Raw genomic sequence first — 513,815 nt, forward strand, 5'->3', positions numbered from 1 at the left:
CTACTTTTTGTGACGACGGCTTTTATGATGACCAATTTAAATTATAAATAAATTTATTACGATTAAAAAAATGTTTCATGATTTCCCGTCGAAAATAATAAAAAAAAATATATTTTTACATTTTAAGACATAAGGTGGACTTGAAAGTTTAATAGTGTACAATGTGGACAGTTTAGTTAGATGTCGTTTTTAATGCCTTATATTATGTAACATTACCAAAAACCCTGGTGCCTTATACGTGCCTGAGAGGAGGGCGCTCGTTGCGATATTGGAGTATTACGATAAGATTTCTTATAATTATTATGTTTAGTGAAATGTTACATAAATAGCTTAGTTGGAATTTTGTGGTAGCCAATAAAATTATCAAATTTACTATTTGTTTCTCTTTAACTGTATCCTAATCTTGTATATAGCTTTTAAAACTTGGGTTTCGCCCAAACTAAGCGTTGAAAGGTTTTAACTCTTGATGATAAAATGTTAAAAAAAAATTTACTCCTAGGAGGTCTGATATAACGACTTTTGAAACGTTAAATCTGTCTGTTTGTAGTAACTATACAATCATCTTTATTATCTTGTAGAATACTGATAGCCAGGCGATCTTGTAATGGTGTTCAATATTTTGAAATTTTTCGTGAATTTCGATCCGCAGTATCCAAAGCATCACGCTGGTACCTACTTCGCCAGAGCCGCCCCGCTCAATAAATGCTCCTCCATCCCGATATGTTACGTTCACAACACGTACATTGTTTGGAGATGATCAAAGTGTGAGTGGCGAGCGCAAGCGGCCCTTCCACACACTAGTGTCGTAATTTTTTGTTTAACAAGAAGACTACTATTAATTAATACTTGGTAGTTGTCTACATCTACCTTTATACTATTATTTATTTTTTATTAATAGATAACTAGAAGGATACGAGAACATTGACATTTATTTCTATGTTATATTCAGAAATTTTTAATGAATTATGTAACGCAGGCAATTATTAAGTATAGAATAACACATCTGCTGTGAAGATATACGTGTTTATTTAAGTTGCGCTACCTTCCTTTTAGCGCGTAGTAGTGTTAGAAGCTGTAACGGCGCGCGTGCAAACTTAGAGCCTTAATCTAAGTTTTTTTGCTACCTAGATTTCAATTACATTTGAGTTAAAATAAATGTACCAGCTTCCTTCTCACAAAGGCACGACATACACACAGCTGCCGCTGCATACTTCCTCACTGTGCGATTTTCGCAGCTAAATGATAAAAAATATAAGTGGACTGGACTTCGTGTGTATAAATGAGAAATATGTTTCGACCATCGCACATATGTGTGTGTGTGTGCCAATGTGAATAATTAAACTGCCACTGTATTGAATTGTATCCACTTCACCCCGAATGGGATGAATAGCTGATGTCTCTATCGGCTAACAGTATAGACACAGCACACTCCACTGTATTTTATTGTTGCAAGGGATCTATCTTTCGCAGCACTGAAGTATGGAAAAGCGCGGCTATCGAACCAAGATAAACTATTGCAATAAGGTACTGCCTCGTAGAAAGTCGTGGAACAAGTGCACTTGAGTTGGCCACACAGCTTTATGCAGTCATTTAATTTTCGCACTACCCACCAATTTATAAGCAAATATCGAACACTCACCATCGCCTAAATCGATTGCTAATGAATGAATCTACCTTCAGTTGGAACCTCAATTACATAAATATAAGTAAGAATATACACAGCCACAACAGCATTTTTGAATATATCTAGCTACCTAATTCCTACCTCCTTCATAGTCACAAACCATATTATCTATCCTACAAGGTCAAGTGCTGTAGTGGGAAAGTGACAGATGCGAGTGGCACTAACGTCAAAGCGATATCGGCGTTGTGGGAACAATTGATATGCATCGGACGTATGTTCTTCCCGAGGGCATTCCACAGTAATAGCTTGAACAGCTAAGAAATGCTTGTAAAACTTCGTATTTAATGCCCACAGAAAATCGTTATTTACTCTACCGGTCCATACCTTGACACAAAGGACAATATGTGTGTCCATCTCTTTCTTTATACGCTTATAAATAAAAAAATAGGTTTTGCTTAAATTTTATTAAATATTACAAAGGCACTGTAACATCGGAACCGGCTTATAATACTGCTACCATACATAAGATCGTGTGAATTGTGTCCAATTATGTCGAAGAGCGAGACAATAACAGTCTGTTTCATCAAGTCAGGCACAGCCTGGCTAAAGGATATTTTATAGAGAAAAAGATGTGGAAATGTGGCATGTTCTATCGCTTTTTGATTTGGGATACTATAAATATTGTAATAACAAAATATTGTTTATTTAAATATGACTTAAAACCTTTGATGAATGCGGTTTCGTTCGAGTATATGGATTAGGGAAATCCAACCGCTCTTTACCCGGTCTCTTGCTTGAATGAGAACTTAAAATTTAGAAAAAAAGCACGCGAGATCGAGATCGAAAACCAAGAGGTCAATCAACCCAGTTAACTTCAGTGTTAACCAAGGAAACGACTCTTAGTGTATTTTGTGCTTTGAAAGAGTACATAGAAGCATAAAACAGCGTATACAATTTGGCAGCACTGTCGCTGATACTGCTCTCCAATATTAACCAATTTAAACGAACTTTTCCACTAACGAAACCGCTATTATTACTTAAGGAACTATACCTCAATTTAAACGATCAGTATTAAAATATTTTATGTAAAAAAAATAACAAATTATTAGTGATAAACATTTTTAAATGTAATATTGCTAAGGTAAGGAAAATTATATTTATATATATTTTAAATCTCGCTCTTCCATTAAATAACCAAGCCATATAATTGTGATGTGTTTAATGCTTAAAATAATAACAATGTATATGCTAAAATAAAACAAATAAAACTGCCGTTTCAAAACCTTTTTTTTCACTAAAACAAAATTGAGATTTTTAATTTTGCATTCTTTTTCGAAAGGCAGTGATATCCCAATTAAAATAAAGTAATAAATAAAATGACTAACCTAAAAAACAGTGATGTAACAAACATAAGGCCAGGCATATCGTTTTTGATTTTATTACTGAACTTAATTTTTTTTATGGAATTAGGCCACACTATAGAATAGGGCCTGCCAATATGTTGTTACGTCACTGCATAAACGTGCTTTAACACTTGCAATTAACAATAAAATAAGCAGTTTCAATATTATATTTAAAAAAACAATAAAACTAATTGGCAAATCTTATGCATATTATATATTGATATAACAATTTCTGCATTGATATGAAATATAAAAGAAGAGCTTTTATCATTAATAACTTCAAAATTTCTTGTAAGATATAAGAATTTTTTGAGTGTTTTTATATGAAGCAGGAAAGTAAAATTTTACAGTCAAGTTTTTTTAAAGTTCCGTAACTGAAGGGTGCTAACGAGACCCTATTACTAAGGCTGTACCGTTCGTATGTACGTCCGTCTGTCAGACAGCGGATTGCCACGTTGCCTCAAGGGTAACTATAGTTCTTCTTTCATATTATTAATCAATTATAAATTGCATTAAATAGAAAACAACGGAATGTTTATCAAACGAAATTACATGTGCCCCAATAAAATGCTTATTATGCTTATATATAGGTTTTTTAGTGTTTATTTTTGTAAAAACTGTTTCTCTAGAAAAATATACATAATATAAAAAATATGGTATTACACCATAAACATTTTCATAAATCTAGATTTTTATCTATTTACAATACCTCTTAAACACACTGCGACCTGTTTCGGCAGTGTAACCAGGTACAAAAATGTAAAAATCACCATTTAGCTTCAAGAATGTCTAAAAATCACTTTTTTTAATAATAATAATTATTATTAAAAAAAGTGATAAGAATTTTGCTTTAAAATAACTTATTATTTCGTTTTGTATTTAAAAAAAATTAAGGTACTAAAATTAAGTAGCCAATTATAAAAATAGATATTTATTATTTTGTCTAAAACTCGTAAACAAAGTTTGGTAAAAGATTAAATTTGTTAAAATATATTTTTGATTAAAAAAAATTCTTGGAATGAACCATCAAATGCTTTAATATTTTAGTTTGGTCCGTTAAAAATACATCTATTCTATTCTAAAACAATAATGTAGAATAAAATAAAGTGTAATAAAATAATATAAATTAGGCGTTATAAAGATTATTTATAAAAAAAAACCTTTATTAGACAAGTTAATAAGTGGCATATTTTTAAATTATTTATCTTTTTATGTAGCATATTGATACTGATTTATATTGGTTACGATAACTATAGCGTATTTTTTTAGGTACTATTATTATTTAGGTATTTTTATCGTTCTTCGGCACCATAATTTCGGCTACCGTACTTTGACATCGTTTTATTAGGTTTCGTATTTAGACAACGTATTTTTGAGGTCTCAAACTTTGTCACCGTAATTTTTTGTCATTTTTTTATGTCTATTTTAGTTGATTTCTTTCTAGCTTTGTGTGGCAATGTCTTAATATATTTTTTCAGAGAATGTGGCTATGCACTGACCCGACATTCATCCGTTTCGATTGACGTCACGTTAGATATAATGTTGTCCAGTATTTAGACTTACATCGTTGTATAATGGAAGCTGTACTGTTTGGGTGGATAATTAACTTGTTGGACGGATAGAAGTTTTACAATAGCGTCACATGTGTTTTAAGTGTGTCTTCAACGAATATACTTTTCGAATATGTAGTTTTTTTTTTAAAGTTGAGTATCTAGGTTAGAGGGTTTTAAGTATAGTTTTTATACAGTATGTAGCATACTGATATATAAATAACTGTATTTCGACAGTGTAACTTTTTAGGTATTATACTTTGCGGAATTTTTGAGGTCTCTAATTGTGTCACTGTTGTTTTTAGATTCATTCTTTGACATTATATATTTCCGATTCTGCGTAACGTTTGTTAAGTTTAATTTGCGTGTTTAATTATTATTGTCTACAATCGTGTGTCAGTTATATTTATCTTCGTTCGCGGGTGGCGGTCGGCGTCAGTGCGAAGGACGCGTGTCGGGCGCGAGCTCCACATAGTTGGCGGGTAGCATGCCGGTGCGGCCAGTGCGCAACACCTGTCCCGTCATCCAGCCCTCGTCGATCGACGTCACGTTCGATATGTAGTCGCCTTCGCGGAACGACACCTGCAAGTGAAGTTGAAGTAGTCAAAAAATACGCGAGGCTAGTAGGGGCTAACTACTGAGCCTAACGGTATTATTGGATTATTATAATAAGGTGAATTTTGAAGAAAGAACTGTGCATTTGTACAAAATACGCAGTGACAACCAAAACATTGGACAAATGAAGTCGCAGGTTAATATGGCAAAAGCAAAGATTTTATGTACGTAAGTAATATGAACAAAATTATTCTAATACACGTATGAACGTGCGGCTGATTAGCGCAGTTTGCAGCGACCCTGTATCCTGAGTGCAAGGCAGTGGGTTCGATTCCATCTACGGAAATACTGGGTGTTTATCTGTTTATTCTAAGTATTTATGTATGATGAATATTTTTATGAATTATACTCATCATCAGTCATCTTAGTACCTATAGACTAGAAGGCAATGTGTGTATTGTCATAGTTCATTTATTTATAGCCACATACATACGTTAGGGTTGTACTTTTTTTTTTAATTTGGAATTTACGTAATTATAAAACATATTAAGACGATCCAGAGGACGGTTGAACGTGCTCTTCGGGGTGACTTTGAGCTGGTACGCAGATTTTAAACAGGAAAACCCAATAGGTATTGACCCGAGAATAGAAGCTCAAAAATGACCTCGCGGTCCCTAGTTGAATATACTAGAGTACTGTGCCAGTACAATCTGTACTTATAATAACATATTGATACATTATTGTTTTTTCAACTCACCTCGTCACTATCGTTTGCTTCGTAGTCGTACATGGCGATGTAAACTCTCTGGAAAGGAGAAAATATATGTTTAAAATTTAAAATAAGAAAATAAAGTGTGCGCGGTGCCTTAAGCGTAGGGATGCAGGAAGTTCTAGAAAATCGTATGCGATATATATAAGAAAAAAGAACAACCTACACTGGTCCAATACAGGTCACTTTTGGGCATATTGGTTATTTTTTTTTTGCTGATGTAATTCTAAGGTAAATTAAGTTTTCTCTTTTGTCACATATTAATTTTATTAAAAACTGAATAAAAAATTACAATTTAACACAAATGAGTGACAATAATGATCGCTTAATGTAGCGAGGTTTGCTCTGAGTATCTCTTCGTGGTCAAATCAGAAATGAGGAGATCTGTAGAAGAACCCGAGTTAGTTCGAATCCTAGCACGCACCTCAAACTTTTCTAAGTTATGTGTGTTTCAAACAATTAAAATATCACTTGCACACATTATCAACGGTGAAGGAAAACATCGCGAGGAAACCTGCATGCCTGAGAGTTCTCCATAATGTTCTCAAAGGTGTGTGGAGTCCACCAATACGCACTGGGCCAGCGTGGTGGAATACAGCCTTAACCCCTTCAAATTGTGGGAGGACACCCGTGGCCTGTAGTGGGATGGTAATGGGTTGATATGATGATGAGCCCACCTGCTTGACCTGGGACTGGTGATTCTGATGGATGTGGGGCATGGCCGGCTCGTTGGCGAGCGGGTCGAGGTCGGTCACGCGCCCGATATGCCGGCTGCTTTGCTGTTGCTGGGTGTGATGTGCACCTATAATCAGTCGTTAAATCAGTCATCATCGAATTTTTTCTAGTGGCTTCGGTCGTGGCTAGTTACCACGGTACCAACAAAAGACGTTTTTTTTTTATTCCTCTGGAAGCCCTTGTTGCCTTGTTAGCCCTTGACTTATTACAAGGTTGCTTGGAAGCGCCCGGCTCCGCTTTCATCTCTCACAAGATAGAAAAATGAATGTTAAAATTTAAAATGTAAATTGTTGATGTTGGAAAAGAGCAACTGCTGAGTTTCTTGCCGGCTTCTTCTCGGTAGAATCTGCCTTCCGAACCGGTGGTAGAGTCACTACAAACAGACAGACTTGACGTTTCAAAAGTGCTTATATTAGGCCTACTTGAAATTAATGAATTTTAAATTTTGAATTTTTAAGTGATGATGCAGTCTGAGATGGTAGCGGGTTAACCAGTTAGGGAGTATGGTAGTCATACCCCAAATCGGTTTATACGCGATATCGCGCCGGTACACTATATCGCTTAGCGGCACGTATGTATCGGTAAGGCGGTGACTAGCCACGGCCAAAGCCACCCACAAGACTAGACCAGACAAAATTAAGAAATTATTAATTCCCAAATTTTTGCTGCCGGGAACCGAACCCGGGATGTTAGTTAGCATCTTCACTAACCAAACAGGTGAGATTGCGGTCAAGGGCTAAATTGAAGTGGAACATGAAATAAAAAAAAAGTTCACAGTATTGTAATTTAAAACATATTTGTCAAGTAGGTAATAGTAACACTACATTTGTAACGTCAAATATGTAGTTTGTAGTGAATCTACCACCGGTCCGGAAGAAAGATTCTACCGAGAACAAGCCGATAAGAGACTCAACAGTTGCTCTTTTAAAATTTTTAACTTTTTACAGCTTATTCTATATTAATATTGTATTGGAATTCATTAAATTATTAATTCAGTTTTATTATACTGATATCACCAACCGTATGAATCATCAATTTGCAATCAAATACTTTTTTTATGCATTCAAAAACCATAGACACATTAGACTAAGAAAAACCATAGACTAAGAATGATTTTTTTATTTCAGTGTAACTTCATGTTTGTTTAATTCGGAAGAATTTACCCTCATCTGTATTTTATAATTCGGAATAACTTCAAAAAACAAAGAGATTTAAAGTCATATTTGGTTACCTTCCCAACACCTTCCCATAGATTTCGCAGTTTGAATAATGATAGCGATGATAACTCCAACACCACATAGACAAAATTTCTAGCAAATCGAAAGCAATAAACGAAGCAAAACCTAAACAGTTAAAGGGTTTTGAATATTTTGATTTATTTAATAAGTCCGCCATTTTGTATTTCAAAATAGTGTAGAAAGGCACTTACTGCATCCGTCTTCCCCTATACCTTTAATATGGGTTCCTCCAAACAAAAAAAAAGTTATATTTGTTGTGTTTTAATTTTTTTGAGATTATTTTTCTTCAAACTAGTAAGCTGTAATTATGTAGCAGGCTGAGGTAACTGTGGTTGTCGTTTAAGATCTTTAATTCTCAAAAGAATTACAAAAAATTAGCTTAGTTGAGAAAGCATTAAACTTAAAAATAAAACATTTTGTGAGCGTACACTATAGAAGGAACATATAAATCTATAAAGCATAACTTAATGCAGCTAAAAGAAAATGTTCCACAATCGGGTAGTTTCACAAATATTACCGAGCAAAAACATACGACTTAAACAAAGATCATCGTTTACTGGAAACGACTTATACTGACATATTATTTATCAAGAAGATTTTTTTTTTTTTTAAATAAACGTAGATTTAGCTTCTTTTATATCAGATGGCAGTTTATAAACTGCTACGTGGATTTACATAAAAATGATTTGGTCTGATATAATATTTATTTGTATAGATGCCAGCTTTTGATAAATACATATTCTATGCGGGACCGTTATTTCAGAATAAAATAAAAATGGCGTACAGTCGTGAAGCCACTTTCCGTACTAAAATATTCAAAACTCTTTAATAAACTTATGTCTCTAAACCTTTACCATTCAAGCACTTACTTTACTAATATTAAATTTGCATAAATAAAAGTCACTTACTTTTACGTATATAAATAAAGGTTATAATAATGCAAACAAAACTTTTCCATACTTTCAGTGTGAAAAAGTAATTTTTTTTTGTTTCTTTTTCCACTTATTTCTCTCGACTTTTAAAACACTGTAAATTAATGAAAAGACTGTTTACATTATAAGACAGGTTAGAAGAAATACTTACATGTGATCTCGGTTACTACGAACATGCTTCAGTATCAAGTTTACATAGTTAAGTTGATCATCCCCTCCATTTCTAAGTAATTCAACCTACCTCATTTATCATTGAACAGCGTGGCAGGATTAGTAAGTTTTGGAGAATATGTAAACATAATCCATAATCACCATAGACGGGTTGGTCTATGGTGATTATGGAAACCCTACAGTTCGTAGAGGCCTTTAGTCCAGCTGTGGGTTTTTACAGACTATTGATGATGTTGTCAGTATTTATAAAAATTGTATTGTGTGATTGAGTAACAAACTGGATGTTTGATGTTTCACTGTCACTTTCTTTTTTTTATAATATTATATATAAGTAGGATTAGTAGGATAGTAGGATAATGCACACTTGGTGGCCAAGTAATTTGTAGCAAATTACCTTTTCAACTTTAGTGACGAGTACTGTAGCGTGTACATTAAGTATAGTAGTTACCTACCTTGCTCTATGGGGCATGCTCTAGGAATGCTCTAATATTTACATGCAAGTAGGGTGGTGCGATGTACTCATGCAGTTTTAGTTCTATGGAGTTAAGTCGTCCTAAGATTCCTGACCTACCTCGTTTCCCATCGCTGGAGCTATTGTAGATGAGCGTGGCGGACGCCCTCTGCGTGTTGGGCGGGGCCCTGGGCCCGTCGCTCAGGGGGTCGTAGTCGTGGATCTTACCGATCTTCTGGTTCCCGAAATTCTGGGGAATTTGCGGGGTGCTTTGATAGTTTGCGTTCTGCGGGTAGTCCTCGTATTTCGGATAGGCGTAGTAGTCATCCTGACGGTACTCTTGGGTGTATTGCCGGTGCGTCTGCGGCACCGGGGTTTGGTAGTGGTTCTTGGGCGGTAGGTTCGGCGGTGGTACCGGTGCGAGCATCTCGGTCGCGTACGTCTCGATTTGCTGATGGTAGTTATCGTTGGTAGCTACATCTAGCGTGTAAAAGAGATTTATGGATTGATGACGGTGTTACGTACATTATGTGCAATGTATGGACCGAGAAGGATTGTCATATATTTAATAAGATTTGGGGATAGTAATAAAGCTAGTTTTTTGTTTTTTTGTTTAAACGCGTTGCTTTCTGGAACTACTAGCCGGATTTGAAAAGTTTTTTTTTTGGATAATTAGAACCATCGTTAAAACCAAGTACAAACAGTACCTATCGATTCCGATCGATCTTAACCGAATTCAATCTGCTTTCTGAAGAAACAGTCAGCAACTATTAAATACTTTGAATGCTTAACAATTTACAATGTCAAATAAATGCGTTCTCACTCTATTTTTATTTCAATTTATAAGTGGCAACCAAAATTTAAGATAATCTTATAACAGCTACTAGGATTTTTAACGTTATTTACAATTTAGTTTCGGTGATGTTCAAGTTTCGTAATTATATCATCATTTCAGTGCTGATATAATCATACATAAGTACTGAAATGTCTCGAAAATTCAAGTTATAATTGGTGTTTATATATCAAATAATTTTAAACTATTATGCCATCCATATTAAAACAATTATCAAAAAAATAATTGAAAAAAATTCAAACCGCAGCTCATACGATAACTTTGAATACATCTTCACTTCAAAGTACTAAATCCGTATAATCACATTTTCTATGTCAGACCGAAGTGGGTAAGTATTAGTGCAATAAATAGGTAATATTATGGTGTAATCTTTCTTGGTCATACATCGATGATCAAAACAAACTCATGACTCAGGAGCACACAATAAATAATTAGTCATGGTTTTCGAAATGGCGGTGAACCCACGACCAACACAGAGATGTTGTGCACAATGAATGACATTTTGGTGATACACATACACACACACACACACATAACTTAAAACTAAGTTTTATAAATAAGTGGCTCATTTTGTTTCAGTGAATTGTCATACTAGTCGTAATCGTGTACGGAAACCATATCGAAACACCGTAATGTCCACATTAACACGTTAAAGTCACAAATTCTTTTCTACCGATTTAGAGTTAACAAAAATTTCGCCAATACGCTTGTTGTGAAATAAAAGTAGAATTTGGGCTTTAACATAAGAGGAACAAGTTTCGTTATACTGTAGTTAGTGTCTCGATATTCGAAAACAACTTTGACAGCGAGGTTAAATAGATTAAAGTGTGTGTTTTTTCCTAAATATATATGAAAGTATATATACCTACTAAAGTTATAAAAAAAAAAAATTAAAATTTTCGTCTGTCTGTTTGTTCTGGCAAACTTGAAAAGGGCGGTAGAGGATTTCGCAGGAAGTTATACAACGTGTAAATGAAAGCCGAGATATTACTGAGCTGGCGTTAGATGTACATTATTTACCGTCTCTGTGACTTAGCTGCGGAACAGAAACGCTAATAGTTTTTTAGTAAACCACTGTCATAGTTTTTACTTAAAGAAATCAGATGTAGCTTCTAAAATCAAGTGACTCCTGTCACTTCATTAGGTACGCGTCGCGTAGTATAGGTACTATGCACGTGTTGGTCTTTTATCTTCAAAAGGATTCTCATAAGTAACCACTTAGAAGGTTTTGAATAAGTTTGTACAGAAAAATAAATATGCTTCTTTTGATTTAATATTTTTACAGGGTGAAAGTCCCTTATGAAATGTACTTATGCACCCACCAGCAGTACTTCGAAATTCCGTTATACGTTGTATAGACTACTTTATCTTTCGTAAGTCTACCTTCAATGGCTTGACATGTATGTTTGAAGAAAGTTTTAAATAAAGAATTTAACTATGCTTCTCATTTTAAGTTTTCCATAGCCACCGGAATCAGTTATGCAATTTGAGTTGTCTTGCTGGAATACGGTAAGATTGGCAGGTGATGTGCCTATAATTCATATAGTAACACGTGTTTCAAACTTATATACTCGTAAGTTTTTTATAGAGAGAATATGCTAGTGATTAAGTTCTTTCTGCATGTGTTTAGAATGTATGCATAAGCTTAAGTGTGTGCTAGACATAGTTTGCATGTCATATTTTTGCTTGTGTTTAACATGTGCATGTATACATAAGTTCTGCATATGTTTCAGGAATCCGCATGTATTTGGGAAAGCTCACCAACAATTTCTCCGTTCTCGTTTATTTGCCTCTGTTTCTCCATTTGCGCCTTCTTCTCGAGATCGCCGTGGTACGCCACGTTGCTTATAATTTTTGTGTTCGCCTTGATTCTTAATGTTTCGGGGTCGTCTGCCACCTGTAACATTTAAACCAAAACCCATCATATTTTGACAAATGTGCATCAATGTCTTCTGCTGGTCGCATAAAGGAGTCTAAACACCAAAGCCTCTACCGTGCCGAAATAAGCCGGCGGCGCGCGGCTGTTTTGTCGGCGACAGGAAATCGACAATTTCCGAAAAAACTGAGTAACTTTTAACAAAGCGTTTTGGGTCACCGCCATACTCATTTCTGCTGCCAGGTATTATTGCCGTAATACGGTCTGAAGGTGTTGTTACATTGTGTTATATGAATGCCACATGAAATGTCACTTTTACTGTCAGGTCCATCAATTATTACCATACGAAAAAAAACAACAGTTTATTCCTGGTCTATAAATGTGACATGTTAGAAGAGGTAGCCAGCGCGGCGGTGTTAGCTACAGCTCTACTACTACTATATAATATATAATAAAAAAATAAATATAATACGGAAATACACACATTGGCATCTAGCTCCAAAGTGAGCGTATGGGTACTGAGATAAATATTTTTTATCAAAAATAAACAAATATTTATATTATACAGATAAATACTCAGATACCGGAGAACAAACATTTTGTAATTTTCCAATAAAAGAATCGAACCCACCTGCTTAGTACTCGGAAAGCAGGATCGCTGATCGCAATCGGCCGTCGTACAAAAAATGCCACACGTTCCATGAGTATTACGATTGAGTAGTTACTGAAATGAATGGTGTACCTGTGTAAATTTCCCCTTGCTCTTCTCGAAGTCTGCGTGGTAATTGACGTTGCTCTGCAGTTTCGTGTTCTCCGCTATCCGCTTCAGCTCCGGCGTCTCCGCCATGGTGGTGTGCTTCGCTTTAGGTACGTGTCTGAAAGAGTTTTATTTGTTTTTATCAATAGCCATACAGTAATACAGTCCACTGCTGGACTGGCCTCCCTCAACGGGAGGGTGTGCCCATTATCATGGCTGGGTTTTGGATAGAAGCAGGCGTTACTTTGCGGAAATCCATGATATACCATATGAATAAAATTAGTCTAAATCTCCTGAGGATGCTGCGGTTTCTGAGCGAAACGTGCTAAGTGGGGTACATTGCCGAAGATTTGTTTGGTGTGGAGTTTAAGAATTAAATCTATCTATATTTATAAAAGAGAAAGTGTGTGGGTATGTTCCGTATAGGCTCCGAAACGGCTGGACCGATTTCAATGAAACTTTCAGGGAATCTCCGGATTGCCCTGGCAAGTAATCCTGTAAAGTTTGGTGACGATCGGAGCACTCCTATTTTTGAACTGTCAAATACAGCTTCAATGTACTATGATGATATTCTATAGTTGGGTGTACACGGGTGTAGATAATGATCTTTACCCGCAAGAGAATGAATACGAAGAGAGAATTATTGAATATATTATGAGACTTAAATTAAAAATTTAATGATGTAAGTTTATTGTTTAAATAAAATAAAGCAAAATCTAGCCCGGCGAAGCGGGCTGGGTGCGCTAGTAAATTATAAATTACACCATACAGATTCTAAGCTTAATTTTCATAAAACATCACGCTGGGCATACGAGTTGGTGATCGCAGTAAATGCTATTTAGTAGCACAGAGGACGCTGTTGTGAGGACGTTGTTATTCCGTTAGTCGCCTCGTACGACACTCGCGGGAAGAGTAGTGGTGGTGACACATGTATTCTAATCTTTTTAAATAGTATTAATTGGTGGACCAAGCAGATGCACAGTAGGAAACTATATCGCCCATAAATAAAACAGCACTTTGGTCCAACAAAGTGTCGCTCTGTGACGATCAACCTTGGGTTAGGTGTAAGTGTTAAACCTCACATGGGAAATCTTGTGGAGTATCGTAAATACAATTAAATACGTAATTAGAGAAAATGGAACTCAAATTTAAATAGAGCAATTAAACTATATTCTTTGTTGAAATTGTTTCTGCAAAGTTATTTGCCTTTTAATTTGATTGCGTTTTTCTGTAAAAGTTAGCCAGATTTTGGGACATTCAAAATTCATTTCTATCGAAACGTGTGATTTTTTGATATGAATAATTAACTACATAATTACATATTTCCACTGTCGAAAGATGTAAAAAAAAAATACCCGGATAAGTTTGTTTTGTGCTTTTTCTTTAGACTAGGGCGCGGTTGAAACCCATCGTAGCTTTAGTGTTAGTTTCACGAATGTAGTTATCATCATCAAAATTGCCTTTGCCGGGTATCGAATTTAGTACCTTCTACCATAAGACCACAGCGTTCACCGCTACGCCCGCGCCAGGCAGGTCGACTAATCACGCACGCAATACACGTTTTTATATTGAACATTAAAATGTGCCCATTGTGAATGAAAGTTTAGATTATTCACACTTTTACTTGCGTTTATGTGCGTATCTCTTTAAATTTATTGTTATCAGATTTTTGTATTCATTTGTATATTATATTGTTATTTAAGTTTTGTATCCTTTCATCAATAATTAAACTGTAGTCTCATTTTAAAGTCAAAATATCTTTATTCAAGTAGGTGGCATTTTTGATGCGTACATAAGAATTACACGGTAGTGAGATGATGGCGATAACCACATTCGTAAACTTAAAACTAAAGCTACGAGGGTTCCAAAACGCGTCCTGGTCTAAGAAGAAGCCCACAACAAACTTAGCCGGGTGTTTTTTTTTTGTTATCACCATCTCACAATGTCATTTAAAATTATTAGAAGAGCAACCGGGTTAGAGCAATAATTCACACCGAAGCTTTTTTATCGATTACGAAGTCCTTTATACTATAATAGGATTTTTCTATAAGGCAAGCATCGCCTTGTCGCATCGTTGGTCGCGTTTTAGTTTGCATCGTTTTGAATTCGAATCCGGACCTTAAGTTAGGACACAGAGTTTGCCCACACCTTATAAATCAATCCAAATCAATAACCACTCCACTTTATATTATGAAAATGAAACTTAATTTGCGAAAAGCAGTAGAATCTGTATGGTGTAATTTATAATTTCTTCAATCCTTCAGCGTTAAGAATTAATTCTTAACAATTATTGATTGTAAAGTCAACATCTCCTGAGGATGCTCCGTTTTCGGAGCGAAATGTGCGTAGAGTATCGGGTTGTTCTATCAAAAGCAATCTGCTGAGTTCTTGCCGGCTCTTTTCGGTGGAATCTGCCATCCGAACCGGTGGCAGCGTCACTACAAACCGACGTTTCAAAAGTGCTTTTAAACTGAAATGAATTTTTTTAAAGAAATTTTTAGTACCAGCCCGGAGTTTGGAAAATGGCGCTGATTCACCTCCGTGCCTCGTAAAGCACGATAAGTTGTCGGTCTTGCGACTGATCTCTTTTCGGTCGTGTCGAATCTGCCGTCCCATCAACGGATGGAGATGGACACGACAGAATCACATATTGTGTTTGCGCACAATTTTTTATATAACACTATATTATTATATTATAATTTAAGAAAAGAAAAATTTACAGTGTACTAGTAATATAATATATCCTGCGTAGTTGGATATACAAAGAGTTGTTGACAGCTGATTGCTGATTCATGTCATAAATTGTTGAACGCACCCACCGTTCATTCTTACTAGTACGGTCGGCAACCTTATCTCCTCATTTCTGATCGGGATCAGAGAGCGAAACGTTTAATGTCCTCATAGCAAAACGGCTATCTATGGAAAGTTGATATTTTACTTTGTGACCTGACAAATAAACGGTTATTAATTTATTATTTATTTATTTACTGAAAAATATAAATTTTTAAATAAACATAATAATACTACTTCTATTACGGCGTATCGGGTTTATCAGTACACCGGTATTCATCGTTCATCGCTCGGAATTAAGAGTAGGTCAGTATTTTTAAAGCTACATACAAAATATGATGGGTGAGTGAGGGTAGCTCTAAAAAATAATTAATGTGTTGCGATGAATAAAAATAAATAAATAAAATCATTTTATTACATAATTGAGAGATTAACATAAAATAAATATAAAAAACAATAATTAATTAAAATTAGAATAACTAAATCTTCAATATAATAAAGCTGCAGTGGTTTTTTTAACTTGTACGAATAGATTATTTTAAATACAATATTTAAAAAAATAATTCTGGATGAGATGATGTCGAGTTCATAACGAAAAAGCTTTTTATCTCGTTTTTTATTATATAAAACAGCGTCTGCTCTTGTTCTAAACTGCCAGGAATTTCTTGCAGTTAATAAAAATAGGTTTTTTGCCGACTGTACTTACTGACGATAATTGTAGTGATCTATAGTGACTGAGCTGACTTAAGTATGATGTATATTAACATTATTTATATCAAAATAACATTACATCAATAAAGTATGTTAGTTGCCCACCTTCTTCGTCAGTTGTTTGTTTGTCCTTACTTTACGCCTTAACTAAGCAAACAATCGACTTGAGCTGTAGCAAAGAGTTAGCTGAAAGGACGGATGGTGACATAGGCTACTTTTTATTCCAGGTAAACCAACGGTTCCCACGGTATTTGTAAAAAACTGAACGCAGACAAAGAACGCTGGCATAAGCTAGTAACATTTAAATGTGTTGCATACTCACGATTCGCAGTAAGGCCGCTTGCCGTAGCCCTTGTATGTGCGCATGTTGAGCGTCATCCCGCACTCTTGACATTTGAAGCAGCCTTTGTGCCATGTCTGCGAACAAAAAGAAACAATTAGGATTTTCTTACGTCATCAGCGTCTCTCAGCTGGGTAAAAGCATCTTTCATGCAGTTTTAGAGTATAGATAAACTAAACCGCTCCCAGTGGCGTGCACTTCATAGATGCACAAATGCACTGCCTACCTGCATAGTATACGCTTTTATAATATGATTCCTAAGGCGATTTTGGACCTACCAATGCATACATTTAAAGAATATGTTAAAACACATTTATTACAGAGTGGTTATATTATACAATTGATGAATTCCTTAATGACAAGGTTGCTTGGAAGCATCCGGCTCCGCCTTCCTCTCTCACAAGATAGAAAAATGAATGTTAAATTGTTGATGTTGGAAAAGAGCAACTGTTGAGTTTCTTGCCGGCTCCTTTTTGGTACAATCTGCCTTCCGAATCGGTGGTAGAGTCACTACAAAAAGACAGACTTGACGTTTCAAAGTGCTTATATTAGGCCTAATTGAAATAAATGAATTTTGAATTTTTTGAATTTTACCCTTAAAGTTTCATACAAGGTGTATACGAGAATAATTTTTCAATTTTATGCGATTTTTCTGCTTTATGCTTGCCCTGATTAAATCTCCTATGCACGCCACTGACCGCTCCAAGCTGGGTTAACGCTTTTACCTTAGGATATTTTAAACTTTAATATTGATGTATTTATAGACGTATTGTATTCGTAACATTGTTTTTGTTTAACCTCCGACGTAAAAACGAAGGGGTTTTATAAGTTTAACTATTTCGTCTGTGTGTTTGTTTGTGTCTGTCTGTGGCATCGTATATCCCGAACTAATGAACCTATTTTGATTTAGTTTTTTTTATGTTTGGAATGTGAATTAGACGGGCGTGTTCAAAGCTATATTTTATAAAAATCGGTTCAAGTTGGCCGCCGCCACTAATATGCCGATTATATATTTCACAAATCGCTCAATATGGGTATCAAATAAGGGACTTGAAGTACTACACTTGGAATAGTGCGAAAATGTACACAATATTGAATGTCGGGGTTTTTTTTTAATTAATATATTATTAACTAGCTGTCCCGGCGAACTTCGTGCCGCGGATCTTTTTTTTTTTGATGAGTGTTATATTTTAATACTTATTGTCCTATTCCGGACTAAGCGAAATCCAAAAAATAAAATATCATAAAAGTTGGTCCAGCCGTTTCTGAATTATAAATGGTGTAACTAACACAACTTTCTTTTATATATATAGATGACAATAAATTATAATATGCGTTAGCGAACAGACTTAGTTCTGCAGCATACGCGGTAAAAAAGATTCGTCATATGACAAACATAGAAACTGCTAGGCTTGTTTATTTTAGTTATTTTCACAGCATTATGTCCTATGGCATTTTATTATGGGGTAATGCTGCTGATATAGATTCTATTTTCGTCCTGCAGAAAAGGGCTGTTCGTGCGATATATAAAATGGGCCCAAGAGAGTCATTAAGGGATAAATTTAAAGAAGTTAAAATAATGACGGTGCATAGTCAGTACATATATGAAAATTTAATTTATGTCCATAAAAATATATCAAAATTTAAAAAGAAAATGCACTGTAACAATATAAATATTAGAAGCAAAAATAAACTCGCTGTGCAGTTTACTAGGCTACACAAAATTGCAAATTCATTCAAGGGCAATTGTATATTATTTTATAACAAATTACCAAATGAAATCTTTGAGTTGTCTCTCAATAAGTTCAAAGTTTATATAAAACGTAAGCTTACAGAAAAATCCTATTATAACATTAAGGATTATTTAAACGATAAAAAAGCTTGGGTGTGAATTGCTCTAGCTTCATAGCTTAATTTAAATTTACTGGAAGATGGTGATAACAAAAAAATAAATTTACCCGGCTAAGTTTGTTGTGGGCTCTTCTTAGACCAGGGCGCGTTTGGAACCCTCGTAGCTTTAGATTTAAGTTGGCGAACGAAGTTATCACCATCCCGTTACAATTATGTAAACAATTATGTATGAACGCTTCATAAGTGCCTGTGATAGGCCTACATGAATAAAGAAATTTTGAATTTGAATTTGAATTTGAATTTAAATTTAATATGAGGATTTAGACACTCGGTACTTGCAGAGAAGTGTCATGTACCTCATTCTTATCATATAATTATACATATCACATCCCATTATAAAAGAATCTCATGTTGCAGACAAGTGTCCAAACTTTGTGAGAAAAAAACCTGTGTGAAAGCAAACTTCTGTAACAATACAATAACCTTAGCAAGAAATTTGCTAGCTCGCAAAAGTTTGTCGTTTTCGAGTGTAGAATCAAGTGAAACATTATCAAGTCAACAATCAGACTTCAATGACCTCTGAGTCCCAGAAACCCGAATAATTAATAGATTTACAAAATTACTTTAAAAATGGCATCATATTAATTTTCATACGCTCGGTGTCTATTAGGTTTTCATTTAATAGACTGTTTAACACAATACGAGTGGGCCCATAAAGATGTGACCAATCTTTATATGTATAGGTACTAATAAAAGAAGCAAGAGTTGTTATTCTTTTGTTAAAATTCTTTTACCATGCGAACCATTTGAAAGATGTTTCTTGCATTTGATAGTCCACATCTCGGTTGTTCAACTTCCGGGCATAGACAATAAAGTAACAGCGCAGACGGGCTATGTTAGACGGTGGTTTGGGTGTATTGTTTTGATAAAACAAATGAAAAATAAATTCAAATGTAAGCTATTACTTATTGCAATTTATATTTATTTTGTTTTGCCGTTCCATTATGTCGCGAGAAGTGGAAGATGTTAAAGGAGGCCTAAACCAATGTGGTCGAAAGGCACCAATGTGGAAGAAGAAGAACCAGAAGTTGTAATATATCAATACAACCTTACACATTAGCACTAAAAAAGTACAAAGTTTGTGACTAAAATAACATTAGGTCCGCATTTCGTTTCGATAGTCGAAAATGTAGTAACGTTTCCGAGCATACAAATGTCATTCTAGTGGTAAAGAGATACAATAGATCGCCATAATAAAGTGTTTGGGTAAATAGCCCAGTGAACCAGTTCGCAGACTAACAATAGCACCATCAGACGATGCTAAGTAGGGACGATGCAAAGTGCTAAATGAATTTATTTTCTAGAATAAACCGACGGTAAAAGCACTGAAAGGTTTGTTTTTTTTCTTTATTGCACAGCTAAAAAACAACGACTTAAAACAGACTTGCTTCTAAAGCATTTTCTACCATCCACCTTCGGACGTGCGAATAAAACGAGTGTTGATATGGCAAAAAGAAAAATTTATGATAGTAAAAAGTAATATTACATTATATGTTTATAGCTATTGATACATAATATAAAGTAGTAAAATAGGTACCTTAGAAGGAAACTTATAATTGTTATTTATTTCATTGAGAGCTGATTTTTAAAACGCCATATATAATCGTTAACTATGACTTCACTTCACATGTGTGTTCGACGGTTTGTGTGTGTTTATTTTAATACATGTATAAATTGTATTCTTAAGATGAGTTTTTGGACAAATTGGCCCTAAAATAAATTTAAGATCGCAAAAACATAAACAACGAACTTTTTTCTTTAATTTTTTTTAGCTTTTTGCCACATTTTATGATTCTAGGTCAACTGGAAGTGCCTTGAGTACTGATTCCCTAACGTATGCCGAAATATGCTGAATAAAAGGTCGTATATTAACATTGCGAAGTCTCTGGCTATGACCACAATTGGTTTTTGCAGATAATTCAACATTTTCATTGTATGTTTTCTTTGGTAGTACATATTGCACTATTTTCCCTATGCCGGGCGGTAAACACCCAAATGAGTCAGTATTCACAAATAGATCGGAACGGGCCGGTTTCCTTCAGCTCACGATCGCTTTACGCAATACCTTGCCGTAAGTCACTAGCACTGGCGTGATCGGAGCCATGATATAAGTATCAATGGGATCTGCATTATTACTGATATAGAATTCCTTTATCAGAAGTAGATATATATATATATATATATATATATATATATTTATACCCATTTATATTATATATACCCAATGATTCACTAAAGATCTTATCAACAGATAGAAGTGGTATAAAAGGCCTAGTTTAACTCAGGCCATTTTAATTCTCTGTTTTATGCAAACATATGCCGCAGAAACTATGTTGTCGGATTAAATGGACCCGAGGCATTAAATTGATGTAGGTTTATTAATACCTAATAATGTACACATATTAGGTACCCTAAAATCACAAATAATGTAATAATTAAAAATCTGACGTTTATTGGAAACTTTTATATAATTAAGACTTCTTGGTTCGATTTCGATCTAACTAGGTTAAGAGATTCGCCTTTCCCGTTGAAAGTGCTACTCCAGCCATCCCAACTCACTCAAGAAACCCAACAAACCGCCCAGGTTGCAGATACTGTCACTAGTACCCATGGTGGTGAATCTGGAGTAAACAGGGTTTAATTTACCCGCTACAGCTTATGAATTGGCACCGCGTTAAAACAAAGTCTGAAATTACAACTGTGAACCATAATGAGAGCTGTTAATTCAAGTGATCATTTACCTATTCTGCGGTTAAGCAATTTAGACCATGTTTACTTCTTGCTTTTAACCCTCAACGCATAAAATGGGGCGTTATTGGTTTTAGTTGTGAACCTATCTAACTATCTGTCATGTGTCTGTTTGTGCCATCGTAGATCCCAAAGGAATGAATTGTTTTTTTTTTCAAATAGATGATGCTTAGCTATAATTTATGAACATGTGTTCCTGCGCTTGAAGATAATCAGCTCGTTTCCTACTTGACTTAAAATAGCTTTCACAGGTCTCACTGATTTGCCAATGTTGCTTGCGACAGCGATCCGTTGGCAATTCACTTAAAACGCGGTGAGTTGCGTTGGGTTTTAGTGGGTATTCCAGCCGCCTCTCGGCTGGTGAGTCCTACCATACATAGCTTATTTCCGGAAGGGATGCGTAAACGCGTTTCCCAGTGGGGAAAAAAAAGGTCTCACTTATTTGGAATGTACAAACTGTTACTCCATCGATATTTCCATCAGATAGTCTGTGGGATCCCCAACCCCCAGTTGCTTAAATTTGTGCCTAATTTGGAAAAATGCAGACCTCCGACCTTAAACCTACATACGAAATATCAGAACGCATAGAGCTTAATTGAATTATCAATCAATAGCGACATCGCGGCCTGATACGCATCCGTCCAAATCTAGGTCTCAAATGCTCAATAACTTCGCAGTTAGTTCACTATAATCCGGTCGCTTAAAGAATGCTGACGCCTCGGTTTTATCCTACTGAACGGATTTGACTCTTTGGAATGGAGATAGATTAACTCTCCACACACCTTTGAGAACATTATAGAGAACTCGCATGCAGGTTTCCTCACGATGTTTTCCTTCACAGTTGAAGCAAGTGATATTTTAATTGTAAAAAAACGCATATAACTTAGAAAAGTTGAGGTGCGTGCTGGGATTCGAACTCGACCACCTAAGTCGAAGTTCTCACTGGGCTATCATCGCTAAAGTCAAAGTCAAATATTTCTGTATTCAGATAGGCACATAGATGGCACTTTTGAGGCGTTGATTATAAACAAAATGTGTACATAGCAGTGAGTAGTGATGGCGATAACTACATTCGCTACGAGGGTTCCAAACGCACCCTAAGAAGAAGCCCACAACAAACTTAGCCTGTTATTTTTGTCATCCCCATCTCCCATTGTCATTTGAAAATATTTAAGAAGCAACCTTGTTAGAGCAATTGTTCACACCCAAGCTTTTTTATCATTTACGTTAACCTTTATACTATACTAAGACTTTTCTATGTATGCTTCTTTCTATAAGCTTTCGCTTTTTATGAATAATATACATAAATACTCATAGTTACAGATAAACACCCAGACACTGAAAAACATTCATGTTCATCACACAAACATTCAAGAGTTGTGGGAATCGAACCCACAACCTTTGGCTCAGAAAGCAGCGTCGCTGCCACTGCGCCAATCGGCCGTCACTCACGTCATAAGGATTTCGGGCGTAACAAGACACTGATAGATTCTATATAGTAGATCAAAACAAAGCATTCAAGATCTCTGACCTAAAACCCAGATACAAATATCCGCACGTGGGTTGGTCCGGCGGCTTAATTGAATTATCAATCAATAGCGACGTCGCGGTTTGCGCATCCGTCCGAATCTAGGTCTCAAATATAAAGACTTATGTTAGAGTAATATTAAATTTTCCAGATATTTTATCAAATGGATAAGGATTTTTACAAAACGCAAGTAATCAATTTTATTAATAAATATCTATTAAAAAAAAATTAAAATTATACTTGATTAATAACCAATGTTCGTGACATTGAGTTGGTGGGTATTTTGATATAAATAGGACTGCATTAATAAATGTATGGACTCGAACGATGCAAAGATACCTCCCGGTGTCGTAGTCGTTACCACTTAACTTCGCAGTTTTTTTTATTCCACTACAAGTTAGCCCTTGACTGCAATCCCACCTGAGGCAAGTGATGCAGTCAAAGATGGTAACGGGCTAACTTGTCGAGTACATGGCAGTTGTATTAAAGCCATTCTCCTAATCGGTTTTCACGCGACATCTTACAGTAACGCTAAATCGCTTAGAGGCACGTCGTTGGCATTACAGTGGTAAATAGCCACCGCCGAAGCCTCTAAAAAGACCAGACCAGAGCAAAATTTAGAAAATTTTTATTCCCAAATTGCCCCATCTGGGAATCGAACCCGCGACGACCAGCTAAAGCCACAGCGCTCACCGCCGAGCCAATCAGTTCTTCCAGCCTCTTTATTAATAAACGCGGCGCAACGATAGAGTAGTTATTCAGTGTTTGGTCACACTTCAATTGCCATCACGTCAAAATGAGAATATGAAGAGCACTACGCAGCTATTCCGATGTTATGCCACGTTTATTAATAAGGCCGTAGACGTTAACCCGTGTGTTACGTGATAGATTAATTATTTATGTCAATGTCACTATCATTACTATCCATCCATGCTAATATAATAAACTAATGTTGCCCGCGACTTCGTCCGCATACAAATTGTTGGTAAAACTTAAGATAAGAACGTAGCTCCTGAGAGTTTTTTTAAAAAGAACGCTTTTAGGGATGTTTTATTTAAAACTCTGTCTCTCTGACTCTCATACAGTCTTCATCCTCCATTTCACCACTTTAGGGTAGATTTCCGAAACGTGAAGTAGACTATGTTAGGTACACCCTCTTAATGAAAATCCTTTCAAAAAAATTTCAGCCAGACTTGATAGAATAAATAAATCTGCGGGGAAAATATGCAACAAGTAAACAAGTAATGGGACGTCAGCAGTACTGGCTTAGAAACGCCTGCGCGCGAGTTTCCGGTGAAACAAATTTGAAAAAAAATATTTTACTTTTAGGTAGAAACCTCAGTTTTTTTTTATAAATATACGTCTAGATTAAAAGAGCGTATTTTTGTTTTAAGGATAGTAATTAAAATGTTTTTTAGGTATATGGGCGCAGACGACTTGCCGCCAAGTGATTTAGCGTTCCGGAACGTTCCCGCGTAGAAACCGATTAGGGGCATGGGTTTAATGTAACTGCCACACCCCTAACTATTTAATCCGCACCCATCTTTGACTGCATCATCACATATCAGTATTTGGTGTCAAGGTCGTACTTGTAGTGGAATTAGATTAATATAATAATTTAAAAAGTAGAAACTTAATTAAAGATCGCAGGTGTACTTTAAAGCGGCGATAGGCCAGTGGGTAGGACTGCGACTTCACTTTCGGGGAGCCGAGTTCGAATCCCAGCACGCACTCCGCGTTTCAAGAAATTAAAATATCACTAGCTTCAACGATGAAGGACAACATCTTGATGAAACCTGTATGCCTAAGAGTTCTCTATAACATTCTCAAAAGGTGTGTGGAGTCCACCAATCCGCCCTTGGCCAGGGTGGTAGACTTATCCCCTTCTCATTGTGGGAGGAGATCCGTGCCCTTTAGTGGTCCGGTTATGGGTTGACCGTTGATATGATGAAATATACTTAGCAAATATTATAAATGCGAGAGTGTGTTTGCTTGTCCTTCCTGCAAGCCCTAACAAAGCAACCAATAGAATTGATTTTAGACATAGGGTTGGTTGAATGGAGAGTAACATAGGCTTTTTTTTTTGTCCGGGTGGAAAAGCTTTATGGCTTACCTCTGTCCTTTTGGGCAGGTCAGAGTTTATGTGGGACTCGTTTACCCGAACTAAAAACCACCACGGCATGTCCCTCTCGTTGGCTTTATTGGACGTCCGGGGAACCCGTTCTATACTTCCCACGGAGTAACATAGGCTACTTTTTATCCTAGGAAAACGAACGGTTCCTTAGGGATATGTAAATAGACTGCAATAAACGCGATCAACATATATTTATAATTCATTTGTATTATTTATATTTTATTTATACAACGTTTATCCGAATATAGAAACACTGCTGAAGGTTAAATAAGTATCGACTTTGCCTGAAATAAAGATATTATTATATTATAAGTATATTTCATAAGGAACCTTATTCAAATATTAAATCAAAAGATGCATTTTTTTTCTCTCAATAAAAACTAATTCAAAACATTTTAAGTGTTTACTTATGACAACCCTATTGAAGATAAAAGACCGACACACGCATAGAACCTACGCTACGCGACACGTATTTAATTATGGGACAGGAGTCACTTGATGTTCATTTTGCATGTGGTGTTAGGGCTGTATCTGATTCAATTTAGTAAAAACTATGGCAATGATTTACTCAAAAACTATTAGCGTTTCGGTTTCACAGCTATAAGTCTCAGAGACAGTAAATAATGAATAGCCTGTAAAGTAATATTTCGGTTTTCTTTTAACCGTTGCATGTTGTTTGTAATTTTTACTTTATTGTTTACTTTTAAGGAAACATTCACATTTTTAGTAGTATCAATGTCTAAAGCGATGATAGACTAGGATATGTAGTGTAATTAAAAATATATAATAATAAATTAAAATATTAGAAACTTAGTTAAAGGTCGTAAGTATAAGTTATATGTTGCTAAAGTTAACAGTTGCGTAACGCTTTATCCGGCGCGCAGTGTAGAGTTCAGGTAATTAGCTGTGAAAGTGGTTAATTGACCGGCGGCGCTTGATTGATCTGTCGACTTAACGGGCTGTTTCACTCGTGATTAACTACTGAGTAACCGATAGTAATGCGTGTTGTGATTATTATAATCTTTACATAGTATTAAAGAAATTCGCACTGGTTGTAGGTACGCTTGGATCTTTTAAACTTAGCAACGGGTTTTAATGCAGTTTTCAGTAATAGATAGAGTGAGTAAGAGAAAGGTTTATATGCTTATGCTTAATAAATGAAAAACCAAGAAGTTCTAAAATTTTTCATGTGACATCGTAACAAATATATTTTAGGCTAACCTAATGGTTAGTATGGTTAGCGTTAACACTAAACTTAACAAGATATAATACCGCGCCTACCCGGGGCGGCTCTAAATCATTATGTTATCTAGACTTATTATCATGTTACGGGTCTACTCGCACAATGAGAAGAGTTTAGGCCGTAGTGTATGAAGCTGGCAAAGTACGGGTTGCTTCACACACATTTGAAAGCGTTTGGCGGTGATTGATCCCCCTCGCCGAGGAGATGCGCTTGCGCACGTTAAGCTGTCGGTTCTGCGCTTGATATCTTTCCGGTAGTGTCGGAGGTGCCGTCCCATCGGACTATGAGAGTGAGGGAATACGGAGTGCACCTGTGTTTGCGTACACACAAGTACACTATTACATCTCCCACGTAGTTAAAAAATCGTTTTGGACACTTCAGACTTTACAGAGAACATTATGGAGAACTCTTAGGCATGCCGGTTTCCTCACATTTTCGAATCCTAATACGCCACCTCTCTTTTCAAAATTTTATGTATGTTTAAAGCAATTTAAATTGCTTCAAAGGTGAAGGAAAACATCGTGAGGAAACCTGCATGCCTGAGAATTCTCCATAATGTTCCCAAAGGTGTGTGAAGTCCAACAATCCGCACAGGGCCAGCGTGGTGGACTAAGGCTTTAACCTCTTCTCCGTTAGCTGAAGTGGGTCGGTAATGGGTTGACATGATGAAAAGATTTTTTATTTGTTTATAGTGCAGTGTCATTGATCGACCACCGAGACCATTGCAATGCAGACTTGAGGCCTGATTGGTATAGCTCTAATAGAAGTATAACTTTATTATTAGTAAGGATAAATAAATAAATATAAATATACGACAATACACACATCGCCCCAAAGTAAGCGTAGCTTGGGTTATGGGTACTAAGATAGCTGTTGAAAATTTTTATTAATATAATACACATAAATACTTATATAATACAGATAAACACCCAGACACTGAAAAACAATCATGTTCATTACACAAACATTTTCCAGTTGAACCCACGGCCTAGGACTCAGAAAGCAGGATCGCTACCCACCGCGCCAGTCGGCCTGGATATTTGACAAAGTAACGTTGTTTTCCTTTACCGTTAAAGCAATAGTTAAAACTCCTATAACTTCGAAAGTTTGGAGGTGCGTACCGGAACTCTGTCCCCCCGAAAGTGAAGCTGAAAGCCTAACCACTAGGCTATCGTCCCTTATCTGCCGTCGGTAAAAGGTATTATCTTCATAACCCCAACCTACATTAACCATGGTGGTGGTAAGTAGGTATAAATAATTTAATGGTAATCACTTTCATTGTTTAACAACAAGGTTGAGAGTACTCAGGAATTTTTAATTACTTGCATCGATTAGCCATTTGTTAGGACCGTTAATACGAAAGCAATTAAAAAGACACCCGCTCGCGTTAGGTTTTTTGACGGTTGACGGCGACCAAATTAAAACTGAGCTAAACAATAGATAATCCACACTAATCTTATAAATGCAAAAGTGTCCTTCTGTCTATTTGTTTTTTTATCATACAACATGTAAATGATGAAATAATACTTCATATGCTTTAGAGGTACATTATTTACTGTCTGAGAAATATCTGTGAAACCGAAACGTTGATAGTTTTTGAGTAAACTGCCATAGTTTTTACTAAAAGAAATCAATGACAGCCTCTGACAACACATGGAAAATTGTAATCTCGTGATTCCTTTCACTATATTAGGTACGCGTCGCGTTGCGTAGGTACTATGCGCGTATCAGTTTGGGTTGTTGGTAGACATCTGGGAAGTATACAACGGGTTCCCCGGACGTCCAACAAAGCCAACGAGAGGGACATGCCGTGGTGGTTTTTAGTTCGGGTAAACGAGTCCCACATAACCTCTGTCCTGCCCAAAAGGACAGAGGTAGCCATAAAGCTTTTCCACCACGACATAAAAAAAAGGTACTATGCGACGGGCCGGTCTTTTATCTTCAATAGGGTTCTCATGAGTAAACAATTAGAATATTTTGAATTTCGTAAGGGAGAATAAATATCTTTCTTTTGATTTAATTTCTGTAACACGTTGTTTATATATGGCTCAGCTACTGCACCAATCTTTATCTATATAATGTATAGCTACAGAATTAATAACATACAGAATTCAGCCACCATTCATCCATTATTGCATGAAGTGTATTTTGTCGAAAAACAAGGAAAACAACCCGCGCACGTCTCACTTCACACCCGCGGAATATTGCTAGCTCACAAACTTTTGCGATTTTCCCCCTTTTGTGGTAAACGTGAACGTAAGAGTTTATATAATTACTGTCAACTGCTAAATGGAATTTAGTGCTAAATTTTTAAAATAAAACCGAACAAAAGAAGAAGAGAAGTCTCGGGCAACAGCTAGTGACTTAAAATTAATGTTTTATAAATAACACTTTATCCTGTTTAACATCTGTAAGCACAACTTTTGTTTTATTTGGAAGAATTCAGTGTCATCTGTGAAAAACGTTCATTTAGGTATACGTATTATAAAATATGATACTACAAATAAAACTCAAATTCCGTGAGGATTTTGAGTCTTATTTAGTTCGCTTGTCACTACCTCTTCTTCTTTCAACTAGTAGATTCCTTTAGTCGACTAGAGGGAATATTATGGTAAAGGGCACCAGAGATTATGGGCAATCCCTCCCACTGGAAGAGACCTCCAGTCCAGCCGTCGACTGTTACCGACTGTTACTGTGAGGGCCGAGTTCGAATCCCAGAACCACCTCTTACTTTTCTAAGTTATGTGTGTTAATAGCAATTTAAATATCACTAGCCTCAACGGTGAAGGAAAACATCTGGAGTAAAACCTGCATGCCTGCGAGTTCTGCATAATGTTTCCAAAGGTGTGTGAAGTCCACCAATCCGCACAAGGCCAGCGTGGTGGACTAAGGCCTTAACCTATTCTCATTGTGGAAGGAGACCCGTGCGCTGTAGTGGGCCGGTAATGGGTTGACATAATGAAAAGATTTTTATATATAGTACAGTGTCATTGATCGACCACCGAGACAATTGCAATGCAGACTTGGTACCCTGATTGGTATAGCTCTAAAAGAAGTATAACTTGATTATTAGTAAGGATATTTGTCAAAGTAACGGGGCCGTGGAACTATCAGCTTTGCGTCGGTGTCGAACCGCCAACCGGCGAAGCGGAAAGAAGATATTGAAATTTCCCGTTACCTAGTTTTGTTTACGTAGCTATTAAATCTAGGTACTAACTGTGCCCCGCTGTTTCACCCGTGTTTAATTTAAAACAAAAAAAAGAACATAGTCCCAGCTTCCTCCTTGAACGGGCTAGCAACACCGAAAAATATTTTGCAAATCAGATTTAAACTTAACTAATTAAGTTTATAATATACTAGTTGATACAAAAGTTCGTTCGCCTACAACTTCTGATGTGATGATATAAACTTATATCTCGACCTATTGAATCGCGTTGCCCGCCCGCGATTTACTGTTTTGCCATAATTTCTTCAATCTTTATACTCCACACCAAACAGATCTCCGGCAATGTACTCTCTATGCACGCTTCGCTCCGACACCTCAGGAGTTGTTGACTTTGAGAATTGTTGATTGTTGAGTGGTTTAAACAATTACTAACATAATATATATCATAAAATTCCGCAAGGTAACGCCAGCTTCTAAACAATAAATACAGCACGTTTACACTATAAAATGACATATTTTCCCATACTTTATAATTACCATTCCGTATTATAGACATTAAAGCGTTGCATTAAAAAAACGCTTGTTTTTTTAAACAACTTTAAACAACTAATCAATCACAGTTTTTTTTTGACTAACTTTACTTAGAACTTCTCCAATCTACCAATACCGAAATGGGGCAAAATTGTTCATTCCCTATTCACTCTCATCCGTCTAAGAAACAAAAGTTTGAATGGACTACGTGAAGAAAGTAATTTATGGAACAATTAGAGGCAATAGACATTCCATTATTGTAGCATCATACCCTCGCATGCTTGCTGCGAGTAGCCTTGCGTGACAGAACGTCGTGAGTAAATACGTTTTTTTGCCCTTTGTTCAGTTGCGAGGAAAATTTTATTATTATTGGCAAAAAAAACTTTGTCTCACCGCCACACTATGGTCTTATTCCAACTTATTGGCAGGAACATCCATATCCCGAGTCACGTCGAAATCTGTTAAGCAATTTCATACATTTACCGGAACCAACTGGCAGACTCCAAGAATTCGTAATCAATAGTCGAAGACGCCCGCGTTATTATAGATGAATGCGTAGTTTCTTACATTTAGAATTAAGATACGTATTTTCGTAACTTTCACCAACTGGTTCCGTGGTGTAGTGGTTATCACATCTGCTTTACACGCAGAAGGCCGCCAGTTCGATCCTGGCCGGAATCATAATTTTTTACGTTTTTTTGTTTTACTTTTTTTTAAGTTGCACTTAAAAAAAAGTCAACTCAATTTAAATTTTTTCATCTAACTCAATTTTTTCATAAAAATTGATATTAATAGAAAAAAACTTAAATTATTTATATTAAATCTATGACGAATATTTTATAAATCGAATTCTAAAAACGTCTAAACTATATGTCGACGCACTGTTAGAAGAAAAAAATGCTTCCTTCATTTTAACACTTTCATTCTTTGCTAGCAGTTCCCTACGACTTTGTTCGCGTAAAACTTCAGTTAAGTATTTTTTCCCCTATATAAACTTCCCGCGTCACATTTGCCGCAATATTATCATCGCATCGTTGTTCTGCTCGGGTATCATCGGGAGGATTGTAGCATGATGTAAGATAGACTATAGCCTTCCTCACTAATAAGGTTACGGGACTTGTAGTTCCAGAGAGTTGCCCATTCAAACAAAAATTCAAGTCTCGTGCTTGATTCTTAGTATAAATAACTATAGAGAAAAACTTACATTAAATTTGTAATTATGAAAGTAACCTAAGTTATTCGTACTCTTTATAAAATCAAAATATCTGCCAGAGAAAGTCCCTTCGAAGGTATTCAGTTGAGATTAACTATAAAGAATTGAGACAGACAAAAATTTTGAAAATTATTTTATTGTTATACTGTCATATTATTATATCATTTAATAAAATTAAAAAACGTTTGAAACATTACAAACAGACACTGCAGTTTTATTCAAATTTATGTATAGATAGATAATTATCAATAACGTATCGCATAACCATTGTCGTATAAATAATTTTAACGCTTGGTTAAATGTCCATTTACCGTGTAAAATAATATAATTAATAATTACTTAATTCCTTTTTTTTTTCATTTCCTGCAGGGCTAGCATCAGCCGGAGAGAATTATCTCCCCGGGGAAAGGATAAAATCCCACAGTCTTCAACACTCAGAGAAATGGCGCACAAAAAATATCCAAATAATATATGTGCAATTATAATAAACTTGGCTTAACTTCTCCTATTCCATGTTCCCGTGCTTTAACAGGTGGACACGCTAATTATATCCACTGACAGGGAAACCCCTGGAAATAATCGGGGGATATAATTTTTATCTCCTCTCTGTGCTAGCCCTGCTGGTGAGCACACTACCATGCCCATGCCCACATACATAGACTAAGTATTCTTATATTGTAGTGCGGTGATACTTTTCGTATTTTAATGCTTAAAACTAAAGCTACAACTTCAATCCGCGCCCTGGAGAGGCGCACAACAAACTAAGTGTGCGTTATTATTTCTTAATTTCATTCAAATGGGTATTTGAACCTTGGATGAATTGGTTGCATGACGACAATACACCGCTGCGTCAGAGAGGTCATCAACTTTTTATTTCTACAAGACTGCCCAAAAAAGTGTTATACTTTCGGTGTTCAAGTATGTATGTGAGTTTCTTTGTGCCACCGTAACTTCTTAATCCCCAAACAAATTTGGATGTTATAGGGTTTCGTTAGAATCTTTTACATAATCCCAAGTGATCCTGGCTATTAATTAATACGAAAAATTCAAAACAGTGGCCGTATGGCCATTTTGGAATTTCCGTGCTGGGATCGGCAAAGGATTTTTGGTTTTTTTAATTACTTGCAAATTAGTCTGTCAAGTTTTAGGACTTATTATTAAATCCAAGAGGAAAGCACGGTGAATACGCTAGTGCATCCCTTATTCTTGCCCATAAGTCTATCGATAATGTTATGTAGGTGCAAGTCCCACATGAGCAGTGATAGCCGCTTTCGGTGAGTCTCAGTTCTATCGTGGTGACGGAGTCAATTATTCTACTACTCCGGTCAACTATTCCGGTCAAGCACGCAACTTTTTAGAGTTGTGTGCGTTTTTAATTTAAGGATTTTAATATATCATTTGCTTTAAAGGAGAAGGGAAACGCCGTGAGGAACCCTGCACGCCTGCATGTTCTCCATACCGTTCTCATAAGCGCAAAGGCGTGTGCGCCTGTAATACTGAGGAGTACTACTAAGATCCATATCTCTCTCTCATGAGAGTCCTGTCCAGTCCTAACCCAACAGAGGGAATCGGACTGATATTTTCAGAGTTTAGCGCGTTCTAACATACATTTCATTGTCAATTATTTATATTGATGTTATATGAAGAATGACGAAATTCCATACAAACTTTCATCGCCTTTTTAACCCCCCTTAAAAATGTAACAGTCTGGAGCATTTCTCAAGAATCGGTCTAAAAAATACAAAGAATTTTAAAATCAAACTGGTACCCATAGATTCGCTCCTACAAACAAACAAACAGTTTTATTAAGAGTGAAAACAAAGAGTTTAACTAATAGCGGAAGAAAGTTTATATGGGAAACTTAAGTCGTAGACGGAAGAAATTGCGGGGGACCGCTAGTGTTGAATTATGATGAAACGTTAAAAGTGATGTTAAAATATGGTATACGTAATGCATGTATATTGTTAGAACGTGATCAATCAACCGATTAGCAACACTTTTTACTGTGTGACGATATTTAAGCACTTACGTATTGTGCTATTGCAACGTTACAAAATCTACTCCAACTAACGGTCCGTTAGGTAGGTACCCAATTCATTTATGTAGCAAACTGCAGGTATTATGTAAGTTTTAAAGGAATAGGCAAACAGGATACTGGCACACAGTGTGGTTATCGAAAGGAATAAATTTTAGATTTTTTTTGATTTCACTCTGAAAAATATAGGTAATCATCATGATCACATCAACCCATTAACCACCACAGGGCACGGGTCTCCTCCCACAATGAGAAGGGGTTAAGGCCGTAGTCCACCACGCTGGTCCAGTGAGGATTGGTGAATTCCACATACATTTGAACACTATGAAGATATCTGAGGCATGCAGATTACCTAGCGATGTTTTCCTTCACCGTTGAAGCAAGTGATATTTTAATTACTTAAAACGCACATAACTTAGAAAAGTAAGAGGTGCGTGCTGGGGTTCGAACTCGGCCCCCCGAAAGTGAAGTCGAGCTCCAACCCTATCACCGCGTTACTGAAAATTATGGGTGAATTTGCGAAAATTCGAAGTGTCCCTTTTCCAAGTCGGTCGAAATCGTGCCTTGGTCGCGTGCTCAGCATCTCAGAGCCATATGTTACGCTCGCAAACGAGTTTCATATTACACAATCCACTTGCATAACCTTGGGTTGACATATAGTAATATGAATTCACGTTCAGCAAAATCAAATTTTCCGAATGTATGTCGCGTGAGTCATATATGGAGTATGTTTGCAGTATGTTTGCAGTTTCGTCTTAATAACATTTAGATTCTTCAAACTTAATCTTCTACAACCAAAAACAGATTAACTTGGCGGATATGGTTAGGAGAGCCAAACCCAATTGATATGGGATAAGGCTAGGTAAAAATGGATCATAGTATCAACTGAATTATAAAAAAAAAATCTCAGTTGTCCAGCTCCTTTGCAGTTTTTATTGCAGAATAAATTTTTCTAACTATTCTGCTGCATATATAACGTTTCGAGGCATATAGAAAGGATCACAAGGTCCTGTGTTTGATTCCAGGGTCAAAATAGTTCTGCCAAGAAATTTCACTTCACAACACAAAAGGCTAAAGTGCCACCAGAACCTGATCAACAACAAAAAGGGGTTTCTATTTATCAGAGCCACTCTAATAAGCCCAAATTAAATCTGTATTAGGGGAAGTGGGTACAATTATTTTCCACATACTCTAAAATTGCCACAATTCTAATAAATTTAAATTAACGTCATAATAAATTATACAAGATATGGTGACAATGATGCTCATAATATTTAATTTATCTCTTAAAACCTTTCCATATCCTACCTAAAATCTAGGAACAACACATGAGAATATAATAAGTAAATAATATTTCTTATCACTGATTAGATATCTGTTATCAAAAAACCAACATGTGCACTTTGCTTGCCCTATCATTTTATCACATGGCAATATTTCTTAGCATATTTGACATTCCTTAGAATCTCAATGCTGATGTGAAATTCTATCAAAAACTTGATTAAGATCTTCAACTTTTCTTTTCGAACTTCTAAATTAAAAAACTTTGTTATTTTGTCATCATCACCATCACCAAAGCTCTGATGCCTTGGGGGGGGCCTTGGCTTGGTCAAACAAACTTTTTACATCAGAGGTGGTCAGAAGCAGCTCTGTTCAAATTCCAAACTCCCAAAACCTGTCCTCCTGTACTTCATCACTCTTTGGTTAACCAACCTGTCTATATGCCCCTCCAATTTGCAACAAAAACCGTACAAAAGTATTTTTTTTAAACATTTTTGGAAATTATTTGATTTAACCACACGCAAAACACCTCTGGTGGATTTAGTCTACTGATGTAATGTTTTTAGAGGTATTTTCAACCACTTTTTTCTTATAATTACAGATTTTTTACTCATACATATTCATATTTCATACTCAACCACATCATATAATGTCTGCTGGACAAAAAGCCTCCAATCCCATGAGTGACTTAGCAAGTTATCAGGCTTCACGGATTATTACTACATGTTATTGATGATAATTTAATGCATTTCAATGCAGTATCTCTAGACGAAAAATCAAAACAACTGAAACTTTAAAGGTCAATTTGTGAATCAAACCTGGGACCTGTGATCTTTACGTGCTCACCGCAAGACTTTCAGTGAGAGCCACTCTTTTTTTTTTGTTTCATCAGTCACTGAAACGAAATCATACATCCAAACAATCGATTCGATCGATGGTCACAAGGTCACCAAATCGCCTAATAAAGGGCGTGCGGGAATACGCACACAAATATGGTATTATTGCGCTTACAATGATATCAGCACTAATTTTTATAATTTACATGACTCACTCATTTCGTCTCGCTGTTTTAAATTGGTACAAAGTATAAACTGTACCGGTCGATTAAAATGAACAGTAAAAAATTAGCTTTTAGTTATTACACACATCTAAACAGGAAAAAAAACAAAAATAAAAGTTTCAGATTGTAACCATGAAGTATGTGGGTGTTCTAAAGAGTACTACATTTCAGAAGAATGTTAAGAGAAAATTACCTTGTCTAAACATTTTAATTCCTCAGTAGGATAAACTGTTTTTTCACACCTTGCGCAAGTTTTATTCATCGTGACTTTGTCAAACACACAATCACTATAAAATTATGTACACTCAAGTTTCACTAAACAACACAGTTTCACGTTACACAAACAAAGTTTGAAATTCACTTTGTTTCAGGAAAAACACTCACGAGCACGATTTCTGTAGCATCTCCGAACGCGCATGCCAAAAGTATGACAAATGGCGGCGGATAATGTTGCCAGCATCACAGTTAGCAACTACCAATTTTATATTTCTACCATTTCTACAAATTATTATTATTACAGGATGTATTGCAATGAAATAAAAAGATAGACAGATATCCTCTGAATCAGTTATAATGTTTTAATCTACCTAAGAAGAAAGGAAGGAATCAGTTAAAAAGGGAGGTCAGTCTAAGTATACGTCAAAACAAAATGAAAAAGATAATTTCATTTAATAAAATAACATCAGACAATAATCAGCAATTACTACAAACATTGGCATTTATCACGCTTTAAAACGGTCAATGCATCATTAAAAAGTTGTTTCGAAGTTTGTATCATTTCTGTTAAGTTGTTATAGTCTTCTTGTTTTTCTTCTTCAATCATTTTTAATTTGTCTTCCATTATTTTAAGTTTCTCTTCTGCTAGTTCTAGTTTGAATCTCAGATCTTCTTTCTCTAGGGTTTCGTACCCTTCACCAGTGGGAGCTTCCGAGGATATCGTGCTGGGTTTATCAAGTGCAGGTATTGAAGAGAGTTTTCTTAAAACTGTACTTTCTGCTACTGGGTCATATAATGTTGTCTCTTTGTTTAACAGAGTTCTTGACGCTTTTGATCCCCTCTTGGAACTTTCTTTTAATACTTTTATTTCCTCTTCTAGTGATGCTAAACGTCTCTCTTGGCGCTTCTTCCTTTCTCTGAGTTTTCGGTGATCTGAATCCAAATCTATCCACTTTCGGCGTTCAGTATTTAATCTTTCATTCAGCGTTGCTACTAATTCTGATAATGTTTTTATTTCATTATCAGTTGCCGTCTTCATTGGTGTAAAAAACACACTTTGTAACGAACATTCTTCGTATCTCAAAAGTTGTGCTCTCAATTCGTCTATTTTTGTCGCCTTTTCCGAAGCTTGCTGCCTTAAAGCGTCAATTTTGGCGTCTGTATTTTTTAAAAGTTTTTTATATTCACCAACTTCACTGTTCATTTTATTCATTTTGCATGTATTTTCTCTAAGGATTTCCTGATAATATATTTCCAAGTTTTTTATTTGATTCTGAAAAAAACAGATTGTTTACTTAAGGTTAAAGAATCATAAGAACTTAGTTTATATTGTGACTCAGAAATGAGCATAATTTTACTTGTCTCAAACTAACCCGCTGTTCATTTACCAGGAGATCGTCATGATTACTCTTCTCGACAAATGTTTGCATTTTCTGCCTGATTAGTGTTGCATCACATTCTAGATTTCTTATCCTACAACGAGCTCCTTCTAATTTTTTTCTTAGATCCTGATTTTCTTCTCTGAGCGACTCTGACTCTTTTATGGCTTGATCTGCTTCTTTTTTTCGTTTCAGTTCTAAGTCACGTATAAACTGAAATTATTCATTGCAAAGTATGAAAAAAATTATGTTAGTAGGTAGTCACATCAGAAATTTAAAAAAAAATCTTCAAAAGCTTACTTGATTTTGATCCTTCCACTTCATTTGAACAGAGTCTTTTTGCTTCCCATTAAGTTTTCCTTCAAGCTCGGTGATTTTTGCTTGTAACAGGAAAATTTGTTGTGCTCTCCCTTTCCAACCCGCTATATCGTTTTGTAAATCTCTGATGCTCGTGAATTTGTCACCCAGCTCCTGTTGCAATATTTTTGTTGCTAATAAGATGTCATTTTTCAATTCAAGATTTCTATTTTTACTCTCGTATAACTTTTTATTGACAGCAGAAAGTTTACTGTTCAACTCCTTCAGTTCGTCTGAATTGGCATCAATAGGTTCTTCTTTGCAAAGGCAGGCTTCAAATTTTTTGTTTTCTTTACTTACAATATCCAATTGCATTATTTTTCTCTCAAGAGAAGCATTTTTAGTCTTATAACTTTCTATTTCAGCAATCAGATGTCGGTTTTGTTTGCACAATCTTGCTATTTTGGCACTGATAACACCTGCTGATTTTGACGATATCACCGGTCCTGATCCAGAAATTATATCACGAATTCGTTGGTTAAGATCAGTTATGGTTTTATTCAGTTGCTTAATAATTTCATCTTTTGTAAACACACATTTCCGCAGTTCATTGTTTTCACTTGTCATTATCTAAATAAACCGAAAAGAAATTTTATTAAAATAATGTTGCCTGCGTTAATCAAACGCGTTTATTACGGCTCTTACAAATCGCGTGGGATATTTTTATTTTCCTGAAATAAAATGCCTAAGTTACTCTTCGTCCTTTTAACTAAGTCTGTGCCAAATATCGAGTTGATTAGATGCTTAGCTAGGACGAAAAGTAAGGACAAACAAACAAACACCCTTTCGCATTTATGTTATTATTGATTATACTTATTTTAATACTTATATAACTTCTTATTGAAATACACCAGAAATGTTCAACTGTTTGACTCTTTAAGCCGTTTATAGATATTGAAGCTTGGTATAAAAGGTGCGTATTAAAATGTACGGCGCAGGCAGGGTTCGGAACCGGTTTCAATTTACTAAAAGAAATTTTGTTTATTTAAATATGTTCCTAAATTAACCGAATCATTTCAATCGATTGAATTTAATTAAATAAGACCCGGTTTTCCAGTTTAACCGGTTAAAAAAACAAAACCAAAACCTTATACAAAATGATTCCAATATCATGGTTAATCACCGAGACCGGTTTGAAATTATTTCCGGTTTCCGAACCCTGACCGCAGGTCACTTATAGATAATTGCCAGACTGACAGAATCAATTTAAACGGGTTTCCAGTTCTAATTGAATATTTAAAATACAAGTAATACCTTAAGCTGTTCAATTAGATGGGCATTTAGTTCTGCTGGATAAATAGCGTCATCCGGATCTGGTTTATCCAACCCAGCTAACATTTTCAATTTCATTTCGTCTGTTTCCTCTATTTTTCCCGCCAACTCCATTACCTTCTCCTCTTTTAAATTGGCTTTAGATTTAAACTTCATGTTAGAACCCTTTTGTTTCGTATCCATCATTTATAAACATAATTTATTATAATGGAAAGCTTAGCAAAAACTAGTTGATGACAATCATCATACTGTAATATTGTATGACAATAAAAAATAAATGTTTATTCTTCATACTAACATTGTAATCATGAAGGTTATATATTGAAAATCTGTAGCCCGCCCACCTCATTAACCTTTTTACTAACACGTTGGCTATAGGTACTTAACTATATCAGTAATACCATCGCTTTAATATGTTACTATAGTAAAACCAACAAATAGGTTAAAACAAAAGTAGCTTCTTTTAAATTGGACATTTATTTTGTCCATTCTTAATTAAAATAAATTAAACTTATTTTTATTTAATTATTTACATTTCATAATGATTTATGTTTTGATTAGAGAACATACCCTTTATTTAATTTTTATATAGGCTGTGTGGGCATGTGTTGGCGCACGAAGAAAAAAACGTCGCGCCACCATGCCATTTTCCGTAGTTAATATTTTGTTAATCTATAGTTTCAAAATTTCCTGAGAACAGATTTGAAACTTTAGCGTGTTTTTACCTCGCAAGTGTGAATAAAGTCGTAACGCGAATGCATTGATTGTGTAACTACAAATTCCTTATTAAATTATTTATTAAAATAATTGATTAAGGTTTTAAAACAGCAGGAGAATATGTATGGTGTAATTTATAATTTCTTCAATCCGTATACTCCACACCAAACAGATCCTTGGCAATGTACCCACTACGCACGTTTCGCTCCAAAACCGGAGCATCCTCAGGAGATGTTGACTTTACAATGAATAATACGGAAGGACACTTGCCGCTAACCACCGAAGGGGTTGCTACGGCGTCACCGGGGGAGTGGGGCGAGCGCGAAAGATCGCCATGAGAAGAGCCCAAGGGCTCGACGATATAGGGGGGAGAGTGGGAGAAGTCGACCTGAGGGTGCCTCCTGCGCGGGCTCGGACCTCGGCTTGGTTCGACGTTAATTTGACTGTTATGTGAAAAATTCGCCAAATTTTAATAATGTTCGCCTTTTATACCTTTCTGACCTCTTGGCATCTTCCAATCCATGATATAGAACAGGTAGTTTCGACAGTACAACTAGAATCTAGAATTCTAGATGTCATAGCGGAACTAAAGCGGTTTCGCTCCTGATATAAGGTTTCAAAGCGCTAGGGTGCTATTGTCCAAATGATTTTTGCAAATGCGCGGCCAAAATTGAGGTTTCAATCACCAATATATATAGCTGTAATCTGAAGAATAAAAATGCCAAATCGATAGTTTTTGTAAAGAAAATAATTGCTATTGAAGTTATACTTCTTTGGCGGCGTTAGGAAAAAATCATGTGCGTGCGATGTAACGAAATCCGTGCGCACATGGTTAGGTACACAATTTAAGCAGGATGAAGGTAGTTGCGAAATCAAGTGAGAGGGGAATACATCGTCCGCCAGCTCACTTTGTACGATGCGCGCTCAACCCTGAAGTAAGCTATAAGGTTTGTCAGTGTACACTTGTCATAGTCTCCGGGCTCATTCCGGTTATTTAATTGATTCAATTGGACAAAAATCTCAAATTTTAATGTTCAGTGAAACTTGGTGGTCAGTCAAAACTTCCAATGTATTAAATACTTTATTTTTAATTTCTATTGTTAGTGGCGTTTTCTCTACATACGTAGAATAAAATAAATAAACGTAAGATACAATTTTTGAAAACAATAAAATTAAACATTTTTTAAAAGTTTATTAATTTAGTTTATTTTCACGGCACTTCACACATGAATCATAATAGTCAGCTGTACTCTGTAGTCTGTAGTTCACCACTTACTAGACATTCGCACACTCTGTGTACCTATAGAAGAAAAAAAATAGTCAGCTGTCAAGCTGTCATCTTTTCATTGATTATTTTTGTGGTATTGCGCGAAAATAATAATTAAAATACATAAACTTCTTTCCATATCACCATAGCAAAACCCCGTGTATGGGTTGTCCATAACCACCAGCTTAGTGCAGTGTCCCCGTGTGCGATTTCATTGCGGCCCAGGTTAGTTTTAAATTAATATATCCTTGCATACATTTACGCTCATTTCTTATCGTTTTGTTCTTCAAACAAATAGTTTTCACGGTGAATTACGTTATTGTATCCCATTAATCAACTTCTAGTTCTTGTACATTCTATATATGTACTTTAAGCTATTTTCAAAAGATTCCTTTTAGAATAGCCTTAACTTTTTATCTGTTTATAACAGCTCATATAACATGATTAAACGAGTTGCAAAGTTTAGTTCTTGTAGGATATAGCATAGTTTTTAGACTGTCTTACATAAGTCTGCCATTCATTCATATAGATGTCAACTGCTGGAAATTCCATACACTACAGACTTTCGAGTTTTAACGTTATGTTACTTCCTGCGACTAACTTGATGATATCTGTCAACTTAAGGGATAGTCTACAAATTCTTATTTTCCTGTATTGTTCAAGCACCTAGAGACCCTCAAAATCTGTAGTACGTAAGTGCTTTGCCAATTGCCACTTCAGCACACAATTTGATAAGCTTACAATAGCAATTATTAGGTTCAATTTAATTTTTTTATTAAGGCTCTATACTCTATTTTTACAGACTTGCCTTATTATATAATAAATCTTTCCATTATTTTAATAAGTGTAAATAATTCAAAAATTTAAAAAAAAAACTCAATTAATTCAGTTAATTATATCTATAATAACTCAAATCTTGTTAACCCAATGAAAAATGACAAAATGCATGATGAATGACATTGCAGGATCAGATGGAATGAAACATACTTTACAAAGTGATGTATATAATCTTTACATTATTAAATAATTAAAAAAATTCACTATTGAAATTAGATAATTTCATAAATGTTACATCATAACTAACTACTATAAGACTAGTGCATATTATAAGTACTTACATACTGACAAATTTTGCTTGCATGTCATAAATTAAAGATCAGCATAATTTTTTTCAGTAATCATGCCGGGCACAAATCTCATTGTACCGGTTGTGCTATGGGGCAAGCATGCACCTACACACTGCATCTCCTCAGTGTACCTATCCAGAGACCAGAAGACACTGGTGACCGGTTGCTATGACGGTCAGATATGTATCTGGCAAGTGGAGCCTGAGACATTGAAGATGACGCCGAGATGCCTTCTTGTAGGCCACACAGCTCCTGTCACTTGTCTATCCAGAGCTTCTATTATACAGGTAGATAAATTTTATTTTATGACTGTACATTTTAGGGTTACTCCAAATCATTTACAAGTTTAGTAGTAGTAGAGCTTTTTGTGACAGAGCTCCTCCGGTGAAGTAAGCATTGTTGCAATGCTGTGTTCTGGTCTGAATAGTGGATGTCCGTGAAATTATCAAGTCAGTGCGTTTGTAATGACTCTACCACTGCACTGTGTGGAGATCATAATTTGATAATGCCAACTATCTTCTTTTTCTTATTAACAGGTTATGTTTGGTCAGAATATTGTAAAGGCATAACCCCATATCATAAGAGATGTTCATTACCAATCACCCTTTAAAGAAAGGTCGAGGTCTTTCCTGACGGAAAGTATAATGTTTTTTTATGATAAAAAGTATTTTTTTTCAGGATAACAACTTCATAGTGAGCTCTTCTGAGGCAGGTGAGATGTGTACCTGGGACTTAGTTGATGGCAAATGCAGGGAAAGTGTGAAGCTCACACAAGTCCATACCAATATACAGGTAAATAGGGTAGCTTATAAGAACAAATTAAACATATTTTAGCCTATCCGGTAATTAGCATTATAAAGGAGGTGTTTATCAAGGTAGCTTCCTTTCACCCTTATTATTCGGGACATATAATAAACAAAAGATAGCAACGAAATGGTTTTTCTCAAAACACAGCAGATTAAATCGATCTCTTACGTGTACAATTTTTACTTTCAGGCATACCACATGTGCAATAGTGATGATCTACGCCTCTTCTGCAATGGCTACTATGCTGAAATATTGATCATGGACCCTTTTTCATTGGAAATACTATTCAGTTTGAGTTCCAAGATGAATCCGGATTGGATATCTGCTTTGCATGTTAGTTTTGACTCTTATATTGTAATGATAAATATTTTACGTCTAATTATGACGACTGCTAACCATATTTATAATTTAAATTATTTTTTATGCCCTAAATTGAGGCTTATAAGTGATAAGTACATGTATCCAGCGAGAATACATATACTTATCACTTTAGAAATACGAAGTTGTACAAAAATTAGACAGCGCACGCGGATAAAACAAATCGCGCCAGTGTTTTCTTTTATCTTTTTTCTTTTGCTATTATCTCATTAGAACTCAAATTAAATGAAGCCGAAGCCTAAGCCTCAAATTTAAATGCTACTTCTGGAATTAATAGGTTTCTAAATTTGGTTTAGAAGTTTTAAAGTTTATCGATTACAAAAAGTGAAAGCTTTCCTCTTTATAATACTAGTGTAGGTATATGTTACTGTTTCTTCTGTAATATGTTTATTGGATAATGTAACAACACACATGCAATACTGTTTACACACACATGTAGATTTCATACTGTTACTTATATCACTGGGAACCATTTTTATGCAAAATTGTTACCACCATTTTGCATCTTCAATAATTGATTTGGATTCATTTTTAATTACTTAGTTTTAAGATAACTAATTAAGTGTAAAAATTATTATTTCAGGTGTTACGCCCATCTTCAAGAAAGGACGATGTCGTACTCGCGATTTCAATTACTGGTACTGTGAAGGTAAGCTTATTACTTCTGCCTCTTTTTATCACAATTTCTTTTCTGCTTTTTTTTTTCTTGCCACTTGTTTCTCCCTTTTCTTATTCATTGTTCGCATGGAAAGATGGTCCTTTCATCTCATTAATCATAGTCAAAACTTTCTTCTCTTTCGCTTTCTCAGCATAGGTATTAAATTAGATGAACACTGTGACTGTGACATATTAACGACATTTGTAATAAAATTAACAAATTTGTATACCCACTTCGACGATTAAGACAGATCGTCTCTGTAGAAGCGGCGTTTGCTGCATACCATGGTTATGTCAAACTTACGCTACGGTATAGTTATATGGGGCTCATCCATTCATTTAAATAAACTTTTTATAGTACAGAAAAAATGTATCAGAAGCATTCTCCTAATGAATCCTACTGAATCATGCAGATCTGTATTTAAAAAACATAAAATACTAACTTTACCTTCCTTATACATATATGAGGTATGTGTATTCGTACATAGAAATATTGAGTATTTTGAAAAGAAGACTGATTTAAACCCAAAAAGTATCATGCGATATCCAAATAAATTAGTAATACCAAAATACCGACTTGCACTGACTTTAAAATCGCCTTATGCAATGAGCTGCCAAATATATAATAAAATTGAAATAAATGTAAAAAAACTACCCTTGAAAACCTTTAAAAGGAAACTGTTTCTTTGGTTGTGTGACAAATCATTTTATACCATCGCAGAATAACGTAACTGCTATGGTTATCATGAAATATCTGTGGTCCCTGCTTAATTTTGCATGTGTGCGTGACCTCAATTTTCTGACATGTTATTTAATTTAATTTAATTTTAATTGAATTTATTTGACATTCAAACTTAGAATTGTGATTAAATAACTAATACAATGATTTAATATGACACTATAACCATCAGAACATTATTTTATATAATTGAAAACAAATAAGATTAATATTAAGATGACTTAATGTCTAAACCAAATCTTAAGGTCTAAATTTTGCATGTTAATGTATTAACAGAATATGTTGGAACTTTATATCCTAAACACCAATAATTAACCCATATTTAGCAAAACAAATATTTCATTTCATTTCATTTCATTTCATTTCATTTCATATTAATTACACTTTGATTAGTGGTAGATAGAGCTTTCTGTAACGGAACTCGTCCAAGGAAGTACTAGCGCCATGCTTATTTCTGCTGCTAAGCAGCATTGCTGTGTTCCGGTCTGCAGGGCGCGGTTGCCGGTGTAATTGCTTTTTGTTTTAATTGGCACATGAGGCTTAACACCCACGCCTGAGGTTGACGGACACGGTGCGGCACGTTGCAGGACGTGTTCCTAGTTTTTAGACGATGGTTTTCCACTTACCATCAGGTGGGCCATCAGTTTGATCCGATAACTATTCCTATAAAAAAAAGAAAAATTAATGAAAAGGCATGCAAAAATTTAAAAATATTTTCGTTCATTTAACCAGGTCTGGTCCCTTCTTGGTCACGAAAACAAGCAATCCGAACCGATTTACGAGAACGAATCAAAACAGATAAGATGTCTAAACGCACTGTCGCTCAACTGTTGCGCTTACAACCAACGCACAGTTCTGATCGTGTGCGCTAAGTACTGTCAGATATATGACGCAGGTGAGCAATATTATATTTAATTCTAATTCATCTTAAACACTCCATCACAGTCCAATACTAGACTTAACTCTCCCGATTGGAGGGTTTGCCCATAATCACCATGCTGGCCAAGTGCAATCTGCAGTTTGCACCGGTACTTTTCCCGGTAGACTTTACACTCCTTTGAGAAAATTGTGGAAAAATTCTCATGCATGTAGGTTTCCTCACGATGTTTTCCTTCACCGGTTAAAGCAGATATTATTTTAATAAAATGAAAAGTAAGACGTGCGTGCCGGAACGGGACGACGTTGATGGACGAACGTGTAAACATCAATTCGTGTTCCATGGCATATATAGTATTTTTCAGAAACATATCGTCACTTAAACTCATTTTGTCAAACACACTAATGACATTTCAAAATCAATGACGAACAACGAGCAAATATAATTTTTTCCATTAACAGCTTTCTATTCGCAAGCCACTTTGAAATTTAAATAAAACCCTTGATAAGTTACCTCCTTGGTGGCGATGTTTTGGAGTAAAAGACTGTTCCATTGTTAAATTAAATTGCACGACATAATACGAGTTTACTATGTCATTTATTTGGCCGCTAAACCACAACAGATCTGATGTTAAGCCAGTACAGTACACTCGATTTAGCTCGAAGAAATGTAAAAAAAATGCTCAAATTTCCAAGAATGTTTGAGAAAATAGTTTTTATTAAAAATAAACTTATTTCAGGGGATTTTTCCGTCCTCTGCTCAATCCAGGCGCCATCCGGCGAGCGATGGATGACAGGTGACTTCCTCGCACCGGACAAAATCCTTGTATGGTCCACAGAAGGAAAGGGGTACCTTTATAAACTACCCGCAAAGTAAGTCACTGTTCATACATGCTCCTGACTACTAACAGTTTGTTATATTTATATAATTAATATGTAGTAAATAAATGTGCTAATGAAATCGATTTGTTGAAGTTAAGAGTTTTATGAAAATTTTGATGTTGCGGGATTCAGTAGGTTTAAAGGGTGTCGAATTGGGATTGGAGTACATACTTTATATATTATCTTTGCAAAATTAATAACTTTTGGGCGCATATTTGTTCGCGTTAATTTAGATTTGGTTAATCAGTTTGCGATGTCTCTAAAAGTGTTGTTTTTACCCCTCGGAAGCAATTCTATTTCTGGATGAAAGATGCTCTGTTTCTTGTACCCCGGACAACGTACGTAAAAAATTTAACAATGTTCGGTTGAGTAATTATGACGTTATGGAGTACATACTTTATATATTATCTTTACTAAATTAAAAGCTTTTGAGCGCCCATTTGTTCGCGTACTTCCACCCCGTATTGGAATATTCTCCACCGTGGTGATCATAAAACCAGCTGTCGTTCCACAGATTAGCCCGTATAAAAAGAAAGACATTAAGATTTAAAATCTGTTTAGATCACGCACTTTTTGGGAATGGATAGCTAAAAGTTATTTCGAATAAAAACAGTATGGCAATAATTGTAATCCATATACAATTCTTCCGAATCCCGCAACATCGATATTTATAAAAAAAGTTTCAAGTCATAAATTACACAGTCAAACGCTATTGCTAGGGCCAAAAATTATTTCAGAACGTAACACAGTATCATTAATATTTTTTTTAACATCAGACTATCATCAAAGCACTAAATGCCTAAGTTTAGTTGATTTTTGGTCACTTATAAAAAATAGAATGTATATGTGGTATAGCCGAAGTGTTAAACCAAAATTTTTATCGGACATCTAGCTAAAGTATTTAACTCTGAAGAATTTTTTGTTAATTTCTTAACTACTACAGAGTGCCAATTGTGAGAATCGATAGCTACGCTTACTTATTCGAGCGGGTGGAAGTTAACTACGATTTGTATGGTATCGATAGAGCACCATCTAATGACAGTACGGTTTCCCAGTAATGTCACTAGATGGCACTTCTTCGATACCATATAAATTGTAATTAACTTCACGTGGTTGAATAAGTAAGCGTAGCTATCGAATCTCACACTTGTTAACGTAGCGTAGCGACGTCTCACACTGGCACTCTGATCTCATTGAGGGATAACAAAAATATTATCAATATCGGTTGAAATTTGAAATAAAAACGCCTGAAATCATTCCATTTTATTGTTTGGAATCGATTTATAAGAATCCGATTTTCTTATCATAGTGCATTTTTGCGTCGAAAAAATGTGTGAATGATTATATAAAAGTGTGATAGAAAAATCTGAATGTTAACGGTTTTTTTAGATAGGTTGTAAAATAAAAAAATATCATAAGAGTAGGATAAACTGCTAGATCAAGGAGTAGCTGTGTTTCTAGAAAATTCTACGGCTAAAGCGAAGGCCAAGCTTAGGCGTATAAATTCAGTTCTGATGCAAATTATTTTGTCTCGCGTGCGACCAATAATAATATATCAAATTAATTATAGACACATATATTTTCAAAAATCGAACATAAATTTAAGTTATCAATTATGTGATTGGTAGACTGTCTTCCAATCATAATAAGCGCAGGTTTATGCGAGAGTCCTGATTGGTCGCACGCAGCATATAAACTACCTATAGGTCTAACTTACCACGAGATAATTATCGTAAGAAAATAATAGTTAAACCAGAGTCTTCAGAAGGCAAATTGAATTTAGTAGTGCTGTCCTTTCCCTACAATTTACTGTTAATAAGGATAGCAATACTGTAAATTTTTCCAACTTAGGTTTTGGATAAGATTAATTATTAATTTGAGGCGAGAAAATGGTGGACCATTTTCTCGTCCTGTTTCTTTGAGATAAGACGAGGTTTTACTGCACGGCTAAAATAGGCAGAAGACAAATGTATCATTAGATTATATCTATTGACAAGGGTCACAATTTATTGGTCCATCTTCCAAAGCACGGCAACAGGGAATCGTAAAAGTTCAGCGCCGTTTGACGTTCGGGTATATTACCACCTGTGCGCCCATGTTCGGAACGTGGTTAAAACTGTTGGACAAGATAAACATTTTCTCCTTTAACCGTGTAGAAAATGACTTCTGCCCATGGTAGCCTTGCCGTACGCAAGTCAGACGCCTAAGTTGGACCTTCGCTTATGTGAAACGTTTCTTTTATAGCAAACTACGTGGACGAGCTATAAGTAGGTCAGCACCGATTCCTCTTTATTTCACATAATGTTATTACGTTTGTAGCTTCATTTTAGTGCGTATGTTCGATTTATGTTCGCTCGTACAAAATGGCGTCACTTTGTGAACCACCTCATTATAGTTTACATTTATTTTTTGAACCGAGTCGTGTCCTGATTGGCTGGTTGTTTGCGTTGGTTGCAGTGTGTCTTTATGCTAAAGGCAAGTTTATAGTTATTCATTATTATCATATCATATTACCCCATTACTGGCCCACTACAGAGCACGAGTCTCCTCCCACAATGAAAAGGTGTTAAGGCCGTAATCTACCATGCTAGCCCAGTGCGGATTGGTGTACCAAATAAAAAACAAATATCAAAAAACGTCACGACGCCTGGCAGATCGAATCGAGAGAAACATCGAAATTGTTTTCTGTAAGTTATTGCAGATATTGCATAATGCAAAGATAAAGCATTACAGATTTGTTTCACAAATAAAAAAAAATACAACCAAATGGATAACCACTCCTTTTTGTAAGGCGGTTAATAACGACTGTTTTATTACAAAATTAATATTCATTTTTATTGTTACATACGAAATACAAAAATTCATTCATACAGCGTGGCGATGCGTCGCCACGGCCTGTGTCGCCACGGCAAAAATCAAGTGTAAACTCCGCCAATAGATGTTTCACATCAGTAATGATTATGATATATTTCGTTGAAGATTATAGCGCGATGTTAAATAGCCTAAAACTATCCTAAAGCCTTGAGCTGTCAAATGGACAAAAGAAATGTTTGAATCCAACTAGTAGTTTTGAGTAGCGCGTTCAAACAAACAAAAAAATAAACATTTCAGCTTTGTTAGAACTACACATATATGTTTATTGATAAACTTGCTTCTGGCATCTCAGCATTATTGCCGGGTAAACAATTGACTTACATGATCTGCAGTATATTCTGTAAACAAATAACTGAGTGTAAGGATAGCCATATAGCGATCCGATGGAGCTGTCTAGACACAGCTATCGTGCTGTAAGAAAATAAACCTTACGAGCCTCAGGAGTAAGCTGCATTTACTCTCGCGCCGCTTTCTAGACCATGTCGGCATTTATCAAGACATCAAAGGCATCGAATTGCTGTATCTCTATAAACTGTGATATTATGAATTTTATCTCAACTGTCAACCGAGATTACGTCGAAGACACTGAATCATCAGTTGGTACTATTTGTAAACTTTTCATAGAATATGCCTGCAGATCTGAAATTGAGTAATACTACTAAGTTATCTGGACACGTCTTTGCGGATACTGGGGATCATTATGTTGTACAGAAATCATAAACTAAACTGGATCGATAGTACCATACCCATTGAAACAAACACACAGACCATACGGCCGATCTTACACCATCACGATATTTTAATTAACAAAAGGCAGTTTAGTTTTTTTCAACACAGACGATTGAGAAGACTACAACCTATTCGTTTAGTTTCGGACTTGAAATGTACAACAGAATGAGAACCATTGTATATATATATATATGTGTTATTTTCGTTGATGTGTTATTGGAGTATTATTTTTTGTGATTGGAAATTCATTGCAATATATAAAATAGGCTGAGAGTTCTCCATACTGTTCCCAAAGGTGTGTGGAGTCCACCAATCCGCGCTGGGCCAGCGGCCTTAACCCCTCCTCAATGTGGGAGGAGACCAGTGCCCTTTAGTGGGCCGGTAATGGGTTGATATGATGACGATGAACCAATCTCTGATAATTTTTATAAAATTGATAATTCCTCCAAGTGTAGGTAAAAACACTAATAATAAATATAAAAATTATAAAAAAAAGCAATGTGTCATCTCTTATTTCAAACGTGTCCCCTTGTAATATGGAACTTTGAAAAAGTAGATCGAAACTGCAACGTTTCCTACTAGATGACGCTACAGTCACTAAAAGACTGATGTGAAAGGCATATACTAATTTCGGCATCGACGGTAGGAGAGCCGTAGCTGAATTGGATAAAGCGCTCAGGCCAGATTGCCAGAGAATCGCAGGTTCAAATCCTGTCGGTTCCGAAAATTTTTATATGCATTTTAAATTTATAAAACAATCTCTGATAAGTCTTAAAGTCCCGAATATTCATTACATTTAGAAGCATGAAACTAAAATTAGAAATATTATAACAAAGCCTATTTTATATATACGCTAATCTAGATTGTGTTGTATAGTTTCGTTGCGTAATAGCACTCCATAATCAAAACCCCATTATTTTTTTTTTGTTTGATAAACAAATCACACTTCAAACACATTTCTTATGGCAGTGAAGACTCCGACCGACTTTAAAACCCTTTTCACTAGTATACAAATGTTTCCTATACAACAATGCTCCATTTAGATGATTTATGGAACAGACTAGCTAAATCCGGTCATGCTATGCTCAAAATAAAAAGTACATAACAAAAGTGTAAAGTACTTTTCCAAGTATAAAAACACTCCTATTATAATTTTATAATTATTATAGTTCAATTTCATACTGTACTGTAAGTGCACCGGTAGGAAAATTTGGCATTTAACTTTTTTGTAAATTTGGCTTTTTATGTGAGTACTTGTTTGATGAATAATTTGTTTTTCTATTTTATTCTTACGCTATTATAATATGTACGAATATAAATAATAAGGACAAATTAAAGAAACATTTAAAGAACAGTGTCATCTTTTGGATGCGACGACGAAAACAAAAGAAATATTTTACTAATTACATATTTCTATTTCAATATTGGCTGTAATACGCTGTACTAAATACTTAATGAAAATGGAATCGCTATCATTTGAACTTACTAAGTAAGCCACAGCAAAGCGTGGCTGGCTTCAGCTATAATTTGTTAAAATCATATCTTTTTGACATATTTTTGTATCGGAAACTGTATATACCACCCTCCTTACTAATAAATATTGTATAATGGTTGCACCGTCCTTTATAATTACCACTCGACTGGCTGTCCTGATACAAATGACAGATATTTAATCTGTCATTTGTTTGTGTTACCCATTCGTAGCGCCACATTGGTCATACGGTTTACTATGGAACTAATATTACAATGTTTTATTAATTCGAATTTTAGTTCCTTGAACACTAGTATTACAGCTTCACAACTTACAGCGCCAAAATGGTTCAAATCAGTTGAAGACAAAAATAAACTGACTGAGCCTGTAAGTGGTAAGAATAGTGGTCAGTGAACGGTTGTATAGTTACACATTGTTTACATATGGGGTGAGTTTCTGAGACTGGCGTTGAACGGTAGCTACAAATTGCATGGGAAAAAAACAAACAAGGGGTTCTTAACATTGTACCGACTTTGGATTTTTTTTTTAAATCCTTAATTGTCATTTTAATACAGTTAATAAGAGTTGAAAGTGAATTTTTCAAATTAATCTCATAAAGAATTTTTTTTCACTAGTTAACTCACAAATTGTATATTTATAAACATAAGGACTTTCAAATAAAAGTGAATAACGTCGGAATTTAGTTTTTTGTCACGCTCTGATATTTGAAAGTTGCTGTCAGTTGAAGTGTGACAAAACATTTCTTAACTAATAAATAACGTTTATTTACAAGACCCGACGTCGTAAGTCTTTATTGACCCAGTGAACCTCGTTTCACCTAAATAACGCCATCTAGTGATAAAGTCTTTACTGGTAATTCCCATACAAAAATTACAATTTAGATTTTTCAATTGTTCTTTTTCTTAAGTGTAAATAGAAAGTGTAAGTGTGCAAAAAAAAACAAAAAAGTATTAAAATCAGTCTTGCCATTTTCGCGTTTTTAAACACACATAGTAATTAATTTTTATGTATAACATAGACTAGCGGATAATCGCAACTTTGTCTGCCTTTAACTACTAATAAAAGTATCTCAAAAAGCTAATGAAAGAATAACAATTTTCGTGTTAAATCTTGAAAATAAAGACTTTCCAATACACTTTCTTTCTCTATTTCAGCCTAGTTGTAGTATTTTCAAAAACTGAACAACTAGTGTTTCTTATTATTTTTATAAAAATCCCAAATACCAATATATTATGAAAATTAAGCTTAATTTGCTATACTCCGCGAAAAGCTGGAGAATCTGTATGGTGTAATTTATAATTTCTTCCATCCTCTTTCATAATATATCTTGGATTTCCGCAAAGTAACGCCTGCTTCTATCCAATATCCCAAATACCAAGTTTGAAACATGAAAAATTACATACTGCCATACAAACTACCTGCCCCTGTTTAACCCCCTTAGGGAAGAATTTCAAAAAAATCCTGTCTTCTCATACCCTTAAACAATATTATTACGAAAATTTTCTATATTAGGTTAGGGTTGTCTGTCAGTCCGTCAGGGTAATGCTTTTTATAGTTATCGATTTGAAATTGAACACACTGTATGTTAGAGTCATATTAGTTAGTGTAGCTGTCAAAGGATCTATGTCTCAAGAACTCACACCGTAAGTATATGTATGTTTATCGAACTTCAGGTTGTTAGGGGTGTCAGTGTTACATTAAAAGTTTTTATTACAGTTCTGTACCAGATCACAAGGGTTTCCACGGTCCTTCCGTGGAGCACGACAGCCCTACGCTGTTCAGTATATTAGCCCATCCGGATAACAAGGTAATTCTGTAACTATACGCAGGAAGTACCAAATACCAAGTATCGCTATTGCGAAATATCGACAGAAAAAAGAACGATGGAATTCTCTCCGATATATTTGTACTTTATGAAATCCTAGTGCGTTTGGTTTTTATGCTAGCATTTTAAGTCCGCCGTTTGAGTCTGTGGAAATATATCGATATAAAGTATCCATAGTGTATAGAACTGTTTGTTGAAAAATTCAATATACACATATTGTGTATAACTGAGCATTGGCTCACTGGAGCACAAATAGCAGTTAACATCGATAACTTCAAAATGTCAAGTGTGTTCTTTAGAAAGACTGCTATTCATGGTAGATCCTTAATTTTTGTACGCAATAATATAACTTGTAAGGAGCGAAAAGATATAGTTAGTCTTTCTGTGGAGCGCATAATTGAACTGTCTTGTGTGGAGCTGGAGCGTTTTATAATAGTGTGTGTGTACCATCCCCCCTCAGGTGATTTCAACCAATTCGAGAATGTAATGGAAGATGTCCTTAAGCGATTGTGTATGTCTACTAAAAACGTAATAGTATGCGGGGATTTCAATGTTGATATCTTATTACATAATACTACTACGACTAGGTTGTTAAACTTATTTAAATGCTTTAATTTGAATAATGCTTTCGATGAACCTACTAGAATCACAGCAACTTCAGCATCTTGTTTAGATAATATTTTTTTTAACCGTGATATCTTAGGTAAATCGATACTAAAAAATTTAAGGTCAGATCATTGTGGCCAACAAATTACTGTTGTTGGTACTAATAGAAATAAACATATTGTTAAGTACAGGCCGATAACTCAGAGTAAACTAACGCGATTTAAAGGTGAAATATCAGCCAAAATTCCTGCTCTCTTTTTTGAAAACTGTCATCCCGACAATCTTTATCGCACGCTTTTCAATGAAATAGAAAGTGCATTTAATAAAGTATTTAATATTAAATACATAGATTTTAATAAAAAAATGAGGTTTAGTGATTGGGCGACTATAGGCATTTACAAAAGCAGAGATAAGTTGTATGAGCTATATGATGAAAAACAATACAATCAGACTCCAACTTTCCTTGAATATGTAAAAAGTTACTCCAAAACATTTAAAAATGTTTGTAGACAAGCTAAGTCGCTATACATTAAAGATCGGATAGTAAAATCTGAAAACAAAATACAAACAACCTGGAAAATTGTTAATAATGAATCTGGGAAAACTAAATCTCGAGACGGAAATTTTGAATTAATTATTAATAATAATATGGTAACTACTGATGCAGAAGTTGCAAGTACTTTTGAAAACTTTTTTCAGAATGTTCCTATTTTGTTAACAGATTCACTAAATTCCTCACCTACTGCAGCTCAGAATTCATTAAGAGGCAACATTAATGAGTGCAAAGTTTTATTTCATTTCAAACATATAGATGCATCGGATATCATTAAAAACTTCAAGTTGTTAAAATTAAAGAAAACAGGTGATATATGGGGAATGTTGGTAAAGGTAATATCTCATATTATTGACGTCATTGCTCCTCTTTTAGCCATAATTTTCAATGAATGTGTTGATTTAGGTACTTTCCCGAACCTAATGAAACATAGTAAACTCATTCCTCTATTTAAATCTGGTAATAAAAACGATATAAACAATTACAGACTATCTCAATCTTACCAGCTCTTAGTAAGATATTTGAAAAAATTATATTAAATCAACTTTTATATCATTTTAATGTAAATAACTTACTACACCCTGAGCAGTATGGCTTTACTAAAGGTCGTAGCACAACGGACGCAGGCGCTAAACTTATAAAACATGTTTATGATGCCTGGGAATGTTTACAGAACGCCATGGGTGTTTTTTGTGATCTATCTAAAGCTTTCGATTGTGTTGATCATAAAACCTTGCTTCTTAAGCTAAGCCACTATGGTATCCAAAACGTTGCACTAAATTTGGTTGCCTCTTATCTCAGCAATAGAACCCAAAGAGTTTGCATAAATGATGCAAAGTCTCAGGGTTCAAATACCTCAATGGGTGTCCCACAAGGCTCGATTTTGGGTCCTTTTCTATTTTTAGTGTATATAAATGATCTACCGTACCATGTCAGTGGAACATGCGACATTGTATTGTTTGCAGATGATACATCTCTAATTTTTAAGACTGATAGGAGTAGAGATAACTCTGACGAAGTAAACCGTGTTATGTCGCATGTGTCGCACTGGTTTACAGTTAACAACTCACTTTTAAATGCAAAAAAAACAAAGTGTGTCGAATTTATCTTACCAAATGTAAAGAAAATTGATAAAAATATAATGATAAATGGTGAATCACTAAGAATAGAGACTTCCACAGTTTTTCTGGGCGTGACCTTGGATAATAAGCTACAGTGGGGTGCCCATATAGATTCACTAGCGGGTAAACTAAGCTCGGCTGCCTACGCAGTCAGAAAAATTAGACAGATTACTGACGTTGAAATAGCTAGGCTAGTTTATTTTGCGTACTTTCATAGTGTTATGTCCTATGGAATCTTGAAGGTATTAGGAATACAATAGGGTAAAGCAGCTGATATCGAAACTATATTTATATTGAAGAAAAGAGCTGTACGGTCAATATATAAACTTAAATCACGCGAATCCCTCCGTGAGAAGTTTAAAGAAATAGGCATACTTACTGTAGCTTCACAATATATTTATAACAATATAGTATTTGTAAGACTACATATTAGTATTTATAAACAAAAAGTGGACATAAACAGTCGACTTACAAGAAATGGTCATAAATTAGTGTCATCTGCATATCGTCTGCGTAAGGTACAGGGATAATTTGTGGGATTGAGTATACGCTTTTATAATATGATTCCTAAGGTGATTTTGGACCTGCCAATGCACAAGTTTAAAGAATTTGTTAAAACACACTTATTACAGCGAGGTTACTATACAATTGATGAATTTTTTAATGACAAGGTTGCTTGGAAGCTTCCGGCTCCGCTTTCAGCTCTCACAAGATAGAAAAATGAATGTTAAAATGCAAAATGTAAATTGTTGATGTTGGAAAAGAGCAACTGCTGAGTTTCTTGCCGGCTTCTTCTCGGTAGAATCTGCCTTCCGGACCGGTGGTAGAATCACTACAAACAGACAGACTTGACGTTTCAAAAGTGCTTATATTAGGCCTACTTGAAATAAATGAATTTTGAATTTTGAATTTTGTATTGTTACGTATATACACGTTGTAAATAAAATGATAAATAACGTCCAAAATTATCGATATATCCATACATCGATACCTTAGCATAGATTCATGTACTTATTACGTACCCATTCTTAACACTATACTGTCCAAGGTGAAAAGAACCTAATGTACGTTGTTATAAAATTCTAAATTCTGTACTACCGATTTCTTAAAACCTTTTTTTCAGTTGCTGTCATGCCCACCGGCAATGCGGTTTATATTAACCTCAGTGGGCGGTAAACAGAGGAGGTTGCTGTTAAGGGGGGACTCACACGGGGTGGTATCACTCTGGAACGTGGACGACGCAGTAGCGGCACCGCAACCCGGCGAGACCACTTGTAAGTCCATCCATCATGTCAACCAATGGACGTCCACTACTGAAAATAGGTTCGGCGGCTTTCAGGCTCGTTTGATGTCTGATGCTTACCTTGTTGGGGTCTAGCAAAGCTGCGATTCCCGGTGCGAGGTAGCCATTCCAGCATCTTGGGACGGCCATCGGCTCTCATGTGTGCTCTGCACGTTGGCACTTCAGCTTCGCAACTCGTTAAGCTATATTGGTAGCTATGCTTAACAGGATTAATATGAAATAATTGAGCGTATAACATAAAAAACAAAAAAAAAAATGGCATGAATGAACTTCGTTAAATTGGAAAAGCCATCTCTTGACTCGCACGGAGGAGGCATAACGCTTTTTTATAACGTGACGATTTTTTTAGCTCTTTTATTCGTGTTAACAAACTTCGTTCCACAAGATATTTACGTTATTATTTCTTGATAGCTCACGCGCCGATCGTGCTAACTAGTCTGGAGATGGCATGGGCGGAAATGAATCCAAGTCCCGTGGGTATTCTGGACCAGTTCAGCCACCCTGAAGAACCAGGTAAGTTCTAGTTCCTCGTGCTAGAAATAACGTATTGAAAGCCTATTTATGTCGCTATTCTAGCGTTTCTAGCTCATACCGGCAAGATTGAATGTGCTTCCGTCTTTATATTCCTAATACCTTCAAATTAAGAGAAAACCGAAACTCTTCTAGGCAAACACGACCGGCAAGGTTATTACGTATCTAACGAAACGACAGTCACGACGACGACTACACATACACAAACATATTAATAAGGTTAATCTATCCACATTCCAAATTTAAATCGAATTGGTTTAGTAGTTTTTGCGTGAAAGAGTAACAAACATCTATCCATCCTTACAAACTTTCGCATTTATAATATTAGTAGGATTTAATATTTTATATAGATACTCTACTTGATACTACTCTGTAATGTAACATCGGCAATAGCGCGCGAACCACGACTCTATCATGCGGTTACTTACCCGACTACGCGACGTTTTCGAATCACATGTATTTGGTTGCACAGTGTAATGTCACTTTATAGAAATAACATGATTAACATAACATTTGCTATATTCTGTGTAATTTATAAGTTTCGCTCCGAAACAGGAGAATCCTCAGGAGATGTTGACTTTACAGTGAATAATTGTTAACAGAAACAGCAATTATTGCGTGCGTAGTATAAAGATTGAAGAAATTATAAATTACACCATACAGATTCTCCTGCTTTTAGCGGAGTATAGCAAATTAAGCTTAATTTTCATAATATATTATAGAATTCCGCAAAGTATTCAAAAATATGCTTCTATTCAAAAATTTAATACTGATTTTTGTCGGAGAGCTAAAGTTGTATATATTATATATTTAACCCTGTACATTTCATTGTTACAGAAATGAAACTTACCGCATCGATTTACCTCTTGGCGGCAAACCGTCTAGTGGTGGGTCGCGAGGACGGATCTATTGTAATCGTGAACGCAACTCACACTGTCCAATTGCAATTGCTACACGGAAATCACCAACAGTTGGATGGTATGTAATGTTATATATTTTAATGAGTAAAAAAGTATCAGTGAAAAAATAGAATTTCTGTATTTCTGTCTAGGATTTCAAAAAACCTGCTGGAAAATTCCCGGAGGATAATAAGTACATTTTGCACACAGCCATAAAAAAATCAAGAACGAAATTGGCCAAATAAATACTGTAGGCATGTCATAATGGCTTTATTTTTTGCTAGTTATCTCTTAAACACCAAAACGCATTTTTGTTTATCTGTAGATTTTACCGGGACGAGAAGATTGTATAAAACCAATGAATAGATTGATAAGTTCTATGTTTTTGAAGTGTTATAAAAGTAGACAATGTTACAATAATAAAGCGTAGACTAGTTTGAGGTAATTGGAAGTTGCTTTACTTATCAGTACAGACTGACTAAGTGAAAACCGGCATGCCTGGAGTCTCAACGGTGTGTGAAGTCTCTATAACGTTCTCAAAGGTGTGTGAAGTCAACCAATTCGCACTTGACTAGTGTGGTGGCCCGATAATGGGTTGATAATGATGTTTATAACGAGACATACTATTTTTATTATGTGTTACATTATCGTGCAACTTTTGTTTCAAACGGAAAAAATCACACTCATCTGATATGGAGTATAACTTTAATAAACTTTAAACTTTTCTGCTATAGTTGGGTTTTTGTTTCAGATTTGCCATTACATCAACTTCTACTCGGTCACAACGGCAGAGTCAACTGTCTTTTATATCCGCACCATGTCCATCATAGGTATGGGCACCGACTTAAAATTGAACGTGCGTTCGTGCGTGCGTGCGTGCGTGCGTGCGTGCGTGCGTGCGTGCGTGTGTGTTTGTGTGCGTTTGTGCGCGTGTGTGGTATCGTAGCGCCCGAACGAAACAACCGATTTTGACTTTGTTTTTTCTGTTAATTTTTATTTATCAAGTCTACATAGATGACGTATCTTCTTTATGTTTCGAACGGTATACTTGCCATTGTCATGAGGTCATGATCTATTGGTTGACTGCCTCGAAGAAATACTCGGCAAGGTTGTTAAAAATTGTAGAAAAAATTAATTTCTTTCTCTTTTGTTAGTATTTCATTCATTATCGAAGTCGGTATTTGTTTTATAAATATTTCATAAATATTTCTTAAATTTTTTCTTTTTGTTTCCAGATACGATAAAGCACACCTGGTTTCCGGTGGCATAGATTTCGCGGTTTGTCTGTGGGACCTATTCAGTGGAGCCCTTTTGCACCGCTTTTGTGTGCACGCGGGGGAAATAACACAGCTCATCGTACCGCCACTCAATTGTAGTGTAAGTATTTATTTGTTTACATACCAACAGAGACCCATACAACGTGTTACCGAATTGCGAAATACTCTTGAAGGGTGCATAGCATTTCATACGGAATCACTCTGTAAAAATATTAAGTCAAAAGAATCATATTTATTTTTCCATACAAACTAATTCACAACATTTTTTAAAGGTTTACCAATGCATCCCTATTGATGATAAAAGACCGACACGCACTTAGTACCTACGTTACGCGACGCGTACCATTATAATAGATTAGTGCTGTGTTTGATATAGGTACTAAAAACCATAAATGGTGCGTTGTAAGTGGATAGTCTGTGAGAAGTTGGGTTTTAGAAGATTAAAAACTACTTGATGGATAGTACTGAATTTTATATTATCCAAGACATTATTATTATTTTATTAGCAAGGTAGGTAATACGTTTGCCACCTAGCATTAGCAAACTGTGAACGAGAATGAATAAGATGGCGCTGGTACATCACTTTTATAAAATGTAACATTCAAAGTATCTTTTCAAATATAATTATGAATGAAGCTTAGTTTTTGGATTTATTTGTAACTTAGTCTGTGGCTACCATTCTGGACTAGGTTAAACCTGCGGATGGAAGTGTGTTTTGGTACCTTGGACTGACGAGCTGATTAAAGTCTAGTAGAGTCATTAGATGTTCTTATTTTATAATAATAGGGAATGCCCTATCTCTAGCTCGTAGGCACTTTAGATGCGTGTACCCATATTTGTTCATTAAACTGTTTATGTATTGTTACGATTACTACATACACGTAATACTAAGAAGGCTTAGATCTAAAAATAAGCCCACAAAAGATTTATTTTGCTATTACCGTCTAACAGTCTGATCTAGGTCTAGGTAACAACTTTTATGTCTTTTAATGAATGTTTATTTTGATTTTTGCAGCCTCGAATACAAAAATGCATATGCTCCGTTGCCTCCGATCACAGTGTCACATTATTGAGTAAGAAACATTTAAATCTTATCACCATTTTAAGCCTCATCTTTAGATCCGGTTTTAAATCAACTGATATTTATTTATTAAGGTGTATGTATATTGAACCGCTCTTTAACCGGTTTTCACGGGTTGTGTCATATGTGCTAGAAACCGGTTAAAAATCAAATAATTTTGGAAAGAACGCACGCTATGTGCCCTGCCGTGCTCGTCGCACAGTTATGTCGAATACTAGCGGTCATCCCCAGCAACGTTCACCAAATGAAACCGCTCACTTACCGCATCTTTCCGTAATCAGATTTTACCCGTTAAAGGGATCTTTTGTACAAACGTAGCTGTTATTATTAATGTTGTTCACAAAAATAACCCTGGATGGAGAGATGATTTATAAGAGGTATTTGAATTGAATTTGAACATGTTCGTTTTATATGTATGATTTAATTAACAGGTCTCACGGAGAGGAAATGCGTCACCCTCGCTTCCCGCCACTTATTCCCAGTGGTGACCATTAAATGGCGGCCATTAGACGACTTTATGGTGGTGGGGTGCAGCGATGGCACTGTTTACGTGTGGCAGATGGAGACTGGCCACCTGGATAGAGTTTTGCACGGTAAGTTCTGCATTCTTAGCCTCCGATCAGTAACTTCTATCTAGCGCTCATCTTATCAGAAATGAGGAGATCCAAAGAAGAATTAGGGTTACCGACATATTATGAAAATTAAGTTTAATTTGCTATACTCCGCGAAAAGCAGGAGAATCTGTATGGTGTAATTTTTTCAATCCTTATATGGTGTGGAGCACCAAACAGATCTTCGGCAGTGTACCCTCTATGCACGTTTCACTCCGAAACCGGATCATCCTCAGGAGATGTTGACTTTACAATTAATATAATAATCCATGGAGGCCCTGCTTTTGGATTTTGGAACTCCCTACAAAAGACCCATCATCCAGCAGTGGACGTCAACCGGTTGTGGTGATGAATTTGACTTATCTTCTCCACATCCGCAATGTGGTGAATTCGCTATGTTATTCCCCGACTACTGTACTACCACTAGTAGGTCTAGGTCAGTGAATCACAAAAATAAACATATCTCACATGAAACGTACTATTTTTATATTACACATAGATATTTCGCGATGTAAATGTACCTACCTAATAACTATAACCTATAAATATTATACATCTAAACAACTAGTGAACTTATAATTTTACAAATTTGTATTTTGTAGTTGCTATGTAATTAATTAAATAACAGAAATAAAATAAAATTATTTTCCAGGATAAAAAGTTGGATACAAAGTATGTGCGATTCCAAAATTTTATCTAGATCCGTTCAGCCACTATAGCCGTTATTAGCCGTTCTGGAGTGATTGAGAAAGAAACATCCATCCAATTAAGCTTTCACATTTATAATATTACTATATATTATTTTATATGTGAACAGGAATGATAGCGGAAGAAGTCCTCGCGGCCTGCGATGAGACGCTGGACAACGAACTCGGTGGTGCCATTACTTCTGGCACTGACCTGCAGGGGCTGGCCAATCCCGCTTTGCATTTCTTCAGGTTGGTTCTAAATTTTATGTCATGTTTACCTAGGCATACGTTTACCTTTCACCAATCGATTTTCACTAGGCAATTTATATAACCTGATTTGTCTATGGTTCTTGCCACAAGTGGTTTTTTTGGTGTTTGTATTATCATATTTTTAATTTTTCGTTTCGATTTGAGGTTATTTAAAAACAGAATTTATATTTTTTTCATCTGACAAGTGTCAGTTTACGAGTCTCCTAAAATTTACGATCGTTATCGTAAATTTAGACGGTGCCTAATTTCTTTAGACTTTACATAAGAGTTCGTAAAACGAACGATTTCTCTAGGAATCACCTAAATCACTGGGCATCCGAGGCGATTCCTAGGTTCAGTAAAAACTAGCATAAGTGACTTAGCAATTGTTTGTTAGCATCGATTTGATGAAATCCAAATATGCATCCTTATATCCATAATAATCAGTCGTCACCAGGTAGAGTTTATTTAAAAACCGATTTCGAAAGTCTGTAGTTATTTGTTATGCGTATGATACGCACTTAGTGGGCGCTTCCCATAAATAAACGTACGTTACGTACATGAGCTGACAATGTTATCACCCTAAATTAGACAAACAATAGTTTATGAAAGTACCTCATGTTCGAAGAACAATTTCAGAAATCGGAGACTTCCTTATGACTATGTACTTACTTACGGAGATGTCCCGGAAATAACGTACCTACCTAATCAACTCGTAACAACGTGCATGAATTTATTCGTTCCCATTCATATGATACACAACACGTTTGATGTCTTTTACCCTTCGGTATAGAGGCCTTCGTCACCGGAATTTGAACGCGATGCGTGCGGCCACACAACGCGGTTTAGCAGCGTTGCAAGCGACAGATAGGAGCGGCAACGCCGGGCCTCTGGCCGAACCGGCTCGCGCGCGCAGGGCTCCGCTGACCATCCAGGGCTTCCGCTCCAACCCCGCTGGTGAGTTCCTTGCATCATGAGCCTTATTAACCCCCGATGCCAAAACGATCAGGTGTTATAAGTTTGATGTGTCTGTGTGTCTGGCTTTAGCATCGTATTTAACGAACGGATTAACTGATTTTGTTTTTTTTTTATGTTTTGTTTGAAAGCTGAATTAGCCGGGAGTTTTCTTAGCTATGTTTGATGAACTCTGTCCAATATGGCCGCCACCATAAAATGGCGGATAACATATTTTTTCCCTATTTCCCGTGAAAACCGTTTGTCTGAAAAACCCAGTATTTGTGAAAACCCGTCATAAACGCAAACGAAGTACGTGGGTGCTGAAAAATAGAGTGATGGCCAGGTATTAACTTCAAGACTAGCTATGTTCAGGATGGTTAAATACCTACTTTCTTAGCAGTAAATACTTATTCTCATGAATGTTATTCTTTTGACATACTGTTAAAGTATTAATTTTATAAATTATATCCTTGAAGCCCACCAATCTGCATTATAGTAGAGCTGTGGGTCTGTACTCTAAAACCCTGTCTCACCAAGGAGTAAAATAAAACAACTGGTCGCTGCCGAAAACTAGTATATGCCTTTCACATCAGTCTTATAGCGACCGTAGCGTCATCTAGTAGGAAACATTGCAGTTTTGATCTGCTTTTTCAAAGGTCCATATTGCAATGAGACACGTTTGAAACAAGAGATGACACATTGCTTTTTTAATTTTTATAATTTTTTATTAGCTTTTTTATATTTCTATTATTTTTATATGCATTTTTAATTTATAAAATTATTAATTCCTCCAAGTGTAGGTAAAAACACTAATAAAAAATTATAAAAACGTTGTATAATGTCGATTGTGTTTTCCCGAGACAGATCCCGAGAGCCATATCCTGTTCTTCGATATCGAAGGCCTGATCGTGGAACTCCTCAGCGAGGAGTATTCCGCCATGAGCCCAGCTAGTCTTGAGGTGGGTATTGAGCGTTTTGTTACAAGATTGTTCGTAGTCGTGCACTATTGACAGAGTAGTCGTGGCTGCCGAGATGAACAGGAGCTATTCGATTTGGTCAAACTATCTCCTTTCTACCATCGAACTGCGAGGCACCGAAAGAATCTGCACCGTTACGTGGTTGAAATACCAACAACACGTACGAAGCGTTTCGCTTCTTCCTTTCTGATCCGCACCGCAAAGACCTGGAATGCCCTCCCATCTTCCGTCTTCCCTGATACCAATAATCTGGGTACCTTCAAATCAAGAGTGAATAGGCATCTTCTAGGCAAGCGCGCTTCATCTTAGGCTGCATCATCATTTACCATCAGGTGTGATTGCTGTCAAGCACTTGTCTATATATTAAAAAAAAAAAAAGAACTACGTGGAGTTAAGCGTTATTGGATCGCACTTCACTTAAATTTTGGCGGCTGGTTGAGTGGCTTTGGCGGCAGTCTGGGTCAACGATTTCACCGTGTCTGTCCATCGAGTAGGTGACCGTCCTCTTGTCCTTTTCCTTCGACCTGTCCTTGCCCATCCAATCGTTCAATCAACCTGTCATTTCTTGTGGTGTGGCCAAAACCTACGTTATTCGTAACTGCACCGTCGAAATACTTGAACATCGATGTGAAATGGATCTTATTACCATTAAATTTTGTATACGATTCTTCAGCCGGGCTTTTACAGGCGTTTTGTAAAACAAAAATTGAAAGCACAGGATTTGCGACTCTAAAAAGAGGCAGATTAGGTCCATTTTTTGTTGACGATACAAAGTTTGATCGATTTTCGTGAAGTTGTAGCAACTTTAGAAAAATATTAATCCTTCAATACTTATGTTATAAATCTTACCTGTGTTCGACTCAACAAACTCAACAATTTAATATAATAATTTATGTTTTAATAGGCCGCCGGTCTCATAACCAGCGAGTATATGAAGGTGGCAGCACTGACACAGTCTGCAAGCCCAGATGCCGCCAAAAGGATATCCGGTAAGACTTTTTTGACCCCTGACGCAAAGACGAAAGAGGTGCTAGCTTTGTTTGATTAAAATCGGTCCAGGATAGGGTATCAAATGAAAGGGCTTGACTAGTAGAATAATGTACACTAAATAGAAACTCTGGGGTTTTCTTTCGTACATATTTGAAGTTCACTTAGTTAATTTGTGATAATTGGAATGATCGTAAATAATTTCTGAAATCGTAAATTTTCGCGCACGCTTTCTCGGATAGACTTCTTTGGACGCGTGAAGGACAAAGCTGGTGATATGGAAAGGCTTTTAAAGGAAAAGGACAAACACGGTAAGTACTTTAAGTTTTTACAGCGCACCCGGTCTAATAAGGAATTCATTTATGCCATCTACATGTGTTTAGAAAGTAAGACTTAGGTAGTATCATAGTTTATACATTTTGACGACCTCCCTGTCGCGGTTTTGAGCGAATAGAGAATAAATAATTTCTGCATTTCTCTAGTCTGGTTTGATGAGATTCCGGCGAAGGTTAGTGAAGATTTCAACTGTCTAACTATCATGAGGTACAGCCTGGGGACAAATGGACAGACGGATGGACGGACAGCAAAGTCTTAGTAATAGGGCGTTGTCATTATTATATCGTGGATATATATTTGGGATAAAATTTTGTGATTTTTCGATTTTTCAATCCCTGGGTACGTAGGTACTATTTTTGGACGATAGATTCCTTTTCTTGTAACCTTGACAACTTGTTAGTCAAAATTTCATGATTATCGCTTCAGGAACTTGGACGTGAAAGTATATACTCTATCATTAACACAATATAACTAATATTGTGTTTATAATAGAGTTAGTTAGGAATAAAGATCTTTTGTCTTTTAAAAATTTTGACTATATCAAATGTTTAATTTCTTAAGGTATTCTGGCCAAGATGAAGGAAGGTGCTGAAACGATGCAGACAAAGTTGCAGGCGAAAGCTGAGCAGATTAAGGCGCACTTAGAACCTAAAGGTAAGTGTAGTTATGAATAAATGAATACACTTTATTTATTGTACAACACATAAACATATAGAAAAATTGAAAAAATAGAAAGTATACAATTTGGCGGCCTTATTGCTACTCGTATATAGCGATCTCTTCCAGCCAACCAAAGTCGTAACATATATACGTATATACCAGTAGAGTTATAAATTTTATTACACTACTTTTATACATGATGCATTAAATTATAGATGCGTTATATCAGCGATATTAAAGTGAGGCAATTGCCTAAAATTCGCTTATTCATATATAAGTCCTCCTGGTGTTTATTTAAGAGTCGCCTTTTGGTATTCTACTTCTGTCTTCTGTTTTTCTATGCTTCTTTTATTACCTTAATTTGTAGTGGTGCGAGATAATAAATATGAAGATTTGATATTAGTTGGTAGTATAAATTAAATGTGAAGATTTATAAGTAAAGATCTTATATACGGATCTTAGATGCGTTATATCGGAGAGCTATATACCAAAACAATATAAATATTCAAGAGGGCTTATATAAATATATTGAAACAAAATAACATAAGGAAGTTTTGTATTTTAGGTGCGTAGTTTCGGTGACATAAAACAGGGTAATTGTCAAAACAAAAATCCTCATTTTTGCTGCTTCAATGCATGCATCGGTTGTGTTAGATTTCTGATTCTCAAAGGCGTTCAGATGTTTTGATTATTATCAAAAGCGATCTATACAAGTGAAATTAATAAGAGATCTTGAAATTTGCCGGGGGCAAAAGTTTTGTTCACCTTATCTAAGATATATCGTAAGTGTAGATGCGTTATATCTACGGTATAAAAATATGGTAATTGCCTGATTTTTTTTAAGGATATAAGTTTTAAGTGAATGTCTATGCTGTTTATTTGTATCAATGCTTAATATTTGCGATATATAAGAACATCTAACGGTCCCTCGCGACTTCGTAGGCGTATAAGTTACTCCTTAAAAGATAGGCTGTCGCTTACTTTTGTTTAGAACTTGGTGTAGTGGGCGTGGGTGTAGTGGGGGTGGGTGACAAATACTTGAAAATGCCAATGAAGATAACCTCCCTAGCGCAGTGGTAAGCGCTGTGGTCTTATATGTAGAGGTCCCGAGCTCGATTCCGGGAGGGGGTTATATGGTATTTATAATTTCAATATTTTTTCTGATAATTTCCAGTACCTTCTTACGGTGCTGTAAAGCGATAAAGCGTTCCGGTGCAGTGCTAGAGTTACTAGACACAAACAGTTGTAAGGTTGTAAATGTACTTTTATTAAGGCTTACTTGAACTAAATGAATTTAGTTTTTTTTTAAATTTTAGTACAGTGTCGCTTAAAAAGCGATTGAAGTGCCATGACCCTAACAAGATAGCCTTCTACCATTTTAGACTGCCTCTTACTACTATAGCGGTTTAGCGTTCCGATACGTGTCGCGCAGAAACCGCTTAGGATCATGGGTTTAAAATATATGCCATGCCACGTAACAGGTTAGCCAATTACCATCTTAGACTGCATCATCACTTATCACCCACCAGGTGAGATTGCAGTCAGGTTGTTGGGGAAAAAAATACTCGTACATGTTGTAGTACAATTAATGTCACAGCCTACAAGTGAACCAGCGAGCCAGCGCAGTGACAGCTTAATTACCCGAGCGGGGGTTTTGTTGTCGTATATTTAGACCCCAAGGTGATCTACATTCATAAATAATTTGTTCAATTGATATCTGTGTACACACGGGCGGGGGAAACGTCAAGCGGTCACTATTCTTTAGTGTATGATAAACGACTAAGTCACCGGGAGGTATCTTTGCATAGTTCAAGTCCATCTAGGACTGCGGTGATATATCACCATCGATACGGTATACACATCGATAATGCAGTCGTATTTATATCAAAATACCTACCAACTAAATGTCATGAACAGAATTATCTGGCAAATATGAATTTATAGTTATCAAAAGTTTAATTATTTACCCACTTTATAAATTTAATGTAACATTCAACCATCCTGACAAAACTTTGCGACCCCGCAAACGTACCGTTGCCTAAAATGGAAAATCTAAAGCTGTGAATCTACCACCGATTCGGAATGCTCATTGTATTGAAAAGAACCGGCAAGAAACTCAATACTTGCTCTTTTTACATATTACAAACAGACATATTTTAGCAGTTGAGTGGCATGGCAAATATGATGCAGCTAATATGACACGGCTCGCAATTACGCGGTCACACAGACGTTATCGTAGATGGTCACATAGACTTTCTCGTAAATAGCTCACACAGACACATTGCTGACACCGTATGGTTAATAGAACAATCACCACTTTTGCCAAAAGCTTAGTAGACAATCGTTAAAGATGGCCACAGTCTGAAAAACAATATTCACTAAGAATTAACATAAATATCTGGCAAATATGAATTTATTGTTATCAAAAGTTTAATTATTGACATATCGGGGGCTATCACTCGTTTGAATTCGGACCTGAACTTAATTAGTTCATGGAGTAAATCGAGTTTAGTGATATAGGCCGCCTTTTGCATATAATTTATGATAAAGTTAGTGTTCTTGTGTGTGTTTCCTTTATTATGCAATAAAGTTGTTTAAATAAATAAATAAATGATAATGTAATGTTTTAATATAATCGTAATTGCTAAAAACGCAGGTAACTCCAAAAAGTAAGAGGTGCGCCAATGATTAAGTCAAGTTAGCAAGGTTCCGAGTATTTTTTTTTAATTGAATATTTGTTTTGCTCTATTCAAGGTTGGTTCAAACAAACAAACACACTTTAGCATTCGTAATATCAGTATGGATCGAATAACCACGCTTCCACAATTATCCACCCGTATTTTACACCAAAAGCCTACGCCCTCCCCAAGGCAAGGCAGTCCAGATTCAAGTGAACAAGTTTACTATCTACACGTAAGGCAAAACGACACTTATCACACAGTCATAACGACGAAATTCTTTTGATGCAAACTTGTGGATAACTTTCGACATTTCTATAATAATGATTTCTTTGTCTTTCAGTGAGTAGGGAAATAGTTGTATTAAGTTTTTTTTCATTGCCAAGTAAGAACTCTTTATATAAGACTGACCTTAGCGCAGTGCTTCGGGCTTATAACTGGAAGGTCCCGGGGTTGATCCCGGAAACGGTTAAATTGGAAATTCATAAGTTCTCCGGCCCTTCATTTATTTCTTATTGACCGAAAAAGACGTGCCGCCATACCATTGGTCGTTCCGGTACGATGCCGTGTATATCAGCTTATACCTACATAGTACACGGGTTAGTGAGTGGGGGGAAGATGGAATAAATGGGAACACAAAAAGGTATCAATAAAGTCTAAGTTAATATGTACAGCTCTACAAGATGTCAAACACAACACTGCTCATCTCATCAAAAAACCGTTCTATCTTCCCCCACTCACCCTAAATATTACTGCCATATAATAATATGACGTATTTTTTTTTAAAGCGTGTACGGCAGATAAGCTGAGCGTCTAACTTCATTCGTAGTATAAATAGATTTCGATGTTTCTCATTTTAAAATAAGAAAAAAATTAATATTTAAAAATTACATAATTATTATTTGAAAAACCACTGTGCAGTACAATAGAGTGAAAATGTTTACATGCTTTTATGTAGATAAAAATTAAAAAAAAACCCCCGACACAAATTCCTTATTCTCATTCTCTTTCAAGAAGCTACACTATTTTACTAGTCAATCCCTTTCATTTGATACCCAAATAATTGTGGTGGCGGCCATCTTTGACCGATTTTAATCAAGCATAACTAAGAACACTTCCGACTTATTCACCTTTCTAACAGAAGAAACAAAATAAAAATCGGTTCATCCGTTCGGGAGCTACGATGCCATAGACACACATCCACACTCACACACACCTCTGGATTTTTAAATTACAATAAACATAATATGTTTCTATAAGGACAGACAATATTAACGCTTCTGAATGAAGCTCGATTTCGACTATATCTACAATGTAATATCGGCGTAAATTCGAATTTATGTGCTTTGTTTCAAAGCTCGTATTTATCCAGGCAAAATAAATAAACAAGATTACAAATTTGCGACGCTAAGAATAGCTATTTTAGGTGCATTTTGCTTTAAACTTACAGTGCTTCGTTACTCGCAACGGACTTGACGATTGCGAGCATACAAATTATACTAAACGTACTAGTATTATTGAAAGTTGCTTATATTACTTATCATTATTTCTAAGGTGCTGTGTCTCATACGTTAGATATTGTAAACGGTTCTAGTAATCCACATATATCTCGATTGGTACAGCAGGATGATAAGGACGTTGAGAAGGTGGACGAGGCCTTTTTAATGGTTGCTTCCTATCTAATCTCTCTTTAATTGCAGATAGAAGTTCCAAATCTCCATATGAGGCCAGATTTTTCAAAGTCTCTTTATTCTCGCCCTTATCGTATGGAACCAGTTTCAATTTCGTGTCGGGCGAAAGCCTCAATCGTGGGAATTTAAACCTTCTTGCAATTAGATTTGTGTTCTCTTTCGCATCAATGTTCGCGCCATCTCTTGCCACTGCATGATACTCTAGTTCATGATCACCCGCTACCTCGTCTCCATTATCACCTCTTCTTCGAAGACCACTGTAGGGAATCTCTTGAGGATGGTATGCTTTTGTAGTTTCAGAATTTGAATTGTTTATCCATAAGATACTTAAAACTGAAACAATAAATATACAACGTGTAAATGAAAACCGAAATGTTGCGTCACAGGTTTTTATTCACTGTCTCTGAAACTTATGCATAACAAATTACCAGATGAAATCCTTGAGATTACTCTCAATAAGTTCAAAGTTTATATAAAACGTAAGCTTATAGAAAATTCCAATTATAATATTAAGGATTACATGTATAATATGAGCTTGGGTATGAATTGCACCTACTTCATAGCTCAACATTGAACTAGACTGTGAGATGGTGCTAACAAAAAAAAAAGTTTGTTGTGGGCTCTTCTTAGACCAGGGCGCGTTTGGAACCTTCCTAGCTTTAGTTTTAAGTTAGAGAATGCAGTTATCACCATCTTAGTGTAAAATGTATGAATGTATGAACGCTTCATAAGTTCCTGTAATAAGGTCTACATGAATAAAACCTTTTTGAATTTGAATTTATGCGTGAAACCGTTTTTTACTGAAAGAAATCAGATGCAGTTCTAACATCACTTTATTAGGTACGCGTCGCGTAGCGTAGGTACTATGCGCGTGTCGGTTTTTATCTTCAAAAATAGTATTGTCATAAGTAAACTAATAGAATGTTTTGAATTAGTTGTGTGAGTGTAGAAAAATAAATATGTAAAAATATTGAATTTTCAATTCAATATTTTTACAGAAAGAATAGAAAATATTGAATTGATTGAAAAATTCAATATTTTTATCGCCCCCGAAACCACCTGTATACTAAATTTCATGAAAATCTTTGGAGCCGATTCTGAGATTACAATTATATATAAAGATATAAAATAATAAAAAGAACCACTTACCAACAATAATATTAATTCTTAGAAGAATCATCATCACAGTTTGTGGTAATCACAAGTGCATTTAGGGTTAAATTTGATACCTTGCGATTTATAGTTTTTTTTTTTTTTTTCAATTAACATCCTGCTTGTCCGATTTGTGAAGTGTGTAAATTTAAATTTCCTTTCGTAATCGCCGAAACATTAATTTCATTGCTCATGTCAAAGAATAATTGAAAACTTCTTTTACATATTACACTGAGTATGGCACATTCGTACCTACAGCACTTTATAATAATCAAAATATTTGAGTAATCAAAAATCGGCCTTGATACTAAATTGATTACCAAATAAAAAGTAAATCTATTTGAAAATTGAAAATTAAGAAGAACTTATCTAGGCTTATTAAGATACTAACAGTGCCCTGCGGCTTCGTCCGCGTTAATTACAGGACGCAGCGTACTTCTACATAGTTTACACCTCAATAAATCATATGTAGATACCAAACGTAAAGTTATTTCAAACATACGTGAAGTGCTAAATATAAAACCGCAGGGCACATCTAGTTATTTACTTCTATACTAATATTATAAATATAGCGAGAGAGGTCTATAGTGACACTATGTTCTCTTAGAAATAATTCTTAAATATAACTTGTTTTTTTTAAGGAAAATATCCTAGTACCACAGAATTAAGAACAAACTGAAACCCTGTACACAACTAATATCGAAGTAACAAAAACCACTCCACTTTAGTAGTGTTTCACGATCGCGGTTAGTCACTTCATTATATTTAGCGATTGACGGTAATTATTTTACTTGTACTGTTTGTGAGCTAGCATCATTCCGAAAGTGTGCAGAGCGGAGCGTTTTCACTGTTGGACCAGTGGCATGCATAGAGAGTATGCACATGGTACGCAGATGATATAAAATAGAGTAAATCTCCAGAAATAGTTATAAAAAACTTAAGGATAGGCATTGTAAGAGTTATAGAAAGCCTTAAGTATTTATAACTCGTAATGGGGATTTTCTTCATTTTATATCATCTGCATACCCTATGCATACCCTCTATGCACGCCACTGTCTATGAGTAAGGTATGCGGGTGGATGCGTTAATCGGTGTGTTACCTTCTTCTAGTTCCCTTAGTCACCTCGTACGACAACCGCGGAAGGAGGAGGATCGGTGTAAACTATTATTCTGATCTGCCGGCACCATACTGCAGAGAAGATAAACGTTTGCCGTTCACCCGCGAATAAAAAGTCTCGTGCCCAACCTAGCCGTGCTTGTGCTATTCCAGGATGAATAGTATCCGTTAGGTTTTAAAGACCTCCTTGAGTCAACTGTGAACGCTGTGAACTTAAGTAGCAGGACCCGGGTTTGATTTCCGGCAGGGACAATTTGGTGGCTTGTAACCACCCTACCGACAAGGACGTGCCGCTAAGCGATTTAGTGTTCCAGTGCGATGTCGCGTAGACACCGATTAGGGGTATGACAACCATGCTCCCTAACAGGTTAGCCCGCTACCATCTTGGACTGCATTATTACTTACAGCCAGTATTGGATAGAAGCAGGCGTTACTTTGCGGAATTCCATGATATATTATGATAAAAAAGCTTAACTTGCTATACTCCGCGAAAAGCAGGAGAATCTGTATGGCGTAATTTATTACTTCTTCAATTTTTTTTATTGCTTTGTTGCTTTCGCGGAGTATAGCAAATAAAGCTTAATTTTCATAAATTGTAGTGGAATAAAAATAAAGAAAAGTATCCTACGCCCGTCTCCAGGATAGAAGATTTACATGTGCCTTGTTTTATCAAGATCGGTGCTGTGATAGAGTCGAACATAGTAACAAAGGATTAAACTGACACACTCGCTTTTATGATATTGGTATTGATTATTTGCTTCGGGCAGGGGATGTATAATATCGCGGATGTCGTAAGAGGCTAAGGGAATGAAGTAGGGAACGGGCAGCAGCGTCCTCTGTGCTACTACTACCCTTTACTGCGATCTCCAACCCGTCTGTCCTGTGCGATGTTTATGGGCAAACACTCCCTCCGTGGGAGAGGTCTTTTACCAGCACTGGACTTTTATAGGCTATTGATATATTCAACTTACTAGCGGACCCCCGCGACTTCGTCCACGTATGAGGCAATCGAGAAGCTATAATATATCTTTATAATAATCATCGTGGCTTCGTGTACCTACTATTATTTTGCGTGGTATATTGAGTTAGTAGGTTGTCATTATTTCAGTTGATACATACATACATCCTCACAAACTTTCGCGTTTATAATATTACGAGGTTGGTACGCATGCATTCGATCGTTATCCCATATGCCTTGCGACTTACATTTATTTGTGAAGAGTTATGTTCTTTATCTCCTAAAATATTTCTCAGTTCCTTATTAAAATAAGACCATACATGCTTGATATAATACACTTTTAAATAAAAAAATAATTATTAAAATCGGTTCAACTTTAACGGAGCTATAAAGTAAAATTGATAAAAATTTTCATCCCATTTCCCGGAGGAAACTTTTTGTTTATCGGGATAAAAATATCTTATATGTTCACGTGATGCCCGGACAGACAGACAGACAAAAATTAAATAAAAATCTGTTTTGGACTCAGTAGCATCCCCCGGTCAAAATTATCAAAATATTTTAAATGTAAAGAAATTTTCTAGTTACAATTTTATTATAAGTAAAGATTAGCTAAACATAATAATTATTTACTAAGCTTCTGCCCGCGACTTCGTCTGCGTGAACTTCATAATTGTTTGTAAAGCTTCGGAAATAGCTTATCCAACCACGGAACGCACTATTTTAGATATCGGTACAGAAAGTACATGTCCTTTTCCATAGCATAAGTGATGTGCATACCAAATTTCAAAGCTGTCTGCCCGCCTCGTACACAATTTTCAATTTTCCCTCGGAAACTTCTTAAGGTATCGAGATAAAAGGTAGCCTATGTTCTTTCCATGTTAAAGGCTACATGCATGTCAAATCATAGCCACTTTTGCGTAATTGAGTAACAAACATCCACACTTTCACATTTATGATATAAGTAGGAAGTAGGATAGTAGGATTAAAAAAACCATAGCCTAACAATTCATCAAACTTTGTTTAACGGCTTCCCAGGTTATGTTTCCAGTGTCTACCTACTATAACTTGCTTAATGATGTGCCCATACTAAGTTCATATCTCATGGACTTATATGCCTCGTTGATATAGTGGTTAGTATATTTGACTGCAGATCAGGGAGTCCTAGATTTTATCCCTGGGTCTAAGTAGTATCTCTATCACGAAATTCTAAGCACCAGCCCTGAGTTTGGAAATTGGTGATTTATTTCAGTGCCCCGGAGAGCACGTTAAGCTGTCGGTCCAGCGCCTGACGTTTTTCCGGTAGTGTCAGAATTGCTTTTCCATTGGACTATGAGGGTGAACGAATAGAGAGTCATCTGTGTTTGCGCACCCACTTGTTCACGATACCATCTCCCGCGGTTTCACAAACCAGTAGGGCTATAACATACTTGGCACGAGATATTTATCTCTACCCGTTACTCGTTTTTCTTTTATAGACCTAGACGAGACATTGGGTAGACATAATTTTCTCGTTGTGCTAGCCTTAGAGGAAGCAAAGCTCTGCATACATGTCAACAGGATATCAACCACGAAGTAGTTCAGTGGTCTTACTACCATTGCTTAGCGCAGTATCAATTTAGATTGCTGTTTTGTTTCGTATTCATGAGTACATTTGGTTCTTGGTTGAAATATAGCACCGGTTTTAAGTGAACAATTGGTGCTTCCCGTAAAACAATGCGCAAGTAACTATAAAAAAAATCTCCAAATGCTTTGTAATAAATTTAAATTTAAAGAGAAGAAAAGAAATCTTTTTCAAACGTTGTACTTTTAAGGTGGTCCCATTTGCATTAGATAGTCACCTAATGTCAATGGGACCACCTTGAAGAGTTTTTGACCACCCGTTTGAAACAAAATGTATATATTTTATAAATCGTTTATATAGACGATTGGAAAGCGGTGAAAGCTCAGTGGGTACGACTTCGGTTTCCCTTTCGTGAAGAGTAGTTCGAATCCCTGGACGCACCTCTAACTTTTCTTAATTATTAGCGTTTTAATAAATTAGGATATCGCTTGCTTGAAGGAAAACATCGTAAGGAAACCAGCATGCCTGAGAGTTCTGTATAACGTTCTCAAAGGTGTGTAGAGTCCACCAATCCGCCAGCGTGGTGGACTCTACACGCCTTAAGCCGTTCTCATTGTGGGAGGAGACCCGTGCTATGTAGTGGGCCCGTAATGGGTGATATGATGATGACGAAATAGACGGAGGAGTTCTGAAGTTTGCAAAAATAAGAAAAAAAAACAACCAGATTGAGAAGTCGTTTTAAATAATACTACTTCTACGCAGATCTTTACAATGGTTCGGAAAAGTTAAAAGTAAAACACTCCAGATATACATTTCAGATATCCTCGTTAATATAGCAAATTTTTCTGCGATCTAAGCAGACACTTAACATCCCCGACTGATTTCATTAGAAAAGATGTGGCCTTTGCCTTACCCTTTTTGTTGGCTCCCTCAAAGCTAATCTCTCTTCAATTGCAGCGAGTAGTGCATTATTTCCGTATGCGTTGAGTCGATTTTGTGATCTTTGAATGTGGTTATGAGTCATCTTTAAAGGTTCCACGTCGTCATAATCGACATGGCCGTGAATATGTATAGTAAATTCATTTTTGATTTCTCCTACGTTGGATTCCTCCCGTCCTTTCATCTTTGTCGTTTGACGTGTTGGTCTCGTTGGTCTTGGTGGCCTTGGCGGTTTTCTTTTCAATTGTTGCATCTTTTCTAATCTCTGTTTAATTGCAGATAACAGCTCTGAGTTCTTATAGGAGGCCAGCTGTTTCAGAGCATTTTTATTTGTACCGTCTTCATATTCACGGAACTTTGGCCATAGTTCCCTTCTTCCTTCCAGAGGAAAATTGAACCGTATGGCCTCCTGCCTTCTACTCGCAGTTCGATTCATTATCACTATTGTATGATTATTCTCTTGCCCGATGCTGTTGCCATCTCCTGTCTCTACATGATCCGCTAGTTGCACATTTTTGACTAACTCTTGTCCATTATCACTTCCTTTTGTAACACCACTGTTGGGATTTCTTAGTTGTTGACGATCCGCTTCAACCGGCTCTGAGTTGGAATTGTTTAACCGTAAGATGATTATTGCTGCAACAATATATTATTTTATATTTGTATTTATTATTTTATATATTATTTATTACATATATGCAATCACGCTCTACGCTACTTCACTTTGCAAAGTAGTTCTATGTAGTTTTGAAATATAATAAATTCTGTTTTGTCGACCTCCCCGGCACAGAGCTAGAATTGTGGTCCTATAAGTGAGAGATCTCAGAATCAATCTCAGCGGCAGCTTGGATATGCGCATGCTCATTACGCGCGCTAACAATACATACGGTGAGCGTACGACCGCCTTTTTGGTTCCGCGATTCATGAACGAACTACCTTCAACGTTGATCCAAAATGTAAATATTAAAAACATTAAGCGTAAACTCAAAGAATACTTTTTAGCGAAGTTAGTTGGCTGACTCTTTTGTATCTCGTATAGTTTATATTATTTTGGTACTTACTACTATTAGAAATTAAAATTGACAGTCTTACTTGGTTCCTATCGTTCTACAATGTAGCAGTAAGTTTTTCCCACAGCTGGTTTTATTCTTTTAATTAACACCCTAGGTAATCGTTGCAGATAGGCACCGAGGACAAACCTCTGCGGTTTTTTCGGTGTTTTTATACTAACCATTTTATTGTAATTGCTGTATTTGATAAATAAATTAAAAAAAAAAAAAAAAAAAAATGTACGATGTCTAAATTTTCTCTGGTCTGGTCTGGTCTGGTCTAGTCTGGTGGGAAGCTCGTTACCACCCTACCGACAAAGACGTGCCTCCAAGCGATTTAGCGTTCCGGTACGATGCTGCGTAGGAACCAAGTAGGGGGATGGATTTAATATTACTGATTAATATCAGTTTACCTGTTTGCCCGCTATCATCTTAGTTCCATCTAAGATTGCAGGCAAGGGCTAACTTGTGGAAATTAAAAAAAACAACATGTTTATTGCTAGCTTACCAATTATAATAGTCACTCGTAGGTTACTCATACCTAGTTGTGAGTGCGCATTATAAGTTCAAGTCTCAAACTTGACGATTTTATAATACTTTATCAATTAACCTAACGTGGAAATGTGTAATTTTTTGATTTTTTCTTATCACCAATGTATCAAATTAATTGGAATTTCTTAGAGGAAATTAAAACAAAATATCATTCGTAATAAATTTTCTTGAATAAATCTAAAAATTGATATGCTTCAAGGAAAAAAAAAACTTACTTCACTAATTTCTTAACTTTTTTTTTCTTGTTCTTTGTACTAAAAATGCAATTGGCTCGACTCTGGAGTTGAACCTAGGAACCTCGCGATCGGAACAAGACCTACAAATTCAAAAATTCAAATTCAAATTCATTTATTTCAAGTAGGCCTACTTTATAAGCACTTTTGAAACGTCAAGTATGCATGTTGGTGTGACTCTACCACCGGTTCGGAAAGCAGATTCTACCGAGAAGAGCCGGCAAGAAACTCAGTAGTTGCTCTTTTCCAACATCAACATTTACAATCATTTTGCTATCTTGCGGGAGATGAGAGCGAGGCTGGCTGCTTCCATTCTACCTTGTCATTGAGGAATTCATCAAATGTATAGTAACCTCGCTGTACTAGATGCGTTTTTACACATTTTTTAAATGTATGCATTGGTAGGTCAAGAATTCCTTAGGAATCATGTTGTAAAAGCGTATACTCAACCCCACCAAGGAGTTCTGCACCTTTCGCAGACGATATGCAGATATCACTAATTTATGACCGTTTCTGGTAAGTCGATTGTTAATTTCAGCTTTTGATTTATAAAGAGTAATATTTTGCCTCACAAAGACTATATTATTATTAATGTATTGCTACTGTAAGAATACCTACTTGTTTAAATTTTTCACGAAGCGATTCGCGTGATCCAAGTTTATATATTGATCGTACGGCTCTTTTCTGTAGTATAAATATACTTTCAATATCTGCAGCTTTTCCCCACAGCAAGATTCCATAGGACATAATACTGTGAACGTATGCGAAATAAACAAGCCTAGCTGTTTCAACATCGGTAAGCTGTCTTATTTTCCTGATTGCATATGCAGCTGAGCTGAGTTTACTCGCTAGGCTTTCTATATGGGTACCCCACTGTAGCTTACAATCTAAGGTCACTCCTAGAAAAACAGTGGAGTTTTCTATTTTAAGTGTTTCTCCATTTATTATGATGTTTTTATCAATTTTTTTTACGTTAGGCAAAACAAATTCCAAACACTTGGTTTTTTTTTGCATTTAAAAGTAAGTTATTAACAGTAAACCAGTCTGACACATGTGACAAAGCACGGTTTACGTCGTAAAAATTATCTTTGTTTCTATCAGTCTTAAAAATGAGAGATGTATCATCTGCGAACAGTACAATCTCACAAGTGCCCCTGACATAGTGTAGCCAATCATTTATATACACCAGAAATAATAAGGGACCCAAAATTGAGCCTTGTGGGACACCCATTAAGGCAGATGATCCCTTAGACTTTGTCTTTTACGCATACCCTTTGAACTCTATCACTTAGATAAGAGGCAATTAAATTGAGTGCAACGTTTTTGATGCCATAGTGGCTTAGTTTTAATAACAACGTTTTGTGTTCAACGCAATCGAATGCTTTGGACCAATGGCATTCTGCGAACGTTCCCAGGCATCGTAAATATGCTTTATGAGTCTTGCGCCTGCATCCGTTGTACAGTAAGTTTTTTACATTAAAATGATTTAAAAGTTGATAAAGTATAGTTTTTTAAAAGACCTTACTAAGAGTTGGCAAGATTGAAATAGGCCTGTAATTGTTAAGGTCAATTTATGTCCGGATTTAAAAAGGGGTATTAATTTACTACATTTCATTAGGTTCGGAAAAATACCCATATCAACACATTCATTAAAAATTACGGGTAGATAAGGGGCAATAACGTCAATAATGTTAGAAATCACCATCACCGACATACCCCACAGATCACCGGTTTTTTTCAACTTTAATAACCTGAAATTCTTTACAATATCTATTGCAGATATATGTTTAAAATTAAATAAAACATTGCACTCTTTAACATTATCTCTCAATATACGCTGAGCTGCTATTGGTGAAGAGCTTAGAGAATCTGTTAACAAAATGGGAACATTCTGAAAGAAGTTTTAGAAAGTATTAGCAACCTCCCTGTCAGACGTCACTTTATTCTTATCAACAATAAGTTCAAAATCCACATCACGAGATTTAGTTTTTCCTGACTCGTAATTAACTATTTTCCAGGTTGTTTGTATTTTGTTATCAGATTTCATTATACTATATTTAATGTGTAGCGATTTCGCATTATTGCAAACATTCTTAAATATTTTAGAGTATTTTTTTACGTGTTCTACGAAAGTTGGAGTATGATTAAATTGTTTTTCATCATACAGCTCATACAACTTCTCCCTACTTTTATATATACCTACAGTAGCCCAGTCACTAAATTTTAATTTATTACTGACATTGATGTGCTTAAAGTTGAATACTCTATTAAATTCGTTGTTTATAGTATTTAATAGTGCACTATAAAGACTGTCCGGATGAAAATGTTCGCACGCAATACCAGGGATTTTCGCAGAAATTTCACGTTTGAATCGCAATTATTTAGTCTTAGTTATTGGCCTACACTTTATAATTTGTCTGCTTTTATTTATAGTATTTAAAACAGTAATAAGTTGACCACAATGATCTGACCTTTAATTATTAATTGTTCTTTTATCTAAAATCTCACAATTGAAAAAAATATTATCTAAGCAGGATGCTGAAGTTGCAGTTACTCTAGTAGGTTCACTAAAAGTGTGACACAAATTAAAACATTTAAATAAGTTAAGCAATCTAGCAGTTGTTGCATTTTCTAGTAAAATGTCGACATTGAAATCGCCACATACAATTACTTTTTTAGTAGAAAGACACAAACGCTTTAGTACATCCTCCATGACATTCTCGAAATCGCTAAAATCACCTGAAGGGGGTCGGTATACACTCACTATTATAAATCGCTCCAGCTCCACACAAGACAGTTCTGCAATGCGTTCAACAGAAAGACCAACTATGTATTTTCGTTCTTTACAAATTATATTATTACATACAAAAATTAAAGATCCACCGTGAATTGCAGGAAGGAGGAACTACGAGGAAGTTTCTAGCATTACATATTAACTTCTTACAGTTCCTATTCTTTTTTTCTGCTTAGTTTATTTATGTTCTGTGATGGATCCACACACCTTTTAGAACTCTTAGGCATGCAGGTTTCCTCACGATGTTTTCCTGCACCGTTGAAGCAAGTAATATTTTAATAACTTAAAACTCACATTACTCATGGGGTAAAATAACTACCTTAATTATTTAATTCGGGAATTATGTAAGGGAAAAAGTAAAACAATGGACTATGTTTTAAATGCAGATTTTATTGTTGTTCACGTACTCGTATAAGTCGCGTAACGAAAAATGAGCTCTGCCGTCTACTTTTAGTAATTTGTATTACCATTAGGCAATTCTTGAGGCTTTGCTTACTCGTTATACTTATCGCATGTTTATCTGGCTATATAATGGCACCATTACATATATTTATTACATACACACCAATATAATTAGTGAGGCACGCATTTGTTTGTATAAATATTATAATAACTACTTTACATTTTAAAAACTGTATGTACCTACATTCTTGTGAATAAATTATTATAAATTATTATATCTAAATTTTTTCCCTCATGTTATAAAATTGTTAGTGGCTGCTATAAGACAAAAGAACGAAGTTCCTGATTGAAATAGTTTAATTTTCAAAATATAAAATTATCCTATGAATTATTCCAAGACCTACATCAGAATCCTAACTGGAATTTTAGCGCGAGGAAATATAAATCGTACTTATTATTACAAATACTAAAAGTAATAAAGTGTATTTTGTCTAATTACATGCTGCAAAAGAGCAATAGATTGACGTGTTTTTTCCGTAAAGATAGTTATGGACCGAAAAGTAGCGTAGCGTATTGAACCTGTAAAATTCAATTTCTACTATTACCTCTTCATTTTAAAGTAGATAAACGCATTTTCATGTTTGATGATTAAGTTGCTGAACGAATTTAATAAAATTACAGGCTAGACGCACGTTTGCAAGTTATTGTATAAATAAAAAAAAAAAACTAAGCTAAATAAAGTAAATCATAACTAATTAAATATTAATTGTAATTACGAGTACGATATAGCTATAATGAAATTAATTGTAATTAATCAAATTCTGAATGTTATTAATTATGTTTAAGTAAGATTTGCATGCCTTTAAATGGGCCAAACATTGTTCTGTATAACATTTTTAACATCTATAATTTGACATATTTTTTGCAAATAAATGCAATAAATACTGTTATAGCATCAGCGCTCTTTTTACGTGAATCAACTTATAAGGGTACTTAACCCATGCTACCGGTCTAGTTAACAGTGATCAACCCAACGCCATGAGGCTCTTCTTACCACCCATGCGTTTCCCTCTGAATTTCTGTTTTATGAAACTCTGAAACTTCATTGTCATTTCGTTTATATGATCCTCTATTTGTTTGTATGGAAAATCGGTTGTCTGGCTCCATTCATGTGGCGTTTGCTTCATTATCTTGTACGGTATTATTTCAATTGGTGCATAACTCTTGTATGGTGATATGTCGTAACTATCATGCTCAGCGGAGGCGTATTGAGTGTGTAAAATAGTTATTGCTGAAAATTAAGGGTTTCCTGAGCTGGTGTGCGCTGTTGTTTTATAAGTCGGAGGTCTCGGGTTATATCCTCGGTGGGGGGCATTTGACAATTCAATATAGTTTTTGAAGTTACTTCTTTTGGCGCGTTAGGGAAAAATGATAAGAGTAAATTTTTACGATCACACCGTCACAAAAAACTGACACCGTGAAGTTTGTGTGCACTTTCAATTGTCTAAGTTTGCGGGCTCATTCCGGTGATTTAATTTATTCAATTGTATACAAATCTCAAATTTTAATGTTGAGTGAAGCTTGGTTGTCCGATAATGAGTCTATTAGTATCCCAAGTTTAATTATGTCCATTTCTTTAATTATGCAGATTTTTTTGTGATATTTAAATAAACTTTATTTAACTAGATGATAATGCGATAAAATAAAATTTTAAATGTATTAAATACCTATTGTTAGTGTTGTTTTATCTACAAACGTAGAATAAGGCGAAAGATACAATTTTTCAAAAGATTATTATCTTGTTACGCCAAAGAAGCATAACTTCTAACGCGTGTACATAAGTACACACACGTTTTTCTTACTATAGTTATAATTGATCGTATAAGCTGATGGCCCGTCTGATGAAAACCACCGCCTATAAAACAGAGCAACGCTTCGCAGGGAATGCAACGGACATGGCAATCAAAGTGCCGCTTTGCGTCCATCCACCTAAGCATAGGTGTCAAAACTATAATTACACTGACAACTACAATCGGAACACAGAAATGCTGTTTGGCGGCAGAAATAAGCCTGGCAGCAGTGCTTCCCCGGACACACTGTAACACAGAGCTTTGTGTGACAGGTGCTACTAAAATCTTTACTAGTTCTAAATCTGAGGGAGAATAAATCATAGAAATAATTACCTAAAACAAAAAGCAACTGACTTAAACGCATGTTAACATTCACCAAATAGTAAGTGCGTTCGAAAACAAACAACTTTAATATGCGATTGAAGTAAAACGCGATTGCGATGGATGTAAATATTTATCGCATAACTCTTATATTTTATCGCGAGACTTACCCATTTTTCATTGTTGATAATTTAATTATGCACTTAATCTAAATTAAGTTGTGATTAGCGATGTCCGCAACTTTGCTTACGAAGTTTAATTTTTAATAAAACTTGAAATGTCTTACAAATTTTAAACCCCTATGTTGCCTCTTTAGGGGATGAAATTTGTTTAAAATACATTATTCTATGCCTTACAGTGACGATTAAAAATCAAAATGTTATTGTGGCTCATTGAAGAGATTGTATATGGATCCGCGGACTACTTTTAGATCTACTGGTAGAGTCACTACAAACAGACATACTTCACGTTTATAAAGTAGGCCTACTTGAAATAAATGAATTTTGAACTTTGAATTTTTTGAATTTTACTGAAGACTATATTTTTGTTAAAAGTTTATATGTATGACAAACCATTTAGTTAGCGCACGCCGATAACTCGACTTGTAGCGCCTTTTCTTCTTGCACCTAAAGTATTTAATATATCACACGGTGAAAGAAAAAATCGTGAGGAAACCCCAGAAAAGCCTCAGAGTTTTGCATAATGTTCTCAAAGGTGTCCACCAATCCGCACTAGGCCAGCGCGGTGGAAGACGGCCCTGACCCTATTAAATCACCGGAATGGGCCCGTAGACTTTGAAAATTGAAAGTGTACACTGTCAAAACCTTATAGCTAACTTCAGGGTGTCGCTTTTTTATGACTGTGTGCGCGCGCATCGTAAAAATTTAATCTCATCATTTTTCCCTAACGCGCCAAAAGAATTTTACACACACTATCTATATTCATAAAATCAGGCAAATTAACAGTGAAGCGTTGCGGAATCTGTGATTAAAGAAGTCTTTGACAGTAGAATCTTAATAATTTTAATCAATAATTACCCATCTGTGTGCGACCACTAGTAAGTAACAGAAGGTTTCGCTTTTCATCCCTAGCAGGGTTAATTTCTGGTCCTATTAAAGTGGTCTAGTGGGAGCATTCGGCCGTGGCTAGTTACATGTTAGTTACAAGCGATTAAGGTTTGCGTATCCTATACTGCTAAGTGGTATATGTTACCAGTGGCGTTCATAGAGCGTATGCACAAGCAGATGATGTAAAATGAAGAAAATCTCCGAGTTATAAATACTTAAGGATAAGCTTTCTATAACTCTTACAATGCCTATCCTTAAGTTTTTTATAACTTGTACTGGATGGATGGATTTTTTTCATTTTATATCATCTGCATACCCTGTGCATACCCTCTATGCACGCCACTGTATGTTACAGGGGTATAGTATAGGTGATGGGCAATACCTGCCATACCCTTGACAGGTTAGCCCGCTAAAATCTTAGACAGCATCATGAGTGAGTACCAGATAAGATTGCAGTCAAGGATTAATGTGTAGTGGATTAAAAGAAAAACAAATGTACCGGAAAACTTTTTTCGACCGGTCACAAATAAAGCTTTTTTCCAGTTTGGCACTTAGACTTAAATCTTTGAATTTAAAGATTTAATTCCCATAGTAGCTGACATGAGTTTGTTGCTATCAAAAATTGGAAGTGTGTACTTACCTCACTAATATCTGGGAATATTTGGCGAGCTGTTCGAATCGAAGTGAAATGAAACAATATTTTTGATTTAAATGCTTTATTAGTATATATATACTTTTTTAAGGCAAAAAAGGGCGTAGCAATAAGTTCCCGGGTGAAGTATCTGGTCCAAATTTTTGATAAAAACACCCAATTCAGCACTTCGTTATAAAATATATATATTATATATTAATAACACAGAGTTGAGAACATACAGAAACCGAGTACACGACTATTATTCAAGAATCAATAACCACTCCCCTTTAGATCTGTTACTTACCATTAAGCAGTTGACAGTAATTATTTTACCACTTATGTTCTAAGCATTCACCATAAAATGAGAAAATAAGAAAGAAATTGTAATCTAGCAACATTCCGCGGGTGTAAAGTGACACGTGCGCGGGACGTTTATGGGCACAATGCACAATAATGGCTGAAAGAGGATTCTGAATGTTCTTAATTCAATGACTAATAATTATATTGATTGTAAAGGAAGCCCACCCAAACACCCTGTATCGACTTATGGAGTAGATTCTTTTTAACATTCGGCAATTCTTTGACAAGTTCCTTGTATATGTTCAAAGGTAATGTTATAAGTATTGCATCGGTTAAATCTATGTCATCGTTTGGCTCAGTGGGTATGTTTTCCATTGATTTAATTGGTCTTGGTTTTTTATTATCATTATTATCATTAAAATAACTATTGTTATCATCAACGGATTCATTGTGGTCAACGTTACTTTCGTAAGACAATCTGTACCGTGCGAATGTGCGCTGAAGTGTAACTGTTATCAAAACTGAAAAAAAAAATATATCTTAAATCTTATACTAATATGTAAAGCTGAAGTTTGTTTGTTTGTTTACTTGTATGCGTTAATCGCAGGAATTACTGGTCGGATTTGAAAAATTCCGGCAGTATTGGATGGCCCATTTATCGCGCAAGGCTATAGGCGTATATCACCACACTAAGACTAATAGGAGCATAGCATCAATGAAGAATGTTTCAAAATCGTGGGTTTTCTTCCATTTGAGAGCTCCCGCTGCGTAAATTAGAGAGACCGCTTAAGACTTTTTAACAAAAAAAAAATCAAACACATGAAGCGGTGATAGCCAAGTGGTGAGGACTTCAACTTCACTATCCCAGCCCGCACCTCTTACTTTTCTAAGTTATAATAAATAATAAACCTTGTTTATTATACCTTGATTATGTTTATTTTTATTATCTATATGTTCATATATGTGTATGATTGAGTATATATTAGTTTATTATTTTATATTTATTTATTATATTTTTCTTATTTGTGCAATTTTGTTTATGTATTTGTATTTAGCTATTTGAATGTACGTTTATAATAATTTTACACCACCTGTCCGCTCTCTCTCATCTTGTCCTAATCCAAAGGTTGCCTGGCAGAGATCGCTACTTAGCGATAAGGCCGCCTTTTGTATTCTACTTCTGTCTTTGTATTTCTTTTGTTTTTTTTTATTTTCCTAACTTCATTGTGGTGTACAAATAAAGAGTTAAATAATAATAATAAATATACTACGGCTTTACACACATCGCCATCTAGCCCCAAAGTAAGCGTAGCTTGTGTTATGGGTACTAAGATAGCTGATGAATATTCTTATTTATTTATTTATTTATTTGGGTTCACAAACAACAACACAGTATAACATTACACAATGGTTTACATAGTACAAAAAACTCACTGCAGCGTCATCTGCGTAAACCACATATGACAAGAAATATTTGTTAATGGGGCTTATTCAAAACCTAATAAAACATTATTGTTGCAACAATTTCTACAAAAATACAAACGAAAATAAAATGTAAGAAGGAAATCTATAATTTTATTTATCAACATATTGTGATCGGAACACTAGTATAAAATTTTATTTTAAGACTAATTAAAACGATCTATGACCAACTTCTTAAAGGCGCCTATTCGCGTAGAAAAATGTCTATATTATAAGAGTTCTCGTTATATGATTGTGTCATTCTAAATAATGGAGAACGATTGCCTGCATTGGTGCGACATATAGTAGTAGCATGATTATAATACACAGAAATACTTATAATATACAGATAACTAGACACCCAGACACTGAAAAACATTCATGTTCATCACACAAACATTTTCCAGTTGTGGGAATCGAACCCACGGCCACGACTGAGAAAGCAGGGTGGCTGCCCACTGCGCCAGGGCCCGTCAAGTTATGTGTGTGTGTGTGTTTAGCAATCAAACTATCATTTGTTTCAACGGTCATGAGGAAACCTGCATGCCTGAGAGTTCTACATAATGTATTCAGAGGTGTTGGAGTCTACCAATCCGCACTGGACCAGTGCAGCGTGGTGGACTACGGCCTTAACCCCTTCTTTGTGGAAGGAGACCCGTGACCTGTAGTAGGCCAGTAATGGTTTGATATGGTTGTGATGATTGAAAACATATCTTACTATATTTCAGCAGCAAATTCATTGCTATACTCAGTCGAATTCTCCGCCCAACTTTTGAGAACTGTAAATTCCAAATAACTGTGTGACTGTGAAGTTACGTTAACTCAATTGGTCATGCGTAATGTTTTATGAGAATTGATTAAATTAAACATGCAATTAAACCGTTCCGATAGTTGCCTCCTTTTTCTAGTGGTTAGCTGCTTTAACTAAAGAACATGAGGTCTTGGGTTATATTTCAAGGTCGGGTCGAATTCCTATTGAGTTTTCAAATAAAAGGTAATTCCATGTTATACAATAAACATTTAGTTGCTTAATTTGTTTTACTCCGCGAAAAGTAGGAGAATCTGTAACGTGCGATATATGATACTTTAAAAAAAACATTTTTGTGCCTTTTGGAGTAGATACTTTGGGACCGTGGGGTCCGGAGGCACGAGCTCTTTTTATAGAATTATCGAAAAGGGTTATCGAGTCTACCGGTGATCCTAGAGCGGGCGGTTACCTTGGCCAACGAATTCGTTTGGCCATCCAAAGGGGCAATGCTGCCAGCATCTTAGGAACTGCCTCGCTGCGGTGGTTTCGAAGACGTTTAAGACTTTATTTAGGTTATATTTATAAAACAAATGTGAGAATAATAAATAAATCATACTTTTTATACTTATAGTTATATTTAGAAGTGGTAAATATAAAATTTATATTTACAGCGATCGGGACCTTCCAACATTAGAGAACATATTGTTTGAATATTGAATTTTAAAAATTGCACTTTACAAAATGTGCAATTCCTGCTACAAAAATTAGTTATCACCCAATAGTTGGTGAAACGCTTTTTACACGCTTTTTCGGTACAAATTAGTTTGGTTTATAATACCAAGCGTGTTTTTTTTTTTAACTATTAATTAGGCGATTCGATTTAAACGATGCCTGGGTTCAGTAAAAACAGGCATTAGTAATGGATGGATATTAGGTTGATAGGACTTGCTGTTTCAATGTTTGCGGTAAGCTAACTGTTTCAGAATCTCTCCGAGGTGTCATATTATGGGAGTACATAAAGTCTTGTATGTAACTGTTATAATTTGGTATTAAAACACTCATGAGTGTTAATAGTTATATGTTCAACTGTTGTATAATAAGAGGTAATAAAATACGAGTGTGGGTTTATCTTTATAGTAGGGATAATAGTAAATAAAAAAAGTGCTTATAAAGTAGGCCTACTTGAAATAAATGAATTTGAATTTGAAAAAAAATAATATTGTCACACACTATTATCCTCACTGTACAGATAAACTTGCACTTGCGTTTTAATACCCCTTATTATACATCAGTTGCATAAATAACTATTAAGAACACCAACATGTATTGGTGTGGCACCAAGCCACACCAATACAATATCTATGCTCTAAAACCATATCTCCTCCACCTTTTTAAAATCGGTAAAATAATTACCACTTCTCAATCGGTTGTTTTAATCATCTTCCGTCATCGTTATCTTATTAACGTAACATGGCTGGCCACTAGAGAATATTGAGCTTAAATTGACCACGCTGATCTCTTGCGGGTTGGCAATTTATTAAGGCTTATTATGACACATGGAGTGCCCGCGGCATTGGCAGCGGTTATATCGGTTTTAGAAAAGGGTAAGTAATACCGCTATGCTTATTTCTGCCGCCAAGTAGTATTGCTGTTTTCCGCTCTGAGAGACGTGGTTGCCTAAATCTTGCATCATACATATACAAATACTATGTATTCGGTGGCGTGCCTTGGGTGCCTTACCAGGGTATGCATATTGCAGGAAAATTGAATATAACGGCTAAAATTCTCCTATACGGGTAATATATCAATTTTAGGGTATGCATTGCTTTTGTGCATGTATGAAGTGCACGCCACTGTATGTATTTTCTACAAAAATATCGAAGAATTTTTAAAATTTATTCGCTAATATATATTTTTAAGTTTTGCCAATGCTTTACAACATAAAAACAAATCAAATAGTTCTTCTTTATAATATTTGTATCAGAAATCGTCTTGCGTCACAGTGTTTAACCGACTTACAAAATGGAGAGGTTATCAATTCGGTTATATATTTTTTATATTTTTTTATGATTTTTACCTGAGAAATCTTAGAATTCATTTCTTGCTTGTTAGTTCTATGATAAAGTCGGTTTTTTTTCTATACTTTTTTTATTTATAAGTTATGGTAGATATATAGATAGGTAGGTATATATATGAGGCAGTAATTTTGAAATTAGAGATACTTTCAATTTTATTTACATTTAGGTATAGACAGAGGGACAAAAGTATAGCTGAACTATTTTTAATTATAGTTTCCAATTAATTCGACTTCATCAACATATTTCCTAAACAGAGGCCAACGAAAACGATAATCAATGTATACAAACTTTTGCATTATTTGTACAAGAGAAAGAATATCTATGTCCTTATCTCTAGCACGCGAATAACATCAGAGTTCGTCTCCAATAATTATACCTTTTTGGTGATCTTTGTTTACAGTAAAATGCGTAAATATCTCTTTATGATCAATGGCTTGACATTTGAAGTTCAACGCCCGATTTCGCCGCTTCCCTCAGCACATACTTTACTACACTCTTTACTACTGTTTTGTATACATCCTTAATATTACGTCCTTCCATATCATCTTTGTCCCGACTAAATCGTACCAGCGAGCTATCTTTTTTATTTTCCATTGTTGTTCTGTGATCCACATCTTCTGAATCACCAGAACGTGATATTCTTTTCTGTCTTAATTTTCTGGGTTTAGGTCTGTTTGAAATACCGAATCCAGTATGCCATTTCCACTTTAAAGCTTCCCTCAGATTCTTCTCTACACCAGCATATAATATTTTGTATTCATTCATACTAATCCTACCCACCATTAACTCTTTGCCTTGACCAAATTGTCTGCTTATTTCTTCATTGATATCTGAACTTGAGCGTCTATTTTTGGTTTCTTTTTCTTCCAATGATGGACCATTCATATTATTAAACTGTTCCAAATCATCTGTACGCAAAATATTATTAGGAGTAACATATATCGTTCCCTCAATAATTCCCAGGATTATCACTCTTAATATTAGCGAGTTTATAGACATTTTAAAATATGTCACCACAGGTATTATTTGCGCTACTAACTTCGAGGCTTATAAAACACGGTTTTCTACAAACAATGCTTTAACTCGATCAATTGCTTTCGTTTCAAATAATTTAAAATAACACTGTGTATTGATTAGGGAAATTGAAATTGGTTTTCAATTAAATTTTCTTTCCCTGAACATGTTTTTGTTACTTTTAATTACATTGTTTTATTTTAATTACTATCTCTTATTGAAGTTTTCGGCCACTGCTTGCCAGAGGACAGGAGATGGACATTACAATGCGAAAATATTTAATTGAGCAGGCGATGTAACTATATTTAAATTTAAAAAAAATACAAATTTTTCACTATATTATCACGTTAAAATCTGTCTACCGCAGCGGTGGTAGAGTCACTTCAAACGTATAGACTCGAGGTTCCTAAAGTGCTTATAGAGTAGGCCTGAAATAAATTAATTTTTTTTTTTTACTTGAGAGATACGGGGTCTGCCAAGCTGTGGAGCGTTAATAGGTAGGCTACGATGATTATATTTTACAACGATCAGAGCTGGTATCGGCAGAAATTTTACAGGCGATGGTTTTCCACTTACTATCAGGTAGGAGTATTACCAGGTGAAGCGGTGATAGCGGAATGGTAAGGAGCTTGACTTCACTCTCGGGGGGCCGAGTTCGGATCTCAGCACGCACCTCTAACTTTAGGAAGTTATGTGCGTTTTAAGTAATTACAATATCACTTGCTTCAACGGTGAAGGAAAACATCGTGAGGAAACCTGCATGCCTGAGAGTTCTACATAATGTTCTCAAAGGTGTGTGGAGTCCACCGATCCGTACTGGGTAAGCGTGGTGGACTACGGCCTTAACCCCTTCTCATTGTGGGAGAAAACCCGGCCTATGCAGTGTGCCGGTAATGGGTTGATATTATGATGATGATGACGAAATATTTTTTTTATAGTGTTCGGTAATAGACCATCTGCTTGGTGCATTCCGAACACTATAAAAAAAAAATAGTTCTTTTTTTAAAGCTGGTTGAAATGTAATTAGAATTACAATCAACTTTTTCATGTTCGCAATTAACTAAGATTAAATATCTACTTCCGCGAATTGTATTATATTTTCTTATTCGTTAACCCTTTGTTCTTAAGACTCGTAGTCATCTACGAGTTTTTTTTTTTAAATTTAGTATCAAAACTTCAAAATCTACGTTATTATTTGCATAAGTTCCAAAGGGCAAAGACTGTTAATATTTTATGTATATGCAAGATCAAATACATTTCTATGAATTTCATCATGAATATAATAACAACTGGTAACGTATATATTTACTTGTTCATTTTTAATAGGTGTATAGTTTTCTACAACAGAGTTCGGGGAAGTGCTACCGCCAGGTTCAGCTCGGGACGTTTCAGGAAGTGTTCCTTTTTTTTTTTTTTTTTTTTAAACGAGGAGGAAAAAATCCCTTCGGACTTCTGCCTTATGGCAGGGCATGTCCGACTTGCACGGACTAAAACAACCCTCTGCACGGAACCGCTGGGCATTACTTCATGCCGACCTTCTTTAAGTGTTTTCTCTCTTTTCCTTCTCATCTCTTTCTCGTTCCTCTCTCCTCACCATAATGCTTCTTAGCATTTGTGCATATTTTTGCCATTCCTCTTCACTGGAGAGCATGCGCGCTATCAGACTCTGGGAGTCTACATTACTGCTCGCTCCCTGTGCTACGGATCTCAAGTCTGTGCAAGCAGGACATTCAAAAATAGCATGTCTTGGGGTGTTTCCTCTCCACAAAAGTGGCATTCCTCTCTTGGAGCTCTCCCAATTGCGAAAAGGTAGGTGTTGAACACCCCGTGGCCACTGAGCGCCTGAGTAATCCATCGGTCCACCTCTCCGTGCTTCCTGTTATGCCTCAGGAAGTGTTCCTTGCATGTCCTGCGAAGTACTGCTTTGTTTATCACCATCATCACCATGAACCCATTACCGGCCCACTAAAGGGCACGGGTCTTGTCTCCGAATGCGAAGGGTTTAGGCCTTAGTCTACCACGCTAGCCCAGTGCGGATTGGTAGACTTCTCACGCCATTAAGAACGTTATGGAGAACTCAGGCATCCAGGTTTCCTCAGCGTGTTTTCCTTCGCCGTTTAAAGCAAGTGATATTTATAGTGCCTTAATTAAAAACGCACGTAACTCCGAAATGTTGCTGGTGCGTGTCCGGGGTTCAAACTCGGTCTCCACGAAAGGACAGAAGCCTTACCGACTATATAGGCGATGGTTATTTTAATTAACATTTTGTGGGCCATTTGCTTTGTACATCAATTATTACAAAAAAAAAAGCGTGAATAGAATAGAGTTTTATTGCTAACTGTTTACACATAGAAAAGCAGTTAACAGGCTAGAAAAATATTCAAAACAGTATACCCACAGCCGGGCGTACAATTATATTATTAAATAAGTATGACACAATGTAAAATCAATGTCGAAATATATATTAGTATTAGATTATTAATAATTAAACAAAAGTGAAACAAAATGAAAGTTTTTGAGGATGTATTAATGTTCGTTTCTTATTCACGCAAAAACTTCTAAACGGATTTGATTTTACTTTCGAATGGAGATAGATTAACACATGGTCTGCTTTTCGGGAAACTATGGTCCCCGCGCGATTTGTGAAAAACTGAAATTTAGTTTTCCATAGCAAACTCCCTCGAAATTTTACATACTAGCAGCGTACCGCCGTTTTCCCCGAAATTAACAAGTCCGCGGGTACCAAACGAATTTGATCCCGGGAAAACGAACGGTATTTTTAAATAAATGAAACAAGCGCGGTCGAAGTTGCTAACAGTAAAAATTAAAATAAATAACAGTTATTGTAAGCTTAATTTAATTATAAATTAAAATTCAAAAATTTTATTCATGTCGGCCTATCACAGGCACTTATGAAACGTTCATACATATATGTTTACATAATTGTAAGGGGATGGTGATAACTTCGTTCCCCAACTTAAACCTACAGCTAAAACCAAACGCGCACTGGTCTTAGCCGGGTAATTTTTTTGTTATCACCAACTCACAGAAAATTAATATTAAACTATTAGAATGGACTTTCAACATGGACGATATTAAAAAAATACAGTAATTATTTGTATACTTTATTGACAAACAATAATTCCGCAGATTACAACACACTATCCAAAGCGAATACGTGGTTTGTATTCGTCCGGTGACATGCGAGTTAGAACAAGTAAATTCTTATTTTCTTTACGCCCTCCAACCTTCACAGGGCCATTGTGAGGAAAACCGTCGCTTTCCATAACGAATCCATAGGGCATGGGTCGTAGTTCATCGTAATATTGCATCGTGTCTACCATGTAGGGGTCGGTTGGGTACGAGTCCATATCAAATGTATTGATAGAGCTTCCAACTTCATCTGGACAATGCCTATGTCTGGAATTCGATAGTCCTTGCAAACTTTCATGCGCCAAGCCCAATATCATCGCTGTAAATAAAAAAGAGTGCTTAAGACCGTGCACGGCAGAAGTGAAAATTGTTTTCTCATTCTTGTAACTGTAACTAACTAACTGCATTGGCGTGCACTTCATGCAATCACAAAAGCACTGCCTACCCTAATTATTTTATATTTATTTATTTATACACTTTATTTGCACACCTAAACTAAAAAAGTAGGATATTTAACTCGTATTGGAAGGGAATTTGTCCATGCCATGGTCGAGAACCCTGTACACGCCACTGCATAACTGTGGTTTATTTTTTAATTCTTTATTGTTTATTATGTGTTTTCAATGCATAAAATTAGCACGATAAACACACACTTTCCTCACAATGTAAAGCAAATGATTGTTAAAGTAATTATTATTACGTATCAGTAAAAACTGTGTAGTATCAAATTATTTTTTTTTAAGAAATTAAAAATATGACTTCGATGATGTAGGAAAACATCGTGAGGAAACCTGCATGCCTGAGAGTTATAAATAATATATATAATATCGTATAAATATTCGTACATAAATATATGTTTCCTAAATGATACTGCATTTGACTCCTATGCTGTATACGCTGGAATGCTACTTATCGTCATGGTAGTAGTACTTCTCGGGAAGAGCTCTATCACAAAAAGGTCTACTACTACTTATGCGAAATCTAAAATGAAAGCTGACTTCAAGTGAAATTAAGGCAAGAAGGAACGAATAGTTGGAAAATCAAAAGTGCACGCCTAATAATCTCATTCATTACAATAAAATTGAGATTATTTGTAAATAATAATTAAACTACATCTAATTATACCGTGAAAAGTAATAGGCGTCTATTCCTCAAAATACTGAAGCCTAAAAAAAAAACAACTCGATAAGTGAAGTTTTTCGCTATCGTGACCACAAGATACGGGATCCGTACATACAGACACACGGACGTCCAAGACAGAAATTGTTAAACAATTTTTTAATTAGTTTAAATAATAAAGAGAGATTTAAAAATATTATGAGTGTTAAAACTAGTGTTTTTACTCAACATTTGTCTATTTTTATTCACTTATAGAAGCAATAAAGAATTGGAGAATCACTGGGTGTGCGTAAGCGTAAACTGACAGTAATACCCACCTCAACGCTTCGCTTATGAGACATGCAATAATGTTGGGTGATAGCTTACCAGTAATCAATAGATTCATGATGTGAAAGAAATTTCAGATTTTGCAGCACAAATAGGAAACCACGGTCTATGAAGTACAGCCTATATATTATGCAAACATGTGATTTTACCTTAATTATATATCACGAGGGTGGTAATAGAAATGGTTATTTATAAATTGCTTACATGAAAATATTAAGCGATTAATTTATATTATGTGTAAATATACTTACTAATCATGAAATTTTACGCTTCCGAGCTCATACGAGCTCGGAAGTTTACATTGAGCAATTTATTGACTGTAATTATGACGTTTAATTGGCGTGCGAGTTAACCTCAGTTTAGTTCAAAATAATAATTTTATAAACCAAAAATATAAATCTTATCTAGGTTGATAAGATGTCGCTAGGTCGATGTCGCTTATTATCTTGCATCCGATGTTTACCAGTTATTTTTAGAGTGCCATGACAAAACATAAACCGAAATGTATTAACACCCCACACTACAGCTTCCAATGTTCCTTAATTATTTAATAACTAGTTTTTAAACCGATTTTAAGAACTCTTAACAAACAAACAGATTAATTCTGGTATTTTTCAAGCCATTTCCCGGTTTTTATAAGAGCTTGACATATATTGTTTATACGATTCCAGTTTGAGATTTTCTACTAACGTTTACTTGATCGATCGCGTGAAAGTTGACTACGATTAGTATGGAATCGTTAGAGCACCATCTGTCTCAAAATACTACATGGTCGCACTTTTCCATTGGAATCTAAGATACCTAAATAAGATAGAGATGATTAGACATAACCAATATAATGTATCTACTAGTATCTTTTAATCTATCCCAAAATTCTAATAAAGTACTAAGGTAACCCTACAAAAAATTTGCGTTGAAGGAAATTTGGAAACTTTTCTTTTTCGAGAAAATTTTACTGGAACGTGTTCAGCGGAAGCTCGTTTAGTCAGAAATTTGGTCTAGAATAAAGCTGTTGCTTGTTGTTGTTGTTGTTGCTGTTGTTCTTGGAACGTAATTTTTTAATAATCAGTATCTTAACTAGTGAAGGTTCCAAGAATATTATATTAATCTATTTATTGTATACTTTACAGTTGTTATATTTGATTTGGTTCAACACACCTTGCAAGCATCATTGACTAAGAAATATTGTCTTGAAGGCATTAATGAGCATGCAAATTGTGAAGACACTATGAATCTACCCCATTCTGAAGATACAATGAGACTATTCGAAGAACCGAGAACATTGTCTAATGACCTCGTCAATGAACACATCGGTTTTCCTCAAGATATAGCAAAAAGCACCAGACGTAATGAAAATAAAAAAGTTTTAATTCTTATGTCTCCAAATGTATTCAAAAAAATGATTAACAGAGAGGTGCTCAAATTGAAAAGACAGAATAAATTATTTCTACCTCTTGGTTTTATAGCGAGTGCTGCAGTGAGAATAATCGTACCGAAATTGATTAAATGGATTTTTTCGTAAAATTCGTCTTCAATAAGTACCTACTCCCTAATAATGATTAATCAGGAAAACATGATCATAAAGGAAAATTCTGCAAATGAATGTAAATTAACTGTATATTTACTTTCATTTCGTTCTATTCGAACGATAATTTTACTTGACACCGAATTATAAATGTTGGACAACATATTTATTTCCTGCTTTTTAGTTCGTATGACACTTACAACCAAAATCATATGGTTGAGTGTTTAAAAATATTGAACACACGGATATATTAATATATATCTACTAATCCTCACAAATATTATGAATGCGAAATTGTGTTTGTTTGTTTGTTAGTCCTTCCTTCATCCTTCAAGCCCTTACCAATCCACTTAAAGTTGAAAGGACGGAGAGTAACATGGGCTACTTTTTGTCCCAGGCAAAAGTATATGTTGCTATTTTATAAATTCTAATAGTACTTGCAAATAATAATTGAATTCTGTTAAGTTAATTGGATAGAGATTTATTTAAAAAAAAAACGTGATACTCGTGCTATAATTGGCGACAACCGGATAAATCTGTGTATAGTGCAATATATCAATAACTTTCCCATTTTCAATTATTTATTTATACTCTTTATTTGCACACAAAAAAACAGAAGAAGAATAAAAAAAACACAGACAGCAGCAGTATACAAAAGGCAGCCTTATCGCTTAGTAGCGATCTCTGCCAGGCAACGGCAACGTTAGGATAAGGAAAACAAGAGTTAATTGTCGAAAAAAACAAAACATACATTTCTATATTCTGACAGGCCGATAAGGACCGGTCGTCATACTGCGTACTCGAAGTGGAACCCTTATTTTGTGATTAGTTTTTTAAACACCGCTTTTTTGTTATAGGTAAGTGAACAACAGATACATAAACCTGCTTCATGGAATTCAAGTAAGACTAGCTGACCCGGTAAGTCTTTGCACGTACTATAAGTATAACTAGGGTATCGACTGGAATCCGAATGGAAGTAAACCGATGCTTATGTCGATTCCCAAACGAAATTGTCGCTTATTAAGATTGTTAAGATTTTTATTTGACAAAATGCATTAAAATAAACTAAATTAAATAATATCTACAACCTCAAATTAAATAATTAATAGGCAGAATAGATACTGAGATTGTGTGATTATTCAGTAGATCAGTAAGGCGGTGAGAAGACTTCTAAAATGCGGAGGTTCTCAATTCGTCGGAATCTTTTTTTTTAAATGTATATTCCTCGGTTACTCCAACACGCCTGAACTGATTTGAAAAATTCTTTCTTAGTTTTAAAGGGCATACTTTCATTCATTTTCATTTTATCGAAATCGGTGGAGCGTGTGACAAAAATTAGGAATATTATTTGATTTATAGATTAAATAACAAAAAATCAACAATAAATTAACCCAAAGTACCAAATTTCTGCCCATAAAGTTCATTATTTGGCGTGCGCTGAGAAAAGTATCGATGATACATAAAAAAATATGTACTACATGATTACATGAGGGAATATATCTAAATATCATGTTTAGGTCACAAGTTAGTAGCGTTTGTGTTCTAAAATTTAATTAGATCGCCGGTAGAAACAAGTATTTTTTTTTGCAGTTTAGTTCCTGGGCGTATGTTGAAGTCGGTTTTTTTTTAATTTATTGAAACCACATTATTATTCATGTATAGATTGTAAAAAAAAGTTTAGTGGTTATATAGATTGGAATAAAAAAAAAGCTTTAACTTGTAAGAAAAAGCTATAGCATCCGAAGCTATTTACTTTAAAACGCTCCTGTAACTCATCACGATGCCAGGTAGAACCAATGTGTACCGAAGAACAATAAATGTTTGCTTAGTTCTCAATTTCACTTTATCTACACTCTCACTCCTTTTTTGTATCCGTCGATAGACTGAAGTATACTTTTGTATTTTCTTTTCGTCTTCAGTCTATTTAGGGTCTATATCTATCTATCTACTTATAAAGTCCGTCTTCCTTTTTTATACCTTGAGGCACTTCTCTAAGATCATTATAATTATTCGTTGTGTCTATAAAAATTTATTCATTTGTGTCTGTCTACATTCATCGTAATGTCGCAAATTGGTATACCAGTTTTGTATTTGATATAATGACTGGAATTAATTATTTCTGTACTGTGTTACGTTTTAAAGGATATATCAGTACTGTAGTGCGAGTTAGCAGGTCTTTCGTCATTATATTTAGCACCTGCAATCATTATGTATCCCTAAAAGTCTGGATTCCTCTTCGAACAAGTCATAAGAGACATCTACATCTCATCGGAGATATAAACTCTACATCTCATGGAAGAGGTCACTATCCTGCAGCAAATCATTCATTAAGGCTGATGAGGATTATGATGATCTGATGATCAATGCTTTACCTGTTATTGGTATTATTAAATAAAAAAAAGGCAATAGTTTAATGAATTACTTTGAAACTTCTCTTCAACGCTTTGTCAACTAGATTAAAAAAAGGAGAATCAATTAAATTTTGGATTATGATGACGGCCGGTCATAATGCAGTTAAAACTTCACCTCATCTTTCCGGTGTGTGTGATGAAAATGAATGTTTTTCTGTTCCTGGGTGTTTATCTGTATTTTCTAAGTATTTATGTATATTATTCATAAACATATTCATCAATCATCTTAGTACCCATAACACAAGCTACGCTTACTTTGGGGCTAGATGACGATGTGTTATCGTAGAACAATGTCGAACGTATGTCGTATATCGTAGTATAGTATAACAGAGAACACTACCCATTAATTGCGATCACTAATCCGTGTTATTGCTTTAATTATTTTGTTATTTTGAGAATGCACAGAGCATCTTTATACTTAGCAAAATATGCGTGTCAGCTGACGTTGCTGCTTATCATGTCTTTAATAACAGATCTGAATAATAAAAGTTCAGGTAGTTCGAACTATAAATAAGGGATAATATAAAAACAATAAATTTTCGTTACTCCAAACATTTTATTTACAAAACGGGTGATGGTAGTTGATTTGCGTTGATATTAAGAAAATAATATTTAAAAACGTATAAAATTACAACCGAAATTTGTAAAAAAAATGTATTGCGTTGTTTATTTACAGCACTTTGGCAGTGGTGGCATGAGATTCGCTTATATACAAAGAGAGTTACTGTATGAGACCTTTGTATTCATGTCCGTTGAGCAAATTCGGTTAACCGTTTGATATACTGACGTGGCTATTACTTTTACTGACAAAGGGTTATACTTTGTCAGTAATAGTTGGTACGGAAGCGGTCTCACCAAATAACTAAAGTAGTTTGTTGAGGCTGCTTTCGTATTTACCTAAATTAACATCACCAAATAAACTGCTAAAAAGCTGGGTTGTATTTAATCATGTTAATTTTTAGTATCACTAAAATAGATCGAGGGCTTAGTGACGTTGGTTTTGAGTATCACTAAATATATCGACTAGTTAGTGGGTCGGTAATCGGTTTACCAAGCGCGGACTCCGTAGGGGTAGGCACCGTAGGCGGCGAGGGGAGCGCCGGCGTAGGCGAGGGGAGCACCGGCGTAGGCGAGGGGAGCGCCGGCGTAAGCGAGGGGAGCGGCGGCGTAAGCAGCGCGGGCTCCGGCAAGAGCTCCGTCAACAGCGGCGACCTGGGATTGCGCAGCGGCGACAAGGTTCTGGGAAGCGGCTACGTTGCCCCAGTAAGCGTTCTCGTGGATGTTACGGTTGGACTCAGCGACCTGGACGATGGAAAAATATCGTTAGAGCTTTATAAAGCAATCGTAGAATATTAGAGAAGACAATTGAAACAAGAATTATTCAGTTTGCAGACATGGAGAAGTTCTATTGTCTAGTCGGCCTGACATTTAGGTATTCCATTGACCTGATTTAAGTAGTTACTAGACCGTTACTTTTAATAAAGTCCAAAGGGAAGTGGACAAATGCGGTGATAGCTTGTCAGATGCGATAGTCGCGTTAGGGTTGCAACAGTCGCGTTGACTAATATGTTTATTTAATTACCTGACGGACTGCCTCAGTGTTGTATTGGATGGCGGCTTCGTTAGCGCGGGCCTGGCCTTCTCCTAGGGCGCGGACGGTGTCTTGCGCCGCGACAGTCGCGTCGATGGCGGCTGCCTGCACGTCTCCGGCGTTGTGGCCGTAGACGAGGGGGGAGAGGATGGCGCTAGCCGAAGCATAGCCGAGGATGGCAACGAAAGCGATCTGTTGAGGAAAAAGAAATATTGTTAAGTTATAACATGACAAATGCATTGATATTAGTTAAAAATGATCGATCACAGGTTGATTACTCACTAGATTCAATAAAATATTAATTGGATATGATCTAAAAAATCTTAATGGTTGATTGGTGATTAATTTCAAAGATTATTATTATTGAAACATTTCCGGAGGACTTGGAATCGTCCTCAGAAACTTTATTCAGCTATGAACACATTTGCATAGATGAACTTAATAAAAAATTTAAATTTGAATGTAAACAGTTATGAATTTAATAAGAGTAGATAATCTATGATTAAAACTTTTAATTTCGGTTCGGACTTAATTAATGTTTACGCCTATCGGATGCTGCCACCGGTTCGGAAATTATATAAATACCATTAAACATTATACTCTCTAAATAAACACATATTCTGTAACAACTTGATAATAATATATGCTTGTTATTTGCTGGGATATGATCAATTGAATTTTAACCATCTTGGTACTTTAATCCATTGTTAAACCTTTAATGAATCAATTATCGAAACTATGCATCGTTATTGTTGATCGATAAAAATAATGGGTGGATGTGTTTATGTAAATTATTTGTGGTTTACGAAGTACGAACTCATCAACGGGCTAGTTTTTCTGCAATCTGCAACTGCAATTGTATAGCCATTAAGATGTCAAAAAACGGAACTCGTTACTTCGCTGTGTCAAGTTAAACAACTGTAACAGCTATTGACTGTAATTAATTATACAGTCTCTCTTTTAGCAATGATTTTCTATATTATATGCACTCATCGTGCTACTTTGTATGGACTCTGGGAGATAATCATAAAATTTAAATGTGACTAAGCAGATGATTCTTTTAAATTAATAAAAACATGTATTGAAATCAGTTTAGACATCAAGAAGTAAAAGTACAAGAGTATAATCTAAATAAACATTGTTTGCAATGATCAATAAGCATTTGAAGGAACCTTGAGGTTGCTACGTGTATGATATGATTTTCATAAATGTTCGTCTATAATCATTAATATTAGCGCCAATGTTTATAGCCCGTCTACGATGCCTTCCGTTTTCATTGGCAATGTAATTGCTTCCATATAGAGCCAGGATACATGACGAGTTTTTATTTTGATATATTTAATTTAATTGATACGATTTAGTTTATTATGAAAGTCATACCTCATTAAGGTTTACAAAATGCGTATATTTCCTTTAAATAGTTCCCTAACTTACAATATCATTTTATGGTTTTTTTTTTCTTAAAATGCTTTTGATATTATAAACAAAAGCTTACTTTGCTAACATGACCACAGATAAAAGAAAAAGAGGAAAGCTATGGTGGTGGTGAGACAAGACTATAATCCTCTCTCTCATGAGAAAGAGCGATTAATTATTGTAGACATGGTGAATAACGCGAAGAACAAGTTACCCCTTAGAACCCGTAATTAAATAGCCACTTCTTTATTTGTAACAACCCTCAGTTTAGTACTTCTATGACCTTCCACATATTGTATAGAACCATATTCGGTCACAACCTTATGAAATAGTCCGCATTTGGTGTTCGCATATCCATTTCGAACGCGCGATGGATTCTGCATACATATAAGTTTCATTACTTAACTGCCCCGTTGGATTGGGGGTTAGCATATTCGACTACAAATCACGAGGCCCTTGGCTCGATTCCCATTGGTAATAATCTACGCGAGTCTGATTTGTTTAGAAGATTATTTTGGCTAATCTCGTTTTTGGTATACGTTTTTAGGCCAGTCAATTTTCCAAAGAAATGGCATTATAGTTTCAAGTGTGTATGTGCTATGCATTGAGTTCAAATAGTAATTTAACCTAAGAAATACATACATACTTTCGATTGTTAATATCTTACTACAATATTCAAGCCAAAGAGGCAATTTAAATAAATTTAATTAGGTGCATTCCTCCAAATTTTGATAATAGGTAATTATGTTTAATTTACGCGTCTACGTTCAAAAGTTTATTCTTTGACGGCGCCCTTGACCACCACCGGCGAGTATGCAAAGCGCGTAAGTGACCGTAAAACGAACCAATTCGATAAGATCTCCTGAGATATCTCCGTCATGACCTTATATACTTTATTTCACTCTTGTTAAAGACGATTTTTGGATAACACGTTACAAGTTAGTAATGATGGTTGATATAGATTACGTATGATTTTGGTTGTATTACGAAACGAAGGCACTTTATCGTTTATTTACCGTAATTAGAGTAAAATGGTTATATCTTTACCGTAAATAAGATTTCCTTTATGTTAGTTTGGGAATATTTTGCGTTGTTGTAACATAATTTATATAGTTAGTTACATACATTGATATTGTTTCAGACCAAATTTTTGAAAAAATATAACATTATATTTTAAATAGTGTCATGCGGATCAGCAGATCTTAAAGTTTGAATAATCATTAATTAACGTCATAATCAAGTCTATCTACTTTTGACAGTGAAAATGGTGATTGGACTTAACTTAAATAGCAATATCAAAACAAATACGAGCGAGACAAACTTATTGACTTTGGTGTATCAAGGAAAAAGAGATGGCAATAAAGAAGATGGGCATTGACTACAAAAAAAGATAGAGAAATGTCACTTCGAGTTAATAATAAGAACAAATAGCATAGAAAATCGTAAATGTCTAATATGGATATTTAATAGCCCTTTAAATAAAATACAATATTAACCAAAAAAAAACAAAAAAATCCTGTATGATGTATGTTCCTTTGCCTTGATGTCGATGTACGAATAGGTTTTTTATGAAGCACAGGTCCTTACACCACTAAATTACAACATGAGAAACGCTATCAATTGACACTTTTATCATGAATTCCATTGAACTTGTTAAGTTACAATAATGATTAAATCGTTGAAGAAAATATGTTTTTATGCAATTTTTTCTTTAATTTGGTAACACGGTTCATGTCAAAGAACAATGATAAAAATAGGGTGTTTCTTGGTCACAAAACGATAAGATTCGTTTTTCTGTCAAGATGAAAGTTTCCCGCGATCGAAAAATTGGCTTCTTTTTATGTCACGATTGCGTTTCCCTTGTTATAAATATTTTTTTTAATTGTTATATAGAACTGATAAGATTAATATCTTACCAGGAATCTCATCGTGAACTTCTTTGTCAGACTACTCGAGAGCTACTGAATGTTCTGTTGGTGGTGCTTGGGTCTTTTATACGTGTCTTGTGTACGTTGAAAGTGCCCGTAATCATTGCTACGATAAAGTACCTACTTACCTGTTTTGTTTGTGGCATTTAAAAATATAGAGGCGCCCTGTTTTTGTACTGGAATATTTTTTTCAAGTTCTTCAAGTGACAGATGATATGGTCACGGCTTTTTTTTTTTTAATTGGCTCGTGAAAGGTTGTCTCGGTTTGAAGACTGGCTTTCAGTGTAAGTTTATGTCGAGTATTAATTTAAGTCTGATATATTACATTTTAGTTCCGTACGAGTACGTACGTACATTAATAATTATTTATTAATGATCATCCTAAATTCATGAATCCTCTTAGATTCTAGACTACCATAGTTGCACTAATTACATTTTTTTTTTTGTTGCAGTATAAGCAAGCAAATTAGTAAACGAGGTCTGTACAATAACATTGGCACACATAAAAAAAAGGATGTTGTTTTTTTTTAAATGCGTAAAATAATTAGTTAGAACAACTATGGTAGTTAGTCCCTAGGTTTTGCTTCTTAGAAGAGAGTTTTACTTCTTAGATTTGATTTCAGAACGTAGCCAACTAAAATGCTACCTAAAACGCTATGTGTCGGGTCTGACGCAATCATTGATCGACGGAATTTACGCAAAAAACATTATTTCGTAAATCTATGCTGATGGAGATGAAATAACAAAATATTACTTTTATACAACCTTTCAACCTCCACGTTGAAAGCAATTATTTTAAAGTTAGACTTAAATTGTGAAGCGGCGATAGCGCATGGGGTAAAAGCTCGACTTCACTTTCAGGGGGCCGAGTTCGAATCCCAGCGCCTCAAGTTATGTGCGTTTTAAGTGATTAAAATATCATTTGCTTAAACGGTGAATTGTGTTCGTGTTCATTACTCTGGTATAGGTTACCGCGGAAAAATTTCTTAATCTCACGATTCATCAGAAATTCTACACAGATGAAGTTGCGGTTATCCGATACAAAAGTCGAATTGCCTATAGATATAATTTGGAGAATTAAATATTCTTCTAAAAAGTTTTATCCCAAATTTCTTCCCATTTCGATAACGATGTGTCGTGTATCTAATTTTTTAGTCGAAAGCCCAAATACCCAGTAGTATGGATTTAACTTGAACACTTTCAGACTTTCAAACTAAGTTTCTGTTAAACACTCTTAGGGAGAGTGTGTTGCTCTAAGAATATTATCCCAAGTTTCCAAATTACTACGTTCAGCCAGTTGGGACTGTTATTTTCTCTTAGCCTAAAGTTTGCTTTAGATTTTCCTAACTAAATAGTTTTAAGTTTTGATTTCTTGGATAGCAACTATTGAAAGCGTGCTATAAACAAATATGATACTTGTTGTTTTTAACCGCCGACACAAAAACAACGGGGTGTTATAAATTTGACGCGTGTGTCTGTCTGTCTATGGCATCGTAGCTTTTGAAGAACAAAACAAATTTAGATTTCGTTTTTTTTTTTTGTAAAGGTGTATTCGTCGGGAGTATTCCTAGCTATGTTTAATAATAATTATCAGTCCTAGACGCCCGTTGCCACAAAATGGCGCATAACATTTTTTTTTTCAAGGGCAATTACTTGACTAGCTGAATAATGTACACTAATTGAAAGAGAATGAGGAATATTTGCGCGGGGTTTTTTTTTATTTTTTATTTAATATTTAATTATGTTACTATGAAAATTCCACTTCTAATCATTCTCAAGTCTATGTTATCCGATGATAATGTAGCAGAGATCAGCTAGGCGGAGCAGGAAGCTTGGGGTGCCAAATGAAAAAACAATGTGTCTCGCATACCACCTGACATTTAAGGTACCCGCCGACGGCCGCCTGTCACACCGATGCGAACTATGCGCGCTCGTCTAACTAGGAACTCCCTCGTTGTGAGGAAAATGCTTATCCCATCAATCCCAAAACATGAATATTAAAATTGGAGCTACGACTTTGCTGACTACGCTGACAACAGAAGTAAGAACTTGGCATGGTTGAATTCGATTTCAGAACATCGCAAACTCAAACGCGACTTTTTTTGCTACGTGGCCTGCATGTTTTGGAAGTAAAATTAAACGTTACCAAAGTAATCAGAAATCTATCCTGTCTTTATTATTTTTAATCCCCTTCGAAAAATTACGGGGTGTAAGCGTGTCGTATCTGTGTGTGTATGTGCATTTGTGTTGGATTTTGTGTGTGTTTTTTTCCATGGCCAATTTTGGTATCAAATGTAAGGGCTTGACTAGTACAATAATGTACACGATATAGAAAGTCGTGGGTTTCTTTATTTTTAAATTTATATCCCAAAATTGACATAAATAATTAAGAAAACATCATAGGACATTTCCCATTTCTAGGAGACGTTAATAGGCTTATTATGATAGATATATATATATCATTATTATCATCATTATCATAATAAGCATCATTTATCATTATTATCATAATAATAATATATATATCTATAATATATATATATATATATATATATATATATATATATATATATTATATATATATATATATATATATATATATATATATATATATATATATATATATATATATATATATATATAAGGAAATCCGAAGGTAGCAAGTGCACAAAACAAAAGACCTTTTGCGCTACAACATTCAAGCCTTAATAATTCATAGAAAAACATATAAAACCTCTAAAACATATATGATCATAACTCATAGCATGTAACCTAATAACATAAATGAACTATGAACATATTAATCGCTATCCCTACTTCCATACCAAGAAAGTTAGTCCGTTTGTTTGCTTGTTTATAAAATTCTTTAGTAACGGTTTGTTGGTTTGTCTGTCAGGCGCTTTTCCGGAACTTAATAGGATTTATTTTTGAAGTTTAATTTCTAGAGACGCGACTAGGGAGTAACTCAGACTTTTTTCTGACGGAAGTAACGCTTACGTGAGACGTCTGTGTAGTTTCCGCTATTCAAAAATAATAATTTGGATTGGTCGTAAGTATATGTCATATATTGCACGCTTCTTGACTTATACGCCATAATCAATTAGGATTATATATTTACAATATTTTAAAACGGATCAATTGTGAATAGCAAAGTGAATAAAAATTCAACCGGTTAATAAAATATATTTCAAATTTCAGTCGAATTCTAATTCCAATATCAGCCGTTAGGTAATTTTTTAGAAGAATACTTCTCGAATACTTCTCGACTCGACAATCAACAACGCGTTTCGGTACAACGATAGATGCTGTATTTTCAAGAAAAGTAGCAAATTTAGAGAGTAAAATTTATTATCGCATTATAGTTAGTTACCACAAACCTTTAATTTCATACATACAAAATTATGATGACATTCAAGTACCTATTTCGAATGAATAATATTAATATAACATTTGAATAATCTTTGTAAAGCACATGAATAATAAATATATTTAAAATATAATATGATATTTATTATTTTAGCTAAAATTTCATCATTTCAGTGATATATGCCGTGAACGCCAGAGAAGTTTTACTTCAATTGCGCGTAAAGGTTACACGCACACATTTTTTTTTTACTTCGCTACAAGATGGCCCTTGGTTTCAATTTCATCTGGTCTGGTAGCGGGCTAATGGTTAAGGCAGTTTCATTAAACCCATTATATACACCTAATCTGTTTCTATGCGGTATCGTAGCGAAACACTTAATCGCTTGTTTGCACTCTTTTTTGTCGATGTGGTTGTAACTAGACTATTTCAAATCAAATTCAGAAATTATAAATTCCCAAATTGCCCCTGTCGAGGATCGAACCCGCAACCTCCCTATGACTAAAACAACAGCACTCGCACCTGCGCCAAGGAGGCAGGAGGACATCAAAGTCTGTAAAACTATCTATGTGCTACATTTTTTTAAAAACTAGCGGCCCCTTGCGACTCCGTCCGCGTATGAGTCAAACTTAAAAAATAGACATATGCTGTCGGGGACTTTTTTTAGAACATTGTGGTACATGATTTTATCGAAACTTTAACCGTTTACGCAGCGCACGTAACGGAAGCTCTCAAAAAGAAAATAAAACCCGATTTTGAAACATTCTTAATTAATACTAGGCGCCTTTTGGTCTTTGCGTGATAATATATAGCCTATAGCCTTCATCGATAATATGGCTATCCAGCACTGAGATAATTTTTCAAATTAGACCAGTGGTGCCTGAGATCATCGCGTTCAAGTAAACAAACAAACATACTCTCCAGATTGATATAATGGTATCAGATAGGTGGTGCAGTGCTTTAAATAGGCAATCAATAACAAACAAACAGACAAACTATCGCATTTATCAGAAAGTTGCTAAAAATTATTTTTAAATCAAAGCTAAGTTAAGCTTATTTTTACTAACCAAACATTTGCATTTGTTTAACTGGAAACAGCCAGCCAATTACGAAACAACAAACAAAACAAGCGGACATTTTTGCATTTAAAATCATCGTTATCAGCCCATTATCGGCCCTCGGGTCGGCCTCTCAGAAGGGGGAGGGTCCACCACACTGGACAAGTGCAGATTGGTAGACGTCACACGCCTTTGAGAACGTTATGGGGAACTCTCAGGTTTGCAGGTTTCCTCACGATGTTTTCCTCCACCGCTTAAAACCGCACATAAGTCCGAAAAATTAGAGTTGTGTGCCCGGAATCGAATTTGAACTCCCGAGTGAGTCCTAACCACTAGACTATACCCGCTAAATATTTATCATTTATCGTTTATAGTTGGTACTAAGTCACACGGGCGAAGTCACGAGCACAATAAGTGTTAAATACATGACTATTACTCGTATGTTTATTGAATAAACGAGAGAACATATAAGGTTCATAGCGAGCATAGAATAAATTCATTAATCAGTTTAGATTAAGTTTTTACAAGTCTTTGTGGACTGATTGCAATCCATCTTATATATATATTTCTTGTGTGCGTGTGTATGTCACTGAACTCCTCCTAAACGGCTGGACCGATTTGAATGATTTTTTTGGTAGTCGTTTGGGTGGCACCCTGGATGGTTTAGATTCATAAATCAGCCCGACAGATGGCGCTGGGGTCTGCTAGTTTTGCTATAATATGCGACAAGCGGATAATTTTGCTGCTGCACCGTGCTGCCGTGTTTTTTGAACAAGCTTTACGCACAGAGACGTCAAACTTCTAACACCCCGTCGTTTTTGTGTCGGGGTTTAAAAAATAACTATAAAATTCATTATAATATGTTTTAAAAAAGGTTTTTAACGAACAAAAAACCCGAGTTTCATAATAAGTGCGCCAACTTAAGAGCAAGATTATTTACGACACGAATACGTGAAATGTCTCCGTATTATTGTATTATCCCGGTTTCCATCAAACAGGCGAAAATAAGGCCAAAATTAGTTTGAAACATGATTTTTCAATAAATTCTTTAGTAATAAGCCTTAAAATAGGAAATACAACCGAATTTAGAAGGTGCTCCGTATATTAAAGACTAAAATCACTTTTAGTTTGTTAAATCATAGTAAAAAGCATAAAATCATTTTCAGCCTGAGCATACTAACGTTAACATTATTATTAACAAGAATTTTCAACTTTTTTATTTTTGTCTGCTATAAAAGCGCGTTGAGTTCTTCAGTGAGAAAATAACACGAGGTATTTTTGGATCCGTCTACATTAATCTTGTGATATTTTTCCCTTCCGTGAAACTTGGTGAGGTTTTGGACTAGAGAAACGCTAATTTTTATTTGTAAGAATATTCTTTTATCAAAAATTACAATTTTCTGCATTCAATCGTTTCGGCTGTAGATTACCTGTCTATCTGTCTCTTTTTATTCTCAGCTCAGAACTCTGTTATTTATAATAAAATAAATAATAAATAAATAAATATACTACGACACATCATCACACATCGCCATCTAGTCCCAAAGTTAGCGTAGCTTGTGTTATGGGTACTACGATAACTGATGAATATTTTTTATAAATAATAATCATAAATACTTATAATATATATATAAACACCCAGACACTAAAAAACATTCATGTTCTTCACACAAACATTGTCCAGTTGTGGGAATCGAACCCACGGCCTTGGACTCAAAAAGCAGGGTCGCTGCCCACTGCGCCAATTGGCCGTCTAAAGAAACATTATTTTTTTGTTTGAGACTACATAATTCCCATTTTCATCAGCTCGAGATCTGTTGAAGGATACCTGAAGATATTGAGCGAACTCCTCAAATATTATAGGGACACCTTTAGCGATTTAAATATTTTTTTAAGTAGCTTGAACATTTGTTATCGAAAAGCACTATTTGGTCGTGTGAAACTGATGTGGAAGACCACAGATGGCCACCGGGATTACACAATAATAAGTATTAAACTGGTTGCATTTCGATTATTGTATATCATAGGTAAACAATTTATGCTTGTCACAATAAAAGAGCTGATGGTGAAGTGCCGGGAGAACACACTTACGTACCTACTACGTTTTACTTGGCACAGACTTAAAAAATTATTTATTTTTTATTTATTTTTATTTGGGAACTATGACCCAAAATTCAAAATTAAAAATTCATTTATTTCAAGTTGGCTTAATATAAGCACTTTTGAAACGTCACGTCTGTCTGTTTGTAGTGACTCTACCACCGGTTCGGAAGGCAGATTCTACCGAGAAGAAGCCGGCATGAAACTCAGCAGTTGCTCTTTTCCAACATCAACAATTTACATTTTAACATTCATTTTTCTATCTTGTGAGAGATAAAAGCGGAGTCGGATGCTTCCAAGCAACCTTGTCATTACCATCTACACAATCTACACAATTAAATAACAGAATAATTAAAAACTGAACTAAAACAAAAGAACTTACATGAAACATTAATATGCAATATACAAAAAGTTACAAATTTGAATTTCTGAGCCCAGGCAGCCCTACGTGGAGTTTAATATACATCTTGTAAATCGGAGAGTCGTATTGATTTATTAATACAATGTGTGTAGAAAATATTTATTTCTTGATTTATAGTTGTATAACAAGTTCGGTTCTTTTTGTCAAAAATTGTTTTTATATCTACAGCAAATCACGCCTATTCTTCATTGTATACCACGGACATCATCAATGGCTACGCTTAATTATATCCAATAATTACTTCATAAAAAAAATTGTAATTACAATCGGATGTGATCGTAATTTGTAGCTATTCAATACATAACACATAGGGATAAAGTCTACAGCCTTCGACGAGAGGCCAACGCAGTTGCGTAACAGCGGTTGGTACGGGTCCATTTATGAAATCCTAGTATTTAGTTTGGTCTGTAGGTATCCGGTTTTATATATTAATGCTATATCCTCATCATTACATTTAACATTCGACGGCCTATGGGTGCAGTCGGCAGCTATCCTGCTTTCTCTAGACAAGGCCGTGAGTTCGATTCCCACAACAACTGGAAAATGTTTGTGTGATGGACATTAATGTTATTCAGTGTCTGGGCGTTTATCTGAATTTTATAAGTATTTATGTAAATTATTCATAAAAAATATTCATCACTCATCCAAGCACCCATAACACAAGCTACTCTTACTTTGGGACTAGATGGCGGTGTGTGTACTGTCGTAGTATATTTATTTATTTAATTAATGTTTTTTCTACTTACCTTCGGGTGGGTCATCTATTTGGGATTGTTATTAAAATAAACGCGTGTGTACTTGGGTGTACACTCGTTTGAAGTTATGCTTCTTTGGCGTAACTGGATAAAAATCTTTGCTAAAATTGTATCTTTCGCCTTATTCTACATTTGTAAAAAAAACTACACTAACAATACAAACACGGTATTTAAAACATAGAAAGTTTTATTATAACGTATTATCTAGTTAAATAAAGTTTATTTAAATATACACAAAATATTTCTACATAATTAATGAAATGGACATAATAAACATAATTAAATTTGGAATACTAATAGACTCATTATCAGACAACCAAGTTTCACTCAACATTAAAATTTGAGATTTTTGTACAATTGAATCAATTAAATCACCGGCATGAGCTCGCAGACTTGGTATGGACTTGGATAATTGAAAGTGTACACTGTCAAACCTCTTAGCTAACTTCAGGGTGTCAGTTTTTTGTGACGGTGTGCGCGCGCATCGAAGAAATTTACTCTCATCATTATTCCCTAACCCGCCAAAAGGAAGTATAACGGTGGTATTTAAAAACTCCGAAATCGCCTGCAATGTATGTAAATGGACATACATGTGCATTCATGTAAGAGATTGCTTTTAACTTGTGGGTTAAAGGGAAAAAATGCCATAAAAGCCATCGTATTTTCGTCATAGTTGAATGATATTAAGAAAAACAAAGCTATCCATCTAATATTCGCTGCAAAGGTACGCCCTTAAAACTAGCTCCAATTTAGTTCAACATCGCCTTGTCAAGTGTACCATGTCAGACGATCTAGTATTAGGTTTCCTGTGAAATTGGAGCACGGTCGGTTTGGCACACGGATCTCATAATACGGTATTACATGATTTGAGCTTTATATTGTAAAGTGAAGGACGATATGAGTTGAGTGTAAAGGATCCATATTTTTGGGAAAATACAAATTAAAAAAAATAACAAAAAGAAAAGCCGATCGGAGAAAATTGTTATACCAACTAAGAAGTAAATAATCTTTTATATATATAAATCTCTTGTCACGATGTTTGTCCGCGATGGACTCCTAAACTACTTAACCGATTTTAAATTATATTGGCACACCGTGAGCAGTCTGTTCCAACTTAAGAGATAGGATAGTTTAGATTTTTAATTATAGTCGCAATTTTATTTTATTGCAAATTATTTTTCTATAATTAATTGACAGTCACATGTTATATATATATAATACTACTATACTAATTTAAGGCTTAGCGATACTGAATGCTTTAAAAACAAAATCAAACGCAGACGAAGTCGCGGGCAACAGCTAGTCTTTTATATAAATTAAGCTTTAATACTGTGTTCTATATAGCGGTGATAGCCTAGTGGTTAGGATTTCGGCTTTACTTTTGGAGGGCCGAGTTCGAATCTCGTGATTAAAGTAAAATAAAATCAGTAATTAAAATATAACTTGCTTCGACGGTGGAGGCATAAATCGTGAGGAAACCAGCAAGTCTTAGCATTTCCTTTGCATTTCTTCATAATGTTCTCAAACGCGTCTGAAGTCCCCCAATCTGCATTGGACAAGCGTGGTGGCCTAAAGCCTAACCCCTTCGAATTGTGGGAGGAGAGCCTCGCCCTGTATTGGGCCGGTAATGGGTTGATATGATGATGATGAGGTTGACTATGTACTATGTTCTATGTACAAGTACTTAGTCACCATTCGCGAAAAACTTTGCAACTACTACTAACAATGATAGAAACTTTGGGTGGAACTTCTTCACAGATTTGTACTAATATTGCGAGTTGGAAAACCAAAAACACGACTGCTGAATACTGTGAGAATTTTCACATTGGAAAATTGTGCCGTACAGCGGCCATATTGAATCAAAAAAGTAATAGACTCTACATGATATTGTTAGGTTTTTAACAATACTTAATACAAACAAACATACATACATGAAATCAAAAACAAAGTCAAAGTAGTATATACTCCTTTTGTATTGTGTCCTTTAGCGATAAGATAAAACTGTACCATCTTAAGAGACTCTTTTACTATTACAACGCAATAAAATCGGGTAGATCCGTTGCTGCGTGAAATATAGGCTAGCCAACCAGCGAGGAATTTCTATTGTGTGTAAAAACGCGATGCATTAGAGCTTTAACGAGATAATTTTTTTAGGCTGTCGATGCTTTTTATTAAAATTAATTCCTGTCGAGTTAATAGTACGAGCAACCTCTTAACGGTTTCCACGTACCGGAACGCTAAATCGCCTGGCATGTATTTGTCACCAGTCCAGACTTAAGGAAATTCAGAAATTACAAGTTTCAAAATTACTCTCGAAATCGCTAACCCGACTTAAAATCACCGTCAAAGCTCGTCAAAGTTGTGTAACAGGTCGTCAAATAAATAAAATAGTACGTTATAATGTTAAATAATAGCAACGGTGTGACGGTCGTCCAAACGAACAAAAGCGCGCTAAATCCATCATACACTGGATACTTGCACTGAATGCTTTAATTACTTACTCGCTCGTTACCAGTTTTCGAGCGAACACTCGTCGGTATGAGGAAGGACGACGGAGAGTGTCCCGCGAACGGCAAGGATGCTAGGAAATGTGCTGTATGTGCGCAGGTGCTATAAATAAGTCAACATGCTTCACCTTATGTCTAGGTCTTGATTTACAATGAACAAAACTATTTAGCTAATATTAATACATGAGATTTGTTTTAAGTTTTGTAAGAAATAAGCTGCACGGGTCACTAAACGGATCTTGAATTATTATTCTCGGAGTTCAAGATGCTAATGCCTATTAAAATGCTTCAAATTTGTTACACCCTGTCTGATCCATTAACCCGAGGCGTAGATTTTAGGCCTCATGTGTCTGTAATCACACAGACGCCCTTCAGACCGCAAAACAGCATTGCAGCAATGCTGCTTAGCGAAAGAAATTTGCCCTACTACTACTACTGTAATATAGGTCAATATGTAGCTTTCACGTTCGCCTGAGATCCGATTGCAAAACCAATACTGATACGTCTATAAATAGTACATAATAAACTATTTCATGCACAATGAAGCGTTAAATTCGATTATTTGTTATATAGACCTTTGTTCGGAGTACGTGATAGCTGGTATTCGAGCGTGGTGTGGGTGGTATCTCATAACGAATTTCGTTCAGCATACCTTTGACATTATTCGCTTTGTCACTAGGTCGCTTAGGCGCCGTCAGTCTTTAGTTAAAGAGGATATTTTAATTCCTATTAGTTGTTGCATGCGATTTAGTATACGTGTTTTTTTTATGTTTACTTATGTTATTCTCTGGTCCCTGAATTACGCCGTGCAAAAAGACACTTACGACCTGTATACGAGTCGTGCTAAACTTGCATGAAATATAGTTGCGACCTGTTTACGAGACGTACTATACACGCATAAACCGCACTTGCTTTCTGTACCCATACGATACATACTAAACCTGCATAAAATACACTTTCATCCTGTATACGAAACGTACGAAACCTTCATAAAAGACACTTGCGACCTGTATACGAAACGTACTAAACCGGCATAAAAGACACTTTCATCCTGTATACGAAACATACTTAACCTGCATATAAGACACTTTCATCCTGTATACGAAACGTACGAAACCTTCATAAAAGACACTTGCGACCTGTATACGAAACGTACTAAACCGGCATAAAAGACACTTTCATCCTGTATACGAAACATACTTAACCTGCATATAAGACACTTTCATCCTGTATACGAAACGTACGAAACCTTCATAAAAGACACTTGCGACCTGTATACGAAACGTACTAAACCGGCATAAAAGACACTTTCATCCTGTATACGAAACATACTTAACCTGCATATAAGACACTTTCATCCTGTATACGAAACGTACGAAACCTTCATAAAAGACACTTTCATCCTGTATACGAAACGTACGAAACCTTCATAAAAGACACTTGCGACCTGTATACGAAACGTACTAAACCGGCATAAAAGACACTTTCATCCTGTATACGAAACATACTTAACCTGCATATAAGACACTTTCATCCTGTATACGAAACGTACGAAACCTTCATAAAAGACACTTGCGACCTGTATACGAAACGTACTAAACCGGCATAAAAGACACTTTCATCCTGTATACGAAACATACTTAACCTGCATAAAAGACACTTTCATCCTGTATACGAAACGTACTAAACCTGCATAAAAGATACTTTCTTCCTGTATACGAAACGTACTAAACCTGCATAAAATACGCTTTCTTCCTATATACGAGACGTGATAAACTTGCATAAAAGATACTTGCGACCTGTATAGGAGACGTACTAAATTTGCATAAAAGACACTTGCAATCAAAATGCGACTTTATTCAAGGGTGAAGGAAAACAGCGAGAGGAAATGCCTGAGAGTCCTCCATAATTTCCCCAAAGGCGTAAGGAGTCCACTTTTCAGCCTAGTGGTTACGACTTAAACCTTACGCCGTGCTTTTCGAGGAGACCGAGAACCCCGGCTCGTACTCGTATGACACATCATAGACTTTAAATTTTAATACTTAAAAATTAAATTTTAAGTTACTCCGTATGTCTACTATTTAAACCTTCTCGTTCTAGGAGACCCGTTCCGTGTAGTAGGCCGGTAATTGCACTATAAAGAAATATGTAGGACTGGCAGAATGTTTATTTCATTCGTCACACAACCTGTAATAGAAATGAAAATATTTAATTCAATGTTGTAAGCCTATATCTTCCTTTAAGCACAAAGAAAGTAAGAAAGATTCAGCTAAGCTTGCTCGGTTTCTCAGACATTGGTTACGTAATTAAACAAGCAACTACGCTTTAGTGTTAAACTGATAACAGTGTAGAAGGACCGCGCCTACCACCCTCGCAACGTATTCTCAGTATTTCATCAGCAATTTTCGACGACCTTTATTACGCCCGGTGCGTTGCGCGTTTATCTCCGTTGTTTTATTACGACTTTACTGACGGCTCATACACTTTCTTGCAGAAAATGTGTCTAGTGTTTTGTTTCAGAATTTTGAAGTGAAACATCGCTTAGTGATGTTTCACTTCAAAATTCCTTGAGCACTTTTTGTGTTAACAAAACTCATGAAACTGGCGTCATCGTCCCCGCACGCTTGTACGTGGATTTGGTTTTCACTTCTATGGGTTGTCCCCAAAGACTGGCCCACTTTTTTTTTTCTGAGCTTAGCATCGACAGATGTCATGACATTGAAACGCACAATTGCAAAGTGACAAAAGTGACAAGTACACAAAACAAACGGTTCTAGAGGGATTTATAAAAATAACCGTAATAAACGCCGACAAAAAGTGGGCAACAGTTGGTTAGATGGTTTTAATATTTTTGACAAGTTTGCATTAGCATTTCGTAATTTTTTTGCTAGCAACTAGTAAAACCTAGTTTAAAAAAAACGTGTGTGTACTTATGTACACGCGTTATAAGTTATACTCCTTTCATTTGTAAAAAGATAAAAATCTTTCAAAAATGTATTCTTTCGCCTTATTCTACGTTTGTAGAGAAAACGACAATAATAATAGAAAAAAGTATTTAATACATTGAAAGTTTTATTATAACGCATTATTTAGTTATCTCATTATCAGACAACAAAGTTTCACTCGACATAAAAATTTGAGATTTTTGTACAATTGAATCAATTAAATCACCGGAATAAGCCCGAGGACTTGGACAATTGATAGTGTACACTGTCAAACCTTATAGCTAACTTCAGGGTGTCGTTTTTATGTGGCGGTGTGCGCGCGCATCGTTATAATAAACTCTCATCATTTTTCCCTAACGCGCCAAAAGAAGTATAACTTCAAAAACTTTGCTAGTTTTATTAATATGCAATGGAAACAATGCAGTACATTCCGTACCTGATCGCAATTAATATATTTACTATCATGAAACACGATGCCCTCGTATGTACAATAAAGCAGATTGACTTGATATTTTGAAAATTACAACACTTGAAATAAAAGTTGTTTTGTCCATTAACCCACCCTACCGGATTTATAGTGACAAATAACAGCTTTTTACCGATATGAATGATATATAAATTTACAAAAAAGTATAAACCCCTTGGGGGTGTTCAGTGGCGTGCACTGGGTATCTTACCAGGGTATGCATACAGCAGGAAAATTGCATAAAACGGCAAAAATCCTCCTTTTATACGAGTTATTTATCAATTTTAGGGTATGCAGTGCTTTTGTGCATCTATGAAGGGCACGCCACTGGGGGTGTTACAATGGGGGTTGGAACTGTTTGAAAGTCTAATGTTTTAGTATTAAGGGATACGTAAATCTGCATAGTTTGAAATGATATACCTTGAAAAGAGTTGTTTTTAAAAAAAAACCCCAAAGGAGGAAACAACGTGTAAATGAAAACCGAAATGTTACTTCACAGGCTTTAGAGGTACATTATGTACTATCGCAGAGAAAACGAAACGCTAATAGTTTTTGAGTAAACCAATGCCATAGTTTTTTACTGAAAGAGATGATCTGATCTCTTTTGTTTGTTTGTCCTTCCTTTACGCCCCAACTTAGTTGTCAATCAACTTGATTCTTGGCATAGAGTTATTTTTTTTGTTTATTCCACTACAAGCCCTTGAGTGCCATCTCACCTGGTGGTAATTGATGCTGCAGTCTAAGATGGCAGAGGGTTTAGCTGTTAGGGAGCCTGGTAGTCTCCCTATGCGACTAGTTGAAAGTTGGGAGTAAGAAACTGGTTCCCTCGGGATTTGTAAAAACTCGTACTAAACCCGGACGAAGAACGGGGGCAACAGCTAGTTATGAATAAATGCATACAATATATACATTGACGGATTCTTAGCATGCCCCATTACATAACCATATGCCCCAGTCACCCGGTTTTGCGCGGCACGTGATAAGAAGCTCTAATTACGTGCCTGATTCACAGACAAGACAGCGAGAGTTTATTGTTTGGCAAATGTCCTAGTAGAGCGATGTGACTTGAAATTTACTAACATTCAGAAGCCTTAAGACAATTTAAATTTATTTTGTATACTCAGCCTTTTTTGACGACCTACCTGGCTTAGCAGACAACGCTGTGGTTTTAAGTGGACGGTCCCGGATTCAATCCCAAGCACGGGTTTTTTGGGAATTCATAATTTCTTAATTTTCTCTGGTCTGGTCCGGTGGGAGGCTTAAGCCGTGGTTAGTTACCACCCTACCAACCAAGGCGTTCCGCTAAACGATTTAGCGCTCCGGTACGTAGTTGTGTAGAAACCGATTAAGGGTATAGGTTTTAATATTACTTAACCCCTAAGAGGTTAGCCCGTTACCATCTTAGACTGAATCATTTCGTACCATCAGTTGAGATTGCAATCAAGGGTTTGCTTGTAGTGTAAATGAAAACCGAAATAATACCGCACAGGCAATAATAATAATAACGTTTAATTCAGATAAAAATCCATAGCTACAAAAATTACAATTATCTTATTTACTATATTATAAATTAAATTTGGCGAAACCTAAAAATAATAAATAATTAGGAATCTCCTAAGGTAAGTACACACTCTTGAGCACTTGGTGTGTGAGTTTATTATGTACTGTCTCCAAGACTTATCTGTGAAACCGAAAACAAAATAGTTTTTGAGTAAACCACTGCCATAGGTTTTACTGAAAGAAATCAGATGTCATTACATGCAAAGTTATAATCATATGACTCCTGGCAATTTATTGGGTACGCGTCGTGTAGCGTAGATACTATGCGCGTGTCGTTCTTTTATCTTCAATAGGATTGTCATAAGTAAGAACTAAGTATGTTTTGAATTTATTTGTATGGAAAAATAAATATGCTTCTTTTGATTTAATATCTTTATGTTATCTGTGATTACTTATGAAATATACTTATACGTCCTTCAATATTATTTTGTAAATCAGTTGCACTTTTGGAAAGTCAAGTACGTCTGTTTATACCGAGAAAAAGGCCGCAAGAAACTGAGCAGTTGCTGTTTCCCAACGTTATATTAAAATTTAGAATCATCTATCTAAAGAGAGACTAGCAACCCGTTCCGGCTTCGCACGGGTACATATAAATCTGATAATAAACATTTTTTTGATATAAAAAACTACTTTGGGACTTAAACATAAAACTTAGACATACAAGTTACTTATTGACTCTTTGCAGGCATTATCAAGCTCTACCATTTTTCTCTAGAACTTAAACATAAATGTCATTGTTAACGCAGCAATGGATTTCGCTCGCCCGTTCTTCGCGTGCCTTTGCTTGCAAATCCGAATAAAAAGTTTTTCCATTTTTCGTTTTCATACATAAACTTTCATTCGTTCAAATTCAGTTTTCTATTGGTAAAAGATGTTTTTATAATAGTTAAGTTAAGCTAAGATCCAGAGACTACCCCCTACAGCCTTAAAACTTTACTTATTTGTAACATCAGTATAGATGGAAGCCGAACAGCCGGCAAGCAATCTTATCATCAAGAAATTCATCATTTGTATAATAATTGCAGAGATCTTCCCGAACCGGTGAGTAGAGACACTACAAATAGTCATACTTGGCGTTACAATATATAGAGTAGGCCTTCTTGAAATAAATGAATTTCAAATTGCATCAATTATCCCAGAAAAAAATATTCAAATATCAGATTTGTCAGCTTTTTCATTTCGTTTTTTTAATAGTTTTTTTTTGTAAGGACGGCCTTAAGCTATCAATTAAACTAAAATTGTTTATTGCTTATGCATTCCGCAGCACTAATTGCATACTAGTGAACAAATTGAAATTGTAATAGGCCTAATTACCTAGAACTCACTTCATTTCAATAAAATTGTAGAGGTCACTTATTCATACCTGCTAGCCCTAATAGCTATAATAACTTTGCGAATGCCATGTTTCCTGACGCCTTGTTGGCAGGAGATCCGGGGTTCGAATGCCTGAGAAAATTTCGCGGTTAAGAAGAAGAAGAAACACTTAATTGCACGTAAACACACAGGAAAAGAAACATTAAGGAGTATACAGTAAACAATGTAGACATGGAAAGGCGGCCTTATCGCAGCAAGCAATCTCTGACAAAGCAACCTTTGTAGAAAATACTTTCAGCAAGAGAACGGTATAGTGCCAATAGTGTTTTAATATGTACATAAATACCAAAAATGTGTATTGTATACAAATACATAGATAATTTAAATAAATAAACGTAATATATAAATATAAAATATATATAATACATATAAATATATAACATACATAATATATAAAAGTAGAGTTTAATACATAATTTACAAATTATAGTGTAAGTTAGTGGGAGAATCACTTTTTTCCTTCTTAAGTTATTAATGTGAAAGTATTTGCCTCTACAAATCCACTTATCCGTACTGGAACCCTTGTAAACCTTTCTCACTGTGGGAGAAGACCCGTGCTCTGAAGTGGGCCGGCACTGGGTTGATAAGATGATAATTTGCATGAAAAGAGAAACAGTGATAAATTAATAACAATTTTGCATAATTCAATCTGCCTTTCACCTAATCGCGTTTAATCCTAAAACTTATTTTGTAGGAACTGTGTAATTTATTGAAATAAAATATGTATAGAGTTTATGGAGTAGAGTGGCATGGGAGTTGCTGCGTGAAATTAGTGTTCTACCATGAAATGCACTTGGATAATATGTGTATATACTGGTCTTTTTTGGGGGTTCGGTTGCGGCTACTTATATCCTATCGGCAAAGACGTAAGTGTTTTGCTGTAACTTAATGATATTTTTCACGATTTATATAGCTTTTTTTTTTTGATCGAAATGGGTTTATGCTAAACCAATTTCATATCGAACTGATGAATTACACACACACACACAGTATACAAGCTGGAATTATAAATATAAAAACGTGTGTGTATGTATACACGTTAGAAGTTATACTTCTTTGGCGTAACAAGATAAATTTTATCTTGCGCCTTATTCTACGTTTGTAGAAAAACGACACTAACAATACAAAAAAGGTATTTAATACATTCAAAGTTTAGGAGAGGAACATGCGACAACCAAGTTTCACTCATTATAATCTGAGATTTTGTACAATTGAATCAATTAAATCACCGAAATGAGCCCGCCGACTTGACAATTGAAAGTTTACACTGTCAAACCTTATAGCTAACTTCAGGGTGTCAGTTTTAAGTAAAAATTTACTCTCATTATTTTTCACTAACGCGCCAATAACTTCAAAAATTATTTACTTTATAGTTGAATTCGGCTCCTTTTTCTTTTGTTAAAAAAATACTGTCTTGTTTGTTGCTTAAAAATACCATTGGTTTTAATCATTACATAAGAATGCGTAATTACAAATAGCTATTGCACGTGGCAGTTAGCCTCCTTTGTCATCCACGCCTGCATACCAAAAATAACTTTAGATAGTAAATAACTGTGATAGTGGCTCTGAAGCAAGCAAATTGTAGGACTTTAAATATAATAACATCATCATTATATTAACGCATTACCGGCCCAATACAGGTGCAAGGGTCTCCTCCTACAATGACGAGGGATTAAGGCCGTGATCCTCCACACTAGCCCAGTGCGGATTGGTGGACTCCACACACCTTTGAGAATAGTATGGAGAACTCTCAGGCATGCACGTTGAAGCAAGTGATATTTTAATTGCTTAAAACGCACATAACTAAAAGTTAGAGGTTTAAATATAATATGTGAAATATAATATGTGAAATAAAAATTAAAAACCCCCGAGTTCCAATAAAGTGTACATAACTCTATTTGTCATGCCCTTTTATTTATTGAAAGATTTGTAAGAATATGTTATTCATCAGAAGGCGGCGTTGGCGGCCATCTTGCACCGATTTACTTTAAATATTGCAAAGAACATTTGCAACGAGTTCATCTAACAAACAAAAAAACAGCACGCATGCTAGCACACCCAACGCACACACCCATACACGACGGACGATTGGCGCAGTGGGCAGCGACCCTGCTTTCTGAGTCCAAGGCCGTGGGTTCGATTACCACAACTGTAAAATGTTTGTGTGATGAACATGAATGTTTTTCAGTGGCTGGGTATTGATATGTAAATTATAAGTATTTATGTATATTATTCATAAAAATAGTATATTATTTATTTATTATTTATACACCTAAATATTGAAACAATTTATAATTTAACATTATTTTATTAGACATCTGTTTGTCTTTATTTACCAAACGTTCTTAACAACTAAGGTCGGTCGGTAAGGAGATGCAGGAATGTATTGAAGGGGTAAAGAGTTATAGCCTTGATAGGGTAAGGATGCAATGTAAGGCTGGAAGTTAAAGCCTGGAGCAACTGCTGTAGGTAGTGGGAAAGCTGATTTGGAAGATTTCAAGAAGTCTTCGGATTTAGCACTGGTTCTGGTGATAGGTGATAAAGCTGTTACGTAAGCTTCTAGGGCATCTTCTGGTTTAGCACCTGCGATAATTTCTAAAGCCGATTTATAAGCTTGTAAGGCGTCTTCTAGTTTTGGAACGGCTATAGGCACTGCTGCAAATCCTTTTGCGGTGCCTTCTGGGTTTAGTAAGGTGATAGGTGCTAGAGCGGATTTAAAAGCTGCTAAGACCTCTTCTGGTTTAGGGACAGCGATAGCGGATTTGGTAGCTGCTGCAGAGTTAAACTGTTCAGAGTTAAGCTGTTGAGGCGCTTCCGCTTTAGCTTCATTTAAATTATCCATCTTAGCCTCACCAAAAATTTCAGCTGCGGCTGGCTTTTCGACTTCAGCGGTTTTAACTTCATATTTTTCAGCACTGTTAACTTCAATCGTATCACTGTTGATTTCAGCCTTTTCTTCTGTAGTTTCCGCTTTAATATAAACATCATTAGCAATGGAACTAGCAAGTCTGGCCTTAGCTATTTGAGCTTCGTTGAGAGCTTGCCATTTCTTTTCTTCAGCTGCCCAGTACGCTTCCTCAGATTTCTCTTTAGCCCAGTCATTAGCATTCACTACTCTCTGATTCTGGTCTTCGATCGTCTTTTCGGCTGCGTCTTTAGCTTGATCGCTGAGAAAACGGGCCTGATCGGCGACTTTAACCTGTGCAAATAATACTTTTTTTTATTGTTGTTGCTCTATTTGAAAGAATAGTAAGGTATTCCATCTAGGTAGTTCTACCTAACTAATACAACATAATTTACTTTTCCATCCAAGATATAGGTGATCCTAGGCGACGGAGTTTGACTCTTACTGGGCCAACTTCTTGATAGGAAACTAGACTAAACCCGCGACTATGGCCTTGGGTTTTTCAAAAATCGCGTGGATACTTTATTAATCTTATGCAATAGCGGAAGACTGAATAGAGGTTACAAATAAACACTCACTTATCTATTCTAAAATGACTCGGAAACCTTTGTCCCCATCAGCTTATACTTATTTTATTTTTTTAATTCTACTACACGTTAGCTTTTGACTGCAATTTCAACTGTTGTTTTGTGATGATAAAGGATGGTATCGGGCTAACCTATTAGGCGTATGGCATACATATAAAATCCTAAATCTTGGCAAGCCTCCCAATAGGCAAAACTACATACGAGTATATGGGAGCATGGAATATTTACCTGAGCATCTATAACAGCAGCTTGGATGTCTCCAAGTGAACTCGAAGGTGCTACCAATAAAGGTGCAACGCCCCAAGGGCCAGCTGATAGCGCTGCATAGGGAGACGGAGACAGGACAGATGGCGCTGCAGAAACGCAGGCTATAAGGGCTGATAATATCTGAAAATAAAACAACACGATTCATCATCATTTCCAAAACATTACCGAACCACTACTGGGCTCTGGTCTCCTATCAGAATTATCAGGGTTTAGACTGTAGTCAAGTGCTGGCCAAGTGCGAAGAACTAGTAGTATGCGAGAACTCTCCGGCATAAAATTTTCTTCACAATGTTTTCCTGCACTGTTGAAGAAAGCTATATTTTAAATTCCTTAAAATAAAAACCAACTTAGCTCTGAAAAGTTAAAGGTCGGGGATCAAACTCTCAAAAAAACTACAAAACTCGGGGAAAAATTCCGAAAAGGATGAATAAAACAGGAATGTCTAATAATTTCAGTAGCAGTAGAGATTTTTATTATGGAGCTCATCCGGGGTTGCCATGCTTTTTATTGCCATTGCCGTTGTTCTGGTCTGAAGGGCGTGGTTGCCGGTGTAATTACAGGCACAGGAGGTTGTGTTGATCTTGTTTATGGTTGATGGTTTTTCACTTACCATTAGAGTAGATTAGAACTTACCATTAGCTAGATTCAAAGCTGGGGAACATATTTATTTGTAATTTATAATTGAACTATAAACAAACTTGTAAGAGGGTGAAATTAGCTTATTAGAAAAGTCTTGAAGAAAGGTTTCCGGTTAACACACAAATATCTTGAAATACGATTTCGGATTTTTTTTTAACTTTTCACATATAACTTGAAATACGGTTTTTATACATATGACTACATAGGTCAGTAAAGTTGAAATTCTCCCTTTTTTCGAATACAAATGGAAACATGGTTTATTCCTCTTGATGTTTACTTCTAATTTAGAAAACATGATTTGGCTTGGTTTAGGCCGGGCGATAGGAAATGCCGGTTTTAAGCATATAAGTCAAAAAATAAATTGTTTTGATTACGTAAGATTTAAAGGCGTTAAAATACTAGAGATTTTACTAACCATTACTCTCATCTTGGCTTAATCGATGTCAACTGATCTCTGACTGTACTATCACAAATCATACCGTTTTTATATTCTGTGGTAAATAAAACATGCTGATAACTGGTGAATCGTTTGCTTGAATGCAAAAAAAAAAAATTAAAACCGTCAACAGCCTGAGGGCTGGATGGGGGCAGGAAGCGCGCGGTTTTTTACGTCATCTTCTGGGAACGTGCGTCACAGATAATACCAATACGGTGTTACCGTTTTGAGCAAAAAGTTTGTATACTTTCTACTGATGGATTGTTATCTTTTTTTACTTTCTTATACCATAGAAACGACTTAGAACATAGGACTTAGATTTGTGCGGTCAACTAATAAAGGTTTATTGTAGGTATTTAACACCAGGGTTAAATTGAAATCTTCGGGCTGTAGTTTAGTACACCCGTTCTTTAAAACAATAATAAGGCTATGGCATCCAACTTCCAAGGTCCATTACTAAAAATCCCTATCCCTACTTCCCTACTAATATTATAATTGTCAATGTAAGTTTCTTTGTTACGCTTTCACGCAAAAACTACTTAACCGAGCCTCATGAAACTTTGTACACATATTCTTGTAAGTGTTAGAAGTAGTATAGGATACTTTTTATCCCGGCATTAAGCTCGGTTCCTTTGGAAGAGGGGATGAAAGTGTTTGACGATTTTACATCATAACTCCGACAAATTATAACCGATTTAAATACATAATTATTTTTGTATATAGAGATTATAATATGTGTTTAATTTTGCCCAAACTTTGTGTAGATCTGATGAATGTGGTTAGAGATAAAGGACAGAACTCCTCAGCGGACAGCAGCATACCCCTTATTTAAGGCTTAGCGATACTGAATACTTAAATTTTTTGTAGATCTACAACTAAATTGAATGCCACATCAAAAAACAAAATCAAACGCAGACGAAGTCGCGGGCAACAGCTAGTATTAATATTAATTATAATTACCCTGGGGGTATACGATTAATGTAAATTTGTTTATAATTGATTTAAATATAGCAGAAATACTGCGATCATAAATATGCCACATATCTTGCCCATATTAGGATTTCTGAAAGAGATCAATTCTTTGCGATAATGTCGTCACTTGAATCTTTTTTTTTTTTTAATATTTTTGCAATTAAATATGTATATAAATTTACATGTTGGTGGTTCACCATAAAAGTATATTTATTACATTAAAAACTAGCCGTTCTCCGCGACATCGTCCGTGGACAACATCTGATTAGTAAAGTTGTCCAATACAAACTTACATTCTGCTACTCACCTCGTCGTTTCGACACCTGACTCCTGAGCTGAGCCTGAAATTCCTCATGCCTAGAGGTGTGGGGTGTGGGCTCGGCAGCTCAGAATATTTATACCAATAAAAAATTTAAGAGATCGACATTTTGTATTCCCCTGTTTTCCATCCAAAACTGAGCCAATTCAACTATTTTTCGGTCGTTTTAAGCCCGCTTGCGCCAATAGCTGGGTAAAAATTTCTTAACACCAATAAATTAACTACGAGTTGAATGATTAAATTTTAATTCTATATAGTACTAGCGTACCCAGCCCGCTTCGCCAGGCTAGATTTTGCTTTATTTTATTTAAACAATAAACTACAACTAAAAACTACATCATTAAATTTTTAATTTTAAGTCTCATAATATATTAAATCATTTATATCTCTCCGTATTCATTCTCTTCTATTCTCTTCTCGAGCGGGTGAAGATCATTATCTAAACCCATGTACACCCAACAATAGAATATCATCATAGTAAATAAAAGCTGTATTTGACAGTTTGACAGTTCAAAAATAGGAGTGCTCCGATCGTCACCAAACTTTACAGCATTACTTGCCAGGTCAATCCGGAGATTCCCTGAAAATTTCATTGATATCGGTCTAGCCGTTTCGGAGCCTATACGGAACATACCCACACACTTTCTCTTATATATATATATATAGATTGCGTCAATCAAAAGAGATAGTTCAACATCATCATATCGAACGTATTAACGACCCACTGGGTACAGGGCCGTAGTCCACCACGCTAGCCCAGTGCGGATTGGTGGACTCGACACACCTTTGAGAACTCTATGGAGAACTCGCAGGTAGGTTTCCTCACGATGTTTTCCCTCACCGTTGAAGCAAGTGATATTATAATTGCTTAAAACGCACATAACTTAGAAAATTTAGAGGTGCGTGCTGGGTTCCAAAGCGGGCACCTGAAAGTAAAATCGAAGTCATACCCATGGGGTTATCACCGCTTTTTTAATCTTTCAAGAGATAGATAACCCAGGTTTTTTTACGCGGGCGATATCCCGTCTCGTTATATGATTCAATCAAATATGAACACTGTATCTGTAACTGTCTCATGTATTCTGTGTTTTGAACACTTTTGAAAGCAAAAATGTTCAAAAAGTGTTTCATTTGGATTGGTTGATTATTTAAACTATACTTTAATGTGCTGTCATTGCATTGTTAACTTGTTACATTAGCTCCTAAAGCTGTCTCATAATAATAAATGTTGCATTACGAATCCTCAGATAGTAATTTAACCTTCCAATATTGGTGAGTTAAACATTTTAAAAAATATCCAGAGAGGAAATAGGGCCAATACATTTGTATGTTAAATCCGTCGGCTTGTTGTTACAAACATACAAAACAACAATCTCATCAGTTTATTATTAGTATAGATTGTTTTATAATATACTAGCTGTTGCCCGCGACTTCGTCTGCGTTTGATTTTGTTTTTAAAGTATTCAGTATCGCTAAGCCTTAAATGAGCATAGTTGTATATATATATATATATATATATATATATATAACATGTGACTGTCAATTAATTATAGACAAATAATTTGCAATAAAATAAAATTGTGACTTTACTTAAAGATCTAAGCTATCCTATCTCTTAAGTTGGATGAGACTGCTCACGGTTTGCCAATTTAATTTAAAATCGGTTCAGTAGTTTAGGAGTCCATCGCGGACAAACATCGTGACAGGAGATTTATATATATTAAGACTAGCTGTTGCCCGCGACTTCGTCTGCGTTTGATTTTGTTTTTAAAGTATTCAGTATCGCTAAGCCTTAAATGAGCATAGTTTTATATGTGACTGTCAATTAACTGTCAATTAATTATAGACAAATAATTTGCAATAAAACAAAATTGTGACTTTACTTAAAGATCTAAGCTATCCTATCTCTTAAGTTGGACCAGACTGCTCACGGTGTGCCAATTTAATTTAAAATCGGTTCAGTAGTTTAGGCGTCCATCGCGGACAAACATCGTGACAGGAGATTTATATATATTAAGATGTAGGAATGCGTCAAAATAAACTAGCGAAGTTTTTTAATTATGTACCTATTTATCCAACATTCACGGCACTGCTATATCTCCTTCGTGCTATTTTTAACATATCATATAACTATCGGTATTTTTAAAACGATTGTACTTTTACATTTTATAAATTCTTAACCAGACAGGTACATGCGAACATTCGTTAAAAATAACTTTGTACTGGCTTATTATGAAAGATTTTATTTAGTTTCACTTAAATCCCGTAATAGTTAAATGAGACCTACTTTCCGAAGATGGTTGCGCTATTGGTTATTTAATATTGTATAAATCTATAGTTATGATAAAACTGTAACTGGAAGATTTCCGCACATTTAATATATTTTGAAAATTTTGATCGGGGGATGCTTTATAATCGATACTGACAGATTTTTATTTCGGATTTAAATAAAATTTGGTATAGTGATAGCTGGTATTCTGGTTTAACATATAGGATACTTTTTATCCCGATAAACAATAAGTTTTCCCCGGGAAACGGTGTATGGAAGTAATACGTATAAATAATAAGGTAAACTTCTCCTTTTCCCTATTTTCGTGCTTTGGCAGTTAGACAAGTAAATTTTATGTAAAAAAAATTTTTTTTTCTCCTTCTGCTGTTTCAATAGCCTTGCTGATTTTAAGGGATGATGCGTTCAAGATAGTATTGGTCTAACCGTGGCATGTAACCCGTCTTGCTACCCTATAGTTCCGTCTCCAACGGCCTCTTTTAATCGTGGCCCTTACGCTCATGGGGCAATCTAAGTCAGGATTTTTTCCCGTCTGGCCACTTTATTGTTACGTTACCGATTATATTTGTTTGATTAGTAACAGCCACAACTATGTCTGTCTGGTATGCGGGCTCGGAATTGAACGAAGGCAGCACGCGACTGGCACGTGCTTATACTACATTCTGATTAACTACAGTTAATACCAGTGGTCGCCCGCGATTCCGTCCGCATACTATTTGTGTGATGAACAAGAATGTTTTTCAGTGTCTGGGTGTTTATTCATCTAAATATTATAAGTATTATGTTTTTATTCATAATAAAATTATTTATCAGTCTTCTTAGTAACCACAACACAAGCTACGTCTACATTGACGTAGTATATTTATTTATTAAAAACGTGTGTGTACTAATGTACACGCGTTAGAAGTTATACTTCTTTGGCGTAACAATATAAAAATCTTTTTAAATCACCGGAATGAGCCCACAGACTTTGACAGTTGAAAGTGTACACTATTAAACCTTATAGCTGACTTCAGGGTGTCGGTTTTTTGTGACGGTGTGAGACTTAATTTCTACATCATTTTTCCCTAACGCGCCGAAAGAAGTATAACTTTAAAACATACCTCTTTTGTGTTCCATTTATTTTGAGTGTGTTACAGGAGAGAATACTGACCCGGGCACCGCTAGAGAGTTAAAGTCATTTACCTATTTCAAATTCACAAACAGGCACTTAAAGTAGATTTATTAGTTGATTTAACTCTTAGATATATATTGTTTACAAGTTCTTTTGATGTTGCTATGCGTGACTTAAACGACCTTAGTGTAAAGTTTAAACTGTAGCTTTGTCTTTGATCTAGCAGAAATTCTGTTTACGTTACGTGCTGTGTACTTCCATGGCATCAATTAACAAAATAAAATTTTTGATTGAAGCGTTAATAGCTTAGTGGTTAAGATTTCGGCTTTAGTTTCGCAGGGATCGGGTTCTAACAACGCACGCACCTCTTGCTTTTGCTTTAACCATAAAGGAAATGAATTTGCGGAAACCTGCACGCCTGGAGTTCTTCATAAAGGCGTGTGCAGTACATAATCCACACTTGGCCAGCGTGGTGGATTACGGCCAGTGGCCTGCATAGAGGGTATGCCCAGGGTATGCAGATGATAAAAAATGGAGAAAATCTACAGTAGTCAAAAAAAACTTAAGGATAGGCATTGTATGAGTTATAAAAAGCCTACCCTTAAGTATTTATAACTCGTACTGGAGATTTTCTTCATTTTGTATCATCTACATGCCCTGTGCATACCCTCTATGCACGCCTTACGGCTGACTGATTACGGCCTTAACCCTTCTCATTCCGAGAGGAGACCCGTGCCCGGTTTTGGGACGGTAATGGGTTGACGACGAAGATGTGACGGAACGTGTTTAGAGTCGAAGAAGTCGGTTGTATTTCATTTATTTTGAAGTTTGTTTCCAATAAATTTCCACTAAAAAGTATTGAATAGTCTGTTTATTACATAACTAGCTTCTGCCCACGATTCTTCTGCGTGGACTTGAGAGTCCTACATGAGAGCTTTAGAATTGGGTCTACAGCTTCGCTCGTTAACAGTTTTTAACCCTACCACGGAAACTATTTTTGAGAGATCGGTATAGAAAGTACATGTACTCTTCCATAGCATAGGTGACATGCATACCAAATTTCAAAGCAGTCTGCCCGCGGCTTAGTTTGTACAAAAAAAAAATCTCGGGAACTACTTAAGGAATAAAGGGTAGCCTATGTTTCTTTCCATGTCAAAGACTACATGCCGTTTAGCTGCTTTTGCGTGATTGAGTCATAAACATCCACACTTTCACATTATAATATTATTAGCAGGAAGTAGGATAGTGGTGGGATGAGGCAAGTTATAAAAAATTGTGTTTAAGTAGTTTAGTTTCATTATTAAACACACGAATCCTTATCAATAAAATATCGAAAATAGACGTTGAAAAAACGAATGGGTTCTAATGTGTATTTATATCATAGCGTAAAATGGTTGAACTGAATTCGGTAATAATTTCGATATTGATTGCTTTTTGATTGGAAGCAATTTTACGGATGTTTGATTATTTAATAAACGTTGTTAGCACATTGTATTTGGATTGTGTTCATTTACTAGTAAATTGTTGAACAATTATTTTATTAGGTACCTACCTAGTGGTCGAAAATCCACTGTAATTGATTAGTTTTTTAAACTTAAACTGTACACATTATTTGACGTCAATTTGAATGTAATTGAATACTTTTTTTTGCGCGTTATAAAAATCTGATTTGAACAAATTTTTCCGAATGAAACAAATGTTACGCGAGCAGACACAGACGTAGATGTTAACACAGTACGCTTCTTATAAATAATATTTCCAATAAGAGATTAACTGATATCTATCTAATAAGAAATATTTGTATGATTTTAAAGTATTATGAAAATTAAGCTTAATTTTCTATGTTCCGCGAATAGTAGGAGAATCTGTATAGTGTAATTTATAATTTCTTCAATCCGTATACTCCACACCAAACAGATCTGAGGCAATGTTGAAAATTAGCCAAAAAAATTTTTTACTATTAAAAGTCAACATCTCCTGAGGATGCTCCGGTTTCGGAGCGAAACGTGCGTAGAGGGTACATTGCCGAGGATCTGTTTGGTGTGGAGTATACGGATTGAACAAATTATAAATTACACCATGCAGATTCTCCTGCTGTTCGCGGAGTATAGCAAATTAAGCTTAATTTTCATAATATATTATGGATCTATCCAAAATTTTAAAGTATTTTATTTTAAGTTTTTGTATCGTGGTATCTGTTATAGTCTGTTGTTTAACTTAATTCAGATTTATTTTAATCCGGTAAAAACATTTATAATTAGTGCTGTAGTTGGAGTTTGTTACGTGCCTAGGTACTTAAATGCTAACATAAAATAATTCTCCGAAAACTAATATTCCAAACCAACCAATCCGCATTGGAGCAGCGTGGGTGGTCTATACTCTAAAACCATGTCTAAAATAGGAGAAGGAACCTTTGCTCAGATGTGGACCGTTATTAGGCTTCGGATGATGATGATGATGACGATAATATCGTTCCCAAAGGTTAATAAGTTATCGTCCAACATCCAGTGCTCAAAGCCCTTACGGTGGTCGGCGCCCCTCTAAGGATAGGCTTTAATAGTTAAGATTAAAAGAACACAAATAACTTTAATTACTATTTATTAGTCTTTTTACGGTCTCATGTTATTACCAAGCGTGCTTAACTGCTATAGCGGGCTGGTAGATGGAATAAGGGAACGCTGGGTGGTTAGGTTGGACGGCAGCGATTGGGTACGAAGATCTATAAGCGGCTTGGTAGGAGATCGGGGCAACGTATGGCTGGAAGTTGAATCCAGGAGCGATAGCAATAGGGGATAATACTGGAGATTTGTAAGCTGCGAAAGGATCTTCGGGTTTAGATGCTTCAGGAGCCGCTTTAACTTCAACAGTGTCGTCCTTCTTCTCGGCTTCTTTCATTTCAGCTCCTTTCATTTCAGGTTCGGCGGGCTTTTCGATTTCGGTGGCTTTCATTTCCATTTTATCCTCGCTCTTCACTTCAGCGGCTTCACTTTTGATTTCCGATTTCTCCTCGGCTTCGGGTGCGGTTTCGACAGCGGCTGCGCTTGCAAGTCTTGCTTCGGCGATTTGCGCCTCATTGAGAGCTTGCCATTTCTTCTCCTCAGATGCCCAGAAGGCTTCCTCGGATCTCGCTTTGGCTAGGTCGTTGGATTCATCAACTCCTTCGTCTTTGTTTTCGGCGGCTTGCTCTGCTAGTTCTCTGGCTTGATCGGCCAGGGAACGGGCCTGGTCGGCGATTTTAACCTGTAAAATAAAATACCATCGGTTAATGCGTTTACATTTTTAGTGACGGCATTAACAATAACATAATAGAACTTTGGAAATATCTACTTTATTAGTACTAATGTAATCTATTCTTTAAGTACAAATTCAGTTACGTGAATGACAACTTTCATATAATCTTATTTGAAAACTATAATATTTAACAGAATGTGATAAATTTTCTATTGGACAAACCCAAAAATCCTTGGAAGTCATTTTTTTATATGAGTATATCGCGACGCAACTTTAGCGACGCTGCTTGAAAAAACGCGTCTTAAACGTAAACACAGCTGATGCTATGGTTGTCACTGCGTATTTTTTATGATAACTTTGACCAGTTATTTCTTTGAAAGTAGGTACCTACCTATCAGTTTAAGGAAAAACTGTAGAACGGAAATGTTTCATTGCTATGAATACTGCAATACCTACCCTGTAATAGCCCTGTGTACATTATAAGAAAAACGACATTATACAAATCCGGGGATTGTTAGTTACCTGAGCATCTATAGCAGCGGCCTGGATGTCACCGGCTGGTACTTCCGGCGCTACCAACACAGGTGCGACTGAGAGCGCTGCGTAAGGTGACACGGGTGCGAACGGGAAAGCTGCGTAAGGTGATGCAGGTGCGATCGGGAAAGCTCCATAAGGGAAGAGACCCGAAGGCGCCGCAGCGACGCAGGCGAGAATGGCGGAAAGGATCTAAAAAGAAAGAAAGGACAAAATAGTAGATTTTTGAACATGTTGGAAATGCAACGTTATATATATGGGCGCCGGGATAAATCCCAAGTGAGAGATTGACAGTGTCGCATCTAAAATCCTGAGTGTTGCAATGAATGTGTTGCAGTAAAGAAACATTACCCCTGCTTTGAATACGATTTAATTAATAGAATGGTTTGAAGACTAACCTCGCTGTTCATTACAATAACACCTCAATATATTATTTCAGCAATAAGTAATTAAAATCTTTGATAATCTTTACTCTACGGTTCGCGCTTCATGAATTCTGTCGAATAGAACCGCTTTAATCAAAGCGAGACAGCAATATAAGAATGATCAGATTTTTCTTCGAATTAGGGGTTAAATCAAATGAGAATAAGAAATCAAACGAGAAAAAGATTTCAGCATAATATTTTAAAGATAACGACTCACTTCTTTACCTTTAGATAACATGTCTTGTAATAAGGCATTCAAGCGAGTTGTGTAAAAAAGGTATTTTTTTTTTGGTCTAATAGACATTTACCTTGATTCATTATTGCATTATTGCTGTCCAAACAAAGGTCACCGATTGCAGCAAATTACTACAAAGCTGCAGCGCCGGTTTTATATACTAGCCTAGGCAATGGTGTGCACAGTTGTCGGCCAGGGTGTATAAAGTAGCTATATAGTATAAAATAGAAAAATTCCCCTCCAATACGAGCTATATAAAACAATTTGGGTAAGCAGTGCATGTATGAAATGCACGCCACTGAGCGTCTGGGGATGGAGAAAAAAATTGGTTGTCTGTAAAGTCGGCTTACTGACGATAGTTGAACGTGACAACGTCGTAAGAAAATACTGATGGAATGGTTGCATTTTTCAAAAGAAAATTTTTATTTTACTTGTTAGATAGATATTATCGTTGCTATAAACAATTGACACCTCATTCACTTTTCACTGCACTTCATTCTTGCCGAAAACATGTAAATGAATTATTGTATAGAAGCTGTCCACGCGGACGCATCGCTCACTCAAGTAGGAGAGAGACAGATGTCGAACGCGGAGGCCGACTGTGCCTCTTTGTCGCTCGTTCCGCACTTCAAGCCTTGAATTGAACGCCTCAGAGCGAGGTAACGCCGCATACGTCATGTTTTTTCGTGCGTGCAACCGGCTCCATCGAATTAGAAGAGGTTGTCACGTCAAAAACTTAGAATTGTAACGAGTAATAACTCGACCTAGACAGATGGTATCTAGTGGTGGAGACAAGTAGACAAGAACAAATTTAGGAATTTTAAACTAAAATTTCCAAATTTGGTTCGGTTCCAAATTGCCTCTATGCCGGGGATCGATCCTAAGTCGTTCCAACTATTAAACCGCAGTGCTTACACTTGCGCCAGGGAGAGGTAGATCGTTTATCATTGAAAGTATCATTAGGGACGGAAACCCACTGCACTGTATTAAAATTGCTAATCTAATTAATACAAGTTGGAAGGTCTTTACTATGTTGGGTGCCCACATCATCATAATCATATTGCATATAATAATGTTACAATGTTACAAATATATTCTATTCTACTCTAGATAACGCATACCTTTTTATTAAGTCTGCAACTGGTTTTAATGTCAAGTACTTGCACTTAAGGCCCATGCATAATCGGCAGGGCGTTATTTTTTACGCTTTCGCAAACTTTAGAAAAGAAGACTAAAGTAGTTTAAGTAGTGTAGTATAGAGTATAATAAATAAATAAATATACTACGACAATACACACATCGCCATCTAGCCCCAAAGTAAGCGTAGCTTGTGTTATGGGTACTGAGATAGCTGATGAAATTTTTTTTATGAATATAATACACATCAATACTTATAATATAACAGATTAATACCCAGACACTGAAAAACATTTTCATCACACAAATATTTTCCAGTTTTGGGAATCGTACCCACGACCTTGGACTCAGAAAGCAGGGTCGCTGCCCACTGCGCCACTCGGCCGTCGAATAATACAGGCTACTTCGTCCAGGCGAAGAGAGTTAACTTTTTGAAGTTATACTTCTTTTGGCGCAATGATGATTTGGAGAAATGATGAGAGTGAATTTTTACGATGCGTGCGCACACCGACACCTGAATTCTACATCGTAAAGTTAGTTCTAGGTGGCATTGAAATCGATAACTATGTTCAAGTTGTATATTCTAGTTTTAACTAGCTATTGCTCACGACTTCGTACGAGTTTGTTTTGTGTTTTTAAATCCTATCCTACGGTGATTTACATCAACTATAGAAAACTTTTCAAAATGTTTCTCTGTTCGGAGTAGCTGGGCGCAGCTAGGGACCTCTGTGGCATCGAATCGAAGTTTGCGCATATAGTTTGTGGTCCGGTACCAGCCACTCCGGTTTCCAGGCTACAATAGCGCCCAACGTGGGGTCACTGTAGCCTGAAAACCTTGTTGGCTCTCCAGGACACAGGTTATCTCTATCTCAAAATTTAAAAAGGTTGTTTGAGCTTGATTTATGTAAACAAAAACTGTTTTGCATAGACAATATAAATACCTATTGCATGATTGGATACCTGACAAGAGAATAGAATACAGAGGCGAAGCCGCGGGCAAACCCAATTGAATATAGTTAAAAGTATAATGTGCTAAGGCTTTAACAAAATAAACCAGTTAACTAGACATACCTTTTATTAATATTGGTCTAGGACCTTTTGAAGTCTTCATTATACGTTCAATATTGTCAACATAAATTAGAATCAATCAAGCATTACTTAAAGATTATTTTATGTCGTATACACGCATGCACATTAAGAAGACGAGAGCGATGGCATGACGGCATAAAGCCGATATTCCGTGACGACGTCACTAGACGCTACATATCAATAATTATAAAAAAATTAAATTTAAAAACCCCCTAATTTCAATATAGTGTACATTATGTACACAATGGAAATCGCCACTTTGTAGTGGCGGCCATCTTTTGCCGATTTTCATCAAACATAGCTAAGAACACCTCCGACTAATTCACCTTTCTAACAAAACAAACAAAATCAAAATAGGTCCATCAGTTCAGAAGCTACGATGAACATAAAGACACACTTACGCATAGACACGTGAAACTTATAACACCCTATCGTTTTTGCATCTGGGTTAGAATAGAAACTAATTCGATACTTCGAGACAGTAAAAGCTATAGCCATTCAACTTAATTAGCCCCGCAACTGCGGGTACGTTTTAATGCCTAAATAACCGAGAGAAAAAGACTTTGATAGTTATTTTTCTTGCCACGCTTCATTGTCCGCCCAACACAGTAAAAACGTCGGGACGGGTTTGTGATAAAGAGATTAGCGATTATAATGTCGGTATGCGGACCGAAGGTCGAACCGGCTTGCTAATAACACAACCACACACGGCCGGCTTGTCCGTCCAACAAAGTTTTAACATTCCTCATTCCATGTTAGCCTATCACGAGAGCAGTGGCGTGCATAGTGGGTATGCACAGGGTATGCAGATGATATAATATGAAGAAAATCTCCAGTACGAGTTATAAATACTTAAAGCCTACCCGGCTTTTAATAACTCTTACAAACCATATCCTATATATCCTATATCCATATCCTCTATGCACGCCACTGCACAAGAGTACCTACCTATTAAACTTTTATTTAGCTTAAATATTATGACAATAACATCATCAAATAATAATCCAATTACAAGCCAACTACAGGGCACGGGCCTACAACCCACAATGTTAAGGGGTTAAGGCCGTAGTCTACCACGCTGGCACAGTGCGCATTGGTTGATTCCAAACACCGTTGAGAACACTATGGAGAACCGTCAGGAAAGCTGGTTTCCCTCACCATTGTAGCAAGTCATATTTTAATTGCTTAAAAAACGCACATAACTTTGAAAAGGTGCGAGCTGGGATTCGAACTCGGCCCCCCGAAAGTTAAATCGAAGTTGTACCCACTGGGCCCACAACGTTGAGCGCTGTGATATAAAGTGGGAGGTTTGATTCCTGACCAGACCAGTCTGGAAATATCGAAACTTATAATGACAAAATTTTCTAGGTAGTTCTAGTGGGCCAACCACTATTATCTTAGGTGAGATTGCAGTCAAGTGATACTTTGTAGTGGATAAAAACAATATATAAATTTACACGTAACTTCCCGTAGCTGAGTATAAAAACGTATCAAGGTTGAATTTTTGAACAACAAGTCAAGCAATTAGCTGTTTACAATAAGTTGATTCATTTATTACCCTAATGTAATGTAAATTTATGATAAATGGTTTAATTAAATGTAGGCTTCTATATAACCGATATAGCAAAAATATTTTAACCTGTTACAGATAAATAGATTAGCTATTATAATATTGGTATGCCTTTGCGAAGGTCGTATATACATAATAATGAATTAAATACCTTTGACTTCCATAGGTTCAGTTAAGTTAACTTTGTAGCTAAGGAACAATATAATGAAATGATTTCTTTTTAAATAACAGGTTAAAATAGAACACGTTCGTGTTAGTAAAATAAAAGTTCAATACCGAAAACCCGATTACGGGGATATTTAAGTTTAAGACTGAGATGTAATTGCCTAGTGGTTAACATTTCGACCCCTTACGAGGGACTGATTCAGATCTCCGGCATGCTCAAAATTTTGAGGATTTCCCTCCATTTCATTCGGTCTCCAGAGAAGGTAAAACCTTTGAAACAAAAATATAATTTCCAAAATCGTTCCACATAAATTGACGGGAAATAAGGGATGAAAATTTAAAAAAAAAACATACCTATAGTCGACGTTACCATTTCGGTTTTTGAAATCGGTTAAAAACTTTAATATTAATTGGCTAGACGCATTTTTCGGGTGTGTGTATCCAATTTTAACTGATATAAGAATGAATACTACCAACATACAATAAGTATTTCACAAAATCGCTGAATCGAAAAGTATAACTCGTTGCTCTATTTTATCTCTGACAATCTCTTTTGATATACATTATTTAAATGGTATTTTTTACGTAATTTCCTTAAAAATACGAGTATATACCATACGATTGTAAACGGAGTTGCGCAAAGTTATATTTTATGCACTTATAACAATTAGCATATTATTACTGTACTTCTTATGTATTCAGAATATCTATAAAAATATATTAAAAACTTTTTTTTTACGAATTTAGCGCGGACGGAGGCGTATGAAATTTCTCACACATATATTTTATATAGAGAAGGTGTTAAGAATGCTAATAATTTTAAAATTACGCAAAAACACATACATTAAATCAATAAAAAAAAGATTATACACACTAATGATGTCCACCATGACGTATCCGTCAACGGCAACACCGTGGCTTTATCGTGTGGAGTGTGCACGGATAGCGTAAAGTAAATTTAGTTTTAAAGACACTACAAGTATATACATGATTTGAAACATAGACGCATATATAATCATAAAAAAAATAACAGCATGTAGCCTTGGCGAAATCTGCGATTTAAGACGATGAAATAATTTTTAATATAATAGAACCTTCAAAATGTTCTAATAATTTAGATCGACCAGTGGTAGTACAAATAAATAATTAACTTGTTACTAAATGAATATACCCATAAGAGGTACAGAAAAATGTGACAAAAAAATATGTTTAAAATGTTTGCATGTCCGTTAGTTCCGGCTAATATGCGTAACTTAAGCTGGCAGATAACAGATATTATAAGTAGCAACTGACACATCTTAAATCATAGAAAAATACTTAGTTTTCCGTGGAACAGAATTAGACTCATCGAAGCCATAATTTTTGAATAAATCCGATTGAACTAGGGAAGTACTAAGAGAACTTAAATGAAAATGAACGAAACGAGGGCGAACGGAATAATAGCGCTGGTGGGCGATGCGAAGCGGTGGTTTAGTGTATATTGTGCAGAATAGTAGATTCAAGTAGTAATAAGATAGGTGAATATGAAAAAAAATGTCATTGGACTTTGCGACCGTTGAGTTTCTTGTCGGCTTTTTCCCGGTAGAACCTGCCTTCCGAACTGGGGTAGAGTCATTACAAACCTTGACGCCTACTTGAAATAAGTAAACTGCAAATGATTTTTGCACGGCTTTGATTGGATTTCATATACTTGTAGCACTGCAATAATTATAATACCGAAGTATTAGAGTACTATTTTCGAGAATATATCACTTGAAAAACAACTCATAAAAACATTTTAAATGCATTACAACAGCGACTACTACATTACTTATTAGGATAATAATATAATAGTGAAGTAGGAAATACTCTATGATAAGTGCGAGCGACGCGTGGCGGAATATATTACTCTTTCCTGTTTCGGAAGGACACTTGCAGATAACCACCGTTGTGAGGGTTTGCTACGGCATCACCGGGGGAGAGGGGCGAGCGCGAAAGCTTCCCATGAGAAGAGCCCTGGGGCTCGACGGCATAGGAGGGAAAATGGGGGACGTCGACCCGAGGGTGCCTAATCGAGGACTCGGACCTCGGCTCGGTTCGACGTTTATCGGACTTGTGTCCACCAAGGGACTTAAAGTGTTTTAGTCTGAACGCCCCCGTATCATATCATGAACGAGTTGGCAATTATATTCGAACGAGTTCTATTTTTTTTTTTTTTCACTGTAATTGCCTAGACGTACTATCGGAAAGTATATATAGGTAATACAATAAAATGATCGTAAATGTAGTTCCAATACTGTGTAATCCATATACTTATTATATATAGAAAAAACAAGTGTATAGGGGGAGTGTTGTTTACTATAAGAGTGAGAGAGTTTAGCCAGTTTATGTGTGAAAATATATAAAAGCATATATTACGTACGCCGAAGAAAAAACAAAAAAAAATATACAAAATTGTACCACCATCGCTCTTTGCTTTATACCATTAAATTGAAAAGCAGATTGAAAACTACAAAAAAGCGCTTTCGCACTCCATTTGATCTAAATCCGCGAAAATAAGTTCTGAAATTTTCCGTTTTCAGAAGACGTATTATTAAAATTTAATATACCGGAGTATATAATATACCACTAACTTATCTTGCTGTTCAAAGTAATACCGCCGACTAATGTTGCCGTTGTTACTAATAGTAGAACATCGGGTTAATACAGCTTCCCATGTTACTGCTGAGCCTGGACTAATAGTACAGCTGGTAATAAATACGGGCAACAAACCAAGTAACAGAAAAGCATTGATATTTATATGAACACTTGTGCACTATCTAGGATCCGAAACTACGCGTCAAGTAAAACAAAAACTGATATCAGATTAATAAAGACGAAGAAAATGCTAGCGAAAATTTTCATTTAGCCATGAGCTTACTTTACGTATCTTCTCGGAAACAAATCGAATGCAGTGCAAAGTATAGATCTATGACACCAAAACAATTAAATCCACTTAAAACTCCTTCGATCAATGACGTAATAGATATGCATACAAAATCCAATAAAAAAGTTGACACTTTCGAAAACTTATAACAGTTCTATTGCGTTAAAAATATTGATGATAACTTAAAATTAAATATTTCGGCACTTTGACTTCTTTTTGGACTTTTTTTATCGATACCCACATTGTTGTACACAAAGCTAGAAACTGAATTGACGCGTCTTAAAATAGTGCTATCCTCAAAGAACACTAAACAGATGACATGACACTATTTCAAAATTGACATTTTAGTTTTTTTAATCGATTTGTGTACAACATAATTACCAGCATTGGCTTTCTAACGAGCGCAAATAGGTGAAAAGTTCGGGGGTACGAACTTATTTTTCACGGACACTCTTTAAAGATAGACAGCATATCTATTATGTTCAGTGATCGAAGTATATTTCACTTATAAGGAAGAACTAACCAGAACTCTCATCTTTGCGTTATCGACGGCTACTGATTGCCTCATCAAGCGACAATCCGTTTTTATATTCATCCGACACTATGGTATATAGAACAGGCTGTATACATGATGGGTTTGTGCTCTTTTACATAAATGTAATAAAAAAAAGAAGTTTAAACGTCAACAACCCGAGGGCGGGATGGATGCAGGAAGCGCGCGCTTTTTGACACTTTATTCGACGCCATATTTAATGTGTTCGGGGTGTTACGTCACGCTTTGGCGCCAGATATATACAAATAATTAAAATTGAATGGTCTGTCCGTTATTGAAGTAATACTTACTTCTTTTAGCATTAAAGTGAGATGAAGATAAATTTTCAGAATTTAATACGAGATATGCGGTCAAATTAAATATCCATCTATGAGTATGAGATGCAAATATTATGAGAACAAAATAAGATAATTTTATGATGACAATCCATAAACCTCTATAGTTTGACAACTTCTTTTTCGATCGATTATTATTTATACACACACACACATTTTTTGAGATTTGTTTTTTTTTTAATAGACATGGCTGTAAAGCATTACTAATTTTGGACATCAAGAAATGTCAAACAATCTGTTTTAAACTGCTTTTAAGGATGGTAGTGAGGCAAGTTGTGATAACCTCAGAGCTTAGGGCTCATTCATTTCGTGGCGACAGAGGTCCATCTCCGGGACGCACCTCCAACTTTTCGGAGTTAAGTTGCGTTATTTAGTTTAAGCAATTAAAATATCACTTGTTAAACGATGAACGAAAACATCATGAGAAGGCATGCATGCCTACGTGTTTGCATAATGGATACAAGGCATGTGAAGTCTACCTCTCCGCACTGGGCCAACGTGGTTGTCTACGGCCTATAACCTTCTCATCACTGAGAGAAGGCCCATGCTCTGTAGTTGACCGGTAATGGGTTGCTAATGATGAATGATGCCTAAATCTGTGCGACAGTTTTTTTTTATTATTAGGGTTCTTGTTAGGCGAGAAATTGTCACACTGGGCATTGGAAGGTAGCATGAAAGTCCTACATTTTGGAAATGAGGGATATCAAAACCTGCAAATAGATTGATGGTTCATTAAATATTCTCTGCGATTTTCAAACACCAACTAAGCCAACCCAAAAAGATGTAGAAACGGGTTATAGGTAAAATTTTATGCATTACAAGTAGCATAGTGGTCGTAGCATAATTGAGGGAAAAGTATATGGAAATAGGGGACGAGCACGTCCGAAGCTGACTTTTGTGGGACAAATAAAACGATAGGTTAGGGTGGGGACTTATAAAGAGGTCAAAGAGAGGGCCATGGATAGAGAGGAAACGGCTACCACCGAAAAGAGCTTAGCTCTTAAGTTAATAGATGAAGAATGATGAAGAGCCGATGAAGTCGCGGGCAGCCGCTAGGTACAAAGACATACTGTTTGTTTACGTTCTTTGCTACAAGTTTTTTCATATATTTTGTGTTTACCATTATATTTGTTTTTTTTTTTTCAATGACTTTTTTATATTGTAGTGGTGTTACCTTTTGTAAGGGGATATGCATACGGTATGTTTTTTTACGCGCGTTGACGCCCGCTCAAATTTACAGTTGCAGATATAAGTAGTAGTAGAAGTTTAGGTAACAGTCGAGTTTTATGTGGCAGGGCTCGTCTTGGGAAGTCCGCCAAGCCGCATTGTTGCATTGCTGTGTTCCAGTCTGAAGGGCGTTGTTGCGGGTGTAATCGCAGGCACATCAGTTACCTATTTGGAGTTAGGCCACACTTTCATCTTCCATTTGTCGGCCGATTGGCGCAGTTTGCAGCGACCCTACTTTCTGAGTCCAAGGCCGTGGGTTCGATTCCCACTACTGGAAAATGTTTGTGCGATGAGCATGAATGTTTTTCAGTGTCTGGGTGTTGCTATTTATTTATGTATGTTATTCATAACAATATTCATCAGTCATCTTAGTACCCATAACACAAGCTACATTTAATTTGTGGCTAGATGGCGATGTGTGTATTGTCGTAGTATATTTATTTATTATTATCTTATCGGTGCATGCTTGACCGCAGAAATAAGTATGGCTCTACTACCACTTTCTTCTAGATCTCATTCTTCATTACAGGTCTGTACAGGTCTAAAGAGCTTGGTTGACTTTGTAATTAAAGGTACATAAGGCTTAAAACCTACGCCTCAGGTTAATGGACACAGGGTATCACTTTGTAGAACTTGTTTATTGCATTAATCGATAAAAAAGCTTGGGTGTGAATTATTGCTCTAACCAGGTTGCTCTTCTAATAATTTTGAATGACAATGTGAGATGGTGATAACAAAAAAAACACCCGGCTAAGTTTGTTGTGGGCTACTTCTTAGACCAGGACGCGTTTGGAACCCTCGTAGCTTAAGTAGTTAGTTTTAAGTTTACGAATATGGTTATCGCCATCATCTCACTGCCGTTTAATTCTCATCTAATGTACCCATCAAACATGCCACCTATGGGGGCCTACTTGAATAAAGATATTTTTGATTTTGACACCTGCGAGGTGTTGATCTGTTTATAGACGATGGTTTTCTAATCAGCATCAGTTGAGCCATCCGCTTGGTCAGTCAATTATAACTATAAAAAAGAATAAGGAATGTTTATCTCTCATAGAAGCGAGATAAACGCTCTGTAGATGGTATTTTTTGAATAGGAGGAAATTCAACACTGCGGAAGTCGTATTGTAATTTCACAGAGTTTTATTGTTCGTCACGAACAGCCTCATCGTGCGGAAGATATCAAGTAACCTTTAAAAGAAATTATTGGCAATACCCTCGCATGTACCCGCCACGTATGCGCGCAGGTATGTTAGGTGTATCGTATGACTTCGGCCACGGGAACAGCGATTTAGAGTGAGATGGTAGCGTAGCGGCTCGTTTTATTATAAATGCTAAATTACCGCGCTTAATTATTGTCTTTAAAGCTACATTGGGGTGGGACTTTGAAGCACAAGGCAAAAATGTATTTTACGAGTGTTTATCTAAAACAAATATATTATACTATACCATATCTATCTTTTAAGTCTGCCTTCGATGGGAGGCTGTTAAAACAGCTTCAATATTTTAAGATGACAGTTTAAATACGACTGAAAAATAATAGACATGTCATTGGAAAAAGGCTTTAACTGTGACTCGTAACTAAAAAGTTATTATTAAAGTACACTAATATTTGTTCTAAAATATATCTTTTAAGTTAAAAGTCATTGTTCTCCTATTTTTTGGCCATTTTTGAAGTTCTTGTCGGAAAACTATAAAACATTATCGTTAAGAAATTAATATATTATCACACACACTCCACTACATAATTATGTAGAATAAAGAAAATAACACATTACAAACTATTAAGTTTCGCACATAAAAATCAATCGTTGATCAACAATTATTATAAAGTCATTTAGAATATATTTTTTCTTGCATGTCTAGTCCGATGGAAATCGATAACTCAGTATTTTCCTAAAATTAATGAATTATTGTTTCCCATAAGCGCCAAGCAGCCAGAAAAACAGGATGTGCTCCTATTTTTAAGTTCTGGTTTAAGAAATGTATTGTTCCATAAAGGAATTTCCACTTAAATGGAACTTACAGTCTAATTTACAAAAAGAGGGTGATTATATAAAATTGCATCTTCGAGCGCGCAATAAATAAATGTTTTTGGACTTAAACGATAAGTAATTTATCTATGCATTTGATCGAAACGTCCGCGTCGTTCTATCCGCGTAGTCCATAGCCACAGATCATGGATTAAGTTGAAATGTAAATATATGTGCCAGTATCTAAATGCCATAGGATCGGGGTCTTTTTTGCGCCTGTTATAGTTTTTGAGAATGTCATCTGGATTCCGCGCATAGCTCACACACACACACGTGTTTTAATGAGAGTTTTTTCGATTTAAAATAGGGTTCTGCTCCTTTGGCATTCGTTCAGTGACACTCAGCGGGCGACGGTGGGAGTATGCTCGGAGTATCTCAACGCGATCAAGTCGTAAATAGACATTTCGTAAAAGATACAATATTTGCGTGTATTCTATTCATCGATATGTTCACCTTAAAATTACTCTATTATTTGTTTGTAACCACCAAAAATATCAATAAAGATCGGGAAGTTATATATTTATATCCTTAGTATACTTACAGCTTGCCAAAACGTAAACTAAGTCAGTTACAGATGTATATAACAAAAGATATTAGTTAATTTATCTGAATATAGTTTATGAACTTTTCTTAACTTATATTAAAATGTCAATTCGTTGGTGCTGAGCAATCAGATTATAAGCAACGAGATTGCGCGAAATGTTGGAGCATATCGAGCATAATGCGTACGTAACGAATCAACCAGGCTTACCAGGCTAGGTTACCAGGCACTCGCACAGCTAACTATTTGCTAAGTGCATCTGGATTGTCGACCTTAATTCAAATTCAAATTCAAAAACGTTTTATTCATGTAGACCTTATTACAGGCACTTATGAAGCCATCATACATTTAACATGTTACACTAATGTTAGTGATGATGATTGCATTCGTTAACTTAAAACTAAAGCTAGGAGGGTTCCAAACGCTCCCTGGTCTAAGAAGAGCCCACAACAAACTAAGCCAGGTTTTTTTTTTGTTATCACCACCTCACCCTCTAGTTAATGTTGAGCTATGAAGTAAGAGCAATTCATTCTTGGCATGCTTAAAGAAAAAATTGTTACCGTAAGTATGGAACCCTCTAAAACGGGTTCTAAACTAACTTGACCGGTTTTTTTTTGTGGATGGTATTTAGTAATTTGATCTAAGTATGACTTGAAATTATTAAAGGACGTTTTTTACATATTTTGTATAAGTTAAAATAATGTGTTGATGTAGTAGGATTGAGGAAAGGTTAATCTAATTTGGGATACTATTTATGCATACAAAACAGTACCTCGATTGACTGTCAGGGCAAACAACGCCCAACCAGATTCACAAATCATAGATTTCCTAAATTCACCTGCCATGGATCGAACCGGGACGGACTTGTTAATAAGACTCAGCGCTCGCCACTGCACCAGGGAGGTCTACAAAACTGTAATTTGCCATGAAAATATCAGTTCGAAACTTGTATATGCACATTTAATGCGTTCGCGAAAATGTTAAGACAGACCGATCTGCTTAGCTTGAAACAACAGTAAATAAAAAAAGGAAAAGTAAAAAGCACTAGTGCGAAAAATCCAACTTTCCGCTCAATCTGCAGCTGTAAAAACTACATCATTTTGAGCTACATACGAAAACAAAGTATAATAAAAACAAGCATAGCACCTAAAACAAGATTCACTCTCTCGTGAACTTGAACCCGTTACCCGTCGGTCGGTCGATGACCTACGGATGCGCTGTGATGTAGTCTGTTTACATTTTTTCATTCATACTGTTGGTTGTTGATGGTCGTTTTCCTACAACCAGAGTTTTCGGGATAAGACAATACGTAATATCTATATCTAGACTAGCTGTTGCCCGCGACTTCGTCTGCGTTTGATTTTGTTTTTTGATTTGGCATTCAATTTAGTTGTAAGTCTAAAAAAATTTAAAGGGTTCAGTATCGCTAAGCCTTAAATGAGGGGTTTGCTGCTGTCCGCTGAGAAGTTCTGTCCTCTATCTGCAACCACATTCAGATCTAAACAAAGTTTGGGCAAAATTAAACACATATTATAACCTCTATAGAACAAAAATATTTATTTAAATCGGTTATAATTTGTCGGAGTTATGGTGTAAAATCGTCAAACACTTTTATCCCCTCTCCCAAAGGAACCTAGCTTAATGTCGGGATTAAAAGTATCCTATATTACTTCTAACATGTCCAAGAATATGTGTACCAAGTTTCATGAGGTTAAGTAGTTTTTGTGTGAAAGCGTAACCAACAAACTTACATTGATTATTACCCTTTACCCGTACTCCTAAACTGCTGAGCGCAGGGGTCTTTAGGCTAGAGGTTTTAGAGTGTAGATACACTCTTATCTTATACAAGTCTTCACCTCCTCTTTCCGCGGGTGTCGTACGAGGCGACTAAGGGAATAATGGAGAACAGACAGCAGCGTACTTTGTTCCACTACTAGCATCTACTGCGTTCAACAATCCGTCTACTCGGCGTGCTGATTATGGGTATTCCCTCCCGTTGGGCCTTTAGTCCAGCAGTGGACTGTTATATAATAACTAGCGTACCCAGCCCGCTTCGCCGGGCTAGATTTTGCTGTATTTTATTTAAACAATAAACTTACATCATGAAATTTTTAATTCAAGATATTAAATCATTTATTTCTCTCCGTATTCATTTTCTTCTAATTTCTTCTCGAGCGGAAGATCATTATCTACACCCATGTACACCAACAATAGAATATCAGCTCCGATCGTCGCCAAACTTTACAGGATTACTGCCAGGTCAATCCGGAGATTCCCTGAAAGTTTCATTGAAATCGGTCCAGCCGTTTCGGAGCCTATACGGAACATACCCAAATATTTTCTCTTTTATATATATAGATAGATAGGCAGGCACGTACAAGTAAAGTAAAGTAATTATAATAATTATACAACTAAATGCGTACATCACATCTTATATTGGTGTGTATGTAATAAATGGATGTGATGGTGCAGTTTAAAATCTACTGTCCCTGATTTAGGTGAAAACCTGTATTACAGGCTCTCCTTAAATTGTTGTCTCCATGATTGAGTGTATGATTGTGCGTGTATATAGTGTGTGTATATGCTATTGATGTGATGTGATCCAATACAAGATAGCGGTCTGTACGAGAGTTCGTCGTGAAACAGGCCTGCGAGCGCGTTGAACTCTTTTGTATGAACCAATTAAGTGATTCATCATACCATTACCGGCCGACTACAGGGCACGGGTCTCCTCCCACAATGAGAAGGGGTTCAAGCCGTAGTCCACCACACTGGCCCAGTGCGGATTGGTGGACTCAACACACCTTTGAGAACATTATGTAGAACTCTAGGCATGCAGGTTTCCTCACGATTTTTTCCTTCAGTGTTTAAGCGAGTGACATTTTGAGTTACTTAAAACGCACATAACTTAAAAAAGTTAGATGTGCGTGCTGGGATTCGAACTCGGCCCCCCGAAAGTAAAGTCGAGCTCCTACTCACTGCACTATCACCGCATCGTTAACTGTTTACAAGTACAGAACTTCGAGATCATTATAAACCTCCATCATCATTATCGACATATTAATGTCCCACTGCTGGACATAGGCCTCCTAACTTCTATGGGAGTTGGTTTACAGCGTATACCCACCCGTGGCGTTCCTAGGGTCTTGAATAAGAGCAAGCCCAGTTACATATAGGACTAATTCGACTCATTTATGTTGTTGATGTGCCAAATAACAAACATCAATTGAAAAACACTACGATTATGGTCCACACGCGAGTTATGTTTAGAAATTCGATCGATCGATTGATTATTAAAGCCTGGCTTTTCGGCTTCTAGGGTAGTAACGCCACTGATAGCCACCACGCTCGCATGCTTTTGTCGACCTTTCTGGCGCAGCGGTGAGCACTGTGATTTTAAATTTGAGTCTCTGGCTCTCCATTTGATTCAAGGGCTACCTTTTTACTTACTGACGATAATAAGGACCGACAATTGAACGTGATTTTCGCAGCAAGGGGTACGACTGTTATTGATCTAGCCTAAAAGTTTTTAACCCGACCCGGGAATCGAACCAGGCACCTCTGGAACATGCAAACCAACATACAGTAATGAACTGTGACATGTAAAAAAAATAATGAGTTTATTGTAATAGAAATGTCGTATTCAATGGAAAAACGTAGAATTCGAACGAAACTGTTTACGGCATTACACAATCTATGATTTGAAATAGCAATAAAAAAAAACTTTTCAGTTTTCTTGTAAAAATAAAACTTCTTACTCTACATACATATAATTCGAATGTGTGTTTGTGCGTTTGTAAATCTTTCCCAAAGCAATATAGCAATACAATATTGTATTTTATGAGAGAGCTCGTCCAGGGAACGATTTCCGCCATGTTTGCCACGAAGCCAAGCAGCATTACTGTATTCCGATCTGTGGGGAGTGGTTGCCAGTGAAATTATAGGCAATATGTATTACTAGCTGTTGCCCGCGACTTCGTCTGCGTCTGATTTTGTTTTTGATGTGGCATTATTAAATTTAGTTGTAGTTTTAAAAAAAAATAAAGTATTCGGTATCGCTAAGCCTTAAATGTGGGGTTTGCTGCTGTCCGCTGAGGAGTTCTGTCCTCTATCTCCAACCACAGTTTGGGCAAAATTAAACACATAGTATAACCTCTTATAGTACGAAAATAATTATTTAAATCGGTTATAATTTGTCGAAGTTATTAGTGTAAAATCGTCAAAAACTTTCATCCCCTCTCCGAGAACCGAGCTTAATTTCGGGATAAAAAGTATCCTATATTACTTCTAACACTACCAAGAATATGTGTACAAAGTTTCATGAGGATCGGTTTAGTAGTTTTTGCGTGAAAACGTAACAAACAAACTTACATTGACATTTATAATATTAGTTGTCCCGGAAAAAATCACGGTTCCTACGGGGTAATTTCTTTTTAACCAAATTATGTTAGGCCGATTGGCGCAGTGGGCAGCGACCCTACTTTCTGAGCCAGGGCTGCGTGTTCGATTCCCACAACTGGAATATGTTTGTCTAATGAACATTATTAATGTTTTTCAGTGTCTATCTGTATATTATAATTATTTATGTATATTTTTCATAAAAATATTCATCAGTCATCTTAGTGCTCATAACAAGATCTACGCTTACTTTGGAATTAGATGGCCATGTATCGATTGTCGTAGTATATTTATTTATTATTTTAATGTTATTTTGCGTTTTTTATATGTAATACATACGGCGTGGAGGTACTGGATACGACTATCTCCCAGGCGGCCTAAAAATTCCCGTTTTTTTTTCTGTAGTCATAATTTTTCAGCTAATTTACGGAAAACCATAGAAACTTACGATTTAAATTAAAAAAATCGTAAATATAATAATTTTTACTGCCATAGTAAGTCACGTGCAACCGCTAGTTCAAAATAAAGTACGGTATAAGTGTATAGTTATTTTTTTATTCTTATAATGGTTTTGAAGTAAAAAATATTACTTACGTTGCACCTTTTCATGGTTATTATGAAAGATCTTACAAAATGTAGAAATTTAAAAATCTTATATCTATCGTATATTGAGTGAGTTTAATCTATTTTTTTCTTATATTGTTAACGATAACGAACTTAAATCATGTAACTTAACCTACTTAAAACGTTTAACTTATACAATATAAGTCAAGCGGAAGGCAACGTCTTTTTTCGTAGAATTTTAGATCTCCGAATGCAAATTAGACACAAAAATGACAAATTTCCTAAAGATAGGTTCTGCTTTCCGAACCGGTGGTAGAGTCAAAAGTGCTTATAAAGTAGGCCTACTTGAAATAATGAATTTGAATTTTGAATTTGAATTTGAACAGCACACTAAAGCGGTGATAGCACAGTGGGTAGGACCTTGACTTCACTTTCGGGGGGCCGAGTTCGCATCCCAGAGCGCGCCTCTAACTTTTACATAACTAAGTTATTTGCGTCTTAAATAATTAAAATATCACTAGCTTCAACAGTGCAGGAAAACATAGTGAGGAAACTTGCATACTTGGGAAATCTCCATTACTTTGTCAAAGGTGTTTGAAGTCCACCGATCCGCACTGGGCCAGCGTGGTGGGCTACGGCCTTAACTTCTTTCTTTTCAAAGAATTCCGTTGACCCTCCTCCACGATGACAAGATTTCCCGTGGTCCTGCCACGGGAAATGAACGAAATATTACAGTATATGTATATGTTTACCCATAAAAGAACCTCTGATAATTTAATAGCAAATTTCTACAAAGATAGTTAAGCTATTTTAAAGCATGAGAAGATATTATAGAATTGTGCATTCGATCCAACATATAGAAACCACGCGAGACTATGTAATAAGATAGTCTATGTCGCTCTCCGTACCGTAAACTATATGAGTTCATTTTGGGGTTCTTCGTAGACCAAAACCTATTAAATGCCGATTAATGGGCACGGGTGTCCCTCCCTCTGCAATGAGAAGGGCATAGGCCACCACGCTAGCCAAGTGCGGATTGGCGGACTTCACCTCACTACCATGTCCATTTTGTATTTAGGCATAAACCAGTGCCTTGTGTGGTTTCATTTGAATCAATATATATTTGACTATGACATGTCAAAACAGCTCTTCAAAACTTATTTTGAGACAATCGCTTGACATGACAAAGCTGGTCTGCAATCTAACGTCATCTGGATTTAGGTCTGATCCAATGTCAAGTCTAGTTCAAGGAACCCAAATTACCCAAGTTCACCCTTATTTAAGGTTGGAACCGCACAGAAGGTTTAGTTAACGTTAACCCTACGGTTTACGTTCGCTTGATGTAGCTTTGCGCTCGCCCCACACAACCTGATGAAAGCGTTACTATCTTTATAATGTTTAACAGCAACAGTCCATCCGAAACAACATTATTATACCGCTTGCATCCAGCGGTTCTCTGCAAATTGAAATAGTTTCGGCCTCATCATCAACCTAACCAACTTATACTCTCTCACAGGAGACAGCTATATAGATCTAAGATCCCGCTTACTAGATATACGGTTTTACTTACCGGGTTCGTCAAGAATCAAGTATTCTGCAAGATTTCATGTTGAAAAAATTAATGTGTGTCTAGGAACGCCTCCCGATTTGTAAAGAGCAATTCTCAGTAAAACAAGTTTTGACAATAAAAGCGGTTAAACATTAAATCATTTCCTTTCAATACTAATATTATAAAACTAGCAAACTACTTGTAAATATTAGCTATTACCTGTTGTGTTCCCGCTACTTCAAGTCTATTCTCTATGTCAATTCCATCTGTTTGTAGTGACTTTTTGCCCGAAAAACGGGCGACCCTTTACCTAGTTTTTTACGTACACTAAGAGGAGTTATTAATTTAATAACTTTAAAATACATATGAAACGGAACCGACAGGATTTTCATCTATGACTCTAGGGTAATCGCGGCCTGAGAGCTTTAGCCAATTAAGCTACGGCTCTGCTACCGTCGGTGCCGAAATTAGTTTTTGTCTTGTACATCAGTCTTATATCATCATCGTCATCATCATATCAACCCATTACCGGCCAGCTACAGGGTACAGATCTCCTCCCACAATGAGAAGCGGTTAAGGCCCTAGTCCACCACGCTAGCCCAGTGCGGATCGGTGGACACAACACACCATTGAGAAAATTGTGTAGAACTCTTAGGCATGCCGATTTCCTCACGATGTTTATCTTCACCTTTGAAGCAAGTGATATTTCAAGTACTTAAAACGCACATAACTCAAAAATTTGGTGGCTACCACAGTTTCCTCTCAAAACAACACACCAGTCTTATAGCATCGACTATATTTATGGTATAAATGGTATTGGGCAAAGACGACCCTGAATTTATAAATTCAGCGTTGATAGACCCCTAACTTAAGATGTACAAATAACATAAAAAAATTGCAGGGAGCTGCTGAATACAGACTTAAGCAAGGCCTTGGAATTTCGCAACACCTACAATACCAGACCTACCATGTCCAGCTTTCTTTGATATAATCTATATATATATAATGATAATGGTCTTTGTTTGAGGCTCAATCACGCCTAAACCACTGATCGTATCGACATGAAACTACCACCATTCGATGCGAAATTTTTCCTAGATGGTTTATGGCTATCTATTTTTGAATTCCAACATTCCTTCATTTTTTTATTGCTGTTTTACTTTTATGAACATTTATCCCGCTAATAAAAACAAAAGATAAGCATTTTCTCTTGATTCTTTTGTTTTCATGGATTTCAACAGAGTGTATTAAACGGATTATGGTGATTTACATTCAGCTAAGAATCTACTCACGGTAGTGGAGAACGGTTGGACCAATTGGGCTTTTTTTTATCTTCAGAATTGTCAGGAGAAAGTTTTGTATGTAAGAAAATTTTAAAAAGCCCGATAAAAAGTTAAAAATTTCGATGATAATCGAAGAATTCCCATCTATATAGTCACTCACCACGAAATCTCGGGAACCATAAGACTTAGAAACGTGAAACTTGGTAGGCATATTACTTTTGCTATGTAGAGGTCAGCTATGAATAGATTTTAAGAAATTCATTCCCCAAAGGGGATTGCGGGGGCGTTAACAATGAACAATTCCCGTTTTTAAATATACTTCATAGACTCCTATAGACTTCAAATTTGGTAGGAATCTTCTGTAAGAGGTGTAGAAATAGGCTATGAACGAATTTTACGATAGCTCACCCCACAGGGGGTTGCGGGGGTGGGTATTAACAATTAATATTTTTAATTTTCCAGCTAAAGCTCCTACAAGCTCCAAATTTTGTAGGAATTTTCTATAAGTGATGTAAAAATGATTTATGAACAAATTTTACGATATCCCACCCCAAAGAAGATTGCGGGGGCGTTAACAATAAAAATTTTCAATTTCCAAGCGATAGCTCCTATAGACTCCAAATTTAGTGAGAGTATTCTATATGTAATATAAAAATGATCTTCGAGCGGATTTTACAATGAATCACCTCCAATAAGGTTCGCGGGGGTGGGTGTTAACAATAAAAAATTTCAATTTCAAAATATAGCTTCTAAAAATTCTAAATATCTTCTTCTTTCTAAATCTTTTATTATTCACATAAAGAACATCTCAAAATGGATTTCAATAAAGTCTACTTCCGACAGGAATTGCGGGGGTGGGTGTTAAAATCTAAAATTTTTATTTCTAACCTGTAACTTCTACAGACTCCAAATTTGGTGGGGATCTTCGTGTATGTAGGGATATTCGTGTATTTCCTTACAACAATCGTCTTTTTGGCAGCGGAGAAAAAGTCATTGAGAGGTTTCAAAAACTTAACTTTACATGTAGCTATCCAATCAACGGACTAAGAATTTTACATTCATTTTACTTTTGCAGACTACATAACCGACGAATTCTTTTATTGCGGGATCGCGGAAATGTAACAGATTAAAATGAATGCATTTTCCAAGCACATGAGATGTGGAAAAGAAATTTAGTTACTTATTCCAATAGAATTCATAAAAAACATGCACAATTAATTTTCTATAAAAAATTGATGTCACGGAGAAAATTTTAGTAACAAAAAATTCGTCGCACTTGAACCTAGACAGATTTCAATTTCACATATGAGACTTGCAATGACTTTAACTTAAACTTTCAATGCTCATTTCAAATTTTTTTCTTCATGTCAATATTATTAATTTTTGGAAGAAAGGCACGGAAATGTTATAATGATTGCACATTGAAAGTTACAATGAATATTAGTGAGAAAAATCACCTGGATGAAAGATACAGGCTAAATCGATGGAATTTGGAATTTGAGTAAGTCTAAACAATATCGATGCTTACAGTTCTATCCGCGGGGCCTATTTATGTTCATACAAAAATAAAAAAAAAGGAGAATAATAAAAATATGAAAAATAAATAAATAAAAATGAAACATAAAATGTAATTTATTTCCTTTTTCAATTCGCCCACCGAAGCGGGCTGGAAACGGCTAGTGATATATGTATTGTATTGAATGTTTTTATTTATTTACATCCAACATGCCGTTACTTATATTTAGGGTTGCAGCAGGGTAAAGAATAAAAAGATGTTACGACTAATATAAGGTTATTAGTCTAAAAGTTACATTATTAATTCGTTTAATTTTAAAACTAAACTTATTAAATATGCTCGGCCGATTTGTGGCACGAGCTCCCTAGCCTAGGTCTTATAATTAAATCCCATAGGGAGCATGGTAGGTATCGCATCGGATCGCGTAGGATTCAATGATAGCCTCCGGAATTTGCTGCGCCGACGTAACTTGAACATGATGCGATACGGCCGGCACGGCCTGACATAGCATGACAACCAGCCTGTAAAGTGATAATAAAAAGGTAAATGAATAACTCGCTCTAATTAGATCAAATCTGCCCTCTGCAATGGTGGAAGTATATATGTATATTTCCTTTCAACTCCTCTGTAGTGAAATCCCGTCCTATGATGAGTGTTTATTCTTTTAAAATTCATGAATTGCAAGTAGGCCGAATATATGTTTGAAGTGACTGACTGCTAATCTACCGGCTCAGAAGGCAGATTCTACCGAGAAGAAGCCGGCAAGAAACTTAGTTTATAACTTAAACTCCTGTTAGTAATATCGGGGCAATATCGTTTAACCTGCGGTTTGCCACAACAGTACATGACATTCAATATTCGAAATATTACACTCGTTTTTACGTGTAATTTCATCCTCGTGAAACTCAACTGTGACATTCTGGAATGGACTTTAAATAGTTTTTATATTTGTTACATAAAAACAACTGATTTTTCACTAATTTCTCCTTTGCTTTTAGACCGATTTTAAAATACATTAGGTATACAATATTTGACACTCTTATCATTAACTAACGGACCCTCGCGAGTTCGTGCGCGTATGTGTCAACCTTAAAAAATAATCGTATACCTATTGTCGCGAACTGTTTTTAAAACTTTAAATAAACCATTTTGACAATTACGACTTCATTCCGTCGTTTCAGCGTAACGTTTACCGTTCACACATCGCACGCATCGAAATCGTCTTTTCAGTTTTCAGGTTAATATATAGCCTAGACACTCCACACTAACGTAGCTCTTGGTGAAATAATTTTGTAAATCGGTTCAGTATATCCAGAGATTACCCCTTACAACGTCACAAACTCAAAGTATAGATAGATGAAGCTGTTCATACTAATGTGCTTAAGTGCTTCCTATTGGTAAATCCTTTTACATATACGCGGTTTAATTAAAGGCTCGCTGTTTTTTTTTTCACTAGCTAACACTTGACTGCAAATCACCTATATATATAAGTGTTCCCATTTTTATCAAATCAGGCTTTGATGATCCCATGGAAATCGATGGAACTTTAAATTTTTTAACCTATAACTTATATTGGGTGTGCGTTGAACTCTTTCTAGTCAAATGCAGCCACTAAATAGTTTAGGTAGTCTGAGATTTAAGAGTATTGATGTCGGCTTAATTAATTTCTTAAAATTTATTTTTGAATTAAAATTATTCCTTAGCAATTGCATACTTAGCTATAATTGTTTTCTGCTGTCCATTGAGCCTCTATATCTGAAGATTTTCATGTTAACCTCACAAAATATGGTGGTAATAGTAATACAATGGTAGTAGTTAGACTACATGGTCAATCCTTACAAATTATACCGTACACATTAAACTCAATTTTCAATCAACAAGAAAAATCTGTGAGCTTACAACCATAGCTTAATGAATTATTTCAAATCGACCTAACGACGACGAAAAATGTAGCTGGCTCTCAATTTGGTTGTTAATTCAATACTCGGTCATGTAAAAACCGATTTAGATTCTTTTTATAATTAATTAGAACGGGTATACATTAAAATTCCCGTCAGGAACGAATTTCTGACCATCGGGAAAAAGTCTTATTATCTACCGCATGATGCAAACAAGCATGCTGGCCAGAACTTGTCGATAATATCTGAAATACGTAGAACGTAACCGAACGACTTGCATTGGGGGGCGCTTTATTCTTACGTGAAGATTCGTATTAGTTAACTTCTACCACAGTGGTGGTGAAGCGGTGATAGCCCAGTGGGTAGGAGCTCGACTTCACTTTCGGGGGGCCGAGTTCGAATCCCAGCACGCACCTCAACTTTTCTAAGTTACTAGCGGACCCCAGCGCCATCTGTCGGGCTGATTTGTGAATCTAAACCATCCAGGGTGCCACCCAAACTCATACTAAAAAAATCATTCAAATCGGTCCAGCCGTTTAGGAGGAGTTCAGTGACATACACACGCACACAAGAAATATATATATAAAGATGTGCGCTTTAAGTAACTAAAATATCACTTGCTTCAACGGCGAAGGAAAACATCGTGAGGAAACCTGAACGCTTGAGAGTTCTGTTCTCAAAGATGTGTATTGTACACCGATCCGCACTGGGTCAGCGTGGTGGACTACGGCCTTAACTCCTTCTCATTTCGGGACGAGTACCCGTGCTTTGTTGTGGGCCGGTAATAGGTTGTTATGATGAACTTCTACCGCAGCAAAATCGTCAATTAAAAACGACCAGACCACAACGAATAATTTAACTTGCAGGGAAAGTATTTTTAACCGAATTCAAAAAGTAGTAGGTGATCAATTCCGATGTTTTTGTTCTCAAATGTACGGACGGATCTCCCTCATATATAGGCGGAATTGCTACTATATTAAGTTTTTATTCCAAAGGGTCCAATAGAATTACATATAGATCTGATGATGAGTTCGGTGACGGACAACTTTTTAAAAATGACAACGAATCAACCCCGATTGCTATCGAATGAATGTGCATTGTTTACGCAATCACACAATATAACATCGCGCCTGTACACCGGAAAGGGTTACGCAGATGTATTCAGTATATCAGGGTGTATATTTTTCCGAATGAAAGCTAGTTGTAGGACGTAGTACCTACTCAAGCTTGATTTATACGAAAGAAATATTTATTTTTTAGTAACTTCTTGATGTGAAACATCTATAGGCGATGGCGTCAGGCCGTGGCGACGCTTCGCCACGCTATATGATGGAAGATGCTGTATTTATTCGATATCTTGACCAATTGTCATGGTAATGCCGTCAGAGGCATCATTCAATGTAACTATTACCGCAGTAACTAATGAAAATAATTGAGTTGTCACGATTTTAAAGGAATCTTTTAATAAATAAAATTTGTATATGAAGAAAATAAACGTATATTAAGTAAACTGTCATCGTTTTCTGGAAAAATTCGTAGTATTGTAGTTTTTTATCATGTCATATTTAGTTCCTGTCGTAATCTGTACTTTCGTGCCTATTACAAAATAATTTAGCCCGTCCCGTGACGGCTCACACGTTTTCTTTTCGTTAAAGTCTTTAATCTTGTTTATTACACAAAGCAATCGGTAATATCAAAGATGGCTGCCTCCGGGGCACCGCGTCCATCGTCTCGTGTCGAAATACCCTAATAGAGAAATAATACCTGCATACGCAATAATATTATGATGATTGATCGCATCTAACATTGAAAGTAATTGTTCAGCGTACCGCATCCATCTTATAACTCGGACTTCCACTTATTCTAACTTGAAATTATCGTCTACAAGATTTGGTGAACTGGCGCTTTATTGAAGTTTAGTTCAATAGGGTACCCCTTATTAATTATCATTTTACTAAAAAGGCACTCCACTCATAAAAATTCTATTGTAAGGAAGCAGGTGTTACTTTGCGGAAAAGAAGGAGAATTTTGTAGGATGTAAACCGTAACTTCTTCAATCTTTATACTCCACATAAAACAGTTTTGCGTGCAATGACGAGCTCAAAAAAGACGTGCCGTTAAGCGATTTAGTGTTCCGGTGCGTTGTCGCGTAGAAACCGATAAGGGGTATGACTACCATACTCCCTAACAGGTTAACCCGCTACCATCTTGGACTGCATCATCAGTTTAGCTTGCAGTTTTGGGCTAACTCGTAGTGGAATTTAAAAAAAAATACTAGGATTCTTAGCAATTTTGTTTATTATAAAGCCAACATCTCCTAAGAATGCTACAGTGTCAAAGGAAAATGTGGGAGTGATTACACTGCGGGAGATCTGTTTAATGTGGAGTATAAAGATTGAAGAAGTTATGGATTAGCTTTATTTATTATTATTGTTATTATTGTACTATAAAACAAATCTATTCTATGGGACTATTGCCTGAAAATAAAGAATTATTATTATTATTATTATTATTATTACACCGTACAGATTCTCCTGCTCCCAGGGTATAGCTTATTTATCTTAATGTAAATTGAATAATCACTAAAACCTCTGCTTAGGGAAATTATAATATGTTCAAATAACGCATATTGCAGTTTAAATTTAGCAGTAATCAAAAAAAAAAAATACTACACTAAATCTTGAAATTACTTTCACACGTGTTTGCGTATGAATGTATGAGTGGTTTTAGTATTATGTAGGACCAAAACTTTTTTTGCTGATGCCATAGTAACCCTGTACGACCTTAAAAGTAAACACATGTATATATATATATTTCATGTTAATTTTAATATTTGTTACTATAAATGGATAAGGACACTTATTTCTCTAAAAGTATTTATTGATCTGAGGAAAACAACAAAAGTAGTTTGAAGAACACAAGGTAAGTCTAATTCAAAGTCTATTCAAATTTTGATATGTAAGAAAAAATACTTTAAATTTATGGATTTAAAGTATTAGATTTAAATTTGGGTATGTATAATTTTATTTGGGCAATTAAAATTTGTAAAAAGCTACGAGCAATCTAGGTCGAGTCTCTGTTTGCAACATTCCGAAATTAAATCATGACGACTACTTAATTTTTGAAGTCGGTTCAAAAATCGTAAGGTAAACTAGTACGATTAAGTTGTCGATTAAACTCGAGGAAACTTTATAATAACCGCAAGGTTACTGAGAAAAAGCTTCTATCCCACGACCTTGGCTCGATAGTTATTTATTATCTATATCACCTTAATACCTACATGACTCGAGGCGTTTTAGAGCAAAATCCTTTGTCATTGCTAGCTATAAAAAATATACCTACTTACTTACTTGTTCGTTAAGGTTTTACTTCGTTTTTGTTAACCATTTATTTCCGTTTCTGCTGAAATATATTAGTTTTGTATTGTTTCTTATGTAACGAACTGTTAATATATGATTTAAGTGTTCAAAAGTATTGTTTTTAGATATTTTTTATTTTCCTGTGTGAACACCGATTTCGCAGGTTCTTAGGCGTTTCAATTGATTTTTAAATAAATACGTCATCAAATTACCTACGTCAAATTGGTTATTCTAACTAGTCTAATCATTATTTTGTTCTTCAACTGAATAAAGAATATAATTTGTTCTTTAAAATGGCAAACCAATAATAATATTACCCACCAATCTGCATTTAAATTGCTTGATGGGACTGAGCTCTATATTCCTCTGATTTGAAGTCAAAGTCCTGCGCCAACTGTGGGAGGGTAGTGCGGCTAGCAATAAAATAACTTTATTTCTTGTGATGTCAGCCAAGAAAAAGCTTTAAGATCTAGGTTTTAGAGGAGTTATGTCTTAAGTATTTTTTTGTGTCCAAATATGTACACCATATTTTATGTTACATTAGTATATTACATGTGCAAAAAAAAAAGGTTAATTATTATGTCCCGTTCGTACGATCTAATTTTTGTACTCAGCCAATAAACTTCTTTATCGTTACCGCTTCTAGTGTATTTTTAATTGTTTTTATTTTTGATTTATGATAAAGAGCTAAAAAGATATTATATAAAGCGTTTAAATACCAAGTTGACATTATGGGGTACTTATATGCAGGTTATGTTTGCATTGTGACATTTTAATGGTCTGGGAACCAGGGTTATGTGAGAAATTCGTGCATTCGATGTCGTAATGTAAACATTAGGTCATTTATAATGTAGAGATTAAAAAACTCACATATATTTTTCTTTATTTTATTTTTTGGCGCAATAACTTTGTGTTTAGTAATAATTGTAATTAATAAAATGAAATGAGTTATGTTTCATAAGAAATTCGTATTTGACATAGTTTTTAATTTAATAATTTGCTTTATTTAATTTGAAAAATATTGAAACAGACTACATAAGGAGTCTTTTTAGACGAAATATGAACAGGACTTCGATTGTAAAATTGAGTTTTGCATTTCGGTGACAGTTGCTATAAGTGTGTAGAAACTGTTTTTTTGCAGTTAGTTTGCAGTTCAAAATTCAAGTGCAGTATATCTTATCTAGACAGATATAGATTCTAAACTTTTTTTTTATTCCACTACAGGACAGCCCTTGACTGCAAACTCACCTGGTGGAAAATGATGATTCAATCTAAGTTGACGGGCTACACTGGGGTTGAGGTGGCGGGCTAAACTGTTGGAAATTATAGTAAACCTTTGCTTAACTCTAATACTTGTGTAGGTATTAGAGGGAGGCATAGGTTTAATTGTATTAAGTGACGGTTAAAAGAAAACATCAGATTAATATTTTATAAGTTACGTCCGTTTATTCACACACATCCTCATATATTGCATCTGTACATTTTTTTTTTTAAATTCCACAATATAAATTACATTCCAAACATTATTAAGAAGATTGAGTATTACAAGAGATTTTTTGGCCTAAACACACCTATCACAGTTACCATCCGTGCGAGAGTCCATGACCGTATCCGCCGTGGGCGGCGTAGGCCACGGGTGCGTGGACAACTGGAGCGGGGTGGGTCTGGGAGAGGGATGAGGTGGCTACAGAGTGGGAACCTCCGTGGATGGCGGATGCGCCCCACGCTCCATGACCGGCAGCTAAACCGAGTCCGTGACCGGCGGCTAAACCGAGTCCGTGACCGGCGGCTAAACCGAGTCCGTGACCAGCGGCCAAACCAACACCGTGACCAACGGCCAACGGAGCGGCGTAAGCAGCCACAGGTGCGATGGCACCGTGTCCAGCCAACTGACGGGCGACTACTGGAGCTACTCCGGCGGAAGCGCCATCGATCTGAGCCTGGGCGGTTTGGGCGGCGTTGACGGATTGCCAAGCGTGGTCTTCAGCGGCGTTGATAGCCTGGCCTTGGACTTCGGAGGCCTGGTCGTGCCATTCGCGGGCGGCGTCGACTGAAGCGCGGGCGTGGTCGGAAGCGGTCACGTGGGCGTCGATGGCGGCACCTTGGATGTCACCGGGGGGGATGGTGGGAGCGACGGCGTGGCCGACAGCCAGGGGAGCGGCTACGGCTACGGCGCCATGGCCAAGAGCCAAACCACCATGGCCGAGAGCCAAACCTCCATGGCCGAGTCCGGCCCAGCCATTGTATGCTCCGGCCAGCAGCGCACCGGAAGGTGCGGCTGCGGCGCAGGCGAGGACGGCGGCGGCTACAATCTGCAATAACACACACATATTAACACCCTGTATAGTACGTGTTAACAAAATACTGAGAAAATATTGGGAAGTTAATCATAATCAACGGTAAAAAACCCTCTCAAATAGGTTTTTTAAAAATCCTTAGAACATGACTGTCGGAAATTTAACAAAAACCTTATGGTAACTAACACCAGTAGCTGTCCTGTTAAAGTGTTAGAACAAAGCATTGAAAAATTATATCAAATTGCAGTTGATATAAGCAGTAAAAGTGCTCTGACCAACGATTGCTATAAATAAACTTGGGAATGTGTTAGCACAAAGAAGAAAGCTAACGAAGATCAAATGGCAATGTACAATTTCCAATATATGTTAAAAGTCCTGTTACTTAAAATGAGATGGCAATTTTAATAGGCTGTCTATTGAGACTTTGAAACGATAAAAAGAAAGAAGAAAAATTAAATGGAACGGGTATCGTTGTGAAATTAAGAAAGTGAATTTGTATATGCAGACAATTAAAAATTTGTATATGCAGACAATTAAAAAATTTCCGGGCTAAGTTAAGACAAAGAAAATAGTTAATTCCATCAAATAGGCTTGGGTGATAAATCAATCCGAATCAGTAGAGTGGGCACTGGGCACCAACATGTCCTGCTCCAGAATGTTCTAACATTGGGCGTGGTTTATGAGTACACAAAGCACTGGTTATTTCGAACGGCCAAGCTCCGCAACACTTCACAATTGCACAATAGAATTTTAGATAGGGGTTTAGTTAACTGTTGAACTAACCAGAAATCTCATCGTGCACTTCTTGTTTAGACTGCTCGAGGGCTACTGATTGCTCTCATTTGGTCGCCAGTGGCTTTTATACTCGCCGCCCGGCTGGTGTGAAACGGAACGGCGTATGAAAAAAGTAAGCGGTAGCTGTCAAGGGCGGGAAGGGTGCAGGAAGCTTGATAATTTTGACAGCGGCGTGTTCGAATTTTGAATTCGGACACAGATTCGATACCTTGGCTTTTTTTTTCTTTATAGTATTGCACCATATATTAATTTTCTTGGGCTTTTGGTGTTCCGGAATAGGTAGCAAAAAGGCCCCCAAATTGTACCTTCTAAATTACTATAGTACCTATTTGCATTATTGTGATTTTTCTCCGCGGTTTACTGTAATTAATTTTGTATTCATTCATTTATTGATTGCATAGATTAATAATTAGTAACTAGGTCAGATTAAGAAGTCTATGAGAGGTTTATTTTTTTGCCTTTCTTACACGAAGTAACATAATCGAAAATACATATTTTGATGAAATATCTACCGTAGAGTAAATAGATCCGTCACGCTTAATGTGGGTTGATTAGATTATCATATGAAAGTGATACTTATCGGAACACAGACAGCTTACTCTCCGAGGCAAATATGGAAATTGACGGTATTCGGACGAAACTGCCGTATTCACCCTAAGGTGGATACCTTAGGGTGAATATAGGCAGTTTCCAAGTCCAGGCTGGTACTGATAATTTCTTTGAACGGAAAATCCCATACCTAACATTTCCTAATTTCCTTTTATTTGTTTGTAGGTACAATATTAAATTGCTGCACCAACACGTTCCTTCGTTTTTTTCCTAACGTCAAAGGTTGCATGGAAGAGATCGCTTTAGTAATAAGACCGCCTTTGGACCGCGCTCTATTTTTTTTCTAAGTTTCTTCTGTATTTGTGTTTAATTTATATAAAATGTGTGTGTGCAAACAAACAAACAATATCTCCAAAGTAAATCATCAATAGCCTACAACCATCCACTAGTACTTAATAAAAAACCCATTACCGACTCACTATAGAGCACGGATCTTCTACCACAAAGAGAAGTGGTAAGGCCGCAGTCCTCCACGCTGACCCAATGCAGTGGATACCACACACCTTTGAGAACATCAAGTAGAACTCTCAGGCATGCCGGTTTCCTCACGATGTTTCCTTCACCGTTGAAGCGAGTGATATTAAATTATCTACACAAAACTTTGAAAAGTTAGAGGTGCGCGCTGAGATTCGAACTCGCGCCCCCAAAAGTGAAGGCGAGCTCGTACCCAATGCGATGAATCTTTTTATGAATAAATACATAAATGCTTATAATATACAGATAAACACCCAGGCACTGAAAAACATTCATGTTCATCACAAAATCATTTTTCAGTTGTTGGAATCGAACCCACAGCCTTGGACTCAGAAAGCAGGGTCGCTGCCCACTGCGCCAGTCGGCCGTCAAACTACAACGCCAACGTGATGGGTTTTCTTGTAACAAAGAGACTGTGACTTTTTCTTGGATAACAGAAATTAGGGTTCCATATCAAGGGAAAGTGGAATAAAATAAGCTGTTGCCTGCGACTTTGTCCCTGTTTGTTTTTGTTTTTAAAGGATCCGAGTTTCTTCCGAGGAGAACAGTTTATTTGGAAGATGTTGGGCATTCAATTAAGGTGTAGTTCTACAGATATTTTTAAGTTGCATATTCTTGTAAAAAGCTGTGTAGGTTTAAAGATAACTGTTTTGTTACCCTAAATTATTTAACAAAACAAATTACATGTGTAGAGAGCATAAAGTTTAAAGAAGTTTTAAATTAAACCATACGGAGTGTGTGTGTGTGTGTGTGTGTGTGTGTGTGTGTGTGTGTATGTGTGTGTGTGTGTGTGTGTGTGTGTGTGTGTGTGTGTGTGTTTGTGTGTGTGTGTGTGTGTAGTATTCTAGTGTTATCGATCTTGGTAGATAGTATTAGTAGCATAGAGGTTGCTGCAGCCCGCTTTCCCTTATATTCCCTTCGACACCTGCTCGAAGAGGAGGGTTGGTGACAACGGTATTCTGGTCTGCCGTCACTATTACTAATATTATAAATGTCAATGTAAGTTTGTTTGTTACGCTTTCACGCAAAACCTTCTTAACCGATCCTCATGAAACTTTGTACACTTATTTTTGGAAGTGTCCGAAGTAATATAGGATATTTTTTATCCCGACATTAAGCTCGGTTCCTTTGGGAGAGGGGGTGAGTGTTTGACAATTTTACACCATAACTCCGACAAATTATAACTGATTTAAATAATTATTTTTGTACTATAGAGGTTATAGTAAGTGTTTAATTTTGCCCAAACTGTGGTTGGAGAGAGAGGACAGAACTCCTCAGCTGACAACAGCAAACCCCTCATTTAAGGCTTAGCGATACTGAATACTTTAAATTTTTTGTAGATCTACAACTAAATTTAGTGCCACATCAAAAAAACAAAATCAAACGCAGACGAAGTCGCGGGCAACAGCTAGTACTATATAAAATAAATCGATCTTGTATTATCGGAAACTCCGCTACTACCTGTCGGTTATATAATAAATAATCTTACACATTAATATTGATGTGCTTCGCTCATGAAAGCGTAATTTGTCTTCTCACAGAATCAATTTGAATATTATTACAAGGGTTTCACACGCTGCGTACGCGCTGAATTAAGAGTTACATTTTTATATCGTGCTTTACAATTTAGCCCTTGTTTACAATACTGTAGGGCCAGCACAGGAGACTAAATTATATATGACAGGGGATATTATTAATGTATCCACCTGCTGCTTTTTACCCGGCTAAGTTTGTTGTGGGCTCTTCTTAGACCAGGGCGCGTTTGGAACCCTCGTAGCTTTAGGTTTAAGTTGGCGAACGAAGTTATCACCATCCCCTTACAACAATGTAAACATGTATGTATAAACGCTTCATAAGTGCCTGTGATAGGCCTACGTGAATAAAGAAATTTTGAATTTAAGCACGGGATCATGGAATGGGAGAAGTTTACTTCCGTTTATTATTACACATATATTATTTGGATTTTATTTCCACTTGTGCGCCAGTACTCTGAGAGTTGATGAAGCTGTGGGAGAAGTTAAATTTATATCCTTTCCCCGGAGAGATAACTGTCTCCAGCCCATGCTAGCCGTGCCGATGGTAAATGATGACATAGACTAAAATTATATAGCGGGCTAACATGTTAGGGGTATGGGCTAACATGTAATATAACTATTAAACTCATAACTCTGATCAGTACGAGTCATCGTACCTGAACGCAAAATTTCTTGGCGGCATTTCTTTGTCAGCAGGATGGCAACTAGCTACAGCTTAAGCCTCACACTAGATGGAGACGAGACGAGAAGTGATTTCATAGCAGATGTGATATGAAGTTGCTTTAATGGTACAAGGAATCCCAATAGTTTCCGACCGTTTGTCTGTCCCTCCATCCTTACGCAGCCTAGCACTGATACTCATACTTGAGAGGTTACTAGAAACCTTTAGCTACCGCCCGTACACGTGAAGTTGCATTTTTTTTTACACCTGTAGCTTTAGGGTAGTTTTTTTTTTAAATTGCGGGTTTGTCGAAGTCATTGTTCGATTAAGATATTTGTTTGCTGTAGATTTTGTTAGTCTAGTGGGCCAATCAAAATGTACTTCTATAATTGGAACCCAACACTACGCGTGGCCCGACACGCACTTGGTCGGGTTTTATATCAAAGGGTTAAAAAACTCTACTTGTTCTACATTACATTGTAGGTCATGATCGTCACCACATCAACCGATTACCGGGCTACTACAGAGCACGGGTCTTCTCCCACAATGAGAAGGGATTATGGTCGCAGTTCACCACGCTGGCCCTGTGTGGATTGGTGGACATTCAAAAAAAAACAAAATTCATTTATTTCAAGTAGGCCTAATATAAGCACTTTTGAAACGTCAATTTTGTCTGTTTGTAGTGACTCTACCAGCTTTTCAGACGACAAATTCTACCGAGAAGAAGCCGGCTAGAAACTCAGCATTTGCTCTTCTCCATTTTACAATTTAACAATCATTAAAAAGTTCTAGATTGTGTGAGTTGAAAGCGATGCGGCTTTCTTTGCAACCTTGGTGTCTTACAATCCTTGACCCGTTGTAGGAGATAACCAGATTTTGTTCTTGGCTTCGCTCCGGTTTAATTGAGTTGCTTGGGGGCTCTAGAGTTGTTATGCTTAAGGTTATAGATGGAATTCATCATCATCAGACCCAGTCTCGGGCACAGACCTCCTGCCTCACAGAAGCTGCTCCGATGGGGGTGTGCAAGCCTAAATAACTTCATCATCCTCAGTCTATTAAATGCCCTACTGCTGGGCAAAGTCCTAATCACTTTAACACTATCGTGAAGGAAAACATCACACATAAGTGATGTTTTCCTTCACGATTGAAGCAAGTGAAATATTTAATAACTTAAAACGCATATATCTTTAAGTTAGAGGTGCGTGTTGGGATTCGAACATGGCCCCCCGAAAGTGAAGTCGAGCTCCTACCTACTGAGCTATCACCGCTTCATCTTACTGTAAATTGTATGATTGTTGTATTATATACTTACGCATCAAAAGTGCCATCTATGGGCCTTATTTGAATAAAGAAATATTTCACTTTGATTATATTGACAAACGAACACGACTTCCCTCTGTAATATTTGTGGTACTACGTTTAGTATTAGAATTTGAGATGCCATCCAATACGCCTCGAAACCTGTTCGATGGGATATGATCAAACCATATCTAATCCGCACAACGCATATAATTACATCCTGCGACCTCAATGCTAACATATTGACTATACAAGGTTAGGTTAGTTGGAAAGGGGAGTACGAGGGCACCATAAACCATAAAGAGCATCATTGGTACTCTATTTCGAAAACCCTATCAAATAATATATATATATGTAATGTATGGATGTATGTGGGAATTATTTTCGAAGTTATACTTTTTTTGGCGCGTTAGGGACAAATGATGAGAGTAAATTTCTACGATGCGCGCGCACACCGTCACGTAAAACCGACACTGAAGTTAGCTATAGTCAACAATTTTGTTTTTCAATTAAAGGTTTGACACTGTACAAGTCTGCGGGCTATCCGGTAATTTAATTGATTCAATTGTACAAACATAAATCTGAAATTGTAATGATGAAACTTGGTTTTCCGATAGTGAGATAACTAGGTATAATAAATATTTCAATGTATTAAATACTTTTTCTATTGTTAGAGTAGTTTTTTTTACAAACGTACACACACGTTTTATTTTTTAATGTTACTCGGACCATAATCTTATGGTATTTCATATATTTTCCTATTATAATATTAAGGATTACTTAACGATGACAAAGCTTGGGTGTGAATTGCTCTAGCTTCATAGTTTAATATAAATAAACTGTGAGATAAGAAAAAAAATTTACCCGGCTAAGTTTGTTGTATACTCTTCTTAGACCAGGGCGCGTTTGGAACGCTCGTAGCTTTAGGTTTATGTTGGCGAATGAATTTATCACCATCCCCTTACAATTATGTAAACATATATTTACGCTTCATAAGTGCCTGTGATAGGCCTACATGAATAAAAATTTGAATTTGAATATGAATATGCTGTATTCATATTAACCCTTTAGAGGTATGACAGTTATATTAAACTCTACCTTTATATTTTATACATGGCATTATTTATACAGGAACGCTAAATCGATTGGTGGTACGTCTTTAATGCCAGGATGCTAACTAGCGTTCTATGTTGTATACTTCCCAGACTACCGACCGCCCCAACCTAAACTACGCTAAGAAGGAGAGGGATCACGACAGCTTGACCCTCCCTCAGAAAGCAGAAAGACTCATATAGTGACGGGTAACTAGCCCGTATAACTACCCGCAGCTACCCGCTACCCTCCCAGAGCAAGCTATAAATACTTAAGGGTAGGCTTTGTATAACTCTTACAAAGCCTATCCTTAAGTTTTTTATAACTCTAACTGGAAATTTTCTTTATTTTATATCATCTGCATACCCTATGCATACCCTCTATGCACGCCACTGTTTACAACGGGTCCCCGGAAATCTACTAAAGCCAGGTAAACAGAGTCCCACAAAACCTCTGTACTGCCCAAAAGGACAGGTAGACAAAAAGCTTTTCCACCACGACAAAAAAAACTATATACGGTAACTACCCATAGCCGAATCCTCCCGTCAGACCCGACCAGATAAAATTCAGCAATTATAAATTTCGACATTGCCCCCGGCGAGGATTGAACCCAAGACCACAAAGCGCACCACTGCGCCAGGTTGGTGTTCCTAATCCATGACCTCATTTGACCCTAAAAACGCATTACATGCTTTGGTTGTCACTGCGTACTTTTCTATAACAATATCCTGCTGTTATTTCTCTAAAGAAACTACAGGCCTCAATAAAGAGAGGGTTTCCCTATAATCGCCACTCTAGGCAGACGGGTTGTTGATCAGTAGATGAGGTCATAGGGGAGATCATAGCACAGAGGGAGGTGCTGTCCGTTCTCCGTTATTTAGCCTTAGTCGCCTCGTACGACACCCGCGGAAAGAGCAGGGGTGCTGACAACTATATTCTGATCAGCCGCCACTACCCGACAAAGTCAAGTACGCATCTAAAAATACCTCAACGTGCTTTAGAACGTTGCATCAAGCTAAAAATCAGCAAGTTAATTAATTTAATATATGTAAATCTTATTAATATATTACAAATTTAATGTAGGTATGTATATAATGTGCATTTCACGAAGTTCACGCGTTATTGGCTATTTGGGTCAGGTAAGAATATTATAATTTCTGGTAAAAAAAAAACTTGCCGTAATTTGTACTACGTTCCGTTTTAAAATCAATTAGATGTGTTTTTGAATGTGTGGACATCGATTTTACTGCGTTTTTTATTTTGCTGGTATTTTTTCTGCATTCGGTAACCAATGAAAATAGTATTTTGGCTTTGTTGAAGGAAAAGAACTGAACCTGCACCTGTTAACAAATGTAGCCTATCGCGTATGAATTTGAAAGTTACTTTAAGCTAAAGCGTGATAAAACACTGCATAACTATTACGACGTTATGCCACATTAATTTGTAAAGCCTGTCTGAAAACAACCTCAATGTGTCAAACCTCTAAACTAAACTTATTTTATTACCCATTACCGGCCCACACCAGGGCACAGGTCTCCTCCCACAATGAGAGTAGTAGTCCACCACGCTGGCCCATTGCAGATTGGTCGCCTCCACACCTTTCAGGCATGCAGGTTTCCTCACGATTTTTTCCTTCACCGTTGAAGCAAGTAATATTTTAATTACTTAAAACGCACATAAATTGGAGTTGCGTGCTGGGATTCGAACTCGGACCTCGAAAGTATAGCCGACCTCCTGCCCACTGGGCTAGGTTGGCCTGTTAAGCCTCTATGTGTATTGTAATTAAGCCAGCAACCAACTTTTCAGACCGGAACTCAGCAATGCTCCTTGGCGGTAGTGATAAACATGGCGGTAGTACTTCCCCGGACGTGCTCGGTCAAAAAAGCTCAACTAATACCTATTAAAATATTATTTCTTGAGTTTTGTGTACACAAACACACGAAAGTATACATTTCTTTGTATACATAGATGTCAACACGACGTCATTGTCAAACCAAATACATAAGTAAATGGAGCCTCGATCCCATCAAAGGCAAATGTCACAACCGTACAACTCGTGAGACACCACAAGAAAACTCAAAGTCAGAACAATTCACATATTAAACGACGGGTCACGTTTCTCTGGTCACAAAACTGACCTGTATAATAACAATCGCTTTACATTGAAATGTAACTATTATACTTATATGAATAAAACGCATAGTCCTATAAACTCAACTGAGTTGTCCGATATAAAATGATAGTTGATTACGGGACACTCCACTTTATGTGACAGCGGTAGAGTCGAAAACACCTCGCACTTTCTTTGTATCGATCTAATGTATCACTCATTGTGTGTGATTTACGCAATTTTAGGCCAAACGGGTAACAAATTAGGGTTCATTATACGTTGATTGGGTAATTCTTGCGTTAGCCTATACACTGGTCTTATTACGCAGCCAAGTATTTGATACCTGTACTTAGGTGTCCTATCCAGTTTTAAGTTGTGTTTGGTAATTGTTGAAACTAGGTTTCCGGGGAGGTTTAAACACAGATTCATAAATCGATAGATTTTTTGCCTATACATTTTAATAGCAAAGCTAACAATGAAGCATGGGGTGTTCGAGAAACTTTACTCTACACAGCCTGAGCTCAGACTTTTGCTTCATTTAAACGCCTCACGACTATCCTATTCTTTCATTCTGCATGTTCCTTTATCAAAAACTTAGTTTAGTTTATTAATTTTAAATTAGATATTTCATGTTCTGTTAATGTACAATAATCTCGTTCATGGGAAGGGTAGAGCGCTGATGACTATAATACGAGTAAACATCAATACTTAGTTTAGGCATCAGTGGACAAACCTACTATATATGTTGTAATTTTTATGAAACAGTAAAATTATTTTTATTTATTTTTATCCTATCAATTTTGAGTCACTAGGCTAAAAACTAGACACTAATGAGCCGAAGTCTTGTAGCCCTAAACCTTTGAACGTTGCAAATTAAAACGCGACCTAAATTGCTACTAGGCTAGTCACTTTTCCATTTCAACTTTTTGCTAATCCTTGTTGCCTAAAATATTTTTTTTATTTTCCCTCCTCCTCCAAAACACCCTACCACACAATAGTTTGCACTTAATCTGTTATACTTAACTGATTCCGGTACGAAAAACATGCGTAGCAGTATTTGGAGATCGCCGATAGAAATGAGAAATAAATCTATTTACCTACATAGTTTTTAAAAAAAATGTTTGACAGTGTACATTTTTAATTGTGTGGGCTCATTCCGGTGATTTAATTGATTCCATTGTACAAAAATCTCAAATTTTAATGTTGAGTGAAACTTGATTGTCCGATAATGAGATGGAACTGGATAATGCGTTATAATAATTATAAAACTTTCAATGTATTAAATACCTTATTTCTATTGTTAGTGTCGTTTTTTCTACAAACGTAGAATAAGGCGGAATATAACTTCTAACGCGTGTACATAGGTACACAGACGTTTTTTGGTTCACCCAAGTGCTCAACGCGCCTTAAGAAGTTTTTACTTCAATAAGTATGAAATTGCGAATTTTTAGTTTTACATTTGAATTGCAGTAATAAGACTATGAAGTCGGTTTTATATATTTTCAAAATCTTATTACTGTACTATCCTTATGTTATAATAGACTATTTTTTAAACTTAGTTCTTAGCGAACCACTAGTTGTAATAAGGGTGTATTAAGAAGCGGTGATAGCCCAGTGGATAGGACGACTCCACTTTCGAGGCGGCGAGTTCGAATTCCGGTACGCAACTCGTAACTTTTCTAATTGTGCGTTGAAGGAAAACATCCTGTGTACGTGAGATTTATCCATAATGTTCTCAAAAGGAGTATATGTGGAGTCCACTAATCTGCACTGGGCCGGCATGGTGGACTTCGGCCTAAACCCCATATCGTTGTGGGAGGAGCCCGTGTCCTGAAGCGGCCGGTAAAGGGTTAATATGATGAACCGCTCGATTCCGTCTAATTTATTACGCGCTTACTTCGCTGTTTGGTTAGGAAAAGGAGAACAATAACTAGCCAATGGCATGTCTAAAACAGTGTTAATGAAATTCTTTAAATAATTAAATGTTTCGACACCTTACGCTCGTGGATTGCATATTATATTTCGTATATTTAGTTAGTTTGCATAAAGCAATACGTTTCGTGTAAAACACAGAGTTGGATAGAAGCAGGCGTTACTTTGCGGAATTCCATAATATATTATGAAAATTAAGCTTCATTTGCAATACTCCGCGAACAGCAGGAGTATCTGTATTGTGTAATTTATAATGAAACGTGCGTAGAGGGTACATTACCGAAGGTCTTTTTGGTGTGGAGTAAATGGATTGAAGAAATTATAAATTACACCATACAGATACTCCTGCTGTTCGCGGAGTATAGCAAATTAAGCTTAATTTTCATAAGAAAAAAAGAGTTGTTTATTCATCATCATTTTCAGGCTTTCTATCGGCTACAGCTGATGGGCACAAAATAAAACTCTTTGTAGAGAGAGGTCCTTAAACCATAGACTCACCGCTCAACTCCTTAATCGATTCTAATCCCAACCAATTTCCTAACTCCGAGCTGATATTCAGATTTGCTTTTTTTTTGTTTGCTTTTGTGATACCTACCTCCATAATATTATCTGAGGTGCATAAAATCCTCTCTTGGCCAGCAGTTGAATACGGCCGTAACCAATCAATAGTGAGCCGGTAGTGGGCTCGTAATGATGATACTGATATTTGCGAATCTCCAATTTTTTCTATTTGATCACCTACTTTGGTACCATGGAACTCATGGAAATACAACGTGCCTGACACTATAAAGTCACTTAATTTGCAACATTTTGACCCACTGGTCCTTTACTTTGCTCGAATGTATCGTTGCGCACAGCGTCACCTCGTATTTTTGCTGTTTGGCAAACAGATATGATAGGCCGCGATTATGTATCGTCACGGCTAGGTGCCGTGAACGAGGCTACGTAGCGCGGCTAATGGCTATTTTGGATGGTTATTATGTTAATTATCACTTCACTATACAATTATACACTATCTACTGCCTCGTTGGTATAGTGCTTAGCATGTAAAACTACGGATCGCGAGGTCCAGGGTTCGAGTCCCGGCTCAGAACAAAATTGAGGTGTTTTTTTTTTCTATTAAAGAATTTGCTGTACCAGCGCCGATTCAGTAAATTAAGCCGTCGGTAGTTAATATCGCTACCTTGTGAAAATAGTCGTTTTAGCCCACCAACCCGGGCGTGAATAGGCTGCGGATGATGGTGGATGATACAATTATAAAACCCATGAGAAGCTGATGCTACTAGACATATCAACAATACTGGCCCCATGCAGGGCACGGGTCTCTCCCCACAATGAGGAGGGTTTAGGCTACGCCGCTGGCCCAGTGCGGATTGGAGGACTCCACGCGCCTTTGATAACATTGTGGAGAACTCCCAGATATTTTCAGGTTTCCTTACGATGTTTTCCTTCACCGTTGAAGCAAGTGATACATACGTCAGACATTGTGCGCAATCTCACCTGATGGAAAGTGATCTAACCTATTAAGGTTTCTACATGCCATCGTACAGGAACGCTTATTTTTTTGGTTTCTGTGGGTAGGGTGGTAACTAGCCACAGCCCAAGCTTCCCACCTGACCATACCGGTGAAAATTCCGAAATAAAAACTACCCCCTAGCGGGAATCGAACACGGGACCTCCCACTTAAAACGACGGCGCTCAACGCTGCGCCAGGAATTCGTCTCCTATTACAGTATGTTTTTATTTTGACAACTAATAAATTGCATAAAAATGTATAAAAAAAACAGTGGATAGAGCGGCAACGTAGCATTTTAGGTCGCGTTTTAGTATGAAATCAAATTCTTTCATGTCACGATCCTAAGATAATGTATTAATAGAAAAAGGCATGTGTAATCAAGACATTTAGCTCGAAATACATACTAAACATCATACAATGTACGACCCTTGAGAATTTGACTGCAAGGCTTATAAGCAGTAATTATAAAACCACTTAATAACTCTAAAACATAATGAAATACCTACACGCGGTTCGTATTCGTGGCTAATCCGCAACAATAGTTATCCGCTAGTTGAGTATACAAAATAACTGTTACGCCAATACAATACCAACTGCTATAATATAATTGCGCATTAGTGCTGGTAAAAAGGGTGGGGTCAAATAAACAGCGATTGTACACTTAATCAATTAACGTCCTAAAATCCACTAAAACTGACGAGATATCTTATCGTATAGGCATACAATGCAAATACAATTTTGTTAGTATATATAAATATATAATAAATTATAATTCCTAAGGTAATTTTGGACCTACCAGTGCATAACTTTAAAGAATATGCATGTTAAAACACATTTATTACAGCGAGGTTACTATACAACTGATGAATTTCTTAATGACAAGGTTGCTCGGAAGCATCTGGCTCCGCTTTCATCTCTCACGAGATAGAAAAGAATGTTAAAATGTAAAATGTAAATTATTGATGTTGGAAAAGAGCAACTGTTGAGTTTCTTGCCGGCTGCTTCTCGTTAGAATCTACCTTCCAAACTGGTGGTAGAGTCACTACAAACAGACAGACTTGACGTTTCAAAAGTGCTTATATTAGGCCTACTTGAAACAAATGAATTATGAATTTTAAACAAAATTGTATTTGTATATCTTCATACTTAGATATCTCGTCAAAAGAGATTTCTATGTAGCGATAAGGCCGCCAAATTGTATACGCTGTGCTGTGATTAATTTTCTGTTTTATTTACTTTTTTTTTGTTGTGTAAAAAAAAAAAAGTCTATTAATTCATTGACTCAACAGAAATCCATTAACCGTGAATAAAAATTTCAAAATTTTAACTGTCTTATAACCACCTGTGTTTCCCGCCACGTAGGTATAATTTGAGTGAGTGATAAGAGTGAATAGGCTTTTTCTAGGCAAGCGTGCTCCAACCTAGACCTCATCATTGCTAACGGGCATGATTATCGTCAAGCGCTGGCCTATCAAATATATAAAAAAAAACCCGTGTTCATGAGACACAGCCTGCTGGCAGACGTACAAACAGGCAGACGGAAAGCGGAGTCTTAGTAATAGGGTCCCGTTTTAGTTCTGAAGATCACGAGAAGGAATTGTTTAAATAATTGCTTTGTTCGGTCATTGATAAGTGATTTGAGTTTCAAATTAATGTGACGTTTTAAAAGGGGGTGAAGATTACAGTCATAGTTTACATGCATTCCAAGCATGAAAAAAACGTGCTAGAAACAAACAACGGGCGCTTTTTTCCCTGAATTTGTTTGGGACTGAATTTACAGTATATTATTGATGGAACTTTTAGTAATAAAAATGTGCGTGCACCAGAAAACGCCACCTCGTATGAACCCGCTCTTACTCTGCCTCGGCTCTATCACATTTCGTTATTCGTGTAATAATTATTGTCCATATCGCAAAGGTCGCCCAGCCACGACCGCGGCCAGTTTGGAATTTCAGCACGCAGCGGAGATATTTAAACGTTACTTTAGTGATAGACAAGGTTATTGTCTTAAGTCCCAAATAAGATGCCAGTTTGGTTCTTATATTCAGGGCCACCACTCTATTACAATTGTGCCTCAGTGGGTGATCAATGACAAACCTTGCCAGTACTACTATTATTGGAATCACTAAGAATGACATACGCGACATGTATAAAAATAATTAAATACTTCAAACAAACTAAAAAAACACGCTTGGTATAAAAAAACTAAACTAATTTCTTTCTTTTAGTTTATTCATAATAGCGATTTTTTTTTAGTTTTTCTTGATCTATTATTTTTATTAGAGCAAAATTAATCGGTAACCCATCCACCATTAAAGAGATAAAATATTTTTTTTATTCAGTGTGCCCGTCTCTCGAAATGCAAGTTCTAATTATTATTTAAAACAGGCCATTAAAAAGTAATAGCGAACGCCATAGGTTTTTTACATTTGAGTCTAGATGGCGCTGTAGTAATTAGTAAAAAATCTTATTTTTTATAGTGAAGATTGGAATAATCGATTCAGATTAGTGTATCGTCATCGGTTCTCGATATGTCTACAAAGTTTGAAAGAAATTTGACCGTTTAATGTGGGTCAAAATCGCGCCCAAAGAATTCGGTTACAAACAAACATACAAGTGAGGCTAATATAAAGCGTGTAAAAATAGGGGCTGTCCTATAATTATTGGACTGTCATTAGTCTCGCTTTAGGCGGAGCTGTTTAAAGCTGCAAAATTGTACAACAGAAATGGCTACGATAACAATCATCATCATCATCAACTCTTTACCGGCCCACTACAGGGCACGGGTCTTCTCCAAGAATGGGAAGGGTTTATAGGCCTTAGTCTACCACGCTGGCCAAGTGCGGATTGGTAGACTTAACACGCCGTTGAGAACATTGTGGAGAACTCCCAGGCATGCAGGTTTCCTACGATGTTTACCTTCACCGTTTAAAGAGCAAGTGATTTTTAAATTGCTTAAATTATGAACGCACCTAACTCTGAAAAGTCAGTGGTGCGTGACTGTGCTCATAGCACGTTCACCGTTTAAAGAGCAAGTAATGTTTAAATTGCTTAAATTATGAACGCACATAACTCCGAAAAGTCAGTGGTGCGAGACTAGGCTCATAGCATCACTGCTTGCACGAGAACAGCTTACCCCCAAATCGAACGGAATTTATTTTCTGGCTCACACTTGTGTGCGAATATTCCCAACAGCCGCTCTGAACTTTAAGTAAACATCTTAGATCTGCACCGATTTATTTGCGACCTCAAGTTTTTCATATAGGAAACAAAGGCTTGATTGATTATGCGATAGTTGTATAGTATGAATAGACAGTAATAAGTGTAAGCTACTAAAATGGGCGCGGCGCATAGGTCAGTGTGCTGAGTGCGAGATTTTCATCTATTCCATCACGTAAAAGTTGGCAGTGGACTGCGACTGCTTTCTGTGTCCAAGGCCGTGCGTTCGATTCCCGCAACTGGACAATGTTTGTATGATGAACACAACTTGGAATTTAATTAAAAAAAGTAAAGATAAAATTAAAGCTGAAACAAAACAGGAACACTTAAAAAATAATATTTATATAATTACCCTAAAGATTAATAATTTGATTTTTTAAAATATTTGTCCTTTCGTTAAAAATGTCAATATTACGATTACTTGATACTAAATCATTATATAGGCGGCACATGCAAACGGTGTGATTGTTGAAGTGTGAAGTATTGTTCTTGTTGACACTTCGGACAAAGGGTTTAAAATATTTTAATCTGGCGTTAACTGGTTTAAAGGCTTATGTGCTTGTAACCGGCAGACATTAGCATGGCGGTATTACTTTTTTTTCTCTTCATTCTTCTACGTCTTCTTCTTAGGTTGCCGTCTCCTTACGAAGGTTGGCAATCATTATGGATATCTCTACTTTGGACACCGCTGCTCTAAATAATGATTGTCGTAGATTTTTGAGCCATGATATTCTTCCTCGGCCAGGCCTTTATCCGCCTGCCACTTTACCTTGTGTGATAAGCTGAAGAAGTTCATATTTTTTGGTGTTCCGCATCACATGACCAAAATATTCTAACTTTCTTCTTTTAATTGTTGAAAGTACCTCTGGAACCTTACCCATTCTCTGCAATACAGTGCTATTCTGTTCTCTTTATTGCCCAACCGTAAAACGATTTTCAAAAGGCGGAAAAATAACATTTTTTTTTCAGCCAACCCTTCTGGATAAGCTCTGTCAAACACAACTCTATTACTTAAGCAGCTGAAACAGGTCACTATGAACTTCCCATTTGGCCAGCGTACCTCGGTTTATGCTTTCGAAGCGATTAAGCCCACCACGCCACTAATGAGGTTATCAAACTGATCCTAATTTAAGATGTCGTTAAATTACATATTGTTATAGAAACACTGAAGTCTATCTCACAGTGCCAGCATTGTCTCGCATACACCAGTCAGATGTTGAGCAAGTATTAGCGATAACTTGACCCAATAACCTACCTTTTTATCGCGCGATTTCGTCTGCAATCAAATTGAGAGGCGTGCGATAGTTTGCGAAGGATAATTCTTAATGATAAAACACTAGTATAATTGCGAATTGTGTGCGTAATTTTTTTTTGTAGTAGTATAGCTGCTTGTGACAAAGCTCGCGCGGGGAATTTTAATTTTAATTGAAATTTAATTTATTCTAATTTTAATTCTAGATTTTAATTAATTACTGTTTTTTTTGCTTTATTTATTTATTATTAAAATCTTCCTTTTATATTTATTTTGTAACCTCTCCATTTTGTCCCCCCCCGACCTGAAATAAAATGATTTTATTTTATTTTTATTTTTATAGCACCGGAACTCTAAATCGGTCAGTCACTCTAGCGACAATAGTCATTGTCGGTAGGGTGGTAACTAGTCACGGCCACCAGACAAAACCTTACCACCAAGTTCCATTGAGGTGCATGGCTAACTTGTAGTGAAATAAAAAAAATGAGGCACGAGGGTCGACGACGCAGGTCCCTCAACTCCCGCGAAATATTTTTATACCCATCGAATGACTACTCTTTAAATAAGGAGCAGTTCTGAGAAATTTGTCCAAAACCAATATTAACCATCAAGTCGATATATTTTAAATTTTCGCAAGTTCATTCGAACTCTAAATTAGACACAAAGCGAAGTAAATCGAGTCAGAGCATTGTTATTCCATTGTCTACTATAATTATCTGGGCTGGATTCTTGCGGTCAATAGGCACAAGTCATAAGCGGAAGCGATCTTGGTACAACACCTCTGATCTAACAAAACTCAATAATGATGAATGAGACTTTAAAAACGTGACTCCGACTGACTTGACGTTTCAAAAGTGCTTATAAACTAGGTCTACTTGAAATAAATGTTTTTAATTCCCATACAAACTTACATCCGCTATTTTATTCTTTGACGGCCGATTGGCGCAGCGACTCTGCTTTCTGAGACCAAGGCCGTGGGTTCGATTCCCACAACTGCCAAATGTTTATGTGATGAGTATGAATGTTTTTCAATGCCTGGGTGTTTATATGGATATTATAAGTATTTATATACATAATTAATGAAAAATATTGTGGTATGTTTATTGTCATAGGATATTTATTTATTTTTCTTAAACAATATGCCCGGTTACCGAGTCGCGTCGCTTTTCTCGTTAAAGTTGAAGCGTTAATTATTATCGCATAATTTTCATTTTTAAATCCGAATGGAAATTCCAGAGGTTAACTCGGACAAACAAAAAAACTCTTTAGCTGGCTTATTACAAAAAACCGCATCAAAATCGGTACGATAGTTTGGCAGCTACGATGCTAAACTAATTTACCGATACGATATATACACCGATAAACTTTAACCTTTGTATACCTTTGTATTTAGGCTTATTTTTCCTTAAATGTCACCTTAACTACAATTTCATCTGGTGATAATCAAAGGTGGTAGCGGGCTAGCACGTTAAGGGTATGATAGTTATGTTAAACCCTTACTCCTAAACAGTCTCGTACCGGTATGCTAAATCGCCTAGCAGTATGACATTGACGGCAGAGGAGTAACTAACACGCTGAAGCCATACCAGTCCAGAGAAGTTAAAAAAACCATAAGTAAACTAACTCGGGAATCGAATCTAGATCCAATAAGACTAAATATGAGTAGCTCAACATTCAACAGCTGAGCACCCGGGAAGGTCGTCAGAAAAAATATATATTAGCAAATGTTATGTTCAATATCCGCCAACACTGAATAGCGTATAAATAAAAAAGTTCCCACGGAAACGGCAATGTGGCAAATCAGTGGAAATTACGTATACAGGATTACAGTAACAGTTTTGTAATTGAATGACTTGAACCGCAATAAAATCCTAACACAAATACTAATTGTATTGCGTCAATCAATCCAGGATACAAAAAAAAATATCACCGGAACCTAGACTAAACGTAATCAATACATAAAGTATATTTAAAAGCAAACTATTTAAAACTAGCTGTTGCTTGCTACTCTGTCCGCGGTTTTTGTTAACAAAATTCAAAAATCGCGTGGAAAACGTTTCATCACCGTCATCATCATCAGTTTCAACCCATTACTGGTCCGTACAGCGCACGGGTCTCTTAGAATGAGAAGATTAGGCTGGTCTTGAGAACATTAAGGCGATAGGTTTCCGCATGATCTTATCTTTCGTCGTTTAAAGCAAGTGCTATTTTCTTTCATAAAAAATTGGTTGTCTGTAAAGTCGGCTTACTGACGATAGTTGAACGTGACAACGTCGTAAGAAAATACTGATGGAATGGTTTGAAAAATGTTCAAAAGAAAATTTTAATTTTATTTGTTTGATAGATATTATCGTTGCTATAAACAATTGACACCACATTCACTTTTCACTGCAATTCATCCTTGCCGAAAACATGTAAATGTATTATTGTATAGAAGCTGTCCACGTGGACGCATCGCTCACTCAAGTAGGAGAGAGACAGATGTCGAACGCGGAGGCCGACTGTGACTCTTTGTCGCTCGTTCCGCGCTCTCGCTTGCACTTCAAGCCTTGAATGGAACGCCTCAGAGCGAGGTAACGCCGCATACGTCATGTTTTTTTGTGCGTGCAGCCGGCTCCATCGAATTATAAGACGTTGTCACGTCAAACATGATGCCTAAACGTTAGAGTTGTGTGCCTGAGATCGCATTGGTCTCCCCGAAAGTAAGACTGAAGTCCATTACTGCTATACCGCTAGTGTTTTTGCTTTGTAGTGTTTTTTTAATTCCACAAAAGCTCTGAAAAAATAAGTACCTACCCTACGTTCGTCTCCAGGATGCAAGCTGTGTGTGCCAAATTTGGTAATATCGGAGGAGTGAAATTAATAAGAGGGAAAAGAGTTTACAATATTATGTGGTAAATAATAATTAGGGTTACACCATTATAAGTTGTTGTATTTCAAAACAATTCCACAGATATTATATAATTACAACGTAAACGTATTGACTGCATATTTGAATAGTAACATTAACGTGATATGCAAACTTATAAGAGTTATCTCAAATAATAATATGATCCTGACAAGAGGACAGACCTAAAGTAATTATTTTTTATCGATATGGATTACTAACACGGAAGGCATTTTATTTTTCTTATAAACGGTGTTTATTAATAATTTCAATGTCTCGTGAACTAATAATTCTTAATTATTTATCTTGGGTTTAATGCAATTACGATTGACCGTGTCATATGTTATGACATTCACTTTTGTGCGTAAGCATGGTATGAGGCACAAGTGGGAGCGGGTTCCCTCCCTCGAAACCAAATTCTACCCATTTTTTTTTGATCATTTTATTAATAAACATAATATAGTTTAAAATAAGAATATCGTTTTAATTTCATGCTATTTAAAATACCTCCTTTTCAAATAATCTGTATACTGTTACCTTTGTTACATGCCCTAATATTGTAACATCAATAAATGTTTTTTTTTTTTTTTCGTAAAAAGCCTTTATTTTGCTAAGATAAAGAGCAATATCTATATTTATTTTAACCCAAAACCAATGTGTTTGACATGGTTGAGTACCTTCTAATAATTTAAACCGAAAACCTAAGATTGGGTTCGACGACCCAAAATAGGATGTTAACCTTGGCCGCGGTACAGAAATGTACGTTTCTCAGAAACCGCCCACGCGACATCCGCTTCCGCTTTTGAATATGCCCGGCTCCTTTCACCCGCATACTGGCGATCCAGGGTCACCGGACAACTTATTGTATACTACGTTTAGGCCGCGTGAAATTCGTGTTTTAATTTATTTTTAACAAAGCTCACCTCTTAATCGCTGATAATATTATAATAATTATAGTGTGTAAGTTGATTTTCTTTTTCACGCAGCAACGACGCATTGAAATGTCGTATAGCATAGATATAGTCAATGGGTCTGAGATTGACATAGGATACTTTTTATTCCAGAAATCGGAAGAGTTCGTTTAGGGATTTCTAACCAAACTAAACTCATTTTCAGTAAATTGGTACTGAATATTGCGTACAAAGGGGAATTCAACACCTTATAATCAATGACCCAACTCTTTTTTTAAACCTCTCACTGAAAACCCGCTTCCTCTCTTGCATGTGGCCGTTACCTTTCACCCGCATTCCTGTGACCCACGGTCACCGCACAAAATGATATAAGTTCTTATAAAGCGACCTCGTGTAAGAACTGCTTTAATCGATAACAAACAGTGCTGTAACATAAACTGTTCTAAAAATAGGGAGCTACTACCATCGCTTAAAGCAGTATTATTTTAACATGACAGTCTTTTTTTAAAGTATTAACGTACGAGTTACGATGTCATTTTGAAACCGATAAGGGGGCTAAATATTACTGCCATACCTCCTAACAGGTTAGCCCGCTACTATCTTAGACTGCATCATCACTTCCCAACAGGTGAGATTGCAGTCAAGGTCTAACTTAAAAGTATAGGTAGTTAAATTAAAGTAAAAGGGGTTTTTTTTCTTAATCCACTACCGTTACCCCCTAGTTACACCTTGACTGCAATCTCACCTGGTGGTGATGATGCAGTGACAGACAGTGCAGTGCAGAGTTAATGGCCAGGGGATGCATTAAGAAGGAAGATGCCTTAAAATGAAAAAAATCCTTCGCATTTATGAGTTATACAATCATTTTAGGCAGTGCTTTTGTGCATGTATGAAGTGTACGCCACTGGTGATAGCGGGCTAATATGTTCGGGATAAGCCCCTTTAATCGATTTATATGCGACATCGTACCGGAACGCTAAATCTGTAGAGCGCTAATCTGTCTCTTACAATATTTTAATACTGTAAGGATAATACCTTTTCCGGTCCAAGGAATCCAAAAAATCAAATCTCATAAAAATTGTTCCAGCCGTTCTTGAGTTATAAATAGTGTAACTAACGCAACTTTCTTTTATATATAAAGAAGATTTATATAAAAACTTATAATATACATATACAAACGCGTGAACACTGAAAAATATAGATGATGAGATAGATGTAGCTGCCTATTTTGCCAATCGGCGGTCGGATAATATATGACACATGTATAGTTTGCATCTCGAATACTTTGTTGTCCCGAAAATGCGAGAGCTGAGTTAAAGAAATATCATTTTTCCAGCATTTTTCCCTGGAATGTAAGCTATCTTTGATCAAGATGGGTGCTGCGGTTGAGCCGAACATAAGTAACAAACAGACATTGGATAGAAGCAGGCGTTACTTTGCGGAAATCAATTATCCATCTATGAATGAATGAATGAATGAATACACTTTTATTGTACACCACAGAGAAAATTTACAGAGATACAAATACAACAGCACAATAAGGTAGTACGTACAATTTGGCGGCGTATCTCTTTCAGGCAACCAAAGGCATACAAGAAAATGTTATAAGAAATAAGTAGGTGGTACAACAAACTTAATTAAATATTAGGATTTAAAACTAAATTAACATAAAAAAAACATAAAACATAGTATATACTAAACATAACATATTAAAGATATGTACAAAAATATAAAATATATTCCACACATATATACAAACATATAAACATACAAATACGCTACTATAAATACTTAATTAAAAAAAAATAAAAAAAAAAGAACCTATAAAATAAAATAACCTAGAAAATATCTATATGTATATTTATTTATTTTATTTCTATCAATTATCTAACGGGCATGATTGTCGTCAAACGCTGGCCTAAAAAAATTTAAAAAAATATATATATAAAAGAGAAAGTGTGTGGGTATGTTCCGTATAGGCTCCGAAACGGCTTGGCCGATTTCAATGAAACTTTCATGGAATCTCCGGATTGACCTGGCGAGTAATCCTATAAAGTTTGGTGACGATCGGAGCAATCCTATTTTTGAACTGTCAAACTGTCAAATACAGCTTTTATTTACTATGATGATATTCTATTGTTGGGTGTCATGGGTGTAGATAATGATCTTCACCCGCTCGAGAAGAGAATAGAAGAGAATGAATACGGAGACGAATAAATCATTTAATATATTATGAGACTAAAAATAAAAACGTAAGTTTATTGTTTAAATAAAATAAAGCAAAATCTATCTCTGGGTACGCAAGTATATTCTGAAAATTAAGCTTAATTTGCTATACTCCTCGGTTTTTTTTTTTATTAAGCTTAATTTTCATAACATATCAAACAAACAACCGGATACGCTTTCGCGTTTATAACAGTAGCATGGATTTCATCCATAGATACGAAGATACGGAACCCTCAGTGCGCGAGTCTTTCTCGCACTCGGTCGGTAATTTATCTTTAACGTGGGCGAAGTCGTGCATTAAAATCTAAAATCTCTGCATGCACGCGACATGCACGTCGCTGCCGCCGTTTTGTTGTTTTATACAATGCCCCACGTATCCATAAAAGGAAGCCGGTGTCTTTTTACGAGATTTTATTTAACTAGCAATGTTTGTATGCTAGTTTGTTTAGGTAAAAAAGTTTGCCCAACTGATCACACTGAAATTTTGGATTTACGTCTTTAAATAAATAATAATAAATAAATAAATATACTATGACAATACACACATCGCCATCTAGTCCCCAAAGTAAGCGTAGCTTGTGTTATGGGCACTAAGATAACATGATTTCTTTTTTTGTATGAGAAATATACATAAATACTTATAACATATAGATAAACACCCAGACACTGAAAAACATTCATGTTCATCACACAAATATTGTCCAGTTGTGGGAATCGAACCCACGGCCTTGGACTCAGAAAGCAGGGTCGCTGCCCACTGCGCCAATCGGCCGTCAAATATCATAATATTAGTAGGGATAGTAGGGATTTATTAGTGATCATGCCCACCGACCCGCATTAGAGTAGCGTGATAGCGTGGCGTAGTCTATGCTCTTAAACCGTGTCTCCTATAAGAGGCGAGGCACAAGCCCACCTGTGGGACGTTAATAGACTGACTAGATAGGATAATTTTGAAACCAATGCGGATTTTTTTTTGTGGTTCGGTATCGGTATTAGAACATAAAATAACAATAACATCGTAATGTGTGGCATGCATAGGTATGGACGCTGGGTTTTCACTTAAGCCACCTATTTGGTGCGTGAATCAATACTATTAAAAAAAAACAAAAACCAGGTTACCGCGAAATTAAGGTGACAGCTTATCTACTCTTTGAATCTTTGAATGCAGTTTATTTTACAATCTTTGCTAGATCGCGGTCGTTTCTCATACGAAACACGATGTTTTTGGGTCAAGGTCGATTATAATGACAGTTTTGTTCGATGGCCCTAACTCGGATTGTTATCTCTTATTTGATTTTGCAAAAAAAAAAAACGGACCGGTATTCTAAAGGCCTTATTCTAAAGTCGGTTGGAAATTATTATACTTTCTGTTTTTGTAAGGACAAGGAGAAAGAATGATAATCTGCTTCGTTCTAGTATTAGACTTCGACTGTGAATCAGAGGAACTGTGTTTAATCCCGTATTGGAACAAAAATTGTTTGGAATAATGGGGTTTTAAAGAAAGTCCTGTCAAGAAATTTCAGTATAGGCTAAGTTAGGGAATGATATAATAATAAGAATAAGCTTAATTTTCCAGGGTTCCGCACCTAAAGCGTATCAACTTGATCTTTCACTATGTCTCCGCTGTACTAATTACGTCATGGCCATATTCACCCAATAGCCAAAAAAAGACAGAGTTCCAAGCAAGTGGTAGAGTATTTATCGCCATGCTTATTTCTGCCACTAAGCAGCATTGTTGCGATGCTGTCTTTCGGTCTGCAGGGCGCGGTTGCCGGTGTTATTACAGACACATGAGGCTTAACACCTACGCCTCGAATTGATGGACACAGGCCTTGGCCCTTGAATTATAGCTCTGTTTATAGGCGATGGTTTCCACTTACCATCAGAAGGGTCATCTGCTTAGTCCGTCAATTATTTACCGGAAGGAATTTAAAAGCCTAACAAACAACACAAACTAAAATCTCGCTAACATAGCGAGATGAAATTCAAACACAGAGTATATGTGTTTCATATAGATACAATAGTATCTATATGAAATAAAGAAGAAAAAATACTTTATTGCACACAAACATCAAAATATACATGAACAAAATAAGAGAACAAAAATTTAGGCATGCAAAGGCGGCGTTATTGCTGCAAGCAATCTCTTACAGGCAGACTTTTGCAGAAGGAACAGCTGCAAGAGAGCGGGATAGTGAAATTATATATACATACAAGCGGACCCCAGCGCCATCTGTCGGGCTGATTTGTGAATCTAAACCATCCAGGGAGCCACCCAAACGCATACCAAAAAATTCATTCAAATCGGTCCAGCCGTTTAGGAGGAGTTCAGTGACACGCACGCACACAAGAAATATATATACAAAGATATATTTCAAAATAAATAGACATACATAAACATAAATATAAAATTTAATAAAAACTTATAGTAAGAAAAAGGAAAATAATACACATTATGGATTAACAAACTGAAAAAAAAACTAAATCAAATAAAATAAACTTAAAAATGAAATCTATTTTAACTACTTAGTGATCGCCCACGCGTCGAAATTAGACCACAATAAATTAAAATTATAAATTAGAACTTAGGTTAGAACATTATTTAGGTTCATATCGAGTAACATTGTCTCAGCATGCATACATTCATATCATATTCTACTGTATAATTGGAAAGGGTAGATACAGCGCCTTTGTTTAAACAATAACTTATATTGACTATACTAGTGCCTGACTCGGTATGCGTAATACGAAAACTTTAGCAATACCAACTTTTTTCATCACCTCATCTATCCCCACGATGTTGTCGAGCCCTGGGGCTCTTCTCATGACGAGTTCTCGCGCTCGCCCCACTCCCCCGGTGACACCATAACAACCCCTGCGGTGGTTATCGGCAAGTGTCCATCCGAAAAAGATCTCCTATTCTGCACCCAAGATGGTTGGTTATAGGAAACGATTTTAGAGGTATTTCATTACAAGCCGTGCAAATTTTAACGCTCTCACATATCAACAATATCCCAAGCTCCGTTCCAAACACTTCTTGGGTAGAAAGAAACTCTTTCTTTGCGTATTTTAACGTATCTATAACCTAAAAGGAAGCTATGTCCCAATCCTAGACGTACGTCGTATCATCTTATTTCTGTAATAAGGTAGTTATCCTCAACCTGGAAAAGACAGTTTCATAATATTCGTTACGGAGATTAGCTGGAACATTTTTATTTGTTACAATTACCGGATACACTTTTCTATGCTATCTGTGAACCCGAAAACCTAATACTTTTTGAGTAAACCTCTGCCATAGATTTTACTGAAAGAAGTCGGACACAGCCCTAGCATCACATGCAAAATTAAAATCATGTGACTCCTGTTACTTAATTAGGTACGCGTCGCGTAGCGTAGGTACTATGTGTGTGTCGGTCTTTTATCTTCAATAGGGTTGGCATAAGTAAGCGCTAAGAATATTTTGAATTGATTTGTAAAATAAATTTTACAGGTTTTTCTTTTTAGAGATTCCTTATGAAATACACATATGCATCCTTCAATATTATTTCGTTATTCTGTTACACGTTGTATATATATATGTGTTTATACATTTCGTAAAAAGCTGTTATTCTGATATAACAGACATACATTATTTCTTTTCATATGGGAGATTTATTCCAGTATAGTCTTAGTCCAAGGTCGTCTGCTTGTTTCACATAATGAGTCATAGTAGTTAGTGATAGCGAACCTGTCATAATTATTATGACATGTCTGCGAAGTCTAGTTACCAACGGCAATAAACAGTTCGCAAGATTAACATTTGCGATTTAAGTATTCGTTTTTAATCTTACTACTATGATTAAAATAAACCTATATTTTGGATTGAATAAGTACTTCAGTTAATTTCTCGGAATTTTTTTATTACCTTAAAAAAAAACAAGTGCTTTAGACCACACGACTGAAATAAAACTACGCGACATCGCACCGAAACACTAAATCGCTTAGCGGCACGTCTTTGTCGGTAGGGTGGTATCTAGCCACGCCCTAAACCTCCAGACCAGAAATTACAAAAAATTACAAATTGCTCCGGGAATCAAACTCGGGACCTCTTACTTAAATTCACAGCGCTCACCGTTGCGCCAGGGAGGTCGTAGTTACAATATACTTGATATGAGAGAAAGAGAGAAACAAAATGTAAGCACCCAACTCTGTTAACCCTACAGTAATACTCGTATATGAAACGTAACTCTCTTTCTTTCTATCATCATTAACCTATATCTCCCGTTTCGTAACGCTCTCGTCACCCATTCACCTGCTTACTCCCCAAGTCGAGAAGTTTTACTACAAAAATGCATACGAGGCGTACGCAGAACTTAATTTTAATTAGTTAATAAGAGAGCTGACATAGATAAAAGTAATAAGGAGATAGAAACGGAAGATTGTCTCCACATCTGATTCGCTCTTACACACTTCCATATGAATATTATGATAGGCACATATCTTTCTACCTCAAAAAGTCTTTTTTCTTAAATGAACATACTAGCGCTTGACAATAAACCTCACCTGATGGAAAGTGTAGATGTGACCCAAGATGGGACGCGCTTGCCTAGAAGATGCCAGTCAAATATAAATTGATTGTTTCGAGCTGACTACGGAATTTTTCGAAGTTGAAACACCCATCAAATGTATCAAAATAGTTGGAAAATCCAAAAGTGCACGCCTCATAATGTCATTCATTACAATAAAATTAAGATTATTTGTAAATAATAATTAACTACATCTAATTATACCGTGAAAAGTAATAGGCTTCTATTCCTCAAAATACTGAAGCCTATAAAAAAAAAACAACTCGATAAGTGAAGTATTTCGCTCACATACAGACACACGGACGTCCAAGACAGAACTTTTTTAACCAATTTTTTAATTAGTTTAAATAATAAAAAGAGATTTAAAAATATCATGAGTGTTAAAAATAGTATTTTTTTTCAACATTTGTCTATTCACTTATTCACTTATAAATGCAATAAAGAATGTCGGTGTGCGTAAACTGACAGTAACAACGCTTCGCTTTTGAGGCGTGCAATTATTCCTCAATAGGATAATAATCTAGCGATTGAAAAATCAATTAAGTATATAACAATAACTGCACCCGCTACGGTTTGCGTATGTTACTTAGGTCCGCTAGTACGCTCAAGGCCATTGGCTCGATCACAAGCCTTAAGTGTTATAACCTTAAGCAAAAGTTCCTGTATTATAAGTTATTAAATTGATTAAACGTTCGTTCGTATAATAATACATTTGTGTGTCGCAATAACTTATTATTTAGGTGTATATATATAGGTAACAAAACTACAAGTAATATAATTACAGGCGCATGAGGTTTAGCACCTACGCCACAGGTTGCTGGGCACAAAGCGGCAAGTTGCAGGACGTGTTGCTACAATGTCCCGCGAATTGTTGCTCTGGATATAAAAGATGGTTTCCATCTGACCAAATGACTGAGGGACAGTGGCGTGCACAGGGTATGCAGATCATATAAAATGAAGAAAATCCATTCCATCCATCCACCCATTACGAGATCTATAAAAACTTAAGGAAAGACATTGTAAGAGTTATAAAAAGCCTACCCTTAAGTATTTATAACTCGTACTGGAGATTTTCTTTATTTTATATAGATGATATAAAAGGTATGTATACCCTGTGCATACCCTTTATGCACGCCACTGCTGTGGGATAGTACACGGGATCGATAGTACTCCGAAGCGCATTTCCTAACTCCTGGCTGGTATCCATTGGTATTTTTGTACAGATAAACCTATCAATAATTGGTTCGACCTGGGCATCGAACCTAGGCCTTGAATATCCATAGTTGAACATGCTGACCGCTTTAGCAATGAAGATAATAGGTTACTTACAACAAAAGCAATATTATTTTAAAATAACAATTTATTTTACATCGAGGTCGACATCCTAAGACTAAGGTTTATAATTGAGAAATAAAACGTCAATAATATTGAAATAAAACCACTTTAAGCGATGGCAGTAAGAGGGCAGTGTTGTTTGTCTACGCTACGGTGTACAATTAAACACTATTATTGAGATCGGACCAACAAACTGTTTCACTAAGGGCTGTCACACACGATACTATTCGATGGTGATTCGATTTTTTTTTCAACTACAAGTTAGCCCTTGACTGCAATCTCACCTGGTGGTAAGTGATGATGCAGTAAGATGGTAGCAGGCTAACCTGTTAGGGAGTATGGTAGTCACAACCCTAATCGGTTTCTACACTGCATCGCTTAGCGGCACGTCTTTGTCGGTAGGGTGATAACTAGCCACGGCCAAAGCCTCCTACCAGGCGAACATACATACAAACTCATTACAAACATACACGTACATAAAAACTCCTGTCGCAGACTGCAAGTCGCTTTCAGCCAACTGCCTCGTTGGTCTAGCGGTTACCATTTACAACAACAAATCAGAGGTCCTGGGTTCCGCTCTGCCGCCGGCTTTTTCTCGGTAGAATCTGCCTTCCGAACCGGCCGGTGGTAGAGTCACTACAAGACTTACACATTACATTTTATAAAGGTAAAGCTACTTGAAATAAATTAATTTTGAGTTAAATATCTATCTACCCACCTATCTATCGATTAATCTACTCATCTCTCAATCTATTGTTTTTGATTTTTTATTCCACTGCAAGTAAGGTTTCAGGTTAACCTGTTAGGGGTAGGGCACTTATATTAAACCCATGCACATCGAACGTTTTATCGCCTCGAGCGCCTCTGTCGGCAGGGTAGTTACCAGCCACAACCGAAGCCGGACCAGATCAGAGATTATTCAGAAATTATAAATTCTCAAGACGCCCGGGGGATCAGTTGCCTACTTGCTCGAAGCTACACTCGCAGCTAGCTTCCGCGACGCCATAAAGTTTGAATCGGACTATATCAATCTTTAGCTAGTACTAGAAGCGTGTGCTGTGGCCCTTTCTTGCAAGTGATTATAAGCGGGCCGGTCATCTGGTGCAGTGAACACAACGGCCGGGCCTCAAGGCCGCAGGACCGCGCCCGGACGTTCTCTCGGCGCGGCAAGGCTCTGTAGAAAGCCCGCCTTTTACTGCCCCATATACATTCATTATCAATAATATTTAGCTATAATAATGAGCGTTACTTACGTATTCTTTCGTTACTTATTCGACGGCCGACTGGCGCAGTGGGCAGCGAACCTGCTTTCTGAGTCGAGGCCGTGGGTTCGATTCCCACAACTGTAAAATGTTTTTGTGATGAACATAAATGTTTTTAGTGTCCGGGTGCTTATCTGTATATTATAAGTATTTCTGTGTATTATATTCATAACAATATTCATCAGCTGTCTTAGTACCCCATAACACAAGCTACGCTTACTTTGGGGCTAGGTGGCTATGTGTGTACTGTCGTAGTATATTTATTTATTCTTTTGTTTATTGAGTACTTACCAAAAATAAAGTAGAGCTTTTCCTGACAGTGCTCGCACGGGGAAGTACTACAGCCTTGCATATTTCTGCCGCTAAAGGGCGTGATTGCCGGTGTAATTGTAGGCACATGAGGCCAGTGGTGTGCGTACAAGTGTCTGGGCTTTAAACGAATAAAAAATCTCCAGCAGGGCTAGCACGGGCAGGAGACAATAACTATATCCCCTGACAAGAGATATAATTTACGTTTCCATCTGCTAAAAACACGGGAACATGGAATAGGAAAATTTTATTCCCGGTTTATTACTACACATATATTATTTGGATATCATTTCCACTTGTGCGCCAGTGCTCTGACAGTTGATAAAGCTGAGAGTACGGTATGTAGTAGGTAATTAATTTATGCTCGTCACAATCAAAGATCAGATGGTGAAGTGCCAGCAGAACTCCTCAAGCATTAACAACGGATTTCGGGAAAAGCAATATTTTGTAGAAAGTTATGGCCATTTGACATGTGGATATTATAACTTAGATATGATTGCAAACCTACGCACTAAAAAGCGTGAAAAATATATTCTTTATAATATTACTTTTTCATACAACTTACAAGCAAGACATAAAACATAGAAAAATACGATAAGACGTAAAAAATATCTACAATATTTTTAAGTTGGTGCCAATTAAAATGAAGAAATTACTGGTACTTTCCTAGCTAATATATAAAAAGCAATACGAAATATAATATATCTACCTTGTAACTTTCTGATCTTTTCTGTCTGGGTTTTTTTTGGTACTATCGTGGCTAGTTACCACCCTATCGACAAAGACATGCCGCTAAGCGATTTAGCGTTCCGGCACGATGTCGCGTAAAAACCGATTAGGGTTATGGGTTTCAAATAACTGCAAAACTCCCTAACAGGTTAGCCCGCTACCGTTTTAAACTTCATCATCACATGCCTCCTGGTGAGATGGCACCTCAAGTCGAAGGGCTAACGTGCAGTGTCATGAATAAAAATAATTTGCTCGCTTTAAGGAAGTTTATGGAGTGTATTTACCCATGTATATTACTTGTACACAAATAGCGTGTACACGCAATAACATTACACCCAGCATGACCAACACGCCTTGACACGAACCGGAAACTATAGAGCCTTAATTTATTTACTAGACTTATTGCTACAAGTTACTCGCAGTAGAGAAGACTGCCACTCGAAATTTCTGCCAACTTTTCATTCCAGATGGCAGATTGAATTTTGTAGTGCTATCCTTTTCCAACTCATCAGTGTAAAAAAGGATAGCACTAGAAAATTAATCTGTCATCTGAAGATTTTAGTTCCAAGGATTCAGACAACATTAATTTATAGAATAAACATTAATTTATAGTGTAAGAGATTACGTAAACTATAAAAATGTGTGCGTGTACACACATAAGAAGTGAAACTTCTTTATGACCTTATTTTGCAAAAAAATATCTACTTTATGCAACTTTATAGAAATTGGTTAAATAAAGTTAAATCAGATTAAGTTTAACAAAAGGCTTTTATTACCATAGACATGAATACAAATAATAAAATTATTTAATTTTACTTTATTACTACTAACATTATTACAGCATTTCACATATAAAGGGTAAAGACAAAATGCATAAGAATAAAATATATTAGTTTGTGTATCTATGTTAGTTAACTTTTTTACATATCTCTTTGCTTATGTATTCCACCAGCTGCTTATTTATTTTCATAATGCACATTGTCAATGGCTTGGTTTTTATAAAAGCTTAAATGTTTAAAATAAACAGATGAAAACGCAACTTAAGTCCTGAGCGTGTCGACTGCATGATTGTGTCTCGATACTGTACCATCAACAGTTAATTCGCATTTGAATGCTTATCTCCATTGATTTATAGGACCCAGTGGTCACATACTTTATTGGATATCAACTTTAGGTATAGGTTTTTCCCTTCAAGCTGCGAGGTTTCTGTTTGGACTCGAATCGAACGGATACAAATCAAATTACTCAGTATTTTTATCTCTCTTGTTTTTTTTTATGAATACTAATTGAAATTATGTTGTTTAAAATAAATAAAGTGTTTATAATTTTTAGAAACATTTCAAAGCAGCTTTGCTGTCCCCAAGAAGCTTAGCAGTCGTCATCGCCATCAATTCAAAAAAATTACGTGCACTGTTGGACATAGGTCTTTTGTAGGGAGTTCTACAAACCACGGTTTTGAGCTGGATGCCGCCAGCGGCTCTCAGCGACTCGCCTGATGACGTCTGTCCACCTCGTTGAGGATCGAGCTAAGCTGCGTTTACCGGTGCGGGGTCGCCATTCCAGTACCTTAAGGCCCCAACGTTCTATAGCTACTCGTACTGTGGCGTGCATAGAGGGTATGCACAGGGTATGCAGATGATATAAAATTAAGAAAATATCGATTACGAGTTATAAATACTTAAGGGTAGGCTTTTTATTACTCTTACAATGCCTATCCTTAAGTATTTATAACACAAAATCGATATTCTTAATTTTATATCATCTTCATACCCTATGCATACCCTCTATGCACGCCACTGTACTCGTATAAAGTCAAAAACAATGTCAAAAATTTCTTTATTCAAATAGGCACATAGATAGCACTTTTGCGTACATATGGCGATAAATATTCGTCAACTTAAAACTAAAGCTACGAGGGTTCCAAACGCGCCCCGGTCTAAGAAGAAGCCCGCAACAAATTTAGCCGGTTGTGATTTTTTTTTGTTATCACCATTTCACCACCACCATTTTAATTTAAAAACCATTAAAGAAGCAACCTGGTTGGAGCAATAACTTACACCCAAGCGTTTTTATCGTTGACGTAGTCCTTAATACTATAATAGGACTTTTCTATGTATAGCATTGCAGTGCTCCGGTGTAATTACAGGCGCATGCGGCTTAACCTACGCCTCAGATTCAGTGGCGCTCACTTCATACATGCGCAAAAACACTGCATACCCTAAAATTTTTGTATAACTCATAAAGGGGAAGGATTTTTCAATGTTATGCCATCTTCCTTCTTTATGCATACCCTGGTCAAAAACCATGTGCACGCCACTGCTCAGATTGATGGACAGAGTATGCCACGTTGCAGGACGTGCATCTCGCATACCCTGTGATGTTTTGCTCCATCCATTGGTTTCGATTTACCATGAGGTCGGCCATCTGCTTGGTACATATACAAATTCGAAAATGTTTTATTCATGTAGACCCATCACAGGCACTTATGAATCGTTCATACATATATGCTAACATTATTGTTAGGTTAGGCTTAAACTGCATTCGTTAGCTTAAAACTAGAGCTAGCTGTTCTTCGTTAGAGGCAGATTTTCTTTTGTTATCACCATCTCACGTCAATTAACACCATGAAATAAACCGCTTTGAGCGATGGCAGTAAGCCCGAGATTTTATATTTAAACGTTATTGATAACAAGATGTAGGGTACGTGAATGGCGCAATTCAATCTATCTCAGACTTAAGATCAACAATGTGATACGATATTTAATTTAGCTTTTACGACCTCTCTGGCGCAACGGTGAGCGCTGTGAATTTAAGTAGGAGGTTCCTGGTTTGATATCCGGAAGGGGCAATTCGGGAATTTATAATTACTGAATTTTCTCCGGTTTGGTCTGATGGGAGGCTTTGGCCGTGGCTAGTTATCATCCTACTGACAAAGACGTGCCGCTAAGCGATGTAGTGGTGCGATTTGAAGAGTATGATTGTCATATCCCTATATGACAACCATACTCTTTAACTTTTAGCCCGTTACCATCTTAGACTGCATCATCACTTACCCGCCAGGTGAGATTGCAGTCGAGGGCTTACTTGTAGTTTTGTAGCGTGAAGCAGCGTGGTGGGCTATGCCCTAAAACCGTCTCCCATAAAAGGAGGCCTGTGCCCAGCAGTGGGACTTATAAAGGCTGTGGTAGATGAAGGGTACGAACATATTTAATAATCTGTATATATAAAAGAGAACGTGTGTGGGTATGTTCCGTATAGGCTCCGAAACGGCTGGACCGATTTCAATGAAACTTTCAGGGAATCTCCGGATTGACCTGGCGAGTAATCCTGTAAAGTTTGGTGGCGATCAGAGCACTCCTTTTTTTGAACTGTCAAACTATCAAATAAAGCTTTTATTTACTATGATCATATTCTATCGTTGGGTGTACATGGGGGTAGATAATGATCTTCACCCGCTCGAGGAGACAATAGAAGAGAATGAATACGGAGAGAAATAAATGATTTATTATATTATGAGACTTAAATTTAAAAAATTATGATGTAAGTTTATTGTTTAAATAAAATAAAGCAAAATCTAGCCCGGCGAAGCGGGCTGGGTCCGCTAGTGTTTAATAAAACGCCGCAGTCTTTATAGAAAAACATCAGGATATACAATCTCATCGTCGAAAGTTTCTTATCAGTTTATTAAATGAAAGTTCAGACATGAAAGGCTCTTTCATAATATTAGTACCTACGCAATTAAATGCATAATTGAATGTCGTATCATGTTGTTACGATCTGCATTTAGAAATCACATCAATCAAATGATATACTAGGGGTGCCCGCGACCCCGTCTTCTTGAAATTACCGTTCCCTGTGAAATTAAAGTTTACATGAATTTCGCTATGATCGCTATGTAGCGATAAGGTCACCAAATTGTACCCGTACTCTTGTACTCTCTTGCTCTATATTTACATCTCTGTAACTACTTTTTTCTTTGGTGTAGAATAAAAGTGTATTCATTCATTCATTCATTCAGTTTAATTGAACTTAAGTATCTATAACGCAACGCTTTTTATTTTTTTTATCATTATTTCAAGATATGAACGTCTATTGCTGGACATACATTTGTATTATTAAAGTGCGAAAAGTTTTGTGCACAAAATTACTAGCTCTTTTACCAAGGTGACCACTCGTACTTAATCTCAGTAATCTGTACTAATGGTGTGCTGAAAAGGTTTTGAAGTTATACTTCTTTTGGCGCGTTAGGGAAAAATGATGAGAGTAAATTTTTACGATGCGCGTGCTAAAAAAATATAAATGGTGGAAGGGGAGGGTATTCACTTATTCACTATAATACCCACAATGTTCAGGATGGCACTTAGATCTTTCATTAATTAACAGTATTATTGAAGCTAAATACCTAGTTTCTTATTAGTAATCATTTATTCTCATAACTATTATTCTTCCTTCCTATTAAAGTATTCATTTTATAAAAGAAATCTTTAAAGCCCACCAACCTGCTTTAGAGCAGTGTTGTGGGTCTGTACTCTATAAACCTGACTTCCCAAGGAGTGAAATAAAACCACTGGACTGACTCTAATACTGTATATTAAGCTTCTCTATAATTCATATTACTTGTTACCTTCAAATGACTCTACTACCAGTTCGGAATGCTGTCTTCGGCAGAGAAGACCACTGGCAAGAAACTCTACCGTTGCTCTTTTATTCAATCAATTAAAACAAGACTTATAAACACAATTACAACATTATCATATGTTATAACGCTAGGCCCTTTGATACAAGACATATAAGACAGGTCAAACATAACTACTATGATCACTTATAACATCAGGACTTTTGGAACAAATTGTTTGTATAGAGCAACCTCTGCTACATAAACTGTCGGTATAAAGTTATGCTAGGGCTCCATATATGATACCTAAATAAACCAAAGGATGAGATATACTTATCTAATGCAACATCAGGTACAACCATAGTACCAACAACTTTTAACAACTTATCTCAACTCCATCACCAGTATATACGACTCTTGTTTTGCCACAACAATATTTCGTTAAGTATGTCGTTTCCATTATAAATCATCTATTCCCAATTTGTAACGTTCTATCCACAATACTTTACTTAATCTTCTATTCTCCATTCATTAATTTTAAATCCGTCCTCACTTTTCTTTGCCGCCAATCTAACTTGTCAAACTCGCGTCTCCCGCCATAGATCCTATACTTTTATTTGACAGTCTACTAAAGGCCATTATTCTATTTTCAATACACTATCAATGAGTATACAAACTATGATTTGTTGATATATTTAATATAATCATCGGGTTTATCATAGATAAAGTGCTATAATTCCCTATTTCCTAACACGGCCATTCTGACAAGTACTTCGTTCTCGAAGTACATAGGGTTATTCTTTTTCAGGTATAATATGTTTTGTATCATAAGTCCTTAGGTACATAGAATATCCTAACAAGTACATAATCTTATGTACACCTCTATAACGTTAGTTTAAATTGTATATAAGCACAAATATCATCAAATCAGTTACATTCTGTATACACTTTTATCAATAAACTGTAAACAATATTATATCAAAAGATAGGCATAATCAAAACATTTTATAATTAAAGTGAAAGAGACCAAAAAAAATTTTCATTAAAATTCCACACCATTTAACATATTACAACAATATAATACTTCTAATAAAGTAAAATGATTAATTTTCAACAATGTAAATCAAAAATACTCATTTTCATTTATCTTGTACATTTTAACATGTACAATCACAATCCAAATATTTCCATCTCAATATAAATCTCAAACAATTTATCTTTTGCCTCTAGTCCAACTTTATCAAAATATCCACATAGGTAATTGTATTTCAAATCAATTCTGTCATTAACATTGTTAGTCTCATTTAGTCACAGATGCAATCGGTACAGTCTAATAGTCAAACCAATATATACCAAAACACCAACACCCACTGGTGATATCAACAACATCATCACTCTCAAGTGATATCAAAAACATCATCACCCACTGGTGATATCAACAACATCATCACTCTCAAGTGATATCAATAACATCATCACCCACTGGTGATATCCACATCATCATCACTCTCAAGTGATATCAATAACATCATCACCCACTGGTGATATTCATATTTTTTCCACTGTCCAAGTCAAGTAATATATAAGATAAATAAATTAATATAAAAACGCTAAGATGGAATTATTTCTATTAGTTTACATCTTTTTTTTTTTATCATCTCATCATAAAAGCCAAGGTATATGTTCAATTGTTATTTCTATTATTCAATGTTTTATTTCAATCTAAACATCAATAAAATCACCCGTTTAACAGAATCATTTATCATACAAGGACTATTAAAATTTCAAATAGAAATTGAAAATTTAAACAACTGTAGACCTAAGTATAATATAATTATTTATAATGCAACTAATATATTTTCCTTTGCAGCAGCAACATTAATTTAGTTTATATTTGTATTTATTCTTAGATAATTTTAAGAACTTCTCTAACCATCATACTGAAAGATTACTAACCTAACCCATAACATTTAAGCTGACTCCCAATTATTTTCTTCGCACAATCCAACATAGACACTAAACTATTTCATTTAGCTATTCAGTAGTAATTTTCCCTATATGTATTGTTCTGATACATAATCATATTCTATTCTATTCTACCAACAAAATTTTTTTTTTTTTGTTTTTTTTTTGTTTTGTTTTATGTGTATTCTTTTATATTTTCTGAATAATTTACATAATCTCTCCTATCTCGGCTTTCCTGACAAGTACTTCGATCTCGAAGTACATAGAAAAGTTCCTAAATAAAAGTTAACAGCTCGGCTAACCTGACTAGTTGCTCAATATAAACTTGAAATCTTGTATGTAATAACTAAGAATCAAAAGAAAAATCTATTACACATTCCGTTCGGCTAACCTGACCAATTAAATTATTTTAACCTGGACAGTCTAATAAAATAAAACTTAGCACAAATTCCATTTGGCTAACCTGATTAATTAAATAAAACTTGATAATTCAAATTTATCAAACTCATTACACATTCTGTTTGGCCAACTTGACTAGTTGGTTTTTACAAACAAACTTAAATCAATTCTATTTTGGACTTAATCATTTCAGCAAAATAAACAAAGAGCCACTAGGCCATATCAGTTTCAGGTAATAAGTACTATGTTTCAAAAGTAGAAACCACAAAAAGAAAAAATAAATAAAAATATCACATTAATTGGTTCTCCGGACCACATATCCTTTAATGGAATTTTACCAAGTCTGGTGCTCTGTCTCCAGAGTGTTTCTGTTTTAGCACATACCAGCGATTAGTTGAGACATCATCAAAAACATCAATCCATGTACTATGTCCACATTTGCCGGGATGGTTATTAATTGGTTCCCCAGACCACATATCCTTAAATAGAATTTCAACAAGCATGGTGCTTTGTCTCCAGAGTGTTTCTGTTTTAGCACATAGCAGCAAAAAGTTGAGGCATCATCAAACACATCAAATTCTTTATAATGTCCACATTTGACGGGATGGTTCTAAAAAAAGTAAATCTGCATTAGAGAAAGGCATAAATTGGACATGAATAGGATCCAACTTCTGATGCTAAAAAAATATAAAGAATGGAAGGCCCAGGTATTCAGATATTCACTATAATACCCACAATGTTCAGGATGGCACTTAGATCTTTCATTAATTAACAGTATTATTGAAGCTAAATACCTAGTTTCTTATTAGTAATCATTTATTCTCATAACTATTATTCTTCCTTCCTATTAAAGTATTCATTTTAAAAAAGAAATCTTTAAAGCCCACCAACCTGCTTTAGAGCAGTGTTGTGGGTCTGTACTCTATAAACCTGACTTCCCAAGGAGTGAAATAAAACCACTGGACTGACTCTAATACTGTATATTAAGCTTCTCTATAATTCATATTACTTGTTACCTTCAAATGACTCTACTACCAGTTCGGAATGCTGTCTTCGGCAGAGAAGACCACTGGCAAGAAACTCTACCGTTGCTCTTTTATTCAATCAATTAAAACAAGACTTATAAACACAATTACAACATTATCATATGTTATAACGCTAGGCCCTTTGATACAAGACATATAAGACAGGTCAAACATAACTACTATGATCACTTATAACATCAGGACTTTTGGAACAAATTGTTTGTATAGAGCAACCTCTGCTACATAAACTGTCGGTATAAAGTTATGCTAGGGCTCCATATATGATACCTAAATAAACCAAAGGATGAGATATACTTATCTAATGCAACATCAGGTACAACCATAGTACCAACAACTTTTAACAACTCCATCACCAGTACATACGACTTGTTTCGCCACAACAATATTTCGTTAAGTGTATCGTTTCCATTATAAATCATCTCAACCCAATTTGTAACGTTCTATCCACAATACTTTACTTAATCTCCTTTTCTCAATTCATTAATTTAAATCCGTCCTCACTTTTTTTTTTTTTTTTTTTTTTTTTTTTTTATGGCTTGCGTTTGTACCAATTGGGTACGATTTACTTCGCCAATGTCACGTGGTATGGAGGAGACACGCTTTTGAGAATGATCGGTGAAATATGAGGAAGACCAAATATTAATCTTGACGCATTTAAATAAGTAGCAGATTTTTTGCTTCTCCTTTATGAGTTAATTTCCAACAGAAAAACAGATAATCAGAATGTTTGTTTGTTGGAGATAGGAAGGTTCTTACATATATATTTACAACTTAATATTATTACACTTAACATATTTACATAGGAATCTACAGAATGGGCTAAACACAGACATTAACAGACACTCAACATTTAGAGGACGAGGAACTTGGACTGGGAGAACATCATAGAGGGGATGAAGGAGTTTAGGGCAAGAGAAGAGGATATGGGAGACAGTGCCTTCTTCCAAGCCACATTCACATATGGAGTGATCCCTTATTCTAATCTTATTCAGGTGAACAGGTGTGCAGGCATGGCCAAGGCGTAAACGGCATATTGTAGATGTAACCCACCTATCAGCATATTTACAAGAGAAGAACCATGGACGTCTAGGGATATCAGTTTGGACAGAAGCGTAATATTTACCTTTAACTGATTTGGAATCATTCCAAAGTGACTTCCAGGATCTGATTAGATATGTTTTTGCCAGTGCGCTGAGATCCTGAGAACTGTTTTTGAAATGCTCCAGGGAGCCCAAATGAACAGCTGATTTAGCACATAAGTCAGCAGTTTCATTACCCGTGATGCCAGAGTGCCCTGGTATCCAGACCAATAATAGAGCTAATCCATTTTGATGGCAGGAGTACAGAGCCTCCCTGATCCTTAGAGCAATAGGGAATCTAGACTTACTCCGGAATGGGTTTTCCTTAATGGAGTATAAACAGCTAAGAGAGTCTGTAAAAATAACAGTTTGTTTTATGTTATGGGATCGGACAAATAAGATTGCCTCCAGCAAGGCAACAGCCTCCCCTGTAAATACCGAAGACTCTGGAGGACACTTAAATTGCAGAGCAATTCTAAACCTTGGAACCCAGCAGGCTGCACCAACAAAGCTTTCCGGGGAAAACTTTGATGCATCAGTGTAAATAAGGAGGTGGTTTGGCCAATTTTGACAAACTATGTTATTAAACTTTACATTAGTATCAAGGGCTCCTTTAACTAGCCCAAGATCTGTGACCACGGCAGGATCAAAGACTAGGGCTTTATAGGATGTAGAGTATAAAGGGTTTATTTGTGAAGTCACTAATGGATGAGGGAGATTGATAAATTTCTGATAGCTATCTAATAGATATGAAGAAGGATTGCGTGGTCTAAGAACTTGTGACAATTGAGTTAATCTAAACCACAAAGGGTGGGAGGACAGTTGTAACATTTTGCTAACATAACGATCACAGAGATATTGCCTACGCAGATGCAAAGGAGGATCAACACATTCAACCTGCAGAGCATTAGTAGGGGAGGACTTCATTGCCCCCAGAATGATCCTGAGGGATCTGTATTGAGTTCGGTTGAGCATTTCAGAGGTAGTTTTATTTAGAGGGTCTAAAACATATGAGCAGTAATCAACATGGCTACGGACTAAGGCATTATATAAAAGCTTAAGGGAATAGGCATGGGCCCCCCACCAAACTCCAGCCACTGCCCGCAGAACATTTATACCTTTCTCACACTTCTTAATTACATATTCAGTATGCGGTAATCCGTTCAGTCTGCTATCCAGTATAATACCTAGGAATTTTGCTTTGTCTACTAGATTGATGGGTTGATCCTCATAGCAAAAGTTAAATGTAGTGTGAGATCTTTTTCTTGTAAACACAACTGCTTGGCATTTAGCCACGGATAGAGATAAGCCGTGGTCAGACAGCCATTGTCCTAGGTAATACAAAGCCGAGTTTAGACATTGGGATATTTCCTCTACTGAGCCCGAGCTGTGGTAGAGGACAATATCATCAGCATACTGTAGAATGTTACAAAAGTTATTTACAGACAATTCTAGGTCATGAGTGTATATGCTGTAAAGCAGAGGACTGAGTACTGAGCCTTGGGGAAGTCCTTTCCAGACTAGTCTGGGGGAAAGATAGGATGACTGTTGTTTAACCACAACTGACCTGCCACAGAGCAGGTTACATATGAAATGTGTTATCCTTGGCGGTACACTCAGCTGATGCAATTTTTGCCTGAGTAACGGAAGAAGTACATTGTCATATGCAGAGGCAATATCTAGGAAAATACCCACAAGGTACTCTCCCCTACCAAAGGCAGTTCGAATGTCTGTGGTGAGTATGCTGAGACTGTCTGCAGTGCTAAATCCTTTACGGAACCCAAACTGAGAAGGAGAAAGTACTCCCCTACTTTCCATTACCCACTCTAGTCGATTTTTGAGGAGTATCTCGCTAACTTTTGCCAAAGTGGATGAAAGTGCAATAGGTCTGTATGAGTTTGGTTCAGATGGATTTTTGCCAGGTTTGAGTAGTGGAATCACTAGTTGTGTTTTCCAGGAATTTGGAACTATTCCACTCTCGAAAAAGCTATTAATTAAGTTGAGAAAATATAGTTTTGATTTATCTTTTAGTTTTGCCAAAAAAGAATAAGGTACACCATCTTCCCCAGGAGCCGAGTCTTTAAGGCCAGTTAGAGCAATTTCAAGCTCTGAAAAAGAAAATGGGGCATCCATTTCATCTGCAGTGGACACAGGTGTATAAATGGGGAAATCGTCCATATGAGGGACATAAGGCGGAGCGAGCTTGTCTGTAAAAAAGTTAAGCCATTCAGACGGGTTATTGGAACTTGGGTCAGTGTGGTTAAGAGATCGGCGGAATCTCCTCATGTTTGTCCACACGACAGTGGAGGGAGATCTAGGGCCGAGTGATTCACAGAATTTGGTCCAACCGAACCTTTTCTTTTTAGACACTAACCTTTTTATTTTAGCATCCAAATGTTGATACTTCATAAAGTTATCATTTGTCATGCTATCTGTATATTCTTCTTCTGCGGCCTTTCTTTGGTTAAATAAATCAGTGCATTCCCCATCCCACCAAGGGGGGGAAGATAAGTGATTTTTGGCATAAGACTTTTTACAAGGAATATTAGAGTCGGCTGAAGAAATAAGATATCTAACAAATTGCTCATAACAAGTTAATAAATTGTCATAATGCTCAAGATCAGGTAAAGAGTCTATCATGTTATCAACAGATTGAGCGTAACGTGACCAGTCAGCTTTATGCAGTTTATACTTCAATAATGGACTAGGGTTGGAAGGTGGTAATGATCTAGTATTCAGGGATAGGATGATAGGGAAGTGATCACTGCCAAAAGTACTTGGTAGGACTTTCCAGGATAGCTGAGATGCAAGAGAGGGAGAAGAAAGGGATAGATCAATAGCAGATTTTGGGTTCTGATAGGGATAGACTCTACGGGTAGGAGTGCCATCATTGAGGATACAGAGGTTAGTATCCTCAAAGATGTCTATCAATAAAGGAGCAAACCCATCACAGTAGTAACACCCCCAAGAAGTATGGTGAGCATTAAAGTCACCCATAATCACAACTGGGGTAGGAAGGGAGGATAGGATAGACCGGATTTCTGGAATCAAGGATGGATTAGGATGTGGAATATACAGTGAAAGAAAGGAAATATTTAGACTCCTCACAGCAACAACATTAAGTTGATCACTGTGAGCGGGGAGGGGAATAGAAGAAAAGGGAAGATTGTGTCGAATAAAAATGGCACTGCCTGCATAACCATCACTCCTGTCATCCCGCACACAGCAGAAGCCAGGAACCCGAAAGCGAGAACCAGGCCTCAGCCATGTTTCGCAGATAGCAACAATGATAGGGTTATGCAGGTTAATTAAAGATAAAAGATCTTGTTTCTTTGGTTGGATGCTTTTACTGTTCCATTGTAGTAAGGTTGTTGGGGCCATTATTTAGGATATTAAACAGTTGAGATAAGTTATGTGCAACGTTGGGCGGTAGTGGAATTTCGCTGCATGGAGCAACAATACTCAGAAGGAATTCAGAGAGAACCTCTAGCATTTTACTTTGGGATGGGGGAGAGTCAGGTAGGCTGCTGCCAAGGGCGCAGCCATTAGGTAGGGAGGAAGAGGGACTGTTGGTAAAGGATCGGTGGGCGTATTTGTCATAACCCTTCGCTAAGGGAGCTCGGGTACGAGCCGGGCGGATAATTTTTTCCCGGTATGACCTACGGGGTGAATTGAAAGAATTCGGTTGGGGAGAGTTTGAAGGGTGATGGGGAGGATTTGAAGGAAGGGGAAAGTAGATTGGAGTAGGGAACAATTCTCTTGCTATCTCCGCATATGATTTGTGAACTGGAGGAAACCGCAATGAGGCTTCCATATAAGATACACTGTCCTGGGACATGGCTAGTTTAATATTCTGCTGGCGAGTAAATTCCGGACATTCCTTATCTGAAGCAAAATGACTACCTGAGCAATATATACACGTGGCCTTTTCTTTGATGACATCACATGATTCTCCAGTGTGCGGCTGTGCACACCTGTAACACCTAGGTTTAGATCTGCACTGGGCTTTGATATGGCCGAAACGGCAGCAGTTCAGACACTGGATTGTTGGGTATTTGTATGGTTCTACTGGGAGAGAGGTGTAAAATGAGAAAATTTTAGATGGAAGCATCTGACCCCTAAAAGTGACTACCACCGACTGGGTGGGAAGCCATTCTATTGTTCCTTCATTTGACGATTTTCTGTTCAAACGGCGGGCTTTCAGAACTGCACCACAACCAGCAGGTAGTTCTAACGACTCCACAAACTCCTCCATAGACCAGTCTACAGGGACACCTCGCACTAGACCCATCCTTGTTATATTGTAGGTTGGGATTTTAGCCTGATATTTCGTAAGGGGCAGAATTGGGCTAATTATAAATGTGTTAGCAGCTTGAGCAGAAGAAAATTCGACGCTAATCTTGTTACGGCCAACGTTTTTAACACCATCACTTACAATATTGGTGAACTTGTTTTTATGCATAAATTGACCGAATTTAAGTGCTCTGATAGACGTACCCGCAGATGGATCTGAGATTTCCCTTGAGACATGGACTATGAAGGGGCCTTTGTCATCCTTATCGTAACTTTCGGGGCCTTCTGCAAAGGAAGGATGCGTAAAAACAGTTTGGATCGACGGAACCGATTGTGATGACTCTGTTACAGTTTTTTTCTTGAATGTTACGCTAGCGGACTTTTCAGTGTCCACTGGGCGTTTTCTTGATGTTTGGCTAGACGCGCGAGGTGCATCCTCATTCGTGAAGATTCGAGACCCGTCAGGGTCTGGAGGCTCCGGAGGAGTATCTAGCTCCATCCCTATTAATATAAACACTCACCACCACCAAAACGGTTGTTAAAAAAAAAAACACAAAAATCGGCTACTTTTCACTAAAAACAACACCGAAAATCACTACACGTGTGTCGACCAAGGCCAACGCTGCGAAGTCCCCAGTTTTACAATTCAATTCATAATTAAAAATTAAAATCTAAAAAAACCACGTCCGCCAAATTCGAAGTTTCCCGCCAATCGTCCTCACTTTTCTTTGCCGCCAATCTAACTTGTCAAACTCGCGTCTCCCGCCATAGATCCTATACTTTTATTTGACAGTCTACTAAAGGCCATTATTCTATTTTCAATACACTATCAATGAGTATACAAACTATGATTTGTTGATATATTTAATATAATCATCGGGTTTATCATAGATAAAGTGCTATAATTCCCTATTTCCTAACACGCGCGTCACCGTTTGCGCACACCGTCACAAAAAACCGACTTCCTGAAGTTAGCTATAAGGTTTGACAGTGTACACTTTCAATTGTTAAAGTCTGCGGGCTCATTCCGGTGATTTAATTTCAAAGTTGAGTGAAACTTGGTTGTCCAATAATAAGTCCATTATATGTCCATTTCTTGCATTACGTAGAAATATTGTTTATTTAACTTGATCATGCGTTATAATAAAAACTTTTAATGTATTAAATACCTTTTTCTACAAACGTAGAATAAGGCGAAAGATGAAATTTTTGAAAAGATTTTAAATTTTCATCTCGTTACGGCAAAGGAGTATAACTTCTAACGCGTATACATAAGTACACACATTTTTTTTTTTTTTTTGCTTGCGATAATCTGTGAAACCAGTAGCCTGATTTGAAAACCTTTTTTTGCATTTGAAAGCTCGATTCTCGCGGTGGTGACCTTTTTGTAATTTTTTTTCTCTGAGATTTCTCGATAATGTTCTCAAATGGCGTGTGGAGGCCACCAAAACTGAGCCAGCGTGCAACCCATAACCGGCCAACTACAGCCTAAATCCTGTAGTTGGCCGGTTATGGGTTGATATGATTATGATGATGATGATAGTACATCACTCTACTACCTTACGGCGGGTGTAGCGATGCGGTGGGTCGAGATATATTGTGTAGAACAGCGGAAGTAATTAAAGTCCGCCCCGGTAACTTAAGAAACTTTTTATTTTAACCATTTTGCCTGGGTGATTAATGTTAACACTATTTCAAACTTACCTATATCTTAATCTACTTTAAATCTTATATATTTAGTATCAGTTGTTAAACTTTTTCTGAGCTATTAAATATGGAACGAATTCTCTCCTCATTCCAGATGAGACCCCAACGAAGCGGGGCCGACCACGCGACATGTCCCTGGCTGAACCGCCACCGACCATGGAGATTGCGCAGATCCTAATATCCCTGCTGCACGCATGGGGCCTCGACCCGGACCTGGACAGGGTCTGCGAGTCCAAACTGGGCCTTCTGCGACCCATGGTAAGGATCAAAATTCATAATTCAAAATTCAAAATTCATTTATTTCAAGTAGGCCTAATACAAGCACTTTTGAAACGTCAAGTCTGTCCGTGTGTAGTGACTCTACCACCGGTTCGGAAGGCAGATTCTACCGAGAAGAAGCCGGCAAGAAACTCAGCAGTTGCTCTTTTCCAACATCAAAAATTTACATTTTACATTTTAACATTCATTTTTCTATCTTGTGAGAGATGAAAGCGGAGGCGGATGCTTCCAAGCAACCTTGTCATTAAGAAACTCATCAATTGTATAATAACCTCGCTGTAATAAATGTGTTTTAACACATTCTTTAAACTTATGCATTGGTAGGTCCAAAATTACTTTAGGAATCATATTATAAAAGCGTATACTCAATCCCACAAATGACTTCTGCACCTTTCGCAGACGATACGCAGATGTCACTAATTTATGACCATTTCTTGTAAGTCGACTGTTTATATCCACTTTTTGTTTATAAAGACTAATATGTTGTCTTACAAATACTATATTGTTATAAATATATTGTGAGGCTACCGTAAGTATACCAATTTCTTTAAATTTTTCACGGAGGGATTCACGTGATTTAAGTTTATATATTGACCGTACAGCTCTTTTCTGCAATATGAATATAGTTTCAATATCAGCAGCTTTGCCCCATAATAAGATCCCGTAAGACATCACACTATGAAAGTACGCGAAGTAAACAAGTCTTGCTGTTTCTACGTCAGTAATCTGTCTAATTTTCCTGACGGCGTAGGCAGCCGAGCTTAGTTTACCTGCTAGTGTATCTATATGGGTACCCCACTGAAGCTTATAATCCAAGGTCATGCCTAGAAAAACTGTGGAATCTTCCATTTTTAGTGATTCTCCATTTATTATTATATTTTTATTAACTTTCTTTACATTTGGTAAAATAAATTCCACACACTTAGTTTTTTTTGCATTTAAAAGTAAATTATTGACAGTAAACCAGTGCGACACATGCGACATAGCACGGCTTACATCGTCAGAGTTGTCTCTACCTCTATCAGTTTTAAAAATTAGAGATGTATAATCTGCAAACAGTACAATGTCACAGGTTTCACTGACATGGTGTGGTAGATCATTTATATACACCAAAAATAAATAGAAAGGGACCCAAGATTGAACCCTGTGGGACACCCATTGACGTAGCCGACCCCTGCGACTTAATGTCTTTTATGCAAACCCTTTGGGTTCTGTCACTGAGATAAGAGGCAACCAAATTTAGTGCAATGTTTTTGATACCATAATGGGCTAGTTTAAGAAGCAAGGTTTTATGATCAACACAATCGAATGCTTTGGATAGATCACAAAAAACACCAATGGCATTCTGCGAACGTTCCCAGGCATCGTACACATGTTTTAAAAGTTTAGCGCCTGCATCCGTGGTGCTACGACCTTTAGTAAAACCGTACTGCTCCGGATGTAGTAAGTTATTTACATTGAAGTGATTCAAAAGTTGATTTAATATAATTTTTTCAAAAACCTTACTAAGAGCTGGTAAGATTGAAATTGTTAATGTCGTTTTTATTGCCAGATTTAAATAGAGGTATAAGTTTACTATGTTTCATCAAATTTGGAAAAGTACCTCTATCAACACATTCATTAAAAAGTATGGCTAAGTAAGGGGCAATAACGTCTATAATGTTAGATATTACCATTACAGACATACCCCATAAATCACCGGTTTTTTTCTGTTTCAACAACTTAAAATTCTTTATTATATCATATGCAGATATATGTTTAAAATTAAATAAAACGTTGCACTCATTAACGTTGTTCCTCAATAAACTCTGAGCTGCAGTAGGTGAAGAATTAAGTGAATCAGTCAACAAAATAGGAACACTCTGAAAAAAGTTTTCAAAGGTACTTGCAACCTCACTGTCAGCGGTAACTTTATTGTCATTAATAATTAATTCAAAGTTTACGTTGCGAAATTTAGCTTTCCCAGTTTCATTATTAACAATTTTCCAGGTTGTTTGTACTTTGTTATCCGATTTTATTATTTGATCCTTAAAGTATAGCGACTTAGCATGAAAGCAAACGTTCTTAAACGTTTTAGAGTACATTTTTACGTGTTGTAGGAAAGCTGGAGTATGGTTATATTGTTTTTCACTATAGAGCTCATACAAATTATCTCTACTTATGTATATGCCAATAGTTGCCCAATCGCTAAACTTTATTTTTTTATTGAAACCTATATGTTTGAAATTGAATATTTTGTTAAATTCATTTTCTATAATATTAAAGAGCGTACCATAAATGCTGTCAGGATGACCGTTCTTAAAGACAAGGGCAGGAATTTTGGATGATATTTCACCTTTGAATCGCGTCAATTTGCTCTTAGTTATCGGCCTACACTTGACGATATGTTCATCTTTGTTTATATTATTCAAAACAGTAATTTATTGGCCACAATGATCTGATCTTAAGTTGGTTATTATCGATTTACCTAAGATATCACAGTTGAGAAAAATATTATCTAAACATGATGCTGAGGTGCTGTGATTCTAGTAGGTTCACTAAAAGCATAATTTAAATTAAAACATTTAAATAAGTTTAGCAACCTAGTCGTAGTTGCATTACTAAGTAAAATATCAACATTAAAATCGCCGCATACTATTGCTTTTTTGTGGATACAGACAATCGCTTAAGCACATCTTCCATTACATCCTCAAAAAGGCTAAAATCACCTGAGGGGGGACGATATACACACACTATAATAAATCGCTCCAGCTCCACACAAGACAGTTCTACAGTGCGTTCAACAGAAAGACTATGTCTTTTCGCTCCTTACAAGTTATTTTGTGTACAAAAATTAAGGACCCACCATGAATTGCAGTCCTTCTGAAGAACACACTTGACATTTTGAAATTCCTTAAGTTAACTGCTGGATGTGCACCAGTGAGCCAATGCTCAGTAATACACAGAATGTGTATATTGAGTTTTTCCACAAACAGTTCTATTTCAATTTCTTTGCCGGTTAAGCTCTGTATATTTTGATGTACAATGTTCATATTGCAGAGCTTCTCCGTTGTCTGGCTATCTAGTTTAAATAATTATAAGAAACCAATTAATAAGATCACCAACTCATAAGCTTAATTTTCATAATATATCATGGGTTTCCGCAAAGTAGCACCTGCTTCGTTCCAAGAAATACCCATTTGAAAAAAATTAAAAACAAAAAATACCGTAAAGAATGCTCAGATAAAGACTACGATAGTATAACTTGGCACTTGGCAAATTGTTTGCTTAGTAAGGGTGTGATTGGAGGACAAACATACGAATTCATTTATAATATTAGTAAGGAAGTAAAGATTTTAAATCATAATCATTTCTTAAAATCGAGTGTTCGTAATATTATATATGGTGTCCTAGTTTCTTTTCATCTAGCCTGACAACTTCCTGATTAAATTCGCTTTCACCAAAATTTCCCTGACCGATTTATAATAACCGATTTGTAAAAAAAACGGCATTAAAAAATGTGTTTTGTATGTGAGCCTCCTTAAATATTTATATATAGATACTAGCGGACCACAGCGCCATCTGTCGGGCTGATTTGTGAATCTAAACCATTTATTGTGCCACCCAAACGCACGCACACAAAAAATATATAAAGATATATATTGGGATGGCTGGTGACAGTCGGACAGACAGCGGAGTCTAAGTAAAACGGTCCCGAAGAATTTAAAGAGGTGGTAAGCTGGTGATGTTAGGAAAAGTATTTTTATATTCCACTGTTAAAAAGTTCCGCTGCAATTTCCAGGTGCCAGTCTGCTTCGGCGTGGTCTCCCGCCACGGCCATATGGCAGTCCAGCTGCCCACCAGGCTAGGAGGCTGGGCCGATGTCTGCGCGTCAGCTCCCGACGACCCTGTCCTCATGACCTCCGATCTCCCAGCCGAGCTTGTACGACAGGAGAAATTAACCAGGTAGTTTACTTAAATGAAAGTTTCATGATCAATATCAACTAATTACCGGTCCACTACATGGCACGAGTCTCCTCCCACGTTGAGAAGGGTCTAAGCCGTAGTCCACCACGCTGGCCGAGTACGGATTGGTGGACTCACCACACCTTTGAAAACATTATGGAGTACTCTGAAAACCGACATGCCTACATGTAGGTTTTCTCACGATGTTTTCCTTCGCTGTTGAAGCAAGTGATATTTCAATTGCTTAAAAATAGTGACGAAAATATTGACAAAATTTTTATTTCATTGTATTTTTTTTTTATCACATGTTACGTAGTTATGTTGATACGGTCTAATATGGTGAAGGTATGGTAGGTACATTAACCCCATACCACCTTGAACTTCCTTCTTCATTTTACCAGGTGGTGGCAAATGGTGGCAACGACATATATATTTTTTTATTATATATAAATAATTGTGTGATGAACATGAATGTTCAAAAAACCTAGGACTTATTATCGACAGTAATTTAACTTGATCAGCTCTTTTAAACTAGGTAAGTAAACGTATGCACTATGTTGTTCACTCATTGAGGAGGCTGCAGAATTTTCTTCCGTTTCATACCAAAGTGATGTTAGCGCAATCTTTATTGCTTCCTCTACTTTATTTCACCAACTTCTGCTAATTGGATGCCACTGAAGAGCTACTAGACAAACTTGAAAGACTTCAGAATTTGTGCATTCGCTTTATTTTTGGATTGCGCAAATTCGATCACGTTTCTGATTTTCGTCGACAATTAAAGTGGCTGCCAGTTCGTTTTCGCCGGAATGTGCATATTTTAACTGTCCGTTATGACATCCTTCATAGTTCCTCTTCTCCCGGTTATTTGTGTGAGCGTATAAAGATATCTCTTCCGCCTACGAAATCCTTGCGGTTTTGCGTGTCAAAAAATCCTTGATGTCCCTTAATATAATACTATTTTCTACCAGAAATCACACCTTGAGACACCCTTTGAAAACAATATGGAGAACTCACAGGCATGCAGGTTTCCTCAAGATGTCTTCTTTCACCGTTGATACCAAATGATATTTTAATATCTTAAAACGCACATTAAAAAAAATTATAAGTAGGTTAAATATATCTCTTTATTATTATTTTTTGTGAATAAAATATAAAATTGTCATAAGTAAATTTGTATTTAAACCTAAATGAGAAGTGAAACACACCTATGGACTCACTATGCATTTTTGCAGATTCGCCGATCGGCAGTCTCTTATATGAACATATAAGAGACTGCCGATCGGCGAATCACTTAAACACAGTGTGGAAGAGCATTATCTATCGTTGAGATTGTATTTTTATCACTCGTTACTTATTATAGGAATATATTATTTTAAAAATTTTGTATGTAAAATTTTGACTTCAAATTTTATTCTTTGTTAGTTTGTTAATACATATTTACATATATTGCATATTTTTAGCAGTTATTATTTATTTCACCTACACAACAATAAAATCATCTTACTCACATCCTGGGGTAGCTGGAAGAGTTCTCTTATATTCCTTTGTACACTTCACGTATCATATGTTCACAATCAGAATTTCGAGTACATAAATAATAAATTTAAGATTTTAATCTAAGATTTTCGTGACCACGATCCATGCAACTGGGTCGAAATATCGACAAATCCAAAATATTATCGTGGTATGTACACGTTGAACTATATTTAAGAAATAAATAATAAATAAATAATTATCTTCAGTGCCTGGGTGTTTATTTGTATATTAAAAGTATTTATGTATACTCATAAAAATATTCGTCAGTCCTCTTAGTACCCATAACAATATATTTACTTTTCTGGTTTCTAGATTGTTCACCTCCAAGCTGCATTGGGAACTCAGCACTACCTTAACTACGAACCACCTTCTGTCCATCGTTGCTCTCGCCAATACTTTGATGTCGATGAGCAACGCGAGCTTCGTGCCAGAGCAGGAAGTCGCCAGGAGATTGCACAGGTATGTTTTAAAAATAAAAAAAAGTTATAAACACTCCACTCCAATGACATATTATATCGTACTAAGAGCTAATTTAAAAATAATTCGATGGGTGTTTGGTACCTGTCATCAGTCCAGTTAGTTTCTCATTCATTCCTCATTCATTCCTCATTCATTTTCAGTGTACATAATTCTACCAGTAAAGCCCTCTCATTATATCCATATTGAGGGAGTTGTGAAAAATGATGTAATCCGCCATTTTGTTGCGGCGACCATCTTAGGCTACCACAAAATGGCGGATTACATGCAACTAATTCACCTTTCAATCATAATCAGTTTATCCGTTCTTTTGCGGTTTTTTTGGGAGATGTTCACTTTACAATGAATAATTGTTAAGAGTGAATATTAATAGTGAATGTTAATAATGTTGTTTCTTAACAATTATTCATTGTAAAGTCAACTGAGGATGCTCATGTAAGGAACGGTTTCGGAACGGCCAATCTGTTCGGTGTGGAGTATAAGGATTGGAGAAATTATAAATTACACCATACAAGATAAGATTCTCCTGCTTTTCGCGGACTATAGCAAATTAAGCTTAATTTTCATAATATATCATGGATTTCCGCAAATACAAGGAAAGTATTCATTTCTATCGATACACCTACCTACCACGCATTGCAATCGCTTATTGTTGTAGTGCTGAGATAATGAAAATTGTTGCATGACGTGTCCTTAGCCTAGCAGCCATTCCTGTCTGTAACTGACACCTTGTTGTCTAACTGAAAAAAAAGTTACACTCTTGTAAGCTACGTTACTACTCATTATCAGGTTTCATAGAGAATCGTGTGAAAAATTATAATAAATCTTTTGTAGCTTAACTAAAATTGCATGATCTATCGATCTATCTCTTGCTTCTATCCAATATCTAGTATTAATTTTTTATTAGTGTTTTTATTTTTTATTTATTATAAAAATATAAAAAAGCAATGTGAAATCTCTTGTTTCAAACGTGTCTCATTGTAATATGGACCTTTGAAAAAGTAGATCGAAACTGCAACGTTTCCTACTAGATGACGCTACGGTCGCTATAGGACTAATGTAAAAGGCATATACTAATTTCGGCAGCGACGGTAGGAGAGCCGTAGCTTAACTGGTGAAAGCGCTCAGTCCGCGATTGCCCGAGAGTCGCCGGTTCAAATCTTGTCGGTTCCGAAAATTTTTATATGCATTTTAAATTTATAAAATTGATCCAAGTGTTCGTAAAAACACTAATAAAAAATTATAAAAAAATGACACCTTGTTGTCTAACTGAAAAAAAAGTTACACTCTTGTAGGCTACGTCACTACTCACTCTCTATCTCTTGCTTCTATCCAATCATCATCATGTCAACCAATCGACGTCCACTGCTGTACATAGGTCTTTTGTAGGGAGTTCCACAATACACGGTCCCGGGCCGCTTGGCTCCAGCGGCTCCCAGCGACTCGCCTGAATTCTATCCAATATCTAGTATTAAAGTAGTTGGTGACTGCGTGTTGCAGGCCGACGACCCGCACCTCCTCGTGGGCGGGGGACGAGGAGCGCGAGGAACAGCTGGCGGCACAGCAGGCGCACATAAAGCAGGGCTGGTCGCTGCTGGCTACGCTACACTGCGTGCTGCTACCCGACAAAGTTGTTGCCGCAGGTTAATCACATTACAAGGCCCTTTGCAAGGAGGACTATATAAACACACAAGCACACACACACACACACTCATGTGGGTCATATAAAATTACGGCACGTACGGTAAGGGATGACTACAAGTTAGCCCTTGGCTGCAATCTCACTTGGTGATACGTGATAATGCAGTCTAACATGGTAGCGGGCTAAACTTATAGGGGGTCAAAAAACGTAGTTTCGATGATAATATAAGATTAAAATTACTGCACGTAATTAAGGGATATCTACAAGTTATCCCTTGGCTGCAATCTCAATTGGTGGTTAGTGATGATGCAGTGTAGGATGGTAGCGGGCTAATCTGTTAGGGAGTATGGTAGTCATACCCCTAATCGGTTTCCACACGACATCGTACAGGAACGCTAAATCTCGTCTAACGTCTTCTTTGTCGGTAGGGTGGTTTTAATTAGCAACCCAGCAGACCGGACCAGTGTAAATTTAGAAATTATGAATTCACAAATTGCCCCTGCCGGGAATCGAACCCGGGACCTCCCAGTTAAACTCACAGCTCTCACCGTTGAGCCACGGAGGTCGTCATAAATGTACGTTAAAACATTCAAAAATATCAATACAACTGAGAAAAAAAAATTTAATGCGCAAAGTCGTCAGTCGTCATCTTGAAGATCGGTCCGAACCAAACAAATTTAATAAGAATACAATATTACCAAAATTAAGCTTAATTTGCTATACTCCGCGAAAAGCAGGAGAATCTGTGTGGTGTAATTTATAATTTCTTCAATCCTTATACTCCACACCAAACAGATCCTCGGCAATACACCCTCTACGCACGACTTAACAATTATTCATTGACTTAACAATTATTCATTGTAAAGTCAACATCTCCTGATGCTCCGGTTTCGGAGCGAAACGTGCGTAGAGGGTGTATTGCCGAGGATCTGTTTGGTGTGGAGTATAAGGATTGAAGAAATTATAAATTACACCACACAGATTCTCCTGCTTTTGGCGGAGTATAGCAAATTAAGCTTAATTTTGATAATATATCATGGATTTCCGCAAAGTAACGCCTGCTTCTATACAATAGAATACAATATTTTTTATTAATTACTAGCAGTACTAGTAATGCGTAAAGTTCTTCCATACAAAACTTTTATCCCGTATTCCACACGCTAGTTCAAGAGGTTTATTATTAATTATATTGTATAGTTTTATTATTATATATTGACGTCAGTGAACTGCCTATCATTTATGCCATATACAGATAGTATTGTTTTTTTTTATTCCGCGTGAATTTTATGTATCAGCACTTGTTAACATTTTTTTTTTCCATTTGTATTACACAAATTGTTTAATCTACTCAAATATTCCCGAAATAATTGTATGTCATTATCACAGTGAACAATTCGCGTCAATTTTTAATCATCTTGCATTGCTATTGTAGGAAATGTCAGTTATTTGTATTGTATATTAGGACTACTTATGTACTAGGATTTTTAAGGCTTTCACCGTAGCTAGTTATAACACTCTGCGATTTAATAAATAAATATATATACTACGACAGTACACACATCGCCATCTGTAGCCCCAAAGTAAGCGTAGCCTGTGTTACGGACATTAAGATGACTGATGAATATTTTTATGAATGATTATAATACATAAATACTCACTCATACTACAGAATTACAGAATAAACACACAGACACCGAAAAATATTCATATTCATCACACAAACACAACACAATACAATACAATATATTATAAGTATTTATGTGTATAATATTCATTAAATTATTCATCAGCTATCATAGTACCCTTAACACAAGCTTACTTAGCTAGATGGCTAGATGGCGCTGTGTGTATGGTCGCAATCCTCTGCAGTAATCAGAAATCGAAATGATTCCAATCGTTGTTTCGGATTTAGCTTGCTGATACGGTGCCACCTAACAGATGAGGGGTACCCCTAACAGGTTAGCCTGCTACCATAAATGGCTGCCAACCTTTGCGATCATGTAAGAAAAAAAAATAGAACAGCTTTTTAACCAATCAATCAATCAATATTTATTGATTTGCTGATACAGGTAAATAATTCATTCATACAGTTTGCCCACCTACGCATCATAGAGGGAGCTGATGTTGGAACATCGTAGGGCTGACAATTTCCAGTTTCCATATGACTGCGAACGTAACAATCACATAAATAGTATCACAATAAAACACCATAAAATGTTATAATTAACAAGGAGTATTTTGTCAGAAAATAAAAGATAATATTCGTACGAAATATAAATATAATATATGTGTTCCCACAAAATAAATGTTACGTATTTGCGAAAAGTTAAACACTTGTGTTATAGAATTTTTTAACCATTTACCACTCATGGTATAAAAATTAGACGGAAATATTTTCAAAATTGGTTAAGAATTTGGTTTATACGTAAGGCGTATTATAATATTAACGAATATTTTTGTGACAGTTCTTAGTTAGTGTCTAAAGTTAAAAATTTTAAGTGTTCTAGTAATTTGTAATATAAACTCTAAATATGTTAGAAAATTGCGAGCCAGAAAGTGGCAAACAACACCAAAATTTTTTTTTACAGTTAAAGCAATAAAATGTATTCTATTATATGCTAAACGTAAACAAAATATCAAGTACTAAAAACGAGATTAGTTCCTCTGTTCCGCGACAGATGGCGCTAGTTGTTTCTTAAGTCGCGCTATCGTTTGTCCCAGCGAAAAGTATATAGTCTCTCCATACTGATGCAACAGTGATCTTTCTGTAAGGTTTTAAACGGGGGATGATGATTCGGATTGAACACGCGTCTGCGTGAGGTCCGCCGCCGATTGTTACGCATTCGAGCGGGCTAAAATCCTTCTGACCCCTAACTAAGAAAGATCCAACTTCAAATTAATCTCTGACTCGCCGGTGCGAACAATTTCAATGTCGTAATCATAATGGCTTTTATATAAGGAATCGAGTATCTCTAGCCCAAGTACTCGATCACTTTTCCAAATTTTTTTTATTGTTTCATTTTAGTAAGTAATTTTTATGTTGAGTAAAAGTAACATCAACGACTTACTAGCTGTTGCCCGCATTCTTTGTCCGCGTTTATTAAGTTTTTTTTTAATCCTCATTTTTCCATTTTTAACCGACTTCATAAAGGAGGATGTTATCAATTCAGTTTTTTTTTATTGTATGTTGGGCATAACCCCTTCGTATTTTATAAAATATGACTAACATAGGATAGTGCTTTTTGTTTTGTTACTAAAATTATTTAATATCTTTATATATATATTTCTTGTGTGCGTGTGTATGTCACTGAACTCCTCCTAAACGGCTGGACCGATTTGAATGATTTTTTTGGTATACGTTTGGGTGGCACCCTGGATGGTTTAGATTCACAAATTAGCCCGACAGATGGCGCTGGGGTGTGCTAGTCTTTATATATATATTTCTTGTGTGCGTGTGTATGTCACCGAACTCCTCCTAAACGGCTTTACCGATTTGAATGAATTTTTTGGTATGCGTTTGGGTAGCACCCTGGATGGTTTAGATTCATAAATCAGCCCGACAGATGTCGCTGGGGTCCGCTAGTCTTATATATTATATTTTATTTCTATGTATTTCTTTTGTACGTGTGTATGTCACTGAATTCCTCCTAAACGGCTGGACCGATTTGAATGAATTTTTTGGTATGCGTTTGGGTGGCACCTTGGATGGTTTAGATTCACAAATCAGCCCGACAGATGGCGCTGGGGCCTGCTAGTCTTTATATATATATTTCTTGTGTGCGTGTGTATGTCACTGAACTCCTCCTAAACGGCTGGACCGATTTGAATGATTTTTTTGGTATGCTTTTGGGTGACACCCTGGATGGTTTAGATTCAAAAATCAGCCCGACAGATGGCGCTGGGGTCCGCTAGTTTTATATATATTTTTATAGTTATTTCGTGATTATAATTGTATATAATTTCATTTGTGTTTCTTTTAATGTCAATGAATTGTATTTCTATAAAATGGTAATATCAATGTATATGAGCTACGCCTGAAATATGAAATATAGTGAACGTATATCGTTCAAAAGGGGTTTATAACGAAATGATCCAATTCTACAGACTTACACCAGATCTATCCCGATTACTGCAATAATATTAAATATGCATTATTTACGCAATCATTCAAAATCACGCCCGTACACTCGAATGGCAGATGTATTCAGTATAATATCGGGGTACCACATGCTCTATCGAAGTCAGTAGTAGTTGCATGTTTTTTTGCGACTGGAAGCAGTAGTAGCAGTTGTATTCAGGCTTGATTTAGAAATTTATTTTCGAAACATTTATTTACTGGAATCTCACCCGATGGTAAGTAATGATTGCCGTCTAAGATGTTAGCGAGGTAACATTTTTGCGAGGTAACTGGTATGGTAGCTAAACAAAACCTATACCTAGTTGCTTGGCGGCACGTCTTTGTAACCTAACCTAACCTAAGTGAGCAAATAAAAAAAAATCCTGTATTACCAGCGCCGGCGTTCGAACCCGAGACCCCTCTCATAAGACTACTGCGCCAGGAAGGTAGTCAAAACTTAATATTAACTTAAGTTAATGTCCCATTATTTGCATAAATATATTTTTTTTAACTACAAATATTGGGATAATTAATTAATAATTAACTTTAACATATGAATCAAAGTAGAAAAGCCAGTTTCGAAGACTGGATTATATAAAGACTCTAGACAATACACACATCAAAAGCGATGTGTGTATTGCTCATTGCATCTTATTATCTTGCGCGATAAGACGACTGGTTTTTATGTTTTTACATAATTTTAATTCAATATTATTGTAAAACCTTACCTAACCTAACCAATAAATATATTAATGTTTATTAAATTTAAAAGTATTAAAATTTTTATCAGTATGTATTAAATTACGTTATGGAATAAAAGGCTATTTTATTTATTTTTTATTTTAAACAACTTTTTTGCATAATAAAGGAAACACATACAGGAAAACTTACATTAACATAAATTATATGCAAAAGGCGGCCTTATTTATCACTAACAGTGATCTCTTCCAGGCTACCTACTTCTAACTATTGGAAAAAGGCAATGAGAGACGGGAAATCGCAATTATATATTATATAAAAATATATTTTATTTATTTTTCAGGTGCAAAGAGCTTCAAGCGTCCTCAAGTGGAAATGCTGGCGCGAAGGTGGCAGCACCACTGTCTGGAAGTACGTGATGCATCGCAGGCTCTGTTACTGGCAGAACTTGGCAGGTGGGTCACGGCGCATAAAGGTGCAAAGAGTTTCAAGTTCCCCCAGTGATGGTGATCGCAGAACCATTGTCTGATAATGAAACATTTTTGTACATCAAATATGTGCGATATGCTTTAATACGTTTTTTTTTAATATGTTACTATTGGAAGCTCGCTGCTTGACTGATATAGCAAACTGTAACCTTTTTCGCTAATAAGAACATTATTTGTGTACACAGTTTATGCAATAAATGAATTATTTGTTTATTGTTATTAGATGCACAAAACAGGTAATAACTAAAAGTAGATCTAAATATGAAGTATAAAAGTAATAACAAGTTTTGTTCTACAGCTACAACCCAAAGTATGTGTACACAACTTGGAATTAAATTAAACTAAAATTAAAGTTGAAACAAAAAAGGAACACTCAGAAAATAATATAATAATAGATATATATATATATGATTTCCCTATTATGTGGATATTGTGGAATAGTGTGTAATAATTTGATTTTTAAAAATATTTATCCTTTTGTTAAAAGTATACACATGAATTATGAAATATACACACATACACAAACACTAACACACACAAACATTATTGTTATTTTTTAACTCATTATTGTATACCACAACATCATCATATACAAAAATATAATTAAAACAGAAACAGAAACATAAAGAAAAAAGTAGAATACAAGAGGCGGCCTTATCGCCTAACAGCGATCTCTGCCAGGCAACCTTTGAATTAGGGAAAAACAAGAGAATAGACTGCTGGTGGTACAAATTTTAAAATAACTACATACTAATACATAAACTAGTGTACACAAATAGATCAAAGTACATAATGTAATTAATAAATATAAAAATAAACTAATATATATAATAACAACACATACATATTATAGTAAATACACACACTCAAACACGTATACAGCGCGTTATATACATTATATACGATATATTTTATAGGGTATTATGGGTGATGTCCTACTATAGTCGGAAAAATGTAATAGGCCCGTTTTGACATTTGTGCAAGACCATAGAATGTAACTTGGAACGAAACTGAAAGAAACAAAAAAGTAAAAATCAATTAGATACAGTGTTTTAAAAAATACGTAAATTTTTTTGGGACGTTAAATAATATGAAAGAATATATCGCGAGTATTCTTTTTGCGCTTACTTCATAGTAGCATGCAATTTATAATTGTTGCGAAACGTTCCGAAAACAGTTACGTTCTCAGTCTTTTTTTTTTTTTTATACTAATGCTGTAACCATTTTTTTACTGAATATCGAAATTAAATATTGTGTAGTTATCTTTACTGCAAAGAATGAGCTTGGTTCTCAAAATGGGTTCTAAATAATGAGTCTGAGATAATGTATCTGACCAAGCGGCACATGACTGAAGCGTCCCCGCGCGCACTGCGCAGTTTTTCGTTCCTCATCTTGTAAAGTTGACTGTGCGCTCGTTTAAGTTTGATATATATTGTTTACTATTACGTTAACTATGGCTCTTCTATTTTGGACATTAATTTAAACATAGTGATTTGACTAGATTTTTGTGTTCGTTGTGATATAGTACTAACTCTGTTTCAACATGTTGAAAAGTGGACGTATAATCAACAGCCAGTCACGCGTATTGGTTGTGAAGTTAAAGGAATACTTTGAACGAACGAACACTTTACAATACATAATAATATCAATCAAGTACTGATACAAACTTGAATTGATTTATCGTGAGTATCGAGTACAGAGTCTTATGGTTCCATAACTAGTTACGTCGCAATGACAAATGTCAAAACGGGCCTATTACATTTTTACGACTATAATAACCCAAATCCCCTTGTATCGTTTTATCATATTAATCTATAATATGATGATATGTGAAGTCCCCAAAAGGCAGCCTTATTTTGTTTGTTTTATGTTTCACTCCAGATTGGGCCCAAAAGGTCGCAAGTCACTGGTGGACAACTGGGCGCAATATCTGCCGCTCTACACGCACACTGAAAGCATTAACCCGAACGCGGCCAAAAAGGAGCCCGTGGAAAAGGACCCGAGAGACGTAAGTGTTATGTAGTTCGTTTGTTTTATTCATGTAATATTTTGTATTTAGAAAGTCAAAGTCAAAGTCAAATATTTCTTTATTCAAACAGGCACATAGATGGCACTTTTGATGCGTACATTACATGTAAAGTATGGCATAGAAGTGAGTTAATGGCTACGAGGGTTCGCCGGTTAGGTTAGCTTAGCCGGTTGTGTTTTTTTTTTGCTATCACCATCTCACTTTTTCATTTAAAACTATTAAAGAAGCAACCTGGTAAGAGCAATAATTTACACCAAAGCATTCTTATCGTTGACGTAGTCCTTAATACTATAATCTATATATATAAAAGAAAGATGTGTTAGTTACACCATTTATAGCTCAAGAACGGCTGGACCAATTTTTATGATTTTTGATTTTTTGGATTCCTCGTAGACCGGAATAGGATAATAAGTATTAAAATATAACATGCATCAAAAAAAAATGATTAGCGGTACGAAGTTCACCAGGACAGCTAGTAGGACATAAAACTGGTCTTTGAAGCTGTAGGTGGCCCGGGGTAGGAACGAGCCGGAATTGTCTCTGTTAGTACATTAAGTACGTTAAGCCTCTCTCTTCTTTGCCTACAGCAAGAAGAAGAGTTCGAGGAAGAAGAGGAAGACCAGATCCGGAAGCCTTCATCCATAGCTGAGCTGAAGCGCAAGCAAACCACCTCAGTGGTGTTGCTGGGCGTGATCGGCGCTGAGTTTGGACAGGACATCGCCAGTGAAGGTAATCATTTTTCTTCTTCTTCTTCACCATCATGATAATGAAATGAATATACACTTTATTGTACACCTAGATCAAAAGTACATAATTAATGAATATTAAAATAAACTAATATATATATATATATATAAACAACACATTCATAATACAGTAAATACACACACACACACTGTCATTTAAAACTATTAAAGAAGCCACCTGGTTAGAGCAATAATTTACTCCAAAGCATTCTTATCGTTGACATAGTCCTTAATTCTATAATCTTTATATATAAAAGACATCGCCAGTGAAGGTAATCATTCTTCTTCTTATTCACCATCTTGATAATGAAATGAAAATACACTTTATTGTACACTTAAAAGAAATTAAATTATAAACAAAAACAATTCCAAATAAAACACAGGTAGACACAGGTACAACAGGCGACCTTATCGCTAAAAAGCGATCTCTACCAGGTAACCCAATAAAGGAAAGGGAAAAAACAACCCACTTAGACTTTAGGGTTAGGCTGAACACAAAAAGCAGTGACAAAATTAAATAATTTAGTAACTGCAAAATTAAATATATATATATATATATATTACTTTAAAGAAATATATATATTATCTTTATATACATATTTCTTGTGTGCCTGTGTATGTCACTGAACTCCTCCTAAACGGCTGAACCGATTTGAATTAATTTTCTGGTATGCGTTTGGGTGGCATCCTTATTGTTTTAGATTCACTAATCAGCCCGATAGATGGCGCTGGGGTCCGCTAGTATATATATATATATATATATATATATATATATATATATATATATCAATTTTTATATCATACAAAGTATAAGCCAACAACATAAAGAAAAATGACCCAAAAGCAAAGAAATCATCTTTCATTACCATCATCACATTTGGCATCAATAGAAAAAATTTACATTCAAATAGGCTACTTTATTTTTCGGAAATATACCCCTAGGTTTTAAATAGGGGGTAATAATGGGGTTTAATTATCAAATTCTTGCTACTCTGGTATCTGGATAATAACATAATTTTGTTATAATTTCAGGCGCGGCAGGAAATAAACGTCGCAAAGATGGTGACAGCAGAAAGAGCTCTATCGTTGAAGGTCAGTGTAAATTAAATACTATGACATACAGTATAATGTTATTGTACCTTTTTTATATCAGGAGAGTCCCTATATAAAAAAGGGATACTAGAACACCACTCAACCAAAAATACATAACTAACGTAATAAAGGAACAAGAATGACGAATAATGTGGATTTTATTTATAGTTTAAGTTTGGTCAAAGCCGTAGAATTCCCGTGCTTTCTTAATGAAGAAATTATAAATTACACCATAAGGATTCTCCTGCTTTTCGAAGAGTATAGTAAGTTAAGCATAATATATTTATTTATTTATCTTATTTTAAATATCATCATATCAACCTATCATAGGCCCACTACAGAGCGCGGATCTCCTCCCACAATGAGAAGGGGTTAGGGCGTAGTCCACCACGCTGGCCCAGTGCGGATTGGTGGGTGAACCTTTGTGAACATTATGTAGAACTGTAAGGCATGCAGGTTTCCTAACAATGTTTTCCTTCACCGTTGAAGCAAGTGATATTTTAATTACTTAATTTGTATTAATTTTTGAAGTTATACTTCTTTTGGCGCGTTGGGAAAAAATTATGAGAGTAAATTTTGATGATGTTGGCGCACACCGTCACAAAAAACCGACACCCTGAAGTTTGACAGTGCACACTTTTTAATGTCAAAGCGTGCGGGCTCAGTCCGTTGATTTGATTGGTTAAATTGTAGTAGTAGTAAGTAGATAATAAAACACCTTTTTACTATTATTGGTGTCGTTTTTTTCTACAACCGTAGAAAGGCGAAAGATAAAAAAATTTGAAAAGATTTTTATCTTGTTATTATAAATTCTAACGCGTGTACGTAAAGTAAGTACACAGACTTTTTTTTTTTTTAATTCAAATTTATAGCATATGAGGTATAACTTTTATAACCTCATTGAGCACCACCTTACAGATAATTCTGTATTGCAGGGTTCACGCTCAGCGCCTCCAACAACCTGGCCCGCCTGACAGCGCTCGCGCTGACGCACTTGCTACTGGCGGCCGGTTCCCCCCGCCTCCCCTCACACACCCCTCTGCGTCGCGCGGCCGTCGACCTGCTGGGTCGCGGCTTCGCGGTCTGGGAGCCCTACTTGGATGTCAGCCAAGTGCTACTTGGTGAGTATAATCTGTTCAATTTCATAGTGTCGGTACACCTGCAGGAGAATTTGGAATTTTATTTTTATGCTTATATTTTTTTTGGAAATTTAGCTTTTTACGTGAGTACCTGTCTGTTGGATTTTTTTTTCTGTTTTATTATTATGATATTAAAATAAAAACTAATATAAATAATAAAGACAAGTTTAAGGAATGTGAGATGAATAGTTAGAGGGAGACGGGCGATAATAACTGCGACTCTCGTACTATAGCAGTATTATCGAATTTGGGTACCTTATATTCGCCTTATTTTGTATTATTTTTAATTTACTGTGTAACTGTTAAAATAAACTTATTATAATTATTATTATTATATTTAAACGAAAAATATGAGTAGATAAAATAAAGTTTAATATAGATTATATTTTGCATCACGCGAAGTGTTGGGTTCATTGTGTCCTGTACCTATTTATAATAAAGAATCCAAACGTCATTACTTTCTCAATCAATACTAAAGTATCAGCACCTAGCATAAAATCCGCTCGACGTAGGTACTACATCAGGTACGAAAAAAGGATTTCTGGTAACATCAACAAACAGTACCTACCTTTCACTACGGCATGGCATGGCACTTCGATAAATAAAACGCCAAATTCTCCTGTGGGTGTACGCCGCACGCGGCATCCTTTGGTAGCGCAGCGGCGCGGGCGCCTTTGACAAAATGATGGTTTTTAATGCTTAAATACAAGTCGTGTACACGGATTCTGTCTGTTCTTAATTGTGTCGTTATAATAGAATTACATGGATCAGTTTGTAAATAACCACCTGTTCTGGAGCTCCGATTTGGTCTCACCAATTTATATTAGTGCTTATAATAGGCTGAGTGTGTTTTTTCCGCAGGCTTACTCGAGATGTGCTCAGACGCGGACAAACTGGTGCCGTCGATGACGTACGGTCTGCCGCTCACCCCTCAGGCAGATTCCTGCCGCACCGCGAGACACGCTCTCACCCTCATTGCCACTGCCCGGTGGGTGATGAGCTTTACTTATTATGATTCAGTTTCAGTGGGCCCAGTTCGAATCCCAGCACGCACCTCTAACTTTTCTAAGTTATGTGCGTTTCAAGCAATTCAAATATCACTTGCTTCGACGATCAAGAAATAAAATAGTGTCGAAAAGCCTGAACGTTCTCCATAATATTCTCAAAGATATGTGGAATCCACCTTACTGCTCTGGATCAGCGTGGTGGACAACGGCCTTAGCCCCGTCTCATTTTGGCCGAATGTCTGCAGTGTGGCCGAGTGCGGATGGCTGGGCTTTGCTTGCGCGCCGGAAACTCCAATGAGTATACAAATAAATACGTTATACTTAATTTAATTACTACAACATCGTTTCCAGACCAGCGGCGTTCATAACAACAATGGCGCGGGAGGTGGCACGATGCGCCGCCGCCCCCGCGGGTGCTCCGCCCCTGCCCGCAGCCCTGGCGCTGCAGAGGGGCCGCGCGGAGGTGCTCCGGGGCATTGAGTTGCTGATTGAGAGGATGCACGCCGAAGTCGCCGAGCTATTGGTCGAAGTGAGTTATAATCAGGGATCAGCGTAGGTCTAAACTACACTATCTACATGATCAGATTATTTACATTATTAGTTTGGGGTCAGCCTAGTGAGGTTTTATGTTTTTTTTATACTTGTTTTCTGCAATGTGCTAAAAGTTCTTTGAAGTAATAAGAATACCAGATTATCGAAAAAGTATCATTTGTTACAGAGGCTATTCGTACCTGTCTGATATGCTTCGTCACCCACACCCACAGCCGCGTTCATAGCCACATTCGCATTCATAGCCACATTCGCAGCCACTCCCACTACCACTCACACAGGCACACCCACTGCCACGCCCACAGCTTCACCCACAGCTAATCCCCTGGTCACACCCGCATCCAATCCCGTAGCCACACCCACAGCAACTCCGTTAGTGGGAGTGCCGCTGCCACTCCAAGCGTCGCTCCCACCACCACTGCCAAAACCGACAGCCACTCCCTAAGCCACGCCCAGTCCGAATGCCACTGCCACTCTTTTCGTTAAAAAAATAAATGTTATTTCTTACGACTATTCGAGAGAGCGGCCATTTTGGATTTGAAATTTGTCAGTGTATAGTATTCTACTAGTGAATCCCTCTAATTTGAGATCCATAATGAGGGATTTATGAAAAAATATGTATGTGTGGTTTTGCATTAATCATCTGATTTATCATCAAAATTTAAAAAAAATAGGTTTTGAGGTCGATTTAAATGGGACGCTTATATTATTTGCCTACAGGTAATGGACATAATCCTGCACTGCGTGGACCAATCTCACCTGAAGAGTAAGGGCCTCAACGAGGTGTTCCCGGCCATCTGTCGGTACAACCAAGTGTCCCACTGTCCGGCCACTAGGCGAATCGCAGGTACGTCATCATCTTCATCACAGAACTCTACATAGCTAGGCCTTGGCATTGCCAAGCAAATTTCTCCATCGGAGGCGGTCAGGCATGGGCAAGGAGACACTTTCCCCACTGGGAAATAACCAATCTTTTATCTTCTCCCACAGTTGTATCCACTCTCGTACTCGTGATGTCTCATTCGCACACTCGTATATTATATAATAAAAATAACAAAAATCATTTATTCACACGATTATTAAATAGTGACAGAAATCATAGATTAGTACTATTCTTGGTTGAATCACTGGTACGTAAACTGAGTAAAACCTCTTACTATAGATATCAGTGCTATTTTGCGAGAGAGATAGCACGATATTTGCCACATATAATAAATCTATTCTTTAATGGCGCGGATTTTATATGCGCTTGTTAGGAAATAGGGAATTACAGCACTTTATCTATGATAAACCCGATGATTATATTAAATATATAAACAAATCATAGTTTGTATACTCATTGATAATGTATTGAAAATAGAATAATGGCCTTTAGTAGACTGTCAAAGAAAAATATAGGATCTATGGCGGGAGACGCGAGTTTGACAAGATCGATTGGCGGGAAAGAAAAGTTAGGACGGATTTAAAGTAATGAAATGAGAAAAGGAGATTAAGTAAAGTATTGTGGATAGAACGTTACCAATTGTGAATAGATGATTTATAATGGAAACGATAAACGTAACGAAATATTGTTGTGGCGGAACAAGAGTCGTATATACTGGTGATGGAGTTGAGATAATTTGTTAAAAGTTGTTGGTACTATGGTTGTACCTGATGTTGCATCAGATAAGTATATCTCTTATATCCTTTGGGTTATTTAGGTATCATATATGGAGCCCTAGCATTATTTCATACAGATAGCTTATGTAGCAGAGGTTGCTCTATACAAACAATTTGTTTCAAAAGTCCTGATGTTATAAGTGATCATAGTAGTTATGTTTGACCTGTCTTATATGTCTTTTATCAAAGGGCCTAGCGTTATAACATATGATAGTGTTGTAATTGTGTTTATAAGTCTTGTTTTAATTGATTGAATAAAAGAGCAACGGTAGTTTCTTGCCAGTGGTCTTCTCTGCCGAAGACAGCATTCCGAACTGGTAGTAGAGTCATTTGAAGGTAACAAGTAATATGAATTATAGAGAAGCTTAATATACAGTATTAGAGTCAGTCCAGTTGTTTTATTTCACTCCTTGGGAAGTCAGGTTTATAGAGTATGGACCCACAACACTGCTTTAAAGCAGGTTGGTGGGCTTTAAAGATTTCTTTTATAAAATGAATACTTTAATAGGAAGGAAGAATAATAGTCATGAGAATAAATGATTACTGCTAACAAACTAGGTATTTAGTTACTAGCTAGGTATATTACTGTTAATTAATGAAAGATCTAAGTGCCATCCTGAACATTGTTGGTATTGAAGTGAATATCTGAACACCTTGGCTTTCCATTCTTTATAATTTTTTAGCACGCTCAAGATCTTAGTCTAGTGTTACAGTAGTTTTATAAAGTGTGCAAATAATAAGACTCGACAAATATAAATTCATATTTGCCAGATAATTTTTTTTATTTTAAATTAATTATCAAACTATTAAAATTATACATAAGTATATTATTATATATTAATATAAAGGCCGAGGGAAAGGATAAGGCCGCCAAATTGTATACGTTGTTCTGATATGTTTTCTCTTTTTATATTCTTTTTTATTCATTATTGATTCACAACCAATGTTCATGAATTGAGTTGGTAGGTATTTTGATATAAATATGGGAGCATTTTCAATACACTTCACCCCCCCGATGTCGTCGAGCCCTGGGGCTCTTCTCATGGCGAGCTTTCGCGCTCGCCCCACTCCCCCGGTGACGCCGTAGCAACCCCTCAGGTGGTTCTCGGCAAATGTCCTTCCGAAAAAGCAATACACTTCAGTCCTGTATGGACTCGAACGATGCAAAGATACCTACCGGTGTCTTAGTTTTTATCACTAGTATTTTTTGTTCTAAAGTTTATGCCGAACTTGTCTTTCACGTATATTGTGATGTTGATAAGATTCTGACATAGCTCTTAAACTTTCAGTGGGAAGTCACACAGGTCAGCTGGCAATCTACGAACTTCGTGCTGGTCGTTGCCAGTCACTAGCAGCACACACTGGCCCGGTGACCGCGTGTGCGTTCAGTCCGGACGGGCGATACCTCGTGTCCTATGCCACTTCGGACAACAGGCTGTCCTTCTGGCAGAGTACAGCTGGTAAGTCTTCTAGAAATTAAAAAAAAAAATGGTTGCAATATCATAACTTTTATACTGTTAATGTTTTTTTTAATGACATTTGTTGCATTTGAGCCATTACTTTTGACATTCATGGTTTAAAATTTACTATTAAATTATAGTTTCCTGTTAATTCTTTGCATTATGCTTGCTTCTTTATAAGTGGTGATAGCGCAGTGGGCAGGAGCTCGACTTTACTTTCGGGTTTCCATCCAAGTTCGAATCTCAGCATGCAGCTCAACTTTTCCAAGTTATGTGCATTTTAAATAATTAAAAATATCACTTGCTTCGACGGTGAAGGAAAACATCGTGAGGGAACCTGCAAACCTGAGACTTCTACATAATGTTCTCAAAGGTATGTCCACCAATCCGCACTGGGCCAGCATGGTGGACTACTGCCTTACCCCTTCTCATTGTGGGGGGAGACCCGTGCCCTGTAATGGGTCGATATGATGATTTTACAAATAAAGATATTATATTCATCCATCCTTAGCCAGCCTTCTTTCTCTTATGGAATAGACTTCTGAAGTAATGAACTTCCCGCAGGCATGTTCGGCTTGGGCGCGGCGCAGACACGCTGCGTGAAGTGCTACAGCACGGCGCCAATGGCGGACGTGGCGCGGCTAAACCCAGCTCGCCTGGCGCGGCTCGTCTGGACCAACTCGCGCTCCGTCACCCTTATGCTTGCGGACGGCTCCGAGACCAGGTTCAACGTGTAAAGCGGCTCTTATTATACCACAATAACTTATATAATATACAGGGCTATATAAAAAATACCAAAAAGCTCTCGGCCTTTTGTTACTGTCATTAAAACTAACAACTTTTGTTCTATGACTTTTCAAAATTCAAATATTAATTTATATGTATAAATATATATATATATATATATATATATATATGTATATATATATATATGTATATAAATATGTACATATTTATGTTATAAATAGATATATATATATAAATATATATATATATATATTAATAAATCAATTTATTTATCACTGTGAAACCATGTACATTTGATTTGATAACGGTGTATAGTCGGGTCAGTGACCGCATGATAGAGTCATAGGTAGACATGGGTAGAATAAAGAGAGAGAGTTGATAGTTACAGGTTATTTATGTAAAATTTTGAATATTTCACAAACTAAAGAAAAAAAATTGTTTGGTTTATTTAAAACAACTGCAGGCCGGGACCTTTCTGGTATTTATTATTTAACCCTGTATACAAATGAACGAATGAATATCTTCCATTCATTAATGCACCATAATATGTACCTACGTTATTATTAATAAATCGCCTTCCGCAACGATATGGTGATAGCAAAAATTTGATTTAAATTCAATTTCCAAAATTCTTTACTAATATAGTCCTTTAGCTTACTATGAAGCTTTCATAGACTTATGTTTGCATTATTGTGAGATTATGGTGATAACTACATTCGTTAACTTAATACTAAAAAGAGGTCGCCCTGGTCTAAGCCCGGAAAAAACTTGGCCGGGTTTTTTTTATCGCCTTCTCTCAGTCAATTCAAATTTAGCTATGAAGTCAGAGCAATTCATACAAAAGCTTTTTTATTGTTTATGTAATCCTTCATCATATAATTACTTATTAAATTGTATTCATGTAAATGTAAAAACAAAGTTATTTAGTTTTCATCTAAATATGAAAGAAAGAAAAATAAAATTACTTGTTAAATTTTTCTTATTTGGTAACTATTATAAAACCGAATAATTAAAAACAGTCATAATCAAAAACTAAATCAAAAAACTTACATGAGATATTAATATTAATTATAATTACAAATTAGAATTTCTGCCTACGTGTAACCTTACAAGGAGTTTATTATTTAGCTTGTAAATTAGAGAGTCGTATATTTTTGTTAATGCCTTCAGATCGCTGTTACTGCTTACCCACGTTATTTTGTTCTCGGATGCTATAGGCGACCTTATATTATATGTATGCAGTTATAAATCATCAGAATCATCAACCAACCACCGGCCCAGTACAGGGCACGGATCTCTCAGAATGACAAGGGTTCAGGCCAAAATCCACCACGCCGGCCAGGTGCGAATTGTTAGAGTAATTTAAATGGTAATAGTCACACATAATGTTTCCTTACTTAGAATTTTAAAAGTAGTACTTTTTGTAAAAGAATATTATTAGAAAGTACTTTAAATTACAAATAATTTCGACCATACTAGAAAAAAAAATTACAAGTTATCATCCGACGTATTGAAAAAAATAATGCAAAAGTAAATTATGGTAACAGTCGTTACCATACTATTCGTCGGGACTCGGGAGATGCAAAATGTTCTACTGCTTGCTGTCATATGTGATTTTGCACTAGTTGTACAGTGCAACATCACATATGCTTTACAATGTTTATTAGAATGAAGAGATTGTATAGATTATGTATTACCTTATTTAATCCAACCTAACCAAACTAAAACTTATTTTAAAAACTAACATTACTCAAAATAAAATACTAAACTAACTCAAAACTAACAGCCCTATGTTTATTACTTAAAAGAACATACAATGAAAGGGATTATTATATTTTAGTATGGATCTTATGGATTCCATTAAAAAAAAAAGTGTGTGCGTGTAACCTTTACGCGCGATTGAAGTAAAACTTTTAGTATTTTTTATTAATGAAAGAGTGAAATGTTCCTGAGACTCCGACATTTCATTTAATATTCACTATTTCATTTTATATTCTATTTAAAATTCATTAATATCACTTTCACATTTTATAAATATTTTCATTTGTTAAATAGAATAATTGAGAGTAGAAAATGGAAGGTTAGATCAGCACATGTCAATGTAACCTTGTCATTGAATATTATAGAATGTCGCAGTCGTCGGAAAATTTATTATATTTAGAGATTTTTAAAAAACTCGATTTACTTTTTTTTTTTTAAATCACCTTGCTATTCACAATTGATCCATTTGAAAATATTGGAAATAAATAATCCTAATTGATTATGATATTTGCCACTAGCTGGTGTATTATTATTTTAAATAAGAGCATTTAGTCACAGTTGTGGACAAAGGTAAATGTAATAATCTTCGACAAATTTTTTAACTAATAACAATCAGTGGTCATGTTAACTAAAACTATTCTAATATACATCAAAGAGGTATATAATATATTGATAATATATAACACGTATAAGTCAAAAAGCGTGGAGTATTTATGAAATATTCTTCCGACCAATCCAATTTTTTTTTTAAATAGCGGAAACTACACAGATGTCTGACGTAAGCGTTACTTCCGTCAGAAAAAATCTGAGTTACTCCCTAGTCGCGCCAAAAGAAGTTTTACTTCAAAAAAGAAAATGGCGAAAGTGTAGATGAGCCAGTATATTCAATGCCCTTTTGAAAATTAAAAAACCACACCACCCACATTATCCTGTTTTTGAACATTTTTAAGATAAAACATTCCAGGCATTACCCTGTCAACAAGGCGCGGGGTAAAACTATAGAGTGGCCCATGTATGGAATGAGTTGGTTGGTCGATGGAGAGGACAACGTGCCCGCACTACTTCTATGGGTTATTTCTGTTTAACTTGGAACAATATTTTCGATACTTTTTTTTATGTAAAGTGATGAATGTAGACATTGAATGTAAGAAATTTTCGACTTAAAATTACCTAATGTAAAGAGTGCTTATACTTTAGGACAGGAACATAGTAACTATGGATTATATAAACTGCGTTTTAAACAAAGATTTTCGGGGTTAATCAACATTTCTTAAATGCATGGATGGTCGCACTTCTTAAATGCATGGATCGTTGGCATGTACCCGTTGAACTATATTTAAGACATAAACTGCGTCTTAGTAAAAGTATTTATAAAAATGTTATCAAGAAAACTCGCTCGTCACCTAAAAAGGACCTAATGATCATTGATTTAAAGCTCAGGTTCGCACTCTTTTAGGGCCAAACGATTGTAAAATAAAATTAAAGACTTTAAATCATCAAAACTTAGATACATTTTACTTTGACTGTATATTTCCATACTCGAAAAGGTCGGATGTGCTAGCGTGCACTCATTTTTTTTTAATATCGATGTTGCCAGATACCTGATACGTTTGTCGGTTTATTAGTATTATATTTATAATGTTACAGTAAAATAACATATAATATAAGTATTGTGTAAAGTATGTTATATTAATCAGATATTTATTAATGTTGTTTCAGTTAAAATAAACGTTTCTTTGGAAAAAGTTGTTTAATTTTTTTTTTTAACTTTAATAATATAAAACACATAGACATATAGAAAGCACTTTCATGCATATTTAATTACAAATATTACCCTTTCAGATTACGAATTACTAGAGATATACTCGTTATATTAAAACTGAACCTACAAGGATTCTAAACGTGCCTTTGCTTGAGAAGCGGGATATTTAGTATGGATAAATTATAGCTTTTTTTTTTTTATATTTATTGCAACACTAGCTGCTGTTGTTTCAATGGGGAACTAACTATCTGTGTGGTAAAAAAGAAGGTGGAAGGCTTCGTGCTTGGCGGACGCGATTTTTTCAGATTTTTCTTTAAAGTTACTGTGAACTCGTTTCGAGGAGGATTGGTGTTCTTTGTATTGTGCATGTAATGTTGTTGTTTTACTCATAGTGGTAGGTTCTTTTAAAATATTATAAAATTTTCAAATTTACAATATAATATTTTGAAGAACTTGCGTATATAAGCGGCTAGCTGCTGTGAGTTTGACACTGGTACTGCGGTATGTGCGGTATAAGCGGCACGAGTCCTTTTCGGGGCTAGTTTGCGAACTTTCCCGCCCTTTTCGTCAATCTATTTCTCCTGTATGTTTAGGCATACACTGGGGAAAATTAAAATGAGTAACTTATGACATTAATTCCTTTGTGTTGATTGATGCAATGACATTGATTTGCGAACTGTCGGCTCGAAGTGAACCTTACAAAAAGTAAATCGACGCCTGACGGTAATACACTGCAATTTACACTAAACTAAGAATTGGTCTTTCCAATGTCTTGGGCCTTAGCATCTTAATTAGTGTTGCCCAAATTCAGTCTTGGTCTTGCAGTCTTGGTCTTGTTCTTGCGTTTTTGCAAGACCAAGACCAAGAACAAGACCGCGTATTTTTAGCAAGACCAAGACCAAGACTGACCGTGCAAGACTTGAGCAAGAACAAGACATAGCCTGCAAGACTCTTGCGTCTTGCAGCTAGGACTTAGCGCTATTTCACGGAGTAGTTAGGTGTAACAGTTCGGTGTATAGGTAGGTAGGTACGCTTAGGAATTCTATGAGACGCAAAAAACTATATCAAAGAATATGAAAAACTGGACCTATGCGCATTACGACTAATACCATAAACATAGCGAATAAAAAAATATCTATTAAAATCAAACTGAGTGCATGCATAGTTATGTTTTAACCATCGGCACTTTGATAATGCGGCATCAAAGGTTTTGTACTTACTTCTCAAAGAAATTTGCCGCTTTTCGGAAGTACATGGTTATGATACACGCGCCGGCGGCTTCTTTTGAAATCTAAAACAATCGTTGCCGCCGCGCCGAAATCATAACATTTGACACTATTCATGCAAAATAATTTCGAATTTTAAGAGTACCTACAGGTGTTCCAAAGAATAAATAAGTTTCAGATTGGTGATTTTAGATTGGTGGAGGACGCATGAGACAGAGTATCCGATTTTATCGAAAATGGTCCGTGATTTTCTCTCAATACCTGCAACTTCAGTACCTGCTGAGAGGTTATTTTCTAAAGCATCATTAGTAATTAGAAAACATAGAAATAGGTTAAGTGATGAGTCAGCCAGATGGTTACTTTGTATTAATTCTTGGTCAAAAGAATTGATATAAAGTATCATAACCTAATGATAAAGCTGTTGATTTGTGTTGTATTTTATTTTTTATTCAAATAAATGATAAATCGTAAAACTCTTTTATTAAATTTCTTATAAGTTGAGGGTTCAATCTCTTTCTAGACAGATAAGTATTGTTCTTTAAAATACAGTCAAGTTATTGTAATTAATTTGTTTTTTTACATGTTTTAGCAAATGTAAGCTTATAAATCATAAATGTTTATTAAGAAACAGTTACTTCCATGGAAAACGACATATAGGTCAGTTGATTTTTCGAATTTCTTATCAAATCTTCAGTTATTTATTAATCTGCTTGATCTTTACTATGGCTATGTTAATTCAAGCTCACAATGTTCCAATTCTAATACGTTTTTCTAAGATTTAAAGTAAACTTTAATAAATAGTAATAGACTAATAGGTAATTGCAAGACTTGCAAGACTCTTGCTGCAAGACCAAGACCAAGACCAAGACTGGGAGCGCAAGACCAAGACCAAGACCAAGACCAGGTGTATTGGCGCAAGACCAAGACCAAGACTGGCTAAGTCTCGTCTTGTTCTTGCATTTGGGCAACACTAATCTTAATGCCATAGGCCGGTACATCTCCTGATGTTTTATATTTTAAGTTTCCCTAACTTTTATAAAACAAACCTATATACACCTGACATAAGCAGCAGAGGCTAACCTGTGTAGATCCAGAAAAAAAAACTATGTGTTTTTTTACTTTACAACTAACTGTACCTACTAAGTTATTTCAAAATCATATCTGTCTTCCGATTTTCTATTTCTAACTTAAGTAAAGAATTAAATAGTTGCTTAGGTGTGAACAGAACTACTGCTTACAGTCACGTGCGCTATTTTGAAAGAGAAGCACAATCGAGATGGAAGCACTATTTATTACCAAAATGATCACTTGTGAGTTGTTAAATTCAAGTGATAAAAGTAATTTTAAGTAATTTTTTTTTAAGCCAGTGTAACAAACTTATCTTAAATATTTTCGCAACCCAAATAGTAACGACAAAACAATTTTAGAAGCAATATGCACAGAATGCCCCTAGGCTAGACCCCTAAGGCATGCTCCATTTGAAAACTGAAACCTCAATGTATGTAGTCCGCAACATGCTCCTATAGGAATTAGCTTATAATATGAAGTATTTAAACACTTTATTTTTATTCGAATAAAGCGCTCTGAACGCATCCAACCACTTTTATAATAATTAGAAGCGTAAGTTACTTAACCACATGCACACAGCCTTATTAAATCATGAATATCCTATACGCTCCATTGCTAGACTAAAAGCTTCTGCCAATGGAAGGGTTTGTCCATAATTACCACACTGGGCAGACAACCCTGTAGTACGCTGCTAGCCGTTATCAGTTTGATTCCTTAGTCGACTCGTACGACATCCGCGGGTGGTAACAACTGTATTCTGATTTTCTGTCAACTGTAATGACTTTTGATTCATTTATCGTTCATTTTGTTTCTTATTAATATAATATTTCATAGTAATAAATATATATACATAATGTTTATATATATATTTCTTGTGTGCGTGTGTATGTTACTGAACTCCTCCTAAACGGCTGGGCCGATTTAAATGAATTTTTTGGTATGCGTTTTGGTGGAACCCTGGATGGTTTAGATTCACAAATCAGCCCGACAGATGGCGCGGGGGTCCGCTAGTTACTATATAAAATTTTAATTTATTTAAAAAAAACAGCAATTAATATAATCTATTGATTTTGATGCCTAGGTATTTCTTATTTTAAATGTGCTATATTTAACCTTAATTCATTAAAGCATACCGTTCTTACGATCAATTGGAAGTAACAGGAAAAAAACACTACGTATTCAACACAAATGATTCCTACGAGAACTAAAAAAAAAAAATTCCGTCTCTAGCTAAGTTTCAAGTTAGGTTTCTAGACTTTTTTGATGAGCTCTATTAAACTATTATATTAAATTACAATTTACATCTACTGAAACATTATTTTCTAAGATAAACGACCTATTCCTTTGTTTGCAAGTATACTGAATTAAAAAAAAAAATCTGACACTTCACACTTGTTGGCAATTGAACTCTGACATTTGGATTTGTTGTTGAAGTAAGTCGCCGATTTCTCGTAATTTTTCCCGGAGAAACGTATTAAAAATGTAAAATTTAAGACTTTTATGTTCTCAATGGAACAGTGATCTCAAATATTTACAGTATTAGTCAGTAAAGTATCAGTATTTTATCAAAATGGTGGATTTGAGTGGTGGTCATGATGGACCTCTGGAGCATGAAATTTCCAACACAGTTTTTATTCTTCCAGGCATCATAGTGTTCAGTTTAACAGGTAATATATATTGCTAACATTATAAGCTTTGATATTCATTCGGATTTTAGGCAATTATCTTTATATCCTTTGAGTTATTCCCTACAATATCGTGATAAAAAAAATCCACGAAAACGGATTTTTCTTACATTTCGCGCAATTTTAGTGCCTCAGTTCGTAAGCACTAATGTCCCTACACCTTTATTAATACTTTTAATTCTACTATAGCTAATTGGACTTGCTTTTAGATCCCTCATAGTTATAGAAGATCCAATTTAGTTCACACCTCACGATAAAAATAATAATGTATATTGGTGTTATGATAGGCCCTAGGTTATGATTAGACTTTGCTGTTGTGCGAAAGTAGATTCTCTGAACAATAATAAAGAAAGACAAAAGACAAAGCCAACATTGCAGCTAGAAAAGCTTTGTAGAAATTCAGGGCTTGTTTTTTCACACATTCAACTTTTGTGTCCACTATTTAAATAAATCAACATAGATATACTGTGGTCCAATTTTTTAAATTATTATTGCATTGTACATGCATTTATATTTTAAAACATATTTTGGAACAATGGAAGTGAAAAATGTATGGTAGTAATAAACTAAACAAGACACTTATGGGATCTTGTTATGGGGCAGAGCTGCTGATATAGAAACTATATTTATAATACAGAAAAGAGCTGTGTGATCGATATATAAACTTAGATCACACGAATCCCTTCGTACCAAATTTAAAGAAATAGGTATACTTACAGTAGCCTCGCAATATATTTATAATAATATTATCTTTATTAAACAAAACATAAGTAATTATAAACAAAAAGTCGATATAAACAGTCGACTAACTAGAAACGGACATAAATTAGTGATATCTGCATATCGTCTGAGAAAAGTACAGAAATCCTTTGTGGAGATGGGCATAAGCTTTTATAACATGATACCGAAGGTAATATTAGATCTACCTGTACCTAAGTTTAAACAATATATTAAAACACATTTAATAAATCGTGGTTACTACACGATTGATGAATTCCTAAATGACAAGGCTGCTTGGAAGCCGGCCACTCCGCTCCCATCTCTCACAAAACAGAAAAATTCTAAAGATTGTTAAACTTTAAAATGATGTTGGAAAAGAGCATTCTGCTGAGTTTCTTGCCGGCTCTTCTCAGTGGAATCTGCCTTCCGAACCAGTGGTAGAGTCACTACAAACAGACTTGATGTTTCATAAGTGCTTATTAATTAGGCCTACTTGAAATAAATGAATTTTTAATTTGCACTTGACATATCTATTGTTGTACAATTCTCACACGGAAAAATATAGGAGTTTCTGATTGCATCTTAGGAGCTACATTTCATGTGGTTTTTACTGTAGATTAACAGTTATAGGCACGCCATTTTTTTTAACCTGTTTTATATTGTACAAAATATTATGTTATTGTCTAGTGTAAATTCAAAAATAGAAAATATAGTTAATAATAAATACATTCTAACAAAATGTTCTATGTAAATTTTTATAAATTTTGAAGCATTATTTATGTGTGTTTATCTGTATATTATAAGTATTTAAATGTATATTATTCATAAAAGTATTGGGTCTTATTGTATATAATACAGGGCCAGGATGTGTTTAGTTTAGATGGATACTATAATAGCATTTATAGTGTATTCATTATTTATTATAAAATAACTTGCAAAGATTGTTACCATTATAAGACAGATGAGTAAAATTTCATGTCAACCAATCAACTTTGCGAACGAAAACATTGAAGCAAAATTTTTGTATACCTATTTAAATATAACTGACACTGGTCTATCTTAGCTGTCATTTTTGAAGACTGACAACTTAGTAATCATTACTAGAATAGCCCAAACTATGCAATTATACCCTACTAAAATTATAAATGCGAATGATTGTTTGGATGGCTATATGTTAGTTACTCTTTCATGCTAAAATTCCCTAACCAGTTTGGCATGGCATTAGATTATACACTGGGTTTACCGATAGGCTACTTTCTATCCCAGAAAAATATAGTTCTTGCAGGAATGCAAACATAATAAATGCTACTTGGTTAAGTACCTAATAAAGTATCTCATGAGCATATATAAAGACCATATTATTTTGTTACTTTGTATTTATTACTTAATGTATCCATAGATAACATGTATTATTAAACGAATTATGTTAAGTTATGGTCCAATTCATAAGTTGTTCTTCTATTCTCCACTATTACCTTTGTGTATAGGAATTCATACTGATTATAATATTGTAGTAACTCATGCGATAAATGTGAATGGAGTGCCATCCTTTTCACTGTGTAAATTGACATGCCCAAATTGGTTAAATTTCGAGAATTCTCCTCAGTAAGAAACGACACATATGTTTACAAAATCTATGTGCCTAATTTGGCATTAATTTGGCATTTGTGCCTAATTATGCGCTACTACAAGTCCAAGCTGTGACATATATTTTATAATCCTATTCTAATATTATAAATGTGAAAGTTAGTGGGGATTTTATTTTTGATTTTTCACGCAAAAACTACTCATGCATATGTTACATTAGAATAACATAGGGTATATTTTCCAAATGTATTTTATAAATAAGTCAAAATATAGCAAAAAGTCTCAAGTTAGGCATGCGCTGCATAAACCATTACTGTAAAGCAAAGATAATGTAAGGTGGGATTGTTCATCTTTAACAGTTCTTAATCTCAGCGGATATAACATTCTCATTCTCTTCTAAAATTCAATTTTTTTTAAATATAGTAGTAATAGAGTTTTTTGTGGGCAGAGCTCGTCCGGGGAAAGTACTAACGCCATGTTTATTGTTGTATGCTGTGTTCGGTCTGTAATCACAGGCAAATGTGGCTTAACACGTACGCCTCAGGTTCGTAGACAAAGGGTGGCATGCTGCAGGACGAGTTCCGTTGATGCACCGCTTACTGTTTGCCTATACGAATGTGGTTATCGCCATCATCTCACTACCGTGTAATTCATATGTACGCATCAAAAGTGCCACCTATGGGCCTACTTGAATAAAGATATTGTTCACTTCGACTTTGACTTATATAGGCGATAGTTTTTCACTTACCATCAGGTGGGCCGTTTACTTGGTCCGTCGACTACTACTATAAAAAAAAAAAAAAAACTAATCGCTATTTCCTGTGAACTACACCATTCGCGTATCCGACGATTCAGCTCCACGTGGCGATATCCATAATAATATCGGTCACACTTCACGTCAACAAACCAACCCGTTCGTGACGACTGAAGACGTGTTCAAAACTTCAGCTCCGCGTCAAATTGTGATCACAAATAATGGCGGACCTGCAGAACGAGGAGCTCCAGAAACTTGAGGAGTTGCTACAGGATGAGAACTACCAGCCCTCGAGGAAGGAACTGCTAGAACTCCTGCAGTCCTCAGAAATGGATGAGGAGATGAAGGAGAGTCTCAAGAGTATGCTGGCGGGGGACCTGCCACAGTTCTTCGGCGGGCATGGGGTCGGGACATATTTGGCTGTTACCTTCGTTGTTATCATGTTTTTAATAATTAGTGAGTATATTAACGCCGTGTTGGTGTAATTGGCATATTAACGACCCTTAGTTCAAGTTGTGCTCGCTCGCAATCGAAGAGTATCGATATATTGAAATATCAGAGTAATATGGATACCATACATATTGTACTAAAGCTCAAATTTGACTACCTGAAGTAAAGGAGCTCTAAAGTAGCCGGTATTGTAAAAATGCCGGGATGGAGTTTGTTTTGCAAAAACTACGCCACTGCAAGCGAAAGAATCTTGAACCAATTATACGGTAAAATAATTTCTCGGTATCAGTTCATAAAAAGCTTGATTAAGGCCTCTACATGCGATCCGTAACACCGATCGACTGCGCGCAAGAGTGCCCAGTGTAAAATTTTCTGAATTGGTTTACCTACACACGACTACATGACTTTGACTTTGACTTTTGACTATTCGAATGCGTGAAAGTTAAATTCGATTTGTGTAGAATCGAAATGGTTACCTGTTACAATTATGTTTCCGAGTATTTTAACTAGATGGCACTCTTTTATAGGCACCTAGCAATCCATCGCTTCTCAACTATTTATATATTTTATATGCTATAGATTGCAACGTCTTCGTCAGTACGTCCACTTCTGGACATTGGATATACGTATATTGGTAAGGAGTTCCAAACACCACGGTCTTGTACCGCTTGGTTCGGGCGGCTTCCTGCAACTCGCTTGATGTCGAACGTCCTTCTCGTCGGGGGTCTAACAATGCTGCGTTTACCGGAGAAACGTGCCCCGCCCATTGCCACTTTAGCTCCGCGATTCTTTGAGATATGTAGGTAACTGTGGTTCTTTTACGGATCTCCTCATTCCTGATTCGATCACGTAGCGATACTACAAGTATAGCTCTCTCTATCGCCCGCTGAGTGACAATGAGCCTTCTTATATACTTAGTTAGCGACAACGTCTCATGTTGGCCGCTAATTATGACGTTAAGTATAATTATTATACGTATAATAATATGATTATTAGTATAATATAATTATTAGTATAATATAATTATTAGTATAATTATAAGTATAATTATTATACGTATAATAATTATTATGTGTCTATGCCCATAAATTAGAGAAATTTCCTCGAACTCCATGGGATGACCTCGTCAGATCCTGAGTTGGTGATAACAGGACCACCTCGATAGTTAAACAATAAAATAATTTTAAAATGCGGTCCCCAATTCCCGGAGAAATAATAAGTCAAAGAAAGCCTAATTTTATTAATCGGTTAAAAATATAGCAGAACAGTTTGTTGCATTTAATAGTTCAATTATAAGGAAGATTATTTTTTTACGACTCCTACGAGTAAGCGATGTTATAGCGCGGGCGGGCTATAGCAATCGGTGGATCGGCGTTTATTGTGTGGGATAGTGAATAATTTTTTTTTTGTGGACAAAAAAATAAACTTATCTGTAAAGCTAAGATATAGGTACAACAACATAGGTATGCCTACCCATTATCTTGTCTTATCTGGTAGAAATAGTACAAGTGAATGGAAGACATAATTATCTCATCGAGCGCATTTTAGTCCTACAGAAAATATGCGAATAATATCATAAATATCTGAAGGATATTTAAGTTTGATTTTTGTATTTATGTATGAAATTAAAAAGTTCAAAACTACAGAATACTACATTCTCAGCTAGTAGTAGTAATATTTAATTCAGAAATATATAAGGATTTCGGCCTGAAATAATTATAGTTGTAAAGCAAACCAGAAACCGGGAGAAACTATTTTTATAACGTGGGCAAAAATGTTGTTGTTTAGTATTAAGCCAGATTAACACAACGCATGTCGAAAATATTTAAACAATTATACAATCGTCGCTATTACACATAGAAAGTTATTTCTTAACTCACAAGAACGGGAAATTGGAATAGTCCCGAGACTTAGCCATAGCGCAGCGTTAACGGGTGCAGGTAGTTTTATATTTATCAAAGAGCTGTTAATTTCGATTTATCACAATTACTAATCTCTTTTTTAATTTAGATAACTGTATGTTACGCAATTGTTATGTAGGTTAATTTATATGAATCGAGCCCGCGACTTCGTCCGCGTATAACTTGTAATACGTAACATTTTTCGATACACTCTTGACCACCACTATACACTCTTGACGTAACTGCCTCTTTGGTCTAGTGCTGAGCATCTTTGACTGCAGATCACGTAGCATAGGTTCAATCCCCGGGTCGGGCCAATAAATAATATTGGTTTGTTCTATAAAGACATTCTTAGTAACCTTTGAAAATTGGTGGTGATTCACCCCCGTACCTCGGAAATGCTATCGGCATGTCGGATCTGCTATATCATCAGACATGTGAGATGTGAGACGGAAGGAACAGAGAGAGTGCCTGTGTTAGCGCACACACTTGTGCAATTATTTCCCAATCTTCGAAATTTTCGGAAATCGAGAAATTCTCGGTCAGGGAAACTGTTGGTTTTTTGTTTGTGACAATGTAAACGTACACTTCAAATCAATTAATTTATATAGATTTATCGAAATGTATGATATTTAATCACTTTACCCGGACGGTGTAAATCGGCCGGTTGGAGATCGACACGTCTCCGTTGCGTATATAATTCCCTGATAATAATACCTACTGACTGATAACGCAGGTCTCTTATTACGTGTACCTATTGCAATTTCGCGGATATATCGAATTCTAGAAATCGTTATTCAAAGATTCATATTTAAACTTCTTTACTTTAATACTATTAAAACGACCGTTTTGAATTTTTGTAAGTTTGTCTGTAATGGATAGACTTAAAAAGTAATTAATATTAAAAGATTTTAAAAACTCTTTTTCCTATAGAACACTACGTTTGCAGCAATTAAAATAGAAATGTTGTTTCTTTTAGTAATAGTAACATTTTAGCCTGAAATCATGGCATTTGTAAAGCAAGTAAATACTATGTATTTCTTCAACTGATTCAATTTACGCCACAACAATGCATTAGGGTCGAAAATTTAATTACAATTAAAAGGTACTTTATAATCGTCATTTTTAAAATAAATCTGTACATAAAAATAACAACATCGTATACTAGTTGCGTATGTATGTATATATATTCAGCAAAAACTGGGAGACTTATAATAAACAAACGAATGTGACATTGAAGAATCGATTTCTGAAAACAAACTTGAGAATTAAGACTTTATTTTGATTTTAAATAATCGTTATCGCTAATTGCGATAAGACAGTTGCTATCGGCATGAAGACCCGCGATAGCGCCCGAAATTAAGTTGCATTCATAAAGATAGGACCAACCTTCGACCAACCAGTACTTTATTAGTTTATCTAAAAGTGTTGATTTATAACGTGTGGTAAGTAGATACTCATTTAATAATATTAAACAAAATAAGTAAATACACACATATCATTAATTTATATTTTCTTTAATCTAAAGGAGACGCAAGACATTATTGCTCGTATAACTTTGTATCGCGGAAAAGACCCGATTTGTTTCGGTAGAAAGACTCGTCAAAATCGGTTCAGCCGTTTCGGAGATTCGGACTGACCGTCAAACACTTAAAAGACTGCAGACAATATTTTAAAAAATAATTTTGATTGTAATGCCCGTCAAACATATGATGGCAGTGATTTCGAAATTACTGACAGACTTTTATTAAGTGAACTTCGTACGACCTAAAGAAAGCCATGTATTGAAATACGAAGTGGGAAATACCATGTAAAAATTACCAATTTTTCAGCAATTCCTTTAGAATTATCCGTTATACATATTTTCTTTTAACCACTCTTGAATTGAGGAGAAAAAAATATATTAATTCAATTTATAGTTTAATAGATTGATAGGAGATAAACCATAGATAACCATTTTTTTTTCACTTTGCCGCGTGTAAAGGCGACAATGGAGGCGTCGGGTTCTGGAATGCAATTAGAAAAGTTCGTCAAAGGACAATTGAAACAGTCCATACAAAATGCAGACGTATTGTCTATGCTCCAAAGAATGGTCGCTTCCGTACCAGATAACGAAGAGGCTGAGGAAGTCAGGCAAACCTTACAGCAGATTCTAGATCATTACGAAACTCTGGATGAAGGTGATAAGGAATACTTTTTAAGTTACCTAAAACAAGAGATCATGGGAAAGTTGGCTGCGAAATTGGAAGAAACGCCAATCGATATGACAGAACTCGAAGAAGCTATCAAAGGTGCAATCATGGGGCAAGTGTATTTGGTTGCGGCGGTCGCTGTAGTTATTTTCCTAATCTTGGGTATGTTTTATTTGGAAATTATAAATAAACCCGGTGTTAGGAAATTGGCGTTAGCCATTACCGAGAGGTATGTGATCTTACACTGATGAGTGCATAGCTATGCAACTGTGTATACTCATTGAGAGTAACGGCGCGCAAGCAAAAGCAGAGAAGACCTACCGCATGCGTGGCTTGCGGAGCGGAGATTCCGCACCCTGACTGCCGTGTTGGGCGATCGAGTCGAAAAGCACTTTAAGCCGTTTATGCTATTATAAGTACCATAAGTATACCTAAAACAAGTTGATATAGACTTAAAACAAACTCCTTAAATTAAATTATGAGTATTAAGCCTTATTTGCTATACTTATTTCGGAAAAAGCTGTATGTCTCTGGTGTATTTTATAATTTCTTCAATCTTTATATTCCACACCAAACAGATCTTCGGCAATGTACTCTCTACGCACGTTTCGCTCCGTCATTGTAAAGTCCGTCATTGTAAAGTCAACATCTCCTGATGATGCTCCGATCATCAGGAGATGTTGACTTTACAATGAATCATTGTTAAGTTCTTAAGAATATAGCAAATCTAGCTTAATTTTCATAATATATCATGAAATTCCGCAAAGTTAAGACTGCCTCTATCCAATCCTTACGTTATTAATGACTAAAACGATAGAGGTACTTACCTAATTTCATAGCAAAACCAAAATTATTCTTATGTATATTTTGCGTAACAGGCACAGATTTCATTAAAACCGTCATTATTCAATTAGGCCTTTAGAATACATATAGGTACTTTGTTTGTTTTGAGTGTCACACGGCAAATTAAAACACTCAAAACTTAGTTTAATTAAGGCCTAAAGCAAAATCTTCAAGAGGTAATAAACTAATTGACTTATAACTTTAGTTGTGATGTTTTTATACGCTCACGTCCAACAAGCCCGTAAAACAAAGCCCAGCAATATGCCACCATACGGCATATTGATTAAACAAACATATCAAAGAAATCATCAATTTTTTTTTTTTTTTTTACTATAAGTTAGCATATGACTGCAATCTTACCTAGTAGTAAGTGCATGATGCAGTCTGAGATGGAAGCGGTCTTACCTTAAATATTTAAGCCATTCTCGCAATCGGTAACTACGCTAAGTCGCTTCGCGATGTCTTTGTCGTTAGGGTGGTAACTAGCCACGACTGAACCCGCCATACCAGTCCAGAGAACATTCAGAAATTATACATTAAAAAATTGCGGGATCGAACTCGGAACCTCGGGCGTATAAGACCACCGCCCACCTAAGTCACTACTACCGAGGGAGTTAATCATAACGTGTTTTAACAATTCTTCTATGCTATTTCGGAGTAGTAAAGAAGTCCTACACTAAAGTGACAGGATTAAATATACTGCTATCCCTTTAAAACTGTCAGTTTATTTGTAAACTCATCTGACAGTCTCAGGGAACCATACTAGGTACTTTTACAGTCGACAGTTTAGAAAGTGACATACAAAGTTACCCAAGCTGACAGCTTTAAAGTAGCGGCACTTTTTCCCCGGTGTATGTTGAGGGATGACGCTTTTTTTAAAGCACAGATAAAAACTTGAAAACTATTAATTTTTACATCTTTTATTTGTTCTAGTATTCTTCGGCTACAAACTGTACAGATCGATAAAAGACAAAAAGACCAAACAAGAGGAGAAAAAGAAGCTCAAACAACTCAAGAAGAAGAAATAAAATGACAAACGTCAGACGTGAGCGCGATTAAAGGCTATTTGTTACAGTAGTTTGCCCATATTAAAAACCAACTACAGTTGTATGCATGTCAAGCGGCCAAACAAAGTCTTTAATCACCTCAACTAAAAGCAGGTCTCCTAAACATTTGTATAATTTAAATTATAACGAAGTGCGTTGCAACGATTGATGTACGTAATTACAAGGTCACTGTATATTTGTGACTTAATAGAACCGCTGCCAGCGTTAGGTTGGGAGCGACGAAATTGTTGCTATAATAATAGATGATTGCAACACCAAGGGTTGGATTAAAAACATCTTAGTTTTTGTACACTAAAGACCTAACACCCGAATCGAGCAATCCAGAACTGCTGTCGACGTGCTAACTTCTAGGGGTTATTAGATGAGAGCTACTGTGACAAATAGTCTTATGTGGAATGCCTGAAATAATATATTCTGCTTTTAAACGTATCGGTTGCCCCCTTTTGTCCAGGAATTTTTATAGATCTGACCCGGACCCCTAATTGACTGGGAATCATTGACCACTGGGCCCATTTTGTGTTCCGGCGATAGACTCTGATATTTTCTTAAAAGCCAAGGTCTCCTTTTGGCCAGAAGCCTTTTTTATGCTAGAATATATCCTTAAATTACTAAAAATTAGATTGTGAAACAAACCTTTATGGTTTGTTTCACAATCTAGTTTCTAGTTATTATACTAATAAGAATAAAAAAATTATTTCATTAGTAGTCCTTATGCATTTAAAATGCATAATTTTTTTCTAATCGGTCTTTATAGGGAAAATCTTTTTCAGAAAAGTTAACAAAATCATGTTAAAAAAAATGCATACCTACATAAATAAATAAAAAGATATCTTTTTATGTACGTACTTAAGTATAGATATTTTTAACATATTTAAGACTAAAAAGCCTATGAAATGATTAGGTACTTACCTCGTACAGACAGTTCAAAGGCGGTTTCACGGTTCAGTTCTCGGGATTCAGTACTGGGTCATTATGGTATATATTTACTATATACCATACCATGGTATATATAGAAGACTATTAGTTGTTAGTTGTGGCTTTGGAATCAATGGGTCCGCTTTTATGACGCCCGATTTATAACGGTCTATCTCTCTAGAGAGATTTATGAAAATTACAAATCATATAGTTACTAAAGTATAAAATAATATTATTTCAGGTATCTGTGCCAATTCAGTTGTACATAAATCTCTGAACCAAATTGACAGCCCTAAAATATCACTGCCTTATTGCACATTTTGATTTCAAATAAGAGAAAAAGTGAAAAAAATATTTTTAGATCTGCCAAATAACAATTTACTCTAAAGATTTCGTATAGCTAGCTGAATAACTGCATTGGTGTTGTTTTTTTTTTTTTCACGCATTCTCAAAACTAAATCGACAGGTCCTTTCTAAGCCTGTCAATTTAGTGATTTAATTTTTAGGTCAGTCAATTCAGTTGAGAAATTTGTGTACACCAGAATTGACACCATTGATATACAATCGACTGATTTAAATTTTAAATTAAGGAATAATTTATTCGGTCTATGAATGGATGTTCAATAAATATTGATGTTGTTCTATTTAAAATATTTATCTGTTATCAAATAACTTGTCTTCTTAATGAAAAATAGATTGGCGTTTACTTAATTAATTAAAAATGCGTACCTACGCCATATTTTATTGAATCATGCCATTAATTAAATGTTTATTATAATTTATTAAATTGACATTTTTTATATCACGCTGAAGACAATATGTTTTTACTTTTAAAATGCGTTTATTTTTCCATATTAATAAGCTATGTTTTAAATATTGTTTTAATTGTTAAATTCATTGGTTAGTAATTTAGTTATCTCGCTTCGAGTCCAAGTGGATGCTTGTTAGTAGGCGAGCCTCTCTTAAAATGCATCTGTGTTCATCCAAAGAGTACGGATCACTCAAATATGATAGACTTAAATATTCTACGGTGTTATTGTCATCTGCATGGGATTTGCGGATAGAGTCGATGTTTAGTAGTGAGTAGGTACATTTTTACTAAAAGGTATTTTGTTTCTCAATTACATTTTATATATTATCGCAAGCTTGAAGACTATATGCTATTAGTCCTAAATTACTTACCAATGCTAAGTTGGTTGGACCTAAAATACATTGTACACTGTATTGACAGGACAGGCTGTTATCTATGGTACTGAAGAATAGAGTTTCCCAAGAAGAGTGCGTGGTGTCGTTTTTACACTATAATCATTTCAAATGTCCCAATAGAAGAAAAGGCCATGATTCTTTGGCCAGGAACATGTGAATATATAAAATTCAATTTTTCATTCACGGTGTTTGCGATCGTGTCCACATGTTATCTACATTTTTCCATAGGGAATGATTTGAAAAGCATAGCACGATTTGTGTTACTGATATAGGTCCTATTATATAGTACAATAAACTCTTAAATTTCAGATCACATGGTAGTACTCTCTTGTTCGCTATGTTCTTGTGACAAGGGGATAAACGTATTGAACCGAATAATTTGCACCAATATGCTAGGTGTTTTTTGATTACCTAATATTAATTTAGCTTGCAGATAATACTTTTATATAACATGGAGGTATGCATTTTATTAAAGGCTCAAAAGGATTTGAACGCAGTTTTAATTTAGAAGTAAATGATATAATGATGTATGCCAAATATAATTTATTCTTCGTATATTTTAGGATATGTCTATTCTACTACCTAACTATTATGACTACATTCCGTGTATGATTGTTATTTTCTTTAATAAATGTTTATTGGTAAGTATTTGTTTTAATTAGGTATGGGGGTAAGTAACATTTCCCATTTTTTTATCACATACCATCATCGGAAATAATTAAACATTTTTAATTTATTTGTGAGTAACATCAACTTTAACAAAACTTAATTAAATTTCATGAAGGGTACGCTTTGTTTAATGCATTGGCTTATGATATGGACGTTAGGTTAAGAACGCTTGACGTTTTACCCAAGAACTTAACCTCTGACATTAAGTTGTTGTCTTTGACAAATGGCCACAAACTTTCGCTCATGTGGTTTAAGCTCAAAATTGGATAATAAGTTTTCAAGTGTACAACAATTTCACCAGGTTTTACCTTTGAGATAGCGAAGAGGCACGCTGTCAAAACTAAAATCAATCTAAACGATAAGACTGATCACACATTTGAGCTTTGTTAAATTTTTCTGTTATTGCAGTTTTTTTCTTTAAACGGGCTTATTTAAGGCAACTTTATGATAGGAATTTTCTGGCTCATGTAAAATTAGCAGCACTTATTTAGTAAATTCGATAGCGATTGGAATTTGGTATCCGGGTCCTGGGATATCTAATTGTGGGTAGTATCCCCTGTGTATTGAATTATGAACATAATCCTCAGTAAGCAATATGCAGTGAATTGTGTCCAAAACAGTAGAAACGCCCCGCGCAAGTCTTACTTTACACCCGTGAAACGTTGCTAGCTCACGATTTATTTCCCATTTTATGGTGTACATACGCTTAGAACATGGTAAACTAATTACTGGCAACTGCTAAATGGTATGAAGTGACTAACCGTTTTGCTCGAAAAACCATTCATAAGTGGAGTGGTTTTTGATGCTTCAAGATTAGCCGTGTACACGGGTTCTGTATGTTCTTAATTCTGTGCCCCTGAGCTTCGAAGAGCACGTTAAGCCTTTGGTACTGGTTATTGTCACATGACATGATAACAATTAATCGTTTAAGCCCACCAACCCACATTTCTGCAACGTACGCTCTTCACCCACAAGATGAAGCCTTTTCCCAGCAGAAGAAATATAATGACATCATCAAAAAAGTGTAATTGGCTTAGCTTTCCTTTTTACCCGACTTTATCAAAACAAGAGAAAAGCGATTTCATGTTCATGTTCATCATCCGGTGGAGGATAAAATCAAACGTCAAAAATAAAGATTCCAAATATAGATATGCTGTTTTTTAATTTCATAATACTTTTTTTTTTGTTTTTAGCATACATTTTTAACTTATTTTTGGTCAACATTCAGTACCATAGTACGACATTACACACTACAACTCGAGCTTTGAAACAAGATGCATAACATTAGTTTTACACTTGAATTTATACTTTCGTTTCGCGATAACTATGGTATTTTTAGAAATGTACAACCTCGTACTAAGGGTGCCTTAATACGATATTTTACATTGCAAAACGAGCGTTAAAACAAGATGGATAGTACCAGCTTTACTCTGCACTATACTTTCGTTGCTCGATAACCATGGTCGATAATGTGTTGTGCAACGTCGTACTAAAGGTACGGTTTTCGGTTGGGGTCGCCCTGGCCTTGGTTGTCGGCCACGATCCAAGCGTTGTTACAAAAGCTGAAAATGAAAGTTCATGGCCCTTATTTACTATGACATTGAATACTTGTAAACCCACAGTATTAAGAGTTGGACGCTCGTAATTGTACTTTTTCATGAATAGATCAACTATTACGTCAAAGAAAAAACGGACCTATTGCCCCCAGTTTTACAATTGCAAATTTTCTATGATATTTCGTCAGTCGGTAGGTATCACGAGTTTGGACTTTAATGTCAAAGAAAATAGGTTCCATTTTACGACGAAAAAACAACACTACTTTTACTTATACTGGATGTAAGATTCGCGTGACAATAGTAGTTTTTCAAACACCCTAAAGAGCTTCGCACACGATATCGACTCGACTCAAATTAAAACATTTAAATGTGAACTTTATATCAGGAGACATAAGGTACGGTACATAATTATTCTCAATTTCCGAGTAGTATAAGAGTGGGCCATATATAAAGCTTCTAACACAACGCTTTAATTTGAGTAGCCATATGACATGTGGAGGCCACGACACTTATTAGTTTGTGACTCCAACTTCTAGATTGTTGAAGTCACAAAACGTATTTCATGCACAATTACAATGCCATAGAGAAATAGGGCCAGGGCTCCCCGAATATAGGCAATTAGGCTGAGCGTCCACCGTCCACGTTTAAGCGTTAAGTAAACATTCAAAATCAATTAAATAAAAAATAATAATTATGTTAACACCGGATACATGTTGTACTTTGCTAGTGATATACAATGTAGGCTTAGTTTGCTATAATCCGCGAAAACCAAATATCTTCTAAATACAAATGTCGTTAAGGAATTACGGTCTCAGTAGTATGCTTTTATAACATGATATTAGATTAACAGTTGTATAAGTTAAATATCAATTTAATTTAATATTTTCATAATGAAAAGGTTGTTTTTGTTCCAATATTTCGCAAAACAGAAAAGTAACTGTTAATTTTTAAAATGATGCTAGAATAAGCAACTCGTGCTTTCGATGGGCTTCTCGAAATCTTCCTTTCGGCAGAATCATCTTTTCAAACCAGTGGTAGAATCACTAAAAATGGTTTGACCGTTGTGGACGATTCAAGAGTTTTTATAAAGCTAAGCTACTAAAAAAATAATTTTTGATTGTTTCGCTATCGCCAATTACAGCAAAATAAACTCAGTAATGCTTCACTGTATATTATGAAAGCAAATGTATATAACAATGTATTAAACTTATTTCCGAAAAATAAAATTTAAGTTTACTGCTACATAGATTTAATTTGGTTCACACAAATGTAAATTACTTATGGACTTTTTTTTATATATAGCTCTCTTTTACTTAAAACTAAACCCAACCTAACTATTAGACGCCATGTTGCCTACGTACATTCAATTTTTTTTTCATGTTGCTACGTCATTCCGATTGGGTTTTCTCCAAAGAGCAGAGTGGCACCGTTGACAGCTCTAAAGCTAGGCTGGGCTTATTTTAGTGCAATGCAGTGAATAGACGGTAGATTCTAATAGCGTTGCCACATATTATCAGCCCTTAACAGGTTCACTGCAGAGAGTAACACCAAACTTTACCCCATAGTACAAGAATGTGCTAAAATGACATTCCCACTAGTTAGAGGTGGACTTAAATACATCTTTTCATTAATATGACGTAGCTACGTTCTCTTAAGATAGTCCCGCTAGCCGACTTACTAACTTAGCCGACTAAGACGACTATCAAACCGAACATGACTTGCATGTTTTAGGGGTTCGATAATACAACAAACACCCTATAACAAGTGCGAGAGGAACGGCGTGGTGGCACCTATCACTGGGTTCTGGTCATTCACTCAAGCGAAAAAATATTCTCTCGATCAGCTGCTCTTAAACTGCGTATTTTCTTAAAAAACCTTCGCTAATACAAAGCATAGAGATCTCCAGCAATTTAAATAATTATCCATTAGGAAAATGCTGGCGTATTGGGTAACAAAATAGATTCAAAATAATTTATTTAATAACGAATCAAGAAGGATGAAAAATATTCTTTACGGTAGGGAATCAAAATACCGAGCACCGCAGTGAACCTGCTAATCAAAATCAACATAAGTGGGTAATACAAAGATTTTTACAATTGTTAGATATGAAAGCCTATTTTCTTATTATATAAGCGGGCTCACTCATCTGAAACTTAGTGAAATCAAGAGCGACCGATCTTTAAACTACCTCTATTCCAAAAATAAAATTGGTTACTGCTATTTTTTTAATTTTTGTCACTGAAACACGGTCAGATTTTTCACAGATAGATTGTTCACATGAAAACATTGTAAAAAACATTTTTGAATTTTGAAAAAAAAAAAAAAAAAAAGATAATCGTAAGGGCACATATGTAACAATTGTAATCCTTGAAGTAATACACATATAGACAACAATACTACTTTACAACCTTGATATACCTGAGTCGAACTGTCATATCACAAGATTTCTCATTTTTTTTCTATCTGCATTAAGAACCGTGGCCGTTACTCTACGCTTACACAGATTATGATAAAGTTTAAAGTTACATTATAAACACATTGACCCACTTTGTTCGTACCTTTATAAAAAATGTCGACTTGAGTTTTTTTTACCTAATATATATTCTCAAGCGAAATTAGGGTTTATTAAGAAAATATTCGAAAAAGAACTTCTACATTCAACTATATCATTAATTAATATTACTATTTATAATAACTACGTTTTTGTTGTTTTTTTTTTATAGTTTACAAAATTTACAATCTTAAACTAGATACTAACTAATTATTATAAAAAAACAAAATTTATCTATTAGAGACATATTTCTTAGTGTTTCAACTACACTTGGAGGAAAATTCAAAATAGTTTTTTTAATACGTAATACATATCCAAATCACGCAAATTCCGCGATTTGGATATGTATTAAACCCGGATTTGGCTATCGTGGCAATTTATTCGTGGCATATTCTCTATGTATATTCATTGACGACTGTAGTGACATCTAGCAGAAAACCCTGCAGTTTCAATCTACTTTTAAAGACACAAATTACGTATGAACTGCCGAAGCACTCTGCTCACGATAGCCAGAAAGATTGGGGTTCCTAATTAAAAAAGTATTCTTATTTTTTTTTTTACTTAAGTTGTACTAATTAAGGCAACGTTGCGTTACATAGGCTGTCGCAGTAACCTCCCATAGCATCAAAATATTATAATCATTAAGATACTAATAAAAAATAGATTAAAAGAAAATCGCCCTTATGTTAATCACCATTTTTTGAAGTTAACAACAGGGGCACCAAAAATCTCGATTAGACGGTGACCGTATACACATTCATATACCACGCGGCGTAAACGCTTAACTTCAAAGATAGTATCAAATAATTCCGTAAAACAAATTACAGCTCGTTTGCGAAAATTTTTAGTTTGATAAAAATATGTTTTAAGAAAAAAGAATAGCGCTTTAACATCTCTTTTTCCCGACCGCCTTTAACTTACAACTTCGAGAAATCTCCTCATTGTAGCTAAAACTATATAAAATCGCTTTTATTGTGTTTTTCATTATTGTCGCAAACGAGCTTTATGACAGTGTGAGCTTTATGGTGATAAAACGATCGCACTTCAGGCTGACCTCTACAATTTAAAATTGCTCAAAGTTTAACAATCTGCCTCCAATAACACAATTAATAAAAGCAATGTTATAATGAAAAGATAAAAGCTAGGGAGGCTTAAAAAACTCTTTAACCTACATATTGGATCATACTATATTATTTCTAGGGGCTTCATTTATTCGCATTCGAAACCATTTAGCAACTATCAAATGATTTCATTTGCTATATGCAATAACACAACCTCGGGATTCATATTATGAAAATTTACACATTTATAACAATTAGCATACTATTTTAGGACAATTCCGATGCCAATAAATTAACATCAATAGCATGTATCACAAGCCGAACAAGACAAAGCTATACGTTAGAAAGAGATAGCATTGGGATATATCTTTGTCCAATCAGTTTGTATACCGAATTAAAAAAAAACAGTTTCCCTATTAAGGCAGTTTACATATTTATATCATAAATTATAGAGCTATGGAGTTTTATAACGATAATTGGACTAACTAAATTTAGTTTATTGTTATAAACCATAAATCGACTAATGAACTTTCAAAGTGTAAGAAAGCTAGCACGGCTTTACGTTCACCAAATATTATTTCTTATCTTATGAAATGCTCTTTGTTTTAAAAGCCTTACAAATATACGTGGCATAACGTCGGTATAGTTCACGTCGCTTCACACTGAGTACTGCCAGTTCAAGTGTGACAAAACACTTAAAACTGTTCCGACGATACGTTACTATTTATAAGGGCCATGCTTGAATTGTCAAAAGGTAACTTGAAAATAACTGATCCAAGCTAACATATGTATAACATAAAACATATTGTATGTAAACGTAATGTGTGTATACCGTACGACAGGTGAACGCTAAGCTTTTATTTTAATCGATAACGTCAGTGACAATTAAAATAATTTAATTAATTATACTAAAAATATCGGCCACGTTTTGTTCACAGCAATCCTTTCCTTAATTATTTTTTTTATACATTTTTCATTTATTTCTTTTAGTTTACTTATCAATCTAACTCGTCAGTATCATAAGAATCGTCATTTCAAAGATTTAAAGTACTATACAGTTTTATTAATAACGTTAAATTAATTTAATTTAATTATTTTATTAACTGGCAGATTAATATTGCTCTTTATTCTCCCCTTACTCGGATATATCATCATGATAATTTATATATCATCATATTTATTTAGACGTATTAAATTAGAAAATATTAATTTTAATGCGTTATTTTGGTTTAAATCAGTTTGTTTAAATAAGAAAGTTTTTTTTTTCCGCGATTTTATACATTCAACAAAAGCGATACCTACGACCTACGTATTCCTAAAAACAAAATTAACTTAAAACTGTATAGTGGATGTCACAGCCACATAATTTTTTAAATAGTTTTTACTAATTAATATGTAATTATTTTAAAATTAATAATGTCAATTGTTTTTATTAAGTTACGGTTAAGAAAATAATAATTTTGGCTTCATATCTCATTTAAGACCGAATAATACAAAAGTCTCTCTTGGACCAGCCAAGGACGTGGAAAAAAAAAATCGGAATTTTATATATTTCGAATTGTCTATGATATAACACTTATACGTTATGATTGTATATTAATTTTTATTTATTTGAACAATTTTTACTCATTTTCTTCAAATTTTCTTGGTTTTGAGCATCAATTTAGTTAAGCTAGCAAGGAAACATTAAAGTACAATTAATAATCTGTATAGTTTGAGAGCGAGCGCACTAATCGCATGTAGGTTTTAAGCAGGGCCTCGTTTAGCGATTCATACGATATTGTTAAATAGCTTTGCTCAGGGGGCTATTTATTTTCTACGAGCAGAGTACTCGAGTTTACAGCGCCGTTAAGAGGTCCGAAAATATCAACGCGATACAAATGTACTTAAGTTTTTTTTCAGTTTCTTAAACATCTTGAGAGTACCGGCCAGGATATTCGATATCCTTGTCAAGGATGTAATCTCTCTCTGCATGACAAGATCGGTTAAGCTGTGAAACCTTGCAAAATTCGTAGTTGTTCAGTGGTTTCAATACGGGTAAATATTTTTTTGTTTGCTGCTCTATTAGCTTGGTGAATGGTGCCAGCAGCGTCTCCACAAATCGACTAGTTTAGTCTGTAACACAGGCAGTTCTTTTAAATCTCCCGGTAACATTACGTTAGTGTTTTCCGTGATCTAAAGTATCATGTCTATCATAGTATAAAAGCTGTATCTTAGTGCTCTGGTTTGACCAAAAAAGGTACAAAAAATAACACACAAACAGACGCACTTTCGCATTAATAACATTCATGTGGGTTACAAATGCTTAAACGCAGCACGCTTTTAACGACGTATATGCGCGTTTGCATCAATGGAATAGTACTGAAAAAACCTGCAAAACAAGGTCGTATTACCGTTGCTTTAAAAGGGGGGAAAGAATTTAAAGTGGTTTGCGTTATTTTTTCGTTTAGCGTCGAATTCTAAAACGGCTGAAGTTTGCTTCATCGTTTGTTTTAACGCTCTCTGAAACTAGCACTCGGATTTAATTTTTATAGACAAAAAATTTTATGATTTTTTCATAGGGTAGATAAGTTTAACTAGATCTTTCTTTTCTGTTTATGTAAGATTTATAAAATTTATTTTTTAAATTCAAATAATAATTGCAGATAAGGCAGAATTTAATCACGCGTCTCTCGGATTTTCTGTATAAACGTTAAACAAGAACATTTCACTAGCTCCTATTCTACATTGTTTATGCTAACTATACTACGGACCTCCTTTATTCCAATTCTATATAAAATCGCTCATTCATTATTAAGTAAAAAACATTGATTGTGTATATATTTTATATAATAATAGTCTTCTAAATTTGAAGGAGTATATATCTACACACCAAACTCTCCTTAAGGCTTCGAGGTTTAATATTTTGGAATACATCTCAGGCTTTTATGAAAGTAAATGTAATATAACCTAGCATAATATTGCTTAGTATCGCGATATCGATGGATGCCCATCTTAAGGCTTTCTTTAGTGTTTACTATATTTAATTAGGAATTAATTCGCATACGTCGCGTCGGCGATGAGTGACATCTAAATACAAAACCGTAGCCAAACGTTAATTACTTTTCTGTTTTAGTATTCGCTTCTCAGAGGTTTGGTTACGGCATAAATCTTTTTGGTTAGCCGTTCTTCACTCACGAATATAGTTCTATTAGAATCTTAAGAGAATATTAAAATATTTAAACCTAATTGAATAGTTAAATACTCCAAGACTGGTTTCACTCGGTTCTATAAACTTGTCGACATTGTGGCAGAATGGTTCGATTTTTGCGGAATTATTCCTTCATTCTTATTATTAATTAATAATATAATTTTAAAAACCTTTTAATTGTATGATAGTAGTGGGTACTCTTACTTGTGGAAGGAGGGAATACAGTTTGATATTTTGATACATTTCTATTTTAAGGTATTTATCTTGTATCTCTATGTACACTTGGAATAAGAATTTAATTAGTTTACAATAAACGTTTAGAATGCGATCATTGATAACGCTTAAAAGTTTATGAAAATTAAGCTTAATTTCATATACTCTGCGAAAACAGGAGAATCTATATAGTGTAATTTATAATTTCTAAAATCCTTATACGTACATTACAAAAGATCTGTTTGGTGTGGAGTATAAGTATTGAAGAAATTATAAATTACAACATACAGATTCTCCTGCTTTTCGCGGACTACAGCAATTTAAGTTTAATTTTCATAATATATCATGGAATTCCGCATAGTAACGCCTGCTTCTATCCAATGCTCAAGAGTTAGTCTGAATGCGCTAATCTCAGAAACAACTAGCATGATTTAAGCTTTTAACATCCCGTTAGTTAATTGACGAATGCTTAACTAGAAAGTGGGTTTCCCTGTCTAATAACCCTAGCATAGCATTAGGGCGATGGGGTATTGCAGTTTTATCTAGAACTAAACCTTTAGGTAGCCGTACACGTAACCTTAAATTTAGCTACAGCTGATATTATGGTTGTCACTGCGTATTTTATGACAACTTTGTACAGTTAGTTCCCCTAAGTATTCATCGGTACTGCAATACTCCTCAGAATAATACCTTCTCTTTTCAAGCTAGACTTGTATAACATCACACTATTACCTAACTATGACACTATAAATAACCGTGGGTGAAACCATAGAAATGGAGTATCACTACCGATTTTTATCAGCTATACACTTGTAAAGCGTAACGGAGCGTTAATATATCTAACGAGACGTTAGTAAGCTACATATAATATTATTCGTTTTCTCAGTGATTTTTATGATTAACTTTTAATTATTATGAGCTAATTATCAATTTTATCTGGTTTTTCATAAATATTATTAATTTATAAAAGCATTATAATAAGGAACTCGTTAATGATATATCACTTCGTTCTTACATTATACCGTTAAGCCCCGTCAAGTCAAGAAAGTTGGAAATACGATATGGTCGATTTCAAGGTATACTTGAACCTTGGTATAAGATTTTTAAGTTCGCAAGTGTGGAAACTTTGTTAGTATCGAAACACTATAAAGTAAAAATAAAATAGTCAATGCTCGTTTTAGTGTCTCAAATTCTGTATGTTTTAATGTGCAAACGAATCTGAGCCCTAAAATAAAGCAAATAATTTCCCTTTTACTCTTGCGTATGTTCCGATTGCGAGCGTCCAAATCTTACACTAAGGTCCTCACCTTTACGAGCGAGTGCAATTTAATTCAATATAACCCAATATCCACACAGCGATAACATCGCGGGTCTTACGACGCGGTACTCTCGCTCGTTGTGGTGAGGCCTAACGATACTAAGTACAACTAAGTAAACCGTAAAAGTAGCATTTCTTGGACTCTATTCAGACTTAACTTCGTAGTAACATACCATATCGAAACATCAAAATATATCAATTAATCAATAAAAATAATCTTAACATCCAGTAAATTACTAAGAGTAATTTATTTAATTATTAAAACGGTTTGCATTGAAAATACGACCGCCCTTCTTGTAATTTGACCATATTGTACCCCTTCAGGATTGGTAAATGTTTATTATTTTATACGATAGGCAAAAACTTACTTTTCAAGCTGATTTTGATTTCATGTTTATTTTTATTTTTGCAAGGGTCAGGGTCAGAGGTTTGTCACCAATTCACAAACTGTACAGCCATCTACAGTCACGTAGGAGCGTAATTCAAATCAACACTATGAATGATTCAGACGTTTAAGACAAAGTTATTGAAACAAAGTTTTTGAAGTATGTTGATGTCTTTTACCATGAAGTTTTTTTTACCTTTATTTTATTAACATGATAGTTCTACTATATCGTTTAAAATAATAATCACTTAAAATTTAAATTAAGCCCAGCAAAGTGCTCAAATTCCACATTTTGCCTTAATGAGCATTAATTCAATAACTTCGTAGCTTTTATCGCATCGTTGGTTCGTTAATTCTAGCGATTAAAGCTTCAGCAACGCTTCCTGTCAGTGATGGAAAACTGCTTTAACAATTTAACAATGTTTTATACCTGTCCTTTTTGTTAATAAAACGTTATCTCACGTTTAAATATTTAGTTCAGTCAATATTTAGTTTTTTGGCTTCAGTGCCATCTCATTTGATGATAGTGTTAAAGCAGTATAAAAGTGTTTACGTTTGCGATGCACGTTAGATGGCAATGTTAAAACTTGAAACTTTCTACTTAATTTAAAATTAAAATCTGGAACTCTGCTTTCGTCTCTGGACACTTTTTTACCACTTAACTGAGCGTTATTATAAAAACTATACAAAGTTAATTTTAAAATACTGACAAGCCCCAAACAGTGAATTAAATTAATTAAACAACTGCTTTTACAACACTAGTCAAAATTTGATATTTTTTTTTTATTTGAAAATCTATTTATTTGGATGTCTTAATATTTATAGTCATATATGGAATATGTGATTTTTATTGTGCACAATAGATTATATATTTTATTTTTACATGAAAATGCTCGTTTAAAAAGATGCTGCTTTCAATCATAGATATATAATCATTCAATAATCGATTATACGGATATTTTAAAAACAAATACTTTGGGCACATATAGAGCACGCCACACGTACGAGCTTATGCCATGAACCAAAGTTATTTCATTCATATTCCATATATCTATTATCCAAGCAACAGAACCACACTACAAACTAACGCGTCATGAATATAAGTTTATAATGTAATTCTGTGCAAGAAAACACAACGCAACACAAGTTGCGTGGCTTGCTATAAGTGTGTCTCCACCCTAACCTCGTATATTACAATAACAGAACAAAGCGGGATCAATGTACAATCAGTCAATCAATTGGGCTAACACTTGATAAATATAAGGTACATCCAAAATGCAGGCGTAATTTTATCAGAATAATTTTTATATACACACGGTTTTTTAATTTTAAAAATAGAAAATTAGGAGTCCCGTATTTACAAACACAATTTTTTGTTTAGTACAAACGGACAGGTTTCGTCATTTACATATACAGCAGTATATTTTACGGGCTAATCTCGATAAGTGAGCGTCATATATATATGGTATAGGTACTGAGAGAATATTTACGTTCGGTGAAAAATGTAGCATTTACCCTCCCGCTTCGAACATACAAAGAACACCCCACAAGGGCAGATTTTCACCAAAAGGAACAGAACAGGAGTTTTATAATTGTTATTAAATTACATGGTTTTTATAAACAACAGAGTTCAGGTCCATCGATGAAGGTACTATTTCTATAATTCTAAGAAAAGTCATTCTTCGACCTATGGAAATTAAGGCTTATTTGCTATCCTCCGCGAAAAGCAGGAGAATCTGTACGGTGTTATAATTGCTTTAACCATCTTTATACTCCACAACTAAACAGATCTTCGGCAATGTATTAATTGATAGCCGGTTGGCGCAGTGCCAGTCCAAGGCCGTGGGCTCGATTCCCACGACTGGAAAAATGATTGTGTGATGAACATGGACGTTTTTCAGTTACTGGGTGTTTATCTGTATATTATAAGTATTAATGTGTATTATATTCATAAAAATATTCATCAGCTATCTTAGTACCAACACACAAGCTACGCTTACTCTGGGGCTAGCTGGCGATGTGTGTATTGTCGTAGTATATTTAATTATTTATTTATTTGTTATTTCGTTTCGCTTCGACGCCGGATCATAGGGCGCTTTACAATGAATTATTGTTAAGACAACAATTATTGACTTGAATAATAGTTCAGATGTTTTTTTTACGGAGTATATCAATATAAAACTTAATTTTCATAGTACTTTTATCATGGAATTAAATTATATCCAGCATGTTAGACAGTCTATTGTCTGTTAGTATTGTTGGTGTCAAGTATTTTTTATGGGTGTGTATTTTCTTAAGTTTGATTTAAATATTAGTTAACACAGAACCCGCTCTTTGAAATTGGCCCGTAACATGATTCTGCAAGAAATACAAAATAATATATATTTTTTAAATTTTCATAGATACGACATTCGAAGTGCTTTACGCGATATCTGTCAAAAGAATAAATGACGAAACTATCCTGAAGGAGTCGCCGGCAAACGATATATTTTTTTTAATTAAAAATGAATAATTTGCTTGACTTTCGATAGCTTTATTGTATAGTCAACTTTTTCTTCATTCAATATTTTCGTTACTTTTTAGTGAAAAGAATATTTGTTTCATTATTTATTTTAAAACATACTTTTTTTCCACTAAAAAGTAATCGAAATGTTAGTGGATACATAAAATTAGCACGCTCGGAACCGTCGTCTCGTTTTTAAGTATCGAAACACAATAACGTCGAAGTAAAATGAACCTAATAGTAGCAGATTTAGAGCCGCAAATTACACATTCGGCAGAAATGTAGGGGAAATTTGAGAGCTAAAATAAGGTACATTAGTACCACTTCGCTTTGACAAAACATTGTTAAGCTGCTAGAAAACGAGACGACGAGGAACGACAGCGAGAAAATCTTACACTAATCGTACGTGTATATTTACTTTGGTAAATTGATGAACAAACTAATTTGTCAAACAAATAATAATCCAATTTGTCAGACAAGTATAACTGTCTACCAGCAAACAAAGAAACTCCCAAAGCGGTATCACCTTTCCAAAAATACCGGTATCTACCGTGGTGAATGAACAAGTAACGTATACTGGTATGCAAAACAAATGTACCGTTATTTTATCGTTACCCAAACTGTTATTAAAAGCCCAAACACTTTGAATGGAAAATAAACTCTAATTTCCCAAGATAGATCCTACTCGTTGGTACCTAACCGAAATTATCGGTTACACACTGATAGTCGTGGGGTAGTAAAACTACGCATTAATTTAGTCACTAAGCGCTATTTTTACATTATATCATAATGTTGTATATTTGTTTTGCATATACCCTACAGTACGGGACAATCGCATACATATAGTTAGACCCGTACTGTACTTATAACAGGGTGATATCGAATTCACTAGCAAGTTTTTTTTTTAAATCCTTCCTCCTATGATGACGACGAATACACTATACTAAAAATTGATATAATTTACAATGTAACTAAAATTTTCCATTGCGCACGACGTATTTTAATCATAAATAAATATCTAAAACATAGCACAATCATTCTTGTATCGGCCTATATTATGCTCCGATCGCTTCGACCGTTATTTTGAGACTGCCCGAATATTGACAAATTCAAATTTCATTTCCATGGCATACACTCGTTATTTATTCATAACTATTTCATCAAATCATGATAATTCAAGTTTTGAAAGCTAACAAAGTTTTTCTGAAAAAAAAAACCGCTAATATTTCCGATATACACCCTGTACACATAACGGAACGAAAAATAAATAAACCGGTAGTTACACTACACTAGTGAGGTCCGTTTGTTGCAGGAACGCCGACACACGTAGCGCTTGACGTCATCACTTGCCCAGGTGCCCGTTGCCAAGACTGTCGACCTGTGAATACGAGCCACGTTGAATGCGCACAGCCGTGTGTCGTCGTTCCTAGTGAGGCTAAACGGCGAGCGGGGTGTAAGGCTGACATCTTATAACTTCTACCGGTATTAGTATCGTATCGGTTACTTGGTATAATCGTTTATGGGAACATCACTATTTTTTAGATCGTCGATTTATTAATTATTTTTTATTATTAAACAAACAATTAAAAGCTCATTTGCAATATAAAATCGTTTAATCTCAACATAAACTATTTTTTTTTTATTTCCTGAAATTAAATTTACTTTCCTTTTCATTAAAGTATTTAAAATACTAGTAAAAAAATTTCGCAATAGCCATTAGATATACGCATATCTTTTTTTTTTAATGATGAATGTAATGCTTTGCTATTCCAAATTATTATATTTATTTTTTGGGGGATATCAAAACAATATTTGAAAAAGTGACGATTTTCTTGTCGAAAAGATGACATTTTTTTCGCTTAAAGATATCAGCCTTTGTGATGTGCTAAATGTGTTAACATTTAACACGTACACTTATTATCGAAATCAAGCTACTTTTATACTTTTTAACTTCATTAAAATTTAAAAAAAAAAACAAAGTAAAAACCAAGAATATCCGTCTTTTTTTTAAATATCGGTAAAAACATTGATCATAACCTTGTTGTTTTACTTGATTTTAAATAAAATTATAGTAATTAAACTCATAGAGCCGGCATACCGAAAATGTATTTTTGTACTTGATTTCAAAAATATGCGTGTATGTTAACACATACTTGCATCAACAATTAGTGTGTTATCCGTTTTTACCAAAAGGTGAAAATGTACCACCGCCGCACGTTTACGCTATCAAACAAAATACTTTACAAATTGAACTTTATCCCATGGGAATAAGGTGCAAAATGGAAAGATTTGCCTAATAGCTTAGTATTTATAGCTGGGACTGCATGATTACATAGTTATTTTTATTATAAAACACGAAAATCGTAGGAAAAACTACGATTTTCAATATTAAAGAAATTATTTATGATTTCTTAAGGAGCAATCTGCAATCCGAACTATATAATGAAGCTTCCCGCCACCTTCGAAAGCAAAGATCCCAGCGGTTATGTAGTGAAGGGTTGCATCCCAGCCTTAATTACCTTTCCTTTTTTTTTTTTTTTTGAAAAAGTAACCTTTAGCCCCACAGGACACGATATACACAGCTGCGCTCAAGCTATTATTTGGCTGTTATCCCAAAAAAAAACATAAATAACAGCCAAGTAATAGAAGGAAAAATAAAAAAATAAATAAAAACAGGTGCCATAAATACCATGTGAATAAAAAATAAGATTGTGTCAAGCAACAATAATTCACACATGCAAAAACTTTCCTTAAATTGTTTAAAAACGAAAAAAAAATACAGGGTAAAATGTAAAACACCGACAAGATATTGGTTGTTATAGCCGTACACAAATTCTTAACTAAATTTACAGATCTAAAATACCTATCCTTTTCAAAAAACATGTGATGAAATGGATAGCGTTACTTTCAGTTCTGTCTGTTTAGTCATAAAGCCCGTGTAAAACCGCCAGTATTATCATTGAGTTCACTAAGTTAAAAACATCATGGCCGTTTAAATGGGTATCGTTTTATATATAAGTTTTCCATCTTAGACTGCATTATCACGTTAAAAAAAATAAACATTGGTGTTATAAAAAATAAACTTCAATACCATTCACAGTGTGATGTTTAATTTGCCAAAAAAAAACAATTCAAAACTTTTATTATTAATATAAAAATAACTAATAACCTTACAAAATAAATTCTTCTATTTACACACAATTAATTAACTAAATTATCAAATAAAACAATTAATAATTAAATTCGTAAGGATAATCTCAATCACGTTAAACATTAGTTTAGAAATATAAAATAATAATAATGTAAAATTAACTTTTTACTAACCGTACCTAATGTTTTCATTATGACTCAATAAAAATTTAAGTACTTTTTTTTTTAATTCACTTATAACATAATATGTTTTTTTTACTATTTTTTTCTAGGTTTTAACAAAATAGTTGGTAACAAAAATGGCACCACTAAAAACAACTATATATCGAATCGATTACTTATTTATACAGACTTTGATATATAGTGCTCCCTTTAAAGAAATACACATTTTTATAAAACATGGATTTACTTATTACACGTCAAAGTGGATAATGGACTTTGTTTATTTTTTTCTGTTGTACATTAATATACAACGTTATCATTTTTTTTTTTGGAAGAATTCTAACATCTCTGAGAGAGCACTAATACCAATTGTGTTGTAAACATAATGTAACTAAATTGACTTAATGAAAAATAATACAGTACCTTTCCATAGATTAAAAAGGAAGATGGAAATGGCACTTTTTTATACACAGGATTCTAAGAAAAAGTATAAGGTCCTTCATTTGAGGTGTATTTTTAATCTAGACAAGTTTAGTTTTTATTTAGTACAACACAAATTTTAAGCCCAATTTTTATAGTAATAAAATAAAGATTTTATAAATATAGTTTTTATGATATCTTGGGACATTTTGTAATACTTTAGATCTGCTCACAGGAACACTACTATTTTAAAAGACCCTGTATTTGTCACAATAAAACATAAACTTTCACGTTTTGAGCAAAGCAAACAATAAAAAGTTTCCCTTTCGATCAATATTATACTAGACTATATTATAATGTGCTATCAGTCGTCAGTGTCAGCGAAAGAGTCGCGAATTGTTTTTCGTTAGCGCGCCTAGTAAAAACCAACCTGTATAGGCTTAACTTCAGCAAAAGCAATTAAAGTAACAGGGGCGTCTTACTTAAAGTATGGACATAGCCGTCAGTAAAATAACCAAAATCGGACGTTTTTTCTACTAGATTTTGTACGGGACTGCACATCTAGTACATTGATGATTGAAGTAAAAAACATTAACAATTGTTAAATAAACAAGGTCACACGATTAAATTACTTAAAAGTTAAAATTAATTTAAAGCTGATATGGTAATGTGTTCTGAAAAATTGAAAATAAATCAAATAATTATTTGATTTTTTATTTTGATTTATTATAATTAAATACTAAATAATAATAAATTATTAGTATATATGGATAACGATTCACAATACTTAAGATTTTGAGATAGAATTAAAACATAAATACATAATAACAAAATAAAGAAATTTATTTTATAATATTTATTCATAAATACTGTATTTTTAAAATAGCAATAAATAAATCACGTCAATCGTGATAATTGATGTTTATCAACGAAATAAAATATAATTACGATTTTTATTTAATTAATCAGGTAAAATGAAATTAACGAAATATATATTGAATGAGATTGACAAAGATCCATAACATTTATATATATAAAATATATAAAAGAAGAAATAAAAATAGTCTCACATAGTTTTGGGAAAATTTGCATATTCAATAACATATTTTAGCAAGTAAACAGGGGATTAGTTGAAAGTGAGAACATAAATAGGATTAAATTCTCTTCCAATATAAAATATATAAAAAATATACTATTTCTAGGTGCCTAAAGATTGGAATGTTATATATAAATACAAAAATGTTCATAAAATATTTATCTCATAATATTCATTGTCATAAAATAGTTATAAAAGTATGTAACCCGGCGGTACTTCCCTAATTATAAATTTTGGTAATGTTACGTTTAAATTTTGTAATAAAATAGTTTAGATTATGAAGTCAAAAACTAGTTATGTATTAATAAAAATTATATTTTCCGTTTATTGAATTAAATTTTTAAATCAAAACTTTATTTTAAACTAGATAAAACTCAACCACTTTTTAAACTAGATAAAAATCACTCTAAGCTTACACGATGATTTTACTTGTATTCAATTGCACATAAACGATTGCAACATAATTCTTTGCTGTAAAGTCACCTGCAAATATAATAGAAAATGGTATACTTTTCGTAACTAATCCCAGCTAGTTAGCTAGTTTTTAATATAATGTATAATAACAACAATGTAAGAATATTTGATATTAAATATTTAATATGGAATATAATAATTATGTAATATAGGCATATTCATATATTATGTGTATATCTTATATGCTTAAAAGTTTGCGTTGCTCACAATTAACAATAATAATATTTTTTACCCATTATATTTCTTACATTGTGATTCTCTAGTCGTTACTGAATATAAATTTAATATATTCAATGCCAAATATTTATTAAAATAAAAAAAATTTAAATGTACAATAATGTATGTAGGGTAAATTATCCAACTATAAAGATACTAAAGGACTGCTATGGACAGTTTACACGATATATCTATATACTGAATAACTAGTGTTGATTTTGCCGGATATTATAATAGCACTGTCAGAAGTGCAACTTTACTTAAAATGCAAAACATTTTAAGTAAAGTTGCAAAATGGCCATGTTAAACTTTTTACCATTTTTAAGGTATTATTTATTTAAATTTTGACTAAAAAAATTAGCGGTCGCAGTAGTTGGTGGAATTACGGTAATAGGGTATGCTTTTCCTATGTGTTAATAAATATATAACAGTTTATTTATCATTTTAAAATACCTATTAAATTTATATTAAGTAGCGAATGTGAGCGTTCACCAATAAAGTAGACATTTCTAATAAATTCTCTTAAATTATTTTTTTTTAATAAATTTTCGTGCAATAGCAGCATAGAATAGACAACCATAAGAGAGATAACACACTAGCAATTTGCGAGCATGTTTTTATTGAAACGCTATTAACTTGCTTCAGAAATCACCAGTGTGACAACACCCTAATAAGCAACAACCATAGACAACAACGATAAAATGTATAATATAAAATTTGTACATACAAATATTATGATATAGAATAAATATGTCAAATTTTAAAAATTTACTAACTAGCTCTATCGTAACACTAAACTAAAACATCAACTATATTGAATAATAGTTTTAGTAAAAATATAAACACTGTCTCAATATTTTTTTCATCATAAACAATGCTTTATTATTTGAAATCAATGCAAGTCTGTTATTATTGTAAGTTAATAGTCTTAATGACGTAGTTGGCGAGGTAAACAGCGTATTTATAAATTTTTAATAATTTTTTGAAATTAAAAAAAACCGGTTCAAGATTGCAGCTCGCTTAATTTAATTAATTGATTTTGATTTTGGATCATATTTCTTATTTAATTACACCTAAGTTTTTTCCATTAGCTGTCAATTTACTGTCAGAAAAGGTATATAGACCCAAAAAAAAACATATTTTTAGTACTTAGGTTACAAAAACTGTAAATAGAATTAAATATAGTATATCCAGAACATACATCCATATTTATATACAAAAAATGTACTTTAAAATACATTTTTTGTGGTAAATTTAACTATATTTAGCCTATATAAAGTCGATTACGTGTATATATATTGGGCAAAACACATGCATTGGTTCCACCAAACTTGTCGTTCGCTTTTCATATACGACACCTTTTCTTTCGTACACCTCGAATACTTGAATGGTTTTTGAGATATTTTATTATATTGAAGTGATAATAAAACCGACCTAATATTGCTAGATTTAAAGTAGCACATTCCGTACTGCCGATATTTATTCGACTAAGTTGCAAATATGGACGCCTTAAAACGAAGAGAATTAGGTCAATTTTATTATAGGATGTTAAATATGATATTATACTCGAAAACCATTGACTATAGTGAGTTATACAATCGGGATCGTGTTAAGGGATATTGTAATGTCACCGATATTTTTTATTTTAGATGGTTCTAAAGTTATCCCTAGTTATAGATTAAACTTATCCCAGATTGATCATCGAATGGATACCATATAAGCAAAGCGGACCAAAAGTTTGAAGCGCGACCTGTTCTTTTTTTCTAATCTACTCCGGTGGAGGCGGCGGTACGGCCGGCGGTGGCATCGCTGGTAATGGAGGTTGGTGATGCCTCGGCTGCTGTTGAGGTGGTGGGAACATCCCATAGAAGTACCCATCCATCCCCATACCATAATACAAGGGAGGGGGAGGTTGAAGCATGAAATACGGCAAAGGGGGCCTGAAAGGTATATTCCAACCTACCTTATTTATGGGCGGGGCCTCGTGCCTCGACATCTTCTGCGGGGGCCCGGGCTCGTGCGCTCCGGTCCTCTTTCTCGACGTTTCTAATACCTCCTTCGATATCTTGATCTTTATCCCAGAATTTGGTGGAGGAGGCGGCGCTGCCAATCTCTCTTTTGGTATCTTTATCTTTAATCCTGGACTTGAGGATGATAACTTATCCCTCGGGATTGTTATTCTTAGAGTACCATCGTTTTCAGGAACAGGTGGTGCCGGTTGTTCCAGCTTCTTTTCTTTCTCTTTCTCCTTATCTTTCTTGTGTTTCTTTCTTTCCTCTTTCGATTTGTCGCGGTCTTTATGTTTGTGTTTATCTTTCTTCTTTTTTTCCTTCTTGTGTTTGTGTTCGGGTTCCTCTGTTTGGTTTTGGTTTTGGGGTGGATTTTGAGGTAGCGGGTTCATGTTAGGTGGGGGTTCGAATTGTGGGGGCGGTGCCATCGGAGGTACGATTGGCTGTGCAATTTGTACAGGAGTTTCTATTATAGGCTCCTTTTTGATTTCCTTAGGAGACTTTTTCTCCATAGGAACAGTGATGGGAGCAGGTTTTGCCAAACTCTCTTTGAGTAAATTTGAAACAAGTGTTGGATCAGTTTCTATACCATTGAGGGCTCGAGTAGGCTCAGGTTTTCTATCTGGGCCCCTCGCTCTAATGGCGTTTCCTCTCTGGGAGTCACGCATCAAATTTTCATAACCAGGGGTCTCATCTATCTTTTTAACAAAAGGCACTAACTCCGGTTCGGAGTTTGAAGGTAGTCGGGCTCTTTGTTTATGAGGTTCAACCACCTTATTTGGTGGGGATGAAAAGGGGGACAAAATTGTAGGGGGTTGCATGTCTCTGACAACAGTTGTCGGGTCTGGGCGTTTTTTGTGGGGACTTGGAGGTTTCTGTTCTGGGGCAGAGGTGGGTTGGATTGGTACGGGAGGGTTTTGCAGCCTCGGTTCTTGTCTTGGCGCCGGTCTTTGTGAGGGAGCTTGGGGAGGGTTTGAAGGTGGTCTTCTTGGAGCCGACGCCGATGCGGACGCAGCCGCAGCTGATGCTGAAGGCGTTGAAGCATTTTCGGGGGAAAATAAAGATGGTGGACGAGTCCTTTGGGGGACTTCCGTTGGTGGTTGGGGATGAGGGACGCTTGACGATGGTCCAGGAAGTTGTCTATGGTGTCGATGGTCGTGCGGAGGTTTGTGATGGGGAGGTTTATGTGGCCAAGGATGGTGTGGTTTGTGGTGTTGGCTAGAAGTTGGCCTATGATGAGGTGGGGGTGGATTTGGCCTGGCATTGGGTTGGGGCACACCAGGCCTCTGTTGCAAGGCTTGTTGCCGTCTCTCTCTCTCCTCTCGCCTTTCTCTCTCCTCCCTCTCTCTCTTCTCTCTGTAAAGATTGTAGTCTATCTTCTGTGGTTGAGGCGCGGGTGGCGCAGTAGTCGCGGGTACATAACCGCCTGGACCGGGTGGGAGTTGGCGACGTCTTTCCCGCTCGTACTCTGTGGGATAAGAAGCATTTTAATTCAAATCAATTCGTAATACTACGTAGGTTTTGGAATTTTAAATAAGTAAATACCTTTATCAAATGACTTGTCGATCTCGTCGCTATTGACGAGCGAGTGTTTCTTGTCGAAGGGCGAATTCGCGACGCCCGCCGAGCCGGATGGGTGTGCGTTGTGCGGGGAACCACCGCCTGTTCACAAAAAAATAGGATGGAGCGAACTTTCTCATCAATGGAAATGAAAATAATAAAGTTAAGTTATCCCACAAAATAGAAATAAAATTCGCAAAATGTTAAAAATTGGTGGAAATGTTCAGACCCATAATAAATGACGTGTGGTGTCCATGAGCGCTGGGATACCACAGATAAATGCGCATGCGCATTTTTTTATTTATCCCACTACAAGCGAGCACTTGAATGCGATCTCACTCAGTAAGTTATGATGCAGTCCAAGATGCTATCAGGCGAACCTGTTATGGGTATACCCTCTTTATCAGTTTCTACGCGGTGTCGACACAATATTTACTAAATACGATGTGTATTGCTCTACTTTTTACAAAATTTAATAAACTCGTCTTTGGGAACTGCCAATAAAAGTGAAAACTATATCTATGTACATATATATACAAAGTATACACGGAACGATGACGAGAGTTTCACGCTGTTTGTTAGCCCAAAAGTACACATTTACAGGGTTAAATAAAAAATACCAGAATGCTCACAGCCTCTTAGTAGTAGTCATTAAAACTAACAACTTTTGTTCTACGACTTTTCCGATCGCCGTTGCCAATTCTCTGTTACATTACAGAGTATCTATATAAAATATTGACTATTTCACTATAGAGTTAAAAAGTTTATTGTTTTAATGTAACAACTATAAGCCGAGAGCTTTTTGATATTTTTTTTTAACCCTGTATACAGAGTGCTAATATGGCTCATGGAAAGCATTCGGTGACCTTGTTAACCCAAAAAAAGTACTCAATGCACCTAAAGAAGTTTAACTTCAATAAATAAACTCACTGTTTGACATCGTCATCATTTTCCTCTTCAACCTGGACGGGCACTTGTCGAATATGTGCAGGAACTCTGCGGTGAGGCGCTCCAACAGTTCCGTGGTCACGCTTCGGTCGACGTAGGAGAACCAGTGCCGGCCCTCGTGCGACTGTGGGATCTGTGGCGAGGCAAAAACACTCCTATTATAAACGATTATATTTTAATGTAATTTATCGCTCGAGAACGCGAAACGATCGGTTTTGATTTGAGAATGTTGCGACTAAATTATTTGTTGCCGCTCCGTGCACTTTTCCATTTACATCCCTTTTTTTCTTACTTGTCTAAATAAAATAAAACTGTAATCCTTACATAAATAGCAATTTTGGGGTTCAGCATCTAAAGGGTAAAGCAGGACTCCATTATTAAGACCGCTGTCCTTTCGTCTGTCTGTCACCAAGCGGTATCACATGAACCGTTATAATTAAACAGGTTTCACAAATGATGTATTTCTGTTGCCACTATAAGAACAAATACTAAAAAAAAAATATGTTTTCTCTCTGTACTCTCATACAGCATACATGATTTTTTTGCCGTTTTATAGACAATGGCAATTTATGTATCAATAAATACGTGTGCGAGTCCAATTCGCACTTGGACGGTTTAATATCGTTTGATGCATGCTTATTTATAGCGTCGTGTTTCCTGTTTCCTTGTTGGGGTACCGTGTTTGCAACCCGGCACGCACCTCTAACTTTTCGTAGCTATGTGCGTTTTATGGAATTAACTATCACATGCTTCAACAGTCAAGGTAAAACATCGTGAGGAAACCTGCATACCTGAGAGCCCTCCATGTTCTCAAAGGCGTGTGAAGTCCACCAATCCGCTCTTGGCCAGCGTGGTGGACTAAGCCATTCTCATTCTGAGCGGAGACCCATGCCGTGGTAATGCGTTGACGATGATGATGTAGATCTGTAATCTTTTCACTAAACAGTAATTAAGATTGTATACATAAGAAAAAGCTTCAATAAAAATGGAGATGAAATGGTAAATAAGTTTTAATTCTCAATACCATGCAGAATGAAATTTAAATTTTTTATGTATCGTACGCATCAAAAGTGCCATAAAAGTCAAAGTCAAAGTCAAAAATATCTTTATTCAAGTAGGCCCACAGGTGGCACTTTTGATGCGTACATAAGAATTACACGGTAGTGAGATGATGGCGATAACCACATTCGTAAACTTAAAACTAAAGCTACGAGGGTTCCAAACGCGTCCCGGTCTAAGAAGAAGCCCACAACAAACTTAGCCGGGTGTTTTTTTTTTTTTTGTTATCGCCATCTCACAATGTAATTTTAAATTATTAGAAGAGCAACCTGGTTAGAGCAATAATTTACACCCAAGCTTTTTTATCGTTTACGTAGTCCTTTATACTATAATAGGACTTTTCTATAAGCTTACGTTTAATACAAACTTTGAACTTTTTAAGAGACATCTCCAAGATGTCAATTGGTAGTTTATTGTAGAATTGTATGCAATTTCCTTTAAACGAATTATGAATTTTATGTAACCTAGTATATTGCACTGTAAGTTTATTCTTACTTCTAATGTTTAAATTATTGCAGTCACATTTTTTCTTAAATTTAGAAATGTTTTTATGGACGTACATTAAATTTTCAAATATGTACTGACTATACACTGTCATTATTTTAAAATCTTTAAATTTATCTCTCAATGACTCTCTCGGACCCATTTTGTAGATAGAACGAACAGCCCTCTTCTGCAGCACGAAAATAGTGCTAATATCAGCAGCATTACCCCAAAGTAAAATTCCATATGACATAATGCTGTGAAAGTAACTAAAATATACCAGTCTAGCAGTTTCTACGTCGGTCATATGGCGTATCTTCTTTACCGCATAGGCAGCAGAACTAAGCCTGTTCGATAAATTATTTACATGAGGGCCCCATTGAAGTTTAGAATCTAACGTTATTCCTAGAAAAACTGTCGTATCCTCCAGTTTCAGTTCCTCATTATTAAGTAGTACAGTGGTTTTCACGTGTTTAACATTAGGTAAAGTGAATTTTATACACTTGGTTTTTTTTCCGTTAAGAACCAAATTATTAGCTTCAAACCACTGTACCACTTTAGCGAGAGAGTTGTTTACGTCGTCAAAAGCTAGTTCACGTCGATTTATTTTAAAAGTCAGTGATGTATCATCGGCAAACAGAACTATCCCGTGTTTATCCTTGGCAAGGTAAGGAAGGTCATTAATGTAAATAAGGAACAGAAATGGTCCTAATATAGACCCCTGTGGGACACCTATTTTCATAACTGATCCATTAGACCGTTTTCCATTCACGTCGACTTTCTGAATTCTATCGCGTAGATAGTTACTCATTAAGTCTAGAGCTACACCCTGAATTCCATAGTGGTGTAGTTTCCTAACTAACGTTTCGTGTTGAACACAATCAAACGCCTTAGATAAGTCACAGAACACACCAAGTGCATCACGTGACTCCTCCCAGGCTTCAAATATGTTTTGTATTAGCTCAACACCTGCGTCGATTGTTGAGCGACCCCGTGTGAAACCAAATTGCTTAATATGAAGTAAATTATACTTATGAAAATGGTAAAGTAATTGATTTAAAATGAGTTTTTCAAAGATTTTACTGAAAGTGGGTAGTACGGATACTGGTCTAAAGTTAGTGGGGTCAGAAGTACTACCCGATTTAAACAATGGAACTATTTTACTAAGTTTCATTAAGTCAGGAAACACACCACAATCTATACAATTATTAAATATTAAGGCTAAATCGGGTGCAACAATATCAATTAATGATTTGACAACGTTTACGGAAATGCCCCACAGATCATTTGTTTTTTTATTAATTAATAATTTAAAGGCTTTAATAACGTCAGAGCCACTAACATGCGTGAATTTAAAAGAATGGTTACACTCAGGCACATTTTCCTTTAATAGAGAGAGAGCCATATCTGGTGAAGAGTTTAATGATTCTGTTGTGGAGACGGGAATGTTGGTAAAGAAGGTTTCAAAAGCAGTAGCCACCTCGAAATCTGTTGTTAAGGCTTTATTATCTACATTAAGTTTAAAATTAATATTTCGTGGTGTTACTCTTCCCGTCTCCTCATTAATTATGTTCCAAGTAGTTTTGATTGCATTGCTGCTATTTTTAATTTTATTTTTGATGTATCGCGTCTTTTCTAAGTGGCAAGCGCGTTTAAAATTCTTGGAGAACAATTTAACATAATCCCCAAACTTATCACCAGTGTTAAATTGACGTTCAGCATACAATTCGTACAGCTTTTGCCTATTTTTATGAAGTTCAACTGTCGCCCACTCACTAAAATTTAATGTATCAGTAATCACAACCGACTTACTAGTAAATATAGAATGAAATAGTCTATTAAAGGTATTGAAAAAGGAGCTGTACATTGCATTTGGAGTCGCCCCTGAGGGTAGGAATGGGAGGTCATTTACTAGGCTATATCTCATTTTCTCTATGCGGTTGGATGTTACAGGAACAAATGTTATTTTACGTTTAGAAACATTTTTCTTCACATTTTCAAATTGAATAATTTGACCACAATGATCAGAGTCTAATTTACTAATAATATTTTTGCTTATAGGAATTATATTTGAGGCCACCAGAACCAGAGTGACCCAAACACAAGCTACTATTATGTGGATATGTGCCAAAATAGTTAAGGTGAAATTTTAAGTAGATGTAATTAAAAAAAAAATCATAGACACTGTATTCAAAATTTGTAAAATATGATATTAGTTATTGATAAAATTTAGATGAACTGTAAAAATAATCAGTATTTTTGTTATTTGTAATTTTTTTTGCAGATAGGCCACTATGGCACTTAGCATTGACAATATATTTATAAACAGTGTATAAATAATAGGCCAATATGTATGAACCTTATCACCTTTTTTATTAATTTAAATGCAAATTGTCATTTTTCAACTTAAATACTACAAATTAAACTCAGAACTAGCTCCTTTATTACTGTGTAATTTTTATTAAACTTTAGATTTATCTTAAACTCATATATTATTAATTTATTATAGTTTTTATTTCAACTTAAGACTATCTTAGGCATAACATGACAAAGTATTAAATTAGCCAGTCAGTTAATCAGTCGAAGAATCACTAATTGCACCATCTAGTTCATTCCCCGCATTGGAGGAGACTTTGAGTTGTTCATAGAAAGGGTGATAGATAGGTGGAACATATTCCAAAAGGCATAGAAGGTCTTTTTTTTTCTCATGGCTGATTTTTCTTCCCTCTGGAAATAAAATCTCGAGTTCAAAGTTTGACGTATCTTTGGATGACCTCTTGCTGAAATTAACCTCTGCGAAAAGAACTTCTGGCTCGTTGGAATATTTGAAGAACATCGAGAATGGATGGCTTTTATTGTACAAAAGCCACTGTATTTTAAGCCATTCAACTTTACTTCGATCAACGCCGATCTTCCTGTTTGTGATATTAGTTTCCAAGGCTTTGGTGGATATAAAGTCATCTCCTTTCATTTCCACAATTTTGAAAGGTTTCTTTTTTCTTGCTGCTAATATCACATTGTTCCAATGTTCGGGAACGTATATGTCTGGGAAATACTTCTTTTGTTTTTCCACCAAGCCAAAAGCCCGGTCGCAAGATGAAAAAGAATGTCCGCTGACCGTAAATTTGTGGTCTATATTTTCCACTGTAAATTGAGGACTAGAAACAATATGCATACATAACGCTGCAACTTTTATGTTGCGGTTTTGCCCGCCACACTGGTCAGAGTACATGATTAGCCTCTTTGTGTGTACATGTTCTCTGATAAATTTTAGGAGGCATGAACCTATTTCTTGTGGTCCCCTGGATGCTGTCGATTCATCCCAGACATACATAAACATTTCGTCTGTACCAGCATTATGAATGCCTAAACAGTAGGTCCACAACTGACGCTTGTAGTAGCAAATACCAGTTGAAATTACTGGTGTTGGGAGAGTCTTCATTAAGTCAAAGATTATAACGGTAGTATCGTTATCCTGCTTCGCATTTTGCATGTCAAGTTTTAAATTTTTCATCGCAGATTCTGCTTTTCGCAAATGAAGTTCTTTGGCGATAGTAAGCTCATTTTTTTTAGAAAGCTCGTTGTTATCGCAAGCGTCAATTTTTACTTTGAAATTGTCACATCGCTTACATGAGTCAGTTACTGGAGCATGAAATGTGAGGTTGAAATTTTCATTAAATATTTTTTCGAATATGTATTTTGAAACTGGTCCTGCAACCTTACTTTTGTATTCAGAGTACATTATTGACAAATTTAAGTGAGGAGGCAAGTACTGTCTCGATTCACTTTTGTGTCTTGTGTAGTGAGAATCATATTTCGGAAAAGTATTGATGAAATCCTTTACTTCGTTTACTTTTGTTTCTGGAGTTTTATTCGACGGAATGTGCCGGCCTCTTTTATCAATGGGAGCGGGATCGCCAAGAGGCTTATTTTTCAGAACCCTTGTAAGGCGTCCGTCCGATACTTTAAAAACTTGCTTAAAAAATGACTTACACACACGAATATGTTTTCCATTCGCCTCTGGTAAGTGATACAATCGAGAAAATTCCTTGGGCTTCGATGTGACGTTTCCAGCTACCCGATCCGATGTGGTATCTCTAACTCTCACATAAGACCTTGCTTTTATCACGACATGTATGAGTGAATATAGGTATGCACTTTGCAAATCAAAATTTGCTAGGGCATAAAACTTTGAAAAAAGTTGTTTTTGTCTGTCATGTACAATTTTGTCATGGCATTTTTGATTACAGGTGCATTGAAGACCTGTATCTATTTGTTTAGCAGGAATGAGAACGCCTTTTGTATTTACGTATGCCTCACCTCTAGCTCGTTTATTTTTTCTCACATTCTTTTTCCATAAACTTTCTTTGCGCATACGCTTCCTTGTATCTTTGTTTGTTGAAAAAGATGGCTGACCCTCTTCATTGTTTTCAGTAGACGAGTCCCCAAGAATGTCTTGTAAACTCCTCGATGAGCTCCTGCTACGTTGTTCTGGGACATACTCAGAACCCGAATCCTCATAGGGCTCCACCGGACTCAATCCAAATATATCTGCAAAAATAAAATTATTAACTAATTATTATAGCGTAAATTAATAGCTAAAATATATAAAAATCAGAAAAGTAAGTAACAACCTACATACATGACGAAAACTTAACATTAAAACTTCTCATAAGCACCCTCAATTTTTTTCAAAAGATCTATCCAAGAACGCCTCCTTCAATAGTCTAATACGCGAAAAAAAAATCCCACATTGTTTTATTACGGAACTCTAAAAACGTAAGCTTACCACGTAAGTCACCTTCAATGTTGTCAGTAGCTTCATTCTCAGTTGCACTCATTGTAGCTTCTGCTGGGTCTGGCCCAAACAAAAATAGTCAATGAAAATACAGTAACAAATTAAATAATAACCTAACGAAAACTCAACATTTAAAACTAAGAATTACCTAGTATGTCATCCTCAATGTTTTCAGCAGCTTCATTCTCAGTTTCAATCATTGTAGCTCCTGCTAGATCTGTTCGAAACAAAAATAGTAAAAATTAAGTTAATTTGTAGGTTACAATTTATTGACATCGAAAAAACAAGAAAATATCTGACTAATAACAGGTATTCTTACCTCTTAAGCTTATTGCTGTACCGCCAACACCTTTCCGCACGTTCACGTAGATTAATAACTAATCTATACACACTTATTGCGTAAAAACACCAGTTTTGTACCCACAACACCAAAAATGTTTACACGTAAGTACCAAAGACCAGAGTGGCCCATGTCACATGAGCCGTAATGGCGGCAGATACTATAGTGACTCAAGTGATCTGGGCCACTATGCTCTATTAATATTCATTTAAGAATCAAAATGCCAGAACAATTTTTTTAACGCCATCTATGATTGTTTACTGAAATTACCTTTGAGCCACTCTGGCTATGAACTTAAGGGTTTGAAAAGGAGCATTGCCGTGGTCAACTAATATATCACAAATTGTGGTTTGGGCCGCTCTGGTTCTGGTGGCCTCATTTGTAAAGATGTTATCCAAACAGGTGGCGCATAGATATTGTAGTTGTAGAAAGAGGTTCTAGTAGACGAGAGTAAAATGCCAGCTGTCAGCTGTCGACTGTCAACTGTCAACTGTGGACCGGGATCCGAGGTTGGAGAACGAAGCGTGGGATGTGCTTCCATAAGCACATCCCACAGCTATATCCATATATAGCTGACAAGAGAGTGTAATACCAGTGTTATTAGTTATTACTAGTATTTTACAGATATGACCAAATTTTGAATAAAGAAATATTTAACTTTGACCTTGACTTTAAGTGGAATATTAAGCAGGGTTGATATGATTTAAATCGCAATTAAAATTGAGTGTTTTTTTTATAAAATCAATGATTTTAATCAATACTGCAACTTTTTACATAATATGTAATAAAAATATAACTGAAAAATAATTGCATATAATCCAGCTATTTACAGTTGCTTCTTCTTCCGCAAGGGTCGAAAGAATTCTTTTTTTGGCATCCAATTTGGTGCACAGCAAAATATGACTCAAAAAAACTGGCTAAGTTTGTTGTGAGCTCTTCTTAGACCAGGGCGCCTTTGGAACCCTCCTAGCTTTATTTTAAGTTAACGAATGTAGCTATCACCATCACTAACATTATTGTAACATGTTAAATTATGAACGCTTCATAAGTGCCTTCGATAAGGTGCCTTCATGAATAAAACATTTTTGAATTTGAACTGCCTTATGTTAAAAATAAACTTATTTTTTTTTTAAATATAGGCTGTTTTATTTGATCTTATTGATTTCAATAGGAAGTATTTATTTTCGTAAAGGGAACGATGGGGCTGACATTCTTATTGTTAAGAAAAATCCCGAATAAATAAAGAAATGAAAAAATATATATTTCAATGTAACTTACCGCCCAATTGCTCCATTTCGAAGCCAAATGTATACAGAAGCACGCAACAACCGTCGGCCTGTACTGTAGACACATAGTGGTCAAGTGCAAACTGTTTGACGCCATAAAGTACGACGTCTGCGCCAGATCCTTGGGTGCTGTTGGTGAAAATTCAAATTTTGACGTGAGATTATGACAGATAATCGAAAAAATAAATACATCAATGCCAGCAGCATAGTTAGTTTTAAATTTTTTTTTGTATACAGCTACATGTTTTAAAAAAGCAGTGTCGGAAATGGTGTAATGTGGAAATCTAGCTGGTCCTAATGCTAGGTTAATGGTTGATGGATTGAAAGAATGCATATTTTGATTGTAAAAATAATTCTAATAATATTTATTAATAAAAAAAAATTAAAATAATAATCAGACTGATTAACGATTCTATAACATTTAAACAGTTATTATAAATATATAACTCTTAATATTTATGATTACGTCGCTTATATAAATACTGTATAAGATTTTGATGCCTGTCTCGTAGATAAAAAAAAAAATTATTATGAATTTCAGGCTCCTGGCAGAATCATCTTGGGGTTAGCATGTTTAAAATGCAGGCCATTAAGTTTGATAAATCCATAAGAGTATATTAATCACTCAGTTGGGTTTAAGATATTCACAGTAACAGCTCTTGAGTTGTAGAAATTAGCACAGTTCGGTGCCTCACAGAAAATGGTATAGCATTGGTATCAGTTCTTATCACTACTAAAGGCTAGTACTCATTACAAGACCTTCATAGCAGCTGTGACAACGCTCTTACGATCATTCTCAGCCTAGTATTATATCCCACTGCCAATGCCCACATTGGAGGGAAGCTTTCAGAGCTGAATCCACTAAAGCTCCAATGCAAGTTGGCGGACAATTTCCCTTCATCTTTAGCCTTATATATTTGGTAAATAATTTTTAAAATGGATTAAGAAAATGTAAAAGAGCAACTGCTGAGTTTCTTGCCGACTTCTTCTCGGTAGAATCTGACATTTGAACCGGTGGTAGAGTCACTACACACATACAGACTTGACGTTTCAAAAGTGCTCATATTAGGCCTACTTGAAATAAAAAAAAATTGAATTTTTGTAGTGTATAAAAGCGAATAAAAAAACTAAATAAAAAAAATGTTAAACCAAAAGGTATGGTCATAAGCGGCACACAACACATCATTGTTATGGGTATAAATATGGATGGTGGTTGCAGATGAGACATACACACATATATTATAGCAATAACACATACCTTGTACAGATGATATAAAGTGATACTTGGCCAGTTGGTTGGTTTCTTTTGCTTGCTGCCACGGTTTCGTCTACGCGGACTTTCGGGCGGCTTTGGAGTTCGGACTTACGCGGTTTGACTTTCGTTTTGAATCATCCCTATCACTAATATTAAAAATGCCGATGCTTGTTTGTCCTTTAACGCAGCAATAAATTAACGGGTCACGGAAAGTTTATGTTGCTTTACAAAGGCTATTTTAGTATTTCGTAAAAATGCGCGGTTCTTAATCGAAAGTTCGAAAACGTTTCGGTGGCAGTCAGTGGCGTGCACTTCATACATGCACAAAAGCACTGCATACCCAAATTATTTTATATAACTCGTATTGGAGGGGAATTTTTCCATGTGCCTGCTTTATGCATACCCTGGTCAAAAACCCTGTGCACGCCACTGGTGGCAGTACAGAATTTGGTCTTGGAAATATACTCTGGATACTATTTATTCCGTCAAACCAGATAAAGTAACTACAACACAAAGACAAGCATCACAAACAATCGCTTTTTGGAAATGATATAACATATACTTCAGTTGCGATATAAAAATAAACCTAAAAAAGTCAGTTTGAAAACTCAATCTGATAGCAATGGTTATACACTCGTCAAATTTTTTTATGGAGATGATGATGAACGACCCAAAAAAAATATGTTGAAAATGGTTTGTTTTGTATTCGACCGAGGCTATTTATAAGAAAGTTTCAATTCGTCAGTTACTTGCTCTGTTCAACATAATTAAACGATAAAAAAGTGACGTGGAATCCTACGTAAAAGATGACCCCAATTTCACTAGGTCGAAACAGTGTACGAATGCTTCATTAAAGGGACTTAAATGTCTAAAAATAAGTTTCCCAAAACGAAAGTCAAAAGTTGAGCGTTCGAAATTTGAAAATAGAAAGTCCATTCCAAAGCTGTCCCGTCCACCACCCGCGCAACAAAACGACTCGACCGTGGCGCGAATGGCTCATTCGTGTGTCGGCCGCGACGGTAGCATGTCCTATCGTACGCGCTCACCTTTTACAAGGTGGCAGGTCCGCACCACATGCGTGTGCGGATGGTCGATCGCTACATCGAAACCTAATGTCTGTAGCAGGACATTCTCGTTGAATACAAGGTCCTGCGCCTGCAATGATAAGGCTCTTTATACTATCTGTACGACTTTTAATTACCTTTTACCCGCAATTTTTAGACAAATCGCGTAAATTTTTTATCAATTAGCTTATAACAGTCCACTGCTGGACTAAAGGCCTGGCACGCCACGCTGGGCAGACGGGTTGGTTGCTAGTAGGAGATGCTAGTAGTATCAAAGGACACTGCTGCCCGTTCTGTTTTATTCCCTTAGTCAACTCGTACGATATTTTTTATTTTTATTTTTATTTTATTATTTATGTACCATAAATTGTGATTGTGGTTAGCATGCCATGGCCATTACCGGCCACGCGTCTCCCTCCCACAATGAGAACCGATTTGAACAAAACTGACTAGGTGGTTAATTGAACGCTCTTGGAATCTGTTGGATACGCAGTTCTAATGTTCTTTAACTTCGTACCCACATGTGCGTTAAACCGATTTTAGAGCGGTTTGATACAATGTTTCTACGATTATCTAAAAGTATACCTAGATGACATAACCAGTTTCAAGACCTACTTGTGATCTTACTTCTGATGTGAGAAATTGCACTATGGTATGGTATCTAATAACATTACATACATTAAAACAAAACTTACCTGTTCTTGATACTGTTCCGAGGTGAGTGCGTTAACACCTTCACCTCTGTGGAGGCAGACATGGGCTACCTTTATTACATATTCTAATTTCCTTGGCTGTTCCTCCACCTGCAATAATAAACTTATAATTTATTTTCATAATAAGATAATGTAGCACATTTTCTACAAGGCCTATGTTCAACAGTATATATCTACAAACTGATAATTAATAATAAACAGGTGGGGCATGATGTTAAAGTATGGATCACAAACAACTGAGTTTGATTCCCTCAAGCCAAAAATTGGTAGAAACTGCGTTTATCTGTCCAGCGCCTCTCAGAACCAGCATGGAGTTAGGATATTGAATTGACAGAATGCGGACGACAGTTCAGATTATTGTCACTTACTTATGATTATAATCATAACGGTAGAAGTATATCGATTATGAATATATATAGCAAGTCAACTTGGCCCCCTCTCGCCACGAAGCCTGCGATAAGGCCAGCTCGATTTTGCTTTCGCGCCGGTACTCTCAATGAGTATACAAACATGTTGTCTCCTAATATACTCATTCACATATGGTATAAGCAGTATATGGTATAAAAATTAAACTTTCCCAAATTTAAAAGAGGGCTGCAGTGGGACATTCAAAGGCTGAGAATAAACAGTTTTTACATACCTTCGCGGCGAGGAACAGCGCCGCAGCAGCTATCGCATTCCTGTGGAACTGTGTGAATGAGTGGAACGCGTAGAAACGGTGCATGTACACAATGGCTGTGTTTATACATAATTGAGATCTGTAGAGTGCTTGTTAAGGAAATATATTGTTAAAAACGCTGGAAAATAAATGATAAAATATTTTCTAACTATATTTATAACTTCTTTATATTATATCACTCCAAAAGGATGACGAGGTAATGAGGTTTGCATCGTTATCAGATCAGGTTAAATGATGTCATATTAAGTTTAAAATCACTATGCAATATTTTCCTGACACTGTATTTAAACGCTTACTAGGAGGTCTCCAGAGCATGTTTCATTTATTATATACTACTTTTTTAATGCAATGGACCTAGTAGGTGGCGCTGTAATTAGGTTTAAGTTTTTTTAAGATATTAAAACCGGTAATAACCAATTTGGTGCAGACAAAGTTGTGCCAGACAGCTAGTTGATATAGAAAAATAGGAGTACATACTCCAGTAGAGATAATTCTTGTGGCACAAATGATAGCCTTTCAGGTGCTTCAGACTTGAGTCTAATAATCTGAACGGCTAAACCTAATTTGACAGAATTTTGAGAGGCCTGTATTTGATTTTTTGTAAATAGTAATCTTAACTACCGTAGGCTAGGCTAGCTTAATGTAGGAAACGCAACTCATTTCATTTGTTCTTTAATGTTAGAAAGATTATTGTGAAACAGGAAAACACAAATTCCGAGAACCAGTTGTAGCAGATAACTGGCTATAAATCACAATTATTACACTAGTTTGTTTAGTATGCCCTTGATACATGAGCAGGAAAACTATAAATCAAATTTGATTGTGATTTGCAATGCCTCAAGCATACATAAATAAACAACATTAAAAAACAAAATACCTAGGAATTGGTGATAAGAATTTGACACTGCTTTAAAAATAATATATTGTTGTTCACAAACAAACCTAGCTGAGTCATGCATTTTACTGAGTACTAGATGACTCATATCAATTATATTGAGCACTTCATGTTACAAGACTTTGTGGTATTGAACTGTAAATACTCAAAATAAATAGTTGGACGGAGGAAGTAGATAAAAGTCTTTGCAATAAGAAATTGACAAGACTTTTTTACTTGGACAACAAAATGTATTGCTTTATTTTGCTTTCAAACTTGTGTTTCAATTTTTAAGCTGGTTTTAAACCTACTCAAAGATTTCCATCCCCCCAAATCCCAGTGTTGGGTCCCAAACATTACTGATCTATCTAGTATCTACAGTTACCAGCCAATACTGATTGCATCGAGGATCAGCAGTATATTTTGGCTGGAACTCCTTTGGCACCCTCAGCAGTTACTATGCGTTTGCCTAGATAGACGCTAGGTTTATAAATTAGTATGAGGCAATGGTATTTGTACCAGACTTTATGAAATAATACCTATTTGAAAGTTTCCCTTACCTCTGAACAGAGTATCAATAATCATAAAGGTTTTTATACTGAAGTAGGTTTTAAGTTTGTTTCTCTAAGCTGATTTCAGCTGACTTTGACAGAATGCATGTAGGTATATGTAGCAGACTAAAAGGTTGTCTGGAGGAGATCGCTTCAAGCAATAAGGCCGCCTGTGCACATATTATATATTAATTTACCTTTTGTCTTGTTCAATTTGTTTTATTTTCTGTATGTGCAATAAAGACTTTCTATCTATTTATCTAAAACTACTTTCTATGCTCTTATGCATCAGTGCACAGAATTAAGATCATACAGAAACCATGAACACAACTAATATTAAAGCATTAAAAACCACTACATTTTAGTAGTGTTTCTTGAACAAACTTTTTTTCACTTCATACCATTTAGCACTTGAAAGTAATTATTTTACCTATAATGTTCTAAACGTTTGCCATAAAATGGGCAATTGAGAAAAAGTTTGTGAGCTAGCAACATACCACAGGTGGTAAGTGAGCCATGCGCAGGGTGTTTTTACTGTTTTTAGACACAATGCACTGCATACAATAATGGCTAAATGAGGATTCTGTATCTTCTGAATGCTATGCATCAGTGTTTAAATATGTACCTAGGAATGTGATAGCAAAAATATAATTAAAAAAACCTGTACATGAGATTAAAAAAAGCAGTGTGTAAATCTGTCATATACCCATCTACATGTATAAAAAAACTAAGAAATTGGCTTGTTATAAGCACAATGTAATATTTATTAAACATTTTTTTTACACACAGGCTCTTTATGATGAGAAACCAACAGAGTTTAACCAAGAATTTCAGAAAAGCAAGTCACCTCAATGTATGTAGGTCAGAGCTTTGAATGTACAGCAAGCAAAACTGTGTCAAACAAACTTGCAAATAATGTTCAATATATTGTTATAACCTACTTAGGTACATTGGGCCTAATTTTAGTATACTGTTACTATGTAGGAGAATTGTTTTAACCATTTGAGAACTAAATAGGTATAAATGATAACTTCTTTGTGACAGTTATGCAATAATTTCATCATAATTTTGAGCAAGATGACCTAGTAATCTTTGAATGGCCTAAAATTCCTTAAGCAATTATTAGTCCACCATAAAACTATTAGTAGTCCAAAGTTGCAAAATTATCAGTTTAGATTTTACAGCTGTTGTTTTTGGGTCATTCTTATTATTTAAACTTAACCATCTCCATATTGAGGCAAATTAAGCAAGAAAGTATATTCAAGTGGGTTCAGCCAACTCAATTTCTTCTCTGTAAAATATGCAAACCTGTGATGGAGTAATTAAAAATGGACAATCAGCATTTCAAAAGTAGAATTGAAATCAAATATTGACAGCATGAAATCATCTAAGATTTGTTAAAAAAAAAAAATATATTATATTTCAATTTCTGTAATTTTTTTCAGATACTATTTTGTAATTCCCACAGAGTATTTTCAAATATATAAATAAATAGACAAAGGGTAGCTGCCATTTGTTTTGTCTATTCTTGTACAATGTAACACAAACTTGGCCTACATTTGGCCATAGTTTTTAAACCATCTCTATTTCTAATCTTTTGAAACACCTGTTAAGATAACAAATTTAGCTCAAGGATTACTTTTACACAATTTAATTAAATTATTGAAACAATAATCATTATATCCACCTATTACCCTGAGATGTTTGAGAACATCATGGGTAACTCTCAGAAATTGTCATTCAAAGGGAAGATCTTCAGATTTTTGCCATTTTATGTGAATAGAACTCTGAAGCAGAGAAAGAGAATAACTATAAAAAGAACCTGTGCCTTTAATTTCCATTTATAAATTTGCAATTTGTTACTTTTTTGTTTGCATAATTTAACTCTGCATTTCTAGTTAAACAATCCTGAACCTTACATATTTCTACAATCCTAGTATAAGAATTGGACGGATAAATTTATGTGAGCATATGTGAAGCTACAATACAAAGTAATCTTAACTTTGTTGTTGTTTTTAAAGGGCTTTATAGCAAATACCCAGAATCAAAAGGTTATCTGAATTGATATTGCATGTTTTGTATTGCAGCTCGTGCGTAAATACATCATGTACTTGTAAAAACCTGTGTACAATCAAAGTAACTGTACTCTTCAGCAACTTATGACTCATCACATCAGTTTCACAGTTATTTGGCAAACAATAACTTCAACGAATGTTTCGTGTCATTTACCTGGTTCGCGCGTTTTTCCGCGCAAATTGTTCGTAAATCGTACGGCGTGCCGCTTTAAATTTAGAACCAGACAGGTCGATCCTACGTCATCGCGCAGGCGTCCTACACAGCTGTCAAAGTGCGATGACCCAAAATCTACCACGACCCATGCGACCATAACCTATATATAACGTTTTATACGATTATACGCTCAAAAACAACATTTAATGTTACCGCTTACCTTTAGAAATCGAGACTACTCACGGGATTTCCCAGGCGACCAAGCGAAAGTGACCCGACTGACGCCGTCGAAATCACCATGTTTCGTCATACATTTCGACTCCGAATTTGAACACAACACTAGCACTCAGCACACACGATATTTGGACCGTTTTACACTATTTTTCATAAATAAAACTGCTGTAAATATTAGAAGAGCACGTTTGAGCCACATGACTCGACAAAAACATTGAACTTTGTCAATCGAAAAGGATACACTTGAAGCCTCTGGCCCATATCCTGGATGAGGTTTGCTGCTTGCTGCCGGTAGGCTAGCTCTTTATCTGCATCTAAGCAGCATTTTCTGCTTGGGGAGTTCTGTAGTTGCTCTTTTGTAAAATACCATTTTTCTTGTGCACCAGCCATTGAATGAATGTGCCAATGACTGCCCACGGAAAAGCACGACAGAGAGCTGCGCTCCGTCTATGTGCGTGAGTGGGAAAGAGACGGCGCTATGACAGCGAGAAACGGATGCGAACCACGTTAACATTTGAGTAATTTACAAATTGTTGATTATCATATCGAATTCACAACACCTAAACTATTCACAAAATGAAAACTAAAATAAAAATTAAGATTTTCACTACTGTCACTTATATGAAATGTTATGTAAAAAATTTCAACACTAATGTATAACTTTGTAGGCACAGTTAAACGGTCGCCATTGTAGATTTTTGGTGGTTTCACAGTGAGGACTCGGGTGACAGAATGAAGATCTGCAATAAATCCAGGTACATTACACTTTTTTATTACGTTTTATTTTGTTAATTATGCGTAGCGCTACAGTTTGTTTATATTTTCAAATGTTTTAATCAACTTTTCATGCTAGAAAATATACTTTAATTATACGAACCTAAAGACTCTGTCACGCGGTGCAAATGGCCGACCAACCACTGTTTACAATACACTTTATTAATTATTTCTAAGAAAATCGTTTTTTGCTCAATTAAACCTAAACTAATTATTCATAAATAAGTAATTATTTTTTTGAGTATTTTGTTCTTATCATAATTACACTAGCTTTGTGATAGGTGATTAGTAAATAAACAAGATATGATTTGACAATATTTTGGCAATGAATTTTTCGCGGGCCTCAACATTTGTTGCGTAGTTGGCGATAGGTATTTGAAGCCTGCGTATGTGGTTTTCTGGGTAAATGTAAAAAATTAAAGACTACTTTCCCAATAAAGCTTAATTGCTTACAATCCGTTACGTAATATAAAAACAATTATAAATGACATGGTTATGAAGCCATGTTCCCAATTAAACAAGAAAACGTTGAACATCTGCAATCGCATAATATTAGAATTTCTTCACGTAAGTAAAATATATTGTGTGCATTAATTTTTTTCGATTTTAATTTATTATTTTCGGTAGACCTAGAATGGATCTAGGTTCTAGAGGTTTAATTAAATTAATGTATTTTATGACTTACTCAGGCAAATTCAGGTGTACCAACATTATTACAGTGAAATTAGGAAACCGTAAAGTATCGATTTTTCATTGGACATGTTACTATATATTATATATTAATAAAAAATAGTAAGAGTGTGTTTGCGGTGTGTCCTTCCGCATTTGTATTGTGTTAATTACTATTTTAAATAAATAAGGATTAGGAGTATCACTTAAAGTGAACCGAATTTGAAATTTTTCAGTCAATAAATCGCCTGAAGACAACATTATGTCGCAGCCTCGCAAAGTCATCCACCTGCCGAAGGTGAGGATGCTGAGCCGCGGAAGTCCGTCCTCCATCCGCATCACTAACATGATGTCCATCAAACCCCCGGACCCTGAACTCGTGAAGAAACAGGAAGAAGAACGACTTCGAACACAGGTATTTCGGAACCCACATTTTTCAATCACCTTAGATTTTTACACCTTTTGACGTGTTTCTGTATACAGCCAATATCAAAAAAACTCAAAATCATTCATGTTTGACTAATTCCTGTTTCACACATAAAATGTAAGCTTCAATTACCTATCTGATTAATGAAACGTCGTGCGTTCACATTCATAAAACTTGAATCTTTGTGAACGCTCGACAAATCATATTTGAAAGTATGTATGGACGCTTAAAATATGCTTGTGATGATCAATGCAAAAAAAATGATTTTTGAATTTGTAGAAATTCAAGAATTCTATATCCTGTGTTCTATTACAGGCACCTTTATAACATGCATATTTATTGCCATTATTGTGAGGGTTTTAACTAGAATCGTAAACTCCGAACTGAAACTACGGGTATAGTGTACCTAACAATAATGGGAAAAAATATGCATGCTTTCTTTATCCTGTGATAGTACAGTCACCTACATAGCATTCATGCATATTTTTCCATATTATTGTAAGGTCCACCACCTTACAATAACTTAAAACTACAATTGTAAGCTTGGAACTATAACTACGAGAGTTTCCAATGCGCCCTGGCCTGAAACCTGACAACAAACTTATCCCGGTTTGATCGGCCGTATAAAATGAGATGTTTACATTTACGTTGATTTAACTTTCGTTTACTTGAAACCTTATACTAAGTATGCTTAGTTAGATACTAAGCCAAAAATGCATAGAAATCTTAAAAACAAGAAGCTTTCGAGATGTAAGAATGCAAAAAATAATCTCTCTATATTTTAGTTACAACAAGAAATCGTCTCCCGCTCGCGCACATGTGCCCACAAGGCCTACGAATGCCTCTTACCAGTGGTTGGCAGCAGATCCTACTGCGCGAAGCACATACTGGATGACGTCACCGCCCCATACAAGCAGTGCGCTCATGTCACATCCTCGGGCGCGAGGTGCAACGAACCTGCGCCCGTTGACAAGGAGCCTGGGTAAGGAAGCATAATATTGCGCATGCACTATCGAGTAAAACTCATTGTAGATTCGACTGAATCTCTGAAGACCATACGATCTTTCGCGTTATCTAGGAGATTGACAATATGTAGTCCTTTTCTTCTGTCTACGTTGTATCATTCCTCTCTCTCATAAACGGAATTTGCGTAAACTTGACCTCTAAATTTTATTTAAATCTTCGTACAAGATAATTACTGACTCCCCGCCTAAGTCGGTTTGCAGTTTCGATGCAAAAATAATGCCTAATTCAAATTAATAATACTGCAAGTTCGGGCTCAGAACTTTTCAGCAACCCCTGGTATGTTAAAGTTAATAAAACTGCAACTCTGCTGTGGCACTTCTAATGTAGACAGTTTATCTTAAACTCTAAGAAGTTACACTAGAATTATAATAATTATCATCACCAAAGTTAAAGGTGTTGATATAAGCATTGGTAAATATAACCTAAATACCGGTTATAACTCTTTATTGCACGCGAGAAATAATAACAAAATAAAATTTGACACCCAAGCAGCTGATATAAAGCGAGCAAACTGGCGGGTGGCTCACCTTATGTATAGCAATAATTTAAGCCGCATATAAACATTCGTAGCACCAGGGAAAATGCGTTGCCGGCTTTTGAGCCATCATTTTATAAATAAATAAATATACTTTTACACACATCGCCACCTAGCCCCAAAGTAAGCGTAGCTTGTGTTATGGGTACTAAGATGACTGATGAATATTTTTATGAATAATGTACATAAATACTTAGAATACACATATAAACACCCAGACACTGAAAAACATTCATGCTCATCACACAAACATTTTCCAGTTGTGTCTAACCCACGGCCTTGGACTCAGAAAGCAGGGTCGCTGCAAACTGCGCCAATCGGCCGTCATCGTCGAAGAAAAAAAGTAGTTACTGAGATGTTAACATAGAGCAAGAGAGTACAACTTTATGATGAATGAAATGTTTATTTTTTCAGGTTGTGTTTCGAGCATGCGCGCGCTGCTCTGAACGCCCGCCAGCGAAGCGCCGCCCCACCACCACCGGTCACCACCACGGAGACACTCCTAAATCAATTACAACATTATGTGCGGTAGGTTTCGTAGACCACCCCTGCTGTGTCTCTTTGAGAAACGACCAAAACTGTATCCCTGGGTTCACTGAAATAAGAAATCTAGAACTCTCATTCAGCCATTAATGCTTGCAGTGCATTGTGTCCAAAAACAGTGAAAACGCCCGGAGCAAGTTACCGCTAACCTCTGCTTGCCCGGAAACCTCTGCTTAAATTCACAGCGCTCACAACCGCGAAATGTTGCTAGCTCACACAATTTTTCCATTTTCCTTATTTTTATTTAAAGCTTGCCGTAGGTACAGTTTATTTGAGAGACGTGTGGCATTCAATTTAGGTGTAGTTCTACTGATATTTTAAGTTGTATTCTTAAAAATAAAAAACTGGTGTAGTTTTCAAAAGAAATTTTTCAATTCACACAAACAATATCTAAACATTTGACGGATTATGAAACTACAGCTTAATTAGCTATACTCTGCAAAAAGCAAGAGAATCTGTGTGGTGAAATTTATAATTTCTTCAATCCTTATAGTCAACACCAAACAGATCTTCAGCACGTACCCTCTACGCAAGACTGACAATTATTCCTTGTAAAGTCAATTTCTCCTATACTATTTATATTAATTACACCCTTTAGATTCACCATAGTGTTCTCAAAGACGTGTGGAGTCCACCAATCCGCACTGAGCCAGCGTGGTGGGTTACCGCCTAGACCCTTGTCATTCTGGAAGTTGAACCCTGTACTGGCCCAGTAACGGGTGGATTTGATGGTGATGATGATGAACTGCCGTATCTAACAGTGTATTTTATATTAACTAATATAACTAGTTCCACAGACATTCGTATGTCCACATTTGGCGCTTACAAATGTGGACACAATCTCGCTCGTTGTGATAGAAACATGTAAAACATTTCTTTGTCTTGTTACAGTCCAGAACGCACCCGTACCACCTCGTGCGCGTCATCGGTCTCCGTTGTTAGCGACCCGGCCGATCAAGAGCAAGTGGCCACACACGCTGTCGACCCCTTCAGTGAGTATACTTGCATAAAAACATTGACTACCCTGAACATTGTTAAAGTTTATTTGTGGACCAGCAGTGGACGCCCATTGGTTGACATTTGACATAGCATAATGAAATGTATTTCCGTTAAAACGTTCATTTGTCAATATAGGGTTGTCGACGCCAATTAAAAAATTAATAAAACATTTTCCAGAGGAAATCGACGCGACAGCCGTGAACGCGGCGTTCTCAGCGTCGACGATGGAGTGCGCTAGCGCCAGTGACAGCGAGTGCGACAGTGTGACACTCGGCTCAGGCGGCGACTGTCGCTGGCACGACCCCGACGACGTGGAGGAGGCTCCAACCGAATCACGACCCCTGTGGTAAGGCGGAGACCAACTTGTGACCCGCTGTGCGACGGTGATACGCAGGAGAGAAAATAACTGTACAAAGTTGTAATATTTAAAGTTGCGCGGTGACAGCCATAGTCAGATTTCTTTGCATGCTCGACCAAAATCAGGTGGAGACGAAAAATTAACTACGAAGTTGTTATAGGAAAAATTACGTGGTAAACCACACCACAGTCAGTTATGCTTGGCCAGAAATCAGGCGGAGAGGAACAAACAACTGTACAAAGTTGTTATGGGAAAAATGACGTGGTGACAACCACAGTCTGTTATGCTTGGCCAAAAATTAGGCGGTGAAGAAAAGAATAACTGTACTAAGTTAACATAAAAACTGTAAAAAATTGCACCCACAGTCAGATTTGTTTACATGCTCGGCCAAAATCGGGCGGAGAACTAAAAGTAACTGTACAAATTTGTTATCGAAAAAAGTACGCGGTGACAACCATAGACAGATTTGCTTACATTTAAAGTCAAATGGGGTCACAGTTTGCGATAGCAAAATTGAAGAGGTCCCGAATAAAATCATTGTTTTAATATTATTATAAAGTTCATTACTTAGCGTGCGCTGAGAAAACTATTAATGATACATAAAAAATATGTACTACATGATTAAAGTACTCATTATTACCTACAAAAAAGTCCGCATGGGAATATATCTAACTATCATATTTAGGTCACAATAGCAGCGCTTGTGTTGTAAAATTTTATTAGATTGCCGGTAGAAACAAGTATTTTTTGTTTTTTAGTTCCTGGGCGTATGTCGAAGTCCGTTTTTTTTTAATTTATTATATTGGTATTTCAACTTTTCTTATCACTTTATCCAGGCTTGCAGGTGTCTTCACCGCCGAGGAGGCTGTGTGTGAAGCGAAGAACGTGCTTAAGTCGCTGCAATCCGCATACGTACGGCAGATGGGGCGATTGCGCACGTTGCTGCAGACCGCCAGACTGCAGTATGTGAGGTCGCTGCGGACTGAGAAGGAACAGTATTGTGAGTATATTATATTCTTAACCGCTGGTTTTGTTGTATATCCAACGTGAAACGGAATTACGAAATACTATTGAAAGGTGCATAAGAATATTTCATAAGGAGTCACCCTGTAAAAGTATTAAATCGAATCGAATTCAAAATATTCTCAGTGTTTACTTATGACAACCCTATTGAAGATAAAATATCGACACGTGCATAGTACTTACGCTACGCGACGCGTACCTAATAAAGTGACAGGAATCACTTGATTTTACTTTTGCATGTGATGTCAGTGCTGTATCTGATTTCTTTCAGTAACAACTTCGGCAATGGTTTACTCAAAAACTTTGCGTTTCGGTTTCACTGATAAGTTTCAGAGACAGTACATAATGTACCTCTAAAGCCTCTAAAGTATTATTTCGATTATCATTTACACATGGTATATATCTCATAATCATCTGCTATTGAGAACTCTCAGGCATGTAGGTTAAAGCAAGTTATATTTAATTGCTTAAACCAAATTTAAAAACACGGATTACTGCTAAAAGTTTAGTGCCCGTGCCAGGACTCGAAAGGGAAGCCGAAGCCTTACCCACTAGGTTATAACCGCTTATATAGTTGAAAATGTAACTTAAAGACTGGAGGAGAAATAAACAAAGTGAAATTTCGCACTACTTATTTGTAATGATCTCTTTTAAATATTTTCAGGTAGTATAAATTCCCAAGCACGTAGCGGACCTCTGACGGTACGCGAACGTAGACAACTGCTTAAGCTTCGTGCGTACGCGGGCTACCATCGCAAACATGGCGTCGAAGCTGTGCTTGCGAGGAAGTTACACCATAAGCGGGCTAAGGTAAACAAATATAATTTACCGTGTAGTACGTTCACCAACAACATTTCACCATCTGTTAAGTTTACCGACAACTATAAAAGTTACCGACAACAGACAATTTATGTATAAATCACCCAGCATACATTTTTCCGAAAACTATTTCCAGACTAGGGGGTTTAGCAACAACAATTCACCTATAAGGAGGTTTACCGACAACAAATCACCCAATAAAAAGTGTATCGACAACATGTTACCAACTAGAAAACCGATTTTTACCTTTTACTAGGCTAAAAAGTTAACCAACTGTCAAGTTTACCAACAACAAATCACTGGCTAGGACAGCCTCGTAATTTCTCGTAAGGTTAATTCACCTATTTCAGATACAACTAGAACAAACCTAACAAATTGATAAAGCGCTAGCATGCTTAGACAAATAAATGAATTCCACAGGTGAACGACATTTCGAACCGTCAAATCCCCTCCCAGGGGCGGTGTACGTTTATGGAGGGGGGAGTGCGGTGTTCCACTCACACCTTGCCGGCGACCAAGCATTGTATGAAGCACATCCTACAGGATAGACACCAGGTTAGTAGACCATTGTTTAGAGACCATAAAATTTTACTACTACCCATGTCTTTACATATATGTATAAAGCATTGCTATTTGTGAGGTAGAATCCTAATTTATTTCCTACATTAAATGAAATTTATCTAAACAGGAAGGGCAGACCATATCCTAAATATAAACTTTGATACCAGCAAAAAGGTTGGCTGTCTTCTCAAACAATTCATTTTGTATGACTATTACTTTGTACAATAAACTTCCGGACTGTCACAAAAATCTAACACTAGTAAAATTCAAGCGAGCAATTTTTGATACTACAAAAAAACTATTATATTGTAAAAGAATACCTTAGTGACAGCAATACCTACTTAGTTAACTTTTCTAACTGTATAACAACATTTGTAATTGTATTATTTGCCTAATTAATTTAAAATGACATTATTACTTATTTCTGATTATTGTATTTTTATTCTTTAAAATGTAATGTAATTTATTTTTTATTTTTAAAAACATTTGCACACTGTCTGTGACAATCGATTGTGAAGGGTCTGTTTAATGAAATGTGTTCTTGTTATGTATCGACAATTTGGCAAATAAATAAATATTATTATTAATATTAGTAGAAAACTGGTCTACTACACACAAATTAAATTGATAAGCATTACATACACCGTCTAACTGAATTACGAAATCATGTTGAAGGATAAAAATCATATTATAATATTAAGGATTGCATATATGATAGAAAAGCTTGGGTATGACTTGCTTCATAGCTCGACAACGTGATATCAAAAAATACCCTGGCTAAGTTTGTTGTGGGCTCTCTTAGACCGGGGTGTGTTTGGAACTATCTTAGCTTTAGTTTTAAGTTAACGAATGCAGTTATCACCATCACTAACTATAGTGTAACATGTTAAATGTATGAACGCTTTGTAAGTGCCTGTAACAAGAATTTGGATGCGTAAGACTGTGTAAGGAACTTTATTCTAATTTTGCATATGGTGTTTGTGTATCAGATTACTTTCATTAAAAACTATGGCAGTGGTTTACTCAAGAACTATTAGGTTTTCGGTTTCACAGATGAGTTTAAGAGACAGTACATAATGTACTGTTATGCCTGTGAAGTATTAGTTCCGTTTATAATTTACACATTGTATAATTAATTTTGGCTTATCCGTTATGATGAAGTAGATTCTACGAAGGCCTAATCCAATATTAACAAAAGATTTAAGAGTTACTTTCAAGGTAAGGATGGTTTTTAATTAATTTGGGGTAGTGAGGCTTGTTAGGTAATCTGGGGGTAATAAGGTTTTCAGAGTCTTAAAAATCTCTTGTGTAAATCGCGGAAAAAGTGCTTTAGTGGTAAAGTGTGAGGTAATATGGCTTTCTTTTCTTCATTCTTCACTTCTTCAGTAGTGATGAAGCTTTATGGTTGGTCTAAAGGTTTTCGGGGTTATGCGGCCTTTTTTTTAGGAAATTGGAGTTTTATGAGAAGTCTTGGGGTAATAAAACCTCTTTTGGGTAGTCTAGGAGCAATGAGGCTTTTTGGGTAGTAGTATATAAAGTGTACGTTGTTTTCACAGGTGCTATTCACAGCGTGCGGCGACCTCCGCGGCAGTGACGCGTGCCGGGAGCCCATTGCCAAGTTGCCGCTGCCGTCAAGCGCCTGCCGGTACCACACTGGCCCACCCGCCTATACCACTTTCACTTTAAAGGTAGGCACAACTGTTTACAGACAAAGGACTCCAGTGTACTTTTTAGGGTTCCATACTAGAACTTTATTACTAAGCCTTCACTGTCTCATCTCACGATCTGTAATAGCTATAGAGTTATATATGTATATTTCAAAATTAAGTATTGCATAGAACAAACTAATTTTTTATTTTTCTTCTAAGCTCTGCAGACTTTAGTCCTTCATGTACAATGGTCAATGTTTGCGAAGGCGTTAATGTATTCAGATTGGCACATGCATCCATTGTCCTGGGAAAATCAAGAGCTCCATGTTGCTCATAATTTTATGGAGCAATGGCTTTAACAATTTCTATCACAGGTTAGTACTCTCCGAGTCAAGGGTGGAAAACCAATTTCCTGACTGTAGGATGATATTACAATTCAACCCAGAACTTCAGCAGCCAGCCCAACACACAAACCACTACACAACAAGGCAGCTTACAACATCTCACGATTTTATGTTCTCCTTTTACAGAAAGAAGACACAGGCAGTGACTCTGAGTCAAACACAAGTTCAGACCTCTCTCAAAATGAGGTACAGTCTCCAGAGCTGAAGACGGAAGATCTCGAGACGGACAACCTTGCAGTCGAGATGATCCCAGACCAATGACACATGGACTTCAGTCATATGGCATATGACGACTTCTGGATATAGTGTGACTAAGAAAAGTGACAATGAAATGTGACAGAAAAGAGAAATGAAGTGTGACAGAAAAGTGACTATGAAATGTGATAGAAAAGTTGCAATTAAATGTGACAGAAAAGTGACTATGAAATGTGATAGAAAAGTGATGATGAAATGCTACAGAAAAGTGACATTTAAAAGTGTCTTAATGTGGATAAATTACACCAAGAAAGGTATATTATACTGATTCCGATATCAGCTTATTGTTATAACACAAAAACAATATTAATAAAAATACAGAAGTAATATTTAATTACTCGTAATTAAAACTCAATACCAAGAGCATACTAGGAATGGCCTGGGTCCTCCTATTTTTAATCTGTATAATGAATAAGCACAGCATTACTTGCAATTATTGTACTCTTTTTGTCTATAAAATCTTTCGTAATAGATTGTAAATGCTGAAAAAAAATACATATAGAATGCTTATAATTTGACGGCCGAGTGGCGCAGTGGGCAGCGACCCTGCTTTCGGAGTCCAAGGTCGTGGGTTCGATTCCCATAACTAGGAAATGTTTGTGTGATGAAAATGAATGTTTCTCAGTGTCTGGGTTTTTATCTGTATATTAAAAGTAAATTTTTTGTATTTATTTATATAAAAAAAAAATTCCTCAGCCCATAACACAAGCTACGCTTACTTTGGGGCTCGATGGCGATGTGTGTATTGTCCTAGTATATTTATTTACATGAAATTTTATTTTTATTTGAGTACAGCTCAGTTCTTTCAATAAGTTTCTTTTAATAGTAATATGAGCTTTTCCATGAAATTCTTAAATCATGCACTAATCTCAAAACTCAAATCTACACTTCTATTCAATGAAGATAAAGAAATAATTTATAAGAAAACTTACAGAATACTGTTTTTTTTTTTTTTGCATAGATAGTAGCAGCAGAGTATAGGCAATTTTCTTTATTTAGTGAGCCTTAAACTATAGATAGAATAAAAATGTTATTCTTCTAATCAAGGATGGACTATGATTGATACGATTAACTCACTCATTGTAACAAATCAAGTAGAATACTTATTATTCTAAGAAACTTGATTTTATCTGTAGCAATCTTCTCACATGGTTTTGAAGACAAGAAGTCTACCTTTTTAGACTCAGTATTATTAATTCATCAGAACTTTTTGAATCTAAGTCATTATTTATGTAAGTCATTATATATGTGTCACTGGGTTCCAACATAGAAAAATATAACGTTGCCATCTCAAGAGTCCAATGATTGTGTATTACATTCCTTCACTTCATGTTATTAAGTAATTAGGGTCTTACTATCTTTCTTGTAGTATAAACAAAAATCTATAAATCTGTGTACAAAAAAAAAATAACTTTTAATGTTTTTTTCTGGTGGCCTGGTCCGAGACGCCAAGCGATTCAGCGTTCCGGTACGATGCCGTAGAAATCGTAATGTTAAATATAACTGCTATACCACAAACAGTTTATCTTAGACTGCATCCACCCTATCACGTGATATTTCAGTTAAGGCCCCACATGACAGTGGAATGAAAGAAAGGAGTGCAAAAGCGCGCTTGTGCTATCTAATGTTTCAAAATCTCCTACACTACGTATATGCAGTGGCGTGCACTTCATATATGCACAAAAGCACTGCCTACTCAAAAATTTATATATGACTGGTATAAGAGGAGAATTTTTGTCGATTTATGCAATTTTCCTGCTGCTGTATGCATACCCTGGTAAGAAACCAAGTGCACGCCACTGCCTATGTGTCCACATGTTGTAAGAATTGTCTCGTTATAAAATAACTTAAATGTTTTTTTTGTAGTAAGGAATAATATTCTATACCTAGTACGATTGATAAGCACCTTGTAATTTTTAAACTATTTTCGACACTAAGACATAGTTTGTATACCATAGTTTTGAACCTAAGTATTTAGTCAAATCACCTTTTTCAGGCTGAAATCTTATAACTATTAAAAGGCATATAGTTAGTAGTTAGTTTATCCATAACATACAAAAAATCTAATCTTTTGTCTTCATAAATGTTTTAAACGTTTCAGAAATGTGCTTGCTAATCCGGGCAAAAGTATCCTATGGCCAGAATACAAACTATTTCAGTGCTATAGTCGTAAAAATGTAATAGGCCCGTTTTGACATTTGTCATCGCGACGTAACTAGTTATGGAACCATAAGACTCTGTACTCGATACTCACGATAAATCAATTCAAGTTTGTATCAGTACTTGATTGATATTATTATGTATTGTAAAGTGTTCGTTCGTTCAAAGTATTCCTTTCTTAACTTCACAACCAATTCGCGTGACTGGCTGTTGATTATACGTCCACTTTTCAACATGTTGAAACAGAGTTAGTACTATATAACAACAAACACAAAAATCGAGTCAAATCATCACTATGTTTAAATTAATGTCCAAAATAGAAGAGCCATAGTTAACGTAATAGTAAACAATATATATTAAACTTAAACGAGCGCACAGTCAACTTTACAAGATGAGGAACGCAAAACTGCGCAGTGCGCGCGGGGACGCTTAAGTCATGTGCCGCTTGGTCAGATACATCAACTCAGACTTATTATTTAGAACCCATTTTGAGAACCAAGCTTATTCTTTGCAGTAAAGATAACTACACAATATTTAATTTCGATATTCAGTAAAAAAATGGTTACAGCTCTAGTATAAAAAAAAAAAAAGACAGAACGTAACTGTTTTCGGAACGTTTTGCAACAATTATAAATTGCATGCTACTATGAAGTAAGCGCAAAAAGAATACTCGCGATATATTCTTTCATATTATTTAACGTCCCAAAAAAATTTACGTATTTTTTAAAACACTGTATGTAATTGATTTTTATTTTATTGTTTCTTTCAGTTTCGTTCCAAGTTACATTCTATGGTCTTGCACAAATGTCAAAACGGGCCTATAACATTTTTCCGGCTATAATAACATACGTTAAGTCTTCATCAAGATTACAAATCCCATGGGAAATTTCCTGGGGATTTTGTTTTCCTGGGATATAAAATTCTATGATACCCTTCAACACGTCTCTGCCAAAAATCAGGTTTATCAGTTAGGGGTAAACAAACTCACTTTTGCTGTTATAATGTTAGTAAGAATAAGTAGATGTTAATGAAATGTTATAATCACTATGTAGCTTAATAAAACAATACCAAATGATAATGTAAAATAGTTTGAATAAATATTCTACCACCGAATATGATTTTGATTGTTTATTTTATTTGCTCCTTCATACCTGAGAATGTATACAAACGTATATAACGAATGTATAAATGTGCTCTCTCCTGTGGAACGGAGACAACAATTTGAAAGACGACAATTTCTTAACTCGGACATATGAAGTTCCCACACGCTTCTACGGGTGGAATGAAGCATAACAATAAATAAATTTTATATTTAAAAGCGCAGAAGGGCCTTCTTCTAAACTCATTTCTGAACTCATTAATGGTAAATTAACAACTCTTCTTTTAAAATAACAACACAAGTCAGTACAAACACAAAATTATTATATTCCTCTAGTATGTATTATATCACAATAATAATTATTCCAATCTATATTACTAATTATCAGTATTTCAATAAAGACTCATAAAGTAATTTGTTTAAGTTAACAAACAGCGATTCGTCGCAAAAACGGCGCGCTGGTTCTTCCCGCCTCTCGCGAAAAAAACAAGATGGCGATCCTTTTCCCCGCTACTATGGATGGTAGAGGTAAGGAGAGTCATCTTATATGGGAGACAAGTTGAAAAAGTGTCCAGTTGTATGCGCTAAATAACAGTTCAAAAATCCTCCACAAAGTATGCCGAGTTAAAAAATTTAATGTCATTATCGACTAAAGTAGTTAATTATTGAGAATTTCAACAACTTACGTTGTATAAAATATTGTGGTAAATATAACCTTACTTCCTTGTTTATTTTTCAAGCCTACTCTAACAATATTTATATTTGGCGCTTCTTTTAAGAGTTACCTTGATGCAAATGTGGCGTCATCCTAATTTAATACATTTTGACGACACTTTTTCATATACACAGATGATCCTCCTTACCTCTACCCTCCATACCCGCTACCAGAAACGCGACGCTCCGCTAGAGTGACTTTGACAGGCCGTATTCACTCTAAACTTTGACGCGCCGTCTTATTTATATATAAAGATGAAGAGTTTGTATGTTTACTTGATCGCGATGAACTCAGGAACTACTGGTCCGATTTGAAAAATTCTTTAAGTATTGGATAAGTAGGCCTATTTATCATCACGCTTAGACTAAAAGGAGCATATTAGATACTAATAAAGAATGTTTCAAAATCTGGGTTTCTTTTTCCTTTTGAGAGGTTAGTTTCTTTAGTCTTCTAGTTTATAAAATGATGTTTAATAAAGTAGTTCCTCTTTAAAGTTCGGGACAGCATATGCTCATCTTTTAAGGTAGATTTATACGCAGATGAAGTCGCGAGAGACCGCTAGTAAGATATTATGTCGTTGTCCACCTAGCGGTAGAACCATAAGGATAAATTTATCCTCGAGCTCTCTTACTAATGTAGTACCTACATTTAAGTATTTTATTGTTGGTAGTTGTACACAATATAAAGAACGGCGCCTAGTAGTAGTAGAATGCCTAGGAATCTTAGATAAAGCGTTACTTAGACATTGCTTCGTTTTACGTTAGACTAGTAGGAGACAAACCCCTCCCCCCCCCCCCCCCCCATCGCCAACCTTACCTCACCGTGGTATACCAAGCTGATTTAACCGACGAAGCTCTGGTGAACGAAGAGTGAGGATAACCTGGCTATACCTTACATTTCCTACACAATTTATAATAGGCGTATTTCATCATCAATCTGCAAACATCCACTGTTGTACATAGGCATTTCCGAGAGCACGCCCACCACGCATTGTCCGCCTATTTCATCCAGTCGCTTCGAGCTACCTTTTTAAGGTCATCTGTCCAACGGGTAGGTCGGCGTCCTTAGCACGCTGCGCGACTTTAAACATGTTTTCAAGTCATACGTCATCACAGGCAGGAGACACTCATTAAATACTGAGTCTTTAGGCTTTGAGATATCAACGAGTTGAAGACCTGACTTAGTTTTCCGAATGCTGCCCAGCTTAATCCGATTTTCAACTTTCTTTTCGACGCTGTTTCATCTGAGCTGTATAACTTGACCTAGGTGACTCGTATATTAAAACAACTTCAATGCTGACATTATCAACGGTAATTAAAATAAATGTGCATCTTGAGACTACCACGTCTTGTTAATTCCACGACAGGTTAGCCTTTGACTGCAATGATGATGCAGTCTAAGTTGATAGCGGGCTAACCTGTTAGGGAGTATGGTAGTAATACCTCCTAAGATAAATAAATATACTAAAATAAATAAATATACTACGACAATACACACATCGCCATCTAGCCCCACAGTAAGCGTAGCTTGTGTTATGGGTACTAAGATGACTGATGAATATTTTTTTGAATAACATACATAAATACTTAGAAGAAGAATATACATATAAACACCCAGACACTGAAAAACATTCATGCTCATCACAGACATTTTCCAGTAGTGGGAATCGAACCCACGGCCTTGGGCTCAGAAAGCAGGGTCGCTGCAAACTGCGCCAATCGGCACGTTTTTGTCGGTAAGATCACCTGCTGGTGTTTTTGTCAGTCAGCATTTTTTCAAGGTCTTGCAGCGTCTCTGCCTATATCAGGATGTCGTCCGCGAATCGCAAGTGTTTAATGTATTCGCCATTTATGCTGACGCTACGACCTTTCCAGTCCAATATCTTAACCACATCTTCGAGGGCGCAATTAAAAAGTTTGGGGGTATAACGTCTCCCTGTTTCACTCCTCTTCGAATAAAAATAGGTAGCGTTTAATGATTTTGGACTTGGACGGTCATTGAAACGGTAGGTACTGTACAAAGAGCTCACTAGGATATAGTGCCAATCGACTTGGCATCGCTGCAGTAAATCCAGAGCAGGTTTCGATAGTGTCGAAGGCTTTTTCGTAGTCCACAAACGCTAGGCAAAGTATATTATACTCCTGGGTTTTCTACATAATCTGCCCTAAGGTATGTACGTGGTCCACGTTACTGTAACCTTTGCGAAACCCAGCCAGCTCCGGGTTCTGGAACTCTGATTAAAGCCTTAAAAAAAGTTATACGTGAAATTTATTTTAAATCACGTGAACTATTCACGCTTGGAAGCTTCTAACGCACGAACTGCGCTTTCAATTTCCGCGCCATTGTTAGAACAAGATAGAACAACGAATGTTGAATTGTAAAATGATGTTGGAAAAGAGCAACTGCCGAGGTACTTGCCGGCTTCTTCTCGATAGAATCTGCCTTCCGAACCGTTGGTCACTACAAACAGAAATACTTGAAGTTTCAAAAGTGCTCTTATATTAGGCCTACTTGAAATAAATGAATTTTGAAGTTCGCAAGGCACAATTTTACACCAACCGTTTTACGCCAGCACGGAGGTCGTAGCAAATACTATCGAGGAGCCCTTAATCTACTATCGTCTGCTCTAACCTGTACGCATATATTGTTAAGAATATAAATCAGTAAGAACTACTTTAATAATTAATCCTAGTTCTTGGAAAATGGAGGGGTAAATAAAATAAAACAAAATACCTTGAAACAGAATCGTCGCTTTATTCAGCAATTTCCGGTTGAAAAAAAAATTGAATCAACAAAAACTACACTGAAATTAATTTCTGAACGTGACTATTTTTACAAACAATTTACAGCGATTTTTTGTTACACATATAAGTTTTTGGCGGTCGCTTTGAACCCCCACCGGCCGGGCATGACAACTAAATAATAATAATAATAATAATAAAAAAATATTTACATCAAAAATAAAGCCAGCCCAAAGAGAAAGCTTAAAAGGGAAAAAAATACAAGCGCCCTCTACCGATAGGTGTTCAAAGCGCGCGCGTCGCCTAAACTATGAATCAGAACTTATGAGGTACATTTCCTATCCACTTTACTAAGCGTATGTTAACAGCCCCAAAAATGAGGCCAATTTTTTTTTTACATTTTTTCCCAAATTTGCAGCCTTTTGTACAGTATATGATACTTACTAATTATACATGTATAGACAGTTAAAACCATTACATATTTTTTTTTGGTCGCGAGCGCTTTTTTTTCTTAGCTCATTTTTGCTGAGAGAAAAAGGGGCTGGCGATTTTTTTTTCGATTGAAACAACAGGAATATGCGCAAACTTGAATGATATAGGTTTCGCATAAAGTACAGCTATATTATTAAAACCCCAATGAGAACATTTAGATACATATAACCACAATATCTTCAATAATTATTATTATTAAATATTTTATTTCGTTAGTATTTTTATTCCGTTAAAAAATTTCTACTTACAACTTTACGAGTGAAAATTCATTAAATTTCCGAGAAAGAAACTACAGTTTAACACTGGTGTCGCATTTGCTTTATATAAAGGCGATTTCAATCGCTTAACTATTCTATAATAATATTTGGTGTACAAGAAAAAAAAAAAAGTTAGGCACGAAATTCGTATTCAGAGCATAGCATAGAATCTATGATGTAGAAGTAAAAAGAAGTAGTCAAGTTTCTTGTATCGCAAAAGAAGCACTTTTAAACTACGTTAATTAGCCAACTAAGTCGCATCTTGCTGGAGACACTTTGATAACGTTCGAAAATTACCGTGACCCGTGATTTCAGAGGCATGGTACAACATTATGTTTTGTTAAGGTAATAAACCATGATTATACGTGTCATATAGCGTCTGCTTACACTCTTTACTTGGCATACTAGCCATCTCTGGCCAGTCTCAAAAAACTAGGCCTTTTTAAATTGACTATTTTTAAATATAAAATTTACTATTTTTGCTTTAGTGGTGGTCACATCTGCCTCTTTTTACTTACTACACCATCCGCATAGAATAGATAGAGATTGCGATAAAAGTTCACCCAATTATAATATTTTCGATTTATTTACTTACTATATCTACGTGTAAGCTAACAGACATTTATTTTTCTAAATCCTACGTACACACATCAATAATGATAATTAATAAGGTTAAATACCTTCTAATTTTCATGGAGTTTGCAATTCGCGACAGTGAGAAAATCTTCATTTAGGTACTTTGTGACATTTCTCTCTTCTTACAACGCGACGGTGGCATCATACAACCTTGTTAGGATTTTCTCGTACGCGAATATAAACAATTTGATGATGAAGTGGCCGACCTTATGAAGTGTAAGGGACTTTCGATTTTCAATGAAATTATTAGAAAATGGGTTACAAATTATGCTAAAACGATATCGAAATGTAATGTTACTATTTAGTTTAAAAGCGTTTTAATATTGCAGAATATTGCTATGTCATACGCTCAATTTTTTTAGTTATACAATTAATTTATTTCGTTTTAACATAATTTTTAGTATTTTTAAATAATCATTTTATTCATTTAAAAGTAAAAGTCCGGGCTCGGAACTTTTTAACTTACCGGTATTTTTTTGTTAGTAACCGACTAATAAAAAAAATGTTTCCTAGTTAAAAAGATTGTACTGCTTAATTGAATTTACTTTTGCTTAGAACCCGAAATTATATCCGATATCGGTGTTCATTGATACAATTTATTAAGTTATTCATTTTTACATCATACCCCTATGTCCCTTCGGCCTTTTGCATACTCTACAACGATAAGTTATTACAAATCATAAATCTCACTTATGTAATAGGATAAGAGGAAATTTCCAAAAATACACCAATTATTAAGTAATCACTAATGCTGGGAACATATTTATAACACCATACACGACGAATGTTAAATTAAATGGTAATGTATCTTTAGTTTCACGAATAGAAATTTCAAGTTACCATGATCTCATTCAATACCAATATGAAAACCTTAGGTAGCTTTGATGGGCCCATTGGATGAATTTTAGAATTTAGAATTTATACTCTCAAATATAATTTAGTCCATTTTACTTCGACGTTTCGGAGTGTAGGGTGTTATAAATGTGCCAGGGTAATTATTATAACCCATATATTAGCTCCTTAATATTGTACTAGACTTATATCGATATAATCCCTTGTAAGAAACAATCCTTTTGTCGATCTTTATTTTTACAATGCTTAACTAGACTGGAGGAAAATTGCAAAATTTTTATGAACCACCGGTTTCCGCATTTTTTTTAATATTTTTGAATAAATATTTTAGGTAATGTTAATTGTAGTTTCTTTGACAGCTATTATTTTTATTTAATTTTAATGGACAGTTTCAATCGTCAGCAACAATTTTCGTTTACTTGCGAACGAAAAAATAATCAAATCACTTGACGACATACAGCAATTTTGGTATATAATCTATCCATATAATAATATATACATAAGTAGACAGACACAGTATACGCATATTTTAAAAACGAGCGGTTTTGAGGCAGTTATACAAAATCACAGACACGTGTATCATATCCGTTTTTATTTTATTTATTTGTAGTTAAGTGTTTTTTTTTTATTTATATCTTGCAACCGAACGATTGAAACTATCTAGACATAGGTACCAAGTACACAAAACATGCGAGCTTCGTACTAAAGCATTTACTATAGAATTCAATCGATTTTTTTAAGACATCAAAAGTGTTTTGTTATTTTATAGTTTCGCTACTGCTTTTATGTTTTATAGCATCAATTTGATTATAAACAAAACTTTAATCACAGGCTGACTGAAATAAGCAGTCGAATTTAGAACCTGATTTAACGCTGAACACTAAAACTCTTGGTGACTCTTCCACGACGGAAGCCAGACCAGTGCAAAGAATTCAGAAGACTTTACCGGGAATCGAACCCGAAACCTCCCTCAGCGCTCACCACTGCGCCACTGAGAGGCCAACAAAATGGAGTCTAAGAAATTGGTGCATAATGTCAGTTAGTTTAGTCAATTCTTGTTTACAACCAAATTGACACTATTTCCGTGTTGTTTGGCTTTAAACACTACAATATAAATAACTAAATTAAATTCAGTTTTTACAAATTGAGAAAAGACCGATTAAAAGTTTAACTTTTAAGTTCACACACAGTAATACACCCTTTATATTATATGTATACTATAGGAATATAGTGATAGGATATTCTATAAAATATTTTTCGCTTATGAAAAAAATGTATCGTTACAAATACACCAAAGAAGAGATATTTAATTAAAATTTAAGCACACTTGAAATTTTAATTAAATTTCGCTAACACACCATCTTAGACAACAGCAAAGCGCACGAAACTGAGGGTATAGACACACAAACCGACCACGACCCTTTAACCTTACTGAGTTTTAATATCAATATTTAACAATGACAACATTTGTTTAATGAAATGGTAAATGTGTGTCTTTCACTCAGCAACGGAGCAAAACAACGTAATATTTACATCAAGATACACGCAATTTAATTTATATCTCGTGTCAAATAAAACTACGCGAACAAAGCAGAGGGTAAAAGATAGTAACAATATATTTTCATCATAAACATATTGAGTTCATTTTAATCATACGAATGATATATTTACTTGGCTATTTGTTTGAAGTTAAAAAATAACTGAATAAAAAACTACTTAATCGAGATAGCGGTTTTAAAAGTAGGTGACTCGATTTAACTTAGATTTCCTAGGAAACAATTTCCTTCGACTAAACTATTACAATAATACATAAACACTATGCCACAATAAATTTTATGTAATAAAATACATAATAGCTTTTAAACATAAAATAACTAATGCCAGTATCTAATTATGTGAGAACTCTTTTGATTAATTTTAGAGCCAAGTATTTTTTTAAATTGTGTTACCATATAACTAAATAAAGAGGTTGCTTTTATGTTGGTGGCGATCTATTTAAATCTACTAATAGTAAAATTGGTTGTACGTATGTTTAAAGGTAACAGTGAAATAAAAATAACAAATTAAAAAAAAAGCAGTTTGTTTTAACAGTACCTGTAAATTAGGTTTTTTTTTGGTCTCCTGCTAATCTATCTACTTAAGACTGATATTAAAAATGAAATACTATAAAAATGCATCCCACTTCTGTTATCAAAAGTTAACAAAGCATTAGTTATTTCATGTACTAGTAACTCCAGACTACTTAAAAGCGTCTTTAAAGTTAAGGGGGCCTATTAATTTGACGAGCTTATGAAATTTCGTGCATACACTTCGTATATGACTCACCTAATATTTAAGGTGGCCTTAACAACTAATCAACGCCTCAGTATAAGGTCGCGAGTCCGCCACTTTAATGTGACTCTAGTCAAGAGTAAAAAATGGCGTAAATCAAATTTACAAACATACATTAGACAAATATTGATTGAAAGTGTATGTGTGTAAATAATTTGACATACGTATATTTAAAGTGGATAATCGTATGGCTACTGTTTGAACAATTTAAAATAAATGAATGCTATTAAAAGTGCCTCTTACTTCACTTGCACTTGCAACATTCGCGAGTTTGATCCCCAGATAACAGATTTTTTGCTGATGGACTGTCTGAAAACTTCTGCAATGGCTCTACCGACAAAGACCTGCCGCAAAGCGATCAAGCGTGCAGGTGCGATGCCGCGTAGAATCAGATTAGGTGTTCGGGTTTAATATAACATCCCTATCAGATTGACCCGATATCATTTTACACTGCATCATGTCAAGGGCTAACTTGTAATGGAATAAAAAAGAAAAAACAACCACTCGTTTGCTCGATAACGGTAAACCACCAATAAAAGTATCACTGAAACTGAATAATCACTTGTATATAAAGGAACCGCTACAAAGGAAAGTTATAGAGTTTAGAAGTTCACAACTGTTCTACTCATGATAAAGCAAATAGTATGCACATGGAAAAGTTAAAACCGGTTTATAGTTAAAACATGTTTTCTCTGGTTAAAAATACATTTTAATGAGTGCCTTTTATACTAGAATTCAAATCTAGAATTTGCTGCTCAATTTATTTGAATTTTAGATAAAACTAGGTTTAATGTTAGGTTAAAAGATTCATGTTTGCACTATTTTTAATCGTTGCAAATCCACTAATAAGTAAACATGAAGCTAAAACGCGTATTAACAGGTTTAAATGTAACAAATGCATACATCAAATGTTAACCAAACGGTGAAAAACCTAACTTTACAAATAAACCTACCATACAATTATCCACTGTAAACAATATCGTAAAAAAAATACCTAAGCATGTTTATGAGGGGCTAATAAACTCACTTTTAACTATCCATATGTTGTACTGGTCCGGCCAGCAATCTAAACTAATACAATTATATTATTATGATACACATAAAAACTATATAATACATTCATTACGATGCTGTTTTTATTATATTACAAATTATTTTTTTTTCATTTCTTCATACATTTAAATTATTAATTATATTTATATTACACACTCAACGACGATTTATCGCATACTTTTTATTAATTACTTTTTTTTTACTTAATTCGCGTGAAAAATAATAATATAAACTACAGAATGTTCGCTAGAAGAAAACCTTAGTGCATAATGCCAGTCTGGGATGAACTAAATTGCTAAAAAAACTGTATATAAAACATACGTTTTCTAGCAATCTCAAATAACATCTCTTTTTTAATATCTAGATCAGCGCCGGATTGGTTCACATCTGACGGTTAGTTGTGATGCAGACAAATCCTATATCCTATTAACTCTTGATATGTAGAAAACTATAATACAAGTAGCGGGGAAACCAGAACATATATTCCAGAGTTTCGTACAAACAAATCCATTTGGGAACACTTTATCTAACTGCTCTTTAGCCCGTTTATGGCATTGGGATGAGGAGTCAAAGAAAGCTGGATAGAAGGCACCGTTCGATGCCGTTGCTACACTATATTAATTGGTTTAAGGCAATCTTTACGAATGAACCCGATATTATTCTGCTCTTAATTTTTTGCTCTCAAAAAAACGGGGCAAAGACAAACAAAGCTATATTTAAGCAAAACTCTTTCTTCCTAGATTTGCACCCTTTAATTAAATTAACCCTACCAATATTATAAGTACGAAAGTATGCCTGGTTGTTTGTTTATTCGTCGACCATTTTCGACTAAACAATTAAACTGATGTTTACGAAATTTGGCACGGAGATAGCATGCATAGAACTGGACATTGTATATTTTCTTTTTAAATGCGCTCGGAAAACGTTCCCCGCAGAAAATTTAAAATAACACCTGTTATTTATGCAGATCTTAACAACTCAACCGATCTTGTTAAAATTATACACAGATTAGATACCAGAAACGTGCGTAGGACTTTTAAACCCAGAAATCAAAAAGTGCTCAAGAGATTTTAAGAAAAAGTATATTTGATATTTATTGCATGATTATACTGCCACTGGAGACGATGTTTGTTAAGGCTCTCTTTGTTATTATTTAGCAATTTATAACGTCCTTAAGAACTTTAGACATCATAATATCAACGCAACACCTACTCAAATCAAATGAAAGCATTGAAATTTGATATTTATACCATTTAACATAAGGTGAATTTATTACAAGTTTTCTGAAAGTGGGAGACGATGTGTGGACTTTATTCTCAAAAATTGGCCACTTCAATGCTTTAATTTGAGTTGAAATGGTTTCAAGTCAATACGGTATGTCAAGGTCATGAGTTAAGGCTGTATTTCTAATTAGTTTTTCTTTTTCCTAAATGAGATTAGCAGAGTGTCTTGCCTGTCCACACAGTAACAGTAAGTGGTTGTATAGCCAAGACTGGCATTCACTTCACAAAAGGTCTTTACATGTATTAACTATGTCACAGCCACTTAAATTTATTTTTATTGAAGCTTGCATTTAAAACAATTATGGACCATATTCATCAGGGGTTAGCATTTATGCAGTAACATAATTTAAAAGCAGACATTTAACCAATTTCTTTGCCAATTCACAATTAAATTGCGGAAAGTTTCATTTGTGGGGTATCAAGTTTACTTTGGCAAGATGCAAGAGATCTTTGCCGACTTACAAGGTTTCTTTGGCTAGTTGCAAATTGTATAACTTTCTCATAATAAGTTTTCGTTGTCAAATAGAAGAAAGCCTTTTTAAAATAGAAATTTCCAATAAAGTATGTAACAAAATGTTGCATTTAAAACTTACCAAGTCAATAATAGCTCTGTAGTAAAGTGAAGAACAAGCATTATTTTTAATTGGTAATGGTTTGTAAAAATAAAATTAATGAAATAGAAAAGTCAAAGCAGTGTCAGTGAATTTAAAGTCATGCTATTATTTTAGTCAAAATAATAGCATCACCCAAACACAAGATTCAAAAAGTTGTCTGCGTTCCTTACATGCACAACAGCTTAAACGATTTTGATTGAACTTTCAGGCAGGTAGAGGACCTAGCCAAAATTAATCTAGGCTTATTTATCTTAACAAAAGAAAACGGTAAAAAAGAAATTTCGCGAGAGAAAGAAAAAAAAAAAAAAAAGAAATGTGCTTTTTCAATGATTCAATATTTATTTTGAGTTAAAATTTGTATGTATGTGTTATACATTTGTATGCGACTTGTTCACAAACATTTAGACAGTACATAATTGGAAATTTTCCATAGCGTTATTGTGTCAATCCGATCATGTTTAGTATGATCCTTAAATCATAGACTTTCTTAGTCCTTGTTTGTCACTCTTAAATTATGTGTTGGGACCAAAAAAGACATTTTAATCAAAGACATTGGTTTATATTGAGACTAAAACATTTGTTATGCATAGATGAAATCACTGAAATAAACTCTGCTTTTCTGTGCAAACTTTGACAATGTTACAAGAATTTTTTTTGGAGTGTTGTTCAGACAACTTTCGAAACCTGCACAATCCATTCCGTTATTGTCACAATTAGTTTTAATAAACCCAAGATCCATTTGAATATTGCCCAAATAACATATGAATTTCTCAATAACATACCAAATAACTACTAAGTAATCCCTTGCGAAAAACATAAACTTAAATTCACCATAGTCATTTCTTTCACTACACATCCTTGATCGTTCTTTATAGTTCATAATATGAAAATCACTAGACGTTGCAATTTTTGCTGCCGTCTCTTCTCGACATCCTGCCATATAATTCAAAGTACACCAAAATTTTGTTGTAATTAGTTCTGTATGTTCCTCAACGTTGGTGTATAAGGTACAGAAACTTATTGTTGCTGTTCTTGCTACTCTATGTTCATCAGCTTTGTTGTTTATGGTATGCAAACCCCATTTGGCTGTTGTTTCTCGTGCACGTTGTTGATCACTATTGATTATAGTATGCAAACCCCTCACTTTCTCTCTGATGTTGTTTGTAGTACGCACATAACTTGCCGTCATCGTTTCTCCTCTATGGCCCGTACTATTTATGGTTCGTGCTGGATCATTACGCACTGCACTTGTTGCACTGTCGACGCACATGCCACTGACACTAAGGGTACTGGGTTCAGAGCCCGGTTGTCACGTGACCTCCATCGGAAGCGTGTCGGTCGCGCGTCTGCGCACGCCGTTGGTCGCGCTGTCGTCGCCGTCAGTCGCAACGTCTGCGTTGATGTTCGCGGAATTCGACGACGTAGTCGGCGCAGAAGACGACTCTACTATTTCGCTGTAACCAAAGATACTAAATTAAAATATAGGTAAATGAAGGTATTTTGTTATTTTATATCTAGACTATTCAGGGCTTAAAGACCAGGTGTGACACTGGGATAACCACGGGTTACGACGCCAAACGATGCCACGCGATCCTATTAACTGGCTATGGGTATCAACAGAGCTCTCGCATCAAAAAGTACCTGGGCGCCGTAGAGAGAACAAAGTATGTCCTGTTCTTCACAAAAGTCTGCAGCGGTGTAATGGCTTGTCCCACAATTTGTAAAATGTTTGGGCGATGAAACGCTGCTGTTGTGTTTCATTTCTCTTAATTCTTCGTTAAAATGTATTATTTATTATGCTTTTATTACTTTCATAATAAGGATGTTTTATTTACTGCGCCTAATTAATCTGCTTTATAAACAAATAACTATGAATGAATTAATGAATATACTTTTATCGCACACCATAAAAAAGAAGTATAACAAAACAATGAATACAATTTGGCGACCCTATACGCTTCATAGCGATTTCTTCCAGGCAACCAATGGCGAAGAAAACAAATACAGAATATAGTTTGGTGGTGCACATATACATAACTATCTATTTTAATTAGCTAGGTTAGGACGCGGGCACCGTGAAAACTTCTCTATTTGTAAGTGTACGGCTCCCCGTGAGCTAATAGATAATCAAAAGTGGTTTCAAAGATGTTTTTGATGTTTGACCAACCAAGCTTCTCCGGATAGTTAACAAAATTCACGTAACTAGCGTAGACCTGGGCTGTACTATCAACCAGCCTTGCCTATCTGACAACGCCTGGCGATTGAGTTAGTGAAATTAGGCAGAGCTAAATAAAAATAATACTCACGTGACCGGCATAGACCATGGATGCGCTATAAGCCACCCATGACTCATTACTCGACATTCAGCCGGACCGCCGTAACGGTTCAATAAAACTGGTATTTAACATTGATAGTTTTTTATAAAAAAATAATAGTTAGCACTATCGTACATCCAAGTTTCACTGTACAATTAAATCACTTAATGAGCCCACAGACTTTGGCAGTTGAAAGTGTAAAAACTAAAATGTTGACTTATGGCTAACTTCAGGGTGTCGGTTTTTTCGTGACGGTGTGCGCGCGCATCGTATAAATTAACATCATCTCCTCGATCATTTTTGTATAACTCGCCAAAAGAAGTATAACTTCAAAAATAATACTCACGCGACGGGCGTAGGCCTGGGCTGCGCTATCAGACGCCCCTGTCTTGCTTTCAACTGCGCCGTCGTAAACGCTATCGCTTGGACGTTCGCCGACAACGCCTGCCCGCCCGGACCCGATATAGCTATCTTTTGACCTTTAGAAACAGAGAAATACTTAAATTATTTTTGAAAAAAAAAAAAAAAAGGATACGCCAAATATCACATTCACAGACTAGGTATAACCAGAACAATATACTTTACAATGCCTTATTACAACACTTGTTATATAAAGTTATGTCTTTACATTCATAACTTTCTGTATTTCCTGCCACGTATAATTTGGGTACCTTCAAGGCTAGAGTGAATAGGCTTCTTCTAGACAAGCGTGCTTCAACCTGGCCTATCGTTAATATAAAAAAAAAACTTAGTAGGGTATAATGTTGCATTGAACTCCATTACCCCTATAAGTTGTTATGTGGTTTGATGAAGGAACAGCCTGCATGATGTATCACTCTGCTGCTATTGAATGTTGATGTCACAGAATTAAGAACATTCAGAAACCGTGTACACGACTAATGTTAAGGCATCAAAACTACCCACTTTCTAATGGTTACTCGAACAAACGGTTCGTCATACCATTTAGCAAATGACAGTTATAAAGTACTCGCTCACTATAGTCGTAATTATAATAGTATTATTATTCAAACAAAATAGTACATAGAACGCTATTTATTGTAAACACTGGTGATTACATATTTAAATACACAAAGCTAATTTATTCACCACGTGTTACTTCTACCGCTGCCAATGCTCAACTGATCTCCGCTCTATTGTGGCGGCCATATTTATTAAACTGTACATGTCAACAATCTAATCAGTACCGTAGAACAGTAATTATTTGACCTCATGTTCTAAGCGTTCACTATAAAATGTGAGAATGGGAAAATGTTTGTCCGCTTAAAAGCAACATTCCGCGGGTGTAAAGTGAGACGTGCGCGGGGCGTTTTCACTTTTTGTGAAAGGGTTGTCATAAGAAAACGCTTAGAATGTTTTGAATTCGTTTGCATGGAAAAATAAATATGCTTATTTTGATTTAAAATATTTACAGGGTGATTCCTTATGAAAAATACTGATGCATCCTTCAACATTATTTCGTAATTTGGTAACACGTTGTATATTATACTGTGATGAGCATCACTTTAAAAGGAAATAAATGTAATTTAATTAAGTACCTTTAGGTAGTTGTACATTCTTCTGCAGCAAATTTGCGACCATCGAACTAGGTATGGAGGCGGTTTTCGAGGGCGCGATGGTTATGCTCGTCGACGGCTCGGAAGCCGACCTCGCGATCGGCGCGGTCACTTGCAGCGTCCTATTCTTCAGCTGTATTTGATGCCGCACGTGCGGCGCCCGTACGGACGGCAGCGCGGCGCGTACGATTTGCCTCCCGTCCACGCTTAAACTGACTCTATGCGGTCTCGCGGTCGTGGCTACGTTCCCTTTTAAGGTGCCGTCGAATACAACTTGGCGTTTTTTAGCGTCGTTGAATGCGACGTTGGCTTTCACTGGCGGCGGCTGGCGTAGGACGTTGACTAAGTGAGGACCTGGAAAAGAAAAGAAATACAATTTATACACAACTTTCTCAAGAATGCTTTGTTAGAAACCTTTTATATAAAGATAATGTTCATCATTATATTTGGATATTGAATAGAAGCAGGCGTTTACTTTACGGAAATCCATGATATAATATAAAAAATAAGCTTAATTTTCTATACTAATAATTGTTAAGTGTTACTTAACAATCAATAGTTAAGTTTTAAAAAAAACCTTAATTTTTATAAAAACCTCAAGTGCCTTACAAATAAGCGTGGCGTAACGTCGAATAGTTGTGCAGGGCTTTATCCAGCCCTATCATATCAAAGGAGCTGCCAGTGAAAGTTTGACCAAACACTCCAACATTATGCGACGTTTATTGTGAAATGAAATGTTGTGGATGAATGATTTTTAACATTAAATAGAATTTGCATTTTGTCATCATCACAGTACCAACTTGACGGCCGATTGGCGCTGTGGGCAGCGACCCTGCTTTCTGAGTCCAAGGCCGTGAGTTCGATTCCCACAACTGGAAAATGTTTGTGTGATGAACATGAATGTCTTCCAGTGTCTGGGTGTTTATTTGTATTTTATAAGAATTTATGTATATTATTCATACAAATAATCCATCAGTTATCTTAGTACCCATAACACAAGCTACTTTGGGGCTAGATGGCGATGTGTGTATTGTCGTAGTATATTATTATTATTAACTTAGCAAGAAGCATTGCAGGTCTCACCTTTGCCAAGCTGACCACTCTTGATTTCGAAGAACTGTGCGACGGAGCCAGGCGCGGCCTTCAGCAACGCGGCCGATGGTGGCTTGGAGTCGCCCAACGCGGCCAACGATACCACCGCCGGCAGCTGGCCCAGCGTTCGGTTCTGGGCCAACAGCTGCGCGCGTTGGGTGTGCGTAAGCGGGTGCGCGTGCAGCACTTTAAGCTTGCTCGGGTTCACGTGGTGCATCTGCGGTGTCACTACAACTGAAAGAAAAAGGAAAATATTTACATTTATTAATTTATTTAATTATTTATGTTTATATTTTTTATAGAATTGCGATTTCCCGTCTCTCATTGCCTTATTCCATTAGTAAAGGTAGCCTGGAAGAGATCACTTTTAGTGATTAGGCCGCCTTTTGCATATAATTTATATTATTGTAAGTGTTCCTGTGTATGTTTCCTTTATTATGCAACTAGCTTTTGCCCGCGACATCGTCTGCGTTTGTTTTTGTTTTTCGAAAGACATGTGGCATTTGATTTAGGTGTAATTCTACGCACTTTATGTATTTAGGATAGCTAAGCCTTAAATGACGGGTTGGCTGCCGACCGCTGAGGAGTTGTGTCCTCTATCTCCAATCACATTCATCAGATCTACACGAAATTTGGGCAAAATTAAACAGATATTATAACCTCTAAAGTACAAAAGTAATTATTTAAATCGGTTATCATTTGATGGCGTTATGGTGTAATCGTCAAACACCATCTACCCCTCTCCCAAAAGAACTGAGCTTAATTTCGGGATAAAAAGCATCCTATATTAATTCTAATACATTCAGAAATATGTGTACAAAGTTTCATGATGATCGGTTTAGTAGTTTTTGCGTGAAAGCGTTCACATTTATAATATTAGTAGGATAAAGTTGTTGAAATAAATAAAATATTTAATAAAAAATATTAAAATCTATTCACCTGTAGAAATAAGTAGAATGGAAGTTTTTTTTTACGCTTAGGGGATTAGGTGTTACGAAAACCATTACACGGGTAATAACATAAACTTTCTTTTGTTTCGGTTATGTTTCCTACGAAAGTTTTAAAGTTAGAGCATTAAAATCAGCTGAACACACCTAAACTAAAACAAAACCGCGATTAAGAAATGTTTATATAATATAGTTTTAAACCCTTGTAAATAATAAATTGTAAATATTTTTTTAATAATAATATACCTGATGGATGGTGGTGTAATTGCAGTGGTTTATGGCCCAAAGACGCAGGCGCCAATTGGACCAATGGTCCGGAAACACGGCGGGTGGCATTTGCTATGGTGGAAACGTTGGTCACATTGGTCGCCTTGCCTGTTCCCATTGTTACCACGTTGGCTACGCTAGCTACGGACGTTGAAACTGAAAAAAATAAAAAAAATAGTTCTATACAAAAAAAAAAAAATAATGAATAATGTTTGTCAAATGTTTATTATGTTGGGAAAGAACAAATGCTGCCTACTTTACAGTCATTGCAAACAGACAGACGTTTCGAAATTGCTTTTACATTTTAGCTGAATTTTAGGGTTCCGTACCCAAAAAACGGGACCCTACTCCTAAGACTCCGCTCTCCGTCCGTCTGTCTGTCTGACACAAGGCTCTTAACTAATAACTAATTAAATGTGATATTTAGACAGTTGAAATTTACACAGGTGATGCATTTCAGTTGAATGCAAACAGATTGAAATAATAATATATAATAATAATAATTTTTTGCTGCTTTTTTTAGGTACGCAACAACATGCGCGCAAGTTCGACTTAATTTCTGAGTAAATGATACAAAGAAAAACCACCAACCCATATCTCTATGTTGCGCATTGTGAACGGGTAACGCTACTGCTGTGAAGGGTCCATTCTGCAGAAGGCCGACCACGGTGCCGGCGCTCGAACACGCCGTCGCTTGGTTCTGTAGGCGAACCTAAAGCGAAAAAGTATAACTATGTCATTTTTTAACAAAAAAAAAAACCGACTATGATAGTAAATTTCATACCAATTGAAAAGTAAAAAAATGTTTATACATAATTAAGCTTGAATACTAAGCTACTATTAGCTTTCAGTCGCTGAAAAAAATAAGTTATTACTACTAACTTTGATAGAAAACCAATTCAAAAATTAATTATTCACGTAGACCTATCACAGGCACTTATGAAGCGTTCATACATTTAACATGTTCCCATCAATGTTAGGTGATGGTGATAGCTACATTCCTTTACTTAAAACTAAAATTAGGAGGGTTCCAAACGCGCCCTGGTCTAAGAAGAGCTGACAACAAACTTAGCCAGGTAGGTTTTCGAGTGTACAGGCGTAATGTTATGTTATGTGATTGCATGCAAAAATGCATATTTATGTGATAGCAGCAATCGCGGTTGATTCGCTGAAATTCTTTGATGAGTTACGTTGTCTGTCTCGGAATAAACCCCTCTTGAACAAAAATTAGAATTTTGCTAATCTGTATATAAACGACGAAGTTATGCCCGAACATTAACAAAAAAAAACCTTCTTTTTGAAGGAATTCGGTTAAAAAATACATTCACCGTCATGGCATGACATTTTATTGTCCATAAATACAAAGGCAAAGGCTTCCCCACTTATATGAGAGGCGGTGTTAGGAGGTATTTACATCACGCTGCTCCAAAGCGGGTTGGCGGTCTTTAACTTGACAGCCCATTATACTTAAGATCTTAATGCAGTGCGCAGGGCGGCTGCCCAACAACACCTTGCGTGTATCCAGCTAAAAGAATGCTAATAACTAATAAACTGGACCCCAGTCTGACTTTTAAAAGTTGTATGGACAGTTAAACCCATAACGACTATAATCACACTTCACGATTCACTTTTTCCGCGTAAACCTTCTAAAAAGTAATTAATAAGCTACGACGTTACCTTAAGGCTGTCGGAGACTGCTACGGTGACGATCTGTGGTTGCTGCGCGTCCGACGTCACAACCGTGACGTCACCGCCTCGCCGGTGCGTCGCAGACGTGATGATGTGTTTCTTTAGCGGCGAGTGTTTGGTCTGCGGGGGGAGTTAATGCTTATTTTATTTTATCAACACAATAAATAAATAAATCAAATTTTGACCAAGCTTGCTCCATCCGGGAAAGTTCCATTCGTCAGTAATTCCCACGTATGCGTATATGTCTATACCTTGATATAACATGAACGTGTAGCTAAAATATGCCGCTAATTGCCGTTTTGGTACGATGTAATGAAAAACCGATTAGGGTTGTAGCTTACACCTGCCATATCGCAAACAGGTTAGCATGCATCATCACTTACCATTAGGTGAGATTGCAGGCTAGGGCTAACGTATAGTCTATTAGAAGAAGAAGAAGAGACACTTTATTGCAAGTATAACATACAGGAAAAGAAACAGTAAAGAGTATACAGTACACAATATAGAAATGCAAAGGCGGCCTTATTGCTGCAAGCAATCTCTTACAGGCAACCTTTGTAGACAGGACTTACAGCAAGAGAATGGGGTAGTGCCAAGTATTGATAGATATACATAAATACCAAAATGTATAGATACAAATTCATACATACATAATATAAATATATAAAATACATAATATACATAAGTAGATTTTAATACATAATTTGCAACAATAATATAGAATTGCTGTTGATTAATAATAAGTTTAATAAAACATCTAACCTGCAATGTTTTCAACTGAACTCCGCGCGTCAATTGGATCTCCTCCAACGTGTCTTCGGGTCTCTTCCTCTCGATCTTGACCTGAGGTACTTCATTGACTTCCTCGACAATGATCTTCGAAGTGGGTACGGGAGATTTCACCACCTAAAAATACACCATCATTATTATCCTCATCATCATCAACAGCAGCACCAGGCTATGGCTACTCATAGGTGTGAGATATGTATAGCCTAGATTCAACACGCTGCTTTAATGCGAGTTGGCGGGCTTAAATGATGTAACTACGTTCTTTATCCTCATCCTTTTAATGGCTAGGCTTTCAATTCTCAGTTATTACCACTAATTTATGATTTTACTGGTGGGAGGCTTCGGCCGTGGCTAGTTACCATCCTACCGACAAAGACGTGCCGATAAGGGATTTAACCGGGTAGGGGTATGAGTTCAATATAACTGCAATAACCCTAACAGGTGAGATTATACTATCTTACAGTGCATCGTCACAACCAGGTTGCAGTCGATGACTTACTTGTAGTGGAATAAACAAAAGTGATATGATCGGTAAAGTTCGCCTACTTGCATTAGAGCAGCGTAGTAAATCATGAGACCTATGCCCACCTGGAAGATTGCTTTTTTTCCTTTTTGAATGAATGCTTATGAAGGGGGTATTTCCGAACTAGAAATTGACTATAATCTCGTTGGCTATAGTGGACGCCCGGGGCAAAAATATTACGTATTATTAATAATTTACATTAACATGATAGAGAAAATTCAAAAAAAGTTTATACAGTGGCTTTATACATGGAAACAGTTTGGGTATTCTTGTGGATATCCCACAATATATCCAAGTATGTTTCTTCTTGGTATGGTGGGATACGACCGGTTGGAACTGAGGCGTACTGTAGCGTTGCTCCAGTACGTGATCTATCTAGTCGAGGGCAAAACAAGTGACTCCTTTATGTTAGGGTCGATAGGTTTTCATGTACCGGATGGCTATGCCAGTGCGCGGCGTCGTCATTTGTTTGCTTTACCATGCTGCAGACCTAAATTGACCACGCACGCCCCACTGATTCGTGCGCTACGCTTGCTCAGTGACCTAACTCATAGTAATTCGGAACTGGACATATTTCACACCCCGCCGCTTCAGTTCCAAAAGCAAATTAAAATGTTATTAGAGAGCAGGTAATCTAAGATATTAATTATATGTTTGAATGTTTTGTTTTTATTATTATTTTGAATTTGAATTTTTGGTTATTATTATTATTATTGTTTTTTTTTAAATTCTTTATGTTATATAGCTTATTTTTATGTTTTAATATAATTTAATTTCTTGTGATTATTACTCGTTCATACATTGTTTTAATAGCCCCGGGGAGACGAATTGGGCAACTGTAATGTCTTCACGGGGTGCGTTGCTAAATAAATAAATAAATAAATTACGTCACCTAAGCTCGCGACCCTAACTTGGGGCAGTATGACGGGTCAGAGAACTACAAATGTATTCTAGGACGATGCCAAACTATTCTTACCTCCTTGGGCGGTTTAACCTCCTTGGGCGCTTCGCTGGGCGGCACAATCACCTTCTCGAGGTACACAGGTTCGATGTCCTCGCTGGACACGTGAACAACGCTCGATCCGAATGCTTCCGCACGCTTCCTTCGACCAGAGCTGGCACGCCCCCCCAAACTCTGGCCATGCAATAAAAAAGGATCCTTTGTATCCACATCCTTCACCAACTGCTCCAGCAGGTCATCCGTCATCGACATCTTCTTGTCATCGGTTAAGCTTCTCAAGTCAGTTTCAGACAGTATGCTATCCACTTGGGCTTCGGTTAACCCAGTGAAGTTTTCCGCTAGTAAATCCTCCCCACTTGTGTCCAAGCTACCGCTGTTGTCAATCTGAAAAGATTATTTTTTATAAGTACTATTTTTTTTTTTTTAAATATAAAGACAAGTGCTCAACTGCAATTATACCAGATGGTAAGTGATGATGCAGCCTAAGATGATGTGCGCTTGCCTAGAAGATGCCTATTCACTCTTGGTTTGAAGGTACCCAGATTATAGGTATCAGGGAAGACGGAAGATGGGAGGGCATTCCAGGCCTTTGCTGTGCGGATCAGAAAGGAAGAAGCAAAACGCTTCGTACGTGTTGATGGTATTTCAACAGTTCGATGGTAGAAAGTACACGTAAATGAAAACCGAAATAATAATTCAAAGGCTTTATAGGTAAATTATAGACTGCCTCTGAGACTTATCTGTGAAACCGAAACGCTATTAGTTTTTGAGTAAACCATTGCCATAGTTTTTACTGAAATAAATCAGATACAGAACTAACTAAAGTAAAATTAAGGTACTCCTGTCACTTTATTAGGTACGTGTCGCGTATCGTAGGTTACTATGCACGTGTCGGTCTTTTATCTGCAATAGGGTTGTCATAAGTAAACACCGATAATGTTTTGCATTAATTAGTATGGAAAAATAAAAATGCTTCTTTTGATTTAATGTTTTTACAGGGTGACTCCTTATGAAATATACTTATGCACCTTTCAACAGTATTTCGTAATTCCGTTACACGTTGTATTTGCATTCTTGAATCGTCAAGTTTCGTCTATTTCTAGATACTCTATCAGTAGTTCGAAAAGCAGATTCTGCCGAAAAGAAGATAGCATGAAACTCAGTTATTGTTGTTTTCCCGAGTCATTATTTTGCAATTTTACAATAATTACTCTAGCTTGTAAGAGATAAAAGCGGAGCAGAACTACTTCAACAACCTTGCAACCTTGTCATTAAGAAATTCAACAATTGTATAGTAACCTTTGTTTAACTAATAAATGAGTTTTAACGCAAAATTACATAAGGAGACATTATATAAAAGCATATCTCAACTAACCTCTGGGTTAATGCCTCCATACAGATCTCCGAGGGTGAACTCAGCTGTTGTGAAGGTATCTAGGGCGCCGGACGGCGGTTCTGAGGTCAGCTCAACGGATATGGGTGTATCCAGAGCGATAGGAATTTGGTAATCCGCTGGCTTTTGTATGTAAGGTGGCGAAGGAGGCGGCGTTTTCGGTCGGAAGTGTAACCTGGAAATTTTAAAGTTTTCATCACATCACCGTCATCATTATTAGCCTTATTAATATCTCACAGCTGAGCCATATATAAACTATCAAATTACGTCTGAGTGTGTCTTTCAACCAGTTCAAATGATCACGTGATAATTATCAATCTACAATATCCAGATTATAATTCGAGAGATAAATTAGGTTGATATTTATGATATAATACTTTAAACTTGTTGAAGTAATAACCAAGATAGTAGAGAGTAGTTATTTTGGTACTTGGGGAATTATATCCAATGTCTGTCAGTAATTTATGAAATATTATTAAACTACTGAATGACATTTCAGATATGGATAGCAGAGCCTTCTTTACGTGTTCAAATTGACTAAAAGATATAACAGACTTTGTTTTTGTCACTGCATAAATTAAGCATTATGTTTTACCCAGCTGTTGTACGCGGGTTTTTCGTTTTTCACAAATCCTGCGGGAACCGTACATTTTCCCGGGATATAAAGTAGCCTATGAATGAATGAATGAATATACTTTTATTGGACACCACAAAAAGTACATAAAAAAAGAAGAAGTATAACAAAACAACGTATACAATTTGGCGGAATTATCGCTCATAGGGATTTCTTTCTGGCAACTAATGGCTAAGAAAACAAATACAGAAAATAGTTTGGTGGTGCACATAACTTAAATATATAGAAAACAATATTTAAGCCTATTTCTTAAACCAGGGTATATATCTATCTCCATTCCAAAGTTCAGGCTAGGTTAAGTAGTTTTTGCGTGAAAGAATAACAAACATCCATCCATCCTTCCAAACTTTCGCATTTATAATATTAGTAGGATGTATAAAAGTTAAAATCTCACCATTTCTTATTGACTTCATTGATAAACTTCTCAAACTCCCTTTCGACAGGCTGCAGGCTTTCATCAGAGTCGTAACTGCTATCACTACAGCCACTCCAGGACCTCTTCCTTATCACCCTCTCGAGGTTCCCTCTCACTGCACTGTCTATAGTCCTTGCTTTGTCACTAACACTAAATGCACTATCACTAACATTAGCTATCACACTATCACTTTCCGGTAACACTTTATCATCAACGTCCATTGTTTCTATTTTAACATCAGTAACATCTGAGGGTTTGGCGTCGTCCGAAGTTTTGACACTGTCGACTTCGAGTCGGACGTCATCAACGTCTATTTTGACATCGTCGACGTCTATTTTGACATCGTCGACGTCAATTTTGATGTCGTCAACGTCAAACTTATCCAGTTTTAGGTCCACGGCGTCCGTTTTGACTGGTTCCGTCCACAGGTGGGGGTTTTTCGCCAGGTGTTTTCTGAAGGCGTGCCGCCAGGGGTGTTTTCCGCCTGTGTGGTAATCTCTCGTTATTTCTTTCGGAGTCCTGTGCGGTTTTGTTTCTAGATCGACCTGAAAAGCGGAGATTTTAATTTATATATTGCATTCTTAGTCACTAAGACACTAAGACTATATATTTGTATGTATTATGAAAATTAAGCTTAATTTCTTCAATCCTTATACTCCACACCAAACAGATCTTAGGCAATGTACCCTCTACTCACGTTTCGCTCCGAAACCGGAGCATCATCGGGAGATGTTGACTTTACAAGATCTGTTTGGTGTGGAGTAAAAGGATTGAAGAAATTATAAATTACACCATAATGTAATTTATTCCTGCTTTTCGCGGAGTATAGCAAATTATTTTTTATTCATTAAATTTTTTTTTTACTAGATGCTGCAGCGATTTCAGTTTATACTTTAAGGCACGTACTTTATCGAAAGGTTCCATTGAAATGATTTGTAAAATATGTAAGAGAGGAACAAGACTTGTTTACAATACTGAAGCGGTACGGGTATATTTAATTATTTCTGTATAGAAGTAAACGTTGTTTCACCCCCGTTCATCGTTCCAATTGGATAATACAAGAAAGTAAGTAGTCATGTGATACTTATACTAAAAAGTAATAAGTGAACTGCCTTGTTCATCATCTGCATGTTTAAATACGGATCCAAATAGTTCTTGGATTCGAATCCTGGGATTGGCCACGATGTTTTGAATTTCTGTGTTTTGTCCAAAGCTAAAGTGTCAGCCCAAAGTTAAGAAACTCGTGGTGTACACCCCTGTACCTCTGTGAGAACGTTAAACCGTCGGTTCCGATTATTATATCACTCACATGTGATAATAAACGATAAAGCCCACTGACACGCATAGGAGCAGCATGGTGGTTCTACGCCCTAAAACCTAAAGAAGAAGCCTGTGTCCAGCAATGGGACCTTTATATGCTGATTGATGATGAATAGAAGGATACAAACCTCTTCATCCCGTCGCGCTCTGTCCTCTGAACTGTGCGCGTGTCTGAAGGGGAGGTTGGGCCATAGGTCGTCGAGGGGGGTCGCTATCCGGTCCAGAACCAACCTTCCGCCGCGGCCTAGTCTTCTTCGAGCGAATCCTATGCATCGGGGGTAGGGGTAGTTGATTGACGTTAGCGTGAACCTGAGGTTAGGAAACAACAAAAATCGGTTAAAAAAGAACTATCACCTTTAATGTTATAGTCCGAATGTGTCTGTTTGTTTGTTTATTGGTTACTTAAATTCTTAAGCATATAATTAGATATTGTATATATTGGAAACGAAATAAAAACTTTTTACTTTGAATAGAATTGAGTTCCCGCGGAACTTAAATAAACGAATTGCTCTATGTATTGTTGTTATCCGTTATATTTTCTTTTCTGTACTATACAATAAGTGCATTCATTAATTCATGGACAAATTCACATGCAACAGCTTGTTTAAATAAAACACCGTAAATATTTTGTATACCTTGTCCTCTGGTCCATTTCGTGTTCAAATAGTCCATCTTTGGAAGGGTTATCCGGGTCCAAGGGTTCGCCGTACAAGGTTGACGTGGGCTGAAACAGAAACCTTTAATTTAACAACTTGGTGGGCATGTTGATTGCGCTACGCTTGACGTAACACACATTCCATCTAAAAGAAGATACACACTTCTTAAATACAGTTAAAAAAATCTTTACTATTATTTTTCAAAAGAAGCAGGCGTTACTTTGCGGGATTACATGATACATTATGAAAATTAAGCTTAATTTGCTATACTCCGCAAAAAGCAAGAGAATCTGTATGGCGTAGACTAACATAGGGTACTTTTTATCCCAGAAATGGTTCCCACAGAATTTGTAAAAAACCGAAATAAAGGCGGACGAAAATCGCGGTCAACGGCTAGTAAGGCTGAACAGATCCAGTAAAGCTGAACAGTTTTTATTTTACCGGTTGGATTTGATAAATGTTTTTTGCATTCTTAAACAAGGTCCTCTTATTTAAAGTCCCGCTACAACTTTTAACAGGCATGCAGGAACTAATCGCGATGGCGGGCGATGCGACGCAATAGGTCTGGGTGAATGGTGTAGGATGGAGAAAATATACATATATCGATATCAGAAGTTTTTTACTAAGGCTAAACCAGTTTGGTCACGTCGGTTTCGTTTCAACTTATTCAGTTTGGGGCACGATATATCAAATCGCCTTTTTAACCGTTTACTTGCACGAGATCAAAGAAATTAACTGCAATAATTAACCGCTAACCCCACTAGCTCCGGCGCCCGGTCAATCATCCCAGTCAACGTTTGATAACCATTTTGTAGCCACCGCTACTACACGTCTCGAAAAAAAAATATAAATATCGTTGGTGGTATCACTATTATTAATAGTGCGCCCCCGAGACAGTGGATTTATATAACGTCCTAATGACAAAAACTATCATGGAAAAAATGTACACGTCAACGCATTTAAGCAAAATTAGTGTAGTAAACTGGGTTTAAACTCACCATTTCGTAAAAGCATCCAGGTTTCCGGCGAAAGGCGAAGGGCCCGTCGTCCGGCGGCGCCGCTTCTTCCTCCGACGATGTGCACACGCCTGAATCTGAAATCCGTCAGATATTGGACTTACAAAAAAAAAATAACAGCCTTGTTGGTCTCGTGACCAACAAGGCTGTTATTTTTTTTTTATCTAATAATTTTTCGCTCATACACTCGTGTGTATGAGCGAAAAATTATAAGATACTGGGTTTCCAGTCATGAAATCTAAGAACCATCCCAGCGTTAGGATGTTCGAAATCGGCTATCCTTCCTACCACTTTATGCCGTACGACATAAAGCACACTTTTCCATGCTCTAATTTGGGTTGACGTTGAGTCGGAGTCGAGTCGGTATGATGATTGAAGTACTTAAATATCTATCCTTAAAGAGGGGGTCGCTAATCCACAGTTGGGAATTATGATAAACAATAAGCCTTCAAAATCTCCAGATCGTAGAATATTATAGAGTGAAGCTAATCAAACGGGAAATGGTGAGCGCAAAGAAATCACTACTGAAATTCAATCTTCGATCTGAGGAATTTAGATTATATTGATTCGGGTGTTTACCAAACCAATAATAAAAACCTAACCTATCTCTACATAACTTGAAAAACGGCCTTATTCAGTATCTTTTCGCGCGATTTAACGCGATTGCTAACTAATCGCAAATCCATACTAAATGCATACCTAATTGTGAAAGTGTATCTGTTTTCTACGTTTATGTTCCCTATGTCCGGCCCAACCACTACACGAATCTTGACGAGATACAGATGTAGCTCGAGAAGGGATATTTTATTTAGGATTTACACTCCTTAGCTCCTGGCACATAAAATGGGCACTAGTCAGCAAGAGAGTCAGTGGCGTGCACAAGGTTTTTTACTGGGGTAGGCACAAAGTAAGAAGATGGCATCAAATTGGTAAATCCTCCTAATACAAATTGTGTAAATATAAATATTTTGGGTAAGCAGTGCTTTGGCATGTACGAATTGCACGACACTGAGTAGTACACACTCTGGTGTTAAACCAGGTTCTACATGAGTTACGTGGGCAAAGCTTCGGTAACAGGTAGTTTAATATGATGGCACTTAAACGGGTCGCCGACTTTTAGAAAAATTTACTGAATAAGACCACTAAATCAATACCATGCCACTAACGTATTGCAATGCACCAAATTAAACATTGATTTAAGACATATTCACTGTGTCGCCGTTGTAACACGAAAACAAAAGTCACCGAGTACCAGTGGCGTGCACCGTGTTTCTTACCAGGGTATGCATACACCAGTAAAATTGCATAAAAAGGTACAAATTCTCCTCCTATATGACTTTTATATCAATGTTAGGGTATGCAGTGATTTTGTGCATGTATGGAGTGCACGCCACTGCCGAGTACATTATGTAAATATTATTTGTAAGATTTGCACGCTAAAAATATACAATAAGCTTACTACCCTTTCGGGTAGTTTTCTTGTATGTAAATTCTGTAACGTCGAAGTGAAGCTTCGATTTGAAGCGCAATTTCGGCCACACTTAAGCTGATGAAATAAACGTTGGAGAAACAGTATTTGCAACTCTAAATCGTTTCCCACACTGATATGACATGACGTGCTTTAAGGAAAAATTCAAAACCATTATCGCCAACAATAATAAACTGTACTATTTTAATTTTTACACAAAGCTGAAATAATCGAGGTCTGATCTATATATAAAACTAGGGCTATCTCATACTTCGTTAGTCATAATTATTTCTTTGCGCGCATTATTTTCTTTTTTTTCGTATTTTAACTGTTAACGCCGTTGGAAAAGAGAAATTTGGTGGGGTGACAGGCTTCGGATTAAAAAAAACATTCATTAGATCAATTTTACTTTGACGTCACGGTGCTACGACACTCAAATACGACAACTGACAGCGATTAAATAAAAGTAACACTGACCTCTGCAGTGTTGCGGTTGTGGTGAAGATTCAGTTTCTTAATTTCTTGTAAGGTTGCTTATCTTAAGTTCTAACTTAACATATTCTATTTAAACCCTCTCGTCCGTCCTCTTTTTGAAGTTATACTTCTTTTGGCGCGTTAGGGAAAAATGATGGGAGTAAATTTTTACGATGCGTCACAAAAACCGACACCCTGAAGTTAGCTATAAGGTTTGACAGTGTACATTGTCAAAGTCTGCGGGCAATTGTACAAAAATCTCAAATTTTAATGTTCAGTGAAACTTGGTTGTCCGATAAAAGGATAACTAGATAATGCGTTAAAATAAAAATTTCAACGTTAACTACGTTTACCTAACATTTTTCTATAGTTAGTGTCGTTTTTTCTTCAAATGTAGAATAAGGCGAATTTTTGATTAGATTCTTATCTTATTACGCCAAAGAAGTATAACTTCTAACGCGTGTACATAAGTACACACACGTTTTTTTTTTTATTTAAGCTACCTTTCCATCGTGGATTAAAGCAGCTAAATGGTGCGAGAGTGTAAAACTAGACTGAAGGTTTATACCAGAATTTAATGGAAAGGCAGCCTTTACCATAAGAATTACCAAGTATTGAATGGAATCTCATTTGTGCAAGCCCTAAACCTCTTCCCCGCCCAGCCCGCAAATCCCCGCTGTCGCCCTATAGATGCAAGCAGGGCTGTCACACATTCAACATTTCATAAGTTATGTTTTAAATCAGATTAAATTGCACATTATTAATGCACAATTATTATAATTATAACGACTTATCGCCATCTTCGTTATAAAAAAAGCGAGGTGCAAACGCGCTACTATACTACGTAAACATTGACAAAGTTTATGATAAGAAAATTGACGTTCTTAAGTCAGGCTTTCTTAACAGGTCATGCGCAATAACAGCAAAATTATATTAGCAATTATAAAATACCTTTATAAAGAAGTATAAATGAAACGATTTTAAATATAAAGGTATTTTAGGGCAATGCTAACTGTAACGAGCAAATGTGCGACTGAGAGACACTTGTCAAAAGCTAACCAGTTCAAGGTCACTATAATTCGTGAACTTCACAACTCGTCAGGCGTAAGAGATTTTGCTCTATACAATTGCGTGCACAACATAAATGCATAGAATGGTCGTCCTCGAGATTTTTTTTCCATATTACATCGGCTTGCTTACGCCTCGTTAAAACCCCCATGCACGATCCTATACTTAATAATTCTTATGGCTTAAGCTACGCCCTCTATGCATTTAACCTAATACTTTTAGGTTATGTAACACTGACCTCTGTGAGGGTGTGCAGTGGGTTGGTGGTGGCGATGCTTCCGTCTCTTGTACGGACGCTTCTCTCGCTGGAAAACAAATTGCATAACAACTACGGGCGAACACAGCAGCGCTTAAGTACTACGAACTGGGTTTTCTTAATACACCGAACTTCTAGTGTGAGACGAGTATTATCGCATACCTTATAATTAGCAATCCACCTAACTCCTTTTTTGGAATTGGAATTACATATGATTTTCTTATTTATACAAATAAGTAAAATTGAAGTTTCTGTTAATGAATCTTGATAATCCATACTATTATTATAAATTTAAAAGTGTGTCTATTTGTTTGTCAGTTCCATATGCTCGGCTCGATCACTGCACTGATAATAAATAAATATGACATAAAGTAGGCTAATAAAATTTTTGTGTGATGAACATGAATATTTTTCAGTGTTTGGGTGTTACTTTATATTATAAGTATTTATGTACATTATTCATGAGATATATTCATCAGTTATCTAAGTGCCCATAAAAAAAAAAAAATAAAAAAAAATAAATAAATATACTACGACAATATACATATCGCCACCTAGCCCCAAAGTAAGCGTAGCTTGTGTTATGGGTACTAAGATGACTGATGAATATTTTTATGAATAATATACATAAATACTTTAAAATATATATATAAACACCCAGACACTGAAAAACATTCATGCTCATCACACAAACATTTTCCAGTTGTGGGAATCGAACCCACGGCCTTGGACTCAGAAAGCAGGGTCGCTGCAAACTGCGCCAATCGGCCGTCAAAATAACACAAGCTACGCTTAATTTGGGCCTAGATGGCGATGTGTGTATTGTCATAGTACATTTATTTATTAATTATGGATACTGGAGTTGAATGGTTTGCAAATAAAGTTTTTATATAGACAGACCAATATTTTGTCAGGATTTGTTAAATCCCATCTTTGAGTGAACTAGAAGTTTGGTGCAATGAGATAATCGAATTTATTTTTCGTATTAGAAAAATTTAAAACAGTAAAACATTTTATCTGTGTTAAAACTGTTTTACCGGTACCACTGATTTAAAAAAAAAAAAAAAGGTTTAAAAAAGTTACGCGTACAAGAAGAAAAATATATCCCTATCAATCAAGTATCAAAGATCAATAATATACTAGATATGCATAACACCAAAATCGAACAGTGAGTGTTCAGATTTCTTTACATTTATAGTTAATTTTTTTGTTCATAAAGTATTGAATATAACTTACGATATTTATAGATAAATAACATGTTTCACCACTTTTATATTTTTTCTAGTGATCGTAAGACGTGTTCATACGTCCTTTATGTGCCTCGTGGGCGAGAACTTATTTTTATCATCTACCAAGGAAAACATATCTAGTATATTATTGATCTAAGACTATGGCATAATTTCGTAACTACCCGTGACTTTCATTAAAAAAAAAAAAAAAAACTTTACAATTATTTTAGTCGTATGCATGGAATTTACCTATCCTTTTTCCAAAAGCTAAAACTGTTATTTACAAGTTCTTGATTTATTTCGTATCTACCCGCAATTTGAAAAGAAATAAAGTATGTTATGATAATATGGATTGTTGAGTATCTCACCTGTCTAGGCTGATCGACGGGAGTGGGGGGTGCTCTCGGTGGGTAATGTTGCACAGTGTAATCTCGACGAAAACTCGCCGAAGTTAGCGGCACCGCCGTGTACTGAGTACTGTAGACAAATCATAAGGGTTCAGGTAAAAGAAGCCTCAGTTTTTATATTTTCGACTATCCACAAAACTACAGTTCAAAGTAAGAAAAGCAAAAAATTACTTTGGTTTCACTTCTTTCAGGCAAACCGAGTTGGATGCTCAATTAACTTTTCGAAGTTATGTGCGTTTTAATTAAATATAACTTGTTTTGACGGTGAAGGAAAGCATCATGTGGAAAAGTGGAGTACTCCATATCGTTCTCAATGGCGTGTGAATTGTACCATACCGCAATTGGCCAGCTTGGTGGCACTCTGAGAGGTGAGATATGCCATGTAATGGCGCGGTAATGAGTTAATAACCATGATAGGTACATCGCATCGGAGCAGATATATTTAATATAAATAGTGTCATTAATAATCTATTGGCGCTAATAAACTTGTATGCCGTCACGGCAAACGCCATGACGCTCTCTTATGCCGTCAAGCACCCTCTGCGCCATCATATTCACTTCTTTTGTATTTATATACTTTGCAAAGTGTTAGTTAAAAAAAAAAAATATTTACATATTTTACTCAATCATATAGCGTCTACGAAGTGTAATTACACAACAATCTTCATTCTACAAAGATAAAAATATATTCACACTAATTATAACAAGTAAACCGAGTCATATTAAGGACAGTTTTAGGTATGATAACAGGTCATTGTCCATTAAAGAAACACCTTTTAATTTTAGGTATACAGCCCACAATCTACCTTTACCTAAGTTTAAGCAATATATTAAAACACATTTAACAAATCGTGGTTACTACACGATTTATGAATTCCTTAACCACAAGGCTGCTTGGAAGAACAAAAATTCTCGCAAAACAGAAAAATTCTAAAGATTGTTAAACTTTAAAATGATGTTGGAAAAGAGCAATCTGCTGAGTTTCTTGCCGGCTCTTCTCAGTGGAATCTGGCTTCCGAACCGGTGGTAGAGTCACTACAAACAGACTGACTTGACGTTTCAAAAGTGCTTATTAATTAGGCCTACTTGAAATAAATGAATTTTGAATCGTTTGTGTGTAATGCTCCGATGCCAAGAGTAGCAGAACAACGCGCCGTATACCTTGGCTGCTCAACATCACTCCCTGAAGCACTCGGGAGACCCGGGTGGCCTGCTAAGCCTCTGGAGTAAGCTCGGCTTGCCGGAGTGACTTTGGAAGCCTTAAACCCAGGAACAGAACGAAGAAGATACTTACCGAGGCGGCGGGTCCGGCAGCAGTTGGCTGGCGAAGTCTCCGGCCACGTACCGCCTCTCCGACAGCAGGGCAGTCAACTTGACCAGCTCGCGTTTGGCCCTCTCCCGCCGCGCCACCAACTCCAAAAGCGTGAGCGCCCGGGCGAGATCCCTTCTCAGTTTGAGCATTTTCTCGTACGAGCTCTCATCGTTTTTCCTGCGAGAAGTCACTTGTTAAGTAAGCTTGGAGTGGATCTGAGCGGGATTAGCACACAAGCAAATGAAACATTTGGGGCACAGAAAAGAGTGGAAAAGTATGAGGGAGGCCTTCGCCGACGTTTGGCAAACGGACTAAGTTGTCGGTGTCTTAAGAATCACCAGAGTCATTACTGTAAAAATTAAATATTTGTGTCTGAATAAAGGCTTTATTATTATATATTATTATTATTAAATTAAGCATTTGCTATAGGCATTTGAGTCTCAGAGGACAACGTAAGTGGTACAAAATTTTTTCTTTTTTTCCTAAAGTTGGAATGGTGTTCTGAAATCTGTCCAAATCATGAGTTCTGAACGTGATTGCTCTACTCTTCTTTGTTTCTTTGGAGAGCATTCTAATTAATGAAACTAATGGATGGTTTCCATTAGTTCGAATTACGTCAGGACTAATAAGGTTGTAAAAAAAATAGTTTAGGTAATGTATATTATCAATGGCGTGCATAGAGGGTATGCACAGTATGCAGATAATATAAAATGAAGAAAATTCCCAGTATCTGCAATCCCCTTTATGCACGCCATTGTATATTATGCTTAGATCTTGTAAACTAAGAAACGGATTTTGAAGCGATTTATCTTTTAATACATATATATAATAAATGCTTAACATAGGAGAGAAACACTGATAACTTTAGAGGTTTCTAAAACACATAGTTAAACACATTTTATTTCAAACGCTGGCTGAATCTTACGAGATCAAAATAATGGACACCTTCATAAGGTCTACAAAAAAGTTCGAAACGGTATTTCTTTTTCTCTAATAGATACTAACAATGAAAATTGTTATCTTTTCATTTTACAAAAAAATTACGGGGCATTTACAAAACAATACAGTATTATTCCATATCCAATTAAATAAATTAGATAGGTTGTGCATTTCATGTGGATCAAAAGTGACCTTTGCAGCGTGCCATTTAAATCAATATTTGACAGCCGGTTGGCGCAGTGAGCAGCAACCCTGCATTGCTTGAGGCCGTGGGTTCGATTCCCACAACTGGAATATGTTTGTGTGATGAACATGGATGTTATTAAGTATCTGGGTGTTGATATGTATATTATAAGTATTTATATGTATTATATTAATAAAAATATTCATCAGCTATCCTAGTACCCATAACACAAGCTACACTTACTTTGGGGCTAGATGGCGATGTGTGTATTGTCGTAGTATATTTAATTTATTTTTTTATCTTAGAGGATATCAGAGATTTATAAAATGGGAGCAGGGTAGTTTTACGACATTGAAACTACCGAAAAACAAATTCAAATGACATACACAAACATGTGTGGAGCCGGGGCGGGTCTCTTTTTTTTTTTTAATTCCACTACAAGTAAGCCCTTGACTGCAATCTCACCTGGTGTTAAGTGATGATGCAGTCTAAGATGGTAGCGGGCTAACCTGTTAGGAAGTATTGCAGTTATATTAAACCCATACTACCCTAATCGGTTTCTACGCGACATCGTACCGGAACGCTAAATCGCCTAGCGGCACGCCTTTGTCGGTAGGGTGGTAACTAGCCACGGCCGAAGCCTACAGACCAGAGAAAATTCAGAAAATATAAATTTCCAAATTGCCCCTGTAGGGAAACGAACCCGGGACATCCCAGTTAAATTCACAGCGCTCACCGTTGCGCCAGAGACGTCTTCGCTAGTAAAATAATAAACAAGTTCGAGGCACACGGTATACGGTGTATTAGGTCCGCTAACCTGTTTTTTCTGGTCTGCATTTTCTCCGTGCGCCGCCTGAACGCGAGGTAGGGGTTGTTCGTCGACTGGCCCGGCCGGCCCTCCGTCTTCACCGACAGTATCAGCGGGTGTTGCTGGAAGAGGACAAAAAAACTCATTTCTCTGTCGCACTCACATGTTCCCGGCTATAGCCGGACATTCATTTGTCTTAACCCACATTAGGTAGGTTAATTGGCAGGCCAAGAAGATGGCAGACCTGTTTGAAGATAATTTGTAGACCATCGCCTATAAACAGAACATCACTTCGCAGTGCATGAGAACACGTCCTGCAACGTGCCGCCCTGTGTCCAATCAACCTGAGACGTAGATGTTAAGCCTCATCATCATCATATCACTCCAATAATGGCCCACTACAAAACACGGGTCTCCTACAATAAGACTCCTCACACCTTTGAGAACTATGTAGAGTTCTCAGGCATGCCGGTTTCCGCACGATGTTTTCCTTCAGTGTTTAAGCGAGTGACATTTTGACCCCCGAAAGTTACGTCGAGGTTTTAGCACTGAGGTAACCCTCGTGTGCCTGTATTAACACCGACAAGCACGCCCTTCAGACCGGAACACAGCATTACAACAATGCTGCTTAGCGGCAAATATAAACATGGAGCTACACCAGTTTTAAGTTTAGGTCCCGAGGTGCTGGAGTTGTAACTTCTAGACAGAAAAACAAAATGCCTAACAATTAATAGGAATCGAGGACTTCGTGTTCCGCAGTCAAAAAAGCGAACCGCTGAGTTGGGGGTCCTAATGTGCTTGTAGGAAAGTCAAGCATGTAGGAATAGAAGGCTAAATAGCCAATGGCTTTCATCTCTATGACGTCGATATCCCAAAAGATCGCACAAAGTAATTTGCATTCTTCTTTTCCTATGTTTTTGCTACGCCCGTCCGAGTGCTTGCCTCCTTGGGTTGCCTTATACTCACACCCTGGGTAAATTTTGTGTATGTGTTCCATATTAGGCTACATCTACTTTTTCCATTAGACTAGCTACTAGTCTATTTCTAAGTATTTTTAAGTCACTACAAGATACCTTTGCCTAACAGTGTTTGTCTGTCACTGGTGATGATGAAGAAAGACGATAAATATGCCTTCTTTGTATGTCTGTCTAAGGCACGTACTAACGAGCCAACATCAAGAGCTGTCTTAAGCAAAGATTTATTTACTAATTTGGATTCACAAACGACAAAACAGTATCACATTACAAAATGGTATACATAATAAAAATACGCACTGCGGCGTTAGCCGCGTAAACCACATATTGCAAGAAAATTTTGTTACATTATTGTAACAATAATTACTATAAAAATACAAACAAAAAAAATGGGAAATCTTATAATTTTTTATTTAATTACTATATTGTGACTACAAAACTTTATCTGTAATAGTAATTGATTATTATCCGGAAAACTAGTATGTAAAAATTCAATTTCAAAACTACTTTAAACTAAGATTGAACTATACCTGATATTAATATCACAATCATAACTCGATTGGACCTAATTCAGCTTTTCGGATGGGCAGGCTTGAATGTGATTTTGCTTTCTTCTAAACACTTTGAATAATCGTTAACACACACACTAAAGCCTGATTGATACCTGCGCGATGCTCTCTGCTGTAGACTCAATAAATCGTCCTCATACAATTCCTGAATTTGCCTGGCAGCGAAATTAAACTAACAGGCAAACTCCATTCCCCATCAGAAATTAGAAGAATAAATATTAATTTATGCCATAGTTTTCCTAACTCAAACAAGCCTATATATAGTAGGGCCGACAGGTAATGGTGATCATTTTCCGTACTTGCTAACCTAAACTTAATCTACGAGGGTTCTATGCGCCCTTTAAGAAGAAGCCCAAAATAGACCTAGCCTAGTGCGACCTTTTAAAACACTACATTTCCCGATCGAGTTCTCGCCACAGAAGTTGCAGCGGCTACTTGAAATTGATTCACCAAATTAAAGAAATCCGGGGAACTTACTTGTCCCTAGACTTTCTCAACACTCGTGACGTAATTGTATATTTGCGAGACAATTAGTTCTTCAAATTAACACGAATATACAAATATTGACAAAAAATCACTAATACAAAAATATTTACTAAAATTATACACGCTATGTAAATGGCCACCAATAGTTACAGGTGCCCAAGACGCTTGCGCTAATGCCCCTGTGGATTTCTCCTTTGGCTAAATAAGCGCCAGCTTTTGGGTCACCAGACGTATGGAACAGTTCATAATTCTACCAGGAGTCGTCCATGCTACCTACCGCTCGCTTGTCGAAGACGGCCGCTAATTTCCTTCGCGTACCGGCACTCTTGACAGCCAACGTCCCCCCGTACTGAGCATTACTAGTGAGCACGCAGTCCTTTTGTACCCGAGAGCCCTGGTAATATAGCATTAATTATTTCCGTTTTTTACACAGCGACAGCGCTTCCGATGCTGAAGAAATCCGTGAACACAGCCTTGCGAAAATACAAAAGCGCTGCAAATCTCGAACCGATCACTTGCAATGACCTTGCGGAGACGTTCATTCAGCTAATGACCAACGAGGCATATGGATGACCACGCCAGGAAGACGTAGCGCTGCTCTTTAGGTTTAAATAGCTGATGTCTGCTTTTCCAATCTAAAGTGCTTTCCCAAACCCTTAATAAAGTGAAGGAACATAACAAAATTCCACCAACCTTCATTTACCAGCAGTCATCCAGATATTTTGATAAACCACACCAGGACCAACGACTAACTCACCTTATCAGATATACGCCTTGATGTATGGGTCAGTTTATGTCCAGTTAATTGCAGGAAGTCAATGGACACGTGCGGTATAAGTCCCTTTTTAGCAAGATTTCTATGTCCAGCGGAAGGCGTTCGAAACGATGACGATGAAACAAAAACCCGGATCAAAATAGCTCGTTTGGCTTCCTTAACTGATAATTAAGTTAATGCATTGGCAGAATTACAGATCATCACGGCCAAAACTTCAGTTTCAAACCTCACACTGCATCTCAAACAATCTAGCATCATTTGAGAGGAAGATGCAACGATATTTTTCAGTATCTATTTCAAAGATTTGCTCGACCAAAGCAGAGTACGCAACGATCTTACACGAGCCTTTTACGAGTCCTTTGCGGCATTTAATTTTGCATCGTGCGTGGAGAATAATTACAAGACTTGCTTGCTCAAACGTACGCGTCTCGCAGAATAAAGAATTGAATGTCGCTAAAATACGCAATTTTGCCTTGTCTTTAAGGGCCTTACAAATAAACATGCCATAATGTCGGGATAGATTTTATATGCAGTGCGTTTTCAGGCTCTGATATAGAAGGTACAATCAGCTGATGTGTGACAAAACACTTCATTCATGGACGTTATGCTACGTTTATTTTAAAGGCCCTAAGAAAGTAAATCATGTTTTTGTACTAACTTAACAATGATGATATTTGAGACTTCTTGTGCCAGGAGCCCTAGATGAGTATGATAGCACAGTCCTATGTTCAAGGTTGTTGCTCGCTGAACTCCATCCAGATTCCTTTGGGCCATATCTGTGTAGGTATCCTAGAGACAACTGGCATTAAACTTACCGTGTTCAACCGCTTGTTCAGCCAGTAGTCGTAGACTGCTATGACAAGGTCGTCGTGCCTCTCCAGGAGCATCTTCGCCTCGTTCAGCGTCACCACCGTCTGCCCCGAGCACTTTTCCAGTTTGTCCATCATCTGCTCGAATTTCAGCTCTGCGAAAAAGGATACAGGAAATAGTTAATAACCATTAATTGTCGTGTGTGTACCGGTTTGCTTGTTTCTGAGATCTTTTAGGAGATATGGCCCCGATGGTTTTTCATTTTATTTTATCACAAAACACCTCGAGGCCATATCTCCTGTCTTATATTAAAAAGTGCGATTTATTTAAAATCATCCGGAATGATCACAGACCTTAGAAGCTTTGCTACAGATGGCTTGCACTCTGAAGACTGAAATGGAATAATCCCGGGTAAACTAACTGATAATTCGGGAGAATCAAAAAACACGAACACGATGTCACGGTCGCAATCATCATTGTCAACCCATTACCGTCACACTACACGGCACGACTCACTCCGCTAAAAATTAAATGATCAGGCCCAGTGGCCCAGCGGATTCGTAGTTTACATACGCCTTTGAGAACATTATAGTGATCTCTCAGGCATGCCGGTTTACTCACGATGTTTTCCTTCACCCTCGAAGCAAGTGATTTAAATTGCTTTAAACACACAGCTCCGAAAAGTTAAGAGGTGTGTGCCTTAGACCTTATCAATGTACCCAGAAAAGGAGGTCAAAGTCATAAACACTAAGCTATGACCGTTTCGAGTGGGATTTTATTTATTAACTGAATTTGAAATGAAATGATATCCATTTTGTAAGTGAAAACTTCTTTGGGCGTACGAGAATCATGGAACTCGCATCATCGCCACCAAACGCTTTCCATGAACTATTTGTATACGGTATATACAACGTGGAAATAAAAACCGAAATAATATTCAAGAGGCTTTAGAGTTGCATTATTTACTGTGTCTGAGACTTATCTATGAACCGAAACACTCATAGTTAAGTAAACCATTGGCAAATTTTTTTACTGAAAGAAGTCAGATACAGCCCTCACATCACATGCAAAAGTAAAATCAAGTGACCGATCACTGACAATCACTGTTTTAAGTGAACGTCGCTTAGCGTAGGTACTATGCAGGTGTCGGTATTTTAACTTCAATAGGGTTGTCATTAGTAAGCACTTTGAATGGAAAAATCAAATATGCTTCTTTTAATTTAATATTTTTACAGGGTCATTTCTTATGAAATGTTCTTAGACGACCCTTAACAGTATTTTGTAATTCCGTTACACGTTGTATATGTGTATATGTGTACTCTTTGGGTGAACAAACATCATGGAATTCGCGTCATCGTTACCAAACGTTTCCCGTGAGCTATATGGGTGAATATACGCTATTTGAATTCCAACGGTCCATAGACAAATCTTATGTTAAATTTATAATATTATTGTTTCTTTATGCTTAAACATTAAAGAATGTAGTCTTTTGTTTGGTCCACATTGTCAATTCATATGTATCCCACCGTGTATGTATGTATGTATGTACAAAGATTTAATTTTCACTTCTATCAGCAGTCCCCAAAACTGCCTCGCATGTTTTTTTTTCTCTCAGCAAGGCAGTGTATTCTAGCGTATAGTAAGGTAAGCTCACCTGGAGAGTGCCTCACCTGTAAGCTCTGGACGCCGCTGCTGCTTCAGCCACCGCTCGTCCTCTGTGTCGATGTCGTACTCCGGCGTTTCTTGTTCCTCCCACAGCGCTGTTAACAACAAACTATTACGTTATTTTAAATTCAATAGCTTATAACAGTCCAATGTTGGACTAAAGGCTCCTCCCAATGAGAGGGTTTGCGAATCATCACCACGCTGAGTAAACGGGTGAGTGATCGCATTAGGTGGTAGTAGTAGCACAGAGGAAGCTGCTGCATGTGCTCCGTTACATTCCTTTAGTCGGGAAGAGGAGGGTTGGTGAGAACTGTATTCTGATCTGCCGTCACCACACGGCAATCATTTATACGTTATTAAAAAATAAAATGAACTTTCACACACCCGAACCCATTACTAATAAAAATCTTATCGTTGTAAAGTTGTTGCATAGGAAACATTGATTGAAATTAAAAAAAAATTAAAATCGCATTTAAATTTTGACCCAAAATATTTATCAAAATAACATTTAACAAAATATATATTATTTATCATCATATTGTTTCACTGCCGCGTGCGGTAACAGCGACTGGTTCTCTGCTCATGTGCCCTAATGTGACTTATAATCCCTATTTTAGCACTAAATATGCGTGCACAGTGAGAACCTGTACCATCAACGTAGTTGTAGGCAACATTGAATGAATGAATGAATTAATGAATACACTTTTATTGTACACCATATAATCATATAGAAAAATTGTAAATAAAAAATTAACGAAAAGTATACAATTTGGCGGTCTTATCGGCCATAGCGATCTATATTGGAGAATGGCCTTGCTTTAAGATGGTCACCAAAAGCATCCAGATCGTTCCTCCTTTTCTATTCAAAATACTAACACTCACACGGATCATTCAAGGACTATATACCTCGTACATACAAATCTGCGAAGGCGTTTACAAGTTACGATGGGACACAGAAACATGTATGTCCATACAACCCTGAAAACGTCGCATTCCTTTTTAAGGCAGAAATGTATAAATATACATAGTCAAACGTAGAACCTCCTAATTTTTTGAAGTCGTTTAATGAAATAGCATGTTACGATAAGGATTTTTCCGAATAAACAACATTTCGATTACTGAGTCATCGTCTTATACACCTACATGTCTTTATTATCACTGTCATCATGACTAACACACCTACCTGCGTGGTATTTATAGCATATTGTCGTTGAGATATATGACTATATAAGGTTAATAACAACATGAAACGAACGGTGTAATCCTTGCCATCAATTCATCACCATCTACCGATAACGAAATGCCGCCAAGCGGTTACACGTACCGGTACGTTGCCGCGTAGAAACCGATAAACAGGATAGTGCGCTATAATCTTACGTTGCGTCATCACCAGATGAAATATGAATGGCAAGCTAGTGGTGAAATAAAAAAATCCTTAGTCTAAAGTAACAGCTTTTTGGCGACTGTTAGGAGAGAGAATTAAAGCGTTGACCCACCATGGTGCTCGATTGTGGGATGGTAGGCTTTAACGACTATTAAAACATGTAAAGGGTGATCTGTCGGAACAATCCATCGCTTCGAAGCTGCTGCCCACACCCGTCCAATCGGTCGCTGCGATCAATCGCTATAGCTCCTTTGCAACGAGACGTGGCTTCATAGAAATTTATAATTTCTTCAATCCTTATACTCCACACCAGACATATCTTTGGCAATGTACGCACGTGCCCTCTAAGTACGTTTCGCATACTCAGGACTTTACAATTTCGTTCCGAAAACGAGAGTTAAGTCAACATCTTCTGAGGAGATAAGTGTGGAGTGGATTGAGGAAATTATAAATAACACCAAACAGATTCTCCTACTTTTCGCGGAGTATTAAGCTAATTTTCATAATATTTCATAGGATAAAAATGACTATTGACTATGATGACATAGTAAAGTAACCAAATTCACAGACCAACGTGAAATAGCCAAACCATACAAGAAAAAAAATAGTTTAATTTTCATAATTTATCATGGAATTCCGCAAAGTAACGCCTGCTTCTATCCAATATCCAAAATTTATATCCCACTCGCAGTAGCGGAGATTTCCTTCTTATAGGAGATTATTATTATCACAGTCACCATTACTAAAACACCCACCCCTACCTGTGATTTATAGCACATTGCAGAGTGATAAATTACTGTTTAGGGTAATTAATTATGCGTGAAGCGGTGATATCAGAGTGGAGATCGAGCTAGATCCCCGGCACGCACATCTAACTTTTAATTAAATTTAAAGAAAATGTCATCATCATCGTCATATGAACCCATTATCGGCCTGCTACAGGTCACGGATCTCCTCCCCCAAAAAAAATAAAAAAAATTAGGTTGAGCCGTAGTCCACCACGCTGGCCCAGTGCGGATTGGTGGACTCCACACACCTTTGAGAACATTATGTAGAACTCTCAGGCATGCAGGATTCCTCACGATGTTTTCCTTCACTTGATATTCTATAAATTAAAAACGTTATTTTAATGAGTTAATTGTTTAAATTAAAAAAACGCACATAACTCCGAAAAGAAACGGTCTCCACGACAGAAAGGTGAAGCGTTACCCTCTAGGCTATCACCGCTTATACAACTATATTATTGCATCGGGGCCAATGACAAAACTATTACAAAAGGGGCTCCCATGACATGCCTTTATTAGCAGCGAAGCGATATTGCGAGAATCATAGACCGGTCCGACAACATTTAAAAGATGGAGAGAAAAAAAAACGCAAGTCCGAGTCCGATACACGCAGCGAGGGTTCCGTGCAGTAGCCGTATAAATGGACTAAGAGCAAAATGCATTTTATTATTTCATCATCATCATCATCATCATCATATAAACACAGTGAATTACCGGCCCACTACGAGGCACGGGTCTCCTCCCACAATGAGAAGGGATTAAGGCCGTGGCGGCCCACGCTGGCCCAGTGCGGATTGGTGGACTCCACACTCCTTTGAGAATATTATCGAGAACTCTCAGGCAAGCAGGTTTCATCAAAATGTTTTTTTTTCATCGTTGAAGCAAGTAACATTTTAATTACTTCCCCCACCCAAAAGTATCATATGCCGATCACAAGAGTGAAAAGTATCTCTATGCTAAATGCCGTCAAGATCGGTTTGACTGTTAAAGCATGCCCAGTTAACAGCTTTGTTTCTTAACTTAGGAGAAGGTTATCAATTCTGAGGGGTTTTTTATGAATTCTCCGTCATTTATAGACGGATTTGCAAAATTATTTGAAGAGGTTCGAAGACAGACAACGGAACTCTTAAAAAAATTACAGAAAGTAAACCACGATTGCTGATCGAATAAATAGGTATGCATTGTTTAAGCAATCTCACAACATAACATCACGCCTGTACCCTCAAAAAGGTTACGCAGATATTGTATTCAGCATATCGGGGTACCTCCACATTTTCGAACAAAGTTGTAGCAGTAGTAGTTGCATGGTTTTACGATAGTGAAAGGTAGTTTTAGCTAGTTAGAAGAAATTTCAATAATGTTGAGCGGAACATAAACGTAATAAACAATCAAAAAAATAAACACAAGGAAACAATCACTTTCGCATTTAATATATTATTTTTATAAAAGCGAAAACCTTGTAAGTACTGATATTGAATAAGCTACACAGCGCGTACTACGCTCCATGAACAGGAGCTAAATTAAAAAAAAAAAACTCAGGAAATTCCACCACCCCTATTCTTTGCTAGGGTTGTCACCTTTTATATAATTGCGCTAGACTAGCGACCCGCCTGTCTTCACCAGGATATAAATGACAAATAAAATATGTAAGACCGACCAGTGTAACCAAACAAATACCGTTGGATCCACAGTCGAACATGCTACTCGTTAGAACAATACATTGCGGCAAAGTGACGTAAATCGTAATCATAACAGCTTTAACCAGGGGTGTTGGCTGTAGTCATAAAAAAATTTATGGATTGACCCACTATGAAACCAAGATCAAAAAAGGAAGATGTTTTATGAACTCGAAATCGAGGATAGAAGCACACTTCACTCTGCGGAAGTCTTATACAATGAACGTTAAGGTTTATGTGGTAATCCGCAAAAAACAGGCAAATCTGCATTCACGACACCAGATCTTCCAAAATTCGCTCATAAAACTCGTGTGAGTTGAACTCTCGTAAATCAAACGTTATCTATAAATGATTGAGGTGTTTTGGTCATTGTCATTGACGCCGACTAAATTTTAAAAAAAGGTGGTGGTATGATATCTATTGTAAGTATCTCTAATTAGCGGTGAATAAGCGGTGATAGCGCATTGGGTAGGAGCTCGACTTCAATTTCCGGGGGCCAAGTCGAATCCAAGTTCGTGCCTCTAACTTTCCTAAGTTATGTTTTTTTTTATTGTGGTAGGAGACCCGACCTGTGCTCTGTAGTGGGCCGGTAATGGGTTTATGTGATGATGATGATGATGATGATGATTATTAAAACATCACTTCACCACAATGGATACCGAATTATCATTCAGTTGAAAAATAAAAGCGCATTCGTTGAATTATGTCAAACACTTACAAAGTTTAAAACATAAACTTAATCCATTAATTCCATTTTTGTGAACAAAAAATGCTCCATAATAGAAGCATAAACATTTAAGTGTCAACCCTCAGCTATGGTTGGCTTGGTAATAAATTTGAATTAAGGGTGGCAAAAGTGACAATATAATTTGAGGTTTTAATACGATGAAATAAGGTCTACAATCGTTTGAAAGTGAATGTAGGGTTTATGGGTAGGAAATGTGTTATGCTAACATGAATTTTAATCAAAAGTAGTATGAATAATAACCTAAAGCCATGTAGTATATTTAGATTTTATCTATTTAAAACCCGCCGTAGGATAATAAGCAAACATCGATTTTTTTTTAAATCTACAAGTTGAAAAAGGAGCTTAGTTAGTTTTTCGCAATTCGATTCCACCTAAGCTAGGTCTTTTTTTTAACCTAACCTAATTTGTACGCGGTCTTTACCAAATAATTTCTATAGCGGACTCTGCAGAAGTCGTCTTGCCCGTTAAAGCGGCGCCACCGGGTCCAATTGTATACTAAAACCATCCTGAAACTCAGTGGCTTTCATAGAGGGTATGGAGTAAAAACTTAAGGATAGGCTGTTTTATAACTCCTACAATACATAAGTTCTTTATAATCCTTAAGTTTTTTATAACTCGTACTGGAGATTTTTGTTTCCGAGGACAAAAGCCGTTTGGGTAACAAACACATTAAAAGAAAGAGGTATTTCATATTATTCTATCTATAGATATAAATAGACCTATACAGCTGATTAACTAATGATAAACGATATTTGCAGCGCACGCATCTGTCAATCTACTGACAGTTATATATAATGCGTTAAGGTTACATAAGTTAAGTTTTCAAGTTAGCGTGAACCAAGGGAAATAGAAATAAATTTTCATATATATATGTATAGATAAACATTAGGTGGGCTCTTTATCCGATATTTTTATTTCAATTCTTACAAACTCTTTACTTTTTTAAATACTATTTAACTGCTGGGACTTTTCGGCAAGACTACCATACCATTCCATTGATTAGAAGCCCTAACAGGTTAGCCTACTCACATCTTAAGACCGCATCACTACACTTCTAGCTGTAAGGTTGACATGATATTATTATTAGCAATGTCAAAGGTGAAATAACTTGACGGGCTGCACTTACAACCAACTGGGATTGCAGTCAATATAAATTTTTAATAAAAGCCTATTAAAATTAGTACATCATTATAAAAATAATAAATCCTGATGAATAAAAATTTCACTGACAATAAACATCAAACGAGTGGCAACCCTCAGTAATATGGTTGGCTTAATATTAATTTGAAACGAGTGAGGGTGGAATGAGAGCGTCAGTACAATTTAAACTCAAGTACGCAGTTAACAGAGTCCAATTTCGCTAATCGAATTTGTTACGGGGAAAATATTGTATTTAGACGGTGTCGCGTGTATTTTTAGGTAACACAAGTGTTTTATTATATAACTGTCTGGTTTTTTCATGCGGCTTTGTTTTTGATTTCTATTCAGATTTCACCAAATCCTAGTTTTAAGAATTTTTGGAAAGTAAAGCCGAGCCGTCTGACGGTACGCTTCTGAATTAACTTGCAAAACTGGTGAAAATTTCAAACTGTTTCCGGTCTAAATTTGAAATTTGGGGGACCGTTTATTGTCCTAGTACAAAAAGAAGCCTATGTGACTCACCGTCCTTTCCACTAACTCTTTGCTGATTGGTTGTTCATTTGGCTGAAAATTAAGTTGATTGGTTGCTAAAAGATAAATTACAGGTACAACAAAATTATAAATATTAAATATTTCAACCGGTTACTCCCCAAAATTTAACCCTAAATTAAATCTGTTCCGAGCCCGGGGTAATTTCTATAGATCTCAGCCTTAAGGCATTGCATACGAAAACTGTGCTAAGCAAAAGCTTAGCATAATCTTCGATATGGAAATTATAGACCTAACCCGCTAACACGAAGAGATGCTGAAAATATGCTTATCTTTATAATTGAAATGTCTGAAATGTTAACGTTACATTAACAAATAACACCTTTTCACTAAATGCATATTAAAGTGTGCATTGGATATAAATTTCTCTCCCACAGCTTTATCACATTTCAAAAGATAGGCGCATAAGTGGAAATAATATAATGTGTTATTACAATTGTTAAATATGTGTTATACACGGGGGTAAACTTCTCCTATTCCATTTTCCCGTGCTTAAGCAGGTGGACACTTTTTAATTAAATCCCCTGTCAGGGGTTATAATCAGGGGATATAATTTTGACTCCTGCCTGTGCTAGGTGTGTGGCGGAGATGCAAAAAACTTAGATTTCATACGTAGGGCATGCAGTTTTTGCTTCTATGAAGGCCACTACACTATGTATAGATGAGCAAGTTTTAGGGCAGTTTTAGTATAAACAAGTTATAAAATGAGCAAATGCATGCAAAACCACAGTCATATATAAGTATATCAGACTGGCAACGTGCCCATTCTAACCTAAGACGTTTTATAAGTATAGACGCGTTTGCTCGCGATCTACGTCTGCCAATTTCAAAATAAGGTAATTGCCCGGATTTCTTTTAGTCGCGCCCCATCCTTATTCGCGAATTCACGTCATTAACTGAAATTTCATTACTAATATTTTGTGTAAAAGTTAATAATTAAGTAAATTTCAAGCTTGTGTATCGTGTTGTGTACAAGTAACTTACATCCATTAGGACGTACGTTAATACGGTGTTTTATATTATGATGTTCGTCATCTTCAGCCAACTACTGCTCCTCTCTCGTAGGGAAGAGCTCTCTCTTTCACTACGTGTTGGCGCAGTTTTAACTTTATAAGAATTGCATTTATTAGCATAAGCTTGCGATAACTACCAGGTCAAGCGATTTAACGTACTCTTCGATTAGAATGGCAGAAATAAGCATGGCGGTAGAACTTCCCCGGACGAGCTCAGCTTCAGAGATATGTAGGTATTACTTCAAAGGACATTTGTTGGCCGGGCATTAACCGGAAGTTATCCCCAAAAGTAATAGAAATATTGTTAGAGTATACCGCATCTATTTATAAAAGTCATAAACTCTTTACTTTAGAGAAATTCAAGATTAACGAAAACCGATATATATTCTGTAATTATCGATTTATAGCCGATATTTCTGTCTTATATCAATTCCCTTTTCTTTGGGAAATTAGAAATAATCATTCGCTTTTCATACAACTCACAAAGATAAAAGGTAATGTTATATTTAAAATCAATTAATTGACTACGTTTCAAGTGTTGCGGACAGCATTTTTATCATACCTTACTAATATTATAAATGCGAAAGTGTTTTTCTGTTTTTCACCTATGATAAACAACAACAACCAATTACCCCCTAGCATAGAGTTAAATGAAAGGACGGTAATGATACTTTCTATACAAGAAAAACAAACGATTCCCACGCTATTTATAAAAAAAAAACGCGTAATTAACGCGGACGAAGAACATGGGCAAAAACTTGTCTTATTATAACTTTTAAACTAAAGGTACGATTACAATCACACAGAGCGCAATTCACATGTACAGAATGAATCTGGACTATGAAACTATTTAGTTGGATATGGATTAATATCACGATACGAAACCCCAGTCATATTTCCAAGTCCCTAGCAAGCTGAGCGGCCTTTTGCGCTTATTGTGACATTACTATAGTTAAACTATAGCCATAACACACTCTTTGCGTAAATGCCGCTCTAGCAGTATATTTAAAACAACACAGCGTTTGTGTTTGCCGCACTCGCAGAACACCGGAAAAACACGCCCAGCGTGTTCGGCCGCATCCTTGTAGGTACATTTATTTTAACACGCCTAGCGTGTTCGAGCCGCACACGCGTTACGTAGTTTTAAAACACAAACGTTGTGTTTTCAGCAGCCAACGTGTTAAGCTTAATTTTCATAATAAACCTGGTTCGTTCTCAAAGGCGTGTGGTGTCTTAAAATTTGCTTTTGGCCAGCTTGGTGGAGTAGCGTCCTTCTCATTCTGTGAGGCGTGCCTTGTAGAAGAACAATAATGCGCCACTAATGTTATAATGTTGGCCCATTATCGGCCCACTACAAGGCACATTGAAACAGAGTCCCAATGTTACATATCAATAAAAATAAATCTACATTGCCAACTCATATTAAAAAGTATATCTACATAAACCGAACAATACCAAAAAATAAATTGTATAGAGCATGTTATGTTCCTAGTGCACATAGATTATGTAGTGCGACAATCTATATTCAATGTTATTGCATTTAATAATAAGGTATAATTTACATCGCATAACATACCAGCTGTTACAATCAGAATTCAGTTTAGTCATGCGCATTCTGTATCAATTAGCGATACAAAGTAATTTGTATCATAATCCGATGACGTAGAGTCGATATTCATCAAATTGTTCTATTATGCATGAACTATTGTATCAGGGTTGTCCCCAGAGTTTGATGTGCTTTTGAATTGTGACAATGCCTTTTCTTTATGTGTTTTTTATCACTCAAATTTATACTATGTACACGATTGAAAGGTTAAGTTCGTAGGTTTGTATATAAGACGTAATCTCCTTACCCGATTTCTAAAAACGGAGTAAGTGCGAGTTGGACTTGCACACGAAAGGCGCTGCACCAAGGTGCATTATGAATCACATACACATAGTATTAACATTATAAATATCGAGAAAACAATAGAAATCTTAATAACATGCATTGTTATTAAGATTTATAAAAACATTCTTGTATTTCTCATGGGATAGAGATAAACTGTAGTTATGTTATTAGCTTTTAGTACCTAAACGCTTTCGCATTTTAATACTTTATCAATATCGTGGATTAAAAATTGATATCAAGAGACATCTTCATGTCAATTTTTATCAGACATGATTGCAAAAGATTTTCATTAATTAACCAAAAACACGCATATTCTTAGTCGACTCTCGCCAACTCAGTTGAAAAGGGTAAAACCAAGAATATGGTCATGCGGTTATCAAGTACTAAAATTTAATTAAGTACTAGTAATATTAATTAAAAAAAAGACATTTATTTATCCAACTAGTATTATAAATACGAAAGTTTGTAAGCCTAGATGGATGGATGGATGGATGGATGGATTTATGGATATATGGATGGATGGATGGATGGATGGATGGATGGATGGATGGATGGATGGATGGATGGATGGATGGATGGAAGTATGGATGGATGGATAGATCGATGGATATATGGATGGATGTATGTTTGTAACTCTTTCACGCAAACACTTTTTAACCAATTGGAATGAAATTCGGAATGAAGATTATACCCTGGATAACATAAAGGTAGATTTATTACACCGAAAAAATTTATGGTATCCAGGGGATTTTTGCAAAACCAAAAAAAAACGCGAACGAAGCCGCGGGCAACAGCTCATATTTTAAGAAAGCTTAGTAACATGTACCACATCAAATTTTATTAAAGCAATAATTAAATTTTGTTTACTTTGCTTGGAAGTTACGGTGCTTTTTTTGCGTTTTAATAATTATATCAACTGCCATTTTACAAACTAGATTTTATTGATCAGTCGTCACGTAATAAAAACACATGCAATTTCAATTTCGCAGTTGTGGTAAAATATTTCGAAAGTCGTCAACAATAAAACAAAAAAAAACACGCAATTAATTTGTGCCACTAATGGCATGCCAATACGTAAACATTCGCGACAACCCTCTCCCATGAAATTCAACGAACACAGTAAAAAATGAACTTTATCATTGAGAAATACAGTTCACATTCCTCAAACAGACACTCTTCTTTTATATGGGCGACGAGATACTGCTATACGATTTTACTTCTTATCACCCTGTTATAAGGATGATATATGTCTAGTTTAAGAAACAAACGGTACTTTGCGATGTCTTATCGTTAACGGTCGCAGGAAATGCAGGAGTGGTGTTTTTTGCGATCGCTTTTTAGCAAATTTCCTCGACCTCCCAGGTCCAGTGACCACTGTGGTCTTATAAATAGAATGTGCGGGATTCTACCCCGGCACCATTTCGGACTTTTTAATTTACGAAATTTGACTGTTCTAATGGGAGGTTTCGAGGCAAAGCGATTGAGCGATCCGATAAGTGAATATCGATAAGTGCTAAATAGCTTCTCGCCACGGTCTGCCTAGCTTTACGTATCGACAGTAGAATTATGTCGCTAATAGCTTATCATCATTCATAATCTCTCAGAATGAAAAGAGTTTTTAGGCTGTAGTAGGTATACCACGCTGTTCAAGTGCGGATTGGTAGAATTCACACGCCTTTGTGAACATTATGATATCATGATATCAAATTATTAGTTATATTCTACTAAGATATAAAGCTGAAGAGTTTGTTTGTTTGTTTAATCGAACGCGATGATCGATCTCAGCGACTACCTACTGGTCCGATTTGAAAAAATATTTCAGTGTTGGATTGCCCATTTATCGAGGAAGGCTGTAACGCTATATATCATCACGTTAAGACCAATAATATGGACCCCATAAGAAGGCTCAGAGTTACTCAGTTGGCGATGGAGAGAGCTATGTCAGGAGTATCTCACCGTGATCAAATCAGAAATGAGTAGATCCGTAGGAGAACTAGAGTTACCGACATAGCTCAGCGAGTTGCGAAGCTGAAGTGGCAGGGCACATAGCTCGGAGAACCGATGGACGTTGGGGTCTTAAGGTGCTGGAATGGCGATCCCGCACCTGTAAACACAGCGTAGGCCGACCCTCAACGCGGTCAGCGACCCCCTACAGATGACATCAGGCGAGTCGCTGGGAGCCGCTAGAAGCAAGCTGCCCAGGACCGTGAATTGTGAAACTCCCTACAAAAGACCCATGTACAGCAGTGGGCGTCCATTGGTTGTAATGATGTTGATGATGAAGACCAATAAGAGAATAGCATCAATGAAGAATGTTTTATAATCAGGTTTTTATCTTTTGAGAGCTTCCGCTGCGTGCGCTGCATAAACGGTTAAAGTTTCGACAAAATCATGTATGACAAACTTGTTCCCCTTTTTTAGTTCCCAAAAAAGTCCCCGAAAGCTTATGTTTAACTTTCAAGATTGACTTATACGTGGATGAAGTCGCGAGGGACTATCGGTAGATATTTGAATATCTACCGCTTTCTTAGGTATTATTCTCAGTTGATAGTTAAAGAGTATGTGTTGAATCCACGTAGCGGGTCTGCAGTGAAGCACGGGTCAGAACTGTCATGAAAATGCAAAGGTTTAAATGACAATTAGTTTACAATTAAGTATTAGTAGTTTCACATAATCGCACACACTGAGTGTTTCTCCAGATAGAATTTGGTAAATGTTTACGCTAATATGGTGAAATATGTAGTACAAGACCGTAAGAAAGATTCACCTTCAATAAATTAAAAAAAAAGATATATTCTTTTCTATTATACATTTACTTTAAATATCTACAAAATGGTATCAACGAAACATCTGATTAAGGTATGCAATATACTATACTAGCGGACAGCCGTTTTCCATATGAACTTTCTTCCATTCTTATATAACCCTCGGGTGAAATTTTAAAAAGTTACATTGCCCACAGTTCCCCTCAAAAATCTCACTATTTAATCTGACTGGCGGTTCCTGAGGATAGTTTAGATAAATACTCTTTGTCGCAACAGACGAATCGCCCGTGTATGGGGCCCTTTATATAGATTTCTGCGGTCTTTAATAAGTAGGTTTGTGACGTAATCGAGACTCAACATTCGACATTGATTGTACCAAGTCGGACGTAAACGTTGCTCAACATGTGTTTATTATTTATAACATGCGACCTTTAGGCTGCCTCTCCAACAAAGATGTGTGAGATAGATAACAAAAAGACTGTACTGTGAAACTAAGGGATTTTGCTCATGACGCAATCGACACGAGCGAAATATATTCGGTATTAATTCAACTAAATACTTCAAGCCGACGCTTAGAACAAGATAACGAAATTAAAATTTACTAAATTCCGAAATAAACCCCTTTAGAACAAAAATAGATTTTGCAAACTTCCTCTTTTTTTTTTTTTTGGGAAGTTAATCAAAAAGAAAGTTCCGACGTGGTTTTAATGCGAGCAGTCACAGCTCTGTTAGTTCCTAGTCAATACGCATCCTTGCATGTCCCTAGGGAGGGTTGGCTTTAAGCGAAGGTCATTCTTTCACGTCCAAGACCTCATGTCCATGTCCATACTAATTTTATAAACTAGCTGCTGCCCGCGACTTTGTCCGCGTTGCTTTCGGTTTTTTTCTAATCGTGCAGTAACCTTACTGCACGAATACCAAAAACCAGTAAATTTAAATCGTTAAGAATTCCTAGGATAAAAAGTTTATACGTCTCCAGCATGCAAGCTACTTCTATACAAAACTTCGATACCATCTATTTTGCTGTGCATAGGAAATAAACACTATTTATATTATACCCGAGAGCTTTTATACCCGGGATGAAAAGATATTTTTTTATTCCACTGCAAGTTAATAACAATCATATTCTTTAATATACCTTACACCACAGAATTTAGAACATACAGAAACCGTGTACACGACTAATATTGAAGCATCAAAACCACTCTACTTGCTTGTGCTCCACAGAATGCTTTCTCGAACAAAATGTCAGTCACTTTATACCATTTAGCAGCTGACAGTAATTTGCCTCTAATGTTTACCGTAAAATAATAAAAATAGGAAGAAGTTTGTGAGCCAGCAACATTCCGCGGGTGTAAAGTGTGCCGGGCTCGGGGCGTTTTGCTTTACACTAAGCCGAATATAAAAGTGCGTGGAATTACACTGGCACCCACGCCCTACAGACCAGCGGTAGAAATTAGCATGGCGGAACGAGCTAAAGTCACAAGAAGCTCTACTACTACCGAAAAATGAAATGGACAAATGAAAACAGATCGCACTCACGCTGCATGTGTATATGCTGTTTCGGCATCTTGTAGTCGGGGGGGTAGCATCGCTCGTAGAACTCCACGTCGGAGACCTGACATACTTCTGGCGTTGGTATGATTAGCCCCGTGCCTGATATAGCCCTCTGGAGGTGGTGTTCCTGCAACAAAAGTGATAAAATGAGTAAACAATTACGATACGTCTTCTCAACCTCGAGGTAATCTTTGTGAGTTAAATATTCAAATTCAAAATTCAAATTCAAATTCATTTATTTCAAGTAGGCCTACTTTATAAGCACTTTTGAAACGTCAAGTATGTATGTTTGTGTGACTCTACCACCGGTTCGGAAAGCAGATTCTACCGAGAAGAGCCGGCAAGAAACTCAGTAGTTGCTCTTTTCCAACATCAACATTTACAATCATTTTGCTATCTTGCGGGAGATGAGAGCGAGGCTGGCTGCTTCCATTCTACCTTGTCATTGAGGAATTCATCAAATGTATAGTAACCTCGCTGTACTAGATGCGTTTTTACACATTTTTTAAATGTATGCATTGGTAGGTCAAGAATTTCCTTAGGAATCATGTTGTAAAAGCGTATACTCAACCCCACAAAGGAGTTCTGCACCTTTCGCAGACGATATGCAGATATGACTAATTTATGACCGTTTCTGGTAAGTCGATTGTTAATTTCAGCTTTTGATTTATAAAGAGTAATATTTTGCCTTACAAAGACTATATTATTATAAATGTATTGCGAAGCTACTGTAAGAATACCTATTTGTTTAAATTTTTCACGAAGCGATTCGCGTGATCCAAGTTTATATATTGATCGTACGGCTCTTTTCTGTAGTATAAATATACTTTCAATATCTGCAGCTTTTCCCCACAGCAAGATCCCATAGGACATAATACTGTGAAAGTATGCGAAATAAACAAGCCTAGATGTTTCAACATCGGTAAGCTGTCTAATTTTCCTGATTGCATATGCAGCTGAGCTGAGTTTACTTAGGTGATAGCCTATATAGATGGTAAGAGTGTCGGCCTCAATTTCGGAGAGACCGAGTTCGTTTCCCGGCACTCGATACATTTGAAGTGATGTGATTTCCTAATAGAAGCAATTTAAATATCACTTGCTTTAACGGTGACGGAAAACATCGTGAGGAAACGTGCGTGTTCTCCATAAATAATGTTCTAAAAGGTGATCTGTCTGCCAATCTGCATTTGGCTAGCGTGATGATAATGGTTAAGGTTTCATACCCGAAGGGTATGAAAGGATATGAAGGACCATATTACTAACTAATCTTGACGGCCGATATGCGCAGTTGGTAGTGGGTTTGATTCCCACAACTGGAAAATGCTTGTGTGATGAACATGAATGTTTATGAGTGTTTATGGGTGTTTATATGTATATTATAAGTATTTATGTATATAAGTATTTATGTAATAAAAAATATATAAATCAGTTACTAAAGAGTCCATAACACAAACACGCTTAATTTGGCACTAAATGGCGATGTGTGTATTGTCATACTATATATATTTATTTATTAAACCTGGGCTCTCCACCTGTCTTTGAGCGGAAATTTTACTCAATGTATACTTCTACTTCCGCTATAACGGATAAAAAATTCAAAAAGGGACCCATAGAAGAAAGAGGTTCTGCTCGATCGTAATAATATAAATAGCGTGCAGTGTTTCATATCCCTCCTTAGTGCGGAATCCTACCCACTAGGATATCACCGATATCAACCTTTCGAAAAGCAGAGACCCCAAGCCGACGAACTCATTAGCTATTTATTAATTAAAAAGGTAATTTCGTCTCCACATAAATTCAAAAGATCGAGGTTTACAAGATTTACATTTTGAAATTTTCCTACCTTAACAAGTTTGGGTACATAAAAGTATAATAAAGAGCTGATAATAAAATACCTGTTTTAAATAAGACTACATTCCTGCGCATCCTTACACTAAATAATCCGAATAAGTTACGTCACTTTCCAATATAGATAATATCGTAAAACCGCTCAGTCAAATCAAACGCAAGTGGGGTATTCACAAATCTTTCACTATAAATACCGACACAACTTCGATTTCATCTCTTGAATCGACCAGTATAACATCTGCATATATTGTTTTTTTGTACACGTTCAACAAGAGCATCTATTCAAATTTCTGAAAATCAATGAATTGACATCAATTGACACAAACAATTAAATGAATCGGTGTTTTAAATTAAAGAATTTTCTATGTTAAATATCTATTAGTGCACCTTCGAAGTAAAACTAACTCTTATGCCATCACGGAAAACGGCATGACGCTCTCCTATACCATTACACCCCGTATTCTAATAAGATATTATATTATTTTTTATACAAAACACTAAATTTTTTTTCTCGCACTATTTCTTCAAATTAAATTCTACGTAATATTAAATGTTTGATATTTTTAACTTGCGAAAAGTCCCGTGACGGCTACATTTTTATGTGACGATGCAGATCCATATCTTTAGTGAAGAGTAGGAAGAGCAAGGTAGTAGATACAACTAAATTCAATCTGCAGTTGTAATATTCAATCTACATATTTTGGATAAGATGAATTATTAATTACGATCAAATATTATGAAAGCCTGTATCAGCATTGCTTGGCCAAGATAGCGAGATCTAAGCGGCGATAGAATGTCGCATAAACTCAAGGCTTCCTACAAGGCTTTCGTGCAACTAGTACTCCTGTACAGTAGCAAATCGGCCTTGCTGAGGCACGTGTTAGAAGTGGCAGAGACACATAGGTGAAAATGCGATGATATGTAACGTCACACGAAGAGACCGACAATGCAAGATCATCGTAAACAGTAGGCTTAATGTTGCAACATTGTATACCAGCTGCAGAAAGTCCGAACTTCCTGCGTTTTGCTCAAACGGGCATGGTCTGTGATCGATCGCAAGCAGGACGCAAATTTGAAAGATGCTAAGGATTCATGAAGATGCTACAGTTTATTCGGCCTTTAGAATTTCCGGCCATGTCGCATTTATTTATTATTATTTATTTAAAGGGACCACAAAGTTACATCGGCAATATGGCAATGGCTCAATATTGCCAATAATGTGCGGTTAGACGTCATCATCAACCTATACCAAACAACTGGGCATAGCCCTCCGGTATCAAAGGCAGTTGCGTGCACTTCATACATATACAGAAGCACTGACTAGTGCCTGCCAAGTCACTGTCTGAGAAAAGTAGATTAACTTTACAAAGCAACAATGCACTTGACGTAGATATTGGCTTGTATTATTTACGTAACTATATATCGTTACTTCCTATGGGATACATTTTCCATTTACCTAGTTTATGCGTACCCAGATCAAAACCTTGTTCACGCAACTGCTTTTAAGAGAGAGGCTTCCTCTGATGATAAATGTCTGCCGTCAACCCGTTATCATCCTTAGATTCCTTATCAGTTATTGTGGACGATCCGCAACGTTACGTCATCTATTGACAATCAATAGATGACGTCACCAGTGATTTTATCGATAGCAATCGGGGCCCCGATTAGATTGATAGCGGAGTAACATTTCACTCGGGAGCGGAGCAGTTTAGCTTCTATAAGGTTTTCCTCGTTTATGCATTGCAGCGAACTTTTACTTCACTTTCGAGTTCAATAAGCACGTTCGGGGAAGCTATAGAAAGGCCTCGTTTGATGCATCGTTTGTCTCGTAGTTAGCATGTTCAACGACAAATCATAAGGTACTGGGTTCTATTACCAGGTCGAGTCAAGCATTATTTTAATTTAAAAAATATTTTTGATGATTTGTATTTTATGTTTAAAATTCTCAGTACCAGCCCGAAGTTGGCAATGCCCAACTCCGTGCCTCGGAGAGCATATTAACACGCCCGTCCTTATGATTACGATTACCATGTGATAATAATTATCGTTTAAGATCGCCAACCCGTTTGGTGGTGGTGGACACGGCTTTTAATCAAAGTACTCGGAAAAAGCAGCTCAATAGAGTTTTTTCTTTTATTTAGTTTCGATATTAAATATTATAGTCACTGAAATAAAATATAACTCTACGTTACTCTCTAAAAATGTAGCTTTCTGCGAAAGAGATTTTACGAATATGTAAAGATTTTGAATTTTGTTTGAATTTTTGTGTTTTATGTAATGGATAAACCATTACATAAAACACAAAAATTCAAACTTATCTCTTTATACTACTGCTATAAATTAGATGCCTTATAATTAATTATTACGGCAACAAGATATAAATAGAAAGGAAATATTAATAAAATATCAACCCACGTCGAACAAAACCTTCCACGAGCCAGAGTACTTGTGTAGGCAGATACGCAGGGTTGTTAGTAAACTAAATATAGAAGCTATCTATAAGTTTCCGTAAGAAAATTTTATATTTTAAAAGCTCTTAGGCCCGGTATACTCGAGGCTTGTTTTTCTAGCCGCAATAGCAAACTTTTGTTAAGAGTTTTGTGTGCTGTTACAGTTGGTATCGGATGTTTTGTGCGAATCGAAACTGCATACACATACAAATGTTAAGTATAACTCCGTGCTTAGAAATAATAAAAATCGCGCGGACGTTTAGCCAAAATGTAGCTTGTTACTGAAAAGTAAGAATACTATTGATGACGCCACCAGATGACGCGGTGCAATTCGTACCATCATCTAAAGAACGCTATCCTAATAAACAAAACAAAATAATATATTAACCAAGCGGTCGAACCATTTTCGAGTTTTCGGAAGGCACGCACGGCAGATGATTTTTATTTACATGCAGTTTTCCACGAATTCGTCCCTGTATAAGTTTGTACCTAAGATTTTTTTCTATTAACCATTAAATATTCAGATAACCCTCGTACCTGTGGTATTTCGTTTGCTTGTCGCCCAGGGTTCGAAGCCTGATGATATAATGATTGCCTTTAAATTAACACAAGAATTGGGCTTTCAACCGATGGCCATATTCCAATAAACATTTTTACAATCCTACTTACTCCTACTACGGCAAATGCCGCCGCTTTATTTAATAGTTGTATGTACATTTTGTAGGGCTGATGAACAAAGATTTCTAAGGTAAATATATGATAAAAATACTACGACAATACACACATCGCCATCTAGCCCCCAAAGTAAGGGTAGCTTGTGTTATAGGTACTGAGATAACTGATGAATAATTTTATGAGTAATATACATAAATACTTATAATATACATATATACACCCAGACACTGAAAAAACATTCATGTTTATCACACAAACATTTTCCAGTTGTGGGAATCGAACCCACACATGCCTTGGACTCAGAAAGCAGAGTCGCTGCCCACTGCGCCAATCGGCCGTCAAAGACACGAAATTTGTAGAGCTAGTAATTATTGTGTACCCAGGACCTCGCGATCCGTAATTGAACATTCTACCACTAGACTATTGAGGCCGTTATGTAAAATTTTATACAGATCTTCAAACAATTTTCAAGTCCTAGACTATTCCTGTAAGCACGTTTCTCGGAACAGAGTAGATATACAAAGAATCCCACGTCTATAGCTCGAAATGTTTTCGTAGTCAACGGAAAATTGTTTTGTATTCCGTCAGCTTAAAGTTCATATTTCAATGGGGACCTTCTATCGATTGATGGAAATGGAATTCTTTAGAGTACGAGTATGTATGTAATTTACCAGATTTCCTTGGCGAAGCAGACTTTAAAGGGTCCCCACTTTCAGGTTTTGTGTTATAGGAATTTATAATTTCTAAATGGAGATCAACTGAATGATCAAGTGCCTTTAATTTATCTTTAACTATTTACAAGCTTTTGATATTCCACTATAAGTTACTCGAATAAAAAACACTTGTTAGATCCATCCTCCTAGTTCGCTCAATCGCTCGGCGCCTCGGCTTTGTCGGCTCGGCAATAGGGTTGGAACTAGTCACGGCCGAAGCCTGCTAGCCGACAAAAAAAGTTTTTTTTTTTGAGTCGCGGGACTAGCCGTTTAACTTAAGATTAACTGAACGTTATCAATCATTTCGGTTTCGACCAATTAGGTAACTGATATACTGATAAATAAATCATATTTTATCGATTTTTAACAGTAGGTAAGTACTATAAACTGCAGTAGGGCCCTGCTAACTATGACATTAAAATTGCAAAGTTCTAAAGCTTGAATCTAACTCATAGTTAGTGACCATATTTCGGAACAATAAGTGATCGCTAGAAAAAAAAGTTAGCCCCAACCCAAGTTAAAAAAAAGTCAAAATTTACTCATGTCGGGACTCGATCCCTTTACCGCTTACGAATAATGCCAAAAGCACGCAACTCTGCGCCAGTAGGTCGTCAATTAGACATTATGCAGTGTCCACTTGAAAGATTAAGAACTCGAAAGAATCTCAAGTGCTGAAGTTGGATGGGCAAAAAACCGCTCCAAGTGGAGTACGGTCTACTTATTATACAACAACGGAAGGCCTGTTTCACTCCGCATTTTAATATAGTTTAGGGTCGAAACATGCTAGCGTAGATTTTCAATGCATTTTGCCACCTAATACGTTGCACATAATGCACAAATTTCTATTGAGATAAAGATAATAAGAACATTTTTATGATGACGCTACACTTTGCGCTCTGTGGCATGCACAGGGTTTTTGAGCAGGTTAAGCGTTAAATATATCCTCCTCGATTTATACTAACTAGTCTTACAAAAAAACTTAAGATGTAGACATTGCTTTAATGCATGTATGAAGTGCGCACTAATTCAATGTTTGCGCTAGCTTGATCCAGTGTTGATTATTAAATTAATGAATATCATACAAAGGTAACATTGTCTGTCTGTCTTTTTTATGACTATGGCACTGATTTGGATAAAATTTGAAAAAAATATAATTAGCAGTAGCGCAGAAAAAATAATGGTTTCCACAGAATTAAACAGAAAAACCCTAATTACCATAAATAAAACCCGCGGACGAAGCAGAAGGAAACAAGTAGTATATCTGCATAAAATGTATAACCTAAAAAACCGTGGGAGCAGGCTTTGGGGATTGCCGATGTACGCAAAAACTAAATATATGAACATACAACTAACATAGTATACATATAGCTTATGGTGAGCATTCGGTGACGATGAAGCGAGTTTTACGCTCTATGTAGACCCAAAATGTACACACGATGACGCGAGTTCTATGATTTTTGCCCAAAAAGTTCTCAACGCTCCTAAAGAAGGTTTCACTTCAAAAATAATTATTTATCGCAGTGTACTTTCTTAAATACTAATAAGGTTAGCACTAAAGAGTGATTTTTGGGAACACTAAGGATAAAGCGGGGGTGAAAGCTTGTATGCAAATTACCCTTTGGCAGCCATATTATCGGTGCCTTTTCGGGCGTGAAATGAGATTACCTCACCGATAATTAATCCAATGAGGTCAGGGGATATAGTAGGAGGGTATCCAATTTTGCTTTTGTCAATACATATATTAATATGTATCATTCGACCTAAGGATCATTGATCTGGTTGTCATTGGAAAGCTTGTAAAGTCATGTAGCGGGCGATAAAGAAAGCTCTCCATACTAATATTACTAAAGCGAAAGTGTGTCTGTTTGTTTGCTTGTTCCGTACGTTCGGATCAACCAATGTACCGATTAGATCAAATTTAGCATATATATTATGAAGCTTGTATCCTGGATATGGACAAAGGATATATCTGTATTCCAGAAGGCTACCGGGGTAACATACAATCGGGGGATATTAAAATAGTCTATCGTTTCCAGTGGGATTTTTAAAAAACGCGGATGAAGTCGCGGGCCATAGAATCAAATAAATTAGAAATAACATAAACTTGCTAATCCTCGCATTAAAATGTACTGCAAGATTTTTTAGTCGCTTGTATATTTTTTAATTTATATCTATTCCATACAAACGTACGTAAAATAAAAACATTCCTTTTTATAATAGAAGTATCTTAACTTGATTTTTGCGACATTGGTAGAATGTCTTGTGACTTTTTTAAATACAGTTTTTGTGAAAAATCTAATTTAAGAAAAAATTGATGTTATGATAACGCCATTGCAATTGGTAATGAAAATCAAGTGAGTTGACCATTGTTTTGACATTCAGCTTCACAAGAATGAACACAAGTTTAAAAATATATACCTAGGTATTAGGTAATAACCCGTAATGGAGTAACATACGTTCACGCAAGTGTTACCCAATACTTATAGTATTTTTTAACACGCTTTTATTAGCTTCACCTGTATGTTTGTATGTATGTTTGTAACCGACTTCTTTGGACGCTATTTTGACCCACTTTAAACGGTCAGATTTCGTTCAAACTTTGTAGACATATCGAGGACCGATGACAATACACTATTTTGAGAAGACTATTCCAATTTTCTTTCCAATTTCAATTACTACAGCGCCATCTAGACCCAAATGCAAAAAACCTATGGTGTTACCAACAGATGGCGTTCGATTACCTAACAGCGAAATCTAAGGTGAAATACTAATTCCACAGAAAACATTAAGCTACTAGATGGTAGAGGGCGTTAGCTGTTACTTTTTAATGGGCTGTTTTAAATAATAATTAGAACTTGCATTTCGAGAGACACTCTGATCGGGCACTCAGCAGCACCCACCCGCGTAGGGACTGTTATGGTAGTTACGATTTATTATAGATTCCTGAGTGGGTAATGGGGCTCTTACCGTACACATAAATAATTTGGAAAATAATTACAGTTACTTAGAGTTATCACGGAATAGATAGAAGATTAGATCAAATAACAGCTTAAAATAAACCAAATTAAAAAGTAGAAAATAAATAATAGTTTAAAAAACCTAAAAAACATGCTTTTTATAGAAAACCGAACTAGAAAATAGAAAATAAATTTTAATAAATTTAAATTAAGAATAATGTTAAAATTTTCAATAAATATAAATTTATAATAGTGTAAATAAAAATATATATATTTTATTGTAAAAAAAGCGTGGTAAGCGTGGTATTCTTACTTGCCTTATTATGTTAACAATGTTATGGTAACTTTTAGCTGTTAAGTTAGTTTTTAAAATATTAAATATTAATAAGGTTTCTTATGGTTCAGGTCAGTGCCCCAATAGCGAGGCCTTAACCGACATTTCGAGAGGCCTCTTGCTTTGTTGTTGAGGGCCGTATTGCTTGGGACGGCGCACGGTGAGGAGGTCGCTCACCCCATACCATAGGATATTTAGGGTTCCGCATAGTTATCAAAAAGGTACAAACGAACTTTTATAGGGCTTTCACCGTCCTTTACAAATTTTATCTACTAATGCAATCGGATAGGAATTTGTTAATTAATAAATAATAATAAATAAATAAATATACTAGGAGTTACGACAATACACACATCGCTGTGCTATGGGTACTAAGATGACTGATGAATATTTTTATAAATACTTATAACATACAGATAAACATTCATGTTCATCACACGAACATGTTCCAGTTGAGGGAATTGAACCCACGGCCATGGACTCAGAAAGCAGGGTCGCTGCCCACTGCGCCAGCACCACTTAACAGAGCAATCTATAGCAAGGCATACAAGGAATGCACGACGCCCTATAGGTGTTAGCTTCATGTGCCTATAATTACACCGGCAATAACGCCCTACAAACTTGAACACCGCAATGCTACTTGACGATAGAAACAAGCATGGCGGTTGTACTGAAAGCTCTACTGAGCTTTTTGGGACAGATGTCGTCCGGGGCGTCCGCGGCGTCGAGGTGATTTATTTAGTAGAAACTAAAAGACACAAAATTCATTTATGTAAATAAGAATAATGCTAAACGCAAAAAAAACTATCTACGACTTTTACAGAGCGAAAATTAAATAGGGCTTCATTTAAATATCACAGTAATAATGAAATTATATCTAGTATGTTTGAGACATTATTAATATTTCATTCAAATTAAAACGGTACTTGAAGTAGGTACACAATGAAACAAATTCAAATTTCAGCTCTCTTAAACGAAAAGTTCTACATTAGGTTCACATTTTTTTCTAAATAAATAACTTTCCCGGGCTCTCTCTACTTTTTATTTAAACACATAGCTAGTTTGTATTCAGTTCCCGGAACGCAGTTACACCGCTCCCAGCGTTTTACGTAAAAGGCCTCGCGTAAAGGATCTGTTTACGGTGTTATGTAATTACAAGTTGCTCCCGTATTGGTTTTATTCCATACAAAGACATACATTGCAAAGTATCCTTTTTATCCTTCTTTTCGCAAATATAGCAAATTACGCTTAATTTTCATTGTATATGTGATAACAAATACAAATGAATAAAATAGGCATATAAAAGCGTATCTCTACTATAAGAGATCTCTTCCAACCCGTTTCACCAATACCAAAACCCAAAGTATCAGATAAACTCATTGTATCGGATAACTTTATTATATATACCTAAAAAGAGTTTCGGTTAACCATGTTTATTAAAGTTTACATTTACGATTAAGCATTAACAAGTACATTAAAGATTGTGAATGTGGGTTCCTTTTAAAAAATCGGTCCGCTTAGAGTTTCTCTAAATTTACCCCTACGGGGGTTAAAAAATAGCATGAAAGTCATCATGTATTAGCAGATCAAGGTTTAAAAGTTTCATAGTTTTTCATAAAATACCTTTTAAAGTTTTTTTTTTCAAAACTGCCTTTAAAGCCATAGAATATTCATGCTCCTTCGGCATTGTGCTCCTGAATTATATTATTAAAAAATCACAGAAATACCAATAAATTGTACGCGAATGAAGACGCGGGCAACTGCTATTTTTATTTAAAAAGATAACATTCGACATTTAAAATTCTCATCGAACAATGAGTCCGCGACAAATATGAATAATGCAAATTCTACTTATCAAATTGTTGTGTTGAACTTTGTGTGGCCCGGTTCTAGGTAACAATACTCAGCTGTTGCGAAATTTCCGACTTTTGGCCTGAGAGTTATTTATTAATTTTAACCTCGATAAAGGAAAAAAAAATAACTGCTTCGTTGTTCTAGCGGTTAGCATGTTCAACTACAGATTACGAGATCCTAGGATTGATTTCAGGGCTGGGCAATAAATTTAAACTGGGGGTTTTATTAAAAACTAGCTGACCCGCGCAATTTCGTCTGCATCATCGGTTATTATCGGATTTAATCTTTTAGCATTTCTATACCCGTAGTAACGTCTAAACGATAGGTCCAATTTAAATAATTTAAAGAGAAATTATTATTTATTTGGATCTGTTAGGAACGTCACCATCTTAAGATTGTACCCGTGTTTTGATTGACAATTTATAACAAAAAGCGGTTATTGTGTCCTAACAATTAGGCATTTAGCCTCCCAGACTTTTTTATAGGTAATAATTATTACTTTAAACATGTCAATCCATCCATCCATCCATCCATACATACATCCATCCATCCATCATCCATCTGTTTTGGACTCAGTATCGATTATAAAGCATCCCCCGGTCAAAATTTTCAAAATATATTAAATGTACAGAAATCTTCCAGTCACAGTTTTATTATAAGTATAGATGAACTCAGTACCTACCCTCAGTTAGGAATTAGGCTATGTCCGCTACCGTGCATTGGAGAACACATTAAACTAACATGCTATCGTCGACTCGCATCGGAGCCGAGTGATGGATTTATGCTCTAAAACCATCTATACCAAGGGAGAGGGGGCCTGTGCTCCGCAGTGGAACTTATAGGCTGAAGATGATGTTTATAATAATGTTTTTTTAAGTATTTAATACATATAGTTAAGTCCAAATAAAACGTGTTATATTTACCTATATATAACACAACCATCTTGTTTTACAACACTGTAACATATAAAATCTATGTTCACACTTCAAATCACATGTTTTCTATGAAAATTAAGCTTAGTTTTCATAATACATCATGGAATTCCGAAAAGACACGCCTGCTTCTATCCAAAATGGTTTTTATAAAAGTGTATACTACATAATAAATATCGTCCAACTATGAAACCATGCTAAATTGCTTTTGTTCGAAGAATGTGTGTTTTGTGATAATCTAATGATTAGTACTTTGATCTTGCTTTCGTGGTGACCGGTTTATAACATTTGGAAGTTATGTGCGTTTTATGCTATTACTTAAATATCACTTGCTTTAACGGTGAAGGAAAACATTGTGAGGAAACCCGCATGCCTGAGAGTTATGTATTATGCAGTGGCGTGCATAAAGGGTATGCACAGGATTCGCAGATGATATAAAATGAATAATATCCGGTAAGAGTTATAAAATCATAAGGGTAGTCTTTTTATAACTCTTACGATGACCCGAGACTGGTAATGATGATGGTGAAATTCAGGGGGGAGGAGATAAAAATATATTCCCTGACATGGGAACAGTAAATAGAAGAAGTTTACCCCCGTTTGTTATTACTATTATCTTTTTCCTTTCAAAGTAAGTTTAGTACATAACCGAAAGTTTATTACACGTGTAATATTTGGATATTATTTAAACAATTGCGCCAATGCTTGGAGAGTTGATAAAGCTGAGCATGCTAGCCGTGCTGCCTCGGCCTAATTCTAAAGTAAATATCGGTTCACCCGTTCCAAAGCTTATCTCTTAGCTTCTCAATATAAATATTGGGGAAAAATTATTTCGGTTTTATGTAAAGACATGTATGATATAATATATTTTACAGACATCATTTATGTAGTATTATACTGTTTATTTGAGTATTGTCTAATATATAAAAAAGTTATGGCTGAACCAACCCGAGATATGACCGCCTTAGGACGCTAAAATATTTATGGTTATGTTATCTTATAATAAAAATAAAGAATTTAATCAAACACATGCTTAATAAATAGACACCTCAATTTCATGTACAGATACAATTATTGTGTTACATCAAACTTTTGCTACTACCAGATACGTTGCCCAACGAAATATATAGAACTCCGAGAAATATTAATTTGCTGAATGCATATTGGTATGTCCAGCATCCTACAAATACGAATAGTTTGAACAAAAGGCCCTGCCCAAACAAAATTGAAACGATTTCGTTTCATTTTACAATTAAATATGAAAACGAGTTTATCAAGCTCGATTCCGAAATGAATTTTTTAAGGCTTTAAAACATTCAAGGAAAATCTATAAAACATTTAACCTCAAGCTTCAAAGGTGCGATACTTTATAAAAGGTAACCATAGAAATGAAGACAAAAGCAGTAATTGAAAATGTTTTACCCTAAGTTTAAAAGGAGTTTTTTTTACAATTTCTCCACGGTTTCACGTGCGCTGATTTTAACACGTGCGTTGTTGTAAATATAGAACTGGCTAAGTTACGAGTTAAGCTGTGTGACTCGTGAACTGCGAGAACACCAAGGTGCGATATGAAACACTACATATTATTATTGAAACGAACGCTAAGTATTAATAAATCGAACGAAAAACACTACAATGGCAAGTTTATTTGATTTACCAAAATAATTATATTTGACTTAGATAAATGCCATCTGTAGGATCACCGTTAGACTTTTAATCCTTTTTGACTACTCTCTAAAAAGACCTCGAGCACCTGGTCTCCGCGGCCACAAAGTCTCCACAGTCCACTTTAGAAGGCTCAAAAAACACCTAATAGATTGTCTTAAGTAAATATATGGCATACCTACACATACATATTTGACATCATAAAAGCCGCCCATTTTTTTTATTAGAATAAATAAAATGAATTTATACCCCGGTAATGTCAAGACCTTGAGTGTAGCTTTGGAACCACGTCCACGCGTTTGGAGCCTGCGTCAAGGTCGTTGAACTTTGGCGTTTTTTAGGGTTCCGTTTTTCAAAGTGCCAACGCAGGTGAAATGCTCTTAAATAAAGGGTACGGAGGGGATATACATGCGGCGATATAACCTAGCTATTTATAAGATCCTTAATAATCGTTGTCCTTAGAATTTGTTTGTTTGTCGTACCTTTACGCCATAACTAAGCAACCGATAAAGTTTATTATTGGCATTATATAGTTGATTGAAAGGACGGAGAGTAACATAGGCTACGTTTTATCCCAGGAAAACGGTTTCCAGTTTTTTTTTTTTTTAAATAAACGCGGACGAAGACAGCGGGCAATAGCTAGTAAAAAATTATAATGAGAAAATATTTAGTTGTTTATTTAAAACTTGAACTAAAGGCTCCGGAATCCGCAGTTATGCCAAACCAACGAAAGAATTAATCAATCAACGTATTATCATGATAATCTTCATATCAACTCATTACCGTGTCTCCTCCCACAATAAGAAGGCATTAAGGTCGTAGTCCACCACGCTGGCCCAGTGCGGATTGGTGGTCTCGACACAACTTTGAGAACATTGTGTAGAACTCTCAGGCATGCAGGTTTCCTCACGGTGTATTCCTTCACCGTTAAAGCAAGTAATATTTTAATTACTTAAAACGCACATAACTTTAAAATGTCAGAGCTGCGAGCTGGGATTCGAACGTAAAGTCGGGCTCCTACCCAATGCGCTATCACCGATTCAATATATGGAATAAGGAATTCCTATTATTGAGTCTTCAAAAACTAAATAAAACATCCACATAGAATATTTTCCCCTACAAGCCAATCAACCACATCATTTTCCACAGCCCGGAGAGGAAAACTTGCGAACCCCAAGAGGCAATACTTAATTTCGGATTACGCAACGAGGTCAACGACCACACGTTGGTTTAGACTGGCATAAATAAAAGTCAAATTCAGTGCAGTGTACTTGTTCGTTTTACCTAAAAAAATTCAGTTTTTATCATTACAATTATTTATATCGAATAGCTACTAAAAAGTTACTCCCTTATTCGAATCTGATTTTGTTCATAATTTTAAGGGTGTGCGAGATGATTGTAAGATAAAACTACATATGTATTATAATAAAATCGTACATATTTTAACAGTTACTGTACGTACGACAGACAGTTTCTATTGGTTGCCTATTTAGGGCGTTAAGAAACAAATAAAAAAACACACTTTTGCATTTATAATTTTTGTAAAGAGTAAGGACTCATGTTTAACAATTAAGTAGTTATACATTAAACACAAACAATAATTGTACTACCTATATATATTATAGGTAACTCAGGTATTGTTTCTGCGACTCAATAAGTTTCGATTTTTATCAGAAATAAAGCAGGCTCTGTCTGATTAGTCCATTTATATAAATATTGGGACCCAGGTAAAATAAATAAATGAACAATATCCCGGAAATATCAGCTATCTTTTATGTACACAAGAGTACAATGGGTTTTAATGTTTTTAAACCAAATATTTTTTTTAAGATGAAGTAGCCAAAGTTAGCAGCCACTGAAAGTCCTGCCAAAACCGGTCCAGCCGTTTTGTAGATTAGCCGGAACAATTAGACAGACAAACAAACAATCTAATCATTTATGCGTTTACTGCATAGCTGTTATTTTAAAATTACAAACATCCACTTCAATTTCATTTACTTGTATCAGATTTTGACCAAGTTTAATCGCCTACTTACTGCCACTAATATCGATTGCATCCACCCACCCTGCACAGTACCTACGTTCTACACGTAATATTTTATTACTGTGGTTTCTATTTCGGAACAGTTCTATTACATAATACGAACACGTGGCGGAAAGACTAAAATATGAGAGACGGGCGTTCACTTAATACTTTCGGCCCTTATAGAACGAGTAAATGAAATCCGAAATATCACTTCCCAGGCTTTAGAGGTACATTATTTACTTTATTTACTGTCTCTGAGAATTATCTGTCAAACCAAAACGCTGATAGCTTTTTAGTAAACCACTGCCATAGTTTTTACTGAAAGAAATCAAATACAGTCATCACATGCCAAAATAACAGTAACTCCTGTCACTTTATTAGGTACGCGTCGCGTAGCGCATACGTACTATGCGCGTGTCGGTATTTTATCTTCAATAGGGTAGTTATAAGTGAACTCCTGAGAATGTTTTGAATTAGTTGTTTTAATATTTTTACAGGATGATTCCTTATGAAATATACTTATGCACCCTTCACCCTGTATTTAGTAATTCGGTTACACGTAGTAAATCTGAAAGAGCGTCTGTTGATCTGGCCTTCTTTCAAACGTTAACGGAGAAAAGATTGCTCTGATTTTTTTGCATAGTGATAGTTAATGGGCCAGGGTGAGAGTGACATAGGGTTCTTTTAATCCCGAAAAGTTCACAGTTCCTATGGAAAAGTTATTATTAGATTGTGCTGAAAAACAGACAAATCTTTTAAATGAAAAAAAACATACAATAATATTGTAAATGTTACAGTGATTTCTTAGCATAACCTCCTTCCACGCAGCAACTTCCGCATTTATAACATAAATGTAGGGATACAGTAAACGCGAGCGATCAGTATTACTGATATAATATTAACATGATTTATGTAAGGTTAATATTTGCTTGTATTATATATATGCGGGGTACTATCATATGTGTGAATATAAAGTGTTAATATAATACTTATTTCTGCCGCCAAGCCAGCTTTGTTGCGAAGCTGTGTTACGGTCTAAAGGATGTTGGTGCCGGTGTAATTACAGTAACATGATGGGCAACGTCGACGCTCCAAAATTGTCAATATGTGTTTCTTGCATGCCCTGCGAAATTAGGCTCTGTTTCTAGGTCTTCTACTTATAATAAGGTGGGCCATCCGCGTGGTCAGTCAATTATTAAAGCAAAAATGCTATCCCGGCATTAAAAATCATTTTTAAAGAGAGAGAGTTACCTACCTAGGTACCTAACCATAATTTGTTATTCGCCACGCGCTGTTCGGTTGAAGACATGCGCTGCAATCATTATGTTTCCCATGACTCGAGATACAATTTACACGTTTTGTGTAAGGAATGTCATGATTTTAAATATATTATTAAGTTTGTCTGGTTTCAAATATATTAAGATGTTATTGTAATTTTAAAATAATTAAGTAAGTAGTTTGATTAAAAATATTTGTATATTGACTTTTAAAAATAAAAGGATTTCGTCTGAGTTCGCGTGGTCTGTTCGGTATTCATTCGGGTCAGTGGGGAGGGGATTTGAGAGACCGAGCGGAGAACGCGATGTTCGAAGCGGCTTGATTATTTTTAAAACACTTGGATTGGAACTTCGGAACCGAGAGGTGGTGTTAAAGAGTATATTAATTTAGCTTGTCTGTAAAGTGAACTCAAATATATATTATTTACTGGTATTGGATACGGTGTTTTCATTTTATCAACCACTAAACTTATAATAAATCTGAAGGTTTTTTTTTGTTTGTTTGTACACACTAATCTCTAACTACCGGCCGGATTGACAAATCCTGTGGACATTCTGAAATCGTAGTTCTTAAAAACAGGTAAAAGGAGTATTAACGAATGCTATGCGACGTAGCGGGTTGAGTTTGGTATATTGTTTAGAATAGTCGATACGGTCTATAGGAAGAATTATAACTGAATTTAAATGTTTTGCGCGGCCGAACTTGCGTGGTTCAGCTAGAATATTATTATATATTTATACATATTAACCCCTTTACTAGTAATGTTACAGAACAGTTATATAGTTTCGCAATGTTTGTCTTTTTCTTCAACTGTCAAATCACTGATGACGGAAAGAGAACAATCACTGTAATCGCCAGCTATATAAAACGTTTATTTAGGCCGTAGGTATATAAATGGAGAGGCGTTTATAAACTGGACTTTTATAAGATCTTTTTTTTACTCGAAAAGGTGTCCAACTTTATAAAGGTAGGTTTGAAAAAAACATAATAATTTAGTTTATGAACAATCATGTAAAGATTAGCAGTAGTGCTTTTTGTATTTTGGATTATCTTTATTACTATGCTAAATCGTACTAGCAAACCCGTTTGCAATGGAGTTTGTTTCCCTATAACTGTAAACAATACCGGTTTTTAAATACGCTTTTATTAACGATATCGAAAATCCACTTCACTAACTTTTTATCCCAGTTCTGAAGCGATTTGGTATATCTTGCGGGCATAGTATAAAGAACTCTCAGGTATGCAGGTTTCGATTCTCTGGGATTCAAACTCGAACGTGAAGTCCTATCCATTTGGCTCAAACCGCTCCTACACCCTTAATATATCCCTAATGGAGGCCAAGGAAGGAGGGATCAGTCTGAAAGACTGTATTTCTATGACCCATGTTTCCTTTTGGTGTGTTGCAATGGCGTGCACTTCATACATGCACAAAAGCACTGCCTACCCTAAAATTGATATAGGAGGAGGATTTTTGTCTTTTTATACATTTTTCCTGCTGTTATGCATACCCTGGTAAGAAACCCAGTGCACGCCACTGGTGTGTTGGTATTCGTAAAAAGTTTATCTAAAGGTTTGAAAGTAACAACCTTGCAAAGAAAGTTTTTTCTCAGAAAGGTTTTAGGCCGTAGTCCACGACGCTGGCAAAATGCGGATTGCTAGATTTCAAACGCCTTTAAAACATTATGGGAAACTCTAAAGCATTCAGGTTTCGTCAGGTAGTTAATTTTAACCGTTAATAAGGTGATATTTAACTGCTCAAACTAATAAAGCAACGTAACTTCGAAAGGGTGCGTAAAACGAACTTTGTCTCCCGAAAGGAAATTCCCGTGTTAACTACTAGGCTATCACGTGAAAAGTCTATAACTTTTAATAGTTTAAAATAAAATAACTCTAAAAGATTTTCAATTAAAATACCGCTCAAGGGGGTTATAAATAGGGTAATGAGGATAGAGTAGAGTACAAGCTTGTATGGAAAAATTTTGCGTATTCAATACTGCACACAGGCGGGGCAGCGGGCAACCGCGTAGTATACTTATAAAGAGGGTATGTAGCCTTCTCAAAATACTGAATAGCTTCCATTGTTTAAATTAAGGCATTCCATTGCGTTCATACGGAGCATTCTTATTTAAATTCAAATTAAATTGCATGAGATTTTTTTTTCATTATAACATATTTCTGACGTTTCCTTCGTAGTCCAGGGAACCTTACAACTTAAGAGTTTTATGTAATGAATTTATAAATACACGTACCTACAGAAGAATTATAAACAAGATAAAATAACAATAGTTAACATTTTATTATCAAATGTATGTATTCTTCGCTTTTATGTCTATCAATATGTATATTATGATAATAAACCAAACAGAAGAGATTTATTTGTTTGAACGCGCTGATCCGTAGAACTGTCGAATCGGATTTGAAACCAATTTTACATTTGATAGTCCAATTCTTAAAGAAGGTTATAGGCTATAATCATCATGCCCCTACTCTTAGTAACAAAGGCGGAAATATAGAGTGCGGCCGATGCACGCGGTGGGTCCGTGTATATTGTGTTTAACAAAAATCAGATTAATCAGAACAATTTACTGGTCATAACTTGCACGCTGTCGAATTTGTAAGGTATCGCAAATAATACACAATGTGGTTGATGAATATTGGATAGAAACAGGCGTTACTTTGCGGAATCCCATGATATATAATGGAAATATTTTGGTCCCTACTGAAAACCAGCGTTGTATTCCTTGGCAGGCACTTACTGCCATGGTACTGCGCCACAGAGCTGAGTAGGTGAAGCGTTGACTAAATTATTGTATTTTTCTCTTTCTTTTCCCTCTACTTGTAAGTTGTAATTTATTCTCGCTTACTATGGGCCTCGTAATAAGGCTCTTAATCACTCAGCGGACGGAGAGAGCAATGTTGGGAGTTTCTCCGTGATCAGATGAGGAGATCTCCAGAAGAACCAGAGTTACCGACATAGCTCAACGAGTCGCAAAGCTGAAGTGGAAGTGAGCGGGGCACATAGCTCGGAGAACCGATGGACGTTGGGGTTCCAAGGTGCTGCAATGGCAACACCGCACAGGTAAACGCAGCGTTGGTCGGCCCCCAACGAGGTAGACACTGGGAGCCCACAACCGTGGATTTTTAAACTCCCTATAAAAGACCTATGCCCAGCAGTGGACTTCAATCGGTTGAAGTTATGATGATGATGAATTTATTGTGGTTAATAAAACTATTTATTATTATTATATTAAAATTAAGCTTAATATACTATACTCCTCCTAGAGTACATTGCCGAGGATCAGTTTGATGTCGAGAATAAAGATTGAGGAAATTATAAATAACACAATACAGATTCTCTTGCTTATCGCGGAGTATAGCAAATTAAGCTTAATGTTCATATTACAGGATGGATGTGATGAAGCACTGAGTACGTTTTAATTGCTATAAATTTTACGTTCTCGCTCTGCGATATTAGGTGCTCAAAACGACCGCAGTTTTGACGGATGCATAGGTTTACTAATGAGCGGGCAACAGTCGATAATATTTGCGCTATACACCTACAAATGATACTTGTTACCTAACTTTCCAGCCACGTTTCAACAATTCACCCTGTTATATATGACATTTCCCATGTTGCGTTCCACAGTGACAGCTGGGCGTCAGCTTGACTCAGCACTGATTGAATTAGAGAATTCAGTTAATTAACTTAAGGGGCGTAATGGCGGAGGCATGTGTTTGTGATACTCAGTACAATAGTCATAAATATAATCGCTGTGCCCCGTGGTTATAAACGCGTTAATTTACCTCACAGCGTTTTTGTATACGGTATAAAACTTTTGATTATTAAGAATTTTGTATGGAGCCTAGTTCACCTATCATCCGCCAATTTGGTTTTATTTCAAAATTGCATTCACGACTAATTCTTACAAAAACTGATAGTTAACATCAAATGTAGTCTTTGACAAAAACACTTAGTGTCATATTTCAGAGATATAAACTTCCAAAGTTTTCATATTTTTTTCTATTCTTCGAAACAATTGAAAATCACAGTAAATTGTTCTGTATTCTGTATAAATACTTAATTTGAAAAAAATACACATCCGCGTTAGAAAAAAAACGTTGACTCCATGGCTGGTAAGAGCCAAAACGTCACTTCACCAAAATACACAATTTTTTTTGTTTGTACCTATATATTTTACTAGATACAACAAAAGCGTGGTCGAAATGATATTATAGAACGCCATTGTAATTGTCTGGTTGGGAAACGCTTTGATGCTGTGCTCTTGGTATGTGCTTAATATGGGCACTTTGCATCGCCACGCGACGCCATCAAAATGCCGTACACGATACTCATGCCGCATTTCTAGATTGTTTGAATCAGTCGAAGATGAAAAAAACTGATTATTAGCGCAGTACGCTGATTTTATATTGTGTATGTATATAAAATCTTAATGAAGCGGTCTTAGTTAGCCTAAGAGCCAAAATGCTTTCAAGGACTTGTGAAGTCTACTAATCCACACTTTGCCAGCGTGGTGGGCGGGCTACGGCTAATATCACTCCCGTGCCTAAGATAGGACGTTAAGATAGATATAGATAGATAATACTTTATTGCACACTGGAAACTGCGAGATTGACCACCGTGACCGAAGTCGGTCAAGGTCTATATTGCAAAGTTAATAGTTCATTACTTTTTTTAGCCTTTAAGGGATTACAAAAACATTAAATACAAGTAAATCATCATATAATCAACCCAATACCGGCTCACTAAAGGATCACGGGTCTCCTCCCAAAGACAAGGAGTTAGGGCCGTAGTCCACCACGCTGGCCCAGTGCGTATAACTCAACATACCTTTGAGAACATTATGTTGAACTCTCAGGCATGCAAGTTCTAAGTTTTCCTCCACAATCGAAGCAAGTGATATTTTTAATTACTTAGAACGCACATAACTTAGAAATGTTAGAGGTGCGTGCTGGGATTCGAACTCGGCCACCCGAAAGTGAAGTCGAGCTCCTACCCACTGCGCTATCACCACTTCAATATAAGTAAAAATTCAATTCAACTAAGTAGATTTATCGGTAAAGTTGACTGTACTTTTAATTAACTATTTACCATCAACCCATTGCCGGCCCACTACAGGGCACGTGTCTCCTCACAGGCTTAGGCTGGTGTAACACGTCAATATTTAAGCAACATTCCCCTGCGCTTATCTTATTATTCTCAAGTGCTATTCGCGACCATTTATCAAACATCCAACACACGTAAAAGCATCTAGTCGCTTGAGTCTTTGTGCAAGACTTCATGTTAATACGTCAAAAGAACAAACATTCTCTGAGCAAGACTTGATGTGATAACGTCAAAAGAACAAACAGCCCCCAGTTTTAAACCACAACAAAAACACCTACTGCTTAAAATATTCGTGAAAATACTAGAACAGCAGAGAACGTCTAGTGAGAAGCAAACAACTAATGAGTTTTTGTTGTTTTATCGGAAACGCCGCATACCTCCCCCCTCTCGTGTTTATCCGCACCGGTATTCCCGGCTGTTGACGCATCCGCCTATACATAATAATAAATGCGTTTGAAGCACCCGTATAAACACGCGTTATGCAATTTAAAAGGCTTTCTGCGGCTTTTGGCAGGTGGGTATTGATTTAATTTTAAGTCTTAAAGTAAATTATTTTGAACCTAAGTATGACAAAGTCTAATGGCTAGAGCACACTGGGGACGGCTAGACTTTTTTTTTTACTTAACTAGTGGTAATAAAATTCGGATTTAAATGTTTTAAGATCGACCACAAGGCATCAAAAGATGATATCTAAACTTTGTTATCTGTATATTGTTACCAGTAGCTACGTATGAATCTACGTGTGGTTAAGATGAAAATGGTTTACCCAGTCGTGTACGGTGAACGGTGGCCCGGAATGTTTGTACATAAAACGCATGAGTAGAGCTGCTCTAATGAAGATACTCGGTATACCTATAGTATCATATGCTATAACATGATGACAAATACAATATAATAACTTAATAAATAGCGGATATATGACAAACAAGAATATGGTAAGGGATATAATATTTATAAAAATTAGATGATTAGATAAGATATGATGAGATTAGATTCGGAGATTCACCGTCCTAACTCAGAACGAGGGGCGAAACTAAAATGACAATGACCGGGCACATAGTTCGGCGAACCCCCCGTGGACATCAAGATATCCCTTTCTAGTCAGCTGATATTATATTAGTATAATAACAAGACGGAATAGACATGAACTCTCTATGTTTACCTCAATCTGTACAAATGACGCCACCCACGGCGTACATTATTGTATCTGATGCTAGACGGTACGCACGGGGACGGCAGCTGTTTCATCTATAGCCAAAACATATTTTATGCTTCCCTGCTGTACACTGATTTTATAGTTAGTTCTTGCCTGAAGCAGACAGGGCTCAAACAGCGATACCTGTATTTACCACCAACAGACATCTCGCTAACGTAAAGCAAGACATACTACCTGCAAATGCATACTTTAAAACCAAAAAAATAATGAATATAGATCTTAACCAACTTGAAATGGTTTATAATAGACAGCGTAATCGCGTAAAAGATTTACCAAAAAAAAACCTCGAATTGAGAACTTCCTTTTTTAAGCCGGTTAAAAGGAATCAGTCCCGTTTTTGCAACATAATTCCTACAGGTCGTGGCGTGATTTAGTATAGCCTAGGCCTAGTATAGCCCATAGGCTATATATAGCCTTCCTCGATAAACTGGCTATTCAAGACAAAAAAAAAAATCCAGTTCCAAACATTAACCTGAGATTAGCGCGTTCAACCAACCAAACTTCCAGCTTAATAATATTAAATAGTAATAGAGTATAAATAATGAAACTATTCACTCTAAGCCAGCTGATGTTCTATTGTAATTAGAACAAGACGTAATACACACGAGTTCTCTATATCCAGCTTAATCTGTACAATAAATGACGCCACCCACTGCGTATGTGTCTGGCGCTGGACGGCGTATACCAGCTGTTTTATCTATTAGCTGTACATACAGTTTTCTGCCGCCCTGGTACTGTTTTTATAATCCGTTCTTGGTACACTGTTCTTATAATGTTAAAACATAAGATATGTCTAGGTTTTTTTTTATTCCATTACAAGTTAGACCTTGACTGCAGTCTTACGGTACGGTACGGTATCTTGGTTGTAAGTCATGATATAACATGGTAGCGGGCCAACCTGTTAAGGTGCATGGCAGTTATAGTAAATCCATACCCCTGATTGGTTTCTACACGGTATCGCACAGGAACGCTAAATCGCTTGAAGGCATATCTCTGTCGGTAATAGTCATCAGAAAAAAAATCCTTTACACCATGTGTAAATAAAAACTTTTATTAGAAAAAACAAGCGTTTGCCCGCGACTTCATTCTCACATTAATGGAATTTTTTATAGGTAAAATTTTAACATACCTACAACCTTTCATCTTCAAATTAAATGTTGTTTTATGGGGATAAGTACATAACATGCTAGCTGTTGCCCGCGTTTACTACGGTTTTTTACAAATACCGAAAATGATGACTATTCTGGTTTGAACCAGGACAGTCTAACTCTAACTCTATGCCAAAAATCAAGTTAATTGTATATTAACTTAGGGCGTGAAGGAAGGACAAACAAACACACTTTCGCATTTATAATATTAGTTAGGATTATCCGTGGAAGAAGTAGCGGGCGACAGCTAAACCGAAATGTCTGCGGTTGTATGTAATACAAACCAGAAAAGTATTTTTTGTTTTTTTACCTGTTAGTCAACTATTTGTCTGGGTATAGTTATTTATAGTTAGGCTATTGATAGCGGACTAAAAGTAACAGGAAAAAAACCTAAAAAAATTGGCAGTTAACTCTTTTACTTGTAGGTACGTCGTGCGGTAGAATGTAAAAATCTAAAATTCTTTATTCAAATACTATATGGTGTATATCAGACAAAGTGGATAGAGTCTATTCTTTTCCATTAATGTAATGGTGATAACTATATTCGTTAACTTAGAACTTGAAGCTATGAGGGTTCGAAACATCCCCAGATCAAAGTAGAAGCCTACAACAAATTAAGCCGGGGTTTACATTTTAATTATTTAGAAACCATTAGTACCTTTGTTGACAGAGCTCCTCTGGTTAAGTACTCCCACCATGCCTATTTCTGCCGCTTAGCAACATTGTTGCAATGCTGTGTTCAAGTCTGCAGGGTACGATTGCCGGTGAATACCTACCTATACCTCAGGTTAACGGACACCTAATTCCAATAATGATTTCTGATTTAGGAACTAGCTATAGTCTAGCATAGAGATTAATATAGAACAGTGTTACCATCCCCACAAATTCTAGTGGGTATGGTATATAATTAATCCACCAAGGAGGTCCACCTGATAGTATGAGAAAACTTCCGCCTATAAACTATAAACACTTCATAGGACTTGGCAACCAACACGTTTTATTAAGTCCGGCTGTGTACACGTTTCATTAACCTGGGGCACAGGTTTTAAAGCCTCAGATGCCATTTATTACACCGTCAAACACGCCCATAAAAATTCAAAATTCATTTATTTCAAGTAGGCCTAATATAAGCACTTTTGAAACGTCAAGTCTGTCTGTTTGTAGAGACTTAACCACCGGTTCGGAAGGCAGATTCCACGGAGAAGAAGCCGGTAAGAAACTCAGCAGTTGCTCTTTTTTCAACATCAACTGTTTACATTTTACATTTTTTTTATTTAAATTGTGATTTAAGTTTATATATTGATCGTACAGATCCCGTAGGACATACCAGTATGAAAGTACGCAAAATAAATAACCTAGCTATTTCTACGTCAGTCCATTTTTTCTGATTGCGTAGGCAGCCTAGTTTAGTTTACCCGCTAGTGATCTATATGGGCCCCCCGCTGTAGCTTATTTTATCCAAGTTCATGGCCAAAAAAACTGTAGAGGTCTTAATTTTTAGTGATTTACCATCTTTCATTATATTTTTATCAATTTTCTTTACATTTGGCAACATAAATTCGACACACTTTGTTTATTTTTGCATTTAAAAGTAAGTTGTTGACTGTAAACCAGTGCGACACTTGATACATAGCACGGTTTACATCGTCAGTTATCTTTACTCCTGTCAGTCTTAAAAATTCGTATCGTCTGCAAACAATACAATGTTGCATGTTCCACTGACATGGTATGGTAGATCATTCATATACACCAAAATCGAGCCTTGTGGGACACCCACTGAGGTATATGAACCCTGAGACCAGAACACAGCAATTCTGCTTGGCGGTAGGACTTCCCCGGACGAGATCTGTCACAAAATCGCTCGTTTTTTTTATATTTATTTCGTTATGTAACTGATGTTTTGTCACTATAGGCAGACAATTAAATTTTATTCATTTGTATAGATAAAACAATAGCGTATTTTTCGCAGCAACAAAGTCACAATCACGCGTAAAGATAAGGCCGTATAGTGCGAGCCGCGCAGTGCAAACGGTTCGCGTTCGCCGGGGTCCGTGTGAGTCACCACTTGCGCGGTCACATGGTAAGTGGCGTGGCCGTAATGAGTAGATTACAGAATGGCGCAAACTAAAACTGAGCGTTAATCCTCGTTCGCATAGGATCGCTCAGAATAATTATGCTCTAGCACTGCCATAAAACTATTACCTTCTAAACCTAAAGCTAATTATCAACTTATGTTGTGAAATGTGCACAAAGAAGAAAATTTTACGAGGAATAAAACTAAGTACATGAAAACCGAAATAATACTTCACAAGCTTAAGATGTACATTATGTACAAAACCCGCACAATGGGTAATAATATCCAAATAATATAAGTGGAATAATAAACTGGGATAAACTTCCCTATTCCATGTTTCCGTGCAGTAGAAGGTGGACACGTTAATTATTCAAAATTTCCCTCTTCATTCCGTACGTTTAGAAAAAACGGCAATGGTATTTAAATCAGTTTGGATTGTGCGAATCTAGTTATTTAAAGCGGCGCTTGATGAGTTTCGCTTATTGATTCAAAGTTTTTTTTTTTTCATTCATTATTATTTATTTTATAATGGCACGGCTTAAACAAAGTAAGAAGTTTGCGCAAAGATAACGATAGTGTAGTGCGCAGTGGAAACGGTTAGCGTTCGCCGCCCGGGTTCCGGGAATGAGTCACCGTACGCGGTCACGTGGTAAGGGGCGTGACCGTGGTGAGTACGTTACTGAATGGCACAAACTACAAATACGATTGTATCGATTGTCGGCGTTCTATTATTATCTAAGAAATAATTTCTCGATTTAATATACCAAAGTGGTTGAAAAGGGGGAAAAATGGGGTAAAATACAAAATTTCTAAAAATACCTAATATAAGCACTTCTGAAGCGTCAAGTCTGTGTGTTACTAGTGTCTCTACCACCATATAGCATGCAGGTGTATATTTGAACTTTACATGAAATTACATGAAAATTGCTGTTTATGTTTATGATTGAAAGGAACAAAATCAGCTATTTTAGTCTTATAAAGTGCGCAGACCCGGGTTCGATGTTTTCTCTGCTATTGTCTTCGACTTCGACCGTAGCAGCCCAAAGCGATTTAGCGTGCCGGTGCGATTGCCGCGCAAAAACTGACTAAAATCAAGGGTTCAATATAATTTCTGTACCTCTAACAGGTTAGCCTGTTAGCATCTTAGACCGCATCTTCTTTCAGCATCAGGTGAGATTAAAGGGGACTAAAAAATTTTAAACCACTATAATCTTCTTCAGCCCATAACATTAATGTCCCTTTGCCAGCCTATAAACCTCTCTCATGGGAGAGAATGCTGCAGAGGGTTGAACCACCACGCTGCTCGACAACAGCTAACAGCATTAGAGTCAGCGGGATTTAACATTTATTATCACGTGTGATAATAAGCTAACATCCGGTTTAATAAATTTATTACTCTCATCACTTATTTTTAAATGATGAAAAGTAAATGATAATTTATATTATACTCATTGACATATAATCTCGAATAGGTTGCCTAGTTAAAACGCGTGAGTAGAGAATTCTATTATTGATATTAATATTCTTACTCGCAAACGCATCGCGTAGACATCAGTCTCGAGTTTAAAATTTAAGCCTAAAATGTAGGCAATCATGAATGAACTTCTTAATAAGGCAATCCAATCTAATTAGATTGCAGAATGCAATAAGCTTTCATGTGATAGATAGCACACGATTGAATAACTGATGACTTTAATTCTTATAGGAATTTTATTTAATTCATTCTTCCATTTACCTTTACCTTATGGCTTCTTTCTTTATTTACCTTTTTGTGGCAGGGCATGCGCCTGTCTTCTGATATTTCAATGGTTTAAAGAAGTAACTGTGACATTCAAACAGTTCTTTGATCTTATTCAAATACTCATCAAAAGCTAACTAACTTACATGATTAGTTTATTTGCGCTCTGTTGCGATTGTTTTTTTTTCTGTACATTCGTGGTGTAAAAAATATGGTTTAGCGACTAGTAAGCAAGTAGGTGTTTTACTGCAGGTACCAATGCACTAAGAGTGCCGTAGTAATTTCAAGAATCTGCTTTTTCTCTTTTAAATTTTGTTGATGGCTTTCCAACACTGTCAATTGTAACTGTAAAAACTACCAGTTGCGGCTATGTGATTTGGGACTTGGTTCGCTAAGAGAAAGGAAAAGAAATTCAAATTATTAAAATTGGCCCAAAAGAGGCGTCACAAAAGTGGAAAATGTATACATAGATACATGCATTCATCGACAGTTAAACACATAACCCTCCCGTTGTTGGGTTGGATTCAAAAAGCAGTAAGAGCGGCGTGAACGTGCCTACTTGAGCTTACACGTGCTCGAGAGAAATTATTCAGTGCGCTGGCAAAACCATGAACCATTGAATGTCCGCGTCAATTGAATGGAACACGAGTTTGAAAAGAAAAAACTGAGTTTGAACAAACCCGTACAACCGCGTCATAGGTAGACCGCTGCTCTTGAATTGAACACGAGTTTCAAAAGAAATTTTAATTCTCATGCTCTTTAAGTTTTTCTTTAGACTATGTGTAGGCGAACTAAAACCCAATTTTATGCACTTGTGCATTAAGGTACTTAGTTATAATTGGGGCTCTGTGTTCTAGTATTGTTGAACATATTAATATATATACCTAAACTATAAGCGTGGTTTTATTTAATGCAAAGGCTACATACGTTGTTCGACACATTTTTTATTTACTTTGTTTTCTAGTTTATTAAAATATTTCGACCATTTCTTGTTAATATACATTTATTCCTTGATGTTTCAAATACTCACACGTGCGAACCAGAACAGAACATTCTCGCAGTCAATGTGTACTTTGGTCATTAAACTCATTTCATCCTCGATTCTCGAATCGACTTCATATCAACCCTCGTCATCGGCTCTGGTGATAGCCATTTCGGATTAAATGAATTGTTTTATGTCCTTGTACCACAAACTATGAAAACCGGAAAAGTTTTTAACTTTTTTTAGTTCATAATTCCTGCCACTCTCCATTAAAGGGTTAAAGCAATATAATTCCTCTCGGGTATGATAGCAGTTTTAGAAGTTAAATATCGAAAAATTACTTTTCGAAACTCCGTGATATACAATGAACATTAAGCTTAATTTGCTAAGTAGATTTAACAATCGTCCATTTTTAAGTCAACATGGCCATTAAAAGAATCTGTGTCACAGTGAAACGTGCGTAGAGGGTATATTTTGGAAGATCTATTTGGTATGGTGTAAATAAAATAATAATTTGGAATGCAGAATAAAATTCCATCCTTTGCTAGTAACAATATTAACTTGGACCTATGTTAGTTCCTATCACTGAAACCTATCTTAAAAAACTACTTGCGCCCCCCAGCGCTAACATGAGCATTGTTCGAAGATCTCCAGAGAGGACTGTCTAGTCTAAGAGCAAATGTGCTGAGGTGAGCAATTGTGCTACTTGCAAGTCTGCTCATTATGGACGCATAATCGCATTAAATTACATCGTACCTATAGAGTTTCCTGATTTTCGCAAATTAAAGCAAACAAAACTGAATGTGAATTGTTATTTACGTGTCAGTTCATTGAAATTAACAATAAAATATCATCAAGCCGTAGACTTTATTTTTAATAAAATTTTAAATGTACCGAATATGTCCTGCCAGTACAAAAGTAAATCAACCTGTTGTTATTAATAATTTAACAACCTATTATTAATATTTGCAGGTCAGTGAGTAATATTATATTATCTCTTAACAATGAATGTTTCTTCCAAATTAAATATTGCATTTCATGCATTTTATTCTGTTCACCATTTCACAACGCCACTTACTTAACTAAAACAATTTATTCCCAAGCTTTTTATCGTTTATGTAAGCCTTTTATGTTATAATAGCATTTTCGGATTATAGGATAATAGGATTGAATAAGCTTACGTTTCATTAAAACTTTGACCTAATTAATAACAGACAAGATTACGTTATCCATACTAATATTATTATTATTTATTCCCCTTATGGTAAGTGAGGATGAAGTCCAAGATTCTAGCGGGCGAACGGTATGGTAGTGGTATCGACCTGCAGCGCTAGCAAAGGCAGGAGACAAAAATTATATCCCCAGATATAATTGACATGTCCACCTGCTACAGCACGGGAACAGGGAATAGGAGAAGGTTACCCCCGTTTATTATTACACATATGTTATTAGGATATTATTTCCACTTGCGCGCCAGTGCTCTGAGAGTTGATAAAGCTGTGGGAGAACATAATTTTTTATCCTTTTCCCGGGGATATAATTGTCTCCTGTCCAAGAAGGAGGCTAGCCATGCAAGATGTATCTCTGCATCGTTCGAGTACATAGAGAACTGAAGTGTATCGATAAAGCAGTCGTATTTATACCAAAACACCCATCAACTCAATGTCATGAACATTAGTTGTTAATTACTTATAATTTTAATTGTTTCTTGGAAACTATTTAGCAATTTGAATAATGATTATTATTTGTAAACATCCTAATCAATTTAATAAAATATCTGGCAAATATGAATTTATAGTTATCAAAAGTCTATTTACCTACTTTATAAAATTAAAGAAAGTAGTTTAATTAAAGTAGTTATATATTAATAAACCCTCACTACAGGTATCTATTTCACATAGTATCTTGTGGGTGGTAAATAGCAACAGCGAAGACCAGGCCAGAGAAAATTCATAAATAAAAATTCCCAAATTGCTTCTGCAGGGGACTGAACCTAAGATCTCTCTCTTAAAGATCACAGTGCTTGCCACTGCGCTAGTGGAGCGGTTGACATAATATAATTGCGAAAGTGATTACAATTATGTTTTGTCTTTGTTACCTGTGTTTCTCCCCTGCCCGGGAAATATTCCCGTGGGGTCATTAAGGTACCGAAACAAACACGGACAAAATCTAGTAATTTATACAAGGCCAAGATAGGAAAAAGATGTAGGTACTTAGCGAAGCGGCGATAACGCATTGGGTAGGAGAGCTCGGAGATCAATACTTTTAGTGAGGAAACTATACAATTGTCATAAAATATACGCAGTGACAACCAAGATATCAGCTGTGTTTTCATTTGGAGTAAAATGGCACTTGACCCTAAGTCCAACCTTCCTCTTATCATTTTCCTATTGCCATAGTACTCAGAGGCAGAGGGAAAAAAAGTTGATGGCTCTAGACATTAATTGGTCGTAAGTCAAACAAAAATAGCCCAACCTACATTAAGGTCGTTTTGGTCGGTCGGTCATTTAGGGTCTTCAAAATAAAATATTGTGTGGAATAACATCGCAATATAAGTAGGTTCTGTCACACGTTAACAGACCCTCGAATGTCAGTGAAAAAAAAATATTAATACTTATTGTTGATGGACCATCGCCGACAACCAGGCAACACTTCGCAGGACATGCGAGGAACCCATCCTACCGATGTTTCCAGATGTACATCAATTCAACCTCATGTGTCTATAATTACACCGGCACCCACGTGCTTCAGACCGTAACACAGCATTGCAACAATACTGCTTAATGGCAGAAATAAGCATGGTTATAGTATTTCCCCGGACGAGCTCTGCCACAAAAAGATCTAAGACTTCTTTTTAAGGTCCCCAAATGTCTCAATGTGGGTTTGGTGTATTCCGTTTAACTTCTTCCAATTTACATATACTTTCATACGCGCACACATACGAGTGTTCAGGTTATGTCATGTCATTCAAATTAGTTAAGGTTCGAAATATTTAATAATAGCTGTTGCCCGCGACTTCGTTTGCGTTTGATTTTGTTTTTTGATGTGGCGTTCAATTTAGTAGGTAGTTCTAAAAATAATTAAAGTATTCAGTATTGCTCATACTTAAACGAGGGGTTTGCTTTTGTCCGCTGAGGAGTTCTGTCCTCTATCCCCAACCACATTCATCAGATCTACATAAAGTTTGGGCAAAATTAAACACATATTATAACCTCTATAGTACAAAAATAATTATTTTTATATCGGATATCATTTGACGGAGTCATAGTGTATCATCGTCAAACACTTTCATCCCCTCTCCTAAAGGAACTGAGCTTAATGTCGGGATAAGAAGTATCCTATGTTTCTTCTAATACTTCCAAGAATATGTGTACAAAGTTTCATGATGATTGATTAAGTAGTTTTTTCGTGAAAGCGTAACAAATGAACTTACATTGACATTTATAATATTAGTGGGGATAATATTAACAAAGTTAGCAGAATAGTAAAAAGTATTCAATCTATTTACCCATTACATATATGGCACTAGTGACTTTTTATTGAACAAACAATACCGAGTGTGTGCAAACTCTGTTAATTTATAATCTTACGCTGGTATCTGACCGAACGAAATTCCGTAGTAAGGTTCACTATGTAAATAATTTTATGATAACTATACAAGGTCATTCGTGTTTTTTTAAATTGAAACTATACTTTATTATGTAGTGGTATAGAGTGTGAAATTGGTTGTAAGTTGACTTAAGTTTCCATTTAAAAATGTTTGATAGTTCTAGAAAGGTGAAAACCGGGACCTTCCTTTGTAAAGCCACTAGGGAATCCCCGCGACTTCGTCTGCGTACAACTTCTGATGAGAAAAAATTTCATCGCGTCACATCGCTAAGGGTCTTAGCATGATGTGGAATAGTTTATAAGCTTCACAAAAAAAAAAAAAAAGAAAGAAACATCCTATATATTAGTCGTATGTATTATAAAATAAATTAAAAAAAAAACAACCGATAACATCAATACACCATACAACATTACATCCGGCTAAGTTTGTTTCCTCGTAGCTTTAAATTTAAGTTGGCGAACGAAGTTATCACCATCCCCAAACAATTATAAAAACACATAATATGTATGAACTCTTCATAAGTGCCCGTGATAGACCTACATGAATAAAGAATTTTTTTATTTGAATAACACTGAATATTAAATGCGTTACTGGCGCAGGTTTGCATCATCAGTTTTTGCCACAAAGTCGTGCCATACATCGTAGGTACAACGATGCGGCGACTTATTAAAATTTATTTTAACGATGCATATTGTAGACTTCCACATGACATTTCAAGACGTGTATATATACGTGTAGTTTTGTGTTTTGGGCCTAAAACACCACGACATTTTTGTTTTCATGTCGACTAAGGAAATGTATACGATGCCACTGTCTGTGTGTTTATTTGTCAAAGAAACACTGCTCTATCAAAGCAACGATGTAGATCAAATATGGCTCACGGATAGCCTGTGTCCTTGATAAAGGTTTGGTAACCAGGATAAAGGTTTTTTATCATTGAAAACGTTTCCGAAGTATTTCCTAAGTAAACAACGCTCGAAAAAAAATCACAGGCAAACATTGTACATGGTAACCGAAAAACCATTAAAAATATACGTAAATAGCCAGACCAGACACTGCTAAGGGGCTAACGGGCAAAAAGCTGCTCCTGAGGGCAGAAGATATACATTTCTTCATACGCTGCCAAAGTACTAGACCATTGGGCCCAAATACGCTATTTTGTTGAAAGAGTATGTCTCGATTGTTAGTAGTGGTCTTCTAATCAAGCAAATATTCATGTCCAAATAGGCTATCACGGCCTCTTCTGAATTGTTTATTAGTAACTATTTGATTTATTGTGAGACTTTGGTGATAAACAAAATTCTTTCACTTTAAATATAGTTATCTCCTGCTTATGCTAGCCGTGCAGACGTGGGTATGTTTTAACTATCATTTTTACCTTCACTGTACGTAAATGATATTAAGGTTATATACATGTATTTCAGCAGAAGACCCTGTGACCCTCAAGTTGTTTGTTGTATATAGCAATTAGCGCATGAAATGCAAGGAATTAAGGTTCTTAGAGTCATTACATAGGAGAAACATTGTGTGATTTCAAATAAACTAACGGGATATTGGAGTTAGTGTAAATCAATCTAGTGTCAATCAAGCGTGGTTCAATCTTCAAGAACTTGATGATGTCTATCGTACTAAATTAACGTAAGGCAAGTGTGTCGAGTTCGGTAACCTAAACTATAGGCTCTATAGTATAGAGAACGCGATGTCAACATCCAGACGAGTTACTTGATGGGTAAGGGGAGTTTCGAAAACAATACCATTTTAGTTCTTCCCGTGTGCGCAGGTACCGAACCTTTCCCCTTTCGCGGAGTTACATGAAATTAATTACAAAACATCAACCCTTGTTTAGGGACGTCTGCGTAAAGGTAGAGAAGGAGTGTTTAGAGTTAGTGTTGATAATTGTATTATTGCATAGAAGCACACCTTGCTAGTAGCTATACAAGGAACACTAAAATCAATCTATAGTATTTTACTACTTTGTAATATAATATTATAAGCATAAAAGATTTGTTTATTTGTAATCGATAAACTACGAAACTGATTTGTGTTAATCATTTTCCGCTATTAAGCTGTTTTATCTAGAAGTAACAAAGGGTATGTCTGATTTCAGTAATAAATAGAATTGATCTGAAATAAAGTTATCTGCAAAGCAAGCCAGAAGAAGAAGCGGTACTGTCCTGCTTTAACTGTTTTTTTTATACAAGTTAGACCCTGAAATCCCACCTGCTGGTAAGTTATGATGATAAGATGGTAGCGGGCTAACCTGTTAGGGAGTATGGTAGTCATACCGGTAATCGGTTTCTACGCGACATCGCACAGAAAAACTAAATCGTGTATCGGCACGTCTTTATCGGTAGTGTTGTAACTAGCCATGGCTGAAATTGCTCCTGCCGAGAGTCGAACCCGGGAGCTCACACTTAACCCCACAGTGCTTACCGCTGCGCCAAGGAGGTCGCCAAATTCCTTTAAGATTCTACTCAACTTAACACCGTGAATGTACTCTGCACTGCGAACTTGAGCGGGGATCGTGTTCGGATGATATTGCGGTGAGCTCTCGGGTTACGAAGCCTCTCAAGCAGCCTCGATCTCGTATTATCGTGTTCATATACGTTACTGGCATTCTTAGCAAGTAGGACATTCCACAGAATCTCTGATTAAAGGTGCGTTGAAATTATTAACAGTGCTTTTCTTCAATATAATTAATTCAATATTACATTTATTTCAAGTAAACATTCTTTACTCTTGAAAAGTAAATATGTCTTTATTTGTATTGTATTGTGCTCGTAATAAATAAAAATATTATAATTAAAATAAAAAAAAAAAAGTATCTAGCCGGGCAATATTGACTTTGCACACCTTACGCAATTCGACAGTAACACATCTACCCGGTTACTACGATATCCCTTTTATATGCTTTTACTTATTTTACTCACTGAGACGTTTTATTGTAACCGAGTATTAAAGACTATTGAGTATTGATGGAGTTATCTAAAAGAGTCCAAGGTAATTGCATACTTCGCGTTTGGTCTCGCCTCACGCCGCAGGACCGATTTCATGCTTCACCACATGGATGCCTGGTATTCTTTTACCACCAATATCATCGTTACTGGGCAGTCTATTCCCACAATGCTCCTCCTCATTGGTTTAGGCCATCGCTGCAGCACGCTGACCAAGTGAGGATTAGTGGATTTCACGCGCCCTTCGGAAAATTATGAAGAACTCTCAGGTTTCTTCACGAATTTTTTCATCGTTGCTTTGCTTAAACCGAAATTAGAGATGCGTGCCGGAGTTCCAACTCTGCCCCCCGAAAGTGAGTCAAAAAATATAATATACAATCTACTGGGTGCCTTTCAAACTAGGATTTAGAGTTATTTATATATTGAGCAGATTCCTTGAAAGCCGACGACAACACAATAATGTGCAGAAATGAGAAACCACTGATGTTATCAGGTGAAAACGCCTGTTCTTTTGTATGCATTAAAATTTGACCTTATCATATAACTACGGTTGCCATCATACTCTAAAATAAAGTGTGCTCCGTTTCATATATGGTCCGGGTAATGTAGATTTTGCACACCTTACAAACTTCGGCTGTAACATTTAATATAACAACTTACTAGTTATACTATGTTCTTGTTATAGTTGTTACTCTTTCAAGTGTTCCACACTTTGATGTGTGGTTTGTGTTTAGTGGTATTCGTTTATTATAACTGCCTTACCCCTTTCGACTACAACATCACCAAACTGCTAAGTACACCTAAGATAAAAAGCAATCATGTGCTATTCAAAACTATAATCTATCTCTGTAGCAATTTTCATTCAGATCTATCCATTATTTTTTATTCCACTACAAGTTAGCCCTTGACTGCAATCTCATCTGGTTGTAAGTGATGATGCAGTCTAAGATAGTAGCGGGCTAACCTGTCAGGGGGTATGGTAGTCATAACCCTAATTGGTTTATACGCGAAAACGACCGGAACACTAAATCGCTTAGCGGCACGTCTTTGTCGGTAACTAGCCACGGCGAAAGCCTCCCCACCAGACCTGACCAGAGAAAACTTGCTACTTAAATTCATAGCGCTCACAGGTTTGGAGGTTGTCTGCTATGATTATTGTTACAAACATCCATTGAAACTTTTGCATTTATAAAGTATTACTACAATTAAAAGTAACAATAGAATATTGGAATGTTACCACAACACACACTTTTTTAAAACTCATTCTCAAAGGACAATCTTGGCTGTAATACATACTGTATGTACTAGTTATATAAAATCTAGATACCCAAAACCTCTAAATCAGCCAAATACACAAAATGCTAATCTGGCACCTACAATGTGGAATCAGAAGCTCTGTGAAAATTCATATAAATGTTTTTCAATAAAGTATCCTTCAAACAATCCATTAAGGAAAAAATCAGATTTATTTTTAGCGCAGCACTCCTTTTATTTATGAGCTACAGGCTTCAATTTGGTTAGTAAAATTTTGTACCCAATTTTAAAATGGAATGGAAAATTCTATACTGTTCAAATTGAATTTTCCTCAACTTGGATGTTAGTTTTAGGATCAAGTAATTAACATCACTAGTATTTTAAACGTGGAAGTTTGTACAGATGGATGTTTATTACTTAATTATGCTGGAACAGCTAAATGGATATGGACAAAATTTTGACTACACCTTGGAATAGCAAGATAGGCTACTTTTCCCGATTAAGATTCCCGATTACCTTTTGTTTTTCACAGTGCAATGGGTCAACATAATGTTTTGCATAGAAGCAGGTAGGGCATAAGGATCAGAGAATTAAATGATATTTTAGACTACTTTTTTCAGAAAAAACACACTCCTGGTTCCTATGGGATAGTATAATTATAAATGCAAAAGTGAGTCTATTTGTTCATTATACAAACCTACGTTTGGCTTAACAACTTTATCAATCACTAAAAATGTAAAGAGATATCTTGATCTTGATGCTTGAAGAAGACAATCATACAATCCTTTTTAGCCTACAGAAAAATCTTCCAGCAATATTTTAAGAATTCAAAACAAATGCAGATGAATAATGAAGAATGCCTTGCCCAGGCGGCGTGGTGATGTTTGAATTTGCCTCATTCAGTAAATACTTGGACCTGTACCTATACAACCCTGGTGCTACTAGCTTTGAAGACTAAAGTAGCACATCCAGGTAACAAGCCAAAGGTCATATGGAGAAAGCAGCTCAGAAAATAGAAATAACTCGCATAAAAATAGCACACTTGTATATATGGCCATTAATATATGTATATACATTCAAATTATTGGTTCTAGGCTATTGTTTCAAAATCAGGATTGTCTCTATTCAAATTGGCGAATTTTTACATATGACCTTACCTAGTTCACACATATTTTTACCTTTGAGGTACCAAGGTGGTGGAATGGGTATCCCAACACATGATAGCATTACTAAACAAAGAAGGGGCAGATAGCACGAAAGTGTCTTAGGGAATCATTTCAGCACACAGTACAAAACCTTCTTCTTGGAACTCTAGCAATGGAATTAGAATCTTGATAACTAAGATGATATATAATATAGAAGCTCTAATGCTTTGAAATTGTACTGTTCCCAGTCCACCTATATTGAATAGTTGACATGTGACAATATCTAATGATTTTATTATGTCTGTTTTTTAAAAATTATGCTTTAAAGAATATTTTGATATTTATGTTGTTAGGTAAGGAGTGAGGTAAGCTCGCTGTTACATCTAATGTGCATAGCCACACAATCAGACAGTCAGATCTGCCACATTAAATGTTTCACATTTAAATTGTTTCACAAATATTAATAAGCAAATCCTACAGTCAATTAAATTGACAAACTGAGGAAAGGGCAGCGAGATTTCTAGTTACGTCAATTTAAATCAGTTTTAAAAACAATTAAACTGAAGTTGTCAAATCACCACTGTTATAATCTGCTGCTGTTCTGTTTCATTAAAATATAAAGCTGAAGAGTTAATGTTATAACATACTATTTTATGTTTATTCGTTTCATTAAAGAGTAGTCGAACCAGCAGATACTATCCTGCACTTTAAAGCAGCACCATATACTGAATCCAATTGTGTTTTCAAACCATACAGGAACCCAGTGGTCCTGCCCGATAGTAAGATTTAGGTGACAATACATACAGAGGAACTATTTTATCTATAGATTCTGACCTATGCAGCGTTAAACAACATTAGCTGTGACAATTATTTCAGACCAGAAAGTGGATATAATTATCCACTTTTATGTATAGGCCCAGTTTTGGATTGGTACAAAGAATAGACACTAATAATAAGTTAATCCATTTCCATTTTTTCCAAACTGTCTTTTCACTATTTTTAATGTAAAGTTGCTATTAAAAATTTAAAGATGCATGATAATTCGTTCTGGGAGGAGGCCCATGCCCTGTAGTAGGCTGGTAATCAGTTGATATAACAATGAGGTTATTCTTATTATATTTATAACATACTTTGCACAAAAAAGTAACGACAAATAACAGGAATTTATCAGACAGCAAAATAATGCTTAAATAATTGAGGTGTTTTTTTTCTATAATTTATAGGCTAGTGCTTGATAGCAACAAAACTGCATGGTAAGTGCTAAAGCAGAAAGCCTTTCGACTAAAATATTCTAATTCATTATTGATTTGAAGCTACTCACAATACAACAAATGCTTGTTGAAACAAAATTTTGTGGTTAATAAATGTAAAGAAAACTTTAACACAAACCTAGAAAATTAAAATCTTTCTTACTTTAAAAATGAAAGAAAAGGGAATAAAAGTAATAGTCTGCGTATAATAGAACTACAGGAAGTCATATTTTAAGATAAGATTTAATAAAAATAAATAAAAGTAATAGTAATTCGCAGTTTTAAATTATAGAAAATACGCAAAAATAAAAATAGTTATTGATATAATATAATCGGATAACAATCTCTTCTTAGCTTCTCAGCATCCAGAGTAAACATTATTATCATTTTTAAATAATAAATAGCACAAATTTGTCAATCAACGCGTACCGGCATAAGTGTGTTTGTAAACAAATAACATATGTTCAGACGGCCGGCGAAACTCGCCCAATTTGTCACCAATTCCATTTTTTTTTCAGGCAGTGACCACAGTGAAATCAGTTCCGTAAAACGCAAACCCTTTCAGAAAACAGCAGTGAACCATGGGACATGAAGCACAAGGAAATCACCATGTGCAATTTTGAAACGCGCGAAATTATGACATTTTCGAACACGCTTCGAACAGAAGGCGTATTGTTTCCCACAAATTTCAGGCCATAAGAGAATAAATATTTTTAACAGAATACGAATAAATAGCGCAAGTAGGAATAAATTCGCAAAAAAACCTTTATTCCGAATAATTATACTGCCCCTAGCGGTAGGAAAATGAAACACAACATAATGGCCGACACACAGTAGTTTTGATGACTTAACTTCTACCTAAATGCGCAAAATACTTACACTTTCCTCCTCTTTTTCCATACCAGAGGGCATCTGAGGTACAGCACGATTAATCGCCGAGTAGTCCGGTAAATCCGGAAGCTCCTCGGCGAGATATATGGGCATTGGTTTCGATGCATCCAGGGCCCTCGCCCTAAACGAGAGCTTCGACATTTTGTTGACAGAACAAAACACGCTAGCGTCGACACACAAATGCACTGATAAAACACTTTATAGCTCCTCCAGGAGGTCCTAAAGGACTTTAAACTGCACTTTGCACACTCTAGTTCGTTCCCATGGTTAATTTTTGCACGCACTCAGTCACAATTAATGAAAAACATAAACGAAACTTTACATATTGAGCGTTCTTTACAGAAAGCCATCATGGCGGCTTTCCGTTTGGCGGACGACCATGACCAACTTCCACCTAGCAAGACGTGCGCGGGAAGGAAACACGCGGGAACAAATCCGACATTTTCGTGTCTTCTTTAATTTTTTTATCAAAATAAATGTTAAAATGGTCGTAAAATAATTGATTATAAAAAAATAAAATTACTGAATATAGTTTAACAATAAATAATTTATTATTTTACACTAAATAAAATTAAAAAATATAATAATGACGTCGAACGTAGATTGTCAAGCAATAGACAACTCCAAGTACTTTTCCTTAACGTTTCATTTTACGAGAACGTGAGTTCTCCCTGGGAATATTATATTTTCCTACTAATATTCTCGAATATATATTTTTTTCCTTGTGTAAATTTGTACATCATCACCTTAACTTATTACGCTTTAGATGTCATTTATTTACTCAAAGTCGGAAATCCACCGTTAAATGATAATCGCTTGGAACACCATAGATTAAAAAAAAAAAATTCAAACTTATACCTACCAAAACCAGCCGGATCGAAAACGCTTCGATTAAACAATATTTTTCGATTATAGTTATTATATCAACGGTTCATCACGGATTTTTAAAACGCGTAGTTTTTTTCTTAATTAATCGTTAATAAATCGTATGATTTTGCGCGCATCCGCTTTTCATATTCCGTAGAAAGTAAACATGTTTTTAAATAACTCAGAAGTGCCCGCTTGTGTTGTTAACCTTGAAGTTTTAGGTAGATTTTGTCAAACACTAAGTTTCGAACAAAAAATATTGTAGTCAATACACATGAGCACATATTATTATGTGTCCATGGCACTGAAGCATAAATATAATATAAAAATATTTCTTACAGACGAAAAAAGACCTACAGTATAGCTACATTGAAGCTTTTTGATTTTTTTCCACTAAAGTTTCTATATTTTTTCGATTGGTATCTCACGGAGACATATCAAGTCTCTTAGTATGTTCTGAGTCTCGCTCAGTATGTTTTTGACTTTTTGTCTGTTATCTATGGTAAATTAAATCTTAACTATGGAGGGTAAAGGTAAGGAGAGTCATCTGTGTATATGAAAAAGTGTCGTCAAAATGTATTAAATTAGGATGGCGCCACATTTGCATCAGGGTAACTCTTAAAAGAAGCGCCAAATATAAATATTGTTAGAGTAGGCTTGAAAAATAAACAAGGAAGTATGGAGATACAAGGAAGTAAGGTTATATTTACCACAATGTTTTGTACAACGTAAGTTGTTGAAATTCTCAATAATTAACTACTTTAGTCGATAATGACATTAAATTTTTTAACTCGGCATACTTCAAATCATCTACGATTGCTACATTCATACCATACCCTGTGCATCCACAGCGCCATTGTGGAGGATTTTTGAACTGTTATTTAGCGCAACAACTGGACACTTTTTCAACTTTTCTCCCATATAAGATGACTCTCCTTACCTCTACCCTCCATAATCTTAACTTTAACCACAGATTAAAATGAGTAGTAGTTAACTTATGTCCATTTTATTTACTCAATCTATTCGTAATCTATCCTATCTATTGAACCTAGCTTTATTACTTGTCAGCGTTGTTATTATCAAAAAATATCCATACAATTTTTAACAAATAAAGATTTTGCCAAGCATCTTTACTACAGAATACAGATGGATTGAATATAGAAAACCACAGAATTAAAAACATACAGAACCCTCATACAACCATTAATGTGGTGCAATGCATTGAGCCAAAAAACTGTGAAAGTGCCCCGCGCACGTCTCACTTCACCGTGCTAGTCTTTTCTTACTTTTTTCCATTTTATGGTAAACGTTTAGAACCTCCGTGTTGCAGTGTTCAACGCTATTGTCGTTTTGTAAGCGTATGCAGTGGCGATTTTCAAATTAATAATTTTTAAAAATTTCTTAAATCCGATCTGATGGGAGGCTTCGGCTTTGGCTGGTTGCCACCGTGCATTGCACTAAGACGCGCCGCCAACCAATCAAGCGTTCCGGTGCAATGTCGCGTAGAAAACCATTAGGGATATGGGTTTAACATAACTGCCATACCTTTTACAGCGTAGCCCGTTTCCATATTAGATTGCATCATCATTTGCAATCAGGAGCTAACTTGTACATTAGCGATTAGGACTAGATTTAGTATAGCGGCCATCCCCCTAAAAGGTTAACTCGCCACCATCTCAAACGATATTATCACTTACCACCATGTGAGATTGCCGTGGAATATTAAATCTGCCTCAGTTAGGATTTACCGCCGGTTTCTCAATCGGTCGCCAAAACCCCCGTCATCGTCGACCCCCGTCGTCAGGTATACAGTATACACTGCTGAAGAATAGTCCTCCGACTGGGACATATTTTTTTAAGTAATATATTTAAGTTAATGTCCCTATGTAACTAAGTAGGCATATTAAAGTTGTATATAGTCTTCAAAACCTCTTGCATACTAAATTTTATGAAATCGATTATATTTTATGATTTTATACATACACACATATATACAAGAATTTCTCGTCTGACGATATTAAAACTTATTCAAAAAATCATTTTAGCTGGTCTTCAATAAAACAAAACGTACAGTTAAACAATAATTTATTCAAGTTCGTTATCATTTTTAAACAACGATATTCATTAATATTAGTGTAAAATAAAAAGGCTTAAAATTCCATAAATTTAGTGTAGGTACGTTATAATAATATGTATAAATCGAAATAACATTAAATCCCTTTGATTTTTCAATGATCACAAAGTACTGAGCAAAGAATTCAATTAATTTTATTTATCGCAGAATAAAATATAACATTAGCCAGTAAAATAAAATGTTTAGTTAGAAATTCATTAAAATTATTCATTATAGTTAAAAAAATGTATTTAAAAAAATCAGTCAATTTAAATACACAAATCAATGGACCAGCCTTCAATATTAAATTATTTATTGTCATCATTAAAAAATCAAATTAGTATCACTACTTCAGTTTTCGCGAATTATCTACAGTTTTCTTACAACCTTTTCACAATTAGGTGGTTATTGCGTAAAGCAGTCTCAATCACCTAGAATGTTGAAAATTAATAATATTTCATTTGGAGAATATGAAATCTTGATTTATAAAAATTAGAGGTTATATCTCTATAAATAACGCTGAAAACTTGTGTTTCTTTGAAAGCCCAGAAAATACGATAAAAATTTGTTTCACATGTAATTTTTTTTAATATTTTAAATTATATAATTTTAAATGAACGCGGTGATGTCGCAGGACGGCATTTAGTTGAAAATATAATTCATTCAATTAATTTCATTTAATGCATGTCTCTAAGATTTTCTTTTTCAGTATTTCAAATATTTAATAATAATAATTCAATAAACAAAAGGCGGCACCCTTGCCATCATATTAAGACAGTTGGTAGTAAACCTCCACCATGACATTAAAATAGCAGTGGCACCGGATGGGCAACAGTTTCGTTATCTTAGAAAGATTAATTATTTTATTTTATAATTTGTTCTTTTACTCTGGCAGTATACCAAAACCAGCTACTATGGTAAAATCGAACTGTATCAAATAGTTTTGAAATTAAATTTTAAATAAAAATTAAAATTTCTCGTTCGATTTTGCATACATAAACCCCAACCAACCATGTCATATTTTGGCAGTCGCATTTGAAGTTGACTTTGATTGTACCTGCATTACGAAATAAACCACCTGAACCTTATATGCTTTGTAGTACAACCTAAATCTTTATAACAAGACATCGTACTTTTATAACTAACATTTCATATTACAAAGGCCGGCCGCACACTTAATACTATGTCGGATCAGCGACTATGTTGTAGCTCTGGTATAAATGATTAAGATGATATAGGGGCTTAAGAAGCGTACAGTAAAAGCTACAAACTTTTCTGGCCTGGTAGTCGGATGGGAACTAACTATATTGGAATATCTCTTGGCCTGGTAGTTGCTTGCATTTTGCAATCTGACACCGGGTCAAATATATTTGTGGGATTAAAACTTTGTCGTCCCGCAGTCTACGTCACCAATATTGATAAAGCTGAGACAAAAACATGGTAGATTTGCTGATTGGTAAAGAACATCGAAGGTGTTTCCAACTGATTTGTTACTTTTCTTATAAAATGATTAAACGAGTTTATAGATAAATACATTTGCTACCCAGCTTAAATACCGAGCGACTAGTAGTGAATGTGCGGTTAGCCTAAATGTATTTAATTAACAGACATGAACTGGTAATTTTCCAATATAACATCATTCCAATAGAAAAAAAATCCTACAAATTACATAATACTATATTATTAAGTGTTTATAAATATTAAATAATTTCGATTTTTAGATCTGGCAACTTTATTTTATTATTGTAGATTTTTCCAATACCGTTCCAATACTAGCAACACTAATTCGTTTTTTTTTTTAAACAGTAACGACTAACAACACTTGTGTCTAGGGCCGTTGGTAGAAATTAAAGTCAAGCAAAATTTACCTACCGAGCTTGAATATTAGACTTTGTTCACACCTCACGTTTTGTCAGTCATTAAATAGATGTTTGCAATTCGATTTTTGATGACGCACAAGCGATTCAGTTAAGTCTATCGACAAAATAAAGTCATTATTCAATATCAACCAAAAATCTTTTATTTTTAGGTTGTGCGTTTATAAGTAAGTATAATAATTAATTATTAATATAAGAACGTAGTATTAAAGTTCTGCATTGTAATACGAACTTTTTCCGTGTCCTTTCCTGATATATAAATAACATTAGTCATTCCTGGCGCTTGATATATATGCATAAAGACATACGGTATATTGCTGAGTGAATGACAAACCACTTTAGGCTAAAATTACATAAATATCGTACCACGCTGAAATTGTTGGTTATCGGTAAAAACTTTATAAGCACTGGATTTGTCTGTTCAGTGCCTACATAAACTGAGTACGCCAGTGTGCTTAGAAAAAAAATACGCGATGTAAAAAAAAGTCAGTGCGTTTGATCAATCGTTAGGTGTGAACGACGCCTTAGAGATCCTATTCCGTTGTCATTTCGTTATTAAACATTATGGGCTTTACTTACAAGCGTTAATTAGCCCGCCAACCCGCATAATACCAGACTTGTGGGTCTTAAAAGCAACCTCTCTCTTCTAAAAGGGGACCTGTGCTGAGTGCTGTGATTGGCTGAGGTTAATTAACGTTTATAGGCAAGGCCATATATTTTTATTAAAGCACTTATAGTATAAGATTTTTTTCTATTATAACATGGTTAACTTCTATACAAAAACAACTTTTATTGCGTCTCACATAAAGTGCAATTTTAGTAAATGGTAAACTATTAGCCAAATACTGAAACGACTAAAAAACGCATTTCTTATAGTGAAAAATGCAATGCTGCTTCATTTTTAAGCACACCTTGAATATTTTCAGCGTCGTCTGAAATTTGTGTGTTGCCCCTTCGTAGAGCCGAAGGTTTTATTTACAAAAACACAGTGTAGCTTCTACCAATCAGAGGTTAAATTGTGTACGGGAAACATCATTTGATATAACGTATGGTTTTAAATTACAGACTGGTCTGTAAGGCGTAGCTAACCTACAGTCGGAACAACTGAACGTAGAGATTCTAAAGAGTGTTATAAAAGGAGTTTATTTAATTCTACGTAAGGATTAAACTAAGTAAGAAGCGTTGTATGAAAGCCCTCAATTTTTCAAGTTATATCCACGAAAATTGGTATTTTGTAAAATAAAGAAGTATGTGTTACACAGTTGATAAAAATTTCACCAACCAATGGACGAATGGGCGTTAAAGTTTGTAAAAAAAGTATTTAATTTATCAAGGCATGACATTTAGCTTGAAGCTTTGCTTGTAGCTTGTTTTTTGGGTATGGTCATAAGTACCGCAGAAAAACTTCTTATTCTAATGGGATATCAGGAAATCTACGCTTAAATTTACGGTGCACTTAAATTATAACAAGCGTTTCAGTATTAGGTGTTAATTAATATACTATACAACTCATATATCTTTCCATAGTTTGGTGCATTAGGCTAACTTACAAGAGATTAAATTCAGGCAGTTACTAGGAGTAGTCAAAGTAGTCTAGGAGACAGCGATCGCAACTGTGCTAACACTAAGCCACGAAACTCAGATAATTGATGTACGTCGGGTCCCAGCTGGTTCGTTTCCGAAAAACGGAAATGGAAAAGCAACATCGAACGCCGTGAACTGTTGTGTATGGAATCCCAAAATTGATTTGTTATCTCATAATGAATTGCATGAAAATTACATTACCTTCCTTTCTTAAATAGGTATTTTTACGCTGAAGTAATAGAATGTGTTCAATCTTAGTTATATTCCTTTTTAGCACGAAATGAAATCAGATGAAATCGAATAAGCTTGTTTCTATTTTTATTATTACGCTGGGACGTAAGAGGGAACTAAAAAAGCATACTAAATTAGAATTGTTAAGATGACCCGAAAAAAACTATAATGAAATTATACCGTGCTGTGACTGGCACGTGTGCCTCCGAGCGCATTCAGTGGCTCACTCTATGCAGATGAAATAAGATAACGTTGATCTGTGGTCTTTTTAAAGTAACGCCATAGTTACGGTCGCTAGCTCTTGCACTATAAACAATTTTAATAAACAGATTATAATTTTCCATAATATAATGCTGGTATAGGGAATTATAATTTTGCACGATAAATATATAATATGTATGTTTATATTATGTAGAAATAAATAATGTGACCCTGATAATAGAACATGGGCTATATAATAAAAACGAGGTGTGATTTTCGATTTTTGAAGAAAAAACCTAGTTTACGCATCACTATAACGTCAATGTAAAACGTATCTTATTATCAATCATAATAATTATTTCTGTATGTTTATTTTACCAAGGTCTCACATTTCTGTAGATTGTATGGAGATGAAAACTAAGTAAATCAATTCAATGTTACTCAGACTTTAGTGTTTACGTACTCAAATACTAAATTCAATGTAATAAAAAATAAATTATACAAGTTTGTGTTAGTTTAGATTAAAGCAAATTAAGCCTTTTTGTTTATGTGTATTGAGACTCATAAACAATAGCATATTGAATATCGAATTCACATAATTAAATTTAAGAAGTCATTAAAAAAAAATAGTCAATTAATTGTTGGAAATAATATTGTATATTTCAATTATCAAAAATCGCACCTGTATATTTTTTATGTGTGGGAGTGTGTAGATACAAGCTTTAGTTGCGTACAGTTAACATATTGTGTGTTGTGTTGCGTGTTGAATCAGCTCTGTTCTTCGGAAGTGCAGTCGCCTTGCGGGACTGATGGCTTCACGCTTTTGCCCACAAAGATTTCTACCTCCTGCCAAGAAAAGAAAATCAACCTTTAATTAAAATACAAAATATGTATTAGAAAGTTTCAAGTATCCAAAACGCTATAAAGCGGTACGGTAAAAAAATGTGACTGCAATAATTTAAACATTAAGAAGTTAGAATAAACTTACGGTGCAATATACTAGGTTACATAAAATTCATAATTCGTTAAAGGAAATTGCATACAATTCTGCAATAAACTGCCCATTGAAATCTCGGAGATGTCTCTTAAAAAGTTCAAAGATTGTATTAAACGTAAGCTTATAGAAAAGTCCTATTTTAGTATAAAGGACTACGTTGCTCTTCTAATAATTTTAAATCACAATGTGAGATAGTGATAACACGAAATAAAAAAACATCCGGCTAAGTTTGTTGTGGGCTTCTTCTTAGACCAGGACGCGTTTGGAACCCACGTAGCTTTAGTTTTAAGTTTACGAATATGGTTATCGCCATCATATCACTACCGTGTAATTCTCATGTACGCATCAAAAGTGCCACCTATCTACTTGAATAAAGATATTTTTGACTTAGACTTTGACTTTGGTACGATACATAAACAAAATATGTTTTATTTATTTATTTATGTATTTTATCCTAAAACGCGCTTTAGACTAAAACGTAACAAAAATAATTAAGTTTTTTTTTGTAGTAATAATTGACGGAACAAGCATGGTGGTCTGCCCACCTCACGGAAATTGGAAAACCATCGCTTATAAACAGAGCAAATCTTCCCTGTGTCCGTCAACCTCCGGCGTAGGTGTAAGTAGGTGTAAGAATTGCAATAATATTTCTAGCTACTAGCTAATGGACTATATATTTGTCTCACCTGACTGCCTTCAATAGCCATCTCGTTGTCTCTTTCATGACTTGTAGCTGGAGTAGCGCGGGCTGCTAACTGGCGCTCGCGGGCCACACGTCTATAAGCAAAACCGGTAGTTGTACAGGTAAATTTGAACGAACCATAACTTTATAGGTAAGTTTGATAAATATGTACAGGTAAGTTGGGGGGGATTAAAATTTTGGAGGGAAGTTTTATAAATATTTTATTGAAGCTTACGACGGCGGTGTAGCGAGATCAGTTTGGAGCCCAGGGATATTTTAAGGTAAATAGAAGATTGGGTTTAGACTAGAGAAACATATAACTTATATGATACTAGCGGACCCCAGCGCCATCTGTCGGGATGATTTGTGAATGTAAACCATCCAGGGTGCCACCCAAACGCATACCAAAAAAAAAATTCAAATCGGTCCAGGCGTTTAGGAGTAGTTAAGTGACATACACACACACACAAGAAATATTTATATATATACTAGCTGACCCCAACGCCATCTGTCGGGCTGATTTGTGAATCCAAACCATACAGGGAGCCACCTAAACGCATTCCGGAAAATTCATTCAAATCGGTCCAGCCGTCTAGGAGGAGTTCAGTGACATACACACGCACACAAGAAATATATATATAAAGTATAGTAGTGTAAGATTAAAGAAAAACGCTGTAAGAAAATTTTTGACTTAAATTTTAGAAGCATTTTGGTTTCTCAGATAAGTTTTTAGTGGAACAAATAGTTTTGAAATCTTTTACTACTGTATCAGTATTACTGCTAAAGTGTGACAATATGTACGTTCTGTTGTGTTTAAGAACAAATGTATTTTATAAACAATAATTAATTTTAATTTTACAGGTAAGTTGTATATATATTTTAGTTATTAGGTAAGGAAATTATTAAGATTAAAAGAAATATTCGAACCTGCGGTGTTCCAACATGGCTTTCCGATCCGCCTCCCTCTTCTCAGCAGCTAAACGGGCCTTCTCGTTCATTACCACGGGCGTGCGCACTGCGCGACTGCGTACAGGAGTCGACTGTACTGGTTTCGTCACCGGGGACGCGATCTGGAAATTAATATACAACTCAGTGTTAGCATTGATGGATGATTGAAAATGTTTCTGTGATGAACAGACCTGTCTTTTAGTGTCTAGGTGTTTATCTATTTATTACAAATATTTATGTATGTTATTCATAAAAATATACATCAGTTATCTTAGTACCTTACTAATTATGAATATTTTTACACCCCATCGGCTACATAGCCCATTTCAAACTATCCTTGGAGATTCCTACTGTAATTTAAAATTAGTTTTTAAAGCCATTCATTTCTACTCACTTCTTGCCAATTGTTCTTCTTCAGCATGTCAATATGTTCGTAAATTGCGTCCACATTCCTTACTTGCAGGCACACCATATCCCAGAAACCCTGTAGGTCCTCAAGGGTGGTCGGGAAAGGTTCATCGCCCCGTTCATTTATGTTGTTGTAGCAGAGGCCTGGAATTTGAATAAAACTTTGTGATACAACTGTACTACGTAGGTTATAGTTATGTAATATCATTTTAAGCCCAATTAGCAGTCTCCTGCTGTACTAGACCTAGTAATTCAAAAATTATTATCCTATATTAATTATAGTGTCCACCTGCTAAAGCACGGAGTATGGTATGGAATAGGAGGAGTTTACCCACGTTTCTTACATATATTATTTGGATATAATTTCCACTTGTGCGCCAATGCTCTGACAGTTGATAAAGCTGTGGGAGAAGATAAATTTTCATCCTTTCCCCGGAGTGATAATTGTCTCCTGCCCATGTCAGCCAAGCTGTAGGCGGAAGGTTTTATTCTATCAGTGCTTGTGTATACAATAAAATTGACAGAAATATCCGACCGAACAACTGAGGATGGTAGAAAAAAAGAGAATGTTTCTGATGCTGGAGCATTATGCAACGAAAATCGATAGGACGAAGTTTAAGCGGGGTAAGGTTCCAACGACAAAATCCAGCTCTTCTACGATTCGCCTGCCCACCGAGTCAGGGGGTGTACCGGCACTTACAGGTGCGGGGTCTATGTGACCCACCTATTACCACTTTCTTCTACTTGCAGCTCCGCTTCGCCTGGTCCTTCCTGGTTTCACTTCGACCATTTACGATCTATTGTTACGCCGCTGTCTAGATTATTGCCACTTAGCGAAGTTATGTTGTGGCTGTAAATCAGGATGATAAAAACCACGTAGCAATATTCTGATTTGATCGCGAAGAGGTACTTTGAGTATTTCCGTTGCTCACAGAGATTCCAAAGAGAGATTGAGTTTGACACAATAATTTTACCTTCAAATTGCTGCATCTTCTGTGTGGCCAGAAGCCGTGCTTTGCCTGAAGCAGCGCGCAAGAACCCTAGGATTTCCTCACTCACATTCTCCTGATTCTGAAATGAATACAACATGTAGCATGTTATCCGAAATGTAGTAAAAATTTACTTATTCTTCCTTGAGATTTCCTAGATTTCCTTAACGGTTAAGAGCATCATAAATTAACTGTAAAATTGTGTGTGCTTTTACAAATACTTGGCTAATAATTTTAGGTTTACAAATTATTGAATACAATATAACATTAAAGAACTATGATTTTTATGTCCTAATTGATTTGATGAAGATATTCAACATACGTATATATGACGTGATACAATTTTAGAGAGTAACTCCAGAGTGTTGTGAGGAACAAATTATTACCTGTAAACTTTCCAATTCCTTCTCAGCACCAGCAGCCAAGGCGATCAATCTCTCAGTCTCTTTTTTCTCCAAATCCAAGAAATAGTATGCATCCTTCAATTTTGCATCCCCGTTCACTTTGCCCACACCATTACTGTTAACAAAGTTCACTTCACTTTCATTTTCACTCACAGATTCGTCTAAATTTATCACAGATACACCATTTGTCACTTCACTGGTTAGGATTTCAGTCTTAATTTGTTCGGGAATGTCTATTTTATCCGGTGATAGATCGGACTTCAAACTCTTTCTCGGAGAAAGAATTGGCAATTGAGCACGAAATTCTGGCCTTAAATGCCTTAAAACTGGGAGAACTGATGGGTCTTCTTTCGTAGGACTACAATTTTCATCAAAGCTATCATTTGATTTTCGCGGAGACAGAAAAATTTCACTCGAACAGTTCAGTGATTTTTCCGTCAAAACTTTTGGGTCATCATCTTCCCCACAACTTTTAGGTTTATGCCGTTTCTGGTTAAAGAATCCTTGAGCTAAAGCTCCCGGTCCGTATAGTCGTTCTACGCGCTGTTGAATAAAGCTTTTCATCGGACTAGTGAGTTTCTCGCCATTTTCTTTCGTAATTTCTACATGTTTGGAGACACCATTTGAGGATATGGTATAGGATTCGGATGTGAACCTACTCTCTTTTCCGTTAGTTGTCACAGTTTGACGAAAATTAGTTTCTGAAAAGCTAGATTTGAAAGTTATTTCCTTTGCATTATCCACTTCGTCCTGGTGGAGCATTGATGTTGCGAAGTTTTTGCTTTCGCTGGATATGTATGGGCGGCTGGTGGTGGTCATACTTGGGCCTAGAAAGTCGTTTTTCAACTGTTTATTTTCCTTAGCCATGAATGCATGTGTGGGAGAAGATATTTGTGGGTCGGTATGCGCCTTGGGAGGCGCTTTAGCTGTCAGATTAGTTCTAGTATCATGAGGAACGAACGTTGGTACCAGCAGTTTATTCGCACTTACTGGTATTGGTACTAATAAAGAATTACTTTCGCTTTTATACTGGTACGTATGTGTTATTGGTCTTATGGGAGAAGCCTCTCGACTTTTATTGATGTCTTGACGCAATTTTGAGTCGTAAGTAGTCAAATTTGTATAGCCATTCACAGAGCAGGCTAGATTTAGATAGCTAGGTTTCTTTTGGGGTATTTCGTCACGTTTTTTCAAATGGCTTCTGGATCTGTGACTTGAGGTGTCTAAAAAGATTTTTGGTGGTGGTTTCAGAAGGTTATCATTTCTCCTAGGAGTAGGGGTTGTGTCGTCAGGTGTTTTAGCTGGAGATATCGGCGCTTGGGGGCTAGAGCTGGGCTGTAAGTTGGACGCCCTCTCTTGTAATCGAGATGTAAAATCTCGTATCCTACTAGTTGTTGACGACGGTGTGAGGAGATTCAAGCTTCCGGATGTAGTATCTGTAACAATAAACAAGAATTGTCAGCATTTATGTATGATAGCGTGGGTTTTTAAATTTGTTGAAGGAAAACCCAAACCCAAATTTGTAAGGTGCCTTATTATTAAACGTATGATAAAGTCGGAGTAGCTAGGCAGTCGGCATTTACTACGAGATCAAAGGCGTCGAACTACTATACCTATCTCTTCTTTATACTTTGAATGAAGTAATTGAGAAATCTGACGACGCTAGCAGGAAGAACAGTAAGTGCACTTCTTCTGTAATTTTTTTATGTACCAACCAACCAACCAGATTGGTGAATCTTCCAAAATTTCGAGGACGATATATAATTTCAAAGATCTATAAGAGCGTTTTTGGACATACAAAGGTCAGGAGTTATTTGGTCATACACATATTGTCTAAATTAAAGTTCATATTTTAAGGTTATGCATATAAAAATCTTAAGAGATATCATAAATAAAAACAAGGCTATGTTAACTAACTAACTTTGGGGTCTTTATAGAGCTAGGGTGCATAAAGAGCCCCCATAGCTAAAGCGTTTATGAATGTAGTTATCACCATAATCTTTGTTACTTCGAAGCAGCTCCAGTTTTATCTCACACAAGTTAGAATAATGTGAATTAAATTGTGTAATTTTAATGTTACAAAGAAGAGTTTGTTGCCGGCTCCTTCTTGGCAGAATCTGCCTTCTGCACCAGTGGTAGAATCCCTACAAACTTGATGTTTCAAAAGTGCAGAAAAGTAAGCCTACTTGAAACAAAAAAAAAAAATTGTGCAAATATTAATTCAAAAACATCACTCACAAAAAAAAGTTAAGAAATAATCACACATTTTCAAAGATTGCATAATAAAAACGATTAAAGTATCACAAGTAATGTTAAACTGTGAATTTTCCATAATAACTAAATAGGTGACAGATAAATTAAGCAATCCTTAACCATATCTGACTGATTAAGGTTTATCATTATCAAGGTGTTTGGTGTGATCACGTTAGTCAACTGAAATTAATCAGATTACTAAATGTTATTAGTTAATACGACTGTTTTAATGGTTATCCGTTCCAAGAGTAACAAAATGTTAAATAATTGGTATTTGTAATATATTAATTTTTATATTGTGACGATTATAAATTTAAACAAATAGATATATTTATTTTTGTCTACTGCCCATGTGCAAGGCATCACTAGTTTTTTTAGGGATCCACAAACTGACTTTTATCAAAGACATCTATAATTTTTATGTTTTTTTTTTGGTAATAATTAAGTGAACTAAAAATGTTATAAACATCAAATCCATATGAACAGTGGCAATGTTAAACAGGTTTCAATATAAGGAAATTAGCTACAAAGAGAACATGCAAATGACCTAGACCTTGGTGCCTGTTTTACAATGCTCTAGTAAGCATGTCATGAGAAGACTAAAGGAACAAATGTTCAAGCAAGGTCTTTTGGAAAAGGAGTATCTAGACACCAAATATAAAAAGTGCTTCATCATACTATATTATGAGTAATTTACAATATAATTTCAAGTATTTTTTTTTATCACATTTATATACATATAAAAAACTAGCAGATAGATATCCCAAACTAATTCTTTGTTTATTCGTTGTTTGTTTATAAACTATGAAACTACTGAACCAAATTTAATAGTTCTTTTGTCATTATGTTTTATTTTATCCAGGAGTAACACAGGCTATATTTTATTTAAGTTATAATAAGACTTCAGCCTGAAATGATAGTATTTGAAAAGCATGGGGGAATATAAAAGGCTGTTGCAGTTGCGCACTGCAGTCGGCCAGTAATGATTTGTTAAAATGATGAAGATAGATGAAAATGCCTTTGTTAACACGGGTGAAACTGCGGGGAAACCGCATTTACCGATTGTCATGTCATTGCATCACATTTCTTGTGTATGTGTAAGCAATTCATAATTATTGAATTAATATTATCTTAGGCATAAATCTTCTTCTGTTGTCATAGAAATAAGTGACCCACACCAGTGTTATGTCACTGCATTTTTTTTATGAAAACTTCATAAAGCTTAAAATATTCAACCCAGAAAAAATTAAAAAAAAAAATATTGTTATCATTAATACTATAAGCATTACCAACATGCTTTTTATACCAATATTTCTAGAGAAATCTTTGCACTGTATCCTTTGTAAGCATATGGCAAAGTCAAATATTACTTTATTCAAACAGGCAAATAGATGGCATTTTTGATTAAATAAAAAAAATATACATTATAGTGAAATGATGGCAATCACTACATTTATACCTTAGTGTATGATTAAAAATAGTTAAATGATTACTAGAAGTTGAATAGTGTTTTTAGGATTTAGCCAGTCAGGCAGTTTGTACCAAAGGCCTCAAACATTATACCTAATTGGATACAAGATTGACTTTCTCCATCCAAATAGGATGTTCTTAAATTTGCTTTTGCCATTGTGTCTAGGCACAAAGCATGGGACAAATTAAAGTTTCAAAATTTATTTTATTTATATACCTACAGTCTTTAAAAGGCTGGTATGAGCACTTTAGAAGCATCAGGTCTGAGATTCCAATATAAATCGAAAATAAAATGTAGTTTAATGAAGACGAGGAGACACTGCAGGTGCATTAATTAAACAAATTTGAGTCGTAAGCCAACAATTAACTAGGTACATAAATACAACTACGTTTATTAATTGAAATTCATAACAATGAGATCTTACGTACGCTAAAGGAGTTGCATTACTCATCTTTATTGGAATTCTAAATAATATATGCCTCAATGAATAACGCATAACTTTTATAGATATTCAAAGTTCAACAATGTCGTGGTAGGGTAAAATCATAGGGAAATTAATAAATAATCAACTTACCGGTATTATAACAATAAGAGGACTAGGTCACACGCCATTCGAATACAGTAAAACAAATATTTTAACGAAGTTTCCTCACTTTTAGATCACTTTCAACGAAACAATTTGACAAAAAATATTACAACATGAAATCAGAATCTCAAATGTCAAACTCAAACGTTATGTTTTTTTCGAAACGTCATTCACCTTGTACAGGACTTGCGCTGCAGCCGGTCCTGTTTTTCGTTCCGTTTCACGGCCCGTGACCGTGAATATTTTAAAGAGGTTACTTTAAAAAACATGAATTGTTATTGTTGCGTTATAGTATGTATTTAAATTATAAACTAGTTTATTTATAAGAGAAATGTACACGTACGAGTGGAACAGGCAAGTATTTGGACGACAATGACCGATCTACTAACTAGGGATGTGCGTAGGAGTTATCGAGGACAGTGTCTTAATTTAAGCGAACTTTTGTTTGTTACGTGCAATGCGAATTGCAAAGCATGCATTCTCTATACATATATGACCCAGATTTCAAAGTCGACAACTCTTATATAATTTATACACTGTAAATTTTAAATGCATACAATATGTTACAACATTGACAAAAGTGCCAACGGCTAGTATATTTTCAGGAATAAGAATATTACAAAGAAAACCTTGGATGTATTTCAAATACTATACCAATATGGCAGATATGTTTTTGCAATACATAAACAAAGCGTTGCCAAGAGAACTGACATTTTGAATGCGAATGAGTCACACATTTACATATTTAAAATGGGTAATAAAGGCCATAAGGGGTGATAGCCTAATAGTTAGTATTTCGGCCTACTTTTGGGGGCTCCGAATTCGATCCTCGGCGCGCACCTGTAAAGTTATATGATTTAAGCATTTAATCCCTTGCTTTAAGGAAAAGTGGGAGAACCCATATGTATAAGATTTCTTCATAGTGATCTCAAAATGGTACCAATTCTGTTGTTAATCACAAATGCGTAACAAAACTAAACTAAATTGACAGGTCTGACAGTATTATTTTTTAGAAATCCTCCTATTTCTCCGAATTTTTTATATAACTCCGTTGTAACAAACCTCTGAACTTACCTAAATTGACAGATCTAGAACGCGTTATTATGAAAAGGACAACAAAACGGTTAGACCTACACATTTAGTTTAGTCTTAAGGTTTTAAACAAAACAGAACAAATGTTTCTGCATGATTGCTCACCAAGGCAATACAAAAAAAAATGTCTTAATATTAAATAACAGCTTTTCTATAGATGAATATAAAAATATACGGTAGTTATAACACAAAACAATTTTGTCTGTCTGTCTGTTTGTTCAGGCTAGTCTCCGAAATGGCAAATCCGAATCCTATTTTGACGGGACTTTCCCCGGCAAATAGCTAATATTATAAGGAGCAACTTAGACAACAATTATTTTCTATTTTAAATATTGTTGTTGATTATTCATTATCGCGCTTCGACCCTAAATAACTGTGAAAAGTAATTAATAACACGGGCAGTCGATGCGATGCGAAAGTGTGTGTGTGTTTTGAATATCGAATGTATGTTTGTATAGAACGGATTGAAAACAGATTTGCTTAATAAGGAATAATTAAATCGATAGAAATCTAGATCGAATATTACGTCACCATGTCTGTTCATGCGACATCTACTTGGCTGGCCTCAGAGCTTGCTTTCTATGTATGTCCTTATACACTAGCTGTATCCCGCGGCTTCATCGATTTTTTTACACCCACTACAAGTTAGCCCTTGACTGCAATCTCAGCTGCTGGCAATCGATGATGCAGTCTTATGTTGGTAACAGGCTAACCTATTAGGGGAATGGCAGTTATATTCGACTTATATCCCTATTCGGTTCGTACCGGAACGCTAAATCACTAAGCGGCACGTCTTTGTCGGTAGGGCAGTAACTAAGCACTGCCGAAGTCTCCCACTTTTTTCCACTACAAGCTAGACCTTGACTGCAATCTCATCTGGAGTTAAGGGTTGATGCTATCTAAGATGTCAGTGGCCAGCGGACAAGGTAGCTGTTTTTACCCGTACCGGAACACAGATTCGCTTAGCGGCATGTCGTTGTCGGAACGGGGGTAACTAGCCACGGCCGAAGCCTCCCACCCGTCAAAGGTTTCATACGTAATACTATGGTAATCCTTATCAATAGCATAAATACGAAATTTAGTTTGTTTGTTACGCTTTCACGGCTTAGCTACTCAACTGATCATTGTGAAATTTTGCTAACACGTTATCAGCAGTCAGAAGAGTAGGTACATATGTCATAACTTTGAATTAATATGTCAGGTTTTATATGGGTCATAATAATAAAAGATGTGCCCGCGATTAAAAATCACGCTGTATTTGTAACGGTACAGAATCTAGATATAGATTTTCTATCGTTCACATTATAAGTTACCGCTCGCTCATTTATCTGAACGGTCTAGAATGGGGCGAAGTGATGCGAAACAGATAGCGTGAACTGGAACGTGATAATAACGTGTGGGAGGCAAATTGTGTAAACATCCTAGAAGTTATTTAACGTTCTAATATTTAAGCGAAAAAAAAAATATATGCCGTACACTTTTAAATATAAAAGTAAGTAGGGTTCAGTAGTTTTTGAGTTTATCTATTACATACAAAACTGTTAAAAAAAATCAAATTCTTTCTGGTTATAATATCGATAACCTTGACCGACGACCTACAGAACGCCATCTAGTTAAAGTAGGTAATCCTATTTGACAATTTCCATACAGACTTGCTGCTCTACCCAGGCTTGTTCTTCTAATTTTTTTAAATGACAATGTGACATGGTGATAACAATAAAGAACACCTTAAGTTAAGTTTTTTGTGGGCTTCTTGATAGACTAGGGCTCGTACGTAGCTTTATTTTTAAGTTTACGAATATGGTTATCGTCATCACTACCATGTACACAATTTTCATGGAATGTGTCATCATAAGTGCCATCTATGTGTCTACCTAAAAAAAGGATATTTAACACTACCCTCAGTCATTTCCCTAAAATTTTTGGATTGGATCTGAGGAAAAAGTTCGTTGAACTATAGGTTGTTATGACACGAATATCCTTGTTTTCTTGCCTTATTATGTAATGTCACCCAAGGAAACGAAGGAGGTAGAGCCCCAGTTCTACTTTCTACACCAGAGTGGGCAGGAGACAATTATATCCCCGGGGAAACGATAAAAATGTATCCTCTCCCACAGCTTGACGGCCGATTGGCGCAGTGGGCAGCGATCCTGATTTCTGAGATCAAGGCCGTGAGTTCGATTGCCACAACTGGAAAATGTTTCTGTGATGAACTTGAATGTTTTTCAGTGTCTGGGTGTTTATCTGTATATTTAAGTATTTATGAATGTTATTCATAAAATTATTCATCAGTCATCTTAGTACCCAAAACACAAGCTAACTAATCAACTGTCAGAGCACTGGCGCACGAGTGGAAATAATATACAAATAATATATCTGTTGGAATAGACGGGGTTAAACTTCTCCTTTTCCATGCATGCATAATTTTTAGGAGATAAAAATTGCTGCTGGCAAATAAAAAAAGGACACTAAAATGAGTGTCTTACTTCAACATACAATCTATGTAATACGATATAGAGGAGCGAGTGGTGTCAAAATAATATTTTTATTAAGTACTTTTACGTAAAAAGTAAATTTTAAAAATTTGAAGTGCGTGAAAATCAATAGAAATAGTTATTTTTGAAATATAATTTTTATTAAAAATGTAATTAAAAGATTGTTTATAAAATAAGACAAGTAAGAAGAAATATAGCTAGAGAGATGATTTTAAGTTTCTTGGTTATAAGCAATGTTTCAATTTTCGCACATAACGTGACAATGAAGTACGCTCCGATACACATAAAGCGTGTACGCTAAACACCTTATGCAATTCATATTATTACGGGACACTTAGTTGCCGTACCGGAAAATAAATTCTCATACCACCAACATACCGTAAACATAACGCATGCTTTGCTATCAATAAACGGTCCGACCGATCGTGTGTATTTTTTTAAGCCCCAAGTAAAAAAAGGCGTGTGTCTCTGTGTATTTATATTATCATTTTTTGACGACCTTCCTAGCGCAGTGGTAATCGCAGCAGTTTGAAGTTGGAGGTCTTGAGGAAGATTCCCGACACAATTTAGGAATTTATAATTTCTCAATTCCCTCTGGTTTAAGGTTTCGTCTGGTGGGAGCCTTCGGTCGAGGCTAGTGGCTAGATTTATGGGTTTAATGTATCTGATAAAATAGTAAAATATTGGAAAGTAAAATATTGTGAATATTGACTTTACTTATTTGTTATTATAGAATAATATTATAGTGAATTTATGAATTCATATACATTTGCATGAGATAATTTATTATTTAATAATTACTTTGTGACGTATAATATTAATATTTAAGAATAAAAGACTATTGACTAATACGCCACGGCCATAGACAGTGGAGTCCAATCAACTGCCCAAGGCCGTGGATTCGTTTCCCACAACTGAAAAATGTTTGTGTGATGAACATGAATGTTTTTCAGTGTCTGGGTGTTTATATGTATATTCTGAGTATTTATGTTTATTATTCATGAAAATATTCATCAGTCATCTTAGTACCCATAAAACAAGTTACGCTTACTTTGGGGCTGGATGGCGATGTGTGAATTGTCGTAGTATATTGTTTTTCCTTTATTTATTTCTAATCTCTAATAGGTAGGTTAGCCCGCTACCATTTTAGGAAGCATCATTATAATTACAGTCAAAGGCTAACTCGTAGTGGTATAAAAAAAATCGTCAGCATTGTCAACCCATTACCGACCCACTACGGGACACAGGTGTCAGGTGTCATTCTGAGAATGAGAATGAGAAGGGTTTAGGCCGCAGTTTACCACTCTCACCAAGTACGGATTGGTAGACTTCTCACGTCGTTTGAGAACACAGTGAGGAACTCGATGGTATGCCGACTTTCTCACGATGTTTTCCTTTACCATTAAAGCAAATGATAAAAACGCACATAACTTCGTAAAGTTAGAGGCGCGTGGCGGGTATCGAACTCGGTCGCCCCGAAAGGGAAACTGAAGCCTTAACCAATAGGCTATAACCGGGCCGGAATAAGAGTCATATGTATTTTAATATCTGTGTGCATTATATGAGTAAGGTAACCGCTAGTAGGTACCTACAGATTATCATCATCATCATCTCCTACCACAATGAGAAGGGTTTTTGGACCTTGCATCACACATCCCTATCCCTACTAATATTATAAATGTCAATGTAAGTTTGTTTGTTACGCTTTCACGCAAAAACTACTGAACCGATCCTCATGAAACTTTGTACACATATTCTTGGAAGTGTTAGAAGTAATATAGGATAATTTTTATCCCGATATTAAGCTCGGTTCCTTTGGGAGAGGGGATGAGTGTTTGACGATTTTACACAATAACTCCGACAAATTATAACCGATTTAAATAATTATATTTGTACTATAGAGGTTATAATATGTGTTTAATTTTGCCCAAACTGTGGTTGGAGATAGAGAACAGAACTCCTCAGCGGACAGCAGCAAACCCCTCATTTAAGGCTTAGCGACACTGAATACTTTAATTTTTTTTAGATCTACATCCCTACAATTTAATGCCAAAAAAAAAAGCTAAATCAAAAGCAGACGAAGTCGCGGGCTACAGCTAGTAGTATATACTTACATTTTATTTTTTAAATTGATTGTATCACGTCATAACTGACATCATAATCATGTCAACCAATTGACGTCCACTGCTGGACATAGGTCTTTTGCAGGAAGTTCCAAATGCCACGGTCTTTTGCCGCTTGGCACTAGCGGTTCTGCGACTCGCTTGATGTCAACCTCATCGGGGGTCTCCCAACGCTGCGTTTAACGATGCAAAGTCGCCATACAGCATCTTGGTACCCAAACGTCCATCGTTCTCCGTGCTATGTGACCCTACCATCAGCATATTCTTATATGGATCTCCTCATTCCTGATTTGATCATGTACAGATACTCCAATCATGGATGTATGATGTACGTAAGTGACATTAATAATGATCGCTTTAAAAAGTTGAAAATGTAAATAGCAAACATTAAAGTACAAAAGAATGATAGAATATAATAGGCAAGCAATCACAAAAAATCACGAAACGAAAGAGGAAAAAAAAGAAAACACAAGAGAGAAAAATATGAAAAATACTTTTTATTTTTAATAAGTATATGAAGGTTAAAATAAATGAATCTACTTACTTTAAAAGTATTAATTATGATTGTTTTGATAAAAATAGCTTAACAGTCGATTAAAATTTCCAGAATGTATTCAAACTTAGAGGTTTTCGTATTACGGAAATAAGAAACTATTATGAACAACGAAAAGTAAGGCTACGTTCAGATGACAAAAAAATAACGTGCGTTTACGCAAGATCGCGACGGAATCAGGAGGTAAACTGAAGTCTGCTTTTTGTTGAGCCGTTTAAAGAATACTTTCCTGACAGTTCGTAACTAAACGCACGATGTAACTTTGAAGTAGCGTTGACGTTACGATAAAACTATTAATATTATGAATATAGCTCTAAATTGTCATTATTAAAATCATTAAAAACTATAAAATCACTATGTTAACTTACAAAAATATAATAATGCAACGCTTAATTTATAGTTATCTTCTATATTTTGTCTCTTACGAGGTTATATCAACTATTTATTATTATTTCATATGACCAATTGACAGACTCGGAAACGGATTCCTTCAATGGCCGGAGTCGTTGCCGTTGTCAACATACTTTAAGTGACAGCCTCGTTGTCAATTGAAGGAAAATGTCAGCGTTTATTTGTCGATCGCAATGCTATCTTACAAACCGACAATATTCCAATATTGAGAAGAACGCCTATTTGGAATTTATGGAACTCCACCATAAATTCAGACAATTACAATAACTGTGTTATAGAACTCTACCAAAAGTTTAGCCAATATTAAAATGTGATATTCATAATTATGTTAATCAAAACCAACACGGTCTAGTAGCATATTGTAATTATAAACGCTCATCGCTGCACTATTGCTTTGAAAACGCGCGTCTAACTATTGCCATCTGAACATAGTCTGAAACCGAACTAGAAAATAGGTGCGCAAAATTGTATACCATAAAATGAAACATACAAAATACAATTAAACAGAACATGCTATACAAATCACGACAATCACCACTCAATTTACCTGAGAAATCCGTACTGGCGTCGACGTCTAGCGAGCAACTCCCGATTGAATCCACCGATTTATCCATCACTTTCACCACCAGTTTCTTAGAGCACTCTTTCATCAAATCCGATTCTTTCACCTCGATTTCATATGCACCTATACTGTCCAAATCATTATATAAACACCTAACTTCATTTGATTTAGGGGAAACTGTAGAACTTGGCAATTTAATATCAGTATCTTCTGTATCTATAGTCAAAATTGATCCAGGTTTTAAAGTTCCATCTCCTTGGATACCTTTGTCCAGAATTAAGGTGCTTTGACTTGTGAAATTGCTACGTATAGGCTCGATGTATTCAACGTCATCATCATAAACGAACAAGTGGTTGGAATGTCCACTTGGTCCTTCTAGATCCGTCGCATCAGCAGGTATTGCGTCTATAACAGCTCTCGTTTTATTTAAGCTTTTATAGAAATGGTTCTCCAGTTTTTCCAATTGGCGTTTTGTGTCTGTTTGCTTCTTACGCACAGAATCTATGATAACGGGTAGATTTAAGAGATCTGGCGTCTTTTCTTTGGATAGATCACGCCTGAACAGTGGAGAATCGTCGCTTTCTAGTTCGAAACGCTTATATTTAGAAGAACAATAGTCGTCTATTGATGATGTGTCAGATTTCTTAGTATCAAAAAATGTATCAAGTGAGAAAAAAGATTTTCGTTTCTTCTTCGGTCGGTTAGCTTTCTCAAAATTTTGCGGAAGGAACGGATCTCCCGATTTATATTGCTGGACGCAAATGTTGCTTGTGTTGACTAAAGATTTAGGTCGAGATTCTTGTGGGAGACTGAGGACTCTATTCGTCTCAATTTTACGTGAATCCAAGCTTAGTGTTTTACGAAACCGCTCATTTAAGTTGGTGAGTAAAAAATGTCTGCGTTCCGTCGACTTTGGAGTTACGTTGTAAGAATGCTGCTTACTGCTAGAAGGTTGGACATCTGGAATGAGTTCAGTGTACTTAAATTCAATTTCGTTTTCGGAGGTGTCTCTATTCTCAGCTTTACCATACGGTTCTGATGGACATAGAGACGACTGCCTGTTCTCTGGTCTGTGGAAGGAAAACGAGCCTCTATTTGACGAAGACTTGTTCCTGTCACATATACAGTTTCTTACGCAGCTCAATTTGATACAAGGCTCTTTAGATTCGGGTTCTATTGACACTTCGTGTTTAGTATTTGGAATGTAGGTGTCCGGCCTATGTTTATGGACGAGTAGGTCTTGTCTGATTTTCTCCAATCGTTCGTCTCCATTTAGACCTCTTGTGTATTTTGATTTTGGTGGGCGGAAAAATCTAATAGATCCCGACGCGTGAGGGTCTGTGATTCTCCTTCGTAGAAAAAATGGAGAATCAGATATCTTGTTTACTCCCAAGAGGAGGACGGGTGATTTTTTGTCTTCTTCATCCGGGAGATCGCTGTAAAAACAAAAAACAATAACGTTATACGTAAATACTTTTCCTAATATAAATTGGAAATAGTGGAATTAAATATATTGTTATGGGCAATGGAACATTATATTCCGAAAAATATGTTCTTTTGTTAATAAGATTTGTTTTTTTTTTTATTCAGTAACATTTTGGCTTCAAAAAATAATAAAACAAATATACTAAAGTATAATTTTGTTAGAACACAACAAATTGATTTATGTTAGTTGGATTAACCGATAAACAAGACAAATGAACACGAAATTGTTATTTAAAAACAAAAGCAATTCAACAGGTTAAAAATAAAAGAACTCATACTTACACAAACAAAAAATACGTAAGATTTTTTTTTTGGTTGCAGATAAATTAAAATAATGGATCTCACGCAGATCTGTCGTTAATTACATAACATTGTGTGATGGACATTTTGATTTCTTGCGGAAACTTAGTATTTGGAACGTGAGAAACATAGAGTTACCTAATGTTCTCAAAAAATCTTTTTAAATAACTTCACAAAGATGGCTTGGCTTCCCCTTTGTAACCTGCATTCTAAGACAAGTTAATTATTTATTTATTTTTTAATGATAATTGTCTCCCAATTATTAGGTGGAAACTTTTAAAAATATACATGCTACTGGCTCTAAGTAAGACCGCGACTTATTTTGTTTCGGTTTTTGGAGAAACCGATAATTTCCTGGGCTTAAAATGATGCGAGCTGTCTATGCAGAGTGATAGTATGATAATATTATAATAATTAGCGCCAGCATTATTTATTTTATTTATTGTAAATAATAATTTTAGTTTGTAATTATTATTTCCCTAGAAAAATATATTTTTCGTTGATTTATATGATAAGGTAAAAAATTCACACACACACACATATTTAAAATTAATTTAAAGTCTTATAGCACTTTTGAAACGTCAAGTCAGTGTTGTTGTTTGTAGTGACTCTACTACCAGTGTAGAAGGCTCTACAGAGACGTTGATGACCGATTGGCGCAGTTTGCGACCCTGCTTTCGGAGTCCAAGGCCGTGGTTTCGATTCCCACTACTGGAAAATGATTCTGTGATAAGCATGAATGTTCATCAGTGTCTGGGTGTTTATATTTATATTCTCAGTATTCATGAATTATTCTTAAAAATATTCATTAGTCATCTTATTAGCCATAACACAAGCTACGCTTACTTTGGGGCTAGATGCCGGTGTGTGTATTGGTGTAGTATATTTATTTATTATTATTTAGAAGAAACCGGCAGAGACTCAGAGATTGCTCTTTTCAAACATCACTTTATGATTTGACAGTAAATTTTCTATAAATTTTAAAATACATTTTACTAGCTTCTTCTCGCGTTATTCGTCGACGTTTATTATGTTTTTGTTTTCCTGAGTTAAAAAATAACCTATGTCACTGTCCGTCCTTTCCCTGAAGCAAATCAAAAACAAATTGAAACGTTATTATATTCAGGGTACGTGCAAAAACTACTAGGCGGAAGTTCATCCAGACCATTCCTACAAATTCCATTAATTATCATTATAGAAATATTTCTTTTGTTGTTTTTTTTTTTCCTTACATTATACATTAATTAATATATAATAATCAATATATATTTGTGCAACCCTCTCAAGCGCAAAAATCTTCCATAATGAAGATTAGAGTAATGTAATTGAGATCTAAACAACCATGTATTTTTTATTTATAATAAACAGATTTAATTTTTTTTTTTTTTCACTATCTATATGCCAAAATTCAAGTTAGTTGTTTGCCTAGTTGCGTAAAGTAAAACATCAGAAACACTTTTTCGCATTTTCTTAATATTAGTAAGGAAGTGAGTATTGTTTGAAATAGTATAGTCTCGAGGTGGCTCCAGTCGCAAAGTAAAAGTCAAGGTCAAATATTTCTTTATTCAAATAGGCACATAGATGGCACTTTTGAGGTGTTGATTACATACAAAATGTGAACATAGTAGTGAGTAGTGATGGCGATAACTACATTCATAAAACTAAAGCTACGAGGGTTATAAACGCGACCTGGTCTAAGAAGAAGCCCACAACACAATTTTACCCGGGTGATGATAGGGGATCCCATGGCAGTCGAGGGAAGTTTTTAAATTTTATAGCCATGTGGGATACTCTCTAAAATTAAATGTAATCTAATGAGTATTAAACTTAATTTGCTATAATCGAAAAACATGAACGTCTAATATTTCTGGTAGTTTTTAATGTCTTCAATCTTTATATGTACCCCACACCAAACTAATCTTCCGCAATCCACCTACGCACGATTTACTCTGACTCAGGAGATGTTGGCTTTATAAAGAAACTTTGCTACCTCTTCTCAAATAAATTCATGTTCATTGTATACTTATCATGGAATTTCGCAAAGTAATTGTATACAATCTATAACTGATTCTCGTGTCTGTGTCTAATATGCTAAAAAATGCTAGTTTAAAGTACGAGCAACAATAATTGCAGATCTTACGTAGGTACCACATATCACCTAGATCCAGTACCGAGAATTGCAAGAAATGTAAAACCGGTCGCAATTAGAATATTTTAGTATTCCTTAACAGCTGGCGCCTGGTTTGACTGGCTCTGAGATATCAAAGTGTTTAAACTCAGGACTCAGGTGTATTGCATGAGCTAGCCGGCAATTCGAGAAACGTCCGCGCTTTTTTCAAAAGATTTCTGTCGTAATTCCTTTTTTAAAAAAAAAGAACCGACTCTTAAAACAACTAAAGAGCGAGAAAAAAAATAATTCTGCAACATTTTTAAGTTCTTGCCAAGTAATATGTAGCAAGGAAACTGTAGTAATTTTCTAAACTATACTTGGCACCGACCTAAAAATATAAGGTATACAAAAAAAAAACATGCAGGTAAATTGGGACTATTTAAGACAGTTGAAAAGGAGGAGATTATTCAGATTTTCTTTTAATGTATTTTTGGGCATAGCTCTGTTATTTAAAGATTCGTATTCGCATTTTTTTTTTGTTCGCAATGGGTTTATTCCGAAATGGTCCCATTTAGATTTCATGACATTCGTTAACTTAAAACTAAAGCTTCGAGGGTTCCAAAAGCGCCGAGAGATGAGATGGATGACCTTTAGTGGGCCGTTAAATTATTGATGATGGTGATGATACAAATTTAGATCACACCGTGAACACTGTCACCTACCTGACTTCGGACATCATCAAGGAGTTCACCTAACAAATCTCGGTCCGACCCGGGAATCGAAATCAGGAACTCATAGTTCAACATTCTAACCACTAAACCAACGAGGCAAAAGAGGCTAATAATTCACCTAATTAGCATATAATAAGTGAAAGGTGGATGTTACGTACGTGATCAATGAACATGCAAAGCGTAACCATCTAATCTTCACACCTAATTAGACAATCCAATTAAATATCGTCCATTTATATTTGTAATGTCGTAATATAGCAAAATAAATGGCTTAAAAGAACTTAGAGGTTCATTGTTGTATTGCTCATTATTATGTCTGTATAATAAGCAAAATTAAAACGCTTTACTTCAAACTGTAATATAGGATTTCACTGTTATTGCTTAACGTCATCACTTTCGGTCCTCTCTGGCGCTGAATGACTTATGATTTCATTTCACCTGTTGGAACAATGAGGTTCAGTTGATATGTCATTGCAGGGTGCATATCCTGAGATTTTCTACCTACGTTTACTTATTTCTTGCTGTCAAACGTTACAAAAGTGTGTGAGTTTATTCACCCAGAATTTATTGATAGTCTAGTTTCCCAGTTGTAAAAATAGGTGGCACTCTTTCGATTCCATGCAGATTGTAGTCGACTCTTAAGCTATCGAATCAGTAAATGTAGGTAGAAAATCACACACTATACTACCTCAATTACAGAGTTGTAAATAGTACTGGGTATAATTATTTAATTCAGATTTCAGAAACATGAAATCTTATTTGGTGTAATTCGCCGGTGCTATTTTAATATTTATTTATGTTTTTTTTTTTTATGTGAGAGATTTTAAAATCTAATCGTGAGTTTACACTTAAATATAATTTATAATATGTTCATTGTTATGAATGTTATACCTACTTTTTTTGAAGTTATACCTACTTCTTTTGGCGCGTTAGGGAAAAATTATGAGACTAAATTTTTACGATGCGCGCGCACCGGTTAAAAAACCGACACCCTGAAGTTAGCTATAGTCAACGTTCTATATTTCAAAAAAGGTTTGACAGTGTTCACTTTCAATTGTCAAATTTCGGTGATTTATTTAATTCAATTGTACAAAAATCTCAATATTTTAATGTTGAGTGAAACTTGGTTGTCCGATAAAAGGATAACTATATAATGCGTTATAATAAAAATTTTAACGTATTAAACACCTTTTTTATATTGTTCACGTCGTTTTTTCAATGAACGTAGTATACTTTATATCTTGTTACGCCAAAGAAGTATAACTTATAACGCGTAACATTTAATACATATGTACACGCACTTTTTTTTTGTTATAATTTGACGTACCATGGCCAGCCTGATAAAGTCAAAGTCAAAGTCAAAAATATCTTTATTCAAGTAGGCCCATAGGTGGCACTTTTGATGCGTACATAAGAATTACACGGTAGTGAGATGATGGCGATAACCACATTCGTAAACTTAAAACTAAAGCTACTAGGGTTCCAAACGCGTCAAGGTCTAAGAAGAAGCCCACAACAAACTTGGCCGGGTGTTTTTTTTTTGTTATCACCATCTCACAATGTCATTTTAAATAATTAGAAGAGCAACCTGGTTAGAGCAATAATTTACACCCAAGCTTTTTTATCGATAACATAGTCCTTTATACTATAATAGGACTTTCTTATAAGCTTACCTTTAATACAAACTTTGAACTTTTTAAGAGACATCTCCAAGATGTCAATTGGTAGTTTATTGATATATATGTGATGATGCAATATAATAACATGTAAAAATAGTATTATGTGGGAAAGCATCGCCTATATAAGCAGAGCAAAACTTCGCATGCAAGGAGTACGTCCTTCAACCCTGGTATTTGTTGCCCTGCGTCCATCATCCCAAGGGGCAGGTGTATGTTTGTTATTACACAGTCAACCACACCCTTCACCTGAACACAGCAGTAGGTACTGTTTGGCGACAGAAATAAGCGTTGCCGTAGTAATTCCCCGGACAAGCGCTATTTCCAAGAGCTCGACTAATAATGATAGCAAAGTGAATAAAAATTCAACAAATTAAAAAAATAGATAATTGGAAAGTATTTTGAAAATCTCTTTATTACTTTTGTAGTAAATAAATTGTTAAATAATTTTCTGACGATTGCGACATTCTTTAATATTCAATGACATGTGCTGATCTAACTTTCAATTTTCTACTCTCAATTATTCTATTTAACAAATGAAAATTTTTATAAAATGTGAAAGTGATATTAATGAATTTTAAATAGGATATAAAATGAAATAGTGAATATTAAATGAAATGGCGGAGTCCGAGGATCATTTTACTCTTTCATCAATAAATAATAATAAAAGTTATAATATTTTTAATAAATATTTTTGATTTATATTTTTGATAAATAGTTTTACTTCAATCGCGCGTAAAGGGTACACGCACACACAGTTTTTTAAAACCCTGCGAGATTTGTCACTTTTCCAGGCATAAAAACGACCCTACATCCGTATCCAGGATGCAACCGATTCACTTAAAAAGTTCAACTGTGAAGTCTTATTATGATCTATCGAATTTCTAAATATTGGATATTCTAAATATTACTGTTTGCGGAGTATAGCAAATTAAGTTTATTTTCATAATATCGAATTTCTAATCGACTGTATCCATCGACTGGTATCATGTAAACCGGCCATTATGCTTCAGGGAAATGTTTTATTAGGGTAATTATTTTTTTATTGGCCGTAATCGATCAATTCAGAATTTAATTGTTTTGGGTTAATTCTTAGAAAGTAATGTTAGGGGTTATAGCTGCCCCGCAATGTCGCACGCAAAATAATCTATTACTTTTATGAGTTCCGATACAAATACGGTTAGAAACCGGCTAAGTGCGACTTGTTCTTGGGCAGGAAGGGTTCCACACTAAGGAATAATAAAAAAAAAGACGTGTTTGTACTAATGTACACGCGTTCAAAGTTCTATTCTTATTCTAACGTTTGTTAAGAAAACCACACTAACAATAGATTTAGTATTTAATACATTGAAAGTTTTATTACACCGTATTATCTAGGGATTATGGAATGAGCCCGCAGACTTTGACAATGGAAAGTGTAGGTACACTGTCGAAACTTTTTTTGAAAAACTAAAATGTTGACTAGCTTCAGGGTGTCGGTTTTTCGTGACGGTGTGCGCGCGCATCGTAAGAATTTACTCTCATCATTTTTCCCTAACGCGCCAAAAGAAGTATAACTTCAAAAATTACAACAGATTAGCCCTTGAGTCTCACCGTGGCAAGAGATGATGCAGTTTAAGAATGTAGTGGGTTAACCTGTTTGGGGTAGAGCAGTTATATTAAACCCCTAATCGATATCTACGTGTGTATCGGTACTAGACATCGCACTGCAACGCTAAATCACTTGGCGGCAAGTCTTTGTAGATAGAGAAACCTCCCAATTTTTTTTTTCCGAAATAAACGTTAGTAATGGTATTATTATAAATAAATAAATAAATATACTACGACAATACACACATCGCCATCTAGCCCCAAAGTAAGCGTTAGCTTGAGTTATGGGTACTGAGATGACTGATTAATATTTTTATTATCTAATAATATACATAAATACTTACAATATACATATAAACACCCAGATACTGAAAAACATTCATGCTCATCACACAAACTTTTTCCAGTAGTGGGAATCGAACCCACGGCCTTTGACTCAGAAAGCAGGGTCGCTGCCCACTGCGCCAATCGGCCGTTAATACCGATATTATTATAATAAATTAGACGTAAGCTTATAGAAAAGTCCTATTATAGTATAAAGGACTACGTTATCGATAAAAAAAGCTTGGGTGTAAATTATTGGTATAACCAGGTTGCTCTTCTAATAATTTAAAATGACATTGTGAGATGGTGATAACAAAAAAAAACAAAAAAACACCCGGCTAAGTTTGTTGTGGGCTTCTTCTTAGACCAGGACGCCTCGTAGCTTTAGTTTTAAGTTTACGAATGTGGTTATCGCCATTATCTCACTACCGTGTAATTCTTATGTACTCATCAAAAGTGCCACTTACGGGCCACTTATATACTTACTTGAATAAAGATATTTTTGACTTTGACTTTGACTTTACCAGACAAGAGCTCATTCAGTAGTTGAAAAATCCCAAATTTCCCCTACCGGGTATTGAACCCGGACCTCCCACATACCATAGCGCACACCGCTGCGCCAAGGAGGTCCACTCTCCAAATACAGTGATGGTCATTGGTCGCCCAAGGTTGGCGGTCGACTTCACCTAAATTGATTTATCTATTAATAATTATTAATCCATTATCCAACCATTAAGTCTGGGACTTGATCAAACGATTCTTTACGCTAAATATTAAAAAAAAACAAATTTAGACCCAATACGTCCATAGTTATACAGTTGAAAATCGCTTGAATAACGGTTAACAAAGCGTTGAAAACAAAATCACCTGTGAGTCACGAACACTATTTTACAGGTTCAATGACCTTTTATTACTTAAACTATTTTTTTTAGGTGGGTTCCGTACCGAATTAGTTATAAAACTAGTATATGATACTTGTTTTATGCTTTTAACTATTGTATACTTTATAACTATTTAAAAGTGTTTTTAATAGTCTACAATAGTCCTCGGTACGTAATTTTTTTTTTCGAAGCTTTCATAGCCCAGTGGGTAGGACTTCGACTTGACTTTCCGGGTGGCGAGTTTGAATCCCACCACGCACTTCTTACTTTTCTAAGTTATGTGCGTTTTTAGGAAATTAAAATTTGCGATTGATTTGTCAATTATTTAGAGGTGGGTTTAGTAAATCTGAAACCAAATAGTATTATACTTTATTATATTATATTAACACTTTTATAATTGCAACATTTTATTTATTTATGATGTAATTTACAGTATTTTAGATTTTTTATAATTTTTTAATCAAGTCATTTTTTTTTGCATTTATCGCTTTTATTACTTTAATGGGAATAACCTGTGCTTCACTTTATTTAATGTTTTTATTTATCTATTTAATTTGTCGTAACGTCACTCGGGTCTCAGCTGAAAATCAGCGGCATGTCAGTATTTGAAATGCATGCGTATTTGCATTTGCGATCTGTACACCCTTTCTGTCTGGTCTTAGTAAAACTAATGATGAAACCACATCGGCCGCGAATAATCTGTTGAAAACATTTTTTTCTCGTTTCTTACGCGGTCTTAAAACGTAAGGCGTAAGGCGTCTTAAGGCGTCTTAAGGCGTACAAGGTCGGTGTCCTTTAAATCTGAAAACACGATGCCTTGGTACTAGGAACGCATAAATCAAAAGAGGTCGACCCGATGGGTGGACAGGGTGAAGCGCCCGAAGATGGTAGTGTGGTTGTCAAAAATGTTGTCTGAAATATTTATTTATTTAAAAAAAAAAAGAGCAAATGACGGTGCGTTTGCTCTTTATTTTTATTTTTATTTTCTTTCTTTCTGTCTTTCTGTCTGGTTTAGTGCAGACATTCTGTTACTATATTATTATAAGATGTACTGTTTGTAACACTTAATTGTACAGGAATAAATGTATTTTCTTTTTTTCTTTCTTTATTTGTTCTACGGATTTCTTGCCAGAGGCATAGTAATGTTCAATTGCTATTGTCGAAACAAATAGGATTAAATTAGTGGTTCGTTCAATGTGAGTCAATTGAGCTCGGAGTCAAAGGTGACCATCTATTACGAATGAATGCTGATTGTTATCGGCATAAAGCGTTCAGATGCTTCGCGTTCCTCTTCACCATATCAACAGTTAGAGGTTTACTGCTGGATATGGCAGCAGATTTTTTTTTCTTTCTTTTATACAGATTTTTAGTATTTGTTATAGCGGCAACGGAAATAAACCTGTAAAAATTTCAACTGTCCAACTTTCAGACTTCACGTGATACCCACAGCCTGGTGACAGACGGACCGCCAGACACACAGACAGACGGCCGGGCAACGAAGTGTTAGTAATTGGGTTCCGTTTTACCATTAGGGTAAGGCAGCTTAAAAAAGAGAAGCCTAGAAAAACGTGTGTGTCGTGTAAAATGCACCACTTTCTACGCGATATAGAAAGTTTCCGATCTACAGGAACTAATGAAACAGTAGATGGGATTGTTCGCCGTGAGAAAGACTTTCTAACGTTTCATGTTACATTATATAGTGCTGTTATTGCTTTTATGTGTATACGTGAAATCGTTAATCGATCTCTGAATGCGCTGCGCTGTTGGAATCGTAACTTGCGGAAATCTTGCTTGGTTTTTTGCTGCCTGGGTCGGCATAGTAGCTCCTGCACGGATGACCCGACCCGTGTATTTTTATAGGTATAATTGAAGCTGCAAGCTGAAGGCCCGCCTGCAGTGGCGTGCACAGGGTCTTCGGCCAGGGTATGCATAAAGCAGATATATAGCGTAAAATAGAAATATTCCCCTCCAATACGAGCTATATAAAATAATTTGGGTATGCAGTGCTTTTGTGCATGTATGAAATGCACGCACGCCTGATGGTCAAAGTCAAAGTCAAATATTTATTTATTCAAATAGGCACATAGATGGAACTTTTGATGCGTACATTACATGTAAAATATGACATAGAACTAAATTAGTCAACTTAAAACTAAAGCTACGAGGGTTCGAAATGCGCCCTGGTCTAAGAAGCCCACAACAAACTTAGCCGTTTTTTTATGTTATCAAAATCTCACATTGTCATTTAAAACTAATAAAGAAGCAACCTGGTTAGAGCAATAATTTATACCCAAGCATTTTTATCGTTGACGTACCAACTGGTAGTTTATTGTAAAATTGTATACAATTTCCTTTAAATGAATTACTTATTTGAGTTAGTCTAGTATATTGCACTGCAAGTTTATTGATAAACGACTAAGACACCGGGAGGTATCTTTGCATCGTTCGAGTCCATGTAGTACTGAAGTGTATCGAAAATGCACCCGTATTTATATCAATATACCCACCAACACATTGCCATGAACATTGGTTTTTAATCAAATCAATTTAATAAAATATCTGGCAAATATTAATTGATAAATATAAAAAGTTTAATTAATTACCCACTTTATAAATTTACTGTAACATTATTACTGCTTCTAATGTTAAAATTATTTTAAATATATTCAAATTTAATTTATGTTAATAAAAATATAAAAAAAATTAAAAAGAAAATGGACTGTAACAATATAAATATTAGTAGCAGAAATAAACTCGTTGTGCAGTTTACTAGGCTACACAAAATTGCAAATTCATTCAAGGGCAATTTTATATTATTTTATAACAAATTACCAAATGAAATCTTTGATATGTCTCTCAATAAGTTCAAAGTTTATATAAAACGTAAGCTTACAGAAAATTTTTATTATAATATTAAGGATTACTTAAACGATAAAAAAGCTTGGGTGTGAATTGCTCTAGCTTCATAGCTAAATAAATTTACTGTGAGATGGAGGTGATAACAAAAAAAAATTACCCGGCTAAGTTTGATGTGGAACCCTCGTAGCTTTAGGTTTAAGTTGGCGAACGAAGTTATCACCATCCCCTTACAATTATGTAAACATGTATGTATGAACGCTTCATAAGTGCCTGTGATAGGCCTACGTTAATAAAGAAATTTTGAATTTGAATTTTGAATTTGCATTCACATTTTCTGTTAAATTTAGATATATTTTTGTGAACATACATTAAATTTTCAAATATGTATTGGCTAAGTTGATAACCATAGTCTATAAACACAGCAACAGTTCGCAGGACACGCAATATGGAGGGTAGAGGTAAGGAGAGTCATCTGTGTATATGAAAAAGTGTCGTCAAAATGTATTAAATTAGGATGGCGCCACATTTGCATCAGGGTAACTTTTAAAAGAAGCGCCAAATATAAATATTGTTAGAGTAGGCTTGAAAAATAAACAAGGAAGTAAGGTTATATTTACCACAATATTTTGTACAACGTAAGTTGTTGAAATTCTCAATAATTAACTACTTTAGTCGATAATGACATTAAATTTTTTAACTCGGCATACTTCAATTCATCTACGATTGCTACATTCATACCATACCCTGTGCATCCACCAGCGCCATTGTGGAGGATTTTCGAACTGTTATTTAGCGCAACAACTGGACACTTTTTCAACTTTTCTCCCATATAAGATGACTCTCCTTACCTCTACCCTCCATAACACGCAAGGAACACGTCATCCACTTGCCGCCCTGTGCCCATCAACCTTAGGTGTAGTTGATAAGCCTCATGTGGCTGTAATTACGCCGGCAACCACGCCCTACAGACCGGAACAAAGCATTGCAACAATGCTGCTTAACGGCAGACAAAAAGCTCTTCTTACTAGTCCTAAAATGTCGTTTAAAAGAAATGAGTTAACTTTTAAACCCGGAAAAGCAGCTCGAATAAATTAAATTAAAAAAATTCAAAATTCAAAATTTATTTATTTCAAGTAGGCCTAATATAAGCACTTTTGAAACGTCAAGTCTGTCTGTTTGTAGTGATTCTACCACCGGTTCGGAAGGCAGATTCTACCGAGAAGAAGCCGGCAAGAAACTCAGCAGTTGCTCTTTTCCAACATCAACAATTTACATTTTGCATTTTAACATTCATTTTTCTATCTTGTGTGAGCTGAAAGCGGAGCCGAAAGCTTCCAAGCAACCTTGTCATTAAAAAATTCATCAATTGTATAGTAACCTCGCTGTAATAAGTGTGTTTTAACAAATTTTTTAAACTTGTGCATTGGCAGGTCCAAAATCACCTTAGGAATCATATTATAAAAGCGTATACTCAATCCCACAAATGATCCCTGTACCTTACGCAGACGATATGCAGATGACACTAATTTATGACCATTTCTTGTAAGTCGACTGTTTATGTCCACTTTTTGTTTATAAATACTAATATGTAGTCTTACAAATACTATATTGTTATAAATATATTGTGAAGCTACAGTAAGTATGCCTATTTCTTTAAACTTCTCACGGAGGGATTCGCGTGATTTAAGTTTATATATTGACCGTACAGCTCTTTTCTGCAATATAAATATAGTTTCGATATCAGCTGCTTTACCCCATTACAAGATTCCATAGGACATAACACTATGAAAGTACGCAAAATAAACTAGCCTAGCTATTTCAACGTCAGTAATCTGTCTAATTTTTCTGACTGCGTAGGCAGCCGAGCTTAGTTTACCCGCTAGTGAATCTATATGGGCACCCCACTGTAGCTTATTATCCAAGGTCACGCCCAGAAAAACTGTGGCCTACGTTAATAAAGAAATTTTGAATTTGAATTTTGAATTTGCATTCACATTTTCTGTTAAATTTAGATATATTTTTGTGAACATACATTAAATTTTCAAATATGTATTGGCTAAGTTGATAACCATAGTCTATAAACACAGCAACAGTTCGCAGGACACGCAATATGGAGGGTAGAGGTAAGGAGAGTCATCTGTGTATATGAAAAAGTGTCGTCAAAATGTATTAAATTAGGATGGCGCCACATTTGCATCAGGGTAACTTTTAAAAGAAGCGCCAAATATAAATATTGTTAGAGTAGGCTTGAAAAATAAACAAGGAAGTAAGGTTATATTTACCACAATATTTTGTACAACGTAAGTTGTTGAAATTCTCAATAATTAACTACTTTAGTCGATAATGACATTAAATTTTTTAACTCGGCATACTTCAATTCATCTACGATTGCTACATTCATACCATACCCTGTGCATCCACCAGCGCCATTGTGGAGGATTTTCGAACTGTTATTTAGCGCAACAACTGGACACTTTTTCAACTTTTCTCCCATATAAGATGACTCTCCTTACCTCTACCCTCCATAACACGCAAGGAACACGTCATCCACTTGCCGCCCTGTGCCCATCAACCTTAGGTGTAGTTGATAAGCCTCATGTGGCTGTAATTACGCCGGCAACCACGCCCTACAGACCGGAACAAAGCATTGCAACAATGCTGCTTAACGGCAGACAAAAAGCTCTTCTTACTAGTCCTGAAATGTCGTTTAAAAGAAATGAGTTAACTTTTAAACCCGGAAAAGCAGCTCGAATAAATTAAATTCAAAAAATTCAAAATTCAAAATTTATTTATTTCAAGTAGGCCTAATATAAGCACTTTTGAAACGTCAAGTCTGTCTGTTTGTAGTGATTCTACCACCGGTTCGGAAGGCAGATTCTACCGAGAAGAAGCCGGCAAGAAACTCAGCAGTTGCTCTTTTCCAACATCAACAATTTACATTTTGCATTTTAACATTCATTTTTCTATCTTGTGTGAGCTGAAAGCGGAGCCGGAAGCTTCCAAGCAACCTTGTCATTAAAAAATTCATCAATTGTATAGTAACCTCGCTGTAATAAGTGTGTTTTAACAAATTCTTTAAACTTGTGCATTGGCAGGTCCAAAATCACCTTAGGAATCATATTATAAAAGCGTATACCCAATCCCACAAATGATCCCTGTACCTTACGCAGACGATATGCAGATGACACTAATTTATGACCATTTCTTGTAAGTCGACTGTTTATGTCCACTTTTTGTTTATAAATACTAATATGTAGTCTTACAAATACTATATTGTTATAAATATATTGTGAAGCTACAGTAAGTATGCCTATTTCTTTAAACTTCTCACGGAGGGATTCGCGTGATTTAAGTTTATATATTGACCGTACAGCTCTTTTCTGCAATATAAATATAGTTTCGATATCAGCTGCTTTACCCCATAACAAGATTCCATAGGACATAACACTATGAAAGTACGCAAAATAAACTAGCCTAGCTATTTCAACGTCAGTAATCTGTCTAATTTTTCTGACTGCGTAGGCAGCCGAGCTTAGTTTACCCGCTAGTGAATCTATATGGGCACCCCACTGTAGCTTATTATCCAAGGTCACGCCCAGAAAAACTGTGGAAGTCTCTATTCTTAGTGATTCACCATTTATCATTATATTTTTATCATTTTTATCAATTTTTATCAAATTAATAGTCTTTAGTAGCGGACACGCGCGACGTCGTTTATTGTCGCGGACTGTTTTATAGAACTTTATCATGCAGCACTCGCACGCATCAGAATCTCTCAAAAAGGATATCTTTTGCAGTTTTTTCAACATTCCTCATTAATGATAGTAGCCATTGGTCGTAGCGTGATGTTATATAGCCATAATTGTTACTACCAATAAAAAAATAAAATCGAAACAGCATTTTCTGAGATAAGCGCGATCAACCAAACAAAATTTAAGCTTTTATAATATTTCAATAACGCCTATACAAAAAAATCACGTCAATCTAAAACTATATTGCGCGGATTTTGAAAAACAAATGCGGGAAAAATAGCGATGCTATCCTGTAGAAGCTGTTTGCTTTTCCAGGATAAAAAGAAGCGTATGAGCTATTTCAGAATATATTGTAGGTATCTCTGCCAAATTTATTCCAAATCGGTTCATTCGTTGTGGCGTTAAAGCGTAACAAACATACATCCATCTATCTATCCATCCATCCATCCATACATCTAATACACCACGACAAGTGGAAATAATATCCAAATAATATACGTGTAATTATAAACGGGGGTAAACTTTTCCAATTCCATGTTCCATTGCTTTAGCACGTGGACACGTTAAATAAATCCCTTGTCAGGGGATATAGTCAGGGGATATAATCGGGGGATATAACTTTTGGTTCCTTCTTGTGTTAGCCCTGCTGCCAAAGTACGGCAACAGAGAATGGGAGAAATTTATCCCCGTTTCTTATTACACGTACATTATTTGGATGTTATTTCTACCAGTACGCCAATGCTCGGAAAGTTGATAAAGCTGAGATAAATAAAAGTTTTCCCTTTACCCGGGGGAAAAATGTCCCAAGCCTATTATTAATGAAAAGTATTCTTAACAATACTTCATACATTAAATAAATAAATATAATTACGACAATACACACATCGCCATCCAGCCCCAAAGTAAGCGTAACTTGTGTTATGGTTACTAAGATAACTGATCAATACTTATGAATAATATAAAGTTAAAACACCGAGACACTGAAAAACATTCATGTTCATCACACAAACATTTTTCAGTTGTGGAAATCGAACACACAGCCTTGAGCTCAGAAAGCAGCGTCACTGCTCACTGCGCCAATCGGCCGCCATTTAGAAGTTATTATGGAATAAATAAACTCACATACAAATATTACATTAACCGTGACATTAACTGCAAGAACTCCTTTTTTGGGCAGTATTGGAATAAAATCTGTTAGTACCTAGAAAGTAGTGGAAAAACCTCCACCCTTTTACTGCAGTACCTACTCACAAGTAGATAGCGCAAACGACCAGTGGCCACGCCTTACTTAGTGACTGCTTATCCATTCATTTTAAATGTATATACGACAGCAGACCACTTTCTTTAATGAAAACAATAAATTGTATTTTGGAGCATACTCTATTTTTCCATACACTTAAGATTAACGTCCCATCGCTAGGTTCATGTCTTCTCTCACAAGAGAGAGAGGGTTTTAGGGCATTAGCCCACCATGCTGCTCTAACATCGGAAAAGTCGTGGAACTAAGGTTTTCAATGAATAATGTAAGCCTCAGGTCAGGACTTTAGTTTTATTATAGTTTGAACCATTTATTATCTACTAGCTGTTGTACCGCTACTTCGTCTGCGTTTGATTTTGTTTTTTGATGTGGCATTCAATTTAGTTGTAGTTCTAAGAAAATTTTAAGTATTCAGTATCGCTAAGCCTTAAATGAGGGGTTTGCTGTTGTCCGCTGAGGAGTTCTGTCCTCTATCTCCAACCACATTTAGATCCACACAAATATTGGGCAAAATTAAAGACATATTATAACCTTTATAGTACAAAAATAATTATTTAAATCGGTTATAATTTGTCGGAGTTATGGTGTAAAATCGTCAAACACTTTCATCGCCTCTCCCAAATGAACCGAGCTTAATGTCAGGATAAATAGTATCCAAAATTACTTCTAACACTTTCAAGAATATGTGTACAAAGTTTCATGAGGATCGGTTAAGTAGTTTTTGCGTGAAAGCGTAACAAACAAACTTACATTGACATTTATAATGGGATTATGCCGAAAAGATAAAATAGTCGTAAAACAGCCATTAAGACAGGCATTTAGTAATATACAAAATGTTCCAGATTTTATATATTGTATAGAAGAAAAGGTTACTTTACGGAAATCATGATATATTATGAAAATTAAGCTTAATTTGATGTACCCCGCGAAAAGCAAAGAAAAGGAGAATCCTTATGGTGTAATTTATAATTTCTCCAATTTTTATACTCCACACCAAACAGATCTTCGGCAATGTACCCTCTACGCACGTTTCGCGGAGTACAGCAAATTAAGTTTAATTTTCATAACGTTCCAAATCGTCAACGTACGTTTATGTCCCTGAAAGATTGGCTATGATTCTTGGTCAACGTGAAGTACACTATACGTATGTTTGGATTGCCTAGCGAATGTCAAAATGTGCGGCTTCAACGGCCTTATCTTTGAATAAGTTGACTTAGACTTTTTCACAGCTACAATGAGGTGCGGACTGAGAATTCGATATTAGTTTTATTTTTATTAAGGACTGCACAAAAAGTGTAGTTCAGAGTGTAGTCGTTCGTGAGTGTCTTCGTTCCACATATTATATCTTCTTATTGTCCGACCAGACCTATAACTATGAGATATTGAAAGAATTAAGGATTCTTTCAATCATCATCCCGAGTGACACGAATTAAATTCAATATGGCTACTGTATGGCGCCATTTTCAAAGTGAAAATTGTTCGACATTTGTGTTTTTTAATGTTATTAATGAATATTGTCTGGTTTTCTTTTGCTTTAAAGCACACTAACGAATTGATTATTTTGTTTTGCAAATAATTTATTTTCCTTTCCGCTAAGAAAGCTGCTGAATGAATTTAAGCTTCGAAATGAGGCACAAGGCACAAGTTAATTTTACGATGACGTCAAAGTGTTTCGATGCTTGATAGCGAGTCGACAATTGCGAGCTACAAATTTCACACTAAGGTTATTTACGTACAACGAACTCAAATAATAACGGAGATGGCAATTTATCGTCGAGATCCAGATAAACTGCGGGTCAGATCTTATGATTATAATAGAGGCTATAGAATACAACTGTATTTCTTTCTGTACTTTGCAACTTTATAATGAAGGCAAAAATGTAGACTCGAATAGCTAAGGAACCTGTTAACTTAAAATTCACACGTGTTGAATAAATATGTAACTCAAATCAAAAATCAAATAGAATAAAAGAAAATATGGGGTAAAGCTTATGGGGTATCGTTAGAACTTTTCAAGCATCATCATCATCATCATATCAACCCATTATAGACCACTACAGGGCACGGGTCTCCTCCCACAATGAGAGGGGGGTTAAGGTAGTCCAGTGCAGATTGCACACACCTTTGAGAACATTATGGAGAACTCTCAGGCATGAAGCAAGTGATATTTTATTTACTTTTCAAGCGTAGCAAACTAAGCTCTCAAGTCTCATTTTTTTATATTACGACAATACACACATCACCATCCATCCCCAATGTAAGCGTAGCTTTTTTATGGATACTAAGATAACTGTTGAATATTTATAAATAATATACATAAATAGTAATAACATACACATAAACCCAGACACTGAATAACATTCATGTTCATCACACAAACATTTTCAAGTTGTGGGAATCGAACCCACAGCCTTGGACTCAGAAAGCAGGGTAACTGCCCATTGCGTCAATCGGCTGTCTAAATTTAATAGATATCTACTAAAAATTCTTACTCCCGAGGTATTTAAATTTCAAACACTGCTGTATCTCAAAAGATTGTAAAGCACTGTACATTGTCACGGAAATCAGTCAATAATGGGCATACAAATCGGCGTGCTTATACATAAAAAAAAAACAAAAGTTGAAACGTCCACTTTTTTGGAAGCCTTACAAAACTTCGATAGATTACCTACTTTATTAGTAAATCGATTATTTATTATCAGCGTACCTACTGTATTGTTTGAATTCGATCAAGGTTATTACAAGATAAATTCGATCACGCTGGATTCTATTGTTCAACGAACTCTGGAAAACATTTTCGTTAAAGTTTTAACCTTTTTAGAAATTCTCTTATTGCTGTCCCACTGCTAAAGGCATTTAGAAGGGTTCGATAAAAAGTAGTGCTGTACTATTTAGCCGTTTAAACCGGCCATAAAATTTAATCAGGTTAATTAGTTCAGCAGCCAACTAATTAACTTAAACTAACCGGTTAAATTAATTAACAAGTTAACCAGTTAAATTAGTTACCGGTTAACTGATTAACCGGTTAAACGGTTAATCGGTTAAAAAAAAAAAATTGTTACCCAGAATGATTAATTTGCAAGACATTTGTTAATAGTAAATATATAATTTATTAGAGACCATTTTTAAACATCAAAAACCCCTCAGTCCCTGTTTATCGTCGGTCCATCGTGCTGAAGGTCGGCTTACAATATTCATCATAAGTCTATTTTAATTTCCCACAGTTTGGCTTACGCCTTCGGAAAAGGGTTTTTTGAGCACAAACCCACCGCGTTGCTTCAATGCGGGTTGGCGGGCTTTAAAGATAATAACTGGAACCGACGTCTTATCGTGCCGTGAAACGACATTGCCCATTTGCTAACTCCCGGTCAGTGTTCATCTTATAATATTTGGATGTCCCGGTAATCGAATCTTTGACAAGGCAGTTTAATAAAACATAAATAAAAAACTATAAATTTAAACCAACGATAGTGACTCTTCATTTTTGGAATATTTACCATTCAATAGAATTTCTAGAAAGCACCCTACAAAACATCATTAATGATTGTATACACAGTCATCATCACAATCAAACATCAAAGAAATGCAAAAAAAAGCAATTTCTCTGCAAATACAAATCTTTCAAATAACAACTCTAAGCCTATAACAACAAAAATCACTTTCAGTTTATATAATAGGCGACCCACTTCTTTTTTCACACCGTTTAGTCATATGATTGATATTATTAATTTTACTTTTCAAAACAATCCTTCTCTTAATTTTAACGTATCAAAATACTGTTAATACTTACACATCTCATGCATTGTGCCTCCAAAAAACTGAACTTTAAATCATTTTCCGTTATTTTGAATCTAAACGTTCGTATCCTTATTAGAGCACAATGTATGACGAACTAATTTGCAATTCGAAATATTTCATTCATAACTAACAAATTTCTATGAACGTACACGTAATTATTTCACTAGTTAAAGTTCAATGACACTGCATAATCTCTTTCACAATTTCCTATACGTATGAGTATGGATATAAAACAACTTTCGTATTTAGCGTACCACCCTGCAAAACACCTTAATAACAAAATAAAAAATTTGTTTCTTTGAAAAACTCGCGCGCACGTCCTTTAAGCTGTGGGCGGAACAACAGTATGACGTGGTCGCCTTACGATTGGTATTAACGACCAAATAACGCGTTCGAACACGAAAACTATCATACAGCACGTGATTCACCCGATCCAACGATCGTTAGGAATCTACTTCGATAGACTCAGCGTGTGTTAAGCCGTCAATGTATGTTTTGTACGATTAACTCACCGTACATTAGAAAGGAAAAGTGGGCGAAGTAAGGAGGTGAAAAAGGGGGGACGACGGGCCAGACGTAATGACTGTAGTCTGTACTATGGTATATTTTACCGTAAGATCACATTATGAATATTTTTACTAATTTATTTTGTCTTGTCACGTATTATTATTTTTTCTGATGTTTCTTTTGTCTTTTCAGTTAAACAGATGCAAATGACAATTTCTCGGGACCATGAGTTATTAGAATGATATATCCTGTGCTATTTTGTAGTGTTGTGTATATTTGAAACTGAAGAGTTTGTTTATATGTTTGTTTATCAGTTTTTGAGTTTTTTGATTGATGGTCATGGGCTATATATACCATCATAATTAAAGCGGTTGAAACTGCGTGGCACAGCTAGAATAGAAATATGTTTTTAAAACAGGATAGTTAAAGCAATATTTTTTTTTACTCTTTTAACCAAGTAAAACTTTTCAGTGGTGGAGGAAAAGATGTGTATACAACATAACTTCCGAGGCTATACGTTCTTTACAGTCAACATCAAGCTAGAACCCATACTTTAAGCAGTTAAAACTGGGTGGCACAGCTAGAATGGAAATAAATATGCTTATCCGTACTTTATAGTTCTTTTCATTTGAAGCTGAACATTTGGAATATGATAGAATAATTTAATTATGGACTTTCCATGATAAATTATTTTCTTATTTCTTAGTAACTTGGAACACGTAAATTTTACAAGAGTTAGATAAAGTAAATCTATTATGAGAATATCAGTCAGTATCCTTGAGTTCTAAGGCATCACACACTAAAATACACGCAAGTTTTTTTTTCCATCGCAAGTGTGAACGCTGACTGGTGCTTTGGTGTGTATTTTATTTATGTTGGCACGTGTTAGTGCTAAGTGTTGATTTGTTAAACCAGATGCTACTTTTTTGGTGCTTTTAAGTCGTATGTTTATCTTTTAATTTTAGAGATAGAGTGATTACTTTCGACGGTTAAAGCTGCCAAACTTTTGTAGTAGGTTTTTGTTAAAAAAAATTGACAAGACACTTGCAACGAGAGTTCAGTCCAGATATGAATTATCTAACGTTTCTAACTACACTGATAGTAAAAATATGGCTAGATGATTCCTGCGAGAGTTCAGTCCAGCTATGAATTATCTACCGTTTCTAACTACAATGATAGTAAAAATATGGCTAGATGATTCCTGCGAGAGTTCAGTCCAGCTATGAATTATCTAACGTTTCTAACTACACTGATAGTAAAAATATGGCTAGATGATTCCTGCGAGAGTTCAGTCCAGCTATGAATTATCTAACGTTTCTAACTACACTGATAGTAAAAATATGGCTAGATGATTCCTGCGAGAGTTCAGTCCAGCTATGAATTATCTAACGTTTCTAACTACACTGATAGTAAAAATATGGCTAGATGATTCCTGCGAGAGTTCATTCCAGCTATGAATTATCTAACGTTTCTAACTACACTGATAGTAAAAATATGGCTAGATGATTCCTGCGAGAGTTCAGTCCAGCTATGAATTATCTAACGTTTCTAACTACACTGATAGTAAAAATATGGCTAGATGATTCCTGCGAGAGTTCATTCCAGCTATTAATTATCTAACGTTTCTAACTACACTGATAGTAAAAATATGGCTAGATGATTCCTGCGAGAGTTCAGTCCAGCTATGAATTATCTAACGTTTCTAACTACACTGATAGTAAAAATATGGCTAGATGATTCCTGCGAGAGTTCAGTCCAGCTATGAATTATCTAACGTTTCTAACTACACTGATAGTAAAAATATGGCTAGATGATTCCTGCGAGAGTTCATTCCAGCTATGAATTATCTAACGTTTCTAACTACACTGATAGTAAAATATGGCTAGATGATTCCTGCGAGAGTTCATTTCAGCTATGAATTATCTAACGTTTCTAACTACACTGATAGTAAAAATATGGCTAGATGATTCCTGCGCTTACATTTAATATTTTTTGAACGTATCAAGGGAAAGAGCTTTTTTATACCTACTTATTTAATACTATAAGTGTACGGCTGGCTGTGGGTATACTGTTTTGAATACTTTTCTAGGCCTTGTCAACTGCCTTTCTATGTGTAAACAGTGAACAATAAAATTCTATTCTATTCTATTCTATTCTAGAGAACCAAAAAACCGAGTTTTATTTATTTTTCGTGTCTGCCTGTCTAAACTACTGGACGGATTAAAATTAAATTTTGTATACTTATGGCTGTTACTCCGGGTTAAAAATACTATTTGTTTATTATCCCGAAAAACGATAAGATTCCTTCTGATTAGAGGATGTCTTAGATTAGTAGATTAGTAAATTTTATACAATAACTCAGTCATATCTTAAGATTCAAAAATCTTTCTCTGTTGGAAATATTCTGTTATCATATCACTTTAGCCCTGCCCAGATTTGGTAAAAAGCATTGCAATTAGAGTACATAGCTCCTCAGCATAAAGCAGCAGCCCTCTCACTGAATCTCTTCAAACTTCCGCAGGGCAGAGCTAGTATTTATATAGTACTACTTTAAGCAAAAGTAATTGAGATATAGATGATTACCACAGGTCGTCATATGTACCACTAAGCCCTGTACGCAGGCGGGTTATTGCGCAGCTAATGACCGGATCCATTACAATGGTCAATTACACGGTTATGTCATACTTATTGTTTCGTTAGCGTAGGTAAATCTGGGTACATGTACCTTCCGAACAATCGGGAAACAGGAAACCTATAATGATATGTTTCGTAACCGATCTTTCTGTATCTGTACTCCTGGTACAACTGAGGGCTTACTACCATCTACAGAAACTACAGAAAACAGTTTTATTTTAATACTAACTATTACTCGCGTTGTATGTCCGCTTTTATTACAGATCTCAAGCGATGGCATGTTACTCTACGTCTTTTCAACTTACTCTATGCCAAAATCAAGTCGATTGGTTTTCACTTAGGGCGTCATGGAGTGACAAACAAATAACAAACACACTTTAGCATTTATAATATAAGAAAGGATTTTTTTTTCATACTTTGACGTCACAATAAAGATAATAATCCTGAACTGAGAACGTCAACAATATTAAAATAATGGTGCTTTATGCTATGGTACAATGGTCAATAACAAGATGGATCACAGCATTGAAATCAATTGCAGAATTGAACAAGCTCGTGCAGCCTACCGAAAAATGGAAAAGATACTTTGCGTATAATGAAAATTAAGCTTAATTTGCTATAGTCCGCGAAAAGCAGGAGAATCTGTATGATCTGATCTTCCCCTCAAGGGTACATTGCCGAAGATCTGTTTGTTGTGGAGTATAAGGATTGAAGAAATTATAAATTACACCATACAGATTCTCCTGCTTTTCGCGGACTATAGCAAATTAAGCTTAATTTTCATAATATATCATGGATTTCCGCAAAGTAACGCCTGCTTCTATCCAATATATACTTTGCGACCGCAATCTCAGCCTCCCATTACGTATAAGAGTTATTCACTGCTACGTCTTCTCCGTTCACCTATATGGGTTAGAAACCTGAACACTTACAGAAGCCCTATGCAAGAAAATAGAATCTTTCGAAATGTGGGTATATAGAAGAATGCTAAGAATTTCAAGGAACACCACAGTATTACTTGTAAGTTAATCCAAGTATTACATAGGCTAGAAAAGAATCTGGAATAACTTAAAACTATTAAACAAAGAAAGTTAGAGTATTTTGGTCATATTATGAGAAACAATAAATATGTCATCATGTCATTATACAAGGGAAAATAGCAGAAGACCACCTTCAACCTATACTTCATCAATGCTTTGTAACGGTCATGATTGTCAAGCGCTGGCCTATCGCTGCAAGAAGATAGAAGAAGATGCTATGGTAGTAAACTCCTGGGTCAAGTTATGGAAGTTAACTTTCAAGTAAAGTTATTCTATTTTTGTATGTGGTTGTGAAATTTTGACGTTTGTTCGGTTATATGAAATAACAGATTTATGGTAAAGTGTATGTGACGTAAGTATAAAAGGTAAATCAATCTACCGTAAATTAAAGGTAGATTAACTTTAAATATTAATGTTTTCAAAATTTTAAAATAGTTATTAATAATAAAAGATTTTTTTTTAAATTGTCATATCGATAGCGGCAGTTATTATTATTATTTATTTATTACATAAAGTTTCTAAAAAAATACTTATAGCTTGCATCAGAAAACCACCCAGGTTTGTTATATATTATTTGTATATTACTTTCCCCTTAAATGACTGCTGAAATATTCCGTCCCAATTTGTAGTGCCACATTTGACATGCGGATTAAGTGCCCTGGAACTAATGTTACAGTGTATTTACCACGATTATAGTTATTCAAATTTTAGTTCCTTCGAAACTCGTATTATAGCTTCACAACTTACAGCGCCAAAATGGCGTCTATCTATTGGAGACAAAAACTATGGAGGGTAGAGGTAAGGAGAGTCATCTTATATGGGAGAAAAGTTGAAAAAGTGTCCAGTTGTTGCGCTAAATAACAGTTCAAAAATCCTCCACAATGGCGCTGGTGGATGCACAGGGTATGGTATGAATGTAGCAAACGTAGATGAATTGAAGTATGCCGAGTTAAAAAATTTAATGTCATTATCGACTAAAGTAGTTAATTATTGAGAATTTCAAGAACTTACGTTGTACAAAATATTGTGGTAAATATAACCTTACTTCCTTGTTTATTTTTCAAGCCTACTCTAACAATATTTATATTTGGTGCTTCTTTTAAGAGTTACCCTGATGCAAATGTGGCGCCATCCTAATTTAATACATTTTGACGACACTTTTTCATATACACAGATGACTCTCCTTACCTCTACCCTCCATAACAAAAACATACTCCAGCCTGTCCAGTGATAAATACAGACACGGCGAAAGATTTTGTTTTACAACAGGAATAATAGTAATTTTTTCTTTGGTTTATTCAACAATCCTCCGTTATATTATTTTGTTAATAAGAGTTTTTTACAAAAAAAAAAAAAAAACAAAAACAAATTTGCATGCATTCTTTCGATTTCACAATGATTGGTTATTGAAATAAAATCAAACCTTCAAGTTAATCCAAAGCCAAAAAAATTAAAATAAAAAACAATACCTTCGGATCCAGCGGAAGAATCTATTCGCACCTTTCTTTCCATTAGGTTTCTTCTTCTTCCCCATTTCATTCAAAAACCTTAGAACTGAACTAGAGAACTATATTATAATTGTCTTTGTCCTTAGAGTTTGAACATGGAACATGACACGTTCCAACACATCACTTATTTCTTAATTTAAATATGGAATAGCACTGGGTTTAAATTTGGAACGCTGTCTCTGGCCGATACAGGACTCTATGCTTGGCTCTAATTAAAATTATAAAACCATTTAAAATACAATATCTGTTTTCTTCGCAATATAAACTAAACCTTGTCTACTTCGTACCTATATATAAATTAAAAACAAGCACTTTTTAGGATTTACAGTAACTTCATATTTACAGTTAATAAAGAACAAGCAAGCGGGGTAGGATATTAAAATAAAAAACCAAAAATATTAATTTTAGAAGTCCAAAATATATAGTTATTTTTTAATATTTACCAACAAAAATCCGACCTGATGCCACTTTAAACAATAAAATGTACAAACAAATTATGTCTCCGTATGTTTTTTTTTATATTTACCGCAAAAATAATCCGAACTTATGCCATAGACCAAAAATAAACTAGAATTAAATTAAAAAAGTAAAATCGTTCCGTTCAGAAATGCGCGATGCGATGCGCACGCGCCGAGACTGGCGCGTGGCCACGTTCAAATTTAGAATTCGAAAAAAAAGCTCGATGCATTGAAATGCAGCGGGTGTTGGTGTATTTTATTTTTGTTTTGTGTCTACGAAATGAAAATACTTACATGTGATTTTATTTATGATGTATCATTTGTAATGTCTAATGTTAATGTTTCTACTGACAATATAAAAACTTGTTAATATGATTTAATATTTAATCCTGTGTTGCCTAAACGAGTTAACATACACCTAAGCGTTTGTTTTTCTGCGATAAAATTAGACTGTCTCTTTCAGTATCTCTGTGGAAAACATCATGTTCATCTGATGCTCCGTTGCTACGTGATAGAAGGACCAACCAGCAATGCCTAAGTAAGTAATGCGCATAGTATAAGTAGCGCATGCCTAAGTAAGTAACACCTTGTCTAAGAAGATTCCTAGGCCTACATTTAATTTTTTCTACTCGATTTTCACTAAGCAACTCATATATACTAACTTGCCTGTGATTGTGACAATAGTTGTCGTATTTTGTTTTTGTATTCTCTATATATATTTTTTAATTTTGCGTACAGATTTAAAGTTATTAAAAAAAAATCTATCTTCTACAACCCTCGCTCTTATTAGACACAAGGTCTGTGCCTAGAAATGGGACTGATGATGATTGTCTATTCAAAGTTCAAATAAAAAAAGAAAAAAATAATAGTTATCTGTGCTAAATCCAAGTGTTCATGAGTTTATTAACCGAAAGTTTACGACAACCACGCGGTCATCCGAAAGGGGTATTTACATACGTATACGTCCAGAATAAACAATCAAAACGTCACAAGCTGTGATGCAACACCCGAAATCAACTGGCTACTCGCCAGTAGGTGACCAAGACATTATCATAGGTGCTATGTACAGCAAAACTAATCCCTAGGTATATTTTCCTTGTATATCTATTTGTCTACTTATATTTATATTTATCTTGTTACATATCCTAAACCTATTTTCTTCTATGGATCCAGCACGGCTAGCATGGACACGCGACTTTTTTCTCCCCGGAGAAAGGAAAATTATTATTTTCTCCCACAGCTTTATCAACTTTCCGAGCTTTGGCGCACAGGTGGAAATAATAAAATTATCTAAATAAAAAACGTGTAATATTAAAGCGGGGTAAACTCGAATTCGCTGTTGCTGTGCTTTCGCAGGTGGACACTGAAAGTTTATCCCTTGGCGGATTTAATAGGGGGGCATAGTTTTTATCTCTTGCATATACTAGCAGTGCTAAGTCGCTGACGTATTATAAAACTGTTCGTTTTGGAGACAATGGAACTGAAAGTATGATAGGGTTTTATAGATTTGGAAACACCGATCGATATCGTGACTTATTCCACTACTAACGCCATCTGTTAGACGATATGCAAACCCCACGAAACCAGGTATTAAATACCTAGTTGCAATTGTGCCATATTACCGAATTAAGTTATATTTTTTAATTTTCATGGTAAATATTTAGTTTAATAACCTTGACCATAAAAATAATGGCGACACAAATTAGGTGCATTCTCTACTTGACAAATTGGCAAAAGAAATTGTGGAAAAATAAATCAGTGATTACTATTATCATCCTTTTAACTACTAAATAAATATATATATTTTTTTTAACTACTATATATACTAGTAGTCCTTACTTTTAGCTCTACATATATTCTTAGTTAAAATTTGTATCTAAAGCCGTCTATAAACTTTTTATTTATAAAAAGTTAGACTGACCTCTTACAACCTCACCACCAGGTGAGAATGTAATCTCACCTGGTTGTAAGTGATGATGCAGTCAAGATGGTGGCGGGCTGATCATTTGGGGAATGGCATCTATATTTAGCCCAATGCTTACGCGGTATCGTACCGGAACTCTAAATAGTTTTCCTCACGCTTGTCTTTGTCGCAAGTATGGTAACAAGCCACGGCCGCAGCATCTGGCCAGACCAGAGAAAATTTGCATTTAGAGGCTAACTTGTGGAATAAATAAAAAATGTGGTGGACTACAAACGTAAGCAGTTCGACTCACCCATTCTTTAAACACTTTATTTCGCTGACGTAACATCTAAAATCGATTGGCATACCGCCAACAGTCACGCAAGACACGACAGTTCTGAGGAATGAGGAAATACGAAAATACTTGCATTACCCTCATAATTGGGCTGATATTATCTGTGATCTTTGAAATTTTTAAATTTTTTTTTAATGTATAATTATGTCTTAATAGGCTGGTCCTAGATCTTTGCCCATCAAATCTGATCTTTGTGGAATACTGTCGCCCTCTGCTGTCATTATAACGGTCGATGCCATAGATTAAAAATGGTTTTACCACTTTAGGAAAAGTTATCTAAAATGTTTATTGTAAAAAACAAGTTTGTGGAAAAACTAGACAGTTTGGTGTTTGACATAAAGATACTATAAAAATAAAGACTGAGTTTATGGTGCGAATAGTATTCGTTGTACTACATTCCGATAGCTATTTTATTTTATATCGGTTTTTTGGAGCATTTATTGCGTAAAAACACTTCAATGCGTTATGCGGTTGGTTTTTTATCCTCGCCCTACCAAACAAAATACACTAGATAAGTAGGTACCTAGTGTATAGATAAACAATAGATAGGTACCTATTGTTATATAGTAATGATAATTTAAGATCAAGATAATATGAAGGACAGCGTTTAACTTGTTATTTACGGATGGAACTTTAAATGTAAATAATTGTAACAAAAAACTATTTAAATAAGACTTACAGTTATAAATAGGACAATATTTATTTAAAATAGATTATTTGAATAGTTAAAATACTAATAAAGTAATTTCTAATCGCTTCAATAAAAATTTTGAGTTTGTTTCTTCTTTGGTCTGTATCACGTGAAAAAAATTACAATATTTAGAAAGAAGGATGGCCCTCGCGAATTTGGGATTGGGGACGCTCAACGTACCTACTTGCAATTGTCAATTAAATTTAGAAGTGAATATTTTTATGAAAAGACTGATCATCAAAATATACCATGTTTTGATATACTATTCTCTCGAATAAGGGGATAAAAGTTTTTGAAATAATAAGACAGTTGTTTCTGAACAATAAGCCGTTTGCCAATATGTACTATAGTCTATACGGTTCCTGCTCAGGTAAAATACTGTATACTTAAATGCACTCCAAGTCCACCAAAATTTTGCGTATACCATTTCGATTTCTACTGAAAAGTATTCCTTCCTGGAAACTTCCATCCTTTCCTTACATATTGGAGATTGGTTTTCTAATAAGCTCCATTATTGATTTCTCGTACTTCGTCTAAGGATACATTTTTTTTTTAAATATATAAATTAATATACCTACCATGATATACACACACGTCACCATCTAGTTCCTAAGTAAGCGTAGTTTGTGTTATGGGTACTAAGATGGCTGATGAATATTGTTATGAATAATATACATAAATACTTATAATATACTAGCTGTTGCCCGCGACTTTGTCTGCGTTTTATTTTGTATTTAAAGTATTCAGTATCGCTAAGCCTTAAATCAGTATAGTAGTATATATATGTGACTGTGACTGTCAATTAATTATAGACAAATAATTTGCAATAAAATAAAATTGCAACTATAATTAAAGATCTAAGCTATCCTATCTCTTTAGTTGGATCAGACTGCTCACGGTGTGCCAATTTAATTTAAAATCGGTTAAGTAGTTTAGGCGTCCATCGCGGACAAACATCGTGACAGGAGATTTATATATATTAAGATAGATAAATACCCAGACACTGGAAAACGTTCATGTTCATCACACAAACATTTTCCAGTTGTGGGAATCGAAACCACGGTCATGGACTCAGAAAGCAGGGTCGCTGCCCAATGCGCCAATCGGTCGTATTTGAAAGAATATTAAAATGCATATACCTATGCATACATTCCTTTTGTAAAGTAACATACAAAACATGAAAGAGGAGACGAGTAAAATAGAAAAAGACACAAAACCTTTGAATCACGTTGTTTGTTTTGAGAAATGTAAAGGGATGTTGAATCATCGTTTAGCAGCTGTTGTTTCAAGCTTCGCCACGGGTTTTACTGATGCTTTATCGTATTAAGCTCGTAAGAGTTATAAAAGGCTGAGAGGCTAAGATTTGAATTTGAATAAAATTCCGATCTAAATCTATAATCTTAATATATATAAATCTCCTGTCACGATGTTTGTCCGCGATGGACTCCTAAACTACTTAACCGATTTTAAATTTAATTGGCACACCGTGAGCAGTCTGCTCCAACTTAAGAGATAGGATAGCTTAGATCTTTAATTATAGTCGCAATTTCATTTTATTGCAAATTATTTGTCTATAATTAATTGACAGTCACATGTTATACATATATATAACTACTATACTCATTTAAGGCTTAGCGATACTGAATAATTTAAAAACAAAATCAACCGCAGACGAAGTCGCGGGCAACAGCTAGTATATTATAAAAAGAAAAGATTTTTTTGTTTGTTTTTACCGAATAGGCACCGAAAGTTCCGGACCGATTATAGCTAATTCCTTTACTTGGCGTGCGCCAACAGACAACTATTGATAATTAATAAAAAATAACATTATAATATTATATATATTAACATCACAATATTCTTAACTTAATGATTAAAGTACTAATTTTTACCTACAAAAAAGTCAGCGAAGGCATATACCTAACTATCATAAAATAGCAAAACATAAGCAGCTTTTGTTTTTGAAGTCATACTTCTTTCGGCGCGTTAGGGAAAAATTATGAGAGTAAGTTTTTATGATGCGCGCGCACATCGTCACTAAAAACCGACACCCTGAAGTTAGCAATAATCAACAAAGTAAATTTAACGACATTTACGTAAATAAGATACGTAAATACGTATGTTTGCATGAGAACTGACAACTGTATTAATGGTATGTATTTATGTGTGATATTATAATAAACTTAATTTAACAAGATAATACGTTATAATAACTCTCAATGTATTAAATATCTTTTTTCTATTGTTAGTGACATTTTAAGGCGATTGATAAAATTTTTGAAAAGATTTTTGTCTTGTTACGCCAAAGAAGTAAAACTTTTTACGCGTGTACATAAGTACACACATGTTTTTTTTATTTTATTAGATCGCCGAGCCGGTAGATACACAAGCAGGGTACATTAGTCCTATCGCAGTATTAATTGTTATTCAAATCATCAAGGGTATTTATATAGCAGTAAAAACTTTTTAATTAATTCAAATCGGACATTAAAATTGAGAAGTTATCGCGTGTTTTAAAAATTTGAGGACTAAACCTATTCAAATCACTACTTTTTAGATATTTTATTCTTTACATGAAAAAATTACTGTCAAAAACTACACCCAATTATTTATTTACAAGATAATAAACAGTTTAATAATATCAGTGGAACTAAACTTAATTTGTATGCCACACGTCTCTCAAATAAACTGTTCCTACGGCATGCTTTAAAAACAAACAAAAGGTGACGAAGTCGCTAGTGTCATATATTTTTTAAATAGTACGAATATAAGCACTTTTGAAAGTATATTTATAGAAACTCTGTCATCGTAGGGTATATTCCACAGAGAAGAAGCCGGCAAGGAACTCAGCAGTACCTCTTGTCCAACACAATGTTATCATTATTCTGCCTTAATTGAGATGAAAGCGTTCCAGCACGCTTTCATTTACAAGAAAATTTATTGATGACAACCTTGTTATCAAAACATTCATCAATTGTATGACAGACAGAAAATCATCAACAGATGAGTTTTAAGCCTTTAACAATGTTGAACTTATGTCTAGCCATTTGCTTCTCTAATATTATAAGTCAGACGTTTTCTTAATATGTTTAATGAATTGCATTAAGTATATTAATGCCCTAATCCCATTCTCATGGGTTGGGTTTTAGAGATGAAAGGCGCAACAAACTGCCCCAATACAGGTTACAATACAGCCGAGCTTTAATGTTATTAAGTTTCCGCACACACATTTATTCAGAAACTACACTTTAGGTAAAGTATTGTTTGTATCCTCTTTGGCACAGAATAGTAATAATTAATTTTGAATTTTTTAATACAACATAGACACAGTGTAAATAAAAATACCGTATGTCAATCAAGCGCGAACACAGAGCCCCGTAACGAGCGTGAACCGTTATCACGTCGACCGGTAACTGACCGGGATGTATGAAAACACAGACTTTCGGGAACGTCTACAATTATTTATAGGAATATTTCCGAGTATATGGGAAATTATGAGATTAAAGTACAGAATTTAATTAATTATGTATTTCAGTACCAGCCCGGATTTAGGAAATCGGTGTTGTCAACCCCCGTGTTTTGGAAAGCACGTTAAGCTGTCGGTCCCGGGTAATTATCACTAACATGTAATAATAGTCTAGTCTTTAAAGCCCACCAACCCTCATTTGAGCTGTATGGTGGTTCTAAAACTACCTTTTTGATAAGAGTACCCTGTCCCCAATACGTTGATAGGCTAAAGGTGATGGAACGATGAAACTTTATTGTTACAAATTAAAATGTTTTATCTGTTAATTTCACATACAGTCTAAGACGATGATTCAAAGATGTCGTGGAAGTTGGCAGTGCTTTATGAATCTCATTAATACAGGCAGAGTGACGAGATACGGGAAACGTATATTAAATTATATTTTGGTAAAGATACTAAATTATATCTATTTTAGCATACTACTAGCTTTTGTGTTGCGGGGCTACTTCATCCACGGCTGTTTCGGTTTTCATATATTCCGAAGGAGCTGTTCGTTTTCCTTGGTAAAAAATATTCCATCTTCATCTCAGGGATGCATGCATCCCTTATACAAAATATTGTAAAAATCTCGTTGGAACAGATCCCAAGTGTATTTTCAGGATAAGAAGTATTCCATATGCATCAATAATAATAAAAAAACATTGGTTCTGCAACTTTTTCTCGTGAACATTACTTTAAGAGAAATAACTGTACAGTTCATACAATAATACGCGGTGACAACCGTAACCTCAGATGGTTTACATAGCATGGATTACTATGACAACAGAAGAAAGGTCTACTACCCGCTACAACACGACTAAGTAAAGGTTCTAAATGATATTAAGACAATAATTTACACTCACGTTCACACACACATACCTACACGTTTAAAAGAAATGTCAAATCATTACAATTGGCAAACTAGGTTTGAACACTCCTTTAAGAAAACTTTTGCCCAGAGAACTGAAATATACGTTGATTGACATTATTTAAATAATTTTTAGAATCGAGTGATACTTTTAAAAGGTCGTGACCTAGACCAATGTGCCCCTTTGAAAATTGCCGTGTACAGTGGCAGCTGGAGATCTAATTCTCGAGAAGAGTCTTTGAAAACTGGACGCTTGGCAACACAGCGTCTAGCGTAACAAATTGAAACAATACACAGTATTGTCAAATTGTTTTCAGCTTGCCAAGGTTGCCTTACATCACTTATTTATCGATTACTAGCGTACCTTTTAAGATTTTGCTTTATTTTATTTAAACAATAAACTTACATCATTAAATTTGTAATTTAAGTCTCATAATATTCATTTCATTCATTCTCTTCTATTCTCTTCTCGAGCTGGTGAAGATCATTATCTAAACCCATGTACACCCAACAATAGAATATCATCATAGTAAATGAAAGCTGTATTTGACAGTTTGTCACCAAACTATACAGGATTACTCGCCAGGTCAATCCAGAGATTCCCTGAAAGTTTCATTGAAATCGGTCCAGCCGTTTCGTACTATTCGTACTATTTACCCGAATTAAATAAGAATGCAAAGATAACTTTATTTTGGGCTTCTTAGACCAGGCGCGTGGCGTAAGTTAACGAATGTTGTAAATATCATAAAATAAATGACTTTTCAAATTATTATCATAAAAATGTTTTGATTTTCTCTTGGGAGTCATTTGCACAATATATAGGCATTCTTCAGCTTCGCACAGGAGCAATGGATATGCCGTTTGGAGGAATTAATAATACTACTACTACTAATTCCTTTGTAAATTAATTTTATATAGATATCTGGTAAGGTTAGCCAGCCACAAAAATATGTTTGTTACGTCACAATTGTACTGCATATAAATCTCTTGAATAACTCTTAACTCTCCAAAGATTTGTACAGGGAGAATAATGCAAAAATTAGGATTGACTGAAAATTTGTGAATTCACAGCGACTTCTCAGCAATACCCGGCTAAAAATAACGGGATCCGAGCGAGATGTTAGTTTTATTGTAACATAAATTAAGTGGAGGGAAATCTCTAAGTCCGTTCCATGTTGTTTTGAACCCGCGTACAGAAATAATACCCGTTCACAGAATGCTGAGTTGTTAAAACATTTTTTAATCGCACTTGTAACTTCATACAAAATGCAGTGACACCTGGTTTATAACAATAACAAAATAAACTACTAATAATAATTTATTCATAAAGTCTAATAAAAATATATTATAATACTTAAAGGATTGTTCTTACATTTGTAGGTTTTTGCTCTAAGGTGAGGAACCCAGTTCCGACACTAGGTATTTGAAAGCGGGAGAAACCGATATTACTATTGTAAAATTTAAAAGATTATAGAATACTTTGTTTATTATTTATTTCAATTTTAAATGCTATTCAAGTGACAAAAGCATAGGTAAGATTTCGATATACTGATTTTATTATGCTGTGAACCAAAGAGAAAATTTATTCAAAAGATTAGATACATCAAAAACGTTAGAGACTCAAATGTAGTTAATTAAAAAAAAAATATGATGCCTTAGCCAAAGAGAACATAAACATAGGCCAAAGCCAAAAGAAAGTTGACACTGACTTTATTGAAATTTTTAGTTGATATTTAAAAGTGCACAATTTTATTTCTGTCCTATCCTGCACAATTTGGAACTTATACCTGCATTGCACCAAGAACCTAAGATTGCAAAGCAAAAAAAGATAGGTCACTGAACCCTGCCTGGCTGATGTCCAAAGCCGCGATGCAGTCTAGGCAATCTAGATGTTCATCTGAGAGATGCTCCTATTTTAGGATAAGAAACAAAACAAAATGATCAGTCACAGACAAATACTTATAGAGAATTACTTAGCCGCTGTCTTCGATTCGAATATTTGTTTTCCGCAGGTCTCCGCCTACTAGATACGTTCAACCAAACAGGATAAACATTTCGTAATGTATATAACTTTTGACTGCAAAGAACACTTTTTGGAGTTCCGTACCCGAAGACTGCCTACGGGACCGTATTACTAAGCCTCCGCTGTCTTCTTGTCTGACGAAGGGCTATGTCTTATGAACATAATAGGGAAAAGAGTTAATTATACCCACTAACTTGTGTTTTAAAATTACATTTAACAACAAACTCTAGATTATAAGTCCTCATACACACAAACACAGGCCATAAACAAAACTATTTTAAATTTCGAACGCGAACTCACGCCCATCGTTCCGCATTTCGCGCCATGTACTGTCAAAAGTTATAAAGGGAAACGTCGATGATAGGTGATAATGTGAGCAATACAATAAAATATCTGTTTGTTTGTATCTCAGTTTTTGTATTAGCAATATTAATATATATAATAATATTTATTGTAATATACTGGAAATGAAAGACGACATCGCGCATTTATAAATCTATTTTTAATGGCGCGGGTTATATATACCTAATCAAATAACATTGTTAATTTCTTGATCAAATACAATGATTACTTTTTGGTTGCGTTTTGACCTCATTTCTGTTTTTTGTTTTTCCTTCGTTTTTTATTTATCAGGCATTCTTAGGTACCACCCACTACTTATTACTTTTCCACTTATTAAACTTAATAAAAATTTAATATAAAGTTATTATAATATCTACTGGTAAACAAGCAGAGGATTTCGAAAACTATCAGTTTTTATTCAGAACGTATTTTTCAAGAAGCCATAAAAAATGCGAAACTATGTAAGCAAAGTCGTGAATCAAAATAATTTAGTTGGCACCTGTCTGCCTACATCAATTTAGGTTTCTCCTCGCGTTCTTTAGCTACCAAATTAGTCGATCTGACGTCGGAATTTATAAGGCTTGCAATATAGACGGTGGATTAATAATTAGGCTGTATGACTTATGTTTATGGCTTTTGAATCGAGTTATGGGACCAAGAATGGGACCGACCAGCTCTTACCTCCGGTTGTCTATGGTCTCATAATAAATTAACTTTTTAAATAGCACAAAGCGTATAGAAAAACGTAGCAAATTGTATAAATTCGGAAGTGTGTTTGTACGTCCGTTTGCTAAAAACTGCACTGATCTTGACGAAATTCTGCATGCTATTTGTATCCTGGATATGGACATGTATAACACAGGGGTTTTATGTGAAGGGCGCCGGGATAAATCCCAATCGTACGGTTTATCTTAATGTAACTTCCGAGCGTAGCGTGGGTATTGCAACTAGAATCCTGAGTGTAGAGGGTGGTTTAAAAGCGCTCAGAACGATGGCAGTATTAACTCTCGAGTTGAATATTGTACTTTCTCACCTTGCGAGACAATAAAATTAAGACTTGTCACCATGCTAACTAAAATGACAAATGTTATAAGTATGTCTGTCCGTCCGTCTGTCTGTCTGTTTGTTAGACCACCATCACCATCTAAATTAAATTTGCTGCTGCTGATAGCTGATAGTTGTTGCTGCTGATAGCACGCATTCCGGAGACAGACATAAGATGCTTTTTAGTCCTGGATAATAAAAGTTTCCTACGGGATTCATAATAATATTTGTTTTGTAGTACATGTTACCTATTACCGCAACATGGGACCATATACACCACAAAAATTTGCAAACTTCGCGCAATGTAGAATGATCAAATTACAAAACATATTTTTGGGGCTATCTTTCCAATGTTTCCAGAAAAATATATGAATGCCGAAGATGTGATATTTAGATTGGTGAACATTATTTCGATTGTAAATTATTAAATTGTGGCTAAACAACAAGTTTCAGTAAATACATTTGAAATAGGAATTGGCTGTGGGTCTTTTTTAATTAACGCCAAAAAGTAGAACTTTTTACAAGGGTATATATAAGTTCAACGAGATATTTTTATATTTAGCCCAAAATGTATCATGCGAGGAATTATTAAAATACAATTGAACTGATAAAATTTTACTAGTTAAGCCCTTTATTTGATCCTACACAATATGTAAGTTGTAAAAACAAAAAATTCACCATTTTGAGGGGCGGCCATATTGGACCGATTTTCATCAAAAATAGCTAAGACTACTACTATACTTCTGACTAATTCACCGTTCAAACAAAAAAATCAAGATCAAAATCGTTACATCTGTTCGGGGAATACAATGCGATAGACATTGACAGACACAAACAGATACGTCAAACTTATAACCCTGTAGTTTTTATCTCGGCGGTTAAAACGACGCGTAGCTCAATGAGGTTCCGCCATGTGGGATGCTTACTTCAAATCAAAAGTGAATAAGCATCTTCTAGGCAAGCGCGCTCCATCACTACGATCGATGGTCGGTCCGGTCGGTATGTCTGTAATCAAAACTTGCAAGATAAAAACTCCTTCCCTATAGAGCTGAAATTTTGCAATCATGTAAATTAGATGACAATGCAATGGAGCAGATTCAACACAATGCTCTGTAATAAAACAATGCAACCCACTTTTTGATTTATCTTGACCAGGACGCTTCCTAGTGCCTGACAATCTTTTTATTTTACTATTTTGTAAAATAATTGCATACCTATAATCACCACAGATAATTATTGCTAAATCATTTGCTTTAACTTTTAATTATTATTTTTTTTGGATCTAATCAAAGCTTGTTTAAAGTTTTTTTTTTATAATACTTGTTTTTATTGCAGCTTATCATAAGATCTGACACAGTTCTTTACACAGATTGCATAGGATATGCAGTGTCATGCTTAACTTAGCAGGTGGCAATGCAATACTGCGGTATGCATAAATGCAATGTATTAATGCATGCCACTGCATGTACTTAACATAATTTGTATATGGTAGAAAAGTGCTGCTACACTGTAAAAAAAAAAGAAAACGTCAGTGTGTGTTAGCTTTAAACCGATACTTATAGCATGGTGGGCTTCAAACACACTGCTTCTTTGGTTTAGTGGTTAGCTCTTCATTTTAGTGTATCAAATGGGACCTGGATTTTATTACTGAAACAGGCAGAAATAATTAAAAACATATGTACTTTTGTGTTAAGAATTTTTCAGCAGTCATTGCCTCTGAGAAAGTAATAAGGCATCTTGATAATATAACTAACAACAATGATAGGCTTTTAATAAGTTTTGCTTGTTTAATTTTAAGTTCCTAACCAAAGTTAAAAAAAAGGCTATTGGAAGGTTTGCTGTTAAAGTTTGGTGCCAGAATATTTATTTGCAAAAAGATACTTTTAGTCTATGTTGTACATCGTAACCCCCTTTCGGGGTGAGGCAAGGGTTGAAATGCTATCTTTAATAATAGAAGTCATGCGTTAACATTGTATGTGATACTTAAATCATTGAAAATTATATTTTGTAATAAGTAATTATTGACGGAACAATCAGATGGCCTACCTGACAGTGGGCCATCTGCTAAGCAATCATCAACACAACAGAGCAACACTTCATCAACCTAACATACATATAAAGCTTTGTGTGCCCCTAGTTACACTGGCAAACATGCCATTCAGACTGTAACACAGAAATGCTTCTGGGCAACAGAAATAAGTATTTAACTTGAAACATTTCTACTTATTTTACACACATAAAGATTCTTTACTACATCAATTAGTGTTTAGGTCAACTGACTTGCATAATGCAGAGTCTATAGATATACAAGTACTGTAAACTTGAGACTATACAGACTTAGTAGGAATGTCAAATCAATATAAATTAGAGCTAGCTTCCTTAAGTTAATTTTTTTATTGAAGACATTTAGTTGTGCTGGTTTGAAGATATTAACAACAAAAAAAAATATATTTTTGAAAACAATAGGAATAAGACTAAATCTTTTTGTGGTTAAAGTTAAATAATTTGAAATGTCCAGTTTAACTTGGAAAGCAGAGCAATGGTACATTTAATTGTGCCTGGAATAAAACCAAGGCACAATTCGCGGGTCAATAGCCTGTTTCACCCAAAATCTAGGGACAGCTACCATACTAAAATACATGCTAAAATACCGAGCAGGTAAAGCAGGTAAACAAATAAACACTTTTTTTTTTAAATTAGAATACCACACATAATTAATACGTGATTTCGAAAAGCGAACATATTTATGATTAAAAATTTAATTTGTCCTAATAGTTTACAAACAAAGACGTTTATTTGAACTTGAGAATAAAAAAAATAATGAAAACAACACATACCTGCCGACCCGATGTAATAATCACGAAATATACAGCCCCAACAATAAATATAAGTTGGAAAAACGATTAATATTAGAGTATTTAATTGTTTCTCACATTAAAAATGGGTTTTGCTCACTTAAAATTATTGCACATTTAATTTAAAGAAAACAAATAACTTTTATGCGTAAAATCGTCGTAAAAACCATCTTCGCGAAACAAGATTGATTTGATTGATTTACTTTCAATGTTGCCATTATAAAAAAAAACAAGGTTGCAATGCATTTATCATGAAAATCATAGTGTGGAAATATTTTTAAGTTAATATTTTAGGTCTGTGCTTAAGAAACTGCCGTTTTGTTGAACTACCCACTATAGCTATAGAATTAAATGGAGTGATTTGCTTGGATTCCCAAATAAAAATTAATTTTAGTTTATAGCATTTCATTCTCATTTTGCAATCAGATATCCGATTGTTTTTTTCTGCGTTTTCTTTGCCCTGCCTATTTTTCTTATACCTACATATTTTGTAAGGTTGAAAGAAAATTTTCTTTAGATTTACACACATTGTGTTTTAAACAGTATGCAATATCAAACGTACTGTCCATAGTAATATGGCAATGTTATAAATGTTCTATGCTGCCTAAACCTTGCCCAAATAGCGGTTTACTTTTATCGCAGTTACTATAAATTTATGCAAGATTAGCAGCGCTGGAAACTTCTTTAATTACCAACAGCTTCAGTGATTCTCGTGCAATAGACAAGTATCTATGATAATATAAAGAACATCGTTAAATTAAATAAATTTATAATATTTAAAATATTTTTATATAAATTGGCAGTTTCAAATGGTAAAGACCTTACTTACTTACCTATGACCTACCAGAAAGACCACTGTTACGCATTACGCGTCGAAAGAGACTCTCATTATCTTGGTGTGTCCCTTTCTAAAGTGACTATTCTGTGTCATTAAGGACCTATTGTATTTTTATTGAACGAAAAATATAGCAATAAACGGTCATAATACGTTTGTTTTTGAGCAAGATTATTAAGACTAGTTAATACGCTATTTTAGCTTTTCTGCAACAGCTTTGATATCTAAAAGTTGGTCGTAGTATGTGCCTGTAGCTTCGGAAAGTTAATTAGTAGATATAGCATAAAGTGGGTAGGAGCTCGAGTTCACTTTCGGGGGGCCGAGTTCGAACCCCAGCACGTATCTCTAACTTTCACCTTTAAAGTTATGTGCGTTTCAAGTAATTAAAATATACTATGCTTCAACGGTGAAGGAAAACACCGTATGGAAACCAGCATGCCTGAGAGTTCTACATACTGTTCTCAAAGATATGTAGAGTCAACCAATCCGCACTGGGCCAGTGTGGTGGACTACGGCCTTAACCCCTTCTTACTGTCGGAGAAGACCCGTGTAGTGGGTCGGTAATGGGTTGATATGATGATAGCATGAGCTTGCGCCCAGAATATAAGCCGCAAGCATCATGCTCGTTGCTCGGAGCTGTGGATTGGTATCAGCATGTTCCAGTAATGTGCTTGTAGCTTGTGCTAGTATCTGCCTTTTATGCTCGCGCCAGCAAGACGCGGCAGTAGAACCAAGGTAGCTGGAGTCACCATATTGTCATTGGTCTGCGCGAGCATCCGTGGTGGTGGTGTTGGTTGAGATAGTAGAATTAAATTCAAATTCAAAAATGTTTAATTCATGTAAACCTTATCACAGGCACTTATGAAGCGTTCATTCATTAAACATGTAACACTAATATTAGTGGTGGTGATAACTGGATTCTTTAATTTAAAGCTAAATTAAAGTACATTGTAATTTAAGTTTTCAGACGACCTCTTTGGCGCAGCGGTGTGCGTTGTGGATTTAAGTTGCAACTCCCAGGTTGGATTACCGGTAGGGACAATTTATAATTTCTGAATTTTCTCTGGTCTGGTCTGGTGGGAGGCCTCTGTATTGGCTAGTTTAGCTGTATGTTGGTGAGGTAAGATGTCGCTTTGAAACCGATTAGAGGCATGCGTTTAATATAACTGCCATACTCCCAAACAGATTAGCCCGCTACCATCTTAGACTGCATCATTACTTACCACCTACCTATCCACACAAGATTTTTGAACTCATCCTTAAAGACAAGAAAATACCATTCCATTCCAATTATCTTCATTTTAAAAGCGAAAAATCCGAAATAAAAACTTGTGGTATGCTACTGTCTCCTTAGAGGTTTGTTGTTCATTCAAGTAGGCCAAACAACAGTTTTTTATATATATAATTATTTACAAACAAACCGATATTTTCGAAGATCTTGAATTATTATTTAGCCAAATACAGTGTTTATTTGCACTTGCAGGTTTTTTAAAAGGTCAGAGAAAAAAACAAGAAGTATATTTAAATAATATTAATTTTATTATCCTATATTGCAATTTGTATACTACTTACCTAAGCCTTACCGTCCACTAGTCTTGTAACACAAACAATCTTATAAAAGTGACTTCCAGTTTCTACGTTCCGTATATAAAAGTAATCTTACTGTTTACTCAACTACAAAACCAAACACTTCACATCTGGTCAATAAATATCTGATATTATATCTTTAAATCTGTACATAATGTCAAAGGGATTCCGCATAGTAAAGAATGCGTATTCGGTGGCCACCGTTTTACAAAACTATAATCTATATGTCGTTCATTATATTATGGAAACCGATCACGTTCATTTTGTAACAACAGTACAATGCCATAGTGACATGTCAAGCAATATTGTATTTTTAGTGGAATGGGTGGCCACCAACTAAGCCTAGGGCTATTACAAAGTTTGATGCAAAATAAGTCATACAAATATCTTAGGTGCACGCTAGTGGAATAACTTATTGTACCATTCAAAATAAATTCATCTTTTGTAACTGCAAATGAAACTTTATATTTTTATTTTATCTGGAATGCATTAAAGATAAACACTTTTTTCTTATAATAAAATCATTTAATACATCTGAACACACTAACTGTTTAGTAAAACCAATAAAACACTATTACTTATACTTCAATTGACTGTCAATGTTAAATTGGAAAGTAAGGTACCCAACGGTGTATTTTATACCACCTTGTTAATTCTAAATTAATTTGTTACATCTATTCATGCTCGGTGTTACGTCACTGGTGGACGATTAGCTTAACACAATTGTAATTCGTAATGTAATGAATTAGTGAAATTATATCTCTAAATTAATAATAAATATATTTTTAAGTTTATAATTATATGGAGTCGAGTTAAACAATAAATCTGAAATATTTTTCTCCGATCCAATGTTTCCGAAAAAAATGTGGGAACCCCATAGGTTATGTAAACAAGGTTTAACAGGATATAGTTCTTAGGTGATCCCCATTTCATTCATTCTTTGTCGTTGTAGTGTTGCGATAATAAACAATTCGAGTGTAATATGAGTAAATCCGATACTAAAGTTGAAGAATAAGTTCGTTCCATTAAACGCTGATCGTATATAAATATGCAAATAAAAAGTCAATTAAAAGTAACAATAATAATAAGTTTACCAAAAGAAATAGTAACAGTCAAACTTTAAGTTAAAATCTTTCACTAATCGCTCTTTTCTATATTTTTGCATCTTTGGAAATACTATTTTATGCTATAGATCATTTATTTCAACTAGGTCGGAAAAAAAATGGGTTTAACTGATTATTTATAAGACCGTGAAAGATACCTAACGATATAATAAAATTTCATACTTATTAAAATATAGGTATAATTAAAATTAGAAATTAATATACTAATGGTAGGTACGTTATAATTTATGATAAAAGTATGCACAGTTTCCAATGAAATCCGCAAATTTTTATTTCATACGACTTTTTTAAAGAAAATATGTAAATATTCGGTGAATGCGGTTTTAATAGCACAAAGTTCTGTAATAGTATGTATAGGTTTTTCCAATACCGTTATGAAGACCTATTTTACAAAAAAATAATTAAAATATCTATCTATAAGTACATGAAAGTAACAACTTGAACTAGGAGTTTTGTGAACTATTCTTATAATTGTATGTATTTATATTATATCAATTATAGTATATCTATAATTATAGATTTTTTTTTATCATTTGGTCGCTATAAGTTTATGATATTATTAAAAATAGAACGAGAAGAAATAAATAATATATATTATCTTTACCGCTAAATACAGACAGCAGAAAATTAAAATTCCTTGGCTGTACGGTGATGTATATTCTGCCTTTTACCTACGGAAATAATAAAGAAAAAAAAAATTAAAAATCCTTTTTCATGTTCTGCCTTTATTTTAAAGTTGTGATGCTAAAAAGTAAGACCCTAAATAAAATACGATAAAACTATCTTAATGAAGTCTGGAAGAAGAAAGTTGCTCAAAACTTCCAAAGACAAAAGAAGCGAAGCGAGTACGAGAACTTTTGTTAATTTCATTAACAATGATGCTTACAACATGTTTTGATCAGCAAATTGTAATTTTTAATTCTACAGAATCATTTTCGATCTAACAAAACACATGAAAACACCTGAAAAATCTATAACAGATTGAATAATCTATAATTTTATAAAATAACAAGATGAAACATGTCTAAAATATAGCAATCTACAATGATTATAGCGTAGTGAGCGTTATATTTAAGTAGATTTTCAATTTGACTTGAAGCTCATGTGGTTCATAGCGCTTCAAACTATGTGAGGCTCATCTGTGTGTTCTTAAAATAAGGTAATTCCCATGTCAGTGTACACAAGTGCAGTCTTAGAAGTATCTGTAGAGGTATATCCTGTGTAACGGGTCTGTGTATTCTAAGGAGATCACAAGAGGTTCTCAATACTTGTGGCTTTAGTATAGATCTCCCCCGTTAAGACATGCCAGTGGTAAGCGTACATGCATACTCTTCACTTTACCCTCTATTCATACTCATTACTGCCTACCATTATTTAAAGTCTGACAGCCTTATGCCTACCCTGGTCGACAACCCTGTCACACCAATAAGTATTAGTAGAGAACTTCCTTTACCAACATTTTTCAAGTCTTAACGCCTGGTAGTTTTAGGGTTGTTAGCAGCCCCGGTACATGTCGGCCCCGGAACATATTCCTGCAGGCATTGACAAGGTCTTAGACACCTGTTTAAAACCTAAGAATCTACCAAATTAATGTTTACCTTGGTCATCAACCCTGTCCACACCAATATATGGAGTAGGCAAGTTACCAAAAAAAAAAAAAAATTAATGATCTTTTTCAATACAAGGGGATTCCTCCATTACCAACATAATAATTCAAAAGACCTATATCAGGGCTGGCACTCTCAGGGTTGCCAGTAGCCACACTACACTTGTTGGTCACATAGATGTTCCCGCAGGAACTGATGATGACTTAAATATCTGATTAAAATTTAAAACATCAACAAGACTGATGCCCTGAGAACCTTGGTGTACAGCCCTGGTAGGACCATTGTACTAGTAAATTCCCAAGATACCAAAAGAAAAAAAAGTTGCAGTTCAGTGGGTTAAGAAGACTAGTGGATTCTACGTTACCACCAAAAAATTTCAAAAGGTCCATATCAGGGCTGGCACTCTCAGAATACAACAACAACATCACTGACACCACACAAGTTGGCTCAGTAGATGCTACCGCAACTGATGAACTCCTTAAAACCGTAAAATTTACGAGACCTATGCATGTAGTCTAGGATCCGGTATAAGAAATTTACACCCTCATCTGCTATTTTTAAATGATAAGAAATAATTGATAGTTAATAAACGCATATGTAACGCACCCAAAGTCCAGGCAACCATGATTAAACCATATTTTTAATTTAACAGACAGAATAAAATAAGCTTTAATTTGATAAAACATGTGATAAAATAACTGATGAGAGTATAAAGACAAAATTTAGGTACTCACCTTCTTATACCTGGCAACCCCACAGCTGGTTACAGGTGAAAAAAGGCAAGCTTTACTTTTAAAACTCTTATTTTTTTTAATAACTTATGAGGGAAGATTTCATAAATTTATTAAAAAGTATACTATTTAATAGTATCCGTTCGCGATTATTATTTTATTAATTGTATTCTATTATTCAAAACATTGTAATTGCCAATATCTTAATTGTACCTAGTAGTAACATCAGTTAAAATTTTTAAATACTACCCTGACAACAATTTGCATGCCAATTTGGTGTGGTACAGTTAAGATCTGCATTATTTTTCATGTAACACCTATTTACCTGTATCAGCAAATAAATAAAATTGAATTGAATTGAATTTAAATTGAATTATATTGAATTGATTGATTAAACTAGGCAACCTATTCGCGATATGTCACTGCGTTTATTATGTATCGATTATTTTTTATAATTTATCAATAACAGATGATGGTATACATTTCATACATGGGATCTCCCACTGTTGGTCAACCGTCCCGTTCTAACCATTGTACAATCCTTTTTAAATTCGATGTCATCACGGAAGTTAGCTGCGAGTGTAGTTTCGCGCATTTAGTCAACTGGCCAACGGCCCGGCTGATACCGAATTTTGAATTCTGCGCATCGAGACGCACGAAGTTTGGGAAGTCATAAAGTTTCAATCGGACTATACCAGGGAATTTTCGCGTTACCAAAAAATATCTAGAAAGGTCTATTTAATGGCTGGAATACTCCAAGTGCCGCAGGGAATATCCAAATTACAAAAAAAAAGCTAGACTTCTTTAATTCGTATGAGGGCTGGCACTCTCCAGTGCAGTTTTAAAGGTATGATCACGCAAGTAGGTCTCCAGCGGCCCTGGCACCACACTCGCTGGCCCAGTAGATGTTCCCGCAGGCACTGATGAGGGCCCACACGTAGGGGGTGAAGAACTCCTCGGGCCTCTCCTCTTCTACGTAGCGGAATTTTAAATCGGGGAATTTCTGTGGAACAACATGCAATGAAATAATTAAAATCTCTTGATTTTTAATTATAGGATTAAAATAAAGGAGAAAAGGTACAATAGAGCTACACATTTGTGTTATGGGTACTAAGATGACTGATGAATATTATTCATCAGTCATCTTAGAATACAACATAAATACTTAGAATATATATATAAACACCCAGACACTGAAAAACATTTATGCTCATCACACAAACATTTTCCAGTAGTGGGAATCGAACCCACAGCCTTGGACTCAGAAAGCAGGGTCACTGCAAACTGCGCCAATCGGCCGTCAAAATAATTGACGGACCAAGTAGATGGCTCACCTGATGTTATTAATGTGTAAAATATTACATATATAAAAGTTTATTACTGTATATGGTATATACATGTATATTGTTAGTGTCCCTAATCCCTACTAATATTATAAATGTGAATGTAAGTTTGTTTGTTACGCTTTCACGCAAAAACTACTGAACCGATCATCATGAAACTTTGGAAACATATTCTTGGAGGTAATAGAAGCAATATAGGATACTTTTTATCCCGAAAGTAAGCTCCGTTCCTTTGGGAGAGGTGATGAAAAAGTTTGAAGATTTTACACAAGGACTATATAAAAAATGTTAGAAATGTTTTGAAATGAAATGAAATATTTATTTGCTAAATATGGGTTAATTATTGGTGTTTAGGATATAAAGTTCCAACATATTCTGTTAATACATTAACATGCAAAATTTAGACCTTAAGATTTGGTTTAGACATTAAGTCATATTAATATTAATCTTATTTGTTTTCAATTATATAAAATAATGTTCTGAGATTTATAGTGTCATATTAAATCATTGTATTAGTTATTTAATCACAATTCTAAGTTTGAATGTCAAATAAATACAATTAAAATTAAATTAAATTAAATAACATGTCAGAAAATTGAGGTCATGCAAAATTAAGCAGGGACCACAGATATTTCATGATAACCATAGCAGTTAAGGTATTCTGCGATGGTATAAAATGATTTGTCACACAACCAAAGAAACAGTTTCCTTTTAAAGGTTTTCAAGGGTAGTTTTTTTTACATTTATTTCAATTTTATTATATATTTGGCAGCTCATTGCATGAGGCGATTTTAAAGTCAGTGCAAGTCGGTATTTTGGTATTACTAATTTATTTGGATATCGCGTGATACTTTTTGGGTTTAAATCAGTCTTCTTTTCAAAATACTCAATATTTCTATGTACGAATACACATACCTCATATATGTATAAGGAAGGTAAAGTGAGTATTTTATGTTTTTCGAACATATAAATCAACTAACAATGCGATTTCGATTCGTCCTATAACGATTACTATTTTTTGTGATAGGAGGAGCTGAGACTGGTCAGACAGTTCTTTTCAGATATTGTTTATGCGTAAGTTTACACAACTTAAAAATTTCAGTATAACTACACCTAAATTTAATGTCCATGTGTCTCAAAAACAAAAACAAACGCTGACGAAGTCACGGGCAACAGCTAGTAAATAAATAAATGGCAAGTGGAAAACTATAGACTATAAACATTGCAACACTTCGCAGGGCATGCATGGAACACGTCCTGTAACGTATATTATGAAAATATAGCTTAGTTTGCTATACTCCGCGAAAAGCAGGAGAATCTGTATGGTGTAATTTATAATTTCTTCAATCCTTATACTCCACACCAAACAGATCTTCGGCAATGTATAATTGTTAAGATTAATTATTCATTGAAGAGCTATCAGGCACGCAGGTTTCCTCATGATGTTTTCCTACACCGTTGAAGCAAGTGATATTTTAATTTCTAAAAAAGAACATAACTCAGACAAGTTCAAGGTTCATGCCGGGATTCGAACTCGCCTCCTCGCCTTCGAAGTCAAAGACTTATCCACTGGGCTATCACCGCTTCTCGATATTGCCGAGTGTCAATAATGGTTACTATAAAAAAAAATTAAAATGATTATTTACCTTGAGTCTATCACTGGACCATTGCTCTGCGCCCTTCTTTATGCATTGCAGCACCTCAGTCACTCCGAGGTCACCTCCCGCGCCCTCTTGGACCCTCTGTAGGCGCGTTGAGAAGTACCCTATCACCTAACCGATAAAATTACAAATTGTGTCAGATGCTCATATAAAATTATGATATAAAATAAATACAATGTTATTGGGTTGGATAGGATGGATGGATTAAATAATAATAAATATACTACGACAATACACACATCGCCATCTAGACCCAAAGTAAGCGTAGCTTGTGTTATGGGTACTAAGATAGCTGATGAATATTTTTTTTATGAATATAACACACATAAATACTTATAATATACAGATAAACACCCAGACACTGAAAAAATTAATGTTCATCATACAAAAAATTTCCAGTTGTGGGAATCGAACCCACGACCTTGGACTCAGAAAGCAGTGTCGCTGCCCACTGCGCCACTCGGCCGTCAAAATCACACAAACATCTCGCACTGTATTAAAATACCACGAGTAGTTATATTACGGAGTATATTTATTTATTTATTTATAGTGTATCTATCACACTATTTGAACTACTCGTGATATTAATACAGTCCAAAATAAAATAAAGCAATTACAATAAAATGGTTAGTATAAAAGCACCGAAAAAACCGCAGAGGTTTGTCCTCGGTGCCTATCTGCAACGAGTACCTAAGGTGTTAATTAGAAGAATAAAACCAGCTGTGGGAAAAACATACTGCTGCATAGTAGAACGATAGGAACCAAGTAAGCCTATAAATTTTAAATTTTTAATAGTAGTAAGTACCAAAATAAGTGAATATAAACTATACGAGATACAAAAGAGTCAGCCAACTAACTTCGCTAAAAAGTATTCCTTGAGTTTACGCTTAATGTTTTTAATATTTACATTTTGGATCAATATTGAAGGTAGTTCGTTCATGAATCGCGAAACCAAAAAGGCGGTCGTTCGCTCACCGTATGTATTGTTAGCAGTGGCGTGCATAGAGGGTATGCACGGGGTATGCAGATGATACAAAATGAAGAAAATCTCCAGTACGAGTTATAAAAACTTATAGACAGGCTTTGTAAGAGTTATAAAAAGTCTACTCTCTATTTATAACTCGCACTAGAGATTTTTTTCATTTTATATCATCTGCATACCCTGTGCATACCCTCTATGCACGCCACTGTATACCGATTATAATATTTCTTTAGCTGAGTTATTCATTTTTCTCCCCAGCACGGCTAGCATGGATCTCTCCGGGGACAGGATAGAAGTGTATCTTCTCCCACAGATTTATCAACTCTCAGAGCACTGGGGCACAAGTAATGAAATAATATCCAAATAATATATGTGTAATAATAAATTTGGGTAAACTTCTCCTATTCCCTCCTATGGCGTGCATAGAGGGCACGCCACTGATTGTTAGCGCGCGTAATGAGCACGCGGTTGGCCGTCATCGTCCGCGTATGTACAGGATGTTCATTTTCCCGGAGTATCTTCTTATTAAAGAACTCATTTTTCAATAAAGTATATTTAAACTGTTCCAGAACAGGTATTGTATTATAAGTTCTCACCATCTCGATGTTCTGCGCGATGTGGTGGTGCGCGTGCTGCTGGAACAGCTGCTTTTTGTGCAGCAGCGCGTACACCAGGTTCAGGTTGTTCACCAGCTGGTGGGTGAGGCACGAGTTTATGATCTCCAGCAGCATACGCAGAACTTCGTCCAGCACCGCTATGTGCTCCATCTGTGGACGACGATTTGGACTCTGATCATATATATTAATATTATAAAGTAGTAGTTACCCGCGTTTACTACAATTTCTTTTTTTAACGATTTGTTTCATGCGTTACCCTCCGTCTTCGTCAATGCACCCTCTACGCACGTTTCGCTCCGAAACCGGAGCATCCTCAGATATTGACTTTACAATGACTTAACAATTTTGCATAATTGTCAAGTCATAATTATTCATAATTGTTCAGTCATTGTAGATTAAAATACCAAAATTATTAATTTCAAACAGGCCTAATATAAGCGCATTTAAGACAAGTCTGTATATTTGTGGGGACTACTACAGTAAAAAGCCAGCAAAAAAATATCTGAATTTTCTCTTTTCGAACGTCTGCATATTTAACCCATACTTCTTATCTTCTACGCTGCATTGTACCAGTACGCTAAATCTGTGTAACTAACCAGGGAGGTCGACGACGTTCGCGATGCTAAAACCATATTTGAAACTTACAATTTCTTCTGTCTTCTCTTCAGCGTGGTGTGGTAACTCTATACTATTTATATCACCTCCTGAAATAGAAAAAATAAATATTAAATTCTGTCATAACGTGAATATTAATGATATGCTTCTTATGTATAAAATCGAGGCATATGCCGTCACGACAAGCGGCATGGCGCTTTCTTATGCCGTCATAACAGTGACGCTTATGAGTGTTAAATTAATGTAATACGGAATTTTTATATTGATAATCTATTTTATTATTTAACTCGACATTTTTTTGAAAATAATTATTACTTAATTATTATTTGACTTAATATTTCAGATCGGCAGGATAACAGTGTTGTTTTTTATACAATAATATTTTTGTTTTCCGTTTTGTCAATTTTACTGAATAAAAACAGGCGTTACTTTGCGGATTTCCATTATATGCAATCACCTTTAATTTATTTGCTATAATCTGCGAAAATCGGAGCAAAACATGCGTAGAGGGTGCATATTGAAAGATCTTGTTGGTGTGGTGTGTGAAGTTATTAATTCCGTGCAGATTTGCCGCGGAATATAACAAATTAATGCTTAATGTTCATCGATTAATCATTATATTATATATCACATTTTTCTTGGTAGGTACCTACAACCAAGGTGCTGCAAACACAGACGTTGTATTATAGAAAATTGATTGATCGCACCTCTAACTATTCTGAGTTACGTGGGCTTTTACATAATGTTCTCAAAGGTGCCTGGAGTCCACCAATACGCACTAGGATAGCGTGGACTACGGCCTTACCCCTTCTCATTGTGGGAGGAGACCGATGCCCAGTAAAGGGCCGGTAATTAGTTGATATGATGATTATGATTGAATTCAAAATTCAAATTCAACAAAAAATTCAAAATTCATTTATTTCAAGTAGGCCTAATTATTAAGCACTTTTGAAACGTCAAGTCAGTCTGTTTGTAGTGACTCCACCACCGGTTCGGAAGGCAGATTCCACTGAGAAGAGCCGGCAAGAAAATCAGCAGATTGCCCTTTTCCAACATCATTTTAAAGTTTAACAATCGTTAGAAATTTCCTGTTTTGTGAGAGATGAGTGCGGAGCGGCCTGATTCCAAGCAGCCTTGTCGTTAAGGAATTCATCAATCGTGTAGTAACCACGATTTGTTAAATGTGTTTTAATATATTTCTTAAACTTAGGTTAAGGTAGATCTAATATTACCTTCGGTATTATGTTATAAAAGCATATACCCATAGAATAAAATGTATATTGATAAATTTGAAATTTTATGAAACAGTCACCAAATATCAAAGTAATAAATAAATAAATAACTAAATATCGTAGTATATTCGACAACACACACATCACCATCTAGCCCCAAAGTAAGTGTAGCTTGCGTAATGGGTGCTAAGATAACTGATGAATATTTTTATGAATAATGTACTTATGTACATACTTATAAAATACATTTAAACACCCAAACACTGAAAATCATTAATGTTCATCACACAAACATTTCCAGTTGTGGGAATCGAACCCACGGCCTTGGACACTGCGCCAATCGGGCGTTAAAATAAACTCACCTTCAATCTCACTACAAAGCCTAGCTCTTCTTTTAGTTAATGTTTCGAACAACGATATCAACCTCTGGGCCACGTAAGGGTGGAGGTTTCTAAATTCACCTGAAATAAAAATATTTCGTTGTTTTATATTTTTTTTTTATTGCATTAATTGACGGACCTAGCAGATGGCCAACCTGATGGTAAGTGGACATCCATCGCCTATTCAAAGGTTCAACAACATCAGGTGTGAAGGAGACAAATAATAAAAAAAAAACAACAAATACTCAACTTATTTAAAATTTGATAAAAGAAATAATATTTTTTATATCCAATATATGTCATGTTTATGTTAATTGAAGCGGTGGTAGCACATCGAGTAAGAGCTCGACTTCGCTTTCATAGGGCCGAGTTCGAATCCCAGCTTTTACATCTAACTTTTCTCGGTTATGTGCGTTTTTAGTAATTAAAATATCACTTGCTTCAACGGTAAAGGCATCATGAGGATCTGCATGCCTGAGAGATCTCCATAATGTTCTCCGCCAGCGTGGTGAACTATTGTCATTGTGGGAGGAGGCCCGTGCCCCCTCAAAACTACCTCATTAGGTAGGATAGGATAGGTAGGGAGGGTAGGATTTTTTCTAAATTTTTTTTTCCACAAGTTAGTCCGTGATGATGCAGTATAAGATGATAGCGGGCTAACCTGTTAGGAAGTATGGTAGAAAACTATTAGGGGTGTCATACCCCTAATAGTTTTCTACGCGATATCTCACCGGAACACTAAATCGCTTAGCAGAACTTCTTTGTCAGTAGGGTGGTAACTAGCCACGGCCAAAGCCAGACCAGACGAGAAAAAATTCAGAAATTATAAATTCCCAAATTGCCCCGGAGTTGAACTCGGGGTATCTTTTTTAAATTTACAGCGCTCACCGTTGCACGAGGCAGGTTTTCATCAACCTTGATCCTTTATGGCGATGGAATGATTGTTTAAATACACTCACAGCTCATATTAGCGATGGCAGCCAGACAGTTGGTGTGCAAGTATTTGTCTCGGACTCTCGCCATGTTGTACTGCAGCGCCCGGACGACTACGAGCACCATAAGGCCGCCCAGCGATATCTCTGATATCGACCTCTCTGTGTACCAAGGGATGTTTTTTAACATCTGTAAAAAAGGCACTTTTTTTATTCCACTGCAATCTTGCCTGATAGTTACTGATGATGCGCTCATAATAAAGGCGACGGCCGACTGGCGCAGTGGGCAGCGAACCTGCTTTCTGAGTCGTGGCCGTGGGTTCGATTCCCACAACTGGAAAATGTTTGTGTGATGAGCATGAATGTTTTTCAGTGTCTGGGTGTTTATGTGTATATTATAAGTATTTCTTTGTATTATATTCATAATAATATTCATCAGCTATCTGTAGCCAAAACACAAGCTACGCTTACTTTGAGGCTAGGTGGCGATGTGTGTTAGTATATTTATTTATATATATTATAAATGGTAGCGGGCTAAATGTTAGGGGTACAGCAATTATAAGCAATATCCCTAATCGGTGGTTTACACGATATGTACCGGAACGCTTGACGACACGTCTTTGTCGGTAGGGCGGTAACTAGACACACACGGCTCAGATCCTCCCACTTGACCAGACCAGACCAAAATTAATAAATTACCAAATCATTACTCCCAGAGATTGAACCCGTGATCTCCCCGCTTATAAGACCACTGTTCTCACCACTGCACCAAGGGGTCAAAAGACCTTTGTCAAGCAGTGGGTATATTAATCCTAACAAATAGTATAAATGCGAAAGTGTGTACAAACACAGTTTAGATATTTGTATATTTGTTTGTCCTTCTTTAACACCCAATCAAACCACCAATATAATTGGTTTTTGGGATTGAATTAGTTTAAAAAGACAGAGAGTAACATCTTCTTTAAAATTCTGAAAAAACATCAAATTCATAGCACAGGAAAATTCGTATTTTTACACCAATAACTTCCCTTCAAGTTCTAACAAACCAATTGATTTTATGATTTAACGGGATAGTGCAACATTCAATTTAAAAAATTGGTTGTCTGTAAAGTCGGCTTACTGACGATAGTTGTGACAACGTCGTAAGAAAATACTGATGGAATTGTTGCATTTTTCAAAAGAAAATTTTAATTTTATTTGTTTGATAGATATTATCGTTGCTATGAACAATTGACATGTAAATGTATTATTGTATAGAAGCTGTCCACGCGGACGCATCGCTCACTCAAGTAGGAGAGAGACAGATGTCGAACGCGGCCGACTGTGCCTCTTTGTCGCTCGCACTTCAAGCCTTGTCGCTCGTTCCGCGCTCTCGCTTGCACTTCAAGCCTTGAATGGAACGCCTCAGAGCGAGGTAACGCCGCATACGTCATGATTTTTCGTGCGTGCAGCCGGCTCTATCGAATTATAAGACGTTGTCACGTCAAAATAAATAATTTATATAAATTAAATGTACTTTACATATTAATACAACATAATATATATTATGACTATGATGATGATAATGATCAATACTCACAACTAAATGCACATTCTTGATTAACGAATCGTCCTCTGTTAATATCAGCAGCACAATCAGCGACATGTAGATGTGGTGGGAGTTACTGTCCGGCGCGTTGTAAAGTACTTGTAGGATTGGCACTATCTGGAACAGACGGCAGTGGTACAGCTTTTTGTGACAGAACTCGTCCGGTGATGTACAACCACCGTGCGTATTTCTGCGGCCAACTGCCGTATAGCCTCGTAGGACTAGTGCCTCAACTTTACATAGTATAAAAAAAAATCGCTCTAGGTATTTGTACGCTTAGATCTTTTGAAGTAAGCAACGGATTCTAATTCAGTTTCAGCAATAGTTAGAAATTCAAAGATTTTTAATGTGATGTAAAAAAAAAACGTGGGTGTACTTATTTATGTACACGCGTTAGAAGTTACACTTCTTTGGCGTAACCAGATAAAAAATATTTTCAAAAATTTTATCTGTCGCCCTTATTCAAAGTTTGTAGAAAAAACGACACTTACAATAGGGAAAAAAGGATATACATTGAAAGTTTTATTTAAATGCATTATGTAGTTAAATTAAGTGTATTTAAATATCACAAAAATAAAAACTACATAATTAAAGAAATGGATATAATAAACATAATTAAATTTGGATTACTACTAAACTTATTATCGGACAACCAAGATTCACTCAACATTAAAATTTGAGATTTTTGTACAATTGAATCTATTAAATCACCGGAATGAGCATGCAGACTTTGACAATTGAAAGTGTACACTGTCAAACCTTATAGCGACGGTGTGCGCGCGCATCGTAAAAATTTACTCTCTCTCATTATAACGGGCCAAAAGATGAATTAAAAAATAAATATCTGAATTTAGTAATTCGCCTTCCGAGAACGCAAGAATGCTTTATAAACTTGTTTTATTAGCTTTAAAGCGAAGAGTAAATTCGTCATCGTTTTATTTTTGTAATGTTTAGTTTTCCTTTATGCTCTACCCGTTCCTAGCACTGATGATACATACCAAATGTTCGACATTGGCCACATTGCTGACATGCCTCTTGTACGCCTTACAAGAGTGCAGCATTAGGTACAATAACAGTGTTGAGTGCTCGCACCCCGCCGTCGCGCATAAAGCTTTGTGTAACTGAAACAAACTTAGTAATAAAGTAGCAGTAGATAAGTAGCAGAGTAGTATGCAAAAGTGTAATGTTATATTTTGATTTTGTTACGGGGCAGAGTATAACAGAGTGAGAATAGAAACCGAAATTATACTTAACAGGCTTGTACTGTCTCTGAGACCGAAATCCTAATAGTTTTTGAGTGAACCACTGCCATAGTTTTTACTGAAAGAAATCAGATACAACCCTAACATAACATGCAAAATTAAAATTAAGTGACTCCTGCCACTTTATTAAGCACGCGTCGCGTAGCGTAGGTACTATGCACGTGTCGGTGTTTTATCTTCAATAGGGTTGTCATAAGTAAACACGTATGCTTATGGAAAATAAATATGCTTTTTTTGATTTAATATTTTTACAGGGTGAATTCTTATAAAATATAGGTAGGCATCCTTCGATATTATTTCGTAATTCGTTCACACGTTGTAGAAACTATATTTATAAAAGAGCTGTGCGATTGACATGAGTCATTGCAAAAGCGCTTAAAAAGTAGGCCAATTTGAAATAAATTAATTTAGTTTTTTTGTTTTTTGAGTGGTAAAGCTTTCTGTAACAGAGCTGGTCCGGGGAGGTACGTTTTAGAATGTCTAATCGAAATCTATACAACCTTTATGGCTATGTCAATTATAGCTGTTTGTCAGTGAAAGAAACAATCTGTTCTAAACATGGTTCAAACCTGGTGAAATGAGTCTGTTATATTTTAAATGTATATATTTAATGAAGCAGTTTTTGATTTTTATTTGCAAAGAACTTACGGCTGCCATGTCTATTCTCGGTGGTGTGACCTGTGAGGCGCTGCCATTTGTATCTCTATGGGGGGTTGTAGCTGAATTATCTGGAATTAAAGTTATTGTCATTACATGCATTCTATAATAATATAAAGCTGAATACTATGTTTGTTAGTAATCAATAAAATTTCGAATTTTTGTACTTTTGTTTATTATACTGATATACCATAATACCGATTATAATATTTCTTTAGCTGAGTTATTCATTTTTCTCCCCAGCACGGCTAGCATGGATCTCTCCGGGGAAAGGATAGAAATGTATCTTCTCCCACGGGTTATCAACTCTCAGAGCACTGGGGCACCAGTAATGAAATAATATCCAAATAATATTTGTGTAATAATAAATTGGGGTAAACTTCTCCTATTCCCTGTTCCCGTGCTTTAGCAGGTTGACACGTTAATTATATTCCTTGTCAGGGGATATAATCGGGGGATATAAATTTGGTCTCCTGCCTGTGCTAGCCGTGCTGGGCAATATTCAAAATTTGTTCATTTTAATAATAATAGTTAAACTGAGTTGTTTTGAACGCGCTTATTACTCTGAAACTACCAGTGCGATTTTTTACAGCGGCATGTATTTCTAGAGCCCCCCCCCCCCCCCTTTTTAGGGTCTTGTTAAAAATCAACCCCCATTCAAATTGGGGGATGAGTAGGGGCTTACCTACAGTATCATCACATTGCAAAAGTGCAGTCCTATATAAATAATCTTTACTAATACAATTATTTGCCAATACTAGTAATACCATACACGATTGATTAGCTACAGGGTGCTCTTTTTTCAGTGTATTCCTTTTTCAATGTGTCGAGTACTACGTGTCGGTGTAGTGGCGGATTCATGTCTATGGATTCATGGGGATCGTATTGAATATTAAAATTTAGTTTTTCATTGCGACTTTTCATATGGGCCTGTATTTCCAGAACCTCCTATTTCACTAGGCGTAGTAGATTTTATGGGGTCTAGTTAAAATGCAAACCCGTATTAAAATTGGGGGACAAAAAGGGAGTAACATCACATACCTGCAGTATCATCACATTGCAAAAGTGCAGTCCTATATAAATAATCTTTACTAATACAATTATTTGCCAATACTAGTAATACCATACACGATTGATTAGCTACAGGGTGCTCTTTTTTCAGTGTATTCCTTTTTCAATGTATCGAGTACTACGTGTCGGTGTAGTGGCGGATTCATGTCTATGGATTCATGGGGATCGTATTGAATATTAAAATTTAGTTTTTCATTGCGACTTTTCATATGGGCCTGTATTTCCAGAACCTCCTATTTCACTAGGCGTAGTAGATTTTATGGGGTCTAGTTAAAATGCAAACCCGTATTAAAATTGGGGGACAAAAAGGGAGTAACATCACATACCTGCAGTATCATCACATTGCAAAAGCGCAGTCCTATATAAATTATCTTCACTAATACAATGATTTGCCAATGCCAGTAATAACAGACACGATTGATTAGCTACAGGATGCTCCTTTTTCAGCCTGTCGAGTAATTCGTGTCGGTGTAACGGCGGATTCGTGTATATGGTCTGACGGGTGGTCGCGTTGAATGTTAGCATACTCCAGAGGCTTGCTAGAACAAAATATTATTGCTTGAGGACTTATTTACTAACAAGACCAATAACCACCTAATCTAACCTAGTAAATCCCTACTTAATATTATAAATGTCAATGTAAGTTTGTTTGTTACGCTTTCACGCAAAAACTACTTAACCGATCCTCATGAAACTTTGTACACATATTCTTTGAAGTGTTAGAGGTAATATAGGATTTTTATCCCGACATTAAGCTCGGTTCCTTTGGGAGAGGGGATTAAAGTGTTTGACGATTTTATACCATAACTCCAACAAATTATAACCGATTTAAATAATTATTTTTGTACTATAAAGGTTATAATATATGTTTAATTTTGCCCAAACTTTGTGTAGATCTGAATGTGGTTGCAGATAGAGGACAGAACTTCTCAGCGGACAGCAGCAAACCCCTCATTTAAGGCTTAGCGATACTAAACCCTTTAAATTTTTTTAGACTTACAACTAAATTTAATGCATTTAATCAAAAAACAAAATCAAACGCAGACGAAGTCGCGGGCAACAGCTAGTTTTTTTAAAATATCTGATGCTTCGTAATTTTTAATCCCAATCGTTAGAGCCAGTTCCGAGAGGGGGATATAGTACTTTATATTAAGTCCCGACTCCGGAGGTTGAAACGAAAAGTCTTTAAGTTCGTTAAGCCGACACAAAGCGGTCGGCTGCTCGTGCGGAGGGTAGCGTCGGCTACTTCAAAAACTCGGCAAGGAGCACTGTAGTTTTTTAAAATAATTATAATCCTTATTTTTAGGATGTCCATGCATGATTATGACAGTTTAATTTATTTAAACTGTCATAATCAAGAAATTCTGCTTTAAGCAATGGTAGGACGAGCACTGGTCTAATAGCAATGTCACTTATAATATGACTTATAATATATATAATATATGTACTATATGGAATTTTACTATGGGGTAATGCTGCTGATATTGGCACTATTTTCGTGCTGCAGAAGAAGGCTGTTCGTGCGATCTATAAAATGGGTCCGAGAGAGTCATTGAAAGATAAATTTAAAGATGTTAAAATAATGACACTCTATAGCCAATACATATTTGAAAATTTAATACCAGTACCAGCGACTTCGTTCGCGTGGAAATTGTTGTGTATTCCTATGATATTCTCTGACCTCTCTGGCTCCGTGAAAAACATAAACACATCTATCGCCGGGGAATCGTATTTATTAGTAATAGTACTTAGTGCTAGGGTGCAAAGGCGGCCTTATCTCTAAAAGTGATCTTTTAAAGGCAACCTGAGCGTGCGAGGTCGATAAAAAGGTGGAAAGTGGATGGTTCATAAAGTTTGTTACAAAAAATAAAATAAACTTACATGAACATACATACTATATTTTCGTAATAACTACAAAAATACCGTTATAAATGTACATATACTAGAACATATATTTAATTAACATATATATTTATGCTATTATTGCTTAAACATTTAACATTGAGAGGAAACCTACACGCCTGAGAGTTCTCCATAATGTTCCCAGAGGTTTGTGGAGTCCACCAATCCGCACTTGGCCAGCGTGGTGGACTACAGCCCAAAGCCTTCTCATGCTGAGAGGAGACCCGTGCCCTGTAGTGGGCCGGTGATGATTTGATGATGATGATGATGGTGGTGATTATGGTGGTGGTGGTGATGATGATGGTGATGATGATAACGGTCGCGGTGGTGGTGATGATGATGGTGATGATTGTGGTGGTGATGGTGATTATGATAATGGTGGTGATGATGGTGGTGGTGGTGGTGATGATGGTGGTGGTGATGATTTGATGATGATGATTATAGCTTATTCTTATTACTTACATGCTATATTGATCAACATACTGCCGGGGCCCTGAGCCCCAAATTGCGGCGGTGCTGCCACCATACACGACAGATTTGTCAGCAGCGTCTTCACTAACAAAGACGCGTGCATTCCGTACCGGCCTTGAAATAGAGTTCTGTAATGATAAAGCATATTTGGATAGTAGTAGGCGTTACTTTTTTTTTTTAATATATAATTTAATATTTTAATATAATAAACAAAAAAAAAGAGTGTGTGTTTATATGTACACGCGTTAGAAGTTATACTTCTTTGGCGTACGGAAAAAAAAAATAACTAAAATGCAACAGTGATTAACGATAAATATTAAAATTAATCAAAAAGATTTTATTTGAACAAAAAAGGGTGTTATTAACGTAATAATATTTATTTATACACACTAAAAATACTAGAATATACAACTTGATCATAGTTATCGATTTTCATGCAACCTAGAACTAACTTTACGATGTAGAATTCAGGTGTCGGTGTGCGCGCGCATCTTAAAAATTCACTCTCATCATTTTTCTCCATCGCGCCAAAATAAGTAAAATTCAAAAAAAATAAAAACTACAAGTTATCCCTTGACTTAGGCCATGAGGTTGACTTAGACGTTTAGAAAGCAGGAAGGGTTTTAAGTCGCTAGAAGCCCCACACTATACATAGGGATGGCCAAATTAAAAAATTCAAATTTAAAATTTCTTTATTCATGTAGGATTATCACAGGCATTTAAAAAGCGTTCATACATATATGTTTACATAATTGTAAGGGGATGGTGATAACTTCGTTCGCCATCCTAAACCTAAAGCTACGAGGGTTCCAAACGCGCCCTGGGCTAAGAAGAGCCCACAAAAAACTTACCCGGTTAAATACAAACATAGCCGGGTAAATAAAAGTCCATGAGCATTTTCCCCTCATATATAAAAAAAAAGATGTCTAAGATGGGAGCGGGCTAACCTGTTAGGTACTATGGTTGTCATACCCCTACTCGGTCACTACGCGACATGTCACCGGAACACTAAATCGCTTAGCGGCACGTCTAGCCACGGCCAAAGCCTGCCACCAGACCAGAACAGAGAAAATTCAGAAATTATAAACCCGACAGAGAGTCGGGTATCGAACCCGGAACCTCCTACTTAAATTCACATCACTCATCTTAACACTTAAATAAGCTTCCAGTTAATTTGTTTGATAAGATTCAAAACACTAATAACATTAAATATGTAAGGGTTTGTTGTAAAATAACTTTATCAGTGAGAATGTTGTGTGGGGTAGGGATCTGGTATATCATGTATGTACAAGTTGTAATCATAAACTTGCTATGTTGTGTACTGACTACTGGTAGAGTTGTGATTGCAACTTAAATTTCAAAAAAAAATCTTTTTAAAATTAATATCATTAATCTATACCTTGTCACATAAACTCTGTGTGGTTTGAGATGAGGTGAGTGACCTAGTTGTCGTTAATTGTTTTACTCTTAAGTTGACCAATAAAAAAAAAAAAAAAAAACACATAACTTATTGTGGTGTACAATGAAAGTATATTCATTCAATCATTCATTCATTCTAAATTCGTGAAAGTTAGAGGCTTGGCGGGGAACGACCTCGGTTTACCAGTAATCGAGGTTTTCCGAATAAGCTATAAATAATATATTAATATGTTACCTGAATATCAAAGAAGTCTCCACTAATCTCGTCTGTCCGTGCACTCCGGCAAACATATACACAGACATGAGCACTAGAAGTGTGTTTATACTCTCCAAGTGTAGGTAGTATGTGTTGTCTCTGTAAAACAAAAGTAATTCATATCATACTATCAGTCCGGAAAGTTTATATTGGATAGAAGCAGGCGTTACTTTGCGGAAATCCATGATATATTATATATTATATCTTTAAACGAGCAATTCTTGTATACATATCAAGTATACAGTCTTTACAAGCAAATAACAAGTTTGAAAAGAAGAAAGAAATATATTTTGAACAATAAATAAAAATTAATTAATATTAATAAACAAAAAAAAATTTTTTGAATTTTTTAAAAGGCCGAAGCCTTCTCAGACCAGAAATAATAGCTGAAAATTTAAGCATTCAAAAAAGTATCAATTAATTACAAATGAGGATAAATTTATTTGATCAGAACAAAAAATAACAAGAACAACAACATCAACATAAATAAATTACTTTTTTTCAGTGTCATTTAAAAGAACTGTAATGTTTGTGCAGTTCGTAAACGTAATATTCAAATTCATGGCGTTTTTAGATGAAACCTGCTCTAAAATTTCGGATATTTCATTTTCTTCTTCACAGTGATGTTCATCGGTTCTTCAGAAGTTTTTTCAAAAATTGGGTTGTTAATTTTATTTTAGCAATTTTATCTAAATTTGCGTGTGCCAAGACGCGTAATTTTAAAATGGGCAAACGGTTCTTTTTCAACCGCAACAGCGAGCGTCAAGATACTACTTTCCCCGCATGAGTAATACAAAATCTTTTTTTATTTTTTTTATTCCACTACAAGTTAGCCTTTAACTGCAATCTTACCTGGTGGTAAGTGATGATGCAGTCTAAGATGGTAGCGGGCTAACCTGTCAGGGAGTATGGTAGTCATACCCCTAATTGGTTTTCTAAGCAGCATCGCATCTGAACACTAAATCACTGACCGGCACGTCTTTGTCGGGAGGGTCATAACTAGCCACGGCCAAAGCCTCCCACCATCAGAACAGAAAAAATCTGAAACTTTAAATCCCCAAATTGCCCTGCCGGGAATCGAACCCGGGTCCTCATACTTAAATTCGCACCATTCGCCGTTGCGCCAGGGAGATCGTCAAAAACCAAAGCCGTGGGTCGTGGCCGTCGATTCCCACAACTGGATAATGTTTGTGTGATGAGCATTAACGTTTTTTCAGTGTCTGGGTGTTTATATGTATATTATAAGTATTTATGTATATTTTTCAAAAAAATATAAATAGTCATCTTAGGACCCATAACACAAGCTACGCTTACTTTGGGGCTAGATGGCGATGTGTGTATTGTCGTAGTATATTTATTTATTCTACGGATCTCGTTATTTCTGATTTGATCACGCAGAGATAGGTACGTCTAACATTGCTCACGTTCCTGTAATATGTTTCCATAGATCCCGTTTTCTGTAATATGTTTCTTCAACCAAAGGTTGTCTGGAGGAGATCGCTTCAAGCGATAAGGCCGCCTTTGTGCATATGTATATTATCGGTTTTTTTTGTTAACCTGGTTTTTTATTCGTAAATCGTATGTGCAATAAAGACTTTTTCTTCTTCTTCTTCTCTTTCCATCGCTCGCTGAGTGGCCCTGAGCCTTCTTATGAGGCCCATAGTGTTGGTTCTTACATTTTATTAATAAAAAACCTGACCCGACCCTGCTTACTTAGTCCAAGGCCGTGGGTTCGATTCCCACAAATGGAAAATGTTTGTGTGATGAACATGAATGTTTTTCAGTGTCTGGGTGTTTATATGTATATTATAAGTTTTTATGTATATTATTCATAAAAATATTTATCAGTCATCTTAGGACCCACAACACAAGCTACGCTTACTTGGCGATGTGTGTATTGTCGTAGTATACAAAAAAAAAATGTCTCACGTGATCGGTACATCTATGATAAGGCCTATGAGCGCGTCCACTAGCATTTCGACCCGGCTCTCCCCGGACATCGGTTTGGAAGACACTTGATTATCTGATGCGCTGACTTCTTGAATCGGCGAAGATGGCGGCGACTGGTCTTGTGGCGCCGGAGACTGTAATGGACATATCAGTGAGTTTAGTATAAAATATTAAAAAAAATATATTATAATCTATTACGTCTTTATTGGTCAAAAAAGATTTTAACATGCAGTACAATTGTATATATATATTTCTTGTGTGCGTGTGTATGTCGCAGTGTTTGCAGTCAAGCACTTATCTATATTATAAAAAAAAAAAAAAAACTTACAAGAAGAAACAGGCAATAATAATTTGGTTAGGTCTCTGGTGACTAACTTGGGTTCCCCTGTACTATAGGCACCAGGTAATCAAAGACCAGGGAAACTTTTTTAAATTTATTTTTTTATAGTACAAAAAAAAAATAGTTTAAAAATACTAAAAATCACACTTTATATACCAAACTAAAAAGTAGAAAATAAATTTTAATAAATTTGAATTAAGAAAATTGTAAAAAGTTCTAGCAAATCTAAATGAATAATAGTGTTAATAAGAAAAAAATGTTTGATTTGATTAAAAGCGTGGGTATGAAAGATGGGAAGTCCTACTATAGTATGCAGGGTTACGTAAACAGTAAAACAACTTGGGTATGTTTTTATTTCTCTAAGCAGGTTGCTATTTTAATTATATAAATGGCAATGTGGGATGGTGATAAAAAAAATAAAACCGGCTAATTTTGTTTTGGGCTTTTCTCACGTAACTCACGCCTCTATTGGCTTATTCAGTATCTTGTCTAATCTATCATTATTGTGAGGATACCAGCATGGTTTATGATACTTACATTCACCGTCCTAGCTTGAACATCTAAGTGTAGGCAGAGTTCATATTCCGGCACCATCTCCACAAGGTACTTGGTGACAGCCCGTATTACGAACAAGGCGTTGTAACACTGCCATGCCAGCATGACACTAAAAATAAAATTGAAATAAACCTTTAAAATATATTATCTAGTAGCAGTAGCATAATTACAAATTGGTATTTAAGCGGTATTTACACAAATAATACCGGCTGCACGGGTAGAAAGTTGTGCAAAAGGCCCAGAACGACGTTATTTGCTCTCACCGACAACATCCTCCGTTCTCTTTCAAAACAGACACATACACTCCACACACACACAGTGGCGTGCGCTGGATTTCTTACCAGGGTATGCATACGGCAGGACAATTGCATAAAATGGCAGAAATCCTCTTCCTATACGACTTATACGTCAATTTTAGGGTAAGCAGTGCTTTTGCGCATGTATGAAGTGCACGCCACTGCACAAACACACACACGCGCACTTATTAACGCTTCTACATGTTTGTTTATTCAAAGTACCAAATTCTTTTTATGTTAAAAACCGCTATTTCAAAATCATATAATTATGTAATCTTTGTGGCCTTAGATTTAAGTGAAACATGATCATGGTAACAAAATTAAAAATTAGAGTATACATTGCCGAAGATCTGTTTGGTGTGGAGTGTAAATATTGTAAAAATATTAAATTTTCATAATATACTAGCTATTGCCCGCGACTTCGTCTGCGTTTGATTTTGTTTTTTGATGTGGCATTCAATTAGTTCAATAAAAAAAATTAAAGTATTCTGTATCGCTAAGCCTTAAATGAGGGGTTTGCTGCTGTCCGCTGAGGAGTTCTGTCCTATATCTCAGACCACATTCATCAGATCTAAACAAAGTTTGGGCAAAATTAAACACATATTACAACCTCTATATAATAACAAAAATAATTATTTAAATCGGTTATAATTTTTCGGAGTTATAGTGTAAAATCGTGAAACACTTTCATCCCCTCTCCCAAAGGAACCGAGCTTAATGTCAGGATAAAAAGTATCCTATATTACCTCTAACACTTTCAAGAATATGTGTACAAAGTTTCATGAGGATCGGTTAAGTAGTTTTTGCGTAAAAGCATAACAAACAAACTTACATTGACATGTATAATTTAGTATTAGTAGGGATAGGGATAGTGACGATGAAAGACTTACTTGTCAGAGTTGGGTGCAGACAGCAACTCTGTCGCTCGGGTTATAAACACTTGCACTAGGGATCCCAAATTTCCAGTCTGCTGATTGTTCTGTAAGAACTTCTGCAGCAACGCATCGGAGCATGTATCGAACATCAACTGCTCGTCGCTGCGAACAACCAAAGATTTACAAGTTAAAATTGAGGAATAGCTTAAGAGGTAATAGAAAGACAAGATTTCTAGTACCAAAAGTCGTGAATTACTATGGTAAAAGGCTGAATCGATTAATTGTGCCTAAAATCTATAATAAAATTGATTTGCCCTAGGCAATATATATATATAAAGATAAAAATGTTCTTACGAAGAAGTTGAAGGAAAACCTACTTAGCCTTGAGTAGTAATTTGTTTTAGCCTATTGATATATATATATTTTTATTAATTCTTTGTCTTCGTTAAAATACTAATAATTAGGAATAACAATATATTAGATTTAGTTTTTATTATACTCTAGCTTTAGGTGCATGTGAGATGTTACATTTGAGCATATTTTGATAAAAAAAAATACTTATACTCTACATAATATAAAACTTTTTTGGAGTGATAACTTTGGGTGAACAAAAATCATGGAACCCGCGTCATCCTCACCAAACGTTTTCCATGAGCTATAAAAAAATAAAAGAAAGCTCTCGGCCTTGTAGTTCCTATAATTAAAACTGAAAACCATTGTTCTATGACTTTTTAAAATTCAGTATAAATTTATTTCATACATAAAAACCATTCGTTCGTCTTTCTTAACGTAAAAGGTTTTGCGGAAGATATCGCTTTAGCGATACGGCCACCTTTGCACGCCCTATTTTTTATTCTAAGTTTCTTCTGTATATGTGTTTACTTTGTATTAAATGTGTGTGTGCAATAAAGTTTTCAAACAAACAAACTACAAAAATTAATAAATCATGTTATTTCTTTAAAGAGACAATACACCGTCAAACCAAATAGATACACTACATGTTATTCAACATTACAGAGTAGTATTACAGAGTAGTGATAACTAGATACAAAAGAATGGGTGGGGCACATAGCTCGGAGAACGAATGGACGTTGAGGTCCCAAGGTGCTGAAATGGCAGCCCCGCACTGGTAAGCGCAGTATTGGTCGAGGTCGACCCCCAACCAGGTAAACAGACGACGACAAACGCATCGCAGGAAACCGCAAGCGGCCCAAAACCGTTGGATTTGGAACGCCCTACAAAAGACCTACGTTCTATGAAAATTATGACAGGTAAGAAAATGTGACTGTAATCAAACCTAATGGTACGTGATGATGGAGTCTAAGATTGTAGCGGGCATACTTGTTTGCAGTTATAATCATATCCATGATAGGCTAATACGCGACATCGGACCGAAACACCTCATCGCTTGGGTGTAACGAAAAGGCACTATATGCAAACATGTTCTTATGAGAGATTTTATAAAGGGAGTAAGTACAGTAACTTCACTCTTTTTAAACTCCCGGACGCAAAAACGACAGGGTGTTTAAGTTTGACGTGTCTGTATTAGTGTTGCCCAAATTCAGTCTTGGTCTTGCAGTCTTGGTCTTGTTCTTGCGTTTTTGCAAGACCAAGACCAAGAACAAGACCGCGTATTTTTAGCAAGACCAAGACCAAGACTGACCGTGCAAGACTTGAGCAAGAACAAGACATAGCCTGCAAGACTCTTGCGTCTTGCAGCTAGGACTTAGCGCTATTTCACGGAGTAGTTAGGTGTAACAGTTCGGTGTATAGGTAGGTAGGTACGCTTAGGAATTCTATGAGACGCAAAAAACTATATCAAAGAATATGAAAAACTGGACCTATGCGCATTACGACTAATACCATAAACATAGCGAATAAAAAAATATCTATTAAAATCAAACTGAGTGCATGCATAGTTATGTTTTAACCATCGGCACTTTGATAATGCGGCATCAAAGGTTTTGTACTTACTTCTCAAAGAAATTTGCCGCTTTTCGGAAGTACATGGTTATGATACACGCGCCGGCGGCTTCTTTTGAAATCTAAAACAATCGTTGCCGCCGCGCCGAAATCATAACATTTGACACTATTCATGCAAAATAATTTCGAATTTTAAGAGTACCTACAGGTGTTCCAAAGAATAAATAAGTTTCAGAGTGCTTAGAATGAAAATGAATACATTATACTGATCACGCAAGTAGTATTATGATTAGGATAAAATGGTGAGGATAGGTAGTAGATGTCATAATAATTCATTCTAGTAAGTAATTATAATATTGATTACTTATATGGTTTTAAACTAATTACTTAGGTACTATTATTGTACATTTAGTCATTATATTTCTTAAGTTTTTACAAGAAAAAAATAGCAAAAAAGTGTTCGAATATCTCTGAGAGAGATGATGAGAGTAAGTATTTACTAGCTGTGCCCGCGACTTCGTCCACGAGGAATAGTAACTTTGGAGGTATAGTGACGTTCAGGATTTATTTATTTATTTTAAAACTTCTGTCATCAAACATACAAACGAACTCTTCAGCTTTATAATATTAGTATAGATGCACGCCAAAACATTCACTTATATGTAAAGAATAGTGATTGGCACTAATTCTTTACATATATTTTATTCACGGGTCGCGTCTGTACAAGTAGGTAATATTTAGTGTGTGTTTGTACGCCGCACGCGGCATCGTTCGATTTGCGGCGGCATCCTTTTCATAGAGCCGGCACGTGGCGAGGCTGCGCGGTAAAAAGCAAGGAAACGTAGTATAAATGAAGGAATTATTTTAATTCCAGTCATTTCCAATTGAGCTGTGCTTCGATTCTAACTTAATAATTGTTTTTACTAATTCTCGTTGTTTTCTAAAAACGTATCACGTGTACAATTTAATATGAGTGACGAAGATTCAAATTATTCTAGTCCGAGTAACGAGAGTTTGAGTCACAGATCTAAAAGACCCAAAAGCAAATTTGAGGAGTTTTTCGAAATAATTCATGCATCCCAAACTGCCTTGTGTAAATTGTGCCAACATAAAAAGATTGAAATAAAAATGAAAAACAGAAACACTTCAGGCTTAAGGAAACATCTAATGTCTTTCCACAAAAAGGAATCAGAAATATTTCTTCCTGTTAAACCAAAATTAAGTGGAGATATCACAAGCTTTTTAGTAACCGCTGGAAGAAGTGGACAGGTAAGAATATTTTTTTAACAGTTAAAAGAATTTTAACTCCGCGTAGCTATTCATGCGATACTTTCAAAAACGCCATTAACTTACGTAAGTATTTTTGAGTTAGTGGTGTTTTCATCTAGGGGTGCGACATATTAAGTATGTAATTATCGTCTTAAATATTTTTTATAAACACCCATATTTTCATTTAATCGGCCAGTAACAACTAAGTACTTTATTTTGGTAAATTACAGTACAGTGCAACCTTAATATAACAAATATCAATTTAACGATTTTCTCGATTTAACAACAACAAACCTCCTCCTCTTATACGCTCAAACCTAGTATGTTTTAAATAATAACACAAGATTTATTGTTTTGTTTCAGTCGGAAAACAGCAGTGACAACATCAGGACAGCTACAGTTGATTGGGTGGTGAAAAAATATCTTCCCTTCTCATTTTTCGATGACGAAGCTACACAAGTATATTTTCGACGTATTTGCCCTAATATGGTGTTTCCTAAAAGGTCTACACTTAGAAGGAAAGTCAAAGAGCGATTTGAAGAGCTCCAATTGAATCTCAAGGAACGACTTCAACCATTATCATCTAAAATGTCGTTTACCATTGATGGGTGGACGTCAATTGCTGGTAGGAGTTACTACGGGGTTACTATTCATTATATAGACAACGAATGGAAGTATCGATCTGTAGTTCTTGATTTTATACCATCACGCGGTCGACATACTGGGGAAGATATTGCAACGATTTTCCATGAATGTTTATTGGAATATGGCATAATTGATAAAATACAAGGTATCACGGTCGACAACGCAACTGCAAATACCAAATTTATGTATGAACTGGGCAAACAGCTGCCGCCACACTTTGATTCAGACAATCAACATTTCCGGTGCTTTGCTCACATTTTAAACCTTGGTGTACAAGATTTATTAAAGACCTTAGCATTACACTGTGAGTCTGACACTAACGCGCAAGATCAGCAGTACGAAGACTATGCAGACGAAACTGAGGATGAGGAAGATGAAGAATCTGCACCAAATATTGCTGACTCGCGTACATCTGTAACAAAGTTACGCAGTATTTCCAGTAAAATAAAAAGAAGTGAGATAGTGAAGAAGAAGTTTCAGTCTGCTTGTGAAGCAGCTGGCGTGCCATCAAATCTAAATGCCATTCTTGACTGTCCAACGAGATGGAATTCCACACATGATATGATTGGATTTGGTTTAAAAGTGAGAGCGGGCATTGACATATTGTGCAGTTCTGTCACCGAATTGAATGATTTTCAAATCACAGCTAATGAATGGCAGGTACTCGAAAAATTACATAAATTTCTAATAAACTTTAAACTTTTAAGTACAAAACTTGGTGGAGACAAATATGTTACGTTACCGCTAGTCATTGTATCATTTAATCTCTTGCTAGATAAAATTGAATCCATGGTAAAACAGTTAGATGAGAAACCTAATCGATCTGAAGTGGATGAAAGGCTCATTCTAGCTTTCCAAGCAGCTCGAGACAAAATGCTTAAACATTACAAGAAGAGCAACTGGATTTATTGTACTTCTTTAATTTTAGACCCAAGGCATAAGGCTCAGACTTTTGACCTGACAATGTGGGGGAAGCAACTTAAAACAGAAAGTCTGCGCAAGTTCAATGAACTTTATGAAGAATATAAAAGTCTACACTCACTGAACAAATCTCTGGAATTACCAGAAAAAGACAATAAAGTATGTGATGAAGATGAAGACGTAATAGACTTTGATAAACTCTATGAATGTCCCTCGACGTCATCTGGATCTTGTCTTCAAGGCTTAGTGATAGACGAGTTGGAGGAGTACCTGAGAAAACCAAGAACTGCCAGCTCGGAAGACATTTTAGATTGGTGGAGGACGCATGAGACAGAGTATCCGATTTTATCGAAAATGGCCCGTGATTTTCTCTCAATACCTGCAACTTCAGTACCTGCTGAGAGGTTATTTTCTAAAGCATCATTAGTAATTAGAAAACATAGAAATAGGTTAAGTGATGAGTCAGCCAGATGGTTACTTTGTATTAATTCTTGGTCAAAAGAATTGATATAAAGTATCATAAACTAATGATAAAGCTGTTGATTTGTGTTGTATTTTATTTTTTATTCAAATAAATGATAAATCGTAAAACTCTTTTATTAAATTTCTTATAAGCTGAGGGTTCAATCTCTTTCTAGACAGATAAGTATTGTTCTTTAAAATACAGTCAAGTTATTGTAATTAATTTGTTTTTTTACATGTTTTAGCAAATGTAAGCTTATAAATCATAAATGTTTATTAAGAAACAGTTACTTCCATGGAAAACGACATATAGGTCAGTTGATTTTTCGAATTTCTTATCAAATCTTCAGTTATTTATTAATCTGCTTGATCTTTACTATGGCTATGTTAATTCAAGCTCACAATGTTCCAATTCTAATACGTTTTTCTAAGATTTAAAGTAAACTTTAATAAATAGTAATAGACTAATAGGTAATTGCAAGACTTGCAAGACTCTTGCTGCAAGACCAAGACCAAGACCAAGACTGGGAGCGCAAGACCAAGACCAAGACCAAGACCAGGTGTATTGGCGCAAGACCAAGACCAAGACTGGCTAAGTCTCGTCTTGTTCTTGCATTTGGGCAACACTAGTCTGTATGTGTGATGGACACAAAACACATTATTCCACAAAATTCATATTTCCACAACCCCCTCGACATTGGTATCAAATGAAAGGGCTTGACTAGGAAAATACTATACACTATGATAATTTTCCAATCCAAGATGGCCGTCTCTGAAAAACGGTACATTAAATTTTCATGTTCACAACAAACGAGTTGCGGCTGCGAGAGTGGCTGGACGCAAGTAGCACAAGACATTTCAATATCTATATGTGTAGCAATATATGATGTGCTCGCTATTCGTGAGTGAAAATAATACATTAACTCTTTTTGATGACTTTAAAAGTTACCCTCTTCACTTCAAGAGGAGTCCTAATACCCAGCCGTGGGGTTTTAATAGAACGAGGATTATTATTGCAAGTCTATAGTGTTCGAAATACTACATTTTCGACATTTTAGCGTAAGTTCCGTCAACGTTAAACACAGACGTCTTTTTTCTCCACTAAGAACTATATTTATGTATATTCTATATATATGTATTTCCTGAAGGCACTCGCAAGAAAGGTTCCGCTCGAAGGGGTTTTTCCATGATTATGGCAGCTGGTGTGTGGGAGTGGTGCTGCGGGTGTGACAGCAGGAGTGACGATGTGGGTGTGGCAGTGAGTGTAGCAGTGGGAGTAGCTTAGTGGGTATTGCAGTAGGTGAAGCAGAGGGAGTTGCTGTGGGAGTTAGAATGGCAGTGAGAGTGGCTGTGAAAATGGCCCATTTGTTAATCAAATTCTGTAATGTTTTCTATTTTGCCAAAGTCGCTTATTGTAATTCTGTTGATGAATACTTACACATCATTTGGAATTTGTATATTGAAAGCCAAGAGTTGATTCCAGAATGGATCATTTGGGGATATGATGTCATTCGAACAGAACTTTTCCAGGAGCTCGTTGTTTGATATGTCAGAGTATTTACTCACAGCAATACCCATTCTGTAAATAAAGACAAAATTAAATTTAATAAAGAAAGCCCGACAAGATTACACTATTATTATGTATTCATTTCATTAGTTAACTGATTTACATTATTCTACTAGTCTAGCCATCATTTGATACCCAAATTGAGCGAGTTTTATTTTATATTTATATACATCATGTCAAACTTAAACCAGCCCATTGTTTTTGCATAAAAATTTGGGAATAATATTGACTGTGTCCGGGCAGCCTGTGTGTAGCAATATATGATGTGCTCGCTATTCGTGAGTGAAAATAATACATTAACACTTTTTGATGACTTTAAAAGTTACCCTCTTCACTTCAAGAGGAGTCCTAATACCCAGCCGTGGGGTTTTAATAGAACGAGGATTATTATTGCAAGTCTATAGTGTTCGAAATACTACATTTTAGACATTTTAGCGTAAGTTCCGTCAACGTTAAACACAGACGTCTTTTTTCTCCACTAAGAACTACGTCGTTACAGATACAATCAGCACACTATAGATTTTTAAGTACAAGATATATATATATTTTTATTAATTTTAGGGGCTCCAAAACTAAATTAAGAGACGTAATGAAATCATATTACACTATTTAGTAAGCCCATTATTAATTCTAGCCGGTATAAAGGTACTAATCAATCAGTATCAAAAACAATAATATTGGTATAGTTTTGTTAGGATTTTGGCTGGCGATTTCTGTTATTGTGATTCTTAAATACATTTAATCAACTTACCTCACTCAGAAAGACACAATTTATTTTATATTAATGCATAAATTGCAATTTATTACAAAATTATTGAATTGTTTCCTATAGCCACGAAATCATCGCAGATTGCAGAATCGTCAGATTTTGATTGTCATTTATCATTTGACGTTTCGTAAGACATTTGTCATATTGTCTATCGAGTTCGCAGATAAAGGAAGTCCTCTAAATGTTGAGTGTCTGTTAATGTCTGTGTTTAGCCCATTCTGTAGATTCCTATGTAAATATGTTAAGTGTAATAATATTAAGTTGTAAATATATATGTAAGAACCTTCCTATTTCCAACCGACTAACATTCTAATTATCTGTTTTTCTGTGCTGTTTTGGGTTGGAAATTTACTCATAAAGGAGAAGCAAAAAATCTGCTACTTATTTAAATGCGTCAAGATTAAAATTTGGTCTTCCTCATATTTCACCGATCATTCTCAAAAGCGTGTCTCCTCCATAACACGTGACATTGGCGAAGCAAATCGTACCCAATTGGTACAAACGCAAGCCATTAAAAAAATAAATAAAAAAAAGGAGCTTAGATTGATTTGCGACTGTAAGCTTACAAAAACATTCGTATCTGTCTGTCTGTATCTGGGCTGGGCATCACACTGAAACTACTGAATGAATTCAAATGAAACCTTGCACGATTTGAGTTCATACTACGAGGTATCATAGGATACTTTTTATCAGCTCATAAATAATCTTTTATTAGCTTTGATTTGCCCAAGTTTCGTCTAGATCTAATAAATATGATTGGAGATATGTTAAATTTTAGCACTATTATTTGAAACACAAACTTAAAAGTAGTCCGATTCATAATTCTGATTCTGATTTACTCTATGATTTCTAATTTGACTTGACGTGTCCATTACGGTGATATACCCTTGCATTTTCCCCCACAAGAATGAAAAAAGAAAAAATAAAATTGACATGTGCGGGGATGTGCTTGACATTTGACATTGACATTTCCACTTCTTGTAAAACACAGAACACGTTCGTTATTGAAAATTGGAGTTTAAATTTTGTATTCTAATTTTTAATGCTGCTTGTTTGGTTACCATACCGTGATTGCATATTTTTTTTAATTTGTAAAACGTCGAAACATCGTGTGTTACGTTCCTTTTAGCCAGTATATATTTAGTTTTGTATTTTTACACCAGGTAGCGAAGTGCTACCGGAGTGGGCTCCAACGTCACCATTGCAATTAAGTTACTTCTTAAAACAAAATGCAGCGTTTAAACTACTCAGCACATCTTTGAACAAAATAACAAATCCGTCAAAATGCCATCCGGCTGTTACAGAGTAGAGGTTCTAAGTTATTTAAATCCTCATCTTATTTGGGTAGAAGTCTGTGATCAGTTTTTGCCAAAAAATGAGTATTTGTTCGAACAAATTGGCGTTTACGGCGTTTTACCACTGGAAAAGACGTTGAATGTCATAACCGAGGGTCTGAATAGCAAAAAATGTAATGACTGGCTGCCCGCTACCTCTGTTGTTATGAAAGATTTCTTTGAGAAAAAAGATGAAATATGGTTTTCGCCGACACATATAGATCGAAGGTACCTTATTATATTACTAGCTATTACCTGTGTTCTTTGTCTATTATTGTATTTATTACGATTTTTTGTTTTTCTATTGGATAAGGCTGTTTTCCCAGGATAAAAACTAGTCTTTGTAACCCAAGGCCTTTCAACTAACTCTATGCCAAAAATTAAGTTTATTGCTTGCTTAGTTAGTGTGTAAAGTAAGTACAAACAAACAAACAGGTCATTGTCATACGTTTTAGAATAATTATGTTCTATAAACTATAAATGTATAGTGCTGTCTCCTCTCTCAAAGGAAAGAGGTTTTTAAAGCATAGACCTCCTTTGCTTCTCCAGTGATGATTTGCAGGTTTTAAAGAATATGATCACTTGTGGTATATTATATTATAAATGGGACGTTAGATTAACACACTCAGAAGTGTGGATAGGACAATTCCAATTGCCAATCTCTGGGCTAGCTAGTGAGAATGTCTTAACAAGTCATAACAAGTCTTAACTGGTCTTGTTAAGACATTCTTAACAATTTTAGACAAAATAAAGGAATCAAACAATCTTTGTTATCAGTTATCATACAAGATTAATTACCCAACCTAAATGACTAGATTGAATGTGTAACATAATTAGTAATAGAGATAAATATAATTAAAACTGTAGAAACCTCAGAATTACAAAGATAGAAAAGAAAATATATTCCTTGAAGAGATTGCGATGTAGCAAAAATAATTTTACCTTTTATCTTACTTCCCTTTTTTTTCTTATGATTATCCTATATTGTGTGCTATAAAAGTGTATTTATTCATTCCTAAATTCAGGAGCAATGATTAGTCTCTCACTTAGGTATAGGCATTGTCTTTTTAGAGCTGTCTAGAGCTTAAGCCAACATACCACAGTAGGTCTCAGTAACTCAAAGGTGAGATTTATATATTTTTTAATTTTTTTTACAGAACATCCATATTTGATGACAACTTACATAAATATGGGGAGCTACTAATCAAATCAGAGACTGGAAAGCTAAAAAAGCTATCAAAACATTTACTTCAATCTGGCTTTGCTTATAAAGATGTTTGTGAATTTCATGAGAAACTAAGTTGCGGTAAACTAAACACTAAATTAAACCCAGATGAAACTCAAACTGTAATCATGAAGCTTGAAAATTATTATAAAAGAATGAAATACCCAAAAAATAATTGGAAGAAATCTGTTGAAAAACAGACATCTGTATTTCAAATGACACAAAGTTTTGAATCAGAACTATCAGTGTCTAATTTAGTGTTAAATGATAGGGTTCTTAACAAAACACTAAAAAATAAATACAAAGATTTTGAACTGTGCAAAGATGTTGATGAAGAATCTCTGGGTCGTGGTTACCATAAAGATAAATCTGTAAACCCAGAAGCGAACAAGGAGACACTGAAGTCACAGTATTTGATAAAAAAATTATCTATGATGTCAAATTCTAAGAAATCTGGAGATTTAAACCAAACATACAGTGACATAGTAAATTTTTTGAACACCAGTTCAAGGGTTAAGGAAAACCTAAACCAAACTAATGAAGCTCTAAGTACTACTAGTGACAATAATACATCTTCAGAAATGGATGTAGTTACAAAAGAAAACATCTTAAGTAGAAAGTTAAAACAGTTTAATGAAGTTGAAAAGTTTAAAAGAAGAATAAGTTCTGGATCAGAAAGTGGAAAAACTAATGAGGATATACAAAATGTTCAAAATGTTCGTTCGGCGGAAGAGTCGAAACTAGGACAGGAAAAACATAATGTGAAAAATATTGATAAAGGTTGTAATCAATTTGGACAAAAATTGAATTCTGGTTATGAAATTCAAGTAACAAAAAATCTAACTGACCACTGTGGAGAAATAACTAGAGGTGATGGATTTCAAGAGAAAAAAGATAATAACTGTAAGTTGGAATAACTGTTTATGAAGTGAATGTGTTTGTTTTTTTCGGACACCTCTTGCTGAAATATAGGATTGTTTATTTATTTATTTATGGATATTAATTAATATCCATGTTAGTTTACACTAGTATTTTAATGCAACAGTGGTTTTTTCAATAAGGTTGGTGCACCGGTTGACCTAAACCTAGGTATCAAAAAACAAACACTTTCATATTTAGAGTGGATTTTAATTTACGGGAATAAAATAAATTGTCTTTTGTGAGTTGAGAGCGGGTCTGATTGCTTACAACCAACCTTGTTGTTCTAAACTTCGGGAGGTCATTTACTATCTGTTTGCATTTACTATCTGCAATGATTATCAGTGACAATAATAATAATATAACCGTCGCTCGTAGACCACGGTTAATCGGCGTGTCTTAATAAAATTGCTTGCTTATTTAAGCTTATGCTGGTACAAAGCCTTCACATCTCTAAAAATCTCAAGTTGTAATTACATTTTTCAGCTAAGAGAGCTGCCACCAACGTAAGTAGTGGTAGCGTAACTCGGATTGCGTTTGGCCCACCAGGATTACGGCCAACCAGCTTCAATATCCAACTTATGACAGTACCAGACTTTGTAGAAGAAGAGGAGCTGACATTGGATGCAGAAAAAGAAGCTCCAGAGAAATGTGATCGTATGTATGATGAAGTTGACTCTGAAGTTGGGATTGAAATAACTAACAAAAACACTCTTAAAGACTATTTACAAAAGGTTAATAATGTAAATTTTAGTAATGATAGTGATAAAATAGTACAAAATGATGGAAAATCTGTAAAAAGTAGTAACAGGTACAATTTAGTTTATAATAAAAAGCCAATACAAAAGGAAAATATATTACATAATAAGAGCGGAGATATTAACAGTGATGATTCAGTTGATAAATATACATCTTCATTAATTAAACGCAAATTAAAAGTCTACTATAACACAGTCAAACAAAATTGCAACTTTTCTGGTTCGGACACTTCGAATAAAGATTCATCTAGTGGCGACGAAAGTATTGAAAAAGTAATTGATAGATTAACCTTGAAATATAAAGATGATAGTATCAGCAAAAAGGATGGTATACCTGCTAATGAGGAAGTGAGCATAATTAAACTTAAAAACCACGTAAATCCGTTTAAAAATATTGATCCTAATATATCTGTTTTTGTCGATAAACTGGTCTCTCCAGTTCTAATGGTACATTCCAAAGGAGATAATCGTATTCAACCTGTTTTTGAGCTCAGAGATGTTTATTTTAACGGTCACATTCATAATGTTATTAGAAACTTATCAATAGATCAGCCTATGACAGTGCAATCTATAACTTGGTCTGTAATTTTACGAGGATTAAGTTTATTCATAATCAGTCCGATGGGTAGTGGAAAGACTTTAGGTTATTTACCGGCTGTGTGTAGCTTAATTAGCGATTCTATACAGTTAAATTGTGAGAGATGTGGCCCAGTTTGTATTATAGTTTGCGCTACAGCACAATCTGTCACTTACGTTGAGAAGAAGGCCAAAATGTTTCTGGAATCTAAGAAAAGAGTTTTAGCTTGTTATGCAGGTGTTGATAACTTTCATATAACAACTTCTTTACTGAATGGATGTGATTTGTTAATATCCACCCCATCTTGTCTGGTTAGGTTAATGCAAGCCACAGACTTTGGGGTTGAATTAGGGCGTCTTTCAACATTTGTTCTAGATGATTGCGAGCGTTTGTCGGAAGTGTACGCTGATGATATTAAATATTTTACATACCAAATCAAAGAAATGCTAAAATTAAGAGCGGACAAACATTTGAAAGTCCAATATATAGTTGCCTCTCGGATATGGTGCGATTTTTTTACACCTTTAGCAAAGAAAATTCCTGATACAGTAGTCGTTATTGGTGCATTCCAAGAATGCGTCTTGTATTCTAAATCAAATACATCGGTGACTCTTATTAAAAAAGAGAATAAAATTGACTCTGTATTTGAATTTTTGAAGGATATTAACGCTTCCAAAAGAACTGTTATAGTCTGTCGGTCGAATGACGAAGTAGCGTTGTTAGAAAAAGCATTAAAACGATCTAAACACGTTGTTTTCTCATGTGACAATGATATGACCATTCACGATTTGTACAATATGAGTGTTTCATGGGCGGATTTCGAAGAACCTTTAATTGGTCCAATACTTATCTGCTGTGACAGTAATTTAATGCACATGAATATAACTGATGCTCACAATTTAATTCATTACTCAATGCCACCTTTGTTTTCAATGTTTTGCAAACGTTTCTCCGTTTTGAATGATAATTACCCCTCCATTTTTAAGGCAAATAACGAAAATATCCAAATTAAAATTCTATTAGAAGAAAACAATGTAGAACAATTGCCGAAACTTTTGAACTTTATAAAACGTTGCACTGACAATGTACCCGATATTTTAGATGAGATTTCATCCAATATCTTAGCAGAAAAGGATAAGATTAAAGCTATAAAATACTATCCAATTTGTGATAGTCTACTTACTTTAGGATACTGTCCTGATATTTACAATTGTCAGGAAAGACATACGATTTTTAAAGAATACGACTCTCCTAAAGACTGGATGCCTAAAGGAGGAACGATTACGTGTAAAATTCTTTACTATCAGTCTGCAACTTTATATTCCGCGAGACTACTATCGTGTACTGTGAATGGAACGACAACTAACTACCCTCAAACGTACAGTAAACTTTCTATGAAAATGGGGACGTATTATAGCAAGGAGTCTAATAAAAAACTTCATGGCATACCTAAAATTGGTGATGTTTGTGCAATATCTATAAAATTAAATTTCTTCTTACGATGCCAAGTATTGAAGATTTTGAGCAAATATGAAAGAGGTAATCCTAATAAAGTATTAGTGAAATTGATCGATGAGGAACGGATGGAAGTGACAAGGGATATTTATCTCTACCATCTACCAGAAGAACTGAAACAGATAGCTTCGCAAGTTGTGCTAGTCCGACTGGCCAATATAGAACCCAAAGACAAAGATATAACTTTCTCAGACTTAGCCAGAGACAGGCTTAAGAATATCACAAATACAGATACAGAGTTATTTGTTAGAGGTAATGTCGCCCTAACTATCGGTAACTGTATATTCGTTAACACTCTAGAAGCTTGCCAAGAATTGACTTCTCTCAACGAAGTAGTTGTAAAATACGATTTGAAACAAGAATTGTTAAGAAATCATGCAATACCAAATCCAGCACATTTAATCAAACTTGAAAAATTATGTATACAAAGTGGATTGACTGTGAAGCAAGAATCAAAGATGATAGAACCTAAAGATCCCGTTAAAAATCTTTCCAATGGTACTTGGGCCCATTTAGAAGTTGATTGCATGTCAAGCGTGTTCTTTGCGTCTGCAATTAATCCTGATAAATTCTTTGTACGTCTTGACAAATTTGAGTCTTGCATGTCTGGACTTTTAAAGGACATTAAAAAATACGTCGATGCAAACCCTACGCAATGTGGAAGTGTGAAAGAAGGCGAAATAGTTTTAGCCAAATTCCCCGATGATGAAACATATGAACGTGCTCGAATCGATCATATAAAAGAGGACTCAGTCAAGTGCTTTTTCGTTGACCAAGGAGATTGGAGGGAAATTCCATTGAATCATTTGATACCAATTACAGAACAGTTAGTAAACCAACTACCTTTCCAGGCTATTGAATGTCGGTTGGTAGGAATTAAGCCGTTAGGTGATCAATGGACAGATTTTAGTACATACTGGTTCATTGATAATTGCTATAATGATAGTGGCAATTTAAAATATTTATTCGTTAAATATTATTCCAAAGAGCCAGCCGAATTCACAAATGGTCATAAATACGGTGTAGCTGTAATAGATACGAATATAGAACATGATGTTATTCTAAACCAGCTAATGATCGATTTGAATCTTGCCCAAGAAAAACATAGCGAGATAGAATACCTCGAAAATTTAAAAACGAAAGAACCAGAACGAAATCCTACTGTCGATATGAAAAATAAAGATTACGAAGAAGCTGTGACAAGAGGCCATCAAGAACAGGTGAATGTCAGTATGGATGAACAATCCGTCGTTCCATCACAAAGTAATACATTCTTAAAAACTCCATTAAGATCAGTTCCTTTAGTCAATTCTGATAACGAAAGTGATGATTCAGATAAATGGGATGTTAACGTTGGCGATAATTATATGGACTTATTCCCAGTTCTTAAGGATCTCAAAAAGCTTCGAGATAACGTGCCTCAAGTTAACACCGTAAAACCTGAAGATGCATTTAACAAACCTAAAAATGTTATTCAAAAAACTGAAGCTATTGAATTAGATTCAGATGATTTGACTTCACCTGATGGTACTTTACTGGCGAAAGTATCACCCAAGGATACAACTTTGATTAATGATGAAAAAGTTGAGAAAAATAAGCCATTTTTAGAAAAAAAAATTGATGCTGACCATAAAATTAGTCCAGTTTTAGAATCAGCAAATTCAGCAAATAAGAAAATGAAGTCATCATTAAATTTCACTGAAGAAGATCAGAAAAGGCGACCAAAGTTAGTTTGGCGCCAAAATAAAACCTCTGTAACTGTAAAAATTCAGTTAATTGGCGCCGATGATTATAAACTAAATATGAGTGATCGGGTTTTGGATTTCAGTGCTAATTTACATGATACGGATTTTGCTTTTAAATTAGAACTTTACGGAGTAGTTGATAAGGAAAAGTGCTCCCATGTGAACAAGGGGCAATATATTTTGGTTAAACTTAAAAAAGTATTGACCAAAAATTGGTTAACTTTAACCAGAGATGGCGGCATTAAAAAGTGGATTGTATATGACGTTGATAATTTGGACGCTTCATCTGAGGAGGAAACCGTCGATGATACTATTAAAGATATAGTTAGAAATATACACGAGAGTGTCGATACTGAAAGTGAGGATGACGATGTTTACGATGATATTATGAATTAATAAAGCCCGCGGAATTTGGAACTCCCTAGAAAGGACCTATATCCAGCTGTGGACGTCCACCGGTTGACAGGGTGATGATCAAGGTCTAATTTATAAACATCGATTCTGTTTGTTTGTAGTGACTACGACCAGTTCGGAAAACGGATTCAACTGATAGAAAGCCAGAGTTCTGTGTTTGCTTTTTTCAACATTTTAAAATTCAACATTAATTTTTCTATCCTTTGAGCGATTAATAATAATAATAATAATTTATTTTTTAAATATTAAAGCGGAGGCGACTGTTTCCAAGCAATAGGTACGTTTAGCAGTAGTTGATAATCGGTGAAAATTATGATGAATGCTTCTTTTACTTCCCCTTGACGCATAGCCCACGTTATGTGTGTGATTAACGCCCGACGTACAAGACAATACCTAATTAAGTAGCACATTATCTAAGGAGTGTCTCATTTACCTCACAAATCGATTTTCACTAGGAAACTCATACGAACTAACCTGTCTATGACTCTTGCCACGAGTTGTCGTATTTTGAGTTTGTATTATCATATTTTTCATTTTTAGTATGAATTTAAGGTTATTAAAGAAAAACTAAATAAATTTTTTTATCTGTCAAGTGTCAGTTTTCGAATTCCCTAAAAATTACGCACCGCTAAATCGGTGTCGTAAATCATTTCCTAGGTTTAGTGAAAACAAAACGAGATGTTCGCATGTTTTACGACAGATCCCCCGTCTAACCAAAACCCCCTTTGGGAAAGCCTGTGAATAATTGCTACCAGATCAAAGGAGGGAGATTCTTATTCCATAAATCGGAAAGTTAGTATCCTTGCGCATCCGCACGATATTATTTAATCCTTAAGAAGTTTATCTTCGCATCAGACTCATTGTGATTTTTTAAACATTGGATATTAGCTTCTTTTCGGAATTCCCATTTCCGCTTCGACACCGGAGCATCCTCGGAAGGTGTTGACTTTGAAATGAAAGATTGCTAAGTCTAATGCTTACTTAGCAATTGTTGAGCGAACGGTGCGTAGAGAATACATTGCGGAAGGTCTGTTTGATGTGGAGTATAAAGATTGAAGAAATTATAAATTACACCTTACAGATTCTCCTGCTTATCGCGGAGTATAGACAATTAAGCTTATTGGGCAGCTATTTAATTTTTAAATACTAATAGTTGATGAACCAGGCAGATGGGCCACCGTATGGTATGTGGAAATCCATCGCAACAGAGCAATATTTCGCAATTAACATGTTTCAAACATTTCCTATCGGCAATATACCCTCTACGCACGTTTCGCTCCGAAACCGGAGCATCCTCAGGAGATGTTGACTTTACAATGAACAATTGTTTATTCAATTGCCCAAATTTCATCAGAGATTTGGACGGCCCGCCACGATGGCAACCACTACCTGTGATCAGAATTTACAGAAGGGAAATGATGAGGTACCAGCAGCACAGCCTGGAGGCAAAAATCAACGTGGAAAGTTATTCAAGAAGTCTTCCGCAGGCTCAGAAAACACAGCGGCTCCACCATTGCCACCCCGTGACGCTAACGCCACCGGTCCAAAACCAAAAGCGCTGTCTACAGTCCCAACCAAGCCTAAAAACGAGCCGATGTTTTCGGATCTCGACTTGATGGGTTATACTCTCTCGCTCTTTTAAACACCTGGGACAAAATTGAATTCATTTGCTCCTCCGTTTCAGCAAAACAAAGTATTTCATCTATGTAATTTACAACTCCTGTTATAGAGCTAAATATTTCTGATAAAAATTTTTTGAAAAACTTCTGAGGCAATAGATACACCAAAAGGCATACGATTAAATTTGTACATACCAAACATAGTAGCAAAAGTACAATAATTAGAGCTGTTTTCAGACAATGCAAATATGCCAAAATGAATCTTTGAGGTCTAATACTGAAAAGAATTTAGATTTATTTAACTTAGTAGATAAGTCTGCAATAGTTGGTATGTAACAATAATCTTTAACAATTGCATTGTTTAGATCCTTTGGGTCGAGGCATATTCTAATGGTTTTATCGGGTTTTTCAATTATTACTAATATATTTACCCATTCAGATGGCTCTCTTACTTTACTAATAATGCTAAGACCCTCCAGTCTAATCAGTTCAGCTTCCAATTTGGGTCTTAGTTTAAGTGGTACTCTAAATGGTGGCTTGGAAGTTGGAATTGTCTCTTTCTTTAACTTAATATCATAAGTTTTATTAAACTTACCAATACCTGTAAATAAATCACTATTAACTTTGATTAAGTCCTCTTTGTTCCATTTATTTTCTTTTAACACAGAGAGTACTCTTTTTACCAAGTTCAGCCGCACACATGCATCACGACACAATATTGGCATTGAATTCTCATTTCCTGCTATGCAAAATGTCTCTAAATATGTTTTGTTATTTACTCCAATACTCATTTTAGCTAATCCTTTAACTGGTGTCTTAAAACCATTCCAACTTTCCAGTCTTGCACATGTGTCGGACAATATTATAGGATTAGTTGAATTTATTTTTTCAAAAAGGTGCACAGGCAAAATATTAACATCAGCTCCAGGATCTAATTTGAAACTTATTTTATTGTTTCCTGGTAGCATTACATCTTGATACCAGGCTAATGAATCGACTGACAACTTGCAGGTAACCGTTTCAATGTAGTAATCTACCTCAGGTTCGATTGTCACTTCATTAGCAGTTTTAATAGTACGGCACATTCTAGCAAAATGGTTTCTTTATTGCACTTTGCACATGTTTTAGACCAAGCAGGGCACTGACCGTATGGATGAGTGCTCCCACAGTGCAAACACTTCCTTTTATTGGTTTTTCTCTATTATAGGCAAAAGAGTCCACCTCATTTGTTTGAATTTCTTTTATTTGAATGTTTGTTAACTCAGCTACTTTAAAGGCCTCTATAACATCTTCCAATAAAGGATCCCCTTTTTTTATTATTTTTTTTTGAGTTTCAAGGTCACTTGACCCAAATACTAGTCTGTCTCGCAGTGCCTCATCTTTGTTTTTTATAAACTCGCAGTCACTACAGAGACGTTTCAGGTCAGTCATAAAACTATCAAATCTTTCTCCTGTTTTTTGACTCCGATTATAAAATAAGTAGCGTGAGTGTAGCACAATTTTTTTAGGATTACAATAACTTTCTAATACTTGTTGAACATCTTTAAGAGTTCTTAACCCCTCTGTTTCTAACGTATTATATATATTTAATGCATCCTCACCGATAAGATTCAGAAATATTGCTATCTTCCTCCCCTCAGCAACTTCCGATAAACCGCCCGCCTCCAAATATATGTCCAGAGACTGTTTAAATTTTTTAAAGTTTTCACTTAAATTGCCTACTAAAGATAATTTTGCTGGTAAATTATACCCTGTAGCCATGATTGACGACTGCGCCATGTGTTATATTCTTAACTTTATAATAAAAAACTGGTAACCATTTCTAGCTTGGTTTAATCAATGACCATAGAATGTTACACAATACAGACCCATAACATAGAGTCATTCATAACATAGATATATGACAAGGTGTATGCCCGTTTTCACTAACGCCGTGCAAGGTGAAGCTTAAATAATTAACGCGTAATCTAAGGAGATTCTTCGGCATACATCAACCGTTCACCAATAGTTATCACCTACGAGTTGGTGAAACGTTTTTTTTCTATAGACAGCCTAAATAATTAGGCATTCGATTTAGACAATGCCTTTGTTTAGTGAAAACGAGCATTATTCTATTTTACTTAGATAGTCTAGTAAGTGAGTATTATTGTTACTATAATAAAATTGTGGAATTAACCTGTTATTTATTTAAGATGTTAGTTATTTTAAGATTTTATTTGTAGTAAGTATTTGATATGTTTATTTTTTTTTAACTCTTTTTACTTTTTTTTAACGCTTAAATAACGAAAGAGCATTAAAATATCTATATGGAAAACTAAAATCAATGTATCGATTAGCAAAGTCATGGACAATTAATTTTTTTTGACTGAATTCCTGCGATTAATTCATGATCGACAACGTTATTGCGGTGTATAAGTATGATATCGTAATTGAACCATTATTCATACTTGTTTTTTTTTTTTTTTAATATTTACAGCTTTTAAAGGCCCGGCCTAAAGTGAGTATTTGAGTGCTGTGTTAATGTAATTTCAGGACATCCCTTCTTGTTTACAAGCTTTTATTAAACATGTAATATTTGTATTTTATTTTGTTTTGGTAAAATCTTATAACTCAATTTCAACACAGTTATCCCCGATCGAATGAGCTGAACATTTTGCGTTTAAGTTTGGTTTGGATGACAATGCATGGTAGCCAAGTGACATCGTTTTAAATCCAATATGGCGGACTCCCAAGGATTGTGGTTCTTTAATTTTGTATGCATCACCATAATTACAATCCTACTAATATTATAAATATGAGAGTGCGGGTGTTTGTTACTCAATCACACAAAAACGGCTGAACGGATTTGGATGAAATTTGGCATGCATGTAGCCTTTGACATGGTAAAGAACCTTTTATCCTGGGAAACTAGAGAGTTCCCGCGGGAATAAAAAACCTTAATCCACGCGAACGAAGTCAGCTAGTAATAAATAATTATCATTTATAAACTTCTTGTACACTAAACACTATCAAGCGGTGATAGCGCAGTGGGTAGGAGCTCGACTTTCGGGGGGGCTGAGTTCGAATCCCAGCACGCACCTCTAACTTTTCTAAGTTATGTGCGTTTTAAGTAATTAAAAATAACGCTTGCTTCGACGGTGAAGGAAAACATCGTGAGGAAACCTGCATGCCTGAGAGTAATACATAATGTTCTCAAAGGTATGTGGAGTCCACCAATAACCCCTTCTTATTGTTGGAGGAGACCTGTGCCCTGTCCGACATTGTCCCTGGCCTGTTAATGGGTCGATGTGATGATGATGACTTTTACACCGCAAAAAGTAAAGGACATTGAAAAAAAAAATTAAAACGCAGATAAAAAAAGTGGCCTTATCGCTTAGTAGCGATCTCTTCCAGGCAACCTATTTAGTACAAGAATTATTAATTTATTTTAGTTACAAGACTGTACATAAGTTATACTAGTACATACTACCCAGTGGCGTGCACGGGGTATTCGGCCAGGGTATGCATAAAGCAGATACATAGCATGAAATGAAAAAAATCCCCTCTAATACGAGCTAAATAAAATAATTTGGGTATGCAGTGCATTTGTGCATATATGAAGTGCACGCCACTGATCCTGCCAGTCAGGGTATGTATTAATTGATATCCATGATTTTAGGTAAAAAAAATATAACAGTTCTCTAACCGGACGTATGAGTGAAGGTCCAAAGCCGCTAATTCGAGGATCTCATCTCCACTAACCAAAATGAAACTATGACATACATTTCTATTTTCTTTCATTGTAAGATAACTTGTAGTAGAATAATATAGTAGTTTTTTTTTTAATGTAAGATTTTTTACACTCTTTATATTTGCTACACTTGTATGTTTGTATGTTTGTAACCGACTTCTTTGGACGCTATTTTGACCCACTTTAAACGGTCAGATTTCGTTCAAACTTTGCAGACATATAGAGGACCGATGACAATACACTAATTTGAGAAGATTATTCCAATTTTCAATATAAAAAAAAAATATGATTTTTATTACCTTTGTTGGTATGCTTGTAACGACTCCTTTGGACTTGATTTTGACGCTCCTCAAACTCTATCTATCGAGGACCGATTACTATATACTAATTTGATAAGATTATTCCATTTTTAATTTGTAAAATAATTATTAGCTATAGTCACTAAGGCAGGTATGATGTTCATTTTAATTTCCAATTATCTTTTACTTCTCTCTTTGATCTCTAATTATCTCTTTGATGGTGAATGGGCTACCGATTAATTTTGCTCTAATAAAAATAATAGATCAAGAAAAACTATAAAAAATCGCTTTTATAAATAAACTTAACTAAAAGGTAGAAATTAGTTTATTTTTTTTTTACCAAGCGTGTTTTTTAGTTTGTTTGAAATATTAAATTTTTTGTAATCTTTACATTGTACACCTCACCAGAAACCATAAACCTTTTTACAGGCTTCTTACACTCAGAAAGAGTAGGTACTTTTAGTGATAAGGTCGACTTTGCAACCTATAAGTATGCTCTATTTTTGCTATCTAGCATTATTAATTTGTGTTTTGATGTAATAAAGATTTTCTATCTATCTATGTTAAAAAATTGTTCAACGACTTATCTCTATTTTTATTTTTAAGTTTACTTTATATTTTAAGGCTATATACTATGGAAAAAATGTGATATCCGTGTGCCATTGTACCAAGAATCTAAACTAGATTTCCACGTTGAACAGCCAGGCTGATTCTTTTTGCAGTTTATAAACTTGTAACCGGCCATGTAACCGACTAGTATGGTTTTCACATGCCATTCATTTGAGTTAGAAGCGTTGACATAAAGCAAACCTTTCGCAGTATTATACGATAAGTGAACCACTCGTTGCCCACCCACATGTCACGCACTTCAGACAACACTTTGTAATATGAAATAAAGCTCACATTTCAATGCTTTAATTTGTTCCTATATGATGTGCGAAGATGACTCTCACAGGGCTACATAAAATATATTTTTTATTGTTAAATCTTGGTTTATTAGATATCTAAGTTAATTTTGTGATACCTATAGCAAAATAAATACCCGACTGAGTTTGTTCTGGGCTTCTTCTTAGACCAGGGCGCGTTTAGAACTAAAGAAGTTTTAGTTTTAAGTTATCGAATCTAGTTATCGCCTTAAACGTGCTCCAGCACGGCTAGCATGGACAGCAGGGCTAGCACAGGCCGGAGATAAAAATTATATCCCCCGATTATATTCCCTGACAGGGGAAATAATTAACGTGACCACCTGCTAAAGTACGCTAATATGGAATAGGAAAAGTTTACCCTACTACCCTACTATTATTACACATATATTATTTGGATATTATTTCCACTTGTGCGCCAGTGCTCTGAGAGTTAATAATGCCGTGGGAGAAGATACATTTTTATCCTTTCCCCGGGGATATAATTGTCTCCTGTTCATGCTAGCCGTGCTAGAGAAAAATTATCTCCCCGGGAAAAGGATAAAAATTTATCGTCTCCCACAGCTGTACCAACTCTCAGAGCACCTATACCATGTTTCCGTGTTTTAGCAGGTCGACACGTTAATTATATCCCTCGTCAGGGGATATAATCCGGGGATATAGGCAATTTTGTCTCTTGCCTCCTCCTAGCCCTGCTGGAGGTGTATGATCCATAAGAATGTATTTTAAGTTTTTTTTTCCCTATTATTTTGCGATGTTGGCGTAAAATATTTTTTTTTAAATAGTAAGTCATTATGTTAAATAAACTTTTTAACAGAATTGTTTTTTTAATAAACCACTAGATCAGTGATTCCCAAAGTGGTCTATATCGACCCCTAGGGGTCTATGACAACCTGCAAGGGGTCTACGTCAGCAAAAAAATTTGGGGTACATTAAATGAAAATGGGGGTCCACGATAGTGGATCTCAACACATACCTACACTGCTAGCAGTGGCGTGCATAGAGGGTATGTACAGGGTATGCAAATGATATAAAATGATGAAAATCTCCAGTACGAGTTATAAATACTTAAGGGTAGGCTTTTTGTAACTCTTACAATGCCAATCCTTAAGTTTTCTATGAGTCGTACTGGAGATTTTCTTCATTTTATATCATCTGCATACCCTGTGCATACCCTCTATGCACGCCACTGACTGCTAGTACCTATTTTTATTTACATCATACTATCTTATAATGTCAAAACATATACATTACGTATATTAACATAAAAGATACAAATTTTATTTTGAGTAGTTTTAATTTAAATTCAATTAATAAATGTATAAATTAACATGAGTTTTTAACACTAAACTTCACTACAGTTAGAAATTTACAGGAAATCAATATCAGGTAAGTAGGGGGTCTACCCAACAGACCTCGCGTTCTAAGCCAGAGATGATTTTGGTTATTTTATATTGTTTATTAATTGCTTTCATGCACTTACATTACAGATTACATGAGTCGCCCCCGCTGGGAAATTGCAATAAATTTGTCGTTTTTTTTTATTCTGTTACTGAACTACAATTATTCCGGTCAATTTAGACATTCGAAGGTGCATAAAATCCCAGCAAGCTGAAAATCAGTGAAATTGTTCAAAACATAATTATAAATAATATTTAAAAGTGCCCCATCATTCCCGTGTATAGAATTTTTTATTCAAGGTCAAGAAAATGAGTTTCGCGATTTTCAGCAAAACGGTATGTTTTATTATAAAAGTACCTTAGACAAAATATGTAGATTTTAAAATTATCTACAAAAAATCATTTATACTTTTTTCCTACGAGCTATCGTTACTGAGATATAACGACTCAGAAAGTTATAACAGTTGTTATGAACAATTTTACTGATTTTCAGCTTTTTGGGATTTTATGTACTATCACTCTCATTTTTTGGTCTAGATTGTCCGGACTAAGATTAAAATATTAAAATATGTCCACTTAAAACATAAAAATAATTTCGATTTACAATTAAATTATACAGTTATGGAATTAAGATTGAACGTCACTTACACTTTTATTAATGAAGATGTTTTATCTTGTAATTGAGGTAACAATTAATGATAACAACCGGTTAGCCCGCTACTGTTCTACTGACTTCGACTGACTGACTGATGACTTCGACTAGAATGCGAACTGTGAGATTTTCTACCTACAGTTACCTACTTATTAGATCGCGTGAGTCAACTATGATTTATATTATGATATCCATTGAGCGCCATCTAGTGACAGTACTGTTTCCCAGAATTTTAAGTAGATGGCGCTGTTTTGATACTATATAAAAACGTCAAATAAGTAAAGAAGGTACAAAATCTCCCACTTGGCACTCAGGTGAGATTGCAGTCAAGTTGACTCGTAATGGAATACTATTTTGGATGATGACCTTCGAGTGCTCACCACTCGTGCGCACACGCATACTTAGCCTTAGTTACTTCATAAATATATCACTTGTTTTAACGGTGGAAAAAAACATCGTGAGGGTATTCATGACTGAGTGTTCGCCATAACGTTTTTAAAGGCGTGAGAAGTTTACTAATCCACACATTTTTTATTGGTTATTAGAAGGGGAAAATGCTCATGGATATCCCAATGGATAGTGCCGGACTTCTACCAGCTAAAAACCCCTCCCTGCCCTCTAAGCCTAAGTGTAACTGTCTTTTGGCCTACCACCAACTTCGTTCTCCACCAATCCACACTTGGCCAGCTAGTGAATGACAGCCGAAACCTTTCTCGCTCTGAGAGCGGACCCGTGCCCCGAAGTGACTCGGTAATGGGTCGATTATGATGAAATACGGCATAACCTAGTTTTGAACGGCTATGAACAATTAAATCTTACTGTCAAATAGGCAATACAAGGTTATCGTCATTAAACACACCGTTTAACACACCGTACCGTTTGCCCCGTGTAGAGTAAATAATTAAAAATGAATACATAAATGACGTGCACGATTTCTGTGAAGATGGCGTCCACCGCTTTTTTTTTTTAATTTATTTATTTATTCAAGTCCTTTAAGGCCTTTCAAAAAAATATTACAGTTTATCTAAGTCCACCGCTTTCACAAGTCTTGACCAAAGAGATTCCTCCACAATTGTAAAATCACCTCTAACGCTGTTAGCGACAACAGAAGTTGGTGAAAAAGGAATAATTAATACTATCCTTTCATTAGTTTCAAATATTGGTAAGCAAAAAATAAAAAAAGAAGTTGTAAACATATTTATTTTTATTACTGCAAAATACACTATTATGTTTATCATTTGGCCTTAGAGTAACATTAGTAAAGAGAATACTAAAATACAAATATTTTCCACTAATGCGACGCGATACAACAGTTTACCTTCACTAATATACACATAAAATCATTTACTTAAAATTATTAGGAGTAAAATACATTAGTTATTAAAATAAAACGTTTTATGGAATGTATTGTTACCAGATGCCCGCGGAACTGTCTGCAATTTACTAAGTTACATAATAGAAATAAAGTGAAATAACCAGCGAGAAATCGGTTATATACATAGGTATACCGTTATCAAATCAAGTTGCTGGAACTAAATCTATAAATCAATTTCCAGGTTGAATACTCATTAAGAATTATGTAAATTTCTCAGCTTTTTCGAATAAAATAATTAATAAGGTATCTTTCATTTAATTTTCATGTTTTTTTTCTGTAAATCTATTAAAAAAAAACATTGTACAGTCATTTTACACTATCTACCTATATATTTTTTTTTTAAGCTACAATGTCATTCGTATAAGTTAACAAATGACCCCGAAACAAGGTAAAATTCAATATTTACAAATTTTCAAATTGTATATTACTATATCAAAAAATATATTAAAATCGATTTGAAGTACCTCAATTTGAAGAGAATTATCACAGAACAATGAGGGTACCTTCAAATTTTCCGAACTGGTTATTAGTTTTTCTTATCTCGTATGTTAGTTTTTAGTCATTTATATCAAAATACTTTAT

General features: G+C 35.6%; 15 protein-coding genes and 1 non-coding gene across 26 annotated transcripts; 5 read left to right on the top strand and 11 right to left on the bottom strand.

Annotated features, from left to right (window-relative positions):
- Nucleotides 1-4,844: 4,844 nt before the first annotated feature.
- LOC120624986 (LIM and SH3 domain protein Lasp-like) lies at nucleotides 4,845-36,039 on the bottom strand. Of its 2 annotated transcripts, none has more exons than XM_039891872.1 (8): nucleotides 35,799-36,039; nucleotides 16,738-16,832; nucleotides 12,900-13,032; nucleotides 12,043-12,178; nucleotides 9,657-9,908; nucleotides 6,579-6,703; nucleotides 5,890-5,937; nucleotides 4,845-5,159 (listed from the first exon to the last, which is right to left on the bottom strand). In XM_039891872.1, exons 1-8 carry the CDS (start codon nucleotides 35,865-35,867, stop codon nucleotides 5,013-5,015), a joined length of 1,005 nt encoding a protein of 334 aa, XP_039747806.1. In that variant the 5' UTR covers nucleotides 35,868-36,039; the 3' UTR covers nucleotides 4,845-5,012. The 2 variants fall into 2 exon arrangements, with proteins under 2 accessions (XP_039747806.1, XP_039747805.1); XM_039891871.1 differs by having other exon boundaries at nucleotides 9,549-9,908.
- Nucleotides 30,625-30,697, top strand: Trnav-uac. The gene has a single exon. It is a non-coding gene; the product is annotated as a tRNA-Val (tRNA).
- A 268-nt stretch (nucleotides 36,040-36,307) lies between the features above and the next one.
- On the bottom strand, nucleotides 36,308-39,027 carry LOC120625256 (coiled-coil domain-containing protein 13). The gene is made up of 4 exons (XM_039892260.1): nucleotides 38,812-39,027; nucleotides 37,501-38,127; nucleotides 37,195-37,413; nucleotides 36,308-37,094 (listed from the first exon to the last, which is right to left on the bottom strand). Exons 1-4 carry the CDS (start codon nucleotides 39,013-39,015, stop codon nucleotides 36,309-36,311), a joined length of 1,836 nt encoding a protein of 611 aa, XP_039748194.1. The 5' UTR covers nucleotides 39,016-39,027; the 3' UTR covers nucleotide 36,308.
- Nucleotides 39,028-40,813: 1,786 nt separating this feature from the next.
- On the top strand, nucleotides 40,814-232,523 carry LOC120624873 (WD repeat-containing protein 7). 3 transcript variants are annotated; one of them, XM_039891626.1, is made up of 35 exons: nucleotides 40,814-41,038; nucleotides 41,989-42,227; nucleotides 42,619-42,732; nucleotides 42,937-43,080; nucleotides 43,709-43,774; nucleotides 45,254-45,416; nucleotides 46,138-46,270; nucleotides 53,091-53,181; nucleotides 56,603-56,753; nucleotides 57,194-57,295; nucleotides 58,151-58,291; nucleotides 58,964-59,042; nucleotides 59,448-59,589; nucleotides 60,505-60,562; nucleotides 61,002-61,163; nucleotides 61,999-62,119; nucleotides 62,913-63,076; nucleotides 63,941-64,035; nucleotides 64,958-65,042; nucleotides 65,283-65,351; nucleotides 65,938-66,030; nucleotides 208,945-209,108; nucleotides 212,911-213,074; nucleotides 214,923-215,069; nucleotides 216,588-216,730; nucleotides 221,889-222,000; nucleotides 223,915-224,041; nucleotides 224,650-224,791; nucleotides 225,841-225,900; nucleotides 226,836-227,021; nucleotides 227,901-228,027; nucleotides 228,398-228,575; nucleotides 229,316-229,442; nucleotides 231,544-231,714; nucleotides 232,279-232,523. In XM_039891626.1, the coding sequence occupies exons 2-35, from the start codon at nucleotides 41,994-41,996 to the stop codon at nucleotides 232,449-232,451; spliced, it is 4,428 nt and encodes a 1,475-aa protein (XP_039747560.1). In that variant the 5' UTR covers nucleotides 40,814-41,038; nucleotides 41,989-41,993; the 3' UTR covers nucleotides 232,452-232,523. The 3 variants fall into 3 exon arrangements, with proteins under 3 accessions (XP_039747560.1, XP_039747562.1, XP_039747561.1); XM_039891627.1 differs by lacking the exon at nucleotides 40,814-41,038 and adding an exon at nucleotides 41,497-41,505; XM_039891628.1 differs by lacking the exon at nucleotides 65,283-65,351 and having other exon boundaries at nucleotides 40,815-41,038.
- On the bottom strand, nucleotides 93,748-95,383 carry LOC120624882. The gene is made up of 2 exons (XM_039891644.1): nucleotides 95,277-95,383; nucleotides 93,748-94,110 (listed from the first exon to the last, which is right to left on the bottom strand). Exons 1-2 carry the CDS (start codon nucleotides 95,293-95,295, stop codon nucleotides 93,800-93,802), a joined length of 330 nt encoding a protein of 109 aa, XP_039747578.1. The 5' UTR covers nucleotides 95,296-95,383; the 3' UTR covers nucleotides 93,748-93,799.
- On the bottom strand, nucleotides 99,716-104,163 carry LOC120624880 (cuticle protein 1-like). Its single transcript, XM_039891640.1, has 3 exons — nucleotides 104,097-104,163; nucleotides 100,756-100,956; nucleotides 99,716-100,475 (listed from the first exon to the last, which is right to left on the bottom strand). Exons 1-3 carry the CDS (start codon nucleotides 104,106-104,108, stop codon nucleotides 100,221-100,223), a joined length of 468 nt encoding a protein of 155 aa, XP_039747574.1. The 5' UTR covers nucleotides 104,109-104,163; the 3' UTR covers nucleotides 99,716-100,220.
- Nucleotides 132,766-142,142, bottom strand: LOC120624878 (pupal cuticle protein PCP52-like). The gene is made up of 3 exons (XM_039891638.1): nucleotides 141,999-142,142; nucleotides 133,938-134,141; nucleotides 132,766-133,424 (listed from the first exon to the last, which is right to left on the bottom strand). The coding sequence occupies exons 1-3, from the start codon at nucleotides 142,068-142,070 to the stop codon at nucleotides 132,810-132,812; spliced, it is 891 nt and encodes a 296-aa protein (XP_039747572.1). The 5' UTR covers nucleotides 142,071-142,142; the 3' UTR covers nucleotides 132,766-132,809.
- On the bottom strand, nucleotides 162,152-163,847 carry LOC120624879 (cuticle protein 63-like). The gene is made up of 2 exons (XM_039891639.1): nucleotides 163,812-163,847; nucleotides 162,152-163,043 (listed from the first exon to the last, which is right to left on the bottom strand). Exons 1-2 carry the CDS (start codon nucleotides 163,821-163,823, stop codon nucleotides 162,312-162,314), a joined length of 744 nt encoding a protein of 247 aa, XP_039747573.1. The 5' UTR covers nucleotides 163,824-163,847; the 3' UTR covers nucleotides 162,152-162,311.
- LOC120624875 (cyclin-T-like) lies at nucleotides 221,981-291,034 on the bottom strand. Of its 4 annotated transcripts, none has more exons than XM_039891630.1 (9): nucleotides 290,886-291,034; nucleotides 286,718-286,835; nucleotides 286,060-286,167; nucleotides 285,347-285,455; nucleotides 283,038-283,174; nucleotides 275,062-275,212; nucleotides 274,117-274,233; nucleotides 272,526-274,039; nucleotides 221,981-222,070 (listed from the first exon to the last, which is right to left on the bottom strand). In XM_039891630.1, the coding sequence occupies exons 1-9, from the start codon at nucleotides 291,032-291,034 to the stop codon at nucleotides 221,981-221,983; spliced, it is 2,493 nt and encodes an 830-aa protein (XP_039747564.1). The 4 variants fall into 4 exon arrangements, with proteins under 4 accessions (XP_039747564.1, XP_039747565.1, XP_039747563.1 ...); XM_039891631.1 differs by lacking the exon at nucleotides 221,981-222,070 and adding an exon at nucleotides 264,538-266,422; XM_039891629.1 differs by lacking the exon at nucleotides 221,981-222,070 and having other exon boundaries at nucleotides 271,401-274,039.
- Nucleotides 246,625-252,243, top strand: LOC120624881. 2 transcript variants are annotated; one of them, XM_039891642.1, is made up of 3 exons: nucleotides 246,625-246,820; nucleotides 247,360-247,729; nucleotides 249,344-252,243. In XM_039891642.1, the coding sequence occupies exons 2-3, from the start codon at nucleotides 247,366-247,368 to the stop codon at nucleotides 249,436-249,438; spliced, it is 459 nt and encodes a 152-aa protein (XP_039747576.1). In that variant the 5' UTR covers nucleotides 246,625-246,820; nucleotides 247,360-247,365; the 3' UTR covers nucleotides 249,439-252,243. The 2 variants fall into 2 exon arrangements, with proteins under 2 accessions (XP_039747576.1, XP_039747577.1); XM_039891643.1 differs by lacking the exon at nucleotides 246,625-246,820 and having other exon boundaries at nucleotides 247,213-247,729.
- On the bottom strand, nucleotides 278,696-282,133 carry LOC120624876. Of its 2 annotated transcripts, XM_039891634.1 has the most exons (3): nucleotides 281,568-282,133; nucleotides 281,411-281,479; nucleotides 278,696-281,172 (listed from the first exon to the last, which is right to left on the bottom strand). In XM_039891634.1, the coding sequence occupies exons 1-3, from the start codon at nucleotides 281,617-281,619 to the stop codon at nucleotides 279,194-279,196; spliced, it is 2,100 nt and encodes a 699-aa protein (XP_039747568.1). In that variant the 5' UTR covers nucleotides 281,620-282,133; the 3' UTR covers nucleotides 278,696-279,193. The 2 variants fall into 2 exon arrangements, with proteins under 2 accessions (XP_039747568.1, XP_039747569.1); XM_039891635.1 differs by lacking the exon at nucleotides 281,411-281,479.
- A 285-nt stretch (nucleotides 291,035-291,319) lies between the features above and the next one.
- Nucleotides 291,320-301,249, top strand: LOC120624877 (KAT8 regulatory NSL complex subunit 2). Of its 2 annotated transcripts, none has more exons than XM_039891637.1 (11): nucleotides 291,320-291,399; nucleotides 292,324-292,502; nucleotides 293,300-293,496; nucleotides 294,490-294,603; nucleotides 295,510-295,610; nucleotides 295,795-295,963; nucleotides 296,812-296,975; nucleotides 297,663-297,808; nucleotides 298,238-298,372; nucleotides 299,935-300,066; nucleotides 300,558-301,249. In XM_039891637.1, the coding sequence occupies exons 2-11, from the start codon at nucleotides 292,350-292,352 to the stop codon at nucleotides 300,690-300,692; spliced, it is 1,446 nt and encodes a 481-aa protein (XP_039747571.1). In that variant the 5' UTR covers nucleotides 291,320-291,399; nucleotides 292,324-292,349; the 3' UTR covers nucleotides 300,693-301,249. The 2 variants fall into 2 exon arrangements, with proteins under 2 accessions (XP_039747571.1, XP_039747570.1); XM_039891636.1 differs by lacking the exon at nucleotides 291,320-291,399 and adding an exon at nucleotides 291,797-291,985.
- Nucleotides 301,250-315,241: 13,992 nt separating this feature from the next.
- LOC120624936 lies at nucleotides 315,242-398,054 on the bottom strand. Of its 2 annotated transcripts, XM_039891763.1 has the most exons (23): nucleotides 397,550-398,054; nucleotides 357,428-357,569; nucleotides 343,940-344,029; nucleotides 342,275-342,423; nucleotides 340,962-341,078; nucleotides 338,665-338,777; nucleotides 336,707-336,901; nucleotides 335,374-335,482; nucleotides 333,759-333,825; nucleotides 330,493-330,587; nucleotides 329,474-329,562; nucleotides 328,967-329,147; nucleotides 327,498-328,063; nucleotides 326,452-326,644; nucleotides 325,092-325,460; nucleotides 323,566-323,709; nucleotides 322,792-322,923; nucleotides 321,706-321,826; nucleotides 321,094-321,270; nucleotides 319,892-320,134; nucleotides 318,791-319,162; nucleotides 317,581-317,713; nucleotides 315,242-316,373 (listed from the first exon to the last, which is right to left on the bottom strand). In XM_039891763.1, the coding sequence occupies exons 1-23, from the start codon at nucleotides 397,700-397,702 to the stop codon at nucleotides 316,229-316,231; spliced, it is 4,095 nt and encodes a 1,364-aa protein (XP_039747697.1). In that variant the 5' UTR covers nucleotides 397,703-398,054; the 3' UTR covers nucleotides 315,242-316,228. The 2 variants fall into 2 exon arrangements, with proteins under 2 accessions (XP_039747697.1, XP_039747698.1); XM_039891764.1 differs by lacking the exon at nucleotides 340,962-341,078 and having other exon boundaries at nucleotides 397,550-397,702.
- Nucleotides 398,055-400,595: 2,541 nt separating this feature from the next.
- Nucleotides 400,596-447,069, bottom strand: LOC120625432. The gene is made up of 8 exons (XM_039892498.1): nucleotides 446,823-447,069; nucleotides 420,394-421,844; nucleotides 408,845-410,298; nucleotides 408,444-408,540; nucleotides 407,456-407,613; nucleotides 407,041-407,183; nucleotides 406,118-406,208; nucleotides 400,596-405,280 (listed from the first exon to the last, which is right to left on the bottom strand). The coding sequence occupies exons 1-8, from the start codon at nucleotides 446,885-446,887 to the stop codon at nucleotides 405,203-405,205; spliced, it is 3,537 nt and encodes a 1,178-aa protein (XP_039748432.1). The 5' UTR covers nucleotides 446,888-447,069; the 3' UTR covers nucleotides 400,596-405,202.
- Nucleotides 447,070-467,577: 20,508 nt separating this feature from the next.
- LOC120625332 (dymeclin) lies at nucleotides 467,578-494,845 on the bottom strand. The gene is made up of 17 exons (XM_039892368.1): nucleotides 494,732-494,845; nucleotides 493,852-493,992; nucleotides 487,209-487,355; nucleotides 486,005-486,131; nucleotides 485,107-485,261; nucleotides 483,157-483,276; nucleotides 481,494-481,630; nucleotides 479,456-479,668; nucleotides 478,050-478,129; nucleotides 477,138-477,260; nucleotides 476,131-476,256; nucleotides 474,579-474,741; nucleotides 473,602-473,700; nucleotides 472,038-472,096; nucleotides 471,372-471,542; nucleotides 469,779-469,904; nucleotides 467,578-467,792 (listed from the first exon to the last, which is right to left on the bottom strand). The coding sequence occupies exons 2-17, from the start codon at nucleotides 493,989-493,991 to the stop codon at nucleotides 467,643-467,645; spliced, it is 2,136 nt and encodes a 711-aa protein (XP_039748302.1). The 5' UTR covers nucleotide 493,992; nucleotides 494,732-494,845; the 3' UTR covers nucleotides 467,578-467,642.
- Nucleotides 494,846-495,748: 903 nt separating this feature from the next.
- On the top strand, nucleotides 495,749-506,101 carry LOC120624955 (putative ATP-dependent RNA helicase TDRD12). The gene is made up of 3 exons (XM_039891799.1): nucleotides 495,749-496,311; nucleotides 497,241-498,211; nucleotides 498,713-506,101. The coding sequence occupies exons 1-3, from the start codon at nucleotides 496,034-496,036 to the stop codon at nucleotides 503,215-503,217; spliced, it is 5,754 nt and encodes a 1,917-aa protein (XP_039747733.1). The 5' UTR covers nucleotides 495,749-496,033; the 3' UTR covers nucleotides 503,218-506,101.
- The last annotated feature ends 7,714 nt before the right edge of the window (nucleotides 506,102-513,815 follow it).

This window comes from Pararge aegeria, chromosome 7 (assembly GCF_905163445.1).
Source record: "Pararge aegeria chromosome 7, ilParAegt1.1, whole genome shotgun sequence".
Taxonomy (NCBI): Eukaryota; Metazoa; Arthropoda; class Insecta; order Lepidoptera; family Nymphalidae; genus Pararge; species Pararge aegeria.

Bases quoted from the DNA above. Each gene is read 5' to 3' on its own strand.
- LOC120624986 (XM_039891871.1), bottom strand. From the start codon at position 35,867: ATGAATAAAACTTGCGCAAGGTGTGAAAAAACAGTTTATCCTACTGAG. The intron at 12,179-12,899 runs GTACACCATTCA...TAAATGTTACAG, and splicing joins GCAAGGGGAAATTTACACAG to GTGGCAGACGACCCCGAAAC. The intron at 5,938-6,578 runs GTGGGCTCATCA...TCTCCTTTCCAG, and splicing joins ACCAGTCCCAGGTCAAGCAG to AGAGTTTACATCGCCATGTA.
- LOC120625256 (XM_039892260.1), bottom strand. From the start codon at position 39,015: ATGATGGATACGAAACAAAAGGGTTCTAACATGAAGTTTAAATCTAAA. The intron at 38,128-38,811 runs GTATTACTTGTA...CGGTTTATTTAG, and splicing joins ATCTAATTGAACAGCTTAAG to ATAATGACAAGTGAAAACAA. The intron at 37,095-37,194 runs GTTAGTTTGAGA...TGTTTTTTTCAG, and splicing joins TCCTGGTAAATGAACAGCGG to AATCAAATAAAAAACTTGGA.
- LOC120624873 (XM_039891626.1), top strand. From the start codon at position 41,994: ATGCCGGGCACAAATCTCATTGTACCGGTTGTGCTATGGGGCAAGCAT. The intron at 59,043-59,447 runs GTATGGGCACCG...TTTTGTTTCCAG, and splicing joins CCGCACCATGTCCATCATAG to ATACGATAAAGCACACCTGG. The intron at 229,443-231,543 runs GTACGTCATCAT...TTAAACTTTCAG, and splicing joins GGCCACTAGGCGAATCGCAG to TGGGAAGTCACACAGGTCAG.
- LOC120624880 (XM_039891640.1), bottom strand. The intron at 100,476-100,755 runs GTAATTAAATAA...TCCATCGTCCAG, and splicing joins ACACTGAGGCAGTCCGTCAG to GTCGCTGAGTCCAACCGTAA.
- LOC120624878 (XM_039891638.1), bottom strand. From the start codon at position 142,070: ATGAATATAAAAACGGATTGTCGCTTGATGAGGCAATCAGTAGCCGTC. The intron at 134,142-141,998 runs GTTAGTTCTTCC...CTTTCTTTTTAG, and splicing joins ACGCAAAGATGAGAGTTCTG to ATCCTTTCCGCCATTCTCGC. The intron at 133,425-133,937 runs GTAACTAACAAT...TTTATTTTACAG, and splicing joins CCGCTGCTATAGATGCTCAG to GTTAAAATCGCCGACCAGGC.
- LOC120624881 (XM_039891642.1), top strand. From the start codon at position 247,366: ATGGAGGCGTCGGGTTCTGGAATGCAATTAGAAAAGTTCGTCAAAGGA. The intron at 247,730-249,343 runs GTATGTTTTATT...TATTTGTTCTAG, and splicing joins AGTTATTTTCCTAATCTTGG to TATTCTTCGGCTACAAACTG.
- LOC120624876 (XM_039891634.1), bottom strand. From the start codon at position 281,619: ATGATTGAAACTGAGAATGAAGCTGCTGAAAACATTGAGGATGACATA. The intron at 281,480-281,567 runs GTAATTCTTAGT...TGTTTGGGCCAG, and splicing joins CATTGAGGATGACATACTAG to ACCCAGCAGAAGCTACAATG. The intron at 281,173-281,410 runs GTAAGCTTACGT...TTATTTTTGCAG, and splicing joins CATTGAAGGTGACTTACGTG to ATATATTTGGATTGAGTCCG.
- LOC120624875 (XM_039891629.1), bottom strand. From the start codon at position 291,034: ATGGCTGGTGCACAAGAAAAATGGTATTTTACAAAAGAGCAACTACAG. The intron at 286,836-290,885 runs GTATCCTTTTCG...AGCACTCTACAG, and splicing joins ATGGGCCAGAGGCTTCAAGT to ATCTCAATTATGTATAAACA. The intron at 274,234-275,061 runs GTGAGTTTATTT...TTTTGTGAACAG, and splicing joins AATGATGACGATGTCAAACA to GCGGTGGTTCCCCGCACAAC.
- LOC120624877 (XM_039891636.1), top strand. From the start codon at position 291,922: ATGTTCCCAATTAAACAAGAAAACGTTGAACATCTGCAATCGCATAAT. The intron at 291,986-292,323 runs GTAAGTAAAATA...GAAATTTTTCAG, and splicing joins TAATATTAGAATTTCTTCAC to TCAATAAATCGCCTGAAGAC. The intron at 293,497-294,489 runs GTAAGGAAGCAT...TTATTTTTTCAG, and splicing joins CCCGTTGACAAGGAGCCTGG to GTTGTGTTTCGAGCATGCGC.
- LOC120624936 (XM_039891763.1), bottom strand. From the start codon at position 397,702: ATGTCGAAGCTCTCGTTTAGGGCGAGGGCCCTGGATGCATCGAAACCA. The intron at 357,570-397,549 runs GTAAGTATTTTG...CTTTTGTTGCAG, and splicing joins TGGAAAAAGAGGAGGAAAGT to GAACACCACCTCCAGAGGGC. The intron at 341,079-342,274 runs GTAAGTTTAATG...CTATATTACCAG, and splicing joins TGAACAAGCGGTTGAACACG to GGCTCTCGGGTACAAAAGGA.
- LOC120625432 (XM_039892498.1), bottom strand. From the start codon at position 446,887: ATGGGGAAGAAGAAGAAACCTAATGGAAAGAAAGGTGCGAATAGATTC. The intron at 410,299-420,393 runs GTAAATTGAGTG...TTATTGTTACAG, and splicing joins CGCCAGTACGGATTTCTCAG to ATACTACATCCGGAAGCTTG. The intron at 407,614-408,443 runs GTAAAATTATTG...TTCAAATTCCAG, and splicing joins GAAGATGCAGCAATTTGAAG to GCCTCTGCTACAACAACATA.
- LOC120625332 (XM_039892368.1), bottom strand. From the start codon at position 493,991: ATGGGTATTGCTGTGAGTAAATACTCTGACATATCAAACAACGAGCTC. The intron at 474,742-476,130 runs GTGAGTATTGAT...CCTTTTTTACAG, and splicing joins TCAAGAATGTGCATTTAGTT to ATGTTAAAAAACATCCCTTG. The intron at 471,543-472,037 runs GTAAGTTTCAAA...CGTCGTCCACAG, and splicing joins AAGAGAAGACAGAAGAAATT to ATGGAGCACATAGCGGTGCT.
- LOC120624955 (XM_039891799.1), top strand. From the start codon at position 496,034: ATGCCATCCGGCTGTTACAGAGTAGAGGTTCTAAGTTATTTAAATCCT. The intron at 496,312-497,240 runs GTACCTTATTAT...TTTTTTTTACAG, and splicing joins CCGACACATATAGATCGAAG to AACATCCATATTTGATGACA. The intron at 498,212-498,712 runs GTAAGTTGGAAT...TACATTTTTCAG, and splicing joins AGAGAAAAAAGATAATAACT to CTAAGAGAGCTGCCACCAAC.